The sequence below is a fragment of the Pongo pygmaeus genome, chromosome 14 (genome assembly GCF_028885625.2).
Source record: "Pongo pygmaeus isolate AG05252 chromosome 14, NHGRI_mPonPyg2-v2.0_pri, whole genome shotgun sequence".
NCBI classification, from domain to species: Eukaryota; Metazoa; Chordata; class Mammalia; order Primates; family Hominidae; genus Pongo; species Pongo pygmaeus.
The window spans coordinates 82,013,232-82,589,947 of NC_072387.2; the positions used below are offsets into that span (position 1 = coordinate 82,013,232).

A 576,716-nucleotide genomic window follows, 5' to 3' on the forward strand; every position below is an offset into this window, starting at 1 on the left:
CATTCCTTTTCAGCACTGAACAACATTCCACTATTTGTCCATTCACCTCCTGAAGGTCATCTCAGTTGTTTCCAAGTTTTGGGAATTATGAATAAAGCTGCTATAAACATCTGTGTGTAGTTTTTTTGTGTATACATACATTTTCAATGTTGTGGGATAAATAAAAAGAAGGAAGACTGCTGGATTGTATACATGGTATACATATGTTTAGTTTTGTAAGAAACTTCTTTCCAAAGTGTCTGTAACACTTTGCATTTATATGGCCAACTAGCCTTATATACTTATACAGGATTTTAAAAAAATTCAACACCAGTTGAAAGGAATCTGATGCAAATATTTTGTGTAATTCCCAAATAGTTCAATTGATAATATTTTTAGTTAGCAGTTTTCGTTACTCCAGGGCAAATTGAGATGAATGAACATCTAGTAAGTAATGAGTAATGTATATGCATAAATCAATTCATGACAGACTTTTTAATCATTTTAACTATTGCAAGAAATTTATGTCATTATTAGCAATCATTATTAGGGATATAACAACATACAAACAGAAGTTTTCATCTTTCTGGGAACTTAGAAACATTTAATATCTAATCCTCCCTGTGTCTACTAGAGTTTTACTCTTTATACTTTGTGTTTTCATAAATATAATATTTTGTCACAGTACTATTCTTTAGTCAGCACTGGCTTTCCTGGAGGGGCAGTTCAAAGTGGTGCTTAAGAGCATAGACTCTGGAGCCAGATTGCCTGAGTTTAAATCCCAGTCTGGTCCTTTCCCTTAGGCAAGTTACTTAACCTGCCTGTGTCCGTTTTCTCATTCATAAACATGGGGGAATTATAGTAATAATATATACTCTCATAAGATTTTTTTAAGGACCAAATGATTTAATATACCCAAAACTCTTAGAATAATACCTTGCATATAGTTGTAACTCAATAGTTGTCAGACATTATAATTATTATTACTTATACCTAACTTATGAGAAGGGTTAACATAAGCAGATTTAACATGAAAACACTTTGTTACAAATTAGAAGCATGTCCCCTGATATGGTTTACTCTGTGTCCTCACCCAAATCTCATCTCGAGTTGTAATCTCCACATGTCAAGGGAGGGTCCTGGTGGGAGGTGATTGGATCATGGGGGTGGTTGCATGATAGTGAGGGAGTTCTCACGAGATCTGGTGGTTTAAAAGTGGCAGTTTCCCCTATGCTCTCTCTCTCTCCTGCTGCTATGTAAGAAGTGCCTTGCTTCCTCTTCGCTTTTGCCATGATTGTAAGTTTCTTGAGGCCTTTCCAGTCATGCAAAACTGTGAGTCAATTAAACGTCTTTTGACAACAGAAGTCTTGAAACAGTGTTATGAATCGAAGTAAAAGGAGGGGGAGTCCAACCAGCTTTTAGGTTTGGCACTCCACCTCTTTTGATTACAAGTTGATGTGCCCTGGACATTGTACCTATTGTCTTCTCCATTTTTCTCCAACATTTTGAGGAAGGAGGTTTCACAGACCAAAAAGAAATACAATGCAGTTTAGAGATGAAAAGGCATATGGGCCTTTACACATGTTGTTTCCTCTGTTTGGACTCTTTTCTTTTTTTAACCAAACCTCTATGTATATGGCAAACTTGATTTTCAGGTCTTATTTAAAATTCACTGGCTCCAGAAAACAACTTTCCAGATCCCTCCAAAATAGATATGTGTTCCCTTCCCTTAGGCAGTTACACACTGTCTTAGTCCATTTTGTGTTGCTATAAAGAATGCCTGAGGTGGGGTAATTTATCTAAAAAAAAAAAAAGAGGCTTATTTGACTCATGGTTATGCAGACTATACAAGAAGCATGGTGCTGGCATCTGCTTCTGATGAGGGCTTCAGCTGCTTTCACTCACAGAAGATGGTGAAGGGGAGCCAGCATGTACAGAGATCGCATTACGAGAAAGGAAGTGAGAGAGATGAGGAGATGCCAAGCTCTTTTTAACAACCAGTTCTAACAGGAACTAGTAGAGTGAGAACTTAACTCATTGCTATGAGGATGGCACAAAGACATTCATAAAAGATCTGCCTCCATGTCTCCATCACCTCCCAACAGGCCCCACCTCCAATATTGGAGACCAAATTTCAACATGAGGTTTCAGGGGACAGACATCCAAACTATAGCACACACTGAATTGGAATAGCTTATTTTTAGTCTTTACTAGTTTGTGAGCTCCTCCAGAATAAAAGTTTCTACTCCTCTTTGTATCTGCACTGACATCTTTCATGCCTTGCACACTGGAGGTACTCAATAAACACTGGTCAAATGAATGAATGAACAAAAGCAAGGACTTCAAGGAGGCAAAAAGATGATTCTTCAGTCCTTTCTTGTTCTCTTTGTTTTGCTTTGACTTGGAACTGAGCACACCCTGATCCTTTGTCCCTTAGAAATAGAGCTAATGTGAAGTCCAGAGAAAAAGATGGTACAAAGCTGGCTGCAAAGAGCCCTTCTGGTCCAGGCAACCTGGAAGAGAGTTCTCAGCAGAACCCAACCATGTTGGCACCCTGATCTCAGACTTTCAGCCTCTAGAGCTGTGAGAAATACATTTCTGTTGTGTATAAGTCACCAAGTCTATGGTACTCTGTTGTAGCATCCCAAACAGACTAAGACAGCAGGCAAACAGGTATAGATCAAATAGAGGAATGAAAACCCCAAACATGCACACTCAATTAAAGCTCACTTTTACAGAGAGAAGATCTGTCCTCTACAGCCACAGTGGATAAGGGCAAATTAGGAATAAGAAAGGAGCAATCTTAAGAGCAGAAAGAAAGCTGGGCTGTCCACTGGGTAAGTTCTCTTCCTGCCTGCCAAGCAGGCCATCTGTGAGACCAGTCTGAAAATACACAGGCGAAATGGTAGAGAAGCTGTCCATCCCTTGTTATCATTGTTATTGCTGTTAAAAATAGCCTTCAGTCATTCAGCATATTTATGGAAGGAGTTGGTTTCTGAATTAGAGATAAGCAAATACCACTATATTCCATTTATGGAAATCAGAGCTGAGCAGTTAAACGCACTGAAAGAGACCATTTTCTAGCTCAATAGATCTAAGGAATTCTTAGCTTTTAAACTCGGTTTTATCAGATGGAAGGAAGTAATATTGGAGAATACAGGAGATTAAATGTCAGGACTAAGGCCATATCTACATACAGCAATCAAGTTAGCCAAAGTGGAGTGAACTCAATATGCTTTGTTGTTTCCATGACGAAGCTGTGCAGTGATCAACTATGTCAACTGTTCATTGATCCAACTTAGTCTCTTAGAAACAATCCAGTCAGCTCTCTAGTAATCCAGTGACTTTGGTTATAATCCTAAATTTGTTGTCTTTGGTCTTCCTTTAAAACTTCATAAGGAAACACAATTCAGTTAAAATGACCAAATCTCTTGAAGACTGAAAACTAACTTCAAATACAGGATTTCTGCAAACTGCAGATGCTTTCCAGAAATGACTGCTTACTTAAACATACTCATTAAGGTTCACATTTTTGTTTTAATTACTGAACTTTTCTTATGTTATGTATTTTTCTTTGAGTATATAGTTTTATCATGTTTGTCAAATTGCCTAATAAGCAAAATGGGTTTTGACAACTTTTGCCTACCTTTTTATATAGTATGATGAACATACAGTTCTCACACATAGCATAACAGTAGAAACAAATGTCCAACAACTAATAACATGTATGACCATAGTTACGAATAGACCACATAAATAAACAGACTGTCCATTTTCCTGTTCCTGTTTTATGAATGTATAATTCAATTTTACTACCTTTGATGTCAACCCTTAATTTCTCCTCTAGTCTTCTGTAGTCCACATCATCTTGCTTTCCCCATTTTCTCACTTGCCTAAATGCATGCAAAAGAAATTCATAATAAGAGCCAGCATTTATGTACTTTATGCTACAGAAACTGTTACTTTCTTTATAGACCATATCTTTTTTCCCAGTAGCCCTAAAGAGAGCTACTATTATTATCATATCTATATAAGACATGAGAACACTAGGGCTGACTAAGATTTAACTCTTTATTCAAGTTCACACAGGCAGGGTGTTTAGATTATTGTTCAGCAAATACTCTCTTCCCTTCCCACTGTTGCAGAGTAGACATCTCTGCATTATTGATGTTGTACTTGACCATAGGATTTGCTTGGGTCCATCCAATATTAGCAGACATGATGTGAGCAGAGGCCTTAAATATGCGTCATGAATTTGGCTTGTCTCTTTCATTCTGGTGATCTGTCATGAGAGGAGCATGTTTCATGTGAATGCTGCTTCTTCATTGTAAGCCACATAATGAAATATAGACAGCAGAACTCCTTCCCTAGGAAGTCAATGATCCCAGGAGTATCAAGACTCATGGTACAAACCTGAGTTAAACCTGTAGCCTAGAAACCAGAGCCTAGCTGAGCCAAGTTGCCACTGACTTGCAGTCCCATGAGCAAAGGAATCAGTGTCAGTTGTTTGATGTCACTAAAATTAGGGTCATTTTGTTGCTAGGAACTGAATGTTTGTCTACCCACAAAATTCATATGTTCATATGTGAAAGTCTTAATCTCCAATGTGATGGTATTTGAAGGTGGGGGCTTTTGGAGATGACTCGGTGATGAGGGGGTAGCCCTCATGAATGGGATTTGTGCATTTATAACAACACAAGTAAAGCGATCTCTCCCTCTCTCCACCATGTGAGGATATAGCAAGAAGGCTGCTATCTGCAAACCAGGAAGAGAGCCCTCACCAGGAACCACATTGGTCCACACCTTGATCTTGGACTTCCCAGCCTTCAGGACCATGAGAAATAAATCTCTGTTGCTTAAGCTGCAGTCTATGGTATTTTGTTATAACAGCCCAAACTGACTAAAACACTAGTGGTGCAGCATTATTGAGGAGATATTAGACAGTAAGTTGTAGAGCAGGGATGCAAACCTATATCTATCAGATGCCAAAATGGAAGCACTCACATCTTACTTGATACTGCCTATGTGTGAATTGATAGAATAAGGGATTGAACACAAGATATATAGCTTCAAAGCCTGAGGATTATAGGCTAAGTGATTTTTAATAGTAAAAAGGAACATAACCCAAGACAATGAATAGGGAAGATCAGGGCCTTAAAAGCATCTGGGGAATGGAGATAATATCTATAACAAAGGGCCTCCCATGTTCAGACTTCACACCCACATCTCTTCTTCCACCCTCCTGACCCAACCTCCACCTGTGGATACCACAGAGAGGACACAACCAATATATATTGGTTCTGGCCCAAGGAAAGCTCACTGCTCTAGAAAAATCCTGGAGTTACTATTTTGCATATTTTTTTAATCTTTCACTTTAAAGGATTAAAGAATACTTCTGCACATATTTCCACTGGTTGCAAGGATCCAGAAAACTACTTATGAGTCAGTATTTTACAAATGTTCAAATGTAAGTGAATTCTTTTTGATAGCAACATCACATTCTGATGGGATGGGGACCCAGAAATTCACAATAGTGGTTTTCATTAAAGAGCATTCTTGGCATTTTTTATGGCAAAAATTATTAGCACTTGTCTTTTGGCAAAATTCCAAGCCAAGAAATGATATCATACCTGTTTATGCTCCTCCCATGATTTCAATGTCATTCTTCTTGCTTTCTTCCTTGAAACAATGTGACATTACTATGAATGCCTAATTCACTTCCAAAGTCAGTGAGCCATGGTTTCTCTTTTCTTAATACCAAGGCTTTTAGAGTTTTAATTAACTAATCATTATAAAGCAATCGTATGAAAGGAAATATAGTATTTATAACATTGATATCAACTGATTTTATAATACTGAAAGTCAGTAAGATCAGTAAAAGAGACAAATTAAGAAACCTCCTAGTTCTACTGCAATTCCATCACTTATGATATTTTAAATAGTTTTTGCCAGCATTGAGGCTTCTCTAAGCAAGACTTACTGCTTAATCTAGATTTCAGGTTCACTTGATTAAAGATAGAAGCACTTTAGAGCAAGAATGAGTGAGCCTAGATTTTATTCTACTTTGGGCTGCTAAATTTATTAATATCACGCATGAACCTGGGATTTATTATAATGCCTGAAATCATGCATTCCCAGAGGCTGAAAGTGCTCCCTAACTCATATTAGTCATCGTGTGTGTGTGTGTGTGTGCTCGCCTGCATGTGTAGACAGTGAGACAGAGACAGAGACAGAGAAGCAGAGAGAGAAAAAGACAGAGATTTTAAGAAATTAGCTCAAGAAATTGTGGAGGCTGGGAAGCCAGAAGTCCTCAAATCAGGCTGGCCGGCTGCAGATTCTAGTAGGAGTTGAAGTCTTCAGTCTGAAAGCAGTCTAGAGGTAGAAATCTTTTCTCTTTAAGGTACTTCAGTTTTTCTCTTAAGGCCTTCACCTAATTGGATGAGGTTTACCCATGTTATAGAGGGTAATCTGGTTTACTCAAAGTCTACTGATTTAGATGTGAATAACATCCAAGAGAATCTTCACAGCAATATCTAGACTTGTGTTTGACAAAATAATTGGGGGCCATAGCCTAGCCAAGTTGACACATAAAATTAACCATTATTCTCATTGATCACCAAAGTGGGATAAATGTATTGCAGGAGGTGCTCTGGACAATCACATGATGTGGAGAAAAAAATAAAACTCCTTTTTACATATATTTTTATCCAAAAAATTTATTTTCACCAATATTTAATGCATAGATTGACACTAATACTTTGCTCAATCCACATATGAGATGTTACATGTAATTGTTAGCACTTAGGGTGTCCTATAAGAACAATGTGGGAATTCAAGGCAGAGTCTACTTTTCAAGTTTATCTGGGACCCTGTGGCAGACTGTATAATGGCCCCTCAAAGACATTGATGTCCTAATCCCTAGAACCTGTGAATATATTACTTTATATGGTATATTATTCAGAATTCTCCAGATAAACAAAACCAATTGGTTAGATATAGATATAGATATAGATAGATACAGATACAGATACATTTACTATGAGGAACTGGCTCACATGATTATGGAGGCTGAGAAGTTCTATGATCTGCCATCTACAAGCTGGAGACCCAGGAAATCCAGTGGTATAATTCAGTCTGAGTCCCAAGGCTTGAGAACCAGGGTAGTTGATGGTAGAAATCCTAGTCTGAGAGCAGGATAAGTTGAAATGAGTCCTATCTCAAGTGTTTAGGCAGAAAAAAGGGAGCAGATTCGTTGATCTTCCATCTTTTGTTTTTTTCAGGCCCTCAATAGAGTGGATGATGACACCCGCATTGAGGAGGACAATCTACTTTACCCAGTCCACCAATTCAAATGTCAACCTTATTTGGAAACACTTTCATAGAAACATCCAGAAATAATATTCAATCTGGGTACCCCATGGCCCAGTTAAGTTGGTACATAAAATTAACTATCACACATGGCAAAATGAATTTTGGAGATATGATTGAGTTAAATTTTTTGAAATGGGGAGATTTTCCTGTGTTATTTGGATAAGCCCAATGTAATCACAATTCATCATAAAAAGGGTGCAGGAGGATACAGAATCAGGAAAGAACGGTGACAGTGGAAGTGGAAATTGGAGTGATATCCTTTAAAGACAGAAGAAGAAGCCACAAGCCAAGAAATACAGGTGGCCTCTAGAAGCTGTAAAAGGCAGGGAAACACAGTCTCTCCTAGACCTTCTAGAAAAGCTGCAGCTCTGTTAGCACCTTGATTTTAGCCCAGTTTGATCCATGTTTGCAAAAGCAGTGTATTAACAATAGAAAAGGTAGATATTTCTAGCAAAATTTTAGTACAACCTCTACATCATTTTTTATTGGGATTTAAAAACATATACCATTATTTTAAATAAGCACTACACATCTGCAATTACCAGCTAGTATCTTTGTGAGTTATTTCAGTTATGTCAGCCATTAATCATGTATCAAAAAAACTTCAGGCTCTTGCCCTCTCATCATGTGATGCCCTCTGACAAGTTATGATGCAACATGAAGGTCCTCACCAGATGCTGGTGCCACGGTATTGGACTTCCAGAATTGTGAGCTAAATTATGAGCTCTTTTCTTTAAAAAACAAAAATCAAAAAACTTCAGAATCCTTTCTTCAAATTATTTAATTACAAATGGGTAGGTCAAATTTCAAAAATAATATTACATGTCCATTTGCATTGAGAGCCTATCTTAGTCTATTTGTGCTGCTATAAAGAAATACCTGATGCTGCATAATTTATAAAGAAAAGAGGTTTATTTGGCTCACTGTTCTGCAGGCTATACAAGAAGCACAGCAATGGCATCTGCTCAGCCTCTGGTGAGGGCTTCAGGCTGCATCCACTCACAGCAGAAGGGAGCCAGTGTTTGCAGAGATCATGTAGAGAGAGAGAGGCAGGAGGTAACAGGCTCTTATTAACAACCAGTTCTTGAGTGAACTAATAGAGTAAGAATTCACTTTTTACCATGAGGACTGCACCAACCATTTATGAGAAATCTGCCCCCATGATTGAAACACCTCCCAATAGGTCCCCACCTCCAACATTGGGATCAAATTTCAACATGAGGTTTGGCAGGGTCAAACAAACCAAACTGTAGCAGAGCCTAACTCTGTTAGTCCATTCTCACTCTGCTATGAAGAAATAACTGAGACTGGGTAATTTTAAAGGAAAGAGGTTTAATTGACTTACAGTTCCTCATGGCTGGGGAGTCCTCAGGAAACTTATAATTATGGCAGAGGCACCTCTTCACAGGGCAGCAGTAGAGAGAATGGGTGCTGAGTGAAGGGGGAAGCCCTTTATAAAAACATCAGATCTTGTGAGAACTCACTGACTATAATGAGAACAGTATGGGGAAAACCAGCCCTATGATTCAATTATCTCCACCTGGTCCTGCCCTTGACATGTGGGAATTATTACAATTCAAGGTAAAATTTGGGTGGTGACACAGAGCCAAACCATATAACTAGCACACCACAAAACCATTGCTAAGAATACTGGTTGATATAGTTTGTATATTTGTCCCTGCCCAAATCTCATGTTGAATTGTAATCCCCAGTATTGTAGGTGGGGTCTTCTGGGAGTGATTGAACCATGGCTGTGGATTTCTCATGAATGGTTTAGTACCATCTCCTTGGTGCTGTCCTCATGATAGTGAGTGAGTTCTTGAGAGATCTTGTTGTTTAAAAGTGTGTGGCACTTCCTTCCACCTCTCTTGCTCCTGCTCTGGCCATGTGATGTGCCTGCATCCCTTTTACCTTCTTCTATAATTGTAAGCTTCCTGAGGCCTCTGCAGAAGCTGAGGAACTTGTTGGGAACTAGAGCAAAGGTCACCCTTGTTATGCCTTAGCAAAGAACCTGGCTGTGTTGTGTTCATGCCCTAGGGATCTGTGGAAGTTTGAACTAAAGAGTGATGATTTATAGCATCTGGCAGAAGAAATTTCCAAGCAGCAAAATATTTAACACGAGGCCCGGCTCCTTCTAATAACCTACACTCAGATGTGGGAGCAAAGAAATGACTTAAAATTGGAATTTATAGTTAAACAGAAAGCAGAGCATAAAAGCTTAGAAAATTTGCAGCCTAGTCACATGGCAGAGAAAGAAAAAGCTTTTTGGGGAGAGGAATTCAAGCTGGCTGTGAAGCAAGCACTTGCTAGAGAAATCTGCATAACTAAAAGAGAGCCAAGTGCTAATAGCCAAGACAATGGGAAAAATGTCTAGAAGGCATTTTGGAGATTTACATGGCAGCCCCTCCCACCACAGGCCCTGAGGTCTAGGAGGAAAGAATGGTTTTGTGGGCCAGACCCAGGGCCTCACTGCCCTGCACAGCCTTGGGAAATTGCTCCCTGCATCCTGACCCCTTGGCTCGATTTGTGGCTCAAAGTTTCCCAGATACAGCTCAGGCTGCTGCTTCAGAGGGTGTGAGCTCTTCACCTTGATGGCTTCCATGTGATGTTAAGTCTGTAGGCATACAGTGCAAGACTGAATGAGGCTTGGCAGCCTCCACGTACATTTCAGAAGATGTATGAAAAAGGCTAGATGCCCAGGCAGAAGCCTGCTGCAGGGGCACAGCCCTCATGGAGAAACTCCACTAGGGCACTGTGGAGGGGAAATGGAGGCCCCACACAGAGTCCCCACTGGGGCACTGCTTAGTGGAGGTGTGAGAAGGGGACCACTGTCCTCCAGACCCCAGAATGGTAGATCCACTGGCAGCTTGCCCCCTGCACCCAGAAAAGCTGCAGGCACTCAACAACCTGTGAGAGCAGCTGAACCCTGCAAAGCCACAGGAGCAAAGCTGCCCAAGGCTTGAGAGCCCACTTTTTGCACCAGCATGCCCTAGATGTAGAACATGCAGTGAAAGGAGATTATTTTGGAGCTTTAAGATTTAATGACAGACCTGCTAAGTTTCAAACTTGCATGGGGCCTATATCTCTTTTATTTTGGCTGATTTCTCCCCTTTGGAATGAAAATGGTTACTCAATGCCTATACCCCCATTATATCTTGGAAGTATATAACTTGTTTTTGATTCTACAGGCTCATAGGTGGAAGGGACTTGCCTTGTCTCAGAAGGGACTTTGGACTTCTGAGTTAGTGCTGAAATGAATTAAGACCTTGGGAGACTATTTGGAAGATGTGATTGTATTTTGCCATTTGAGAAAATCATGAGATTTGAGGTTGGTTCAGGGCAGAATGGTATAGTTTGGGTATTTGTCCCTGCCAAAATCTCATGTTAAAATGTAATCCCCAGTATTGGATATGGGGCCTGGTGGGAGCTGTTTGGTTCATGGAGGCAGATCCCTCATGGATGGCTTGGGCCATCCCCTTGGTAATCAGTGAACTCTCACTCTGAGTTCACATGAGATCTGGTCATTTAAAGGTGTGTGGCAGCTCCCCCTGACCGCCCGCACTCTCTCTCTTGCTTCTCCTTTCATCATATGACATGAAAGCTCCTGCTTTACCTTCTTCCATGAGTAAAAGCTCCCCGAGGCCTCCCCAGAAGCTGAGCCTCCCCAGAAGCTTGTAAAGCCTGCAGAACAACAAGGCAATTAAATTTCTTTTTAAAAATAAATTATCCAGTCTCAGGTATTTCTTTATAGCAATGCAAGAATGGCCTAACACACTGGTTTATTGTCACCCACCAAGCAGTTCCTCTGGTCAGGGCAGAATTGGGAGCAAATATTCTCCACAGTTAGAGACCCAGAAGCCTTGGGAATGTGCCAGGGGAGGAATGAGGAGTGAATGACCAAAGGCTGGTGAGTACATACCTGATTTTATCTTGACCTGCAGATTATCGCCCCTGGGTATGAGTGGTCCTGTCTGTGGCTGCTGATTTCCATGGAAAATGGGCAAGTTATGATTATACCAAGGCAATATGAAAAGGAGAAAAGAAAAGAAAGTAAACCAACACCCTCAGTCTCCCCTAACATACATACACCTGTTAAGATCATCTTCCCCCTCCTTAGGAATTTCTCAGTTAGTTGGTGCTGTGATCTGAATGTTTGTGTTCTCCAAAACTCAAATGTTAAATCCTAACCTCCAAGATGATGGTATTAAGAGGTTGGGCCTTTGGGAGGTGATTAGGTCATGAGGGATGTGCCTTCATTATTGAAATTGGTACTCACATAAAAGATGCCTGAGGGAGCTCATTCACCCCTCCATCCTGTGAGGACACAGGGAGAAGAGGGCCCTTATCAGACTCCAGAATCTGTTGGCACCTTGATCCTGGACTTCCCAGCCTCCAGAAGCATGAGAAATAAATTTCTGTTGTTTATGAGCCATGCAGTCTATGATATTCTCTTATAGAAGCCTGAATAGACTAAAACAGGAAGGAAGGCATCTAATTGCTTCCTAATATCCAAATCAAAAGCCTCTATTCCTTTCTTCCATGAGCCAATTAAAGATTTGATACCTATACCGTATAACTCCTTTTTTGGCTACACCACCCAGATTTACTTGCTACCTTTTAACCACCTTTATTTTTCCTCAGCATCTTTCAAGTCTTGAGGCAGAGTCTCAAGCTTTAATGATTATGAGAAAAATATTGGCAGCTTATTAAAAATATAGAGTCCTTATTCCAAAATTCTGATTCAGTAGATGTGATGGTTAATACTGTCAACTTAATTGGATTGAAGGATGCAAAGTATTGCTCCTGGGTGTGTGTGAGGGTGTTGCCAAAGGAGGTTAACATTTGAGTCAGTGGGCTGGGAAAGGCAGATGCACCCTTAATCTGGGTGGGTACCATCTAATCAGCTGCCAGTGTAGCTAGAATATAAAGCAGGCAGAAAAACATGAAAAGACTAGACTGGCCTAGCCTTCCAGCCTACATCATTCTCCCGTGCTGGATGCTTCCTGGCCTCAAATATCAGACTCCAAGTTCTTCAGTTTTGGGACTTGGACTGGCTCTCCTTGCTCCTCAGCTTGCAGACAGCCTATTGTGGGAACTTGTGATCATGTAAATTAATACTTAATAAAATCCCCTTTATATCTATCTATCTATCCTATTACTTCTGTCCCTCTAGAAGAACCCTGACTAATACAACCCATATGAATAGGGTTCAGGAATCTGTATTTTCAGCATTTCCTTTCCTGCCATGGTCTTTAAGCCTAGATTTTCACTCAGTAAAAATACTTCTGTAATTTTATCTATGTTTTTGACCTCAACTTCTGTTAAGATGGATCCTAATTCTGTATTTCTTGGTTTACATTTACATTAGAGCTCTAAATCTGCATTTCCAACCGTTAACCTCTCTTTCTCTAATTTTAAAGCTAACAGCTCACACTCATGCGGTTTCAGAAAGAAAACCATTGGCCTCCCCCAAAACCTGTTTTTATTCCTATCTGCCTTAACTCTGCTAATGACTATCTTTCCAATTACTTGGGCTCTAAAACCTCAGAAAATCTCAGGCATTACTGTTTTTCAACCCAAGTGAATGTCTCTAACCATTCTCTCCTTTCCATTTCCAGAAGAAGCTGAAACTATCTTTCACCTGATTTTGCCAGCATCCTAGTCTTTACTAGTCTTTATTCTCCAGCCAACCCACTACGCAGCTACCAGATTAATCTTCCTTAGAAACAGTACTGATTGGGGGGGAGAAGCCAAGATGGCCGAATAGGAACAGCTCCGGTCTACAGCTCCCAGCATGAGCAACGCAGAAGACGGGTGATTTCTGCATTTCCATCTGAGGTACCGGGTTCATCTCACTAGGGAGTGCCAGACAGTGGGCGCAGGTCAGTGGGTGAGCGCACCGTGCACCAGCCGAAGCAGGGGCGAGGCATTGCCTCACTCGGGAAGCGCAAGGGGTCAGGGAGTTCCCTTTCCAGGAGTGACAGATGGCACCTGGAAAATCGGGCCACTCCCACCCGAATACTGTGCTTTTCCGACGGGCTTAGGAAACGGTGCGATTGTAGCCCACACCTGGCTCAGAGGGTCCTACGCCCACGGAGTCTCACTGATTGCTAGCACAGCAGTCTGAGATCAAACAGCAAGTCGGCAGCGAGGCTGGGGGAGGGGCGCCCGCCATTGCCCAGGCTCGCTTAGGTAAACAAAGCAGCCGGGAAGCTTGAACTGGGTGGAGCCCACCACAGCTCAAGGAGGCCTGCCTGCCTCTGTAGGCTCCACCTCTGGGGGCAGGGCACAGACAAACAAAAAGACAGCAGTAACCTCTGCAGACTTAAATGTCCCTGTCTGACAGCTTTGAGGAGAGCAGTGGTTCTCCCAGCACACAGCTGGAGATCTGAGAATGGGCAGACTGCCTCCTCAAGTGTGTCCCTAACCCCTGACCCCCGAGCAGCCTAACTGGGAGGCACCCCCCAGCAGGGGCAGACTGACACCTCACATGGCCAGCCGGATACTCCAACAGACCTGCAGCTGAGGGTCCTGTCTGTTAGAAGGAAAACTAACAAACAGAAAGGACATCCACACCAAAAACCCATCTGTTCATCACCATCAAAGACCAAAAGTTGATAAAACCAAAAAGATGGGGAAAAAACAGAGCAGAAAAACTGGAAACTCTAAAAAGCAGAGTGCCTCTCCTCCTCCAAAGGAACGCAGTTCCTCACCAGCAACAGAACAAAGCTGGATGGAGAATGACTTTGACGAGCTGAGAGAAGAAGGCTTCAGACGATCAAATTACTCCGAGCTACGGGAGGATATTCAAACCAAAGGCAAAGAAGTTGAAAACTTTGAAAAAAATTTAGAAGAATGTATAACTAGAATAACCAATACAGAGAAGTGCTTAAAGGAGCTGATGGAGCTGAAAACCAAGGCTCGAGAACTATGTGAAGAATGCAGAAGCCTCAGGAGCCGATGTGATCAAATGGAAGAAAGGGTATCAGCCATGGAAAATGAAATGAATGAAATGAAGCGAGAAGGGAAGTTTAGAGAAAAAAGAATAAAAAGAAATGAGCAAAGCCTTCAAGAAATGTGGGACTATGTAAAAAGACCAAATCTATGTCTGATTGGTGTACCTGAAAGTGACGGGGAGAATGGAACCAAGTTGGAAAACACTGCAGGATATTATCCAGGAGAACTTCCCCAATCTAGCAAGGCAGGCCAACATTCAGATTCAGGAAATACAGAGAACGCCACAAAGATACTCCTCGAGAAGAGGAACTCCAAGACACATAATTGTCAGATTCACCAAAGTTGAAATGAAGGAAAAAATGTTAAGGGCAGCCAGAGAGACAGGTCGGGTTACCCTCAAAGGGAAGCCCATCAGACTAACAGCAGGTCTCTCGGCAGAAACCCTACAAGCCAGAAGAGAGTGGGGGCCAATATTCAACATTCTTAAAGAAAAGAATTTTCAACCCAGAATTTCATATCCAGCCAAACTAAGCTTCATAAGTGAAGGAGAAGTAAAATACTTTACAGACAAGCAAATGCTGAGAGATTTTGTCACCACCAGGCCTGCCCTAAAAGAGCTCCTGAAGGAAGCGCTAAACATGGAAAGGCACAACCGGTACCAGCCACTGCAAAATCATGCCAAAATGTAAAGACCATCGAGACTAGGAAGAGACTGCATCAACTAACGAGCAAAATAACCAGCTAACATCATAATGACAGGATCAAATTCACACATAACAATATTAACTTTAAATGTAAATGGACTAAATGCTCCAATTAGAAGACAGAGACTGGCAAATTGGATAAAGACTCAAGACCAATCAGTGTGCTGTATTCAGGAAACCCATCTCACGTGCAGAGACACACATAGGCTCAAAATAAAAGGATGGAGGAAGATCTACCAAGCAAATGGAAAACAAAAAAAGGCAGGGGTTGCAATCCTAGTCTCTGATAAAACAGACTTTAAACCAACAAAGATCAAAAGAGACAAAGAAGGCCATTACATAATGATAAAGGGATTAATTCAACAAGAAGAGCTAACTATCCTAAATATATATGCACCCAATACAGGAGCACCCAGATTCATAAAGCAAGTCCTGAGTGACCTACAAAGAGACTTAGACTCCCACACATTAATATTGGGAGACTTTAACACCCCACTGTCAACATTAGACAGATCAACGAGACAGAAAGTCAACAAGGATACCCAGAAATTGAACTCAGCTCTGCACCAAGTGGACCTAATAGACATCTACAGAACTCTCCACCCCAAATCAACAGAATATACATTTTTTTCAGCACCACACCACACCTATTCCAAAATTGACCACATACTTGGAAGTAAAGCTCTCCTCAGTAAATGTAAAAGAACAGAAATTATAACAAACTATCTCTCAGATCACAGTGCAATCAAGCTAGAACTCAAGATTAAGAATCTCACTCAAAACCGCTCAACTACATGGAAACTGAACAACCTGCTCCTGAATGACTACTGGGTACATAATGAAATGAAGGCAGAAATAAAGATGTTCTTTGAAACCAACGAGAACCAAGACACAACATACCAGAATCTCTGGGATGCATTCAAAGCAGTGTGTAGAGGGAAATTTATAGCACTAAATGCCCATAAGAGAAAGCAGGAAAGATCCAAAATTGACACCCTAACATCACAATTAAAAGAACTAGAAAAGCAAGAGCAAACACATTCAAAAGCTAGCAGAAGGCAAGAAATAACTAAAATCAGAGCAGAACTGAAGGAAATAGAGACACAAAAAACACTTCAAAAAATTAATGAATCCAGGAGCTGGTTTTTTGAAAGGATCAACAAAATTGATAGACCGCTAGCAAGATTAATAAAGAAAAAAAGAGAGAAGAATCAAATAGATGCAATAAAAAATGATAAAGGGGATATCACCACCGATCCCACAGAAATACAAACTACCATCAGAGAATACTACAAACACCTCTACGCAAATAAACTAGAAAATCTAGAAGAAATGGATAAATTCCTCGACACATACACTCTCCCAAGACTAAACCAGGAAGAAGTTGGATCTCTGAATAGACCAATAACAGGAGCTGAAATTGTGGCAATAATCAATACCTTACCAACCAAAAAAAGTCCAGGAGCAGATGGATTCACAGCCGAATTCTACCAGAGTTACAAGGAGGAACTGGTACCATTCCTTCTGAAACTATTCCAATCAATAGAAAAAGAGGGAATCCTCCCTAACTCATTTTATGAGGCCAGCATCATCCTGATACCAAAGCTGGGCAGAGACACAACCAAAAAAGAGAATTTTAGACCAATATCCTTGATGAACATTGATGCAAAAATCCTCAATAAAATACTGGCAAACAGAATCCAGCAGCACATCAAAAAGCTTATCCACCATGATGAAGTGGGCTTCATCCCTGGGATGCAAGGCTGGTTCAATATACGCAAATCAATAAATGTAATCCAGCATATAAACAGAACCAAAGACAAAAACCACGTGATTATCTCAATCGATGCAGAAAAGGCCTTTGACAAAATTCAACAACTCTTCATGCTAAAAACTCTCAAGAAATTAGGTATTGATGGGCCGTATCTCAAAATAATAAGAGCTATCTATGACAAACCCACAGCCAATATCATACTGAATGGGCAAAAACTGGAAGCATTCCCTTTGAAAACTGGCACAAGACAGGGATGCCCTCTCTCACCACTCCTATTCAACATAGTGTTGGAAGTTCTGCCCAGGGCAATAAGGCAGGAGAAGGAAATAAAGGCTATTCAATTAGGAAAAGAGGAAGTGAAATTGTCCCTGTTTGCAGACGACATGATTGTATATCTAGAAAACCCCATTGTCTCAGCCCAAAATTTCCTTAAGCTGATAAGCAACTTCAGCAAAGTCTCAGAATATAAAATCAATGTGCAAAAATCACAAGCATTCTTATACACGAATAACAGACAAACAGAGAGCCAAATCATGAGTGAACTCCCATTCACAATTGCTTCAAAGAGAATAAAATACCTAGGAATCCAACTTAAAGGGATGTGAAGGACCTCTTCAAGGAGAACTACAAACCACTGCTCAACTAAATAAAAGAGGATACAAACAAATGGAAGCACATTCCATGCTCATGGGTAGGAAGAATCAATATCATGAAAATGGCCATACTGCCCAAGGTAATTTACAGATTCAATGCCATCCCCATCAAGCTACCAATGACTTTCTTCACAGAATTGGAAAAAACTACTTTAAAGTTCATATGGAACCAAAAAAGAGCCCACATCGCCAAGTCAATCCTAAGCCAAAAGAACAAAGCTGGAGGCATCACGCTACCTGACTTCAAACTATACTACAAGGCTACAGTAACCAAAACAGCATGGTACTGGTACCAAAACAGAGATATAGATCAATGGAACAGAACAGAGCCGTCAGAAATAACACCACATATCTACAACTATCTGATCTTTGACAAACCTGAGAAAAACAAGAAATGGGGAAAGGATTCCCTATTTAATAAATGGTGCTGGGAAAACTGGCTAGCCTTATGGAGAAAGCTGAAACTGGATCCCTTCCTTACACCTTATACAGAAATCAATTCAAGATGGATTAAAGACTTAAATGTTAGACCTAAAACCATAAAAATCCTAGAAGAAAACCTAGGCATTACCATTCAGGACATAGGCATGGGCAAGGACTTCATGTCTAAAACACCAAAAGCAATGGCAACAAAAGCCAAAATTGAGAAATGGGATCTAATTAAACTCAAGAGCTTCTGCACAGCAAAAGAAACTACCATCAGAGTGAACAGGCAACCTACAAAATGGGAGAAAATTTTTGCAACCTACTCATCTGACAAAGGGCTAATATCCAGAATCTACAATGAACTCAAACAAATTTACAAGAAAAAAACAAACAACCCCATCAAAAAGTGGGCGAAGGACATGAACAGACACTTCTCAAAAGAAGACATTTATGCAGCCAAAAAACACAGGAAAAAATGCTCACCATCACTGGCCATCAGAGAAATGCAAATCAAAACCACAATGACATACCATCTCACACCAGTTAGAATGGCAATCATTAAAAAGTCAGGAAACAACAGGTGCTAGAGAGGATGTGGAGAAATAGGAACACTTTTACACTGTTGGTGGGACTGTAAACTAGTTCAACCCTTGTGGAAGTCAGTGTGGCGATTCCTCAGGGATCTAGAACTAGAAATTCCATTTGACCCAGCCATCCCATTACTGGGTATATACCCAAAGGACTATAAATCATGCTGCTATAAAGACACATGCACACGTATGTTTATTGCAGCATTATTCACAATAGCAAAGACTTGGAACCAACCCAAATGTCCAACAATGATAGACTGGATTAAGAAAATGTGGCACATATACACCATGGAATACTATGCAGCCATAAAAAAGGATGAGTTCATGTCCTTTGTAGGGACATGGATGAAATTGGAAATCATCATTCTCAGTAAACTATTGCAAGGACAAAAAACCAAACACCGCATATTCTCACTCATAGGTGGGAATTGAACAATGAGAACACATGGTCACAGGAAGGGGAACATCACACTTCGGGGACTGTTGTGGGGTGGGGGGAGGGGGGAGGGATAGCATTGGGAGATATACCTAATGCTAGATGACGAGTTGGTGGGTGCAGCGCACCAGCATGGCACATGTATACATATGTAACTTACCTGCATGTTGCGCACATGTACCATAGAGCCTAAAGTATAATAATAATAATAATAATAATAATAATAAAAAGAAAAAAAGTAATAATAATAAATAAAATTAAATTAAATTAAAAAAATAAAAAAATTTTTAAAAAAAGCAACTTGGATGAATTTCCCGGAAATTATGCTGAATAAAAAAAGCCAACTTGAAAAAGTTAAAAAAAAAAAAAAAAAAGAAAAGAAACAGTACTGATTCTAGAAAACTTTGATGACTCTTTTTCATCAAATTAAATTCAAACACCTAAGCTTGTAAACAACCTCCTCCCTCTGGGACTCTAAAGTTTCCCTCCAACTTCTCCCAAGTATATATCCTCTTCCTAATTGTCGTACAAGCAGGACATTAACCATTTGTCAGCCATAGGTATGACAAGTTTTTTTAAATTCTGTTTTGCTTTCTGTAGATTTTTATGACACTTTTGTGTCTGTCCAGAAGTTTGAAACTGTTATATTGTCAAATCTGTCAACCTTTACTTTTTCTTTTTTTGCTTCAAGCTTTTTGTTTGTTGGTTCAAGGTTTTTGTAGGCCACCCTGGGGAATGTTATCTTGTTTTATATTATTCTTGTACGTGTCCTGTCTTAGACCTTAGACGATACCTTTCTTTTTTTTCCTTTTCTTTTTCTTTTCTTTTTTTTTTTTTTTTTTGGAAACAGTGTCTTCCTCTGTCGCCCAGGCTGGAGTGCAGTGGGGTTATCTCAGCTCACTGCAACCTCCACCTCCTGGGTTCAAGCAATTCTCATGCCTCAGCCTCCCAAGTAGCTGGGGTTACAGGCATGTGCCACCACAGTTGGCTAATTTTTGTATTTTTAGTAAAAACAGGGTTTCACCATGTTGGCCAGGCTGGTGTCGAATTCCTGGCCTCAAGTGATCCGCTTGCCTCAGCCTCCCAAAATGCTAAGATTACAGGCGTAAGCCACTGCGTCTGGCCTAAATTTCTTGATGATAATAATGTTCTTATTTACAGATGTAGTGAATGTATTAATGAACACCTACTGTGAGCCATTATTATTTTGATTCATATTAACATCACACAACAAAATCACACAACTAGTCATCCTGGTGGAGCTAGGGCTATTATCTAGGCAGTTTGACTCCAGAAACCTGGCTCCAAACCACTACCTTATGCTGCCCTCTCGTGTGTGCAGAAATAATGGGCACTCAACAAGTACTTGTTGAAATAAGTGAAATTTAACCTAGGCAAGCTGGGTTAGTATTTCTGAGCTAAACAAAGTTTCTCAGAAGACCACACAAGTGTTTAAGAGGTCACGAGAAATGACTGGCTAACCATTAAAAAAAAAAAAACAAAAAACGACAGAACCCCAAACTGAGACTCCAAGTTAGAAGGCTCGTCGAGCGCACCAGTTTTCATGCACCTGGTTGGCTAAGAGGGAAATCTCAGATGATGAATGGAGGGGAACACACAAAAAAAGTGGGTTCCAAAGCAATGGGCAGTTTTCCACATCATTATAGCCGTATTTTGTAACAATTTCTTTGGCAACTGACAGCAGGCATTTAAATCAGCTATTTCCTCCTCAGAATTCCTCTCCAAAGAATAATAATGGCCTCTGCAGCTCTGAAGGAAATGTAGCCCCTACTCGGATACAATCTTATCTGGGAAATTGCCATGGTATTCGTCACAGCTGTCACTGCTCTGAGCCCATTAAAGATGTGCTGAGTGTAGATCCACAGGGTCCTGTGCTCGGAGGAGCCCTGCTACACATTCTTTCCAGGTTTCAGCAGAAAGACAAAAACCACTCGGTGTGCTGGGGGCAGAGTCTCCTCAGAGCTGGGTCAGCACTAGAGAGCCATTCGTACAGTGCTAAAGAAGTTACTCTATGGCTCAGATTATAGATATAGAAAGACACTTGCAGTGACACCATTGAGATGGGCAGAACACAGGAAAGAATTTATGCAAAAAGCCCAGATTTTTATTTCTTTATTTGGAGAGCAAAAGGAAGCTGAAGACCTAAAACACTGGGGTGAGGGCATCGGCCTTGAGACTTTGCACCAGAGTTCTTTTCAGTTTGTTTTAGTTGAATAGTGAGCTGCTGCAACCTCTATTCTTTACAGTAAAAAGCTGAAAGTCTAATCCTTGATGATATGTCATTTAAGAAACTGGAGCACAGACTGACCGGGATCCCATATTTAGCATCCAGTAGGACCTGAGGTGCCGGAAGTAAGACCAGTAGGACTTTCTAAAATTTGGTTCTACAAGGAAATAATGCTTCTGCAAATCCAATGTAAAGTTTCTTCATACAAAATACCCCAGATCAGATTCTCTTTCATTCTAACATTTATATTTGTTTTTAACCCACAGTTGCCTTTACAAAGAAACAGGCATGAAAAATAGCCTTCCACTCAATATGCCAAGGAAGATAATTTACTCAGAAATTATGTTGTCCTGGAAACGAATTTACTGCACAGCTTAAATGTGAGCAGCTTATTCCCAGAAAGTTATTGACTCACCTTGACTTAAAATAAGATCAAGTATCTTTGCCATCCACAGCACAGAGTTTTCTAAGCCAGAGACCCCAGGACTGTGTATAACTTACTCTCGAATATAGCAACACTTGGAAGTCACTACGGATGTGCTTTACATCCACCCTTCTCAGAACACAAGACCCTCCCTAGATCCCTGAGGATTGTGGGCATTCCCAGCACACTCCAGAGTTTTACTTTTTTGTTTTGTTGGTGAGGAGGCAGTTAGGCAAAGGTGGGAGAGAAGTGAGCTCAGGTAACACCACCACCATGATAACTGTCATGAAATTTCATCAATTCTTTCACTGCTTTCTGTTTGCTCACCCCTCCCCAACTCTGTTGTACTTTCATTGTAAGAGAAGAAGCCATGTCTCTGTTTCCACCACCATTCCTGACCTGGAGCGAACATTCAACAAATGTTTGTGGACTGAATGAATGATGGGACTTTACTCCATTTCATCACTTCCATTTTCCATTCTCTACTTTTCCTCCTTTTTTGCTGATGGTTCACTCTATTTTTTTGAAAGTCAGTTCTAAGATAAACAGTAGCAAAAGCAATAGCTGAAATAAAGACAAAAGACTTAGTTTCTTTGAACTGGTTTTTATTTTACAATTTGATATTACATTATTAAATTATGTTACTGTTTCCTAACACATTTTCCTTTGTGTAACTCACTTATCACCATTTTGCTCCTTGTAGGTGCATAAAATAATTTTCTCTTTGATTGTAATGAACTAGAGTAAGAGTAAGACTGTCTTATGCAGCTCTACTCAAGAGCCTAGTAAAGTAGTGTAATCACAAATGTCTCTGAAGAATGACTGTTAATAAATGAAAATGGCACACAAATACAATGGAAAAAAAACACATTAGAATTACTGGCATGCTAAGAAAAGCTATATACTGTATTTAACTTTTGTGCTATATTTACATAGTCCTCACAGTTTTTATCTTTTTTTTTTAAGAGAACATTTTGAGTTTACAGCCGTGATTTTATCACTTTTTAAACTTATATTATTATCCCTACCTGCACTATGTCATGATTAAGTATACTTCATTTGTACCTCCAATTAAATCCATGTGTAACATAAAAAATTATTCTGTATTAATTTTAAGTATATTGAATACTACCTTTTATGTAAAGGTCTGCATTAAAAGAGAGTATAGTAGTATTCTAAAGCCAATGAAACTCCAACATTTATATCTTAATTGAGATGTTTGGACATAGATGTACTTATATAAACACAAACTAATTTAAAGTTTTCTTTTTAATTTTAAGCTTAATATGATTAAATTAGTTATGGAATAATCGGTTGTACTATAATCATATTCTACTGTTCAAACTGAAATGAAATATACCTCCCTTTATTAAAAAAAGTCTGCAGAATTGATTAATAGATGACAATGTAATTTCCATTACAAGTGCTTTTTCTGCCATCTAGTGGAAAAATGAAATCTATGAGGATTCATAATTTACACTTTTTAATTCTATTGTCTCTTAAACTATTTAGGAAAGGCTTATTGGAAATCTCAAGAAAAGAAAACCAAATGTTGCATTCTCTCCCTATTTCTGATTTGGTCTGCAGGTAGACCAGCTGTGGATCACCTTGAGCACTCCTCATGTTGCCAAAGAATCTAAATACAGAAAAAGGTAGAGGGAACTCTCTTTTAATTAATTAGCTGGGGGGAGGTGAGTTGTTTATTTTTAAAGACTATCCATTTGCCCAAGCTTTTTCAAGGGCTGCCTTACTCTCTGTTTTTTGCCTGTGGAAGTATTTTTTTAACCATTTAAATACCAGCTCAAAGGCAATTCCCTCGCAAAAAACTCCCTTGGTTCCTGGTGGAATTAACTCCCATGGCTTGCTAACTATAACTCCAGTTCCTGTTCAATGATTACACCATCCTGCCAAGTTCTATGTTGTAATTCGGTGAGTCTGTCTCACTTGATTGTGAACATCTTGAGGACAGGGAACATGTGCTGTTCATCTGTCTAGTCTGTGGTACTATTCCAGGCCATGAATATGTGAACACACTTGCTGCATATATCATTTTAAATACGTAGAACTGGAGCCTACTAAAAGCCATTTCTAATATAGGCCAGCCAGGTCTTACATGGGCTATTCTGGGGTGTATACATAGATTTCAGAGCTGGGATTTGACTAACTTCCTAGCCCGGATTATTGATTCATTTTATCAATGCTTTTTCCTCCAGTATATACTAGGTAATATATGCTGTTGACAATTCCAAGAAGTGGAAAAGCTAGCTGCCATCCTCATATATGAAGGCTCTGTTGGGTGCCTTTCTCTCTGTGTTCCTGGAATGATCTGTACTTTCTTCTATCATGGTGCTTATTCCTGTACTGCATGTATTGTCTCCATGAACTCCTTGAGGATAAGAAGACTATCTTATCCATTTGTATTTTCAGCAACTAATATACCATCTGCATATAGCAGAGGCTCAGTAAATATTTGTTGAATAAAGAGTCATGAAAGATACAAAGAATTGCAAAGGATAAAAAAGAAGTATTAGATAGTGTATTGTCTTAAAGGAGCTTAGGCATCATTTAGGGAAATAATTACTTAAATATTCTGACCAGAATGTTCTATAGTTAATAGACATTAAATATATTTTTATTAAATTAATGAAATGAGAGTGAACTTCTATTTCCAGGAAAAATGCAAAACACTTATGCTCTATCCTCTGGAAGAGCATAATCAAGTATGAAGCAATAAAAATGTTCACCAACACTTACATTATTCAGCACTTTGTGTTTCCTGCCAATGTATTAGACATACCACCATAAACTGGTGTAGTTAGAAATGGCTTCCCAAAGGAGGAAGATCTTTGTCAAGAACAAAGATCTGAAAAGTGTGGAAAAGTCTGAGATTTTACCCAAGTTGTAAGCTGAAAGGTTAGATTGCCACATTTTCATAGATGCTGGCAAAGAAGGAGAGATTCCTGGGTCAGAGACAAAAGACTTTATTACTCACAGCACAGCAAGCACCATGAGCTTCATGTTTGCATTTTTTCTCCTTGTCCTCCAAGTCCCATAGGGGTGATAAAAAGCAGCCTCCAAGATGTTGCACATGCTGTAAGTTTGTATCACAGCAGAGGAACCCCAAGCCAAGGAAACCCCAATTTTCTAAAGGGAGCTTTTAGCAAACCTGTCCAATCTTTGTCCTGGAGGGACCCATTATACTCTTTATCCTGGTCAGAAAACAAATCTGCCCTATGCCCTGGTGAAAGACACTATCTCTGTGTTTCAAGGTTGTTTGCTACACAAACATCCTTGAAAAGACAGCCCAGGACAAAAGCTATCAACATCTTCTCAGAAGATGGCTAGAAATACAAGCGCTCCATGGAGAACTTTCTCTTGACAGTTTTAATTTGGTTCTTGAAGGCTGAGTTTGATTTGGTCAAGTAATAGGAAAAGAACAGATGTTCCAAGAGGAAGAAGATTTTTTTTTTTTTTTTTTGAGAAGGAGTCTCACTCTGTTGCCCAGTTTGGAGTCTAGTGGCGTGCTCTCGGCTCACTGCAACCTCTGTCTCCCGGGTTCAAGCGATTCTTCTACCTCAGCCTACAGGCATGCACCACCACACCCCGCTAATTTTTTTGTATTTTTAGTATAGACGGAGTTTCACCATGTTGGCCAGGCTGATCTCGAACTTTTGACCTCAAATGATCCTTCTGCCTCAGGCTCCCAAAGTGCTAGGATTACAGGTGTGAGCTACTGCACCCACCTGGAAGAATTTTATGTGCGCATATTTATTTCACGACAGATCTCTTTGGACCTCAATTTCTTCATCTGTAAAACTAGAATATTAATACCTACTTTATAAGGTTGCTATGAAAACTATATGAGGTAATGTGTGTAACGTCTGTATGGCATTCAGCCCCGTGTCTGGCATGTAGCAGGTGTCAAATTGTTAGTTCTTTTCCATTTTTCCCTGAACATATGGAATGTGACTCTGCAGACTTCCTGATATTAATAAAAAGGGGGAAATGAGAAGCATTTAACTAGACCTTTCACAAATTTTTTAACTGAGCATCTACTATGTGCCAGGCACCAGGCTAGACACCATGACTGTCCTCTTGAAGCTTATAGTATGCTTCACGGGAGAAATAGAGGAGAGTAGATTTGTCTTGCTTCTATCACATAAATTTGTAGAGGGCACACCTCCAAAGTTTTATGGCAATCCATGTGATAGACAGCTAGGGAATTATAAAGACATAGGCACAGCATTAACCTAAAATAATAACAGTCAACAATATGCTTTCCCAGATCACACTGAGAAAAAGGATACTAGTAATTGCAGCAGGAAATGTTCATGTGAGCATTATTGCTACCAATATATGATTTTTTAGCCATCCATTTGATAAATATTTATTATTACGACATGTTGTACTTTGTTGTAGTGAATACTCAATATATCTTTTTTAAGGATGTTGTGCATAGTGATAGGTGCTGTAATTCCCTTGAGGGTGAGCTGGCTCCAGGGATAAGGACTTGATTTTGCAAAAGTTGGTGTCAATGTTCATCTTTATATGGATGAAGAGAGGTGTGAGAATCTGGGAGATATGGTGAATAAGAAGTGTGATTTCAAGATGATTAGAATATTGATTTATGGGATGATCTTAAATTAGACCGTGAATAAGGAAAGTCGTTACAATTTTTTATTTGTGAAGAAGGTACACAATTATTTGTTTTATTATAGACTATGTTTATGCTTCAAATATTTTATGGAAATAAAATAGCAATTTGTTATGTTTTGGAGACAGGTTCTTGCTCTGTTGCCCAGGCTGGAGTGCAGTGGCATGATCATAGCTCACTGCACCCTCCAATTCCTAGGCTCAAGCAATCCTTATGCTTCAGTCTGTCAAGTAGCTGGGACTACAGACACACACCACTGTGCCCAGCTAATTTTTTGTACTTTTTGTAGAGATGGATTCTTACTTTGTTGTGCAGGCTCGTTTGAACTGGCTTCAAGCAATCGTCCCATCTTGGCCTCCCAGGTGTTGGGATTACAGGCGTGAGCCACCACATTCAGCCTGTAATTTTTCTGAGAGAAAATAGTTATAAAGTTTATACCTGCTTTGAGGGTGAGACTTGATCACATGACTGCTGTGTTGAATTAGATGCATTAGAATAGTATATGAAAAGCTAATTCTAGTTGGGTTTTCTGGAAGAACTATGGTAATAGCACCCTTTTCCTACCTTGTTTCCAGCATAGTGCAGACTGAATTCATTATCTGTCTAGAATCTACCTACTGGGCTAGATTGTGAAAAATGCACAGGCTGCCTGACAGCTGAGTGATGGAGGCTAACCAGGAGGGGAAGTGAATAACCTTTGAAATGGGAAGCTGAAGACAAGCTGCAAGCAAAACCAAAGAGAGGAGTGCTTCCTCTATAGTTCCTATTATTCAGGGATCATGAGATGGGCTTTAGTCAATGCTAAGATCTGGTGTCTTGTTAGGTGACTTAGAGGAGTGATGGGACCAGCAAACAATTCAAAGGACCTCATCCCCCACCCTGCACTCCCACCCCCCTACCACTGCTCTCACTCCCTCCCCTACCACCCTGTGCTGTCTAGTGGGCTGCGTTCCTTCAAGTTAAATGGTACCTCTGGGACTTGCATCTCTCTAGAGTGATGGGGGCTAACCAGGAGGGGAAGTAACGTCTTAGTATGTCTGATCTGCATTTATGAGAAACAAAGCTTGGCACATAGTGCTGAAAGTGGGAGAAGACCTGAGAAATCCCAAGTGAGAAAGCATCTTCCGGTTGTGCACGGTGGCTCACGCCTGTAATCCCAGCACTTGGGATGCCAAGGCAGGCAGATCACCTGAGGTCAGGAGTTCAAGACCAGACTGGCCAACATGCTAAAACTCTGTCTCTGCTAAAAATACAAAAATTAGCCAGGTGTGGTGGCTCACACCTGTAATCGCAGCTACTTGGGAGGCTGAGGCAGGAGAATAACTTGAACCCAGGAGGCGGAGGTTGCAGTGAGCCAAGATTGTGCCATTGCACTCCAGCCTGGGCGACAGAGCAAGACTCCTTTCAAAAAAAAAAAAAAAAAAAAAGCTGCTTCTCTCTCCCACGTTAGTTCCCCTAGGGGCTCCCTAGTTAACCACATTTACTGCTAAATCTTAACATAGATTCTGAAACCTTTCCAAAACTGATGAAAGTGACAATGCAGGGATCATCATAATTCATCACAATTATTTGTATCTAAGTCATGCTAATGTCTGCTACCTTGAAAGGTCAGGTTAATACCAGTTTTTCCTAAAACCCTAGGGCTCCCAGGGTCTTGCATTTTAACGCGGGTGGTATTTTTGTGAAATTAAAACACTTTTGTCTTTGTTCCATGCAAAACGCCTCCCTCCCTCCCTCTCTCTCATTGTCTCTGAACTTGGCCTTGATTGATAAAATCCATTTCTATTAGGTAAAGCTGATGAAAGCAGGAATGGTGTTTATCCAGGGCTTAAATGAAATCTTACAGAGCTTTTTCTCTGACTGCCCCTAGCTCCCTGCAGTTTTCCATCAGTAGACTTCCAAGGAAGCTTTCATTTAGCCAGCCGTTTGCTCCTATTTTACATGATGGTTCTCGGTGTTCAGCAGGAACAAAGATCATGGATATTCCCATTTGGGTTTATCAGAAACAACTGAGAACAACGAGCTCTTTTTATGTTGAAAATAGAGATTTAAAATTTATTCATAATCTTTACTTCTTCTCCCAACACATTCTCATCCCCATGGGCTCCTTTCTCTAATTAGCTATGCAAGTCTTGACACTAAAATTTAGCTACATGCTAATCTTTCATTTTTATTAGTATGGTGTCTTTATCTTCCTTCCTATATAAGCACAGTATATGCTTATATTTAAATATATTATATGTTTCCAAAAATGAGTACATTAAAATGACAACTTATAAAAACATTCAGTCTAATTCTATTGATGAGAAAAAAGAGTACATCTTAAATAGGTCACTTCACAACCACTGAGCCACTCCTGAAATGAAGTTACTAGGTAGGTCTAACTTATACAAAAGAAAGTGGAGTTGAACATTTATGAAGCTCCTACTATGTGCCAAGTGGGATGCTATGGATTTTATATCCATCATCTCCATTTAATCTTCACAATGCTGTGAGCTGTTGTGTTGTTATTGTCAGATTGGAGAGGGCACAACAAGTCCAAGCCTCCTGTCTGCCACCAAAGCCTGAGCTGCCTACTAAATTATACGAGAGCCAACAGGAATCTTGGGGATTATCTAAGATAATGGTTTTCCAAAGTATGGGATGGGTACGAAATGAGGTGGTACACAGGGACATTGCATTTAAAATGCATTAAATATCACAGTGAAGAAGTTGATTTCAATACTCTTCTAATCCTTCTGGCGATATCTAGAGGAAATGCAGTTCTGTTGTGTTCTGACACTTGCTCATCTGCTTTACTTTTTTTTTTTTTTTTTTTTTTTTTTAAGACAGAGTCTCACTCTGTCACCCAGGCTGGAGTGGAGTGCAGTGGCATGATCTCAGATCACTGCAACCTCCGCTTCCCAGGTTCAAGTGATTCTCCTGCCTCAGCCTCCCGAGTAGCTAGGATTACAGCTGCGCAACATGATGCCTGGCTAATTTTTGTATTTTTAGTAGATGGGGTTTCACCATGTTGGTCAGGCTGGTCTCGCACTCCTGACCTCAGGTGATCCACCAGCCTCGGCCTCCCAAATTGATGGGATTACAGGCATGAACCACCGTGCCGGTGCTCATCTGCTTTTCTATAGAAGGAAAGGTAGGTGTTAGAATCATAGTTTTAAAAGACAATACCTAGCAAAGATATAATTCCGTATTTAATTTTAATTATTTTTATAGCTATGGGGAAATAATGCTGGTTTTCCACTTAAGTAGTCATGGATATTTTAATTCTCAAAGTACATGCAAAATAAAGGTATTACTGTTACAATAAAAAGGCGATTTGCTGGTAGGAGAGTAGGTCGATTCACCTCTAAAAAAACAGGTGAAATAGTTTTCCCACATATGTGAAAGTAAAATTATCTGAACGATCTCTTTAAAGGCTTTTCATATAACTCTCCAAGTGTACATCTGGCGACTTACTGCTTTAGGTAATCGGAGGTCATAGTGTGGACTGCTTCTGATGTAACATGCATGCATGTTCACTCTACTTCTGGGGAGCCATAAGATACCTCAATATTCTGGCCTTTTGGCCAGAACCGCCATCTTCCAATAATTCGCCAAAATGACAAACACAAAGGGAAAGAAGAGAGGCACCTGATATATGTTCTCCAGGCCTTTTTGAAAACATGGAGTTGTGCCTTTGGCCACGTATATGCGAAATCTACAAGAAAGGTGATATTGTAGACATCAAGGGAATGGTTACTCTTCAGGTGTTACCATGGCAAAACCGGAAGAGTCTGTAATGTTATCCAGCAGGCTGCTGGCAGTGTTGTCAACAAACAAGTTAAGGGCAAGATCCTTGCCAAGAGAACTAGGAGCACATTAAGTACTCTAAGAGCTGAGACAGCTTCTTGAAACATGTGAAGGAAAATTATCAGAAAAAGAAGCCAAAGAGAAAGGTACCTGGGTGCAACTGAAGCGCCAGCGTGCTCCACCCGGAGCAGCACACTTTGTGAGAACCAATGGGAAGGAGTCTGAGCTGCTGGAGCCTATTCCCTATGAATTCATGGCACACTAGGTGTTAAAATAAAAGACCTCTGGACTGTTAAAAAAAAAAAAAAATTCTGCCCTATTCTAATGGACAATGTCACTTGTTAACAGATTTCCTGAGACTGCTATTTAGGGCTGTCACATGCACTATCTTTTTTTTTTTAATTATACTTAAAGTTCTAGGGTACATGTGCACAACGTGCAGGTTTGTTACATATGTATACATGTGCCATGTTGGTGTGCTGCACCCATTAACTCGTCATTTACATTAGGTATATCTCCTAATGCTTTCCCTACGCCCTCCCCCCACCCCACGACAGGCCTTGGTGTGTGATGTTCCCCTTCCTGTGTCCAAGTGTTCTCATTGTTCAGTTCCCACCTATGAGTGAGAACATGCGGCATTTGGTTTTCTGTCCTTGTAATAGTTTGCTGAGAATGATGGTTTCCAGCTTCATCCATGTCCCCACAATGGACATGAACTCATCTTTTTTAATGGCTGCACAATATTCCATGGTGTGTATGTGCCACATTTTCTTAATCCAGTCTATCATTGATGGACATTTGGGTTGGTTCCAAGTCTTTGCTGTTGTGAATAGTGCCACAATAAACATATGTGTGCATGCATCTTTATAGTAGCATGATTTAAAATCCTTTGGGTATATACCCAGTAACGATGGCTGGGTCAAATGGTATTTCTAGTTCTAGATCCTTGAGGAATCGCCACACTGTCTTCCACAATGGTTGAACTAGTTTACAGTCCCACCAACAGTGTAAAAGTGTTCCTATTTCTCCACATCTTCTCCAGCACCTGTTTCCTGACTTTTTAATGATTGCCATTCTAACTGGTGTGAGATGGTATCTCATTGTGGTTTTGATTTGCATTTCTCTGATGGCCAGTGATGATGAGCATTTTTTCATGTGTCTGTTGGCTGCATAAATGTCTTCTTTTGAGAAGTGTCTGCTCATATCCTTTGCCCACTTTTTGATGGGGTTGTTTTTTCTTGTAAATTTGTTTGAGTTTTTTGTAGATTCTGGATATTAGCCCTTTGTCAGATGAGTAGATTGCAAAAATTTTCTCCCATTCTGTAGGTTGGCTGTTCATTGTATGGTAGTTTCTTTTGCTGTGCAGAAGCTCTTGAGTTTAATTAGATCCCATTTCTCAATTTTGGCTTTTGTTGCCATTGCTTTTGGTGTTTTAGACATGAAGTCCTTGCTCATGCCTATGTTCTGAATGGTATTGCCTAGGTTTTCTTCTAGGGCTTTTATGATTTTAGGTCTAACGTTTAAGTCTTTAATCCATCTTGAATTAATTTTTGTATAAGGTGTAAGGAAGGGATCCAGTTTCAGCTTTCTCCATATGGCTAGCCAGTTTTCCCAGCACCATTTATTAAATAGGGAATCCTTTCCTCATTTCTTGTTTTTCTCAGGTTTGTCAAAGATCAGATGGTTGTAGACACATGGTATTATTTCTGAGGGCTCTGTTCTGTTCCATTGATCTATATCTCTGTTTTGGTACCAGTACCATGCTGTTTTGGTTACTGTAGCCTTGTAGTAGTTTGAAGTCAGGTAGCGTGATGCCTCCAGCTTTGTTCTTTTGGCTTAGGATTGTCTTGGCAATGTGGGCTCTTTTTTGGTTCCGTATGAACTTTAAAGTAGTTTTTTCCAATTCTGTGAAGAAAGTCATTGGTAGCTTGATGGGGATGGCATTGAATCTATAAATTACCTTGGGCAGTATGGCCATTTTCATGATATTGATTCTTCCTATCCATGAGCATGGAATGTTCTTCCATTTGTTTGTGTCCTCTTTTATTTAGTTGAGCAGTGGTTTGTAGTTCTCCTTGAAGAGGTCCTTCACATCCCTTTAAGTTGGATTCCTAGGTATTTTATTCTCTTAGAAGCAATTAAAAATATGGAACGCTTCACGAATTTGCATGTCATCCTTGTGCAGGGGCCATGCTAATCTTCTCTGTATCGTTCCAATTTTAGTATATGTGCTGCCAAAGCGAGCACCACATGCACCATCTTTTTTACAACATTTACAATACTCCAGTCTGGTATATACGAGCCCAACAATGAACTTCATAAAAGTGAGATCTTTTTGTTGTTAGAACTGGGTTTCTCAAGTATAGCATCTCTGGAAAGGGAATGACTTTAACCTGTTATTTATTTACATTGTTGTAATTAAAAAGCAGTAATATAGATCTCCTGAGATGCTACAAAACTTCACCAGCCTACCATCACCAATGGTATATTCCCTAAGAATGGGACAATCCTGGGAAAGAGAAGCATCTGTCACTAGTCTTCTATTAAATTCTCAGCATCTACATCCAGAGCTTCAACTACCACTTCAGACACCTGATTTTCAATCTCCTTCATCTCCTTCTCCAGTTGTGCCTCTTCATCCCATGAGATGATGTATAGTAACAGGCACTAAGGTGTGTGGGCTCCAGACTCAATTTACCAAGGTTCAAATCCTGGCTCTACCACTTCTGAGATTTAAGTTGTATAGCACTTTGTGCCTCAGCTTCCTGACCTATAATAGGATGATGCTATCTATCTCTTGTGGTTGCTGTTAAGACTAAAGTTTAAACAATTTGATCTATTAAAAGCACCAAAACCAGTGCCTTGCATGCAGCAAGTTCTCAATGTTAGTTATTTTCAACCACGTGGTACATGTTGTTTCCTGGATGCCCAGTCTATCCATTCATTCAGCCAACATGTATTTATTGAGCATTTATTATGTGCTAGGCACTGTTCAAGATACTTAAGATACACCGATGGAAACACAGAAATATCCCCGCCCCGTGGGACTCTCAGGTAGAGGTATATTTGTTTATATTAATAGATATAACTAAGTAAATTGTATACTATGTTAGAGAGTGGTAATGCTGTAGGACAAAAACATGGAGATGGGCAATGGTCTTTGGAAGATTGGCAAGGTTTAAGATTTAATATACATGTTAAACGCAATATTCTTTAAATTAAAATCATTTTTTTTCCGGGAAAATTATATTCCCTTCTTGATTTCCATTTGCTGATAATATCTTCGTTACCCAGGCTTAGAAACTCAGTCACCTTATTTTCTTTTCTATTTTCCCCATAACCTGCCATTAAGTCCCATGTTTTTTATTTTTTGTAATGTGTCTTGAACCTACCCAGATGTAAGCATTGAGGCCTGGGTTACTGTCATAGTGTTCTAACTAGTCTCTGCTTCTAACCTCTCCCTGCTCAAATCAAGCCTACATGTCGCTAGCAAAGCAACTCCCAAAAAAAGCTTGACCATGTCCGCTTCTTTCTCTAATGCCTATGGAATTAAAGTAAAACTTTAAAAAAAAAGTTTAAAAGCTGGCAATTCCACTTCTGGGTATACACTCCAAAGAACTGACAAGGACCTGAACAGCATTTGTATACCAACGCCCATAACATTGTGGCTACTGTGAATAGCCTTTTCAGAATAGACAAAAGGTAGAAACAACCCAATGTCCACCATATATATAAAAGAATACCTGTCTCCCATGTATATATATGAGAGACATATTCATCCTTAAAGAGGAAATCTGGATACATGTTATAACATGGATAGATCTTGGAGACATGCTGCATAAAATAAGACAAACATAAAAGGACAAATATGATTCCACTTCCATGAGGTATCCAGAATAGTCAAATTCATTGACATAAAAGCAGCAAACTGTTTACCAGGGGCTGGGAGGAGGAAGCAATGGGGAGTTATTGCTAAACAGGTACAGAGTTTCAGTTTGGGATAATAAGAAAGTTCAAGAGATGGACAATAGTGATAGTTACAATACAGTAAGAATATTCTGAATGTCACTGAACTATGAAACTTAAAAATGGTTAAAAAGGGCAGGGCATTGTAGCTCATGCCTATAATCCCAGCACTTTGGGAGGTTGAGGCAGGCAGATCACCTGAGGTCAGGAGTTTGAGACCAGCCTGGCCAACATGGTGAAACCCCGCCTCTACTAAAAATACAAAAAATTAGCCAGGTATGGTGGCAGGTGCCTGTAATCCCAGCTACTCAGGAGGCTGAGGCAGGAGAATCATTTGAACCCAGGAGGCGAAGGCTGCAGTGAGCCAAGATCATACCAGTGCACTCCAGCCTGGGTGACAGAGTGAGACTCCATCTCAAAAAAAAAAAAAAAAAGGTTAAAATGGTAAATTTTATGTTCTGTATTTTTGCCCTATAGAAACACAAGTTGAATTAACAAAAGCATATATTAAAACAAAAGTACAGGCCAGTACCACCAAAGTGGTTTTATTTTTGTCATTGACAACAAGCACAACACTGCAATTGTATCATTATTTTGTTTAGTTTCTTAAATATTACTTAAGTATGCATTAAAAATATATGTTTACATTTTAAAAATGTGACACATTAAAGAAGTCCTCTGTAAACACGATCCCATCTCAATATATTTTCCTGCTTTGTTTCATACATAAATAACTTAATCTACAAAGTCATAAATAATACTATCAACTCTTATGGCCTGGAAGTATATACAAATTTTGGAGCTTGACAAAAGTGTTTTTTATGATTTTATAAATGACACATAGTATTTGTAGTGTTTATTATCAATCAAATGACTTTTTACAAATTCCTACTGTCTCCTCAACCTGTTCTACCAGTAACAGATCTTCCAGTTTACTTGGTAAAGATGCCAGGCATTTAAAAAGTCAAAATGGTCAAAATTCTATATTTAAAAAAAAAAAAAAAAAGCAGAGAAGGTTGCTATTTAAATATTACTAAATCTTAATAAAACCACTTCAGCTTGTCTGAAAAACAAAAAATGCTACTAAAGAGTGAATGCTTGTACAATCCTATAAATGGTACCCAATAAAATCTAAAATTTAAGAAATAATAAAATCAGATGAAATCCATATTAGTTTTGCAAAAAAACTCCACTGAGATTCTATTACAGGAACATAATCAATACTATTCTACATTTTCTAAAATTTATTTTTGAATCTTCACTTTGATGAGTTCAAATTTTAAAGGCAAAAATAATGACAAACAAAACAATTCTGAAAAGCCATCTTATAATCCTTGATATCAAGATGTTAAGACGGTTTTTTAAAAAAAGCCATACTTAAGATTCCTAATATAGAACATTCGATTGTTTAGTTTTGTTTAATGACTGGAAATCCTTATTTCTTCAAAAAATAGCAAGTATCTTTTGAAACACATCACCCATCTAATAATTTATTAAATAACTATTCAAGATTTATTAGGTAAGCACTAAAATTACTTTTATATAATAAAAGTAAACAGGAATTTTGCATGTTCGCTGTTTCATTTTACAAATTTTTTTTTAGTCCTCTATAGGATATAAAACTTTAAGAAAACATTCTCAACTAACATTCTCATTAGATGTAAATGATTCAAATTACAAATAATACTAACCTAAGCATTGTCATTACTTTTAAAATCCAAGTTTCTCAAAGTTTGATTTTTCACTCAATACAAAAATGACCTGGTTCACACTATTAGCTGCCCAACAAACTGTTTAAAAAACTAAATATTCTTTGTTCAAGAGCAGATTACAAGAAATGTTTTCCATGCTCTTATTTCAAAAAACAAGATTCTGATATACATAATGAATCTAAATCAAAATTCACAAATGGTGGCTGAAATCCTGTCAACTTTCAGCCCAATACAACATAAATCCACAGTTATAATGCATAAACAATTCAAAATTAAAGTTTATAATGGAAATGTCAACAAGTCATAACTACTACACATTACTACTGATGGGTTCCACTATACTTCAACCTGGCACAGCAGATGTGCACATCTGATAGACAGACTGCTTAGAAAATTAAAGCTATCAGAGCTATAAATAAGGAATACATAAATATGAACATAGCAATGCCAAAGCATTAGAGCTGTTAAAAAAAAGTGAATAAGATGTGATGTAAACACATCTGATAGTTCTCTCTGTAAGCCACTTTCCACTGATTTATAAAGCTATGGTTTTATAATTCTTTTAAAAAGGAAAATTTTTCTACACTGCTGCATGCAGTAATTTCATTGTACATTCTCAATGACAATGCAATCTTCAAATCCTCTTGCAGAGCTTGACATATCTCATCAGAATTTCTCCAGAAAGTCAGCTTGTCATATTTTCAGCAGCCTAGAACAAGAAAGTAAGATTCATTACAATAAAACCATGGAAAAAGAGGCATCATGAAGATAAATTTGTCAATACTGCACTGTCATTAACAAACAAGTATTTCCCATAAAACAGAACCACTTTTATCACAGTAATGCAGTGCTTTTCATGTTTTGCTATACATCAGGACTACCTTTTGAATGTACAGTTAACAGTCCACAGGCTAACAGTGGAAAATAGTTATATCACCTAAAATAATAGTTCAGAGCACAAAAAACATACTGCTACTTGAAACATTAACCTATGGCAGACCTGTTCCCACAGACTTCATTAGTTTGTCTGTTTCTGTGTGTTTTATTCTAGTAATAGGGATTAAGAATGAAAAAGACCTTTCATGCTACAAGGCAGAGAGAACAAGACCAAAAGATGAATAATGAACATCTTATCTAATCCTGTCTCATCTACATCCTTAACTACTATTCTTTCCCAGGTGATTCTGAAGAAATTCCAAGATACCATATCATCAATAAATGCTTTGATACGTTATTTCTAGAGACTTAAACAAATCACCATACTATTATCCTACCTAAAAAACTTCTTAATGTCAATATAAAAAGATATAATTTTAAATAAGTTTAATTTTAGAAATATGTATTCGTATTTTAATTCATTTACCTTTCTAACTCCTTTCTATAGGACCTACCTACACAGGGACACATCACAGATTTACACTAAAGTATTAGTAACAGTACAGGACATCTGTAAGAGAAAGAGCAAGGCTTAGTCCACAGGACTTCACCATAATGGTATAACTTAAGACACTGGGGTACTAAAATAGAAGATACAGGAAAATAGGTTTTGCTCAGAACTTCTCAAATTACAATATGTAGATGACTGCTTACACATAAATCCTAGAACTAAGGAGGTAATATAAAAATTCAATGTCAATAAAGAATCACTAATAAAATGCACTTAATTAACAGTCCAATTTATGCTGTGGGAGATGCGTACAAGGTGGCCTATTTATGGCTGTTGAGTCACTTATGTAATTAGGGAGATACATAGCTAGCTACTCTTACTATAAATGACTTAGACCACATCAATATACAAATCTGTGGAAGTAAAAAGCAAAAAAATTCACAAAAAATAGTTACTGTTTTCTAAATAGTCAACCAAAGAGCAAAAGAAAAAAGTAATGTCTCAGACCAACAGTTTTTTGCAACATTTCAAGATACCCTTGATTTGTTATTCTACATATTCCAAAAAAGAGACAATAAATACCATACAGATAAATTCTAAATACCAGGAATTCTAGATAAAGATAGAACACAGTAGGAACAATTTATCTTAATTTTAAAACCGAAAGAAATTAACAAAAAAAAAAAAAAAGAGAGACAAAAAAATTCATGAGCAGCAACCACAAAAGGCAAGGAGAAGAACCTTATGCTTGTAAAGCCAATAAAAGGGTGGTCAAGGAAAGGCAGATGTGGCTCAGTATATCTCTAAACCCACCAGCTCCCCAACTCTGTCCCAAATGGCAATAAGAGAGAACAAGACTTTAATCCAGGGAGAAGCAAACTGATGAGTTATTCTTTTTCAATTCACTGAAATCAAGTATAACACTTTATTTTTAAAATAGCATGATACTATCTGGAATGATGTTCACCAAACATTATTGCAGGTTATCTCTTTGGTAATCCTGAGTGATTTTTTTTTTTTATTTTTTGTATTTTCTGAATTAAATATCTTAAAAGAATAAGGATGCATTACTTTCATAAAAATTACACAGATTATGTAAATTACTTCAAAAAAACAAGTTCTAATAAACACTTGTTTGCTAGAAACTCCCTAGTTGTTGCTGTTGTTGTTTTCACTCTGTTGCCCAGGCTGGAGTGCAGTGGCACAATCACAGCTTACTGCAGCCTCAAATGCCTGAGCTCAGGCCATCCTCCTGAATAACCAGAACTACAGGTGTGTACCACCATACCCAGCTAATTAAAATAAATGTTTTGTAGAGATGGGGTCTCACTATGTTGCCCAAGACAGTCTTAAATTCCTGGCCTGAAGTGATCCTTCTGCTTTGGCCTCCCAAAGTGCTGGTATTACAGGCGTGAGCCAGCACACCTAGCTGAAACACCCTAGTTTTAATGAGATGCTAGTATACTGTTTCTAGATCATAGGAGAAATGCATTTTAAGAGGCTTCATGTATGTGAGAGACAGATTTTCCATTCAAATAGTCAACACTTTCTGATTCTGTGTATCTTAATTACTGATTTTACCTCCCACATCTCACTATGGCCCACTGGATGCAGAATAACTAGCATGCTAAAAGCTGAAAAAGCTATGTTAAATTGGCATTTCTGAACTGCCTATCCTAATATCATAGCTTATATTTTGCCTAAGAAAATGCTATGCCAAAGCACTTGTCAGTCACCCGCCTCAGCTAGGTTTCTTTGACTCTGGTTCTCTTATATGCACTCAAATTGCAGTACAAAACAAAAATATCTTCCTATTATGTTAATTCCCTTTCAAATTCAAGCACAGTAAAACAAAAACTCTTGCAGTTGTGGCAGATCTGTACTAAATAAATCTTTCCCTCAAAAATTTTGGAAATACACTGATAAAATACTATAATACTCTTTCTTATTTTTATTAAAAGAGTTATTAGATAATATTAAGTCAGGGAATGTGCCCATGCTAAAGCCCAAGGACTCTTGTTTCTAATAACGACTTCATCTTTTCCTAAACTGCTGGCTCAGGTATTCTTGAGATTTTACTGGAGGAGAAAACTTAGTAGTTAAGTAAACAACTCTGAAGTCAGAGAGCCCAAGTTCAAATCTCAGGTCAATCACTAACTGTAAAGTTCTTGAGGTAAGTAAATTAGTCACCATAAGCTTCAGTTTCCTTAGCAGTGAACTACTAATAGTAGCATAGGATAAGTATCCCTTGTCAGAAATGCCTGGGACCAGAACTGTTTCTGATTTCAGATGTCCTAAAATTTTGGAAAATTTGCATTAAAGTTGTCCCTTGGTATCCATGATGAATTGTTAGTTCCAGGACTCCCCATCTCCCCCACCTCACAAATACTAAAGTCCACAGATGCTCAAATGCCTTATATAAAAGGGTATAGTATTTGCATATAACCTACACGTATCCTCCCATATACTTTACATCATCTCTGGATTCGTTGTGATACCTAACACGATGTAAACACTATGTAAATAGTTGTTATCCTGTATTGTTTAGGGAATCATGAGAAGAAAAAAGTCTGTACATTTTTAGTAGAGACACAACCATCCTTCACCCTGTTCCCCAAATATTTTTGATCCACAGCTGGTTGAATCCATGGATGTAGAACCCACAAATACAGAGGACTGACTGTACTTGCTGACTGAGCACACCTAATTAGAAAATCTGAAATGTTCCAGTGAGGATTTCCTTTGAGTGTCATGTTGGTACTCAAAGTATTTCAGATTTTGGGGCATGCTGGATTTTCAGATTTGGAATGCTCAAACTGTAGTAATCACTGTTATAATGATAGAGGAAATAATGCCAGTAAAGCCTGTAGAACATATGGTCTGGCATGAGAAAAGTATTCATATAAATATTAGCTATTCTTGTTATTCAGTTATTTTTCTTTCTGCCATATGAAAGCCATAGGTTTGAGTTAAAAAAGAAACCTCCATATCTAAATAGGAGACAAGTGCTGATAGCCAAGATAATGGGTAAAAGGCCTAGACAGCATTTCAGAGATCTAAGACGTAGCCCTTCCCATGACAGGCTCTGAGGCCTAGGATCAGGACCTGGAGCAAAGGTCATGCATGTTATGCTTTAGCAAAGAACTTGGCTGCATTGTGTCCATGTCCTAGGGATCTGTGGAAGTTTGGACTTGAGAGTGATTTAGGGTATCTGGTGGAAGAAATTTCTAAGCAGTAAAGTGTTCAACATGTTGCATGGCTCCTTCTAACAGCATATGCTCAGATGCATGAGCAAAGAAATAACCTAAGGCTGGAACTTATACTTAAAGGGGAGGCAGAGCATAAAAGTTTAGAAAATGTGCAACCTGTCCATGTGGTAGAAAAGAAAAGCCCATTTTCAGGAGAATTCAAGGGGGCTGCAAAGCAACCACTTGCTAGAGAAATTTCTGAATCTAAATAGGAGGCAAGTGCTGATAGACAAGATAATGGGTAAAAGGCCTAGACAACATTTCAGAGATCTAAGAGGCAGCCCTTCCTATTACAGGCCCTGAGGCCTAGGATAGAATGGTTTTACGGGCCAGGCTCAGGGCCCCCACAGCCCTCCACAGCCTTGGGACATTGCTCCTTGCATCCCAGCCACTCTGGCTCCAGCCATGACTCAAAGTGGCCCAGGTATAGCTTGGGACACTGCTTCAGAGGATCCAAGCTATAAGCCTTGGTGACTTTCATGTGGTATCAAGCCTGTGGGTGCACAGAGTACAAGGGCTGAGGCTTGGCAGCCTCCACCTAGATTTCAGAGGATATATGGAAAAGCCTGGGTATCTAGGCAGAAGCCTGCTTCAGGGGTGGAGCCCTCATGGAGAATCTCTACTAGGGTAGTGCAGAGGGGAAATATGGGGTTGGAGCCCCCACACAAAGTCCTCACTGGGGCACTGCCTAATGGAGCTGTGAGAAGAGGGCCACCGTTCTCCAACACCAGAATAGTAGATCCACTGACAGCTTGTACCCTGAGCCTTGAAAAGCTGCAGACACTCAACAATGCCAGCCCATGAGAGCAGCCGTGGGGGCTTAACCCTGTAAAGCCACAGGGGCAGAGCTGCTCAAGGCCTTGGGAGCATACCCCTCCCACCAGTGTGCCCTGCATGTAGGACAGAGTCAAAGGAGATTGTTTTGGAGCTTTAAGATTTAATGACTACCCTGCTGGATTTGGAACTTGTATGGGGCCTGTAGCCTCTTTCATTTGGCTGATTTACCCCTTTTGGGATGGGAATGTTTACCCAATGTCTATAATCCCATTGTGTCTTGGAAGTAAACAACTTGTTTTAGATTTTACAGGCTCATAGGTGGAAGGGACTTGCCTTGTCTCAGAACTTTGGACTTTTGAGTTATTGCTGGAATGAGTTAAGACTTTGGGGGACTGTTGGGAAGGCATGATTGTATGTTGCAATGTGAGAAGAACACATGAGATCTGGGAAGGGCTAGTGAGGGAATGATAGTTTGGATGTGCATCCCCACCCAAATTTCACCTTGAAATGTAATCTCCAAAGTTGGAGGTGGGGCCTGGTGGGAGTTGACTGAATCATGGGGGCAGATCCCTCATGAATGGTTTAGCACCATCCTCTTGGTGCTGTTCTCACTAAAGTGAGTGAATTCTTAAGAGTTATGGTTACATAAAACTGTGTGGCACTTCACTCTCTCCCTCTCTTCCTCCTGCTTTTGCCATGTGACGTGCCTTCTCCCCCTTTGCTTTCCATAATGATTGTAACCTTCCTGAGGCCTCCCCAAAAGCAGATGCCACTATGCTTTCTATACAGCCTGCAGAACTATGAGCCAATTAAATCTCTTTTCTTTACAAATTAACTGGTCTCAGGTTTTTTTGTTTTTGTTTTTTTTTAAGAGGAAGTCTTCCTCTGTCGCCCAGGCTGGAGTACAGTGGCGTGAATCTTAGCTCACTGCCACCTCCACCTCTTGGGTTCAAGTGATTCTCTTGCCTCAGCCTCCCAAGCAGCTGGGATTACAGGTGCCTGCCATAATGCCTGGCAATTTTTGTATTTTTAGTAGAGATGGGTTTCACTATGTTGGCCAGGCTGGTCTTGAACTCCTGACTTCAAGTGCTCTGCCCACCTCAGCCTCCCAAAGTACTGGGATTACTGGCTTGAGCTACCATACCCGGCAGGTATTTCTTTATATCAATTCAAGAATGGACTAATACAGAGTCTACTATAAAAGTGAGGATAGTAGTTACTGGAGGGGAGAGCAAGAGGGAGGGGTTAGTGACTAGGGACGGGGCAGAAGGGGGATTATCTGGTGCTGGCAGTGATGGTTGCATGGATATTCTCTTTATGACACATTTTAGCTCTACATATGTGGTTTACCCTTTTTAGTTAGATTTAATAATCAAGAGATTTTAAAAAGCACAAAAACAAACCTAAAGAATAAGAACTCATTGGAAAATAATCTGAAAGATATGTAAATTGCACGTTTTAAATAGTTGTTTTCTTAAAGGTAAGAAAAAAGAGAAGTCACTTTGTATCAGGTATCAGAAGGTTTTATTTGTTTGTTTGTTTTTCCCCCCATTGACCGTCTCTATGAGCCCATGTTTTGGACAAGTTTTAAGATGAACTAACTTAAAGTTTCAGTATTCAAAGTGAGTTAGTGCTATATAAAAAGGGAAATAAAATCACAAGCTTTTAAATCAGAAAGTCTGTGGAAGAGAGAATAGGACATGTTTTTAGTTGCCAATCTGAGCAATCAAAAGGTGGTTAATTTGAATTTGAAAAAAGGTGGCCCTCTGGGAACCTGGTGGCAGCAGCAGTCCCCTGGTCTCTGAGGCACTCTTGGAGTCACTTTTTCCTTTTCTTGAAGATAACACATGGGCCCTCAGCTGAGCAGCTCTATCAGCCAGTTTCCTCTCTAAAGAATTCCAGTAATCTGACAGCCTTCTTTCACTTCATCCTGTCCAAGCTGGCAGTGTTTGTGCTGAGATGGTTGACTGGCTCTATCACATACCTAATGTCTTCACAAAAGTCTAGCCACACTCTTAGCCCTGTCTCTAGAACATGTTATTCAGAGAGGCTAAGAATTTTCTAAATTCTCAAATGCTAGTTCCTTTTCTCTTAGCAGGTCCTTACTCAATTGCTCATTTGTGTCACATTATTAAGCAGCAAAAAGAAATCAGGCTACACCTTCCACAATTTGCTTGGAAATTTCCTCAATGAAATATCCAAGTTCATTGCTTACATATTCTATTTTCCTTCCAACAGTAGAACATAATTCAGCCACAATCTGTCACTTTCTTTTTTTTTTTTTTGAGATGGAGTTTCGCTCTTGTTGCCCAGGCTGGAGTGCAATATCGCAATCTTGGCTCACTGCAACCTCTGCCTCCTGGGTTCAAGCGATTCTCCTGCCTCAGCCACCCAAGTAGCTAGGATTACAGGCATGTGCCACCACACCTAGCTAATTTTGTATTTTTAGTAGAGATGGAGCTTCATTATGTTGGTCAGGCTGGTTTTGAACTCCTGACATCAGGTGATCCACCCACCTTGGCGTCCCATAGTGTTGGGATTACAGGCATAAGCCACTGTGCCTGGCCCATTCTGTCACTTTCTAACAAAGATCACCTTTCTTTTAGTGTCCAATAAATGTTCCCCATTTCCATCTGGGTCTTGACTAAAAGTGCTTTTAACATTTATATTTCTAGCAACATTCTGATCCTAATGTTAGTCTCAAAAAAACCCTGAAGTTTTCTCTACAGTTCTCTTCTCTTCTTTCTGAGCTCTCACCAGAATTGCCTCAACATTCACAGTTCTACAAACAGTTCCTCTTCAAGGAAATCTAGTCTTTTTCTTTCAAGCACCTTAAAACTTTCCAGTCTCTATCCAATACCCAATTCCAAAGCCACATCCTCACTTTTAAGTATTTGTTACAGCAACACCCCACTTCCCAGTACCAAAATCTGTATCAGATTTCTGGGACTGCCATAATAAAGTAACCACATATCAGGTGGGTTAAAACAACAAAAATCTATTTACAGTTTGAAGGCCAGAAATCCATACCTATTATACATATTTAACCAAGGCATTAGCTGGGTCACGCTCTCTGACAGCTGTAGGGGAATATCCTTCCTTGCCTCTTTCTAGCTTCTTGTGGCCACAGAAAATCCTTAATTTTCCTTGGCTATTTGCGTCCAAATTTCTCTTGTCTTACAAGGCCACCAATTATTGGGTTAGGATCTACCCTAATCCAAGATGATCTCATCTTAATTTGATTATATATGCAAAGAAGGTCATATTCATTGGGACCAGGGGTTAGGACCTGAACATGCCTCTTCTGGAGCAGGCACAATTTTACTCACCAAATAGCACAATTGTAAAAACAGAGACTTCTGGGAAAACATAACATGGTCCATGGTAGTAGTAATTTTTCTTTTTTTTTTTTTTGAGACGGAGTCTCGCTTTGTCACCCAGTCTGGAGTGCAGTGTCGCCATCTTGGCTCACTGCAAGCTCCGCCTCCTGGGTTCATGCCATTCTCCTGCCTCAGCCTCCCAAGTAGCTGGGACTACAGGTGCCCACCACCACGCCCGGCTAATTTTTTTGTATTTTTAGCAGAGAATGGGGCTTTACTGTGTTAGCCAGTATGGTTTCAATCTCCTGACCTCGTGATCCGCCCACCTCAGCCTCCCAAAGTGCTGGGATTACAGGTGTGAGCCACTGCACCCAGCCCGGTAGTAGTAATTTTTATGATATGAACATGCACTATTAAGCTCCTGGTCTTCTGGTGGTGTTGGATGTTAGTTTAACCTTGTTTAACCAGGATGTTTCCCGTAACTTCATCATTAATCATTTTTCTAAATAAAAGCATCTTTATTTAGAATGAACTAATAGGAATCTCCAACCTTCAGTGCTTCAGTAGCCTTGCGAAGCTCCTTAATAACCGATGATAAAGCTTCTGGGTTAATTCCTTGTTCACAAAGCCGTACACAAATAGACAGAGTTTCCATATCTAAGCCAGTATTCAAAATTCTTGAAATCTCAAGCAGAACTGAAAAAAGATACCAAAAAAAAAAACTTAAGGCTTACAGCATTTAAAAATATGCATAGAGTACTTTCATTAATTTATATATCACTGCACAATACCAAGGAATTAGCATAGCATCCCAGGTTTTGGAAATCTGCATGTAATACTTTCTTGCCTTTAGTTTTAGAAACTTAAATATAAATATAAACTTACACCTTCCCTTCACATAACTGCCTTTTACATCTTGCTATATATTCTAGCACTCGTTTAATATCTAACATGTATCCACCATACTTAGGATAATTCTGAACACTTGCTTATTTTTTAGTATTCTTTTAAAATGCAGTTTAACTAGTCGCATATTATTCCATTTTATGGAAACACTATACTTAGCTACTCTGTTACTTTAAAAGTTAGGCTGCTCTCATGTTTCTCTCATTAAAATAATATTGATAAGAATCTGTACATACTAAATTTTATTTCATTAGGATAAATTTCTAGAAGTAGAACTGCTCAGTCAGTAATATACATACTTAATTTGCTGAACTGACATACAATAGTCAAAAAAAGGTAATGTACATATTTAAGGCTTTAAAAGTGTTTAGAAACTTTTATAACAATTTGATAGCATAATCATGTCTGTTAAATCTAATAATAAAAATGAAACCTTATAGTTTTTAAACTTCATTTGTATAGTACTGCATTTTATTGTAGTTGATAGAACTCTTTGTCTTTAACATGAGAAGCTCAGAGAAACTTGGTTTCCAAAGTGATTTTCAGAATCCCTTCCATTACAGGTTGTAAGTACACCGGTTCCACTGAATTTTGTTTTATGATTGCTTCCCAGAGAGTATTTAGAATATTTTAAGACAACTGTCAACATATTATCTATTGTTTCCTATATCATTTCCCCTTGGCATTATGCTTAGAAAGTTATTCCCCATGATAAGATTATATCCACCAGTGTTCTCTTCCAGCACTTTAAAGTTTATTTCCCAATACCCCCCATAAGTATTTATCTCCCTAGAGTTTGGGTGGAAAATAGGATCTAACTTTTCCTCCCAGAAATGAGCCAGTTGCCCCAGTAAAATTTATTGACTGACCTAAGTTTTCCCCACCCAGTTGAGATGCCACCCTTATTCATAGTAAATTCCCATATACTTACAAATTTGTTACATGTCTATCTTTTGTAAGGGCAACCATTTAATTTCTAACTTTATATTGCATGTAGTAGGGTAAACATTCCGTTGTCATCTTTCATTTATATAAGCCCTTTTATTCTTTGGATGAACTGAACATTTTTTATCAGTTCTAAAAACAAATTCCAACTGGATTCTGATTAACTGTATAAAAACTACATATTATTTTGGGAAGAATGGACAAGTTATCAATATTTAGTCACCGATTAATTTAAGTCTAAGTCTTTCTGAAAATTCTTATAGTATTTATCATGTTCATGAGATAGGTTCCTCCCATTTTTTCCATATCAGATATTCACTTTCATCCCTAGAAGTTCAATTTGAGCCAGGCGCAGTGGCTCATGCCTGTAATCCCAACACTTTGGGAGAGCAAGGTGGGCAGATCACCTGAGGTCAGGAGTTTAAGACCAGCCTGACCAACATGGAGAAACCCCATCTCTACTAAAAATACAAAATTAGCCGGGCAAGGTGGCACATGCCTGTAATCCCAGCTACTTGGGAGACTGAGGCAGGAGAATCACTTGAACCCGGGAAGTAAAGGTTGCGGTGAGCCGAGATTGCGCCATTGCACTCCAGCCTGGGCAACAAGAGCAAAACTCTGTCTCAAAAGAAAAAACAAACAAAAAAAGCAGTTCAATTTGAGTCTTAAAAAAAAGTCTTCCATGCCTCTACTAAACTTTTTGGAGATATGGAGTACAGTTCTGATGCCCTTGTCTGCTAATTCTAACATCTGTGTGATCGGGGGGGTGTTCGTTACAATTGACTGAATTTTTCACATCATGGGTCATACTGTTCTGCCCTGCATACCTGGTAATCTTTGATTGGATGCCATGTACTTAGAATTTTACTTAGGTACCAGATATTTTTGTATTTCTATATTCTTGAGCTTTATAATGAGATACCGTTATCTGGAAATGGTTTGATCCTTTCGGGTATTACTTCTTAGATCTGTTAGGCAGGACCAGAGCCCTGTTTAGCGTAGGGCTAATTATTCCCCTTACGATTGAGGTAAGAATTCTGAGTACTGTATCCAATGTCTCATGAATTACAAAGATTTCCATTCTGGCTGGTAGTTATAGGCACTATCCTCAGCCTTGTGTAAGCATGGTGCACGGTTCACTCTAATCCTTCTAGCTGGTTCCCTCCCAGCTTTCTGAGTACTTTCCTCACACATCTGCTAATCAATGCTCTGAATACTTAAGGGGGACACTTCTACAGATCTCCAGCATTCTTTCTGTGCAGTTCTCCCCTCTCAGGTACTGTTATTCAAACTCTACCTGCCTTGGTCTCCCAGGTCTTCTAAACTCCTCCTACTCACTTCAGTGTGTCCACTGGGTTCCGCCTGGGTTCTCCCTGCTATACTGAGGCCTGGAACTCTCTGAAGGCAGTGAGCTGGGGCAACCCAAGAAATCCCTTTGCTTGTTTCCTGTCTCTAAGGGATCACTGTACTCTGATGCCTGATGTCCAGTGTCTTGAAAACCATTGTTCTGTATGCTTTACCTGAGTTTTCTTGGTTGTTTCAAGTAGAAGCATAAATCTAATCTCTGTTACTCCATCTTGGCTGGAAGATGACAGCTCTTCCCATTTTCATTTCTTCAGTTTTGATATTCCAATTTACTGATACTTTGCTCTTCAGCTGTATGCAGCCTGTTATTCATATTATCTGCTGAATTTATTTCAAATTTATTTCAATAGCTTTCAAGATTTCTAATTTCTCCCCATAATCACTTGTTATATAACTAAATGCTTATTTATAGTGACTAATTTCACAGCTGTTGTTCCTGCCTTCATCTATTTAAGGCTATATTCTTAAACTGTATTTGAGATTGCTCTATTATCTCTATTTCTTGAAGTATAAGCAAGCAGCAAAAGACAGTGGTTAGGAGTGTGATCTCTAGAGCCAGACTACCTGTGTTCAAATTCTAGCTGTAGTATTTAGTAGGCAAGTTACTCTCTCCGTGCCTTATTTCACCATTCTCGAAAGTGAGGATAATAAGAGTACCTATTTTAAAGGATTAGTGTGAGAATTAAAGGATACACTTAGAATGGTATCCATTTGTTTTGCTGACACTGCCTTGCAGTCCTTTGGAATGGTGCTTGGCTGGCATACGGTAGGGCTCAATAAAAAAGAGTTCCCTGTTACTACCACTTTCCCTCTTTTTCATTTTCCATGTTAGTTGCTCATGTTTTTCATCTACCTTAGGTGCTTTGTCATTCTTGGCTGAAAACTCATCTTCCATAGATTTATTTTAGGTGTCCTGGACTGGTGGCCCATTCTAAGATAGGAAGCCGTACCCTAGCCTTAGGCCTCTAGATCAGGCCTTGTAGTATTTTGGGTCCAGATCCAAAAAACACATGGATGGTGCTTCTCAATCTCTGGCTGGGACAAATGGCACATTTCTGACTCCCAACTTCAGTGAGGCAGGGTAGCATGCTTTGTCAGGTTCTATTCCTGACAATTGCCTGCTGTGGTTCCTATCTGCTCCTTTCTTTTGGGGGGGAACCTCTCTCTTCCTAATCAATGAAGACTTCCCTTCTTGCTTTTGAACAGGTCTATCCTGATAATTATATTTTCTTACTATTTCCTATTTTTTTATATGCTTAAGAGTTTCAGCAAGTGCTCAATCTACCATATTGAATCTTCACTTTATTTTTGACTGTCTTCCTAAATGGATTCTACTTAGCCCTTGTACATTCGAAGTGGTTACCATCAGTATACTGGAACACTACGTATTAAACTTTTTAATCACCAGTCACCTTGATGAATTCTATGATGCTTCTAACAGTTTTTCAGTTGATTCTCTCCCTTCTCTCTCCAGTTTCCAGTTTGTTCTCTTCATGGTAGACCCCCACACATAAAGGCTATGCTTATTCCTGACTTCATGCCTTTGTTCTTGCTTTTCTTCTCTGCCTTTTATCCTCCCTTCATATAACTCAATGCTGTTTTCTTAGTCCATCTCATTTCTGGTTTCTTCTTTAAGCCTTCTTTCCAAACGGACACCTATTTTTACTTCCTATTTTCACAAATCGCCTGTAATCAAAAACTATTTCTTTAGTGCCTACCATATAATCAGTACAGGTTGAACACTCCTAGTCCCAAAATCTGAAATGTGAAATGCTCCAAAATCCAAAACTTATTAAGTACTGACATAACACCATAGTGGAAAATTCCACACCTCATATAATGGATCAAAGTCAAAATGCAGGTGCACAATACACAGTTCATTCAGCATCCCTGAGGGAAAAAAACAAAATTACCTTCAGGCTATGTGTATAAGGTATATATAAAACACACATGAATTCTGTGTTTGGACTTGGGTCCCATCCCCAAGATATCTCATTATGTATGTGAAAATATTAAAAAAAAAAAAATCTGAAATCCAAAACATGGTCCCAAGGTTTTTGGACGAGAGATAATCAACTTGTAACTATATGTATTTTGTGCCTATTATGCTACTGCTGCAAACACAGTTATGAACAAGGTATATATGGTCCCAGTCCTCACAGATATTAGTCCAGGAGGAGAGAGAGATATTAAAGTAATAACTGATTCCAGATATAAGTAAAATAAAGAAAGAGTGGAATACTTCTGAAACAAATTACAAGGGCATCTTACCAAGTTTGGAGGGACACAGTGTTTAGCAAAGACTTGTCTGAAGAAGGGACAATTACACTTAGACATCAAAAGTGAGTAGAAATCAACCAGACTAATACAGAGGCAGGAGGAAGGGTGATGGGTGAGAGCAAAGAAAACAGCTTGTGTGATGGTTCCTACAGTAGAGGGAACTTGGTAAATTCACAGACCTGAACTGCTATTGTGAAGGCAATGTAATTAACAGGGTGAATGGGTATAAAATATGAGGTAAGTCCTAGTGAAGATCTTAGAACTGTGGAAAGCTACTGGATGCTATAAAATAGGAACATAAAAAAATCAAATTTGTATTTTAATGACTTTTTGGCTGAGTATCAAATGAATCTTTAAAAAGTCCAGTTATATCACAATTTTGATAAAAGACTGGCGGGTAGTATGAACAGGAGATATTTAGCCGACCTGAAATGAGTCAAGAATTGAAAGGGCTTAGTGAAGAACAGGAGGCAGAGGAAGTGAGAAAGCAAGATTGACTTCTAGATTTCTTTCTCAAATGTGCAACTGGATTGATGGTGGTAGCATGGACTGTTTTGCTGGCACTGCCTTGCAGTGCTAGTCAAATGGAATCTATATACCATAGATTCTCTCACGCCTATAATCCCAGCACTTTGGGAGGCTGAGGCGGGTGGATCACCTGAGGTCAGGAGTTCGAGACCAGCCTGGCCAACATGGTGAAACCCTGTCTCTACTAAAAATACAAAAATTAGCTGGGTGTGGTGGTGGGCGCCTATAATCCCACTTACTCCAGAGGCCGAGGCAGGAGAATTGGCTCCCATCCCCAGCTTGAACCTGGGAGGCGGAGGTTGTAGTGAGCCAAGATCACGCCACTGCACTCCAGCCAGACTCGGTCTCAAAAAAAAAAAAAAAAAAAAAGTAGTGCTATGATAAAGCCTCTCATAAGGAATAATCATCAAAATTAAAATTCAGATGCACAGGACGATTTTAGAGGAAAATAAAAATTAAAGTATAAAAAGCAATCAATATAGAGTACCTAACATATCAAAAAGCTGAAAAGCAAAGGAGGCAGCCATACACAGTGGGTTGGTGGGGGGTGTTGTTGAAAAGGCACGACTATTTTAAGTGTGTAGAATTTTAGGGATATAAGGATGAAAGCAGAGATCTTATGCAGGCCTTATTTTAAATAAGCAGAGACAGCTCTTTTCAGAGTGAGGTGCACAGATAATTTATTAATAGAAAGTCAGCCTGCTTCCTCCCATGTCTTTAACAAAATCCTTTCATTTCATGATCAAAATGCAAATGTAGCCAAGAGTTCTGCAATTCATGACTTAAAGGGGGGTTCACAAATGCTGCCATTGAGGGGAGAAATGGTATTCAAAAAGTTTTGAAAATTTCACTTTTGATCTCACGGGTTGATTTAAATACTGTGTAACACCACATCCCCTCTCCTTCATTTTTTGTTTTACTTCACTTTTTCGTGTTCTTACTCTCTCTATAATCTTCATTAATTCACACCAAGTTTTCTCAGACGAGATCTTGATGATGCAGCCAACACAAACCATCAGTTCTCAATTGTACATCAGTGGTTCCACCAGAGAAAATGTGAGTTTTCTATTCAAATGGGATCCTGCAGCCATACACATAAGGAACCTAAGTACAGCTAACATAAGAAAATAGGCTAGAAGTGAGGTCTTATACTCTTTTTCCAAGGAAATACACAAGATAGTAAATTTATATATATATATATATATATACACACACACATATATATATTCATACATAAATCCACTTACAAAATAAAACTATTAAGTGTTGATACACTGAAAAGGATAGAAAAATAGGCTGAATATTAAGAGTAACATTCTCAGAAAAACAGCAAGGTAGATACTGAACAAGTGAAAAATTAGATGCAAAGGCTCTGAAAGTGTAATTCTTTGAAAAGAAAACCAGAACCAGTGCGGAAAAAGCCAGCAGCCCCTCTGCAGGTGCTATATAAGAAAATGAGGCCGGGCATGGTGGCTCACGCCTGTAATCCTGGCATTTTGGGAGGCCGAGGCGGGTGGATCACCTGAAGTCAGGAGTTCGAGACCAACCTGGCCAACATGGGGAAACCCCGTCTCTACTAAAAATACAAAAAATTAGCCGGGTGTGGTGGGGGGCACCTGTAATCCCAGCTACTCCGGAGGCTGAGGCAGGAGAACCGCCTGAACCCGGGAGGCGGAGGTTGCAGTGAGCCGAGGTTGCGCCATTGCACTCCAGCCTGGGCAACCACAGCAAGACTCTGTCTCAAAAAAGAAAAAAAGAGCTTACGGTGAAGGAGAGAGAGATACAGCAGTCAGAATTTCATAGGATTATTTTTTAACAGAGAGGGAAGCTGACGTGAGTAGACCCTGGAAAACGTCTAGGCCCACTGCAAATGACAACATGGATCAAACACTCAATACAGGTGGATGTGAGTAAAAAGGAGACAAAGAAAGAAGACTACGAGAGAGGCCATTTGAAATAATATAAAAATAATTGATCATCTTTGGTATGTTTTTACACGGTTGTCTTATTTAAATATTCACAACTCTTGGAGGTAGGGTTTTATTTTACAGCAAAAAAAAAAAAAAAAAACAACTAAACAGGCTCAATGATGTTTAAATATCTAGTCCAAGCTCACCACAGGGGCATAAAGTGGCAGAACCGACATTAGAGGTGGACAGAGGGTAACCGCAAGACACTAATTTCGTGTTCTGCAACGCTTGCGTAGGCTTCACACACACGTGCCTCCGGGGCCGAAAACAGGCGACACCATAGCACTTGGGCACTGGCGTCACCCGCTTCAAGAGGAAACTAGGATAATTAGGACGAAAGGGGAACTTGTTCATTCGCAGGATATTAAAGGCGCCTACTTAAGTGCGAAGAACAGGAGGCATAGCGGTGACCAAACACCTGGCCCCTGTCCCCGCCGGGATCCCAACCTTGGGGACCCCCGAAGCGCCCTGCGCGGGAATCGGGTGGGACGCGGTACGCAGGAGGGAACGGGTGTACTGGGTGGGGTGGGCGTGGCGCCGTCACCGCAGGAGATCCGGCCGGTAGGGCGGACCTGGGACGCGGGATAGAGGGGGCGCGGCATTCGCGCGAGAGGGACGCGGTGCGCAACCGGCTGACTAGGGGGCCGCAACGCCTAGCGCGGGCGACAAACTACGCAGCGGCGGAGACAACTCTCAAGGGATAGGGCCATCAGCCCTGCGGCCCTGGCAGGTCCCTACCAAAGATCTTGGAAGATGCCGTTTGGGGCACTAAGGGGACCTGAAGTCCTCCCCAGGCTCCGCCCAGGCTGGGGGCCTTGGCTCTGGGAAGACAGGCAAGGTAGAGGGAGCGCAACGGACACTCACCGTCCATGGTCTCCCGCACCGCATTCAGATTCGCCGCCGCGGCCGCCGCCGCCGCCCCAGCACCGCTGCTAGTCGCCATGGCTAAGGCCGAGGGAGGCGGGAGAAAGGCCTGACCCGGAACTGGAGCGCCTTCCTCTCTCCGGGGCAATCACACAACACGTCTCGGCTCACGCCGGGCAGGCTCCGCCCCTCGCGCTCGCCGCCGGCGTGAGGCTGCGTTGATTTGAATTTGGAGCCTCGTTCCTCTGCGCGGAACGTGGAGCGAGGAGTTGCTATTCGAATTTCCTACGCGGCCTCCGTGCGATTGGCTGGTTCGCGGATGGCGGGACGACACGATTGGCTAGTCGCTCACAAGCCCCGTGCCCTGGTTGGCCCAAGACAGCGCGGAAGCGGGGAGTTAAAGAGTCTGTGCCTGTCGTGGAAGCTGGCCTGGCCCCCGGAGCTCCCTGGAGTCGGTACTGGGGGCTTCGTTTTGTACGCACCGGTAGGTACGCTCTTTGTGGTCCCTGGCCTTTCCTCCTGTCTGAATGGAGAGGTTTCTTTTCCCAGCTCCTGACTTGCCTGCCCGCTTGCCGCTGGTGAATGGGAGCAGTCAGGGAGTAGGTGTGGAAGAGAGGGGCACCAGAAAGAGTGGCCACGTAGGGTTGGGGGCGACGCCTCCTTCGCGCTCCATCCAGCGAAGCCGGCTGCATCTCAACCTTCCAGAAGTAGACTCTTCTCCACCCCACCCCGCCAAGTTGTAGCCTCCTTTGATTGCAAGTAATGCAGTCTCGCTTTCTATCCCGGGAGGGGTGGAGGGGAGGTCTTGGCGAAAGGAGGATTTTTGGAGGAAAGGGGACCCCAGGCAGTTAATTTCCTAGCCCTTGTCAATCATACTTCTCTGGCTAGGACTCATGTGCAAGAAAGGCACAAGCTTCCTCAACTCTTACCTGCTTGCTACAAAGAATTGTTTAATAGCAACTGTAGTTGGATAGGGTATCCGAAGAATGTTCATAATGTTGAGACATGAGATGATGAATTTTAAAAAAATTGTAGCTATAAGTCCTTTAGCTGAGAAGAAATCTGGGCCTGTTGTAACCTTTAGTTTCCTCAGAGGCAGATCTGAATTCATATTTGATTGCTGCGTATAAGCCACTTCACTTCTCTGAGCTTAATACTTTCGCAAAATAATATCACTAATAACTTACTGCTATAGCTTTCAAGGTTATTTCGAGAATCAGTTGAGAACATTTATATGTGATACTTTTTTGTAAGCTGTATCATAGCCCCAAGAGTGTTAGGTTTTGAGTTGTTTTTGTGACACATTTGTCGAGTACATTTTAATAGTTAAAATTAATATCTATGGGACTTTGTAATTTTAACATGCATACTCTTGATTTCTTTTTAGTTTTCTCTCTGTGCTATGGGAGATGTCAAGGAATCAAAGATGCAAATAACACCAGAAACTCCAGGAAGGATCCCTGTTTTAAATCCTTTTGAAAGTCCTAGTGATTATTCTAATCTCCATGAACAAACTCTCGCCAGTCCTTCTGTTTTTAAATCAACAAAATTACCAGTAAGTTATTCCTGACTAGTGTTTACAACTAATTTTAAATGTAAGTAATTACAAATAATTTTAAATGTAAACATCTGTCTTTACAAGGTAAGGAGGAAATACATTATGGAGCATATATAGCTGCAATGTACTTTTTAAAATTGTAGTGTTCATTATAATCTAGTGGTTAGGTTAATAAGTTAGCTAGAATTTTTTTTTTTCTTTTTAAGTTCAAGAACAACATATGTTAGCTTCCTGCAGTTGTGGGTGTAGCTACATTCTGTGGTTGATGATATAGCTACTAGTACATTACAGAAGAAGCTGCATCATCTAATATGCTGTTCTCACTTATTTGGCAAACATTATTTGAGTGTTGCTATGTGTCAGATAGAGTGCTAAGCAGGGATTACACTGTGAACAAGTTAGGATCATTAGGCACAAATCCTTAAGGAGGTTGTACTCCAGTGTAGGGGTCACAAACTTTCTGTTGGGGCCAGACAGTAAATATTTAAGCTTTACAGGTCATTTGGTCTCTGTTACAACTACTCACTTCTGTCTTGTATCACAAAAGCAGCCATAGGCAATGTGTAAAGAGATAAATGTTACTCTGTTCCAATACAGCTTTATTTATGGACACATTTGAATTTCATATAATTTTCACATGTCACAAGATTTTTGTTTGTTTTCCCAACCATTTAAAACTGTCAAAATAATTCTTAGCTTGCAAGCTATTATAAAAAGAAACTAACGTCTATTTTAATGTGTTAAACAGAACTAGATGAGTAATATCAAGACAGTGTGATAGGTGATATGATTAGTGCTTAGCACAATAATAATATGAAGGAAAAGTGTTCTTCAGGATATTAGCAAAGGTTTCATCACTTTATCTTTTTTTTTGGTGGAGATGAGAGTTCACTATGTTGGCCAGGCTGATCTCGAACTCCTGACCTCATGTGACGCACCCACCTCAGCCTCCCAAAGTGCTGGGATTACAGGCATGAGCCACTGTGCCCAGGCCACTTTGTCTTATTTTGCTGTTATTTGCTACACTGGATAAGTTCTTTTGACCTTGGATATTTCAACCTATCAAGTTACTTAGAAAAACTGCAAATAGGGTGGCTGTTTCTGCTACACTTTCATACAGGTTTTACAATGAGCAGTTATGTACAAGTGGAAGGTCGAGCAGTTTATATTGAGTCATTTCATCAATCTGACCTTATGATTTTTAATTGAATCATTAAAATTTATCTCTTGGTCTTACTAAAAATAAATAATAGATTGACGGCAGCTTAATCCTCAAAGTTGGAATGTATGGCATCTTGCGTTTTTAGGACTGAATTTGCCTAGAATATATTTCTAATTACAGATTAGGATTTGGATAAACCTTTAATTCAGTTGCATGGTTGAGTACAGAAAGGCAGCACTGGTTGCCATTCATAATTATTTTAAGGATCAACTATGTTATGAGCTTCTGCAGCCATCTCCAAAGTGACTAAGGACTTTCAGTTCCTTCTTAGTGAAAGTAAAGACGTTTGATAACTGTGAGAGATTTTTACTTTTACATGGGTTTAGTTTATCACACTGATGAGTGTTAATTGTGAAAGTTTTATATCTTTATTACTCTGTTGTGATTTTTCTCGTATTACGTAATTCCAACCCAGGTGAAAGATTCTGATATTTTAAAAGAGATACAGGCTGGGCGCTGTGGCTCATGCCTATAATCCCAGCACTGCCAAGGTGGCTGATGACTTGAAGTCAGGAGTTTGAGACCAGCCTGGCCAACATGGTGAAACCCTGTCTCTACTAAAAAAAAAAAAAAAAAAAACAAAAATTAGCTGGGTGTGGTGGCGGGTGCCTGTAATCCCAGCTACTCAGGAGGCTGAGGCAGGAGAATCGCTTGAACCCGGGAGGTGGAGGTTGCAGTGAGCTGAGATTACACCATTGCACTCCAGCCTCGGTGACAGAACGAGACTCTGTCTTAAAAAAAGAGAGAGATACAATTAAGTCAGTTGATCGAATGTAATATGATTACCCTTTGCCATTGAATTTCATGGTAAAGTCAAATTTTAAAATATAAGCTTTAAAATATTTTCATATTATAACCATTCATATTATTTCTCACATAGGTTAGCATTTTGATGAACTATTTTAGTTTGCCTTTACTCATAAGCTCACTTTCTTTTGTTAAGACTCCAGGGAAATTTAGATGGTCTATTGATCAACTAGCTGTAATAAATCCTGTAGAAATAGACCCAGAAGATATTCATCGTCAAGCTTTATACTTAAGTCATTCTCGGTAAGTTTTCCTTTCTTGCACCTAAGTCTAATAACACTCTTAAGTGAAGAGAGGTAGGAAATTCTAAATGTTGAGTATTTTTCTATGTAAAGGTATCAGGGAGAAAAAATTTTGATGCAGATTTTTCCTATCTAAATGAATTAGTTCAAAGAACTACATTCAGAAAGATTTTCTTGCCAACAGTTCCAGACCTGGGTAGATACCTTTTTCTTTTACAAGTAACCTTTTCCCTCTGCTACTGAGGTGACAGCTCTGTACCCCTAGCACTCAGTTAAGAGAAGAACATTTTGAAATTTGCACTTTTCTACATGGTTGTGGCTTCTGCCATTAACTTGTTTCAGTTTGTCTTTTTGATGGTTTGGGGTAAAGCAAAATGCTGTTTCATTGTTATCTATGTTTGGGGAAACCTAAAACCCCCTTAAAGAGTTACGTATGCATTGAATGGAAGGGTATCCATTAGCAACAGAGTGGTTTTTTAGACATTATCCAACTGTAACAATTCACTTGGAATCTGAATTACATTTTCTAGAATTCTACATATCACCCAGTGCAGTCTTATTTGTTGATGTGTTGTTTAGGTTTCAAGGCACTAATGTACTGCAGATTTAGCTTTTTATTACAAAGTGTAAAGTCATATTATTCTTTTGTAGTTTTAGGGACTCTTGTTTATATGTTTTATAGTCTGATTTTTTAATATTTGAAAAAAATCAAATACATGGTATGACCAGATTTTAATTTGCTGTCCTAAGGTAGACATGTTGTTAGTCCAAAACGAAGGATAATCCTTTTCCCTTTGACTTAAGAATTCAGTCACACAACGTTGCACACATATTGAGATATTCTGGTAAATACTTCCTGGCTTTTCTCCTCCGTCTTCTCTTTGCTTGGTAACATGTTGATCATTCACTCATAAAATTAATGTCCATCCAGACAGAGTGTTAATAGGAAGGGAATAGAATATGGATAAAGCATGAAAGAATTTTAACTTAAATTTAAATAATACCTTTGAGGCCGGGTGGGGTGGCTCATACTTGTAATCCCAGCACTTTGGGAGGCCGAGGCAGGCAGATCACTTGAGGTCATGAGTTCAAGACCAGCTTGGCCAACATAGTGAAACCCCATCTCTACTAAACATACAAAAACATTAGCCGGGCATGGTGGTGCACACCTGTAATCCCAGCTACTCAGGAGGCCGAGGCAGGAGAATCGCTTGAACCCGGGAGGCAAAGGTTGCAGTGAGCTGAGATCGTGCCATTGCACTCTAGCCTGGGGGACAGAGCAAGACTCCATCTCAAAAAAATAAAATAAATAAATAAATAAATAAGTAAATAAATAATACCTTTGAAAGAGAAGGTGAGATGAATATCTAAAGCAAATGAGTCACAGTTAGTGACTAATTTTTCGTTTCACACGAACTTAATATGCTTAATTATTTTGTCTCATTTCTTCAATATATTGAATGATGGACAATTATTATATTGATCAGTCAAGAGATACTTATTGAGTACTGTGAGGGATGGTAAGAAACACCGAAGAAGTACAAGATACTAAGAGTCAAGAGTCAAAAACATAATTAGACCAAAGTTGTAACACAGTGCTTCTGTACTTACTACTAAATGATATACTGTCTGCAAAGGTTTATAAAGATAATCTTGGTGTCTCTTAGTACATAGATTTATCATATAGGAGAATGGAAAAGGTGGGAAAATATTATAATTTAATTTAATAATATAATTCAATGAATGTTTATGGCTTCTACCAAGGATAGTCAATATATTCTTCACACAGCATCTCGTTTCATCCTTAGAAACAAGCAGTGTGTTTCAGTATCTCTTCTTACATATTAGCCCTCTACTTCAATTCTTCCCATCCTTTTCATGCCACCATCCACACAGAAAATTATAACTGTAAAGCATACCAGTGTAAGCAGGTGAGTCTTGGCCATGTAGGTGACCAGTCCTGAGGTCCCCTCTCCTTTGCCACCCTGCAAAGGCTCAACATTCAGGCCACACCTATACCCATATGCATCATACTGGTGTTCAGTGGTATGCTGGTCAGGATGCTCTCCCCTGTATGACTTCTTAGAATCTTCTTTGATCTGACTCTAGAGTATTTGGCCACAGTGATTTTTACCGTTTCCAGCAATCACCTGAGTATTTCATGTTCTTGAAGTCCCTCTGATGAAGTAGCAAAAGGTTTCTGAATGCAGTCATCCTAGTTCAGAGCTTACTTGCTATTTGCTAAGCTTGTTATGTGCTGCCATTTTGACCATGATAAGATGAAGAGAACCATTGATAAGATGAAGGCCATTTTGTTATCCTCAAAATGGCTACTGTTCAAGCTGGGATATGTGGGTTGACACTGTAGTTTATTTTCTCATACTTCTCCCACTTGAAAAATCTACTTAATTTCTGAAATGTATACATTCTCATATAAGCTTTATTAAGCCATGAGCAAGTCTATATGTGAAAAAAAATTCACACCATGGAATACTATGCAGCCACAAAAAGCGTGAGATTGTGTCCTTTGCATGGACATGGATGCAGCTGGAGGCCATTATTCTTAGCAAACTAATACAGGAACAAAAAACCAAACCCCTCATGTTCTCACTTATAAGTGGGAGCTAAATGATGGGAGCACTTGGACATATAGAGGGGAACAGCACACACTGGGGCCTGGTGGAGGGTGGGAGGAGGGACATCAGGAAAAATAACTGATGGATTCTAGGCTTAATACCTGGATGATGAAATAATCTGTACAACAAACCCCCATGACACAAGTTTACCTGTGTAACAAACCTGCATTTGTACCCCTGAACTTAAAATAAAAGTTAAAGAAAAAATTCTGAGACAAAATAATTTTAAATTGTAAAAAAAATATGTCTTACCAATTTACTGATGGAAGGCAAGCATTCTTTCCTGTAATGGAATAAAGAAGTGGTCCTAGAAAGCTAACTGCTGAGTCCTTGGCAAGTATATGCTTTGTGCTTGCGACCCAAAATTTTATATTAAATCTTGTAGCTGAGAAGTTTATGTTGCAGTAATTGCAGATTGTATCAAAGTGAAAAAAAAAATTCATTTGGAAAAAATGTTATATTGTCAATGTTTTATTTCGGATTTAATATTTTTGACTGTTTAGAACTGTGATAACTATCGTCATCTATTTTACAGTAGAAGTTGATTCTAAAATTATTGCCATGATAAACTTGTTACAATTGAAGAGAAAAACTTTGGACAATTTTTAGATGTATGTTGAATTAAATACTTCTTAATTTGTATTCAGGGACAAAGTTTATCAAATTTATATTGTTAAAAGCAATTTAATATCAATGTAAGTCTTTTGAAATAAAGTATCATTCCATTCAAACTTTGAATGGAAAAGAGGAAGGTAAGCCTAATAGCTAACTGCTGAATTTCAGAATACTGCCATTTACTAAAAGTGACAAGATACCACTAGTATTTATTATAAAGTGAGCTTAACATTTGCCAGTTTTCAATGAAGGGAGATTATTTATTTGAAAGGTTATTTTTTTAAATGTTCAACAAGCTTAAGTAATAGCATGGTTATTTTTCTTCTTTATCTTTGTATAGAATAGATAAAGATGTGGAAGACAAAAGACAAAAAGCCATTGAAGAGGTAACTTAAACTGTTACTGATCATTAAACCAGTTAAGGATCAATTCTGCATGTACATCACTTCTTTTAGGAAGACTTTCTTCAATTCCTTCACTGTCCTATCTCCCCTCCAAGCCCTTCGCAGTCCCATCTATATAAAGCACCCTTCAGTACTGTCCTAAGACCAATAATTTCCAGCTATCCCAGTACCTTGCATAGTACTTGTATACTGTTGTAATGATCAGTTTAGTGTTTCTGTCCCCTAGGCGCAATCTTTTTTGGCCAATACTGTACTTCATCCTTTCATTCTCAGGACCTAGCACAATTTGTCTTCCTTGTGCCTTCAAAATATTGATTAGCACAAACTTTGTTTCAAGTTGGAGTTTACGTAGAGAAAGTCGAATATTCTCAGGCCTTCAGAGTCTAGATTGGCATTGGGAATGGCTTTGTCTTTTTTTGTTAATACTTTGGGTTTTTAAGATATTCATGAAATAAAATCTCTTACTGTTAGACAGGAAAGGTATATCATAATGTAGGCTTTTTAAAAAATAAAAATAATTAAGTTTTTTGCTTTTTTCTGTCTGTTGAACTGCCTTTCTTAGCATCTAAATAAGGGTTATTATTATTTTTTTGTTTTGTTTTTTGAGACGGAGTTTCACTCTTGTTGCCCAGGCTGGAGTGCAATGGTGTGATCTCGGCCCACTGCAGTCTCCGCCTCCCGGATTCAAGTGATTCTGCCTCAGTCTCCCGAGTAGCTGGGATTACAGGCATGCGCCATCACACCCAGCTAATTTTGTATTTTTAGTAGAGATGGGATTTCTCCATCTTGGTCAGGCTGGTCTCGAACTCCCGACCTCAGATGATCTGCCTGCCTTGGCCTCCCAAAGTCCTGGGATTACAGGCGTGAGCCACTGCGCCTGGCCCGGCATCTAAGTAAGGGGTTATTTACCTCGTTCTTTCCTCAGAAAGTCTTTATGTGATGGCAGCATTTCTGATTTTTACTTTTCTGCTCCCTCTAGCCCCCTCAACCCTCCTCTGTTCCTTAGCCGTACTTGGCTCTTCCATACCACAAAAGACTATGTTTACTCCTGCCAAACATTACCTACTTCTTCTTCTATCTAGTAACTGCACAGTTTTCATTCTGACTCGATCACTTGGTTCTTCCCCACCTGAATATTCTCAGACTCTCAAAATTTCCAACATTTTGAAAAAATGCTTTCTTTAAGAATCTTTAATTTTAAAGAGAAACCCAGCAGGTAAACTTAAGAAAATTTGTTTCTTTTCAATATATATTTTTGAAAATTGAAGAAACATATACATATAGTAAAAACAGAAAGAAAAAATATAAAATAAAAAGCCTCCTGTTTCCCCATCCCACTTCACGAAGGTAATGACTATAACATTTCTTATGTGTACTTTCAGATTAATTTTACTTATTTAGTGGCATATGTCCTTAAAATATTTTCGACAGTTAGGATTATCATTCTCATACTATTATCGTTCTCATACTGCATCCTCCTTTTTTGCTTCATGATTTTTCTTAGAAATTTTTGATAACCAGCATATACAGATTTTTACATTCTCTTAGCAACAGCATCGTAACCTAGCCCCTGTTGACAGATGTTTAAATGGTGTTTATTATTTTTCTGTCACAAATAATGCTGCAGTGATTTGTATATATATCTTTATATTCTTGAAATGGACTTAGTAAGTCAGAGGCTTTGTGAATTTTCACTTTTGGTAGATTTTACCATATTGCCCTCCTAAAAGGTTATACCAATTTATACTCCTGATTATAGTATGACACTGCTTGATTTTCCATATCTCCAATATTGATTATTATCAGAATTCTTAATTTGTTCTATTCCTATTACTTTAAAAATGACATTTTTTGTGTGTTTGTATTTCTTTACTTTTGAGTGAACTTATACATCACTTTGTAAGTTTATAGGTCCTTTAATTTTTTTTCTGGTAATTGTCTATATCTGCCCCAGTCCACCTTTTTAAAAAAAAAAAAAAAAAGAAAAAAAAGAATCTTTTCCTCATAGATTAATGGGTAATTTAGTTAAGAAAATTAGCTCTTTGTCATATGTATAGCAAAATATGAAGAAAATGTGTTTGGTTACTTGCAAAACCTAGGGAAGGGAAAATACTGTGTTAGAAATGAAAGAGGAAAGAAAAGTATCCAAATGCTCTTTCTCCATTTGAATATACCGGCCAGTAGTGTGCTGGTAAATGTTTAACAACTTGCTCTCTGGTCGTGGAAGGAGTATGATTTATAGCGACTGCTGCTATCCATAGTGTAAGTACTCCAACCATGGCCAATTTCAAGCTACTGATGTGACATCACTGAACGGGAGAGGAAGAATAGTGGCACACCATTATATGTAGGAATTCCACCATACAGATACAAAATACATTATTAATCTCAAGAGCATAGACATTGATAAGTGTATAAAATAATTAGCAAGTGGTGAGTTTTGAATGTTTGTTACCTTTATTTTTAATATATTGTAAGTTTACATAATTTTATTTTTAATATTGGTTTTAACAACTGGTGCTCAGAATTCTTGAAAATTTAATAATCAGATCTTGAGAGCCAGAACAAACAAGCCAGCTTCAGTGCCACCATTCATACTGGCCTACTTGCATATCCCTGGCTTAATATATTCCTTACCTTTTCATCCTTTTTTTTGTAACCGCTTCAGAAAATCCCGGGAAGGAAATTTAAAATACTTTGTCTATGATTAATCCTCTTAGTTTAGTTTGCAAGTTTCAAATTTAACTGGTTGATTTGAAGTATTAAGATTCCTCTTTATATATACTTTGAATTTCTTCCATTTTTCCTTTGGTCATTTGTATTAAAATTTTTGCATACAATTATAAAGTTAGTATATGACATGTTTAATAATTATTTGGAAAAACACAGGTACCGTCTCACATTTTGGGTGGAATTTATGCCTAATTGTATGACTTTAATTTTCGTAGTTTTTCACTAAAGATGTCATCGTACCCTCTCCTTGGACTGATCATGAAGGGAAACAGCTTCCACAGTATCATTCCAGTAAATGTGAGTGTACTAAAAATAATATGAATAAAAATCAAAAAAATCGGTGAATAATCGTGAAGTGCCAGTATATCTGCTTTGTAAGGAGCTTGCTTTAAAATTCTGGATAACATAGAATGTAACTCCTTTTAGGGTTAGAATTAAAAATTTGACTAAAATTTATTGAATTTTTTTTTAGCTGTTATATTCTGAATTTAACTTTTTCTTCATGACTATTGTGAATGTCAGTTATAATGATGGTTATAGAGGATCCATAGATGAAGAACTAGTTGGTACTGAATATAAAGATGAGTTGTTAATGACTTTAGCAGTATTTTGAAGGTTAATATTTTAGATAAAACCCTAAATTGTGTTGCCTTTTGCTAATTTGCTGATTTCTTATAAAGGTAAAGAAAGGATGGAGACTTAATATGACCTCCGGGACAGTGTATTATTGCTGAGTATCTGCAAAATTAATAAGGAAATTAAAGGGCAAGCCAGTAAGCTATCGATTATCTTTCTACCTCCAGGCAATGGTTGTCATATATTTGTTCTCACTGCTCTTTGGGTTGTGAGGCAGTATTCAGGCATCACTTGTATATATGCATCCCTTATCACAGTGGAATTACACTATCTATTGTAGTACACCTTAATTATGCTCTCAGTATAAGAGAGAATGTTTGTTCCATTCTTTATCAAAAAACACAACATAATAATACAACAATAATAGGTAAGCTGGGTTAGTACTTTCTCTATGCCAGGACAGTGCTAAGTGCTTTCAGTAATTTCTTATAACTCATATGAAGTAGGCGTAATTATTGGCCCCATTTTATAGGTAAGAAAACCCCTAGTTTTAGAAAGGTGAGAGCATTTGTCCAGGGTTACAGAGATGATAAAAGTGGGAAAACCTGGATTCAAAATTCTCAAATCAGATGCTGTATTCTTAGCCATTATGAATTAATGGTAGCACACAATAGTAGATGGAAATCTGGATTGTAAAACCTCCTACTTTTATAAACCAGAGAGGTGACCTTGATCAAATTATTCAATCTCTCTGTACCTCAGTCTTTTATTTGTGAAATAAAAGGATTGAACTAGAGTTGTGCATTTACGTCCCTCCTAGCTCTAAAATTGTGTGTCCAGGGTGACATTCTCATAGATACTAGTTTTCACCCCAGATTCTTTATTGTTGGATTTTTTCAACAGATGAATCAACCTTCTTAAGTGATTTTTTAAATAACATTTTTGTATTCCAAGTATCCTGTTTTAGTTCAAGTGATGCAGGATCAAGAAGATGCTTAAAAACACTTTAGACTCTTTGAAACCTAATCAAGCCCACGATAACAGTGCAGTGGTTAATAGGATAGTCTCCAGAGCTGTGCTGTTTACTGTGTTGTTGGGAGACAATTCTCCATAGGCCTCACATTTCTGCACACCTTTCATGAAGTGACATGGACAGGTTCTGTTCCAAACTATCTTTTCTAGGGTGTTTGTCTTGTGAACATCCTTAGAAGGTAGAGATAGTGTGTCCCACCAGAGCAGAGGGTAAGTTTGTTTTGCTGTCCAGTATAGTAAAGATGATGTCTCCCTCTGTAGCAGATTTGTTTGCAGTCTCTTATAAAAGAATGGGATTTCCTAAGCTTGGGGTTCCTTAGCTATGGTGAAAACCCATTGTGTGTCCACCAGCCACCTGGGTATTTTAATTTAGAATCTTTTAAGATAGAGAGCACTCCTCCCATGATTAGGAGAGACACAAGATGGAAATAAAAATTTTATTACTTACAAGTCCTAGGGGTACACAGCATGCCTGAACACCACACACGGAGGTCAGGGAGAGAGAAAGGGACCCATGGGCCAACGCCTTTATTGGTTCCAGGGCATTATCCAAACAGAGTTTCAGTTGGTGGGTTTAAAGCAAGCAGGCATGCATTGAGGAGATCACACAGTGGCTGAGAGGTAGTCACTGTGGCATGTCTGTGTAGTCCATGTGAGATATGAGGGTTGGGGGGTCAGTCAGGTAGGCCATATGTAGCTGTCCCCTAGGGAGGTGGTTACCAGGAGGAATTTATATAAGGCAGATACCTGGATCAACCACATTGAGGTATAGAACTGGAAACTGTGTCGGGGTGAATGAGCCCTGCTTTTTGTATGAGAAAGTCCAACTTGTATGCAGAATTATAAGAATTCACTGCACTGGGCTGTTTCATGTCACCTTCTTGGCACTTGGGGGCAAAGGGAATTAATAGGAACGTTAAGTTCATGCTGCCTGCTGTGCTGAAAATAATGAAGTCCTTTGTCTTTGCCCCCAGAAGCCTCATGTCTTTAGCCAGCACCAATGGAACTTTGACATGTTCACCTGTTAGTTGCCAAGTTGGGTAGAATGTTAGACCCTTTATAGTTCTTGACAGTTGTGGCCACGTGTGACTATTTAAATTTAAAGTTAAATTTTAAAATGGAGTTCCCCATTCACAATATTCACATTTCAGGTACTCAACAGCCATGTGGATATCGAGTAGTATAGATAGAGAACATTTCCATCATCACAGAAAATGTTCTATTGGATGCTACTTTAGGGTCAAGGTTGGCAGCCCTTAAGTGTAAAGGATTCAATAATAAATACTTAAGCCTTTACTGACCACACAATCTCTGTCGGAACCACTCCACTCTACTGCTGTACCACAAAAGCAGCCACTGACAATATGTAAATCAATGTGAGTGTGTACCAGTAAAACTGTATTTAAAAAAATAGGTGAAAGGCCAGATTTGCGCCATGAACAATAGTTTGCTGACCCTTACTCTAGTGTAATATTATCTAGGTTTGAATTGTACCCAGTAAAGCTCACTAGCTGTGCGACTTTAGATGAGTTACTTAGCTTTTCTGTGCCTCAGTTTCCTTATCTGTAAAATGATGGTTATTGTGGTACCGCTAAGATAATGTACCTAGCACATGGTGTTTGGTTATCTACCTAAAGATTAACAAATAAAATGATGAATGAGGGGAAAAGTGGTTTGTTTATACATGTTAGCTTGTGCTGGTAGCATTTACTATTATTAATATTTATGCAGCAAGGTGCTTCAGTGCATATCCTCATGTGTTTTTATTTATGGACTTGAGTGAGAATTTCCCTGGGATATATACGCAGGTAGAGGATTTCTGAGTTATAGGATATATCTTTACTTAATCTGACTACACAGTATTAGAGTGCTCTCTAGAATATCTGCACAGTCTGCATAGCCCCAACAGTCCCTAGGGTTCCTGTGTCCCAGCATCCCTGCCTGCCCTTGGCATTATCCAGCTTTTACATCTTTGCCTTTCCTATAGGTTATTTGACATTCTAAATGATTGTTTCAGTTTTCTTTTTGTCTTCATAGACTAATGACCTTTTAAATTTCATAGAAAATGTCTATTTGTAATTCATTGATATGTTTCAATTGGAGTTGCTAACCTTTTTTTTTTTCCTGTTAATTTCTAAGATACCTTATATATTGTGGTTATATTGGTCTTAAACATTTCAAATGTTATCTCCCATTCTGTCATATGTACGTTACTCTTTGTTCTTGATATCCTGGGTTGCATAGAAATTCTTATTTTGGTGCAGTCAAATCCATCGATTTTTTTTTTTTTTCCTCATTTGATTGTGGTCTTAAACTTGTCTAAGTCCTTCTAGGGGAAACAACCAAAACACTTGGAATAGAGTTGAAAAGTGATGTGATAATGTTGCTGTAGGTGTCTTTCTGGTCTGAGGAAGGCAAGGAAGGCATGCTGGTAGAAGATAAAATTTAAGCTGAGATTTGAGTTAGACTCTTGGAATGCAGGGGAGAAAAGGCAGGGAGGAGAGAGCATAAGATAATACCTAGAAATGAGAGAGATACCTGTTTCTTGTTTGTTTGTTTTAGGTACTCAAATAATATTTAATTAGATGGCAACCATGCTAGAGAAATAGACATGGTTTTGAAAGGCTTTGTAAGCCATTGAAGTGTTTGGATTTTATCCTAAAGACTATTGCAGGGTTTTAGGCAGAGAGAGTATTGATTACATCTGCCTTATAGAAGGTCACTCTGCATGCAGTGACAAAGTCATCTGCATCCAAAATTTTCTTTATTTATTTACCCGTTTTGATAGTATTTCACAGGGAACTTTAATTTATTCAGCAACCCACTTACCCATTTTAAAATTTAGGATTGTTATCTTACTACACTCTATTTTGTCGTTTTATTTTAGAATTCCTGAGTTGTTTCTGGTTTTGGAGCGGGGGGGAGGTTTGTTTGGTCCCCTTGCTTTTTCTTCCTTTTATCTTGCTTATATTAGTCTTTTTTGAAATGGTTTTAGTTTTTGAGTTTTTTTAATCTGGTGATTTTTCAACTTATAAAACTTTAGAGTTAAAATAATTTGCACCCATATTTTTAACTCTTCTTGTGAAAGAAAATGTATGGTTTTATTGATCAAGTTTCAGGTTTTGTCAAAATAATCTGGCATTTTAATCTGTTGAGGACATTGAAGGTAGCTAAAAGGTATCCCTAACCTTTTAAGGTTGACATCATGAAGAGTAACCATCATTTTCTTAAAAAAAATATTACTTTGGGATTCATCAGTCCTACTACTGGGTATATATCCAAAGGAACCAAAATTACTATTTCAGAGCGATACCTGCACTCTCATATTTATTGCTGCATCGTTAATCACAACAGCCAAGATATGGAGTCAACCTAAGTGTCCATCAACAGATGAATGGATTTTTAAAAATGTGGTGTATATATATATATACACACACACAACGGAATACTATTCAGCCTTAAAAAAGAGGAAATTTTGTCATATGTGACAACATATATGAATCTAAAGGACATTATGCTAAGTGAAAAAAGCCAGCCACAGAAAGACAAATACTGAATGATTTCACTTATATGTAGAATCTAAAAAAGTCAGACTCTTAGAAGTAGAGAATAGAGTGGTAGTTACCAGATGGTAGGGAGGAGGGGTCGTGAGGGAGATGTTGGTCAAAGGGTACAAAGTTTCAGTTAGGAGGAATACGTTCTGGTGATCTGTTGCACAGCCAGGTAACTATAGCTGATAATGAGGTGTCATATATTTCAAAATTGCTGAAAGTGGATTTTAAATGTTCCCACCACAAAGAAAAGTATTCGAGGCAATGGATATGTTAATTAGCCTGATTTGCTCTTGTCACAGCGTATACATGTATTGAAACATCACATTGTACCCCATAAATGTATACAATTATTTAAAGAAAAATGTAAAAAAAATATTGCTTGGTGCCTCCTTATTTGCTGTGGTAATCCTTTAGTTTTATCCTTATATTCCCTCAAAGGTAAAAAAATAATAGAAACATACCAAAATATATACTTATATATGCAGATTTTTTTTAATGTTGCAAAATAAGTTTCCACTTTCTTAATTTTTTGCTTTGGAAAAAGTAATGCTAAAGCAAATGAAGAGTATAAAACACAGGATTTTTCACTTAAAATGTCTTACAGGCACTAACATAAATAATGACTCTCCAATTGGAAAAAAGCTGACCATTCATTCTGAGAAAAGCAATGGTGAGTATGAACACAATTTGAAAAGAATTATGTTCCATATTAAGCTACGTTGGATTCTAAACCCAGTTCAGGTAGTAACACTTTACTCTGGAATTGAAATTGTTTCCTTTTTTTTTTTTTTAATTTATTTTTATTTTTTTGAGACAGGGTCGCACTCTGTCACCCAGGCTGGAGTGCAGTGGCACAATCAAGAGCTCATTGCAACCCTGACCGCCCGAGCTCCAGTGATCCTCCCACCTCAGCCTCCTCAGTAGCTAGGACTACAGGCACCCGCCACCACACCTGGCTAATTTTTGTATTTTTTTGTAGAGACAGCATTTCGCCATGTTGCCCAGGCTGGTCTCGAACTCCTGGGCTCAAGCGATCTGCCCACTTTGGCCCCCCAAAGTGCTAGGATTACAGGCGTGAGCCACCAAGCCTGGCTTGTTTAGATTTTTTCAATGAGCTACATAATAACCATATGAGAGCTGACCTTTAAAAACAAGTATAGTAGAACAGATGCATCCAGCCATGTTTTAGAAATAGCAGTAGTGTTTTGTTTTCTTGTTCAAAGCATGTGAACTGATTTCTGGTCTTGGAAAGCATTCTTTTGAAAATCGGTTAATGTGAGAAATCTCCCCCCAGATACAGGCTGGCTTCCTTTTCAAGTGCCAGTACCAGAGCCAGGAGTTAACTTTTACTATTAACATGTTTACACCAGTGGCGGAGAGTGTGGGAAACCACTTCTAGAAAGGTGGCAGGGTATGTAATAGAATGCAGAAATGGAATAATTCCATTTGGCTGAAACATCACGGGGAGACGGTTGACTGGGCAGCACATGCTGAATTGCATATTGTATACTTTCATTGATTTATCCCATGTTTGAATTTGTTTATTTATTTGCTTGTTTCCAGCTGCTTGTCAGACATTGCTGTCTCTTCCTGTGGATTTTAATTTAGAAAATATATTAGGTAAATACTGTATTTGTTTACACCTTTAATAACTTGAACCAAAGGTTTTGTTTGGCTGGCTTTTTGTAAATGGTAACATGGGAAATATGTGGCAGTGCCTCTTTCTAAAGAAGTGGGGAAACTGCCCTGAAATTTCTCTTTTTCTTGAACATGGTTTGAATTAGCCTTATTATCATAGTGAACTTTATTACTATAGACAGAAACTATAAACATTTTATTGATATTATACTAACAATGTAGCACTTAAAAACTAAGGAATAATTTAAGATGTGAAACATCACATATGCAATTAAACTTTGCCCACTTTTTGGGAAAAAATTCAAACATAGTGCATGCTGGCTTCTTAAAAGTCGAGTAACAGAAGTATAATTGCTCTTTAAAATGACTAGCTTTGCCTTTTCTCCTATTATTAAATATAGGTGACTATTTTAGAGCTGATGAATTTGCAGATCAATCTCCTGGAAACCTCAGTTCTTCATCCCTCAGAAGAAAGCTGTTTTTAGATGGGAACGGAAGCATCTCCGACTCCTTACCTTCGGCTTCTCCCAGAAGTCCTCATAGTGGTGTTCAAACATCACTAGAGATGTTTTATTCAATAGATTTGTCTCCTGTAAAGTGTAGAAGCCCCTTGCAGACACCAAGTTCGGTGAGAAGTATACTAAAAAGCAGTTGGCTAATATGCTGTCAAGCTTGAACCCACATTTTGTTGTTGTTCTATCTTAGGCTTTCAGCAGCCTGAAGCCATGGTTTTTGGTTTCTGTCTCTAGTAATAAGTGGAAAAGAAGGATGAGGAAGGGCCTTTACTGGCCTAACCAGAAACAGAAACTAAGAACTCATGACTGTATTCTCTCCCTTGGACACCCCTGTGAGATGTAGTTGGACCGAGCTGCCCAGATTGCTTTCAGAAGGAGGGATGGTTGTCTTTTGAGTATTATGCTTCACAGAAACTAACTCTAGTTCATATGTTATCATTAGTCATAGGGATGTTTTAGGTCAGACGCTTCAATTTTGTATTTAGATATGTACAGGATGACCATATTTATCATGACTCTCAAGGAAATTCAGCATAGGTTATTTACTAAAGTATGTGAGATTTACAGTATAATACAACTGGCTTGGCATTAATAGAGTAAATTATTTAAAACTTTTTCACAGATGGTTGCTTAGTGTGAAACTTAATGGTTTGTTCAAATACAATGTGTTTATATTTTGACTAACATATTTGATATTCTTTCAGAATTTTTGTAGCAATCTTCTTAGTTGTCTTCGTTGCAAGGTGTCTTTTGGTGGTTCTTATGAACTATTCCTAGTTTATAAGTGTGTTTTGAAGACCACGATAAATAGCATGCAGCATAAGAGTTAAGGAAGAGAATCATATACATTTATTTACTATTTAATTTTATTACAGGGGCAGTTTTCTTCTAGCCCTATTCAGGCTAGTGCAAAAAAATACAGCTTGGGAAGCATAACTAGTCCTTCGCCTATTTCTTCACCCACTTTCTCACCAATTGAATTTCAGATAGGAGAGACTCCACTCTCAGGTATGTCTCATAATAAAATACCTAGTTAAAAGTTTTATACTATCAATATTTGTTATTAGAGAGGTTCTTTTAATTTGTCTTAATGATAGAGCTCAAAATGATCACTAACCTTCTAACATTTAGAAACTTTGATTTTTAAATAAAAGAACAGTTTACCTTCAAAGGCTGGAATTCTCACCAGTTTCTACTGTAGTGTTAAATACAGTTACTTTAATTAGCAATATTTACATCAAACACTATCAAAGGAAATTTAGCAATTTTAGAGACAAGTTGGTTTTCGTATGCCTTCTGACCTGTAGGTTTAGACTTTGGTAATATTCACGTTTTGTGTAGGTATATTTGATTAAAGTTTTTAATGTAAATATGATGTGTGGAAATTTACAAATTTCTCTTTGCAATACATGCATTTCTCTTTGTAAAAATTATAGCAATTTTGAAAACTATTCACAATTTTTAAAAACTTCTTAGTACACAGAATTGGAAAACTGAAAACTCTATTTTGCTAGTCTTTGTGTATATATGGATATACACATACGGTTACATCCATGTATATACATATATGTAGATGGTTCTAGATCCTGCTTTTTTCACAAAGCATTCTATGAGTATTTTCATAGGTTGTTCAAGTCATTTATAATTGTCTCAAAGCACAACTTTGAATTGCTATATATTTCATATGAATGCATCATTCGTTTTCAACCACTGATAAACATTTAAATTTTTCTAAGTTTTCTTTATCACAAAACAAATATCCTTATGGGTACATGATATTATACATATTTATATTCTTAGATTAAATTCTCAGAAGTGAACTTATTTGGTCAAAGGGGGTGAATGTTTTTAAGGCTTTTGATGAATCTTGACAAATTTTCCTCATAAAAGGTTGTACCAATTGAAATTTTCATGAGTAATTTGTAAGAAAATCATTTCTTCCCAACGAGAAACACTAGTATTATTTTTGATGTTTACAAATTTGGCATATTACAAAAAGATCTCTTACTGCTTTAAATTTTGTATCTTTGGTCACTAATGACATTAAGTTCTTTCCAAATATTTATTGTCATTTATGTTTTTTGGGGGGAATTGTTAGTTCAAACTAGTGTTATTATTAAATGAATGGCCTTCCCTTGCTTTAACTTCCATTTTTTTTTTATTTATGTGGCTGAACACTTTTCATATGCATGTTTACCATTGGAAAGGTTATGTCCATTTTTAAAACTTTTGTTTTTATTAAGCTAAGTTACAAAAAGTATTTTTTAAAGTTTTAAAGCATTTTTATCATTCTGATTATCATTGTTAGGCTCTTTATTGTTGCAGATTATTTTCCAATTTTTTGTTTGTTTTTTCATATTGCTTATGGCATTTTACATTAACACATGTATTTTTACATTTTTCATTTGCCAGGTACAGCTGTTAAGTTGTAGGTTTCAGCTGATTTGCTAGGGATTTTCCTTGTATTTGAACAATGTTATTAGTACAATAGCAGTATGCTCATAAGCAAATAATTCTCAGTGAGTAAAATAATTTAATTAAAAAAGAGAAAGTGACCAGATGCAATGGCTCACACCTGTAATCCCAGCATTTTGGGAGGCCGAGGCCAGTGGATTGCTTGAGCCCGGGAGTTCAAGACAAGCCTGGGCAACATGGTGAAACCCCATTTCTACAAAAAAATAAAATAAAATACCGAAATTAGCCAGGCATGGTGATACGCCTGTAGTTCCAGCTAACTTGGGGCTAGGGTGGGAGGATCACCTCAGCCTGGGGAGTTCAAGGCTGCAGTGACCTGTGATTGTGCCACTGCACTCCAGCCTGGGCAACAGAGTGAGACCTTATCTCAAAAAAAAAAAAAGAGAGAGAAAGTGCCAAATAAATTATTTTTTAAGAGCCTCATCCTGCTTATTAAGACACATGCATTTGTGCTATTATTTTTGACATCAGAATTTCACTTTGGTAAACAACACAACTGTTAGAGAAATGCAGTTTTTCCTGGCATGAAACATGATTACCATTTAGTAGTGACTTTTCCATTTTCATGTTTTTATGATATGATTTTTTTCCCTTCCCACCTTTCAGAACAAAGGAAGTTTACTGTTCATTCTCCTGATGCTTCATCTGGAACAAATTCTGATGGGATAACTAATCCGTGTATCAGAAGTCCTTATATAGATGGCTGCTCGCCAATTAAAAATTGGTCTCCTATGAGACTTCAGATGTATAGCGGTGGTACTCAGTATCGGACCTCACTGATTCAGATACCTTTTACTCTTGAGACTCAAGGTGAAGATGAGGAAGATAAAGAGAATATTCCTTCCACAGATGTCTCATCACCAGCCATGGATGCTGCTAGAGTACACCTACGGCAGTTTAGTAATGAGGCTTCTACACATGGTACACGTTTGGTTGTGACTGCCATGTCTGTTACACAAAATCAGTCCAGTGCTTCTGAGAAAGAATTAGCACTGTTGCAGGATGTTGAAAGGGAGAAAGACAATAACACTGTGGATATGGTTGATCCTATAGAGATAGCAGAGGAGAACACTTGGATTAAGGAGCCGGTTGATAATGGCAGTTTACCCATGACTGATTTTGTGAGTGGCATTGCCTTCAGTATTGAAAACTCTCATATGTGTATGTCACCTCTTGCTGAAAGCAGTGTCATTCCTTGTGAAAGCAGTAACATTCAGGTAAGGTATTTAATATTCTATAGCCCTTTCCTCACTGCCTTGGTGTTCTTTATCCTTCCTAAGATTATAGTATAAGAAAGATAATGGATTAAACATGAGGGCTATAGTATTATATAATATTTTTTAAAAATATTAATACCAAGTGATACGAGAAGAGTAAATTTATTTTAATTATGACAGAGAAGGCATATGTTATATTCACATTTACTGATATTTATATGGAGTAGGAAAAGATGAGAGCAGAAAAGAAATTAGCCTGCTCTAGAGAAATCAATCCTGCTAGAGTCAGGCAGGATTCATCACTGTTTCATGTGGATCCAGTCCCCCAAAACATGCAAGTTCTGGTATAGTGTTTGTATTCTAAAAATAAAATCATTTTTGTTTTTCCTTTATGTGATTTAGGGGGGATAAACAGAGTTTAGAGCACTTGTTTTTTTTGAGATGGGGTCTCATTCTGTCACCCAGGCTGGAGTGCAGTGGCATGACCTTGGCTCAGTGCAACCGCCACCTTCCAGGTTCAAGCAATTCTCCTACCTCAGCCTCCCGAGTAGCTGGGACTACAGGCGTGCGTCACCACACCCGGCTAATTTTTGTATTTTTGTAGAGATAGGGTTTAGCTGTGTTGGCCAGGCTGGTCTCGAACTCATGATCTCAGTTGATCCGCCCACCTCAGCCTCCCAAAGTGCTGGGATTACAGGCATGAGCCACCACGCCTGGCCTTAGAGTTCTTTTATGTATGCATTTTTGTACTTTTCTTTTAGAAACGTGATTTATAGCAACATTTTTCATGAAATTATACATTTCCAATTTTGCAATGTCTCTGACAACAGGAAAACCTGATTCATTTGACAGATACGTATACATCATAATTAGCACTTTGGAAAGGCATTTGTTCCATTCATTGTTGTGTTCTTTGAGCTGAGAATTTTGAAGGAACTTCAGAAGTCAGAAGGGGATAGCAATAACATGTAACACTGACGTAGCATTACTATATGCCAAGTCCTATTCTGAGACCTTTACATGTTTTAATTTGTTGAATCTTTACAGCAATCCTGTGAGGTATGTGTACTATTATCCCTGTTTTACAGATGAGGAAACTGAGGGTCAGAGAGGTTAAGTAAATTACCTAAAGTTTCTCTACAACTAGTAAGTGGAAGAGCTGAGATCTGATCCCAGCAATCTGGCTTTAGAGTCCATGTTCTTTAATCCAAAAGTTAATACTGACTCATAATAATAGCTAATACTCACATAGTGTTTTGATATACCAGGCACTCTTCTAACCACTTTATTAATTCATTTAATTCTCACACCAACTCTATAAGGCTTTAGTGTTGTCAGTTTTGGCATGCTGAAGTTAAAACTCAGGGAAAGATTCTAAATGACCCAAAATTAAATATAGTATTTTGCTCATATTTTTATGCTTCTGTTGCCTATCCTGACTTATAGCTTCATTGCTCAAAAAAGATTATACTAGAATCACTTTTACATATTTTAGCTTCTCTAAAGTTGGTTTCATAAATAGAAAAAAGCACATATAGGCTTAAAAGTATATGCCTTAAAGGCATTGTTTGCTTCTTTTACTCTCTGCCTTTTTTCACTTTCTCTCTTTTTTTTAATATATATATAGAGAGGAATTACAAAATACTTTTGTTGAAATACACCTTAATCATCATCTAATCCAACTAACCTTTGGAAGCCATGGGTAACATATTCTCCCATAATTGTAGTCACTACTAACTTGTCAAACTATCTATGCTTAATTACACTTGCAGGGCTATTCCATTCATTTTTTAACTTCTCTTACTAGTACAAACCTCTTCCTTCTATTGGGTAAAAATATGTTATGTGATACCCCCCAAGCAGTCTCAGTTTTACTCTTTGGGCCATAACATCATAATGTCTTCTAAAAATGTTTCATACATTACATTTCTGCCACGTAGTTAGCTTTCTGCTAGCTTTCTGAGGAAGAGTACCTTTCTAAAGACATTGTGTGTCTGATCATGTGTCCGTCTCTCACATTTGAGAGTTTAGAAATGTCCTTCAGAGTTTGAAGGCATTGCTTCCATTTGAGTGAGAGATCTGAAGCTATTTCAGTGCTTAATCTTTGTTTATGATCTCTTTTTATCCCCAACTCCCTGGACATGGATAGGCATTTTTCTTTGTCTACAGGGTTCTGAAATTTCAGTGATGTCCTTTAGTGCAGGTTTCTTTCCATCCATTATACTCTTCATTCAGAATGCCCTTACAGTCTGTAAACTTATTCCCCTCACTTCTTGGATCTTTTCTGAATAATATCTTAGATTTCTCCTCTGCTGCTTCTAGTGTTCTCTCTGGAGCTCCTTTTGATTCTCCAATTTCTAAAAATCTTTTTGTTTTTTTTTAAATCTCCTTTTTGTTTGAATTTTTGGGCAATTTCCTCCAGTTTATATAATAACCTTTCTATTGAGTTTTTTATTTTCTACACTTTTGAAATGTGTTCGGTACTAATTTTAAAAGTCTGTAATGTGGCTGGCAAGGCTGGTCTTTCTACTCTCCAGCTTGTTTCCTTCATTCTCTGTTTAGGTCCCACTAGCTTTCCAAAGTTTTAAATAGCCACGTTTTCTCTTGTCACAGGGCCTTTGCACATACTATGTAGCATTTCTATTCCATTTTACTTAGTTAACTCCTATTTTTTTCATTGACAACTTATTGATTACATCCTCAAAGAAGCCTTCCCAGATCACATTAGCCAGGCCAGACCTCATTATATGCTTTCATGATTCCATGTACATTTTGCATTCTTTCCAATCAGACCACTAATCCAGCAGTCATGCATGTTTTTATCCCCAGTGCTTATTAAAAAGAACCTGGCACGTAATAGCCGCTCATTAAATATTTGTGTAACAAAAACAGAACGAATGCGTAGGTTAAGTTCAACCAGAGGGATGGTATTTACTGAGAGTAACAGGGAGCCAGGATTTGGAACCCTGAGAAAAAACTGAGGGAGGGATCAGGTAAAGGAAGTACAGCCCCTGAAGGAGACTGAAAAGAACCAGCCAAAGAGGAGAAAGGGACACTTAGAAAGCACAGTGTCATGAAGCATTTTAAGCAGGAAAGAATGGTTAGCATTGCCAAAATAGGAGCAAGCAACATTGGGCTTGAAAAGGGGCTATTGGACTAATAAGAAAAGTAATTAATAACTGAACAGCCTCAAGGTGAAAAGTGAATGGAAAGAAGGTTAAAGAAGGAGAAGTAAGGAAATAACTTGTGTAGATAACTCTGGAGTTTAGTTGTGAAGGGAAAGAAAATGATACCTAGAGAAGAGCATCAAAGTCAGATCTTTTTGTAGTTTGCTTTTTTATTTTGTTTTTACTTAACCCATTTATGCCTAAGGTTGCAATTTTTTGAATTTTTGCAATCAGACCTTGGCGATGACCTTGAACAATAGGATATAAGTAACTCCCACATGCTTAGTGTTCCAGTAATGGAACACAGAAGAAACAGCATACAGCATTTAAATGAAGACGAGAGGGAGAAGATTTTTAAAAACTAGGAGTTGGGTAGCATAATTATTAATATAATTATTAATAGGTATCAGTCACATGTCCTTTTCAAGTACCAGAGACCATGCCAAGCATTTTAGTCAGAAGCTAATCCCTGTGATACCTTACAGATATAATAGATATTGTCATCTGTCAAATGGTGATCTGTTTTATAAATGAGGGAACTGAGGCATGCAAGAGGGGCTAGAATCTAGAGCCCTGATAGGAGTAGCCGCGGTAACTCCTCCATGTTTAAAGGAGGGCAGGGTGCCTGAATGGGTGTGGGCGCAAATGTATTTAGTTGAGGGGCGAGCATGGCATTAAAGAACATGGGCTTGGGAAACCGTAATGGCAGATTTCAGTTTATAGCCCAACTCTGTTAGCTTTATAAATCCCAGAAAGTGACAGTTTCTTTCAGCTTGTTTCCTCTTCTTTAAATGGGGATAATAATAATAGGATTACAGGATATTAGCATGATCATTGTGATTAATATAAGTAAACAGTGCCTGAACACTGTTGGTGGGAATATGAATTAGTACAGCTATTATGGAAGTTCCTCAAAAAACTAAAAATAGAACTACCATGTGATCCAGCAGTCCCACTAGTAGGTATATATCCAAAGGAAAGGAAATCAGTACGTCAAAGAGATATCTGCACTCCAGTGTTTATTGCTGCACTATTCATAATAGCCAGAATATGGAATCACCCTAAGTGTCCATTAATAGATGAATGGATAAAGAAAATGTGGTATATATACACAATGGAATACTATTCAGCCATAAAAAATAATGAAGTCCTTACATTTGCAGCAACATGGATGACTTGGAGGACATTAAGTGAAATAAGCCAGGCACAGAAAGATAAATACCACATGTACTCCCTCATATGGAAGCTAAAAAGGTTGATTTCATGGAAGAGTGTAGAATAGTGGTAGGCAGTAGAGGATGGGAAGGGTAGGGGGAGCAGGGTTAGGGAGAGGTTGGTTAATGGATACAAAAGTACAGCTGGATAGGAGGAGTAATTCTAGTGTTCTATAGCTCTATACGGTGAGTGTAATTAACAATTTATCATATATTTTCAAATAGCTTGAAGAGCAGATTTTGAAAGTTCCCAACGCAATGATAAATGTTTGAGTTAATGGATATGCTAATTACCCCAATTTGATCATTACATATTGTAAACATATCAAAATATCATGTACATCATAAATGTGTAATTGTGTGTCAGTTTAAAATAATAATAAAAGCAAAAACATAAGTAGTAATGGAAGGCAAGGTCCTCTGAATGGTAACAAACAAGGGGGACTGAGAATGATGAGGGAAGGGCTAAAGTGCTGGGCCCAGATGTCAAGGAATGTTATCACAGGGCACAACTGTTGCCAATTCAAAGTTTTAAAAGACAATGACATCTGATTTGTGTGGTAGAAAAATAAATTTAGTAACAAAGTGCATGTTAAATGACTGACATAGAGACACCATTTAAAGGTACCATGGCCCAACTGGAATATAAAGTTTGCAATTAGAACCAAGTTTGAATTAGAGTTCTTTTATTTCCAGGCTGGGGGATCTTAAGGCAAGATTTACATAGCAGTGAATAGAACATGACTTTTTAATTTTTATCCCTTCATCCTTCTTAGCTATAAAGTGAGATTGATGCCTGCCTTGATGCCTGTGGGGGATAACAAGGTATCTGTTGCCTGGTTGGTACATATTAGGCATTGACATTAGCAGAAGTCTAGATGAGAGACAGTGAAGTCAGCCACCTTCTCAACTTGGCTCCCATCGATCCTGCTCTTCCCATAGTGTGGGACAAACTCCCCACATGCCTTACTTCCTGCTGTACTAATGAGTAACTTTTCCCTCCATATATATCCAGTTACCTATTAGTATTGCATTATAAGCCAGCTATTTGGCAGTGATGAATATTAGAAGGAAGAGCTATTGGCAGAATCTCTGGGAGCAATCTGACATTTATATTTTTGATCAAGTAGCTATTGAATGATAGCAGAACAAGGCTTTCCCCCAAAAATGTTACACTTCACAAGGCTTTTGTTCTAATGGAACATGACCTGTAGTGGTAAGCAGATATGTATCCAGCCCTGAAAACTGGGAACATTTTTTCAGGATTATTAAGTGATAGACTGCAGTTTCTAGGCTAGTCTGTACCTTTGTGAGGGAAACAAAATGACAGTCAGGTTTTTCCTTCCCTCTGATCCTAACTTGCAGGGAGGGCTTAAATGCAAAGTGATTCCCTTGTGGTTTGCTTTCTTTGGTGCTCAGCATTATACAGGTAAATGGAGTGTTGTGTAGTGAACAGAACCTGGACTTAGGTCTCACATCTTCATCACCTCATCACTGGATGACACTGTGAAAGTTAAGCTTTTTAAGCCTTAATTTCCTTCTCTAGTAAAGTAATAGGGTTGTTGAAAGGAGAAAAAAATATTAAATATATAGAGATAGTGCCTGGCCTTTTAGAGACACTCAATAAATGTTTCCAAGCTGGAAGTTTGCTAGAATCTTTCTTTTTTGCTCTTTTGCACTGAAACAGTGTATCTTAGGATGCTACAATTTTTATTAACATGAAAAGCTGAACTAACATCTAGAGCCATTATATATGTGGCATTATTGTGAACAACTAGGTGTGACTATAATATAACCCACTTTTTTAAAGGCAGCATGCCTCAAGCCATTTAGAGACAAGCCTGGAAAATGCGTTGGAAGGTGAAGTTAGTTGTAATACTCATTTTTGTCTACTAGGTATGATCACAAAATAACAGGAAAGCATTTTGTCAGTAGGCTGTTCACTGACTCTTAAGGAAGTTACAAGATATATTTCATTGGAAGGAATTGTAAAATGACTACAATAATCAGTACTATGCAGAACTACCTTTTATATTTGTGCATTACTTTTGAATTTTGTTCAACATGATCAATATTACATGTTAGGATCGTTCAGATGTAGTGAATGACAGTTTATAGTGGTTTACTTATTTAAATATTTGACTTTTAAGTTCCTCACAATATATTTTTTTCTTTTTTCTCCTGTCAGATGGATAGTGGCTATAATACGCAGAATTGTGGAAGCAATATTACGGATACAGTTGGGGCAGAAAGTTACTGCAAAGAAAGTGATGCACAAACATGTGAAGTTGAGAGTAAATCTCAAGCATTTAATATGAAGGTACGGAGAAAATATAGAGAAAGCTTAATATTGTTTAGATTAGAAATATAAAATAATTCTGATTATTAGACAATAGTACTATTGAGAAACTATATGAAATTTAAAACACTAAAAGGTAAGCCTGTTTTCTTAACATCCAATAACGTTTAAATATTTTGGTTACTCTGAATATAGTAACACGAGTATTTTACATACTACAAAGTGTGCAAATGTAGCGTATATTTGATGAGGGCATTTACTGAACCTTCCAGGTGATAGTTATATATTCACACTTGAAGAAACTCATAATTTCAGGCACTAGTCAGGACAGTCTTTAATTTTATATGCCAATTTTTTTTGCATTTTATTTTTTTGTAGAGACAGGGCCTGCTGTGTTGCCCAGGCTGGTCTCAAACTCCTGGTGTCAAGCAGTCTTCCTGCCTCAGCCTCCCAAAGTGCTGGGATTACAGGCATGAGCCAACATGCCCAGGCTTGTATGCCGTTTCTTTTTTTTTCTTTTTTTTTTTTTGAGACAGGGTCTTACTCTGTCACCCAGGCTGGAGTGCAGTCGTAGAATCATAGATCACTACAGCCTTGAACTGCTGGGCTCAAGCAATCCTCCTGCCTCACCCCCCTGAGTAGCTAGAACTACAGGTGTGAATGAACCACCCCGCCCTGTTATTATATGCCAGTTTCTTATAAAATACTATAAATGTCAGCAAATATGCAACCAACGTTTAATAGGGAGGCCACCTTAGTTTTCCTTTCTGTTGTATGTAGTACGAGCAAATTGCCTTTCTGTTGTATGTAGTATCAGAGCAGGTCTCTTCTAATATTAACCTGAACAAAATCCATCCTATTTCAGGATGCAGTTGTCTATCTAAACATAAGTAGAGATACATGAAGGATTTTTTTAAATTTTATTATTTTTTTTTGAGACAAGGTCTCATTCTGTCACCCAGGCTAGAGTGTAGTGGCACGACCACAGCTCACTGTAGCCTTCACCTCCCAGACTCAAGCAGTCTTACCACCTCAGCCTCCTGAGTAGCTAGGACTACAGGCATGTGCCACCACACCCAGCTTTTTAAAATTTTTTGTAGAGACAGGGTCTCACTATGTTGTCAGGGCTAGTCCCAAACTCCTGGGCTCATGCGATCCTCCCACCTTGGCCTCTCAAAGCATTGGGATGCTTTTTGATACAGAATATTGATTTATAAAATACTGTATCTTTACTGTCCCTTCAGAGTTCAGCTAAACAAACGTGCTTTTAGGTTTTAAAAACCGTCCCGATAATTGCGTCCTCCAGTGGTCCTACTTAAACTGAAAACAAGGTATTGTCTTCTTTTTCACAGCAAGACCACACAACACAGAGGTGTTGGATGAAAACAGCAAGTCCTTTTCAATGCAGCAGTCCATAGAATACCTCTGTCACAATCAAAGACTAAGCTTAAGAGTTCCTTGCATATGTCGTTGTGCACAGGATCAATGTGATGGTGACTGGGAAAAAATTACTTCAAGTAACATGCTTAGCTTTCCCTCCTTAATGTGAAAAATCAAGGGCTTACTGACATAGGAACAACAGAAATGCTCCTGGAACTTCAAGTTGCTGAATTATAAGTTTATTTTTTATCAATAAATATTTTTATACTTACATTGAGTGATGTGTTTAACAACAAATTGTGACAGAGCTGAGTGCTCCTATCTTACAGGGTCAATGAACTACTTATTAAGCCTTACTGATAGCACTGAATTTAGCAGTTCTGAGAACATGTGAAACTATGTTAAAACTGAAGGCACTATATATTTTTACATAAAAGCTTGAACATACAGATGAATTATAACCTATGTGAAGAAATCTTAGATATAAAACTAAGTTATCAAAGATACAAAAAGGGAAATTAAACAGGTTTCCTGAAATTTTAGTTCTTGAACTGTCTGTTCACCTCTGTGGGGAAAATTCTTAGTTCCAGTGATAACTGTTCTAGTTACTACTTTTAAGTATGTAAATACTAGAAAGGTAGTACTAGTGACATCATCACATGTATTGTTATCTATGGGGCAAATGTGTGGTGCCCAGAATGAAATATACCTCATGCCTAGGGTAGGGACATCCTTTCCAGCTCAAACGTGAGTAGGGATGTGGGAGAATTAAGAATGTAGGAGAACCAAGAGAAAAAGTGGGGCTGGGAGAGTGGAGTTCCTGTAGGACGTAGGCCTGTGAAGTAACACTGGGGCAGATATGTATGTTATATACAACTATTTTTTTAAAAAACTTATATCCATGTTGGGAGTAGATGGGTATATAACAGTTTGGAAATACTATCTTTGGAGAATGTATTTTTGTATTTATAAATCAACTTTTAAAAACTGTCTCATTCAAAAGGGAATAATTCATATGTACCCTGAGGAAATAAAGACCTATGTTATCAATGTGTCATTTTCTTCTTTCCTCCATAACTGTACCTTGAAACCTTACTGCTGACCTGCAGAAAATGTGCCGCGTTATATACCTGGCTCATCTTCTTCAACACACTAACCATGAACACTAATAGCCATTAGGGGCCATGGCTACAGATACTGCATTGGAAAGCTGTCTTTAATCACACAGGTGTTAAACTCAATATAAATTTACCTAAAAACAATTGCTATACATAAAAGGAGTTCTGGGTACTAAGGGTAGAAGCCTCACTGGCTAGTTTTTTAATAGTACAAGTCAAGAAATAACAAAGTAGTGACTATAACCTGTATTCAAATCCCTACTCTTTCACTAGTTGATCTGGGCTGATATGGTATGGTCTGTGTCCTCACCCAAATCTAACCTTGAATTTTAACAATCCCCACGTGTCAAGGGTGGGACCAGGTGGAAGTAACTGGATCATGGGGGCGGTTTCTTCCATGCTGTTCCCGTGATAGTGAGCCGGTCTCATGAGATCTGAAGGTTTTATAAGCATCTGGCGTTTCCACTGCTGGCAGTCATTTCGTCCTGCCGCCCTGTGAAAAAGGTGCCTGCTTCTCCTTTGCCTTCTGCCATGATTGTAAGTGTCCTGAGGCCTTCCCAGCAATGCGGAACTGAGTCCATTAAACCTCTTTCCTTTATAAATTACCCAGTTTGGGGTATTTCTTCATAGCAGCGTGAGAACAGACCATAAACCTCCATTTTCTCATCTGTTAAATGGAGATAACAGTCCTGGCTTAACAGGGCTTTTTGAGTTAAGTGATATATTCCATGTAATCTGCTTAGCATAAGAACTGGCACTAGAAACAGAACATTTTAGATTATGGAATAGAACTTAGGGGAAAATAGCAAAGTCTCTGATCATCTTCAACTACTCAATTGGGACTTATCCCTGAATTAAACCTTTCTAGTAGCTGAAGCATGATAAACTTGGGAAGAAAAAACCTAAGGCCAGTCATGCACTGCCCTACTTCCCTTTCTTCTCTATTGCAGGCTAACTATGGCCTGTAGGCAGTTTTTCTTCTTTTTTTTTTTTGAGACAGTCTCGTTCTGTCACCCAGGCTGGAGTGCAGTGGCGCGATCTTGGCTCACTGCAACCTCTGCCTCCCAGGTTTCTCCTGCCTCAGCCTCCTGAGTAGGTGAGATTAAAGGCACTTGCCACCACACCTGGCTAATTTTCTTTTCTTTTTTTTTTTTTTTTTTTTGTGATGGAGTCTCACTCTCATCACCCAGGCTGAACTGCAGTGGTGCAATCTCGGCTCACTGCAACTTCCGCCTCCCAGGTTCAAATGATTCTCCTGCCTCAGCCTCCCAAGTAGCTGGGATTACAGGCGTCCGCCGTTACACCCAGCTAAGTTTTTGTATTTTTAGTAGAGACAGGGTTTTACCATGTTGGCCAGGCTAGTCTCAAACTCCTGACATCAGGTGATCCACCCGCCTCAGCCTCCCAAAATGCTAAGATTACAGGCATGAGCCACCGCACCTAGCTGGCAAACTTTTTTAAATGGTGGGGGGAATCAAATGAGTAATGTTTTGTGACACATCAAAATTATGACGTGCTGCATAACTTTTGGTCAACAATGGCCAAATACATGATAATAATCCCGTAAGATTACAATGGAGCTGAAAAATTCCTATTGCCTGGGGACACAGCCATGGTTAACATCATAGTGAAATTACTTTATGTAGCCTAAGTGTATAGTGTTTATAAAAGTCTACAGTAGTGCATAGCAATATCATGCCCTTCACATTCACTAACCACTTACTGACTCACCCAGAGCCAGCTTCCAGTCCTGCCAACTTGTTCATGGTAAATGTCCTAAATAGGTGTACCATTTTATATCTTATATATATCTATAAATATATTTTTACTCTACCTTTTCTATGTTTGGATATGTTTATATACACAAATACTTAGCACTGTGTTACAACTGCCTACAGTAATCAGTACAGTAATATGCCATACAGGTTTGTAGGTTAGGAGCAATAGGCTATCCCATATGGGATACCATAGGGTATACCATCTAGGTGTGTATAACTACATCATGATTTTCACACAATGATGAAATTGCCAAGTGACATGTCTCAGAACATATCCCTGTCATTAAGTGACACATGACTATATATGAAACTTAACAAATCAGGCCTTGTTGGAACACAGTCATGTTGATTTGCTTACATATTGTATATGGCTCCTTACACACTATCAATGGCAGAGTTGTGTACTATAGTTGCAATACAGACCATAGCCAACAAAGTATAAAATGTTCTAGCACTTCACAGAAAAGGTTTTTTGACTCCTACTCTCCTGTTTTAGTGTCACTGACCCATTTTACCTGGACCAAAGACTACTCAAGTCTATTTTCCTCTAACTGACACAAGTTTCTACCTCAATGTATGGAGGTTTTCCTCAGTAATAGGAAACTGGAAAAATTAGTCAACATTTATTGAGTGCCTAAATGACCACCTATTTAGTATACCTGCTGATTTACTTGCCAGGCTTTTCTCACTATACTGCAAGCTCCTTGAAGGCAGAAATAGTTTACTTGAGTGGAACCTGGCACAACGTAAGTGCTTTAGAAATTAAATAAGCCAAGTAAAATGTTTTAAGGCAACCCTATCCCAAAATATTCCTGAAGATATTAATTTAATCATTACTAATCTCTGTGATTAGTAAGGGAAGTAGTCAGTCTGGCACACCAAATTTTATTAATAATACTTATTTTAATCTGTTCCCTTTAGTATGTCTTTATACAGTTCCCCTCATGTATACACACTGACATAACTACAATTTAAAAGCTACTAATTACCTGTTTTTTATTTTGTAAGTAACAAGATGTAGACATCTGAATGCCAATGTCTTATTCTGGAGAGACATTGGAGCTGAAGTTCAACAATGATCACACTTATTACCTGGTAATAAAAACACAACCATCTTTCCAGTCAGGTCAAAATATCCTACTTTTTGACTTTCTACCAATTCCCAAACATTCACAGTTTTTCAAGGACCACTAATAAAATACAGGAAGCTTTTAAAGACAGTAAGAGAACACCTAGTGTAAGTTAGGTGAATTAAAGATGGCAAAGGAGATTACATCCTCAACACTGACAGCTTCCAAGACTTAGAAAAGAGATTGTTCCTTGTTTCTAAAATTGTTCTATTTTCCTCTGTAGGAAAATGAAAGATTTTTTCTTACAAATATTAAATAATCAAAGTACTTATGCAAAATTAATCTGCTCCTCAATGAGATGAGCACTCCATTTAAATGATCTTTACAGATCCCTGAAGTTGCTGTCCTGTCACTGTATTTAAGTGATGGATATTGAATTGAATTATTCTGCATAAATAATTCTGTTCAACCCAGAAGTAAAGTAGTATGATGGGACAGATACAGTCAACCATTCAATAAAAATGCAAATGTCTGAAATTATTAAAATGTACTTAAAAGTAATAAACTATCACACACTTAAGCTTAGAAGTGTTCTTTCAAGTTTTTTCTTTTAAAAAAGAAACCAGTCTTTGAAGATTTTTGTTGAATATAGCTATTTTCCAAGCTTCATCTTCTTTTTCTTTGGTCCATTAAGGTCCATGTTTGAAGTATCCGTAGGAATGCTTATTCCTGGTATCTAAAGTAATGCAAATAGGGGGAAATAAGGTGATTTAAAGGATAAAATACATCTCATCCTCATCTTCCTCTTCCCCACTGCCAGTTTCAAATTTAAAAGGATGTAGTGGTAGGGAGGGGAAAGGGGGCTAATTAAAGGTTTTATACACAGAATGTATTTTACAAAGTAGCAGTGGTTCAAAAATGTAAAAGGTAGACATGGTCTCAATAGGTGGGAAGTATGCCATTTAGGAAGTGTTCTTTTTAACTATAAAACAGTCTTCCCCACGGGGAGCCACTGTGATTGACAGAATCAGAGTTGATTTCAAGTGTGCTGGGGAAGGACAAAAGTTAAGAACCAGTATCTTAGGTGAAACACCTACACTTCCATCTTCAAAGTGCAGAGTTCAAAACTTCTAGACAGAAAAGACTAGGCAGGTGAATGGAAGATCTTTTTATTTTGGCACCAAAGACCTGAACAGAATCTCAGATGTCTAGAATCCCGTGGCCTAAAGAAATCAGTGAGAAAACAGGATGTGCTATGCAAATATTTGGTTTCTACACTACTTACAGGGTTCCCTCTAACATTAAACAGAAATAACTTATGTCCCTTCTTTGACAAAATATGTACTGTTTGTTCCATCACGACAAGGAAATTTTAAGTTTGGCCTTACCTGTGGTTCTACCAGGGACATTCGGATTTTCTGATGCTGAAGATTAGATGAGTCTAACATGATTTTCACTTTAACTTTATCAAATACATGGAACACTGTATCTTCTATTTTAAGTGAGGGTATCTAAACAAAACACATTTTATCATTCTTAATTGCTTCCTTACATTTGAGGCTTTGTTCTAATCCTTTACAATTTACCTTACATAGTAGAAGTTTAAATATAAAAATTAGTAAGCATCTACGTATTCAACATAACCAAGGCCACAAACCTAGTAGTCTCACATAAATATGACCTATTTATGTGCATACTTTCTCCTTCATTAAGGTAGTTCTAATATATATGTTCATTGAATTCTTGGTGATTAATTAATCACCCCACTAACAAATAGGAAATTTTTAGTCTAGTAGAGGAACACAAAGGTACTTTGGCCAGTTTATTGTTCAAATATTCTCAGGGCTGTGGTTCTCCTAAGGAGAATAAGGAGTATGTGTGCCAAATAAGAAACACCAGAAGTAAGTTTAAAAAAAAAGTTCCTTCCCTGAGTTATAGTCATTTATTTTTCCATGTAGGGCAAAACTTTACATGGTATAAAAGAAAGAAATCAAAGACAACAATTGCATATGAGAAGATATATAGTGGTGAGAAATTGTGAGTAAAACCATAGCTTAGTTGGCAAAATTAAATGTAGATTTTCTGGCATGTATTTGGAGATGAGGATAAATTCTTCAGGGTACAAAAAATAATTTTATGCTTTATAGGTACCATTTATGAACTCTCAAAGAAAAAGTGCCCCCCAGAAAAGAAAACAAACATGAGAAATACCGTACCTCATCATCATAAATAAGCTGTGGGTTTGATTTGTCCTTTTCTTCAAAAAAGACTGTCCCTTCTAAACCATACTTTGGAATTAATACCACAATGGCATTCTTTCTTACAAATAAAATATAGGCTTCTTCACTTACTATTCCTTTGCTTTTGAAAAATAACTGTAAAATAACATACAACTTATTTAAACAGTCTTAAAAATTTTGAAATTAACAAAAAATTGAAATTAAAAATGAACAAAACTTCATTTTTTCTAGCACTATCGACAGAAGGCAAATACCTGGGTATGAAAAGCCACTGATGCACGTTGGGCATATTGAGCCATTTTGTGCCGGAAATTTAGATTTTTACATATATCTGCAAGCTTGTGTTTGTCTGTCAACTCTGGATAAGTACAGTCAGCCCCAATAGCCACAGCCAAAAGCCGATGAACAATAACATCTGCGTATCTAGATAGATGGAGAAATAAGAACCACGGTATGTCAGTACAATATGTGCTTTTAAAATTCAAAATTAACTATTTTCTATCTCCTTTAATTTCATGAGGAAAAAATACCTTCTGATGGGTGAAGTAAAATGTGTGTATATTGGAGATGCTAAGCCATAGTGATAAAAATCATTATCCATTCCAGAACAGAAGTACACAGCTTGCATCATACAGCGAGTGGCTAATATTCTCAACAGAGTGTTTAGATACGGAAAAGTAGGAGATTCGGCCCGATCCAAAGACTCAGCCAAAGACTTGGCTGTATCAGTCTTAATTTCCAAATTCTGTAAACAAAAAGGAGGGAAGAGCACCATATTAAACATTTCTAAGTCAGTACCATTATGTCTTCAAAATATAACTGATCTGACTGAACAAACATGTTTTTGTTATTTTCCTTCCCTTCAAAGTAGAAGTAATAGCCAGAAACAAAACTGTACTGGTCACTACAGTTCTGTCAGAACAATGTTCGGATTCATCAAATTTAGCTGCTTTGTTCTACCCTAGGGAGATGAGTCAAATATACATCTCTTCTCTTAGGTCTTTGGAAGAAATAAGATAATGAAGGAAAAAATCCCTATTTACAGAGTAAGCCTTGGAGCAGAGGAGTGAGAAGCTGATTCAATTCCTATGAATCTGGAGAAGCTGGGCATGCATGCCGTAAAGGTCTGATCCAAAATCAGAAACCAATGCCATCGTGATCGAATAATGCCCTGCAGTCCAACATTACTGCTCCCAGCACTCTTCTAGATGGGAAGGATAGGGCCTAACTAGGTAATCCAAGGAAAAGCAATGTAGGCCATAGTCACCCAAGGGGTAAGCACCTCTAAATGAAAATCTACTAACAAGAAGTAGTGGGTATACAGGGCTGAAAAAATGTGCCCTTTCTATAGTTTCCCCTTTTCCATGTATGCAATAAATATATTTTTCTTATGAACATGAAATGGAAAGGATTTAACTGAGTTGAATAAATAAAAAAAAAAAATACATTATTTGTAAAGTCAGGCAGTTGACAGGAGCCATGAAGCAACACAGACATATGAAATATGCATAAAGACAAGGAAACATGGAAGAGTTTTATATGACCAGGACGCTGCACAGATCTTAGTCTAAACATCTGGCTTTAGCATAGGGTGCTCTTTAAAAACATTAGGCTGGGTGCGGTGGCTCACACCTGTAATCCCAGCACAGCACTTTGGGAGGCCGAGATGAGATTATTACTTGAATCCAGGAGTTTGAGACCAGCCTGGGCAACATAGTGAAAAGCTACCTCTACCAAAAAAATACAAAAAATTAGCCACTAATGGTGGTGTGCGCCTGCAGTCCCAGCTCCTCAGGAGGCTGAGGCAGGAGGATGGCTGGAGACTGGGTGGGAGGTGGAGGGTGCAGTGAGCCGAGATCGTGGCACTGCACTCCTGTCTGGGTGACAGTGAGACCCTGTCTCAAAAAAAAAAAAAACCAAAAGAAAAAAGAACTATTGGCATATTCTTGTTATTAACAAACAATAAAACCTTTATGGAAATATGAATATAAATTATTTAGAACAACAGATAGATCAAAACACAAATAGATGATTTTTCAAACTATAGGACCTTACCCTTGACCTGGCTGCCTTAACAAGAATTTCATAATTTGATGGAGGTGGAGCAGGATGTTTTCGAAGCAGAGCATGTTCAGAAAATTCCTCATGAATTTTTTTTGCAACAGAAATATTGGCAAGTAACATAAATTCTTCAACCATGGAATTTGTTTCCCTGCCAATGGAAAAAGCATTAAACAAACAAAAAAGAGAATCTGAGACTTCTATATATCATATTTTTTCACAGGTTACCTTTGTTACCAAGAAGATAATAAGAGCATTTCCTATGTAAACATTCATATGTGTGTGTACATTTGTATTTTAAATAACTTACGATTCTTTCATCTCTCAGTTACTCTGCTAACAATCTCTTATCATGCAACTACTGCATGAGTAAATCTTACATGCTAGAGGAGACTTTACAAATTGCACTCAGCCAGTTGCAGTGGCTCGCACCTGTAATCCCAGCACTTTGGGAGGCCGAGGCAGGCAAATCATTTGAGCCCAGGAGTTCGAGACCAGTCTGGCCAACATGACGAAACCCCGACTCTACTAAAAATATAAAAAAATTAGCCAGGTCTGGTGGCACACTCCTGTAGTCCCAGCTACTTGAGAGGCTGAGGCATGAGAATCACTTGAACCCGGGAGGTGGAGGTTGCAGTAAGCCGAGATCGCATCACTGCACTCCAGCCTGGGTGACAGAGCAAGACTCTGTGTCAAAAAACAACAACAAAATTGCACTCAAAAACAGAAGCTTTACCACTCTATTTATATATGAAATGAAAACAAGCATTTTTACTTGATTTTACTAGGTCCAAAAATATTTTTATTTAATTGTAAATCAATAAAGTTTACAAGAACTAAAAGCTATTTAGATCATACACATTTTGGCTTAAAAACCAAAAATTTTAACAATAAATTACTCAAATGAAGAGACCATATTTATAATAGCTAATCTGGATACTTACAATGGGTCACTCATTGTGCTATAAAAGTACATCCTGCCCTCAACACACACACCCACACACTCTGTTTTACAGATGAGAAAACTGAGGATATATTCATTATTCTCTTGCTCAAGATGAGAGTTATTAGCAGTATGAGAATTTGAGTCCACACAATCTGACTTCAAAACTCTTAACCAATCTGATACTGCTGTGATTCTCTACATAGTTATTCACATACATTTTTCAGTTAGTTTAGTAAATGATCTACCTTCTGTTGATACAGTGCTTTCTGTCTTGCAAGTCAATGAACACATATTATTAACCTTCCATTCAAGTTTCATCTTGTAACTTCTTGACAATATTTCTAAAGTATATTCATTTTAAAAATATTAGAAAGACCTCCAATCACATGGGGACATCTCAGAAATGTGTTCTTTCTTCTTCTTGATAAGAAGAAATGGCTGATGTTTTACTTTGGCAAAGCTAGTGTCAACCTTTTGCTCATAAAAGCTCTTAGTACTGGGCTCATTATTAGCATTAATATTAGACATACTTACACAGAAGTTCTACTATAAAGCATTTTTAGATATTATAATAGAACTAAAGCACATATTTATTCTAAGTAAAAAATCTGAGTATATTCTCATTTTTAACCCTTGGTCATCTATTAGAAAAGTGCATATGCATGTTGAATTCCAAAATTACTTTAATGTAAATAAGAGGCAGGGAAAGAGGCCTAAACCCTGATTTAACAAAAAAATTCTTGTTTCCCACATCTTAACTAAATCAATAAACAACAATAGCTAATATCACCCTCACAGCACCCTATGAGGTAGGTGCCATTATCAATTATAGGCAATTTACAGACAAATAAATTGAGGCATGGAGAAGTCAAATAACTACTTTAGTGGGAAATATAATAGTAATAACAGCAGAGGGATCCAAACCTAGGGAGTCTGGCTTCATAACCCATGATCTTCACCATTATTCTACCCTATCTATCCTACTACCCATTATTCTATCCTACCCCCATCTTTCTGGCACCAGGGACGGGTTTCATGGAAAACAATTCTTCTATGCAACGAGGGGAGGGAGGGATGGTTTCATCAGGCATTAGATTCTCATAAGAAGTGCACAACTTAGATCCCTCCTATGCACAGTTCACAATAGGGTTGGCGCTCCAATGAGAATCTAATGCTGCCACTGATCTGACAGAAAGCAGAGCTCAGGTAGTAAAGCTCACAGCCCAGGGGCTGGGAACCCCTGCACTACAGTATATTCTACTTTAGAAATTAATTGGGGTAATTTTTTTTTTATTTTACTGTAACTATTACTAGTCAAGTTCTAATACATGACACATCAAAGCAAACAATTCAAATTGAAAGTTCTTCTATTATGCGACTAAACGCAGTTTTATAGAAAACTGAGCTTAAATTTACTTTTCTGTCCTTTGCAAGCCAAATAAAGTAGAAATCATGACCCCAATCGTTATTTTGTATATAAATGTTTCCGTTATTTTTACTTATAGTAGACGTGACAATTAAAATAAAAAATCTTATCTAATGCCCATCAAAAAAATTACAAACCTAAGTTCCTTGGTCTGCAGATCTATAGGATCATGAGTTTCACTGTCCATGTGGAATCGAACTTCAGGAGAGGATAGAGTCAAAGCCCTACATAAAAATTAAAGAGAAAAATTATAGTCAAGCAAGCCAATAAAAGACAAAATTATAGAAATTATTCTTTTAAAAAAGACAATGACTACAGCAAGTGTGTAACAGTTGGTCTTCTGAAGGCTTTATGACCATCTGCTGTTTCATGTTCTATTTTCATAAACAGCTCAGTAGAGCTTTCATGAACAGCTCAGTAGATTTAAAATGCATTTAACAAAAGAGGACGATAGCAACACAAGGAAATCTGAATCCCTGTGCTTCTGAGGGTTTATATATCTTCTGTATCCAAACGATGAGTTTTTATTGAGCTACATAAGTTTTTAATCACTTTTACAAATAAAGAAGGGGACTGTCTGTATTAAATTTACTACAGGAAAGAGTTATTGGGGCAGGGGACAATAAAGAGGGGCAAAAGGGAAGCTGCTGTGGGTAGCTTAGTAACACCAGAAGATCCACAGTTCAAAAGTATCTTCCACAAAGACTGAACCAACAGAGAAGCAACTGATAACCTACTATTACTAATAGGTTACAAGTAGTGATGGCTATTAATATTTGATTGCTAAGTGTCAGATAAACAATCCATGCTCAGGACTTTACACACATGGTTCATTTAATGAGCTGGCAAGTTCTCCTTTGGAAAGTAAACTCCCACAAGGCAAGGCAAGTCTAATGTTTCTTATACCTTGACATAACTTTCATGAGGTCAGCTCCAAATCAACCTAAAACTAAAAATTTTAATGAGACTGGGCAACCTTGAACAATCATGGAGAAGGAAAAGAAGGGGAAGAGAAAAATTAAAATAAGATGGAGCAAGTTAAAAGAAACATTAAGTCTAAGTCCTTGTCTTCCTCAATTCCTCACCTTTATTAAAAGAACTATAGTAGGAATACATACTAAGAGAATCTCAAAAATATTCCTTTCTTGCCTTGTAGTGTGCACTCAAAACAAGGCTCTACTTCAGGTCTGATATGTATTTATTAAGGGATTTTGACATAAAAAGCAAGGTATACTTATCACATTTTGATCATTTTTCCTCATAGAACACCTAAAATGTTATGTCTACCCATGAGAAGGCAAAAGATGGTTTTTTTTTTCTGATTGCTTTTTCAATTCTCCCTAAGACTAAAATGATTCAATGATGTTTTCCCAGTAGGCAACCATCTACTTACCAAATTAAAAATACAGACTGTTGAAATTAAAAAATATCCTTCCCAGTTTTAAAAAGCTATGTTACAAATGTGAATTCTTACTTTAAAACTATTAAAATAAATACAGCTTCAATTTGCATTTTATTTACATTGCTTAAAAAAAAAAAAACTTTGTGGTGTTTTGTGTCACACAAAAAAATTCAATTATCTTCTTCTTATATCCAAGTGACAAGCTTAAGCAAAAGTTTTGCTCAAGTTTAATAGCGTCCACTGGGTTTTAGCACGCCCAAATGATCCTTTCAGTTTCAAGTTTCATATTTAAGATCACATAAAAAATTCCCTGAAAACTGAGGTGTTAGTAGACATAGATATATAACTACCTCAAACACTGTCCAACGGAACATTCTGCAGTGATGGGAATTTCTATGTGTGCCCTGTCCAATGTGATAGTCATTAGTCACATGTGGCTATTGAGCACTTGAAATATGGCTAGTAAGGCTAAGGAACTAAGTTGTTAATTTTATTAATTTTAATGAATTTAAATGGGCGCATCTTATGAAATGACACAAATGTACAATCCGTACTCACCACACCTTTAGTAACTGCTTGTGACCCTATCCTAGAGGGGCTTGGGAACTCTGAGACCAACATCTGGAAGGTTCATGTACTTGGTTTCCTCTGATAGTCAACAACGTCTTTTAAGAGTCAAATTTCTCTTAACTGGTTTCCTTCAACATGCCTGAGTTAATACTCTATACCTTACGCCTTTTGTAGTTAGGCAAAAGCCATGACATAACAGCTAAAAGACTCACATCTGTTACTAGTCAGATCTTTGGGAAGACTCCTTTTATGCAACTTTTAACTGCCTAAAAAATGAGAGGGTTGAATTAAATAATCTCTAAAATTTAAAGTGCAAGGAGGACCTAATCTACGTTTATTTAAACCTCTGAAACCCAATGTGAAAATCTGGAAACTTATTTCTAATTAAAATTAGAAACAATTTCTAGAAATCTTAGGGAGTTCTTGCCTTCCTGGAATTTCTTCAAGATCTTTAACTCAAACGCAATTTTTTAACACAACAAATTACAAGGATGGAACTCCTGAACAAACATCAGTCCAGAATCAAGTTGCTAACATTTAAAAGGAAGCTAGAGGTTGGGCATGGTGGCTCACACCTGTAATCCCAACACTTTGGGAGGCCGAGGCGGGTGGATCACCTGAGGTCAGGAGTTCAAGACCAGCCTGGCCAACAAGGTGAAACTCCATATCTACTAAAAATACAAAAATTAGCTGGGCGTGGTGGTGGGCACCTGTAATCCCAGCTACTCGGAAGGCTGAGACAGGAGAATCGTTCGAATTCGGGAGGCAGAGGTTACAGTGAGCCGAGATTGTGCCACTGCACTCCAGCGTGGGTGACAGAGTAAAACTCCGTTTCAAATACATACATACATACATAAATGGAAGCTAGAAGAAACAGGAGTCTCTATTCACCCTTTTAAATAATTCATCACTGCCTATGATCAAACAATGTAAAGAGTATAAAAATTATCTTAATACTATGAAAAACAAAATATACCCTTTTTCAATCCTTCCTTTCTTCAGAATTTTGGCTAGTTTATTCAGTCCACGGAGACTAGTGGTAATATCGTCATTCATGTTTGCTGAATCAATTCTCAACTGAGCTTCAGCATATGTCAGAGATGCCTAAAAAAGAAAATGTATGTTATATAATTCTTATAAATGATAGAAAAATGGTTTTCAATGTCCTCCTACTTTCACTACATAAAATCCATGATTTCAGAAAACCTAAAATCAGTAACAAAATAGAAATTCTTAGCTATGATATTATACTTCACATCTATGATTTCTGGTTCATTAATTCTTATCTGAGGCATTATACAACATAAACAAACACATTTTAAAAGGTAAAATGGCAATGTTGTTAGCTAAAATAAAACACAAAGGGAGGTTAGATCGATTCCTTCTCTGATAACAAATATGAAATCCTTTCCAGATGATCATTACTCCCCTGCAAATAATTAAGACTGCAGGAGTCAAGACACCATGTTTTGCAGGAAATCTAATAAATACCCAAAATTAAGAATGTAAACACCAGACAAATCATAGTAGAACAGGGTTAAAGTCATCCCCAATGACAAATAACCCAAATATACAAATAACTGCTTCTGTTCCTATTTCTCTCAGAGAAATCCACCATTTTTTTTTCTTTTTTTTTTTTTTTTTTTTTTGTTTGTCTAAAGAGTAGCTTCACAAGAGAAAATAAGAAAGAGCATAACAGAGTTAGATAACGCAGGTCAGGTCGGAGTCCTGGGAGAGCCAACTCATCTACTAAAGGCTAAGAGCTTCCCCTCTGAAAAAGGTTTTATGTTATATGTTCACTAGGTTTGTTTTCATATCATTTTGTTATACCGACCAAGTCTTAAAGAATTAAAAGTCATTCTTATTTTAAAGTACAAACTGTGATGGCTTAAATAATTCACACATCATTATTTATCAGTCTAACAGTTTTCTTTGCAACCACTGGTTAGCAGAACAGCAAGAAGGATGCCAAAGGGCCAGAAAAAACAGGTTAAGCTTGGAAAACAGATCATTAGAAGATAAGGGGTTTGGCAAATCTTGAAGAAAGATGTAGGGCAAAATAAGAGAGAACATAAAGGATTTTTGGGAGAAGTACAAAAAAAACAGGAAAAGGACAAGAAAGACAACCTGGCTCCATTATGAATTAACATGATCTCAGGCTAGTTCTACTAAAATCCAACGGTGACTTAAACATCATTTCTGTGAGAAAATGTGAAGAAAGAAGTCGTGTACCTGCTGACTTTTAAAACACTAACCATTTATAAGTAGGAACAGCTTCAATTACTAGGGTTCTTGAGTTAGGGCATAAAACCACTAGTTGGTCTTCTCAAGTACATATACTTTGTAAGTTTCTGAATACAGGACAACTGTAACATGAACTAATTTCTGAATCACATCAAAAATTATCTGCTTATAACTAGAAAAAAAAAACCCTCAAAATTTTGCTGTAACAATGCCCCCATTCTATCCTGAGGGCACAGACCTAGCCCTTGTTTTTCTGCCTAGAAAGACTCTTCCCCTCCCACCCAAACTGAAATACATTTGTCTGTATCCACTTTACATGTTCAAAAGAGCATCTAGCTTGATTGAAAAATTCTCAAGAAGTGGGCAGCAATCTCAAATTTAGGTGATGGCAGTGGAGCTGGGGCTGGTTACTTTGGCTTAGTACTGGCTGGGTCAACAAAGATGGCAATAAGACTCTGGTGGCCTGTTTTGCATTCTTCTCTGAGAGTAGGTAGCAAAAGGGCCAAATGAGTTTTAGTGTAAATTTAAGTGCATCTGTACATGTGTAAGCACGTGCCCGCAGCTGTGGACTTTTTTAGACTATGTTTATATCTCAGGCATTTATATGTTTTTTCTATTTTAGGTTAAGTAAATATACATATAAATAATTATACATAACATCTCTTTTCAAATATATAAATATTTTCATATATGTGTATATATACATATACATGAATCTTTAAAAAATTTATTTAGCTTTTTTCAAAAAAGTACCAAAAAGTTTAAAAATTAGAGATTAATAGCCCTGAAACGAACCTTTGAATTAATAACACTTTTGGTAAACTTCGTTTTTAAGATTTCAGCGTTGTGATTCATTTCCCAAATACATGAAAATGCCAGCCTGTGAAGGAAAATACAGAGTATTTGTTAATGGGAATCAGGTTAAAGTAGTAAATACAATGTCTTCAAGGAAAAAAAACCATGCAGAAATACCTGTCGACGTCACATTTTAAGGAACACAAGTTAGAGCTAAGCAACTCTGGAACCATGTCAATCCTCTGCAAAAGATAAAAATAGAACCACAGATTACTTAGCTATATCCATACATTTATTTGAGGTTCTATTCTCAAATAACATTAATTAAACAAGGAAAGAAAAGAGTGTTCCGGTTTTTGTAAATAGGAGAATTGACAAAAGGTCAAATAAAAGGTTTGTTTCTATAAAAGCACTTACACAAAATTGTTAAAGAAGGAAAGCTATGAAGGAAAACTGGACTTCATGCCAATTAATCTAAGTTTAAGCCCTCTACACTAACGACCTAGCTGTCCTCTGAAAGTTTTAAATCTCTGGTCTGTAGAAGTTTATACTTGATAACTGACACACTCTATAACTGGACCTTTCTCCAATGCTTAATATAAACTACAAGGTGTTTTTAAAATACTAAAAAAAGAAAAGAGAAACTAAATTTTTATGGAAAAAAGTATACAGAAGAACTCTGACAATAAATCACTAATAGACTAAGTTTAACCTTCCCCTTGACTTTCACAATACTTTACTTGTTATTTGAACCACTCGATAACAAAAATTTGCAATATATTTAGTGATTTAAAGCCACCTTATTCCATGTATTTTTCTTAGCTAATTCATGGCCGTTTAAGAATCCTTAAGTGTCCATGATTGTTAAATTTTTAAATTCAATACATTTACCTTTTCACAAAGATACACAGTTGTTCCTCTTCTGGCTGATTCTTGATCCAAGGCATTTCCTGGCCTAATAAAATGGCTCACATCAGCAATATGAACACCAACCTTAAAAAGATAAAAATAAAAGGATGTCAATATGCTTGACTGGGTAAATGTACCTAATGGAGTTTTAGTAAGATAAAGTTTAGCTAAATTTAAAAAAGACTCAGTCACCTCTACCATTTCAACTTCTGACATATGGCCAATAGCGTGCAGCTACAATTATACTTCACAAGAGTAATTAACAAGCAAATTCTATTCTAGGTCAAAAGAAAATGAACTCAGAACAGAACTATATTTAGGTAAGAACACTATTACATATGAATACCTCCAAATTTCCATTTTCGAGTTCTCGACAATGTAGAGCATCGTCTATATCGGTACATCCTGGTGGGTCTACACTACAAATACACAGATGCCTCAGGTCTTCTCGGTTTTTCATGTCCTAGAAGACATGAAATGATAAAATAAATTATTTCCAAAGCACAACTACAACATATTAATAGCTTTTGTGAAATCAGTAATATGTACACAAAAACAATTTAGCTGTATTTTCTTGATGACAACCACATTTATTTTTCCTGCACTGGAGCAGAGACACACCACGTATGATTTGTAACTAATGGTTTCCTTCCCTTTGAAACATTTAACATATCCAAGTGTCTGCCACATAGAAAAACTTACCCTTCAGTGAAGAAGCAAATGACTTCTTCTGTAATTCCTAAGAATGCTATGCCCAACAAAATGCAGGAAAAGAGGGATCGTGGTGTCCACATATTTAAAAACACACACAGAAATTAAACCAAACTAGGCAGGATATAATAATTTATAAAGTCACTACAAATTACTTTCAACTTACCTTTTCAGTAATGCTCCAGGGCATCTTTGGCAGAAAACTAAGAACAGCCTGTGAAAAAGGCTGATGGGGAACATCGTGTTCAAGTAACAAAACTTCTGTTTCAGTCTCTTTCTCTCCAACATCGCCTAAATTTCTCACAAAGTGTCCCTGAAACCAAGAGGCATTATTAGAAACGCCTATTTTATAGCAAATTTACATCTTATCATATTAAATTCTTCAGCATTACATATCTTCTCAGTATTCCTAAATATTCCCATAACGACTTCTGAAAAATTACCCTTTAGTAAATTAGACAAGACTTCTCAACTGATTTATGATGGAACCTTTGTGAGGGTCCAGCTCTTACATTCTAAAGCATCTATTTCTTATTAATGTTCAAGTTTAAAATGTGCTTCCAATATAATTTTTTCAAAATTTGTTGATTAGAATCTATATAGAACTCACTTTTCATAGTCATGATCAATAAAAGTTATAGGTTTAAAAACTTACATAAAAGAGGCCAGGCACAGGGGCTCACGCCTGTAATCTCAGCATTTTGGGAGGCTGAGGTGGGTGGATCACTTGAGGCCAGTTCAAGACCAGCCTGGCCAACACAGCAAAACCCTATCTCTACTAAAAATTAGCTGGGTGCGGTAGTGCACACCTGTAGTCCCAGCTAATCAGGAGGCTGAGACACAAGAATCGCTTGAACCCGGGAGGCTGAGGGTGCAATGGGCTGAAATCACAAAACTGCACTCCAGCTGGGGCAACAGGGTGAGACTCTCTCAAAAAGAAGAAATTTACATAAAATTAACCAAATGATTTACACTGGAATTTCATAAAATTAATTTTCAAAGTAGACATGCTACTTACCAGGTCACTTTGTGAAATATCTCTAAATTTCAGTACAAATTCTACATAAAAGTAGATTCTATTTTTATTAAAAGCAGAAATACTATTCACAAAATTTTAATTAAACATCCCCACATAAAATTAATATTTTAAGCTCACATTTGGATATCTGGAATTTCTGGGCCAACCATCAATAGCAACAATAATTCTCCGTCCTTCTAATGTAGAAGCCTGTCTGGTTTCTATGCGAATTCGAGGGATTCTCTTATCAGCAGGTGTAAAGAGATGTCTTCTTGACTAGCAAAAATTATGAATAAAGATTTTACACAAAAAAAATCTGAGGATGGAGGCAAAAGAAAGGCTATAAGTTCTATTAAATGTTTATCTTTTTTTTATTACACAGTAAATGGTCTTTACTCACCTCCTTAATGTCAGACTTGGAAAGCATGCCACAATATGGTCTCCAATTCCTTTTTATTATTCCTACAACTCTACCTGTAGGCTTCAACATTTTCTCACTTACAGCAGTCTTAAGCTGAGATATAAAAATTAAAATGTTCAGTTATATTCCTCTAAGTATTATCAGGCAATTTCCTTTCAAAATCAAAATACATACATGGATACTAATCCATTCAGGCAGTAAATTATGACATAAGACTACAGAATGTTGATGTTTCAAAATTCTAGACAAGAACATGCCAAACCAAACCAGACATTCTCTCTTGATAATAAAGTACTACAAAACAATCAAAAAGCAAAAACAAATAAATAAATATAACTGAATATATATGTTAGAACTCAACACTTTTCAGGATTAACATGAGGATTTACTGACTAAAATACACACACAGGTCTGGGAATTAGATTAGGCTTTTAGTACTAGTTTGTACAAATTAACTATGTGGTATGGTGACTAGTTCCCTTTGGACCTTTATTTATTAATTCTAAAGGTTCTTCCTTATAAAAAATAAAAACCCAAATAAAGAGTGTCTGCTATTAGAAATAACAAAAATTCCTAAGGTATTTCACCTCTTAACGCTATCCAAAGGCCTGGACTCTCCATGGATAACTTTATAGTGAGACTCCAGAGCAATGAATATAAATGATGGAAAAAGAAGAATAAAAAAACTGTTACATGCATTCCAACTATTTATAATATTGTAATTATAAAATACAGAAATAGGTCCTATCAAGTAGATTTAGCTCATATCATAAGAAATAACTGAAAGTATTCTCTTCATAATAAATATGGTATCAGATAAGTTGCGCAAATATAATGGCCCAGAAGTACGTCTATTATGTTAAGGGAATTTTACCTAAAGCATTTTCTAAAACATTTCCTAAAACATTACTTAAAGCATTTCAGAAAATGTTAAATACGTATTTACTTAAATCTCACTAAGTCTAATAACACACTTGAATGTCACAGATTTTCAGTTTCATACTTGTATTAACTCATACTAACAGTCTGTTTGCATTTAAACCCATTTATTTGAGCAAATTAAGACAATAAAAGAAAACTACATAGAAGAGGAAAAAAACCATGTGTATGACATGCATTAAATATACAGAACTATGATTTTATGCAATAAATCTGAGAGCAACGAAACTTGTTTTCCAAAGCTGACATATTAATAATACAAAGCTACACAGACAAAAAAAAAAATCCTGCTTAGATTCATACCATTCGTTCTCTCTCTTCTTCTTTCTCAACATCTTCTTCATTTTGACCTTCATCATGTAAAACCACAGAAGATGGTGCTACCCACTGACTCTTGGCGAGAAGCTCCACAGCCACAATATCTTCGTGAATAGCTCTGTTTAAATGTTTAAGTCCCTGTAAGATAACCTGTTTAAAACAACAGAGGGCACTTGCCCAAATTATTTTTAACGGCAATATAATAAAGGGAAGATCATCTAACAGATATTTACATACACTCTGAATATCTCTATGGAATCTCTATTTCTCCCTTATAGATTTTCTTTCTCTATTGTGTCCCTAATTCCACAACCTTAATTTCTCAGTATCAGGTAGAAAAAATGTAAGTCAGAAAACACAGGCTGTGTTCATGGCTCCATCATAACTTACACTGGTACCAAGAGACTTTGGAAAAATTATTTATGCTCTCTAAATCTCAAGTCATAATTGGTCAAATAAGAGTACACTACCTAGTTTTTATAGGTTGGGTTGAATATTAAATGAAATGCCATGCGCAAAGATTAAAAAACTACCTGACAAATTGTGAGTACTGCAAAAAAAAAAAAAAGAAAAAAGTTACTATTTGCTTTAAAGTATGTGAAGCCTCATATGTTATGCAAATAGTATTTACCATTAAGTGTTCATAATATATAAAATATCATCTTTATTTTAGCGTATAAGGAATTTATTCACATACTTGCCTCTTTATTTTCTTCATTGTCGCCATGAATCCATACTGTAGCTTCTAAGTAATTTTCCCTGCTGGCTCTAAATGTTCCTTGAAGGTATGTACCAGATTTTATGCCTTGCTGTAGCTTACTTAAGGGAAGATGCTCTGAAAATATTATTTTTCCACTTTCTATTTCATTCTATGAAAGAAGCAAACCAAAAGATGCCGCTAATAAGTCTTCTGTTCACTCAATACACAACTATTATTAATATCAGAGAATTTTTGAAATCTACGTTATGATATACACAACTCTGAATAGGAGAGAAGATAGCAGTGTTTCTTATAGGCCAGTGCTAACAAAAACAGCTTTCTATGATGAAGGAAGTATTCATTTTGCCATCTCTAATATGCTAGCCACTAGACACAAGTTTCTCTTGGGCACTTGAAAGATAGTACACCAAGAAACTGAATTTTTAATACATATTAAATTTAAACAGTCATATATAACTAAGTGGCTACATATTAAGGCAACACTAAATCTGTATTTCAAAAATCAAGCCCAACTTTTATCTTCTCATTTCCTTTTGGTTTCATAAAGTATCATAAAGGTAAGAAGGGATGACAGAAATGTAAAGACTGGTTTTATGTATAATGTCCTATCACTTAAAACCTATTTCTATAACAAGGGCTACCATTTATATTTACCATACCTATGTGTCAGGCACTGAGATGAAAATTGTATTAATGGTACAGTTATCATCTTATTTGATCCTTATAACAACACTATGAAGTTATTATTGCTAAACATCATATATTTATATATAAGAAAATGAAGGCTCAGAATTTAATTATTCCCTTAGCACTCCTTCTCACATCAGCTATTGTAATGACTCCTTTACTCACCTCTCTGCCTCTAATCTTTCCTGGATAAAATGCTTAATGTTACACACTGACATGAGAGTGGTCTTACAAACAAATACCATTTCCAATCATTCTCTCCTGCTCCACCAATCCACATTCATATACCATTACTTTTTCTTAGCCTGACATATAAGGAAAGGATCTCAGAATCCTTTCCTCTTCATAGCAGCCCTTCAGGGAGATCTTTATAAATCAATTGAAAAATTACTAACCTACAGAATAAGTTCTAGGTCTTTACTATCTGGACACTCCCCTCCCTCTTCTTTCCTGTCTGCAGTGCCTGCCACTTCTTTATTTGTCAACAGCTACTCTTTATTCACAAATCAGCCATGGACTCCATTCATTTTTTCCTCAACCAAACCGTGCTACCATGTACCAGGCCCTACTCAGGTTAATGGGAATATATCTATTTTAGAAAGTTAACTCCTTTAGGAATGGCATTTCAATAAGCCTATGACATCCACTCCTGTTTATAATACAACTATTCCAAATCCAGCTTACCCACCGACATTCCAATTTTTAAATTTGGTAACTATATGCCTAATATTCCAAAGTGGCTATTTTAATATTTTTACTTTTCAAAAACAAAATAAAACAAAAACATACCTCTTCTTCAGACAAACAAGCAAGACGATCTATGAGTTCAGGGTTAGCAGTTAGGCTCTTTACATATTCTTCACCTGAAAAAATAAGTTTATGTTGTTTTTGATAAGTGTTTTTTCCTTAGATATGAAAAAAATGGATAGTCTTATTTGCGACAGTATACATGTCATTCTTTCATTCATTGAGAGACACTGAGAGTCTCACTCTGTCTCTCAGGCTGGAGTGCAGCGGCGCAATTACACATCACTACAGCCTAGAATCCCTGGGCTCAAGCTATCTTCCTGCCTTAGCCTCCCGAGTAGCTGGGACTATAGTTACATACTACCATGCATGGCTTTTTTTTTTTTTCTGTAGAGCTATAGTTTCCCTATGTTGCCCAGGCTGGTCTTGAACTCCTGGTCTCAAGCAAGCCTCTTGCCCTGACCTCCCAAAGTGCTGGGATTACAGCACCTGGCCTCAATTTATTTAAAAAACAAAACCCAAAAATCTGTTGATGTGATCATACCTAAGCAGAAGCAGAGGTTCCAGTATATTTATGAGATTTCATTGCTAAACCAGTTGCAAATAGTGAGGCGAAAATTAACAGCCACTGGGCACCACAACATATTTAGGTTAAAAACTATGTGAAATTTGAAAATACAAAAATATCACATGAAGTTATATAGGACTACGAAAATACTAAATGGTAAAGTGAACATCTGACTACAGGCCTGATGATTATTTTCACACGCATTTGCAAACACGCACTAAGTACTTCTACATTTAGACTTACAAGTGAAAGCTGGTATTCCTTCTTCTATGGCTTTCTCTTTGTTTTTCCTGTCATTTGTTATGAAGATAACTTGCAGCTGGTTGTCTGCTGACATTTTTTTCAAATGTTCATTGTACCATTTTGCTGCTACTCGAATCGCTCTATCATTCCTGTCATTAGCATTTTCTCCCTGTTCTTGTTCTACATAGGTTTCTCTAAATGGAAAGGAAAGAAAAAACAAAATAAAAGGAAATCAGTAGAAACAAGGATATGTGAAAACTCTTAGCACATAAATGCTTAACCACTAAACTAGAAAAAGTCAATGGTATATCTTTTCTCTTGAATGTATTCAGATGTACACCTCAGAGAAGAAATTAAGATTCCTATAAGTTTTTAAGAAACAATTTGCTTGGAAAAGAAGAAAATTATGCTAATAAGGGGACAAGAAAAAGGCTAATACAATTTTATTTCCTAAAAAGAAAAATTCAAGATCAGAATTTATACTTTAGGTTGAGACACTAAATAACAGTTTGTTGAGACAAATTATAATACAATTTCACAGGTCTGATAATCAGATTTCATTCAAACTGTAGGTTAATAGCAATTCCTAAAAGCTACAAATAGTATAATTAGATCATTTATAATCAGAATTCTACAGTCATTAATAATGCATATAAATTATCCACTAATTAATAATATCCATTAATAAATAATGCATATAAATTAAACACTAATAGCTGAAGCTATGTAGAGACTGAAAAGTCAGGTATACTAATAGATATTACGTATTTCTTCTATCTAAACTCCCAAATATGTCAACACATTCATCTATTTCTTTAAATCTGTTCATCAAAGCCAGGTTTAAGTACAACAGCAAAGTTCACTACAATAGCTTCCAGTACTTAATGGTAATAGATTCAATTTAATAATTTGATTTATATTAATAGTTTTAGAATTATTTTATTCCTCATCGTTGAATGCACTTGCTAACGCTTTTTTTTGAAACAGAGTCTTGCTCTGTAGCTCAGGCTTGAGTGCAGTGGCACGATCTCAGCTTACTGCAACCTCTACCTCCGGGTTCAAGTGATCCTCCCAACTCAGCCTCGCAAGTAGCTGGGACTAGAGGCATGTACCACCACAACCAGCTAATTTTTGTATTTTTAAGAGACAGGGATTTTCCAGGTTGGCTAAGCTGGTCTGGAACTCCTGGCCTCAAGTGATCTGCCCACCTCAACCTCCCAAAGTGCCAGGATTACAGACATTAAGCCACCACGCCCAGCTGCTAATGTTTTAAGCTTATCAGTGAATGACACAGTCATAAATTTTTAAATTGGTTTTAAACTTGGGTCTTTCTGCACTGAAAAACAAGTGATGTTTCTATTTCTGGATTTCAAGGAGGTACTAACAATAAGAAGCCTACAAGGGCTTTACTGGTATTCTTTACAAGAACATTGAAGTTTGAGATATAAGAATCAAGAAAGTTGAGAAATTAAGGTTTTTAAAAATGTGCATAATCTGATGGAATTTCATTACCAGAAGTCTACACTCTAATCCAGTGGTTCTCAATTGAGTGAATTCGCCCCTCAGGACATTTTGCATCATTGCAACTGAGTAGTGGTGGTAGTGGGGGTAAGGGGTGGTGATTCTGCCAAAGAGGCTAGGAACACTGTCAAACATCCTACAATGTATAAAACAGCCTTCCTACCACAAAAAAATTATTCAGTTCAAAATATCTATAATGCCAAGATTGAGAAGCCCTGATCTAATCCAATAAAAGTACCATACTCATCACAGATTATTTATGTAATATAACATAATAGGCAATATCATATTTTTTGAGACCACACACAGAGTTCAAAGGTCTTGAATCTAAAAGCACAAAAAAGAATTATATTCCTGGCCAGGCGCGATAGCTCATGCCTGTAATCCCAGCACTTTGAGAGGCTGAGGCAGGCGGATCACGAGGTCAGGAATTCGAGACCAGCCTGAACAACATGGTGAAACCCTGTCTCTACTAAAAATACAAAAATTAGCCGGGCATAGTGGTGCGTGACTGTAATCCCAGCTACTCAGGAGGCTGAGGCAGGAGAATCGCTTGAACTTGGGAGGCGTAGGTTGCAGTGAGCCAAGATCACGCCACTGCACTCCAGCCTGGGCGACAGAGTGAGACTCCGTCTCAAAAAAAAAAAAAAAAAAAAAAAAAAAAGAATTATATTCCTTAACCTAATTTTGCTCAATATGTAATCAGTTGCAAAGTATTAAACTTTTAAAAAGACCATTAAGAATAAATCTACTTTCTATTTTTAAACAAAATAGAAACTTCACAAACTCATATATTTTATTACCCTCTGTTAGTAGTTCACATAATATGGTATTCCAGGAACTTACGCAAATCTCATCTTCCAAGATTCTATGGTCCAACTCATGCTAAAACCCAATTCAAAATGAAAACATTTTGGAAATAAAAGTACCTATTGTAGTCTAGGAGTCAGCAGACCTTGGTTTTAGGCTTGAGCCCATCAATGCCTGTGTGATCTTAGGGAGATCCACTTAGCATTACCTTCTACACAGCCATGTAAGAATCAAATAAGGTATGAAATCTATCACTTATCTTCTGACAATGTCACAAATTACTTACAGGAACCCTCTCCAGAATTTAGCTAATCCTGTGGTTTTCTGATATTTAACGTAATATTCCTCCTACCTATGGTGCTCATTAGTGAAAGTATAGAAATGCTTCTCTTGGTTATTAGTCACATCTCGGATGCGTTTATATACGGGGGCACTGCGATTTCTCACTTCTTGAAGAACTGTTTGTAGCACAATTACATTCCTGATGGCAGGGTCCTCAAGAACATCAATCTTAAAGAAAGATAAAGTTAATTTTTCCTATATTCATTTGTAAGTAGCTCTGTCAAACATAAAATCCTGTTTTATGTTAGGCATAAATACTTTAACGTTTTAAAAACACTGAATAAGTTAAGCCAAGAAGCTATTTGGCTATAGAAAACGAGACAATAGTCACTAAACCCTTCAGATCTATTAAAAAAGCACACTTAGACCAATAACAAAACTTCGTAGAATTAAGGGTATTAATAAAGAAATACGTTGGCCCACATAGTTTTTGTTCCTAGGCACTTACAAGCTGCCTGGGAGTCGCAGGCTGGAGGCCACAGAAGCCCAGGTCCCCGGCCTCCAGGCACTTACAATCTAAGGCAGAAGAGACACCAGGAGTTAGAAAAATAACGTGTCTAAAATACGACTCCAAGAACTAAATTTTTTAAAGCACAAGGAAAAGAACCTCGGCCTGGGGAACAGGAAGCTTCGGTCCCGAGGGGGTGTCCCTTTCGCTAGGTATGTGACACTGCCAAAGACCCTCCTCCCTGGGCCTCAGTTTCCCTATCAGCCATACCCCCTTGTCCCCGCGGGGCCGCGCTGTCCGCGGTTCGCCCGCCCACGCACCTGGTGCAGTAACACATTAGTGTCGGGCAGCAAGTAGTGCGGTTGCGGGCAGAGGCTGCTCGCCGGGTCCTGGGGCTGCGGCTCCAGGGCCGGCCCCTCGTGCGCCCCGCCACACGTTGCGCACCCGGGCGCACCGCAGCCGATGTCGTCTCGCAAGTAGTGCTCGCGCACAATCTTCATCACGCCGCCTGCCCGGGTCTTTTTTAAGAACGTCTTGGACTTGAGCATCTTGCCTCGCCGCGCAGAATCCTGACCCCAGCAGTGCTCTTCCAGCAAAACGCCTCAAGCTTGGATACAATTACGCCTCACCCGGAAGTTCTCCCCTTTCCATTCCCGGATATTAGTAACACTTCTCGCGGGAAAATGCCGAGACAAACATTGGTTGGCTCTCTGACGGCCGCGAGGATTGGGCGAAAGTGAGGAGGGGCGGCAAAGCAAGGCGAGGAGCCATTTCCGCCCGTGGCCTAGGCGGGGCTTGCCTCTGGACTCCACCTCCCAGCATGTGTTGCTTTCCGCTCATCCCGGAACATCCGGGAGAGCTGACTTCCGGCGGCTTGTGGGAGTGCTGCTTCTGTCCTCCTTGCGGGTGTGGAGGTGGTTGTCTTGGTTACGGGTCCTAACGGTCCCCTGCCTTGAAATCCCTTGTTGAGGGCCTGCAACCTTGTGCTTTCGACTGGAGACGCCTTTGGTCCCTCGAAGTGTCTGCACTGGCGGCTGGTCAAGCCTTCAGTGTGGATTAATTGACGCTTTCGAGGTAACTTGCGACTATCATCGCTTTCTTTCCCGCGTGGGGTAAAGAATCCCCCAAGCTGCCAGGTTTGGGGCTTAATTTTCACGCCGAGTGTATAGGCAGTCCCCGTTTCGGGTCCTTTGTAATCGAGGAGAGAATATGTCTTTGAGTTCACTTTTTCTTACCTATTTCCCTTCAAAAAGAAGGAGTGAGGCCGATCTTAGTATAGTTCTCGCTGTTTCCCCTCCACACACCTTTCCTTATCATTCAGTTTAGAAAAACTGAAATATTTAATAGCATAATTTGTTATATCATGAGGTATTAAAACAAGGTAGTTGCTAATATTCTTATGAAAGAGTAAGAAGTAAGTTCTATTTAGAATTTCTTGAATTTTTCTTATACCCTGTTGTTTTCATTCTGCTATCTATAAAAAATATTTTTGTCCCCGTTTTCCCTGTTTAAAACATCTTCAATGATGCCTCATTGCCTGTAGAATAAAATCCAACCATATTTTGACATTTAAGGCCCTCCAGTCTTGATCGTTAAGGGCGTGTGTGTGTGTGTGTGTGTGTGTGTGTGTGTGTGTGTGTGTGTGTGTGTGTGTGGTGAAAGGAGTAACTATTCCAAGGCTTGGCTTTGTTTTTTTACTTCCACTTACGTATCATTAATAACTGCATGATCTCTCCTTTTTACCATGCCTGTCCAAATCTTTCAAGATTCTAAGTGCTACCTCTGTGTAACCTTTCCCTGACCAACTCTGACGTGATTTCTGTTATCTTTGAGCATATGTTGCTTTTAGTGGTGCCATTCTTGATTATAATGGGCTTTTTTCTTCATCTTGTACATTTCTTTGTTTCCTCCAATAAGATTCCTCCCCCCAGGAACTGTTTTTTTAAGTTCCTCGAAGGCTGACTTCATAGTAGGAATTGATGTGTTTGATTTGAGCATTAACTTAACTGCAATAATCTGTTCTAGATTTGGGGTGCACTAAATTGCCTAATATTTATTTAAGGAATCCTTAGTCTCTCTTTAATACAGTCCATGATTTCTGTAGTTAATTTTATAGTACATTTGAATTAATGTTTTTTAACCTACAGAATATTAAAATTGAATTAGAGAAGAAAACTGATCCATAATAATAAAAATGTCTCGAAAAATTTCAAAGGAGTCAAAAAAAGTGAACATCTCTAGTTCTCTGGAATCTGAAGATATTAGTTTAGAAACAACAGTTCCTACGGATGATATTTCCTCATCAGAAGAGCGAGAGGGTAAAGTCAAAATCACCAGGCAGCTAATTGAACGAAAAGAACTACTTCATAATATTCAGTTACTAAAAATTGAGCTATCCCAGAAAACTATGATGATCGACAATTTGAAAGTGGATTATCTTACAAAGGTAAGATCAGTTTTAAATTTTGTGTTCTACATGCTTTATTGTCTTCAAACGCCAGGTAAATAAGAATTAAATACACACACACATTATCTGAACTTGAAATGATACATTTATATTTCTTGACAAGTACAGCCATTAAATAATTTTGGTGTTCATAGAAGTAGAGAATAGAATGGTGGTTACCAAGGGCTGGCGTGGTTAGGGGTGAAGGAGGATTGGGGAGGTGTTGGTCAAAGGATACATAATTACAGTTGAATAGGAAGAATACATTCAAGAGATCTATTGGACAGCATGGTGACTATAGTTAATGACACTGTAATCTTGGAAAACATTGTGTTTTTGAAAAACACAGCGGATGTTAAGTGTTCTCATTACTAAAATTACTATGTGAGGTAAAACATTTGTTAATTAGCTAGAGTTAACCATTTCACAGTGTACATATACTTCAAAACATTCTGTTGTACATGACATATACACACAGTTTTATCTGTCAGTTGGGATCACCTGAGGTCAGGAGTTTGAGACCAACTTGGCCAACATTGTGAAACCCCAGCTCTACTTAAAAAAAAAAAAAAAAAATTAGCCAGCCGTGATGGCAGGTGCCTCTAATCCCAGCTGCTCGGGAGGCTGAGGCAGGAGAATCGCTTGAACCCAGGAGGCAGAGTTTGAAGTGAGCCACAATCGTGGCACTGTACACCAGCCTGGGCAACACAGCAAGACTCTGTCTCAAAAACTAATAATAATAATAATAATAATAATAATCAGAGGCCAGGTGCGGTGGCTCACACCTGTAATCCCAGCACTTTGGATGCTGAGGCCAGTGGATTGCTCTCAAGCTCAGGAGTTCGAGACTACCCTGGGCAACATGGTGAGACCACCCTTGCTACTAATAAAATAAAATAAAATAAAATAGCCCTGCATAGTGGTGCTGCGCCTACAGGCCCAGCTACTTCCGAGGCTGAGGCAGGAGAATCACTTGAATCCAGGGGCAGAGATTGCAGTGAGCCGAAATCGTGCCACTGCACTCCAGCCTGGGTAACAGAGTGAGACCCTATCTCAAAAAAATAATAATAATAATAATTTGAGTATTGAAATATGGAGTGATTTAAACGTAGATATGGATGAATTACTTTTGTAGGCTCAATTTAAAAAATCTAACATACGAGGTATTTTGTTGTTTTTTTTTTTTTTGGAGACAGTCTCGCTCTGTCACCCAGGCTGGAGTTCAGTGGCACAATCTTGGCTCACTGCAACCTCTACCTCTTGGGTTCAAGCAATTCTCCTGTCTCAGTCTCCCACATAGCTGGGATTACAGGTGCTCCCCACCATGCCCAGCTAGCTCTCTGGGATCACTTTTATAAGGGCACTAATCCCAATAATGAGGGTTCTACCCTTATAACCTAATCACCCCAAAGGCCCCAACTTCCTGCTACTCACATTGGTGATTAGGTTTCAATATACAAATTTTGAGGGGAGAAAAAAAAATAAGCACACGAGAAGTATTAGCCGTTGTTGTTATCAGCTAACATAGCATCCTTATCTGTTTCATCCCTTTCATTTTCTGTGCCTTTTATGGCCATCGGACTGAATTTGTTATTTGTCTGTGAATAGACTATGAGGTCCATGAGGACGGGGATGTTTTTGTATTCACGGTTGTATTTCCAGCACTTAGAACAGTGCCTGACACAAATTAAGTGCCCAGCTATTTCTTAAATGAATGACTGGACCCCATTTTGCTCTGATTAAACAAAGCCACTAGGTGGTTAATAGCATACCCAAGGCCATTCAGATGAAAATGATAGAGCCAGATAGGATTCAAACCTAGGAAGTCTAAAGCCTAGACTCTACACAAGTGAAGCTCCTAACACTTTCTTTTAGGTACCCTATACGGTCACCTACCTAGTCTAGGTCACTTGGGTTTATCCATGCATCCAGTGGTTTCCCATCCCTATTCCCTTACTCTTTTTGCGTTTCACATGAACTCCATCTACCTTCACCTCTCCAGATCTTAGTGCAACTCATTGAAGAAACCTGAGGTTATCTCCCATTCATTAATTCACCCACTCAGTCAACAAGTATTTTTTTTAAGTGCCGCCTATATACCATATCCAGACTTACATTTTGTTCAGCCACCTCTTGTATTATTTGTTTTCAACTTGCATCGTGCTTGGTTGTCAATGGCTTTGCTTCTTTTTAGGTGTAAGCTTTATATTATAGAAATGTTGGCTGATTCATGACAGGCTCTCTAGTGTAACAAATCCAAATTACAGTTCTAGGTGCACACAGTTTGGGTTTTCAATTCCAGCCTTACTAAATTCCTTAATGTTTTTGTTCCCTGATTTCCTATAAAATGATAATAGTATTTGTTCTGTGGAATTATTGGGAGGATTAATCAATGTATGTAAGCTCATAGATGCTTGGTGTATAGTAATAATAAACTTATTATTTACATATTATTTTATTTGTAGCTGTACTTACTCAGCACAATGTTATTATTTTTCTACTTCCATGGTGCTTAATGTAGTTTTTGTTGTGGTTTTCTAGTTTGACTGAAAATGTAGAAGATTGAATTAGTCGTGTTCCTGAGTTATTTCACATAATCATCATTGATCCCTGAAAGGCTGCTGTTTTTCTAATGTATTTATTCTTTTCATTCCTATAGCTCATTCCGTTTCTTAATGCAAACATTTTAATGTTTTGTTTACATGTATTGTTGAGAATGTGTATCTTTTAACTTTACAGAAATGTAAATTATATGCTTTGTTTTAGTTCTCTTTTTTCCTACTCAGCATTGTTTTTGAAGTTATCTGTTACTTTGTGTACATCTAGTCCTTTGCTTCCAACTCTTATATAATTCTTTGTGTGCATCTACCAGTCTTTCTACTTCTACATTGCTAGGCATCCAGATTGCCTCCAGCTCCTTGCAACACATGCAGCATTAGACATTTCTCTTCTGAACCTCTGTGAGCATGTCTTTGACATATATAAATGTCTCCTTCATTTAACTAAGTGTACTGCCAGATTCTCTCCAAAATGGCTGTCCTGCTGTTTATTAGTAGAGTTTTTTCTCTATCATATGAGCACTCAGGATTTTCTGCTTGAAGACCCCTTAGGAATAAGATGTTTGCTCTCAAATATATGAAGAAATACCTATTGTAGAGTTAGCTTTCCATAATTTATTGAACCTAAAGCACCTCTGTTGTAAGATGCATCATTACATACATTGCTAAGGTTAAAAACTTCAGTTGAATTGTTAAGTGTCTTAGATTGTAAAATGCATCCCAATTTTAGAGATGTTAAAATGTGAGAAAGTGTGAGTCTGGAGTTGATGAAAGAATATTTAAAAAATATTTTTATTAAAGAGTATGTATATGTACGTTAATGTGTGTGTGTGTGTATATATATGTTTACTTCTTACATGCCCTGGGAATACCACCTTAGACAGGCAAACAGCACTACACACATGATATATATTTTTTCACTTATTTGTTTATGTATAAATTGGCATGTGACATATTTCTTTATATGTTTTAAAATAACACCTTTATTTGTATGTGTTATAATATGTTTAGTTATGTCTTTATTTTTGTCTGTATGTGTGAAGCACTCCAGATGAACAAAGTGCCACACCGTTTCTTGTGAGCAGTGATTCTAAAGCTAGTACACCCCACTGAATTTTGTCCCTCTGGTCGATTGTGAGGACTCAGAAGTATATTGGACTCCTGGTGTTAGAGCTGTTTGTTTTCTTGGTGTTTCAATGAGGTCCAGCTCTAGAAGAAAGCAAAGAAGGTTCATGGGGTATTTTGAAATGAACAGAGTCCCCAAAAGCCTAATGGATCTGGTAACACCATGCGGTATTTGATTCAAATCTATCTGGTAGCATCCTCTCTGAATTTTTAAGCAAAGAAGAAAGGGGCTCAATTTGGTAGTGCTGCCATATACTTTTTTTTTCTTTTAATTTTTTTTTTTTTTTTTTTGAGACAGAGTCTCACTCTGTCGCCCAGGCTGGAGTGCAGTGGCATGATCTCAGCTCACTACAACCTTCACCTCCTGTGTTCAAGCGATTTTTGTGCCTCAGCCTCCTGAGTAGCTGGGACTGTAGGCCCACGCCACAACGCCCAGCTAAGTTTTGTATTTTTGGGAGAGATGGGGGTTTCACTATGTTGGCCAGGCTGGTCTCGAACTCCTGGCCTCAAGCGATCCACCCATTTCAGCCTTCCAAAGTGCAGGTGTGAAGCCACTGCACCCAGCCATTCCATACACTTTTTAGCCTGGGCAGGAAACCTAAAGCCTATGTCTTGAAAGAAAGGTATTTTTAATTGGTCATTCATTCTCCAAAGCTTATTGAGCATCGTATGCTAACATTATGAAAAATAAATTTTCCTCACTAGACTATAGCTCCATGATAATGGTTGGAAGTCACAGGAAAGGTAGATTTCTGCTCAATGTAAGCCTGTTATTGCTATTAACATTGAAATGGCCTGATCTTAAGTTTCTGAGCTTCCTGTCATCGGAAGCGTTTAAGTAGTCCTGAATAGTCAACTGTTAATAAATATTATAGGTATTTCTATTTTGGAAAGAGATTGAACCAACTGCCCAGGGTTTCAAGGATTAAGTTCAGCAGTTAATACCAGAGACTTGAAAAATGGTGGTTGCTGGTAACAGAGACCTGGAAACCATGGCTTAAGCAAGAGAAGGATTTTGTTTCTTTGGTATGACAAAAATCCAAAAATAGGTATTTTACTAGACCTCGTATGATTACTCCTTGATCGCATTAGGAACCCAGGCTCCTTTTAACCTTAGCTATTTTCAACATATGCTTTTCACCTGAAATCATAAGATAGCTTATCTGCCTCCAGTATTGTGTACATGTAACAGGCGGTAATAAGGAGAAGGATAGTGGAAAAGGGGGTGTGCCAAATGAGTCAATCCTCTTTAAAGAGTTCTCCCAGAAGTTCAAGCCAGTGGCCTCAATTGACTAACATTGTATAGCATGACCACCCCTACCTACAAGGGATGGGAAGCTAACTGGACATGTTGTTACTAATAAAAACCAGAATATGTCAGAAAGAAGGGAAGGTTTGATGTTGGGAGGCAAGTAAGTTTTTTCTTCTACCCATCAAAATCTTTTTTTAGTTAGAAAATATTTGAATCTAACATGTCCCACTCCATTGTGGCAGCAATACAAATGGTTATGGATACATGGCTTTATTATAGTTTGTTACTAGGAATAGTCTTGGCCATATTGATTTGAATTCTCCATGTCTAAAAACAGGAACAAGCAGGTCCAAGAATACTTTAAAAGCACTTCTCAGTCAGCTGCTTGTTAACTGAAAGAATGTAGAAAAGCTACTCAGAAGAGTAGCTATTCAGGCCAAACTTCCTGATAGTAGAGCATTGTTAGCTTTACACTTTTATTTCCATCTATTGCTGCCTAGATACCCTTCCTTACTGTACTTCTTTATTCCTTTCCTCTTCTCTGTTCTTGCCTTTCAAATTTTTAGACAGGGTCTCACTCTCTTGCCCAGGCTGGAGTGCAGTGGCTTGATCACAGCTCTCTGCAGCCTCAAATTCCTGGGCTCAAGTAATCGTCTCATCTCAGCCTCTTGAGCAACTGAGACTACAGGCATGTACCACCACACCCAGCTAATTTTTTTTATTTTTTCTAGAAACAGGGTCTCACTATGTTGCCCAGGCTAGTCTCGAACTCCTGGCTTCAAGCAATCCTCCCACCTTGGCCCCCCAAAGTGCTGGGTTTACAGCTTGAGCCACAGAATTGAGCTCTTTAAAATTTTTAAATGCCCCAATGTTTATCTCTCATTAGAGATCTGTGGGTTCCTTATTACCTGGGAAATGAATACATTTCCCAGCTTGTCCCTGAGTTAAGGGACTCAATTTAGAAGTTAATTGAAATTGTAAACATTGAAACCCTGAAAAAAATGTTTTTTTTTCCTTGTGATACAGGTTGTTTCTTATCTAAAATGCTTGGGACCAGAAATATTTCAGATTTTTGAATTTTTTTTTAATTTGGGAATATTTGTGTTAGACCACTTGAGCATCCCAGATCTGAAAGTCTGAAATCCAAAAGGGCGCACTGAGCATTTCCTTTGAGTGTCATAGTGACTCTCAAAAAGTTTCAGACTTTGGAGCATTTTGAATTTTAGATTTTAGGGTTTGGGATGCTCAACATATAACAGTATTCTTGATTTGGGAAATAGTAATTATAAGGAATGTGTTTATTTTACATTTTATATTGATTTAAGTTATTTATTGAGATGTTGCTGGATATATGCCAATGAATATGACAGAGGTCCCCCTTTTTATGGCCAAGACAGAAAATATTTTATGCTTTGTAGGCTACCTGTGCTCTATCAGATTTTCCTCATGGGCTGTATTTAGCCCATCACCATTTTTTAACTCTTGCTTTAGACTATGTAGTCAGAAAAGCTATTGGCAAATTTTAGCAGTTAAGAGTTACATGTCCTGATTTCTGTATTCAAAATGGCACTAAAATAATAGACTAAGGGCCGACAAGACAGAAGCGAAAGAGTTAGATTCCTAAGTTTTTAGCTTATTTAACTGGGGCCATTTATAAGAATGGAAGGCTGGGAGAAAACTGATCTGGGAGGTAGAATATATTTATGTTTAGTTTTGAAGATGTAACTTATAGATTCCTAAATGTAATTGTCAGTTAGAGTTTAGGAGGAGTCCATCACACACACACACACACTTATAGGTAGATGGATCACACACACACACTCTTATAGATAGATCACACACACACACACACAGATAGATAGATAGATAGATAGAAAGAAAGAAAGATACATCAGCATGTAGGTGGCACCTAAAGCCATGGGATTGTATGGTATTTCCTAGGGAGAACAGAGGGCTATAAAGTAAGTCAAAGGGGTAGTCCAGCTGAGGAGCCTAGAAAGCTTAAGAGTATTTAGTGAGTTAAGAAAACTAGAGAAGAGTATCATGGAAGCTAAAAGAGAATGAAGTGGTCAGCTGTATCAAGTCATGCTGTCAAATAAGATAAATAGGCAGAAAAAAACAATGGACAGGGCATTATGGACTTTAACAAGAATAGTTTCACTGGAATAGTATGGGGCAAAAACTATATCGAAGTTTTGCACTGAAGACCGGCAGAGAAATGGTGCTGTAGCAAAGAGAATGATGTGATCAAGGGAGCATTTGCTTGATGATAGAATGATTCAGTAGAGAAGAGGGACTTGATGATGCAAGAGGAGGGATTTACTTGCGTATATTATGGATTGGCTGTGAAATTCATTTATTTTTGTTTGTTTGTTTGTCTGTTTGTTTTAGATGGAGTCTCACTCTGTCGCCCAGGCTGGAGTGCAGTGGCACGATCTCGGCTCACTGCAACCTCCGCCTCCCAGGTTCAAGCGATTCTCCTGCCTCAGCCTCCCGAGTAGCTGGGACTACAGGCACATGCCACCACACCCGGCTAATTTTTTGTATTTTTAGTAGAGACAGAGTTTTACCATGTTAGCCCATATGGTCTCCATCTCCTGACCTTGTGATCCGCCCGCCTCATCTTCCCAAAGTGCTGGGATTACAGGTGTGAATCACCACGCCCTGCCTGAAGTTCATGTATTTTAAGGGGCAAACAGGAATCATCTTGGTTGAAGCAAAGGGAATAAAGAATTTTCTAAATAGACTAAGAGCAAAATCTAAGTGCTTGAGAAAGCACAGCATACTTGGGGGATGGCAAGCACTTATATTGGCTGAAATGGAGTTTCCTTTTAAGCTAATGACAAAAGTAGTTGGCTAGATCAAGAAATACCACTGTATTATGCCACAGTGTTTAGAATTTATTCTGAGGACAGTGAGGATCCTCTGAAGAATTTAAAACTAGGAAAGTAATTTTTTTTTTTTTTTTTTTTTGAGACGGAGTCTCACTCTGTCTCCCAGGCTGGAGTGCAGTGGTGCAATCTCGGCTCACTGCAACCTCCGCCTTCCAGGTTCAAGTGATTCTGCCTCAGCCTCCTGAGTAGCTGTGACTACAGGCTCCTGCCACCATGCCTGGCTAATTTTTGTATTTTTTTAGTAGAGATGGAGTTTCACCATGCTGGCTGGGCTTATCTTGAACTCCTGACCTCAAGTGGTCCACCCGCCTCAGCCTCCCAAAGTGCTGGGATTACAGGCGTGAGCCACTGCACCCAGCTGAAAATAAATTTTTGATAGCATTTTTTAAAGGTAAGATAGAGGAATATAAATTTGGAGGTTGGCAAAACTGGAGGCAGGAGGCCGGACGCGGTGGCTTATGCCTGTAATCCCAGCATTTTGGGAGGGCAAGGTGGACTGATCACTTGAGGTCAGGAGTTCAAGAACACCCTGACCAACATAGTGAAACCCTGTCTCTACTAAAAATACAAAAATTAACCGGGTGTGGTGGCGCTTGGCTGTAATCCCAGCTACTCAGGAGGCTGGGGCAGTAGAATCACTTGAACCTGGCAGGAGGAGGTGGCAGTGAGCCAAGGTTGCGCCACTGCACTCTAGCCTGGGTGACAGCACTTGGCCTTCCAAAGTGCTGGAATTATAGGCGTGAGCCCCTGTGCCTGGTCCCTCTATCCATTTTTAGCCTGTTTCTTTCAAGTGTTTTTAAAATATGTTTATTATGAAACTGAAAGTTTTTCTTTATGACAAACCATATAATTTATCTTTTTATGAAGATTGAAGAATTGGAGGAGAAACTGAATGATGCACTTCACCAGAAGCAGCTACTAACATTGAGATTAGACAACCAATTGGCTTTTCAACAGAAAGATGCCAGGTAAGAAAAGTTTTTTTTTAAAAAAAAAACATCTATTTAGCAATTAAAAGTAATTTTATTGCCTGTTCATGGTTGTGATTGTAAGCTAAAATACAGAAATTTTAAGTCAGAGATAACAATAATTTTTACACCTAGACCACAAAAAGTAGGATACTCGATATGGTACATAAAATACAGAAAGTCAAAATTCAACATTCATTCAACAAATGTTGGTCAGTGTAAACCATATATGATAAAGGAAGCTGTGTAAACTGACCACCATTAACCTTTCTTCTTTTACGCAACATATTGATTGATTCTCATGACCCATTGGACTTTCCTGGCCTGAAGTACTTTCTATTATTCCTGCGTACTTTCTCTAGCTCAGTTGTGGGCTTATCACGCTTAAATATGCCTATGGCAATTATACTTATGTAACTTAATTAAAAATAATATAAACAATGAAATAAATTCTTTGGAAAGATTCAATAAAAGGAACTAAAAAAATTATGAAATTAAATATAAGCAACACAAGTTTAAAGATTGAGGGCAAACATGAAATCCATATAAGATACCTTCATTGGTTTCTTCCTAAATGTCTTTTAGGATCTCATGCCATTGTAAAGAAATTGAACTTGGAAATCATACATGATGATTTACACAAAATCAAATCATACCTCTGTATTCAAAATATCTGGATCCTGTATAAAAATGTGAATGTTTAGTTCTATGTTTTAATTACAGGTAAACGTGTAAAACAGGTATATTTTCTCTTTTTAAGATTTTGCTACTTAACTGATATTGTAAAAAATTATCAGACCTTTTTATCAGCCACTATCACATTAGATTAGTGGACCTCAAACTTTAGCATGTATCAGGAACAGTTGGAGGGCTTGTTAAAAAAGACTACTGGATCCCACCCTCAGAGTTTCTGACTTGGGGGGGTGGGGTCCTGAGAATGTGCATTTTTACCGGGTTCCCAGGTGATGCGGATGCTGCTGGTCCAGAAACAATACTTTGAGAACCACTGCATTTGATAATAGGTCTTCTACGCTAATTCTGTAAGACATATCAGATTGAATGATGCTGCTGAGAGGGCAGTCACAAGTCTATTGTAATAAAACTCTTGATAGCTGATGGTGATAAAAAATGGTTGGATTCTGAATATTTTTTGGAGGGCTGATGGATTCAATGTGGGGCTTAAGAGAAAAAGGGGAGTCAAGGATTGCATCAAAAGTTTTGGCCTGAACAAATGAAAAAATAGAATTTCTGTCAGCTAAGAAGGAAGAAATCATGGTAGCAAAGGTTTTGTGAGTAAAAAGCAGGAGTTCAATTTGGGACATGTTAAGTTAGAGTTTTCTTGTTAGAAATCCATGTGGAGGTATACGAAAAGTCTGGTGTAGAGGTACAAATCTGGGGATCATTAGGCTATAGACAGTATTCAAGTCATGAGACTAGATGAATTCCCCAAGAAGGAGTGCGTACAGACAGAAGAGGACCAAGTACTCCAACATTAAGACAAAGCAGAAAAGGAGACTGAGAAGGAACCACAGTAAAATAGAAGAAAAATGAACAGTATGGTGTCTTGGAAGCCAGGTGATGAAAATGTATCAAGGAAAGAAAAGTGACTTGTGTGAAGCTCTATCATTAGCTCATGGAGGAAAAGAACTAAGAATTGATCATTTGCAATTTAGATGTCATTGAGATTTCATTGGAGACAGTAAAAATATGATCGCCATGGGTTTAAGAGGAAAGGATTTGGAGACAATAATTATAGACAACTTTTGAGCAAGTTTGCTCCAAGGGGTGGCTAACAAAGGGGGAAGTGCAGTGAGGTCCAGAGTTGTGGTTTTGTTTGTTCATTTGTTGTAAGATTGAAATAACAGCATGTTTGTCTGTTAATGGGATTGATATAGTAGGGAAGGGGAAAATCAGTAATATGATTTGGCTGGCTATGTCCCCACCCAAATCTCATCTTGAATTATAGCTCCCATAATTCCTACATGTCATGGGAGGGACCTGATGGAAGGTAATTGAATCATGGAGGTGGTCTTTCCCATGCTGTTCTCATGATAGTGAATAAGTCTCACAAGATCTGATGGTTTTATAAATGGGAGTTCCCCTGCACAAGCACTCTTGTCTGCTACCATGTAAGACATGCCTTTGCTTCTCTTTTGCCTTCCGCCATGGTTGTGAGGCCTCCCCTGCCACGTGGAAGTCTGAGTCCATTAAACCTCTTTCCTTTATAAATTACCCAGTCTTGGGTATGTCTTTATTAGCAGCATGAGAACAGACTAATAACATCAGATTGTCCCTTCCTGATCAGAATCTTTCAGTAGGCAGCTAACAATAATGTCTGCTACATGTATTCTTTGAGAATGATGAGTATGTGCAGATTACTGTTTTCATTACCTCATTGGTTGAGTGAATACTTTATGGTGGTTCAGTGTTACCATCTTAAAGAGATATCCTTGAAGTATCAGGATAAAAGGGAAATGAAAATTACTTTAATAAGTAGAGTCCTTGATGTTTAACATTAAACCTGAAGCAGAAGAAATATATAATTTTATAATTTGAATTTCTAAAATTATTCTTTAAGAATATCAATTCTCTGTTTAATAATTTATATGGCTACACATTTAATAATTAGTATGGAATTGTCATTTCATACTTAACTGATTAATATGAGTAAATAAACATTTAGCTGGAGTAAGTAAATAATACTGTCAGGCTTCTCATTTCCTAACTTTATGTTGATATAAATAGGAAACTGTGAGAAAATTAGATCTCAAATACTTTTTTAAAGCCTGCCATAAATTCTCTTCTAATGTAGCAAATATCAAGAATTAATGAAACAAGAAATGGAAACCATTTTGTTGAGACAGAAACAACTAGAAGAGACAAATCTTCAGCTAAGAGAAAAAGCTGGAGATGTTCGTCGAAACTTGCGTGACTTTGAGTTGACAGAAGAGCAATATATTAAATTAAAAGCTTTTCCTGAAGATCACCTTTCTATTCCTGAATATGTATCTGTAAGTATCTTATATCCATTTTTAACTATGACATATATTTTCAGACTAAAATTTACCATTTATATAGTAGCAATACTTTTGAAGTACCCAATTGATACATTATTTTATGGCTATGGATGGTGAATGGTGTTGAGATCCAAATTTTAAAGGATCATGACCATTGACCTCCAAAGTCAGGCAATAAATAGGTGTCTGAAGTTAATGACTGCATAGTCCATAGAAATGAATTATCATAAACTGGTGGTTTCTTACATTCTCAAAATGAAAAATTATAAACAACAGAGTAGTTGTTGCCAGAGGTTGGTTGGGGATAGTGGGAGAGAGGAGTCAGCGTGATTATAAAGGGATAGGATGAGAAAGAACTTTGTGGTGAGAGATTGGCTCAAGATCTTGATTGCAGTGCTGGTTACACAAATCTAGAACACCTAGGATTAATCTATGGCAGTGATCTCAAATATTTTGGTGTCAGCATTCATTTACATTCTAAAAGTTACTGAGGACCCCAATGAGTGTTTGTTTATATGGGCTGTATCTATTAATATTTACCATACTAGAATTTTAAACTAAGAACTTTTTTAAACACAAGAATAAGCACACAATTCCATTGGCCTTAAGAGTGATAATGTCATATATCATGTAGCCACTGGCAAACTCCACTGAACAGTCATGAGAGAATGAGAATGAAGCCGGGAAGAAAATCTTAATAATTACTAGGAAAGTCGTTTTGATCTTGTGAGTTCCCTGAAAGGATCTCAGAGTGGCGAGTGGGGCAGAGTCCAGGAGTCCCAAAACCATGTGTTGAGAACTGCTGCTTTTTAATATGTAGATGTCATTTTACCCTAAGAGGCTTGAATTTTTTCATCTGTAAAAAGAGTTAATAGTAACAATGCCTTTCTACTGGGGATAATTGTAAAGACTATGACTATGTATGTAAAATGCTTGTGAGCATAGTGCTTAGAAGATAGTAAACACATAAAAATGTTGTCTATTGTTTTTGATAGTAAACACATAAAAATGGTGTCTATTGTTTTTGCTGGAGTGGTGGTTGCTATTCTTGGTTCTCATTGGGAAAAGATTTGCAGATTAGTGATGTCTGATAAAGTTACTTTTTTGTTCAGCTGTTTTTTTTTTTTTTAAAGAAAAGGCTCAAATACAGCTTTTCTGTCCAAAGTGTACTGTCCAAAACAAATATCTCAAATTCTGTTTTTGAGGCTTCATTTACAGTAGATATAAAGTATCACACTGGTGGCAGTTACACATATTTTTGCTGTTTGTTTTCTTAGTATTCCTTCTTACATCTTTTGTTTTCACAGACAATATTATCCTTAACTAATTAATTATATGCAGATTCTTTTTGTTGAGGGCTAATATTAAGATTTGCCTCTTACCAAATAATGGTATTCTTGTAATACAGTCATATGTTAAGGAGTTTCAGATTGCATGCCTATGTAATAACCCCTAATTACTCTCTCCTAATTTGCTGTGATGATTTCTCAGTTTTATGGGACCTTGTCAGATGGAACACTTTACTGAGCTAGGGTAGGAAAATTTCTCTGAGACAAGTGTGAGTGGAAAGAGAGACCTGAACTAAATGGAAGTAATGACGTGAAAGATACCTCTTGATTCATTCTGATTAGACTTCCACTGTAGGGACAGCAGTAAATAAAGCTTTGCCAAGAGCCTGGGATGAAAATAAAGAATACACTTTACCTCTTCATCAAGTATTTATTGAGTGCTTATCATATATTTAGGCATTGGAAATAGAGCAGTGTATAAACCAGACAAAAATCCCTGCCCTCAGGTTGTTGAAGTGGAGCAACACAGACAATAACTTAAAAATTAAATACGTAGAATATCTGTTTGTCAAAGGTGCTATAAAGAAAAGAGCAGGGGTGAAAAATAGGGAGTGCTACTTTAAATTAGGTAAAGAAATCAGGGAGGGCTTTACTAACAAGGTGATATTTGGTCAGAGACCTATAGGAAGACAAGGCATGAGCCATGCATTTATATGGGGGAAGAACTTCTCTAGCAGAAGAGACAGCAAGAGCAAGACTCCTGAACATTTGTGATATGTTCCAGAAGTTTACAAGCAGCTAGTATGGAGTGAGCAGTAGTAGATGAGTAGTAATGGAGTGTCAGTAGAAGGGAGGAAAGACTGTCAAAGGTAAGAAGTTATAAATCATCTGGCCCTTGAGGGCAGTTAATTGAACATTAAGGCTTGATAGAAGGAATTGGTTGCTAGGGTCCATTAATGACTGTCTTGTTGTAGTTTTGTAAATATTTATCTTTATTACTGATAAGTGAGAGCACTACAAATTAGCAAATTTTAATTGTAATTTGGATTTAAGACTGCTTATTAATTTAATTTTTTCAAGGTTCGCTTCTATGAGCTAGTGAATCCATTAAGAAAGGAAATCTGTGAACTACAAGTGAAAAAGAATGCGCTAGCAGAAGAATTAAGTACAAACAAAAGCCAACTGAAGCAGCTGACAGAGGTTTGTATGGTTTTGATTGCTGGTGGGAAGAAGCTTCAGCTTTTTCTATAGAGTCCCTCAGGATTTGTGATAAGGAATATAAAAGTCAGTGATTGAAAAATGGGACTATGGGGTGGTGACTGCTACGGTTCAGTAATGGGAAGGAGGTTAAATTGGAAGTAGTCATCTTAAACATTGACAAGACAAGTCTATGATATTGACGTATCCTATAGTTGAGCTTTTATTGTTGCAAGTCAATTTTATAATCAACTGCTTTTGAAATCCTAATATGGGCTATATCTGAAAATTGCTGTGTATCCTTAGATGACGCATATGCATGTATTTATTTAGTAATTTGTCTCTATTTTTTAGCATCACTTTGTCAGGAAATTTAGGCAAGAAACAAGAAATAGGCTGAGATATGCAGGGGATCTCTTGCAGGTGCCATAAGAAAGAAGAAAAGGAGAATACTTTTTCTTTGAACTAAGTTGACTGATAGGTTCTGGTTTGCCTAAGACTGTTGCCATTATTCCTGTGAATAAATATTAATAGCACCCCTTTATTTTCAAAAGTATCTCAGCCTAGACAATGAATATAGTAATCATAAATCAACATTTATATAGAAGGGTGGACTAATCATTAACTTGGTTGTATTATTGACCAGGTATCCTAGAATACTATCTTGTAGTTATAGTCTACTAACAAAAAAATAATGGTAGATTGATTCATTCTACCATGTAACAGTTGGAAATGGGTGGCAGTTTTTCTTCAAATATTTCATTATTCTAAAAGGAAAACACTTCTGGTTTACAAATGGGGGCTGCTGCAGTTCTTCATTACAAGTTAGCCTTGTTCGTGATATGAGATGGAGCTACTGTCCATTTATTACTTACGTGGCTTCTTTGTCAAGTGCAGTTAACTCTCCTAATATTTATTCTGAGCATGTGTACTGATACTAGCATTAACCCCGGTGATGTGCATGATGCTGTGCTAGGTGCTGGCAGTGAACCCAAGAGAGGCAATGCCTGCCCTTCTAGAGTTTACTTTCTAGCAGGTTAGAATTAGAACATTAGGCGATATTTTGACACTCTCATTTACTGTGTGACCATGACCAGGTCATTTAATGTTTCCTGTTCTATCAAATGGAGAAAATAATACTGTTTGTTCATTTATTGAATTGCATTGCCTATATTTCTGTTTCAGAGTAAAAACATGATTTTAGCAAAGTTGCATACAAACATTTATGTCCTATTTTAAGGGCAGTTTTTATCAATGATATTATCCAGAAATAAATAATTATAATTTAATTTGTATTTTTAATGCTCTACTTTGCTGCACTATTAGTCTTAAGAGATAATTTACTTAAGTCTTGCCATAGAACCAATATTTCAGACAAAATAAGAAGGCTTAGCTTCCTTCCTCTCCTCTGAGGAGCAGTGACATCAGCAGGAGCAATTAGAGGGACAGATGTACCTCCACTCCAAACTTCAGTTGTTTTCTTTTCTTCTCCTAGCACGTCATATTGTGCAGGTAAACTGTTTTGCACATTTAGAAAGATAGTTCAATTAAAAAAAAAATTCAACTGTAGTCAAAATAGTAGAGAACAGAGAAGGCCACAGTTTGGCCACTTTCTAATTTTGCAGCCTTGGGCAAATCATTTATACTCTATTGTTTCTGTAAAATGCCCAGGATGGTTTTGGTGGTACAGGGGTTATTGGGGAAGAGGCAGTTAGACAAGGTCTTTAAAGTTGGTTCTACACACCCTATGGTACCTCAGTATCCCTCAAGGACTTCTTACTGTGCAGTAGGAGGGCTGGAGGAGCTCCCTATCCTTGTTTTTCTCAAGCCACCCTTTTTAAAATAACCTTAATATTTGGGACTTCTCAGCATGATTTCTCTTGAACACGGATTCCTCAGGCCATTCTTAGAGTTTGTGGTTTTTCTGCTCTGTCAAGGACCTGTTACAGGTCAACTTGCCAAACACTAGGAAAAAAGTAAATATTTTAAAATAAAAAGCAAAACCAGTATCATTAAACAGCTTTATTTATTTATTTAAACAGAGTCTTGCTCTGTCGCTCCAGCTGGAGTGCAGTGGTGCCATGTCTGCTCATTGCAACCTCTACCTCCTGGGTTCAAGTGATTCTCGTGCTTTAGCCTCCCCAGTAGCTGGGCTTACAGGCATGCGCTACCACACCTGGCTAATTTATGTATTTTTAGTAGAGATAGAATTTCGCCATTTTGGCCAGACTGGTCTGGAACTCCTGGCCTCGAGATCCACCTGCCTTGGCCTCCCAAAGTGCTGGGATTACAGGCGTGAGCCACTGCACCTGGCCAAACAGGATGTAGTAAACAATAAATAGCAGTACTCAATATTAAAATAAATGTCACATATTCTGGAGTTTATTTTTTGAAATGGTTCATTAAATTATTTACTGCTATTTGAGGAATTAAAAGACATAGTTTCTCATCTCTGCGACTTGATAACAATGTGATGATCTTGGATAAAAACAGTCTTTTCTCCTATCTTAACAGCTTCTCCGTCCGTAAAATAGGGATGATAACATGTAACACCTACCACATGTGGTCATTATTATAAAGAATGAAATTCATTCAATAAATGTGTATCCTGCATTTACTATACGGCATGCATTATTCTTGGTACTTGGGATACCTTGTTAAACAAAACAGTAATCCCTGCCATTATGGAGTTTATACTTTTAAAGAATATCTGTGAGATGTATATTGTATTTTAAAAGGGAAAACAAACAATAGCAAATCATGTAGTGTGACAAAAGTTGATAATTGTAATAGAAAAAAGAAACAAATAGTTCAAGATAAGGTGAATTGAGTGCTATATGGAGAGCAGGGAAGAGAGCATTGTCAGAATTCTGTAAGGTTGGCTAGTAGGTCTTATTAAGCAGCTTAGAAGTTTACAAAGCCTTGAGGAAGTGAGAGAGAGAACAAGGCTGTCTTCCTTGAGACAGCTCAGGGAAGAGCTTCTAGGTAGCAAGAACAGCCAATGCAAAGGCAGGGGGTTACTTTGGTATTTGTGGAACAGTGAGGAGGGCAATATGACTGGTATGCTTGAAGGGAGGAGGAGAATAGTTGTAGTTAAGATCAGAGAGGTAATGAGTCTGTTGAGGTCATCATGCAGACTTCGATTTTAACCTTAAGTGAAATGAAAAGTTGCAGGATTTTGGAAAGAGGTCTGACATGATCTGACATGTACAGTTGACTGTTGAACAACATGGGTTTGAACTGTGTAGGTTTATTTACACATAGATTTTTTTTTCAATAGATACTCTGGAAAATTTTTTGGAGGTTTGTGACAATTTGAAAAAACTCGCAGATGAACTATGTAGCCTAGAAATACAGAAAAAAATCAAGAAAAAGTTATGTAATGAATGCATAAAATATATGTAGATACTATATTTTATCATTTACTACCATAAAATGTACACAAATCTATTATCAAAAGTTAAAATTTATCTAAGCATGCATACACAGACCTTACATGGTGCTATTTTCAGTAGAGAGAAATATAAACAAACATAAAGATGCAGTATTAAATCATAACTGCATAAAATTAACTGTAGTACGTACTTTACTACTGTAATAATTTCTTAGCGTCCTCCTGGCTTTTCTGGTAAACTCAAGTGTTTGGGATATCCGCTTAAAACGCTGTATGATGCTAATCATCCCCACGTGAGCAGTTCTCCAGTAAAATGTGAATCACAATAAAAAGTGATTTCTCGCAGTTCTGGCATATTATTTTTCATCATGTTTAGTGCAGAACTGTAAGCCTTGAATAACACCATGGGAACCATATGAAGTGTCACCAGTGATGCTGGAAGAGCTCTCAAACAGCAGAGAAAATTTATGACATTGTAAGAAAAAGTTAATGGGTTGCCTACCATTTTGGACAGACCATTAATTTTGTAAACAAATTATGTAAAACTTAGAGCATCCATAATACAGTACAGTTCTGTAAATGTATTTTCTTAGGATTTTTAAAAAATGTTCTTTTCTCTAGCTTTTATTGTAAGAATACAGTATATAATACATATAACATACAAAATATGTACTAATAGACTATGTTATACTAAGGCTTCCAGTCAACAGTAGGCTATCTGTAGTTAAGTTTTCAGTGAGTCAAAAGTTACACATGGATTTTTTTTGACTGTATGGGAGTTGGTACCCCAGCCCCTGTATCGTCCAAGGGTCAAGTCTATTTAAGGTATCATTCTGGCCGGTACATAGTAGACTGTCAACAAATGTTTTTTATATTGAATTTCTTTTTAATGAGTATTTTAAAACCTTGCTATTGTCCTGGATAATGTTTTTTAAAGAAAGTTCTCTCCTGAGAATAGACTGTAGCGCTATAAGGATGGAAACAAAGAGACTTGTTAAGAGGCTGTTGTAATCTAGGTGAGAGATTATTGTGTTTCAGATCTAGATGGTAGCAGGGGAAGTGGTAGATTCTGGATTTATTTTAAAAGTAGAGCCAATAGAAAAAAGGTAGAGTCATGAATTGGATGGAGGATGTTAAAGAAAGATAGGAGTCAAATTAACTCTAAAAAAGGTTGGTTTGGATAACTGGAAGGATAGATTTCTGTTCAGCTGAGATGGGTAGGTTGTGAATGAGGCTGACTTGAGTGCAAAAGAGTGTGGATCTTAGACATGTTGAGTTTGAGAGGTCTGTTAGATGTACAAAGATATGTGGATGTACAGGTGTGAACTTTAGAAGATAAGCATTCAAGAGTCATCAGCATACAGATGATATTTAAAGCCAGGATGAGATTACCAAAGGAGAGTGAGTGTAGAGAAGAGAAGGAGGACCACAGCTTGAGCTCTAGGGCACTTCAACATTGAAATGTGGGAGAGAGAAGGAGGAGTTACCAGTGAAATAGGGAAATTAAGAGAATTTTATGTCTGGGAAATCAAAGGGCAAAAGTTTGTCAAGGAAAAGAGAGTGAACAGCTGTTTCAAATGCTGTTGATAGGTACAGTTAGATGAAGACCAAGAATTGACATTGTATTTAACAAGGTCATTGAAAACCTTGTCAAGAGTAGTTCTGGAGGAGGGATAGGGTCAGCAGTTTGATTACAGTGTTTGAGAGTGAATGGAGGAAATAAACTGGACATAGAGTATAGACAACTCTTTCTGAGTAATACTACTGTATAGAGGAACAAAGAGAGTTGGCAATTACAGGAAACATGGAGCCAGGGAAGGCTTGTTTTTTGTTTTTTTTCCTTAAGAGAGATGACAGCTGATGTATTTAAAATCACATTGTAACCATAAAAATTTTCTCATTGTCGACAATGGTAGAAGGACATTCATGTAATTGTTAACCAACAGTGTAGGCAGTACTGTTGGATACCCAGTTATAGTTATGTTTAAGGCTCCCCACTTTAGTGCTATCCGTGTAATAAAAAGAGTCATGTATATTTGGAGTATTGTCAATAATATATGTTTCTGTGATTATGATATTTGGGGAAACTATTAGAACAGAGGGGTGTTTGTTGATTGAATTACTCCTGATTAGTTCTGTGGGACTTTCTTAATATCTAAATAGTGGTTTAAAGAATAATAATTTAGTAAAGTGAGATAATTTCTCTCTGAATAGCTAGAGTTTTAATTATGTCACAAAAAGTTGAGTTTCGATTTAAAAAACAACTGAAGAATATATTTATAAGTGAGTAAGGAAGATAGAGAATGTTATGACCACTAGAGGAGGGTTTACAAAAAGATCTGGGTTATTTAAATGGGGCTGGGGGAGGTTGAAGAGGTGATTGGACACTGTCAGGTTACTGAGGTTCAGTTGTCATCGGTGAGAACCATTGTCTCTAGACTTTTAAAACTAATCACAAACCCCTAATTTATGAAAGTGCTAAATGAAATTGTCAGTTTTTCATTTGAAGGTTTCTGTTTTTTCTTCCGTTACTTGGAATGTTCTTATCTGAGTGTTTTTGCCCAGTGGTATTTCATGTTTCTTTCCTCTTCAGTCTGTGGGCTGCATATATATACTTATTGTTGGCCTGAAGCAGACAATAAAAACAGAGAAATGCCCATCATATCCAAAGGAAGTAGCAAGAAAATTTCGACTTTTCCAATGTTGTCATTAATTTTAAGTTTATTGACCCAAAAGAGTAAATTTTCCTCTTAACTATAGTTGGAGAAAAAGTAATATATTTTCCTCACCCATTGCAAGGTTTATGGCTGAGACTCCAATAATAAAAGAGCAATAAGAGAAAAGCATAACAAATTTATGTATAATTTATATGTATAATTTAATATAAATTTTATGTGACATAGGGAACCTTCAGAAATGAAGACTAAAAGACCCGGGGAAAATGTATTTTTGTGGATAGTCATGCATAAGTATGATTGGAAGACAAAAGTGTATGATCTGATGGTAATCAACTGGAAGAATTTAGCAAGGCTTGTTTGTTCACATTCTTGGGCTGTCTGTGACATTCCTTCCCATTAGGTATAGGGCAGGACGCCTGTCACCTTAGGGGAGAGGGGAAGGAGAAAGAGAGTGGCCTTCCTAGGTTTGATGACCTACTTCACGGGAGAAAGAGGCAAGGGGAATTTTCATTTATGTGGCCCACTTCAAGAGAGGGGTTGGGAGAAGGTCAGGGAGACCCCCCTGTTTCTGCAGTTTTCTTAATTTCCTTCAGGTTAAAATACTCAGTATGCCAGGGTGCCATGTTTCGAGGTGTCTGTTCTAAGTCCTAACAGAGGAATTAATATTTTATTTTGTAGTGAATAAATTGAAAATATATCCAGTGAAAATGTGTACACTGATTCTAAGTTTTCCTAAATTTGACAAATAAAAGGAAGTGTTACTTTGTTCAATAAGCGGTAAGATACACTGCCATAGTAAGTTTTGGGACAAGGTCCATGATATATAGCTGCAACCACTATAAAGTTACTAAATTTTTTCTTTTTTGAGCCAGAGTCACACTCTTGTCACCTAGGCTGCAGTGCAGTGGTACAATCTCGGCTCACTGCAACCTTTGCCTCCCGGGTTCAAGCGATTCTCCTGCCTCAGCCTCCCGAGTAACTGGGATTACAGGCATCCGCCACCACACCCAGCTAATTTTTGTTTGTTTGTTTGTTTTTTGAGACAGAGTCTCGCTCTGTCGCCCAGGCTGGCGTGCAGTGGCACGATCTCGGCTCATTGCAACCTCCGCCTCCTGGGTTTACACCATTCTCCTGCCTCAACCTCCCGAGTAGCTGGGACTACAGGCACGTGCCACCACACCTGGCTAATTTTTTGTATTTTTAGTAGAGAAGGGGTTTCACCATGTTAGCCAGGATGGTCTTGATCTCCTGACCTCGTGATCTGCCCGCCTCGGCCTCCCGAAGTGTTGGGATTACAGGTATGAGCCACCACACCTGGCCTGAAGTTACTAATTTTTAATAAGACATGATCCAAATTTTTCATGACATTATTCGAAAGATCTTCATAAAGTGATTCAACAAATATTTTATTCTTCAACTCATACTTATTTAAGGTTGGATATTTTAAGATAAGCAACATTAGTCTTATTAATAACTTTATGTAATTTTAAAGTTGGATACAATATAAGCTTTGGGGAAAAAAAAATGACTGGATGGTATTCACCCAAGAATTTTAAGGGACTTAAAGGATGAACCTGAAACTGCATCACATGTATAATATTGCTATCAAACAGAGCACTTGAAGTAGGTGTAATTGCTTGAAAGCTGGTAAATTGCCTGCCTGACTCTAGAAACTAAAGACCTTCACACTTAAAAACTGATAAAGCACTTTTTGTGCTTACTGAGCTTGTGTAATGCATGAAGATTAGGATCAGTGAATACTTAGGCAAGTTAAATACTTCCCCTTATGGGGGAAGGTCAACAAAGTGGTACAAATGGACAAATTATATTTCACATATATATAAAGAGAAAATAGAGAACAAATTATATAGACTTTCAAAAAGCCATTGACAGGTTTTAAGTTCTAGTTTTTAAAAATTGGCAGGCTTTTTAAAAATTACAGTGAATAACATAACATTAAATTTATGACTTTATTTTCATGTATACAATTCAGTAAAGTATACTCACATTGTGCAACAGATCTCTAGTACTTTTGTATGTTGCAACACTGAAAACTACCTACTAGACACTAATTCTCCCTCTCCCCTCCCCCAGTCATTGGTAACCATTTTTTAACTTTGTTTCTATGATTTTGATTAGTTTAGATTCGTCATATGGGTAGAGTCCTACAGTATTTGCCCCTTTGTGATTGGTTTCAATTAGCATAATGCCCTCAGGGTTTATCCATGTTGTAGCATGTGACAGAATTTTTTATTTTTTTATTTTTATTGTACTTTAAGTTCTGGGGTACATGGGCACAACGTACAGGTAGTGTTACGTAGGTATACTCCTGCTATGGTGATTTGCTGCACCCATCAACCCGTCATCTACATTAGGTATTTCTCCTAATGCTGTCCCTCCCCTAGTGCCCCACCCCCGATAGGCCCCAGTGTGTGATGTTCCCCTCCCTGGTCCAAGTGTTCTCATTGTTCAACTCCCACTTATGAGTGAGAACATGTGGTGTTTGGTTTTCTGTCCTTGTGATGGTTTGCGGAGAATGATGGTTTCCAGTTTCATCCATGTCCCTGCAAAGGACATTAACTCTTCCTTTTTTATGGCTGCATAGTATTGCATGGTGTATATGTGCCACATTATCTAGTCTATCATTGATGGGCATTTGGGTTGGTTCCAAGTCTTTGCTATTGTGAACAGTGCCACAATAAACATATGTGTGCATGTTTTTATAGTAGCATGATTTATAATCCTTTGGGTATATACCCAGTAATGGAATTGCTGGGTCAGATGGTATTTCTAGTTCTAGATCCTTGAGGAATCACCACACTGTCTTCCACAATTGTCTTTCACAATCAGGTTGAACTAATTACGCTCTTTTTTTTTCTTTTTTAAGGTTACATAATATTCCATTGTGTGTATATACCACATTTGCTTTATCCATTCATCTATAAATAGATATCTGAATTGCTTCTATCTCTTGGGAGAAATGGGCAGACTTTGTAAGAAGTGTTATCATGAATTCTCAGGAAATTGTTTTCTCTTTAGTAGGTGAAGGATAAGAGCCAAAAAAAAAAAAAAGGAATAAAAAGAACTAAATGAAAAACAAAAATAGAAGTATTCTTTAGATACAACTGTTAGGTCCAATCTTATTCATTATTTAACATTTTAATACATTTATTGGGCTGGGCACAGTGGCTCTCGCCTGTAATCTCAGCACTTTGAGAGGCCGAGGTACGCAGATCACCTGATGTCAAGAGTTTGAGACCAGCCTGGTTAATATGGCAAAACTCCGTCTCTATTAAAAATACATAATTTAGTCAGGTGTGGTGGCAAATACATGTAGTCCCAGCTACTCAGGAGGCTGAGGCAGGAGAATTGCTTGAACCCGGGAGGTGGAGGTTGCAGTGAGCCAAGATTGTGCCTCTGCACTCCAACCTGGGCAACAGAGCAAGACTCTGTCTCAAAAAAAAAAAATTTAATACATTTATTGATGAGGAAGCACAAAGTATAATCTCAAGTTTGTAGACAGTAAAGTTTTTCTGAGCAGTGGAACACCAAACTAGTAGGGCAAATTGGAGGAAGGTCTCAAAAGGTAAGTGGACTGATTATAAATGAATGTGTTTTCTTTTTAATAACTATCAATCAGCTTATATTCCCAAAATTAGCATGTTCAAAACTGATCACCTGCCCCAGAGTGTAATTTTTTGCCATTCTATTATAGAAATTTTCAAACATAACTTGAATTTCACAATGACACCAGTACATTTATCACTAAATTTCTGCCATTAACATTTTTATTATATTTGTCTTATCAAATATCTCTCCATCTATCCATCTGCCAGTCACATTTAATTTTATGGGAAAATGCTGAACTTTTTTTTCCATTTGTCAGTAATTTCTTCCTTTTCATTACTGAGTGGTATTACACTGAATGGCTCTAGTTATTTACCATTTAATGGGCATTTGAGTTATTTCCAATTCAGAGACTTTACAAACAAAGCTCTGAGAACATTTGAGTATGGTTTTTTGCATGGACATGTTTTTGTTTCTCTTGAGTAAGTACTTAAGTGTGGAATTTTTTACTTGTAGAATTTCAGTTTGGTTATTTATTATAGCTTTTATTTCTCTTTTATTATGAACATATTTTCCTTTACACCACTGAGAATTGTTAAAATAGGAGCTTTAAAATTCTTGTCTTTTAATTCCAAACACTGGGTCACCTTGGAGTTGATCTCTGTTGATTGTCTTTTCTTTTAGAAATGAGTCACATGTTCCTCTTTCTTCGGATGTCAAGTAACTTAAAATTGTTTAGACCATCGAGTAAGTGTAGATGAGAACATTATGAGTATTATGTTGTTGAGACTCTGCATTTTATGTACCTCTAAACAGTGGTGATGTTCTTGTTTTAGCAGGAAATTACTTGGTTGTACTCAAACAGCATACTCTGTCTATTGGGCAGCTGTTCAAATTTCAATTCAATTTTTTTGGTATTAGTGGGGCTGCTCAGAGTCTGTCCTACACATGTGTTGTTTAGAGGGTAGCCAGATACTTAAGCAGAAATTACCCAGAGAATTCAGTTTCCCCTCTCTGGGTATCTCTGAAATTTCCTCCTCATTTAGAGCAGCTGCAGTTCCCATAAATACCAAAGATTTTCTGATGCACCTTGATCCATCCAACCTGGCACAGAATGGGAGTGGCCTCAGGCTAAGGGCTACTAAACAAAAAAAAAAAATACCAGGAAACTCACCTAAATGCTGAAAATGATAGCAATAATGACAACTCCATAGTGGTTTACTAAGAGAAACTAAGGTATTTGAGACTGGCAATTAAGAAAACAAATTTTCCATTTTGCTTAAAAAGTTTATTCTCTGCAGAGAGTTCATGAATCTGGAGAAAATAAAATTACTCTCAGTCTTTGCGTTTTACTTTATGGATCTTTCTTATACAAAATGGTCTTAATTTTTTTCACCACTTGGGGGCAGTATATGTCCATCTTTTTTTTTTTTTTAATTAAACCTGTTGGGGGCTATTTGGAAAATCTGGTTATTTTTGACCTAGAGACCCAAAGCTTTACATTTAGTTACCTTATTTTCATTTATATTCATTATTTCATATAAAATGCCTGCAATCAATCAGATAGTATCTTTTTCTAGTAAAATTTAATATATTTAGAACTTGGAGAATGGAGTATCAAAACAAAAATTTGTGTTCCATAATATGTATTCAGAAATGTCTCAGTTATTGCACTAATTTCATAATTATGCCTACCAGAAATATTGAGAATTTTTAATTCTGTTAAAACCAAAAACATTCAGGATTTTAAATTCTGTTAAAGCCACATTATATCATTAAAGCCACACAATTACACAGTTAATTTGACTCTGCTTTTGTTTGTATGAGATTAAAACTGTTTAAGAAATTTAACAGAAGGTTTTTTATTTTTATTTTTTTTTGGAGATGGAGTTTCGCTCTTGCCCTGGCTGGAGTGCAATGGCATGATTTTGGCTCACTGCAACCTCTGCCTCCTGGATTCAAGCAATTCTCCTGCCTCAGCCTCCCGAGTAGCCGGGAGTACAGGCATGTGCCACAATGCCTGGCTAATTTTTGTATTTTTAGTAGAGAGGGGTTTCACCATGTTGATCAGGCTGGTCTCGAACTCCTGACCTCAAGCGATCCGCCTGCCTTGGCCTCTCTAAGTGTTGGAATTACAGGTGTGAGCCACTGCGCTTGGCCAGAATGTGATTCTTGACCTTTAAAAAGAAATTACTTTTTCTGAAGTGGCAGTTTTAGTGGATTTCTGGGATTTCCTTTTGTAATTTTTTCCAGATCTTTAGTTATTTGCAAATAACGTCTAGATACTATTATAACACTGGAAAATAGGGCTCATCTTTTACTTCAAGTCTGGAGTTTATTTACAAGTGTCAGTAATGTAGTCTAACTCTGGCATATTTTGAGCTATATTATGTATATGATCTTGTGTATGGTACTTTATGTTTATAAAAGTGCTTATAAATAACTTTATTTCCTATTTATGAATTTTCTCTATTAGCAGGTCAAAATTTTGGTTGATCACATGCAACTCAGCTATATGTTGCTGTTTTGCCGTTATAGAGTTAGTTCAGCATGCTTTTTCTTTTTTTTTTTTTTTTGAGATGGAGTCTTGCTCTATTGCTCAGGCTGGAGTGCAGTGGCATGATCTCGGCTCACTGCAACCACTGCCTTCCAGGTTCAAGCGATTCTCCCGCCTCAGCCTCCCAAGTAGCTGGGATTACAGGTGCGTGCCACCACACCCGGCTAATTTTTGTATTTTTAGTAGAGATGGGGTTTTGCCATGTTGGCCAGGCCGATCCTGAACTCCTGACCTCAAGTGATCCGCCCGCCTCAGCCTCCCAAAGTGCTGGGATTACAGGCGTGAGCCACCGCGCCCAGCCAGCATGCTTTTTCATATCAAAAGGATGTGATGTTAGAGATACAGTGTAAGGCATTAGTGAATCTGCACTTAATAAAACTATTAAATTTCATGAGGAAATGGTGAAATATTTTTCTCTTATGAGAACTTTGGTAACTAGGAAGCAAGAAGAATTTTGTCAAGAGTACTTCCTTGTTTAGAAACATAGTTACATTCTTTAAAAAATTCTGCAAGATTATCTTGAGGTTCATCTTAAGTATTCATATGTAAGTAATTCAGTTAATTTTATTTGTATGAAAATGAGTTATTTCATTGATGAAACATATTTGTTTATTAAAGTTTTTATATTTTAGGGGGTATTAACTGTTTTCTGAGAATCCTTTTTATCTTATCCAAGTGATGAGCTTAAAGATTCTTTGTAAGGTACATATTTATGATGATACCCATCAGTTATTATTATCCTAGAATGCTTAACAAATTAGTAAACAGTGATAGATTTGCCTCTTTATATTAAATTTAAAGTGTATAAGCATTGCTTAAAATTTAGATTCATAGCCACCTGCATGGGTTCTATTTTGGTCTGAGGTGGAACTAAGAACCTCAATTTTTTTTTTTTTTTTTTTTTTTTTTTTGAGACAGAGTCTCGTTCTGTTGCCCAGGCTGGAGTGCCTTGGCACAATATAGGCTCACTGCAAGCTCCGCCCCCCGGGTTCACACCATTCTGCTGCCTCAGCCTCCCGAGTAGCTGGGACTACAGGCGCACACCGCCACTCCCGGCTAATTTTTTGTATCTTTTTAGTAGAGATGGGGTTTCACTGTGTTAGCCAGGATGGTCTCGATCTCCTGACCTCGTGATCTGCCCACCTCGGCCTCCCAAAGTGCTAGGATTACAGGCGTGAGCCACCGCACCCAGCCAGAACCTCGTTTTTTAATAAACAACCCAAGATTCTAATGTGGCGGGTTCATGGACACTGACCACAAAACATTTTTTAAGCTATTTTTGTTAACTTATTAATTGAGATTTTAAAATAACTTCAAATTTTTAATTACATTTCCTGATTTGAAATTTATATATTGGCTGAGCACCATGACTCACTCCTATAATACGAGCACTCTGGGAGCCTGATGTGGGTGGATCACCTGAGGTCAGGAGTTCGAGACCTGAACATCGGGAAACCCCGTCTCTACTAAAAATACAAAAATCAGCTGGGTGTGGTGGCAGGCACCTGTAATCCCAGCTACTTGGGAGGCTGAGGCAGGAGAATCACTTGAACCCAGGAGGCAGAAGTTGCAGTGAGCCGAGATCATGCTGTTGCTCTCTAGCCTAGGCAACAGAACGAAACTACGTCTCAAAAAAAAAAAAAAAAAAAAAAAAGATGTATATATTAATGCCATTTCTTGCCTCCAATATAAAATTAATATATTTTAACGTATTTAACATATTCAAGAATATAATTGAAGTCATACACTATTACATTACAACTTGGACTTACTAAAATCCATCTCTTGCCTATACGTCTAAAACCTCTAAAAAATTGCTCCTTCACAAGCCTGTTAAGTTTTTACAAATAATACAAATGACTTACGAATAAAAGTGCATGAGGGAAAAAAAATTCATGGGAAAGCTAAAATGAATGCAATTTTAAGTACGACATTATTGGGAAGAAGTTTCATTTAGCTGATTGTTTTATACATGCTGTATGAAGAGACATAATCTTTTAAAGAGTAATAAGACTTTTTTTTCCCTTTGCTACTGTGTGTATAACCTTTAGTAAATGTAGGAACTTGTAAATTTTAGGGGCAAGTTTTGGGGGGCTTATTGGGTTTTGAGATGAAATTTTGAACCCAGTGGCCAAAAGGATGTATCACTACATTATGGCACGGGAAAACTCAGGAGGAACCTTACCAAATACCTTGGTTTAAATCCAGAGATACCATGATAACTTCGTTCTCTTGATCTGCATAGTGTTTCTCAAGCCAGATTCCATAGATAAGTTTTGGAGTATCTAAGAGTTCTTTTTGATAATTTTTAATTTTATGATTTATTTTTTTAATGACCTCAGAAATTAATAGATGCATATGATAGTTCATCTCAATGAATAATTTATAATAGAGTACTATCACTATGATGTCGTTGCCCATGTTTGCGTTTAATTTTGTCATGGCGTTAGCACCACAGATGACAGTTTAAAAAAACAGTAGTCAACTGTCCAGGCACAGTGGCTCACGGCTGTAATCCCAGCACTTTGGGAGGCCAAGGCAGGAGGATTGCTTGAGCTCAGGAGTTCGAGACCACCCTGGCCAACCTGGTGAAACCCTGTCTCTACCAAAAATACAAAAACTCCAGCCTGGCCAACATGGTGAAACCCTATCTCTACCAAAAAATACAAAAATTAGCTGAGTGTGGTGGTGCAGGCCTGTAGTCCCAGCTACTCGGGAGGCTGAGATGAGAGAATTGCTTGAACCTGGGAGGCAGAGGTTGCAGTGAGCCAAGATTGTGTCCAGCCTGGAAGACAGAATGAGACCCTGTCTCAAAAAACTACCAAAAAAAAACCCCAAAACAAAAACTTAGCCAGGTGTCGTGGCACACATCTGTGGTCCCAGGTAGGAGGATTGCTTGAGCCCGGGGTAGGGGTGGGGGAGCAGAGGTTGCAGTGAGCCAAGATTGCACCACTGTATTCCAGCCTGTGTGACAGAGTGAGACTCTGCCTCAAAAAAAGAAAAAAAGAAAGAAAGAAAAAAGAAAAGAAAGAAATAGCCATCAACTTAATTTGTAAGATAGGTATTTCAGCCAAATAAAGGCCAGGTGCTATCATGCATCACTGTATGAATAAAAGTTTCACAGTTCAAATAGAGAAAAATGATGACAATATAGAGTCATCACTCTACTGAGCATAGTCATGCCAAACTCAAAGCTAAATGAACTCCTACTTATTTTACTATTTTAAGGTTAAATTATATAGTCAACATTAACTACTGAATAGAATAAGCATTGCTGTTTAGGCTTAGTTGAAAGGAGGAAGTAAAGGGATTGTAGGAGATGAAAATGTGAATGCATTTCATTTTTCCTTTCTTTTCCAATTTAAAGTATCCCTCTCTCAGCTGTCTTCTGGCAGGCAGCTGGATCTGAGTGTAAGTCTTGGGCTTTGGGAAAGCTAGTGTTCCAGTTACGTATTATTGCATAACAAATCACCCTAAAACTTGCTGTCTCAAAATAATTTATTATTTGTCACAGCTCTGAAGGTTGATAGGTTCAGCTGAGTTTTTCTTACCTCACTGAGGCTGGGGTCATCTGAAGTCTTTAGTCACCGGTTTGGAACCAGGATGATATGACCAAAACATTTACTCCCTTTGCACTTGGCCTCTTCATGTGATTAGTTTAGGCATCCTTCAACATGGCAGTCTCACAGCATGGCACCTGGCCCCCTCCAAAGCAAACATTCAAGAAACTCAGGAGAAACTTAAAGACTTCTTAGGATGTAACTTCAAAATTCCAGAAAATTGCTTCTCCCACATGCTTTTGGTTAAGCAGATCATTAAGAGGAATAGACCCACTTCTTAATCAGAAAATAGCTTCCTGCATACAAGGGAAGAAATTGATAGAGACCATCTTGGAGATAGGCTACCAAAATTTGAGATTTCTCTTCCCTGACTTGAGTGAAAGCCTAGAAATAGTGTGAGAGAACCCTGAGCAAGAGCAGAACAGATTGTCGGCAGAGCTCGGCCTATAAAAATCTATGGATTACTCCCTTCACTCCTCACCCCAAATAAGGTGGATAAAATCTCCTTTGCCTCCACTAGGTGAGGGAATGGATGTACAGTGTTCTGTTAAAAGAAAGACTCTCATATTGATCTTCAAGCCAAGCCCAGCTCTATTTGTTTATAGGAAATATGCTTAATGAAAATTGATAAAGATTGAGAAATGGGCCGGGTGCGGTGGCTCACGCCTGTAATCCCAGCGCTCTGGGAGGCTGAGGCGGGTTGATCACCTGAGGTCAGAAGTTCAAGACCAGCATGGCCAACATGGTGAACCTGTCTCTACTAAAAATACAAAAATTAGCCGGGCGTAGTGGCAGGCACCTGTAATCCCAGCTACTCAGGAGGCTGAGGCAGTAGAATTGCTTGAACCCAGGAGGCGGCGGTTGCAGTGAGCCGAGATTGCGCCATTGCACTCCAGCCTAGGTGACAAAGCAAGACTCCGTCTCAAAAAAAAAAAAAAAAAAATTGAAAAATAATTATTTAAATAATTTTTAAGTAAAAAATTATATAATAAATTTTAAGTACAGATTATATAGTTTATATTTTTTATCATAATTTAGTGAAACCAGAGATAAAAGGTGAGGAGGAATAAACTTACTTGGCAATTAGAAATGTATCTTTTGGATTAAAGAGCAAAGGAAAAAATAAAACAATGAAAATGAGAACATTTTTTATAACAAAATTCTTAGACACATTTAAAGCTATGCCAAAGGAAAATCTATAGCCGGAAATGCCTTTATTATTTTTTAAAAAAGATGAAAAATAAATACATGTAGTACTCATCTTGAGAAAGCTGGAAAAAGATGAGTAGAAATAAGGTGTTTGGAATTAACTGACATGAAGTAAGGGAAAATACATAACAGTTCTATGGCAGTAAGCTTGAAAACAAAAAAGAAAGTGAACTGTGCCAACAAAATATAGATTACTAAAATTGACAGAAGTGAGAACTTGATTTAGAACAGTTACCGTAGAGGTATTACAAAAATAAATAAAAGTGTACAACTGATAAAATTACCAACAGGTTCACAGATAGATTACCCCAAATGGGTTCACAGTTGATTTAGAAAAAGACAGCTAGTTCCACTTACTTATACTATACCAACTATTGAAAAAGAAAGTTCTGAGAAAGAGACTGAAAAGCAAAATAAAACATTTAGGCCAATTTTGCTAATTACTACAGATGTAAAAATTTGAAATGTTAACAAATGAATTTTACCATTGTATCAAAAGAATAATACTTTATGATTAAACAGAGTATATTCCAGCACAGAAAGAATAATCCATTGCATCAGCAAATTCATGGAGAATAACTTCATGAACACATGAACATATCGGATGCAACAGCAATTAGTGTTGAACACTTAAGATTTTATCGCTTTCTTCATGAGTTTGTTACCTTGTGAATGAAATATTTTCCCCCACCGTTCATCTCTAGCAAGAAAAGAAATTGATTCATATGAAGAAAACTATAAAATCTTGGAACATGGAAGCATCATACCTTAAGTAAGACAGCTCATTAAAATAGCAATTTTTATGATTAACATAGTAATCAAATGTAGTTAAGTTATAGTCTCATTTTTTTCCTGTTAATTTGCAGGGGTTGTTGGAGGGAAGAAGTGTGATACAGGACTTTATCCTTTCCATCACCTGTGTTAATACTTTTTAATTTTTATTGATCTATATTTCCAGACAAGGTCTCAGTCTGTCATTCAGGCTGGAGTGCAGTGGCATGATCACACCTCACTGCAGCCTTTAAGTCCTGGGCTTAAGCCATTCTCCCACATCAGCCGCTTGAGTAGCTGGGACTACAGGCATGCACCATCACACTGTTAATACTGTTAAGCCTTATCTCAATTATTCAAAAGGCATGGGAAACCATACTTTTCTTGCGTTGATAAATTTGGGGGTTAATATATGATACTTTTAAGATAATTTAGCAACTTGGTCTCTTTAACATTAAGACTCAAATTTGTTTGGTTCAATCATATTTGGGTCAATCCCTGTTGAGAGGCCAGTATTTCAAATTTGTTACAGTAGTTTGCTGAATAAAATGTTGGCTATAAAAATTGCCTCCTAATACATCATTGTAGCATTTTGCAATGGTGGGGTCTGCTAGACCCATTAGCTAGTGGGTGATGTCTTAATACTAGTAATAGAGTGTTTCGTACAATAATAACCACATAAAAATAAATGAGCCAATGAATCAGTTAGTATACACACTCTGCAGAAGCATCAGGTAAGTCCAGAAAAGTTGACTTGCTAGAGCAAAAAGTAGGAGAAACAGAATCTGAACCCATGTTTGTTATTCCAATCTAGGGTCCACCACATGTGACGAAAGTTACCTTTCCTCATTCTTGAGTTTTGCTGGGCGTAGTGGCTCACGCCTGTAATCCCATTTTGGGAGGCTATAATCGCAGCACTTTCGGGGCTGAGGCGGGTGGATTGCTTGAGTCCAGGAGTTCAAGACTGCTCTGGACACCATGGCAAAACCCTTTCTCTACTAAAATACAAAAAACTAACCGAGCATGGTGGCATGCCTGTAGACCCAGCTACTTGGGAGGCTGAGGTGGGAGGATCATCTGAGCTCGGGAGGTTGAGGCTGCAGTGAGCCAAGATTGTGCCACTGCACTCCAGCCTGGGCAACAGAGTGAGACCCTGTCTCAAAAAAAAAAAAATTACTGAGTTATTTTTTTCTTTTAAAAAAAAAGCCTTAAGTTTTTATTTGAATTCACATGTATTCAAATAGATATAATTGAAAATTTAGCATGTAATAGAAATTATTAAGATTCTTGTTTTAACACATAGCAGACTTTACCACTTCAGATTTTGTCTGTCTTTAGAAGTCAAATTTTTTTTTTGAAAAAGTTCTTGAAGATCTTAACAATGACAAGAGTTGTCTCTGACAGCAAAACAGACTTCGTTGTGGCTTATAAAGGGACAGCCTATGGCAGTCAAAGCTTAATTAGGCTTCTTGTTCTTTTCAGTATTTAGTTGCTTGGATTAGATTATTGATAATGTGAAGCTTGTGGGAATTCTGACAAGTGAATTCTCAGTTTTCCAGAATAGCTAACCAACTATATCTTACCATTCACTGAACTGCTGTCCAATGTAAACTGCTTCAGATTTGAACCTTAAGGTAAATGTCATTATATTCTATTTCCAATTTCCTTAGTTGTCCTCCACACAGGCAGGAGTTGTTCATTTATTAAAGATTTATTTCGAGACGTAGGTTGCTGCTTTCTTCTCAGTTTACATCATGGGAGAGACAAAAGACTTAAATGAAGTTTAGAAATTCATTACATCCATAGTAATTGCCTTTTATTGAGAACAGAAATTGAGACTTGGCTATTATTAGCCCATTTACTGTGATGTAGAAATTTTCTGTTAGAAAGGGCTGATGACTGGAAATTTTATGTGTCCATTTCTTTATGTTTGAAAAGTTTACTTTTTTTGCTTCTTTTGTTTTAGTCTATTTAATGTCCTCTTTTGTTCCTCCTCTTCCACAGACATTAATTGCAAACCTTCTATATAATAGGCAGAGTATTAGTTACTAGGATTATAGAAAACTTCCTTAAAGTTTTCCTTATGATGTGGGAGACAAGTAATGGCTGCCCACAGCACATGTGATACATTTTCTGACAGGTAAGAATCAGGTGTTGTGAAAAAATAGGATAAACTCTAGGTTATTGCTGGAGCTTAGTCTTCCCACAAAGGTTGACACTAAGCTCAAGACACGGAAGGAAGCAGAGGAGAATACAAAATAGTCTTTTCTACTCTCTATAGCTTTAACCATGGTTCTGCATAGTCATGGGGTTTATTTTGGGGGAAAATGCTATTTTTCCTGTTTCCATTGCTGTGTCTTACTCTATTTTAATTGCTAACAATAAATGCAGGAGATTTTTAAATTCAAAATATAAAAGTAATAATTTTATTTAAGGGGAAATTGTCCAGTTGAAAAATTGTAAATAAAGTGTTGGTCGAATATGTGCATTCTTATACTGCACTTATACTTACTTCTGTTTATCCTTGCATATGGTATTTATATTTAAAGGAAATTTATAAATATATACATATATATACTATGTATATAACATTAATAATATACTCTGTATATTTATTCTTCCATGGAACTACTCTCTGAATATCCTAAAATACTCTGCATATTTCAGGGTCAGATGATCTTTACCTTTTTAGATCTTTGCAATTGCACTCACAGAAAACACTGCTTCTTTGGGAACTCATCATCTGGATACCCCACCTTACAGTATTCCTCATTTGCAGACCACTGGGACATTCCTCTTTGTTTAATGAAAGCCTTGCTCTAGATTTAGTCTTCCTTTCCACTTCAGCTAGGTTACTTATGTGATTAATTCATCTATAGCCTTGGCCTTGAATTTTATTGATCTCATCTCTAGTGATTGCCTTTTCTCCACTTTAACACTCAATCTTATAGCCCACATTTGGTTCCTTGCCATCCAGAACTGATTTACTTCTGAAGTTATCAATTCACTTTCATCCACTAAACATCCTATTTCATATATTTTTTATGTTTTACCATCGTCTGCTTTCAACTTGTCTTTAACAGAATTTCCAATCCATATAATTTATTTTTTTATAAATCCTTTCCTAAATTTATTTTCTTCCCTTGCCATCATGTTATCAGTCTTAAACTTTTTTTGTTTTTTTTTTGCCAGTATCATCTAATTCCTCTCCCAGCTTTCTTTTTATCAAACCAGACTGAAAAACTCTCAACTCTTTATTTTTCTAGCTGAGCACTACTGGCAAAAATCATACAAGCAGTAACAAGCACTGTCAGTTTATTGTTATCAGCCTCAAATGGACCCACACAATTGGTCGTAATTCTATTATTTCTAGTTCTCTCATTTTTCACAGAGATTACTTAAGGCAACCAGCCACTCTTCTTACGTCTCCAGTTTTCCACGTTTCTTGTCACATTCAGCAGATGACTTGGTATTTCATTTCACAGAGAAAATGGAAATCTTCAGATGGGAACTCCCGGTGTCCTTCCACCAAATCTACTCACATCTGCACTCATTCTGGTTTGTTTGTTCTTAGTGTTTATAATGGAAAGAGTCTCACCCTCAAGGGATGGGAATATCATATGCCTCTAGAAACCAGGTGGATAATATAAATTTGTGAAGCCTTGGGGTAATATTAGGCTGTGGCCTGTAGCAAATTGATAAGAGCTGTCTAAATTATTCAAGTTGTTAATACTCTGTATCAGCTGGAAAAAAGCCTGCCTTGATGAACATGGCCTCTGATCTAAGACTAATCTGCACATCTAAGCTGTGGATCCCATCTCCTAAAGCCTTTTTCAGGAGTATGCTTCATTCCCCTGAGTATGCCCCCTTTTCTCCAACAGTAATTCGTCTTTTGCTATTAGTTGTTTCTCACCAATATTTGAATATTGTCAAGCTTGTTTCATCTTTTAAAACCTTCATTGGCCCTGTTTTCTTCTCTAGCTACTATACTTTCTCCACTTTTACTATTAAACTGTAGAAAGAGTTGCCTATTGATTTGGATTTGACAAACTTAGATTGGAGTCCTCACCCTACTATTTATGAGCTCTGAGACTTTCCAAGCCTCAGTTTTTTTCATCTGTGAAACTGGGGATAATTTTTAGATCCCATCATAAGTATTAAGTCGACAATGTGTATAAAATAGCCAAAAAAGAGGACATACTGGAGTATTTAATTTGTTTTAGTCCCTAGCACTCTGCCTTCTGCCCCTACCCCTGAATACTTTAAAGGCTTTTTGTTGGTTCTCAGTAGTATTTCTTAGTACCAGTCAGTAGTGTTTCTCAATATTATTGACTGCTTCAAAGCACTGTCTTCCACTGTTTTTCCTGACACACACCCCTCGTTTACCCATTGTTTCTGCGAATACTCCTTTGGGTTTTTTGGGATCCCTGTTTTTTGCCCATCCTTTAATGTTTGTATTCCTTGTATTTATGTTCCTCCAAATTCTGTCGTGGCGTTTGTGCAGTTATTAAAGTTAAACTGTTAATTTGGCTATGATCTCTTTGGAAGCCAAAGCAAAGAGGAAGCATTATAACAATATTAATTTATAGTTAATCAGCATTTACTACATGTTAGGCATTTTTATAAGCACTTTACATGTATTACTTGATATGTGCTTCACAAGAACTCTGAGGCAGGACACCAGAATAGAGAGGTAAACTAACGTGCGCAGAGTCTTACTGCAGGAATTCAATTTTAGACAGTTGAATTCTGGAGGCTTGCCTTCCTGGCCATAACACTATACGCTCTTCCAAAACAATGACATGATTAATGATGTTTAGAAGGATAAAGCATTCTTCAGAAGAACTAAAGATTCTTGTAGGACTTAGGTCCGAAATGATATATGTGATGATCTTTCGGGAGGTGATAGCGTATCCTCAGCTGTAATCCCATAATAAGTACCATAGTAACATTCCATTCTCATGGAAAACTTCAGTGTAGAACAAGAACATAATACCATACCAAAGCAAAACACACTGAATATAGTTTTTCCATAATTACTTCTCTTAAATAGCCCTTTGATAGAAATTTGGGGACTAAAATATCAAAGTTATATTTAGTAGTTTAAAAAGGACAAAATTGTCTTACTCATCTTTGTGTCTGTAGTGCCTAATCCGGGACCAGTCACACAGAAATGATCCAGTCAGTATGTGTGGAGTGAATATGACCTCATTTAGTTGGTCAGCTACTTAAGCAGTAATGACTTAACACATGATGCATTTAACATGCCAGCTTCTGAAGGTGGAGCTGATGATTGGTTGCAAGATTTGATGAGTTCAAAGAAGGAAAATAAGTAGGAATTTAGTCCCGTCTCCTTCCCCTCCCAGCTTCCCATATTTAATCATTTCTTTTTAAGCTTTTATTTAATTCTTATTGTATACCTGGCAGTGTTTAAAGTGGTGGAGGTCCAGCAGTGAGCAAGACAAAATCCCCACCCTTAAGATGTTTACACTCTGGTGCGATAAAGAGAAAACTGATATGATGGTAATGATACAGTGAGATCAGTGCTCTGAAGGAGACAAGCATTTAGATTATATGCAGGTATTCAGGCAGTGGGAACAGGTTAGAAGAAGCATTAGTGGATTCAGACAACTTCAGATCTTCATTATGGTTGGAGGGTGAAGTGTGAATATTAGGAATGGTGAGAAATGGGGCTTGTAGGAAGCAGCACCAGATTGTAAAGAACCTTGTGACCAACTTTAAGGTTTTTACTTCCATTGCTCTTCCCATATCAGCAATGCCTTTCTTACATGCTACTGGCATGGGGAGAGTAGAGGGAAGAACAATGTAAAGATGTGTTTCGAGGGTCACACGATTCCTTTTTTGCTGAGTAACAGAATTGGAACTGCATGATTAATCTCTTCAGTAATTATTTTTCATTGTAGATACTGATATCCATATGACTTTTCATCTCTAAATTGTAAAATCCTCAAGAACAGGAAGTGTGTTTGATTTACTTCTGTATCTTTAGCATCTGATAGTAACTCAGTAAATGTTTTTAAAAAGTCATTTAACATTTGTAGTCATTTTGTGTTTTAGCCTAGTAACTAAAACATAGTTGTTGTGTTTTTTATTTGAAAAACAGTTTAAGTTTTAAACAACGGAGTTTACAGACCACTCTGTGAACTTAAGATTACTTGCCTTTGAATAGGGAAAAATTACTAAATTTGAAAATTGAGGAAATTTTTTTATTGTTTAATTACAAGGACAATCACAGCTTAACAGAAGACTTCAATACAGAATTTGGTCAACTATGTTAAGTGTTTAGTCTGAAATGTGTTATTATTCCTTTGGTTTATAGACATATGAGGAAGACAGAAAAAACTACTCTGAAGTTCAAATTAGATGTCAACGTTTGGCCTTAGAATTAGCAGACACAAAACAGTTAATTCAGCAAGGTGACTACCGTCAAGAGAACTATGATAAAGTCAAGAGGTAAGTAGTTAAAATGGCTGCAGTAGTAGTTCTCCATTTTTAGCGTGCATCAAAGTCACCTGAGTTTTTACCAACAATCAATTTTACTTTTACCTTATTCTTCTTTGCACAAATGCATGCAGTTTTGGCAGTTTGTTGGGTTTATATTGTATTTTTATATTGGTTGTTTTTGTTTTATTTAGATGTCACTGCTGTCTTAAAATGTAAACAGAGATAGAAACCCAGTGAAATCACACGTGTAAATATTTTGTCAGTGTTATTTGATGATTATTTTTATGTAGCGGAATCAATTTAAATACTTAACAGTTTTCCCTGAAGTTTTTTTCAGCTGTTTCTTCCTGACAAAAGATACACACTCTTTCAAAAAAAAAAATGACACTTTGTGAAAATATGTTTCCTAATATTTGCTACTAAGTAACTATAGCAAATACCTTTTTTTAACTAGAATATTCTTTTCTGTTGTTTGTTCAGTAATTTAATGAGGTACTACTTAGCTGTGTGTCCCTCAGTACATCTCTTTTCATTCTGAGCCTAAGTTCCATCATTTATGAGATGTTGCTAATACAGATAACTGCACTATATAAACTAAGATCAAATAAATATGTATGAAAGCCTTTAAATATATATGTACTGCATATGTAATACAGATGGAATGACCTTATCTTAATTGTTCACTCCACCTGAAATAATTCTTAAAATGTAGTAGTCACTCAGTGAATATTCGTTAAATGAATGAATGAATTATTTAAATTGCATAATTTAAATTATAAATTACATAATACCGTATGTGAGTTTGCAAAGATTTGTGGATAGAAGATTGTCATTTCTACTCCCATTATGACTGGCACATGGTATTTCTTATGTATATGGCATTATGCCAAAATATGGTAATTATTGGAGCTTTAAATCCATGAGAGCTGTGCTCAGTGGGCTCTGGAATAAAGCTGGAGTTCAAAAGAAGCATTTAAAAATGAAGTAGAGGGCATAGTGGCACATGCCTTTAGTCCCAGCTACTTGGGAGATTGAGGTGGGAGGACTGCTTAAGCCCAGGAATTCAAGGCTGCAGTGAGCTATGATCATGCCACTGCACTCCAGCCTGGTGGCAGAGTGAAACTCCATCTCTTAAAAATATAAAATAAAAAAGAATAAAAATGAAATAGATTATGATGCTAAGATGATACCAGTTGGTATTTTGATGTCCCCTCTGCCACTATCACTCTATAGCAATGACAGATACAATATAAAAAGAGAAAACTAAAAAGCACAGTCATCAGAATAATCCATCGGGGACACGGATGATCAATGAAACAAGATGAGTCATGAGTTGATAATTATTGAATTTGGGTGATGGGAGCATGGGTGTTCATTATGTCACCTCTATTTTTACATATGTTTTCGTTTACTATAATAAAAACCTGGGAAAGAAAAATATAACCTTGATCAAAAAGCATAATAAGCATCTTTATGGTAGAAATGGAACAGTAAAACAAGAAAGGACTCAAACTGTGACCCTTTTTAGTTCACTCGGCAGAATGAATGAGTTTAAAAACATCGGTCATAAAATATAAGATAAACTGGGGAAGAAAAAAAGCCCTTTTATGCCCTGGGCAAATTCTCACAAATGTACAAAAGGAAACAGGTGTATGGATGTTAATTGTGTCATTATTAAAAGAAATTCAAATGCTTTTCAGTAGCAGAATGGAAAATAAATTGAGATTTATTCTGCAATATAATTTTATGTAGCAGTTAAAATCATTAAATTAGATCTGAATGTATCACTTTTTTTACTAAAAGTTCCTTATTTTCTGGCATAACATAATGTTCCTAGTTTTGGTTTTTGTTTGTTGGTTTTGTAATTTCATTGCCTCAGCTCTTTCTCTAAGAAGCCTTGATCTCTTTTAGTGGGGAATGCTATTTAGAAATTTAAGATTTGGGTGCTGTGGTCATGGCTACATTGGTCATTACTTCTAGGCCCTTTGAGTAGGCAGAGACAGTGGAGGGAGAATGAGGAGAAGGCTTAACACACTATGGATGAGATCATACTGATACTTCTTTTTTTTGAGATGGAGTCTCACTTTGTCACCCAGGCTGGAGTGCAGTGGCACGATCTCGGCTCACTGCAACCTCTGCCTCCCAGGTTCAAGCGATTCTCCTGCCTCAGCCTCCTGAGTAGCTGGGACTACAGGTGTGCACCACCATGCCCAGCTATTTTTTTTTTTTTTTTTTTTTAAGTAGAGACACGGTTTCACCATGTTGGCCATGGTTGGCCGGACTGGCCTTGAGCTCCTGACCTCAGGTGATCTGCCCACCTTGGCCTCCCAAAGTGCTGAGATTACAGGTGTGAGCCTCTGCGCCCAGCCCACGTTGATACTTCTAATTCCAGTTCAACACTGCAACAGCCACTTTGAAGAGGTGCCAACTGGCTAAATATAGCAAACTTGAATATCACAATAAATATTGGCAATAATGAATTACAGTCCATTGAATAGAATAAGAGTTTATAAGTGCAGGCTAATAATAAATACAGAAAGAGGATCTTAAATTTTTTTAGTACATCATCTTTACCATTTTTAAGTGTACAGTTCAGTGGTAATAAATATATTTATATCCTTTTTGGGAAAGAGGATCTTTACGGTTGAAATCCAACCAATAAATGTATATGCATGTAAGAATGACATTTTGTAGCCGCATAATAATATTGATTCAGAATCATCGTTGGAATATAAAACCATCAAGTATAAATATGTTAGGGAATAGGATATTTACACAAAGCATCTCTTCACAATTACTCATTAATTTTAAAGGGCAAAAGGATACCTTTATAGTTAAACTCTGGCAGATGCTACCTTAACGTAGTGATCAAAGTTACTATCACCAATAATGGGATAAACTGACATCACATACCTCAGTACATCTTCACATAACATACTGAGAATGCGTTTCTGTATCTGAGAATCATTTCTGAGAATCATTTCTGTAGTATTCCTGCCCAAGTGCCTAACCTGAATCTAATAATGGAGAAACTTCAGACAGTTGAAAATTGAGGAGCATTCTATGATGCAGCTAGCCTCTGCTCTATAAAAAGTCATAAAACACAAGGAAAACTAAGAAATCTTAAAGGTTAAAGGAGACTAAAACCACATGACATATAGATGCATGGTAATAGATTATAATATTATGATAATGGATCCTTGGATTACCATTATGGTAATAGAGCCTTGGCTCAGGGAAAAAAAAATTCACAAAAGGTGTTTTGGGAGACAGTTGACAAAATTTGAAAATGGATTGTATGTTAGATAATATTATATTAGGGCTAAGTCTCCTGAATATGATAATTATACTGTGATTATATAAGAGATGATCTTTAATCTTAGTAAATTCACACTAATTATTTAGGGATAAAGGGACCTAATGTCTCAGTTGAGGAAACAAATGCACATGTATGAGTATGTGTGTGTAGGTGTGTATACACATATGGATACATGACCCTTGACCAACGTGGGGTCCACTTATATTAAGGTTTTTATCAACCTAACACCAATCGAAAATACAATTTTCACGGGATGTGAAACCTGAATATACAGAGGACTGACTGTTTGGTGGGATCTGCAACAACTGCAGGACTTCAGCATGTACAGATTTGCGTATTCAGGTTGTGGGGGTGGGTCTGGAACCCATTCTTCACATATACCGTTAGACAGCTGCATATATTCACATATATTGACAAGAGAGAGGGTTTGAATAAATATGACAAAGTAATATTTATTTAATATTACAAAACAAATACAACAGTGTTAATGATTGGTAAGTAGAAGCATTAAAAAGAACCAAGCTGGTTACAGCGTGTCATGTCTATAATCCTAGTGCTTTCAGAAGCGCAGGCAGGAGGATCACTTGAGCCCAGGACTTCAAGACTAGCCAGGGCAACATAGCAAGACCGTCTTTACAAAAAAAAAAAAAAAAAAATTAAATTAGGCACATGGTGGCATGCACCTGTAGTCCTAGCTATCTGGCAGGCTGAGGCTGGAGGATCACTTGAGTGCAGTAGTTCAAGTCCAGCCTGGGTGACACAGCAAGACCCCCATCTCATTAAAAAAAAAAAATTTTTTTTTAAAGATTTTTTTAAAAATTGCATGTAAAAGCACAAAATAAAATTTAAAAAAATTTTTAATTAAAAATAATCTAAACATTCTAAAAATAAAAAAGCACAAAATACTTATAGTAATATGTATCAGAATAGTAATACTGATAGTCATCTTTATTTACTGGGTTTGTAGGTGATTGTTATTTTGTGCTTTGCTCAGTTTTTCTTCAATAAACATAATATTTTGTTAACTAGAAGAAAAAAGGCTTTCTAAACATTTTTGAAAAGCTGATGCAAAGGAAAACAATTCCTCACAGCGCTCTCTTCGGAAATACCAGGTGGGTCAGTGAAATAAAGTGCAAAGGCACTGCTTCTGACTGCAGGGAAGTAGTTAAGAGTTAGTAAATCTATTTCTCTGCTCATTTTAAAAAATGTCTGTTGTAGGTTTTAGTCCAATTCTTGGTTTAACTTTTTGGGGGAACTTGTCTTAAAATGGAAATTAAAATCTGGGTAATCATAAACAATTTGTGAATGAAATAGTCACAAGAATGCCTGCCTACGTATCTAGTATGCAATCTAAATGATAAGTTGTATTTTTTTTACCTTAACTGAACTGAAAGCCTACAGCCAGGTATACATTCTTTAAAAGTTTTAACCTCAAGATAAGATTGAAGATGACTAATGAAAAAATACCAAGTGTATGTTAGTAAGTTTTTTTATTTACTGTACTGGCTTATGTAGTTTATATATTCCTTAAAGGTAATAAATTGATATGTATGTATTTGAACAAGGTCTGAAACAGAATCCCTTCTAAATCTGAAAAGTAGATACTTTATATAGTTCGTGGAATTACACTCAAGCCTCATTGCTAGTGTCTCTATTCAGCATCCTAATACATAGTCAACCCTTTTAAAGTGTACACTCTAAAAGGGAATGTAAAATTTACATGTCTCTTTGAATTTTATTTTAACAGTGAACGTGATGCACTTGAACAGGAAGTAATTGAGCTTAGGAGAAAACATGAAATACTTGAAGCCTCTCACATAATTCAAACAAAAGAACGAAGTGAATTATCAAAAGAGGTAAGCTTATAAATAGAGTCACTTATGTAGTATAGTGTTAGTGAAAAAAATAGCCCGGAGTAGATTTGAGGGAGAGACATTTTTTTTGTTATGTAGTTCCTCCCAAAAAGAGAAAATTTTTTTTTTTTTTTTTGAAACGGGAGTCTTTCGCTGTTGACCAGGCTATAGGCTATAGTGCAGTGGTGCGATCTTGGCTCACTGCAACTTCCGCCTCCCAGGTTCAAATGATTCTCCTGCCTCAGCCTCCTGAATGGCTGGGATTACAGGCGTGTGCCACCATGCCCTACTAATTTTTACATTTTTAGTAGAGACAGGGTTTCACCATGTTGGCCAGGCTGGTCTCAAACTCCTGACCTCGAATGATCCACCTGCCTTGGCCTCCCAAAGTGCTGGGATTACAGGCGTGAGCAACCATGCCCAGCCCCAAAAAGAGACTTTTAGTAGCTATTTTTAGATTTTAAAAAAGTTGCATGCTAAGAATTAGCCCTTTTTAAAAGGAAAATTTTCATGTGGTGAATGAAAACATGAAGGAAAGAAATTAATACAGTCAAGCTTGAAAAGTAAGATGGCATCACTCTGGATACTTTTTGTTTCTACATGTATGTAGGTAGCCACCTTAGAGCAGACTGTTACTTTACTGCAAAAGGATAAAGAATATCTCAATCGCCAAAACATGGAGCTTAGTGTTCGCTGTGCTCATGAAGAGGATCGCCTTGAAAGACTTCAAGCTCAACTGGAAGAAACCAAAAAGGCTAGAGAAGAGATGTATGAAAAATATGTAGCATCCAGGCAAGATTTGCATTATTTCCCACATAAATAGATATCAATTAACAGATTTTCTTTGAGGGAACTCTTGGCTTTGGGGAAGATTTAGTGATTTTTTTAAAGGTCTATTCTATACGATAATACTAAGATAATACCTAATTTTATTTTATTTTATTTTTTTTTTGATTTTGACATTTCTGCTTTCTGTTTGCATACATTTAAGTGGTGTAATTTTCCCATGTGCCTTTATGTTAAAACTTTGTCATTTGGTTTTAGGTACGTTTCTTGAATATAGTAATGAGCTGATGTATCCATTAGGATAATTTGGGTTGCAAATAATGCAGAAGGGTTTAAAAAATGAAGTGAGATATGTTTGCTTTTTTTTTTTTTATAAATTATACTTTACATTCTGGGATACATGTGCAGAACCTGCAGTTTTGTTACATAGGTATACACATGCCATGGTGGTTTGCTGCACCCATCAACCCGTCACCTACATTAGATATTTCTCCTAATGTTATCCCTCCCCTAGCCCCCCACTCCCCGACAGGCCCCGGTGTGTGATGTTCCCCTCCCTGTGTCCATGTGTTCTCGTTGTTCACCTCCCGCTTTGAGTGAGAACATACAGTGTTTGGTTTTCTGTTCTTGTGATAGTTTGCTGAGAATGATGGTTTCCAGCTTCATCCATATCCCTGCAAAGGACATGAACTCATCCTTTTTAATGGCTGCATAGTATTCCATGGTGTATATGTGCCACATTTTCTCTATCCAGTCTGTTATTGAAGGACATTTGGGTCAGTTCCAAGTCTTTGCTATTGTGAACAGTGCTGCAGTAAACATACGTGTGCATGTGTCTTTATGTTAGAATGATTTATAATCCTTTGGATATATACCCAGTAATGGGATTGCTGGGTCAAATGGTATTTCTAGTTCTAGATCCTTGAGGAATTTCCACACTGTCTTCCACAATGGTTGAACTAATTTACACTCCCACCAACACTGTAAAAGCATTCCTATTTCTCCACATCCTCTCCAGCATGTTGTTTCCCGACTTTTTAATGATTGCCATTCTAACTGGCATGAGATGGTATCTCATTGTGGTTTTGATTTGCATCTCTCTAATGACCAGTGATGATGAGCATTTGTCCATATATCTGTTGGCTGCATAAATGTCTTCTTTTGAGAAGTGTCTATATCCTTTGCCCACATTTTGATAGGGTTTGGTTTTTTCTTGTAAATTTGTTTAAGTTCTTTGTAGTTTCTGGATATTAGCCCTTTGACAGATGGATAGATTGCAAAAATTTTCTCCTGTTCTGGAGTTTGCCTGTCCACCCTAATGATAGTTTCTTTTGCTGTGCAGAAGCTCTTTAATTTAATTAGATTCCATTTGTCAATTTTGGCTTTTGTTGCCATTGCTTTTGGTGTTTTAGACATGAAGTCTTTGCCCATGCCTACGTCCTGAATGATATTGCCCAGGTTTTCTTATAGGATTTTTATGATCCTAGGTCTTACATTTAAGTCTTTGATTCATCTTGAGTTGATTTTTGTATAAGGTATAAGGAAGGGGTCCAGTTTCAGTTTTCTGCATATGGCTAGCTAGTTTTCCAAACAACATTTATTAAATAGGGAATCTTTTCCCCATTGCTTGTTTGTGTCAGGTTTGTCAAAGATCAGATGGTTGTAGATGTGTGGTTTTACTTCTGAGGCCTCTGTTCTGTTCCATTGGTCTATGTATCTGTTTTGGTACCAGTACCATGCTGTTTTTATTACTGTAGCCTTGTAGTATAGTTTGAAGTCAGGCAGCGTGATGCCTCCAGCTTTCTTCTTCTTGCCCACAATTGTCTTGGCTATGTGGGCTCTTTTTTGGTTCCATATGAAGTTTAAAGTAGTTTTTTCCAATTCTGTGAAGAAAGTCAGTGGTAGCTTGATGGGGATAGCATTGAATGTATAAATTACTTTGGGCAGTATGGCCATTTTCACGATCTTGATTCTTCCTATCCATGAGTATGGAATGTTTTTCCATTTGTTTATGTCCTCTTTTATTTCTTTGAGCAGTGGTTTGTAGTTCTTCTTGAAGAGGTCCTTCACATCCCTTGTAAGTTGTATTCCTAGGTATTTTATTCTCTTAGTAGCAGTTGTGAGTGGGAGTTCACTTATGATTTGGCTGTTTGTCTGTTATTGGTGTGTAGGAATGCTTGTGATTTTTGCACATTAATTTTGTATCCTGAGACTTGGCTGAAGTTTAAGTTTAATCTCCTTCCTGGTTTAAGGAGATTTTGGGCTGAGACGATGGGGTTTTCTAAATATACAATCATGTCATCCACAAACTGAGACAATTTGACTTTCTCTCTTCCTAATTGAATACTCTTTATTTCTTTCTCTTTCCTGATTGCCCTGGCCAGAACTTCCAATACCATGTTGAATAGGAGGGGTGAGAGAAGGCATCCTTGTCTTGTACCAGTTTTCAAAGGGAATGCTTCCAGTTTTTGCCCATTTAGTATGATATTGGCTGTGGGTTTGTCATAACTAGCTCTTATTATTTTGAGATACGTTCCATCAGTACCCAGTTTATTGAGAGTTTTTAGCATGAAGGGGTGTTGAATTTTGTCGAAGGCCTTTTCTTCATCTATTGAGATAATCATGTGGTTTTTGTGATTGGTTCTGTTTATGTGATGGATTATGTTTATTGATTTGTATATGTTGAACCAGCCTTGCCTCCCAGGTATGAAGCCAACTTGATCATGGTGGATAATCTTTTTGATGTGCTGCTGGATTTGGTTTGCCAGTATTTGATTGAGGATTTTTGCATCAATGTTCATCAGGGATATTGGCCTGAAATTTTGTTTTTTTATTGTGTCTCTGCCAGGTTTTGGTATTAGGATGATGCTGGCCTCATAAAATGAGTTAGGGAGGACCTCTTTTTCTGTTGTTTGGAATAGTTTCAGAAGGAATGGTACCAGCTCCTCTTTGTACCTCTGGTAGAATTCACCTGGGAATCCATCTCATCCTGGATTTTTTTTTGGTTGGTAGGCTATTACTGCCTCAATTTCAGAACTTGTTATTGGTTTATTCAGGGATTTGACTTCTTCCTGGTTTAGACTTGGGAGGGTGTATGTCCAGGAATTTATCCATTTCTTTTAGATTTTCTAGCTTATTTGCATAGAGGTGTTTATAGTATTCTCTGATGGTAGTTTTTATTTCTGTGGGATCATTGGTGATCTCCCCTTTATCATTTTTTATTGTGTCTGTTTGGTTCTTCTCTCTCTTCTTCTTTATTAGTCTTGCTAGCGGTCTATCTATTTTGTTGATCTTTACAAAAAAAACAGCTCCTGGATTCATTGATTTTTTTGAAGGGTTTTTCATGTTTCTATCTCCTTCAGTTCTGCTCTGATCTTAATTATTTCTTGTCTTCTGCTAGATTTTGAATTTGTTTGCTGTTGCTTCTCTAGTTCTTTTAATTTTGATGTTAGGGAGTCAATTTTAGATCTTTCCTGACTCCTCTTGTGGGCATTTAGTGCTATAAATTTCCCTCTACATACTGCTTTAAATGTGGCCCAGAGATTCTGGTACGTTGTGTCTTCATTCTTATTGGTTTCAAAGAACATCTTTATTTCTGCCTTCATTTCGTTGTTTACCCAGTAGTCATTCAGGAGCAGGTTGTTCAGTTTCCATGTAGTTGTATGCTTTTGAGTGAGTTTATTAATCCTGAGTTCTAGTTTGATTGCACTGTGTTCTGAGAGACAGTTTGTTATGATTTCTGTTCTTTTGCATTTGCTGAGGAGTGTTTTACTTCCTATTATGTGGTCAGTTTTAGAGTGAGTGTGATGAGGTGCTGTTGATTTGGGTGGAGAGTTCTGTGATGTCTATTAGGTCTGCTTGGTCCAGATCTGAGTTCAAGTCCTGAATATCCTTGTTAATTTTCTGTCTCATTGATCTATCTGATATTGACAGTGGGGTGTTAAAGTCTCCCACCATTATTGTATGAGAGTCGAAGTCTGTTTGTGGGTCTCTAAGAACTTCCTTTATGAATCTGGATGCTCCTGTAATGGGTGCATATATATTTAGGATAGTTAGCTCTTCCTGCTGCATTGATCCCTTTACTATTATGTAATGCCCTTTATTCTTTTTTGATCTTTGTTGGTTTAAAGTCTGTTTTATCAGAGATTAGAATTGCAATTCCTTTTTTTTTTTTTGCTTTCCATTTGGTTGGTAAATATTCCTCCATCCCTTTATTTTGAGCCTATATGTGTCTTTGCAAATGAGATGTGTCTCCTGAATACAGCACACTCATGGGTCTTGACTCTTCATCCAGTTTGCCAGTCTGTCTTTTAATTGGGGCATTTAGCCTGTTTACATTTAAGGTTAATATTGTTATGTGTGAATCTGATCCTGTCATTATGATGCTAGCTGGTTGTATTGCCCGTTAGTTGATGCAGTTTCTTCATAGTGTCGATGGTCTTTACAATTTGGTTATGCTTTTGCAGTGGCTGGTACCAGTTGTTCCTTTCCGTGTTTAGTGCTTCCTTCAGGAGCTCTTTTAGGGCAGGCCTATTGGTGACAAAATCTCTCAGGATTTGCTTGTCTGTAAAGGATTTTATTTCTCCTTCGTTTACAAAGCTTAGTTTGGCTGGATATGAAATTCTGGGTTGAAAATTCTTTTCTTTAAGAATGTTGAATATTGGCCCCCACTCTTTCTGGCTTGTGGGGTTTCTGCCGAGAGATCCGCTGTTAGTCTGATGGGCTTCCTTCCCTTTGTGCGTAACCTGACCTTTCTCTCTGGCTGCCCTTAACATTTTTTCCTTCATTTCAACCTTGGTGAATCTGACGATTATGTGTCTTAGTGTTGCTCTTCTCAACAAGTACCTTTGTCGTGTTCTCTGTATTTCCTAGATTTGAATGTTGGCCTGTCTTGGTTGGGGAAGTTCTCCTGGGTAATATCCTGAAGTGTTTTCCAACTTGGTTCCATTCTCCCCATCACTTTCAGGTACACCAGTCAAACGTAGTTTTTGTCTTTTCACGTAGTCCCATATTTCTTGGAGGCTTTATTCATTCCTTTTTATTCTTTTGTCTCTAATCTTGTCTTCTCTCCTTGTTTCATTAAGTTGATCTTCAGTCACTGATATCCTTTCTTCCACTTGATCGATTTGGCTTTTGAAACTTGTGTATGCTTCATGAAGTTCTCATGCTGTGTTTTTCAGCTCCATCAGGTTATTTATATTCTTCTCTACATTGGTTATTCTAGTTAGCAATTTGTCTAACCTTTTTTCAAGGTTCTTAGCTTCCTTGCATTGGGTTAGAACATGCTCCTTTAGCTTGGAGGAGTTTGTTATTACCCACCTTCTGAAGCCTACTTCTGTCAATTCGTGAAACTCATTTACCATCCAGTTTTGTTCTCTCGTTGGCGAGGAGTTGTGATCCTTTGGAGGAAAAGAGGTGTTCTGGGTTTTGGAACTTTCAGCCTTTTTGCACTGGTATCTCCCCATCTTTGTGGATTTATCTACCTTTGGTCTTTGATGTTGGTGACCTTCGGATGGGGTCTTTGAGTGGACGTGCTATTCCTTTGTGTTTGTTAATTTTCCATCTGACAGGCCCCTTTGCTGCCGGCCTGCTGGAGTTTGCTGGAGGTCCACTACCAACCCTATTTGCCTGGGTATCACCAACGGAGGCTGCAGAACAGCAAAGATTGCTCCCTGATCTTTCCTCTGGAAGCTTCTTCCCAGAGGGGCACCTGCCAGATGCCAGCCAAAGCTCTCCTGTATGAGGTGTCTGTCGGCCCCTACTGGGAGGTGTCTCCCAGTCAGGATACACAGGGGTCAGGGACCCACTTGAGGAGGCAGTCTGACCCTTAACAGAGTTCAAACGCTGTGCTGGGAGACCTGCTGCTCTCTTCAGAGCTGTTAGGCAGGGACGTTTAAATCTGCTGAAGCTGCACCCACAGGCACCCCTTTCCCCAGGTGCTCTGTCCCAGGGAGATGGGAGTTTTATCTATCAATTTTATTTTCTTATACAATATTCCTTTCTAGTTGATTTTTTAAAAGACACTGTGGTTTTTTTCAGCAATACCAAAAGCCTATTTCTTTTAGATAGATAGATATATGCTATGACTGTTTTTTCATTTGTGACTTAATTTTTTAAATTCCTATGACTAATATCTCTGTAGAAGTATTTTTTTAAAGAAAGTATGAAAGTATCTCTATAGAAGTGTATTTTGGAAGAAAATCTCAGTATGCTAACGATTTTCTGTGTGAAATGTAAAAGAATTATGAGGAGATGGTATCGCATTGTGTTTTAACTTATATGTCCTTAAATCAGACTCCCTATGTTTTGGTCCTGCCTTCTTTCTTCTACTAGATATGTAGAAGTTACTAAAGTACCTTAATATCAATAGCTTTTATAACCCTTGAATTATTCTTATCAACATACCAAAACAAACATGCTGGGTGCAGTGGCTCACACCTGTAATCCCAGCACTTTGGGAGGCCAAGGCAGGAGGATTGCTTGAGGCCAGAAGTTTGAGACCAGCCTGGGCAACATCGAAAACCCTGTCTCTATTTTAAAAAAGTTTTTAAATTAGCAAGGCACAATGTCAAGCACATGTAGTCCTGCCTATTCAGGAGGCTGGGGCAGGAAGATGGCTTGAGCCCAGGAGTTCGGGGTTACATGATTGTGCCACTGTACTTCATCCTGGGTGAGAGAGCAAGGCATTATCTCTTTAAGAGAAAAAGAAAAAAATACTAAAACAAAACAAATTTTACCTTAAAGGTAAAGGTAAAGGTAAATTTTACTCTTAAGGAGTTCACACATTCATAATTTTTCCTAGCCTGTAGTAGTTTTTCATACCCTATATAATACTTTGACTTGGCTAAAAGATCATGGTGTGGCTGTCATTGTCATGCTTGGAAGCAAAGGATTCGTAGACTCAGAGTCATTTCATTTTTATGTTTTTGTTAATATTATTCATCTCTCAACATCATCCTACCAGATTATTATTTTTAAATGAAGGACATTCTCAATTTTGAAGCCTCAACCATATGCATTAAAACTACTAGAAAAGTGTTTTGGAAGATGAATAATTATCCCACATGAATTACTAAGATTTTATATAATAATTAAGTCTTTTGGAAAATGATGTTTAACAAGTTGAAATCTTAGATCATACTAGTTAGGAACAGTATTTTTAGGAATTATAAAACTTTATACTATTAATAGTTAAGTTTTTCAGGTAACACAGTTTATAGAGCATACTTGATGAAAGGTATTAAAATCTTATGTAGAGGGCAAAAGCCTATTTGTTTCAAAAGAAAATTTATGGTTGTTCCTTTTCACTCCTTGCAGAGACCATTATAAAACAGAATATGAAAATAAACTACATGATGAACTAGAACAAATCAGGTTGAAAACCAACCAAGAAATTGATCAACTTCGAAATGCCTCTAGGGAAATGTATGAACGAGAAAACAGGTAAAAAATAAAAAATGCTTGTATGGTATTTTATTTATCTTTGGAGGTTTTAGAAGCTTTATTGAAATTAAATGCTATTTATTATATAATGTCTTTTTGAATACATTAGAGAAAACTTGTCATAAATCGAAATCTAAATATAATGAGAACGTGAAAGTTCTAAAGTCTTAGAACAAGATTTACTAGACTTTAACCTTTTTGCTCTGTTATTCCTGTTATGTCTTTTTTTTACCCTAGTGACTTCTGTTTTTGCATTTGCTTCAGTTCAGATTGAGGACAGATAAAAAGTAAAGAGTACTGAGATATCAGTTCTTCCTGTATTATACCAACAGTTTCTCCTGGAAACTTGTTAAAACTAGAATAGTAATTTGAAATATACATATGCCTCATTTAGCTGCTGGCTCTGAAAGATGTCGTATTAGGTAATCCTGAAGAAATATCATTTTTGGCTGGGCGCGGTGGCTCACGCCTATAATCCCAGCACTTTGGGAGGCCGAGGTGGGTGAATCACGAGGTCAGGAGATCGAGACTATCCCAGCTAACATGGTGAAACCCCATTTCTACTAAAAATACAAAAAATTAGCCGGGCATGGTGGCGGGCACCTGTAATCCCAGCTACTCGGGAGGCTGAGGCAGGAGAATGGCATGAACCAGGGAGGCAGAGCTTGCAGTGAGCCGAGATCACGCCACTGCACTCCAGCACTTGGTGAAAGTGCGAGACACCATCTCAAAAAAAAATATCATTTTTATTCATGCAGTTACTTTTAGATCAGTAAATATTAGGCTCACCTAGTTAGTGATTGGCAGAATTCAGGGAAAATAAATACTATTTATTTCAATGGCAGATATTTTTATACCATTATTATAGTCAGTGTGGTTTTTGAAAGTTTATATTTTAATGAGAAAATTATTTTGAAATTGACTTGTGGTACTAGTTTATCAGCACTGATTTGCTTATATGATATTTTGATTGTTGTCAGCAAGGCTTTAAATCAGACTTAATCTATAATAGCATTGTAGCATGTCATTTCTACTAGGAATATAGTAGCAGAAAATTTGGTATGTCCACCCCTCAATTCCAGGAAAAAAAAGCTGCTGTATTACAGTTGCTTATTTATAAGTTGCTGTATTTATAAGTTGGCCACTACTATAAAAACTATATATGTAGAATTATCCTTTGGTAGTAAATTAACAAAAATATTTTTAAATTACTGTTAAATTGTTATTTAATATAGCAGGTTGGTAGAAATTTTTATGCTAATGCCTCTGAGGGGTATGATTTTGTTCTCGGGTTTCTTTGTTCTTGGGTAAAAATATTTGTGGTGATAAGAGAGTAGATATACAATTTATGACAGAACTTTTTTAGGATTTTTGCTAAATATGACTCAGTAGAAAGTCATAAAGTTACTTTCATGAAAATAAGATTATTATTTTCCTCATAAATTTGGCTTGCATAGATCTTTATCTACCTGTTTGATCTTTTTTGAAAGTCTGCATTAAAAGTATACGCCAAAGGAAATTAATATGCACTTCAAACACTGAACACAAAAGAAATCACTCATTTGTGCATTCAACAGATACTTTGTGATTATACTCTTCTGCCTCTTTTTTCTTGTTCTCTTATTTGAGCTTTAAAATAATTATGTCATATTTATAATCTAGGATTATATTTTCAATGAAAATGGCAAAGAATTTCAAAATATAAAAATTCTAAGTGATCATTCAGTACCATCTTAGCAGTAGACAAACTAAAAATATGCTTTGGGCACCAGCAAATACATATGCATGCCCGAAGAAATTATACATATTCTTAAAATATGTTTTGACATATTAATTTTTAAAATAACTTTTTATCTTGGGAAAAATAAAAACACCTCTGCATTTGTTTACACTTAGTTTATATTTTAATATTTGAGTATCGAATTACTAGTAGGAGCACCATAATCTTTTATGTGAATAATGCTTTTGAAGTCCTAAGCTAGCCTTCATATGTTGAATCCTGAGAAAATTTTGTTCCAAGTAGCTCAAAGAAATATTGGACCACTCTTTAAATAGCATTATTTTTTATTTTAGTTACTATGTTATGATTGTTCTCTTTTTTGACCATATATGTTTGCATGTATGTGTATAAAATAATAGATGTTCAGAGAAAATTTCCTAGTGTTCATTAAATAAATAATTATAAAGAAGTAGAATAATGCAGCACTACAGAAATGTCCTTGAGACTCTTTCTGCTTAACTCCTTTCTTCCATAACTGCTATTCTGTTATGCTAATAACTTCCTTGCTTCTCCTTAGACTTTTATTATCTGTTTCCAGTAAATAAACATCTCTGCACAATATAGTTTAGTTTTTCATATTATATTAGTGTCATATAAATGGAATTATGCTGTATACATATATATTTTTGTGGCTTCTTCACATAACCTTATGATTTTAAGATTCATTTGCTTTTGCACTTAGTTGTCCCTTCATGTTCATAACAAAAGTATAACAGTTTTATGAATGCACATGCTTAGGGCAGCAGAGTTATTAAGAGATTGGAGAGAGAATTCCAAAGACATTCTCTATCTTTGGCAAAATTTTACTTCGTCCCAGCCCTACATTAGAAAGGAGGATCCTGTACCTTGTGATTACTTGCTCTTAAACTTCAAAATGCAGACTGAAAGAAGAGGTATACACCTATTAAATGCTAAGCTTTATGTTGGAAAGTTTTACATTTGCACCCTCATGTAATTTTCAGAGCAATAAATTAATGTATTTAGCAAATATTTATTGAAACCTACCATATGCCAGCTAAATGCTAGACATCATAGATAGTGGTGACCTTTGTCTTCACAAAGCTGGTAGTCTAATGGAGGGTAAAGACAAATAGAGAAACAATTATCCTAAGTATGATGATGATGGACAAAATGATAGGATAAAAGATGAGACCATCTGTGTATCTAACCTAGCCTTGGGAGGAATTGGGGAAGACTTCATAAATGAAGAACTGCCCCTTTTGACTAAAACTACTATTAAAAGTAAAACTTCAGACACATTAAATTTAAAGTTTAATTGAGCAATGAACAATTCGCAAATCAGGCAGCTTCCAGAATCACAGCAGATTCAGAGAGACTCCAGGGGTCCCTCATGGTCAGAACAAATTTATAGACAAAAAAAGTAAAGTGGCATACAGAAATCAGAAGTGAGATACAGAAACAGCTAGATTTGTTATAGGTTGCTGTTAAACTTATTTGAACACTCAGCAGTGTATGAATGGTTGAAGTATGGCTGCTGGGGTTGGCCAAGACTCAGCTGTTGTTACAGGCACATACCCCCAAGTTAGGTTTTCTATCTTGTCTGCCTATTAAGTTGCAGTTTGTCAATAAGGACTCAAATACAGAAGTACGGAGTCCTTAAGGCCATATTTAGTTTGCATTAACACTATGAACTAAGGAAGGAAAGGGAATTGGGGGAATGAATATATAGCATATATAAAAGCCTGAAAGTAGGACAAAAAGGACAAAATGAAGCTTTTTGAACAAACTAATTTGGTATGGCTGAAGGATAGACTGAGAGGCAGGGAGTTAAAAGAGATGAAACAGAAGCAGGAAATGGGCCCAAAGAATGCATTTGGACCATTATGTAAGACCTATAGGGAACAATTGAAAGATTTTAAGAAGAGGCATGAATTGATCTGATTTTATATCAAAAGATCACTGTAATGTAGAGAATAGATTGGAATGGCATAAGCCTGTTAGACAGAGAGGGTCTACTTTTAGAGGTTATTTCCATTATCCAGATGAGAGGTGATAATGGAACTGGATTAGTAGCAGTAAAGATGAGAGAAATGGGTCAAGTTGGAAAAGTATTTAGGAGACAGAGCCGACAGGACTCAGTGACTAGATTGGATTGGTTGGATGAGAACTCATTAAGGATGTCAGCGAGGTTTCTGAATTAAACAGCTGCATAGATAGTGATATAGTTTTTAAAACATTAAAAAATACAAAGCTTTAATAGGAAAACATGATACATTTAGTTGTTTCACTTGAAGTGTCTGTGGGATATACAAATAAAAGAGTTGACTGTAGAAGAATCTGAACCTCAAGAGAAAGATGGGAATTAGAGAGGCCTGTGGTATAGATAGTATTATTACTATTTTACAAATAAGTACTGTTGGTTCTGTGGTTCAATTCTGTTGTGGATTTAATAGGCTGTTGTTGACTGATATAATAACTTTAAAATATATGGGAACTTCCTATGGTTATTCCTAAGCAATCCACATAGCTATATAAACTTTGGTATGTAATCATCTTGAAAATTTCCTCATTTTTTAGGTTTTTGCTGTTCTTAAAAAAAAATCTTTAAAGTTTATCCCATTGTAACGTGAATGTGGTTGGTAGGGGTAGGTTGGTAAGGCTGTGTGGGGAAACAACCAACAGAGCCGTTTCTGGAAGTAGGAAAACTGAAAGCAGATGTCCTTGTTTCCTTGTCTCCAGTGTTCTTCTGGCCCCCTATCCACATCAAAATGGACACTACCTAACCAGGGGATTCCTGGAATTGGGGCTGCCCTGTGGATGCCCCAGCCAGCCACAGGGCTCAGAATTGATTGGATATATACTGAGGCTAGAGTGGACAATTGCCACCAGGTGGTGCCAAATTGCAGCCTGAGCCCAGATGAATTTGAATTTCACAGGACACCTAACTAGCTAGGTGTACAGGCTTGCCTTTATCATTTTAATCTCACAGTAATCCAACTCTATATTTTATGTAATCTTTGGGAATCATAGTTTCTTCATTATGGCAGATTTAACTGTAGTCAGAGCTTGTATCATATTAATCTTCCACACAGTAAAAAATAAATTGTAAATTACTTCTTTTGAAATCTTAGAACTTAAAATGGCTAAAGAAAGAATTTTAATATTTCCTGTTATAAAACATGAAATTCATAATACGTTTACACATTTAGGGTTGTGTGTGTGTGTTTAGGTAAATTAATCTTTTGCTTTGGCCTGAGTTGTATAATTGTGTTAATTACTGGTATTTTATCAAAGTGTGCTGTTACAATGAGTTGAAATGGATGAAGTACTTACACTTGCATATTTATATTTGGTCTCCTTATCTCTCCCCCAATAAACTTTTTTTTTTTTTTTTGACGGAGTCTTGCTCAGTCACCCAGACTGGAGTGCAGTGGTGTGATCTCAGCTCACTGTAACCTCCACCTCCCAGGTCCAAGCGATTCTCCTGTCTCAGTCTTTGGAGTAGCTGGGATTACAGGTGTGCGCCACCACGCCCGGCTAATTTTCATATTTTTAGTACAGATGGGGTTTCACCATCTGTTGGCCAGGCTGGTCTCAAACTCCTGACCTCAGGTAGTCTGCCTGCCTCGGCCTCCCAAAGTGCTGGGATTACAGGCATGAGCCACCATGCCCGGCCCCAAACATTTTCTAAAGAAACTGAAATGATGATTAGTGAAATATATTTTGCCTTTAATTTGTTGTCTATACATTGGAGGATATTAAAAGGATACTTTTTCTTTTCTCTTCTTTAATATGGAAAAGGCACATGGAACTTACTCTGTCCAATCTTGGTATCTGACCTGCAGTCATTCCACTAGTTCTTGAAGTTAAAGCATTGAGAGAAAAGAAAGAGAGTAGAAGATATAAAGACTTAAGAAAAGGGCAATTATAAACGAAGAGAGAACTTGGATATTTCGATACATCAAACATACTGTAGTTGAAATTATAATATGTACGTATGCTTTGGTCCAGTTTGTGAATTCAGCTTTTTTGTCTTTTCTGTATTTTCTAATTACTTAAAATTCCACTTTGGAGCTGTGGGAAATGAGTGAAAGGTACTACAGTGCTGAGGTGTATTATATAAATAACTTCTTGCTTAGTAGGTATTATGTGACAGAAATATTATGGACCCTCTTATGCATTTGGAAATAAGACATTCTGTGAGTGGGAGTATATTATGAAAGAGATTTGGATCAAAAGACTGAACTTGATCCTGGTTCTACCACTTACTAGCTCAGCAGATAAGTCACTTAATATCCCTGAAGTTTAATTTCTTCTTTTATAAAATGAGCTAGTAGGCTAGGTGTGGTGGCTAACACCTGTAATACCAACACTTTGGGAGACTGAGGCAGATGGATTGCTTGAGTCTAGGAGTTCGAGACCAGCCTGGGCAACATGGCGGAACCCCATCTCTAGTGAAAATACAAAAAAATTAGCCAGGCATGGTGGCACAGGCCTGTAGTCCTATTAAGGAGGCTGAGGTGGGAGGATCACCTGAGCCTGGGAGGTCAAGGCTGCACTGAGCCAAGATCATGCCATTTGCACTCCAGCCTGGGCAAATGGAGTGAGATCCTGTCTCAAAAAATAATAATAACTAACTAATAATACTTCTTAGGGTAGCCCGTGAGGTCTAAATGAGATAATATATGCAAAAAGTACATTATAAATTATAGACGTAAATGAGTTATTTTGGTACCTTATGCCTATGTAGAATACTTGAAGAAAATGTTTTAATCCGTTATGTTGACAGTTTAAGGAAAATCACCATTATATAAAAGTCATCTGATAATATTATGGGATTATTTATCATTAGAAGATACTAATACAAAATATATATTCTTAAGTGTTTATCTCCATAGCATTTAACCAGTTTTCTTAAATGACGTAATACAGACGTAGAGGGTCTACATGCTGTTCTTTTCGGTCTAAATTTCTGCATAAGATGGCTAGCTTATGTTTCCTAATTAGGTTATGAGATAATAAGGTAAAGGGAGATAAATTCAGCTGATTAAGTTTTTCCATAAAGTAAAACTGCCTTTATTTAAGGTGGTCTTGTTACTGTAAACACAGAAAGAGCTATTCTGAGTGGTGCTCTACAAAAGATAATAGAGGCATTCATGATGCTCTTGATGCAGTACAGAATCTGGAAATTGAAATAGCTTTACAATTGTTTCAAAGGGGGTAGGCAGTTAAGAAAAAGAGATTGAAAAGATGCTTTTAAGTGCAACAATTAGTATTGCTTTAGTGATTTTATTTTCCTGCCGAATCAATAAAAACCATCTTGACCACAATTTATCTTCCAAAAGTACTCAAGAAGAAACTTTAATGATACAAACTTGAAATTTGTGTAGAATCTTAGAGTGATATTAAACAACTTTGAATCTTGAATCTATTTACAAAGGTTAGTTGAGTATATGTAATGTATTACAATGGTGAATTTAACTAGTGTACAGAGGTTCCATTCATCATTTTAAAAGTGTATGTCCTCATTAGTGCTTAAGCAAACAGACAAACTTCTTTTGTTCATATCTTACCAGATATCTATATAATGTTTTAAGTTCTTCTATGGAAAAATTTAATAATAATTACTTTGTCTTTTCAGTTAGATAATTCTTGAAGTATATGGCTCTGCAGATAACTCTCTCAGCATCTTCTCAAATATTTTAAATCAATTTTTGTTATCAGTTATCTTTTATTGTTAACTATATTCTTTACTCCTTAGATGTTTACAACATGTATTCACTGCTTCATTAATAATACTTAAAATTTTCAAGCTCTGTAGGGTGTTCCAGATATGAAGCAAGGTAAGTTCAGGTTGCATAGGAATTTAGATTTACCTTTGTGGTGTAGTTTGTTGTGTGGTAGGAGAGGCTGGTAAAGTAAAATTGGGCCAGATTTTAAAGGTTCTGTTGTCAGTGGGGAATTTCCAGAGGTTTTATAGTAGGAAAGAAACATGACTTACTCATTTTTTATAACTACGGTTGCAATGCGGGGTGGATTATATAGTTGAAGAAAGCCTAGAAGCAGGGAGATCACGTAGGAGGCTATTGCACAGCTTAGGTGATGAAAATGAGAAGTAGAAAGAGAAAACGATGGATGAATTTAAAGAATAGGTAGGAGAATTGGCAAGATCTGGTGATTGACAGGAAGTGAACCTCAGGAACAACCCCAACTTTTCTACCTCGGTAGTCTCAGAGTGATTGGTGATAAGGCATGGCCATTAGCTCCAGAATACACATTTTTTGAGACAGAGTTTCGCTCTTGTCGTCCAGGCTGGAGTGCAGTGGCACAGTCTTGGCTCACTGCAACCTCTGCCTCCCGGGTTCAAGTGATTCTCCTGCCTCAGCCTCCCAGGTAGCTGGGATTATAGGCATGCACCACTATGCCCAGCTGATTTTTGTACTTTTAGTAGAGACGGGGTTTCGCCATGTTGGTCAGGCTGGTCTGGAACTCCTGACCTCAGGTGATCTACCCACCTCGGCCTCCCAAAGTGCTGGGATTACAGGCATGAGCCACCGCGCCTGGGCTAATTTCCGATCCTTTACAGATGTGGCAGCCCTGACCAAGCTCAAAAATGCTTATCTGAGATCACACAGCTTTTTACTGGAGATGTTTCTCTGCTGTGCCCCAGATTTCACTCCCCTTAGCCCTCAGATCAGTAGAAGGAACCCTAAGCTGCTAAAGCCCCTCCAACAATCTTCTCTGTTTTCCCTAGGATGCCATTAAAAATAGTATCACTTTCATTTTATACAATAAAAACTTTGAGGAAACATTGCTGTAATTATCAATCTTTAAATGAACATCATGTTTTAATTTACATTTTCATATTTAGGTAGCATAGTAACCATAGGTACTATTTATTGAGTACCTATTATGCATCAAGCATTGTACTCAACACTTCACATACATTGTAGAAAAAGAAACACATTTTATGAAGTTTAGGTATTAATAACCCTATTTTACAAGTAAGGAAATTGAGACATCAACTGTGACCTGCCTGTGATTATTATAAACATTTGTTGGTAAAAACTAGATACATCTGACTCTGCAGTGCAGTGCACACTCCCATTTAACTGGTCAGTGCTGTGTAAACTGATCAAAGATTTCCTATCAAAACTACAATTTTGAAGGTAATTTACTTAAAATAGAAATTCTGTCTTTTTTTATTATTATATTTTAGGTTCCGGGATACATGTGCAGAACATGCAGGTTTGTTACATAGGTATACACATGCCATTGTGGTTTGCTGCACCCATCAACCCGTCACCTACATTAGGTATTTCTCCTAATGCTCTCCCTCCCCTAGCCCTTCACCCCGACCGGCCCCAGTGTATGATGTTTCCCTCCCTGTTTCCATGTGTTCTCATTGTTCAACTCCCACTTACGAGTGAGAACATGCAGTGTTTCGGTTTTCTGTTCCTGTGTTAGTTTGTTGAGAATGATGGAGAAACTCTGTCTTTTAAGAGAATTTGCAAACAACATTCCATGCTTGAGGGCTGAGTATGGATCATTAGAGCTTTATAAAAGCATTTATAATTTTATTTATACACACATACACACACACACACGGATGAAGTCTTACTGTTTTGCCCAGGCTGGGTCTTGAACTCCTGAGCTCAAGTGATCCTCCCCACCGACCTCAGTCTCCCAAAGTGCTAAGATTACAGGTGTGAGCCACCATTCCCAGACAAGCATTTATAATTTTTGAAGTTAGCAAAGAGGACTTTATTTTTCTTTTCTTTTTTATTTTAGTTTATTTTATTTTAAGTTCTGTGATACAAATGCAGAACATGTAGGTTTGTTGCATAGGTATACATGTGCCATGGTGATTTGCTGCACCTATCAACGTGTCATCTAGGTTTTAAGCCCCACATGCATTAGCTGTTTGTCCTAATGCCCTCCCTCCCCTTGCCCCCCACCCCCCAATTGGCCCCAGTGTGTGTTGTTCCCCTCCCTGTTTCCGTGTGTTCTCATTGTTCAGCTCCCACTTATGAGTGAGAATATGTGGTGTTTGGTTTTCTGTTCCTGTGTTAGTTTGCTGAGGATGATGGTTTCTAGCTTCATATCCATGTCCCTGCAAAGGACATGATCTCATTCCTTTTTAAGGCTGTGTAGTATTCCATGGTGTATATGTACCACATTTTCTTTATCCAGTCCGTCATTGATGGGCATTTGGGTTGGTTCCATGCCTTTGCTACTATAAATAGTGCTGCAATAAATACATGTGTCCATGTATCTTTTTATAGTAGAGTGATTTATATTCCTTTTATAGTAGAGTGATTTATAGTCCTTTTGGTATATACCTAGTAATGGGATTGCTGGGTCAAATGTTATTTCTTCTTGTAGATCCTTTAGGAATCGCTACACTGTCTTCCACAACGGTTGAAGTAATTTACACTCCCACCAGCATCTGTTCTTTCTTGACTTTTTAATAATTGCCATTTTGACTGGCATGAGATGGTATCATTGTGGTTTTGATTTGCATTTCTCTAATGATCAGTGATGATGAGCTTTTTTTCATGTTTCTTGGCCACATAAATGTCTTCTTTTGAGAAGTGTGTGTTCATATCCACTATCAAGCCTTTGGCACCCCCATACTACTCCAACAAAGATGTTTTTACCAAAGCCCCTAAGACCTTCATGTTGCCCAAATCCAGTAGTCATATTCTCAGTTCTTACCATACTTGACCTTACTAGCAGTATGTAACATAGTTGATCACTCCCTACTTCTGGGAACACATTCTTTAGCTTCCATAGTGTCACACACTATTAAATTTTTCTCTTCCTCATTAGCTGCACCTACTCATTCTCTTTGTTGGTTCCTCCTCATCTTCTTGACAACTTTTGCTGCTGCCTCCATGGCATTTCCACTTGGTTATCTATTAATAATATTCATCCTAATGTGTTCAGAAGCAAATTTCTGTTGCATTCTACCTCCCAATTCTGCTCCACCTTCGGTCTTACCCAGTTCAATTAAAGACAACTCTATTCTTCCACTTGCCCAGACCAAAAACCTGAAGCCATCTTTTTTCACATTCCATATTCTATTCATTAGCAAATCCTTTTGGATTTATGATCTCTATCTCATGTATATTAACTTGCTTCAAGTCACCATTATCTCTTACCTAAAAATTACTGCAGTAGCCTCTTAAGTGGTCCCCAGCTTTCTTCCTTGCCCTCTTCAGTCTCTTAGCACAGTTCTTGTTAAATGATAAGTCAAGGTGGATCACTCCTCTACTCAAATAAAAAGGCTCCCCATCATTAAACTTAGTAAAACTGTAAATGATTACAGTGACCTGTGATCCTACCTGATCAGTATTAAGTTACCCTATCCTCATTTAGGATTTTCTTCTGGTCACTCGCATAGTCATGCTGGCCTCCTGTTCTTTTACCTGTAGGCGTGCTCCTACCTCAGGTCCTTTGTATTCACAGTTTCCACTGCGTAACCATCTACTCCTGATGATACACCTGTTCTTGTGGTCTTTTCTGACTTCGTTCTACGTTGTCTTTGCTTTGTTTTTAATCTGCCAGCATACTACATATTTATTTACTTTGGGATTTTTTTCCTACTAGAATGTGATCTCCATGAGAGTAGGAGTTTTCATGTATCGTTCAGTCCTGGACTCCCAGGTACCAGTGCCTGGTACGCAGTAAACGCTCAGTATATGTAATATTTATTGAATGAAAGAATGAATTGGTACTACTTTTTAGAAATTAGGTGGCTGTTGATTTAGATGAAAACCTACCCAAAGGTTTATAATGGATTTGATCAGGACTGAGTGTAGTGACAAGATATATAGTAGTTACTCAGTTAACCATCTACCAGATTCATTCTGTTTCATTTTGATATGTTACCTTTTATCCTGTCAGCTACTTTGTAAATCTTAACACATTAATGGATTTAAGCAAATATTTTCCATTTTGGTACTTAAATTTTTTCTAATTTTTCAACCATAATTTGGGTTCAATGTTTATCTACTTTGTGCTTAAGTTTTCATATCTAGAAACAAACAAACAAAAATCTGCTTGAGCACCAGTTGTCTTCAGTCCATTTTATGCTGCTATAACAGGATACCTGAGACTGGATAATTTATAATGAACAGAAGTTTATTGGCTCACAGGTCTGGAGGCTGGGACGTCCAATATCTACGTACTGGCATCTGGCAAGAGCCTTCTCACTACATTATCATATGGCATAAGGCAAGAAGGTGGGAGACAGAGCAAGGGGGAGCCAAACTCACTCTTATAATGGCACCATTCCCGTTCTCATGGCCTAATCACCATTATCAGGTCCCACTTCTTAATACTGTTAGAATGGCAGTTAAATTTCAACATGAGTTTTGGAGGACACAAACTTTTAAACCAGGGCACCAACTATAATAAAAGGATAGAAAAGTGTAGCATTTTCAGTCAACAATGATCTCAAAAGGTTTCTACTCTTAAAATGTATAGCTTCTCCCAATAAATTTATTAAATAAGATTTCCACTTTGCTTATTTCATTTTTATGTCCTACTCATTAAGTTTTCAGTCATCTATGATAAAGGTAAAACTACAGTCATTGAATAGAAACAAGATAATCTACATGCAACCCTTCTATTTTATGCCATCTTAAAAACAAAGGCATCAGATATGGAAATGAGCAGTTTTATGTTGTATCCAGGAAGACGCTGGAGGTAGAGATGATAAATTCAAACACTTTTCCTATAAATAAGCCTGTCATATAAAAAAGCCTATTTTAATCCTTTGTTGTTCTAACTAGAAAAATATATTTACTTCTATTAGCCAAAAATATTTTTACATGAAGACGGAAGTTTGGATTGCTTAGTTGCGCCTGCTGAGCTCTTCTGACAGCCATGGTTTTTTTTTTGTTTGTTTGTTTTTTCACTATTTATGCTTGGTAAATTTTAAGTTCTGAGGCATTCAGGATGTTTATTCAGGCTGAGATGTATTCCTTGCATTGCCAAACTCTGATTTGATACTGTTCGAATTTCGAAGGGTCCTAAAGTTTTTCTCATTCTTCTGACATTTTTCTTACCACTTTTCAGATATAAATATAGATTTAGCCTATTGGTACTGTGAAATTTATCATCTAGTAGTAGGCAAATACATTCTACCCTGTACGTTAGTCTGTTGTTACGAATGTTTTATAATGAAGTTTCAGGTTTCAGATGTGAGCTACTGTTGAATAAACTTCTGTGTATTAAATTATCTGCTGCACAAATGGCACTATATTGCATGTGAACTATGTCTATTTTGTTATAATATTAAAACCCTTTTATTTAAGTAAATGATTAAGAACTTAACTCTTGGCCGGGTGCGGTGGCTCGCGCCTGGAATCCCAGCACTTTGGGAGGCCGAGGTGGGTGGATCACGAGGTCAGGAGATCGAGACCACGGTGACACCCTCTCTCTACTAAAAATACAAAAAATTAGCCAGGCATGGTGGCGGGTGCCTGTAGTCCCAGCTACTGAGGAGGCTGAGGCAGGAGAATGGCATGAACTCAGGAAGCGGAGCTTGCAGTGAGCTGAGATCGCGCCACTGCACTCCAGCCTGGGCGACAAAGTGAGACTCCGTCTCAAAAAAAAAAAAAAAAACTTTTTAAGTTTCTTATTTGAATGTTATAATTTAAGTAACCATATCTCTTGGTTTGTCTAAGAAAGTAGTGGTTTGTGCGTGTTTCTTTGGCATAATTTTTAATAGCACTCTCTTTTATTCTAAAAAGTGCCCCAGGTTGAAAAATACATTATTTGAACACCCTAGTTATAAAAGTAGGATACTCACTTTCCCTTTGCATTTCACACAGTATTTATTTAAGATTTATTTTCTTTAATCTTTCCTCTCAATATGTCTCCATCCCACAACATAGGGTGGATGGGAGAAATACGTATGTGTATATGGGAGATACATAGAGTTGCTAGGAAACAACATGAAAGAATCATGAAAAACACAGTGTTGGAATCTAATGTTAACTTTATACAAGTATTTTAAGGATGATATATTCAGATTTTTGTATTTTAAAACACTTATCTTTCTTTGTTATAATTACATTTGATTATACGCTTGGTTTGGACTTCTAAAACTTGAGCTTCATTAGCTTGTACATGCTACAGATAGTTTCTACCAATTTTTCAAGTTTCTCTTTTGAAGAACATTTGAATTCCTGTAATTTGTTCTGTAATTGTATTTCTGTTATATTTTCTAATGCATTTAACATTTAGAAATGGATTACTTATTAGTTATATGAAAGTTATTGTCTTATCTGTGGAAGGAATACATCTAGCGTTTTATCAGTTTATTTTTGAAAGAGCATGTTATATATACTGTGCGCCATAAAAGCTAATGTATAATATATTCACAATTCTTTCAAGGCTTATTTTGATTTCACATCTGTTGGTGCATTGAGGTGGTCATGTAATATAAATCTCATAATGTCAGAATTTCTCAAGGAGAAAACATCTGTGAAGCAAAGGAAATTTTAAGAGGCAGCATAGTATGATTCACAGCACAGACTCTGGAGCCAAATTGTTTGGGTGCACATTTGGGCTCTGTAGCATACTTCCTGTGTGACTTTAAGCTAATACTTAGCCTCTTTGTGTTTTAGTCTTATCATTTGTAAAATGAAGGTAACGATACAACTGCTTTGTGGGATTGTTGTGACAATTAAATGAGTTATGATATGTAAAGTGCTTAGAACGGCTTCTGGCACATGGTAAACAGTATGCTATTGCTATTATTGTCAGTGGAAGAATACATTCAGTTTTTCTCTCTCAGGCTTCATATGAAACCTGTAAATTGGTAATATTAAATAAAGTATCTGTTTCTTATAAGGAATTACGCTGCTTTTTGCTAAAGAATGCGGGTTGTGGACTGGATATGGAAGGTGTGGTACTTGATAAGGAGATTGGGTTTACACAGAAATGTTACCCACAAACACCTGTGAGAGGACCTCTTGGTAGAAGCCTTAGCTTTTTCTGGTCCATTCCCCAGTTCATTTCTGTTTTCTCTTTCTGAATTGCTTTACCTATTTGTCCTTCAAGGCCTAACTTACATGTCACTTTTAAAAAATGTTTCACTTTATTCACCTACCTCTCTTACTCCAGTAAAGAATAATAAACTCCTTCTCTTTGTGGCCGTAGAATTTTGTTTATGCCTTAACATAGTACTTAACATAGTACCCTCTAATCATACCTCCTTTCACAAGCCCTGGTGTTAGCTTGTTCTAGGTTTTATTTCATTCCCTGTGTCTTTTCATTTCTTATGTCCATTGTTGCAAGAAAGGAAATGTTATTAGGGACTGAAGCTTCTCCATCTACCAATTGAGCATTCATGATTCATTAGTCCTGTAAATGTGATCTACTTGTAACTGTGCTTCCAAAATAACATATAGAATAATGAGGCTGTATTTGAGAAATGAACATTGAAACCAATTTGTGATAATTTACTGACTAAAATATTTACATGATTTCGAAATGAAAAATATATAAATGTTTAATATAGTTTGAGAATTTTATTCTATCTATAACATTAATTTATGTTTCAGTTTGTTTGAGAATAGAATATTTTTGAAGGTTGTTGCAATCAGGATGACATCTGAAAATAACAATATGCCATTTTTTGATAGCTACTTTAGAATGCACTTCCACTTAGTAACCCACAAAAGTAGTTTATTTTCTTTTCAATAAGAGTTACCTATACTCCAGCATTTCTGAAGAAACTTTTATTTCTGGCTTATAAACTGTTTTACTGACAAATCTCTAATGGTTGACATTTTTAAAATTTTAAATTTGTTGTTAATATTGATGGCAGCAGCGGCCCATCTGGAGCAGCTGCTGTAAAGATGCCAGCTGCAGTGGGGGAGGCGCATCCAGGGCTGCATGCTCCACTGAGCCAGCAGGAGCCGGAAACAGGCAGAAACCCAGACTCCTTCCGAGTTGGAGGGGCGGGAGCCCTCCCAGGCGCAGCTGCCGTGGCCCAGTCGCAGCTGCGGACCCAGGCATTCCCTCACTATCTTCGGCCTAGGGAGCCCCCTTCCCCCACAGGCTCAGAAATGCCTGTTCTTGCTGCCTGACCTCTCCCTACTCCCAGCACCCACTCTGATTTCAGAGCAAAGTTGAGGCCAAGCCTGGGCACTGTTGCAGGTGTACCCGTTCTTGGGGCATTACTGACACCCCAGCCCCCTGCCACCTCGGCCTCCTCTGGACTTTGGACACTGACAAGCACGAGAGGGAGGCTGGCCAAAGTAGGGGATGAGGGCGGCTTGGTGCAGGCCTGCAGGTGCTCTTTGGCACTCCAGCCTGGGCACCAGGTTACAGCTGGTTGACGACGGCAGGACTGGCAGGCAGGCTCCTGGGCGGAAAGGGGTGGGTCCACGGTGAAGCCCCACCTCAAGCCAGGGATGGCCTGGAGCATGGGAGCTGCGCCACCAGTTTCACAGAACGGAGTGAGAACTTATAGTACTTTTTTCCCCCGGCCCACCCATTGCCACCTATGGACCAATCAGCGTATACTTCCTCCCCACTGAAGCCCACAAAAACCCCAGACTCTGGCAGACGTCTGGACGATCTGCCTGCAGAGAGGAGCTACCAACTGTGGGTCTCCTCTCAGCTGAGAGCTGAGCAGATGTAGAGACAACCTGCCTGCAGAGAGAAGCTACCAACTGTGGGTCTCCTCTCAGCTGAGAGCTGAGCAGATGTAGAGACAACCTGCCTGCAGAGAGAAGCTACCCACTGTGGGTCTCCTCTCAGCCAAGAGCTGAGCAGACGTTGGGAAGGCCTGCCTGCAGTTAGGAGCTACCCACTTCAGATCTCCTGAGAGTTTTACTGCCGCTCAGGAAAGCACCTCTGCCTTATTCATGCTCCAGTTGTCTGTGTACCTCATTCTTCCTGGACACAGGACAAGAACTTGGGACCTGCTTAATGGTGGGACTGAAAGAGCTGTAACACAAAAAGGGCTGAAACACGCCCCTCACTCGCCACATTGCAACAAGGAGAGAATTGCTGCAGCCCTTTGGGGAGCCCAGACCTAGGAGATCCCTGAGCAAGGGCTCTGACACCTGTTTGGGGCTCTGCAGTTCCTGGCATCTCCAAGCTTCCGGACACCACCGCATTCCCCGGTGCCAGCAGTGGAAGCTGCTTTCAGTATGCCTGTCCAGTCGCAGCCTCACAGGAAGCCTGGAGCTGCCTACCCCACTGCAGCTGGTGTGCCCCGCTGTGCGCAGTGGTTGAACCCCGCACTCGCTCACTTGCTCAGTCACCCCTTGCTGTTCTGCACTTGGCTTGCCCTCGGCAGGTATGGGATCCTGGCCAGTATAGCTTGAGCCGAATACAGTCTGTGAGGCCGAGTGGGTGGAACAAGCCCAGTGGGCCTGAGCATAACTCGGGCAAAGGCACCACTGGCCACAAAGGTTTCCAGCTGACAAAGTGACGCTCCAAGGATCCTGTGACAGCACCACCATGCAAAGGACTAGATTGAGTACTGGTACAGCAAGTATGACTGCTAAGCATTTCTATCCAATATTCAGTAGACAGGTTTATTCAAACTTTATGGCTTTCATGACTCCCTACTCACATTCTATATGAATAATAAAAAATAATAATTTCCAATCCAGTTTTTCATGAGAGATAGTGTGGCATGATGTAAAAAGCCCTGGCTTGGGAGTAAGAAATAACTGGATTCAAATTATGGTCCTCTTAGGCTGTGTGACTTGAGGCTAGGTACATGAGCTCTCTAAACTTCAGTTTACTCAGCTAAAGAGTAGGTTATAACATAAAGAGCTTTGTAGGGATTAAGTGAGCAAAATCATTTATATTACATTCTTTTTATTTATGTTGTAACTGCTAGAGAAGGAGATTTAAAAAAAAAAATAGGTGACTATCTGAAAGAAACTTACTGTTGGTATTTTTTTTTATTCAAAGTTTCATCTTGATTAAAAGGCAAAAGTTTTGATCTTTGGAAGCTCATGGCTAGCTGTGTAATCTCCCAATTAGTCGTTGTTATCTTCCAGCTCCCCTTAACTGACACTAAATGTATTCTATCAATTTCAGTTCCTTCCTACTGTCCTCACAACTGTTAAGTAGATGATTTTTCCAATACCCTAGCTTCATACTTCCTTGAGCCCTACATGAATATTGACCTTCATCTCAGCTCTACTTAATTTAATCATACTAATTTTCATACCTTATCTTGTTAGCCACCAAAATTCTGCCACTGAAAAGTGCTGTTCTACCGCCACATCACCATTCTCCAGTCTTCCATCTTGCTTGTACAACTGTTACACTTTGACTTAATCTGTCATATCTTATCAGGACCTCTAATTCTTTGTCCCTTCTACTTTCTCCTCTCTGTCAACCTGTGTTTCCTTCCCATTCCTTCCTGTATAACTGAGACTTCAAGGTTCTTCATTTCAACGATTCTCTTGCTCATATCCCAAACCGCACTTTTATTTTGATTCTCCACAATATATCTTTCACTTAAAATATTTTATGGGACATTTATTAACCTCCCAAAACCTCAGTTTTCTAGTGGATAATATATGAGTAATTACACCTATCTCATTGGATTCTCGTAAGGAATACATAAACTACTGTATAAACAAACTGGTTAGCCTACCCTTTGACCCATGCGGAGAAGGGTGGTGTGACATAGAGATAGACCATATTTGCACCTACACTGGTGTATCCTACTCTTAGACACTCAACCAAGCCAGGCAGGTTTATATAGTGTACACTTTGGGTCCCCAGCTTCTCAGATGGGTCCTTAAGATTGTCAGATAGTCCATCTTTAAGAAATAACATAGATAAATCACGCATTTGAAATAACTGAAATCCATGTTTAAAATTTAGAAATCTCCGAGAAGCAAGGGATAATGCTGTGGCTGAAAAGGAACGAGCAGTGATGGCTGAAAAAGATGCTTTAGAAAAACACGATCAGCTCTTAGACAGGTAAGCATCATAAAAATAGAAATGTTAAAACTCTTCCATTATTGTTTCTGTTACATATTTATTTAGAAAATGTATTTTAAGGAGAGAATAATTTTCATTTCAATTGAGGTATAATTTGTATGCTTTATTTTTACAATATACAATTATTGTGGATATTGAAAATGTGGTATAGAACGGTTCAGTTACTCCAGAGAGTTTCCTTATGGCCCTTCAATCCTTCTTAACTGCTACTACTCAAGAGGCACCACTTTCTGATTTCTGTCACAATAGATTAGTTTTGCTCCTCTTAGACTAAAAATACTCTGTGTCCAGGTTCTTTCATTCCACTTTGTTGTTGTATCAGTAGTTCATTCCTTATTATTGCTGAGTATGAATATATTTTATTCACCTGTCAATGGTCATTTTGGTGGTTTCCAGTTTGTTACTATCATGAATAAAGCTGCCATATAATTTTTTGAAAGTGTGTGTTTTTATTTATCTTGGCTAAATACCTAGGAGTGGCATTGTTCATCATCAGGTAGATAAATGTTTTACTTTTAAAAAACCTGCCAGTGGTAACACCAAAGTGATTGTACCATTGTATACTCCCAAGTTTTTTTTTTCAAAATCTATATGTTCTAAAGTATGTGTTTTGGAAGGAGGGTATCAGAGAGAATGATATATCTTTAATTTACCAATAGAAAATGACATTTATTTTTAATAGCCTTGTTAAAAGGAAAATAACTGATGGGCATTATAGTAAATATCATTACTTCATTAAACATTCTACACTTTCAATTGTTTGACTGCATAGAGAGTAAACAGTGGCTACCTTATTTTTTTAACTTTTCGTGTTGAAATTATTTCCAAAAAGTTCCTAAAATGGTAAAGTTTCTGCATACCGTTCACATACTAATAAACTTTTGAAATTAAGTTCCATGGGTCTTTTAATTGTTAAATGAAGACCAGATTAATTTGAGGTATAAGCAATACATAAAACTAAAATTTGAGGCAAGTCTTCATATAATTAGCCTATTGTAAAAATCTTTTAGAATGGCTCAAATTGTCATACTTCTGAATTCACATCAACTTTATAAACTTGTCCTATGGAAGAATTTTAATAAATGTTATATTGAAGAAGTCATTCCTATAATGTGGAAGTATGTCTTATTCTAAACATCATGGTATCGAGCTAGGCACAGTGACTCATGCCTGTAATCCCAGCACTTTTGGAAGGCTGAGGAGGGTGGATAACTTGAGGCTAGGAATTTGAGACCAGGTTGGGCAACATGGTAAAACCCCGTCTCTACTAACAATGCAAAAATTAGTAGTGCGTGGTGATGCATGCCTGTGATCCCAGCTACTCAGGAGGCTGAGGCACGAGAGTCACTTGAACCCAGGAGGCAGAGATTGCAGTGAGCAGAGATCATGCCACAGCACTCCAGCCTGGTCGACAGAGCGAAACTGTCTCAAAAAAATTTTTTTTTAGTTTATCTAAAAAAAATAAAGATCATGGTGTAAAAGATCATAGTATATAAATCAGCTCCTTTCATTAGAGGTCCTATAAAGCATTTATGTTTTATATTTTACTACATGTAACCCTTCCACTTACAAAACTATATGATGTCCCCTAAAGATTCATTTGACTTTGTGTTGATGTCAGTTTTTAATGTGTAGTTTTAGGGATGTATATTTTTAGGGATGGCTCTAGAATAAGATTTATGGGCAAACTAATAAGGTTTAAAAGAAAACATAAGATATTACCTAGTAAATCAGAACTTATATTCATCACTTGATAGCTACTGTGTGGTTTTGTAAAGTTGGAGAGAATAATACATCTGATCATAAAATTGACCAATTTATATTTATTGTAAGCTCTGTTATGTCCTACACTCTTAACCTAAATCCTTCTTATCCTACTTGTCCGTACACTTGCAGCTGATATTCATCCGAAGACCATGCGATACTCTAATACCTAAAAGTATCTATTAAACAATAGAGGATTCAATTATTTAATGTTTGTAAAGCACTTAGAACAGTGCCTTCCTATGATAACTACTATTATCATAGAATAATTTGTCCAATTTAGTTTTGTTGTGAAACTTTACTAACTGAATTTTGTTCTTCACAAGTTGGTATCTTTCCAACGAATTTTTCACTAAAATTTTAGATAAACTGGAAGACCTCATTTTCAAACTGCCAGATAAGAGGAAGCTTATTTATTAATAATTCTTTGAAGTCATAGTAAAGCCTTGCTTATTCAGAGCCTAATTTTCAGCCAACCTTAAATATTTGTGATAGTTTTAAAATCAAGACAAGGAAAAAAAGGTGTTTCTAGACACCACTAAAAATAACCCTTGAGCAGCAAATAGAGCTAATGCTCAGGACTGTAAAGGACATTACAGAACCAGAGACTTATGAATAAATGAGTGAATGAATGAGAATAATATCTGGGAATGTAAAACTCAAAATAAGCTTAGGCTTTAACAAAATGCTTAAAATAGCTAAAGTTACTTATCTGTTTTTTAAGATATAATATCAATAAATGAAGGGAAAAGTATCCCTCGTTCGAATTGTAATGTTGATAAATGACATTTTTAAAAGTAGAATTCTGGATGTACCATCAGTTTAATTCTTTCTTAATTAATATAAATTCAGTGCAATTCATGTCAGAATTTTCAAATGACTTTGTGAAACTTGACAAACCAACACTAAAAATTCTTTTTCACAATTATTATATCCATTCTTGTACATTTACTCTTCCATATAAATTTTTATAGTTATAGTTTTTACGTTATGCCTTTTCTTCATCTGAAGTTCAATTTTGGGGTAGTGTACATAGAGAACTAATTTTATTTTTCATGATAATGTCAGTTTCCTTAAGTTAAACTACGCGTTTAATGTAAGCCAAATAGAATACCAAAAATATTTTTTTGAAACCAGACAAATAAGTTCTGTGGCTTATATGGAAAAATTAAGTAAGTGCATTTCTAAATAAGAACAATGAATTGTGGCAGGTCACTAGGCTAGCCAGCTAAGGGGAAAAGAAAATTGAGATCCCTACCTCATAACTTACACCAAGATAAATTTCATATCTATCAGAGATTTAAACGTGAAACCATTAAAAACCTAAGAAGCCATAGGAGAATGTTTTTATAATCTTGAATTACAAAAGGCCTTTGCAACTTAGGAGTTGTAGAAGTAATAAATTGATAAACTTGATTCCCTACAAATGAAAAATGTTGATGTGGCATTACTGCCATAAGGAAAGTCAAAAAACAAATGCAAATGCAATCTTGGAAAAAATATTTGCAATGTCTATCACAGTCATGTGACTGATTTTCCCTTCTCCAAATCAATAAATCAACATTAAGTTCATATTAAAATTATACCTATTTTCACCTGGGCATGGTGGCTCATGCCTGTAATCCCAACACTTTGGGAGGCTGAGGCCGTTGGATCACCTGAGGTCAGGAGTTCAAAACCAGCCTGGCCAATATGGCAAAACCCTGTCTCTACTAAAAATGCAAAATATTAGCCTGGCATAGTGGCACGTGCCTGTAATCCCAGCTACTTGGGAGGTGGAGGCAGGAGAATCGCTTGAACCTGGGAGGCAGAGGTTGCAGTGAGCCAAGATTGCACCGTTGCACTCCAGCCTGGGCAACAAGAGTGAAACTCTGTCTCAAAAAAAAAAACAGAAACAAAAACAAAAACAAACTATGCCTGTTTTCCACTAAAAACCAAAAGGTTGATAATACATTGTGTTTGCGTGGGTATGGAAAAACAGGCAATCTTAACGTTGTTAGTGGGATTTTAAATTGGTACAACTAATATGAAGAGTAATTCAATAATACCTATCAAAAGTACAAATGTACATTGCTTTTTGTGTGTGTGTGTATGTATGTATGAGGTGAGATGGAGTCTCACTTTGTTGCCCAGTCTGGAGTACAGTGGCACAATCTCCGCTCACTGCAGCCTCTGCCTCCCGGGTTCAAGCGATTCTCATGCTTCAGCCCCCTTAGTAGCTGGGATTACAGGCACATACCACCACACCCGGCTAATTTATGTATTTTTAGTAAAGATGGGGTTTTGCCATGTTGCCCACTCTGGTCTCGAATTCATGACCTCAAGTGATCTGCCCGCCTCAGCCTCCCAAAGTGCTGGGATTACAGGCGTGAGCCACTACGCCCAGCCGTACATTGCTCTTGATCAAGGAATTTTATTTCTAGTACGTTATCCTGCAGGTATACTTGCTAGGTTCAAAATGCTATATATACCACCTTATTTACTGTAGCATAGTTGACATTTAGGCAGTAGTTAAAAGAATTGTAATTCATGAATACACTTACAGAATACAACAATGTAGTTGTACAAAAGGAAGTAAGTGGCTCTTTATATCAGGACCAGGAAAAATCTATTAACATTTATTGCTTCTGGAGAAGGAAATTAGGTGTTGCATGGTTGGTGGACAGATAGAGATTTTGTACCTCATAAATATGTAGCCTCTTTTGTACCTCATACATATTGAAACTTACAATGTGTTTTTTTCTTTTTTGTGTGTTTTTAATTAAATTTAAACAAAGAGTGATTATTAAGAATACTTATATACAAGTTTCAAATCATAGTTACTGAGAAACTTCAGAAATTATGTTTTTAATACTCCTGGTGAACAATGGGAGTGAATAAAGGGAGTCAGCAAATATCATCTTGTTTTCATAAAAGGGAAGAAGGTAGTAGATTCTTGCAACTATTAAGGAACATATTAGTAGATTACGTTACATAACATATTTTGATAAATTATACTCTGATGTAATAATTTGATACAATCTTATATAAACTTTAATCAAATTACTTGACTTTTTTTAACTATAATAGATGTAAATACTTTGATAAACCTTTGTTTTTTTCATTGTCAGATAGACGTGATGATTCTAACCATTTAGGATTGCTTTGAGCCTCAGATATAATATATTTTAAGTGTACAGCATAGATTATGCTCAGTAAGCAGCCATGCTTGCAGTGGTTTTTAAGATTGCTACTGAAAGACGCAAGTATCACCAAGAGTTAGGATGGGTTCTCTAAAAATAAATCAAAGAAGACTACATTTCAATTTTTAAGAGATATATTGCAGGGGTAAAGCATGGAAATGAGTTAGATAGGGAACAAGGGATTTGATAAGACTTTCCATGACATCCTTTTAAACAATATGGGGAAAATATGGGAACAATTCAAGGCCAGGTAAATGGATTAGTAACTGTTGAAGGGCTTTATCCAAATGTTGTTAGAGAACTATTAATTAAGAAGTGGGTATATGGTACTCATCTATAATATCCTGCAGTACTGTATTTCTGCATTTTTGTCAGTGATTTCAGGAAAAATTAAAACCACATTTAACAAATTTGATATAAAACAGAATAACAAATTAATTGAATAATGAAGTAAGGATCTAATAGATCTTTTCAGGCAGAAGTAATTAACTGAATGAATTTTAATAGGAATAAATGTAAGATCATGCAGTTAGGTCCAGAAAACCTATGGTTTATAGGTGTATAGGCTTAGATGTGAAATGTGAAAATGACCTGGATGGTTTCAATATGGAGATATTATCCTACAGTAATAGAAGTTATATGTAGAATGTGATCTGTAATTACCTTACCTATAGAATTATGCTGATACCTGGGCACCCAAGCTTTAAACTAAAAGGTCTTCAGAGGAATATGGCCATAACTGCAAAAAGATTCAAAAGTGCCCTATTAGTGCTAGGCTATAACTACCTACAAGTATTTTAAGCGTTCACATATGAAAGAGCTGGATTTCTTACTTGGCAAGACTTAAAGTAGTAGAATTGGGACCACGGGGTAATCACTACAAGAAAGCGTAAACATAGTAGGACTTTTCAGAATGCCTTAGCATCTGATACATTCTCTATCAGTAGAAGTATTCAGGCATAAGCCAAATTCAGTAGAAATGTGCTTGTAAAGATTGAAGCATCAAGTGGGTAGCTTGATGAGTTTAAAGCCCCCTTTCATCCTGATGTGACAACCTTGTAAAAGAGTTGACGCACTCATTAAATTACCATGCAAAAGAAATGGTGAACCCAAGCTAATTTTGAGGATATTATTTAAAAGATTTCTGTAGTTCACTTTCCCCGTGTTTTTTTTAGGGTGTGTGTGTGTGTGTGTGTGTGTGACAGTAGAGAGAATCTACTGAAGTTATTTTGAGTATAGAGTGCCTGTGTTGCCTATGTGTTTAAACTCATATGTTTTGGGAATATCGTATATATTTTGTATATAGTGAAACTTAAGGAAAAATATTTTATTCTTCAGAGGTTAAATTTTTAATATTCAAATGTGTGATTCTGGCTTCCTTTGTCACTTCCTATGTTTTAATCTTTATGTGGAATGTGATTTCCCTGAATCATGCTTAAGTAAAGCCTCTGGCATGCCTATACATAATTTTCTAGTCAGGTATAATTATTCTTATCTTTTTCATTTATGTTAGAAGTTTTTATTTATCAAATGCCACATTTTTATGATTAAACAACCTGTGTTATAAAGAGAAATGTATGGAAACAGTGTGCCATTTTTCAAATGAGTGAAAATGGCTTTTTACTCAAAGACTTTACTTTTCTACAAAGGAAAGGACTTTTCTCAGGCAAATAAAAGACCCATATATGTCCCAGTTCAAGCTCAACAATTTGATAAGTAACAAATACCCAGTTTTCATGAACATAAACAGTTACTGCGTCATGTTCTGTTGCTTTGAATCCCTGCATGCACTCCTAAGATTCTTTCTTCCAAAAAGTGGAAATTTTAAAATTCAGTGTTTGTAGTAGAATAAATTGAATACACTGTTACATTTGTGGGCTACTACATAGAATACTATATTGGGATCTAAAATGTAAGGTTGCAATTCAAAATTAATAGTGAACTTTTTTCATTTATGGTTTATTTAAAAAAATATATTCTGTGCAAGGTACAGGGACTCACACTTGTAATCCAGGCACTTTGGGAGGCCAAGGTGAGAGGATTACTTGAGCCCAGGAGTTTCAGACCAGCCTGGGCAACATAGTGAAACCTCATCTCTACAAAAAATGTAATAATTATTATATATAAGAATATATATTATGTACATATATTATGTATTTTACAATAATTTTCATTGCAAGTATTTTTAAATTAATATTGTTTGAAATTATGTTTTCAATGCCAACTTCTCTGGTAATGGTAGGATTTTTGTCCTCATTTTGTACTAGTACAAGGCCAAAGTAAGAAGGCATGGGAAATCAAATAAGCAGAGTAAGTGATTTTTATGTCATATTGGGCTAGGTTAAAGCTTGATAAAGAAACCAGCTGTCCTAAATTTCCTTTCAGTGCTTTTTTTCATATTTCTATATACTTTTATCTTTATATTTTAACCTACCAGGCCAGAGTGCAGTGGCATGATCTCGGCTCACTGCAGCCTCCACCTCCCAGGGTTCAAGAAGTTCTCATGCTTCAGCCTACTGAGTCGCTGGGACTACAGGAGTGTGCCACCACACCCGGCTAATTTTTGTATTTTTAGTAGGTATGGGGTTTCGCCATGTTGGCCAGGCTGGCCTCAAACTGCTGACCTCAAGTGATCAGAAAAAAACACAGCAATCTTTGAAGCCAAAAATATGGCAATAGAATAAGATGGCAAAAACTAATGAGAGAAACTATATATGAAAATGATAGTACAGAAATAAAAAGGAATGGAAGAGAAATAGTATTTAGGGTCAGGGGAGTTCCAGAAAACCATGTTGGTAATTTGAGACTGGAGGTTTATAGAGCAGAAAAAAGAATAAAGTGATGAAAACAGTTAGAGAAAAAGTAATTGACAGGGAGGACAGACAGTATATATTCACCTTCAGTGTGCCAAGGGAAGACAACAAAATGGACCAGGAAAAAAAACATTTAGAGATACAATAGAAGAAACCGTTTTCTGAAATAAGGAATCTGCAATTTAGAAGAACTCATCACATTCTGGGTAGTGGGAAGAGGATGGGAAACAGCAATGTGGTAAATCTAAGTGAAGTTACAGAACATGAATGTTAAAGGAATAGAATTAGAAGTATCTGGGCAGAATAAGTAAGTCATTTACTAAGGAAAAAAATAACTCTAAGCTGCATGCAGTGGCATGCCTATAGACCCAGGTACTTGGGAGGCTGAGGCAAGAGAATCGCTAAAGTCCAGGAGTTGAGGACCAGCCTAGGCAACATAGTGGGATGCCCATCTCAAATAAATAAATTAATTAATTTGGTTGAGCTCAAGGTTTTCTTCCATAATAATACTTTATTTATTTAGCAATATTTATTAACCACCAAGCACCATTTTCAGGCACTGTGATTAAGGGTTTGACAAGATGAAAGGCTCTCTGTCTTAATGGAACTTGTATTTCTGTGATGTAAATCAGAAAATATACAAATAACAAAATAATTTTTAGAGAGTAGCAATTATTTGAAATATATAAAATCGAGTATGATTCAGGGAGGTTTGCAGTCTGAAAGATGAGAAGGAATCAGTCATGTGAGGTCCCATGAAACGTATTACCTATATGGCCTTCCTGAAAAACCTACTGGAAATTATAACTTCACCAAAGAAGGAAAGAATCAAAGAATTCCTGGATTGAGATGTCAGAGTAAAGAAGAACTGGAAGTGAACAGTTAGTGTAAAATGTAATCTTAATGACCTTTGTCATTTTGGTTACAAAACATTTTAATCATAATTGTTAACAAGAAATTGTAACATAAAAATAATAGAAGTAGAGGCAAAATAGCAGAAACTTGAAACTAAAATTAGGGAATTGATGGTAAGAGAAATAGTGTTTGTACATATATATAATGTTCTCAAATTTCATGAAAGAATAGTTTTATGAAGAAATATTATGTTTTAATATATAACTTAAAACTATAAATGGAACAGACTATGTATTTTGCATACTACCAGAGGAGGGGAAAAAAATCAATCACAGGCTATATAACAAAGGACAGATAGCAAAGCAAACACCAAAGAAGTAAAAAAACAGAGACCATAAATTAAGATGGAAGAAGGCTAAACACATCTTTTCTAATAGCAATTGTAAATGTGACAAACACACCATATATATAGGAAAAGAAATACAGTTTGGATCAAAAATAAAATTTTTTCCACATTAATAAGTGACTCAGGGCCGGGCGCAGTGGCTCACGCCTGTAATCCCAGCACTTTGGGAGGCCGAGGCGGGCGGATCACGAGGTCAGGAGATCGAGACCATCCTGGCTAACACGGTGAAACCCTATCTCTACTAAAAATGAAAAAAAAAAAAAAAATTAGCCAGGTTTGGTGGTGGGTGCCTGTAGTCCCAGCTACTCCGGAGGCTGAGGCAGGAGAATGGCGTGAACCCAGGAGGTGGAGCTTGCAATGAGCCGAGATCTCGCCAGTGCACTTCAGCCTGGACAACAGAGTGAGACTCTGTCTCAAAAAAAAAAAAAAAAAGGGACTCAGAATTTTTAAAGATGGAAAAAAGGCAAAATAATACAGAATTAAAACTATTCTGCAATAATTTATTATGGATTGTCTTAAAATAATTCAGAACCTTGAGAATCCCTCTGTAATGACACTTATGTACACAACAAAGATACACTCAAAAATCTTTACGTGTGAGATTTCCAAGAGGGAAAGGGCTTATTTTCCCATTCTGGGTTCCATGCCCAGCCTAGGCAGCTCAACTGTTGCCACAGGCGATGATCACATTTTAAAAACATGGTTTAGGGGTATGTATACTATCTAGATAAAGTTCTGAATAAAAAGCATGCTGAACAGATAATTCAGTTAATTGCTTATTATGGTTCCTGCTTCAAAACACATTTGATGAAGCAAGGAAACTAAACTCAGAAAATATAAACAAGTTGGAATCATGTTGTTAATTCATAAGCACTTATTAACTAAATCCTGCTTAAGGCTACATTAAAGTTACAATTACGGATATATATTTAAGTATGTGACTCATAAATTAGCTTAAAAATCAGGTTCATTCATCTTACAGACCTTGTTTGAGAGTGAGGAGGATGGGGTGTTCCATGGTCTTTTCTAAGTCTAGCCAGCTGCCTCCCAAATGTGTAATTTGGGGTTACACATTGAGAGAGTAGACTGAATCAATACAAATATGTAAGTGTTACTAGAAAAAGAACTCAAGTACATGTTCTTCTGATTATTCATCAATAGCATCAAAAGGAAATGATGTGGATGAAGGAAACATTATATGTGTGCACATTTTTTAGGATGTTTCTTAGAAATCTAGCGTCATAGTTGGTCATTATGCTCGTGAACTGAAAACCAGAGAAAGTAAGAGAGAGTGAGTGAGTTGTGTGTGTGCGCATGTGCGTGCATGTGTGTGTGTTCATACAGCTTTCTTTATAGGCTGCTGATCTATTGCCATAGGGGGAAATTTTCATAGATTTACATTTGGTAAATATACCCACATCCAAAAAAAGATGATGAAAAATTGGAATGCCAGCTAACTAAATCAACTCATAAAAACTAAAGTTAAGGGTAAGATTATTTTCCACGATTATTTTAAAATATGATGTTTACTGGAAGGAAAGTACGGAGAATTACCACAGATGAAGTGTGAGTGTATTTCTCCCACTTGTAAATGAGCTCTTATTTCCTACAGTGTATATTCTGGTCCACAATGAGTCATTTTCAACATGTTTCAGTTTAACTTCTAATACATTTTTAAACTTGGCAGGCAAATTTAGATGAACATTACTTCCAGTTTTAGAGACTGCTTCTAAATTATACTTCAGTGTTGTAGTCATCATGAAAAGTTCTTTCAGTAAAAGGAAACAGGATTGATTGGAAATGTATGTTTTGGAGGAGCAAAAAAATGGTTACCATTTTTAAATTTTGTTACTACATAAACCCTCTTAACATTGTCTTAAAAAGTTGTAATTGTGAGGTCCTTTTATGGATAGAAGATACTTTAGAGAAGAGAATATATGATGTATCCTAGATAATAATAAAGTTAATATTTATTAAACTTTTACTATGCCTAGCACTGTTTAACTGTTCTATACGTATTAGCTATTTTAATGCCTGCATAATAGGCAGTAGTATGTTTTCTGTAAGCCATTCAGGCCGTGTTTCTATTAGAAAACATGAAGCCCGGCACAGTTCTGGCCATATAACTAAAACTTCATGTTTGTAAAAACTAGCAATTTATATAGAGAATTTTACATAGTTGCCAGCTCTGAATAAGTATTTAATAATTACCTTGTATAAATTTATGCAATCCTATGAATCTTCTGGCAAATTTCAGTGGCCAATCTATCTACTGTTATCTTTTAAATATGCTTGATTTTTGATACTGTAATTTTTATACTTTGCCTTATTATTTTTAACACTTTAAAAGTTCATAAAAATTTAGTTTGAAAAATGCTCCAAGATGATTGCAAACATTGCATTCATTTTGCAAATGAGGAAACAAGTCTAAAGAGGTAATAGGGCTTATCCTCAGTTACACTGTTACTAGAAACAGAGCCATAATTACACATCTGTTCTCTTTGTTTCCATCCCAGTTGTTCTTTCTGCCACACCAGTATGTTATACTTAGTAAATAGTATATGAAACATAATATGTGTGAAGTTGAACATCAGTAGGTATATTTTTGTTCTCAAATATACACATCAAAAACAACACAATTTAAAACTGTACTGTATTAATTTCATAGGGTTGCAATGATAAATTGCCAAAACTTGGTGGCAAAACAACAAATTTATTCTCCATTCTAGAGGCCAGAACTCTGAAACTAAGATGTTGACATGGCTTTACTGTCTCCTAAGGCTCCAGGGGTAATCCTTTGCTTGCTTCTTCCAGCTTCTGGGGGCCTCCAGGCATTCCTTGGCTTCCTTGGCTTGTAACCACATCACTCTAGTCTCTGCCTCTCTCTTCATGTGGCTTTCTCCTTTGTGTGCCTCTTATATGGATACATCTGATTGCATGTATGGCACACTCAGATAATTCAGGACAGGTCTCTCATCTCAAGATGCTTAACTTAATCACATCTGCAAAGACTCTTTTTCCAAATAAGGTAATAGTCACAGCTTTTGGGAGTTAGGACATGGACTTCTCTTTTTTGGCAGGATTGGGGGCACCATTCAACCTACCGCATATACCTTTTAATTCATGTGAATTATATTTACTTGAGTTCTTCAATAAAGGTAACATTTTATTTTGAAATTATTTAACTAGAATTTTCTAATTTTAGGAGTTACTGAAATTCTATGATATTTCTATGGACTGTCTTTTCAACCTACTAATGTACCATTTGGCAAACTGTTAGCTGTTGAACAAAATCATACCTTAGAGATTCTATAATCTGCCATATGATCTATGACATACATTTATTATGACTTAAAAGTCTTCCTGTGTGACTTTTAATAACATTCTTTAAGAACGTCATGACAGTGACATTAAGATTAAAGAAACAGTAGTTATACATTTTTAACAGATAAAGTATAAAAAACTAGCATTTAGACAAGCTATGTTAGCTTCATTTAGGCCATTTAATTGCTAGCAATTAAATTTTGCTCTACTGTGTTTGAGATCCTTTAGATTTGGGATGATCTTATAATGACTATTTCATGTTTTATTTTCGTTCCTTATTTTTTTCATTCAAGTCATTCCTGATTTTAATAAATGTTTATGCATAATGTGTATCTTTGTATTATATATCCCAGATGTATGATCCCTTAGTTTCTGCTTCTGTAGAAATTACTAGATGTGAAGATATGCTGAATTCATTTTAGCCATTGAAAGTATATTACTGTAAATGAAAGGAAAAACAATCAATATATTATATAAGTCTGTGCTTCATACAGTTATTGATATGGTTTGGGTCTGTGTCCCCACCCAAATCTCACCTTGTAGCTCCCATAATTCTTGTGTGTTGTGGGAGGGACCAGGTGGAAGATAATTGAATCACGGGGGCAGATCTTTCCCATGCTGTTCTTGTGATAGTAAATTTAAGTCTAACAAGATCTGGTGGTTTTAAAAATGGGAGCTTCCCTGCACAAGCTCTCTCTCTCTTTGCCTGCCACCATCCACAAAAGATGTGACTTGCTCCTCATTGCCTTCACAAGGAGGCCTCCTCAGCCATGTGGAACTGTAAGTCCATTAAACCTCTTTTTTAGTAAATTATCCAGTCTTGGGTATGTCTTTATCAGCCACATGAAAATGGACTAATACAGTATTAATAGAATTAAATGAAATTCTTTATTTAATTTTAAGTACTCAAAAAATATTAACTATTATTATTACCATCATCTAGTTAGTTGATTTTTAAAGTAAGATGTGTCTATGTTCTCTTTTCAGCACCGTAAAGGTAGAGCAGTCTCTGACTAGATCTGGTAAAAAAATATTTTATGCAGATGAGTAAACTTGACTATTACAATGAGCTCTCTAAAGAAAGAGTCCCTTTCCTCAACTTACTGTATATTCTAATTGTTAGCAACTCATACAATTGAGATTTTTCTTGCATCTTTTTGTAAATTATAAAGAAGATCCATGTGTTTTAAAATTGATGTGTTTTTTAAAACTCCAAGGTAGTGTGTTTTCATTTTACAAATGGAAAGTGTCGATATTTTTTGTAAAAAGTAGAAAATTAGTTTATGCATCTCCAAATAGCAAAGCTTAAGTGACAGTCGCATATCTATCATTAAAATTCAAATGTTTTAATTCAGTTGGACCCCAAATGTGAATTTCTCTTGGCTAGATTATTCATAGATTCTCTGCATGTAATGATGCCTATGATTTCTAAAATTGTTTTTGTCTAAAATCATGAAGATGGCAGATGCACAAAATAATACATCTCTGGGCTGTGTGTGGTGGTTCACACCTGTAATCCCAACACTTTAGGAGGCTGAGGCAGGAGGATTACTGGAGGCCAGGAGTTCAGGAACAGCCTGGGCAACAAAGTGAGACCCCATCTCTGCACACACACAAAAAAATTAACCACGCAGAGTGGCATGTGCCTATAATCTCAGCTCCTCAGTAGGCTGAGGTTGAAGGATCCCTTGAGCCTTGGACTTTAAGGCTGCACTGAGCTAAGATGGTGCCACTACACTCCTGCCAGAGCAACAGAATAAAAACCTGTCTCTTTATTCAAAAAAAAAAAAAAAGACTATTTCTCCTTGCCTTCAGGCAAGAATACACCCAGATCATCCTAGTCTGATAGGCTATCCATATGCAAACCTGTAAAGGAACTCACATACCTGTAAAGGTACTCACGTAGCTGTAAATGACAATGAAATGTTAGCTTCAAAATAGTTTATATGAGTAGTTTACAGGAAAGTCAAGGTATGGTAAATAACCTGTCATTTATAAGAATGGAATGTTCTGTATGTTGGTATAACAAAACATGTCTATTCTTTTGTGTCATGTTTTGCCATTGGTTAAACCATACATTTGATCAAGAAGTAAGTCAGCAGATACTTCAACTTGGTATCTAGTATAACCAATATCACCTCTTCATTATAGAAACAACCTCTTCCATGGCTGCGTGCAGTGATTCATTCCTGTAATCCCTACACTTTGGGAGCCCATGGTGGGAGGATCACTAGAGGCTACGAGTTTGAAACCAGGCTGGGCAACATAGTGAGACCCCAGCTCTCCCAAAAAGTGAAAAAAAAAAAAAAAAACAATTTAAAGATGAAACTACTTCTTCCCCATTATTGTCTGTACCCTAACTAAATATTAAGCATTCCACTTATAAGCTATTAGCTCTGATAGCCTCTCTTTATTCTTACGTATGAGTTTTCATTCCACAAGTTTTAGACAGTGTTTACAAAGTATAAGTTATACCAAGGCATAGCTAAAGGTTGTGGCTACTTAACCACATATATATATATATATATGTAGTTATCTTTAAAGATATATATATCTTTAATGATAGAGACCACTAGAGCAGTATTGACTTAAATGGCTCAAATATTTCATGAGTTTTCAATAAAAAAGATTAGCAATAGTAATTCTTTTGAGTTTATTTAGGTAGAATTATGAAAAAGTTATCTGTTTTCTTTTTATTAATTTTTTTTGTAAAAATTATAATTTAATTGTATAAGCAGTTTTATGAATTTTTAATTGCAGATACTATCTGATAAATGTTATAAATTTGTTCCCACATAATTGTACATGACATACAATTCCATATAGCTAAACTCATTTTCCATTACCATTTTATAATAGAACCTAATGGAAATTAATTACCATGACTGCCTTTTTCCTGTGAGAATTGAGTCTCCATAGCCCATTCTATGAACTGTTCTCTGCCTTCCTTAATTCTTTAATGTATAGATGAACCCAACATTCCCTTCCTGTCGATTTCAAATGTTTAATGTTACTTGCCTTGTTTCCTTTTATTTTAAATGAGAGCCGACATGAACTCAGCACTTTACTGAGTACATCAAAAGGCAAAAGAGAAACATATCTCTCCCCATGGTTTCAGATGAGAATCTGGAGAAAAATATGTACGTGTGCTCAGGTTTCTCTTTGTTGGAATATGGACTATGGAAAGAGAAATAAAATGCCAAAGTATCTCTCTAAACTTTTCCTATGGTGGGCTAGAAATTGTTCAAGTCAATATTTATTGAACCTTTGTGCATGACACACTGTAGAGAATTTTAAAAATTAAAACAATTTCTGTTTCGAAAGAGCTGAAATACATATATACATATTTATATTTTAAAGCAAAATTTTATATATGTTAAGAAGTCTGTTGTAGGCAGTGAATGTCCCTAACTGTTTTGGAAATGGCCTTTTAGAAGAGGTGGTACATGAAACAAGCATTTGAAGTGTGAAATTTGACATGCAGATATGAGGGAAGACTATTCCAAAAATTTTGTAAACCTAAATATAGAAGAAACAAAATAAAAGAATTGTCAAAAAACAACAGATAATTCATTCACCTGATTCAGAATGTACAAGTAGATAGGAGATAAGGATAGACAGTTTCATTTTTTGGTAGAATGTCAGAATAAAGAGCTTTTATTTACTTCAGTGTGCAGTGAGGGCTGACATGATGGGATTTACATTTTAGAGAATTAGCTTGGCAGTAATATATGTATATATATATTTATGGTAATTCAAGATGCCCTGAATAGGAGTTCCTGAAGTCCAGATGATTGGTAACTATGGCCTGAATTGGATGGTGGCATAGATAATAAAGGTGAGAAAATTGGTTTTAGAAATACAACTTGGAGGTGATGGGTGGTAGAGATTTTTCCACCTGTTCTCTACTGCCATCCTCCATCCCTCACAAAGAAAAGAAATTTTTAATGCATTTAGATCATATTCCAAAATATAGTTTGGGCCATGTTTCTAGTCAAGTGGTGTCTGTCTGTCTGTCTCTCTGTCTCTCTTTCTCTCTCTCTTTTGAGACAGAGTCTTACTCTGTTGCCCAGGCTGGAGTGCAATGGTGCATTCTTGGTTCACGGCAACCTCCACCTCCCGGGTTCAAGCAATTCTCCTGCCTCAGCCTCCCAAGTAGCTGGGATTACAGGCGCCCACCACCTCACTCAGCTAATTTTTGTATTTTTAGTAGAGACAGGGTTTCACCATGTTGGCCAGGCTAGTCTCGAACTCCTGACCTTGTGATCCACCCGCCTCAGCCTCCTAAAGTGCTGGGATTACAGGCGTGAGCCTCCGCGACCGGCCTCAAGTGATCTTTCTCTAAAAGATTACAGTCATGATTAGAGCTTCCGCTTCCACATCATCTTTTCCTGGCTCTGGAAAAACAGGTTGGAGCTCACTTGCACCACTTGTCAGTCTTCTGCCATATATACATGCTAGTGTCCTCTCTTAAACCTTATCAGAGTTCTACGCAAGAACTCTTAGTTGGAGTTTTTACTACAAGCCTAGCTAATAACGTAGTCATAATTTTATTTCCTGTTTGCTACTAGCCCCTTTTTCAGAAGCCTCATGGTAAGGGAATGTTTATTTTAATAAAGCATTTAGACATTTTTTGAATTCACCCTAATATCATTTAATAGCACCCAGTCCCTGTATCACCGCTAACAGATGGATCCTGTTACAATAGAGGCAGTATAAGTTACGTTTAAGAGTACAGTTTCTGGAGGGTAAATAGCCTAGGAGGTTATGATACTGGCTGTATTTTTCCTGGGTGCATGACTTCAGGGAAGTTACTTAACCTCTATGTCTCAGTTTCCTCATGTATAAAACATAATAATAGTAACTTATAGAATTGTGAGGATTAAATGAGTGTTAGAGATAGTGTTTGTTACATAACGTGTTAAATATTAGCTATTGTGATTATTACGGGATGCAGTAACTGACAATAATTGAAAGTATCTTGGAGAGTTATCAATGATTCCTGCAGAATTTTCTGGGTAGTTTGAGATGATAGTGATTTCATTATCAGAAATAGGACTTCGAGAAAACAGAAGTGATTCATGTGTTAATGAAGGCTATAATTTTGATTTAGGAATTGTACTTGAAATGCTAAAGCACAATTTAGGTATAGAAATAGAGTTGACAAATAAGAATAAGGATCTCAAACCTGGGAGAAAGAACAAGCCTATAGATAAAGATTTCGGATATATCAAGAATGCTGAAACCTGTAGTAAGTGCCCTGAAATTGGGGAAGAGGTTTAATAATTGCTGTGCAGTAATACTGTGCTAAATGTTTTAGTTTTGTTTAATTAATTTTATTCTCAGTTTTTATTTCTCATAATTGCTTTGTGTGAGGAAATTAAGGCTCAAGGAGGTTTTCTGAAAATGCCGTGGCTAGAATTTGCAAATAAATTACAAAAACTTTAAGTAACTTTAACAAGATTACAGGATACAAGTTACTATGAAAAAAAATAATTATATTTCTGTATGTTAGCACTATGCATTTAAAACTTGGAAATTTTCTAAAATTTCCTAAAATTTTTCTGCTTTACAACAGCAGAAAAATATCAAATACTTAGGGATAAAATTAACAAAATATGAAGCAAGTACAGGACCTGTACACTGAAAACTAGTAAATATTGCTGAGGAAAAACAAGAAAAACCTAAATAAGTGGAGCAAGATATCATGTTCATAGATTTGAACACTTAATTTTGCTGTAGTGTCAAATTTTCCAAAACCAACTTACAGAGTCAGTGCAATTCTGATCAAAAACTCAACAGACTTTTTTTGTAGTCTTATCAGCTAACCTAAAATTTACATGGAAATCGAAAGGACCAGAACATCCAAAACAATTTTGAAAAAGGGAGATGAAGGTGCCTAGATAGTTCAGTGAGGAAATGATACCGCAGTGGGCACGATCTCTGCTCACTGCAACCTCCACCTCCCCAGTTCAAGCGATTCTCCTGCCTCAGCCTCCCAAGTAGCTGGGATTTCAGGCATGCATCGCCACGCCCGGCTAATTTTGTATTTTTAGTAGAGGTGAGGTTTCACCATGTTGGTCAGGCTGGTCTGACCTCAGGCACTCCACCCGCCTTGGCCTCCCAAAGTGCTGGGATTACAGGCATGAGCCACCACACCTGGCCTAAGAAAAACTTGATATTCCAATTCGGCTGGTAGTTGGGGGACAAAAAGAAAAACTCGTTAAATTGGACTTTACTCAAAATAAAAAAAAAAATTGCTCTTCTGTTAATAAAGGAGAAAGACAAGCCATAGTCTTGAGGAAAATATTTGAAAACCACATACCTAATAAAGGGCTTACGTCCAGAACTCTTGCAACTTAAGAAGACAAGCTACTCAATTTAACATTTTGTAAAATGGCCAAAGGATTTGAACAGACACTTCATGAAAGTAGAAATACAGATGACCAATAAGCACAAGAAAAGATGCTAAACATTATTAATCATCAGGAAAATGGAAATTATACCAAAATTCATTACCACTACAACCACTAGAATGGCTAGATTTTAAAACACTGATATTACCAAGTGTTGGTAAGGTTGTCAGTTAACTCGAATGTCCACACGTTGCTTATGTGAATGCAGAATCACAGTCACTTTGTGTGACTGTGTCAAACAGTTTGACAGTTTTTAAGAAGGTTAAACATAAACTTAGTATAAGACCCAGCGTTCCTATTTCTAGTTATTTACTCAAGAGAAATGAAAAACCTATATACATATAAAAACTTCCGTGTAAATATTTATAGCTGCTATATTTCTAATGTCCCCAAACTGAAACAGCTAGTGCATCAAACTATATTTGAGTTTATACATGCCATGGAATACTACATAGCAATAAAAAAGGAGGAAACTATGTATACATGGAAAATATTTTTATTATGAAAGCTCTATGTTGAAAGAAGACAAACACAAAAGACTACATAGTGTTTGATTCCATTTATATGACATAATAGAAAAGGCAAAACTAATGACACAAATCCAATCAACAGTTGCCAAGAGCCAGGGGTGGAATGAGAGAACTGACTGAAAAGCAGCAGCACAGAGAGTTTTTGGGGGTGATGGGAATGATGTTATGATTGTAGTCACGGTTGCATGGCCAAAACAGTTGTTGAAACTTACGAACTTGCACACTTAGTAAATTTTGTATGTAAATTATGCTCCAATAAAACTGGTTTTTTAAATGGCTTAAGTGGCTGTTTATTTTTTAGAGCAGTTTTGGGTTCACTGCAAAATTGAAAGGAGGTACAGATTGCTCATATAACCCCTACCCCTACACATGTATAGCCTACCCCATTATGAACATCCCCACTAGAGTGCTACATTTGTTACAATTGGTGAATCTACACTGACAAATCATTATCACCCAAACTCTATAGTTTTCATTAGGGTTCACTCTTGGTCCAACTACTTTTTAATACTTTCATCTCTGGTCCAAGTTCACTCTTAGGGTTGTACATTCTGTATGTTTGGACAAATCTGTAATGTATATGTCTATCAATGTAGTATCATTCGGAATAGTTTCATTACTGTATTATTTTACTGTCTCCATGGTTTTACCTTTTTCAAAATGTCATAATCATACAGTATATAATCTTTTCATACTGTCTTTTTTTACTTAGTAGTGTGCATTTAAGGTTTCTCCCTGTCTTTTCATGACTTCATAGCTCATATCTTTCAGTGCTGAATAATATTCTTTTGCTGAGATGTATCACAGTTCATCTGTTCACCTACTGAAGGACATCTTGTTTGCTTCCAGGTTATGGCAGTTGTGAATAAATCTGCTATAAACATCCTTGTGCAGTTTTTTGGGTAGATAAGTGTTTAATTCCTTTGGGCAAATATGCAAAGAGTGTGATTGTTGGATCTTATGGTAAGAGTGCTTAGTTTTGTAAGAAACCACGAAATGTGTCAGTGTAGTGTGGGGGGTAAAAAAAAAGAAGAAACCACCAAACTGTTTTCCAAAGTGGCTGTATCGGTATGCATCTCCACCAGCACTGAATGAGAATTCCTGTTACTCCATATCTTTGCCAGCATTTGGCATTGTCAGTGTTCTGGATTTGGCCCGTTCTAATACATGTATAGTGGTATCTTATTGTTGTTTTAACTTACATTTTCCTGATGACATATGATGCAGAGCATCTTTTCATGTGTTTATTGGCCATCAGTGTATCTTCTTTGGTGATGTGGCTATTAAGGTCTTTAGCCCATTTTGTAATAGGGTTGTTTGTTATCTTGTTGAGTTTTAAAAGTTCTTTGTATATTTTGGATAACAACCCTTCGTGAGATAGGTATTTTGCAAGTATTTTCTCCCTGTCTGGGGTTTTTATTTTCCTTCTCTTGATGGTGTCTTTCACAGTGCAGAAACTTTTAACTTTAATAAAGTCCAGTTTATTCTTTTTTCATGGATTATGCGTTTGTTGTTTTGTCTAAAAAGTCATGGCCCAGACCAAGGTTATCTAGATTGTCTTATGTGTTATCCTTAGGAGTTTTATAATTTTGCATTTTACATTTAGGTATATTATTTATTTTGAGTTAATTTTTGCAAAGGTGTAAGGTCTGCGTTCAGATTCTTTTTTTTTTTTTTTTTTTTTTTTTTGGCATGTGAATGTCCTATTGCTCTAGCAATATATGTTGAAAAGACTATCTTTCCACCAGTATTCCCTTTGTCTTTTTGTCAAACATCAGTTGACTGTGCGGGTCTGTTTCAGGGCTCTCTATTCTGTTCCATTGATCTATTCGTCCCTTCTTTTGCCAATACCACACTGTCCTGTTCCTGTAACTTTATAGTAAGTCTCAAAGTTGGATAGTGTCAGTCTGCTAGTTTTATTCTTCTCTTTCCATATAATATTGGCTATTCTGGGTCTTTTGCCTTTCCATATTAACTTTAGAATCAGTTTGTCAATATCCACAAAATAGATTGTTGGGATTTTGATTGGGATTACATTGAATCTATAAATCAATCTTGGAAGAACTGACATCTTCACAGTATTGAGTCTTCTTACCCGTATACGTAGAGTATTTTTACATTATTTAGTTCTTTGATTTTTTTATCAGAGTTTTTAGTTTGCCTCATATAGATCTTGTACATATTATTTTAGACTTATACCTAAATATTTCATTTTAAGGAGTGTTAATATAAATGTTACTGTGTTTTTAACTTGAAATTCCACTTGTTCCATGCAGATATACAGGAAAGTGATTGGCCTTTGTATATTGCCCTTGTATCCTGCAACATTGCTATAATCACTTACTAGTGCCAGTAGTTTTCAGCCAGTTCTTTCAGATTTTCTACATAAACAGTCATATCATCTGCATACACAGACAGTTTTATTTCTTCCTTCCCAATCTATATACTTTTTCTTTTCTTTTCTTATTGCAATTAGCATCAACTCGAGTATGATGTTGAAAAGTTCCTGATCTTAGTGGGACAACTTCAAGTTTCTTACCATTAAGATGTTACTTGTAGGATTTTTGTGTTATTTTTTATCAAGTTGAGGAACTTCCCACTATTCCTAGTTTACTAAGAGTTTGTATCATCAGTAGATGTTAGATTTTGTCAAATGCTTTCTCTACATCTAATGACAGGATCATGTGGTTTTTTCTTCCTCAGCTTGTTGATGTGATGGATCACATTAATTGATTTTCAAATTTTGAACCAGCCTTGCATAACTGGGATAAATCCCACTTGGTTGTGGTGTATAGTTCTTTTTATGCATGAATGGTTTCGATTTGTTAATAATTTGTTGAGGGTTTTTGCATCTATATTTATGAGAGATGTTGGTCTCTTGGTTTCTTTTCTTGTAATGTCGTTGTCTGGTTTTGGTATTTGAGTGATGCTGGCCTCATATAATAAATTAGAAAGTATTCCTTCTGCTTCTAGCCTCTGGTGGATACTGTAGAGAACTGGTATACTTTCTTCCTTAAGTAATTGGTAGAATTTACCAGTGAACCCATCTGGGCCTGTCCTTCTCCTTTGGAAGGTTTGAATTATTGATTAAATATTTTAAAACACATGTAGGCCTCTTCAGATTCTCTGTTTCTTCTTGTGTCAGTTTTAGCAGATTGTGTCTTTCAAGGAATTGGTCCATTTTGTCTAATTTATGAAGTTTGAGAACACAGAGTTGTTCATAATATTCTTTTGTTTAGTGTCCATGGGATCTGTAATAATGACCACTGTTTCATTTCTTTTTTTCTTTTCTTTTCTTTGTTTTTTTGAGACAGAGTTTTGCTCTTGTTGTGCAGGCTGGAGTACAGTGGCACAATCTCAGCTCACCACAACCTCCGCCTCTCTGGTTCAAGCGATTCTCCTGCCTCAGCCTCCCAAGTAGCTGGGATTACAGGCATGCACCACCATGCCTGGTTAATTTTCTATTTTTAGTAGAGATGGGGTTTCTCCGTGTTGGTCAGGCTGGTCTTGAACTCCCGACCTCAGGTGATCTGCCCACCTCGGCCTCCCAAGGTGCTGGGATTACAGGTGTGAGTCACCATGCCTGGCCTTCATTTCTGCTATTAGTAATTTAGGTCCTGTCTTTTTCTTAGTGTAGCTAAAGTTTTACTGGTTTTATTGATTTTTTTTTCCAAAGAATCTCTTTAGATTTCATTGGTTTTTATCTATTGATTTTTGCGGTAATTATTTTCTTAGTGCTTACTTTTGATTTAATTTACTCTTTTTTTTCTAGTTTCCTAAGGTAGAAGTTTAGATGATTGATTTTACATCTTTCTTCTTTTCTAATATACATATTTAATGCTGTGAATTTTCCAAGCACTTCTGCATTCCACAAGTTGTATTTTTATTTTTATTTGGTTTAAAATATTTTCTAATTTCTCTGTGTTTTCTTCTTTGATGTATGTGTCATTTAGAAGTGTATTGTTTAATATCCACATATTTTAGAATCTTCCAGTTATCTTTTTATTGTTGATTTCTAGTTTAATTACATTATGGTTTGAGAGTAGAGAGCATATGATTTTTATTCTTTTAACTTTGTTCATGTGTGTTTATAGCCTGGGATGCAGTCTATCTTCTGCATATCTGTGTTTCGTGTGAGCTTTAAAAGAATATGTATTCTGCTATTGTTGATAAATCGTGATTATAACCTGTTGATTGATGGTGTTGAATTCTACTATGTCTTTAATGATTTTCTGCCTACTGGATATGTCCATTTCTAATACTAGCATGTTGAAGTCTTCAACTATAGTAGTAGATTCATATATTTCTTCTTGCAGTTCTGTCAGTTTTGACTCATGTATTTTGACATCTGTTCTTGGACATATAAATGTTAAGGATTATTATATCTCCTTGGAAAATGGACCCCTTTATCATTATGTAATGCCCCTTTTTATCCTTGATAACTTTTCTTGCTCTGAAGTCTGTTCTGTCTGAAATTAATACAAGCTACTCCCAGTTTCTTTTGAGTAGTGTTATAATGGTATATTTTTCTCTATCTACTTTTAATCTATATGTATCTTTATATTTAAAGTGCATTTCTTGTAGGCAGTATATAGTTGGGTGTTTTTTTAATCTATCCCTTAATTGGTGAATTTAGAACATTTACATACAATGTGATTATTGATATACTGTAGGTAGATTTGCATCTACCATATTGATTACTGTTTTCTATTTTTTCCCTCATTCTTTGTTTCTATTTTTCATTCTTTTTCTTTTTTGGTTTTAATTGGCATTATGTTGTTGGGCACATAAATGTTAGGAATTGTATATTTTCTGGGAGGAAGAACTTCAAAAAGGAAAGTTTGAAAATGTAAGGTAAATGTGATATTTCAGGAGGTTAAAGTGTTTTTTGTATCAGGAAGTCAAGGAGATCTACAGTCCTCCCAACCAGAGAAGGAATGTTCTGAGTTAGGAGTGCAGGGAAAGAAAGAAAATTAGAATATAAGCAATTTTAAGGTAGAGAGGAGGGAATCGAAATAAACCCTTGTTGGATAGAGCTTGACCTTAGTGAAAAGGAAGTCATCAAATGACAATGAAGAGGGCTCCAAATGACCTGAGAGTCTTAATAAAAGAAGGCAATTTTTAAAATGACAACTATAGAGAATACAATAATGTAATACCTTTGGAATAAAAGAATTCCAAGCAGCAATAAGAGCTAGGTCACGGACTTGGTCAGTATGGCATCCCTAATTTTCCACAGCTTCTCTTAATTCAAGTCTGAGTTCGACAAACTATGGCCTGTAGGCCAAATCCAGCCTACCATCTGTTTTTGGACAGCCTGCAAGCTAAGATTGGTTTGTGTGTGTTTTTTTTTAATTATGAGGGGGAAATAAAAATAAAAATTTTAATGACACATGAAAATTATATGAAATGTAGATGTTAGTGTATATAAAGTTTTATTAGAACATAAACTCATTTGTTTACATATTGGCTATGGCTGCTTTTATGCTACAACTGCACATTTGTGTTGTTGCAGCAGAAACTTTATGGCCCACAAAGCCTAAAATACTTACTCTTTGGTCCTTTAGAAAACATGTCTGCATGCCAGCTTTCAGCAGCATCAGTTAAGCAGCAGTGATAATTGTCTGTCTGTTTCTTGGAGATCATTCACAAGCCTGAATAAATGGGTCACCATTTATCAATGCTTTCGAGATATCAGCATGCATCTCTTTTCCCATGCATCTCTTTAGCAGGGTAGGAAAATTATGACTTTGAACGTGTAGTTCTGTTTCTTGGTAAGGATAAGATGTTACATTCCACTGAATGGAAGAAAAATCAAATTCTGTGCTTCCAAAATTCCAGTATTTTAAAGTATTAGAACATCTCATGGTTTATAGAAAAACATGGAACATGATAAGACATCTTGGCCAGACTAAAAATTGGAACTCTGCAGCCAGGAAACATACAAAGTCACCTGTTATTTTTCTTATGATAAGCTTTAAAACAAAATGCTTTGGCAAACTTGAATGTTTAATTTAACAAACACATAGTGCTTACTGTACCAATACAGTTTTAAGCATTTTACCAATATTAACTCATTTAATTATCCTAATTACCTAATGAGATTATCACTATTATGCTCATTTTATAATTATGAAAGCTGAGACACAGGTAGTAAAGAGTGGTATGGAGTTTGAACTCATGCAGTCTGGCTTCAGAACCCTTGCTTAATATAGTTATTTGTGAATATTTAACCCTCTGAATCTAAAATAAAAATTGAAACTATAAAAATAAATAAATACTTAGAGTTACATTACATTGAAAAATACTTCAGTCTCATGAAGCTTCAAGATTATTTGAGACCCTTTTTGTTCTAGAGTCCTTATTATATATGTATATATTTGACTTTTAGGTTCAGGGGATATATGTGCAGATTTGTTACTTAGCCCAGAAATTTGAGGCAGGCTTGAATGCAGATTTCAGCTTTGCTACTTACTTGGGCAAGTTGTTAACTTCTCTGAGTCTCAGAATCTTTATCTCTAAAAAGAGAATAATTGCTTGCCCACTTTCACCACTGTTACTCAACATTGTACTAGAATTCCCAGCTAAAGCAAGCAGACAAGGAAAAGAAATAAAGGACAATCAAATTGTTAAGGGAGAAGTCAAATTATCCTTGTTATTAGATGATAGGATTTTTTTTTTTTTTTGAAAACAAAATGCTTCACGATTTTGCATGTCATCCATGTCCAGGAACCATGCTAATTTTCTCTGTATCATTCCAATTTGAATATATGTGCTGCTGAAATGAGCACAATGATAGGATCTTCTATTTGGAAAACCTAAAGACTCCACCAAAAAACTATTAGAATTGATAGGCAAATTCAGTAAAGTTGCAGGATACAAAATCAGTATACCAAAATCAGTAGCACTTCTATATGCCAACAATGAACAATCCGAAAAATAAACTAAGAAAGTATTCCCATTTACAATAGCTACAAATAAAATTAAATACCTAGGAATTAAACCAAGAAGTGGCCGGGTGCAGTGGCTCATGCCTGTAATCCCAGCACTTTGGGAGGCCAAGGCAGTTGGATCATGAGGTCAGGAGTTTGAGACCAGCCTGGCCAACATGGTGAAACCCCGTTTCTACTAAAAATACAAAAATTAGCCAGGCATGGTGGTGTGCACCTATAATCCTAGCTACTTGAGAGGCTGAGGCAGGAGAGTCACTTGAACCCATGAGGCGGAGGTTGCAGTGAGCCAAGCTAATGCCATTTCACTCCAGCGTCGGCGACAGAGCAAGACTTCATCTTGGAAAAAAAAAAAAAAAAAAGTAAAAGATCTCTTCAATGAAAACTGTAAAACACTGATGCAAGAAATTGAGGAGAACACACAAAAGATGGAAAGATATATTCCTTGTTCATGGATTGGAAGAATCAATGTTGTTAAAATGTACATACTTACCCAGAGCATTCTACAGATTCAATGCAATCCCTCTCAATATACCAATGACATTCTTCACAGGAGTAGAAAAAAAAAATCCTAAAATGTATATGGAACCACAATAGACCCAGAATAGCCAAAGCTGTCCCACACAAAAAGAGCAAAACTGAGGAATCACATTGCCTGACTTCAAAATATACTACAGTGCTATAGTAACCAAAACAGCATGGTACCAGCATAAAAACAGACACACAGACCAATGGGAAAAAAAATAGAGAAATCAGAAACAAATCCATACATCTCCAGCGAACTTATTTTTGAGAAAGATGCCAAGAACATACATTGGGGAAAGGACAGTCTCTTCAATAGATTATACTGGGAAACTGCATGTCCATATGCAGAAGAATAAAATTAGACCCCTATCTCTTGCCATATACAAGGGTAAAATCAACATGGGTTAAAGACTTAAATCTAAGACCTCAAACTATAAAGCTACTAAAACATTGGAGAAACTCTCTAGGACATTGTTCTGAGCAAAGATTTCTTGAGTGATACCCCACAAGCACAGGCAGCCAAAGCAAAAATGGACAAACGGGATATCATCAAGTAAAAAACCTCCTGCATAGCAAAGGAAACAATCAACAAAGTGAAGAGACAACCCACAAAATGGGAGAAAATATTTGCGAACAATCCATCTGACAAGGAATTAATAACCAGAATATATAAGGAGCTCAAACAACTCAGTAGGAAAAAAATCTAATAATCCAATTTTTAAATGAGCAAAAGATCTGAATAGACATTTCTCTGAAGAAGGCGTACATATGGTAAACAGGGTTATGAAGAGGTGCTCGACATCACTGATCATCAGAGAAATGCAAATCAAAACTACAATGAGACATCGTCTCACCCCAGTTAAAAGGGCATTTATCCAAAAGACAAGAATAACAAATGCTGACGAGGATGTGGAGTAAAGAGAACCCTCCTACACTGTTGGTAGGAATGTAACTTAGTACAACCACTATGGAGAACAGTTTGGAGGTTCCTCAAAAAACTAAAAGTAGATTTATGCTGGATCATGTGGTAGCTTTGTGCTTGATCAGTGATTGCTGGATCATATGGTAGCTCTATTTTTAGTTTTTGTGTATATCCCAAAAGAAAGGAAATCAGTGTATCAAAGAAATATCTGCACTTCCATACTTATTGCAGTACTATTTACAGTAGCCAAGACTTGGGAGCAACCCAAGTGTCCGTCAACAGATACTGGATAAAGAAAATGTGGTACATATACACAATGGAGTATTCTTCGGCCATAAAAAAGAATGAAATTCTGTCATTTGCAACAACATGAATGGAACTGGAGGTCATTATATTAAGTAAAATAAGCCAGGCACAATAAGACAAACTTTGCATGTTCTCACTTGTTTGTGGGAGCTAAAAATTAAAACAGCTGAACTCATAGAGATAGAAAGTAGAATGATGGTAACCAAAGACTGGGAAGGGTGGTTGGGAGAACGGGGCATGGGTAATGGGTACAAAAATAATAGGGAGGTTGAATAAGATTTATTTGGAAGCACAACATGGTGACTATAGTCAGTAACAATTTAATTGTACATTTTTTTTTAAACAGAGTCTCTCTCTGGCTTTATACTGGATCAGTGATTGCTGGATCAGATGGTAGCTCTAGCCCTGGCTGGAGTATAGTGGCATGATCTCTGCCCACTGCAAACCTCCGCCTCCCAGGTTGAAGTGATTGTCCTGACTCCGCTGGGATTACAGGCATGCGCCACCACACCAGCTAATTTTTTCTATTCTTAGTAGAGAGGGGCTTTCACCATTTTGGCCAGGCTGGCCTCGAACTCCTGACCTCAAATAATCCGCCCACCTCAGCCTCCCAAACTTCTGGAATTACAAGTGTGAGCCACCACGCCTGGCCTAATTGTACATTTTAAAATAATTAGACCAGGTGTGGTGGATCACATCTGTAATCCCAGCACTTTGGGAGGCTGGGGCGGGAGGATCACTTGAGGTCAGCCTGGCCAACATTGCAAAACCCCGTCTCTACTAAATACACATACATACATACATACATACATACATACATACATACATACATGCATAAAATAACTAAAAGAGTATAATTGGATTGTTTGTAACACAAAGGATAAATCCTTGAAGTAATGGATACCTCATTTACCCTGATGGAATTATCACACATTGTATGCCTGTATCAAAATATCCCATATACCTACTACGTACCTATAAAAATTAAAGATTTTTTAAAAAGAATAATCCTAAATTTTGTATTAGCACTTTGGAGATGATTAAATGAAAAAATTGTTTATACCTGTATATGACAGTAAATAAAAGCGCTCAAATGTTAGACTCCTTTCCTTTGTATTGGTCTCTACACATCCTGATAGGCATCATGCCAATTCAAGTTTCCTCTTAGTATAATAAATGCCTTTAAAGTTCATCACTGGCTTTTTATTAATATCGCAAGCCTCTCACAACCCACTTAGTCATGGTTACAATAGAAAGTGAGAGAAAAGAAGCAAGTGACAGAGCAATAATAAAAGCACCAAATTTCAGCCAACCTAGAGAGGAAAAGCAACACTTTCTGCAAGGGGAGGACATAAGAAAAGTGTAGGGAGAAAACCAAGGCCCAGGAAAATGTTTGAGAGAAGACATTTCTTCAAAATAATAATGTAAGATGTTAAAAATTAGAGTTTGTTTAATTAAATTAATACTTACTGAGTTGCTTTGATTATATTCGGCTCTTTATTATTTCATTTTTATCCTGAAGTGTTGGAGATGGTTAAATAAATACCAAGGTATGTAGACATTTTCTGGAACTTTTAAACTTTTTCATTTTATAAACAGCTGTAGAAAATAAAAATATAATTATAACATAATATGTGTTTACTGAGTGCCTAACATAAGATTATATTTACTATCTGTTTGAACATCCCAAGATAGAATTTAACAGAAATACTAACAAGTAATTATTTGGTCCATTAAGTCTAATGAGAGAAATAAGAGGTGGGGAAATAGTGATTTAGTTCTTATTATGTCTTCTATTTATGTCTTCTTTACTTCTGTTTTGTATGCCCTCATGATAAACTTTATTACATTCTTGTAGGTAGGCTAGTGAGTCACACATAGATTCCTAAAATTGTGTATAAAATTTGTAATAATTTTAACTTGTTACAGAACTCAGAGCCTGTCATATCACACTACTTTTGCTCCCTTTTTTGCATTTCTTTTTTGTAAGTATTTTTAGAAGGTTGTCATGTCTCCTTCTACCACCTTAGCCATTATCCAAACTGTATATTTTTTGAAAGTTTAATCTTTTTTGTAGTTTGGACATACCTAACCTATAATCATTTTGGTTTCTCTTTTCTTCACTCTCTGTAATTTGTTTTCATCTTTTACAGACACCTAAACCTGGAAACAATAATCTTAATTCACTGGTTTTTTCATATTTCAGAAGAGACTGCCCCTCATCAAATTAGTATTTAATATTTTAATGTTTTCTATCCTGGTTTGAACCTATTTAGCATTCTAATTTTATAACGCCTAAAAACCTCATGGTTACTATGACTCCATTCATTCACTCAGTAAACATTAAGAGTTAGTAATATTCTGGATGTACCATTATCTCATTAAGAGCTTATAATATGCCAGAATATATACTAGATCCTAGGAATCCAAAGACAGATTAGACAAGATTCCTGCACTGAAGTAACTTATATTTTAATTGTACAGTGTGTTGTTGTGAGCATTTTACTTTTGTTAGCTCACATTATCATCCAGAACTCAACATGCCCATGTTTTCCCCCAAGAATTTTGATTCAGAAAGTCTCAGGCAGAACCGTGGCATCTAGAGTTCTTAGAAGTTCCACAAGTGATTCTGATGGTCCTCCCTGGTTAGGCTAGACAAAGTCAACCTCAGGAGTCATCCTCATCCTTAGAAAAGAAAAAAGTGTTGCTAATGATCCAGCTTTACTACCAGACCATCTAGGCTTAAAGACCCATGACTCTGGTTGCTGTATTCAGGAGTTTTTTGGAGTATTCCTTAGCCCATTTCAGAACACTAATTTGGATAAATTAACATTTATAGGGCTTCCCTATTATTAGGAAGTTGATCTAAATAAATGACTTTTACATCCCTTTTTGCCTTTTACAATATGTATGTTAACCATAGTAAATTCATTTCTTTTCTTGAGCTATATATTACTGAAAAATAGGACAAAAGCATGATTAGCCTCCATCCTGCTACTATTAATACTTTACACTATCCTTCATAAAAGCATCCCCCTAAAAGTGCTTTTTCTAATGACTTTTTAAGATTCAGTTTATATGTTCTGAATTTTTTTCTTTAGTGTAGATCAATACTGAGATATACATTAAAAGCCACATGAAATAGAGTTTTGAGTGCTATGAAGCACTAATATAAAAAATACTCTTGGTTCAGAGGATAATTCAAGCTGAATTTTAAGTGTTTGTTGTCATGTTGACACAAAAGGGAAAACAGACCCAGTCAAACACTGTTATAAAATGTTTTACTCTAATTTTATCTCATACATGCTTTTATTTTATGGCAACATTCCTTTCCTTACATTTGTTTCAGTTAAGTACTCTTCACATACCTGTAGTACCTTTTTTTTTTGACTTTATAAGATGGCCAGATATTACTACATGTTGTTTATTTTATTAATGGCATTACGTATTTTATTTGATCATGATATGATAGATGCATTGAATTACTCCAGATACATGCTTGAAATTCTTATGAATCCATGGTACAGTTGTCAAACATACTCAGCATTTTTAACTCAGCAAAAAAAGACCTCTCACATTCATTTAAGAATTAGCTTGTAAGCCAAAAATGACAGATGTAGTATTGCAGCTGAGAAGTGAACTGGTTGGAGAAATCATCTAAATGGCAGAAACGTTTGGAGAAATACCCAAACTTCTTTTAAATTCCTTTCTCACATTCTTTAGTCATCATTGTTGTAACATTAATGTTGGCTTTAAAAGTTTTCCCTACTTTCTTTCTTTTCAATTTGGAAAATTTCACGTTGAAAACACCTGAGTTAATAGAACTGTGTTGCTCTATAGTTTTTCTTTTTTTTTTTTCCAACTCACTGGATATCTATAGGCTCTATAATTTTATATGTACATTTTTGAACTAATGTAATTCTCCCCTAATTTTCATCAAAAATAATTTTGATTCAGTATCCAGGTATATATTTAAAATTTTTAAATATACAGATAAGTAAAAAGTAGAACAATAGGTAGCAGTAATGCACAAAAGTAAAATCTCTAAGATAACATTTTGTATTTTAATAACATGAAAGGAAAGTAATTTCAGATATATTCTCTGTAAGTTATGATATAGATATGTATGTGTGTGAATATTGTTTTATAGTTTTTGAAATACATAGAACTTGTATACTTTTTGTTTTCTTAAAGTAAAAAAATTAGAAGTTATAGATTGGGTATAATAGAGTAAGTGTGCTTATTTTTGTATTCTGCGATCTTTCAAATATTTTCAGGGTATAAAAAATAACTGACCAAAGACCTATACCATATACTAGCCACTGATGTAGTAATACTTCATCTCTGTTTAGCTAATAACACTTCGTTGTGAGAAGTAAAAGATATATCTAAGCCAAAATTATTTAAATGGAAAGTACTTAATTTTTTATTTTTAAATTTCTCATATAAAAATTTTTGAGTTGCCTTCAGTAAAATTAATTTTTAAGTTGAACCATGTAATGTAAAAATGTAATTTTCTCCTCTCACCTCTCTTTTCCCAGATATCTTTACCTATATGGGATATTATTTCTTATTTCTTCAGGATGTACACTTCCTTTCTTTTTATATAATTGAGTGTCCTTGTGTGATTTTAGATATATCCATGATTCACATCTAAATATGTATATAATGAGTCAAGTTTTTATTTTTAAAAGAAACACATCAGAATATATGGACACAAATAAGAATACCCTCCACCAAGGTCAATACAGTAGAAGCCCGTATGCTTTTTCCAACCGTGTTGGTATTGCTCAATTCAGTTATTTTACAGCACAGTTCTTGGAATAACTTTTCATTTTAACAGTCTTCTTCCTCCAAAGATAAGTTTTTGTTTTTGGAAATTCAGCCATTCAGAGTAAAGCCCATTGAATTTGGTGGGTGAATAAACTAGGTATACTGTTTGTTGTGAACAATGGGTGAGAAATTGGGGAGAGGTTAACTATTTAACAATGAAAGAATTGTTGAGAATGGAAGATTATGAGGCCAATTGAAAATCTTATTTTTGAAGGAGGTTTAATAACATAAGAAGATTTTTAAGATAATATTGGGGGAAGGAGAGCAAATTCTATATGAAAGCATAATTCATACGTAATATGCATAGCAAACATTTATAGAGAATAATATCAAATATTGGTGAGGATATGGAGAAACCATATTTCATACACTTAGAGTTGCATTTTAAATTGATGTAGCCATTTGGGAGGAAAAATGGCAGTATCAAAATTCAAAATCTTTTGACCCAACAATTTCACTTCGTGGTATCTTTCTTAAATGTTTGCTTGTGCATGGGAGGCAATTCTTAGGATGATCTTTGAAGCACTGTGTATGTTTTGAAGCATTTTGAAACAATCTAAATGTTGATCCGTTTAGAATTAAATAAATTGGAATTAATTAAATGATTATGTCCACATTGTGGTCTATTATATAGCAAATGAAAAGAATGAGGTATAGACATGGAAAAAACGGATTCCAAGACAGTCTACATGAAAAAAGGAAGTTACAGAGAAGAATATGTGTGATATGCCATTTGTTTTAAAAAAAGAAAAAACTGATATATCAATTCATATGTGATATACATGCATGTTAAAAAAAAACAAACCTCTTAGATACACAGAAAACTAATAACAGTGATTATCTCTCAAAGGAGAAATGGAATTGAGAGTAGTGATAGAGGTCTGGGCTGGGTGCAGTGACCCACACCTGTAATCCCAGCACTTTGGAAGGCTGAGATAGGAGGATGGCTTGAGCCCAGGTTTTCGAGACCAGCCTGGGCAACATAGTGAGACCCTGTCTCTACAAAAAATACAAAAAAAAAAAGAAGAAGAAGTCTGTAATCTTTATTTGTAACGTTTGGAGTTTTTAGCCTCACAGTGGATTTGATAAATTATTTATAGAATTGAAAATAAATTTGAAAATATTTACTTGTGCAGAGAAGAAAATTTATGAAAATATAAACAGCTTATCCTTATAAGCAAGATTGAATTCTCAGTTGACTAGACACATCAGCTTCTGTCCTTGTCAACTCCAGTTTCTTACAGCTGAATCTACCAAAGACTGAATGTATCTGGAGATTCAGGCCCATCTTTGTTTCACAGTTCTTTCAAGTGTAGAAAGTTTATCAACCTCTGCCCCACTTGCTTGTGGAATTTAAAACTAAACTTTCCTGCCCACACAAAAGACTTAGCAGTCTATCTCTGACTACCTACTTCTGTGTATTCTTCTAAGCTCCAGTATTCTTTCTTTATTGACCCATCTCCCCATATTTCAACATAAAATTGAAAGTATCTTTCAGTGCTTTGTTATTAATTAATTTGCCTAATAACTGAATATTAAAAATCCTTCCCTGAACCCTTACTGGTACTGGAGATCTTGTGACTTCGCTTAACCTCTTTTGCCGGTCTACCTTGGGGCAGGGTCTTACTTCCCATACTCTTTATCTGTACACAGTTGTCCTGCCACATACAGATAAATGCTTTGCCTCAACTGCTGCACTATCTTACTTCCAACCTGGACCAGTTGTTAAATTTCTTAATGCAAGTACCATATTCTGGCCCTGGTCATTACATGAACCTCACCACTTAGTTTTAATACTTTTTAGGTATTCTGCCTTAGAAAGCCTGTTTACCGAATGAGATTTGATAACTGGGTTCAAAATTTTTAATGTAATACAAGCCATGAACATTTTGTGTACAGAATTCAAAAATCAGTTGTTTCTCATTGAAATAAAAAAGATTAAATAAGCAGTTAAAATGGGTTAAATATGGGTCTTTCACTGTATTACTCAATGATGGCCTTGTTAATAAGAGTTGGGAATAAACCATATACATGCGTGGCTTAATACATCAGAGTCTAACAAGTAAAACTTCCCCTGTAGAGTCTACATGTAAAGACTGCCAATGTAAATTTTGTTATGAAAACCTGTTATTTGATATTTTATCCAGTACTTTTATTACCAAATATGTTTTCCTATTTCTGAGACTCCACTGTCACATTGATGTCTCTCCTGTGGTTATTTCTCAGCATCCCAGAACATGTCCTGCTACTGGGAGTTTAATTCATCCTAGCCTGAGAGCACTTCTTATGGATTACTTTCTTTGTAGCTCCCTGTGTAATAGCTGATTTTCACCTTTTAGCATTTTTTCTCCCTGTACTTCCAAACCCAGAAGTGCTGTTGCAGTGAATATTCCTTCAGAGAAAACCAGTCCTTTCTGTTATTTTTAAAGTAGTATTTGGTATATGGTTGGGTCTTATGAAAACTAAAAACCTGGTTACAAATGTAGCATAAAGACAAATGGAGCCAAATTTTAGGCCTGGGGATGAGATGGTTGTGAGAATAGGTGGAGATTCTCTGTGGAAAATTTGACCTCTTAAGGTTACTATGCTAATAAATTAGAATATCAAACGTGAAGTTGTTAATGTATGAATAATACTGACTTACCTCAAATAAGATGTTCAGATTGAGAGTATGAGATGAGAAGCCTGAGTCAACAAAGTAAAATGTGATGGGTTATATTAGCAAAACAAGTGGGAGTTACCCGAAACTAGCTCCTGGGCATGATCAGTTCCTCACTGTTGGAGCTACTTTTGTAGCTATGTTTGTTCAACATTTTCAGAGTTCAATTTAACAAAATAATTACACAGGCTTAATAATTTGAGGCAGATCCTCTCACTTACGTAAACAACATGGAAATAGACTAGTCCTTTAGAATTACCATTTCATTTTACGAAGCTTCAGTTTATGAAACTTACTATATTCAAATTTTTAGGAGATAATTCTTGTTACCGCCTAGATGGTTTATTGTTTAACTTCTGTTAAATTTTCTATATTCTAAATGTCTAAATATTGTTCACTGTTTAACTTTTCAATATAAGGAAATAATATTAGTGCCAAAAGTAACTTTCAGGTGCCATGTAATGAATAAAAACAGGTGATGCTAAAAGCTAAGTCTTTAATTACCTATTTGGAGTTGGCGTTAATACCTGAAGCAGCAACATCCCGAATCCATAAAAAGGCAAAATTTGCAGTTTAATCTTTTTAGGACAAATTATCTTAAAGATCAATATCACATTCTAAATTACTTATCCAGAATTTATTTCATAATATGGTCTATGTATGTCCTAGTCTCACATACAAAGAAAGTATTGATTTCATACATTTAATACATTTATATTTATAAAACAACTTGCCTCAAAGAGTACAGGGATATTTGTATGTCATAAAATGTTGAATTAATACTTTTTTTAGTAAAAGGTATTTTTTTTTACCACTTCACACACACTAGGATGTATAATCAAAAGGCAGACAATGATAAGTGTTGTTAAGAATGTGGAGAAATTGGCACCCTTGTTATTGCTGATGGGAATGTAAAATGGTGCAACCCTGTTGGAAAAAAGTTGGGCAGTTTCTCAAAAAATTAAAAATAGAGTGACGTATGACATAGCAATTCTGTTCCTAGGTATATAACCAAGAGAAATGAATTCATGTTTACACAAAAACTTGTACATAAATGTCCATGGTAGCATTATTCATCATAGCCGAAAATCAGAAACAACCCAAATGTCCATCAACTGATGATGGATAAGCAAAATGTGATGTAGTTATACAATTGAATGTTATTCGGTTATAAAAAGGAATGAAATGTTGATTCATGCTACAACATGAATGAACCTTGAAAACATCAGAAGGCCACATATTATATGATTCCATTAATATGAAATGTTCAGAGTAAGCAAACTTTTAGAGACAAAAAGTAGATCAGTGGTTGCCAGGCCTGGATGAAGAGAAGAATAGGGAGTGACTAATGAACATGGGGATTTTTTAGGGTAATTAAAATGTTTTTAATTAGATAATGATGTGCAAATTTGTAAATAAGCTAAAAACCACAGAACTGTATATGTTAAAAGAGTGAATTTTATGGTATATGAATTGTGTCTCAGTAAAAAATTTATCAGTGTTTGTTTTTCTATATAAAAAGGTATTTTTTAATAAAATTGTAAAAAGTTTTATATAATTAATGCCAGGATTTTCCAAAAAAGTTAGTCACAAAAACTGACATTCACTTTAAAACTTTACTGTATATTAATATGAAATGTGCATTGTATGGAACTTCCACCGATCTGAGACTTGAAGTAGCCCATGGTGTATATCTAATGCCTATCTTCTCTGATTATATTTTGAATGGTATTTTCACTCACTGACAGGAGTGAAATAGCCTTTAAAAAGCATTTTAAAGTTTATCTTACCTCAGAAATGTCAGTTATGAATATTATGTAATAGCAGAAAGACTATCACTGTGAAGTCTAATATAAAATTGGGCTTCATCCTGAAATTTACTAGCAGTGTGTTCCTGTTAAAGAAATTATTTGACATCTCTGAGCCTCAGGTTCTTCATCTGCAAAATACCTAGTAGACCCATTGTAAGAATTAAATGAGATACCATAGATAAAACAGACTATACTCTCTGCTTCACTGCCCTGCATATAACTCACATTTCTTCTCCCTAGAATACTTCCCACCCCTTACCTCCTCCTGCCTTACACACACACACACATACACACACACACACACCCCTCTATACAAACCAAGTTAGGTCTCCTTCATGTATGTTCCCACTGAACCTAGGGATTACCCTATTGAAGCACTTACCATTGAATTTTCATGTTTATTTGCCTGTTTTCCCCAGAAAACTGTAAGTTCTTTTAAAAAGCAATATTTTATCTACCAATGTCTACACGTTACCTAGCATACTGACTAGCTCAATAAATATTTGAATAAATGAATTTTAATATCATACCCAGCATTATACTTGGTTCATAATAGCTCCCTGAAAAGATACAGTGTATCTGTATTTTGCTTTTCTGTTAGAACACAATCAACCTTAAGTATTTTCAAATTTATAGTATGTGGTGATTTATATGTTAAGTGGAAATGTTTTTATTACCGGTTATACCTATGGAATGAAGAGAATGTTCCTTATCTGAGTTGTAATAGCCTACTTGTAGGTCTATATTTATCTTCACAGTTTGTACATTTTTTCTTGTAATATCAAAATATATGTATATTTACTAAGTTTATTTTGCAAGTGTTTCAAGCATTTGTAGTTTAGTGTGCATATTTCATTGCTTTTTTCTCCATCTGACATTATTTAGACTTAGGATGAAATAGCAAGCTGGGAAACAATGCCATAGATTTAAAAAGGCCTATGAGAAGTATAGAAATTAAATCATTCTAAGCAATGTAACTGAAATTTGCTCTTGCCATTTACAAAATGATAGGAAATAATTATTTTGGCTAGAAAGAATGAAAATAAGGGTAGAATGGTGAAAGTTAATTGTTCACTGGATATGTTCACTGGAATTACTTATTTTCATACATATACCTACCTAAATTATTTATAAAAGCTTTTCTGAATAAATATAAATTATTAACTCCACAAATATGGGGGAGTAGAAAACATAGAAGTAAGGTTTATGATTACTTAAATCATTGAGACTGCTTTCTTTAGAGTGTCATAACCATTCTGCTTCTTTCAGGTACAGAGAACTACAACTTAGTACAGAAAGCAAAGTAACAGAATTTCTCCATCAAAGTAAATTAAAATCTTTTGAAAGTGAGCGTGTTCAACTTCTACAAGAGGAAACGGCAAGAAATCTCACGCAGTGTCAATTGGAATGTGAAAAATATCAGAAAAAATTGGAGGTACATGTACAAGCTTTTCTTTCAACATTAGCATGGCATGTAAACTCCCTACGTACAAGATTTATATTGAGCTTTATTTCTCCTATAGGATGTAGCATTATCCTGCACAAAAAAAAAAAAAAAAAAAAAAACAAGGAAATATGTATTTCAGAAAGATGTATACTGAAAAGGGCTAGAATTGTTGGGAAACAAAAACAGCAAGAAAAGATGTCGTTCACAATAGCAACCAAAAATATATAATGACTTGGAATATTTTAAATAAGAACAGTGCAGAATGTATATGAAGAAAACTATGGAACTTCACTGACATGTGAAATGAAACACCATGTTTCTGGGAGGGAATGAAGTATACATTTTTTCAGTTTTCATCAAATAATATGATATGTTTCTATCTAATCAAATGCCAGCATATTTTTTAACTGAAAATAATTCTATAGAACAACTGGAAGGAAAAACAAATACAGAATAGTCAATATTTTTAAAAGTACTTTTTAAAAAGAAATAATGGAAATGTATACCACATTTTAAAGTGTTCTGAGGCAAGAATAATTAAACTGCACACAAAATTAGTTCACAAATGGTATAAAATGTAAAGCCCCAAAACATATTTACATAAATTTAAGAATTTATGCATGGTAAAGGTCATATTTGAAATCAGTAGGGAAAGTATGGATTGGACAATACATGATGCTGTGATAATCATTTGAATATTTAGAGAAAATAGTTGACTCAATACCTCATACCATATAGCAAAATTAAACTCAGATGGATTACTAGGCTGCATATATGTACAATATATAATATATATATTTTTTATATATATATATATATATAGTGTGTGTGTGTGTGTGTAGCTATAAAGGTATTAGAAGTAAATACAGATGATCCAGGTGCAGTGAGTGACTCACGCCTGTAATCCCAGCACTTTTGGAGGCTGAGGTAGGTGGATCACCTGAGGTCAGGAGTTCTAGACCAGCCTGGCCAACATGGTGAAACCTCGTCTACTACTAAAAAAATGTAAAAGTTAGATGTGGTGGCACTCTCCTGTAGTCCCAGCTACTTGGGGGTTGAGGCAGGGAGGATTGCTTAAGCCCAGGAGGTCGAGGCTGCAGTGAGCTGAGATCACGTCACTGTACTCTGGCCTGGGCAACAGAGCAAGACTACATCAAAAAAATTTTTTAAAGTCAATACAGATGAAATTATATCTTATGTTTACTTTGGGAATTAATCTGTTAATCTGATGAAAGCAAGGAAAGAAATTATATAGGAAAAATAAAACCTGAATTTGTTTTTAAAATTCATAAATTCATAAAATTCATAAATTTTTAAATTTATATTTAAACTTAATATTTAAAATAATATAATATTAAAGGCAAAATAGAAACTGAAAAACAGTATTTGTGTTATATATGACAAAGGGCTTATGTCCTTAAGTTTAAAAGATATTTTATCAAGAGGACATGCCTTCGCCTTCTACATAAATAAGTGGGAAAAAAAAGGAATGGACCATTTCCAAGAAATGAAATGCAAATTGCTAATAAATAAATAAATGAAAATATGAATTCTCAATGATAATTACCAAAATATAAATTTAAACTTTTTTTTTAACCTTTAGATAGGTCTGTGTGTTGTTTTTAAAGTGCTGGCAAGAGTACCCAAGTGGGAAATCTCATGAGTTAGAAAATGAAACAGCCCTTCTGGACATTATGGTAATCTGTGTTAAAAGCCTTAGAAGGTTGATCCAGATTGTGAATTTTAGATCCAGATTGTGAATTTTAGCTCCAGATCGACTGCAAGAACAAACCAGCAATCCTGAGAGGACCCACAGACCCTCTGAAGGAAGCGGACTGCTCCTGCAGGACCCAGGAGACACCCCAAATACTCTGGGAGGTGGAAAGCTTCGGGCAAGTTTTCAAGCCCAACTCGCTCTGGGCCTGGAAACAGACTCTTGGGCTGTTGTGTTGGGGGTGGCCAGTGGGAGCGAGACCAGCCCTTCAGTTTTCGTGGGAACTGGGTGAGGCCTGTGACTGCTGGCTTTCCCCTATTTCCCTGACAACCTGCATGACTCAGCAGAGGCAGCCATAATCCTCCTAGGTACACAACTCTAGTGACCTAGGAATCTCATTCCCATTCCCCACAGCAGCTGCAGCAAGACTCACCCAAGGGGAGTCTGAGCTCTGACACAGCTAGCCCTGCCCCCACCTGATGGTCCTTCCCTACCCACCCTGGTAGCAAAAGACAAAGGATGTATAACCTTGGGAGTTCTAGGACCCCACCCACTGCCAGTCCCTTTCCATACACCTGATGCTTTCTGGAAAGCACCACCTCCTTGCAGGAGGCCAACCAGCACAAAAATAGAGCATTAAACCACCAAAGCTAAGAACCCTCATGGAGTCCATTGCACCCTCTGCCACCTCCACCAGAATAGGCGCTGGTATCCATGATGGAGAGACCCATAGACGGTTCACATCACAAGACTGTGCAGAAAAGCCCAGTACCAGCCTGGAGCTGGGTAGACTCACTGGGTAGCTATACCCAGAAGAGCGACAACAATCACTGCAATTTGGCTCACAGGAAGCCACATCCACAGGAAAAGGGGTAGAGTACTATGTCAAGGGAACACCTCGTAAGGGACAAAAGAACCTGAACAACAGCCTTCAGCCCTTGACTTGCCCTCTGAGAGAGCCCACTCAAATGAGAAGGAACCAGAAAACCAACCCTGGTAATATAACAAAACAAGGCTCTTCAGCACCCTCCAAAAATCACACTAGTTCACCAGCAGTGGATCCAAACCAAGAAATCCCTAATTTACCTGAAAAAGAATTTAGGAGGTTAGTTATTGAGCTAATAAGGGAGGCACCAGAAAAGGTGAAGCCCAGTGTGAGGAAATCCAAAAAATGGTACAAGAAGTGAAGGGAGAAATATTCAAGGAAATAGCTAAAAGAAAAAAATTCAAAAATTCAGTAAACTTTGGACATGCTTTTAAAAATGCGAAATGCTCTGGAAAGTCTCAGCAATAGAATTGAACAAGTAGAAGAAAGAAATTCAGAGCTTGAAGACAAGGTCTTCGAATTAACCCAATCCAAAAAAGATAAAGAAAAAAGAATATGAAAATATGAATAAAGCCTCCAAGAAATTTGGGATTATGTTAAACAACCAAACCTAAGAAAAATCAGTGTTCCTGAGGAAGAAGACAATTCTAAAAGCTTGGAAAACATATTTGGGGGAATAATTGAGGAAAACTTCCCCGGCCTTGCTAGAGACCTAGACATACAAATACAAGAAGCACAAAGAACACCTGGGGAATTCATCGCAAAAAGATTTTCGCCTAGGCACATTGTCGTCAGGTTATCCAAAGTTAAGACGAAGGAAAGAATCTTAAGAGCTGTGAGACAGAAGCACCAGGTTTTCCTATAAAGGAAAACCTATCAGATTAACAGCAGATTTCTCAGCAGAAAGCCTACAAGCTAGAAAGGATTGGGGATCCTATCTTCAGCATCCTCAAACAAAACAATTATAAGCCAATAATTTTGTATCTAGTGAAACTAAGCATCATAAATGAAGGAAAGATACAGTCATTTTCAGATAAACACATGCTGAGAGAATTCACCATTACCAAGCCACCACTACAAGAACAGCTCAAAGGAACTCTAAATCTTGAAACAAATCCTGGAAACATCAAAACAAAATCTCTGTAAAGCATAAATCACACAGGACCTATAAAACATAAATACAAGTTAAAAATCAAAAACAACAAAAAAGTACACAGGCAACAAAAAGCATGATGAATGCAATGGTACCTCACATTTCATTACTAACATTAGATGTAAATAGCCTAAATGGTCCACTTAAAAAAGGTACAGAACCGCAGAATGGATGAGAACTTGCAAACTAACTATCTGCTGCCTTCAGGAGACACACGTAACACATAAGGACTCACATAAACTTAAAGGGGTGGAAAAAGGCATTTCATGTAAATGAACACCAAAAAGCGAGCAGGGGTAGCTATTCTTATATCAGACAAAAAAAAAACTTTAAAGCAACAGTGGTTAAAAGAGACAAAGAGGGACATTATATAATGGTAAAAGGCCTTGTCCAACAGGAAAATATTACAATGGACCTAACACTGGAGCTCCCAAATTTATAAAACAATTGCTAATAGACCTAAGAAATGAGATAATCAGCAACACAGTAATAGTGGGGGACTTCAGTACTCCACTGACAGCACTAGAGAGGTCTTCAAGACAGAAAGTCAACAAAGAAACAATGGATTTAACTGGATTTAAACTATACCTTGGAACAAATGGACTTAACAGTTGTAAACAGAACATTTCATCCAACAACTGCAGAATACACATCCTATTCAACAGCACATGGAACTTTCTCCAAGACAGACCATCTGATAGGCCATAAAATGAACCTCAATAAATTTAAGGAAATTGAAATTATATCCAGCCCTGTCAGACTGCAGTGGAATAAAACTGGAAATCAACTCCAAAAGGAACCTTCAGAACCACACAAATACATGGAAATTAAATAACCTGCTCCTGAATGAGCATCAGGTCAAAAATGAAATCAAGATGGAAATTAAAGAATTGTGGGAACTGAATGACAGTAATGACGCAACCTACCCAAACCTCTGGAATACAGCTAAGGCAGTGCCAAGAGGAAAGTTCATGGCCCTAAACACCTACATCAAAAAGTCTGAAAGAGCACAAACAGACAATCTGAGGTCACGCCTCAAGGAACTAGAGAAACAAGAATAAACCAAACCCAGCAGAAGAAAGGAAGTAACCGAGATCAGAGCAGAACTAAATGAAATTTGAACAAAAAAAAAAGAAATACACAAGATAAATGAAACAAAAAGCTGGTTCTTTGAAAAGATAAATAAAATTGATAGATCAGGCCAGGCAGAGTGGCTCATGCCTGTAATCCCAGCACTTTGGGAGGCTGAGGTGGGCGGATCACCTGAGGTTGGGAGTTTGAGTCCAGCCTGACCAACATGGAGAAACCCTGTCTCTACTAAAAATGCAAAAAAATAAAATAAAGCCAGGCATGTAGCACATGCCTGTAATCCCAGCTACTCAGGAGGCTGAGGTAGGAGAATTGCTGGAGCTTGGGAGGCAGAGGTTGCAGTAAGCAGAGATCGTACCATTGCATTCCAGCCTGGGCAACAAGAGCGAAACTCCATCTCAGAAAAAAAAAAATTGATAGACCATTAACAAGATTAACCGAGAAAAGAAGAAAATCCAAATAACCTCACTGAGAAATGAAACAGGAGATATTACAACTGACACCACTGAAATACAAAAGATTATTCAAGTCTACTGTGAATATCATTACACACATAAACTAGAAAACCTAAAAGAGATGGATAAATTCCTTGAAAAAATACAACCCTCCTAGCTTAAATCAAGAAGAATTAGATACCCTAAAAAGACCAGTAACAAGCAGCGAGATTGAAACGGTAATTTAAAAATTACCAAAAATAAAGTCCAGGACCAGCTGGATTCACAGCAGAATTCCACCAGACATTCAAAGAATTGATACCAATCGTTTTGACACTATTTCACAAGATAGAGAAAGAAAGAACCCTCCCTAATTCATTCTATAAAGCCAGCATCACCCTAATACCAAACCAGCAAAGGATACAACCAAAAAAGAAAACTACAGACTGATATCTTTGATGAACATAAATGCTAAAATCCTTAACAAAATACTAGCTAACCAAATCCAACAACATATCAAAAAGATAATCCATCACGACCAAGTAGGTTTCATACCAGGGATGCTGGATGGTTTAACGTACGCAAGTCAATAAATGTGATAACCACATAAACAGAATTAAAAACAAAAATTACACCTCAATCGATGCAGAAACAGCGTTAGACAAAATCCAGCATCGCTTTATGATTGAAACCCTCAGCAAAATCGGCATACCTTAACGTCATAAAAGCCATCTATAACAAACCTATAGCCAACATAATACTGAATGCGGAAAAGTTGAAAGCATTCCTCCTGAGAACTGAAACAAGACAAGGATGCCCATTCTCACCACTCCTCTTCAATATAGTACTGGAAGTCCTAGCCAGAGCAATCAAACAAGAGAAAGAAATAAAGGGCATCCAAATCAGTAAAGAGGAAGTCAAACTGTCCCTGTTTGCTGACCATATGATCATTTACCTTGAAAACCCCAAGTACTACTCCAGAAAGCTCCTAGAACTGATAAAACAATTCAGCAGAGTTTCTGGATACAAGATTGATGTACACAAATCAGTAGCTCTTCTGTACACCAACAGCGACCAGGCAGAGAGTCAAATCAAGAACTCAACTCCTTTTACTAAAGCTGCAAAAAATAAAATACTTAAGAATATTCCTAACAAAGGAGTTGAAAGACCTCTACAAGGAAAACTACGAAACACTGCTGAAACAAATCATAGATGACACAAACAAATAGAAACACATCCCATGCTCATGGATGTGTAGAATCAATATTATGAAAATGACCATACTGCCAAAAGAATCTACAAATTCAATGCAACCCCCATCAAAATACCACCATCATTCTTCCCAGAGTTAGAAAAAAACAATTCTAAAATTCGTGTGGAATCAAAAAAGAGCCCACATAGCCAAAGCAAGACTAAGCAAAAAGAACAAATCTGGAGGTATCACACTACCTGATTTCAAACTATACTATAAGGCCATAGTCACCAAAACAGTGTGGTACTGGTATAAAAATAGGCACATAGACCAACAGAACAGAATAGAGAACCAGAAATAAACCCAAATACTTACAGCCAACTGATCTTTGACAAAGCAAACAAACAAAGTGGAGAAAGGACACCCTTTTCGACAAATGGTGCTGGGATAATTAGCTACCCACATGTAGGAGAATGAAACTGGATCCTCATCTCTCACCTTGTACAAAAATCAACTCAAGATGGATTAAGGACTTAAACCTAAGACCCAAAACTATAAAATTTCTGGAATCTAACATCAGAAAAACCCTTCTAGGCATTGGCTTAGGCAAGGATTCCATGACCAGAAACCCAAAAGCAATTGCAATAAAAACAAAGCTGGCCAGGTGCAGTGGCTCATGCCTGTAATTTCAGCACTTTGGGAGGCCAAGGCAGGCAGATTACATGAGGTTGGGAGTTCAAGACCAGCCTGACCAACATGGTGAAACACCATCTCTACTAAAAATACAAAATTAGCCGGGTGTGATGTTGCATGCCTGTAATCCCAGCTACTGGGGAGGCTGAGGCAGGAGAATCGCTTGAACCCGGGAGGCAGACGTTGCACTGAGCCGAGATTGCGCCATTCTGGTGATGGTGCATGCCTGTAATCCCAGCTACTGGGGAGGCTGAGGCAGGAGAATCGCTTGAACCCGGGAGGCAGACGTTGCACTGAGCCGAGATTGCGCCATTCTGCTGCACCCTGGGCAACCAGAGCGAAACTCCGTCTCAAACCAAAAGCAAAAAACAAACAAACAAAAAAAAAACAAAGCTAAATAGCTGGGACCTGATTAAAGAGCTTTTGCACAGCAAAAGGAACAGTCAACAGAGTAAACAGACAACCCACAAAGTGGGAGAAAATCTTCACAATCTATATATCTGACAAAGGATGAATATCCGGAATTTACAGTGAACTCAAATCAGTAAGAAAAAAAACAATCCCATCAAAAAGTGGGCTTAGGACACGAATAGACAATTCCCGAAAGAAGATATACAAATGGCCAGGAAACATGAAAAAATGCTCAACATCGCTAATGATTGGGGAAATGCAAAACAAAACCACGATGCAGTACCCCCTTACTCCTGCAAGAATGGCCATAATCAAAGAATCAAAAAGCAGTAGGCTGGGCACGGTGGCTCACGCCTGTAATCCCAACACTTTGGGAGACCGAGGCAGGCGGATCACCTGAGGACAGGAGTTCGAGATCAGCCTGGCCAACATGTGAAACCCTGTCTCTACTAAAAATAAAAAATTAGCCAGGCATGGTGGCAGGTGCCTGTAATCTAAGCTACTTGAGAGACTGAGGCAGGAGAATCACTGGAACCCGGGAGGAAGAGGTTGCAGTGAGCCAAGATCGTGCCACTACACTCCAGCCTGGGTGACAAGAGCGAGACTCCTTCTCAAAAAAAAAAAAAAAAAAAAAACCAACCAGTAGATGTTGGCATGGATGCGGCGATCAGGGAACACTTCTACATTTCTGATGGGAAAGTAATCTAGTACAGCTGCTATGGAAAACAGTGTGGAAATTCCTTAAAGAACTAAAAGTAGAACTACCATTTGATCCAGCAATCCCATTACTGGACATCTACACAAAGGAAAATAAGTCATTATTTGAAAAAGATACTTGCACACACGTTTATAGCAGCACAATTCACAATTGCAAAATCGTGAAACCAACCCAAATGCCCATCAATCGAATGGATAAAGAAACTGTAGTGTGCGTGTGTGTATATATAGATATGTATATATATGCATATATACATATATGCATATATAATATATATGATGGAATACTGCTCAACCATAAAAAGGAATAAATTAACAGCATTTGCAGTGACCTAAATGAGATTGGAGACTATTATTCTAAGGGAAGTAACTCAGGAATGGAAAACCAAATGTCGCATGTTCTACTGATATGTGGGAGCTAAGCTATGAGGACGCAAAGGCATGAGAATGATACAATGGACTTTGGGTACTTGGGGGGAAGAGTGGAACGGGGAAAGGGTAAAAGACTACAAATATAGTGCAGTGTATACTGCTCTGGTGATGGTTGCACCAGGATCTCACAAATTACTGCTAAAGAACGTACTTGTGTAACCAAATACCACCTGTACCCCAATAACTTATGGAAAAATAAATAAATAAATAAGGGCCATGTGGCTTTAAAAAAAAAAGAATTGATTGTTGGCATCTGAGCCTATAGTCTCTGCATCAGTAGGCAATATACCAAGTGGCTGGTATTAATCTTTCCTCAGCTTTTAAATACTAAGTAAACCCCCAAAATAAAATGGAAAGAAAAAAAGCTGATCCAGTAATTTTACTTAAAGGAATTTTATCTAAGGAAATAGAGATACGTATAAAGGTTTATATAAATGATGCATGTTGCAGCATTATTTATTATGTAAAAATTAGAAGTAACTTGTGTCCAACAATAGATAAAGTTTTCAGTTAGCATATTATAAATTGTATATTTTGCTGTGTCCATGCACTGCATGTTCTTGGGTATTTTAGATTTGGGGAAAAGGCTAACTAAAAACATGGAATGAAGGATGCAGTTAGGAAATTAGTATGGTCTTGACTATGGTTTACATGTTCAGTAAAAATCATCAATGTACATAGAAAAACATTTGAAGGAAATAAATCTTTTTTTTTTTTTTTCTTTTGAGACAGTCTCACTCTGTCTCCCAGGCTGGAATGCAGTGTCGCATTCTCGGCTCACTGTGACCTCTGCTTCCCCAGTTTAAGCCATCCTCCCACCTCAGCCTCCCAAGTAGCTGAGATTACAGGCATGCACCGCCACGCCCAGCTAATGTTTTTATGTTTTTCGTAGAGACGGGGTTTCACCATGTTGGCCAGGCTCATCTCAAGCTCCTAACCTCAAGTGATTCCCCCTGCCTCAGCCTCCCAAAGTGCTAGGATTACAGGCATGAGCCACTGCACCCAGCCAAATATATCCAGATATTAAAGTTTATTTATAAATGGTATAATTATGGGTGATTTTTATTTCTTCATTCTCCCCCCTAGACTAAGACCTTTTTAAAAATATGCTCCTAGGTCTCAGCCAGAGCCTGGCACATAGTTAATTGAATCGATAGTATGCAGTACTTTGTAACTGAATGTCTATTAGGCAGTAAGCACTGTGCTGGGCCCAGTTACACACACAGATTTTAAGAAATGATTCCTATCTTCAGGAAACTAAGAATTTTGAACAGGGCTTTGAATAGAGCTTTCTTTAATGATGGAAATATTCTTTATCTGCAATATCCAGTTCAGTAGCCACTTGCCACGTGTGGTCATTTAGTACTTGAAATATGGCTAGTGCACTGAGGAACCAAGCTTCTTCAGTTAATCTTAATTAAATTAAATCTAAAATTAGCTACATGTATTTAGTGACTCTGGTATTAGACTGCATGCTCTAGACAATTAACCAGAGCATACACATCCTTACTATTAGGCAGTGGTAGGATTTGAAAACTTTTCTCCTTAGTTTTATCATAAAAGAAAAATGGAAGGTATTTTCTGCCCAAACAGAATTTCTTCTGGCAGTATTGGGTAGGGATTGGCCTGTGGGCTTTAGGCTCAACAGACCTAAGATTTGAACCCAGTTACTCACCACTCTCTGGATAAATTACTCATTTTCTTTGGGAATAATAATAGCAACTGCTTCATAATGTTGTATATCTGTTTGGCTTATATAAAACAACCATTTATGCTCAGTACCAATTCATAGAAATCCTCAAAATATTGTTTTGATGCTATAGAATTTTCTTTTAGTTAAGTTGGGAAATGCTAGGAAAATGGAAGTATCCTTTCCCGAAAGATAATTATTTGTTGGGTAAAAGATATTTTTTTTTCACTTTTCAGATCCCATAATAGTGTGCCCACTAATAAACTCAAGCATTTTAATCTTCCAATTTTCCTTTCTGCATATGAAGGTTTATTTTACAGTTACAAAAATATGAAATTGTAGGTCATTAAACAGAAACTACAATGCAAAGAAACTGAAAGTTATTCAATTAGAAGCCTTTCTCAATTGAAAATCAGATATTAAAGTAGTTTCCCCCAAATTATAATGCAATTCAATTACAGGATAAATATCATAAAATAGAACTGGTTTGTCTTTATTTTGGAAATACATGTGTTGCATACATTTGTCATTTATCCAAAATATCAAAATTTTTTTTTTTTTTTTTTTTTTTTTTTTTTTTTTTTGAGGAGGAGGAGGAGTCCTGCTCTGTCACCCTGGCTGGAGTGCAGTGGCACCATCTCGGCTCACTACAACCTCCACCTCCCAGGTTCAAGCAATTCTTGTGCCTCAGCCTTTCAAGTAACTGAGACTACAGGCGCACGCTACCACACCCAGCTAATTTTTGTATTTTTAGTAGAGACGGAGTTTTGCCGTGTTGGCCATGCTGATCTCAAACTCCTGACCTCAGGTGATCCACTTGCCTTGTCCTCCCAAAGGGCTGGGATTACAAGCGTGAGCCACCATGCTTGGCAAAATATTTCTTTTTTAATAGCATTCATTTGATATTTTAAGAACACATAATATAGAAAATACACTTATAATACTAGGTGACAATATTCCTTTACACAGCTGTATGCACTAGATTTTTTTTAATGTCTAAGGTGAGAATAAAATATTTGAAGAAATATACCATAAAGGGGGGTTGTTAACTAACAAATCAGCCTTGACTCATTTTAATGTTTTATTTCTACTTTTTTGTTCTAGAGAAGTTATATTATTTAATATCGCACAACTAGTAAGTGACTGAACTGTGATTAGACCTTAACACCTGACCAACCTCACTTTAAATCCCATACCTTTTTTTTTTTGAGACTGAGTCTCACTGTGTCTGTCACCCAAGCTGTAGTGCGATGGCATGATCTCAGCTCACCGCAACCTCTGTCTCCCAGGTTAAAGCTATTCTCCTGCCTCAGTCTCCTGAGTAGCTGGGATTACATGCGTGCACCACAACGCCTGGCTAATTTTTGTATTTGTAGTGGAGACAGGGTTTCACCATGTTGGCCAGGCTGGTCTTGAACCCCTGACCTCGTGATCCACCCATCTCAGCCTCCCAAAGTGCTGGGATTACTGGCGTGAGCCACCACACCCAGCGTAAATCCCATACTTTTAACCACCACAATATTTAATATTTATTACAGTAATCTCTCCAAGATTACACTTCTGGAAATTACTCTGATTAGTGAAACTAATTAAAGGGCCTCAGAAAATAAAGCCTTAGTGAAAAACATAAAAATATATTAAATATATATGTATGTTTAAAAAGACATAAGCAAAATTTGTAGATGGTGTCTACTTATAAAGCAAATCAACGTTCAGTATTTAAAACTTTTTTCATATACTTTCTTCAGGAAAATGCTGTAGAGTCATAATCTGTTGCAGGTGATTCTCCCACACATCCTTTTTTTATTCCCTTTAGCTGGTTACAAACAAAATTGATTTTATAACCTCCAAAAAATTGCAACTTGCAGTTTGCAAAGGACTGTCACAGACCTGTCCACTTGCTCTCTGGATGCAGGCGACTGGTAATTATTATGCTTTGTTTAAAGGTCATATATGGAAAAACACCTTTCTAAAAAATGTTGTGGTTCTAAAGATTCTGGTTGATAAAACTGAGGCTTGAGGGAATTTCTTAACATTGTGTGCCCCTATTAAACTGAAGCCTTGAGAAGGCAGAGAGATTGTTCATTTATCATTGTGTCAGCAGTGCTTAACACAGTGCCTCTCTCATAGTGAATCCTCAATAAATACTTGATGAATGAATGGTTTGATTAAGAATAATGTAGTATCATAGTTTGAATCTTTTGGTGGGGGGGATTCTAGAAAGTATTTTTAAGACAATTCTTATTTATAATTAATTTATAGAGAAATAGTTTCATGACGGTAAAGATAATGGACTTTTTTGGGCTTTTACCCAATATTCTCATTGATTGTTAACTTGGAGATTATTTATTTTTGCTTAATTATTAATTGGCAAAGGCTCCCAAAGCGTTGGCTTTATATATTTGTCTCTGTTTAAGGCAAAATTATAATTTTGTATTATCATTATTTAATCTTTGTATTATTCAGTTAATACATGTATTATTCAAAGGAAGGAAAATGTTACTGTGAGAACTTTATATTTAATGGATTCCTAAAATTAATGGGCTTATTTTATGTATCCATGTTTAAACTGAAATGTTCATGTATTGATTTTTATTAAAACAAATCTTTAATATTATAGCCTACCATGGGTCCAATAGTCAAGTTCTCTTTGGCTTTTCAGAAGCAGTAATAGGTTTACTTATAACAACCACTCAGACAAATCCACAGAAACAGAAAATTCTCTAATATGGGGTACTAGAGGTATTGGGAGATACCCCACATCAGTAGTTTTTTGGGACCTCTCTTTCACATTATGAAGATATTTTTTAAATTACATCTCTCATAATGCTTTTTAAATCTCTCCTTAAAATAATATCTTATATCCCATTTTCAACATTTTGATTCCTTATCTCTAATCATTTCTCCTGTTTTTCTTCGTGTGGTGGTTTTGCAGGGGGAAGTGGGGTACAAATGAAAAAGTATCAGCTCTGCTGTGGGAATAGTCATTTAACACTGCCTTTACTGATTCTCTCTTTTGACAGTGGAATTAGTTTCATCAGCCACCAGATTCTTAATGAATTACATCCCAATGTAATGAACTCCGTGTAAGCCCCAGATAATTTCACTGAGCAGTGATTTTTTTATAATGAATTAACAAGGTTCTAGAAAACACGTTCCCAACAAACGAGAATAAAGAAGAAATAATGCTAAAACACTCCTTTTGTTTTTTCTGACCCAACCAGAGCCACTGGAAATCACCATAAAAATGCTGTTCCCATTTTATTCCTTATCCACTCTCCAAAGGAATGTATATGGAGAGTGAGGGATAATGTTTTGTTTATTTTGGGGGAAAGTTTTGCTGAAAATTGAAGGAAATGACCTGAAGTAAGTTAAGGAAAATTATAATTTGTGCTCATTGAGAACTGTAAATAGGTCTTCCTTCTCCCTTTTTCCACATCACAGAAAACATATACACATTTTGTATTGTGAACTTTATGTCATTAGAGAAAATAGTTGTCTTTAAAAGTGTTTAATTGTAGAGAATTCAAGATAATTAAATTAGTGGAACTATTTGCATGAACTATTTCATGCAGAATTGTCATATTTCTTACAGTAGCAATAGTACTTTTCAACACTATGTTCTAGGTACTCTGCTAAGCACTGTAAATTTATCATCTCATTTAATTTCTTTCAACACTGTTTTAAGGTAGGCCTTTAAAGAATAAGTAATTGCCTAAGATCACAGCTAGTACGTGTCAAAGCCATATTGAAATCCAAATTTTTCTGGCTCCAAACCACATTCTTCACTGTAGTAGTCTGTTGCCTCTCAGGAAACAGTATATTACTTATGCTGTATTAGAAAGCAGGTGTAATACCACTCCATAATTTAGTCTGTAATAGTAAGTAAGCATTCTAGATAAGTGGAATTTAAGCATTAAAACATTTCCATATCACTAGAGGCATCTCTTTTTTTAGTTAATTTATTGTTGTCATCATGGTGTTTCCTTCAATGAATTACCATTGGAGTGTAGAATTTTTTGCTTGTATACAAAATGACTCCAATTTCCATGCCTTTTGCATCTCATTTTTAATGTGTTTTAGTTGTTCACAAAGGCATTTTCTGATACGGCCTCAAGCAGCACTTCACATTTACCTTTTGATTTCCTGCTTTGAATTTATGACTGTTCAGAAAACCAAAAATGTTATTAAGATCATAGTAAGGGTAATTCAATAAGCTGTGATGGAAAATTGAAAGATTTATTGTCAATATATCGTTTTTACAAACAGCTTTGTAAGCCTCTGTCAAATAGCTTTGATTGCCAGATAAATGACCTCTATGTAAATATGACATTGTATTTTTTTAAATTCTAACAAACGAATGCTAATATTACTCCTATAATTATTCCTAATTTTAAATTCATTTTTTATTCAGCTTATAAAATAAGGATAGGGTACTTTATAATTTTCAGTTAAAAACAACTGAATTATTTACCTTAGAAATAAATATATTTAATTTCCTCATTAGTCATCTTAATTGAGCTACTTTCTCTTAATATTTAAATAATAAAAAAAGCCCTATGTATGTCTTTAACTGTGCACCTATTTAATTCTGCCTTTGTAATTCTTCTCTTTCACTATTAGGTTTTAACCAAAGAATTTTATGGTCTCCAAGCCTCTTCTGAAAAACGCATTACTGAACTTCAAGCACAGAACTCGGAGCATCAAGCAAGGCTAGACATTTATGAGAAACTGGAAAAAGAGCTTGATGAAATAATAATGCAAACTGCAGAAAGTAAGTCTTCCCCCACACACACATACACAACTTTTTTTTTCTGGCAACAAAAGATGCCTGACATTATTTCTAAAACTACTTTGGGACCAGGCACGGTGGCTCATGCCTATAATCTTAGCACTTTGGGCGGCCAAGATGGGCAAATCATTTGAGGTCAGGAGTTCGAGACCGGCCTGGCCAATGTGACGAAACCCCATCTCTACTAAAAATACAAAAAAAAATTACCCAGGAATGATATCGGGGAATCCCAGCTACTCCAGAGGCTGAGGCAGGAGAATTGCTTGAACCCGGAAGGCAGAGGTTGCATTGAGCCGAAATCATGCCACTGTACTCCAGCCCAGGCAACAGAGTAAGACTGTCTCAAAAAAAAAAAAAGAAAAGAAAAAATAAAACTACTTTGGTATATTTTCTTAAAATATAATTAGTGACTATTTCTAAATAAAATTCTGTATTTCAAATATTCGTTCATCTTCATCTTAGAAATTGCAGTCAAAAAAGAAACAGGTTAAATATGATAGCTTTTATCTTTTTAATTTTTTATCAAATTCACTTATTCCAGAATTGTTAAGTATTTACATCTGTCAGGAAGTGGGGATTAGGAGTTCATGGAAATAATTCCATCCCAAGGGGTTTCTAATCTACTGAGAGAGATGAACATAATAACAAATAATTAGAGTAGCAAGATAAATGCTATAAGCAAAAAATATGCAGTTCTCAGTGGAAATACAAAAGAGATCATTAATTAATCCCTCCTTTAAAGGAGGCGAGGAATATCTAAGAGGGGAGATGACACTGCAATTAGTCTTTTTTTTTCTTTTTTTTTTTTTTTTTTTTGAGACGGAGTTTCACTCTTGTTGCCCAGGCTGGATTGCAACGGTGTGATCTCAGCTCACCTCAACCTCTGCCTCCCGGTTTCAAGCAATTCTCCTGCCTCAGCCTCCGGGTAGCTGGGATTAGAGGCATGCGCCACCACACCCAGCTCATTTTGTATTTTTAGTAGAGACGGGGTTTCTCCATATTGGTTAGGCGGTCTCAAACTCCCAACCTCAGGTGATCTGCCCGCCTCGACCTCCCAAATTGCTGGGATTACAGACGTGAGCCACTGTGCCCAGCCTTGGAATGAGTCTTGAAGTACAAATAAAAATTCATTTGATGGTACTGTGTTATAATCTTTGATCTTTAATTTCTGTTTTCCTTTTTTCTTGTTTTCCCCTCTTGTTATGTTATCTTCCTGTCTTATCCCTAACATTAATAAATATTTTAAATTAACATTTCACCATTGGCTGTGATGTTTGCTACAGTACATTATTTGTGTTCAAAAGTCAGATAACCATGGCATTCTTATAAAAATGGGTTTAAACTTCAATTGAAGTTGAATTTGAATCTAGGTAGGGTTCTAATTATTTTAGGCACATTTTTGCATAAGGACTGTATTTACTTGTAGGCCAATGTAAGAAAAACTTTTATTTCTTTCCTGTCATTGTCCTATTTCCCATTTCCAAGGTCAATGTCTGATAACTGCAATAGATTTTAAATTTATCTTCAATTTCTTCACTGGAGTCAAAGTAATCTTTGTAACATTCAAATTTTCATATCATATGCCTGCTTTAATGGCTTTTATTGCCTTCATTAAGACAATAAAGTCAAATTTCTTTACATGACTTCATGATTAGACTCATGTTTATCTTTCTGCTTTTCATATCTTGCCATTCCCCTCCATATCATATTATTGTTTTGAAAGTTTCATACTCTTTCTAATCTCCATAACTTTGCATATGTCCCTTTGTCTAAACAAATTAGGAATAGAAGGGAACTTCCTCGATCTGAAAAAGGGCATTTATAAAAACCAAGAGCTAAAATTGTACTTAATGGTGAAATATTGAATACTTTCCCCATTGAGGGGGAGAGTAAGACAGGGTTTCCTATTTTCATGATTTATATGACATATTAAGTGCTGTATTTGAATTCCTAACCTGTGAGATAAGGATAAGAGAAGATATAAAATATATAAAAATCAGAAAGGAATAATAAGAATCTATTTTCAGATTACCAAACAACTACTAAAACTGATAAGTGAATATAGCAGGATATATAGTCATTACCCAAAAATATACTAGAAGTAAACAATTGGAGAAGTAAGTAGCAACAAAAAACACAAAATACTTAGGAATAAATTTAAGCCAAAAAACCCTACAGATCATTGCTAAGAGAAGTTAAAGAACCACTCCCCCCAAAATCACGAAATACATTGTGAATTCTATCAATTCAGTGTTCTTCTAGTCACAGTGGCAGGAGACTTTTTTGTATTTCATTCATATGGAATGCAAAGGACTGGAATATCCAAAGCAATCTTGAAAAAAGTTGAAGCCCTGTGTGGTGGTGCACTCCTATAGTCCCAGCTACCCAGGAGGCTGAGGCAGGAGGATTGCTCGAGCTTAGAGGTTAAAGCCTGTAGGGTGCGATGATCATGCCTGTGAATACCCACTGCACTCCAGCCTGGGCAACATAGCGTGACCTTCTCTCCTCCACAAAAAAAAGAACAAATTGGAAGAATTGCACTACCTGTTTTCAAGATTTACTATAAAGCTTCAATATCAGGATAATACAGTACTGGCTTAAGGAAAGACAAATACAGCAATGAAACAGACTGGAAAACCCAGAAACAGATCCATACTTAAATAATAATTTCATTTTTAACAAAGGCAGCAAAGCAAACAAATGGAGAAAGGAAAGTTTGTTCAATAAATGGGGCTAAAAAAAATTGGACATCTTTATGGAAGTAAACTTCCATACACCAGTATTAATCTGAGACGATACCTACATGGAATAGCTAAAACTATAAATATGTGACAGAAAACATAGGTGAGTATCTTTACAACGTGGAGTACATTAAGACTTTTTTTGACATGGCCCTTGAATGTAATTATCATAAAAGAAAAACTGATAAAGTAGATGTCATCAAAATTTAAAACTGCTATTCTTCAAAAGACACCATTAAGAAATGAATAGCCAAGCCACAGACTCAAAGAAAATAACCACAATTTTATATCTGACAAAGGAATGATATCCAAAATAAGAAAATATTGAGGAGAAAATATTCACAAAACATAGATTAGACAAAAAAAAAATGATATCCAAATGTGGTGGGCTGAAAAACATCCTTCTAGAGATGTCCATGTCCTGTTGGGCATAATGACTCATGCCTGTAATTCTAACACTTTGGGAGGCTGAGGCAGGTGGATCACTTGAGCTCAGGAGTTCAAGACTAGCCTGACATGGTGAGACCCCATCTCTAAAAAGAAAGAAAGAGAGAGAGAGAAGGAAAGAAAGGAAGGGAAGAAGGAAGGAAGGAAAGAAAGAAAAAGAAAGGAAAAGGAAGGAAGGAAAGAAAAAAGAAAAGAAAGATGTCCATGTCCTAATCTTTGGAACCTCTGAAAGCTGGAAAAGGCAAGGAAACAGATTTCACCATAGAGCCTTCAGACAGAACCAGCCCTACAAAGCATTGACTTCAGGTCAGTGAGGCTGATTTTTGGACTTATGACCTGTAGAGCTATAAAATAATAAATTTGTATTGTTTAAACCATGAAGTCTGGCAATCTGTTAATGTTACCAGTAGGAAATTAATATACCAGAATATATATTTAAAAATTCATGTAACTCAGTGATTAAAAAAAAAACAGTCCTGTTTAAAACATGGGCAAAAGGCTTAAACACTTCACAAAGGAAGACATGTGACTGACAAGTAAGCATAATAAAAGTATTCAACATTACTAGTCATGAGGGAAAAGCAGATTAAAAGCCCAGTGAGATACCACTGTATACCCACAAGAATGGCTGAAATTAGAAAGACTGACTATACCAAATGTTGGTGAGAAGTGGAGCAACTGGCAGTTTCTTACAAAATAATTAAACAACCTAATCAGTGATCTAGCATTTCCGTTACTTACCCAAGAGAGAAGAAAGCATATGCACCTTAAAAGATTTCCACTAGAATGTTCATAGGAAATTTATTCATAATAGTCAAAAACTGACAACAGCCCAGGTGTGTATCTCAAAGGAAAATGGTTAATCAAACCACTATACATTCATGTAGTAGAATACTTCTCCTCACTGGAAAGAAACAATTGACTTACTTAACAACATGGATGAATCTGAAAAACATAAAGTGTACCTTATATAATATACTATGATTATACTGTATGATTATATTATATGGTATGATTATACTATATGATTATAGTATATAGTATGATTGTGCTATGATTATAGTATATAGTATGATTGTACTATATGATTATAGTATATAGTATGATTATACTGTATGATTATAGTATGATTTTACTATATGATTATCTAAAGTTCTAGAAGAGACAGAAGTAATCTATGATGAAAAAAAATCAAGGGGTGGGGGTAAAAATTTTTTTTTTATTTTTAAAAAGACAAAAATCAGAACTGTAGTTGTCTCTGAAGATGATTGTCACCAAAAATTAACTGAGAAAAGTGACATGGAACTTTCCAGGGTATTCAGATGTTCTATATATCTTGATAGGGTTTGTGTTAAACACATGTGTATACATTTCAAAACTTTTACATTTCAAAACTCGTTGAATGGTAGACTTAAAAAATAAAAATAAAATTTATACATGGTGAAAGTTACAAATCTTATTTTTTAGAAAATAACTGTAAATACATATTGAATTATAATTGATGATTTGCATGTTAAACTGTTGAGGAGTGAAGTGTGCAAATGTCCACAACTTTCTTTGAAATGCATCAAAAAAAACAGATTCATGGAAACAGGGATGGATATATGTATAATAAACACATAGTACATTTGATTTAGAATCCAGATGTTAGAGCCAGGCACAGTGGCTCATGCCTTTAACCCAAGCATTTTGGGAGACCAAGGCAGGACGATTGCTTGAGCCCAGAAGTTCAAGGCCAGCCAGGGCAACCTGGCAAGACCATCTCTACAAAAAAATAAAAAATGAACCAGGCATGGTGGTGCCAGCTACATGGGAGGGTGAGGTGGGATGATCGCCTGAGCCCTGAACGTCAAGGCTGCAGTGACTGTGTTCACGCCACTGCACTCCAGTCTAGGTGACAGAATGAGACCCTATCTCAAAAAAAAAAAAAAAAAATTGCAGATGTTGAGTATATGGATGTATACTGTACATTTTTTCAGTGTGTCCACGTGTATAAATATTTTCTTAAAAGCTGCAGAAAAATAGAAATTAATTTTTGTTTTGATACTGTCTAAACCAACTTCAAATAAAATAGATTTACCTGTACTAGAAGATCAGTAACTAGGTTCTCTGTCAGTTCACATTGGAAATTAAAATATACCTTGTCCTTATTTAATGAACACTGATCGATTAACTAAAATTTCAAAGAAGTGAGCACAGACTTTTTTTAGTACTACATTGTGTACAATTTTCAAAGGCTTGCCATTTAATTCAGGTAATTTCGGCTGACTTTTTTCACAGACTTTTTTTAGTACTACATTGTGTGCAATTTTCAAAGGCTTGCCATTTAGTTTGGGTAATTTCAGCTGACATGAAGGTGATTAGGCTTCATTTATTAAGGTGTAGCCATAGCAAATTAAAGTATCTTATTTATACTTGTATTGCTTTCTGTAATCAAATAAGTATTATTTGGATATTTGAGTTTTCAAAGATTTCATCAAGTTGTTAAAAAGTACAAGTATTGCCTAAAAGCTAAATAAACTCAAATTAGAAAAAAAAAAAAACTAGATTTCTAGTTGTTAAATTCAGTTACCTGCCACACATCCTCATCATGCTTATAACCTTCACTAGGCATTTGTCAAATTTCTCAGAACTCCCTTCTCTTTGCTTCTTGAATCACCTGCCTTTGATTGTTTATTTTCCATCATTTAACTACTTTCTGGATAATCTTATCCCTTTCCACAACTTCAGTTACTATCAATAGGCTAGTAATTTCTATAGTTAGACACAGGGTCTCACTGTGTTGCCCAGGCTGGAGTGCAGTGGTACAATCATAGCTCACTGCAGTCTCAAACTCCTGGGCTCAACTGATTCCCCCTGCCTCATTCTCCCAAGTAGCTGGGACTACAGACACATGCCATCATGCCCCACTAATTATTTTTTGTAGAGACACGGTCTCACTATGTTGCCCAGAGTGATCTCAAACTCCTGGCCTCAAGGGATCCTCCTGCCTTGGCCTCCCAAAACGCTGGGATTATAGGCATGAGCCACCATGCACAGCTGAAAATTTAACATTATTTGCATTTCCTCTTTCTTCCCTGAAACTTCCTAATTTTTCTGTACAGTTGCTCTCTGTATTAGCAGATTCTGCATCTCAGATTTAATCACCTGTGGATTGAAAATATTGGGGAAAAGACAATAATAAAAAATAATACATTTTTAAAAATACAGTATAACAACTATTATATATAGCATGTACATTGTGTTAGGTATTATAAGTGATGCAGACATGGTTTAAAGTGTATGTGAAGGTGTAGATATGTTATATGCAGATATATACCATTTTATATAAGGGACTTAATCATCTGTGGTTTAAAACTTCACATACCTTACAAGTCTATGGTTCTGCACATGGACTTCTCTCCTATTCCTTCACTGAATCTCAGCCTCCCCATATCTACCCTATACTTTGTAGCATGGGAAATAGTGGCACTCAGATGCAGTTGCTCTGTGCTCTGCTTCTAAGACACATTGTTCAGATCTCTTTAATAGCATTGTTCAGATCTCTTTAGTAGCATTGACCAATTTGTATAATACATTGTTTCTGTAATTAATCCCTGCTAGAATAGTTATCCCATGATTTATTAATCCATTAAGTATTAAACTCACATTTAGCATGTCCATTAATATCTAACTTACGGGTTTTCCAGATGTGAACTAAATTTACCCCTCCTCTGAATTTAGAACTATTAAGGAGAGACAAGAGTCAGTTACATATCTAAATGTTAGCTCTAGTTGTAGTAGAGCTTATTTGGAGAACTCATCTTGGATCTGGACTTAACCTGCTAGCTGATCATAGTATTGGTAATGGCATGTATGATCTCTTCCATGTGTCTCTCTCAACTAATAATTCTTCCTCAGAAAGCTAATCCTGATTCACCATGAAAGATAGGGACAAAATTAAAAGAAAACAGTTAATGAATGTTTCTAAAATCTTTACTACAGAAGGGCCAATCAACAAATGTATGCATATTACATTGATAGGCATGCAGAAGATGAAACATCATTATGGTTGTAAAATATGTGGCTTTGTTTTAATTCTGAAATATTCCTGAAAGTGGTTTATCTTTTTAACATTAAAATAATGGTTGGTGATAAATAATATTATGAAAGTTTTTATATGTCAATGACTGCTTTTACTTGAGCTATTAAAACTATAGCCTTTGATGAAATACTTCTTTTGGTGTTTTGGGGGTTTTTTTTGATGATGAAATATTTTTTGGCCAGGTGCGGTGGCTCACACCTGTAATCCCAGCACTTTGGGAGGCCAAGGTGGGCAGATCACCTGAGGTTGGGAGTTTGAGACCAGCCTGGCCAACATGGCGAAACCCTGTCTCTACTAAAAATACAAAAAAAATTAGCTGGGCTTGGTGGTGGGCACCTGCAATCCCAGCTACTGGGGAGGCTGAGGCAGGAGAATCGCTTGAACCTGGGAGGCAGAGGTCACCGTGAGCAGAGATCACGCCATTACACTCCAGCCTGGGCAACAAGAGCAAAACTCCGTCTCAAAAAAATATATATATATATTTTTTTTAATCCCAACTTGCAGTAAAATGTCATTGCATTTCAAGTTTTTTACTCAGAAGATGTTAACCTGTTAGTTAAAATTCCTTTTGGGAAGTGGTTTGACAATAGCAGAATTTAAAAGTAAATTATTTTCGCAGAATTTTTTTACGTTTAAAAAAAGTAAGGCCATCAATACATGCTTAGAGCTGCACAGTTTTTAATAGAGTAACCTACATAAGTACATAATCTTATTGTTGCAAATTAAAGTAAAGTTGTTTTGATAAAATAATATTTGTCCTAATTTAAAAATCATTTATCAAGAACAGAATTGATGACTTTGATATGTTATCATTATTTGTTATATTACATAGCATATTTCATGCAAAAAGCCTTTGAGTCCTTCAGAATAATATATGTATTATTATACTTTTTAACAAGAAAACCTAACATGATATGATGCAATCCCTTATACATTTCAAAAATAAATGGAGCAAATTCAAGCAAGGATATACTTTAAGAAATATGCTTCTACTTACAAATGGGCTGTTTAAGATTGCATATTAGTCCTTTCTAATGTTTTTATGCTCCCTAATTTGTTATAACCGCCTTTATTTTCACTTCTGCCATCTTTTTTAAAGGAAAAATAAAGTTATTTCACATTATACACTTTAATATTTTCCAGTTGAAAATGAAGATGAGGCCGAAAGAGTTCTTTTTTCCTACGGCTATGGTGCTAATGTTCCCACAACAGCCAAAAGACGACTAAAGCAAAGGTAAAATCAATATATATTTATTTTATTTATCTACTCAAGCTGAATGTAATTACATTTGTGCTTTCTGATAATGTGCTGAGTTCAGTGACAAAGTCCTTTATTCTTACTCTGCATAAATATTAAATTTCTTACAAAATAAAACACTAATAATCATGTATTTCATATATATTTAAATAAATTTAGTGGTTTGTAGAAGTGTACATAAGAATTTCTGTAGAATTAGATTCGATTATAAGGACCTCGTTTTTATTTTCACATTAATTTCAGGTGAGCTACAAATGCTTTGTATCAAGAATATTCGATTAAAATTAATTGTGCTTTTTTTTTCTTTCTCTCATTTTTATTCATCTGCCTACATTCCCTGACATACACGTTAGGGAGAGTGATATGGAATTAATGCATATATTGTAATTGAAACTATAAAAGGCTTTACAAAAACCAAGAGAATATTTAGAAGATCCACTAGTTATCATGTGAGATACTGTTTAAAAGTACAGTCAGCCCTCTATATCCATGGGTTTCACATGTGTGAATTCAACCAACCGCTTATCAAAAATATTCAAGAAAAGAATGGATGATTGCATCTATGCTGAATATGTGCTGACTTTTTTTCTTGTCATTATTCCTTAATAGTTATTCACATAGCATTTACATTTTGTTAGATATTATAAGTAATCTAGAGATGATTTAAAGTATATGGGAGGATATGCGTAGGTTGTATGCAGATATTATACCAATTGTATGTAAGGGACTTGAGCACTCATGGATTTTGGTATCCACAGGAGGTGGAGAGTGTACACTGGAACCATTCATCCCGTGGATACCAACAGACAACTGTACACTAACAAAAAATTGTACCTACATTAATCAGGTTTCCAGTTGACCTGCCTGATTTTAATCCTAACTCCTCTCTTGCACCAAAATTTATCCTGCTTTGCAGAAACATCTCACGGCCCCGTTCACTACCACATCAAATCCATCAAATCTAAATGTTTCTTTCAGATTTCCAAGCACCTCTATAATGTAGCTCTATCTCTCCAGCCTTATTTGCCCCTCTACCCAAAATGCAGTGAATATACCTATTTCTCTGCCTATAAAACAACTGTTTTCTCTGTACCACACAGCAGAGCATTTCTCTTATCTCATTAGCTATCATTTCCTGTGTAATTTACCCATCTAGATGGAAAGTTCTTCGAAGTCAGCAACTACCTATTTTTTTTTTTTTTTTTTTTTTTTTTGAGATGGAGTCTCATTCTGTCACCCAGGCCTGGAGTGCAGTGGCACAGTCTCAGCTCACTGCAACCTCCACCTTCCGGGTTCAAGCAGTTCTCCTGCCTCAGTCTCCCAAGTAGCTGGGACTACAGGCATGCACCACCACACCCTGCTAATTTTTGTATTTTTAGTAGAGACGGGGTTTCACCATGTTGGTCAGGCTGGTCTTGAACTCCTGGCCTTGGCCTCAAGTGATCCACCTGCCTCGGCCTTCCAACGTGCTGGAAACACAGGAGTGATCCACCATGCCCAGTCTAGCAACTACATCTTTTTTTTTGAGACAGAGTCTCACTGTGTCGCCCAGGCTAGAGGCAGTGGCACGATCTCAGCTCACTGCAACCTCGACCTCCCAGGTTCAAGCAATTCTCCTTTCTCAGCCTCCCGAGTAGCTGGGATTACAGGCATGTGCCGCCATGCCTGGCTAATTTTTGTATTTTTAGTAGAGACAGTGTTTCACTATATTGGCCAGGCTGGTCTCAAACTCCTGACCTCAAGTGATCCACCCACCTCGGCCTCCCAAAGTGCTGGGATTACAGGCATGAGCTACCACGCCTTGCCAACTACATCTTACTCTTGTTTATTTTTCACTTTCTCTATCTAACTCAGTGCAGGATACCTAGTAAAATTGTTTCTTCATCAGAGCATTTGAGAATTCAGAGTTGCTTTTTTTTATGTGAACTGATTTAGACATTTAGAGACATTATACACTAAGAAAATGACTCAGAAAGTAGAACATCTATATGGCTATCTAAAATGATGTATCCTCATTAATATAGTGGTGAATAAAAAAAATAAAGTGATGTAGAATGTAGAGCACTTTATAGAAAGCAAGAAAAGGATGCTTAGAACTTATGGCTCTTACCAGTTAAACTAAATATATGCCAAATTTTTATCAAGGCGAGCTGAATAGAAAGTATCAATTTGTAGCTGGAATGTTTAATTCTGTCTGGTGAGGATTCAGATATTTCAGAATTATGTATTATTTTTAAAAAATCAGTCCCATTCCCATTTCCTCCAAAAGTCACAATGGGTAACCTAGGATATTTTGTAATTTTCAGCATATCTGTTTCTTAGTCCAATGTTGCCTAAGGAAGAATAGAACATAGTTTTGTGGGTAAGAGACTTATCAGTAGTAAATGATAGGTAAAATACTAAAACTCGAAATTTAAAGGGAAAGGTCATATTCTCTTCTCTATTTTGGCCTCTGAATCCTTCAAAAGAATCTTTGTTACAAGAAAAAATAGGGCTGGGTGCAGTGACTCACACCTGTATTCCCAACACTTTGGGAGGCCAATGCAGGCAGATTGCTTGAGTCCAGGAGTTTGAGAACAGCCTGGGCAACATGGCGAAACCCCATCTCTACAAAAAATACAAAAACTTAGCCGGGCATGAGGACACCTGCCTGTAGTCCCAGCTACCCTACTCAGGAGGCTGAGGTGGGAGGATTACCTGAGCCCAAGAGGTCGAGGCAGCAGTGAACCGTGATTGTCCCCCTACACATCAGCCTGGGTGACAGAGTGAGACCCTGTCTCCAAAAAAAAAAGAAAAAAAGAAAAGAAAGAATTCTGCTGTTAGAACTTTGCTTTTCTTAGCCCAAAATGCTGAGTTTTTTCAGAATCACAAACGATTATTGCTGTTGCACCTTACTATTTTTTTAAGAATTTTTAAAAATAGAGGTTGGTTTTTAATATTTAAAGTGAGGATTTAAGGAACCACAACTGATTCATACTCGAAATAATGTTAACTGTCCAAATATTCTAAAGATTCTATCACTGAGCTATCTATGTGCCTTGAACATGTGCCTAATGGGCATGCTATTAATATCTCCTGCCAGCTGGTGCCAGGCATTCTTCTCATGGTGAGCCAGAGGGTTATTTTGAGGAAGTGCTTCTCAGGTCATCTAAGCTGAATGACGGGAAAGTAAGGCTAGATATCCAAAGAGAACATTTATGCATTCCTTCATGCGTTCAACAACTTATATTGAGTGCTTACTGTATGCACAAAATTGATCGATGGCACTAAAGATCCCAGGTTAGGGTCTGACACATTTCTGAAGTTTGCAAAGTCCACATTTGAGTTCATAATGGATATTTGTAAAGAAAGCAGTGGCTTTGTGCTCTTTTTATGTTTATTTAAGATAAAAGCAGTATAACCTTTGAGAGAATTCTATGTAATCCTTCACATTTGAAATTAAAGGATTGGAGCCAGACGCACTGGCATGCACCTGTAATCCCAGCTTCTGGGGAGCCTGAGGCAGAAGGATTACTTGAGACCAGCAGTTTGAAGCTGTAGTACACTGTAATTGCACCTGTGACTAGCCACTGCACTCCAGTCTGGGCAACAGAGAGAGACTCCCATATCTCAAAAAAAGAAAAGAAAAAAAAAATCAGTGGAAACTTAAGGTGAATGATAAAACAACTCAGTCAGAACAGTAAATGAACTATATGCAAAATAAAGTTTTCATTGTACATCAGCCTATACCAAAATATATTAAAGTTTCAAAGGAACTTATTTTCCAACTACTACACAATAGATTCCATTCGTATTAAATTTGATTTAAAATCTTATATGTTCAACAACCAGAATTAGATATTTTAGGGTAACATTTAATTGGAAGGAGATTTCTGATTTCTTATGACAGTAATGTTTATTTTATTTTGTTTTTATTTTTATTTTTTGGAGTTGGAGTCTCGCTCACTCTGTCACCCAGGCTGGAGTGCAGTGGCATGATCTCTGCTCACTATAACCTCCACCTCCCAGGTTCAAGCAATTCTCCTGCCTCAGCCTCCCAAGTAGCAGGGACTACAGGTGCATGCCACCATGCCTGGCTAATTGTTTGTATTTTAGTAGAGACAGGGTTTCACCGTATTGTCCAGGTTGGTCTCGAGTGATCTCAAACTCCTAAGCTCAGGGAATCCGCCCGCCGCGGCTTCCCAAAGTACAAGGATTACAGGCATGAGCCACCACACCAAGCCATGTTTATTTCATAAAATTGGAAAATTACTGGTAATCCTACCATCCAAAATAACCACTCGGAAATGTATACAGATATATGTACTTTCTTATTTAGGATATTATTGCTTGTAATTTAATAGTTTAATTTATTGTCATAGAATTCCATTTTAAACATTTTCTTATGTCATTGGATATTCTTCAGAAAGGTTTTAATGGTTATCCAAAACATTAATTTTTAGTACTTCCGTTTTTGAGTGCTATATTTTCATTAGTTAATTGTGTAGTTACTGAAAAATATCATTAGTTGCCTATTGCAACCCAGGCAATACCACAAAATTAAAATGAGAAAATGGATGTGAAGTGCCTGACATAGAGTAGATCTTCAGTAAGTGCTAGGTGGTTACACCTTGATGTGTTGTTAAAGTAAATTACATAGTTAATTTTAGAGGAAAAGCCAGGGTTCTGAAATCTTTTACTAGGCACAATTTGAGTTTTCATTTAAGACGATATTGTTTTACAATTGTACAGAAGCCTCTTGAAATAATTAGCGGGGATACCCCCCAAACATGAAACTTTCTTTAGTATCAGTCCATTTTTAAGAGTCTCACTCTGTTACTCAGGTTGGAATGCAGTGGCACCATCATAGCTCACTCTCATCTCAAACTCCTGAGCTGAAGCGATCCTCCTTTCTATCCCCCTGAGTAGCTAGGCATGCGCCCTGTACCTGGCTAATTTTTTTGTTTTTTATTTTTTGTAGAGACAGGGTCTTGCTGTGTTGCCCAGGCTGGTCTTGAGCTCCTGGCCTCAAGCAATCATCCCACCTCAGCCTCCCAAAGTCCTGGAATTATAGGCATGAGTCACCACACCCAGCCTATTTTTTAAAACTCTTTCTGGGACACAATTATAGAAAGTTACAAGGGCTTATACAGTTAAAGTAGATTAAAATAAAATGGGCTCTCCTTGACTAAACTTGAAAATCTGAAGTAATGTTTTCCTTTCAGTTGTGATTGTTTTGAAAATAGCAAACATGGTTTTCTGGTTACATGTTTTGGTTATGCCCTTTAACCTGCCACACTAAATGGTGACACCCAGGCACTAACATGGTCTTCATATATGCCTGTGTGTGTGTTTTGTCTAATCTGAATGTGGAGACTGTTCTGACGTTCTTAAACCTTTCAAATTGTAAGATTTACTGTGTACTATAGTTTCTCTAGTTTTATAAAAAGCTTTAAGTTAAAACTTTCACAGTTTACTGAGCTTAATAATAAAAAAAATAAAGCAGAGGAAACTAGCAAAATTTTGTGTATGACAAGCATGTTTTCCTTTCCTTTATTCTCATATGAGTTCTCATTTTTGTCCTTGGGGAAACTTGTACTCATTTCATTTGGGATGGCTTTAGGAATAGTTCTTTAAAAAGTTGCTGCTTTTCTATTCATGATAAATTTGAAAGTGTAAGCCTATAGAAGAAACTAGAGAAAGTCTCATGTAACTACAGATAATCAGCATGAGATCACTATTTAGTACTCAGTCATTTCCAGCTGAGCAGATAGTATAAGGACCAACCTTAAGCTTTTTGAAAGTGGGATCCTTCTGGCACATGTCCCCTTCTTTGCAACCATCTTTCATGCCATGCTAGTAGAGACAGAACTCTGATCTACTGAAACTGAGAAAGATCAAATAACTAATATAACTAATAAGCATGCCTCACATATTCTTGCTCATTTCGAGTTTTGGTAATAGTAAGACACCGTACCAATATTGAAGAACCCAGAACAGAGCATCAATCCTCCATTGTGCTTTGATATCTCAGATATAAACAAAACTCTCTCATGTCCACATTTGCTAGGCTAAAAATGTTAGGAAATTGTATGTAGTAATCAGAAATACAGACTGCCATGGACAGAGCCAAAACCAATAACCTATATTTGGCATCAAGAAGTGCTAAGAGAGCTAAAAGATTACCCTTGGAGGAATACTAATTTGACCAAGTAACAGGTGAAATTTTGGTTTAATATTTAGGTGTACAACCAATATACTGGTGGTGTTAGTTTCTAGCTGATATCAAACTTAATCTTGGTATAAGTGAAAGTCATTTAAGCAATTAATGTATTAATAATTACAAAGAAGTATCGTACCTATTTAAGTGTCCCAATAGATAGCTTATAAAAAGCATTGCTTTCTTGAGAAATTCAGTACATTCTACACCAAAAATAACCTTTAGCAAGAGTCATTTTTCCTATGTTCATAGTTATTCTTCTTAAAGATCTTAGCGGGGCCGGGCACGGTGGCTCACGCCTATAATCCCAGCACTTTGGGATGCTGAGGCAGGTGATCACCTGAGGTCAGGAGTTCGAAACTAGCCTGGCCAACATGGCAAAACCCCATCTCTACTAAAAAGACAAAAATTAGTTGGCATAGTGGTGGGCGCCTGTAATCCCAGCTGTTCCAGAGGCTGAGGCAGGAGAATTGCTTAAACGTGGGAGGCAGAGGTTGCAGTGAGCCCAGGTCACGCCATTGCACTCCAGCTTGGGCGACAAGAGCGAAACTCTAACTCAAAAAAAAATTTTTTTAATGAAGATCTTAGGACTTGTTTCATTGTGTGTTTATTGTGTTAAGGACGCATAAACTCAGCTGTAGTTGAGCAGTTGTTCATTTGTCTTGTTTTGAATTTCATTTAAACACTCTTCTTTCTTCCCACTTGTAAGATCCCAGACTTCTAAAGAGGATCCACCTATAGCACCAAATCACTCACCAAAGCAATATGCCCACTTAAAGTTTTAGGAGGTTGAATATAGAAGCGGTGAATTGGTATCTAAGACATTTGCCTTTTTCTTTATGCACTTTTTAATTGCTAGTTCAATGCTTAATACTGAGCATTAGTTGTACTTTATTTTTTTTCTTTAATTGCCCATTATTGGCGATAGGTGTACCTTAATGTTGAGGTGCTGCAACCTCAGAGTATGGTTTCTAACAGTGTGTTCATTTGAACAAAATGCACTTACAACAAAATCAGTCCAGAGGTACTTATCGCTATGCACATGTCTCACGTCTATAATCCCAGCACTGTAGGAGGCTGAGGTGGGAGGATCACCTGAGCCCAGGAGTTTGAGACTAGCCTGGGTAACAATGTGAAACACGGCCTCTACAAAAATTTTAAAAATGAGCCAATCATCCTAATGCACCTGTAGTCCCAGCTATGTGGGAGGATGAGCTGGGTCACTTGAGCCCAGGAGGTCAAGACTGCAGTAGCCATGTTTGCACCATTGCACTTCCTGGCCTGGGCAATACAGTGAGACCCTGCCAGAAAAAAAAAAAAGAAGGTTTATTAAGTGCCTACTCTGATCAGCTCTACAGTTAGATACCACAGGGGGTAAGACTCCTGTCATTTTATGAGTTGCATCTGTTTAGGGAGAAATGATTAACATACATGAAAGAATATATAAACTTTAGTACTATATCATATGTTGGGTTAGGCTATGTCGGTCAGAGGAATAGAGATCCGTGAAGGCTGGCACAGTCAAAAATGGAGGAAGTGGAACTCGAAGGGAGCCTTTAAAGAAAATCTTCAGACTGGAGGACCAAGAAAAGGCAGTGGAAGGAATACAGAAAACATATTTGTGAGACATGAAGTAGAGTAGACATGAATGGCAAATAAGGTTGGTTCCAGTGAGATTATAGAGGGCCTTGATATTTTTAAATAATTTAGAGATAGAGTAAAACTAACCATGAAGGTCAGATTTGAAAGTGGGTGGGAACAGGATATAGACATCAGTTCACTATGTAAGAAATACAGATGTCTGACAAACATATGAAACAATGCTTAACCTCACAAATAAAGAAATTTAATTTAAAACAGGATTTTATGTTTATCTATAAGGTTAGCAAAACTTCCAAAGATTGGCAATGCTCAGTATTGGTTGGGTTGTGAAGAAACAGGAGATATGAATGAACAGGAATTCATTCATTCAATAGATAATTTCTAAGTACCTCCTTTGTACCAGGTATTTATTGTTGAACTGTAACAGGTTTTTATATTTTCTGGATTCAAGTTTCTTAACTGGTATGTGATAAGAAATTTTTTCTTCCATTCTGCAGATTGTCTTTTCACTGTTTTTTTCCTTTTTTCTTTCTCTCTTTTTTTTTTTTTTTTTTTTTGAGATGGAGTCTCACTCTGTTGCCCAGGCTGGAGTACAGTGGTGCTATCTCGGCTCACTGCAAGCTCCGCCTCCCAGGTTCAAGTGATTCTCCTGCCTCCGCCTCCCGAGTAGCTGGGATTACAGGCGCCTGCCACCACACCCAGCTAATTTTTGTATTTTTAGTAGAGACGGGGTTTCACCATGTTGGCCAGGCTGGTCTTGAACTCCTGACCTCAAGTGATCTGCCCACCTCAGCCTCCCAAAGTGCTGGGATTATAGGCGTGAGCCACCGCACCCAGCCCTGTTTTTCTTTTTCATGACAAAACTGAAATGGTTAAAATCTTTTTACTTTCTTAATGGTGCATTTTGAAGCCCAGAATTTTTAAATTTTGATGCAGTCCAGTTTATCCAATTTTTTTTGTTACTTATGCTCTTGCTGCCCTGAGAATCTTTTGCTAAATCTAATTTTGCAAAGATTTACTCATGTGTTTTCTTCTAAAATTTTATAGTTTTGGCTTCTGTATTTAGGTCTTTGATCCATTTTAGTTAATTTTTTGGTATCATATGAGGTAAGGGCTTTGTACTGTTTATTAATGTGGCTACTAGAAAATTTTAAATTACATATGTGGCTTGCATTATATTTCCATTGGACAAAGCTGACCTAGATCAGTGGTCTCCAAACTTTTTGATACGAATTTTTATTGGGAAAAAATTTGAGTACACACTCAGCAATATATGCATATGTATTCATATTTATTTATAGATTATGTATGCATGTGCTATCATATGAATAGTGTGCACATAATGATACAAAACCTACACAGAAAATGGAAACTTAAGATAATTTAACATTAAAATAAATGTAAGTAAAAGTTCCCACAGTTCAACAAATAATTTTGCACATAACTACTTTTAAAGACCACTGGTCTAGATTATGATCATAACCTTCTAAATGACTATAGTCTTTTTCCTTCTGCAGGCCATCCTGCACACTACTGATAGAGTACTCTTTCTAAAGGGTGGGCCAGATCATGTTATGTCTAACCAACTTCAGGATAAAATCCAAACATACAAGGCTTTTCATAAAATATCTCTGCCTATATCTCTCTAGCTTCAACCCTCACCATGCACCATATGTTATTGATCTATACTCTACTACTTAGAATTTTCCCTAGCACTTCATCCTCTACATAGGCATTTCCCTCTACCTAAAATGCTGTTTCTCTGCTTCTTCACCAGATTAGTTAGTATAGTTTTTATTCCTTAGTGGTATGCCTTTTCTTAGCATTTAGCATACTACAGTAATTTTTAAATTTGCCCATCTTCCTCAGTAGACTATTAGATCTTCCCAGTAGATACTATGTATTCTCAGTGCCTATGCAGATTATAGGTTTTTAATACATGTTTCTTAAAAGGAAGTGTTCATGAATAGTTTTCGAATGAATTAATGAGTGTGTTTCTTCTAATTCACCCTGCTTTTCTGTAGTCATTGATATTCATCACCAAGAAAAAATAGTAATTTCCTTTTTTTTTTTTTTGAAACAGAGTCTCACTCAGTTGCCTAGGCTGCAGTGCAGTGGCATGATCTTGGCTCACTGCTTACTGCAACCTTCGCCTCCAGGGTTCAATAGATTGTTGTGCCTCAGCGTTCCAAGTAGCTGGGATTAAAGACGTGTGCCACTGGCTGGGCGCGGTGGCTCACGCCTGTAATCCCAGCACTTTGGGAGGCCGAGGTGGGCGGATCACGAGGTCAGGAGATCGAGACCATCTGGCTAACATGGTGAAACCCTGTCTCTACTAAAAGTACAAAAAATTAGCCAGGTGTGGTGGCAGGCACCTGTGGTCCAGCTACTCGGGAGGCTGAGACAGGAGAATGGCGTGAACCCGGGAGGCGGAGCTTGCAGTGAGCCGAGATCGCGTCACTGCACTCCAGCCTGATGACAGAGCAAGACTCCAACTCAAAAAAAAAAAAAAAAAAAAAAAGATGTGTGCCACCACACCCAGATAATTTTTGTGTTTTTAGTAGAGATGGGGTTTTGCCATGTTGGCCAGGCTGGTCTCAAACTCCTGGCCTCAAGTGATCTGCCTGCCTCAGCCAATTTTTTTTACTGTTTTTGTTTTACTATAAGTATTATAATGATGAAAAACAGTTATATTTCTTGTTTCTGCTGTGTTCTTTTGCTTAAATATATCTTTATATTTCTTTTCATTAAATCTTAATATAATCTCTTATATCCTTAATAATACAATCTTAATCTGAGTATAATCTTTTAATGAAAGATTTTATATTATCTTTTATTCTTCTGTGTGTGTGTGTGTTTGTACTACATTAGTGGGCTAAATGGGTCTTTTAAGGCAACTGAGAACTTTAATAACATTTCTAATATATATATATTTATATATATATATAAATATATATATATATGAGGAAATGTGTTTTACTGTCCTTACAACTGACTTAGAGGTGAGTTTTTAAAATGTGAACCCCGTATATACTGGAGACCAATTGTACCATGTTGTCTTCTACATTATTATCATTATGCATCATAAATGACATCAACAGTCATACTAATACTCACGGTCCTTCCCGTCACCATCAATTCTCAGAAAGTTTTTCTCAGTAAAATTGTACTATAAACTAGTAATCAAAGCACTGTGGAGTATATTTGTAAGCAATTTGAAGATACCATAGATACTTTCCTTCTATTTAGAGTTGATTTTCCTTACTTGGAATCTCCCAGTCAAAATCAGGGAAATTCTCGTTTGAAGCAAGTAGTCCTGGTGTTAAGGCTTAAGCACTAGCATACCAAGAATTTCTTTTTTTTTTTTTTTTTTTTTTTTTTGAGATGAAGTCTCGCTCTTGTCCCCCAGGCTGGAGTGTGATGGCACCATCTCAGCTCATTGCAACCTCCGTCTCCCAGGTTCAAGCGATTCTCCTGCCTCAGCCTCCTCAGTTGCTGGGATTACAGGTGCCTGCCACCACACCCAGCTAATTTTTGTATTTTTAGTAGAGACAGGGTTTCACCATGTTGGCCAGGCTGGTCTCGAACTCCTGACCTCAGGTGATCCGCCCACCTCAGTCTCCCAAAATGCTGGGATTACAGGCGTGAGCCACCTCACCCGGCAAGAATTTCTTGAGTCAGTGTTTTATGACTTATGATATTTTTATTGGTAAGCAGTATCACCCTATCTGTATAAGAACATTATACAATTCCCAAACAAAATAAAAGCACTTAAACCAAATGAACAATTTAATATTATTAAACTTGATGTCTTCAAATCATTATCTTCAGATTGTTGGTAATATGTGACCTCTGCATCTCATTATTTTCTTGCATCTCTTTGTCTTCCATTTCATTCTTTTGTAACTCTAGTTCTGTGTAATTGCATTTGATTGTGTTTATTGTTCTATACTGAGTATACACATACTTGTTCTACACCTTCAACATATATTTATTGAAAAATTACCATGTTTAAGTGACCCTAGTGTGAAGTTCTGTGGGAGACAAAAAGATAAAAAAAAGTTAACACCTAATATGTATGAAGAGTAAGAAAGCAAGAATAAAAATATGAATAAAGATAGCTCCAAGATTTTTTAATTAACCTAATAAAAATAGAGCTAATGATAAACTGATGCTTGCAAACATATAATGGAATCAACAGATTTAAAATACAAAATTCACATTAAGGCTTATTTTATTTGTAGAAATCTTGTTATTTTAGGGTCAAATTAGAACTTAGTATATTTTTATTGGGAAATGAAGAACAATATAGTCATAAACTGTAAACTCCTTAAAAATTTATAAAGAGGGAAAGATTAACAGTTTCCTAAGGTTGAATTTGAGGAGCAAAGGAGGAAGTTGGAATGTGGGGAGGATGGAGAGTGACTGGTAATGGACACAGAAATTCTTCTTGAGATAATGAAAATACTCTAAAATTAGATTATAGTGATAGTGGCACAACTCTAAATATATGAAAAAACATTGAATTGTACACTTTAAATTGGTGGACTTTATGATATTTAAGTTGCATATCAGTAAAATTATATGTCAGTAAAGTTTAAAAAAAAAGTGGTTGTCAAAAAATGAGGACTGTATGCTTTTTCCATCTCTAATGCCAGTTGAAAGGACAGAATTTTAGATCTAAACAAGCAACTCAAATCACTTTATAAACTTTTGCCAGAACTCATCTTTTTTATTTGGTATGAGTTCTTAGAAATAGATGTATAGGATGATATTTAACACTATTTATTATTATTATTATTATTTTTAGAGACAGGGTCTCACTGTGTCACCCCAGGCTGGATTGCAGTGGCACAATCCTAGCTCACTGTAACCTCGAACTCCTGGGCTCAAGTGATCCCCCCATCTCAGCCTCCCAAGTAGCTGGAACCACAGGCATGCACCATCACACCCAGCTAATTTTTGTATTTTTTGCAGAGGCAGGGTCTCACCATGTTGCCCATACTGGTCTTGAATTCCTGGCCTCAAGTGATCCTCCTGCCTCAGCCTCCCAGAGTGCTGGGGTTACAGGCATGAGCCACTGCACCTGGCCTTAACATTATTTTTTAGAATGTTGTCTGCATTTCTTTATCTGATATTGGGAAATATTAAAATACAATAGAATTTTTTCTGCCCTATGATTTTATTTAAAGCACAGGTATCTTTTTGTCATTATAAAACATTCCATCTAGGAGTCCATGGATTCCACAATTCACAGATTAATAGGTTAACTAGTATAAAATATGAAAATACAATAAATATGAAAATGTGAAGTTACTGGAAATGCAGAGAGGGTCTTAGGAGCAATATGTCTTCTCAAAATTATTAGCAGTTCTTTAAAGAAATATACCACTTCCTCCCACCATAGTTAGAAGGAATAGATTTTATTCTTAAAATTGTTTCTTAAAAGTAGAATTGAGATGTTTCATATGTATTTTTAAATACTAAAGGTCAGTGCAATAAGTTATGGTAATGCAGAGCATCAGAGGGAGTGATTTTTTTTTTTAGTACAGAAGCTTTGCCTTTACTATAGACATTCTCTAAGTTTTATATATCTTTTTCATCTCCACTTTCAATTAAAAACCTCATTTTTGTTTTATATTATAACATGCATTATGTTGTTTGAAGTAAACTCTGATACTTCTCAAAGTGATAAGCTAATTATTGTTTGTAATATTTCAACTAATTTTCTGATTTGTAATTGGAAAATATATATGAAAGTGGAGACAAGCTGTAAATTGCTGTATTGTGGTCTTTTCAAGCAAGTATTGTAATGTTACCTCTCCACTTTTATAGCAAGGGCTAAAAACCGTTACTGCAGTAATCAGTATATCACGGTTATGTTTTAATGTTGTTACTCTCATAATTCTGAGTTGTGGGGTATTGGTCTTCCACTACTGGTACCTGAAAATATTATTTGACTCTATATTTTTTCTGTTACTATTTAAGTATAATTAGAAAATGATGTCTATTTTCAAGTACACAAACACATTTTGAATATTTTGGGCAGTATTTCACTTTTAAGCATTAATTTTCTCATTTAATTTGCCTAGTGTTCACTTGGCAAGAAGAGTGCTTCAATTAGAAAAACAAAACTCGCTGATTTTAAAAGACCTGGAACATCGAAAGGACCAAGTAACACAGCTTTCACAAGAGGTAAATAACTTAAACAAAAGAAACCCATATGAAGAATCACAGTATTCATTTTAATTGTTTGTAACTCTTTTGTTTATTTTTCTAAGCAATTTTAAAATAAGCTGTTTGCTAGTACAAAATGATTTCACAATTTATGAAACTAACTGAACATTAAGGCCATAAAAAACAACTTACAGTGTATGGCAAAACTGAGAACAAAAGGGAGATTAAATGCCCAGACTAAGTATAAATGCAGACTAGACAGACAAAGCTTTGATTTCTGAGAATATCAACTGGTAAAACAGGTTTGGCAAACTTTGGTGACATTTTAAGTTTTTTACTAATAAATCATTTTTAAAATAGATTTGGTTTTTACCTCTGTGGTTAATGAAAAATCGTTCCTCTGTTAAATTTAACTTTGTTTACACTTAGAAAATCAGGCTCATATTGCTTCTTTTTCTTAGCCTTATGTCATTTAAACTATGTATGTATGTATATATATATATATGTATGTATATGCATTTTACATAGCATTTTTAATCATCTTCTGATGTCAAGATCTAATTTTATTTTTTCTGTACTTTTGAAATGCGAGTCATAAAACAATTTAAACCGGAGGTACTGCTTTGCTAATCTTCCTTTTATTTATTTATTTATTTAATATTCCTGAATGTCAACATAAGAAGTTTTTCTCTTTTTTTCTTTTTTTTTTTTTTTTTTTTTTTTTGAGACAGGGTCTGGCTTTATCACCCAGACTGGAGTGCAGTGGCATGATCACAGTTCATTGCAACCTCTGCCTCCCAGGGTCAAGGGCTCCTCCCTCCTCAGCCTCCTGAGTAGCTGGAACTGTAGCTACGGACTACCATGCCTGGCTAATTTTTGTATTTTTTTGGTAGAGACAGGGTTTCACCATGTTGCCCAGGCTAGTCTTGAACTTCTGGGCTCAAGCGATCCACCTGCCTAGGGCCTCTGAAAGTACTGGGATTAGAGATGTGCCACTGCACCCAGCCAAGAAGTTAATATTTTAAAAGTTTTAAAAACTGTTTCTCTTATAATAAAGGGTTTTTTCAAGTCATACATTAAATAACATTAATATATGTTGTTTATTATTTGTTTTCTTAAGGATCTGTTTATAATCTTTACAGTGTCTTTTCATACTCTAACATTAGGAGGATCTTTATCCTCAAATTTCAAAAGACCAGAAATGCTTCATTTTATTGCAGTGCCTGACACATAGTTAATGCTCAGGGTTGACACAGTGGTGTGTTGGTAAATGTTAACAGCTAGCTGTCCAAGAGGGATATGAGGGAGAGCTTGATTTGTAACATTGGCTTGTATCTGTTGTATAAATATTGCCACCATGGCTAACTTCAAACTACCAACCTAAGGTTACTGAAGATGGAGTAAAGATCGTCAGCAGCATACCAGTACTTAATGTTTGCACCATACAGATACAACAGACATAGGTAAACTCAAGAGCATAGATAACAGTAAAATAATTTTAAATTGACAAATTTGATTGTTTTTACCTTTGTTTTTAATAAAATGTATTTTACTATAAATTTAAATAATTTAGTTTAGTTTTTAATACTAGTTGTGTTTGATAGCCAGCCCACAAAATTCCTAAAAATTTTCAAGATTCGTTTGTACTTCATTCTTTTCATTGCTGAGTAATTTCTTTGTGTGGATGTACCAGTTTGTTTATCCATTTACTTGTTGATGGACATTGGGGTCATTTCCAGTTTTTGGAATAAAGCTCATATGAACATTCGTGTACAAGTCTTTGTATGAAATAATAGAGAACTCCTACAAGCTGCTGCAAGCCAAGTCCAGCACACTACTAGGTGGAAGCAGAAAATATTAAATAAATAAATAAACAAACAAACCTCTGTTTGCTAATATATCGTAGATCCCTCTAGTTGCCTTTAATTTCACAGTAATTTTCAAAAATATTTTTTAAAAGTAAAATATTAAAATACATGCCTTCCTGAGCATTTCAGTTAATTGAAATAAGAATTTCTAAATGTGGGCTGGATGCAGTGGCTCATGCCTATTATCCCAGCACTTTTGGAGGCCAAGGCAGGAGGGTCACATGAGCTGAGGAGTTTGAGCCTTGGCTACAAAGCAAGATCTGCCATCTCTAAAAATAAAGAAGCCGGGTGCACTGGCTCATGCCTATAATCCCAGCACTTTGGGAAGCCAAGGCAGGTGGATCACTTGAGGTCAAGAGTTCAAGACCAGCCTGGCCAACATGGCAGAATGCTGTCTCTACTAAAAATACAAAAATTAGCTGGGCATGATGGCACATGCCTGTAATCCCAGCTACCTGGGAGGCTGAGGCACGAGAATCACTTGAGCCTGGGAGGCGGAGGTTGCAGTGAGCCGAGATCATGCCGTTGTACAGCCTGGGCAACAGAGGGAAACTCTAGTCTCAAAAATAAAAAGAAAGAATTTCTAAATGTGAACACACGTCTATAAATTGTTGGGAGAAAATGTAAGAAATTAAGTGTTAAATGCTCCTATAATTAAGTATAATTAACTTTGTATGAAACCATTTTTAAATAAGCTATGGCTTATATTGAGAAGAAGACTTAAATGCTGAAATATTTATGATGTGAAATGGTATGGTGCCTGGAATTTGCTTTAAAATATTTCATGAGAAAAGGAGGAAGGGCTCAACAAATAAAACAAGAATCACAAAATGTTAATAATGTTTGAAGTTGGATGACGTTTACATATAGGTTTAGTACTGAGTTCTGGACTTTTGTGTACGTTTGAAAAAATTTCATAAGACATTTGGAGAAAGAATCAGTAACCCTGTATTAAAGGATCTGTGCCAACTTCAGTATATAACTTTCCCCTTAAGATTGAAAATAAAATATTTAAAGTATTCCATGGACTTTACTTTTTTCTGCTTCACAAAAATTATATTGCTTACACTGAAAATAATTATATAAACTAGATGAATGATTAATATTAGATTGCTGTTATAACAATAGACTATTCATATAGATGGTGAAATAATACAGAAGGAAATTATCTCAGGATCTTTATTCTTTATTTAATTTTATTATTTATTTATTTTTGAGACAGAGTCTTGCTCTCTTGCCCAGGCTAGAGTGCAGTGGTGCATTCTTGGCTCACTGCAACTCTGCCTCCCAGTTTCGAGTGATTCTCCTGCATCAGCCTCCTGAGTAGCTGGTATTACAGGTGCACGCCACCACGCCAGGCTAATTTTTTGTATTTTTAGTGGAGATAGGGTTTCACCATGTTGGCTAGGCTGGTTCAGGATCTCTATTCTTTGGATCAGGTTAAATATTTAAATCAGTTTGGCCTTTTTGATAATACACAGATGAAATACTAATAACTAATGTTAGAACTACCATTGAGTTAAACGCTTTTCAGATTATGTCTGAGGTTATACATAAGTGAACTGACAAAATGACAATGCTAAGTAATACCCAAAATAAAAACAAATACTCCCCTTTTTAGCAGCTTTTTTGAAGTATAATTGATATACAGTAAATTGCACATATTTAAAGTATAGTGCAGTTTGACATTTGGCACATGAATATACCCATGAAACTATCACCAAAATGAAGGTAATAAACACATACATCTCCCCAAAAGTTTCCATATGCCCCTTTGGAATTCTTCCCTCCCAACCTTTCCCATCTCAGTCCCTAAGCAATTACTGATTTACTTTCAGTTACTGTAGGTTAGTTAGTTAGTTTGTTTGTTTGTTTGTTTGTTTATTGAGACAGAGCCTCACTCTGTTGCCCAGGCTGGAGTGCAGTTGTGCAATCTTGGCTCACCACAACCTCTGCCTCCCAGGTTCAAGCAGTTCTGCTGCCTCAGCCTCCCAAGTAGCTGGGACTACAGGCGTGTGCCACCATTCCCGGCTAATTTTTGTATTTTTAGTAGAGGCGGGGTTTCACTATGTTGTCCAGGCTGGTCTCGAACTCCTGACCTCATGATCCACCTGCCTCCGCCTCTCAAAGTACTGGGATTACAGGCATGAGCAAGCCTAGTTTGTATTTCCTAGACTTTTATATAAGAGGAATCATATAGTATGTATATGCTTTTTTTAATGTCTTCTTTCACTCTGCATAACTATTTCAAGATTTATTTGTTGTTCATTTTTTTCATTACTGAGTAACATTTCATTGTGTGGATGTACCACAGTTTGTTTATCCATTCATTTGTTGATGGACATAGGGGTCATTTCCAGTTTTCTGAATAAAGCTCAGATGAACATTCACATACAAGTCTTTGTATGGACATATGCTTTCATTTCTCTTGGGTAAATATCTAGGAGTAGACTGGCTGGATCATATGGTAGGTGTCTATTTGACATCTTAAGAAACTGCTAAACTGTTTCCCAGATGTTTGTACCATTTTACATTTCCACCAATAATGTATGAAATTTCCAATTTTTCTACATCCTTGCCTTGATATGGTTAGTTTTTTTATCCACTATAATGGGTGTGTAGTGGCATATTAGTGTGGTTTTAATTTGCATTTCTCTAATGACGAATGATTTTGAGGATCTTCTCATTTGAGTTTCTTTGCCCTCTGTTTATCTTCTTGGGAGAAGTGTCTCCTCACATTTTTTGTCTGTTTTATCAGGTTGTTTGTCCTCTTATTCTTGAGTTTTGAGTACTATTTATATATTCTAAATACAAGTCATTTATCTGATATATGATTTACAAATATTTTTCCCACCCTGTGGCTTATCTTTTCACCTCTTAATGATGTCTTTTTATTCTTTTATTTATTATTATTTATTTTTAGAGACAGAGTCTCACTCTGTTGCCCAGGTTGGAGTGCAGTGGTGGAATCATAGCTCATTGCAGCCTCGAACTCTTGGACTCAAGAGCCTCAAACTATTGGGAGCCTTAGCCTCCCAAATTCTAGGACTGCAGTTACCTGCAACCACACCTGGCTACTTTTTTTTATTTTTTTTTAGAGATGAGGTCTTGCTATGTTGCTCAGGTTGTCTCGAACTCCTGGGCTCAAGTGATCTTCCCACCTTGGCTTCCCAAAGTGCTGGGATTACAGGTGTGAGCCATTCCATCCAGCCAACAATGTCTTTTGAAGAGATGCTTTTATCAAGTACAGTTCATCACTTTGTTCTTTTATGGATTGTGCTTTGGTGTTGTATTTTAAATATCTTTGCCTAACCTAGGGTCATAAGGGGTTTTGTCTATGTTTTCTTCTAGATGTTTCATAGTTTTAGGTCTGTGATTCATTTTTAGTTTAATTTTTATACTGAGTGGAAGATATAGATTGAAATTAATATGTTTGCATAATTGAAACACAACTGTTGTAGCATCATTTGTTGAGAAACAATCATTTATGTGTCAGACTGTTCTTGACTCTCTGTTCCAGTTATCTGTCTTTATGTCAATACCACACTATCTCGATTGCTGTAGCTTTATAATATCTGGAAATCAGATAGTATTGGTCCTCCAGTGCTGTTCATTTTCAAAGTTGTTTAGCTGGTTTTTTTTTTTTTTTTTTTTTGCATTTCTGTATGAATTCTATCATCAGTTTGTTAATTTTTTTTCAAAAACTAGCTGTGATTTTGGTTGACATTACATAAGTTGAATATATAGATGAAGCAGAGAAAATTGACATCTTAATATTGAATATTCTGACCCATGAACATACTGCATCTTTACCCTTATTTAGGTCTTCTTTAATGTATCTTAATACTATTATTTTTTAGTTTTCACTGTATAACTAAAAACTGTCAACTGATATCTTTTATTGTCAAACTTTTACAGTGAAAACTACTAAAACATTAGCATTAGCAAAGTGTATGGTTTTCCATCCTTCTTCTTTTAACCCATCTGACAAAATATGATTTTCAGTTGGAGATTTTTTTAGAACACTTAACATCTAGTATATTTATTGATATGGTTATGTTCAAGTTTTTTGTCTTGCTAATGTTTTCTGTTTGGCCCATCTACTTTTTATTCACTTTTTTTTTCTTGTCTTCTTTTGGATTAATTGAATTTTTTTTCATTTCATTTTATCTTATTGTTGCTTATTGGCTATAACTTTGTTATTTCAGTGGTTGATTTAGATTATAGTGTATATGCATCTTTAACTTATCACCATGTAGCTCCAAGTGATATTTAGTAAAACATATGGTATAAGAACCTTACAACAATATTCTTCTATTTGTTCCCCCAGCCTTTGTGTTCTTGTTGTCGTACATTTTATTTATACACATATAAACTCCCATACTACATTACTGCTATTATTACTTAAACAGTGATAATCAGGCTGGGCACAGTGGCTCACGCCTGTAATCCTAGCACTTTGAGAGGCTGAGGCAGGTGGATCACCTGAGGTCAGGAGTTCGAAACCAGCCTGGCCAACATGGCAAAACCCCATCTCTACTAAAAATACAAAATTTAGCATGGTAGCAGGCACCTGTAATCCCAGCTACTTGGGAGGCTGAGGCAGGAGAATAGCTTGAACTTAGGGGTTTGAGGTTGCAGTGAGCCGAGATCGCGCCACTTCACTCCAGCCTGGGTGAAAGAGTGAAACTCCGTCTCAAAAATAAATAAATAAAATGAAATGAAATAAACAGTGATAATCTTATAAAGAGATATAATAATATGAGGGAAATATGTTAAATTTAAATAGTTACCATACCTTGTGCTCTTTATTCCTTTTTGTAGGCCTGAATTTCAAACTGTTATCTATTCCTCCTGGTTGATGCACTTCCTTTAACAATTTTTATAGAGCAGGTTTATGGTGATGAATTCTGTTTCTGTATATAGCAAAAAGTTGCTATTTTGCCTATTTTTAGTTTTTTTGTTTTTACATTTCCGACTATTTTTGACAAAAGTCTAGGTTAAAATGCAATTCTCACAGATATGCTATAAGGCCAAATTAACTGAAAGTAGGTATTTAAGGATTTACTTTTTTTATTGTGGTAAAATTCAGGTAACAAAATTTACCATTTTAACCATTTTAAAGTATACGATTTAGTGGCTCATGGTATGTTTACGGTGTTTCATACATATCACCACTATCTAGTAAAAGAGCATTTTCATCACCTGGGAAGGAAACCCTGTACCCATTAAGCAGTCACTCCCCATTCCCCACTCCACCTCAGTCCCCCACAAGCAATAATGTGCTCTCTCTCTCTCTATGGATTTGCCTGTTCTGGATATTTTATATAAATGAAATCATGCAATATTTGGCCTTTTGTGTCTGGCTCCTTTCACTTAGCATAATGTTTTCAGGGTTCATATTTTGCCATCTATCAGTGCTCAGTTCCTTTTTATGACTGAATAATATTCCATTTTGCAGATTAACTACATTTTGTTTATCGATCAGTTAATGGATTTTTGTCTATTTTGAATTGTGCTGCTGCGAACATTTCATGTTCAGATTTTTTGTTTGAACACCTGTTTTCAATTCTCGTTAAGTGGAATTCAAGATGAAATGATAATTCTATGATTCACTTTTCAAGAAACTGCAAAACAGTTTTTCATAGTGACTATACCATTTTACATTCCCACCAGCCGTTTCAAGGGTTCCAATTTTTCCACATCCTCACCAATGCTTATTTTTCATTTTTTTAACTCTAGCCATCCTGGTGATTACAAAGTAGTATCTTCTAATGATTTTGCTTTGCATTTCTCTAATTAGGCTAATAATGTTAACTATCATTTTGGGTTCTTATTGGCCATTTATAGATCTTCTTTAGAAAGATGTCTATTCGAGTCATTTGCCCACTTTTGAATTGGGTTGTCTTTCTATTGTCGAGTTGTAAGAGTTCTTTATATATTCTGGACACTAGACCTTTATCCAATATATGATTTGTGAATATTTTCTCCCATTCTGTGTGGGTTGTCTTTCCTCCACTTGTTAGTGTCCTTCGAGGCACAAAAGTCTTTAATTTTGATAAAATCCACTTTATCTTAGGTGTGTTGTGCTTCACCTTTGGTTTTGTGGGTTTTTTATTGAGGTGAAATTCACATGACATAAGATTAACCATTTTAAATTAAACCGTTTAATATTCATTCACAGTGTTGTACAATCACTATCTCTATCTAGTCCTAAAATATTTTCATCACCCCGGAATAAAACCTTGTATCCATTAAGCACTTAATCCCCACTCCTCTTTGACCCCACCCTCTGACAACTGCCAAATCACTTTATTTCTGTGGATTTACTTCATCTGGATATGTTTCATATAAATGGAATCATACAATATGTGACCTTTTGTGTCTGGTTTTTTTCACTGAGCATACTGTTTTTGATGTTCATCCATATTGTAGCATGTATCCAGTACTTCATCCCTTTTTATGGCCGAATAATATTCTGTTGTGTATATTTACCTTAATTTGTTTATTCATTTATCCTTTGATGAACATTTAGGTTATTTCCACCTTCTGATTATTGTAAAAAGTGCTGCTATGAACACGCAAATACAAGCAAATGTATGAGTACCTGTTTACATTTCTTTTAAGTGTATACCTGGGAATGGATTTGCTGGGTTCACCTTTGTTGTTTAGAAAGATATTTTCCCTGGGTAAGGAATTTGAGGTTGACTTCTCTCCCTCTCTCTCTTTTTCATTAGTTGAAAGATATTGCTTCACTCTCTTCTAGTTTGCATCGTTTCTGCCAAGATATTGCTGTCATCCTTATCTTTGTTCCTCTCTAGGTAATATGTATTTCTTTAGCTGCTTTTAAGAGATTTTTAGTCACTGGCTTTAAGCAATTTGATTATCATTTGGCTTGCTGGAGTTTTCTTCATGTTTCCTATGCTTGGGTTTTGTTGAACATCTTACATATGTGAGTTTATCAAATTTATAAATTTCTTAAATTTTTAAATACTTCAATCCTCTCACCTTCCTTTGGGGACTTCAATGAGATCTATATTAGGTTGCTTAAAGTTATTCTACAACAGAACAAATGATGTTCTCTTCAGTTTTTTTCAGTCTTTTTTCTGCTTTTCTTTTGAATAGCTTCTTTTACTATGTCTTCCAGTTCACTAAGCTTTTTTTCACCACTGTATAATCTGCTTTCAGTTCAATCCAGTTTTTATCTCAGATATTGTAGTTTTCATTTCTAGAAGTTCAAATTGGATCTTCTTTGTGTCTTTTAGGTCTCTCCTTAACATTCTCAAACTTTATTTTCTGGAATATGTGAAATATAATTTCAATAACTTTTTTTATATTCTTATCTACTAATTCTATTATTTTGTCATTTCATGGCTGGCTTCAATAAAGTTGAATTTTCTCATTATATATCACATGGTTCAGCTTCTTTGCATACGTAGTAATTATTTACTGGATGCCAGACCTTGTAAATTTTACCTTGGTGCTAGATGTTTTGTATTCCTATATGTTTTTGTTAGCTTTGTTCTGGGACATAGTTAGATTTCTTGGAAACAGTTTGATTCTTCCAAATCTTGCTTTTAAGCTTTTTTAGGCAGAGAAGGGTTTATCGTAAGGCCAATTTCTCCCCCATTACTACAACAAAACTCTTTCAGTATTACATGTCCTGTAAATTGTAAGGTTTTCTACTTTGGCTGATGGAAATAAGCACTATGCCTTGCCCATGTTCACTTCAGAGATTGCTCCTACCAATCTTGTCTGTAGTTCTGTCTCCTGTCTTTATATATATGCAGTGTTCTGTGCCAGGTAAATACTTAAGGGGCACTATCTGTAAATTGTCAGAGTTCTGTCTCTTTGCAGCTCCCTTTTCTTCAGTAGTCTCCCATATGAACTGTAACCACCTTGGTTATTACTTCTATCAACAGCTCCTTAACTCAGGGAGTTTGACAGGCTCTGCCTTAATTCTCCTTCCCAGCACCACAGCTTGAAAGCTGTCTCTAGGCAATAAACTAAGACAGTCATAGAGTTTACCTTGTTTGTTTCCTGTGTGTCAGGGATCTCCTTCATTGCTTGATGTCCAATGTCTTTCGACCGTTGTTTTATTAGTTGGTCCAGTATAAAAGAGAAAAAAAGTTATTCTTTTTTGTGTATTTGTGTATACCCACTAATTCTCAAGAAACTGACAAGTTTAGTTAAGAGTCGAGTGTCAGTGTGGAGTTTGCTAAACAGTAGAAAATCCAGAATCATAAAGTGTGCCACATTACTGCCAACAAGAATTGGTCTTTCTTAGCTGCCTTAAACCTTGATATATGCTCTCCTTCTAGTTATTCAGTAAATATGTATCAATTTCCCACTATATTCAACAACTGATGACAAAATAGACATGGCTTTTCACTTCTAACGTAACCAACCTTGTTCACGAAGGCCTTATTTTCTACTGTAAGCACACAGAGATTTATCTTTTACAACTAAGTTAATTTCAGGAAGCTTGTCTAGAAAGTGGGACATACACAGTCATCAGTGACCACATGGCAAGGTTTAGCTACCTGGAATTTTGTACCTAGAAGGCATTGCTAGATTTGAAAGAGGCTTCAAAGTGCATAGGTAAAATAAAGTAGACCTATATGTATTAACTTTGAAAGAAATTTATACTGTATTGATGATTTTTCAAAAAACAAATTGCAGAATAATTTCTGTTTCTCTGTTTGGGTTTTAATATATTTGTGTGTGTGCATGTACACAGCATATACAGAGAGGATGTGATTGTGTTTCTGTTTAAACATACAGAAAATGAAAAAAATCTGAAAATATGTCATGCAAAGGGGACACAAATACCACTAGTCATAATAAAGTAAGTACTTGAAGTAATAAAACATTTATCTCTGCCCTTTGAGTTGCCTGACCCATTCTTCTGCCTCTAACAACTGCGAGGAGTGTTCTTCCAGCATCCCCAGTGAGCTCAGTCTCTTGGAAAGAGTCTGTGGTACATACAACTCACAGGACCCCACCTAAACATTTTAAAGGAGGAGACTCACATACCTACCATGTGGCCCTAAACAATGTAGATCTGATTAAATTTCAAGGTCAACCATATTTCTAAGACTTCAATGACATTTAAAAAAAAAAAACTCCACTATTTTGTGTACCACTGTGAGGAAGAGTGGAGGATGCTGCTAATTAAACTGTGATACAATGCTTTGTTATTACTTTAATTTTTTTTCATTTTAGACATACTTTCTTTTAGACTTAAGGCAGTGATTTTTATCCTATATTGCACAACTCTGTTTCTGTGTTTTTCTTCTGTTTCAATGCAGAATCCCTTGTGATCTTTTTAGATACTTAAATGACAATTGTACTCAGCCTATGAAGGACTAGCCATACTCAAAACTCAACTGAAATAATAATATGAACAGCCAAGACCAATTTTTTCATGCATGGGCTTTATCAACAGCAATTATAAGATGTATCCTATTTTCATAGAAGAGATTAAAAACGGTATGATTTATAGGGTTCCTTTGCCTTTCAAAATGTTTTTCTGTTTGTTGATATTAAAAATCCTTTAGTAGGCTGGGCACAGTGGGTCACACCTGCAATCCCAGCACTTTGGGAGGTCAAGGCGGGCAGATAACTTGAGGCCAGGAGTTTGAGACCTGCCTGACCAACATGATGAAACCCTGTCTCTACTGAAAATACAAAAATCATCCTGGTGTGGTGGTGTGCACATATAGTCCCAGCTACTTGGGAGGCTGAGGCAATTGAATTGCTTGAGCCTGGGAGGCAGAGGTTGCAGTGAGCCAAGATTGTGTCACTGCACTCCAGCCCAGGTGACAGAGCAAGACTGTCTCAAAAAAAGAAAAATATCGTTTAGTAAAGAACAGTGGCATTTATTTCATTACTAGAAATACAAGGCTTAAAAAATAACACTTAGATGAGATACTACATTGCCTGAATTTTTTTAATTTAGCAAGTGAATTTTAATTTATCAGCCTATCAAAAGTCTTTATCTTACTAGAATAATAATAGAATAATAGTCACCAGAACCTGGGAAGGTGAAGATGGGGAATGAAGAGAGGGTGGTTAATGGATGCAAACATAAAGTTAGATAGAAGGAATAAGTTGTAGTGTTTAATTGCACAATAGGATGACTGTAGTTTACAATAATTTATTGTATATTTCATAATAGCTAGAAGATTTGAAATGTTCCTAATACAAAGAAATGACAAATGTTTAAGGTTATTGATGTCCTAAATATCTCGATTTGATTTTTACATATTATATGCATGTATCAAAATATCACATATACCCTATGCATATAATTATGTATCAATTTAAAAATTAATAATTTTTTTAAAGTCCCCTATCCAAAACTGTCCTCTGTGCTGTCAATCATGACTTATTTTTAAAGGCCCATGGCCTACAAGACAATGTCCAGATTCTTTAGCGTGGCATAGATGGCCAATTTGATTCTAATCTACTTCTCATCCTCATCTTCTGTCATCTCCCCTCTTCCCAAATCTTCGCTTGCTGTCTCCTCCCACCACTTTGTTACCTTCATACTCCTCAGTCTCCTTTGTTGACTTCTTTTTCTCTGATTATGTCTTAAGTATTGACATGCCCCAGGGTTCTATATTGTTTGTGTAGGGGAAAAAGCCAAGAACTTTCAAGTTAGGCAGACTGGTTATATGACTTTAGGCAAGTTATCTTTTTGTAAGCCTCAGTTTTCCAAAGTGTAAGTGGAAATAATAATACTATATTGCATGTTTGCTCCAAAATGAGAGAGGGTTCAATCTAAGATAAGCACTTAGCACACTAACTGGCATATGTTAATCACTCGGTAAATGTAGGATCTTATTTCTGTTCCAGAGTTTCATTTATTTTTCTCTTGCTGGCCATAGCATTAATAAAATAAGTATTTTTCTTGTAAATCTGGCAATTTTTAAAGGAAATAATAGTTCCAGAATTGGAGTAAATAATGATTTTTGCCTATATAGGAGTATTCAGAATAAGCCAGGTGTGGTGGCTAATGCCTGTAATCCCAGCACTTTGGGAGGCTGAGGCAGGGGGATCACCTGAGGTCAGGAGTTGAAGACCAGCCTGGCCAACATGGTGAAACCCTGTCTCTACTGAAAATACAAAAATTAGCTCGGCGTAGTGGCGGGCACCTGTAATCCCAGCTACTTGGGAGACTGAGGCATGAGAATCGGTTGAACCCAGGAGGCAGAGGTTGTAGTGAGCCAAGATCGCACCACTGCAGCACTCTAGCCTAGGTGACAGAGGAAGACTGTCTCAAAAAAAAAAAAAAGAAAAAGAAATATTCAGAATAAACAATAAAATGAATTTTAACACAATAGCAAAAATGTTTAATGATAATTTAAATAATTTCTTCTCTTATCAAATGCAGAAGTGTATTTAATTGCATTTTAAGACTAAAATGCAAACTAAGCATTTTATGAGAAATGTGAAAAGCTGCATTTTTGGGTTTTTTTTAATTAAGTATTCATTGATGAATAGTGTTTATATGATCATAACATAAACCGTGAATGTTCTTGGTTTTTAATTTCAACTTTTATTTTAGATTCAGGGGTACATGGGCAGGTTTATTATCTGGGTTTTTTGTTGGTTGGTTTTTTTGAAATGGAGTGTCACTCTGTCGCCCAGGCTGGAGTGCAGTGGCACAATCTCAGCTCACTGCAACCTCTGCCTCCCTCGTTCAAGCGATTCTCCTGCCTCAGCCTCCTGAGTAGCGGGGATTACAGGCTCCTGCTACAGTGCCCAGCTGATTTTTGTATTTCTCTGGGTATATTATGTGATGGTAAGGTTTGGAGTTTAATTGATACTGTCACCCAGGTAGTGAGCATTGTACCCAATAGTTAGTTTTTCAACCGTTGGCCCCCTCTCCCTCACCCCATTGCTAGTTCCCAGAGTCTGTTGTTCCCATCTTTATGTCCATATGTATGCAATGTTTAGTTCCCACTTATAAGTAAAAATATGGAGTATTTGGCTTTCTGTTTCTGCATTAAATCACTTAGGGTAATGGCCTCCAGCTGCATCTGTGTTGCTGCAAAGGACACAATTTCATTCTTTTTTATTGCTGCATAGTATCTCATGGTGTATATGTATGATAATTTCTTTATCCAATCCATTGTTATGGGCACCTAGGTTGATTCCATGTCTTCATTATTGTAAATGGTGCTGTGATGGGCATGCGAGTGCATGTGTTTGGTAGAATGATTTATGTTCCTTTGAGTTTATACCCAGTAATGGGATTGCTAGGTTGAGTGATAGCTCTGTTTCGAGTTCTTTGAGAAATCTCCAAACTTCTTTCCACAATGGCTGAACTAACTTACATTCCTACCAACAATATACAAGCATTCCTGTTTCTCCTCAGCCTCACCAGTTTTGAGTTTTTAATAAAAGCTATTCTGACTGGTATGAGATGGTACCTCATTGTGGTTTTGATATGCATTTTTCTGATGATTAGTGATCATTTTTTGAAAAACTGTTTTCTAAAACAAAGAAAAGCTTCAAATTAACCAGAATTGTTATATTCAAATTAGAGAACATGAATTACTGACAAAATAAATTTGTTGAATCAAAAAGCCAAAGTTAAGCAATAATAATAAGACAAAAATGAATATAAACACTTAAGAGTAATGATATCATAGTCTATTATCAATTTTCAGTAAATATGTAAAAAATGATTATATGAATATATATGTATAAATAAGAATAGCTAGTAATTTTGAGAGCCTACTTAATGCCAGTCATAGCACTTCATGAAACCACAGAAGTTCTGCTTGGGTTAACTGGACTTTCCAGAACATGAAACCCCTGAGTTGGCCAGTGTGTCCAGACTTCTTGAGGCCTGAAAGAAGCTCTCCAACTGAGTGAGCTTCCATTAGGTTGGCGAGTGTATTAGTCTGTTATCACACTGCTAATGAAGACATACCTGAGACTGGGTAATCAATAAAGGAAAGAGGTTTCATTGACTCACAGTTCTGCAGGGCTGAGGAGGCCTCAGGAAACTTACAGTCATGGTGAAAGGGGAAGCAAACACGTCCTTCTTCACATGGTGGCAGCAAGAAGTGCCAAGCAAAGGGAGAAAAGCCCCTTACCAAAACCATCAGACCTTGTGAGAACTCACTCACTATCATGAGAACAGCATGAGGGTAACTGCCCCCATGATTAATTACCTCCCACCGGATCCCTCCCCACAACACATGGGGATTTTAGGAACTACAATTCAGGGTGAGATCTGGATGGGGACACAAAACCTAACCATATCATTCTGCACCTGGACCCTCCCAAATCTCATGTCCTTATATTTCAAAACACAATCATGCCTTTCCAACAGTCCCCCAAAGTGTTAACTCTTTCCAACATTAACCCAAAAGTCCAAGGCCAAAGTCTTATCTGAGACAAGGCAAGTCCCTTCCGCCTATGAGCCTGCAAAATTAAAAGCAAGTTAGATACTTCCTAGATACAGTGGGGGTACAGGCATTGGGTAAATACAACCATTTCAAATGGGAGAAACTGGCCAAAATGGAGGGGCTACAGGCCCATGTTAAGTCCAAAATCCAACAGGACAGTCAAATCTTAAAGCTCCGAAATGACCTCCTTTGACTCCACGTCTCACATCCAGGTCACATTGATGCAAGAGGTGGGCTCCCACGGTCTTGGGCAGCTCTGCCCTTGTGGCTTTGCATGGTTCAGCCCCCCTCCCGGCTGCTTTCATGGGCTGGCAGTGTCTACAACTTTTTCAGGCAGACAGTGCAAGGTGTTAGTAGATCTACAATTCTGGGGTCTGGAAGACGGTGGCCCTCTTCTCACAGCTCCACTAGGCAGTGTCCTAGTGTGGACTTTTTGTGAGTGCTCCAACCCCACATTTCCCTTCTGCACTGCCCTAGCAGAGGTTCTCCATGAGGGCTCTGCCCCTGCAGCAAACTTCCGCCTGAACATCCAGGAGTTTTCATACATCCTCTGAAATCTAGTCAGTGGTTTCCAAACCTCAGTTCTTAACTTCTGTGCACCTACCTGCAGGCCCCAACACCACGTGGAAGCTGCCAAAGCTTGGGGCTTGCACCATCTGAAATGGCCTGAGCTGTACATTGGCCCCTTTTAGTCATGGCTGGAGCTGAAGCAGCTGGGATGCAGGGCACCATGTCCCGAAGCTGCATAGAGCAGGGGGGCCCTGGGCCTGGCCCCAGGAAACCATTTTTCTCTCCTAGGGCTCCAGGCCTGTGATTGGAGGGGCTGTTGTGAAGGTCTCTGACATACCCTGGAGACATTTTCACCATTGTCTTGGCAATTAACATTTTGCTCCTTGTTACATAGGCAAATTTCTGCAAGAGGCTCAAATTTCTCCCCAGAAAATGAGGTTTTCTCTTCTATCATATCGTCAGGCTGCAAATTTTCCAAATTTTATGCTCTACTTCCTCTTGAATGCTTTGCCCCTTAGAAAATTTTTCCCCCAGAGTGTAAATTAGTTCAACCATTGTGGAAGACAGTGTGGCGATTCCTCAAGGATCTAGAATCAGAAATACCATTTGACCCAGCAATCCCATTATTGGATATATACCCAAAGGATTATAAATCATTCTAATATAAAAACACATGCACGCATATATTTATTGCAGCACTATTCACAATAGCAAAGACTTGGAACCAAACCAAATGCTCATCAATGATAGGCTGGATAAAGAAAATGAGGCACATATACACCATGGAATACCATGTAGCCGTAAAAAAGTTCATGTCCTTTGCAGGAACATGGATGAAGCTGGAAACCATCATTCTCAGCAAACTAACACAGGAACAGAAAACCAAACACCACGTGTTCTCACTCAGAAGTGGGAGTTAAACAATGAGACCACATGGACACAGGGAGGGGAACATCACACACCGGGGCCTGTCTCGGGGTGGGGAGCTAGGGGAGGTATAGCATTAGGAGAAGTACCTAATGTAGACGGGTTGATGGGTGCAGCAAACCACCATGGCACGTGTATACCTGTGTAACAAACCTGCATGTTCTGCACATGTATCCCAAAACTTAAAGTATAATTTAAAAAAAAGAAAAAGAAATTTCTTCCCCCAGATACCCTAAATCATCTCTCTCAAATTCAAAGTTCCACAGATCTCTAAGGCAGCGGCAAAATGCCACCAGTGTCTTTGCATAGCAAGAGTGACCTTTACTCCAGTTTCCAAGAAGTTCCTCATCTCCATCTGAAACTACCTCAGTCAGCCTGGATCTTTTTGTCCGTATCACCATCAGCATTTTGGTCAAAGCTCTAGGAAGTTCACCCAGTCTCTAGGAGGCTCCAAATTTTCCCACATTTTCCTGTCTTCTTCTGAGCCCTCCAAATTGTTCTGACCTCTGCCTGTTATTCAGTTCCAAAGTCACTTCCACATTTTCAAGTATCTTTACATCAGTGCCCCACTACCCAGTATTGATTTACTGTATTAAGCCATTCTCATGCTGCTAATAAAGACATACCTGAGACTGCTAATCTATAAAAGAAAGAGGTATAATTGATTCACAGTTCCACAGGGCTGGGGAGGCCTCAGGAAACTTACAGTCATGGTGGAAGGGTAAGCAAACAACATGTCTTTCTTCACATGGCGGCAGCAAGGAGAAGTGCAGAGCAAAGGGGGAAAAGCCCCTTATAAAACCATCAGATTTTGTGAGAACTCACTATCACGAGAACAGCATGAGCGTAACCACACCCATGATTAATACCTCCCACTGGGTTCTTCTGATGACTTGTGGGGATTATGGGAACTACAGTTCAGGATGAACTTTGGATGGGAACACAAAGCCTAACTGTATCAACAAGTATATCAAAGAAGAATCAAAGAATTGGCAAAAATGATTCAAATACAATCAGTCGACTCTTAGGTTCCTGATGGATGTGTTATTAGCTATATTTAACATATTGAAGAAGAAAAACAGAGAACATACTGAATACTGTAATATATGGTATGACCATTCTTGAAATCACATTTTCACTAAGTGATTAAGCTTTTGGAAAACTGGCCACAAAGTTGACCTGAGACTGATTTGGAAGATTGGGGCTGATTTGTATGTAAATATAATCCTTTATAATTAAAAATGTAACTACTACCTAGACAAACAGCTGTCTTCTTTTTTTTTTGAGACAGAGTCTCGCTCTGTCAGCCAGGCTAGAGTGCTTTGGCACAATCTCAGCTCACTGCAACCTCTGCCTCCTGGGCTCAAGCAATTCTCCTGCCTCATCCTCCCCAGTAGCTGGGATTACAGGTATGTGCCACACCTGGCTAATTTTTTGTATTTTTAGTAGAGACAGGGTTTCACCATGTTGGCCAGGCTGGTCTTGAACTCCTGACCTCAGGTGATCTGCCCGCCTCAACCTCCCAAAGTGCTGGGATTACAGGCGTGAGCCACGGCACCCAGCCAACAAATAGCTTTCATACTTTTTTGACCATGACCTATAGTATGAAGTGTACCTTACATAGCAACCCAGTGCCCAAATATGTGTTGTGTATTTGTGTGTGTGTATCTGAAACAATATCCTTACCATGTGCAGTACATTCTATTAGTTGCTATTCTGTTCTGTTTTTTTATTTCTTATTTTTTTTTAAACACTGTTTGCAACCTATATGTGAAAACACTCATTTGGATAAATGTGTAATATTTTCATCTTATGGAAGCCTTCATAAAAAATCAGTTTTAGAATTGAAAAAGAAAGGTGAAAATGTAAGAATGATTGTAAAGGATGCTAGAGAAATATGGAGTCATCCGGTGTGACTGTTGTATAAATATCTAGAATGCTTCCTAGACATGTTTGTCTGCTATGTGTAGGAGCAAGCTAATCCAACCTCTATATCATTTTGAATTAATACTGTGTACTGCTGAAATAATTGTTATGTATCCCCGTATTTTTGGCCTGTCCCTTTTCTGCCTCTTTGAGCAATCTTGAACAAACTGGCTGTGGTTTTCTTAGTTGGTTGGAATTAGTATCGTTTACAAATTTGAATAATTCTAGTCTGTACTCTATTCCTCTGAATTATTTATAATACAGCTATATGGCTAAGACTCAGAGAACCCCAGTACTTTCATTCTTTATCTAGAGAGGTGTTTAGACCACGTCTTCAAAAAAAGGTACCCCTCCAATTCAATAGTGATTTCCTTTGAAAAATCTTATTTTGAACTTTGTTGACTTTTTTGAAGGCCTCCTATTTATGTGTTAACATTTTAATCACTCAGTTACATAGTTCTTGAGGAACTGCAATAAATAGCAAGAATTCCCATTGCAGAAACCGTGTTACTTTTTCTCAAATAAATTTGTTTATTTATGGCTTTTTATACACAGAGCACTTGCCTTAGAATAACTTATAAAAGTAGTGTTACTGTAAACTGTTCTAGCCCATCATGCCATTTAGCTCATCATAAGAAATAAAGTATATTTAGTAATAATGTTTGTTAAGTGTTAGGCAGTACTAATATCAAATTCATTCTTTCAACAAATATTTATTGAGTACCTATTATGGGCCAGGCATTTGTTCTAGGTTCTGGGGATGATTAGTGAATAAGACACAAAAATTCCTGCCCTGTGGTGCTCATACTGGAGTTGGGGAGAAACAGAGATTTTTTGTCAAGTGAAATATATACTCATTTAGAACCTAATGGGTTATATGAAGAAAAACAAGCAGTGAAGAAGATTGCGGACAGTTCATCCTGCCTGTAGTTCCCAGCCCACTGGGCATGTAGGAGGCTCAAAGTGAGTGCCATGGTTTTTAAGTTTCTTCTGAAAGTGGCCAATCAGCAAGGAAAAAGGCATTAGACCTATAGATGCTGCATGAATGTAGGTATTCAGGCAAAAAGCAATCAGATATCTCTAATATGGAAGAATGGTTGTGAAGCATATTTCTTTGTGGATAATTAGTCACATTTATTTATCATTTGTGTGTGTGCCTGTGTACACACACATCAGTGCACACATGCATGTGCCTTTAATACACCTTCTTTATCTTTGGGTCGTAGGGGAGAGGGATTCTTCTGTGTTCACATTCTGGATTATTTTTAATATTGCTTTATTTTTTGTTATTGGGAAGCAGTAACAAGTATTGCCTGAACATGATTCTGGAACCAGACTCACTGGATTCAAATCTCAGCTTTGGCAATTACTAGCTATGTAAACTTGGAAAAGTTTTTTAACTTATTTGGTTTCAGTGTCCTCATTTGTAAAATGTTAAGTTCCAAATAAAGCAACTTTCATTGAAATATTTCCTCAGAAAATGCAGGTGTTTATTTTTTAAAAAACAGATTGTGTCTTGTAATATCTAAGGGGTGGAAAAACAGGACAGAAGAGAAAAGGTAACGTTTAAAAATAGGCAAAGACAATCTGAAAGGGCTACGTACTGTATGATTCCAACTATGTGACATGCTGGAAAAGACAAAACTATGGAGTCAGTAAAACAGCAGTTGCCAAAAGTTAGGAAGACTCCACCGTGCCTGGCTGGTGTCGTGCATTCTATGGGGTTTAGACAGATGCATAATGACATGTGTCTGTCATTATATTATCACACAGAGTAGTTTCACTGCCCTAAAAATCCCGTGTTCTGCCTCCCAGGCTCAAGCAATTCTCATGCATCAGCCTTCCGAGTAGCTGGGACTACAGGTGTGGACCACGAAACCTGGCTAATTTTTGTATTTTTAGTAGAGATGGGGTTTCACCATGTTGGCCAGGCTGGTCTTGTTGGCCATGTTGGCCAGGCCTCAAGAGAGCTGCTTGCCTCGGCCTCCCCAGGTGCATGAGCCACTGCATCCAGCTTTAATTTCTTCTAACTTCTTTCTTTCTTTTTTCTTTTCTCTCTCTTTTTTTTTTTTTTTTTTTGAGATGGAGTCTTGCTCTGTTGCCTAGTCTGGAATGCGGTGGCACAATCGCAGCTCACTGCAACCTCTGTCTCCTCAGTTTAAGCCGTTCTGCCAGGTTCAAGCGATTATCCCACCTCAGCCTCCCAAATGGCTGGGATTACAGGCACACACCACCATGCCCAGCTAATTTTTGTATTTTTAGTAGAGACAGGGTTTTGCCATGTTGGCCAACCTGGTCTCAAACTCCTGACCTCAGGTGATCCACCTGCCTTGGCCTCCCAAAGTGCTGGGATTACAGAACCACCGTGCCCAGCCCAGCTTTAATTTCTTTATGTTGGTTTTCACCTTTCTCTCATATCTCCTGGAGTAACTTATTAATCAGCCTTTTAAATTATTTATCTAGTATTTCAAATTATTTATCTAGTATTATCTTGGTTTGGATCCACTGCTGGAGAGCTGTTGTGATCTTTTGGGGGTGTTATATAATCCTCTTTTTTTCATATTGCCAGAATTATTTTTCTGGTTTCTTCTCATTGGGGTAGACTATTTTGTCTACCCCAATGAGAAGGAACTTATTTATTTCTAATTCAACTGAGTTTTTTTTTTTTAATTTTTTTTTACTCGTTGGGGATGTGACTTTATGGTTTCTTACCTAGCTTTGACTCAGCGTTTTCAGTGTGAAGACTCTGTATGAGTTCCTTAGTTGTAGAGAATCTTTGTGCGATGGCTTTCTCAGATGCTGGTGATAGTAGTGATGTGCTGGATTTGTGAGCAGGTTCACTGTCTCCTGTGGGGCTGGAATGGCAGAGGTCTCATGAAGCTTCTCTCATTCCCTAGTGATGTGCCCTTAAGAAAAAAAAAAAAAAAAATCCCCAGTATTTTATTCATATGGTTGAACAGTGCAAGCTTCAGGCCAGTAGGAGGTGCCCATAGGTAAAAACCAGCTTCCACTAAAGCAGGTGGATAAATGCCATACTTAATAGTGAGCAGAGCTCCCAGCCTTGACGGAAGCAGCTGGGGAAGGTCTATGAAATGCACTGAGGTCTTTTCTGGGAGAAGGGAGGGAGCCACCACAGCTCTCCTTCCAGGCCAACAGGAAAGTAATCCACCTCCCAGGCACACTCCTGACCTGCTGTTCCAGCTGTTCAAATCGGAAAGGCATCTCTTTTCATTTGCAGGAATACTGATGTTCCATGTAGACTTTCCCCTATGAGCCCAGCACTGCACCTGTGCCTCTGATGAAAAAAAACTTCCCACAAGTGGAAAGTTCAGGGACTCAAGGCTTGCAGACTGGTTTCTTTTGTCCCACAGGGTGCCTCCTTAATGTGCGGCACTCCCCCTTTACCTGGAGGGCCAGACTACTGTGAATCCTGCTACTCCTCTGGGTCTAGCTGCTCAGTGGGACTCCCACACTCCAGGATGGTACTGGAGAATATCTGCCAAGGATCCAGTGATGTGACCTGTCCTCTACTCTCCCAGCAGCGGGTACCAGCACCAGTTCTGATGGGGGTAGGAGAGGAGTGACGTAGACTCTGAGATTTCCTTAGTTACAAATAACCTTAGTGTTGGCTTTCTCAGACGCCAGCAGTAGCAGTAATGTACTGGGCACATGGACAGACTCAAGACCTCCTGGTTAGCCAAGGCAATGCAGGCAATGGCAACAGCTGAGGGCACGCAGTTTTCTCCTTCCTGAGTGCTGTGTTATTCCGCCTTCAGGTGTCATAATGGGCTGTGCCTGGCTACCAGCCAGGAGGTGGTGCTTGCAAAAGAGTACCAGGTGCTGTGGTAGTAGTGGAATTTGTGCTTGCCTTATGTTACCCAGGGCAGGCACTCTGGGGTCTCAGGCAATGGGCGGGGCTATGGAGCCTCCAAATATCCCTGTCCATTGTGGTATGCTACCAGGGCTCATACAGTGGCAAAGCCCGGTGAGGGCTGGACCAGGCAAGTCCTTACTCAGGCTCACCAGGTACAAGCACAAGCAGTGTCCCCAGTGGGGATCAGAGAACAGCTTTCTGGCCACCGGGTAATGTTCCAGAGAGGAGCAGAGCTGCCTCTGGTGCACAGAATAATCCACACAGGGAGTGGGAGCAGGGGGGAGTAGTAGAAGGCAGTAAGGCCCACTCAGCTCCCATGCACTTGGCACAGCAAGTCCCATACCCGCAGCATTCTGCTAACAGCAACTAGCTGTGTTCCAGGCAGTCTACACTTAGAACACAAAACTGCCCCAAGCAGTAAGCCTTCCTGCCAGCGATAGAAACCAGGCTTTCAGGCCATGCCCCTCCCTATCCACCTGCAAAGCAGGGGCGCCCAACTTCTGCACTATAGCACACTTCATGCCAGCCCCCTGGTTCTGGCCAACAGGGTTAGTCTCCACTTAAAATCATATTGCAAATCTCAGGAGCTCTTTTCAACCTGTGACTACAGCCTGAGTTACCGAGCAGACTTCTGTGAGGTAGGATCAGGAATGGCTTTCCTCCATCCCCGCTGGAATCTGGTAGTGCATGCAAAGCACATCCTGATGCCACTCCTTCTCTTGTATTCTCCACTCTCACTAAATTGGCTCCCATACTGAGTAGGGTTAAGGCCTTCCCCTGTGGCCTGGGCTGCCCAGCTTTGCTGTGGGAGTGTGTGTTCTGGTGGCTGAGTCTCCCCATCTTATGCTCTGGAGATTCAGAGTTTTCCATCTGGTTCACAGTGTAGGCTGCTGCCACCACTTCTTTTAAAGGATCTGTGGTTTTTTTCAGTTCTTCTGTTAAATTCTTGTGTTGCTTCTTGTAAAAAAAAGTTCACAGTGTGAATCTCTACACATACTTTGTTTTTCCAAGTAGGAGAGGTATGCTAACACTGTCTCCAGTCCACCATCATGTCTTGGTATCCTCCCTACAGTACTCCCAGTATCTGCAGGTCACAGAGCCACGGAGGCTGTGGCAGAGCCACCTGGATCCTCTAGGATTGGAGGAAACAGAGCAATGGAGATAGGACCCGGAGTTGGGAGGGCAGATGCTCAGAAATTATTATTAACTGTTATCACTCCGTTACTTATTTTTGAGGTTGTTCTGATATGGAATTACATATAAAGTAATATTTTAATTATGTTGGACATAACATTTATCTTCCATATGAATGGCTGATTCGTTACATGGACAAAACATTTCACCTTCATTGTAGTAGTAGCTCTGTGTCTAACCTTGCCAAGTGCTTAATCCAGGAAGTCTTGGTTATGGTTCATTCTGGAAAAAAATTCAGTTAATATGGACCCAGACAGTATGCTAGTGTTTGTTATTTAAATCATGCTTGTATAGGTGCAAATACCAGGTCATATAAATGTGTGTTTGTGTGTGTGTGTGTATGTGCACATTACCAGATGCCAACCACCACTGAAGTGGGAAAAACAATGACTTATTTATAAATTATATTCTGTTTATACGTCAAACAAATAAGGTAATTGTTTAAATTTTTTACCTGCCGGTTGTTCCTTGAAAACTCATGAGTGACTATAATTTTTTTCATTTGAGAGCTATTTGAAAATCACAATGCAAATTCTTTTTTTTTTTTGTCTTTATTTTTTTATTTTTTATTTTTTTCTTTTATTATTATTATTATTATTATTATACTTTAGGTTTTATGGTACATGTGCACAATGTGCAGGTAAGTTACATATGTATACATGTGCCATGCTGGTGCGCTGCACCCACCAACTCGTCATCTAGCATTAGGTATATCTCCCAATGCTATCCCTCCCCCCTCCCCCCATACACACATACGTACACACACACACACACACACATCCCAATCAGCAATGTTATACAATTGAACCACATTAAAATTAATTTCTCAAAGGTAGCTTTGAAGGAGAAAGAAGTTGCAAACACTTGAACTCAAATTCTGTTCTCTAACTCTAATCTCCTTTCCTTCCAGCTCTCCTAGTTCTTTCATTCCCACTAAATTTGTACTTTATTTGGACTCATTACAAGTCCCTGTCTCATAAAGCCCCTTCCATATTTTTCCAATCTGTCAAGCCCCTCCTGGTTTTACTTTTCTTCCTACCTATCCTTGGATTTTGTCAACCATCTGAGTACTAGAATTCACCATCTCTCTAGATTGCTTTGTGGCCAAATTTATACAGCAGGCTTTTCTTGGCAATTTCTACCTTTACCATATCATCTTACAATCTGGTAATTAGCCTATAAATATTTAATGGAAGAAAGGCAAGAGAAGAGAAAATTCTTAGGTTTTGCAGTAACAATACTGAAAAATTCTTGTGGAAATCTGTGTGACTCGTCCTGCTTGGAAGCATTATGAATTCATGTTATTGAATATCAACTAGGCGCTTAACTACTGTTGCCCAGTGTTTTTATTTTTCTGTCTCCATCCTATTTCCCATTATCTGCATTGCAGATCACTTCTAATCCCAAAGCTATCAATTCTATTATCTGTCTCCTTTTTTCAGTATCTCTCCATACCCTTTTTCTACTCTTTAGTACCCCCTTCAAAGTGTGTGTGTGTGTGTGTGTGTGACCAAATGCCAACCACCACTGACACACATACATACATGGGGGAAGTGGTATTGGCATAGGCAGCTTTCAAAAGTTAATACCCTATCTTTGTGCTTAATTTATTCTTCTCTCCTCCCATGTCAGCTACACTCTCCTCAGTGGTCATTAATGACCTCTGAACGGCCAGCATTTTCTTCTCAGAGCCTATACAATTTGATCTATCTATGGCATGACATTGTAGATATTCTAGAAATTCTGTCCTGTTTTGGCATTACAACACAATTCTCCCTGGCTCTCATCCTGTAACTGATGGCTCTTTAGTCTATTTAGCTGATGTCTTCATCTTCTAGCCCTTAAATGTAAGCGTCCCTCGGGTGTCTGCCCTTTTCTCTGTTCTTACACCTTAGGAGAGATTCTAAAACATTAGATGAAGTCTAGAATCAAGCCCAGTGAGTATAAGAATCATCAAAAATTCTAGCTGGAAGAAAAAAACCCCATCAAAAAGTGGGCTAAGGACATGAATAGACAGTTCTCAAAAGAAGATATACAAATGGCAAACAAACATGTAAAAAATGCTCAACATCACTAATTATCAGGGAGATGCAAATCAAAACCACAATGTGATACCACCTCACTCCTGCAAGAATGGCATAATGAAAAAAATTTAAAAAAAATAGATATTGGCATGGATGTGGTGAAAAGGGAAAACTTTTTCACTGCTGGTGATAATGTAAACTAGTACAACCAATATGGAAAACAGTGTGTAGCTTCCTTAAAGAACTAAAAGTAGATCTACCATTTGATCCAGCAATCCCACTACTGGGTATCTGCCCAGAGAAAAAGAAGATATTATACGAAAAAGATACTTGCACACTCATATTCATAGCAGCACAATTCACAATTGCAAAAATATGGGACCAGCTCAAATGCACATCAGTCAATGAGTGGATAAAGAAAATGTGGTATGTATATATACCATGGAATATTACTCAGCCATAAAAAGGAATGAAATAACGGCATTCACACAACCTGGACGGAGTTGGAGACCATTATTCTAAGTGAAGTAACTCAGGAATGGAAAACCAAACATCATATGCTCTCACTTACAAGTCGCAGCTAAGCTGTGAGAATGCAAAGGCATAAGAATGATACAGTGGACTTTGGGGACTCATGGGGAAGGGTGGGAGCAGGGTGGAGGATACAAGGCTACACATTGGGTACAGTGTGCACTGCTCAGGTGATGGGTGCACCAAAATCTCAGAAATCACCACTAAAGATCTTAATCATGTAACCAAACACCACCTGTTCCCCAAAAACTATTGAAATAAAAAAAAATAAAAAAATTCTAAGCCCAGCTACTTGGGAGGCCAGGATGGATCACTGGAGGCCAGGAGTTCAAGAGCAGCCTGGGCACTATAGCAAGACCCTATCTCTAAAAAAAGAAAAAAAAACTACAAAACTTAGCTGAATGCAGTGGCACACACCTATAGTCCCAACTACTTGGGAGGCTGAAGTGGGAGGAGGATTGCTTGAACCTGGGAGGCAGAGGTTGCAGTGAGCCATGATTGCGCCACTGCACTCCAGCCTGAGCAACAGAGTGAGATCCTATCTCGGGCGGTGAGGGGGGAAGAAAGAAAGAAAAAAACAATTAGCCAGTTGTTGTGGCATGCACTATAGTTTTAGCTACCTGAGAGACTGAAGTGGGAAAATCTCTTGAGCCGAGGAGTTTGAGGCTGAAATGCCACCACACTTCAGCCTGGGCAACAGAGTAAGACCTTGCCTCTTAAAGAAAAAAGAATCACGTAAGATTCTTGTTTAAAATGTAAAACAGGCTTCTAGATTCTGCCCTCAGAGATTGTGATTAAGTAAGTCTAGAATGAAGTCCAGAAATCTGGATTTTTCACAAGCTCTGCAGTGAACTATGATTCCATCACTGCACTCCAACCTGGATGACAAAGCAAGACCCTATCTCAAAAAAAAAAAAGGAATGCGGGGCCACAATTTGAAGTAATAATGTTCTATAGTTCTATCTATTTCAATGACTTCAGTCATCACTTCCGTGCTGGTTACTCTCAAGTATTTTAACATCCCATTCATGAATTTCTCCTTACTTGGACCATACTTTGTGGATCTTAAGACCAGAAGTGGAGCTGATAATCAACTACCATGTCCTTGCTTTAATTATTGACATAATAAAATACTAGCAGAAACACTGGTAAATAGCTCTGCACTAAGATCCCACTGTCAGTTCCATCACAGTCTCATCTGTCCTGGCCCCTCTCCTGAGACCTGCCTGTAATCCAGCGACAAAGAGGTCATACCTGACACACAGAGTTTCACCAGTATTCTAATTGGTTGAAATGTATCAGTTAAATATTACCCCTGTTAAAGATGATAATGTAATCACGTGGGAACATGAGAGAAGGAACTGGTATTAGTGGGGAGGATTATAAGTTCAAGACGTAAAATGATTTACGTACTAGTTTGGATGGAGTGGCCTACATCAAGTCCAAGATCACTAGGACTGTATTCTTCAAATCTGGCTGATTATCAGAATCTGAGACCCAACCCTGAGAAATTTTGATTCAGTAGGACTGGGGCCCACCAGAATCACTAGTAGGACCCAAAAATCACTTATTTTGTGGTTTGTTTTTCTGGGTCTTTTGAGACAGAGTCTTCTTCTGTCACCCAGGCTGGAGTGCAGTGGCATGATCTCGGCTCACTGCAACCACCTCCTGGATTCAAGCAGTTCTTGTGCCTCAGCCTCCCAAGAAGCTGGGATTGCAGGCATGCGCCACCACACCAGGCTAATTTTTGTATTCTTAGTAGAGACGGGGTTTTGCCATGTTGGCCAGGCTGGTCTCAAATTCCTGACCTCAAGCAGTCCACCCACCTTGGCTTCCCAAAGTGCTGGGTTTACAGGCATGAGCCACCACGCCCAGTCAGAAATCACTTTTTTTTTTTTTACATTTTCCCAAGCAATTGAGAACATAGAGAAGTTGTACCAAAGTGTTGCCCCCCTATTGGACTTCAAGCAGGCATTTTTTTCATTCCTAGCACAATTAAAAAGATTAAGCAAGGTTATGTGACTGATTCTGTACAAACTACCACCACTGCTAGAAAGTATCACTTTCATGTATTTTATAGACAGAAAGCAACTCAATGTTAAATTCCACTCAGCAGTATTGATTTTATTCCTGGCAATAAAGAACTTCATTTCTAGTTTCTGTGAAAGTAAACTCCCCAAGGAAAACAACTCCACATGTAGGAAAAACATGCAGCAAAATGTAGTCACCTTTATATTAGTTTTTTTTGAATTTTAAGAGAAAATTTGTAATTTTAGATTCTCCTCTAAGTTAAATAAGTATTTGAATCAAAAGATATAATGATGTTTTAATCAGGTGTTACTTTTCTCTGAATCATATGTACAGGTTATTGAAACAAAGGAAGAATAACACTTCTGTAAAATGTTGTGTCATGGGTTTTATCTAGAGTCACTTATTACGTATATGATTCCTGAGTCACTAATTACTAAGGCTTTCCTATAAGGAAAAGATTACTAACAATAGGCAATGTGAGCAATTGCAAAACTTTTTGAATAGTAATTATTATAGTTACAGAAAGATTTTTGAAAACTCTATTGAAGGAGTTAAATTCTAATAAATTACGTTTATTTCAAACATGGAGATTAGCATCACTTTTTATTCAGAGACATGTACTTTTTTCCTGATGAATGAAAATCAACTTTGGGGATTTAGATGCCTGCAAACAGGTTTATAAAGAAATATATCTGTAACACTAACAACATTATCGTAGTATTTATTATCCAGAGTAAGGAGGTTATAGGTTTTATGTTAAAGATACGTTTTGAAAGTATGGCTTCTGGCCCTTAACTTTGTTTATAATATTAAAACCTTTAGCCGGGCATGGTGGTGCATGCCTGTGGTCCTGGCAACTCAAGAGGCTGAAGTAGGAGGATCACTTGAGCCTGGGAGGTCGAGGCTGTAGTGAGCTGTGGCTCTGCACTCTAGCCTAGGCAACAGAGTGAGATCCTGTCTCAAAAAATATATGTATATATTAAAACCTAATATATGTAACTACTTTCATGAAAAAATTGAACTAAAATAATTGAGACTGCTGCTATATGTTTTGTGCAACTAAAATAATTGAGACTGCTGCTGTATGTTTTATGCAATTGAAATTAGATTTGGTATATTTTAAACAGCTCATTCTAGACAGTAGTTAACTAAAATTCATAAATGTTCTTAGTTATTCCCTGCCACCCTTTCCCCACACACACACTTGAACTATTCTGCACTTTGAAACACAAAGCAACTTGTCAGTTCAGTTTATTCAGTTAGGGTCAGTTCTGTGAAAACAAAGCCGAGGCAATTGTTTGATTTAATTGACTAGAGAAACTGGTTATACAGGTTAGTAGAACTTAGTTTTATTTTTGTCCAGCTGCATATTTGAATGTTCATAAAGTAACTTAGTAAAATAATAAGATTCCAGTGACATTGTAATAGATTTTAAAGAATGATTACCAAAGCAAAGAAAAAAACATGCTAAAACCCAAACTATAGAAACTATTTGTGGTATTTTTTTCTTTATGGCTCCACTTTCACTATAATGAAATGTGTTCCCCCAAAAAAGTAGTCTTCTTTTCTTTTCTATTCATTTCCTTCTTTTTTTTTTTAATTTTTTTTTTTTGAGGATTTTTTTTTCCTGGGCTGTAGTTAATATAGCTATCGGAAAATTTCCAGAGCAATTTAATAGAATAAATGCTTTTACAGAATAGTTCTCTACATGCAAGCAGACATCCTCTAACAGTTGGTCAGCCCCCTTTTGGCTTCAATATCCTCCTTACCCAGCCAACCTCATGGCTGATCATTTTAACAATGTTCTCATTACTATCCTTGATTCTTTCTGCCTCCCACCATACTTTCCACTATATCCATCCCACCGTTCCCTGCTTCTTCAGCTCCTGGGCTTCTAATCACTCATTATTTTATTAAAATGAGTGGAAAACCAAAAAAATTGATATGCTAAAGTATACTCTTAAAGGTCTTAATACTTTAAAAGTATATAGATCTCATGAACATAATTCATTTGAGGAAAAAAATACAAATCATTTCTGGTCCCAGGAAAACAGTAAATCTTTAATGGAACTTTTTAGCAATTATGACAAAAAGAATGGAAAAATGTTTAAACATGTATAAAAGGCTAGAAGTTTATCACCAAAGAGTATCTAAAGGTCATAGAAGAGTCAGGAATTCTGTCATTTTGTTTTGTGTAATAAATACCCCCTTCCTTACCCTTTCACCCTAATAATAGATATCCACCATTTTGTGTGATTATTCAACTATAGAATACCTTTTTCAAGAACTCATTATATACCAAAGTAGGAGCTTGCTGACACTGATAATGCTTTATTTAGTTTTGTAGTGACATACAATTACCATTTGCTTAGGAAAAAAAAATAAAGAACAAAAACAAGTAAATTTTTTTAAACTATGGTTGAGTATATATAAGTTGATAAAAATCCTTTGGGAGAAAACTTTTGTCTTGTGTGTTAAGAGCATTAAATAGTCATACCCCTTAGCCTAGTATGTCTTCTATCCTGAAAAAAAATTAACAAAGCAAATACTAACTTAAGAAAAAAAACTACAGCACTGAAAAGATTTGTTGTAATATTGTTTATGCTAACATAAATTATGTAAATTTTTATATATTGTTTATACTGACTTATAATTGATGACATTCTAAATGTCTATTACTATACATAGTGTAAATTATGATACATTGGCTTTGGTAGGCAGTTTTGTAACCGCTAGTAATATAAATACCATACTCTTAACAATCTAGAAAAATGATTCTGATATAGGTTATGTGAAAAGGCACAACATAAAATTGTATATAGTACACTAGCAGTGAACAGTCTGACAAAGAAAATTAAGAAAACAATTCCATGTACAATAGCATCAAAAAGAAAAAAATACAGCCAGGCATGATGGCTCTGGACTTTGAAAGGCCAAGGCCAGGAGAATTGCTTGAGCTCAGGAGTTCAAGCCCATCCTGGGCGGCATAGGGAGACTCTGTCTCTATAAAAAAGTAAAATAAGATTAGCCAGGCGTGGTGGCTCATGCTTGTAGTCCCAGCTACTCGGGAGGCTGCGGTGGGAGGATTACTTGAGCCCAGGAGGTAGGCTGCAGTGAGCCATGATGTTGCCACTGCACTCCAGACTAGGTGATAGAGTGAGTCCCTGTCTCAAAAAAAAAAAAAGGAAGAAGAAAACATTTAGGAATAAATTAACCAAATGGACACAAGACATCCCATATTCATGGATTGGAAGATTTAATATTGTTAGGATGATAATACTACCCAAAACATTCTACAGATTAGATTCAGTCCCTATCAAAATCCCAATGGCATTTTTTACAGAAATGGAAAAACTGATCCTAAAATTCATATGGAATTTCAAGGAACCCTAAATGGCCAAAACAATCTTTAAAAGGAAAAACAAAGTTGTAGGGCTCATATTTCCAGATTTCTGAACTTACTGTAAAGCTACAGTCAGCAAAACAGTGTGCAACTAGAATAAGGATGGACATAAAGTCCCATGGAATATTAATAGAATAGAGCCCAGAAATAAACACTTGCCTATATGGCCAGTAGTTTTCAACAAGAGTGCCAGGACCATTTAATGGAGGAAAGCCGGTCTTCTCAACAAATGGGGCTGGTAAAACTGAGTATCTACATGCAAAAGAATGAAGTTGGACCCTTACCTTACACCATATTCAAAAACTAACAGACTGGATCAGAGACCTAAATTTAAGCATTAAAGGTATAAAATTCATAGAAGAAAACATAGGAGAAAATCATAACCTTGGATTTGGCAATTTCTCCAAAAGGACAAGCACAAAAACAAAATAGATAAATTGAACTTCCTAATTATGAAAAATTGTGAATTAAAGGAGATTATCAGCCAGACCCAATGGCTCATGCCTGTAATCCCAGCACTTTGGGAGGCCAAGGCAGGTAGATCACTTGAGGTCAGGAATCCGAGACCAGCCTGGCCAACGTGGTGAAACCCCGTATCTACTAAAAATATGAAAATTAGCCAGGCATGGTGGCGCATGCCTGTAATCCCAGCTACTCAGGAGGCTGAGGCAAGAGGATTTCTTGAATCCAGGAGGGGGAGGTTGCAGTGAACCGAGATCGCACCACTGCACTCCAGCCTGGGTGACAGAGCAAGGCTCCGTCTCAAAATAAGTAAGTAAATAAATAAATAAGATTATCAAGAAAGTGAAAAGACAACCCACAAAATGGAAGAAAATATTTGCAAATTACATATCTAATAAGACTGTATTATTAAGAATATATAAAGAACTCCTACAACTTAGCAACAACAACAAGAAAAATCACAATTAAAATACAAGCAAAAGACTTGGAAAGATTTCTCTCCAAAGAAGATATACAAATGCCCAGTATGCACATGAAATAACATGCTTTGGCCAGGATGTGGAGAAATTGGAATCAAATTTCTTGCTGGTAGGAATGTAAAATGGTATCACCACTGTGGAACCGTTGCAGTTCCTCAAAAAGTTAAATATAGAATTACCATATGACCTAACAGTTCTATTCCACTTCTAGGTAGCTACCCAACAGAAGTGAAACAAGAACTCAAGATATACAGTATTTGTGCACCAATGTTCATAGCAGCATTATTCACAATAGCCAAACAGTGGAAACCCAAGTATTCATCAAGAGCTCAATGGATAAACAAAATGTACTATAAACATCCAGTGGACTATTATTTACCATTAAAAGGAATGAAGTTCTGATACATGATACAACATAGATGAACTTTGAAAACGTCACACTAAGTGAAATAAGCAGACAGCAAAGGATAAATATTGTATTATTCCACTTAATATGAGGTATCTGGAATAGGCAAATTCACAGAGGCAGAAAGTAAGATACAGGTTTCTAGGGCCAGGAGGGAGGAGAAAATGGGGAGTTTTTGTTTAATGGATACAGAGTTTCCATACGAGCTGATGAAAGTGTTCTGGAAATAGAAGTGGTAGCTGTTCAACATTATGAATGTACTTAATGCCACTGAATTGTACACTTTTCACATGATTAAAATGGTAAATTTTATATTACATTTTAAACCATATTTGTCAAAAATTTATACATAATGATTTGGATATATAAATTATGTATTTTTAAAACGAAGGGAATATGAAGAAATGAAAAAATTATTGAATTATGATGTGAATATTTTTAGTAGAAGTAAAGCTGAAATAAAAGATTTTAACTTTTAGCTAAGTGTTTCCATTTTAAAAAGATATATTTTATGTCATATAGCTTTTCAGACCAAGACAAATACTAAGAAAATTTAAGTTTATGCATTCTCGAAATTACTATTAATATTTTATTTAATATTTTATTTAAAATTTTTTCAGCCAGGCGAGGTGGCTCACACCCGTATCCCCGCACTTTGGGAGGCTGAGGCGGGCGGATCACCTGAGGTCAGGAGTTCAAGACCAGCCTGGCCAACATGGTGAAACCCTGCCTCTACTAAAATTACAAAAATTAGTGGGGCATAGTGGCAGGCACCTGTAATCCCAGCTACTCGGAAAGCTGAGGCAGGAGAATCACTTGAACCTGGAAGGTGGAGGTTGCAGTGAGCCAAGATCGCGCGCCACTGCACTCTAGCCTGGGCGACAGAGCGAGACTGTCTCAAAAAAACAAACAAACAAACAAAATTATTGTTTATAGTTGCTATTAAGAATAGCTATATTGATTCACTCTTAAAACCTTCAAATTTACACAGGAAAAGCTTTTCAGAATAATTCATGTCAAAGGAATTTCTGTACTATATTTGTGCTAGAGCATTTTGAATGATTTTATTTCGTTGTCACATTTTCTAGATTTTAATGAAACCTGTGTTTCTTTAGCTTGACAGAGCCAATTCTCTATTAAACCAGACTCAACAGCCTTACAGGTATCTCATTGAATCAGTGCGTCAGAGAGATTCTAAGATTGATTCACTGACGGAATCTATTGCACAACTTGAGAAAGATGTCAGGTAAACCATCTACAAATCTTTTATTTGAATAATAAAGACATTGTTACCATATTGCTGCTGTAGATGAATTTGGGTTGTAAATCATGAACAGAAAATTTAAATAATGAAGGTGGTCTTAAATGTAATGAATATTAAACTTTTCTTAGAAAAACTAAGGTCACATACATCAGGTGTTCATATTCCACCTGTGATCAGATGTCTTAGCACGGAAATAACAATGTTACACTTATGAGCATAACATTCCATCTATCCTAGAGGACACAACCACTATTGGTCCTTGTTTCCTTAGAACTCTTTAGTGTGGTATAGATTGACCAAAGGGAAAGGAGGAATAAAACCAGATGCCATTTGTGTCGTTAAAATGGCTTTTTAAACAACAACAAAAAATTTACATTTACTTAGATTTATGTTGATTTTTCCAAGGAATTTTTAGGCTTTTCTTCTGACCTTTTACATGAAAGTAACTTTTAAGTGTAAATAAATAAATTTCTTTCACTTCCTTAATTTGTAATTGTTTTTGTATGAGATCTTATCCAAAAAAAATTTGCTATGACCATTTTGGTTTTTTAAACTGAAATAAAAGAATGAAGATATGTGTAAATGAAACAGTTTTACTTGTGGATAGATGGTTAGTTCGCTTAGTTATTAGGTTTCTAAGATTATTAAGAATAATTTAGATTTTTATGGGTAAATTATTAACTGATTATAAATGTAAAAGCAGATAATTAAGTAGGAACAGAAATGGTTAAATCAAGGAATTGGAAAACAATAAGGAGAAAATGGTTGTTAAATCCAGGTTTCTTAAAGTATGCAAACAAAAATATAAAACTATTGGTAACTAATTCCAAAGTATAAATGTTATTTTTAATGAATCACAATAATTACCTTCTTTCATTTCTACCCCACCAAAAAGATTGGTCTAGAACTTTATTCCTGTTCTTAATTTTTTATGATTTGTTTAAATAATTTAGGAGCACATTTATACCTTAAATGTGTCAAAATAACTAAGTTTGTTTCTAGATTAATTTTAAAGTTAAAAATTTTGTATACAACCTACAATAATAAATTAATTGCTCTATAAATAGTTCTTGGGGACGATAGAAATTATGTCTTTCACAATTCACTGGGCACCTGATTATCTTAGGGAAATTGAAGAAAGAACCCCAAATAGAATTTTTTCTTCCTATGTTACATATTTCTGTTAAATTTGAATATTTTATGGCCAGGTGCAGTGGCTCACACCTGTAATCGCAGCACTTTGGGAGGCCGAGGCAGGCAGATCACCTGAGGTCAGGAGTTCTAGACCAGCCTGGCCAACATAGTGAAACCCTGTCTCGACTACAAATACAAAAGTTAGCTGAGCATGGTGGTGCATGCCTGTAGTTCCAGCCATTCTGGAGGCTGAAACAGGAGAGTCGCTTGAACCAGGGAGATGGAGGTTGCAGTGAGCTGAGATCATTTCACTGCACTCCAGCTTGGGCAACAGAGTGAGACTGTGTCTTAAAAAAATTAAAATTAAATTTTGAATGTTTTTTTTTTTTTTTTTTTGAAACGGAGTCTCACTCTGTCACCCAGGCTGGAGTGCAATGATGTGATCTCTGCTCACTATAACCTCTGCCTCCCGGGTTCAAGTGATTCTCCTGCCTCAGCCTCCTGAGTAGCTAGGATTACAGGCACACGCTGCCACGCCCAGCTAATTTTTGTATTTTTAGTAGAGACAGGGTTTCACCATGTTGGTCAGGCTGGTCTTGAACTCCTGACCTCATGATCTGCCCACCTCAGTCTCCCAAAGTGCTAGGATTAAAGGCATGAGACACCGTGCCCGGCCTTAAAATTTGAATCTTTTATATGTCTTATTTTACCATTATATTCTTGTGATGGGGAGGTATATAAAAATCCTGAGGAAAAAAATTACTTCTTTCACAGTTATCTCCAAACAAATTTATTTGATTATTTATTTTACTAAGAATTAAGGTAGCTTAAAAAAAAAAAGAATTAAGGTAGCTTAAAATGTTTAATATAGAGAAAATAATAGCTAGCTGTAGGAGAAAATTATAAAGATGAACAAATTCAGCCATAGAGAAATTAAGCAACTTGTCCTCTAAGAACATGCAACATTGTGATAGAGTCAGAATTCAATTTTATATCTGTCTGCTTGCTAATTCTATTCTCCTAACCATTAGGTTATACTGCCCCTCTATGTTCTATTCTGAATAAGGGATAATATTTCTTTAGCTAAAATAATTAAGGAAGAGAACCAAAAAATAGTGTATCATAGTGATTAAAAGTAGCACTTTAATGAGTTGATCGTTGTTGAAGCGGGGTGATAGATATATCAGGGTTTGCTATTACATATTTTCTCTTCTGAAATATTCTATAATAAAATTTTTTTAAAAACAGATTTTAAAAGGAAGTTTTCAAATTCAACTCAGTACTTAGTTTTGAGTTAGGGCAAGTAATTTAAACTCTCTAATACCTCTGTTGTCCAATAGAACTTTCTATAATGATAAAAATATTCCATATCTGGCTGGGCGCGGTGGCTCAAGCCTGTAATCCCAGCACTTTGGGAGGCCGAGGCAGGCGAATCATGAGGTCAGGAGATCGAGACCATCCTGGCTAACACGGTGAAACCCTGTCTCTACTAAAAATACAAAAATTAGCCGGGCGTAGTGGCAGGCGCCTGCAGTCCCAGCTACTCGGGAGGCTGAGACAGGAGAATGGCGTGAACCTGGGAGGCAGAGCTTGCGGTTAGCCGAGATTGCGCCACTGCACTCCAACCTGGGCGACAGAGCCAGATTCCGTCTCTAAAAAAAAAAAAAATTCTATATCAGCGCTGTCCAGTATGGTAGCCACTAGCTAGCCACATATAGATGTTGAGCATTTGTTTTTTGGGGTTTTGTTGTTGTTGTTCTTTTTTTTCTTCTTTGAGACGGAGTTTCACTCTTGTCACCCAGGCTGGAGTGCAATGGCGCGATCTTGGCTCACTGCAACCTCCGCCTCCCAGGTTCAAGCGATTTTCCTGTCTCAGCCTCCCGAGTAGCTGGGATAACAAGCACCCACCACCACAGCCGGCTAATTTTTGTATTTTTAGTAAAGATGAGGTTTCATCATGTTGTCCAGGGTGTTCTTGAACTCCTGACCTCAAATGATCCACTGGCCTTGGCCTCCCAAAGTGCTGGGATTACAGGCATGAGCCACCACACTCAACCTGAGCATTTGAAATGTGGCTACTGTTACTGAGGAACTAAATTTTTAATTCTATTAAAATTAAATTGTTTAAATTATCTTTTATTTTTAATTTTATTAAAATTAAAGATAATTTTAATTGCCCTAGTGGCCAATGGCTGTGGTATTGCACAGTACAGCCAGTTTCCTCATATGTGAAATGAGAGTGGTGCCGAGGCAGGCAGATTGCCTGAGCCCAGGAGTTCGAGACCAGCCTGGACAACATGGCAAAACCATGTTTGGTTTTGTCTCTACAAAGAATACAGAAAAATTAGCCAGTGTGATGGCATGCTTCTGTAGTCCTGGCTACTCAGGAGGCTGAGGTGGGAGGATGACTTGAGCCTGGGAGGTGGAGGTTGCAATGAGCAACTGCACTCCAGCCTCGGTGACAGAGCAAAACTGTCTCAAAAAATAAATAAAAATAATGAGAGTGGTCCTAACAGCACCTGATTGATAGGGTTGTTCTGAGGAATAAATGATATAATCTTCATAATATACACAGATATAATAGTGCCTAAACATTATATTCAACAGTGTTCAATAAATGTTTGCCATTCTTAGTACTTACCATACATGTAACAAATTTTTGGTTGAAAATTATGTTAAAATTGAGAAATAACATTTCTTAAAATATGTTGAATTTCAACAAAAATTAAGACTCCCTTAATAACAGCAATAGTTTTCATAAAGGCCATGTCATTTATGGAACTAATTACCAAGAAACATTTTGTACTAAACATGAATTCTTTAATGTTGTCTTGTGTTTCATAAATTCATTGTGTGATATTTTAGTACATTCTGAACTGATAATTCACAGGATATGAAATCTTATTCTTAATTGAAGCAACTACCTTCTAAAGTGAAAAGTTATTAATACTTTCAGTAGTTTAATTACGACACTTGAGATGTTGCTATAGGTGTATCCTGGTTACATGAATGAAATGCCGTGATGTAACAATGCCATTAAAAAGTCAGCTTGGCCAGTAATTCAGATATGGTAGGATAGATCACAGTTCTGTATACCCACATTCCTTCATCCCTACTCTAAGCAGATGGCATTTCAAATCCTAGAGTGGAATTATCCTGGGCTTTAAGTACACATCAGGCTGGTTTCTCTCCTTATGGTAAATGTGTCTGAAACATTAGATATTAATATGAACCTGAAGGGGTAGTTGTGAAAATTAAATTTAGGAACATATATAAAGCTTTGGCATGTAGGAGAATCTCAGTAAATGTTACTTCCTTCCCCTTGTCTTTTATTTGAAATTTAACCATTAATGATGGCCCATCCAAAAGCATCATCAAGTTATTATGTTCCTTAGAAAACATAAACAGGAAAATTCCTATTCCTCATTGCTAGGTGTTGATGTTAGTTGTAAAAAATATTTACATCAATTGATGATTTTTAAATGTTTTTCTAATTCAATAAAAACTCTTTGAAGAACTGAATAATTGTATGCTTTTCTTAGAAAATTAAACAATACCACTATACCATACTTACCCCTGGAAAATCAACTATTTATACAATATATTCAATTTCTAGAAAGGCTAGAGTAAATATTCACTAAAATGAAATCATCATAAACACATGAAAAGCTAACATTTGAGATGTCACTATTAACTGCTTTAAATTCCCCTATCATTAAAGTAATACTTTATTATAAAAATAGTACTGTTAACTTTCTTCCACCAAGCCACAAGAGACACTGTGCGTAATACAGTTTGATCTCTACTTCAGAAAGGAAGGAAGCTTGGAAAGAGAATAATTAGCATAATTTTCTTTGCCTGTTGTCAGTTCTCAGTTTATTCTTAACTGGTAGTTAAAGATAAGACTACGTTGCCAACTTCTCTTACAAAGCTGTCCCAGAGTATATTGATCCAGGAAGTTAAGGAACAATATATCAGGAATGTTTTCATATTGCAGGTGAAACAGAGCCATAAACATGAATTTCTAAGTAATAATTAACAGTGAATTGAACAATTATGGGTGTAATATACCATTCAAGATAGATGTGCTTATAAGGAGATTTGTTTTGTAGTTGTTTTATGAGTCACTCATAGAAGCTTTGTATTTTCAAAGGTAAGTTTCCACTGTTACGAAATGTGTCTTATGAAGACTAAAATTCTATTGAGTAAATACATACTAGAAGAAGAGTGAATATAATAATCATCATATTCAGTTTTAGAGACCCACAATGTTAAAGGTTGTCTCCCTGTGGTTCGAGTATGTTATAAAGAAGACAAAATATATTCCCAGATATTGTAATCACAGCAATATTGTCTGGGAAGTCCACATTGTTTGTAATAAACTCATGTCTTACAGGTACAACATAATTGTTCTGTAAGCCGTTTATCCCCCCACCATTTATTCCATGTATATACGGTTGTTTTGCTATTTAATTATAGAATACTTTATTTTTGAAAAGTTAAACACGACAATATAAAAGCATTTGTAAAGAATTATCCAGTCAAAATCCTTTAATTACCTCAACATTCCATTCCAATTACACTACATATTCTTTAGAAGAGCCTGTTGGCATTTGAGACAGAGAGTGAGTGTGTGTGTGTGTATGCACTGAATGTGAGTATATGCTTATATACCGTGGTTATAAGTGTACATGTATATGAACATAGACACATATATGTTCCTTAAAAATTCCTAGTCCTATTTACTGGATATTTAAATTTGAAAAATATTTTGCCTTCAAAGTGATTCCAGCTAAAGAGGTGGTTAGAATTCTAGAGTTAGAGAAACATGTGATCCTTACCATGCTTTGGAGACTCTAGCAGAACATGGCACTCAGTTTCCTTTATATTGTTTTGTTCTTTTCAACTCCTCAGCTCTTGTAGGATCTCTGGCGCCTAACTCTAAAAGTCAGTTCGTTTTTCAGCTGAGCTGCTTACCTTTATTGGCATTTAATTACTGTTTTACTCTGATGCCTATTTTTTAATCTAAATTAGTAACACTGTATAACATTTATATAGAGTTTTATGAGTTTAACACTTTATATAATCATTCACATAGCCCTTTGACATACATGAGTATTATGTTCTACTTTTACAGATGTAAAAACTGAGGTTCAGTGAAGTGGTATGTGTTATGCTTTACAGCACACATTTGAGTCTGAGTCAGTGGCACAGTTGGGAACAGAAGTCAAAATTGCATCTAGTCCATCTCCTCAGAGGACGAACTATGATGCTTCCTTCTCGATTACTTGGAAGGAGAAGAATGTGGGCTTTCCCTCTTAAGTCCTTTGAATTAGCAGTTGCTGCAGATTGCCTACTACTGTTTCTTGAATTTAAAAAAAAAAAAAAAAAGTCTGCCAAATATTATTCTAAAAATTAGTGGCTTTCCTGAGAGCCTCACTCTGTCTCCCAGGCTGGAATACAGTGGAGCATCATAGCTCACTGCAGCCTCAAACTCCTGGGCTCGAGTGATCCTCCTACCTCATCCTTTGATGTAGCTGGGACTAAAGGTGCATGTCTCCACACCTGGCTAACATTTTTTTTTTAAGAGATGAGGTCTCTCTATGTTGCCCAGACTAGGCTCAAGCTCCTGGGCTCATGCAGTTCTCCAGCCTCGATCTCCCAAAGTGCTAGGATTACAGGCATAAGCCAGTGTGCCCTGCCTCCATTTTCTTAAAGTAGAACTTAAGTAGAACTTTAAAAATGTTTTTACTGGCCAGGTGTGCTGGCTCACGCCTATAATCCCAGCACTTTGGGAGGCCGAGGTGGGCAGATCACGTGAGGTCAGGAATTCGAGACCAGCCTGGCCAGCATGGTGAAACCCCATCTCTACTAAAAATACAAAAATTAGCCGGGCGTGGTGGCACACACCTGTAGTCCCAGCCACTCAGATGGCTGAGGCAGAAAAATCAGTTGAACCCTGGAGGCAGAGGTTGCAGTGAGCTGAGATCGCGCCACACTGCACTCCAGCCTGGGCGACAGAGCGAGACTCCATCTCAATAAAAAAAAAAAAAAAAAAAAAAAAAAAAAAAGTTTTTGCCTATTTAAAACAATTCTTGTTAGTTTTACCCTCACAAATTTTGTCTTTTTTTTTTTTTTATTGTAATCATTCATTAGATAATTGCCACCATGCCAGGCCAGAAATTGAAAATCAAACTAATAATTTGGAGACAAACGTTCTTTTTTCAAGTTTATCACAGACTAAATACCTGATTCACTTACTTAATTATATACCTGATAATTTAGTTTGTAAAATATTACTTTCAGTTTTAAGGATGTTTTAATTTGTCTTCTAGTATCTTGTGTTGTAATAGTTTGCTGACATATAGTACTTCTTACCTTTTATGTGAGTTTCACTTTATCTTTTTACATTTTAGTAGTAAATAGTCATCTTTAAAATATTAATTTTATGCCTATACTAGGCAGGAAAGTATTCTCAGACAGCATCTCAGTTACGTTGTCAAATGGATTCTTAAGAGAAGAAAAGCTGGGTGCAGTGATGTATGCCTGTAGTCCCAGATACTTAGGAGGCTGAAGCAGGAAGATTGCTTGAGCCCAGGAGTTTGAGGCTGTAGTTCATTGTTACCATGTCTGTGAATAGCCACTGCACTCCAGCCTGGGCAAGACAGCAAGACTCCATCTCTTAAAAAAAAAAGAGAAAGAGAAAGAAAAGAGGAGAGGGAAGAAAGAAAAGAAAAAAGAAAGGAAAAGAAAAGAAAAAGAATCTTCTGACAAAATAGGCCATTCATTAGGCCAAACATTTTAGTGGCTGGTCTGGAATATTTATGGACTATAAATTTATCTTTAGTTCAAACCATCAGATTCATGTTTATTCTTTTAGTATTTACTGTTTATTAACTATATTTATACTAACATAATGACTTTTTAAAACTTGGGGTTTTTTTTCAGCAACTTAAATAAAGAAAAGTCAGCTTTACTACAGACGAAGAATCAAATGGCATTAGATTTAGAACAACTTCTAAATCATCGTGAGGTATTTTTCCTATTTTGTCATATTTTAATCATTTTAGGCTTTTTTAAAAACTGCTATCAGGTTAAAATTATTGGATCCCAGTTGTGCATTTTCATTAATGACTTCTCTTATTTATGTCTCACTGTAATTTTGTCCTTTTTTATTCAACTTTTGATATACTTCTTAGAGTTAATTCTTATTCCTAGAATACCCCTTCTTGTTGTGTTGATATCTGTCACTGAAATTCCCCATATTATTTAATAATAATCTGTTTTATCTTATTCTGCAACTAGACAGTAAATTTCCTTAGTGTGCCTCTTGTCTTCTTTATCAATGTATGTCCAGTGCCTATAGTGTAGATAGAGTATTTTTGTTGAGCTTTAAAGTTCATAAAATTATTTTCTTTTCTTCATTTGTTCCCTACCAAAATTCTTTTAGAGTAAATATAATTCCTATTTTATAGATGGAGAAATGAGTTTTAAGTGGCTTGCCCATGGCAGTTAGTAACTAAGAGATAAGTCCTGTTTTGTTTTGTTTTTTCCTTTAAGGTTTATTGAGGTATAATCTACAAAGAATAAAATTAACCTTTTTTAGCATACATGTCTGTGATTTTTGACAAATGCACACAGTTGTGTCAGCACTACCACAATCAATATATAGAATAGTTCCATTACTCCACAAAATTCCCTCATTACCCCTTTTTAGCTGAACCTTTTCCTCAACCCCCAGCCCTATCAACCACTGGTGTATTTTCTGTACCTATTGTTTACCTTTTACAAAATGCTATAAAAGTGAAATTATCAGTATATAGCCTTTTGAGTCTGGCTTTTCTCAGTTACAATAATACATTTGCAATTCATCTATATTGTTGCAATATAGATGTATAATATATTGACCTCAAGTGATCCTGCCTCAGCCTCCCAAAGTGCTGGAATTACAGGTGTGAGCCTGTATATACATCTACATTAGTCATATGTTTCCTTTTTATTGCTGAGTAATAAGCCATTATATGGATGTAACCCAGTTTGTTAATTCATGCACGGTTTATGGACATTTGAGTTGTTTCTATTTGAGGACATCTCCAAATAAAATAGCTGTAAACAATTATGTACACATTTTTATATAAACATAAGTTTCCATTTCTCTTGGGTAAATACCCAGGAACATGATTACTGTGTTGTATGGCAGGTGTATGTTTAAGTTTATAAGAAACTGTCAAAATTTTCCAAAGTTACTATACTTTTGCATTCCCCCTCTATGATGAATGAGAGTTCCAGTTTCTCTGCATCCTCACCAACCATTGGTATTTTTAACACAAAGCCTTTTTTCTACTGAACTATCACTGCCTCATCTTAGCCATCTTTTTACCATTTTGTTATTCTAATAGAAAAGGAAACTTTTTTTTTTTTTTTTTTTTTGAGGCAGGGTCTTGCTCTGTCACCCAGGCTGGAGTGCAGTGGCATGATCTCGGCTCACGGCAACCTCTGCCTTCCGAGTTCAAGCGAATCTCTTGGCTTAACCTCCTGAGTACCCGGGATTACAGGTGCATGCCACCATGCCATCTAATTTTTGTGTTTTTAATAGAGACTGGGTTTCAGCATGGTTGGCCAGGCTGATCTTAAACTCCTGACCTCAGGTGATCTGCCCGCCTCAGCCTCCCAAAGTGCTGGGATTACAGGTGCGAGCCACCATGCCCGACCAGAAAACAAAACATTTAAAACATATCATTGGTTTATGAGTATCCTCATACTAGTCTGGGAGAGGTATACCAGATGTTGGGAAGAAATTATTGGGAGAATATTGTTGAGAGGGGGAACTGGAAACTATTACTGGAAGCAGTTCAAAGGTACGTATCCTAGAGATGGTGTCAGAAGAATTGGAGGATTGTCTGTATCTGAGAAATGGCATTGGAGTAAGTTCTCTTAAAGGTGTCTTCTATGTGATGGATGAAAAGGATAAGGAAGTGTCCCAGGACTAGATTGTAATGATAACATTTAGGAAGATAAGTCAATCTAACAACAGGTTACAGAGCTAGGAAAAGCTTCTCTGAAGATATTTATTCTTTCTTCTGAGTTCGGACATTCTAGACCTTATCCATCACTGCTGCTATCACTTATGTCCTAGGATTCTGCTTTCAAGTAATTGTTTCTTCACTGTAGAAACCTGATTCATTCACTATGTGGAATTTTCACAAGTGTTTTTGAAATTAAATATTTAAGAGTAGTAACAACAGATGACCATTCGGCCAGATCAACTACATTTTTTTAAAGCTAGATATTAATTTTTTTTTTCAGAATGGCAGTTCTCATTTGATTTTAAGGGGATGTGCTACACTGAAAAATATATGAGCAGTTCCAACACTTGGAATCACATTACTCATGAGTCCAAATAAAAACCAAAAAACTTTGCGTGGTGGATTGAGAAGAAAATATGTTTAAGCATGCCAATTAAATTCTAGCAGAGCTGGGCACAGTGTCACACACCTGTAGTCCCAGGTACTCTGGAGGGTAAGGCAGGAGGATCACTTGAGCACAGGAGTTTGAGACTATAGTGCACTCTGATCTCACCTGTGAATAGCCACTGCACTCCAGCCTGAGCAATGTAGTACAACCCTATCTTTTAAAAAAGAAAGAAAGAGAAGGAGGGAGGGTTAGAGGGAAGGAGAGGAAGAAGAAGAAGGAAGAAAGGAAGCGAAGGAGGGAGGGAAGGAGGGAGAAATTTAAACACTAGCAAGATGAAACTACTCATTAATTGCCTACTACTACATGTTATTACTGATATTTGTATGGATGCATATTTAGATAATTGTCCGTTTTTATGTATTTGACAGTATATCTTTATTTTGGCAAGTATGTTTTAATAATTTAACATTGTATAGCTTTTGATGATACCAAACATCTAAAGAAAAGCAACTTTTTTGTTTTAAAGCAAAGTAAAAATTAAAGCTTAGTAAAACAAATCTGATGTTATTAATCATTTTCTAAGAAACCATTTACTACCAACTTACATCATATATACACATGCAAAGGCCTCTGCAAATTGCATATATGGAAAGAAAACAGCCGGTGTGACCACCTAGAAATGCTTGGCCATTCACTTGAACATTTACCTGATGAAACAAAGGGTCCATAGGATTGATTTATTCACTTGATTGTTCAGAGGATCATGTCCTCATAATAGTCAATAGGTAACGTTGGTTAAGAATAATTCTGATTTTTTTTTGAAAATGAAAATCAGGGCTGGGACTAGGGTGAGGCAAGCAAGGCATCTAGGACACATGATGTAAGGAGGTGCCTACTCTCAGAATGGGCAAAGAACATGGACGGCCCCTGGGAGCCACTGCCTCTTTACCTAAGGCCGCTAGCTTGCCTCACCCTGGTCAATAATACCCTGGGAAAATTATCTGATACCAGTCTGGTTTTAATCAGTTAAATTTGGACAGTGTAAATGAGTGATTCAAGAAGAGACCACATGAACTTTTTAAAGTTTCTTATTTTCTTTTTTGCATTGGACAGCTCTTGCTTTAATGTTATTTTGTTTTGTTTTGTTTTGAGATGGAGTCTTGCTCTGTCACCCAGGCTGGAGTGCAAGTGGTGCTATCTCGGCTCAACAAAACCTCCACCTCCCTGGTTCAAGCAGTTCCCCTGCCTCGGCCCCCCAAGTAGCTGGGATTAACAGGCGCATGCCACCACACCCCGCTAATTTTTTTGTATTTTTAGTAGAGATGGGGTTTCACCACGTTGGCTAGACTGGTCTCGAACTCTTGACCTCAGGCAATCCACCTGCCTCAGCCTCCCAAAGTGCTGGGATTACAGGCATGAGCCACTGCACCCGGCCTGGCTCTGACTTTTTTTAGCGGTGTCACTTAGTTCTGATTAGGCTGTATGTGTTCATGTAATGTGAAGTAAGATCACCAGTTCATTTACATAATTCCAAAATATGTGTTAAACAGAAAAAGCAAGTAGGACAATTCTAGGTTGACAATTCAGAAACATTTGGGACATGACCACAGAGAGTTTTTATTTTCTATATTAGTGTTAGCTCAAAAATATTAGCTTAAAAGTATCTTCTCTCATGTTAAGAGTTAGGGTGTGGTGTGACAATTTCCAGGAATGTGTATTGATCTCTTACAATTGTGTATTTCTTGAACCATGAGTGGTATATTAGGTGATTTTTAGTCTTAACTTTTTTTGTGAGAAAGTATATTAGACAACTAATTTCAGAATGATATAATGTGAAGAGCGGGTGGGTGTAGAGAGAAATAGGATATTTTAGGTTGACTTTTCAGACTACAAAACTCAACTGGGTTGGGTAAATATTATTAGGTTAAAGGATTTACACAACAAATACTAACTTAAAAATGTGCATAAGTTGAATTGAGAGCTTATACCTGCCCACACTTCTCCATTCTAAATTCTGCAGGTTTTGTCCCTATATTCAGTAAAATGTTCATAAAAGCAGAGGGGGAAAGGGCAAAATATCTCTCCTCACAGAATTTATTTTATTAAAGAACAATTTAATGTCATGCCTTCTGCTTTTGTAGAAGATCAAAACAAAGTGTGATCTCTCTTGGTTTTGTAAAACTAAGGCAGTCTACTAAGTACATCCACATAAATGACATAATCTAATCTTTACTATAGTCCACTGATAAATATCATTGTCCTCATTGTTAGAGACGAAACTGATGCTGATAAGAGTTAAATAACTCAACTGTGATTACATAGTCAAAACTAAAAGTAATTCATTTTTTCCCTGAAACAAAACTAATGTTCTTTTTCCTTAGTCTCATTTAGACAGAAAAAAACTCATGAATTATTGCGTATATTCCAGGAAAATTTTTGCCTCTGGGCGTGAAGTTATATTCCTCTTTCTTTTTTTCATAAAATGAAAACTTTGTAATTTAATGTGTTTCCTTTTTGTCTTCGTTGCCAGAAAACTCAGAGCTGAATATCTTATCCAGGTGTTATAATCTTTTTTTTCCTCTTTCACTTTTGATACCTCAGAATAACTTTATCTGTTTCCTTCAGGTGGGTTGTAATGTATCTTACTCTAAAATGTCTTCACTTGTACTCGGATTAAGACCTCTTAGGTGTAAATAAAATATAAACCTAAATAATTAGATATTAAAAAGAGGTAAAAGGAAAAGATAAACTGATAGGATCTCACTTTTAGATAACAGTAGCAGGACTTCAAATAAAACATTCATTTTGAAAAGATTTTGAGTATAAGAAATGTGATTTCAGGCCTGATGCAGTGGTTCACACTTGTAATCCCAGCACTCAAAAAGGCCAAGGTGGGAGGAACGCTTGAGGCTAGGTGTTCAACACCAGCCTGGACAACCTAGGAAGACCCCATCTTCACAAAAAAATCAAAATTTAGCTGGGCATGGTGGTGCACATCTGTGTTCCCAGCTACTAGGGAAGTTGAAGCAGAAAGATAGCTTGAGCCCAGGAGGTTAAGGCTGCAGTGAATCATAATCACACCACTGCCCTCCAGCTTGGGTGACAGCAACACTGTCTTTTAAAAAAAGAGAAATGTGACTCCTTAAAATGGCTTCTTTCTTGAGCTTATCACTCAGTAATCTTCATTAATTGCATTTAGTTTTCATCTGTTTTTATCCACTGATCTTTGCCTTAACGAAACAAGATTTACTGATCACCTTTGGAAATTCTAATTCTGCTTTTCTTTATATATATTTTATCCACGTGTCCTTAGAATATAAGCTTTTGAGAGTAGGAAAAGTATCTTTCATCAGCCAAATGCCTAATAGAATACTGAGCTCAGTTGTTAGAAGCTGATGTAGTAGCCCTTTTCTCATGGCTCTTGGAGCTATAGAAGGGCAGTGGGAAGAACACCTCTTAGGAAGCTATTCCAGTATTTCAGTGAGTGAAGGTGGTGTCTTGAACTAGATTGGTGATGACGAGGTGAAACAAAAATGGACCGATTTGAAAGCTATTTAAGAAGCATAATTGGCCGGGCGCGGTGGCTCAAGCCTGTAATCCCAGCACTTTCGGAGGCCGAGGCAGGCAGATCACAAGATCAGGAGATCGAGACCATCCTGGCTAACACGGTGAAACCTGTCTCTACTAAAAATACAAAAATTTAGCCAGGCATGGTGGCGGGCGCCTGTAGTTCCAGCTACTCGGGAGGCTGAGGCAGGAGAATGGCATGAACCCAGGAGGCGGTGGTTGCAGTGAGCTGAGATTGTGCCACTGCACTGCAGCCTTGGCGATGACAGAGCGAGACTCTGTCTCAGAAAAAGAAAAAAGAAAATTAAGAAGCATAATCACAGGCCTTGGTGATTGAGTACATTAGGGACTGATGAAGAGAGGAGGAATGAGAATTGATGCCTAGGTTTTTGGCTTGTGTCTTTAGTGGTGCTACAAAGAACCTAGAAGAAAGGTTTGGGGAAGAAAAGTTCAAGAAAATATCTAAGTGGATATATACACTAGAGAGTTAGAAATGTAGGTTCTTGTGCCCAAGAAAGAGAATTCGTCTGTTAATAGAAATTTGAAAGTCACAACATAAAGATGTTACTTTACATGGAAATAGAGTAAATGAACTAGTGAGACTATATAGAGTAAGAACAGAAAAAGGCCTGTGACAGGATCTTAATGAATACCAGCATTTAAGGGAAGGGCATAGGAAAAAGCGCTTACACAAAGAAGAGTGAAGAGTGACCAGCATCAGTGACGAGCATCAGGAAGAGAGTAGAGTCCCTAAAGCCCAGGGAGAACCATTCATAACAGAGCCAGTTGTACGCAGTGACGTGCTCTCAAGAGGTCAGGCCAAAGAAAGATTTTAAAAAAAGAGTCATTTGGATTTAATAAGATGCTAAAGGGCCGGCACGGTGGCTCATGCCTGTAATCCCAGCACTTGAGGAGGCTGAGGCAGACAGATCACTTGAGCTCAGGGGTTCAAGACCAGCCTGGCCAACATGGCAAAACTCCATCTCTACAAAAGATACATAAATTAGCCAGGCCTGGGGGCATGCACCTGTAGTCCCAGCTACTTGGGAGGCTGAGGTGGGAGGATCTGGAAGAATTGCTTGAGCCCAGGAGGTGGAGGTTGCAGTGAGCCAAGATCATACCACTGCACTCCACCCTGGGTGACAGAGTCAGAGCCCTATCTCCAAAAAAAAAAAAAGAAAAAGAAAAAGACGCTAAAGCAGTTTCAATGGAGCTGGAGCTAAAAAGCAGATTCCAGTGAAAAATAGGCAATCCTTAGAATATTTGAAGAAGAAAAGATAGGACAATTGAGGAAGGGGCATGAGATCAAGAGCTTTTGCTGAGCCAGGCACGGTGGCTCATGCTTGTAATCCCAACACTTTGGGAGGCGGAGGTGGGTGGATCCCTTGAGGCCAGGAGTTCGAGTCCAGCCTGGCCAACATGGTGAAACCCCATCTCTACTAAAAACACAAAAATTCACCGGGCATGGTGGCAGACGCCTGTAGTCCTAGCTACTCGGGAGCCTGCGGCAGGAGAATCACTTGAACCCAGGAGGTGGAGGTTGCAGTGAACTGAGATCATGCCTCTGTACGCCAGCCTGGGTGACAGAGCAAGACTCTGTCTCCAAAAAAAAAAAAAAAAAAGAGCTTTTGCTTCTCAAAGCTAGAGATTACCCAGTTTAAATGGTGACAGGAAGAAGCAAAACAGATGTTAAAAGTACAAAAAAGAAAGAGATAATCAATTGAGCAAAAGTGATAGGAAAGGAGATCCATAGCAGAGTCATGGGAATCAGATTTAGACCACCAGTGTTACCTTTTCCATTTTGAAGAGTAGAAAAAAGAATTATGTAAAAATAGAAATAAGTTTATAGGTTTAGTGGTAAGTATTTAGAGAGTTCCCATCTAGTGGATGTTTTCTAATAGAGATATGGTACAGTCAGAGTTTTGAGAAAAATGAATTTTGAAGTAGCTGTGTAATAAATGAATGATGTACATAAAAGAATTGCCAAGTTGAAATGTTATGTACTAATAGTAGTACCATTCTGTGTAATTTTTCTTTAGCAGCACTTAGCACCCCAGGTGTAAACATAGAAGATGGAAACTAGACTGATCCAGAATTACATTCTACTTTCTACTATATGTACATATAAATATGTTCAACTCTCTCATTAAATTGTAAGACTGGCATTACCTTTATATTGCTTACATCTTCTACATTTTGAAATACTATGGAAAAAGCCAGCAGTCAGACAAGACTTGTATTCATATCCCAGCTCTGCTACTTAATAGCAATGCATTTTTGAGACAATAATTTCACCCCTCTAAACTCAGTTATCTCATCTGTAAATAAAGGTAATATCTACTTTGCAAGGTTCTGTGAGAATTAATATAGCAATGTTCCTGGAATATAACAGAACTCAATGAATGTAGTTCCCTTTCCTCATTTCCTTCTGTGTCAAGGGTCTTTTCAAATATTATCTATCATTTGAGACTGGGCACGGTGGCTCCTACCTGTACCCAGCACTTAGGAAGGCCAAGGCAGGCAGATCGCTTGAGCTCAAGAGTTCAAGATCAGCCTGGGCAACATGGTGAAACTGTCTCTACAAAAAATATGAAAATTATCCAGGGATGGTAGCACATGTCTGTAGTCCCAGCTTCTCAGGAAGCTGAGGTGAGAGGATTGCTTGGGCCTGAGAGGTTGAGGCTGCAGTGAGCTACAGTCCAGCCTGGGTGTAGTCCAGCTACAGTCCAGCCTAGGTAACAGAGCTAGACCCTATCTAAAAAAACACAAAAAATAAAAGTAAAAAAAATTATCTATCCTTTGAAGCCCTCCCTAACTCAACAAACAAAAACATTCCCTTTTCTACCTCATTCCTATAACTTTTTAAATATTTCTGTTAATGTTCATATTACTATATAATTAAGCATCTGTCTTACCCATTAGATTGACAAATTCCTTTTTGTACTTTAGCCTTTAGCACAATATTTAGCAGATAATAAGTACTCATTCAGATGTTTCTTAAACTAATGGTTCTTTTCAATCTTCAATAATATAAAGCTGTCAAATAGAAAGCTTTAGAAACTGTCATCAAAAAATAAGTGTCACTCTGATACTGAACTGTTTTAGCTGAAGAAAGCACAGAAGCTCTCCTGTATCCAAGGACAATTTTAGATACTACTACTGAAATTTTAGTTACATACTACTTTTACATACAATTTTAGATACATACGACTGAAAGTAGGCCATAGGAAGTCATATCCCAAAGGTTTGTCTACAGTAGAGCTACTTCCTAAAACCTTGGAGATGGTAGTTGTAGGCACAGCAACCTCTGTGGTTATCACACTTATACAGAATCATATATATTTGTGGAATATAAAACATCTGTTTTGGCTGGGTAGGGTAGCTCAGGCCTCTGATCCCATCACTTTGGGAGGCCAAGGTGGGAGGATTACTTGAGTCTAGGAATTTGAGACCAGCCTGGGCAACACAGCAAGACACCTAGCATGGCGGCACAAACCTGTAGTACCAGCTACTCGGTTGGCTGTTGTGGGAGGATCCTTTAAGCCCAGGAGGTCAAGGCTGCAGTGAGTCATGATTGCACCACTGCACTCCAGCCTGGGCAACAGAGCAAGACTGTATCAAAGAAAAAAGAAAAATTTGTTTCTGAGACCTGGGATATCTTCTGTCCTCTCATTGCAGTGTTTTTTGCCAATAACACCTCTCAGGGCCCACAGTCATTTCAGTTAGTATTTAACCAGAATTAATCAACCACTCCTTACTAAGTACTTAGAATGTACAAGGCCCCACACTTACCTGAACGTTGGACTAATTCTTATTATCCTGGATAACTTTCTTCTTACAGCAGTGTATGTCACATAATGAAAAGAAAACAAACCCTGCAGTTAGCCAGGTTTCTTGAAAGTGAAATCACAGTATAATTATCATTCTTTTATGGTATGTTTATGTTCCCGGATTCTAACTCATATGTTCTTTGCGATTTCTCGGAAGATTTCAGGGACATTTCAGCATCCCAAGTGCCCCTTAGGCAATCCACTTCATAAGAAGTTCCAACAAATTGCATTTTTCTTTATGTGTGTCACTCTTTTGGTTCATACTTAACTGTTTTGAAATTTTCTTAAGAGTATCTTTTTACATGTTTTTCTTATGCACCTATGTAGTTAAATTTTACAGTCAGCATGCTAAAAAAAAAAAACTACTGAGCGGGTAAATTCATTTTTCTTTAAATGAAAATATACTTGTTTCTCAGATTCATACATACATTTCTCATCATAGTGGTGCTCTTCAAGTTGCTCTTCAAGTTAAACTGTTTTTGATTTGTTGGATATGAATGAGTATTTTTAAAAAGAAAGATAATTATTATAGTGAAAACCAAAAACACATGTATGATACAAGTGTATCATACATTTATTTGAAGTTTAACTTGCTCTTCAAGTTAAACTGTTTTTGATTTGTTGGATATGAATGAGTATTTTTAAAAAGAAAGATAATTATTATAGTGAAAACCAAAAACACATGTATGATACAAGTGTATCATACATTTATTTTACCCTTGATATATTTTCCCTATAAAGTTTTAGAAAGCTTTTTTTCCATGTAAGGGTGTGTGACTTCAGGTCTGAAGAAATTTAGGGAATAAAATGTTGCAAAAAATACTGCAAATGTTGAATTTACACACATACTTTATGAGAAAGCTAAAGCTATTGTATTAACAGTGAGAATATATCTTGAATTTTTATAATCTTTTTCTATCAAACTCTAAAATGCTTTCAGATGAATTATGTTATACTACCCTACTTAGGAACCAGTTACAAATTACTTTCAAGTAAGTGTATCTGGGAATAAGGAATCAGAGAAAGGAAAAGTTTTAAATTAGTCTTCTCTGCTGAGAATTGGCCTTTTGCTTATGTTTTCTAGCATTCAAGAGGGAATTAGGCTTTTTACCCAAAATACGTACTTTTCGGTAAATAATAAGTATGTTTAATATTGATATATTACCTTGTAGTTTTTTATATTCATTTATTTTATTTAAGCCTCACAACAGCTCAGTCTTACACCCATTTCACAGAGGCAGCAACTGAATCACACTTGTTCATTCTGTAAAATGTTAATTCTCCTCAGTTTTGAGTTGTGTAAAAGACATTTGAATTTCCTTTAGATTGTACTCTCTGGACCACTAGGCTTATTATATAGACTTGTATAGAACCTAATAGGACTATGTCAAAATTGTTTTGTTTTTTGTAAGTATTTTGATTTCTTCTTTAATCTTTTCATTATATTCTTTTAAATTATAAATATCTTTGTTGTATCCTACAAGTCAGTTCAATCTTGTGTGACCCAATATATTAATATCTCATCATAAAAATATTTTATCTATGCATATATATCCTTTTAACTTTTTATATCACATTTTCACATCTATTATGTAACATATAGACCTAGCAATTTTTAGGTTTCTTTTTTTAAGAGTGAAATGTGTATTTTCCCACTGCATTTTAGAAGCTCGTGATATGTTTTCAGTTAAATTAAAAGTAGATTTCTCTGACCTTTTTTTTATCAGTAAGGAGCAAGTAAATGACTTCTCTTGCTATCATTTCTAACCCTGTGCTTATATGACTGTCTTAGAATAGTAGCAGCTTATAACAAACCAAACAATTCTGAGACATAAGGAGACACACACACCAAAAAAACTACAAAACTGTAAAACCTCTGAAACTGTAAAATCTCTGAAAATATTTGGTGGCCAGTACGGGTGCAGTGGCTCACGCCTGTAATCCCAACACTTTGGGAGGCCGAGGCAGGGGGATCACGAGGTCAGGAGATTGAGACCATCCTGGCTAACACGGTGAAACCCTGTCTCTACTAAAAATACAACAACAACAAAAAAAAAGCCGGGGCAGTGGCAGGTGCCTTGTAGTCCCAGCTACTTGGGAGGCTGAGGCAGGAGAATGGCTGAACCCGGGAGGCGGAGCTTGCAGTGCGGTGAGCCGAGATCACGCTACTGCACTCTAGCCTGGGCAACAGAGTGAGACTCTGTCTCAAAAAACAGAAAAAGAAAAAGAAAATGTTTGGTGACCAGGAGACAATATTAACAATTATATATATATTATATTATATAACAATTATAGTCATAATTCTGTTAGACACCATATTGGCAATATCTTGCTGTAAACTTAAGTCACTGATCCCATATCAAGGAGCTGACACTAAGAGAAGGCTAGAATACAACATGGAGAAGGTACAGGCACTGGAGTGAGTCATACTCTGAAAACCAGTGCTCCAAGTGGAGGATAGGGTTTAAAGTCTGAAGTTGATGCTGAAAATCAACAAGAATATGCAACAAAACCCATCAGATAATACTGAAATAGTAAAGGTCAGGGTCCAGCAGAGTGGGTCACACCTATAATCCCAGCACTTTGGGAGGCTGAGGCAGAAGGATTGCTTGGAGCCCAGGAGTTGTATACTAGCCTGGTCAACATAATGAGACTCCATCTCTAGAAAAAAAAATTTTTTTTTAAATAAATAATTAGCCAGATGTGGTAGCTCGTGCCTATGGTCCCAACTTCGTGGGAGGCTGAGGTGGGAGGACCACTTGAGCCCGGGACTTCAAAGCTGTAGTGAGCTGTGCTTGCACCACTGCACTCCAGCCTGGGCAAGAGTGAGACCCCATCTCAAAAACAAAACAAAACAAAAAAGAAGGAAAAAAAATTTTTAATGAGAAAGTTAAGGCCAGAAACTAGACAGCAACCAGATGACTACTGTTAATAGAAGGGAAAGCAATTGCACTTGGTCACAAAGCCAGGCATCGAGAAAACATGAATGTCAGAAAGCAGAGCGGGGCAAGTAGTGAGAAGTCCAGGGTAATCAGTAATGAGATGCGCAAAAGGATCTGAGCAAACCAATCAGAATAGAATCAAGGTTCCCACACTCCTGTTTTAAGTCAACAATAGCAGTAGATTTTAATTCAGGAACCTACTTCAGTGTGTTAATAATAGCTTCTATCTGGATCACTGTTGAGAATTACCCTAAGATCATATCCATGATTATGAAAGAATGTTTCAGGTGATTGGTTATGTCCCGGAGGCTGTAACAGCCCAATTGTCTCTCATTTGCTATCATTCGTGTAAAAGCATGAGCTCTCACTAAGCCTTCAGTCATAGATAGGGTATAGCTCCAAAAATATTTCTGTCATCTTAAATGTATTAGAATAAGAAGAAGATAAACCTGCTCTGCTCTAGTCAATACTTCTTTATTCTGTTCTAGGCCCAAAAATTTTCAATGTAAGGAAAACAGGATGATGAAAGAATTCTTTTCAGTCATAAGAGAGATGAATGAAACTGGGAATGTTTAGAGACGATAAGACTTAGTGAAAGATAAGAAATTCAAAGTAGGCACGTAAAACAGGCAGTAAGAGACTTGTTACACATGTCTCCAAAGTCCAGGATTAAACCAAAGGCTAGATGCCATGAGGAGACACATCCTGTTTTGTTGTTCTACTTTTTTTTTTTTTTTGAAACAGGAGTGTTTTGGTTTTATAGTTGAGTAAGGAAAACCTAGATTAATACCTAATTTGTCTTCATTTTTAAAGCCTGGGCTAGGTAGCCATAGAGTCAGAGGGGATTTCTTAATTGTATAGAGAGACTGGGTTAAATAACTTGAAGATCTCTTCCAAACCTGAAATTGTGTGTATCATAGACCTTGATAGAAGGCATCTGCATTATTGTATAATGATAGCTTTGACCCCAGAAAGACCTTACTTAATTTGAATGCTGTTTCACTTCTTAGTAGCTAAATGAACATGGTTAATTTTCTTGAGCCTTCTTTTTATTTATTTATTTTTATTTAGAATTTTTTTATTTTCCTTTGTTTTTGTTTTTTTTTTTTGAGAAGGGGTCTTGCTATGTTGCCCAGGCTGATCTCAAACTCCTGGACTCAAGCAATCCACCTGCCTTGGCCTCCCAAAGTGCTGGGATTATAAGCATGAGCCACCACGCCTGGCCTTCTTGAGTTTTTTTATTTTTTTATTTTTTATTTTTGAGGCAGAGTCTTGCTCTGTTGCCAGACTGGAGTGCAGTGGTGTGATCTCGGCTCACTGCAACTTGCGCCTCCCGGGTTTATGCGGTTCTCCTGCCTCAGCCTCCCAAGTAACTGGGACTACAGGCGCATGCCACCAGGCCCAGCTAATTTTTGTATTTTTAGTAGAGACGGGGTTTCACCATGTTGCCAGGATGGTCTCAATCTCTTGACCTCGTGATCCACCCACCTCTGCCTCCTAAAATGCTGAGATTACAGGCATGAGCCACCGCACCCAGCCATTCTTGAGTCTTTGAAGCCTCAGTTTCTTCTCTTCAAAATTAAAGTAATATCTACCTCTTGGTATTTGAGTGTGAATTAAATTATTATGTAAGATACTCAGCACAAAGCCTGTTACATTGTAGATATTCAGTGAACATTCACTTCTGTCCCCTCTCTTCCTCCCTCCAGACCTAAAATTTGTATATACTTCTTTTGAGGCAAAGAGACAATCCCAGGGTGATGTTACCCTGCAAGTAGAAGCAAGTATCTAGATAGGGAGATCGAGGGGCTGTAGATAACAGCAGTTTGCAGTTGCAGATATTAATACTATTCTACAATTTGTCATACAAAATCTGTTTTGTCCTTTATTTGGAGTATAGTGGTATTGCATTCAAAGTAACTTTTTAAAAATAATACATTAAATTTGCTTTAATAGCAGTTTAAAATTCTTGTTGAGCATTTAGAGTATAGAATGGATGACTTTGAATTAAAGTTATATTTTCTTTTAAACTATTTTTAATTGTGTTAAATAGGATAATGATATTTTGCTATTTTAAAAAATTTTTATCTGTTAAAAATTCCCACTGAAGTATTTACAAGTGAAATTATCTGAGGCTGAGCACAGTGGTTCACACCCGTAATGCCAGCACTTTGGGAGGCTGAGGCGGGCAGATTGCTTGAGCTCAGGAGTTCAAGACCAACCCGGCCAACATGGTGAAACCCTGTCTCTACTAAAAATACAAAAAATTAGCCGGAAGTGGTGGCACACCCTTGTAATCCCAGGTACTCAGGAGGCTGAGGCAGGAGAATCACTTGAACCCAGGAGGGGAAGGTTGCACTGAGCGGAGATCATGCCACTGCACTCCAGCCTGGGTGACAGAGTGAGTCTCCATCTCAAAAAAAAGAAAAAGAAATTATCTGAGATCTGGAATATGTGTTAATATATATCAGGGGGAAAATCTGGTAAGGAAATAGATAAAACAGTGTTGACAAAACAATCCTGGTAGTTCCTCAAACAGTTAAACATAGAGTTACATACAACCCAGCAGCTCTATGCCCAGATATATACACAAAAGAAATTGAAACATATCCACACAAAAATTTGCACACAAAACTTTTCACTATTTCAAAATGTGTCAGTGTTTATGAGTGCAACATTATTCATAGTAACCAAAAAGTGGAAATAACCCAAATGTCCTTCAGCTGATGAGTAAACAAAATTTGGTATATCCATGCAGTGGAATATGATTTTGCCATAAAAGGAAGGAAGTACTGATAGATGGTACAACATGGATGAACTTTAAAAACATTATACCAAGTGAAAGAAGCCAGTCACAAAAAAAACAGACGGTATATGATTCCACTCATGTGAACTATCTAGAACTGGGAATTCTACAAGGACAAAAAGTAGATTGATTAGTGACAGCTTAGAACTAGAGTGGTGGGGGTGTGGCAGGATAGGAGGGTATAGTTAAAGCAATCAGAGTTTCTTGGGTTTTGGTTTGTTTTTGTTTTTTGTTTTTGTTTTTTTTTTGAGATGATGGAAATGTTTTAAAATTGACTGGTAATTGTTGAATGTGTCCGTGAATATACTAAAAACCATTGAATTATATACTTCAAATGGATGAACTGTGTGGTATGTGAATTATATCTCAGGAACGCTATTTGAGAAAGAAAATATTGACAAAATGTTGATAATTGAAGTTGGGCAGTGGAAACTGGGGACTCAGTATTCTATCCCCTCCATTTTTGTATCATTGAAAATTTCCGTCATAAAATGCTTTATTTAAAAATGCCCAGCCAGGCACTGAGGCTCATGCCTGTAATCTCAGCACTTTGGGAGGCTGACACAGGTGGATCACTTGAGGTCAGGAGTTCGAGATCAGACTGGCCAACATGGTGAAACCCCATGTACACTAAAAATATAAAAATTAGCTGGGCATGGTGGTGCACACCTGTGGTCTCAGCTACTCTGGAGGCTGAGGCAGGAGAATCATTTGAACCCAGGAGACAGAGGTTGCAGTGAGCTGAGATTGCACCACTGCATTCCAGCCTGGGCAACAAAGCAAGACTCCATCTCAAAAAAAAAAAAAAAAAAAAAAAAAAAAATGCCAGGTACAGTGGCTCACGCCTGTAATCCCAGCACTTTGGGAGGCCGAGGCAGGTGGATCACCTGAGACCAGGAGTTCGGGACCAGCCTGGCCAACATGGTGAAACCCTGTCTCTACTAAAAATACAAAAATTAGCCAGGCATGGTGGCGTGCACCTGTAGTACCAGCTACTCAGGAGGCTGAGGCAGGAGAATCGCTTGAACTTGGGAGGCAGAGGTTGCAGTGAGCCAAGATCGTGCCACTACACTCCAGCCTGTATGACAGAGCAAGACTCCATCTCTCCATCTCAAAAAAAAAAAAAAAAAACACCTTTTAAATGAAGTTTAAAGCTGGGCACGGTGGCTCACACCTGTAATACCAGCACTTTGGAAGGCCAAGGTGGGTGGATCACCCAAGGTCAGGAGTTTGAGACCAGCCTGGCCAACATGGTGAAACCCCATCTCTACTGAAAACACAAAAATTAGCCAGGTGTGGTGACACATGCCTGTAATCCCAGCTACTCAGGAGACTGAAGTAGGAGAATCGTCTGAACCCGGGAGGTAGAGGTTGCAATGAACCAAGATCATGCCACTGCACTCCAGCCTGAGCGACAGAGCGAGACTCCATCTGAAATAAATAAATTAATTAATTAATTTTAAATATCCAAAATATATATGTATTTGGTTTAAAACAAGACTGGTTTTTAACTTGTGTTACTTCAAGAGAGATGCACAGAGTCATATGACTTACTAGTCACGATGCATTGTTATTCCTATATAAAAGCACTTCCATTTAACCTCCAGTGAAGCACATAGTTTGCATTATGCTTGTTAAGGCTATTTTCATCAAGAAATGCTATCTATGTGTCTCCTTGCCAACATCTTTGCAGAGTTTACAACTTTCAGCAATTTATTGGCATCAACTATGCAATACTGTTAAGCAGCTGCTGTACAGCTGAGCTGTTTTAATATGCCACCACTTATGCAAATAGTTAATATTAAATGGCCAAGATACATGCTTTTGGATTCAAAAGAACAGTTTATCTCTCTCATAGAGATTGTTTATGCAGTCATCATCATCATCATCATCATCATCATCATCTGGAAATTTCACAAGAACGTCCTTGCCCTTAACTCTTCAATTTTGAAAAGTAATTATTATACTGCAACATAGTTTTTGTTAGTTTTTAGTTTTATTCCAAGTTTCAGTTGTATAATCAGATGCAGTTCTTCATTTGTTAATGTTAATGAATGGTTCGATTATCCATATAGTAATGGTAATTTTATTATGTATTTGATATACTAGAATTACAACATATACTGTTAACTTTCTGAAAGTTAGTATGAAAGCATATCAGATTTCATCAGACTACGTTATAGAATAGTATTGAAATGTTTCAGCTGGCCAGATTTGGTGGCTCACACCTGTAATCCCAGCACTTTGGGAGGCTGAGGCAGGTGGATCACTTGAGCCTAGGAATTCAAGACCAGCCTGGGCAACACACCCCCATCTCAATTTTTTTTTTTTTTTTTTTTTTTAGATGGAGTCTCGCTCTGTCGCCCAGGCTGGAGTGCAGTGGCACGATCTCGGCTCACTGCAACCTCCGCCTCCTGGATTCATGCCATTCTCCTGCCAAAGCCTCCCGAGTAGCTGGGACTACAGGCGCCGGCCACCTCGCCTGGCTAATTTTTTGTGTTTTTAGTAGAGACGGGGTTTCACCATGTTAGCCAGGATGGTCTTGATCTCCTGACCTCGTGATCCACCCACTTCGGCCTCCCAAAGTGCTGGGATTACAGGCGTCAGCCACCGCGCCCGGCCCCCATCTCAATTTTTTTAAAACTGTCTCAGCTGGGCACAGTGGCTCACACTTTTAATCCCAGAGCTTTGGTAAGCCAAAATGGGAAGATAGCTTAAGCTCGGGAGTTTGAGGCTGCAGTGAACTACAATCGCACCACTGCAGTCCAGCCTGGACATAAGAGTGAGACCCTGTCTCAATCAATCAATCAATCAATGTCTTAAACAAGTGGTAAAAGGAAAAGAGGATTGAGGGAAGGCACTTTTACAGTTTTTGAATTTTACAATGAACAAATAATATTTCTATAAATTTAAAACAGAATTTAAAAAATATTTTGAAAATAACTTTCTAAATTAATGAAGCACCTGCCAGGCCTAGGCTAGAACTGCCAGAATGAAACGAAGCTCTAGATTAGAATACTTTGCATTTTGTCATTTTGAGAAGGGAGCTTACTTTCTGCCTGAGAACCTTAGGGTAAATCCTGCTACACAAATTATCGCATCCACGTACACAGAGATTGTACTCAACGGTGTCATTAAGATGAATAGCCCCACTTTGGGATGCCGAGGCAGGCAGATCACTTGAACTCACAAGTTTGAGACCAGCCTGTGCAACGTGGTGAAACCCCATCTCCACAAAAATAAAAGATAAAAAAAATAATAATAATTAGCCAGGCATGGTGGTACATGCCTGGAGTTCCAGCTGCCAAGGAGGCTGAGGTGGAACCATTGCTTGAGCCTGGGAGGCAGAGGTGAGCCAAAATCACACCATTGCACTCCAGCCTGGGTGATAGAGCCAGACCTTGTCTCAGAAGAAAAAAAAAAGGCCATATGGCAGAAAGAAAACATGTGAGCTGGTCCTTTATTCATAAATGGGATCACACAACCAAAAACTATCAGAAACTGGAAGAAAAAGCATAGAAGGAAAAAAAATAGCAATAAACAGATAAACTGACCCCCTTCCCCAGAGGGAAAAACAAATTCTGGAGCAGAAAAGAACTTCCACATTGTTATAATTAATTTCTTCAGAAAGATTTGGAAAAGTAATATTTCTGTAATATAAAAATCAGTGGGCCAGACGCAGTGGCTCACGCCTGTAATCCCCACATTTTGAGAGGCCAAGGCGAGTGGATTGCTTGAGTCCAGCCTGGGCAACATGGCGAAACCCCATTTATACAAAAAAATACAAAAATAATTAGCCAGGCATGGTTGGTGCATGCCTGTAGACCCAGCTACTCAAGAGGCTAAGGTGGGAGGATCGCTTGAGCCCAGGAGGCAGAGGTTGTAGTAAGCCAAGATTGTGCCACTGCACTCCAGCCTGGGCGACAGAGCAAGACCTGTCTCCAGAAAATAAAAATTTAAAAAAATTGTGATATTTTGAAGAATTGTGAAAATCAAAATCATGAAATCAATAAAGTATAAGTAAAAATGCCAATAGAGGGATATAGGAAAAGTTAAGAAACCCTCCAAAAACTTAGAAAAAGGTAAAAAGATGGAAAGCCAAAGGACATAGAAGATTCTCGCAAGAAAGAAAATACCTACAAGGAAATAAAGAATCAGGATGGTATCCTGGCTAACACGGTGAAACCCCGACTCTACTAAAAATACAAAAAATTAGCCGGACGTGGTGATGGGCGCCTGTAGTCCCAGCTACTCGGGAGGCTGAGGCAGGAGAATGGCGTGAACCCAGGAGGCGGAGCTTGCAGTGAGCCAAGATCGTGGCACTGCACTCTAGCCTGGGCGACAGAGCGAGACTCTGTTTCAAAAAAAAAAGAATCAGGATGGCATCAGAGTTTTCAGAAATTTGATTTTAGAAGACAGAGCAGTAATACCATGAAAGCACATTTCTTTTACAGCACCAGCACCCTCTCAGAACATTAATAAATTGTATGCCATCAAATAACAGAATGAGGGAGGGAGTTCAAGACTAGCCTGGGTAACAAAGTCTCTACAAAAAGTTAAAAAGTTAGCCAGGGACAGTGGTAGGTACATGTGGTGCCAGCGGCTCAGGAGGCTAAAGCAGTAGGATCCCTTGAGCCCCAGAGTGAAGGCACTGCAGTGAGCCATATTTGCACCACCGCACTACAGCCTGAGCAACAGAGCAAGAACCTGTCTCAAAAAAAAAAGAAAAAAAAAGGAGAAAGGGAGGTAGATGCCGGAGGCGGGGAAGGGAGAGAAAGAGAGGGAAGTGCGAGAAATAGTGGAACTTGCCAAAGTGTACAATAAAAAGAAATTTCAGTCTTAAAAGCAGTCAGTACAGAATTAATCTCAGCAAACAACACGATTAAGAGGCTAGATAATATTAGATAATAAGGAAAAAGGCGTACATTGTTTCTATCAATGAGAAAACAGAAGGGCAGAAACTCTGAAAAGAGGGGAAAAAAATATTTGTTACAAAGTTGAAGTACAAATAGGAACCTAAATCAATGGCATGATTTTTGAGCAGTAGATACAGTATAAGAAAAAGAATCCAGTCGAACTTAGTACTTAAAACATTCTTCTTTGAGCATCACAGTTTCCTTTTCTGTAGTCACATTCTCTGCAATAAACAATATTTACAAATAATGAGGCGATGCTGCAAATAAACCCACTGACCAATCAGAAAAATGATAGTTATAGAAGAGGAAAGTAGAATCAAAAGGCAGGGAAATGAGATGCCAAACTCAAATGCAAACAATGAGAGCAGAATCTGAAATACAAGATGAAGCCAATACCCAGAAGCCAGACACAGGATAAGAACCGAACCAAGTTAGAAGCAAAGCAGAGGGCTTCAAAATGATTTCATCTTACCAAAGAATTTCTCTTTGTAGTGACAAAAACGTTTTCTAATTATTGCTTGTTATGTTCGATTGTTTCCTGTTTGCTTTGTCAGTTTGTGAATTGGGATCTCATGAATCATGATCATTTCATTGTAATAGTAACATCAACTAGGATAGGACAATTTATGTCAAAAAGGTCGGTGTAAGACATATTCAAATACTTTCATGGCTATGAACACTTAATATAATAAAGAGGTTCTTGCGGCTAAGTGTGGTGGCTCACACCTATAATCCCAGCATTTTGGGAGGCTGAGGTGGGTGGATCATGAGGTCAGGAGTTCAAGACCAGCCTGGCCAAGATGGTGAAACCCCGTCTCTACTAAAAATAACAAAAAATTAGCCGGGCATGGTAGTGGGCACCTGTAATCCCAGCTATGTGGGAGACTGAAGCAGAGAATTGCTTGAACCTGGGAGGCAGAGGTTGCAGTGAGCCGAGATCACACCACTGCACTCCAACCCGGGCAACAGAATAAGACTCCGTCTCAAAAAAAAAAAAAAAAAAAAAGTTCTTTCTAATTTTGTTTTCCATTCAGCATGATCCCACGCCTATCTCCAAGAATACAGCCAGAAAAATACCTCATTCATTAAAGAGTAAAACACTAAAACAGTGTGACATGGGTGCATAAATAGACAGACTGTAGAAACAGAGTTTTAAAGTCCGTAAATAAATAATATACTTATGGCAGTTTAGTACATTATAAAGATGGCATCAGTGGGGGAAAAAATGGTCTCTTCCGTACATGATGTTGTTATAGGAGAGCCATCTTGAGGGGACAGATGTTGGATTCATGTGTTTCACCATAAGCCAGGATAAACTTTAAACCAATGAAAGATCTATATGTTTGAAAAAGAAAAGAGGCCAGGCGCGGTGGCTCACACCTGTAATCCCAGCACTTTGGGAGGCCAAGACGAGTGGATCACGAGGTCAGGACTTCAAGACCAGCCTGGCCAAGATGGTGAAACCCCGTCTCTATTAAAAATACAAAAATTAGCCGAGCGTGGTGGTGGGTGCTTGTAATCCTAGCTACTCTGGAGGCTGAGGCAGAGAATTGCTTGAACCTGGGAGGCGGAGATTGCAGTGAGCCGACATCTTGCCACTGCACTCCAGCCTGGGCGACAGAGCGAGACTCCATCTCAAAAAAAAAAAAAAGAAAAACCACAAAAGTAACTTAAGAAAATATAGGAAGAACACATGGAGAAGACCATAGAAGAAAAGATTGACATATTCTGCTACATCACAATCAAATGTTCTTGAAAACAAAAAAGGGGGGGGGTCATAAACAAAGTCAAGTAAGAGATAAACTGGAAAAATTGACACTCTAATATATTAAAGACAAAGGGCTAATTTCCCTAACATATAAAGAGCTCCTTGAAATGTATAAGAAAATGACCACTCAGTAGAAAAATGGGCCAAGGCGATCAACTGAAAAATAAAAACCTTCAATATATAAAAAAAAAAAAAAAAAACTGCTCAACTTCACTGTAAAAGGAATGCAAAATAAACATACACAAACACTTATCAGACTGGCAAAAATCCTAAAAGGTAACAGAAGCTCACATTTTATCAATTATAAAACTAAAGCTCATTGAACTAGATTAGGCAGCGTAAGTTTAAACAATAATAATGTCAAGAATAGATATGTCGTTTGCTAATAGCTTCATACTAAAATAGTACCACTACATGTGCTTGGCCAGGTGCAGTGGCTCATGCCTATAATCCCACACTTTGGGAGGCCAAGGCTGGAGAATCACTTGAGGCCAGGAGTGAGAGACCAGCCTGAGCAACATAGTAAGACCTCATCTCTACCCAAAATTTAAAAATTAGCTGGGTGTGGGGGCATGCGCCTGTAGTCCTAGCTACTCAGGAGGCTGAGGCGGTAGGATAGTTTGAATGAACTGTGATCACACCATAGCACTCTGGCATGGACAACAGAGCAAGACCCTCTCTCTAAAAAAAAAAATTGAAGTGGAATTTTCTTTGTTCAAATTTACCATCACTATAAATTGGATCATTATATAAGCCAAACATAATAAAATTGAAAATGTGTTCTAAATGTTATTTTGGTACCCACTGTAGCTGTATTATCCTAATAAGAATTTTACAGAATTTTGCTGCTCTTAAAGTGTTCTTTGCCTGGATTTCAGAAACTGCTAATATTTTTTGTACAGTCACATTAACGAAAGTGGTACTATGACAACACCCCAAACTGGGGTGATCTTAGGATAAAGCAAAGATGTGAATTTCCCTTCTAATCTCCTGACCACTAAACCCCCCTTTACCTTATTTATCTGTAGAATAGTGCTAGATTGTTTTGGAGGGGATTTTTGCTCTTATTTTATCTTCATGCCAAAGATAGAAAAGTTATGGCTAATAAAGAGATGTTCTTTCAGATAGAAAGTTTTTCTTTTCATAGGCTTTCCCTTCTACTTATCTTGGTAAGTGGAACAGGAGCTGAAATCTACCATAACACCATACCCGTTTGACATCAAATCAATAATTATATACTTCACCGTAGTGGAGCATATAAATGAAACAACATAATCTTGAAAGCAAAAAGAGTCCCCAAATGGCCCAGATAATCATATATCAGATTGGCAATGTCTGCAAGTATATGCATTCTCATGTACATTGGCCAAGCCAGGCCCACTACTGCAGAAAGGAGAAAGGATTCTGGCACCGTTTCTTCTGACACCTCTCGCGGCCCTAAAATCTATTAAGGTTATATGGCTTAAACTCAGCAACACTGCTTTAAAATACTCACTCAAGTAAGATGGGTCTAAATAGAACTAGTGACAGCCAGAAGAGAAAGGCCTATAGGAACTTGCTGTGACACAAAGCTGGTGTCCATAAACAGATTAGTAGAAGAGAGCAGAACATCGTTCTGTCACCATAACTTTTGTGTTTTGGCATGAAGATACAATAAGATAATAGGAAAAAATTACCTGTTATATAGCCTACCACTGTTCTGTTCTGATAAATAAAGATTAAGAAGAGTTTAGCCTGTCATCTCTCCATATACTTGTATATGATGTATCAATTTAGTAATTAATCATAAATACCCACTAACTAGTGTTATGTACTAAAGATTTGTCTATGGATATGAAAGACAAATACACTTGGGAGAAAGAACGGGTGAAATTTTTGATCTCTTCAAAAAGTTCATCACAATTAATTCTTAGTTCAGAGGGCAACTGAAGCCAACCCCACTAATCATTCGTAAAAGGATAAGGGATAATACAGCTAAAGAAATCCTGAATCTGTATTAAACTTACTGTTTAACTGCTGACTAGTAGCCAGGATTGGATTCTTTTTCTCTACCATCTTTATATAAGACTTCAAAGGAAATGCAACAGTTTAAAAGAAGAGAAAAAGTTAAATGCTTAAATAGTCTACTCAGTGAATATATGTAGAGCATCTACAGTGGAAGGTAGCTATGCCAGTGGTTCCCGAATTTGTCTGTCTATTAAAATCACTTGAGATCTTCAAAAATTCCAAAATACAAAAAAATTAGCCGGGCATGGTGGCATGTGCCTGTAGTCCCAGCTACTCAGGCACTGAGGCAGGAGGATGGCTTGAGCCCGGAACGTAGAGGCTGCAGTGAGCCGAGACCACACCACTGCACTCCAGCCTGGGTAACAGTGAGATCCTATCTAAAAAAAAAAAAAAAAAAAATTCCGAAGCCCAGGCCACACCACAGCAATTATCTCACAGTCTCTGGGGTTGGGACACAGTCATCACTGGCAATATTTGAAGCTCCACAGGTGATTTCAGTGTGCAGAAAAACGTGGAAACCACTAGACTATAGAATGTTGTAATTGTCAGTTATATTAAATGAGTATTAGTGATCAAAAGATTCATGTGCATGATTGTAATTACTATTTTATTTTCACAACTTATGTGTGTAGTATAATTGTTTCTTCTACTTAAAAATATTTTAATATTAATCATTATTAGTCTGCTTACTAAAACCACACTTGCTACTTTCTTCTGTTTTCATATATCAACAGGAATTGGCAGCAATGAAACAGATTCTCGTTAAGATGCATAGTAAACATTCTGAGAACAGCTTACTTCTCACTAAAACAGAACCAAAAAATGTGACAGAAAATCAGAAATCAAAGACTTTGAATGTGCCTAAAGAGCATGAAGACAATATACTTACACCTAAACCAACACTCTTTGTAAGTACAATTTTTAAAACTCATAATTTTAATATTCCTGATTCTTACTAAATGTATTTTAATTTTTTCCTTTTACATTTATGAAATGAGTAGATTCCACAAACATGTTTCATGAAAAGACCTTGAAGGATTTGCATTAATCCATTTTCTAAATGTGTATATTACCTATCTTACAGATGATAGTATATTTTGCTGTAATTCCTCATAAAGTGTGAAATCAATTAACATAAACTGAAATGCATTGTTAGCTAAAAATATATGTGCACAGAAATTAAAGAAAAAGAAATAAGAAAAATTTGGATTAAAAGCAGGTAAAATACCAAAAATATGTACAGTTATTATGTGCCAATTTTTGAAAATAGAGAAAATAAATTGGGAAATATTGAAAACTATATATTTTTACAAATAATAAGAATCAAGATTAAAAGGCAAGAGAATTAAAATAGGAGTAACATTATTAAATATTCCATTTTACTTCAAATGGTTTCTCAATCATGCTTTCATTTCTCAGGAGAAACATGATTTTTATCTGCTAAACATAGAGACTCAAAACCGGAAAGATTTTCTCTGATATTCTGATTCAGTGAGTCCCCAGAATCTTAATTTTTTTAACTCCTGAGATGAATATAATAATCACTCAAATATGAGAACTTCTGATCTCAGTCATTTTATTATACATGCAGATAATGCTACTCAAGATGAATAGGATGAAAGAGATTTTTTAGTGATTATATAATTCAACCTCCCTTTTTAAAAAAATGAAAGTTGCAGTTTAGATCAGATAAGGGACAATTGGGCAGGCATGGTGGCTCACACCTCTAATCCCAGCACTTTGGGAGGCCAAAGTGGGAGGATCACCTGAGGTCAGGAGTTCAAGACCAGGCTGGCCAACATGGTGAAACCCTATCTCTACTAAAAATACAAAAATTACCCGGGTGTGGTGGCACACGCCTGTAGTCCCAGCTACTTGGGAGACAGGCAGGAGAATTGTCGGTGAGATGGCACCACTGCACTCCCCGCCTGGGTGAGAGAGTGAAACTCTGCCTCAAAAAATAAAATAAAATAAGGGACAATTATTTTAAGGATACGTATGGCAGTAATGTAGACTAAGCTGACAGATGGGAGAAAACAGGATGGCTCAGTTGACTAGCCTGGACACAAGGCGGCTGAGTCCATGCATCTTTTCCTCTGTAGTACATCAGCTTCTCTTTGTTTCTCCTCTAGTTTCTGCTTACTCATATTTTCCACTTCCTCATTAACTTGCTCACAGCCCTTTGTCTTGAAACAGGTTTCTGTACATCCTTTCTGCATCTACTCTCTTATAATGTAGTTCTCCCTGTATTTTCCAAGACTAACAATCTAATTGGCATAGCTAATTCTTGTTGGGTGATACCCCTTTTTGGCAAGACTTCCTAAGCTTATTACCCAGCCTACAGAATGGCTGCCCTTAATGGTGAGCAGGAGTCACACAGTTCCCAATACAGCTGCCGAGGACTGTTTATTAAGGGCTATGGCTAGGCAAGTTTTGCTCAGAGAGTGGGCAGAGATTGTGGCAGACGCTATGCTGCGTCTATTATAATCTATAGGAAGAAAGCAGATTGAATACATACACATTAATGGGAAATAGGGTCAGATGAAAACCACAAGATACAGCTGAATACTTAAAGCCTGTCAGCACTCTCTGATCTGCCTTTCTGATCCTACTCTGCTCCAGGCAGTGGCACTACTCCTTCTGACCCTGACCTTCTGCATTTCTGGCTTTAGCTTGGTAACCTGATTGTGATTTTCTGGAATACCGGCTATAATCAATCAGTACATGAGTAACAATAAGATTTCCCCAGTACCTCCAGATAAGGTTATGCAGTGATGATAAAATTAAGAAGATTCAATATTAGTTGGGTAGTTCTTCCTTCCTTATTTTTGCTTATCTGGATTTTCTATTTTATTCTACAATAAAATTCTTTTTAAATAATAAGGGAAATTTTTTTCAAAAGCGGTACAAGCTCAGCTATGTCCTAATGAAAACTGAGAGGTAATACTACAAACAAGTCAAATCAAAGACTATAAGCTAATGCAGAATTAGTAATGTGAACCGACTAGATAACCTGGGGCAAATCATTAAATGTTCTCAGTGTGTTCTTATCTATAAAATTAAGTGGGAGGTTATAATGAAATGAGTTCTGGACTCCTTTTGTTCTAGCATGCTATGATTCTCTTCAGGCATCATAATTTTTAGTTATTCTTTTGAATATTTTCAATTTTCTATAAGAATACTTTTTTATATTTTCTCTGAACTTTTTGATAAGAAATTTACCATGCTAATATTTGAAGTAAGAGCTAATCATTTTATAATCTCATGGTTTTATACCTAAAATGAAAACATTTCTAAATCCAGATCCTTTGGCTGAAAGTATTTGCTATAGGTATTTTTCCCTGATATTAAATTCAGTGATGGATGGGTGGATGGATGAGCGTTTCCATATGCACTGACAATATGAGGCGAGCCACACAAAACTACTGTTAACTGGGCAATGGAGTGGGAGCAGTGCTATGATGCAGAGGAGGAGAAATAAGAGCTTGACTTTTTTTTTTTTTTTTGACACTTAGGTCTTCCTCTGAAGACTTTTTTTTTTTTTTTTTTGGAGATGGAGTCTCTCACTCTGTCACCCAGGCTGGAGTGCAGTGGCGCGATCTCAGCTTACTGCAACCTCCGCCTCCCAGGTTCAAGTGATTCTCCTGCCTCAGCCTCCTGAGTAGCTGGGATTACAAGCACGTGCCACCATGCCCAGCTGATTTTTGTATTTTCAGTAGAGGCAAGGTTTCACCATGTTGGTCAGGCTGGTCTCAAACTCCTGACCTCGTGATCTGCCCACCTCGGCTTCCCAAAGTGTTGGGATTACAGGCGTGAGCCACGGCACCTGACAAGACGTTTTTTTAATGTGCTTTTTTATATGTATACAAATGTTTTACAGTGTACAAGTGATATTTACATATGAAGGCAACCTCAAAATTCCCTTTTTTAGAAAAGCTCTGGCCTTGGAAGTGACCCATGTGACAGAGTCGTTGTTCAGGCACTTAGTGTACCAACAAAAACTAATTGAACCACAGAATATAAGTGCTTTAAGGACAGAAACTGTATTCTTTTTGTTTTGCATAGCATCTGAACAAAGCAGATACTCAATAAATATTTGCTGAGGAGAAAAAAAGCAGTTATTTGTCTCCCCAGTTTAGTTATGTTCTTAGCTGTTAAAACTCTAAACTGGGTGGGGAACTTTAATGTTAAAGTAAACTACAGGGAGAATGAAAGCTTCACCTCCCATGACTCTAGTTAGTGCTACTTCTGCAACAGGCAACTTAAGTCTTCTTTATTCAGAAACACCCAGTTCATTCCCACTAATCACCTACTTTCACTCTTAAGGTAGCTTTTTGCTGTGCTATCCCTTTTTTTCCAGCCTCATTCATCTCTTTCTTAGAAAAACCTAGAGCTATTCTAATCTGATTTAGAACAACTTTCCTCTTTCCTTCCTGAGCAGTATGGGACTCTTTTGCTGCTTTTCTGCTGCCATCCTATTCGAAAATAGAATTTATACTCAGGATTCACATCATTGTCGTTATTTTCTCAATACCTTATTAAAAATGCAGATACTAGCAACTCTGCTTTTAGTCTTTTCACTAAGTAGATTGCAAGCATTAAAACAAAAAAGAGCTTGGGCGCAGTGGCTCACACCTGTAATCCCAGCACTTTGAGAGGCCGAAGCAGACGGATCACCTGAGGTCAGGAGTTCGAGACCAACCTGGCCAACATACTGAAACCCCGTCTCTACTAAAAATACCAAAATTATTCAGGTGTGGTGGTGCATGCCTGTAGTCCCAGCTACCTGGGAGGCTGAGGCAGGAGAATCACTTGGACCTGGGAGGTGGAGGTTGCAGTGAGCCAAGATTGTGCCTCCACACTCCAGCCTAGATGACACAGCAAGACTCCGGTCTCAAAAAAAAAAAAAAAGCCTTAGGCTCTAAGTATGGTAGCAAACAATACGACTGTGCACCTCCAGTGTATAGTGTGTGAAGTGTCTGATTTTTTGTGAGTTTACGATGTAGTTCAGGCCTTGACTTGTGTTTGTTATCTCATTGGCTAGCGTATGTTGGATAGGTAGATTAAGTTTATATAATTGATACATAAGTGGTTATATGAATGACATGATTCCCTAGAAGAGCTTTGGAAAGCTATATGTCATCTGGAAAGAAAAAAAAATTTTTTTTTTTTGAGCCAGAGTCTCACGCTGTCACCCAAGCTAGAGGGCGGTGGCACAGTCTTGGCTCACTGCAACCTCCGCCTCCTGGGTTCAAGCAGTTCTCTTGCCTCAGCCTCCCGAGCAGTTGGGATTACAGGCACATGCCACCATGCCCCACTAATTTTTTGTATTTTTTTATGGAGATGGGGTTTCACCATGTTGGCCAGGCTGGTCTCCAAACTCCTGACCTCAGATGATTCACCCACCTTGGCCTCCCAAAGTGCTGGGATTACAGGTGTGAGCCACCACACCTGGCCTGGAAGGAAAATTAGTGTAGTCAATTCAAGAAGTGTTTACTGACTGTATGCAAGAGCCTGTGATGATCATTAAGATAGCATCAGCATTAAAACTGCTGCTCCTGTAGGATCAAGCTTAGTAAACAATAATATAAGGCAAAATCAGTTAGCCTACTTTTTTTTGTTTTGTTTTTGAGACAGGGTCTTGCTCTGTCACCCAGGCTGGAGTGCAGTGGCATGAACACGGCTCACTGCAGCCTCAACCTCCCAGGCTCAAGTGATCCTCCCAACTCAGCCTCCCAAATAACTGAGACCACATGTACACACCACCACACCCAGCTAATTTTTTTTTATTTTTTGTAGAGGCAGGGTCTCACTGCATTGCTCAGGCTGGTCTTGAACTCCTGGGCTCAAGCAGTCCTCCCACCATGGCTATAATCTCAAAGTGCTGGGATTATAGTCATCAGCTACTGCACCTGGCCTGGGTATCCCACTTTAAAGGAAATACAAATTGCTACGAAAATTCAGAGAAAGAATAGACACTGTGGTTTTGGAGGACTCTAGGTTGCCTTGTCAGAAAGGAAGTACTTGAGCTTGGCTTTAAAGAATGCATGGATTTTGACAAGTGAAGATGAGCGTTATTTAGAAATTCCAAGGGCAAAGAAAATATGATATTGGCCAGGCGTGGTGGCTCACGCCTGTACTCCCAACACTTTGGGAGGCCAAGGTGGGCGGCTCACCTGAGGTCAGGAGTTTGAGACCATCCTGGCCAACATGGTGAAACCCCATCTGTACTAAAAATACAAAAATTAGCCAGGTGTGGTGGCAGGCACCCGTAATCCCAGCTACTCAGGAGGCTGAGACAAGTGAATCGCTTGAACCCAGGAGGCGGAGGTTGCAGTGAGCCGAGATTGTGCCACTGCACTGCAGCCTGGGTGAAGAGCGAGATTCTGTCTCAAAAAAAAAAAAAGAAAAGAAAATATGATATTCACAAAATATTTTCTAACTTGTGCTCCTTTTTAATTGTTGAAGAATAGGATGTCTAATATATATTTTCTATATCTAGACTTTATTCCTTTCTTGCTATATTCTTACGTCTGACTTTAGCCAATTCACTATCTATTAATCCTTTCCCTTAGTACAAAAGGGAAATAAAAGTAGATAGGTTGTACCTAGTCACATTAATAGAGACAGAAAGTAGAATGGTGGTTACCAGGGGCTAGGGGATATGGGCATTTATTGTTTAACAAATAGAGTTTCAGTCAAGCAAGATGAAAAGAGTTCTATGGATGGACAGTAGTGATAGTTGCATCGTAATGTGAATGTAAGTAATACCACTGATATGTACATTTAAAAATGGTTGGCCGGGCACTGTGGCTCACACCTGTAATCCCAGCACTTTGGGAGGCCAAGGTGGGGGGATCACCTGAGATCAGGAGTTCGAGACCACCCTGACCAACATGGAGAAATCCCGTCTCTACTAAAAATACAAAAATTAGCCAAGCGTGGTAGTACATGCCTGTAATCCCAGTTACTCGGGAGGCTGAGGCAGGAGAATCGCTTGAACCTGGGAGGGGGAGGTTGTGATGAGCCGAGATCACGCCATTGCGCTCCAGCCTGGGCAACAAGAGTGAAACTCCATCTCAAAAAAAAATAAAAATAAAAATAGTTAATAGGATAAATCTTATGTTATATGTATTTTACCACAGTCTTCTTTTTAAAAACTTTTTAAAGCCTGGGCAAAAACTTGTGAGACCCTGCCTTTACCAAAAAAAAAAAAAAAAAATTTTTTTTTTAAGTCAGCCGGGCATAGTGGTATGTGCCTATGATGCTAAGCTACTTGGGAGTCTGAGGTGGGAGGATCACATGAGCCCAGGAGGTTGGGGCTGCAGTGAGCCATGTTCACGCCACTGCCCTCAACCCTGGGTGGCAGAACAAGACCCTGTCTCAAAATAATATATATAAAATGATGAAATATAATATAAAATAAAAAATTTAAAATTTTAATTTAATTTAAAAATTGTAAGTAGATAGGTTACAAAAATAATTTTTCTCATTTGTTCATGAGGGAAAGTTTATAATTTTATCAAAAATGGAATGTAGCAGTTATTTATAATATAGTAATATAATGAGTACAATTGGTTGTGTTTAGACAAGTGACAAGGATGCCACACTAGGGTAGCGTCATCACAGAGTCATGTCCTAACACTGTGCCTTCCAACATTTTTTATAACACACATGGAAAATTATAATATTTATATGGCACAACAGGATAACTGAACTTTCTGATAGATTGAAGGGACTGCAGCCACCCCAGGCACTGGGGACTGAGGAGAACAAAAGCTCCACATACCTGTAACACTTCTGTGTCATATTTGTGTTTAGAAGTTCTGGTCTCACTTTTTTTTTTTTTTTTTTTGAGATGGAGTCTTGCTCTGTCGCCCAGGCTGGAGTGCAATGGTGCAAACTCGGCTCACTGCAACCTCCGCCTCCTGGGTTCAAGCGATTCTCCCACCTCAGCCTCCTGAGTAGCTGGGATTACAGGGACGCGCCACCATGCCCAGATAATTTTTGTATTTTTAGTAAAAACGGGGTTTCACCATATTGGCCATGCTGGTCTCAAACTCTTAACCTCAAGTGATCTGCCCACCTCGGCCTCCCAAAGTGCTGGGATTACAGGCATAAGCCACCACACCTGGCCCGATCTCACTTTTTTATGTTGAATGTAGACTCATCTCACCAAAGTATGACTGGACCTCAAAATATCTAGCTGTTTACATATACATTTTTAAATATTCATTTTTTAATTTCTAGTGTCAGGAACACTAATTGTAACCTCTTCCTGATGTTATTTAATTTAGCTGGTGAGCTAAACTAGAAATCAGGAATTTTTTGGTGAGCATGGAATGAAACTAACTGATCTCAGACAGCTTCACATTTTGTTAGTAGTAAAGCCAGATCAACTGTCTTAAACTCACTTAAGTTGGGCCCTGCCTATGAGGACTTCTCAATATTTATTTATTTGATTTCCAGTTTATATCTTTTTTGGAAAACAAAGTAATGATATCTACCAGACATAGACTTTTTTCCTTAGAGAAGTGGTACTAGTTAAACACTAATAGATTCTTAATTTCTAGCTCTTTTTTTAGATTACAGGAGTAATCCACCAGGCTTACTATGTCTGCATTTATCAGTCATCATTCTTTCTAATTTTAACTAACCCTCTCAATGGGTTATAATCCCCGTGTTATATATTAACGTTTTAGCTGGCTAATTCTGGATGATACAGAAGTATCTATCTTATCAGTTATTTGTTTCCAAAATCACCTTGTAACATAGTAAATTACTTCCAGTAAGTTTCCAGTTAGTCTTGTCATTTGTTTCTGCAATGGCTTTGTGCTCTCTTTCCTAAATCTGGAATATAGTATACTTTAGGGCCTGTTAATACTCCACTAACAATTTAAGGTTTTTATTAATTTGTATACATATATATATATATAAAAAATGTGTATGTAAAATATATATGCATAGTTTATATATATCTGTAAAGCACTTCATATTATGAAGCCTATAAGCCTTATGTTTAAAATAAGGACCCTACTCAGTTAAATGATTAATCTCATTAATACCTGAAGCAGAATGTCAAATTTTGTCATATAAAGCACCATCTTATGGATATAAAGGGAAGTAACTTTAATAAAATAGAAAAAAGAAACACTGCTGATCAAACAGCTAAAAGAATGGAATTATCAAAATAAAAAGCAGTTAATTTTTTTTTTTTTTTTTTTTTTTTTGAGATGGAGTCTCACTCTGTCACCCAGGCTGGAGTGCAGTGGCGCAATCTTGGCTGACTGCAACCCCCACCTCCCGGGTTCAAGCAATTCTCCAAAAATCAGTTAATTATACATCTGAATTATTTTGCTGTGCCCATTTTAACAATCAATTACCAAGAGCCAGCAAACTCTGTTGTATATTCTTTGTTTGTTTGTTTTTTACCTTTTTTAAAAAATGTCAAAACTAGGTCAGGTGCAGTGGCTCACGCCTGTAATCCCAGCACTTTGGGAGGCCAAGGCAGGCAGATCACCTGAGGTCGAGAGTTCAAGACCAGCCTGACCAACATGGAGAAACCCCATCTCTACTAAAAATACAAAATTAGCCAGGCGTGGTGGCGCATGCCTGTAATCCCAGCTACTTGGGAGGCTGAGGCAGGAGAATCGCTTGAACCCAAGAGGCAGAGGTTGCAGTGAGACAAGATTGCACAGTTGCACTCCAGCCTGGGCAACAAGAGCCAAAGTCCATCTCAAAAAAAAAAAAAAATGTCAAAACCATTCTTAGCATGCAGCCCATACAAGAACAGACCATGGACCATAGTTTACTTATCCATGATCTATCTCAGGAGCTGATAAAAGCTTAGAAACTTCCAGTGTCTGGAACTTAGGGCTATCACTAATGGCTAGCACATTACTGACTAAAATATCTGGAAATGAAGAATATACATTTTATGAAAATCAGAAATAAACTTTTCAGAAGTAGTATTATCTACTTGGAATCTGTTCAAATTTTGGTAGTGATGAGATTTACATACTAATGTAGATGAGAAATCACTCTGACATACTCTATGCTAATGTAATTAACAGAGAACCTGAATTTCAGAGAATAATATAACCGAAGGAAAAAGTTCACCAATCGAAGGATTGAAAATATCTTTGAATGATATAAGTAAATTTGAGTTCATACAGCAAAATATGCTGTTTCCATGCCTTACTGGTTATTTACCATTTCCACTCAAAAATCGGGCTGTTGCTTAGAATCACAAGTACTACCCCTGATGCTTGTAAAGGGTGATGTTGCCTGATTAGTTAGAAACATATTATTGCATTACTGTAGTAGAATTTTCTTTTGTCTTGCATAGTAGAAAGGCTTGAATAGACTCACATGAAACTTTATGTCCAGACTTAAATAGAACTGAAAGGCTTCTGTCACAGCAGACCCAAACATTCATTCATTCATTGAAAAATGTTTCTTGATCACTTACTTTGTGCCAAGTACTATTCCAAGCAGTAGAGATATAAATAATTCCTGCCTCTGTGGATCTTACATTCATGGATAGAGATAGACTATAAACTGACAAACAAACAAATAAATTGAATAAGATGTGAAAACATGACAAATGCTATGGAGAAAATATATGAGGTAACTGAGAAGTCCTCGATTTGCCCACTTTGCAAAATTAATAAATGGCTAGAACCTGTGCTTTAACCACTGTACTATACAGTGCTCAAACCACAAAAATCAAAGGAGGCATGCCATCGAACACCTACTGCTGACGAGACACTTTCCTGCATGCTGAAGATACAACATGAGATAAGATAAATGGTATAAACTAAGAGTATAAGAGTCAGCATCTTTAGGAATTGTGTCCCACTGCTAGTTCAGCAGCTTTAGCAAATTGTTCGGTCTCTCACATACAGGCCTGGAGATAACTATTTCAGGACAAGTATGTGGCCCTATGAAGTCATCAGGAACCTAGGTTCCCTCTTCCTTTCTCTTCAGCCATCCTTAGAGTGTGGCGTCTGTTCTTAGAATCGCAGTATGGTTGCTCTGGCCTCAGCCATCATGTCTGCATTTTAAGCAGGAAGCGAGAAGAAGGGAGGAAAATAGTCTCCCTTTCCAAAGGAGTTTTTCCCTAAGTCCTACCCAACATCTTCAACTTATATCCCATTGGCCAGAACTTAGGCGTGTGGCCACACCTAGCAGCAAGAAAGGCTGATAAATGTTTTATACAGGGTGAATCTATTGCTTTACTGATAAAATCAGAGTTCTGTTATTAAGAAGGGGAAAATAGATATAGGCTAGACAGCCAGCAACCTCTGCACTTGATCTCAGCCAAAAGGCCGAGGCGTGATCCCAGCAGCCTCTGTAACAGGGTTTGATTCATTTTTATATCCCCAGAACCTAACACAAGGACTGGCACAGAGTAGTTAGTCAAATAAATGCTATTAAACTAATCCCAAGTACAAATAATTGAGTTCATGTTGGAGAGTGTCAAGAAATAGGATTAGATATGTAAGTATGGGCCAGATCCTGAAGGGGCCAGTCTTCTAAGTGAAATGTGGTTAGAACATGACAATGATGGTGAAGTTCACCCAAAATAACCTGGGAATAAGGAACATATCTTAGTCCTATGGGAACAGACTTTGAAATTAAAATGGTTGTGATAAAACATCTGAAAAGTCACCCTATGAAGTAGCAAGGCAGTTAACCCCCAAGACACAAGGTATACTTGACTGTGGCAAATCTGTCTCATTAACACATCTAAGGAGAAAACATATTAGGGGTGGGAGTAATGGTCTGCAGTGTAACAGACACAGATAAAAGGAGAGTCAGAAAGAACTGTCTGCCATTGAAATTCTTATACCGCCCTTTCTGAGTATTAAGATTCCTTTTTAATGCCAAAGTTTTTATTTACCTTCTCCCTGTAAACACATAGTAGTAGTAAAAATTTTAGTATCAGCTGATTGAGGAAATGCAAATGTACAAACCAATTCTGCATCCTTTGGTATAATCCTGAGGATCTGTAGCTTAGTTTATAGCAGTTGCTTTCACCTTTTTCGCCAGGAGTCACAGTTGAGAAAACAATTTACATTATGACCTAGTGATGATCACACAGTTTCTCAAAACAGAACTTACCCCTACTATGGCCAATACTCTAATATTTTCTATGCTATTTTTTTTTTTTCTCAATTCTGGTCTTTTACCTACTAGAGTTCATTACCCATGGGTTGGGACCTGCAATTTAAAGAACAATGGTGGCCAGGTGCGGTGGCTCACACCTGTAATCCTAGCACTTTGGGAGGCCGAGGCAGGCGAATCGCCTGAAGTCAGGAGTTCCAGACCAGCCTGGCCAACATGGTGAAACCCCATCTCTACTAAAAATACAAAAATTGCCAGGGGTGGTGGTGCATGCCTGTAGTCCCAGCTACTCGGGAGGCTGAGGCAGGAGAATTGCTTGAACCCGGGAGGCGGAGGTTGCAGTGGGCCGAGATTGCGTGACTGCACTCCAGCCTGGGCAACAGAGTGAGACTTCATCTGAAAATAAATAAATAAATAAAATAAAGAACAATGGCATACCTGTTCTTCTATGACCAAGAATAGTGAGCACCCTAGACTTTTAGCTGGCTCACCTTTCCCAGTCATCCAAATCTATCTGATTGTATAAGAATCATGCAATTCCCTAGTTTTACTCTGACTTTTCCTTATCTTAACAACAAGTAAAAAGCTGAGCTGGAAAATCATTAACTTTTCTTTTTTTATTTTTTTGAGACAGTTTTTCACTCTTGTTACCCAGGCTGGAGTGCAATGGCGTGATCTCAGCTCACTGCAGCCTCCACCTCCCAGGTTCAAGCGATTCTCCTGCCTCAGCCTCCCAAGTAGATGGGATTACAGGTGCCTGCCCCCACGCCCGGCTAATTTTTGTATTTTTAGTAGAGACGGGGTTTCACCATGTTGGCCAGGCTGGTCTTGAACTCCTGACCTCAGGTGATCCCCCCCACCTTGGCCTCCCAAAGTGCTGGGATTACAGGCGTGAGCCACCGCACCCAGCCAACTTTTCTTAAATACATAAGAGAAGTGAGGTCACAAAGCAAATTGCTGCCCCCAAAATTGGACAGATAGGCCAATACAGAGAATGATGATGTATCAGAGCAAAAACTCCCATGGATGGGAACCAGTGTTGGGGTAGGAAAACCTGAATGTAACTGCTAGAAGTTAGGTATGGACAAGTCTGAAAGTTAAAAACTCTAGTCATAGAAGAACCCCCACACTTTTGTGAATTTTAACTTTAGAAGCTTGACCTAGTTCTTACAGTAAATATTGGGAGAAAATCCGCTTCCGTTTCCAGCAGTGTGAGGGAAAAGAGAACATTTTGAAATATGTTAGAGAACTCAGTTCTCAACAAGGTCTCCCCTCAGGAGAAACTATTTAACTAGAAGCTACCCTGCTGGGGCTTTATCAAAGCCTAACTGACCCAGGAAAAACCCAATACCCAATCCAGCCCACCTAGCCATCATGGCCCACCTAAGAAGGGAAAAAAAACTGAGAAACGTGTGTGAAGTTCATATTCCAGAGGCATACTCTCACTGAAAGACTGAGACCTAATCATAGGACCATAGGATGACTTCCCTACCCCCACACCTTACCACCACATTACCAAAGTCCCATTTACAGCAGTTTCTTTTTCCCAGTACAGTATGTCCAGTTATCAGGAAAAACTTAACCAGGTAGACTAAAAGCCAGAAAACACAGTTTGAAGAGACAGTGCAAGCATCAGAACCAGAGTCAATTGTGCCATAAATGTTGGAATTAACAGACAGAGAACCTAAAACAACTATGATTAGTATGCCAAGGGCTGCAATAGATAAAGTAGACAACATGCAAGAACAGATGGGCACTGTGAGCAGAAAGATGAAAATCCTAAGAAAGAACCCCCCAAAAAGGAGAAATACTAGAGATCAAAACTGCTGTAACAGAAATGACAAATGCTGGCCGGGTGCGGTGGCTCACACCTGTAATCCCAATACTTTGGGAGGCCGAGGCGGGCAGATCACCTGAGATCAGGAGGTCGAGACCAGCCTGACCAACATGGTGAAACCCCATCTCTACTAAAAATACAAAAATTAGCCGGATGTGGTGGCAGGCACCTGTAATCCCAGCTACTTGGGAGGCTGAGGCAGAAGAATTGCTTGAACCTGGGAGGCCGAGGTTGCAGTGAGCCGAGATTGTGCCACTGCACTGCAGCCTGGACAACAGAGTGAGACTCTGTCTCAGAAAAAAAAAATAAATGACAAATGCATTTGATAACCTGATTAGTACAGTGGACGTAGCTGAGGAAAGAATCTCTTACCTTGAGAATATTTCAAGCCAGGCACAGTGGCTCATGCCTGTAATCTCAGCACTTTGGGAGGGTGAGAGGATCACTTGAACCCAAGAGTTCGAGTTCCAGACCAACCTTGGCAACATAAGAGACCCTGTCTACACACACACACACACACACAAACACACACACACCAAAAAAAAAAAAAACACTTAGCCAGGCACTGTGGTGCACACCTGTGGTCCCAGCAACTCAAAGAGCTGAAGTGGGAGGATCGCTTGAGTCTGGAAGGTCAAGGCTGCAGTGAGCCATGATCATGCCACTACACTCTAGTCTGGGCAACAGAGCAAGACCCTGTCTCCACCAATAATAATAATAATAATAATAAGGGTATTGTAACAGAAACCTCTAAAAAAGAGAATATCCAAGGACTAAAGGATGACTACAAAAGCTATAGCATATATTTAATGAGAATATTAGAAAGAGAAGGAAGAAAGGAAGAGAAGAAATATTTGAAACAATAATGACAGAATTTCCCCTAAACTAAGGTCTAACACCAAATATCCAAAGACTAAAGGATGACTACAAAAGCTATAGCATATATTTAATGAGAATATTAGAAGAAGGAAGAAAGAAAGAAAGGAAGAGAAGAAATACTTGAAACAGTGACAGAATTTCCCGCAAACTAATGTCAGACACCAAACCACAGACCCAGAGAAAGATAAATGCAAAAAGAAAAAAACAAAAAACGAAAGACTATACTTAGGCATATCATTTGCATATCATTTTCAAACTACAGAAAATTGAGATAAAGACAAAATCCTAGCCTGGGCAACATGGCGAAACCCCATCTCTATAAAAAATATAAAAATTAGCTGAAAGTGATGGCATGCACCCATATTCCCAGGTACTCGGAAGGCTGAGGCGGGACTATCACTTGAGCCCGGGAGGTTGAGGCTATAGTTAGCCATGATCATACCACTCCAGCCTGGGTGACAGAGCAAGAGCCTATCTCAAAAAAAAAAAAAAAATCCTGAAAGAAGCCCAAGGAAAATAACACCTTACCTATAGAGAAGCAAAGATAAGGATTACATCTGACTTCTCAGAAACAATGCAAGCAAGGAAAGAGTGGAGTGAAATATTTAAGGTTATGAAAGAACAAAACCACCAACCTAAAATTCTGTATCCTGCAAAATTATTCTTTTCAGAAGTGAAAAAACAACAATTGAAGGAATTTATTCCGTAACTTTTCAAAACAGAAAGCACTAGGTCCAGATGGGTTCACTGTTGAATCCTTTCCCTTCCCTTCCCTTCCCTCCCCTTCCCTCCCCTTCCCTCCCCTCCCCTCCCCTCTCCTCCCCTCCCCTCTCCTCCCTCTCCTCCCCTCCCCTCCCCTCCCCTCCTCTCTCCTCCCCTCCCCCTTTTTCCTCCCTAGTAGCTGGGACTACAGGCATATGCCACCATGCCCAGCTAATTTGTGTATTGTTTGTAGAGACAGAGTTTTGCCATGTTGCACAGACTGGTCTTGAACTCCTGAACTCAAGTGATCTGCCTGCCTTGGCCTCCCAGTGTGAGCCACAGCACCCAGCTAAAATTGTACCTATTCTCTACAATCTCTTTCATTAGATGGAAGCAGAGAGAATACTTCCCAGCTCATTTTGCAAGGCCAGCATTGCCCTAATTCCAAAATCAAAGATATTAGAGGAAAACAAAACTACAGACTAATATCTCTCATGAATGTAGATGCAAAAATCTATGAGGATTTCTAGGGCAGTGAAAATATTATGTGATACTATATATTATTATGATACTATAATGGTGGATGCCTGTCTATAGACATTTGTCCAAACCCATAAAATGCATAGTACCAAGAGTGAACCCAAATGTAAACTATGGACCTTGGGTGATAATATGTCAGTGTAGGTTCATCAGTGGTAACAAATGTACCATTGTGCTAAAGGATATTAATAATGGAGGAGTCTGTGCATGTTTGGAGCCAGAGAGTATATGGGATATCTCTGTACCTTCCTCTCAATTGTTTTTTAAGACATTCTTGCTCTGTTGCCCAGGCTTGAGTGTAGTGGCATGATCACAGCTCACTTCAGCCTTGACCTCCTGGGCCCAAGTGATTTTTTTTTACATGATGTCTTGCTCTGTCACCCAGACTGGAGTGCAATAGCACAATCTCAGCTCACTGCAACCTCCACCTCCCAGGTTCAATTCTTCTGTCTCAGCCTCCCGAGTAGCTGGGATTACAGGTGTGCACTACCATGCCTGGCTAATTTTTTGTATTTTTAGTAGAGACAGGGTTTCACCATGTTGGCCAGGCTGGTCTCAAACTCCTGACCTCAAGTGATCCACCATCCTTGGCCTCCCAAAGTACTGGTATTACAGGCATGAGCCACCACACCCATCGTCAAGTGATCTTCTTACCTCCACCTACCGTGTTAACTGAGACTACAGGTGCATGCCACCATGCCTGGCTAACTTGTTTTTTCTTTTCGTGGAGATGGGGTCTCACTATGTTGCCCAGGCTAGTCTCGAACTCCTGGGCTCAAGCAATCCTCCCACCTCAACCTCCCAAAGTCCTGGGATTACAGGCATGAGCCACCGCGCCCAGCCAAAATAGGATACTTTGACTGGAATCAGTGAAGTTCTGAACGTTTTATTCTGTAATTCACCTCCCCTGCCTTTTTCTTTCTATTCTGTACAGCCTGTCTCCTTTTAGGCTGAAATGATTAATAAACCCAAGAAGTACTCTGGTAAATACTTAGAAATTCGTAAGATCCAAAACACAATAATTTGGATACAGTAATTATTTAATAAATATCTATTGAGTGAATGAATATCTATTACCTATATAGATGAGACAACTAAAAAGAAGTCATGTCCTTGATTTTTTATAATTCTCTTTGAAAATAAAATCAATTCGTAAAATAATTACATCCCCAGAAAATCTTCAGTATAGGCTTTGAGCAAGAAAACACAAATGTATGTTTTTTCTACCACATACCTACTAGGTGGGAGATTATTTATGGCAAAAGACAAAGTCTTTGCCCTTAAGTATCCTTTCTGAATTAAGAAAAGCAATTTTTTAGTATAGTTTACATAAAAAAACTTCAATGTATATAGTTCTCTGAATTGCCTCTCTTGTCCTCCTTGTAAGCATTTTATCGGATTTTCTTTTTCTTTTTTTAAACAGACTAAAAAAGAAGCACCTGAGTGGTCTAAGAAACAAAAGATGAAGACCTAGTGTTTTGGATGGGAAGCACCTGTAGACCATTATGTACTCCTAAAGTTCTTTTTCTGATGGAAAACAATTCATCTTAATCATGTACTCAGTATTTTTTAAATAACAATGTTTATTTGAACTAATACTAAATTAACAAATTCAGTGTAATCAAAATGTGTAAAGAGCAAACAATATACTTTATATTTGGTTTTTTTCTATTTTATAAAAAATATATATGCTATGGTTTAAATTTTGGAGCTTTCATAAATGTTCAATGCATTTTAAGTGTGTGGCTTATAAATATTTTGGTGAGTATTTTTCTATACTACATAAATTCTGAGTTTAAATGTCATACACAAATACCAAGACACTTTGCATTTTTAAAAATTAAGAATCATTTGTCTACTACAAGGTACTTCAAAAGCCCAGTAATGGTGGTCACATACCATGTAGATGGATACAGATTGTTGACTCTTTTTTGAAGTTCTGTTTTTTTCTTATATTTTATATTACCATTAACCAATAAAATCTGGCAGGAAGTCTGCTATTCCATTGGTAAAGTGAAAATTTGGTGGAAAGTCTGTTGCTACATCAGTCATAACATTGTTGGACCAGATGCAATATGGATCAGATTTCTAGTCAGAAAAAAAATCAATAGGATTTTCTTTTGTCATAAAATATGCTCCATTTCTCATTGAAGTTGTATACTTTAAAAGAAAGGAAGGAGGCAAGAGAGAGGAAAAAAGGAAATAAATATATATATACACACACACATATATATGTATGTCCAGGTTTTTCAACCACTATTGACATTTTTTTGTTTATTTTTTTGAGATGGAGTCTTGCTCTGTTGCCCAGGCTGGAGTGCAGTGGCGTAATCTCTGCTCACTGCAACCTCCGCCTTCCAGGTTCAGACAGTTCTCCTGTCTCAGCCTCCTGAGTAGCTGGGATTACAGGCACCCGCCACCACGCCCGGCTGATTTTTGTATTTTTAGTAGAGACAGGGTTTCACCATGTTGGCCAGGCTGGTCTCGAACTCCTGACCTCAGGTGATCCACCTACCTCAGCCTCCCAAAGTGCTGGGATTACAGGCATGAGCCACCACACCCTGCCCACTATTGACATTTTGGGCTGGATAATTCTTTCTTAAGGGTGGACATAGGGTAAATCCTATGCATGTCATAATATGTACCAGCATCCCTGGCCTTCAGCACTAGCTACCAGTGACACCCCCACCGCAACCCTAGTTTTTTGGTTTTTGGTTTTTTTTTTTCTTTTAGAGACAGGGTCTCTCTATGTTGCCCAAGCTGGTCTTGAACTCCTGGGCTCAAGCAGTCCTCCCTCCTCAGCCTCTCAAAGTGCTGGGATGACAGGCGTGAGCCACCTCACCTGGTCCCACCCCCAGTTTTAACAAGCCAAAAATGTCCTGGATGAAGACTAGGGTTCCTTCCACCTCTTGGCCATTGTGAATTGTCTTACTTTTTAACCCTTACCTCATCTCCTGGTCATGGATTTTCTATTTATCTATCTGTTTATTTATCTGTCTATCTAGAAACAGGGTCTTGTACTGTCACCCAGGCTGGAGTGCAGTGGCATGATCGTAGTTCAATGCAGCCTCAAACTCTTGGGCAAAAGGGATCCTCCCACCTTAGCCTCCCAAATAGCTGGAACTACAGGTGCATACCACTACACCTGGCTAGTTTCTTTTAAACTTTTTTAGAGACAGGGGTCTCAGTATGTTGCTCAGGCTGGGCTCAAGTGATTTTCCCACCTCAGCCTCCCCAGTAGCTGAGATTACAGGTGTGAGTCACCACACCTGGCTCTTACTTAAAAATAATAAAAACAAAAATTAATCATAACATTCTTATTTTTTCTTGATAAATGTTTTATGAAATGTTGCCCAAATGCAAGTGTAATAGCCACCATTATCAAGCTCATTCTATCAGCCAGTTGCTGTGTTACATGCTTTCTACTCTTTATTTAATCTTCATAGTAACTCTGCCAAGTAAGCATTATCTTCATTTTTAAAATGAAAAAAAACGAGACTCAGTAAGGGTAACTAAATGGCCCAAGATCACACACACGATAAATAGAAGTGGATTTGAACCAAGTTGCTACGCTCTTTCCAGTACACGACGCTGCTTCTCATCGATTGCTTCCTATCCCTGGCTCCCAAGCTCACTTCAATAGCAAGAAACACAGGGGAAATTTTTCTTTTAATTTTTTTTAGATACGGTCTCACTTTGTTGCCCAGTCTAGTATCAAACTACTGGCCTTGAGCAATCCTCCCACTTCAGCCTCCAGAGTGAGTAGCTGCGATTGGAGGTGCAAGCCACCCTCCCAGCAAAAATTTTGTTCTATCACCTTTGTGGGTAGGGGGGCTATGGGACTTAGCATAGTTGCATTGTTTTTGCTCAAGACAAGTTCATGGTTCTGAAACTTTGCTATTTATTTTATTATTATGATTATTTATGGGTTTTTTTGCAGAAGCTTAGCATTCCCATACTCGTAGTTGAAGCTAGGCCACCTGGGTGAAAAACCAGGAATCCTAAGACCATGTGGGAGATGACTCTACTCCTAAAGAATTCCATGACTCTTAAAATAGTTCTTACCAGGTTAACAGGATATACTCAGCTTTTCAGAACCAACTAAATGGCTTGTATTCACTTTATTGATTCATACATTCTTTCATTGAACAAACAAGAAAAATCTAAAATGTGTAAGGCATTCAAACTATGAATTGTTTGTCTTCTTCTCAAAGGGCCCTGAAAAAGAATTCTGTGATACCTCAAGCACCAAAGGAAGGAGTTTACTTTCATCATCCTCAGTATAGAAATTTCTAAAAAGAAGTATCAGCTAGTGACCCAAGTACTCCAAATGCACTATATATATAAAGAAGATGGCACTTTTGCTGATTTCAGTAAGTCATACTTGGATAATCATATATCAGGAATGTTAAGGAAGATTCCCACACTTTAGGGAGGTTGAAGTTGTTAATGAGCCAGATTCGCTTTTATGCTAAGATCCTGAGACAGAAAGGCTACTCTCTCTCAATCTCTCTCTCTCTCTCTGTCTCTCTCTCTCTCTCTATATATATATATATAGATTTTTTTTTTTTTTTCTTTGAGTTGGAGTCTCGCTCTATCACCCAGGCTGGAGTGCAGTGGTGCAATCTCAGCTCACTGCAACCTCTGCCTCCTGGGTTCAAGCGATTCTCCTGCCTCAGCCTCCTGAGTTGCTGGGACTACAGGCACGTGCCACCATGCCTCACTAATTTTTTTGTATTTTTGGTAGAGACGGAGTTTCACATTGGCCAGGCCGGTCTCGAACTCCTGACCTCAAGTGATCCACCCACCTCGGCCTCCCAAAGTGCTTGGATTACAGACGTGAGCCACCGTGCACAGCCAGAAAGGCTACTATATTATATAGCTTTGTGGTAGACTTCTGTCGGCCTCTTAGATTTAACAAAGGTAAGAATTCCCACTTAATTATTTGAAAAAACATTTCACTTTTATTAAAATACTGCTGTTTGAAAAAGGTGCTTCTCCAGTGGCATTCAGTGTTGGTGGCCTGGCATGGTGGGTACTACCCAATGAAGAATGTACCATATATTTATAGGCCATACTTATGAAGACATGTGTATATATATTTATATAAGATCTACCTATCTAGGATGGAAACTTGGGTGAAAATAAAATAGAGGGAAAGTAAAAAGTACGTAGCACTTCCAGTTGTGAGCCAAGATTGTAATTAGAGAGCAGCCAGGAGCTCCCTGTCAGTAACCATGTTTTCAATAAATACTCTTTCATGTACAATAAATAAAAAGCTGCTGCTCATATCTGAAATGTCCTCAAGTGAAACTGATGTCAGGAATTTATTTTCCCTTGCCTAATCTTACAGGGTAAAAATTTGGGTTATTGGCCGGGCGCAGTGGCTCACGCCTGTAATCCCAACACTTTGGGAGGCCGAGGCGGGTGGATCACAAGGTCAGGAGATCGAGACCATTCTGGCTAACACAGTGAAACCCCGTCTCTACTAAAAATACAAAAAATTAGCCAGGCGTGGTGGCGGGTGCCTGAAGTCCCAGCTACTTGGGAGGCTGAGGCAGGAGAATGGCATGAACCCGGGAGGCGGAGCTTGCAGTGAACCGAGATCGTGCCACTGCACTCCAGCCTGGGCGACAGAGCAAGACTCTGTCTCAAAAAAAAAAAATGGGTTATTGCAACTTTCCCACTGATACTGGATAGGCTAGCAGTGGATATTAGCCTATCCAATATCAGTGAGAAATATATTTTATTTTCATATAACTCATTTTAAAAACTAATAAATACTATAAATGCTCTAAAGAAAGACTTCCTAAGGCTTAGAGGTCACCAACAAAGCTAGCCAACTAGTACCAAGAGTATCCCATGGTATCATTTACTTTGGTTGATTTACAGAGCTCACAGTCCAGTCCTCAGCTTTACAGGCTCAGAAATTTAATTTTATTAGTGCACTAAAGATGACACATCTTTCAGGAGTGTGCCCCTATTTACTGGTGCATAGATCATAATGTTTATGTATTACTTCTGAGAGAAAAGTAAAACTGATATACAGAATATGACTTATTGGAATCAGCACACCTGGCATCTTCTCTCCCTATTTCCTCCTAGCTTCTGCCATACTATACACTCATATTTTTCTCCTTCATCTTCTTCTACCTGATCATAAAACACTGAATTTTTCAGAGCTTTTTTTCCCCCTAAGCCTATTCATTCAATTCTGTACTTACTCTCAGATAATTTCTACACCCTGGCTTCAGCTACTAAATGCCAATATTTGCAAATGTATGTCTCCAGTTCAGATGGTTCCTTTTAACCACCTGCCTACTTAACATTTCTACTTGGATGTCCCATTATGACCTCAAACTTAACATGTGTAAAACTGAACTCACCAACTTTCTCCTCCAGTGTTTTCAATTTCAATAAATGGTACTACCATTTATTTACTCAGTGACTTATACCACAAAACCAGGAGTTATCCAAGACCCTTCTCTTGTTAACTACCAGCATTCAATTACCAAGCCCTGTTGATCTGCCTCATATTTTTTTTTACTTTTGATTGTGAAAATTTCCGGCCGGGCATGGCGGCTCATGCCTGTAATCCCAGCACTTTGGGAGGCCTAGGCAGGAGGATCACCTGAGGTCAGGAGTTTGAGACCAGCCTGGCCAACATGGCAAAACCCCGTCTCTACTGAAAATACAAAAATTTGCTGGGTGTGGTGGCGCATGCCTGTAATCCCATCTACTCGGGAGGTTGAGGCAGAAGAATTGCTTGAAACCGGGAGGTGGAGGCTGCTGTGAGCCCAGATCGTGCCACTGCACTCCAGCCTGGGTGACAGAGTGAGACTCTGTCTCAAAAAAAAAAAAAAGAAAAAAGAAAATTTTCAAATACACAAAACAGCAAAGGAAACGTCAAGACAGAGGATATATTCATTGTCTTGATTGTGGTAATGGTTTAATGGATATATACCTTTGTCAATATTTATCAAATTGTACATTTTAAAATGTACAGTTTTGTTTTGTTTTGTTTTTTTGAGGTGGAGTCTCACTCTGTCACCCAGGCTGGAGTGCAATGGCGCGATCTCGGCTCACTGCAAGCTCCGCCTCCTGGGTTCAAGCAATTCTCCTGCCTCAGCCTCCTGAGTAGCTGGGATTACAGGTACCCGCCACCACACCTGGCTAATTTTTGTATTTTGGTAGAGACGGGGTTTCACTATGTTGGTCAGGCTGGTCTCGAACTCATGGCCTTAAGTGATCTATCCACTTCAGCCTCCCAAAGTGCTAGGATTACAGGTGTGAGCCACCTCACCTGGCCAAAATGTGCAGTTTATTATATGTCAGTTGCACCTCAGTAAAGATGTTTTTTGAAAGAAGGAAAGAGGGAGAGAAGGAGGAAGGCGGGCGGGCGGGCGGGCAGGCAGTCAGGCAGGCACCATCTAGAAAGCCCTGATGAAGCAAATGACTTAACAAACATCAATGAATGCTAAAACAATTAGATAAAAGGATAATAGGGAATATTATATCAGGCCATAACCACCTATAATCGCTAGTCAACCTTAGTATCATTAAAATGAGACAACCAGACATTATGTGCTTCCTGATGTGATGTGATGTGAAGTATAAAGCAATACCTGTATAGTATTTTTGTCAAAAATTTTAAGATTTTAGCTGAATCAAATTGAGTCTTCAGATCCAACTTCCAATCTACAGGCAAAACAAAGAAAGAGAAAATCAAGCTAAAAGACGCCAGGAGGAAGCAACTGACTAAATCCAGAACACGGAACATTCTGGGCACTGGGAAGGACAATTGCTTTTAGGCCTTCCTTATTTTGAGGCATTTTTAATAAAGCTGTAAAATAATATGTTTTTAAAGAGGGAAAAACTTATGAGTTCCCACTGATATATCCAATTCTAATTTAAAATTTAAAGATTTCAATTCTCTGATTTTACATGTGTGTTTCATTATCCTGTGTGTGAATTGTTAACACCACTTTAGCTCAAGCCATCATGTCCTCCTCCCTAGGATTCTTCGGTAGTCTCCTAACTGGTCTTCCTAAATTTACTCATGCCTTTCTCCACAGCAAAGAATGGATTTTTTTTACACTGTGATTTTTTATTTAGAATTTAACCTACAGTTTATACAAGAGATTTATAAGACATGAACTTGGAAAACAGAACAAAATGCAATTGAGGTATAAGAGCACAGTATGTCATGTTTCAATAAATATAATTCAAAATTTTTAAATGATCAAATAGATGAGCCTTGCTTTTTACTAAACCCATGTAAAATATTTGTTTCTTTCATGGGAGGTAGAGAAAAACTGTATTCCTTAATGCAATCACCACAATTTTTATCATAACATTGTACATCACCAACAAATTTTTAAAGTATTAACTATTTTGATCATAATGAGTGTTTGCAATAGTTGCAGAAAGATATTTCACTTACTGCCTTCACAGACTATTAAGTTCAGAAATAAAAGCGACTGTATTGGCATAACATCATCAAGATAAACAAATATTTCTAAATAGATGGATAAAAACATATATTTTATTGTCCTCAGCCCATAGCTCCTAAAGGTATCTTAAATTTAGCCGATCCTTTTAGCGTTTGCATTTTAAATATGCTATGCTTCCTTTATTTTTATTTATTTATTTATTTATTTATTTATTTTTTGAAACAGATCTCACTCTGTCACCCAGGCAGGAGTTCAGTGGCACAATCTCCACTCACTGCAACCTCCGCCTCCCAGGTTCAAGTGATTCTCCTGCCTCAGCCTCCTGAGTAGCTGGGATTACAGGCGCCCACCACCACGCCCAGCTAATTTTTAGTAGCGACAGAGTTTCACCATGTTGGCCGGGCTGGTCTCGAACTCCGGACCTCAGGTGATCCACCCCACCCGTCTCAGCCTCCCAAAGTGCTGGGATTACAGGCATGAGTCACCATGTCCGGCACTTCCTTTATGGAGGGCATCTATAGTTGAGAAAAAGTTTCCCAGATTTTTTTATTGTCACAAATAGAATGAAATGCAATGAATAGAACAGAATAAAAATGACTGTCTTCTTAACCCAGAAGCAATACAAAATATCCATGCACTTTTCTTCTAATAATGGAAATGCATACGTATCCCTTGATAAGAAAAGAAAAAAAGTCTTAAGCTCTAAACATTTAAATTATTCAGTTCCACAGCTTATAATACAGCAGTTATGTTCCTTGTTGATAGCTTCATAAAAACTACTAAGTAGTTTCAAGCACAAATGTATAGTAAAAGCACAATTTTATCTTAATTTTCTAAAATGTCCAGTCATGTAAAATAAAGAGATCAAAAACAGAGAAAAAAAAATTTAATTACAATTTTTTCCTTCAAAAAAATCAAAACTTAATTCCAATAAATGAGAAAGAATGTTAGCTGACAAAAAAAAAAAAAAAAAAAAAAAAAAAAAAAAAAAAAAAAAAAAAACCTGGCTGGGAGCAGTGGCTCATGCCTGTAATCCCAGCACTTTGGGAGTCTGAGTGGGAAGATTGCTTGTGATCAGGAGTTTGAGACCAGCCTGGCCAACATGGCAAAACCCCATCTCTACTAAAAATATAAATAGTTCCAGCTACTTGGGAGGCTGAGGCAGGAGAATCACTTGAACCCAGAAGGCGGAGGCTGCAGTAAGCCAAGATGGTGCCACTGCACTCTAGCCTAGGTGATATAGTGAGAAAAAAAAGAAAAAGGGACATAATAATAACTTTGGGGCTGATGTTTAGTTTGCAGGGATCGTTCTGTCTCCCGAACCCTGGAGAAAAATGCAACAAATCTAAAAAGTAGTAAAATAACCCCAAAGGTGTGTTCATGAATGTTTAACCATCAGCTCCCAGGAAAAAAGACCCTGATTTTCATAGTGGGGCCTAGATTTTCATGGCAGGATGGAATGAATGAATACTCCCACTATGGCCAGCGTAGAGCTACCAAAATGGGGCTAGGAAGAGGTGCTCACACTCAGCTCACTGGGCTACACCATTCCAGCAAACACTGCCCAGGCCACAGGGTACAGCCCGTGCCTGATCCAAACCCAAACTTCTTTTGAGCTCCTCCATGGTATTCAGTGGCCTTTTTTGAATTCCTTAAACTCTTCCAGCTGTTTCTTTTCTCAGGCTCTTCACCACATTCTGCCTTCTCTACTTAGAATACTGCCTACCTAGAATACTAACCTCCCCTAAGTCCTCCTCATCCTCTAGATCTCAGGTTTCTGATATACACACACACACACACATACACACACAAAGCAAGAAAGCAGATCGCGTTATAAGATGTTGGGGGTTTGGGGGGATGTTTTGTTTTTGAGACAGGGTCTCACTCTGTTGCCCAGGCTGGAGTGCAGTGGTACAATTATGGCACACTGCAACCTTAACCTCTGGGTCTCAAGCGATCCTCCCACTTCAGCCTCTCAAGTAGCTGGGATCACAGGTGCATGCCACCATGCCCAGCTAAGTTTTTGTTTGTTTGTTTTTGTGGAAACACGGCCTCATTATGATACCCAGGCTGGTCTCAAATTCCTAGACTCAAGTGATCCTCCCACCTCAGCCTCCCAAAGTGTTGGGCTAACAGGTGTGAGCCACCAAGTCCCATCTAAAATGTATTTCTTAACCAGGTGCAGTGGCACACTTGTAGTCCCAGCTACTTGGGAGGCTGAGGCAGGAGAATTCCTTGAGCCCAGGAGTTCCAGCCTGCACAACATAGCAAGACCTCGTCTCTATAAAAATAATTAAATAAAATAAAAGCGTTTATTATAGTTCATGGCCAAAAACAAGCTTTTAAAGACCACTGCCCTAGACACTGCCAAGACGTGCATTCTCCTCCAGACTTTGATTTTATAGATTTCAGATTGGCAATCCCCATCCACCTCTGTCATTACCACATTGTGTCACATGTGCTAATTTCTTCTAGCCCTGGAAGCCAGTGAACCTGCTTTCCTGATGACTACATACCTCTGCTCTAAACCAGGAAATGATGACTTCATAGTTTCACTCACAGAGGATTGTTTTTCCCCAGTTCTTACATGTTACATGCAATACCTTCAAGCCTCATACCAGCAACACAAATTATATTTCATTTATTTCCAGTGTTGCTATTGTAATGTGATCTGGAGTAATCATTCAGTAATCATTCAGACTTCGAATACTTTAACATCCCTCTGAAAAAAGAATGTACTTAGGACATGAATCCATTGGTCAGAAAAAAAAAAAAGAAAAGAAAAATGAAAGAAATTTTTAAAAAGAATGTACCTCATATCTCAACCAAGTCATTGAAATACAATTGAAATTCCATTTTAAAGCGTCATTAAAGTCATTCTAATCACCTTACAAACATTGTCTTTAAATAACAGGGTTTATTTATATCGTTGGTATTTATTTCCATTGACATCATTTTCAAGAAAGCACTGTGAAATTCTCCAAGGCCATGTACTTTTCAAATACCTATTTCTCTCTCTCTCTTTCTCTTATCTCTCCTTCTCTCTCCCTCTCTCTTTCTATTTTTGAAAAAACTTTTTAAAATTTCTTTAATTAACAAATTGGTACCTGAATCAGAATAATGGATCTGTTTTTGTTTCCTCTTTAACTTTGTTACTTTATGTCATGTAATTATTGAATACTGAATATCTTTTCTATATCTAATCATGCTTTATCTTCTCTTTAACAACTATAGAACAATTAGAGGATCTAAAATTAAATTTTTATCCCCTAAACTTTCAAAGTTCACAGCATATGTCATTTTCTGAATGCCATCTGTTAGGGCTTTATTAAGCAAGTTGTTAATGTTATGTAGCAAACATGTAGCAGAAATGTCACTAACATTTTAAATTGTGCTCTAAAATATGTGTAGGCATTATAAACTAGTGATGACTTCTCTGTCATTACTGTCCTCACTTATTTGTAATACTGCAATCAGAGTCGTAATGTGTCTCTTTTACTTTCAGTTCCTGCCATTTATTTCTGGTATGATCATCTTGATTTACTATTATTAGTATGATTGGGTCATTATCATTACCTGTTACTACCACAGTTCCAGGAATGTACTATCCACTCTATAAAATGTTAATTTCTTTCTTTTGGCATTTTCTAAAAATATATATATATAGTCTATTTACATAGATATTCAAATGCTTATACATAAAGATATATTCAAAAGGCTCAGCCAGGCGCAGTGGCTCACACCTGTAATCCCAGCACTTTAGGAGGCCAAGGCGGGCAGATCACCTGAGGTCAGGAGTTCAAGACTAACCTGGCCAACACAGTGAAACCCCATCTCTGCTAAAAATACAAAAATTACCTGGGCATGGTGGCATGCGCCTATGGTCCCAGCTACTCAGGAGGCTGAGGCAGGAGAATTGCTTGAACCTGGGATGCAGAGGTTGCAGTGAGCCAAAATCACACCACTGCACTCCAGCCTCGGAGACGGAGCGAGACTCCATCACAAAACAAACAAACAAACAAAAAAAAAAAGGTGGTAGGTGGTGACGCTTTCATTAATACCAGAAGCTAGAGCAACGAACAAAGCTATGATGCTAGGGACCTCGAATAAATAATGAAAACATTTATCTAATTCCTATTACCTTTGGTGACTAAAAGAAAGATAAAATGCTGTGTCCATTAGATCAAACTCTAGGAGAGCAAAGAACACATCTGTGATATTGACTGCTGGTATCCTCAGAGCTTAGAACAACAAATATACACTACAAGATGGCCAAATCAATGAATCAGTGGGCAAGCAGGAACTGCAGCCAGGTCTTTACTTGTGTGGCACTGATGTCCACAGCTATGAATTTTTGTTAATCATAGAATTAATTGGTGTGTCCATCCAGTTAACCAAAATTAATTATATGGCCAAATACACCAGAAAATGTTTGTCCACATAGGATCTTTTCTTTATTTTTATGTTTTTAAATAGAGACAGGGTCTCACTCCGTCACCCAGGCTGGAGTGCAGTAGTGCAGTCATGGCTCACTGCAGCCTTGAACTCCTGGGCTCAAGCAACCCTCCTGCCTTAGCCTCCCAAGTAGCTAGGACTATAGGCCCATGCCACCACTCCCAGCTGATTTTTTTATTTTTTGTACAGACGGGTCTCACTGTGTTGCCCAGGCTGGTCTCAAATTCCTGCCTTCATGGGATCCTCCTGCCTTCGCCTCCCAAAGGGCTGGGATTACAGGCATGAGCCAGTCCACCCAGTCCATGTGGAATCTTTTATCTTTTTTACTTTTTTCATTTTCATTTTTTTTTAATAGAAACAGAGTCTCCCTATGTTGCCCAGGCTGGTCTTGAACTCCTGGGCTCAAGGGATCCTCCTGCCTTGGCCTCCTAAAGTGCCAGGATTACAGAAGTGAGCCACCACACCTGGCTCCATGTGGGGTCTTTAGTCACAAATTCTTTATGGGCCTGTTCTTTCAAAAAAAGTGTAATAAAATTTAGCGTGTGAGTGTTCTAGCAAACAGTCATACAGATATGTGAATTGAGCTTAAAATGTTTTTTGATTTTTTTTTTTTTTTGAGATGGAGTCTCACTCTGTTACCAGGCTGGAGTGCAGTGTCATGATCTCAGCTCACTGCAACCTCCGACTCCCTGGTTCAAGTAATCCTCCTGCTTCAGCCTCCCGAGTAGCTGGGACTACAGGCACGTGCCACCACGCCCAGCTAATTTTTGTATTTTTAGTAGAGACGGAGTTTCACCATGTTGCCCAGGCTGGTTTCAAACTCCTGACCTTGTAATCCGCCTGCCTCAGCCTCCCAAAGTGCTGGGATGACAGGTGTGAGCCACAGCACCCAGCCAAAAAGTTGATTCTTATTTGTTTTGGTTTTATACGATCAGGGGTAAATGGCCTTAGGCAGAAATATACAGAATTATAGAATGTTGGTATTATTTTTTTGTCATCTAAATACTCTTAAATTTGTTGCGGTTTTTGTTGTTGTTGTTGATTGTTTGTTTGTTTGTTCGTTTTTTGAGATGGAGTCTCGCTCTGTCACCCAGGCTGGAGTGCAGTGGCACGATCTTGGCTCACTGCAACCTCTGCCTCCCAGGTTCAAGCGATTCTCCTGCCTCAGCCTCCCGAGTAGCTGGGATTACAGGCACATGCCACCAGGCCTGGCCAATTTTTGTATTTTTAGTAGAGATGGGGTTTCACCATGTTGGCCAGGCTCATCTCAAGCTCCTGACCTCAAGTGATCTGCCCACCTCAGCCTCCCAAAGTGCTGAGATTACAGGCGTCAGCCATCATGCCCGGCCCTAGATTTGTTTTTTAAATACCTTGATAGTATAATGTATTCAATATGTAGATATATAATTTCTTAAATTAATATTCTGAGGCTTAGTGTTCAGCCTCTCTCCCTATACCTCCACATCACTCTATAGTCCATTTCTCTCTTTATTTTCTTTAGAGCAGTATCTGTAATTTTCTTCTTTCTTTTTTATTTGCTTATTGCCTATCCTATCTAAATAGAATATAATACATTCCATGAAAGCCAACAGTCTTATCTCTGTCGCTGCTGTATCCCCAGCACACAGAACAATTGACTCCCCTGTCAAATTTTGTTCAATGGTAGGAAGAAAGAAAGAAAAGAAGGGAAGTGACATTTACTTTTAATTTTTTTGTATTGAATTTTTGTTGGAAACAAATTTTAAAAACTAATTAGATCATCCTTTCTCCTCCCACATTACCCAGAAAAGCAAGGAAGGTCATTTTCTATCTCGTTATTGCTAGGCACTGAAACAGCTCAGTATCTTAACATATTTTTTCTCTGATCTCAGAAAACGACAAGTTTCTTCCTTCCAAGATTAGCCCCTTTGTGCTTGTTGCACTCTTTATATTGAGATGCACGAGCAGCGATGAGATGATCCCTGAAGAGTGTGAATTGAGAAATGCAGGAGACCCAAGACAAAATCCCAACAGATACCAACAGCTGAGGAAAGGACAAAAGAGAAAACACAGAAAGGAGACCCTCCTTCACTCTCATTTACCCATTACAACCTGGTTCCTTCCTCAAATACTGAAGTAAAACTATTCTCCCAAAGTGCGCTGGCTCCACCTACTACTACTGAGTTCCTAAGCCTTTGTCTCTCTCTTCTTCCAGTGTAAATGCTGTTTTCCCTCAGCCCTTCCCATAAAGTCATTCTTCAGTGTTCAGCTGAGTCCCATGTTTTGTCTTGTTTTTCTCTACTCTTCTTCGAGATAGAAAGTATTAGAGGGAAAGCCAAGCACGGTGGCTCATGCCTGTAATCCCAGTGTTTTGGGAGGCCTAGGTTGGAGGATCTCTTGAGGCCAGGAGTTTGAGGCCAGCCTGAGCAATGTAGCAAGACCCCATCTCTACAAAAAATTTTAAAAATTAGCCAGATATGGTGGTGTGTGCATGTAGTCTCAGATACTTGGGAGGCTGAGGGAAGAGGGTTGCTTGAGCCGGGTAGTAGAGGATGCAGTGAGCTATGATCCTATGACTACACTCCAGCCTGGGCAACAGAGGGAAACCTTGTCTCTAAAAAGGAAAAGAAAAGAGAAAAGAAGAAGAGAAAGGAAGGGAAGGGGAAGGGGAAGGAGAAGGGGGAGAGAGAAAAGAAAGAAAGGAAAAGGTGTAGCAAGCCAGTATGGCACGTGTATACGTATGCAACAAACCTGCACGTTCTGCACATGGATCCCAGAACTTCAGTAAAGTTTTTATTTTACTTAAAGTAAAATTTAAAAAAAAATAGAAAGAAAGGAAAAAAATATTAGAGAGAAACAAATGTGTCCTCTCTCCCCTGCCCCCAAACTCTACCTGTTTTCCATAAGGGTGGATTTTTCCACATATTCCTGCCTCTTTCTGTCTCCTGACTGTCTGATTGCTACATTTCCTTTGAGGGACTGACTTGTGTAGTTCTTCTTTTTCCTGTCCGTTTTTTCTCTACAAAAGAACCAGCCACCAGCCTAGTCTATTCCTGGGACAGGTCTTTGCTCCCCGTGTTGCAGGTCTTCATCGTCCCATGTGACTGGTGGGTAAGTCGAAGACACAGTGTGGGTGGGAGTGGGGATGCTTCAAGCCCATTTGGCCTTCACAATAAACTATGACTTCCAACATTTTAAATTTAAAAGTAATATTTTAAATCTCTCTTTTGTCTCCCACTGCCTGAAAAGAGAGGTGCTATTTATTGAACTCTTGACATCTCTACAACAGTAAACATAATTTGAAAAAAATGAAATCTGTATACTGGGTCTCTGTCCCCCAGGCTGGAGTACAGTGGTGTGATCATGGCTCATTGTGGCCTCCAGCTCCTCAGCTCAAGCCATTCTCCTGCTTCAGCCTCCCGAGTAGCTGGGACTACAGGCATAAGCCACCATGCCTGGCTAATTTGTTTTTTTGTTTGTTTGTTTGTTTGCGGGGCTGGGGTCTCACTGTGTTGCTTAGGCTGGTCTTGAACTCCTGGGCTTAAGCAATCTTCCTGCCTCAGCCTCCCAAAGTGCTGGGATTATAAACATGAGCCACCTCGCCTGTCCTCATGTCTTGATTTATTGTCATGTGTTCTTTTCACCCTTCCTCTTCTCAAGATACCTGTCTAGTCTCTGTTCAAACATACTGTTCCTCCCAAGATTCAGTAAAGACTAATTTATTTAACCAAAAAGTCTCCATCTGTTTGGAAAAACAAGTATCAATAAATTCTAATTGTTGTACAACTGTATTTTTTAATTTTCTTTTTTCTTTCCTTTCCCTTTTTTTTTTTTTTTTTTTTTTTTTTTTGAGACGGAATCTCACTCTGTTTCCCAGGCTGGAGTGCACTGGCATGATCTCGGCTCACTGCAGCCTCGACCTCCTGGGTTCAAGTGATCTTCCTGCCTCAGCCTCCCGAGGAGCTGAGACCACAAGCACGAACCACCACACCCAGCTAATTTTTTTGGTATCTTTTTTAGTAGAGACAGCATCTCATCATGTTGCCCAAGCTTAACTGTATCTTTTTTTTAAGATTTAAGTTATGAGAGATTAATCCATCAATTACTGTCATGCATTTTCTTTTCTTTTTTCTTTTGAGATGCAGTTTTGCTCTTGTTGCCCAGGTTGGAATGCAATGGCACAATCTTGACTCACCACAACCTCCGCCTCCCAGATTCAAGTGATTTTCCTGCCTCAGCCTCTGGAGTAGCTGGGATTACAGGTGCCCGCCACCACACCCAGCTAATTTTTTGTATTTTTAGTAGAGATGGGGTTTCACCATATTGGCCAGGCTGGTCTTGAACTCCTGACCTCAGGTGATTCACCCACCTCGGCCTCCCAAAGTGCTGGGATTACAAGCATGAGCCACCGTGCCCGGCTGTCATGCATTTTCATGAATGATTTGCAAATCTTCCTCTGTAGCCTTTACAATCCCTGAAGTCTCTTCTACCTCAGTTCGTGTTACTCATTGTTTACAGAATATTTCCTCTTAACTTTTTTTCATTGCTCTACTGCCCTACATATTTTTTAAATGTTTTTTAACTTTTTTTATTGTTATTTTTATTTTTTTGAGACGGAGTCTCACTCTGTCACCCAGGCTGGAGTGCAGTGGCACGATCTTGGCTCACTGCAACCTCTGCCTCCCGGCTTGAAGCTATTCTCCTGCCTCAGCCTCCCGAGTAGCTGGGATTACAGGCACCTGCCACCACACCCAGCTGATTTTTGTATTTTTAGTAGAAACAGGGTTTCACCATGTTGGCCAGGCTAGTCTTGAACTCCTGACCTCAGGTGATCTGCCCACTTTGGCCTCCCAAAGTGCTGAGATTACAGGTGTGAGCCACTGTGCCCAGCCAACTTTTTTTTTAAAAGAGTGATAGGAGTCTCACTATTCTTCCCAGGGTAGACTTGAACTCCTGGGATCAAGAGATCCTCCTGCCTCAGCCTCAGAGTATCTGGGACTGTAGGTGGGGCCCCCTAAAAACTTTTTTTTATTTTGAGATAGGGTCTTACTCTGTTGCCGAGGCTGGAGTACAGTGGCGTGATCATGGCTCACTGCAGCCTCAATTTCCTGGGCTCAAGTGATCCTCTCACCTCAGACTCTCAACAAGCTGGGACTATAGGCATGTGCCACCACATCTGGCTAATTTTTTTTTTTTAGTTAAAAACAGGGTCTCACCATGTTGCCCAGCCTGGTCTAAGTCCTGGGCTCAAACAGTCCTCCCACCTCAGTCTCCCGAGTAGCTGGAACCACAAGTACATGCCGCCATGCCAGCTAATTTTTTAAGTTTTTTGTAGAGACGAGGTCTTACTACATTGCCCAGGCTGGTAATAAACTCCTCGGCTCAAGCGATCCTCCCACCTTGGCCTCCCAAAGTGTTGGGATTACAGGCATGAGCCACAGAGCCCAGCCTAGAAACTTCTAATTTTGACTTAATATCAGAGTTACAAAAAAGTTGCAAGAATCATGCAAATAATTACCATTTGCTCTTTACTGAGATTCTCCAAATGTTTGCATTTTATCACTTTATTCTTTTCCTTGTCCCTTTTGTTTATTCCCCTGAGCCTTTTAAGAGTACTTTGCAGATATGATTTTGCTTTACTGATAATGTTTCGTGAGCATTTCCTAAGAATAAGAACATTCTTTTACATAAGCATAGTACAATGATCAAAATCAGGAAATTAACATTGATACAATACTATTATCTAATCTAAAGGTGTTATTGAGATTTCCCCAGTTGCCCTAATATGCCCTCTGTTGAGAAGTCAATCTCAGATTACTCATTGCATTCAGCGGTCATGTCTCTTTTACCTTCTTTAATCTAGAATAGTTCTTCAATCTGTCTTTTATAACACTGACATTTTTGGAGTACATGTCAGTTATTTCATGGACTATTCATCAGCTAAGTATTTCTTTGATCCTATATCCATTGGCATTAATGTGTCTCTGGAAGCTATGGTGATTAAAAGTAATCCCTTTTCTGTGTCTTCATATTTCCAATTTTGTATTCCAGCACCACTTCTTACTACATGTGTGACCACTTAACCTCTCTAAGCCATAGTTACTCATCTTTAAAATTCAAAGAATTAGGCTGGACTTTGCGGGTCATGACTGTAATTCCAACACCTTGCAGGGCTGAGACAGGAGGATCCCTTGAGCCCAGGATTTGAAGACCAGCCTGAGCAACATAGTAAGACCCTATCTCTATTAAAAAATTGAAATTAGCCAGGTGTGGTGGTGTACTCCTATAATCCCAGCTACACGGAAGGCTGAGGTCAGAGGATGGCTTGAGCCTAGGAGTTGGAGGCTGTAGTGAGCTGTGATCAGGTCACTGCACTCCAGGCAGGGTGCCAGAACCCATTCTGTCTTGGGGAGAGGGGAGGAAAATTGTAATAATTGTACCTGCCTAATAGGTTATAGAGAGCATTAAAGGCAGTGACATATGAAAGAAGTTATCCAGCCGGGCTTGGTGGCTCACACCTGTAATCCCAGTACTTTGGGAGGCCGAGCCAGGTGGATCACGAGGTCAGGAGATCAAGACCATCCTGGCTAAACCTGTCTCTACTGAAAAATACAAAAAATTAGCCGGGCATGGTGGTACAAGCCTGTAGTCCCAGCTACTCAGGAGGCTGAGGCAGGAGAGTCACTTGAGCCGGGAGGTGGAGGTTGCAGTGAGCCGAGATCTCGCCATTGCACTCCAGCCTGGGCGACAGAGAAGACTGTCTCAAAATAAATTAATAAATAAAAATTAAGAAAACACAAGGCCAGGCGCGTGCTGGCTCACACCTGTAATCCCAGCACTGTGAGAGGCCTAGGCGGGCAGATCACCTGAGGTCAGGACTTCGAGACTGGCCTGACCAACATGGAGAAACCCCCGTCTCTACGAAAAATACAAAATTAGCCAGGCGTGGTGGCCCATGCCTGTAATCCCAGCTACTCAGGAGGCTAAGGCAGGAGAAGCACTTGAACCCGGGAGGCAGAGGTTGCGGTGAGCCGAGATCGCGCCACTGCACTCTCCAGCCTGAGCAACAAGAGTGAAACTCCGTCTCAAAAATAAATAAATAGGAATTTATCCAATGCATGGCACAAAATCATTTGCTTTTTGTGTGCTTTGGCTTCTCAACTCCTCACTACTTGGCCACCCTTACAAAGATGTGTTCTAGTTTGCCCCATGTATCTCCAAAAATGGGATTCTATAGCCATGTGTGGTGGCATGCACCTGTAGTCCCAGCTACTTGGGAAGCTGAGAGGGAACATAGAGGCTGCAGTGAGCCCAGATCGCGCCACTGCACTCCAGCCTGGGCAAAAAGAGTGAAACTCCATCTCAAAAAAAAAAAAAAAAAAAAAAAATTCTCAAGAGAGAACCCAATAGGAAGCCTTGTGACAAATGTGAAATATTTCTTTATAAGTTGAAATCAATCACTCTCTGGGTCAGTTATTTCAAATACCTATAAATAAATTGTTAGGAACATCCAGCTAGATTTTAAAAAGTGATTCTCGGAGCCCTCTTGCCCACCACGCCACCATAAAAAAAAAAAAATAAATAAATAACAACAAAAAAGAAAAAGAAATAAATTGTACAGGCTTGTGAGCTAATTCACCTTTCACCATCTTACTCCACAGAATAACTAAAGATGAAACCCCCTTCCCTTTGCAATCTCCATTCCTCCCCCATCCCTGGAGGGGGTGGGAGGAGAAAAAGAATAACCAAAGATTTTTTTCTCATGCCTCTGGCATCCCCCCAGGCTGCCAATTTAAGAGCACTGTTTCTTTTTAAGTGCTTGTCTTAGTTTAGCCCAACTCATTTGTATTGAAATAACATTGGTCTCAAGTGGTTATTACTTTTCTTCTTACAAATCACTAGTTTAATAATCTATTCTAGTATCTTAATAGAGGTGGATTCAAGCAATAGTGAGAAGCTTCCAAAATCCTGGTCTCTTTCTAACAATGTCACTGAGTTGCTATGTGACCTAGGGAAGGTCACTCTTTTAACCTAGACGTTTCCTTTAAAACAATGAGAAAATTTGATCTACCACTTATTAAGCTCACTGTGCCAACTACCTTTATTTGATTTTTGCCACAATCTATGCAGTAAATATTCTCCCTGTTTTACAGATGGGAATACTGAGGCTTAGATACATTTAAAACCTTACCTAAAGTCACTCATTATAAGTGGTGGAGCTGCTAGATATATAGACTCACAGTGGCAGATTTTTACAAACTCCTTATGCTGCGATTGACTTTAGGACACTCTACGGCCATTAACTGTAATCTTATACCAAATGGTACAGCCTAAAAAAATTGACTTGCTTTTTTAGAATTAAAAAAAAAAAAAATAAGTGCTCCGTACTCAACTAAAAGACAGCAATTCCAAAAGTGTTTTTGAAGGAACACTAGTTCCGCCAATAGCCTCAGGATAAAACAGCTGTACTGTCAAATGTTTGACATACGTTTCATACTACTGTGATTCTTTTGGAGATTTAAAGGGCTCTGCAAAGCGCTTTAGAAAAGAAACTTGTTTAATATTCTTGAGTCACAGAGCTTGAGTTTCCTGAAGCACGTTTAACATAAGCTGTTACAAGGTGGTAAAGTTTTTTTTTTTTTTTCTTTTTACTCATTAGGACTTCAAGAATGTTTATCCAGAGAAACAATGAGATTTAAAAATGTGTATTCTTAGCTGGGCTCAGTGGCTCATGCCTGTAATCCCAGCACTTTGGGAGACTGAGGTGGGCGGATCGCTCGAGCCCAGGAGTTCGAGACCATCCTAGGCAACATGGCAAAACCTCATCTCTACCAAAAATTAAAAAATCAGCCAGGCATGGTGGCACACACCTGTAGTTCCAGCTACTCCGGAGGCTGAGGTGGAAGGATCACCTGAGTCCGGGAGGTCAAGGCTGTGATGAGCCATGATGGTGCCATTGCACTCCAGCCTGGGTGACAGAGTGAGAACCTGTCTCAAAATACACACACACACGAGTTCCTGGGAAAGCAAAATGGAGGGGTGTGTGTCTAACCTAATGGTCTGCAACCTGGCCTACAGCAGGAAGCTGGAAGAGTTCAAGGAGGGTAATTCTGGCCGATAAATTCCTAGCTACTAGAACCGACCAGGACAGCAGAATGGCATTGCACTAGGCATGCTCAGCTGGACATACGGGAATTGATGAATTTTTGTTGCAACTTGGAGTGCCAGTGAATGATAAAGACGATGCAGGTTGGTCTCCTCTCATATTGCGGCTTCTGCTGGCCGGGATGAGATTGTAAAAGCCCTTCTGGGAAAAGGTGCTCAAGTGAATGCTGTCCATCAAAATGGCTGTACTCCCCTACATTATGCAGCTTCCAAAAATAGGCATGAGATTGCTGTCATGTTACTAGAAGGCAGGGCTAATCCTCATGCTAAGGACCATTATGAGGCTATAGCATTGCACTGGGCAGCAGCCAAGGGGTTTGGTGAGCATCTAGGTTGGTGACACATCCACATGCCAGAAGAGTGGTGCACCCTAACTCCATGGGAACAGAAGCTCCTATGCTCGGGACCCTTCTGGACCTCACCGTATGTACCTCTTCAGCTGCCCATTCATGTATACCTTTATAATATCCTTTATAATAAACTGGTAAACAAGAAAAAAAACCACACAAACCCAAAAACAAAAAAATTAGCTGACCGTGGTGGCACATGCCTATAGTCCCAGCTACTCAGGAGGCTGAGGCAGGAGAATCACTTGAGCCCAGGAGGTCGAGGCTGCAGTGAGCCATGATCACACCAGACCCCTGCGCTCCAGCCTGGGGGATGGAGTAAGACCCTGTCTCAAAAACAGCAACAACAACCAACCAACCAACATCAATAAAAAACCAACCAACAACAATAAAACAAAAACAAAAACAAAAAAACCCCATATATTCTTATTTAAATCTCCAAACTGCCTATTCGGATAATGCTTTAATTTTTAAAATAGGCCTACTCCTGTCCTGGTGTGTCCATTATGTGACCTTCACAAACAGCCTAGTTAGGGATGTGCCATTATCCCGATTTTACATTTGCAGGGAAAGGTCTCGAGTTGTTAAGGAATGTACTCAATGCCTTACAGCTGGAGAAAGGTGAAACTCACATTCAAATTTTCGCAATCCAAATTCAGTACTCTTTCACTTAACCACCTGTAATGTCTATTTTTCTGCCGTTGATCATTTTAAAAGCTTGCTGACATTTTTTAAAACAAGCAATTTTGAGAAAAAGGAAAGGTTATATTAAAAATGTAAGACGACCAGCCGGGCACGGTGGCTCACGCCTGTAATCCCAGCACTTTGGGAGGCCAAGGTGGGTGGATCTCACCTGAGGTCAGGAGTTTGAGACAGCCCGACCAACATAGTGAAACCCCATCTCTAGTAAAAATACAAAATTAGCCAGGCATGGTGGCACATGCCTGTAATCCCACCTACTTGGGAGGCTGAGGCAGGAGAATCACTTGAACCTGGGAGGCAGAGTTTACAGTGAGTGAAGATCATGCCATTGCACTCCAGCCTGGGCAACAAGAGCAAAACTCCGTCTCAAAAAAATAAATAAATAAAAATAAAGAAATAAATATATGATATATATGATGACCTTTACAACAGTTTTAATAGTGAAAACCACATTTGGGACTATTCCCTTTTAACGTTACTCCTTAGCATCAGCAGTTTAGGGTTTGGAATGGAAAACAGGCTATACCTTACTATGTTTGAGTCTTGTGGGAAAACAATCTGATCCTGGAAACAGCAAATTAGCCCACAGCTATACCTGTTTACCTAGTCAATGTGTGTTTGTTCTGTTTGAAGATACTTCAAAAGTAACAATTGTAAAAGGGATTACTGCTTTGATCAGAGAATCTGAATCCCCTTTGTTGACCATGAATGATTGGTCTTTGTGATGTTAATGTTTCTTTTAAGGAATATCAGATCTGTAAATGCACCTTAATTACAGGCAAGCAGTTTTGGAGGGAATTTGTGACAGCATTTTATGGAAAGTCTTTCCTAGTTCTCCTTCAAATCTAATTATAGTAGAAAGATTGTTTTAGGCCAAGCAGCAAAAAGCTATAATTATTAGTGCTTTCATTAATGTTCATGTAGGTCAAAAAAGTTATCTTATTAAAGAATAAGATTTAAATCTCAAAAATGCTTAATTTTCTATATAAAGCACAGAACAACATGCAGAGCCTTAACTGAGATGTCCTTACTAACCTGTTCACCATAATTATGCTGGCAGCTCAGGAGGCTGTTTTACGAAGATTTTACATTTAGAAACAGCACATGGGAATCCACAACTCAAACAATCACTGATTCCCAAATTTTATTTTTAAATTTGCAACCAACAGTCCAATTAGAGTACATGAGTACCATATGGAGAGAGAAATTTTTTTTCAGTTCTGCTATGTTCATTTTGTGGTATTAGGCTGAGTTTTTTGTTGTTAAGAAGAGAGATATATATCTCTCTTCTTACATATATATATGTTTTTTGTTTGTTTTTGTTTGTTTTTTGTTTTTTTGTTTTGTTCTGTTTTGAGAAGAAGTCTTGCTCTGTCACCAGACTGGAGTACAGTGGCGCGATCTTGGCTCACTGCAACCTCCGCCTCCCGGGTTCAAGTGATTCTCCTGCCTCAGCCTCCTGAGTAGTTGGGACAACAGGCACATGCCACCACGCCCAGCTAATTTTTGTATTTTTAGTAAAGACGGGGTTTCACCATGTTGGCCAGGATGGTCTCGATCTCTTGATCTTGTGATCCACCTGCCTCAGCCCCCCAAAGTGCTGGGATTACAGGCGTGAGCCACCGTACCCGGCTGAAGACATATGTTAATACAGAATGTTAGATGTTGCTGAAGATGTGAGGAAACAGAATTGCTAAACTGCAGATAGGGTGATTTAGTTAGACATGAGGAAGAATTTCTCAACAGCAGAGTGAAATCTTACCTGGAGGTGGTTTGAAAGTTGCATACTTTATGAAATAGTATGTGGCAAAGCCTGGGCACACAGCAAGGCCTGTTCTAAGAGGAACATTTCAATTGATTGCATTTGTTACTGTACATGGTATTAAGTCCCAGAATGGGATTTTTCTACTCACCTGGTTACAGTGCTAATAATGACCACCATTCAGCATTGTATACACCAAGTACTTACCAACTGCTACCTTCCAAGGATTTTTTTCAATATTATGTTAACATTTAAACTTATCATTTAAAAAGCTATAAATAGAGCCAGCCTCGCCTGTGTATGAGGAAAAATGATATCTCTGAGGTTTAAAGCATACTGAATTAACACATTCCAAGTCATTTCTTCTTCTTCTTGCTTTTTTTTCCTAATTATGGCAGCAATTAGCTTTGCAGCATTGCATTCATTCCAAACAGCAGGGATGGAAAACAATAATCCTGTTTACCTGAAGCTGGAGAGAGTGTACCTAGCTTTGTTCCCTCCCCAGCCTAATCTAAATGCTTTGCTAGGTGCCATCCCACACAATAGAGTGTGACTGAGTCACTAGCAAACCCTCTCCCTCACCTGGTTAATTCACTTGTCACTGTAAACCTCTGCAAGGTCAAGAAATAACAGATAACACGTCATTTCCAACTTAATAAAGTGGCACATTTTACTTACATTCATTTAAAAGATAGAGCCCTCAGATATAGTAATACTTGTTTTAAAAAAATCATTTGATCTGTTAAAATTATCACAGGGAAAATAACAGACCTCTCTTGGATTGTTCTTGACAATTAATGGAATAGAAAGGTGGCGATTGCAAATGCTTTTTTTTTTTTTTTTTTTGTCTTTGCAGTAATGGAGAAGAGTAAATTATTAAATGGACACATTATTTACGTTTGAAAAAAAGCTGCATCTCACGCTAGGAAAATAGGTTACAGGCAATTTTGCATTACAACGTGAACATGTCATTAGTTTTAATTTTCCACACCAAAGATTGTAGGGTAATTTGCTTTCATTAGAATGGAGTAGTTTCTCCTCTACATACATTATCTTTCAAACCTCTATTGCCTCCAGGAGAGATTTTAGTTCTTCTTTTCTTAATCTGTAAGAAAAATAGTCTTGATTTTTCTAAGTATCTAAATATTATGGCAAAAGTTTTATTGCATATAACAAGAGCTGAAACACAGGGTGAACGCACTGCAAATGTGTCATAACCATTGCACAATGCCAAATATCATAATATATGAAGGTATACCACCACCATTTGACATGTTTTAGTGTTGTAGGGCACTAAGTGTACATAGTGTATTTCTCTGCTGTAAAATGTAGGCTACTATAGAGGAAGAACAGTAATCAGTTACACATTAACCATAAAAGGTCATTTCTTGCGGCAAATGATATGTTGATCCAGCAATATTTGTCAGTAGACCTGAGTCTTACTGCTGAAAGGAGCTCATGAAGAAAACCATTGTCTAGTGGGACATCATCATATATGCAAATCATCCATTTGTTTGGATGGTTTAAATATCATCAAGTCTTTATCTTTACTTCTATAATGTAACTCACTGACTTTTCAGCTAATCAATCCCTGATGCTAAATTTTTCTGTTAACTTACTATGCTGCACGTTCAAACAATGATTAATCTCCTAATGTTAACCATGCGATAAGAAAAATATTAAAAGAAAATGAATGACATATTCACTTGTGTTACAAAATTGTCTATAAACTAGTTTCCCAGCATGAGCTGTCGTTTATTTTCAAACTTAAATAACCTGTCTGTGTAACCTTATCTTCCAGGTACTTCCTGCAAACTTCATACATTATGCAATCAAGCCCATAAATATAGGTAGAAGTTAACTTGAATGGCTGAAACAGAGTTAACCACACACATGTAGTTAGAGCGTTATCATTTCTGCCATAAACCTCTCCCTTTTAAGAGATTTACCAAGCTATCATAAAAAATGTGTTATTGCCTGTATCTTTGCAAAACATGAGTTCCTATGAAGTGACTTGCCAGCCTGGGCAACAAAGAGAGACCTTGTCTCTACAAAAAATTTTAAAAATTAGCCAGACGTGGTGGTATGTGCCTGTAGTCCTTGCTACACTCAGGAGGCTGAGGCAAGAGGATTGCTTGAGCCCAGGAGTTCCAGGCTGCAGTGAGCTATGATTGCGCCACTGCGCGCCAGCTTAGGTACCAAAGAAAGACCCCATCTTTAAAAAAATGTGACTTGGCTTCTTTTTTGTTTGTTTTTTGATGGAGTCTTGCTCTGTCACCCAAGCTGGAGTGCAGTGGCATGATCTGGGCTCACTGCAAGCCCCGCCTCCCAGGTTCAAGTGCTTCTCCTGCCTCAGCCTCCTGAGTAGCTGGGACCACAGGAGCCCACCACCACGTCCGGCTAATTTTTGTATTTTTAGTAGAGACAGGGTTTTACCATATTGGCCAGGCTGGTCTCGAACTCATGACCTTGTGATCTACCTGCCTCAGCCTCCCAAAGTGCTGGGATTACAGGTGTGAGCCACCACATCCAGCCAACTTGGCTTCTTAAACATTAAACATACTGGACTTTGTTGCTACATGTCACAATGGCCAGTGTGTTTGTATACTGATATCACTGAATTGAGGTGGCACTGGTATTAAGTATCCTCTCTTAGTTTTTCTAAATTTCTGAAAAATTAACATATTATAACTCCAATGATGACATACTACCAGAATCATACAAACAAACGCATTCAACCACCTCACCAAACAAACAAGGTGAAGTGTAAAATAGGATGCTTTATGGAGGAAAAAAATGAATAGACTTAATCAAATATTCATGGTAAGAGGGATAGAGATTTTCCAGAGACATATCAACCAAAAATAATTGGGCAGGAAAATTGAAAGGATTGGACTTTCTTCCGTAAGTTGACTTTGTAAAATGCTACATAGCAAGCATCACATTGATCATTCTGCTGGTTCCTTTTCAGGCGCTGCTGCCAGCAGCTTTGTATCTTGCAGCATATGTGGAGTAGATTAAGAGACTAAACTCAGTTATTGTGAGGTTCTAACATTTTTTAAACAGGTAAACACAAGGCCTCTCTTTCTCTTTGTATCTTTATTTTATTTGTATTATTGTTTTTAAATTTCTTATTCTCTTTTTTTTTTTTTTTGAGACGGAGTCTCGCTCTGTCGCCCAGACTGGAGTGCAGTGGTGCAATCTCAGCTCACTGCAAGCTCCACCTCCCGGGTTCACGCCATTCTCCTGCCTCAGCCTCCCGAGTAGCTGGGACTACAGGTGCCTGCCACCACGCCTGGCTAATTTTTTGTATTTTCAGTAGAGACGGGGTTTCACCATGTTAGCCAGGATGGTCTCGATCTTCTGACCTCGTGATCCGCCTGCCTCGGCCTCCCAAAGTGCTGGGATTACAGGCGTGAGCCACACGCCCGGCCTTATTATTCATTTTTTAAAATAGAGACAAGGTGTTGCTATGTTGGCCTGGCTGGTCTCAAACTCGTGGCCTCAAGCAATCCTCAGCCACCGAAACTGCTGGGATTACAGGTGTGAGTCACTATGTCTGGCCCATTTATTGATTTATTTTTTATAGACAGGATCTTGCTTTCTCACCCAGCCCAAGTGCAGTGGTGAGATCATAGTTTACTGCAGCCTCAACCTCCTCGGTTCAAGAGTTCCTCCCGCCTCAGCCTCATAAGTAGCTGTGACTACATGGATTTTTCATTATTACGAACACCATCTGGCTAATGTAAAAAGTTTTTTTTAGATGGAGTCTTGCTCTTGTCACCCAGGCTGGAGTGCAATGGCACGATCTCAGTTCACTGCAACCTCCGCCTCCCAGGTTCAAGCTATTCTCCTGCCTCAGCCTCCCAAGTAGCTGGGATTACAGGGACCTGCCACCACGCCCAGCTAATTTTTGTACTTTTAGTCGAGACAGGGTTTTGCCATGTTGGCCAGGCTGGTCTCGAACTCCTGACCTCATAATCTGCTTGCGTTGGCCTCCCAAAGTGCTGGGATTACAGGCATGAGTCATTGCATCCGGTCTTATTTTCTATGTTTCTGTCATGGAAGCCTGAGGGTCATGGAGTGGAAGGTTACAGGAGTGAGTCAAAAAATATGGGTTCAAATTCTTCAGTGCCCTTCTCAGAAACTGTGTCTTCTGGATGTTCATAGTATCTGTTTGTTTGGTTGTTTTTTTCTAGAATTTTCATAGTATGCCTAACCTTTGACCTTTTTTTTTTTTTTAAGAGACCGGATATCACTACATTGCCAGACTGGAATGCAGTGGCTATTCACAGGAGAAATTATTGTCCACTGTAGCCACATGCTCCTGGGCTCATGCAATACTCCTGCCCAGCCTCCTGAGTAGCTGGAACTACAGGTGTGGGCCACGTGCCTGGCTCTTATGCTTAACCTTTTAACACTTTTGGTCCCATAGCGCTCATTGGCACAGTTCATGTCCCTTAGCAGGCCCTTGGTAAATTTTATTGAGTAATGGGTTTCCATTTCTTCAAAAATTGAAAGCGTGCATTAGAATACAAGAATCCTTTGGTTCTTTTCAGACCAATAAATTCTATGAATGCCAGCTTATCTCCCTAGTAGGAATTTGTGAAGTGAAGCTACTTTGTGCATGGAATTGCCAGTGCTTAAGAATAAGAATACTGATATCTGAAGGATTCTCTTAGGACTAGGTAGCAACCGCCCTCCCTGTCTGCTAGATAAGCCCCACAACAGGGAGGGAGCCTCCCAAGTAGCTGGGACTACAGGCACACGCCACCACACCCAGCTAATTTTTGTATTTCTAGTAGAGACAGGGTTTCACCATTTTAGCCAGGCTGGTCTTGAACTCCTGACCTCATGATCCACCCGCCTGGGCCTCCCAAAGTGCCAGGATTACAGACGTGAGCCACAGTGCCCAGCCTAGAGATCTTCTGTGTCAGTACAGATATAGCCACTTTATTCTGTTAAAATTGCTGAATAGGCCAGGTGCAGTGGCTCACTCCTGTAATCCTGGCACTTTGGGAGGCTGAGGCGGGCGGATCACGAGGCCAGGAGTTCAAGACCAACCGGGCCAACATGGTGAAACCCCATCTCTACTAAAAATACAAAAATTAGCTGGGCATGGTGGCGCGTGCCCGTAATCCCAGCTACTCAGGAGGCAGAGGCAGGAGAATCGCTTGAACCTGGGAGGCGGAGGTTGCAGTGAGCCGAGACCATGCCACTACACTCCAGCCTGGTGACAGAGCCAGACTCCATCTCCAACAAAAAAAAAATTGCTGAATAGTAGTACATGGTGTGGATGTACTAGAGTTTACTTAATCATTTACTTGATCATTACATACTTACTGTTGGATATTTAGATGGCTGCTGATTTTTCATTATTACAAACAGTGCTTCAATAAACATTCTGCTATGCCTATCTTTGTGCACATTTGAATAATTTTGAGGAACAAATTCTTAAAAATGGAATGTCACAGTGTATGACACTTTTATGTGTGTGTGTGTGTGTGTATATGTATATATTTTTTATTTTTGTAAAGATGGGGTTTTGCCCATGTTGCTCAGGCTGGTCTCAAACTCCTGAGCTCAAGCAATTCACCCACCTCAGCCTCCCAAAGTGCTAGGATTACAGGTGTGAGTCACCACACCCAGTCGAAATTTTATATTTAATAGATCCATGAAATTGCCCTCTGTACAGATATATATTTTACAAAGTCCACAAGAAGTTATATTTTTACTGACATTATGAGACTTTCAGTTTCCTCTACATCCTCCTGGAATCTTTCTCATTTTTGTACATCAGTTGAACAAAATGCTATTCCATTACTGTTTTAATTTACATTTTCCTGATACTCAGGGGGTTGGAAATCTTTTCGTATGTTTATTGGCCACTGTATTTCTTTTTTGTGAATTGCCTATTTACTCCTATTGCCTAATTTTTTGTTTGTTGGATTATCTTTTTTTTTTTTTTTTTGAGATGGAATTTTGCTCTTGTTGCCCAGGCTGGAGTGCAATGGCACGGTCTTGGCTGACCACAACCTCCGCCTCCTGGGTTCAAGCAATTCTCCTGCCTCCGCCTCCCAAGTAGCTGGGATTACAGGCACCCACCACCACACTCAGCTAATTTTTTTTTTTTCCTGAGATGGAGTCTTGTTCTGTCACCAGGCTGGAGTGCAGTGGCGCGATCTCAGCTCACTGCAACCTCCACCTCCTGGGTTTAGGTGATTCTCCTGCCTCAGCCTCCCTAGCAGCTGAGATTACAGGCATGTGCCACCACACCCAGCTAATTTTTTTGTATTTTTAGTGGAGACAGTGTTTCACCATGTTGGCCAGGATGGTCTCAATCTCTTGACCTTGTGATCTGCCCGCCTCAGCCTCCCAAAGTGCTGGGATTACAGGCGTGAGCCACTGTGCCCGGCTAATTTTTGCATTTTTAGTAGAGGCAGGGTTTCTCCATGTTGGTCAGGCTGGTCTCGAACTCCTGACCTCAGGTGATCCACCTGCCTCAGCCTCCCAAAGTGCTGGGATTACATGCGTGAGCCACCATGCCCGGCCAGATTATCTTTTTCTTTAAATAGCTTTTTAAAGAATGTCTTTTGTGATTGTGAATATTAATCTTTTGCTGCAAATAATTTCTCCTAGTCACTTACTATTTTGGGAACTTGAGGGTAGAGGGGTCACTTATCTTTTAACTTTTTTTTTGGCAGGGGATAGAGTTTCACTCTGTCACCCAGGCTGGAGAGAGTGGTGAGATCACAGCTCACTGTAGTCTCAACCTGATAGGCTCAAGCAATCCTCCTGCCTTAGCTTCCCAGTAGCCAGGACTACAGGCATGAGCCACTGCACTTGGCTATGTCTTTTAACTTTATGATCACACTGATTGACAAGACTTTCCATTATGTTAGAAATTCTCCTGGACTTTATTACATAAATTATTTACACATCATGGGGAAATCTGATTTGATCCATTTATGGGCTAATTGTTCTCATCAATTTATGTAATCTGTGTTGAACCCTAAGCACCAAGCTAGTTCTTGCCCGGAATTCCCTCTGCTTTCCTCCTATCTACCGTTTTGCAGTTTGCAGAGACTTGTGCTTTCTTTAAGGGTTAATCCAAGTATCAAAGTCCACAGTGATCTCTCTCTTCCTGGTTCACCATGCATTTGGGACATGATAAAGTTTTGTATTTTGCATGTGTATATATTGTAACTTAAACTAGATGGGATTCTATTCAACTGAAGCAGCTTCGCTTTTGTCTGGACTCTCAGTGTTTTTACTCATAGGAGTCCAGTAAGTATCTGTTGGTTGTTTTAAAAATACTTTATCATAGGAAAATCTTCAATGACTCCTTTCTCCCTCATACATACATGCTGTGGGCAATTTGCATCGGCATCTCTTCAATCATCCTTTGTGTGTGCGCTGTCTTCTGTTGCCCTGTGCCATTAGGCCACCCTGCTCATTATGTCTGGGATTCCAAACCTCAACAATAATGTTGTGAACAATGTTAAGGATCTCATTTCTGCCGGGCGCGGTGGCTCACGGTTGTAATCCCAGCACTTTGGGAGGCCGAGGTGGGCGGATCACAAGGTCAGGAGTTCGAGACCATCCTGTCGAACATGGTGAAACCCCATCTTTACTAAAAATACAAAAAAAAAAAAAAAATTAGCCAGGCGTGGTGGCAGACGCCTGTAGTCCCAGCTACTTGGGAGGCTGAGGCGGGAGAATGGCGTGAACCCAGGAGGTGGAGCTTGCAGTGAGTCAAGATTGCGCCACTGCACTCCAGCCTGGGCGACAGAGCAAGACTCCATCTCAAAAAAAAAAAAAAAAAAAAAAAAGGATCCCATTTCCTCAAAACGTTCTGGTGGCATAAAAAGAAGAATCTAGTATTTTTCACATTTGAAAGATATATCTTTAAAAGTCCAACTGGTGCCTGGCATGGGTCTTTATTTCATGCTACCTCAGATCTGCCTTCTCAAACACATTGCAGAGCACGATGTCGGGATGGCCCCACTAAGATCAAACCCCATGGTCCTTGACAGCAGGTTTTTTGGCTTTTCAAAATTAAACCCAGGTCGGGCACGGTGGCTCATGCCTGTAATTCCAGCACTTTGGGAGGCCAAGGCGGGCGGATCACAACGTCAGGAGTTCAAGACCAGCCTGGCCAACATAGTGAAACCTCGTCTCTACTAAAAATACAAAAATTACCCAGGCATGGTGGCACATGCCTGTAGTCCCAGCTACTTGGGAGGCTGAGGCAGGAGAATCACTTGAACCCGGGAGGTGGAGGCTGCAGTGAGCCGAGATCGCACCACTGCACTCCAGCTTGGGCAACAGAGTGAGACTTCATCTCAAAAAAAAGCAAAAACAACCTAATCAAAACTACATTAAAATAAAATTGATATTTTATTGTTTGAATTGTGCATATTATTACCACTGCCTCTACTATGTTTATCTTTTTTTTTTTTTTTGAGACAGAGTCTTGCTCTGTCACCCAGGCTGGAGTGCAGTGGCACGATCTCAGCTCACTGCAAGCTCCGCCTCCCAGGTTCAAGCAATTCTCCTGCCTCAGCCTCCCAAGTAGCTGGGACTACAGGCGCCCACCACCACACCTGGCTAATTTTTTGTATTTTTAGTAGAGACAGAGTTTCACCGTGTTAGCCAGGATGGTCTCGATCTCCTGACCTCGTGATCTGCCCGCCTTGGCCTCCCAAAGTGCTGGAATACAGGCGTGAGCCACCGCACCCGGCCTTTTTTTTTTCTTGTGACAGAGTATCACTCTTGTTGCCCAGGCTGGAGTGCAATGGCATGACTTTGGCTCACTGCAACCTCCGCCTCCCGGGTTCAAGAGATTCCCCTGCCTCAGCCTCCTTAGTAGCTGGGATTACAAGTGCCCACTACCACTCCCAGCTAATTTTTTTGTATTTTTAGTGGAGATGGGGTTTCACCATGTTGGCCAGGCTGGTCTTGAACTCCTGACCTCAAGTGAGCCACCTGCCTTGGCCTCCCAAAGTGCTGGGATTATAGGCATGAGCCACCACCCCCAGCCTATCCTAACATTTTTTAAAGACATAAAGGCAGTAATGTTCTTTCTGATATTTTCATTTAAAGCTCTGGAGCCTCGTGTGTGTGTGTGTGTGTGTGTGTGTGTGTGTGTGTGTGTGTTGTCTTCATTCACATACATTCAAAGCATTTAGTGTGCTACACGGCAGAAACTGCACCACGGGAGCAGAATAAAAAGAAGTTTGACAACTGTGGTAACTGTGGTGGCACCTAAGACATCGAGGCCATCATGACAGAGAAATGACGAGTCCATGAAGACAGAGGAAAGGGATGTGTTTGAACTGAGATGGAATTGCTTGTGTGGATTAGTGCTGGGTTTTCTTCAAGTTAACTTTCAACCTTCTAAAAATACAAATCCTCGAAGACCAGTCCTAGACAGCAGAATTTCATCTATTAAAATAAAGTCCTCAAACGCTATTCCTTTTATTGTTTTTAGTTTTATTTCAGAATGATTTCAAACCTACAGAAAAAGTTGCAAGAATAATACAAAGAATTCACATTCTTTTTTTTTTTTTTTTGAGATGGAGTCTTGCTCTGTCGCCCACGCTGGAGTGCAGTGGCGCGATCTCGGCTCACTGCAACCTCTGCCTCCCAGGTTCAAGCGATTCTCCTGCCTCAGCCTCCCGAGTAGCTGGGATTACGGGCACACACTACCATGTCTGGCTAAACTTTTTTTTTTTTTTTAAGAATTCCCGTATACTTTCATCCTGATTTGCCAATCATTAATATTTTGCCACATCTGCCTCTCTCTCTGTATATCTGTTTCTATGTCTGTTTATATCTCTCAGTATGCATATAATACACTCTCACAGACATTCATATATACATAGAATTTTTCTCCTGATTTACAGTTAATTGCTCACATCATGGTCTTTACCTCCTTTGAATAATCAGGGTGTGTATCCTTTAAAAAAAAGGATATTCTCTTATATAACTAGTTATTTTTATTTTGTTTGTTTGGTGGTTTTTTGTTTTGTTTTGTTTTGTTTTGTTTTTGAGACAGAGTCTCACTGTCGCCCAGGCTGGAGCATAGTGGCATGATTTCGGCTCACTGCAAGCTCCGCCTCCCAACTTCAAGCAATTCTCCTGTTTCAGCCTCTGGAGTAGCTGGGATTACAGGCACCTACCCCTAGTCCCGGCTAATTTTTGTATTTTTAGTAGAGGCGGGGTTTCACCTGTTGGCCAGGCTGGTCTTGAACTCCTGACCTCAAGTGATCCACCCACCTCAGACTCCCAAAGTGCCTAGATTACAGGCATGAGGCACCGTGCCCAGCCCTCTTACACAACTAGTTATATTGTCAAGTTCAGTCATGTAGCATTGGTTTATTGTCTAATATACAGTTCATACTCAAATTTTGCTAATAACCCCAAAATATTTATTGTGCCCTTCATCTAAACCAAACCCAGGATTACCCATTTCTTTAAAAAGGAACAGTGCCTGGCCGGGCACGGTGGCTTACGCCTGTAATCCTAGCACTTTGGGGGCAGGTGGATCACTTAAGGTTAGGAGTTCAAGACCAGCCTGACTAACATGGCGAAACTCTGTCTTTACTAAAAATACAAAAATTAGCCAGGTGTGGTGGTGCATGCCTGTAATCCCAACTACTTGGGAGGCTGAGGCAGGAGAATCACTTGAACCCAGGAGGCAGAGGTTGCAGTGAGCTGAGATCACTCCACTGCACTCCAGCTTGGGTGACAGAGGGAGACTGTGTCTCGCAAAAACAAACAAACAAACAAACAAAACAAAACAGTCCCTGAACTTTTCTTTTTCTCTTACGACATCTACATTTTTTCAAAGAGTGGAGGCCACTCGTTTATAGAATGTTCTTCAATTGGGGTTTGTCTTCTCTCTCTTCATGATTAGATTCAGGTTACACATTTTTTAGTAGAAATTTATGTACATAAATTCTTCATTATTTCTCAGTTCACATCAGGATATTGATTTTGCATCCTTCTCAGTTCACACTGGGAAACTCATAATGTGGCAAACTCATAATGTGACAATGACAAACTCAGTTTGTCCTTTTTTTTAAAAAAAAAAAAAAACTTCCATTAGAGAGATAGTATTTCACTCTGTTGCCTAGGCTAGAGTGCAGTGGTGTGATCTAAGCTCACTGCAGCCTTGAACTTCTGGGCTTAAGTGAACCTCCTGCCTTAGCCTCCCAAGTAGCTCGAACTACAGGTGCACACAACCGTGCCTGGCAATTTTTTTTTTTTTTTTTTGGTTTGTTTTTTGTAGAGATGAGATCTCAGCATGTTGCCCAGGCTGGTCTTGAACTCGTAGGCTCAAGCAATCCTCCTGCCTCAGCCTCTCAAAGCATTAAGATTACAGGCATGAGCTACTGCACCCAGCCAGTTTGTCCTATTGATGGTGATGTTGATTTTGATCATTTGTTTAAGGTAGTGTAGGCCAGGCTCTTCCATTGTTATCATTGGTTTCCATTGAAATTAATACCTCATCTATGAGGGAAATGCCTTAAGACTATGTAAATGTAGCCTGTTCCTCTTCTGAATTTCATCCAGTCATTTTAGTATCCATTGATTCTTGCCTGAATTAATTAATACTACGATGGTTGCAAAATGGTGATTTTTCTTTTTCTTTTTTCTATACTTTTTTTTTTTTTTTTTTTGAGACGGGGTCTTGCTCTGTTGCCAGGCTGGAGTGCAATGGCGCGATCTCGGCTCACTGCAACCTCCGACTCCCTGGTTCAAGTAATTCTCCTGCCTCAGCCTCCTGATTAGCTGGGATTACAGGCACATGCCACCACGACCAGCTAATTTTTGTATTTTTAGTAGAGACAGGGTTTCACCATGTTGGCCAGGCTGGTCTCGATCTCCTGACCTCGTGATCCGCCTGCCTTGGCCTCCCAAAATGCTGGGATTACAGGCGTGAGCCATTTTTCTAACTCTACTATTTCTTCTTCTATTGTTAGTTGACGTTCTATCATATTTTTATTTTTTAATTTATTTACTTTGAAACAGGGTCTTGTTCTTTCACCCAGGCTGGAGTGCAGTGGTGCGATCATCATAGCTCACTGAAGCGTTGACCTCCCAAACTCAAGCGATCCTCCCAACCTTAGCCTCCTGAGTAGCTGGGACTATAGGCAGATGCCACCAGCCCAACTAATTTATTTATTTATTTTTATTTTGGAGAGATGGGGTCTCACTATATTGCCTAGGATGGTCTTGAACTTTTGAGCTCAAATGACCCTCCCGCCTTGGCCTCCCAAAATGCTGGGATCACAGGCGTGAGCCACTGTGCCTAACCTCGAACTTTTATTTTTAATTTTACCTCTTATATCTATTACGAATAAGATGGGGTTCACTAAGTATTGGTTGTCTATTTTGTGTGGGACCCTAGGAAGCATCAGGAGGAACACAAAGATAAGATCATTTGTTCCCTACAGGGCCACTCGATTTGTTGGGGGCAACAGGCATAAGGCAGATGGTGAGAAGTGCTTTACTGGGGATACAAAGGGAAAGAGAAGAAACCAACAGAGAGGGTAATTCTTTCTGGGGGAGCTGGTGTGACCCTGGGAGAAAGGTAGGCTTACAGCCGGGCCTTGTGGTATATATGGTCTCACTCTGTCTCCCAGGTTGGAGTGCAGTGGCGCGACTTCGGTTCACTGCAGCCTCTGCCTCCCAGGCTCAAGCAATTCTCCTGCTTCAGCCTCCTGAGTAGCTGGGACCAAAGGTGCGTGCCACCGCACCCAGCTAATTTTTGTATTTTTAGTAGAGACGGGGTTTTGCCAAGTTTGCCAGGCTGGTCTTAAACTCCTGACCTCAAGTGATCCAACCAACTCGGCCTCCCAAAGTGCTGGGATTACGGGCGAGGGTCACCAGGCCCAGCCTGAGACTGGGTAATTGATAAAGGAAAAAGGTTTAATGGACTCAGAATTCCACATGGCTGGGGAGGCCTCACAGTCATGGCAGAAGATGAAGGAGGAGCAAAGAGACTTCTTACACGGTGGCAGGCAAGAGAGAGCTGGTGCAGGGGGAACTCCCCTTTATAAAACCATCAGATCTCATGAGACTTATTCACTATTACAAAAAACAGCACGGGAAAGACCCGTTCCCATGATTCAATTACCTCCCACCGGGTTTCTCCCACGACACGTGGGAATTATGGGAGCTACAATTCAAGATGAGATTTAGGTGGGGACAAAGCCAAATAATATCAACGATGTATGTATTCAAAGAAAGGCATTAGAGTTGGAGGGAACCCAAGGGGCTTTTGGGAAATTACAAATAATCCAAACGGTTAGAGACTAAGGTTCATGGGAGAAGAGCAGGGGAGGGATAGTGAGATACAAAGTAGGGAAGATAGGCTGGGGTCAGCACAAGGTCCCAGGCTGAGGAGTTTGAACTTCCTTCCTCACTGAGGAAAGCAATGAAACATATCTGAGAAGCAAGGTTACCTATCATCTGAGAAGCAAGGTTACCTATCATCTGAGAAGCAAGGTTACCTATCAGGTGATGCTTACAGTGCTTAGGGCAGGGACTATATCTTATTCATCTTTGTATTTCTTTTTTTTTTTTTTTTTTTGAGATAGAGTCTCTCTCTGTCGCCCAGGCTGGAGTGCAGTGGCGTGATCTCAGCTCACTGCAAGCTCCGCCTCCTGGGTTCACCCCATTCTCCTGCCTTAGCCTCCTGAGTAGCTGGGACTATAGGTGCCCATCACCACGCCCAGCTAATTTTTTGTATTTTTAGTAGAGACGGGGTTTCACCATGTTAGCCAGGATGGTCTCGATCTCCGGACCTTGTGATCCACCCACCTCGGCCTCCCAAAGTGCTGGGATTGCAGGCGTGAGCCACCACGCCCGGCTCATCTTTTTATTTCTAAGATCTGCAACAGTGCTCTGCATAGAGCACTGTTGAACACAGAGTGTTCAAAAAATGTTTGCGGGCACCAATGTGCCGAATAATTTAGAATAAAGACTTGTGTATATGTATGTTTTATGTGTGAGAAGTGGTCACGACAGTGGGGAGCTGGGGGGTGGGAACAGGTCCTTAGAAATTCAGCTGTCTACTGAATATTTAATAGAAAATGTTCTGTTTTTGAGACAGGGTCTTGCTCTGTTGCCCAGGCTGGAATGCAGTGGCACAGTCATGGCTCACTGTAACCTCAAACTCCTGAGTTCAAGCCATCCTCTTGCCTCAGCTTCCCAAGTAGCTGGGACTACAGGCGTGTGCCACCACACCTGGCTAGTTTCTTCTTTTTACTCGTTGCGGAGACTGGGGTCTTGCTATGTTGCATAGGCTGGTCTTGAACTCCTGGCTTTAAGCAATCCTCTCACTTCAGCCTTTCAAAGCATTGAGATAACAGGTGTGAGCCATCTTGCTGCGCCTCTAGAATATGTTTTAAATATCAAGTTTGTAGACTACCATCCCCACCCTCCTTCCACTTTAATTTCTGAAATCTCAGTAACCAAATTTGGGAATAACTTTTGAACAACTTTATGTTCCAGAAAAGAGAACAAGGCTCTTAGAGAAACAATAGTATGAGCTGGGCATGGTGGCTCAAGCCTGTAATCTCAGAACTTTGAGAGGCTGAGGCAGGAGGATTGCTTGAGCTCAGCAGTTCGAGACCATCCTGGACCACATGGAGAAACCCCGTTTCCACAAAAAATAAAAAAGTTTAGCTTGACGTGGTGGGGCCTGTGGTCCCACCTACTGGAGAAGCTGAGGTGGGAGGATCACTTGAACCCAGGAGGTTGGAGCTGCAGTGAGCCATGTTTATGTCACTGCACTCCGGCCTGAGCAACGGAGCAAGACTCTGTCTCAAAAAAAAAAAAAAAAAAAAAAAAAAAGCGAGAGAGAAAGGGGGAAAGATAACATCCCATTTGAAACTATTTCATGCCAAATCTTCTATGTGAGTATTTTAGAATTTAAAAACACAAACACAAACACCTCTTTAAAGATGCATATAAACTTTACCTGGTTTTAAGAGTCTATGCATTTTGTCAAAACAGTGTAAACAGCCTGTTTTATTTAATATGAGAAAACAGAGCAACAAAGTAAAATGAGATACCCAAAGTAACAGAGTAAAAATAAGTGTAGAGGAAGTCTTGCTGATCACTTAGGAAATGAATTAAAGCATATTTATATTTCAGACATTCCGCCCCTTTTGAACTTCAAACTCCCCTTTGTAATCTCTCTTCAGCTTCTTCATTCTGCAGTGAAATTCCTGAAAATCTAGCAGCTTGGTTAAGAAAGTTTACGTGTTTTCCCAGTACAGAGTATTGGCAAGTTGTAGGTACACTTTACTGGCTTCAAATGGAAAATCATTTGATCATCACCTACTACAGTTCCAATTAACCCTTAGCTGTAGAAAGTTAATATTTATGTTTTCATTTAAAATATTTATTCTGATTACAAATGGAATACATAGCAATTGTAGAAAATCTAGAAAATACTGAAAAGTATCCAGAAGTGAATAATGACCCATAATTTTTTTTTTTTTTCTTTTTTGAGATGGAGTCTTACTCTGTCACCCAGGATGGAATGCAGTGGCGCAATCTCAGCTCACCGCAACCTCTGCCTCCCGGGCTCAAGTGAGTCTCCTGTCTCAGGCTCCTGAGTAGCTGGGATTACAGGCACACGTCACCATGCCCGGCTAATTTTTTTACTTTTAGTAGGGACAGGGTTTCCCCATGTTGGCCAGGCTGGTCTCGAACTCTTGACCTCAGGTGATCTACCCACGTTGGCCTCCCAAAGTGTTGGGATTACAGGCGTGAGCCACCGCGCCCAGCAGTGACCTGTAATATAACCATCTAACAAAGGCCACCAAAATACATCCATGTTTGGTATTTTCTTTCCATCTTTGTGGGTACATATTTATAAAACCCCTTTCTTTGACTATACATAGCATGAATGTTTTCCCATGTCACTAAATATTCCTTAATAATAAGAATTTTTCCCCTTTTTTTCCAACTACTCAACTTTTTGGTGGCATAACAGTAGCCATGGTGTGGATGTATTGCTTAACTATTCCTCTATTGTTGGACACCTAACCTAGGTTATTTCCAATTTTGTTTTAATTTAAATTAATTATTATTATTTGAGACAGGGTCTTGCTCTGTCACCCAGGCTGGAGTGCAGTGGTGTGATCATAGCTCACAGTAACCTTGAACTCCTGGGCTCAAGTAATCCTCCTGCCTCAGCCTTCCAAGTAGCTGGGACTACCGGCATACATCACCATGCCTGGTTAATTTTAAACATTTTTGTAGAGATAGGGTCTCACTATGTTGCTCAAGCTGGTCTCCAGCTCCTGGCCTCAAGCAATCCTCCCACCTTAGCCTCCCAAAGGGCTGGAATTATAGGTGTGAGCCACCATGCCTGGCCCAATTTTATATATAAAGATATATGTGTGTGTGTGTATATATATATATGTGTATATATGTGTGTGTGTGTATATATGTGTATATATATGTGTGTGTGTGTATATATATGTGTGTATATATATGTGTGTGTGTGTATATATATACACACACACCTTTCCTAGAAGAGGAATTATCTATCATTTTCAACGTTATTTACATTTTAGCCTTTTTCATACTTATTGTCAAATTGTCCTTCCCCAAAGTTTTAAAGTTTACACAACCATCAACAGTGTATGGAAGTTAAGGCACGAAGAACTCACATTGCTTTTAGCACTACTTTTACACACTTCATCTATAAATCAACATCTAAAAGAGTATTTCCGTGTGATCCATGCACAGTTCATTTGAGCATTCATGGGGTGTTCCCCACAGCCTGGAACCATTTCAGCTTTTGTCATAACATGAACAGCAATTGGCTCAAAACACTGCCCATTGTGATGCTGATGATGAGACCTCCCTAATGTTCTAAAAGATTGTTTGGTGTAACCACTTTAGCTCAGACCTTTCTTTTAAGCTTGCCTATCATGTTTCGAGTCAGAATTTAAATACTGTGCAGTTTAAGCTACAATACGCTTGGCCTATAACTTGGTTCCAGGCATTTATGTTTATGTGACTTTTGTCTGCTTACTATACTAACAAGGTGGAAAAAGCAATCCCAGTCTCTCCAAAAGGTAAAACTCTCCTGTTTTTTTGGATATTATTAGAGTTTTAAAATTAGGCTAGATAAATTATAGTACCCTCAGGAATAAGTGCATAAAGGGAGTTTTATGAAATATTTGAAGAAGAACACATTTAAAAATCCAAACTGAAATATAAAATGTAATTTCTTAAGAACTGGAGGCAAGAGACATTACAAAAATAAAATATTAAATTGTTGTCTTAAGACATAATTTTAATTAATATAAATAGAAGTATTTAGTCTTATTTAAATTGCATATTTTTTCATCACAAAAGCAATGAACAGAGCATCTTCTCTCTTATCTCGTAATCTTTTGAGTCAAAATGCTTTAAATTCCAACTAATCTCAGTTGAAGCTTCTATTTATCAGGCTATTTCCTTAATGACTTTTTTTCTGATGTGTGGCTTTAAGTGGTTGCCATTAATGAAAAAATACAAAGACTACAGATGTGAAATGTTTGAGAGAACAATAATTACAATAGTTTTAAGTTTTCACTGATACAGATTCTAACAGGGGTGTGCAATCAATGACTACCAAAAAGTCACTTTAATTAAATAATCTTACCCTAGAGAAGAGTGTGCTCCCGTATAAAACTTTATTTTTCATGTTTATTCTTGTTCTTTTTTCTGTGGCCCAAGATCACTTGGCAGTTTGATACTGATTTGGCAGAAATAAATACTCTATGAAGATTTTTCTACTCAAAGTGAATACAGTTTTGTTGTCTGTGATACTCTATACCTCTTAATTTCAAGCTCTCTCTGACGTTTTTGCCAAACAACTGAATTTAGATTTGCCAAACAACTGAATTTAGATATTCCTTTTGCCATGTCGTTGTGTGAATATTGCCCTAGTGATAGCTTCATATTTCCCTCATCTCATCATTCAGAAGCTATTTATTTTTTTCCACTGCCTCCTTCAAACCCCCTCCCCCAACACTGAATGCCTGTTCAGCCCCCGCATATTCATCCGTATTTATTCCCGTAAAGATAGTGACACTTATGGTTTATTCTAAGACTAAATCTGTGTTGCCCAGTGACTAAGGACTTAAGCATGCACACTGCTTCTATGCTTACCCTCCTACCTAACTTGACTACTCAACATTTTTATTTCATTCCCTCAGAATCCCCTGTTTTGGCACAGTTCAGTTAACACACCACTGCCAGGCCACTAATTGATTTCTGAAACCTGACATTTGTTTTTTGTTTTCTCCTATCTTCCCTAATGGTACAGCACTACTAAGCGGGAAGGAATGCAAAGAACTAGAAAGTTCAAAGTAATTGAGGATCTGTCCATTCACACTGTCTGGCTTCATGCCAATGTAGAACCTGGAACATTTGAAAAATATTTATCAAGTTTTAACCCTTTTTACTAAGTCGGTGAAACAGGTTTGCGGCTGTAGCATGTATGTTAAAAGCAACAGCAAGGAAGCTTGGTTGAACATGTTCTTTATATGTTCAGAATCACATGGCAAATGTCTCCGAAAAGGATTACTTTCCAATTTCCGTACTATTGTACAGTGCTAAGCTAGTTATTTTCTGTGAGACTGCAGAGCAGGGCATTTCAGAGAAACTATTACTTAAAAGTGGCAGCCCTATTTCATGAATCTTTATGCCCGAAATGGAATTTTAAAACCTGCTACTGTATTGGAGCAAAAAGGAATATATTCAGTTACTATAAGAACCCCAACGCTAGCTTCATATCTATATTCATTATGAAAAGTGGAAATATGAAAAAATTAACAAGACTAAAAATATTAAAAACTTAGTTGTATGGTTTTTTTTTTTTTTTGCAATGAAAAAGCTTTTGTAAATGAAAGCATGTTAAAAAGTGGTGTGAAATTATAGAAGCATTTCCAGTAAAATACATGGATTTTATTGCAGTGAAAACTTAGGTTGAAAGACCGGGCCACTGAAGCTCTCATAAAAAGACCAAAGGAAAGGTCTAGATAGGTTTAAAAGCACATTAAGATACAGCTACCGAATGTATTAAATCTAAGTTAGATTTAAAGTTACAAGAGCACAAAAGTTCTATTAAGAATTATCTACATTACATTTAGGTTTGATGTTATCAGAATTAAGTAACTAAAAATCTTTCAAAGCTCAATTTTTTAAGAGTTACATTAAATCCCACCCTAATTCTATAATCTGTTTCTAAGCTAATTAATTACATGATCGGTTTTATATTAGAGAAAAGTAGGACAGCTTTTTAAAGATGAAGGTGGACAGCACGGGGCTGCTTGATTAGAGAAAAACTTGCAAAAGCGCTTATTAAATAATACTTTGATAACATGAAAGTAGTCATCAGCCATTCTCTGAAGGCAGTGATCACAGCTATAAAAATGAATCATGTATCAACAGGAAGAGAAGGAAAAGGAGAAAAACCTAGTTTACAGCATAATTTTATATTTTCTAATAATAAATACATTTCCTTATGTGCATATTAATTTTCTACCCATTGAAAATGAGATCCATACCTTTGATAGATACGCTCTTTGAAGTGAACGTTTTTATCCAAGACTTTTTTTAAAGCTGTTTTACTCTGAAGTGATGAGTAGGCTGTGGTATATGTAAAACTGTCTAATGGTATATTGTGTGTCAACATATGTACATTTGTAGTAATATCACAGGCATTTTTATTGCAGTTTATTGTTCCGTCCTCCCAATAAGCCAGATAAAATCATGTACAAGAACATTAAGGATTAAGGGAAGTGGTTTCCTTAGGTGATTGCTGGCAAAAATTCACCCTCCCATTATAACAACATAGTAAATGGATGGTAATATATTTGGCTATTACTTTCCAACAAATTTGGATTCCCAGTTTTCAGAGCTGCTCTGTGTCTATGTCTGCGACTCTTTGGTTGTCTCTTCGTAGGAAAAGGTGCACAATGTGAGGTAAATGTGCTAGGTTTCTGTTTTGTAAATATTAAAGTCCATTTTTTGAACATACAGTGCTAGCAAAAATAAGTCAAAGATGTAATGTCTATTTAAATACACATTTGAGCTAGTCGTGCTTAAATTAGATTCCTTGCTTCGGCTAGAATCAACACGGCTTAAATATTAGAAACTTCAGAATTCATATGGCCCAAGCCCTCCTCCCCACATACGGATGGGAGGTAGAAATGTGTGGGAAAACGTCTAGCAATTAAAATCCTGAAGGAGTGGGAAAAACCCAGGCATTTATGCAAGGATTTGAAAAAACGCTTGCCATCAAATCTTTTATTCAGGCATTCTGAATTTGCCTTGTTAAACGGATACACTCACTGCTAAACATACACAGAGACAAGAGCTGTTTTAAATTTGTTTATCACACTGCCCCTAGTTTTCTGCTAAAGAGAAGTACATTTTGGATATTTAAAAGTACACACTCATTAGACAAATCTCTAAAAGCCTCAGCGCCCCCACCTAGCTGCCTTCTGGGTTTCAGCTTTTGAGTTTCAGGTCCTTGCACAACACCTAAGACGTGCAATACTCTTTTTCTGCCTCATCCTGGCAAAGAACAGTGCGAAGAGATCTCCCTCCGCGTCTCCACCCTAATTCCCCCTCTTCCCAGATTCCACCCGCTCCGCTACTTCCCTCCGCCCCCGGCTCCGCTAGCCCAATCTGTCAGAGAAGTTGTGTACAAACTGCGCGGCCGCCCTGCGCGCGAAGCTCGTGGCCCGAGAGGGGTGCGGTCGGGCCGGCGGAGGCGGGGCCCTGGCTGCCTCTTTCCCTGCTCATAGGCTGGCCGCTCAGGCCTGGCCGGCCTCGGGGCCTCGCGATTCGCGGCAGCGTTGCCAATCAGGCAAGCGGGCCACGCCCCCCCGGAGTTGGGTGAAATAGAGGCGGGCGTCAAGTGTCAGTAGTCGCGGGGCAGGTACGCGCGCTCGCAGCTCTCTCGCGGAGGTCGGCGGTGGCGGGAGCGGGCTCCGGAGAGCCTGAAAGCGCGGTGGGGCGGGGCGGGAGAAAGTGGCCGCCCGGAGGACGTTGGCGTTTACGTGTGGAAGAGGGGAAGAGTTTTGCTTTTCGTGCGCGCCTTCGAAAACTGCCTGCCGCTGTCTGAGGAGTCCACCCGAAACCTCTTCTCCTCCGCCGGCAGCCCCGCGCTGAGCTCGCCGGCCCAAGCCAGCGTGGGCGAGGTGGGAAGTGCGCCCGACCAGCGCCTGGAGCTGCGCCTCCGAGTGCCCATGGCTACGCGGGTGCTGAGCATGAGCGCCCGCCTGGGACCCGTGCCCCAGCCGCCGGCGCCGCAGGACGAGCCCGTGTTCGCGCAGCTCAAGCCGGTGCTGGGCGCCGCGAATCCGGCCCGCGACGCGGCGCTCTTCCCCGGCGAGGAGCTGAAGCACGCGCACCACCGCCCGCAGGCACAGCCCGCGCCCGCGCAGGCCCCGCAGCCGGCCCAGCCGCCCGCCACCGGCCCGCGGCTGCCTCCAGAGGAGCTGGTCCAGGTAGGAAGAGCCGCTCCCCTCCCACCGCTGCACTCCCGATCTTGGGCGTGTCCCGTCGCTGCGACGCGCGGGCGACAGGGGCCGCTCCAGGCTGGGGCGTGCGTCGGGGCGCACCGGAGCCGGTGCTGGGTGGGCAGCCCCGCCCTGCACGCCTGGCCGGGGCCCCGCGTTTCGCTGAGAGTAAATGGGGGGGCCGGAGGTGGGAAGGATGGAGGGGAATCTGCCCCGGCGGGTCGGCCTGGGAGAGGTAAGAGGGAGGGAACTCTGGGTGCTCACGCGCACCTTAGTTGTTTTTCTTACACTTGAGGGACGAAACCTTGTACCTTACGCTCAGTTTTACTTAAATTACACCTTCGCCTTTACCGCTCTCCAATGCCAAGGCATTGGAGCCCTGCCCCCCATCCTCATCGTCTCGGGTTAATTAAGTAGAAACGCAAATTGGGGTGCTGGGGAGAAGTTCCCCAAGGTTTCATACCCAGTGGCTCAACCTGCTTTATAAGCGATCGCGGGCCGCGTTTGGAAAATGAGAGTTGGGAAAGCTAAGGTTGTGTCGGAGCGCTTATTTTTCCTTAAAAAAAAAAAAAAAAAAGACCGGGGGTGTTGTTTTCTTCGTGTGCACGTAAATTTCCTCCCGGAGCCGCGTTGAAAGCTGGCAGTTGGCTTTTACACTTGCCCAGCAGCCGAATTAGAGCAACCGCCTGTTTCTTTCGCCCACGCAGGGAGTCATATAGCCCAGAAAAAACTTCCCGGGACTTTTAGCCTGTCCCAAGGAAAAAAAAATTGGAAACATACCCACATGCAAACAGCTGGAAGAGCTAAAATCAGAAACCACTAACCGCCGCGGGAGCGCAGTGCACGAAAGGGTTTAGTTCAGTTTATTTCAAGACACTTCATTTAGTAGCTCTTTGGCGTATCGTATATTTGCTACCCAGCGCCTACTCCGTGGGGTCTGCCAGGGTCTTGCTGTGAGAGGGCAGTGGTGTTTGTCAGAGATGTGACTCACATGATGAGAGCGTTAATTTTTATTTTTAAATCGTGTCTATCCGGGAAACCCCGTCCGCATCCACACCAAGGTCCGAGATGAAACGCATTTGAAATGAAGTAGTAGCAGAAAATGACTGTCTTATTTACCTATTAAGGTGCCACAGCTAATATTATATGCGCCATTCCATCTAGATGGTTTTCTTATCTTTCGAAATTTCCTTTTCAGTGTTAAAAAATGTAGACTTAAGTTATACTAGGAGAGAAGATAGCCGGAAAAGGCTTGAGGCGACTTGTTACAAGCTGGTTTATAGCCTAGAAAAGAGATCACCGTTTGAAAAGTATTTGGTTATTTCAGTTTGTCAATTTTCTGCTCTGGAGGCACTAAGAAGATAAGGGATGACTGAGCTTTTTACAGAGTAGGGGGGAATGTAGCATTGGCCCACTGAGGAGGACATGATAAATGTTTTGCTGATGACCGTGCTAGGGATACAGCAGCCTCCCCACCCACGGGCTCCTTAGCAGCACTCTACCAAGGGAGTGATTTTCCCCTAGGTAATTAAAGATCTGTTTTAGATAGGAATATGAATAGGAACATTTCATTATCATATTAACCAATTACAGGATCTGCTGATTAAAATCAATATTTAGATTAAATATTGAATGTGAAATTGTTTTGTTTTAGTGGATACAAGGTTTTGCTTAGAACGTTGTATTTAATTTCTCATTGAACTGTAAACAAGAAAAGACACTGAAATGGCCAAATAATATTTTTTATATTACTTTTGAAGTATCTAGTCAAGCAAAGAAGCCTTTGCAATATTTTAAAGGTTTGGATCGTTTTTTCTATTTAAAAAAACACGCTGTTTAATGTTTATGACTTAAACAGAATTGAGGTAGTTTGGCAACATTTCAATACCGTACTCTAGTTGCAAACTTAACTGTGTAATGGGACAGGGAATCCTGCTTGTACAGGGGTGATGATACCTTGTTATTGCATCAGAATGGAATGTTTTGAGTTTGCTTTTTTTTTTTTTTTGATTTGCGTCTTTCACTTTTGGGGGTGATTGGGGGAGCAGTTTTACCAGTTACACAGAGTTTCATAAGGTTTTGGTCAACCAGTTATTACACAATCGACAAAATAAGCCTGATATGTTTATAAGCAACACTGAGGAGTTTGCCCTAGTACCTTACACAGGGATTGGGGGAATTTTTAGTAGGCGCCGATTGTTCGTTCTTCCCGAGATGGTGAATCAGGTGGATTATGGATGTTTATCTCTTCTTTTTTAGACAAGATGTGAAATGGAGAAGTATCTGACACCTCAGCTTCCTCCAGTTCCTATAATTCCAGAGCATAAAAAGTATAGACGAGACAGTGCCTCAGTCGTAGACCAGTTCTTCACTGACACTGAAGGGTTACCTTACAGTATCAACATGAACGTCTTCCTCCCTGACATCACTCACCTGAGAACTGGCCTCTACAAATCCCAGAGACCGTGCGTAACACACATCAAGACAGAACCTGTTGCCATTTTCAGCCACCAGAGTGAAACGACTGCCCCTCCTCCGGCCCCGACCCAGGCCCTCCCTGAGTTCACCAGTATATTCAGCTCACACCAGACCGCAGCTCCAGAGGTGAACAATATTTTCATCAAACAAGAACTTCCTACACCAGATCTTCATCTTTCTGTCCCTCCCCAGCAGGGCCACCTGTACCAGCTACTGAATACACCGGATCTAGATATGCCCAGTTCTACAAATCAGACAGCAGCAATGGACACTCTTAATGTTTCTATGTCAGCTGCCATGGCAGGCCTTAACACACACACCTCTGCTGTTCCGCAGACTGCAGTGAAACAATTCCAGGGCATGCCCCCTTGCACATACACAATGCCAAGTCAGTTTCTTCCACAACAGGCCACTTACTTTCCCCCGTCACCACCAAGCTCAGAGCCTGGAAGTCCAGATAGACAAGCAGAGATGCTCCAGAATTTAACCCCACCTCCATCCTATGCTGCTACAATTGCTTCTAAACTGGCAATTCACAATCCAAATTTACCCACCACCCTGCCAGTTAACTCACAAAACATCCAACCTGTCAGATACAATAGAAGGAGTAACCCCGATTTGGAGAAACGACGCATCCACTACTGCGATTACCCTGGTATGTGCTCTTACCTGGTTGAAGCATCGATAGATGTTGTGTGTGTGTGTGTGTGTGTGTGCGCACGCACGCGCCCTTTTCAACCTCACGGCTTTAAGTAGGAAAGTTGTACTTGACAGTAAAAAAAAAAAAAAAAAAAAAAAATTACCTTTTTTTTTTTTTTCCTATCCTATCTCTGTGCTTTAACTTTGGTATGTAAACCAGTTAGTTGTCTGTTGCTTATGTTATGCGTCAAAAACTTGGCTAGCATATTCTGGAAAAAGTTCCCTTGGACTTTTTCCTCTCTAATATTAAAATGGATTTGCATTTCTAATACATATTATTTCGAGTTAGGCCAGAGTTACTTTAAAATGGCAATTGAATAAATTGCAGTTTTTAATTCTAAATTAAGTGCCCCAGAAAGAGATTAAAGTAGGGTGGGGAAAATAAGGTTTGGTGGTGAAGTGGAGGTTGCAGGCAGCTAGCTTGATGGTAGGTACAAGACTGTCTACAAGATAGATTTAAGAATGGTTTCGATGACATGTGAGCATATGCTCAGTTTTGAATGAGATACATGGCCCAAAGTATAAGTTGAAGACAATACATGGAATATATTTACAAGTTACTGGGAAAGCTAGTTTATGATTAATACATGGCAAAATTTATTGACTCTGATACATGATATGGCATGACGTGCTAAATGAAAAAAGAAATGTGGGAGTACAGAAAATTACAGTCATCTTGGATAATGGCTTAGTACTGTCAGCTCTAGAGCCATTAAAATTTTTAAAAAAACATATAGCAGCTCTTAATACGGAAGTACAGCACCTACTGGAATATAAACACAAATTTTCCATTTGTAGTTTGGCTTGATTATCTGTATTCTTTCCTGTTAAAGTGATACATAAAACAAATCACTTCATGTCTTTAATAAGGTAATGGGGGAGGGCTCTTTAAAACTTTTAAAACTGAAGCTTCAAATAATCTTCATCTAGCATGAGAGATTTCTTCTTTAAAGCCAGATTTTAAACACTGAATCATCAAATGTAAAGATTTCAAAAGGATCTCCAAAATGACATGCTGTTCTCCTTTATTTTAGGTTGCACAAAAGTTTATACCAAGTCTTCTCATTTAAAAGCTCACCTGAGGACTCACACTGGTATGTAATTTTCTTGTTAATTCTGTAAGTTGTGTAAATAGTGTAAGTGGTATTCATCCCTTTAAAAGCTAACACGTGTTTGATCTCTTCCTCTGTCAACTTTTTTTTTTTTTTTTTTTTTTTTTAATAGCCTACCTTTTCAGCACAGGCTTGGTTTAGAATTCAGTTCCATGAGAAATCTGGTTCCAGGAAGGCCGGTGATGTTCCCTCACTAAGGCCTTCTTGCCCTGTCACCGCTCAGAGTTGATTACCCAAAAATGTAAACAGCGATGTTTACTAATGGATTTTAAAACTTATAATGGCAGTGTTTTGAAGAAAAAAAAACTCATTTTCTTCCATAGCAAATAATTTTTCTCTGAGAAAGCCATTTTAAACTCTTAAAAAAACTTTCCCATTTGGCGTGTACAGCATAATTGGCGAAAACATTAGTTTCACCTCTAGGTTAAAATATCTGTGTTTAGTATGTTTTCTGTGCTTGATGAAAGGTAGGGCTGAAATTACAATGTTAAAATCAGGTGGTCAGAAATCGGTTACAATCCCCAGCCCAAACTTGGTATGTGTGAGAGACTTCATCTTTATTCTAGCTTACATTCATTCTTGTTTACATGTGCTTTTAAGTTTAGCTCCTCTACTTTTGTATTTGCTTTGTTAAATCTGTAGCAGTCACTTTTTTTTTGAGACGGAGTCTTGCTCTGTTGCCAGGCTGTAGTGCAGTGGTGTGATCTCAGCTCACTGCAACCTCTGCCTCCCAGGTTCAGGTGATTCTCCTGCCTCAGCCTCCCGAGTAGCTGGGATTACAGGCCCCCACCACCACGCCCAGTTGATTTTTGTATTTCTAGTAGAGATGGGTTTTCACCATGTTGGCCAGGCTGGTCTCGAACTCCTGACATCTTTATCCACCTGCCTCGGCCTCCCAAAGTGCTGGGATTACAGGCGTGAGCCACCGTGCCCAACCAGCACTTTTAAGAGCTTTTAAACTTTAAAATGATACCAGAAGCCATTTTAAGATGAAACCAGGTGGCATACTTTAAAGGTCCCCCAAATACTCCAAATATTGTCAAATATATAGATGGTTACTATTTGCGATTTTCTTAAAAGAGCAGCCCTAAAGAAAAGAACTTACATAAAGTGTGTTTTTTTCCCCTCAATAAATACAGCCTTACCTAAAGTTCAAAGAATAAGTTTGCTAATAAAAGCAATGACCTAGCAAAATGTATTATTCCATCATTGCTATGGAAACCAAAGTATTCAACAGTTCCTTTGAATGGGTTGTTGGATTAGTGTGAGGACTTGAATCTCCCCAGGCTAGATGTTACTATGGAAATTGAGTTTTGATAAATGAAGTAGTTATCTCTAACTGCTGCATTAAAAAGTAAAAGCCTTTGAACAAAGGTCAGTGCTGAGATAGAGCCCTAAGAGGAATATGGTTGCAGACATTTTGTATGCATGTTACGAAGCATTGCTTGATATCCCAGTGATAAACACTAATTAAAATCCGATGACAATGTTGTAGATTCCAGGGCTTTTTGAGAAACTGCTTTTAAAGAAAAGGCATCTTATGTATTTATCTATGAAATGAACGGGCTGTTTTGGCCTGAGGTTTTTGCATGGAGACAAACTGATTACATAAGAGGAAGGATCCTTCATAAGCAGCCCAAGGTAGAAATTTTTATAGTTAAACACAAATGAATTAAGCATGTTATAAAAACTACAACTTAAAGTTTTCAAAATACAAATGACAAGTGCCAGGAAAATATTCCATATAGAAATACCAAAATATCCTTTTACGGAATATAAATGGAAATATAAAGACATTTGAACTGTTGTTTTTTTTCTCTTTTGGAAGTCCTTGAAATGAGAGAGAGGAGGGAACACATTTTCATGGGTTTAAAGTCTAATAAAAGAGCACAATTGCATATAACGATGTAATCAACTACTTATTGCAGGGATGTAGTCAAACCCATATCTGAATAGCCTTTCACCCCCTGTCAGGGTTTAGCGCCCTGAATGCTTATACCTGCGATTCAGGAACTTGACCTGCTGGCAAATACATTTAATCGTGGGTTGTCTTAACAATGCTTGTACTAATAAAAACAGACTAAAAAGAAGACCGAGACCTGGTTTGGGTCCCTTGCATCAGCTTTTTCACCTGACCATAAACACTGTGGCCTTCAACATCTAATAAATGAGAACATGTAATCCAGTTTAATAAAGTTTTGTTTGATAGTCTTTCAAATGCCTTGGGGAGGGTTTGTAGCAGACTTGTTCATCTGGCTAAACCTGTTCTTGGGTAATCATAGAGCATTGAGGTTGTTTTCTCCTCATTTCTCGTTTCTAGACAATGCCTTTTAAAATTACCTGTTCTCTCATTGCATCCTCCCCACCCTGCCCGCCTGTTGTTTTTAAATGAATGTATCTGAAGCCAGCAAAGGTGTGTTTTTTTGTTGTTGTTGTTTTTCCCCCCCCCTTTAAGGCCCAGGTAGAACAGTTAGAACAGTTTTTCTAAATTACTTCTCTTATGTAATAGCTTTCTTTGGTTTTCTTTCTGTCCTCCTCCTCCCTCTCGGACCGTTTATCAGAGGACTTTAAAAACCACACAACAGTTGATGACATAAAATACTCTTTAAATGATTGTCGTTTTACAGGCAGAATGTGAAGCACCCTGGCATTTCTTTGGAAAATAATTGTAATTGCTTTAAAATGTCAAGTTACCTTATGTTTTAAAAATAATTTAGGCAATGAAAACAGCCTACATCTGAGTTTAATTACTTCTTCTGGATTTTTAGATTGGAAGTGCTTCTTTAACTTGGGTTGCAAATTGAACCTAAGCAAATAATAGTCTTAACAAAACAGAACTTTTTAAGTAATCTGAGATGACAGAGTAGATGATATATCAGTTTCTTAAACCAGAAGTATAGCATTCAAGTCTTCTAAGTTCATATACTTTGATTTCTTTATCAGGAAATCGCGTATAAATAATACAAAGTTCTATCTTCTTTGTGTGATTAGACAATACTGGAAACATTTGCTTCTATTCTAGGGAATAATTATATTTTATTTATATCTGTACATACATAATATAGCATAAGGCCTGTAGAAGCACCCCTTATAGATGTGGATGTTCGCATGTATTATTTGTAATATGTGTGTGTATACATTTATCATGGCTTTGGTGAGAAATAATTATGGCTGCTTCTAGGAAACAATGTCAATGAGCGGTGTATTTCCAATTCAAAATATTTGTACTTTTAACAGCATTTAAATGAACATTCTACTGAAATTTATATGCCTCATGATGTCTGCAAGGGGCGGAACACATTGCCATTACTCTAAAGTTGCTCCCAAGTATACTGTTTTGTCTTTATAAATCAACATGACTGATAAACTGTCTATTGCAACCAGTAGTAGTATATGCTCACATACCTTACTTTTTTCTTTAATATAATGAATATTTAAAATAATGTCTAAGTTTGCAAAGGTTTGAGGCTGAAAGAAGTTAAAATCAATAGGAAAATATATTGACTGTATCTTCAAACAAAAATTTGTAGAAATTTAAAAAGTTCTTTCCAGAGAAAAAGTTCTGAAAAAGTAAACCATGAACTCAACACAGATGTTTGAAGTCCTAGCAGTTCCCTTCATGTGCATGGATATGCACTTTAAACCTTAGAGAATATGGAAAAGCTGTTGGGAAATCAGGGTACGGTAACGTTTCTAGATTTTTTTTTTTTCTTTTTTTTCCCCCAGTTTCAGCTATCTGGAACAGGGCAAGAAATTAGCATTTGTACAAAGAAAGTCTTTGAACAACACACACACTTGGCTCAAGTATTCCTCAGACCCAGACTCCATGCACTGGAGTCTGTGTGTACTAAGTGATCCCAGAGTGGTTTACTGGAGATTGACAATGGAAAAGGACAATTTGAAACACACCCGTAGGAGAAAATGGAAACATTGTACAAATAACATAGGAACACAAAATTGACTCTTTTTTTTTTTTTTTTTTTTTTTTTGAGATGAAGTCTCGCTCTTGTCCCTGGGCTGGAGTGCAATGGTGCGATCTCAGCTCACTGCAACCTCCACCTCCTGGGTTCAAGCGATTCTCCTGCCTCAGCCTCTCAAGTAGCTGGGATTACAGGCGCCTGCCACCACGCCTGGCTAATTTTTGTATTTTTAGTAGAGACAGGGTTTCACCATGTTGGCCAGGCTGGTCTCGAACTCCTGACCTCAGGTGATCCACCTGCCTCAGCCTCCCAAAGTGCTGGGATTACAGGCGTGAGCCACCATGCCTGGCTCACAAAATGGACTTTTAAAGCACTGTGTTCAAGATTCCCTGTTTAGGAAAGATTTCCACATTAAGTCCTGGAAAGATTTTTAGTGGAAGCCTAGTTTGTAAAGGGGTTACATTCCCATTTTCTGCCTTACTGTCTTTTGCAGAAGACTTCATTGCCTACTGACATGTGTAGTAAGATGTTATTAGGTATACTTTATATAATCTCTACTTGAGATTTGCTGCTGAATATATTGAGTTTCAGTTTGGGTACTAAAAGATCCTTAGATATGAATTTCTTTTCTAGGGCCTGGCGCAGTGGCCCACACCTGTAATTCTGGCACTTGGGAGGCCGAGGCAGGTAGATCACCTGAGTTCAGGGGTTCGAGACCAGCCTGGCCAACGTGGCGAAACCCCATCTCTACTAAAAATACAAAAATCAGTCAGGCATGGTGGCACATGCCTGTAGTCCCAGGTACTCAGGAGGCTGAGGCAAGAGACTCGCTTGAACCCACGAGGCGGAGGTTGCAGTGAGCTGAGATGATGCCACTGCACTCCAGCCTGGGTGACAGAGTGAGACTCCATCTCAAAAAAAAAAAAAAAAAAAAAAATTCCTTTCTAGGTCTTTGCTCCAAAGTCATTTTTCATGGAATATATTAAATATAGCTTTTGATTTTAAAATCTTGATAATATTTGGCTGGGCGTGGTGGCTCACGCCTGTAATCCCAGCTCTTTGGGAGGCCGAGGCAGGTGGATCACCTGAGTTCAGGGGTTTGAGACCAGCCTGGCCAACATAGTGAAACCCTGTCTCTACTAAAAATACAAAAATTAGCTGGGCATTGTGGCACATGCCTATAGTCCCAGCTACTTGAGAGCCTGATGGAGGAGAATCGCTTGAACCTGGGAGGCAGAGGTTGTGGTGAGCCAAGATCATGCCACTGCACTCCAGCCCGGACAACAGAGCGAGACTGTCTGAAAAAATAATAATAATAAAAAATAAAAAATCGATAATATTGACAATAAAGATATTTTCATTGCAGGTACTTACTAAAAGCAACATTCAATGTTCTGAACATAAGTTACTCTTCTTTTTGTGGAACTGTGGGAAAAGGGTAAAAGGCTTTTTAGGAAAACTGTATACAAAGGTTTTCACTTTGGGCCTTAATGGATGGAGATCTTACAATGTGAATCGAGAAATAATAGTGGTTAAATGTGTAACCTGTTTCATTGGTAGAGGTAACACAGGCAAAATCTTTTTTGCAGGAAGAGATTTAGGACTCAATGGTTTTTTGAGTCTCTATTTGAAAACTATTTCAGAGGAAGTATCACATTTATTAGCCTTTAGTATTAGATTAGATTTTATTAAACATTCTTTTCATTCTTTTCCATTTTTTCTTCATTTGCAGCTTTGAAATTTATTTTGTGTATTGATAATTTCAAACGATTTTTTTTTAAAGTAGTAGCTTAAGAGACTTGCTGGTTCAGACCCCAGGAAAGGTATTTATGAGCATGAAAGCTTAGAAGCAATTTCTTTTTAATGACTCACTGCGAAGATTAAACTTTGCTTCTAGGACTTGTTCTTTCATCTGAAAAACATTTACATAGGAAATTGATTAAACATTGTTTAGAGATGATAAAGCTTGTCAAAAGTTAAGAAGTATAATTTGATTCAGCAAATATTTTTTACTGGTTTTGTGGAGAATCCAAAGACAAATAATCTCTTCTTGCCCTTTTGTTCATAAATAGACTAAATAGAATTGCTGGAGTGGAGATAGAAATAATTAGTCTTGAAAGTAGAGAGTAATGTTTTTTAAAAATAATAATACAGTCACCCAAGAATTTGGCAGATATTTTTGGTTCTATAGAATGTAGTAGCTGTTTACTTGATGACCTACATCGTTTCTAGTGAAAGATTAGAAACAATGTCCTACTTTAGTAAAAGTATCTCCGTAGCAGCATTCCTAGTCTGTTAGCCAGTATTACTTATATTCAAGGATCTCAAACAACAACTCTTATTAAGGATAAGTTACAGTTTTAGAAGTGCATAGTAGGTAACTTATACCTAAAAATATCTATACAGAAGAAGAAATTTATTTTTGGCGACTTTATGAAAAGGTAAACCTTTACGAGTTGGGAGGAGACCTCCTGGTCAGGGTCGCCATGTGAAGTGCAAATTAAAGGGAAGGTTACCTAGTACTCATTCCATACTGGGAAAAAATGAAAATAGAGGTTTTTTCTGTTTTGCTTACAAAAAGAAAAGGTGAAATTCCTTATCGACACTTTAACGTCAGTGTGAACTCCCATTATAAGAAAGTGAATCCAAGTGTTGTCTCGTTATCAGGAGACTGAAGAATTGGTATTTCATTTTATTAACTCTATTAATGACAGGAGATAGTCTTCATAATGTTTGCTGGGAACCCAGAGGAGAAGTAGCAGTAGTTTAGGAGCCCAGAGATTCCAAATCTCTGCTAGGATGTAGACTGTAAGTGTAACCCCTGACATCGTGTTCCCACCCATTCCCTCTTTGGGTTTGGCAGATGAGTGCTTTCTGGCCCTGGGAGAAGTCCCCTCACTGCCTTTGACCGGTGCGAGGGGCTCTAGTATGTCTTGGCTTTCCTGAAGTCCAGTCCAGTTCTACCTAAGAACATTTGTTTATACAGAGTTTATTTATCCCTGTGTAACTTCAGAATGGACAATAACTGATTCTGATTATTTTCTCCGGAAGTGGCTCAAAACATGGTTCTCACCTAAGTGCGTATTATCAGATTACTCTCAGTGGTCCTGGGCAGGGCAAAGCCAGGCAAAAGCCCTGCTGCAGGAGGGTCCACAGAAGAATAAAAAGCTGACAGCCTCACAGGAGCCTTTTATGCCTTCCCTCCTTTTCATTAATCAGAATAACTGAGTTGTTTTCAAGATGCATTAGGGAAAGTGTGGCATTACAGCAGGGATAGAAGATAGTCTCTGCCCTTGAGGAACTTTAAAAGCTAGTTAAGGAGGCAAAATACAACTATTTGAAGCCTTCCTAAAGCAGTATATGTGCAAGTGCAAATTGATAGCTCAACAGAAATTTCAGTGATGGGGATACAGAGAAGTGAAATGATCTCTCCTGGTCTGTTGAGAGGCTTTTTAGAAGGAGTGAGGTATCGGATTTTAAAGAAAGTGATAAACATAAATTCAGGAGAGAAAGAAAGGAATCTCTGTTTTGTTGCTTTTGTTTTTGGCAGTCAGCTTCCTTAGGTTGAATGGGCACAATATTCATGGTGTTATCTGGTAAATAATTAGATGCATTTATAAATGCTAATAACACTAATCTTTGATATGGACCTTCTGTTCCAAGTATAGGAAATGTGTGACAATGAGTTTTAATAGAAAGGTTTTTGGATGGAAAATTACTGGCATAGACATAAAAATATGAATTAGTGAGCTAAAATCATCCTCCTACTTTATCTCTTTTCTTAGATATCTAAATCATTTTCCTATGAATTTCTTAAGTGTTTCCTATTTTTCTCTCTTGATTTTTAGAAGCAAATCTAATATGAGCCTATTTCAGAGACTAAATTTCGTAAGTCTCAAATGATGGGAAAAATCTAATTATTATTGAATTGCATGAAAATATTTTCCTCTTGAAATAAGAGCCCATTTTGAGCTTCAAGGACTCTTAAGTTCTAAGAGTTTAGATTAGGTTGAAATAATTTATTCTACTTTAAAAGTTTGGATTGTTTAGGTTCGCAGAACAAGATACAGATTTTAAGTTCTTTGAGGCCAGAAACCAAGTCTTATTTGAGTTTTGCAAGGCATTTAGTACAGGTTACACCTTCACTAATAAACAGTGACTTTAATTCTCATGGTATTTTAGCTTTTATCAGATATTGATTGAGTTGTCTTTTAGTCACCAGGAAGGAAACCGATGTGCAAATTTGCTGCAATAAACTTTTAAAACATTATCTAAAATAACTATTTTAAGATAAATATTTTGTCAGTGATTTTTGTTCTTTTGTTAGAAGAATCTATGTAGAACATTTTAGGGAAAGGCCTTGGTATGTCTGTTGAATGTGTTCAGCAGAGCAGAGAAACTTCCCATTCCATTGTGATAGGTTCAGAAGTCATTCAGAGGGGGGGAAAAAAAGGACAATTTTCAGTTTGTTGCTGAGGATTTTTAAAATGGCTTACAAACATGTTCCATTAACCCACTGAAATTCACTTACCGTGGGGGAAAGGAGCTATCGTTAGGTGATACCTGGGAATTGCCAATACCTGAACAGTGCTCAGGACCCCACAGGCCCCACAGAGGCTGGCGCTGCCAGGTTGTGCCCTCTGTTTCAGATCGTCTGGGGTTCAAGGCTTGCTGTGAGTCCATTAAGCCATTCCTTAGCTGACCTTCACAAGTGGCTTTAGAATCTGGAAATAAATTTGAACAATATGTATGTGTTCCTTAAATCGTTCAAAGAGAGTGTATTAGTGTTTGCTAATGGAAGATTTAAGTGAGACATTAAGGAAAAGTGACAGACCAGGATTTTTAATGTGGAGCTCATCGTTTTGCTCCTAACTCTACGGGGTTATTGTGAGGAAGCGAGAGAATGAGAAGTACCTCGCTCTGGAGTATGTGCTCCATGGCTGCTGGTGCCTGCTCCCTTTTCCTTTTACCGGTAATGTTTCTGCTTAACATTTTTGTAAAGTATGTTAATGACTTTATCAGCATGGATAGTATGTATGTTTAACTTGAACATAGTTTTCAAAGATTAGAGATTCTAGCAAAATACTCCTGTAATTTAACAACAATGAGAAAACACATACTTTGAGATAAAGTGGGAGCTTGTTTTCTGTGCTGTACAAACTTGTCACTTTTTTCTTTTTGCCTTTGGAAAGTTTCACGTTAACAGCATGAGAACTTAAAAATACAGTTGATGTTGAAAGAGCTTAACTAAATATTTTAAATTGGTGGTATTGGAAAGAGATTCTGTAAAAATCCAATTAAACTTTTGAAAGCTCTGTCCTGTTGAAATATAACTTAAAGGAAGTCTGTTTGGTTTCCCAGAAGTACTGTGCATAGTGTTTCTGGCTGAGGAAGAAAGGCCCAAGTCTGCTGTTTGGCCAGAAATTGGGTACCAGCTTCCTCTACGATGTTTTACTTGAACGGTGTTGACACTTGAACAAATCCCATAGAAACTGCCCCAAGTGGGGGATAGTTGTCCTTGCTTTTATGGTAAGACTTGGCCCCAGTAACTAACATTCCAGACACTGGTAGTATTCTTGGCTGAATACTCTATAGATGTGCATAAATTGAGAGCAAAACCCCAAATGTTTTAGAAACTTTAATGGCTACCGTATTTCAAGCAATCAGTAAAGTAAACTTTAAAAAATACTGGTGCAGTTTATTGCTTCATAGCCAATAAAAATAGTGAACAAAAAGAGTCTAGTGTCCCTTGTTTCTTGCATAAACTCTGAAAATTCAGTTCTGCTATTTAATTATTAAATTCAAAAGACTGGAATGATTTCTTTTAAAATTGGGAGCACTATAGGAATTTTTTTCCTTGTCTCAGACATCAGAAATAACTTTTTCTTTCCATTAAATTACAGTAAAGTATTTAACCAATATGTTTGTTTCCATGGTTTGTTTTTCACAGGGAACAAAAACTAATAGTACTGTGCAAAGTTTTTTTTGTGATCAATTTACATCTACAAATGTGATAGCTATATTTACTACTGGTGTTAAGATATTTCTATATATCAAACATTTTATGTGATTGTAAGTGACAGAACGTGATTTATACTTTGTTTTGTAAAAGGCTTGAGTGTCTTAGGTTAAATTTCTGGTTAGAATTTACCGTGAGGGGAGAAAAAACTTCTAGAATTGAGATGTGCATTTTTAAAGTGGATTGATAGGAACCAGAAAGGGAATTAAAACAAAAACTGTCTGGGTCAGGGTCAGAGGCAGAGGAGAGAAGAGAGGAAGTATGGCACAGCAATCCATACCATGGGAAATGTAGGTGAACTCTCAAGGGAAAAAAAATTGGGACTACTTTCATGTCGTCTGTTCTGGCACTTTCTTCTTTGTCCCTATGGGATTTTGTCTGAGAGTCAGAGTGGTTATCACGACAACAAAAATATATTAACCACAAATTGTAGAAATCTCAGTTGATGAGGACAGGGTCTTTTAAAGTTTAGACTGACTTGGTTAATCCTACAACTTCCTGAACATGATACTGCTAAATTAGGCAGAAAGGTTGTGCAGTTTCTGTTTCGTCAGAACTAAACAAGTGTTAAAGCAACTCTGAGGTTCCTCCCTTTCAGAAGGAAACATTTTTTTAAGGGAATTTAAGAGGTGAAAAGGTATCTACATAAAACTCAGCAGTAAGCCAATAATACTTTAATATACAAATTTATCTCACGAATTCTTATTAAAAATTCATAGAAAATTATAAAATCATAAATGTAGGAACTGCTAGTTAATGCTTACTGAAAGAATGTTTTGGCATTTATTCCTACTGGAATATATGATCTCCAGTAGGATTCATTCACAAACAGTGAATTAAGACTACATTATGAATATTTAGTAGTTTTGAAAGTTAAACAGCTGGCAAACTTTGGAGAGCATTAGGAATAATATACATTACAGGATGGGAGGGAGGAACATACCAACTCACTACTCAAGGGAAGAGAACTGTGAAAGAATGGAATGGGTAGGTTGAACTATTTCAGACTTTTAGATGTATATTACACATGTAAGCTCCATGAGGCCAGCTGTTTTTATTTTGTTAGCCATTGTATCACAAGTATTTGGGACAGTTCCTGGCCTATAATAGATGCTTGGCGAATTGTTTATGGAATGAATTTTGGGTGCAATACATGACAAAGAAAAACTAAATACAGGTCAACAAATGTCAGTTTTTACAGTTGTTTCATGGTCTGACTTTTTTTTACCAATGTGAAGTTATCAGTACCAGACTGTTTTGCTTCAATCTGCAAAAGGAGGGTGTGAAGGTGTGTGTGAATCTCAAAGAGTGAATGCCCTACTAGTCCATTTTGGAGGCCATGTTTTCAAGTGAACTGATTTATGAGCTGCACGCTTCTGTCTGGCTAATTTAGAAACATCTAGGACCAGTTTCTGGTTAAGCAATTGTGGTACATGAAATTCATTGTATAGGTGATTCGTGCAACAGCTTCTGAATTTTTTCCTCCCTCACCCACCTTACAGCCATTAGTCCTATAATAATTTAATTTGGGTTTGTTGGTATAGAAACTGTATTTGCACAATAATGATAAAGCCACTCAGGCTCATCTAGTCATTTCCTGGATTTATGTGTGTAGGAGTACATAAAAATAAGGGCACTGATTCGTTTTGTATTTGCCTAAAATTGTTATTCTTCAGTTGTTCAAAGGTACACAAAATGCTTTTTTCTTTATAAGGTAAAAAATACTTGGAGGTTATAAGAAATAACTCTTAACTAGCTTACTTTGAGTGGCTTTGATATGTATTTACTCATAATGGAATTCATGAGCTTTCCTTCCTTCGCTTGGCCAAGATTTTTTTTTCTTTGAAATTCCTTCTCCGGTGTTATCTAGGATGTTTGCATTACAAGCAGGCCGCCTCACCTCCTTTGTTCGTTGTCACAGGTGAAAAGCCATACAAGTGTACCTGGGAAGGCTGCGACTGGAGGTTCGCGCGATCGGATGAGCTGACCCGCCACTACCGGAAGCACACAGGCGCCAAGCCTTTCCAGTGCGGGGTGTGCAACCGCAGCTTCTCGCGCTCTGACCACCTGGCCCTGCATATGAAGAGGCACCAGAACTGAGCACTGCCCATGTGACCCGTTCCAGGTCCCCTTGGCTCCCTCTGAAACGACAGACCTAGCTATTCCTGTATAAAAACAAAAACAAAAACAAAAAAAACCAAGAAAACCACAACTAAAACTGGAAATGTATATTTTGTATATTTGAGAAAACAGGGAATACATTGTATTAATACCAAAGTGTTTGGTCATTTTAAGAATCTGGAATGCTTGCTGTAATGTATATGGCTTTACTCAAGCAGATCTCATCTCATGACAGGCAGCCACATCTCAACATGGGTAAGGGGCGGGGGTGGAGGGGAGTGTGTGCAGCGTTTTTACCTAGGCACCATCATTTAATGTGACAGTGTTCAGTAAACAAATCAGTTGGCAGGCACCAGAAGAAGAATGGATTGTATGTCAAGATTTTACTTGGCATTGAGTAGTTTTTTTCAATAGTAGGTAATTCCTTAGAGATACAGTGTACCTGGCAGTTCACAAATAGCCATTGAACAAATGTGTGGGTTTTTAAAAATTATATACATATATGAGTTGCCTATATTTGCTATTCAAAATTTTGTAAATATGCAAATCAGCTTTATAGGTTTATTACAAGTTTTTTAGGATTCTTTTGGGGAAGAGTCATAATTCTTTTGAAAATAACCATGAATACACTTACAGTTAGGATTTGTGGTAAGGTACCTCTCAACATTACCAAAATCATTTCTTTAGAGGGAAGGAATAATCATTCAAATGAACTTTTAAAAAGCAAATTTCATGCACTGATTAAAATAGGATTATTTTAAATACAAAAGGCATTTTATATGAATTATAAACTGAAGAGCTTAAAGATAGTTACAAAGTACAAAAGTTCAACCTCTTACAATAAGCTAAACGCAATGTCATTTTTAAAAAGAAGGACTTAGGATGTCGTTTTCACATATGACAATGTTGCATTTATGATGCAGTTTCAAGTACCGAAACGTTGAATTGATGATGCAGTTTTCATATATCGAGATGTTCGCTCGTGCAGTACTGTTGGTTAAATGACAATTTATGTGGATTTTGCATGTAATATACAGTGAGACACAGTAATTTTATCTAAATTACAGTGCAGTTTAGTTAATCTATTAATACTGACTCAGTGTCTGCCTTTAAATATAAATGATATGTTGAAAACTTAAGGAAGGAAGTGCTACATATATGCAATATAAAATAGTAACGTGATGCTGATGCTGTTAACCAAAGGGCAGAATAAATAAGCAAAATGCCAAAAGGGGTCTTAATTGAAATGAAAATTTAATTTTGTTTTTAAAATATTGTTTATCTTTATTTATTTTGTGGTAATATAGTAAGTTTTTTTAGAAGACAATTTTCATAACTTGATAAATTATAGTTTTGTTTGTTAGAAAAGTTGCTCTTAAAAGATGTAAATAGATGACAAACGATGTAAATAATTTTGTAAGAGGCTTCAAAATGTTTATACGTGGAAACACACCTACATGAAAAGCATAAATCGGTTGCTGTTTTGCTTCTTTTTCCCTCTTATTTTTGTATTGTGGTCATTTCCTATGCAAATAATGGAGCAAACAGCTGTATAGTTGTGGAATTTTTTGAGAGAATGAGATGTTTATATATTAACGACAATTTTTTTTTTTTTTTGGAAAATAAAAAGTGCCTAAAAGATATATGTTATGCTTTTCTTCTTTACCTGCAGTAAAGAATCTGATCACGGCAGTTAGTGAGAAATCAACTCCACACATTTGTAGAAGAGCCATATTGAACCTGAACCTACATAAGACAGGGATTTATTTTTTGAGGCGGAGTCTCGCTCTGTCACCCAGGCTGGAGTGCAGTGGCGCAATATCGGCTCACTGCAACCTCCGCCTCTCAGGTTCAAGTGATTATCCTGCCTCAGCATCCCGAGTAGTTGAGATGACGGGCGCACGCCATCACACCTAGCTAATTTTTGTATTTTTAGTAGAGATGGGGTTTCACCATATTGGCCAGGCTGGTCTTGTGAACTCCTGACCTCATGATCCACCCACCTCAGCCTCCCAAAGTGCTAGGATTACAGGCGTGAGCCGCTGCGCCCAGCTGGGGGATTTATTTTTTAAATTAGCATAAAGGGATTCATAATTCACGAATACTTACCTGGCCACATAATGCACGAGACCTTAAGCATCCTTAGTTGAAAACACCATGGAGTTCACTTGCATGTGCTAGTCTGGAGGTTGTGTCGTCAGAGGCAAACAAGAAGAATTGGTGTAACACTTAAAAAAATTATTAGAATTTGGTTTTATTCCGCAGCAACAAGTATACTTAGAACCTACATGTTGTGTTTTTTTTTTTTTTTTTTTTTTTTTTTGACACTATCACAGGCTGGAGTGCAGTGGCGTAATCGTGGCTCACAGCAACCTCTGCCTCGGGTTCAAGGGATTGTCCTGCTTCAGCCTTCTGAGCAGCTGGGATTACAGGCACGTGCCACCATGCCCGGCTAATTTTTGTATTTTTTGTAGAGATGGGATTTCACCATGTTGGCCAGGCTGGTCTCAAACTCCTGGCCTCAAGTGATCCACCCGCCTTGGTCTCCCAAAGCGCTGGGATTACAGGCGTGAGCCACTGCGCCGGGCCTAGGTCTTGTTTTTATTTGTTTATTATTATTTTTTTAAATTATGCTTTTAAGTTCTGGGGTACATGTGCAGAATGCACAGGTTTGTTACATTGGTATACATGTGGCATGGTGGTTTGCTGCACCCATCAACCTGTCATCTGCATTAGGTATTTCTCCTAATGCTACCCGTCCTCTAGTCCCCCCAACCCCATGACAGGCTCCGGTGTGTGGTGTTCCCCTCCCTATCTCCATGTGTTCTCATTGTTCAATTCCCACTTACGAGTGAGAACATGCGGTGTTTGGTTTTCTGTTCTTGTGTTAGTTTGCTGAGAATGACAGTTTCCTAGATCTTGGTTTCTAATACCATTGTCCAATTTTTTAAAAATGAGCTCCTTAGAGAAACAGCTGATTCTAAGACTGGAGTGGGAAACATGCAAGTCCAGAGCATCCTGTAGTGTGAGAAAGTGGTATATTAGAAGGAATATAGGAAGCGATGAAAAGCCACCGGGTGCGGTGGCTCATGCCTGTAATCCCAGCACTTTGGGAGGCTGAGGTGGGCAGATCACCTGAAGTCAGGAGTTCAAGACTAGCCTAGCCAACATGGTGAAACCCCGTCTCTACTAAAAATACAAAAAGTAGCCGGGCGTGGTGGCAGATGCCTGTGATCCCAGCTACTCGGGAGGCTGAGGCAGGAGAATTGCTTGAACCCGGGAGGCAGAGGTTGCAGTGAGCCAAGATCGTGCCATTGCACTCCAGCCTGGGGGACAAGAGTGAGACTCCCTCTCAAAAAAAAAAAAAAAAAAAAAAAAAAGAAAACCCTTCAATAATCGGGGTATGTCAGCAACAAAGTAAAGCAGGATTGCATTATAATACAGTATAAACTATCCTTTTGTCTGTACTGATATAAATGGTTGCATAAACAGAAGAAAGATCTGTGCCGAATGATTCCAAGTAAGTTTTTTAGATACCTCATCCTCAAAGAGTGGAAGAAAACTGTCTACTCTTTAGTGTGGGCTGCATATAGTGATTTCCTTCCAAAGATTACCTTGTGGAAAGGAGGAGAGGAGGAAGAGTAGCTTTACAGTGGTTAAGTCTGCCCACACCACCTCAACCAGTTGATCAAGGTCCACCTCAGCAGTGATAAGTCACGCTGATAGTGTGTACCCTTGATATGATGTGGTGAAAATGGAACTTTGCTTCTCCTTCTGAAAACATGTACCCCAGCGTGATCATGAGAAACACATCAGACAAACCGCAATTGAGGGATATTCTACAAAATACCTGATAAGTATTCATCAAACTATCAGGCCATCAAACACAAAGTCTGACAGATTGTCAAAATCAAGAGACATGACGATACAATGTCATGTGGCATGTGGATGGGATTCTAGAACAGAAAGAAAAAGGGCACTGGGGGAGAATGGAGGAAATTTGAATAAAGTATAGAATTTCTCTAATGTATCTTTGTTTTTTTTTTGTTTTTGTTTTTTTGAGATGGAATCTCGCTCTGTAGCCCAGGCTGAAATGCAGTGGCGTGACCTTGGCTCACTGCAACCTCTGCCTCCTGGGCTCAAATGATACTTTCACCTCAGCACCTCCCTGCCTGCCCGTCCAAGTAGCTGGGATTACAAGTGTGCACCACCCGGCTAATTTTTGTATTTTTTTTTTTTTTTTTTGAGATGGAGTCTTGCTCTGTCCCCCAGGCTGGAGTGCAGTGGCGCAATCTCAGCTCACTGCAAGCTCCGCCTCCCAGGTTCATGCCATTCTCCTGCCTCAGCCTCCCGAGTAGCTGGAACTACAGGTGCCCGCCACCAGGCCTGGCTAATTTTTGTATTTTTAGTAGAGACGGGGTTTCTCTGTGTTAGCCAGGATGGTCTCGATCTCCTGACCTCATGATCCGCCCACCTCAGCCTCCCAAAGTGCTGGGATTACAGGCGTGAGCCACCGCGCCCGGCAATTTTTGTATTTTTTGTAGAGACAGGGTTTTATACCATGTTGGCCAGACTGGTCTCAAACTCCTGACCTCAAGTGATCTACCTACCTTCCCCTCCTAAAATCCTGGGATTATAGGTGTAAGCCACCACATCCTTTTCGGCTGTAATGTGTCCATATTAATTCATTAATTGTGACAAATGTATCATACTAATGTAAGCTGTTAATAGGGGAAACTGGTAATGGGGTTAGAGGAATTCTATTATCTGCAATACTTCAGTAAATCTACAACTACTAAAAGAAAAGCATTAGTTAAAAAAAAAGTCAAGAAAGGCCAGGCATGGTGGCTCACGCCTGTATTCCCAGCACTTTGGGAGGCTGAGACAAGTGGATCACCTGAGGTCGGGAGTTCGAGACAAGCCTGGCCAACATGACAAAACCCTGTCTCTACTAAAAATACAAAAATTAGCTGGGCATGGTGGCATGCACCTGTAATCTCAGCTACTTGGGAGGCTGAGGCAGGATAATCACTTGAACCTGGGAGGTGGAGGTTGCAGTGAGCCGAGATTGCACTACTGCACTCCAGCCTGGGTGACAGAGCAAGACTCCATCTCAAAAAAAAAAAAGTGAAGAAAAATCAGTATCACTATTACATATTCCCACAATAAATGGTATGGGGGAGGGATCCCCAATGTTCTCAGATCTGAAGTAAAAAACTGCAGTTACGTATTTTGGCAACATGTTTATTTAGCCTCATTATTTGACTCCTCACTCTTCCTAATCATTGGAGTAATATCTAGCTCAAGAATATTACACACTTCATTCCTTTGCCACAACTTTTTCCCTCCCTTTCTTTCTTCCTTCCTTCCTTCCTCCGTTTCTCTTTTCTTTCTCTTCTTCTCTTCTATTTCTTTTTCTTTTTGAGACAGGGTCTTGCTCTGTCACCCAGGCTGGAGTGCATGGCACGACCATGGCTCACGCCAGCCTTGACCTCCCAGGTTCAAGCAATCCTGCCATCTAAGTCTCTCAAGTACCTGGGACTACAGGTGTGAGTCATCATGCCTGGCTAATTTTGAGTGTGTCTGGAGACGGGAGCCTCCCTATGTTGCCCAGGCTGGTCTTGAACTCCTGGGATCAAGGGATCCTTCCACCTTGGCTTCCCAACTTGTGATTACAGGCGTGTCCACCCCTCCCCTGAAACTTCTTAGATTCTTTTTGTGTTTCAGCTCTAATTGATTGATAAGGAGATGTCAAAAATTTACCTCTTATTTCTGTGTGAATTGACTTAAGCCACTGCAGCAATTGAATACATCTAATGTTTGCCAAATTTCCTCTTCATGTTGCATTGTTGATACAGTGTTGGTGTTGGATTTTTGATAAGGTGTGTGAACATGAAACTGTGATTATAATGCAAGCAAACATGTAATGCCTTGTGTATTTTTAAACAGTATTAGTGAGTTTTCAAGGGAAAATGATTTTCAAAAGGCAACTGTGCCTAACCAACTTTTCAAAGTTGCAAATAATTTAATTGCTTATCATTGTTATGCTCATTAAATGACTATCTGGGTTCAAACATATTCTGGCTGTTTATCTGTAAACAAGCTACAGCAATTAGACAAAAATTGAGCAATATACCAGGTTCCAAGTGCAATTATGTGACTTGATTTCAAATAAGTAATGTTTTGGGGTTAGCTATCTTCAGTTAATTTTTATTCTCCCCACTAAGTTATCTTGTTCTGCTTCATTTTGTCATTTCATTCTTACATTGCAGCTCACATTAAGTGTGTCATTTTATGGCATCCAATTAGTGAATCCTTAGATAAACATGACCTGGCCTGCCTACATAAAAATATTTTTAAAAATCTAGCTAAATTCCTTTTCCTATCTGTAACTAAGCCCACTAGACCTTTTTGGATTAACTCGTGGGCTGTAACGTAACAAAGAAGGGCTTTATTCTCTATTACTAAATCTGGTCCCTACTTTGAAGTTAACCAAATTCCATCTTTGGTTAGATTCTTGACTACAGTGTGAAACTAATCAATGGGAGATTTTTTTTTAATTACTCATACTGAAGTTATAGGTGACAAAACCTGGAAATTTGTAACTGTTTTAACAGTGACTATTGAGACAAAAAATATGGTGGCTCATGCCTGTAATCCCAGCACTTTGGGAAGTCAAGGCAGGAGGACTGCTTGGGCCCAGGAGACCCTGTCTCTATAAAAACTAAAAAATTAGGCTGGTGTGTGCCGTGTGCTTGTTGACTCAGCTACTTGGAGACTGAGTGGGAGGATCGTTTGAGCCCAGGAGGTTGAGATTGCAGTGAGCTGTATTCGCACCACTGCACTCCAGCCTGAGCAACAGAATGAGACCTCGTCTCAAAAAAATAAAAAGAAGAAAAGCACAATAAATCCCATAAAAGCTATATATGATTGGAAGAGTTTGTTACATGAAAACTCAGAAGTTTCATTTTTGTTTGTAAATCGCAATCTTTATTCCATCTGACCCTCACTGCATGTCACCCCATGAAGGCATTTAGTGTCATATAAATGGTAATATTCTTAAATATGAAGGTTAAAGCTTAATGCTATTTGGTACCCAAAGACATTTGAATGACTATATATATACATATATATCCACTCACATAATCTTGCCAATTGGAACTTGGCGTACTGCCCAATTTTTGTCTAATTGCTATAGTTTGTTTACAAAGAAACGGTAGGAATAGATAGATATTGAATAGAAACTCGTATAGACTTCTAGGTAAAGATCTAGCTTTCAGAACTATTCAACAGCTTCTTTGATGAAGGAAACAACCCCCAAATCACTTCGTTTCAACCAGCAAGATCTTGCCCAGGACAAAATTGGATGAGTAAAGATGACAGTGTCCAAACTCCTGAGTACTGTCCCAGGAACCTCCAAAGACATGCCATGGAGTCAAGTGGTGGCACCTCTTCCTATCTAAAGTTTCAAGAGACCTTCACCTATTTTAAGCATCTAACGTAGTATTTCTCTCAGATGAATTCCTCAGACACACTTGTAGGAAAAGGGCCCTATGGTTAAACAAGGGCCTGCCAAATCTAGAAGATTCACAACACATGCTGGAATAATAAAGTCTCTGAGGTGTTCTGCAATAAATAAATTTAAACCAAAAAAAAAAAAAAAGACTGTTAACAGTTTGTCTAAGTTGTTCATTCCTTAGTTCCCCACTTCTCTTCGAACCCCAACAAAAACACACTTTGAATAGGGAATAATCAGTCCCCACCCAGTGGAAGAGTGAGGATTTATAGGCTTACTTTCTGGAGAGGGGAAAGATACAGTATTTCTAAACAGAGTAAACAATCCCCAGTTTCTAGCACGGTGGCTCATGCCTGTAATTCCAGCACTTTGGGAGGCTAAGTCAGGAGGATCACATGAGGCCAGGTGTTCAAGACCAGCCTGGCCAACATGATGAAACCCCGTCTCTACTAAAAATACAAAAATTAGCCAGGCATGGTGGCAGGCCCCTGTAGTCCCAGCTATTCAGGAGGCTGAGGCAGGAGAAATCGCTTGAACCTGGGAGGTGTGGAGGTTGCAGCGAGCCGAGATTGCACCACTGCACTCCAGCCTAGGCAACAGAGTGAGACTCCGTCTCCAAAAAAAAAAAAACAAGCCCCAGTTGAGGGCAGGAATGCCAAACAGAAAATTAGGAGGATTAAATAAATGTATGCATATTGGAGGCTAAGCTTTTTTATGCAAAAGAATGTTTTATGTACTCATTAACATAGTAATTAATGTAAATTACATTCTGATAATGTAAAATACAGTGTATTTGTTAGGCTTCAAAAAAGAACCTATAGCATTAGCGCAATTTAAGATAACTGGTAAGGCTCTTTAAATTGTTTAGGAGGCTGAGATTTTTTTCTCTTCTTCCCTTGGTTCCCAGAATGCTGGAGACCAAGTCTTTATCAAGGCAGGAGGCTGAAAGAGTCTTTGGAACGGACCAGTCCAAGAGAAATAACTAAATATATGGAAAATCTCAAGTTCTCCAATAAAATGGCTCAGCCAGATCATTCGCAGAGAAACCCACAGATGACTAGACCCACACACGTATCCAGTGCTTCCAATCAACTCTTTGGTCCCTCGCTATTAAATATCAACAGATGGCAGGCCACAGTGGCTCACACCTGTAATCCCAGAACTTTGGGAGGCTGAGGTGAGTGGATCACCTGAGGTCAGGAGTTCGAGACCAGCCTGGCCAACGTGGTGAAACCTTGTCTCTACTAAAAATACAAAAATTAGCCGGGCGTGGTGGTGGACGCATGTAATCCCAGCTACTCCAGAGGATGAGGCAGGAGAATCGCTTGAACCTGGGAGGCAGAGGTTGCAGTGAGCCGAGATCGTGCCATTGCACTCCAGCTTGGTCAACAAGAGTGAAACTCCATTTCAAAAATAAATAAATAAATAAAAATAAAAATAAATAAATATTAACAGACAACTAAGAAATAACAGATATATGAACAAACCATTTAACATGAAAGATAGAGATAAAACAGAGAGCCGGGTGCGGTGGCTCACGCCTATAATCCCAGCACTTTGGGAGGCCGAGGCGGGCAGATCACAAGGTCAGAAGTTTGAGACCAGCCTGATCAACATGGTGAAACCTTGTCTCTAGTAAAAATACAAAAATTAGCCAGCTGTGGTGGCGGGCGCCTGTAATCCCAGCTACTCGGGGGTCTGAGGCAGAAGAATCGCTTCAACTCGGGAGGTGGAGGTGGGCCAAGATCTCACCACTGCCCTCCAGCCTGGGTGACAGAGTAAGACTCTGTCTCAAAAAAAAAAAAAAAAAAAAAGACAAAAAAAGATAAAGTAAAAAAGAAAAAAGAAATAAAAGCACAGGAAAGAATCATTTGTCTCTGTGTTTCTGTATTTTCCACACTGGACTTGGCACACAGTAAATGTTCAGTAAGTACATGTTGACTAAATAAAGGGATCTGTAAAAATAGCTCATAATCTTAGGTACCTTAGACTAAGCAAATTAGGGTCATCTAAGTCTGAGTGAAAAAATGTGAACACTGGTCATGAATTCTCACCAGAAGCTATTGAAAATCTATTGTTCTGTGTTGCAGTAGGAAATGCCTTAAAATCAATATGAGAGCATTTTAAAGTTTGGATATAATAAATTGAAAAATGTTTTTGACAATACTGCTTTGCTGAATAACGGTTACACTGGGATCTATATAATAGGATTCGAGGCCACCTCTGAAATCTTCTGGACTTAAATGAACACACCTTGCTAAGTACATCAGTTTATTATGTGCGTGAAAGGAACGAAGACTTAAAACACAAAGTGATTTTTTTTTCCTCTTTGACCCTAAAATGAGCAAAGTTAATAATATACTTTGTGTGTTTACATAGAATATTTTATCTAAGAAGTCACAACTCTGAAACAAAATGCAATGATTAATTGGCCCCCATATCATTGTGTATTAGATTAGTATCTTATCCCTGTGTCTACCTGAGGAGACATCTACATGAAAGCACTAAATGAAAAAAGATGGTAAGTACAGCAAATTTTCTTTTTCTTTTCTTTTTTTTTTTTGAGACAGAGTCTCACTCTGTTACCAAACTGGAGTGCAGTGGCACGATCTCGGCTCACTGCAACCTCTGACTCCTGGGTTCCAGTGATTCTCCTGCCTCAGCCTCCCAAGTAGCTGGGACTACAGGCGCCCACCACCACACCCAGCTAATTTTTTGTATTTTTAGTAGAGATGGGGCTTCACCATGTTGGCCAGGATGGTCTCCATCTCTTGACCTCATAATCAGCCTGCCTCGGCCTCCCAAAGTGTTGGGATTACAAGTGTGAGCCACCGTGCCCAGCCAGTTTCTGTGTGGATATAGAAACTGTGTAGTCAAGGATATAGAGCTTCACTTTTTTTTTTTTTTTTTTTTTTTGAGACAGAGTCTCACTCTTGCTGTCCAGGCTGGAGTGCAATAGCGTGATCTTGGTTCACTGCAACCTCTGCCTCCAGGGTTCAAGTGATTCTCCTGCCTTAGGCTTCCGAGTAGCTGGGATTACAGGTGCACGCCACCACGCCTGGCTAATTTTTGTATTTTTAGTAGAGACGGAGTTTCACCGTGTTGGCCAGGCTGGTCTCAAACTCCCAATCTCAGGTGATCCGCCTGCCTCGGCCTCCCAAAGTGCTAGGATTACAGGCATGAGCCACCCCATCTGGACAGAATTTCTTTATTTCTCCAGAAAAAAAGGGTTTTCCTTCCCCCCTCTTAAAAATGACACAAAACCAGAAACAAAAACACTAAAACAAGCTCAATAATTTCCCCCCAAACACAAAAGGCTTTGGGAGTGTACATTTTGTTGAAAATGTCACTGATTCCTCTTTGACTATTAATTTTTCTTGGGTTCCGGGTTCACCTGGACTTATATGACTTCAAGTGAATTGTGGAGCTGTAAAAACCCAGGTGATAGAGCCAGAGTGACTGATGGGGCTCCTTTTTCTGTCTCACCTTATGCAAGGCTTATAAGAGGTGGTGGAGAAGCAAAGCTTTTATAGAACTGCGGTACCAAATTACACTTGTCATCACTGTAATAGGAGCTTGGGAAGATAGTTATCTTCCCAGCCTGTTTCTCCAGAATATTCATACATTTTACACGAACATAAATAAGAATTTTAATTGAGTACTTTTATAATTGTAGCATTCTATACTCCAGATGTCTTGAATGCTGTCTTGGTTGTCATAAAAATGTCCACCAAATGAGTAGATTGTTATAAAAATTGGAAGGGCCAATAGGCCATCCACGATTCTCCCCGTAAGGCTTACCTATCAGAATGTGAGGTATTTCTTTGTTGAAAGATGTGTTTAGTTTCCTGCCTTGAAAATGTGATTGTTATGACATTACTGGCAATGCAAATGTTTTGACCAAAAGTGAAACAAATGAAGAGATTTTATGTTTTGTTTTGTTTTTCTTTTTTCAACTACTTATAATCCTGGAATGGCATCAGATAAACAAGGTCTAAAAGACTGAAAATTAAAAATAATAAAAGCAGAGCCAGTTACTTGGGGGTAATAAGAAGGAACTAAATATTGTGATAGATAGATACAAAGTACTTAGATCTTCCAGGCATTTTACTAAGAATATTTTCCTTTAAGAAAATTAGAGATATTTTGCAAATGTTACTTTTTTGAGCTAATTTATTTAAACTTTTTATGAGTGTTTAAAGAAAAAATGATAACATTGTCTGTGGGGGTTCTAATAGATGTAATACATTTGACAACCATAGCAAAAAAGCAGAGAGATGGTGAATAGACTTGTATGGTTCCAAGGTTTCCAGATTTTACATAAAGTAATTCGGTATTAACTCTACATTGTGAAAAGTTAAATAAAAGGTAAACTTTCTGTAAAGTTATAGGCTGGATGCAGTGGCTCACACCTGTCATCCCAGCACTTTGGGAGGCCAAGGCAGGAGGGTTGCTTGAGTCCAGGAGTCTGAGAGCAGCCTGGGCAACACAGACCTCATTTCTACAAAAAATAAGAAAATTAGCTGGGCATGGTGGCATGAGCCTGTAGTCCCAGCTACTCAGGATGCTGGGGTGGCAGGATCCATTGAGCCCAGAGATGGAGGCTGCAGCGAGATGTGACCACACCACTACACTCCAGCTTGGGTGACAGAGTGACTTTGTCTTAAAAATATATATATTTAAAAAAATATATATATATACACATATATACATATATATATTTTTATAGTAATCTCCAAGAAAACAGTAAAAAAATACAATGAGACATAACTAAAAAGCAGATAGATAAAATAGAATTTTAAAGAAATATTCAAATACTTAGAAAGCAGGGAAGTAAGAAGAGAGATACAAAACATCAGTGGGAAAAAAGAGAAAAAAATAGTAAAATGGTTAACCTAAATCCTACCATATCAATTGTTACATTAAACGTGAATGGACTAAAAAAAGTAGACTTTTGGCTGGGTGTGGTGGCTCACACCTGCAATCCTGGCACTTAGGGAGGCCACAGCAGGAGGATCCCTTGAGCTCAAGGGTTCAAGACCAGCCTGGGCAACATAGGGAGACCCTGTCTACAAAAAAGTAAAAAAAATTAGCCCAGTATTGTAGGACATGCCTGTAGTCCCAGCTACTGGGGGTGCTGAGGTGAGAGGATTGCTTGAGCCCTGGAAGTTGAGCCTTCAGTGAGCCGTGATGGTACCGCTGTATGCCAGCCTGGGTCACAGAGCAAGACCATGTCTCAGAAAAAGGTAGACTTTTTTTTCTGTTAAGCGTTAAAGGCCTAAGTTCATTTTTGGAGGTGCCTGTTTGTTATTTTTAGGGGAAAAAACCTTCCCCGGATGGCACATTTAATTACACAGATGTAAAGCAAGGATCTACACATTTTTCTGGAGGTAAGTTTTGTATGTAGCCATTACTGATAATCTGACTCTGGCCCAGTGGAAACTGGACCTTGGCAAGGGGCTTGTTCTCTGAGTAGATGTGTGTGGCCCAATAACTGGGAAGAGCTGAAGCAACAAGCTGGAACACTCGGGGGCCTGCATCCTTGTCTCAGGTCTTCCTGGATTGAGTGTTAGCTAGGAGGAAAGTGATACTGTCTTTCTTTTTGAAAAAATCAACAATTTGTTTTCCATAACTGTATGTCATTTTTATTTTTTTCTTTTTCTCTTTTTTAATAATAGAGATGAGGGTCTCACTAGCCCGGGCTGGTCTCAAACTCCTTGGCTCAAGCAATCCTCCCATCTTGCCCTTCCAAAGTGCTGAGATTACAAGGCATGAGCCGTGGTGCCTGGCCACTGTACCTCTATAATTACTTTGAGAGGTGTAGCCATCATAGCATGACTATAGACACCATTAATCAAAGATGACACAATAAACAGTGACCAAGAGAAGAACTGTCGTAACGAACAGCAAGGGGCTGTTTTGGGGGAAAGTGGTAGTCAAATGAATTTGGGGTCACTAGTCAGGTGACTAGATGTAATTTTATAAGGTTGGTGGTCACAGTGTGCTGAAACGCAGGCAGTTTTTCCTGACATAACTAACATACGATTTGCCAGGGTACTGTGTCAGGCCCTTGAGCCCTTTAACACACATGACTTCCCTTACTATAATCCTATAATTCACTTCTTACTGTAGCAAATTTATAGATGAGAACAATAACGCCCAGGAAGGTTAAGGAACTCATTTTCCTCATCGTAACACAGCTAGTAAGAGACAGAGCAGGCTGTTCTGATTTGAACTCATTGACTCTTTTTTTTTTTTTTGAGTCAGAGTCTCATTCTGTCACCCAGGCTGGAGTGCAGTGACACGATCTCAGCTCACTGCAGCCTCTGCCTCCCTGGTTCAAGCAATTCTCCTACCTCAGCCTCCCGAGTAGCTGGGACTACAGTGTGTGCCACCATGCCCAGCTAACTTTTGTATTTTTAGTAGAGATGGGGTTTCACCATGTTGGCCAGGCTGGTCTTGAACTCCTGACTTCAGGTGATCTGCCCAGCTCAGCCTCCCAAAGTGTTGGGATAACAGGCGTGAGCCACCACGCCCGGCCCTCATTGACTCTTTCCACAGTAGCATACCTGTTTCAAGAGGCATGCTCTGTATAGGGAAGCCCATCAGAATCCGGGAATTAAGGAAACAAGACATGAAGGGAACTCTCAGCTCATCTAGAGGGCTTCCCAGGCTCCCTTTAGGGCGGGAGTCTGTTCCAAGGTGCAGCCAGCCTGAGCTGGCCAAGAGTAGCAGGTGAGCCCTGATAAGACCATGGTAAGTGGATTCATCTGCCCAGAGAGAGCTGCGCCGACGGTAAGTGGATTCATCTGCCCAGAGAGAGCTGCGTCGATGGTAAGTGGATTCATCTGCCCAGAGAGAGCTGCGCCAATCTTGACTGTCTCTTGAGGGATAGTGGAGGATCAGAGCTGCCAAGACAAAACCCTGGAGCTTGGGAGGATCTCAAGCAAGTGCTTTGTCCACTCGAAAAAACTTCATCCAAGCCAAATAAGACAAGCGACTGTGAGAAGGGAATAAGTGCATTTCTGGTGATTATACCTACAGAGAGGTAGGAATAAAGGGAGAGAACAATGCTTCCAGGCCTTTGATCTTTACCTGCCACAGGCCTCTCCTCCCCTTCTAGCCGACTTCCTGAGGCAGGAAATGGTGACATCACCCTGCATTTGTCAGCACTCTCCTGTTCTGAGTCATCGGGATTGCTGGCATAGTGATCCATAAGATTTCCAAGTAGATTATTTACTCCCCTTTTAGGGGCTTGGTATTGCACCCTCCCTCAGTGTACTGTCAGACCTCTGTTCAGTTAGAGATTTCCTCCTTGGGATGTCATTTGGTGTCCTTATAGGTAGTATCTTCTAACTTTTATTAACATTATCCTTTATTAACCAACTCTAAGTTGGGGGTGGGAGGTCATAAAAATACCCAGTTGAATGAATTACAGTTAATTTTAACCATTCCTCCATTGTTAGACATGAATCTAGTTTCCAGTTATTTGCTGTTACAGACAATGTCAAAGGAAACATCTTTTTCCACAATGTGTGCACGTGTTTTTTTTTTTTTGAAACGGGCTTTCGTTCTGTCCCTCAGGCTGGAGTGCAGTGGTGTGATCATGGTTCACTGCAGCCTCAAAATCCTAGACTCACGTGATCCTCCTACCTCAGCCTACTGAGTAGCTGGGACTACAGGTGCACACCACAGTGCCTGACTAATTTTTGCATTTTTGTACAGACAGGGTTTTGCCATGTTGCCCAGGCTGGTCTTGAACTCCTGGGCTCAAGTGATCCGCCCACCTCAGCCTCCCAAAGTGCTGGGATTATAGGTGTGAGCCACTGCAGCCTGGCCTGTGTTTGAGTATTTCTGTAGGATAGATCGCTAAATGAGGAACCAGGGATCAAGGTATATAAACACTTATGTTTTTAAATTTATCATATTTAAAACCTTTTTATGGGTTGAGCGTGGTGACTCACACCTGTAATCCCAGCACTTTGAGAGGCCGAGGCAGATAGATCCGTTGAGCCCAGGAGTTGGAGACCACCCTGGGCCACATGGCGAAACCCTGTCTCTACAAAAATACAGAAAGTAGCCAGGTGTGGTGACTTGGTGCCTATAAATCCCAGCTACTGGGGAGGCTAAGGTGGGAGGATCACTGGAGCCCAGGAGGCAGAGGTTGCAGTGAGTTGAGATGACGACACTACACTCCAGCCTGGGTGACAGAATGAGACTCTGTCTCAAAAAACAAAACAACAACAAAAACCAAACCTCTTTATTATGGAAGTTTGCAACAAATATAAAAAAAGAAGAGTATAATGAATACTCACTTACTCTCTTTACCCAGCTTTTACAATGATCAACTCTCAGCCAACCTTAATCTACCTGTACTCCCAACTCTTCCCTGTCTTCCCTCCCCTAGATTATTTGAAAGCAAACCTCAGACACCAAATAATTTCATTTGTAAATATTTTAGTAAGTAGGCCAGGTGCGGTGGCTCACACCTATAATCCCAGCACTTTGGGAGGCCAAGGAGGGCAGGTCATTTGAGGTCAGGAGTTCAAAACCAGTTCGGCCAACATGGTGAAACCCCATCTCTACTAAAAATACAAAAATAAGCCAGGGGTGGTGGTGGGCACCTGTAATCCCAGCTTCTCAGGAGCTGAGGCAGGAGAATTGCTTGAACCCGGGAGGTGGAGGTTGCAGTGAGCAGATATCGTACCATTGCACTCCAACCAGGGTGACAGAGTGAGACTCCATCTCAAAAAAAAAAAAAAAAGAAAAAGAATATATACATTTTAGTATGTACCACTTAAAGATGACTGCAGCCTCAAACTCCTGGGCACAAGGGATCCTCCTGCCTTAGCCTCCTGAGTAGCTAGAATTACAGGCACGTGCCACCATGCCCAGCTAATAATTTTTAAATATCATCCAAATATGGATGATATATTTTAGCCAGGCACGGTGGCTCACGCCTGTAATCCCAGCACATTGGGAGCTGAGGCGGGTGGATCACTTGAGGTCAGGAGTTTGAGACCAGCCTGGCCAACATGGTGAGACCCTGTCTCTACTAAAAATACAAAAAAATTAGCCAGGCGTGGTGGTGTGTGCCTGTAATCGCAGCTACTTGGGAGGCTGAGGCTGGAGAATTGCTTGAACCTGGGGGGCAGAGTTTGCGGTGAGCCGAGATCTCGCCATTGCACTCCAGCCTGGGCAACAAGAGTGAAACCCCGTCTCAAAAATAAATAAAAATAAATAAATAAATAAATAAATAAATAAGTCATTTAAAATCTGAATAGGTTCTCAAAAATTGTTCTTAAAAAAAAAAGTACTAACTTATCCTTCCACCCACACTGCTGCTCTTGGGAGCAGAATTCTGAAGAGAAAGGCAAAATTCAAGGGAAAGAGTTTGCCTTCAAGTTTTAACATAGCCTATGTTAACATAAACTTAAAACTTAAAGAAGGAAGACCAATAAATAGCACCGTAGCAAGAGGAGAAACTAAAGCTACCAATGGTCTGTGAGCTCTCATACATTTAACCCTCCTAAAGTACAGTCTTGAATAACAGACAACATCAAAGGGCAGCTGTGCTTTTCTCAGAATAAAACAGCTGAGCTAAACAACCAAAACCAAACAGCTGTACTGCCTTTGGATTTAGTGTTACATTAAAATTAGATGTTTTCTTTCCCCAGCCTTTTTTTTCCTTGGTGGAAGAAGCAATTGAAGAGTTTTATTTCAGACATAAATGTTATGTTCAAATCATTTGCACACAGCCCACAGTAAAATGTTAGTTATTACGGAAATCTGACTGATGGCATTGTCACTTATAAGGAGAGACCCTCTCAATTGTTTTCATTATTCATTACTACTTAATTATTTAGAATTTGCCTGTGTACAGTGAACGTCATTGATATTGTAGACATGAAAGTTGATTAAAACACCATTGATTAAAACACCTGAAACTTGATTTTTATTTTATTTATTTTATTTTATTATTATTTTTTGAGACGAGTTTTACTCTTGTTGCCCAGGCTAGAGTGCAATGGTGCAATCTCTGCTCACTGCAACCTCTGCCTCCCGGGTTCAAGAGACTCTCCTGCCTCAGCCTCCTGAGTAGCTAAGATTACAGGCACACACCACGGCGCCCGGCTAATTTTTGTAGTTTTAGTGGAGACGGGGTTTCTCCATGTTGGTCAGGCTGGTCTCGAACTCCCGACATCAAGTGATTCGTCCGCCTCGGCCTCCCAAAGTGCTGGGATTACAGGCATGAGCCACTGCATCTGGCCACAAGTTTAATTTTTTCAGTTTTTTTTACTTGTTTCATTTTGTTCTGTACTGGGTAGTAAAGGAACGTTTTTGAACAAGGACAATTAATGTTGGATTACTATGTTAGGTTTACAGGAAGGGCCAGAGTCAGGGAAACCAGGAGCCTATTGAAAAACATGAGAGAGCTGGGTATGGTGAGAGGCCCAGGCTGGTTGGCTGATCCCTTGGCATTTTGGGAGGCCCAAGCTGGCGGATCCCTTGAGATCAACTGGAGCAACAAGAGGAAACCATCTCCACCAAAAAGAAAAAAAATAAAAGGGGGAAAGGTGATAAAGACATGAATTGGGCCGGGCGATGTGGCTCACATCTGTAATCCCAGCACTTTGGGAGGCTGAGGTGGGTGGATCCTGAGGTCAGGAGTTCGAGACCTGCCTGACCAACATGGTGAAACCCCGTCTCTGCTAAAAATACAAAAAAAAAAAAAAAAAAAGCTGAGCGTGGTGGTGGGTGCCTGTAATCCCAGCTACCTAGGAGGCTGAGGCAGGAGAATAGTTTGAACCCGGGAGGTGGAGGTTGCAGTGAGCCGAGATCGCACCACTGTACTCTAGCTTGGGCAACAGAGCAAGACTCCATCTCAAAAGAGAAAAAAAAAGACATGAATTGACGCATTGTGAAAAACACATTTCCCTTTACCTCTTTGACCAAGAGAAACTAAGTGAATTTTCTTTTCTTTTCTTTTTGAAACAGGGTCTCCTTCTGTCACCCAGGCTGGAGTGCAGTGGTGTACCCGGTTCACTACAGCCTTGACTTCCTGGGCTCAAGGGATCCTCCCAGCTCAGCCTCCTGAGCAGCTAGGACTATCAGCATGGCCATGATGTCCAGCTAAAATTTTTATTATTTATTATTTTTTTTTTTTTAAGGACAAGACAGTGGATAACATTTTTAAATTTAAAATTAACTTTTTTTTTTTTTTTTTTTTTGTACAAACAGGTTTTCACTAAGTTGCCCAGGCTGTTGTTGAACTCCTGGGCTCAAGTGATCCTCCCACCTGGGCCTTCCAAAGGGCTGAGATTACAAGTGTGAGCCATTGCACCCAGTCTGAACTTTTCATTTAGCTAATCTTTTAATCAGAATCCTGGAGCTTAAATGAGAAATTCCTAGATGTTCCATTCCTGATGTTCTTCTGTAAAATGAAGTTGGCCTTATGTGCTTTAATTGCTTTTGGCTGATATCAGAGGTTTTCACTGGGTTATGCTTCTTTAAGGCAGGGACCATGCATGGAGGGCCTTGAGCCCTGAGCACCTAAGCTTAGCACCTTAGAACGTGGCAGACGGATGCTTATTAGATTTTTGTTGAAAAAATGCCTTCCAATTTTTTCATGTCTGATTTCACGGCTGTGCTGTAATTGCTCCCATGTTCTTAAACCCCTCTCATCCTCTTCATTCAGACAAACACAACCCGCTTTTCTGATGCTTACGCTTGGATGGGGTCCTTTCTCCAGCTTGTGGAGGCCTCTTTGTGTCACCAAATCATATTGTATATTTTTTATTTTTATTTTTTAATTTTTATATATTTTTTGAGACAGAGTTTCACTCATCACCCAGGCTGGAGTGCAGTGGCATGATCTCAGCTCACTGGAACCTCTGCCTCTGGGTTCAAGTGATTCTCCTGCCTTAGCCTCCCATGTAGCTGGGATTACAGGCATGCACCACCACAACTGGCTAATTTTTTGTTGTTGTTGTTGTTTTTCTTTTTGAGATGGAGTCTCACTCAGTCACCCAGGCTGGAGTGCAGTGGTGTGATCTCAGCTCACTGCAACCTCTGCCTTCCGAGTTCAACAATTCTCCTGTCTCAGCCTCCTGAGTAGCTGGGACTACAGAAACCTGCCACCACTCCCGGCTAACTTTTGTATTTTTAGTAGAGACAGGGTTTCACCATATTGGTCAGGCTGGTCTCAAATTCCTGACCTTAGGTGATCCATCCGCCTCAGCCTCCCAAAGTGCTGGGATTACAGGCGTGAGCCACCACACCTGGCCATATTGTATATTCTTTAAAACAACAACAAAAAAGCTCATTAGATTTTTTCCAGCTGAGTTCGACTCTTTGCCTTCTCCTATTTGTTTCTGACCACTCTACCAAAACCCACTTTAATCTAGTAGCCAAGTGTTAAAGCTCCTCAGTTACTCAAAATCTACTTACCGGCAGATTGTAGAAGCCTTGGAGGAGGTAAGGTCTTGGCATTTTTTTAGTGAGTCTTGCCCTAGGTCCCTGGTTTCTAAATCTGGCCAGGTGTCATCACTGGAGGAACTAGTTAAACATCTGCATTCCTGGCATCATTCCAGCCTCGGTGACTCAGAATTTGGGGTGTGCTGCCCCCAACCTCCAAAGAGTACAGCAGGAGCCTCAGGAATTTGAATTTTAACAAGTGTTCCAGGCAATTCTGATACCTGGGCAGGTAGTCCAAACATTTAGTGTAAATTCCTTCCAGGGTAAGCAAAGGGACAAGGGAGAAGGATGAGTTCAAATTTTGGCAGAGATTGGGAGTGAGTCTGACTATCTGTCCCTGTTGTCTATGTATTTTTACCCTTCTCTTTAGAGCTTATGTTTTCCTCCATGTCTTCCATGGTTGACTTGTAGACTGACTCTAAAGGCCAAGGACTTGCTACTTCATTGGTATCAGAAGCAGGAATTTCTATGAAAATGAATAGACCTGAATTCTTTTATCTTACAATCCTGGAATTGTTAGGAATCTTAAAGGTCACTTAGTGACCTTATTTAGTGGGACACCTTAGATATCCAAAGGACAAGCAATGACATCAAGATTAGCAACTCACATAATTGTGGTGAGCCACCCAGGGCAGGCCTTCCCCGAGGCTTCCAGCCTGAAGTCTCCAGCACTGCAAGCGGAGAGATCAGAAAGTCAGTAGGCCTACGCTGGGAGAGAAGCAGGGGGCTGCGCACAGGAAAATGAAGGGAGATCAGATGGTATTTGGAGAGCAAAGAGGGAGTGGAAAAGGAATGTGGGTGAGAACAATCTTTCAGTGCACTCAAACACAAAGGAATTCATTTGCTTACTCCCCAAACACCTGCGAATTATCTCCTTAGAACCTGATCTGATGCTAACCACAGGTCTTGCCCTCAAAAAGCTCTCAATCTAGTGGGATAGACAGATACCCATGACAATAGAGAGTGATAAGTCTAACAATAGAGGCAGACTCCAGGAGTAAGGTAAGAATATGTGCAAACACACCAGCCCCAAGGGCTTGTGGAGCCCTTAGAATTTATTTATAGTATTGGATATAACAGCAACATTAAAATACGCAAGCTAGCCAGGCACAGGTGGCTCATGCCTGTAATCCCAGCACTTTGGGGTGCTGAGCCAGAAGGATCTTTTGAGCCCAAGAATTTGACATCAGCCTAAGTAACATAATGAGACCCTGTCTCTACAAAAACTAAAAAGCTTAGCATGGCATGGTGGCAAGTCCACCTCAGGAGGCTTGAGGTGGGCCCAGAAATTTGAGGCTGCAATGAGTTATGATCTATGATCGGGCCACTGCACTCCAGCCTGTGCAACAGAGTGAGACCCTGTCTCTAAAAAATAAAATACATGAGCTAAACAGAAAGACTATATCCAGTTGTTTTTAGAATCGTTTTAAACTTTTTTGTTTGTTTGTTTCAGCCAGAGTCTCTCTGTTGCTCAGGCTGGAGTATGGTGGCTCGACTCGGCTCACCACAACCTCCGCCTCCCAGGTTCAAGTGATTCTCCTGCCTCAGCCACCCCAGTAGCTGGGATTACAAGTGCGTGCCACCACGCCCGGCTAATTTTTGTATTTTTAGTAGAGATGGTGGTTCAACATGTTGGCCAGGCTGGTCTCGAACTCTTGACCTCAAGTGATCCTCTGGCCTTGGCCTCCCAAAATGGTGAGATTACAGGTGTGAGCCACTGTGCCTGGCCTATTTTAAACTTTTTAAGTGTTAAATAGAGCATTGCTAGTAAAACTAAAAAAACAAAACAAAACAAAAAAAACAACCGCAACAACAAAAAACAGAAAATAATCAACTTTCTGGTAATATCTGAACTTGAACCAGATGTTATGAAGAAATGGCTATCAGCTGGGTGCGTTAGCTCATGCCTGTAATCCCAACACTTTGGGAGGCTGAGGCAGGTGGATCACTTGAGGTCAGGAGTTTGAGACCAGCCTGGCCAACATGGTGAAACCCTGTCTCTACTAAAAATACAAAAATTAGCTGGGCATGGTAGTGTGTGCCTGTAAGCCCAGGACCGCCTCCCACCTCAGCCTCCCAATCCCACTCCCATGTCACTGAGGCTGCAGTGAGCCTTGATCACACCACTTTACCCCAGCCTGGGTGACAGAGTGAGACCCTGTCTCAAAACAAACAAAAAAGAAATGGCTATCATGGATATAATGAAGAAATAGAAATTTTATAATGTATTAAAATAAATCTCATGTAAGAATTGTTCACATGAGACAAATGTCCTGTAGAAAGAAAAATTACTGTGAGCTAAAATGAGAACTTGCTAAATTCCTCTTTCTTATTCTCTTTTTGGAAATAATCAACTTTCTTTAAAAATGTAAATAGGCTGGGCGTGGTGGCTCACGCCTGTAATCCCAGCACTTTGGAAGGCTGAGGCGGGTGGATCACCAGGTCAGGAGATCGAGGCCATCCTGGCTAACACGGTGAAACCCCGTCTCTACTAAAAATACAAACAATTAGCCGGGCCTTGTGGCGGGCGCCTGTAGTCCCAGCTACTCGGGAGGCTGAGGCAGGAGAATGGCGTGAACCCGGTAGGCGGAGCTTGCAGTGAGCCGAGATCACGCCACTGCACTCCAGCCTGGGCGACAGAGTGAGACTCCATCTCAAAAAAAAAAAGGAAATATTTCTTTTTGGGATAATGTGACAAATGAATACACTTTGCCTTCCTCTCCCTCCCACACCCTCACTTGTAATCACAAAGCTATTGTTGAATGCTAGGTACCAAAGGTATTTTACTGCTGTGATATAAAATGGCAGTTGTGTGAATGTAGATTTTAAGATTTCTCAGGGATGGAGCCAGATGCGTGGCTCATACCTGAATCCCAGCACTTTAGGGGGGTCAAGATGGGTGGATCACTTGAAGTCAGGGGTTCAAGACCAGCCTGGCTAACATGGTGAAACCCCATCTCTACTAAAAATACAAAAATTAGCTTGGCATGGTGGTGCACACCTGTAATCCCAGCTACTTGGGAGGCTGAGGCTGGAGAATCGCTTGAATCTGGGAGGTGGAGGTTGCAGTGAGCTGAGATCATGCCATTGCACTCCAGCCTGGGTGACACAGTAAGACTCCGTCTCCAAAACAAAACAAAAAACTTCTCAGGGTAGACTGGATAGGAGAAGAAAAAAACCAAAAACTGAAGGTGCCCCAGGCTATTGGTATCAGGGGAGGGATAGTGCAGAGAAAGGAAGTAGGAATTATTTGGAGTCTGAGAAAGGAAAAAAGAAAATATTCTAAACATGGAAATGGTTGTAATTAGGAAATATCAGACATTATAGTTTAGACCTATACAGAGGAAAGTAAACATTCAAAGTGTATTATCTTATTGATTAGCAAGGAAAAAAATACATCTTCATCTTTGAATAAAGAACTCCTAGGCTGGGCATGGTGGCTCACACCTGTAATCCCAGCACTTTGGGAGGCCGAGCAGGGTAGATCACCTGAGGTTGGGAGTTCGAGACCAGCCTGACCAACATGGAGAAACCCCGTTTCTACTAAAAATACAAAATTAGCTAGGCGTGGTGGTGCGTGCCTGTAATCCCAGCTACTTGGGAGGCTGAGGCTGGAGAATCGCTTGTACCTGGGAGGTGGAGTTTGCAGTAAGCCAAGATCGTGCCATTGCACTCCAGCCTGGCAACAAGAGTGAAACTCTGTCTCAAAAAAACAAACGAACAGCAAAAAGAACTTCTTTTTTTTTTTTTCGAGACAGAGTCTCGCTCTGTCACCCAGGCTGGAGTGCAGTGGCGCGATCTTGGCTCACTGCAACCTCCGCCTACCGGGTTCACGCCATTCTCCTGCCTCAGTCCCCCGAGTAGCTGGGACTACAGGCGCCTGCCACTACACCCGGCTAATTTTTTGTATTTTTAGTAGAGACGGGGTTTCACCGTGTTAGCCAGAATGGTCTCGATCTCCTGACCTTGTGATCCACCTGCCTTGGCCTCCCAAAGTGCTGGGATTACAGGCGTGAGCCACCACGCCTGGCGCAAAAGGAACTTCTGAATCAGGAGTGCTGTAGGAAGTTTCAAGGATAGGAATATTATACTTTTATTATCTACTCTTGTAATTGTTAGATTAATTGAAAATTAATAGTCAATCTGGCCTAGTCAATAATAAAGTTAGTCGGAATAAAATCAAATGCTTAAAATTACTATAATTCAGGTAGTAAATGCCAACTGTATGCTTAGCTTTAAATAAAATTTAAAAGATGGCCCTGTTTTCCTCTAAGATTATATAAGGTTCTTACTGCAATGGAATCCTAAGTCGTTTTATACAGCTTTTCATTTCTAACAACTAGGTTGAATCTGTGCTACACAGATTTGGTTATTAATAGATATAATTCAGCCTTCTTCACTGAAATCACTGCTTCCTTTTATTTCTTTCTGCTCCTGATGCAAGCTAGGCACACACTAGGCATTCAAAAATATTTGTTGACTGATTAAAACAGTCACTGGATATGCACAATCAGAGTTTATCATTTTGAACTGCTACAGAAAACAGTTTAAAACTGTGGATTCAACAGTCCATGGTCATTTCAACTCATATTTTTTTCCCAAGTATCGGGAAAATATTTTCTGGACAGATTTTTCTCCAGTAAAACTGAAACCTAAATTCGATCTATTTATTCAGAGTTCAGGCCCAACATTTAAATTATAGGAAGGTATGTCTATAATTCCAAATTCACTCCAAGTGGACTTTCAGCCCAGGGGAGCTAACTAATGGCCTCAATTCTTCCACTCCTTTCCCTGCTGCAGCAATCAGTCCCCTGGACTCTGATGTGTGGCTGGGTTGGCTGGGTTGCCCTGGGCAGACTTATTAGCTTGGACTCTTTCGCATGCAAAAGATAGCACCTGTGTGACGGTACATATTGAAAATGCAATTGCAGGTGTATTTGCAAATTGGATTTTGAGGGGGAAATTTAAGCAAATCCTTTTGAAAGCAAATCCCTCCAAGGAGTGAGTAATAAAGAAACAAGAAGAAAGGTGACAATCAAAAACCTATTAAAATCTAGTTTCCAGAGAAGAAGCTGACTGTCTAATGACATTTATGCTTTCATAGCTAGGCATTTAACAGTCATTTTGTGTCAGTTGCTTCCTTTATACATGTCACGTGGCACATTTTTCAGTTTTCTGTATTTCTGAGACCTTAATCCCAATCACTCTTAAATGCTTGAAATGAGCCCATGTTCCTAAAAGGAGGGGGTTTTTGTCCATCTGAATTTCTCTGCAGGAATCTACAATGATGCCTCAAGCATCAATATATGAAGTCAACCACTGTCATTCATCCAGTTCATTCATTCCATTCATTCTTTTAGTTAGCCCTAAAACTCCATGGTAAATTATTATGGCCAAGAGAAGGCTAAACCAACCAGCTGTTTAAAAACGTTAGAATTTGGGATCGCAATGAAGTTATGTGTCTAAACTAAAGGGAGAAATTATTATTATTATTTTATTTATTTATTTATTTATTTTTTTGAGACGGAGTCTCACTCTGTCGCCCAGGCTGGAGTGCAGTGGCGCAATCTCGGCTTACTGCAAGCTCCGCCTCCTGGGTTCACGCCATTCTCCTGCCTCGGCCTCCCAACTAGCTGGGACTACAGGCGCCTGCCACCATGCCCGGCTAATTTTTTGTATTTTTAGTAGAGACGGGGTTTCACCGTGTTAGCCAGGATGGTCTCGATCTCCTGACCTCATGATCCGCCCACCTCTGCCTCCCAAAGTGCTGGGATTACAGGTTTGAGCCACCGTGCCTGGCCGAAATTATTCTTATTTGATTAATCACCGATACCTTTAGTTCCCATTTCTGTTCGCTTCCTTTATTTTTTGCTTTTGTTAATTCCACTGCCTAACCCCCAAACGTTTACCCTCACTGCTCTATTTTGCATCTGAACGTTATTTGCTACTGCTGCTGTACTTCTCTGGGTTTAAAACGGGACAGTAGGAGTAGATATGAGGAATCAAGAGCAGTAGAAACCTAGATCTTACATTTTGGTCAGATTGTAAATGTGCGATGACAATAAGATAATGATCAACTTTTTGACGTTACCCTTCAGCTCTCCAGCTGACATTGGTTGTTTGGAGGGGGATAAATCCTGACTCAGGATCCAAGTATCTTTCTTCCCCTCCGTGGTAAAGAATGTAATTCTAATTGGGAAAAGAAGACAGAATTATCAAGTTTTAACACATCAACTGGTTTCTAAAATACTTTCAGAATAGTCTAGTATGAATGTCTTTAAAAAGTGGGGTTGGGATTTTATTTGATCTTTGTTGGTTTCTATCAGTTGCGGTACTGGAGCCTGTTAAAAATAAATGCCATATAGAGACGTGTCTTCCCAAAGCAAAACCTGATGTTTGCAAAACTTACAGGCTCATGGGTTTCTAATTGGGAGTGTGCACACAGACCCCTCCAAGGTAAATACATACATTCTAAATTTACCTGAGCGCTTTAAGCAGCTCTTAACATCCTATGACAAGGAGAACATTTGTTAATCAGAAAAATTACAACCTATTCATACTTATTGTTTGATTATTTCTCTGCTGACCTCTGAGGTCCCATTGTTGATTGAATTAGTTATAGTAACTCATATTTATTTTAGCAACTAGCTAATATAAATGCAAACTCTTCTTATCACCAGATGATTGATAGGCACATTAAGAAGTTGTTCAACAGGTTGCTTGGTTTGAAGAAATGTTTAAATCCTGATGGGTTACCTTTTTATCAGCAAAGAGTGGGAATTAGCACAGATAAGCCCATAGTAACAAAAATTTTATTTTTGAAGTGGAATGTTGTCAGTTCTTTATATTTGATTTTGCTTGAAGCAGTAGATTCTATCAGTTCCCTTTTATAGATTTAAATGTATTTTGGAGGTATTGGTTTTTCTATTGTTGACTGGAGAAGGTATCCTATAAAGAATAGTGTCAAGCAGCTGAAGGTGATGAAGTAGCTGTTGGCACTAATCTGACTTTTTCTTTCTTCTTTCTGTTTTGTTTTTGCATAAAACGTCCATTTTGTAAAGGCTTTCAGGCACTTGAACTAAGTTAGCCCCACAAATGCCTAACATTTTTTTCACTGGTAAAAGTACTGTTTTGATTCTGTTTTTTTTTTTTTTTTTTTTTTTTTGTGACAGAGTCTCGCTCTGTTGACAGGCTGGAGTGCAGTGGCGTGATCTCGGCTCACTGCAACCTCCGCCTCCTGGGTTCAAGCGATTCTCCTGCCTTAGCCTCCCAAGTAGCTGGGATTACAGGCACATGCCACCACGCCCAGCTAATTTTTGTATTTTCAGTAGAGATGGGATTTCATCATGTTGGCCAGGATGGTCTCGATCTCTTGACCTCTTGATCCACCCACCTCGGTCTACCAAAGTACTGGGATTATAGGAGTGAGCCACCAAGCCCGGCTAATTTTGGTATTTTTAGTAGATACAGGGTTTCACCCTGTTGGCCAGGCTGGTTTTGAACTCCTGACCTCAGGTGATCTGCCAGCCTCAGCCTCCCAAAGTGCTGGCTTGAGCCACTGCGCTCGGCTTCTTCTTCTTCTCCTTCTCCTTTTTTTTAATGGAAACATGAGCATAATAGGGTAAGGTAAATTGCCCATGGCTATCCAATAGGTGAGGTGAGAGGATTAAAGTTCATAGGTCCTCATCCTTAATCTGGTCATTGGTGTATAGGCCCAGCAGGGCTTCTTAACAACTGGCTGTGATTTTCATTATAATATCTCTTCCTGAGTACATAGGTACTTTAGTGATAAGCACTAGAGAAAGGTCTAAATATGGACACAATGGGTTAGTCAAAAGAAATGACTGAAAATTTCTTCTTGATTGGAAACTGAATAATATTCCTAGAAAATTCTGTTGAAGCTGGGTGCGGCGGCTCATGCTTGTAATCCCAGCACTTTTGGAGGCTGAGGCGGGGGGATCACCTGAGGTCAGGAGTTCAAGACCAGCCTGACCAATATGGTGAAACCCCAGTCTCTACTAAAAATACAGAATTAGCCGGGCATGGTGGTCCATGCCTGTAATCCCAACTAGTTGGGAGGCTGAGGCAGGAGAATCGCTTGAACCTGGGAGGCAGAGGTTGCAGTGAGTGGAGACTGTGCCATTGCACTCCAGCCTGGGCAACAAGAGTGAAACTCCATCTCAAAAAAAAAAAAAAAAGAAAAGAAAATTCTGTTGAATAATGCCTCGACTTCCAAAAGGTGTCTGATGATATGTCAGGACTTTTCACAGCACCTCAATTTATTATTATCATTATTATTATTATTATTATTATTATTTTAGAGACAGGATCTTGCTCTGTTGCCTAGGCTGGAGTGCAGTGGTTCGATCGTAGCTCACTGTAACCTCAAATTCCTGGGCTCAAGCGATCCTTTCATGTCAGCCTTTTGAGCAGCTGGGAATATAGGCATGTGCCACCATGACTGACTAATTTTTAATTTTTTTTTTGTAGAGATAAGGCCTTTTTTTTTTTTTTTTTGAGACAGATTCTCACTCTGTTGCCCAGGCTGGAGTGCAGTGGTGCGATCCTGGCTGATTGCAACCTCTGCCTCCCAGGTTCAAGCGATTCTCCTGCCTCAGCCTCCTAAATAGCTGGGATTACAGGCACGCACCACCATGCCTGGCTAATTTTTTTTTTTTTTTGAGACAGAGTTTCACTCTTGTTGCCTAGACTGGAGTGAAATGGCATGATCTCAGCTCACTGCAACCTCCGCCTTGCGGGTTCAGGTGATTCTCCTGCCTCAGCCTCCTGCGTGGCTGGGATTACAGGCATGCGCCACCACACCGAACTAATTTTTGTATTTTTAGTAGAGATGGGGTTTCTCCATGTTGTTCAGGCTTGTCTTGAACTCCTGACCTCAGGTAATCTGCCCTCCTTGGCCTCCCAAAGCGTTGGGATTACAGGCACAAGCCACTGCGCCTGGCCATTTTTTGTATTTTTTTAGTAGAGATGGGGTTTCACCACGTTGGCCAGGCTGGTCTTGAACTTCTGGCATCAGGTCATCCACCCACTTTGGCCTTCCAAAGTGCTGGGATTACAGGTGTGAGCCATCACGTCCAGTCTAGATACGGTCTTGCTAAGTTGCCCAGGCTGGTCTCAAACTCCTGGGCTCAAGGGATCCTCTCGTTTCTGCTCCTCAAAGCACTGGGATTACAGTGTGAACCACTGCACCCTGCAGGACCTTAATTTCCCTTTTCTTTTCTTTTTTCTTTTTTTTTTGAGAAGGAGTTTCACTCTTGTCGCCCAGGCTGGAGTGCAGTGGTGTGATCTCAGCTCACTGTAGCCTCTGCCTGCCAGGTTCAAGCGATTCTCTTGCTTCAGCCTCTGGAGTAGCTGGGATTACAGGTGCCTGCTACCATGCCTGGCTAATTTTTATATTTTTAGTAGAGATGGGTTCACCATGTTGGCCAGGCTGGTCTCGAACTCCTGACATCGGGTGATCCACCCATCTTGGACTCCCAAAGTGTTAGTTTTACAGGCTTGAGGCATTGTGCCTGGCCCCTGTTTTAATTTAGTCAATTCCCATATCCTTTTGGTAATTTTTTTATTTCAGAATTGCCCTACATAGAATTCTATTTCTTGGTATTTGCTTTTTAGAATTTTTACAAGATGATACAGTAATCCAAGCAATTCTATATAAAAAGTCACTACAAATTCTCTATAAAAAGTCTCTACTAAGAATACAAAAATTAGCCAGATGTAGTGGCAGGCGCCTGTAATCCCATCTACCTGGGTGGTTGAGGCAGGAGAATCGCTTGAACCCGGGAGGTGTAGGTTGCAGGGAGCCAAGATCTGGCCACTGCACTCCAGCCTGGGTAACAGAGTTAGACTCTGTCTCAAAAAATAAAAAAAATAATACAACTCGCCTAGAGTCACCTGCTAGAGGTTTCCGGCTATTTGGAGATTTGCTGGCTCTGCTGTGGACATGATAGCATATTCGTGAATGATATGGAGAGTGACAAAATGGCTGAGTGTCTAATTATTAATCAAATCACAGATTCATATCTCTCTCCCCCTCCTCCACTAGTTTCCTTGGAGACACAGTTTCTTGTCAATTTTTTGAATTGCATTAATATTAACTATGACTTTGAATCAGGAAGAATGCAAAATATCTGAAGAGTAGTATTTATATCTTCCACGTGACATTTGCATCACATGGATAAACGTTAAAAATGTTCTTGAGAACACGGGAAAATAAGGAAATAGAGTTCAAAAATAAAGTATAGAACTTGTTAGACTAGTTTCTGTTTAAAACTCGGTGGATTGTACCTCTTTGTTTTAAACCATTAGAACAGCAACGATTAAATATCAGATTCCTTAAAGAGTCACTAGTTCCTTTTGGAAAGTTTTGATTAAAGCATTGTATTTATTAAACTGTTCTACCCACACATCTTTCCTTCAAGATGTTGTTTTTCCCACGTCTACTGTTTTATTACATGACAGTTATTGAAAGGTTAGATGTGGTTTAATTTCTCAAGGTTTATTTTTATATGTCATAAATCAAGCTTTGTTTGTTTAATACATTACAAGAAGCAGTGTGGTCTGTTCAAAGTGGGTGTCGGGAGACCTGGGTTCTATTTCTGACTCTGACATGTGACTGGGTAAGTTGATGAATTCATCAGTGTCTCAGTCTCCCTAGCCATGTAATGGGGATAATAATATCTCCCTTTTACCTACTTCACAGTTGTTTTTTTTTTTTTTTAAAGGATTAATTAGTTGATGTTTGCAAGTCACTCTGAGCTCCTTTGATAAAATACAAAGCACCATTATTTACGACAATAATAATAGTGTCTCGACCAGTATGTTTCCTTTCATCCAAGGATGGCAAAGTACTTTACCACTGGGATTGCAGCTTTACAGCAGATTACTGTGTGGTGGCTGGCTCTCCTTGAACAAACAGATGGTAATGAGCAGTCTGGTTTTCACTAGAGAGTAATTAAGTCTCCCACCAACTCATTGAAGCATTTGCATAAACTTCCCAAGACAGAAGTGCAGCTCCCAAAAGAGCTGGGAGAAGCTGAATTGGGCTCTCATACCTCATTACTATTTATAAACAAGTCACAGGGGATGTGGATCTTGGAATATCAATATTTTCAACCCCCAAATCGATTTGCTGAAAGGTTGCTAAAGCATGGGAATATTTAGACAACAGGTAAATTAGGTTCAAAAAAAACATACATGTAAGAAGCGTGGGTTACCTGAGGGTCTTTCAGGTTGTGTAGACCAATTATGTACAAGTCCTGTGATCTCTCCTTGGCAATCTGGTTAGACCAACCTTCAGTTAATTGACAGAGATGAATTAAGTGCCTGCCTCGTGTGCCTGTCTCGGGTTATTAAGAAGAAAAGTGTGCGATGTGGTCCCTGCCCTCAAGTTGTTTACAACGTATTTGAGAAGATGAAACTAAGATACAGGAAACAATTAGTGGAGTATGGAAGACAGCATATAATTAAGGGCTAAATTGTGTGGAACAGACCACAGGACGTTGAAAGAAGGAAGTGGTCTATATGGGCCAGTGTAGTTCAGGAATGCTTCACCAAACAGGTGAATTAAAGAAGCACATTTTCCATGTACTCCATAAATATATAGACCCACTATATACCCACAAACATTCAAATTTTTGTTTGAATGAATATATATATATAGAATATATATATAGAATATATGTATATAGAATATATATATAGAATATATGTATATAGAATATATATATAGAATATATGTATATAGAATATATATATAGAATATATGTATAGAATATATATATAGAATATATGTATAGAATATATATAGAATATATATAGAATATATATAGAATATATATATAGAATATATATATAGAATATATATATAGAATATATATATAGAATATATATATAGAATATATGTATATAGAATATATATAGAATATATATATAGAATATATGTATATAGAATATATATATAGAATATATATAGAATATATATAGAATATATATATAGAATATATATAGAATATATATATAGAATATATATAGAATATATATAGAATATATATATAGAATATATATAGAATATATATATAGAATATATATATAGAATATATATAGAATATATATATAGAATATATATATAGAATATATATATAGAATATATATAGAATATATATATAGAATATATATAGAATACATATATAGAATATATATAGAATATATATAGAATATATATATAGAATATATATATAGAATATATATATAGAATATATATATAGAATATATATATATAGAATATATATAGAATATATATAGTATATAGAATATATATATAGAATATATATATAGAATATATATAGTATATAGAATATATATATAGAATATATATAGTATATAGAATATATATATAGAATGTATATAGTATATAGAATATATATATAGAATGTATATAGTATATAGAATATATATATAGAATATATATAGTATATAGAATATATATAGTATATAGAATATATATATAGAATATATATAGTATATAGAATATATATATAGAATATATATAGAATATATATATAGAATATATATTGAATATATATAGAATATATATATAGAATATATATATAGAATATATATAGCATATATATAGAATATATATATAGAATATATATAGCATATATATAGAATATATATATAGAATATATATAGCATATATATAGAATATATATATAGAATATATATAGCATATATATAGAATATATATAGTATATAGAATATATATAGAATATATATATAGAATATATAGTATATAGAATATATATAGAATATATATATAGAATATATATAGAATATATATAGTATATAGAATATATATATAGAATATATATATAGAATATATAGTATATAGTATATAGTATATAGAATATATATAATATATATTGAATATATATATAGAATATATATTGAATATATATATAGAATATATATATAGAATATATATATTGAATATATATTGAATATATATATAGAATATATATATAGAATATATGTATAGAATATATGTATAGAATATATATATAGAATATGTATAGAATATATGTATAGAATATATGTATAGAATATGTATAGTGTATGTATAGTATATATATAGAGTATGTATAGTATATATATATAGAGTATATATATATAGAATATATATATATATTTTGAGACAGGGTCCAGCCCAGGCTGGAATGCAGTGGCATGATCTCACCGCAACCTCAACCTCCTGGGCTCAACCCATCCTCCCACTTCAGCCTCCCGTGTAGCTGGGACTACAGGCACATGCCACCACGCCTGTCTAATTTTTGCATTATTTGTAGAGACAGGGTTTCACCATGTTGCCCAGCCTGGTCTGGAACTCCTGAGTCCAAGAGATCTGTCCTTCTTGGCTTCCCAAAGTGCTGGGATTAAAGGCGTGATCCACAATGCCCAGCCCAGAATAAAAAAATTAAAACAAAATTAAGGAAAAAAAAAGCATGTTTTCCATAGGACCAGTATATGAAGGGACAGTGTGCTTGTGTTGGAAGATAGGGCAGAGAGGGAGACTTGACTCTGGTAATGCGGGGCTTTGGTAGCCAGGCAGGGAGGAAGAAGAACAGAGAACTCAGAGAACTTTCATAGTCAGGCAGAGGAGTCTGGACCTAATTTAATTTACTTTCTTTTATTTTCTTTCATTTATTTATTTTTTTAAAGAGACAGGGTCTCACTTTGTCACCCAGGCTGGAGTGCAGTGGTGTAATCATGGCTCACTGTAACCTCAAACTCTGGGCTCAGGCGATCCTTCTACCTCAGTCTCCCAGTAGCGGGGATTGCAGGCATATGTCATCATGCCTGGTGAATTTTTAAATTTTTTTGTAGAGATGGCACTTTGCTATGTTGCCCAGGCTGATCTCAAACTTCTGTGTTCAAGCAATCTTGCCACCTTGACCTCCTAAAGTGCTAAGATTACAGGCATGGAGCCACTGCACCTGGTCTACTTATTTTTAAAGACTTCAGAACATAGGGACTCAGCTGGGTTCAGTGACTCATGCCTGTAATCCCAGCATTTTGGGAGGCTGAGGTGGGAGGATCATCTGAGGTCAGGAATTCGAGACCAGCCTGACCAACATGGCGAAACCCCGTGTCTACTAAAAATACAAAAATTAGCTGGACATAGTGGCGGGTGCCTGTCATCCTAGCTACTCGGGAGGCAGAAACGAGTAGCTGGACCCGGGAATCAAGAATTGCTTGAACCCAGGAGGCAGAGGTTGCAGTGAGTGGAGATCATGCCACTGCACTCCAGCCTGGGTGACAGAGCGAGACCCATCTCAAAAAAACAAAACAAAACAAAACAAAAACAAAACAAAACAAAACGAAAAGAACATAGCACCTGATAAAAGCAGTATTTTGTAATGATTCTTTGGCAACAGTATGCAGGAATCACTGGAGCAGAAAAGACACCCGAAGCAGGGAGGCTGGCTGGAATCAGATACAGTAATCTGGAGTGGGTAGAACTTTATCTAGAAGGATTGCGGTGGACATGGAGAGAAATAAGTAAAAATAGAGCTTTAAATAAGAGCTTACTACATGCTGGAAAGGCATCTTATTCTCATAACAACCCAAGGTGATACTGATATAAACTCATGTTAGCATTGATTTTCTGATATGGAAACTGTGGTTGAGGAGGTGAACTTGTGACTTGGACCCAGAGGTGGTATGTCTTAGAGCCAAGGCTTGAGCCCAGTATGAATCCTAAATCACTATTTAGATGGAAGAGATTAATGTGGGAGAAGTAGACATTTTGGCCAAAGAATAGCCATTCAATCTAGCTAGGAAAACCCTGGGTTAGACAAACTTAAAAACAGGTCATTTTCTCTCCCTTTATTCTAGAGCTCTATGGTGTCCTCTAGGGTGTCCTAGACCTCTGTGGGGCTAATTTTTTTTTTTTTTTGAGACAGAGTTTTGCTCTTGTTGCCCAGGCTGGAGTGCAATGGCACGATCTCGGCTCACCGCAACCTCCACCTCCTAGGTTCAAGCGATTCTCCTGCCTCAGCCTCCCGAGTAGCTGGGATTACAGGCATGCACCACCACACCCGGCTAATTTTGTATTTTTAGTAGAGACAGGGTTTCTCCATGTTGGTCAGTCTGGTCTCAAACTCCTGACCTCAAGTGATCTGCCTGCCTCGGCCTCCCAAAGTGCTGGGATTACAGGCGTGAGCCACCGCACCCGGCCTGGGGCTATTGCACATAGTGAATCTGCAAGAGAATTTAGTCTGAGGAGCATGTCTACACTGGCGTCGTGCAAAAGGCATTTGGAAAATGCAGTCGTGAAATCTTCCTTCCTAGCCATGCTAAGCTCCAAAATCAGGAATACCAGGGGGCCATCAGGACTGGAAGTGAGGGTATTCCAGGGACTGCTAGAGAGCCAGAGGTTAGGACTGGGGTTAAGCAAAGGCAGAAAATAAGAGAAGCAGACACAGGAGGCAGCTATCAGCCTGACAAACTAGATTCAGGGACTTGCGCATTCAAAGTGGGAAGGTTTAGGTCACAGGCAAATTAGTTCCAGAGAGAACCTAGTGCCTGGAAGTCCAGTTTCTGCTGCCTGCTGCTGGGTCCTTCCTTGCCTCACCTGGCTGGACTCTGCCAGGTCAGCCTGTCTACTTCGGCATCTCAAAGCGTTAAGGCCGAGCAGCTGCTGCTCTTGATGTGGGGCTTAACAGAGGTTAGTAGTTTTTCCTGGTTAGAAAAAGTGTTAGAGAATTAGGTTGTAGCAGGAGTGGTTTGATTTAGTTGATACCCTGGAGGCCCAGGGTTGTGAAATTTTACTTTGACTCAAGATGAAATTGGGAGTAATTCTAATGAGAAAAGAAAGTGCTTGAGGAAGAGGATTCTTGCTGAAATCTGAGGCTTTGGAAGGAGAAAAGGTTAAAACAAAACTACAGCTGAGTTTAAAACCCAAGACCCCTTAAACACTGGCTGGCTTTAAAACTCTACTACAAATGATTAGAGCATTAGCCATGATTTCTAAAGCTTGCAATTTCACTTATGAATCTACACACTGATTACATTTTGGATACATTTGGCAGCCAAAGTAGACCAGGAAATCATTATTGGATAAAAAGGGCCACACAGGAGGAAGTTTTTATTGGCAAATACCAACTTATATATTCACAGAATCCTATCATCTTAGTCCTAGAAGGAATCTATCCCCCCTGCCTTATGAAGGCCTTCTCTAAAATGTGTCCAAAGAGACAACAATCTCTTCTCATTTAATAACCTGCCCCCAACTCTCTGAAATGTATTCCAACCTCTGATACTCCTATCATATAAATTTAAATCCTTTTTTTTTTTTTTTGGTTATCTCCTCTGTGAACATGGAAAACAGTTATCATCTTTTCTTTCAAAACCCTTCATATTCTAGAAGGCTATAATTACATTTCCCTCAATTTTCTCAGCTTTTGATGGAATAATATACGTGTGTATTTCTGACATTTGTTGACTTCTGGGGATGTGTAGGGCACTGAGCATGTCACATAAATTATCTCATTTAGTTCTGACAAAAGCCTGCATAATATTTATATTGCATAAATTTTATATAAATATAATAATTACACATGATATAGTTTCCCCCCCACTTTCTATCTAAAGTAGAAGCTCCTTGTAAGCTGGAATTCTTAGCCCCATTTGAGAGATAAAGAAATTGACACTTGAGGTTCAGAGGTTAATAATACCTTTCAAACAGTTGGTAAATAGAAGAGCCAGGATTGAAAAACTGCCGATGTTCATGTGAACACACGGATTAAATTTCCCAAACCTTTGAGTCGACTTCCCTATGACTTTTTTTTTTTTCAGATGGAGTTTTACGCTTGTTGCCCAGGCTGGAGTGCAGTGGCTCAATCTTGGCTCACTGCAATCTCTGCTTCCCAGGTTCAAGTGATTCTCCTGTGTCAGCCTCCCGAGTAGCTGAGATTACAGGCACCTGCTACCATGCCCGGGTAATTTTTGTATTTTCAGTAGAGATGGGGTTTCATCATGTTAGCCAGGCTGGTCTCAAACTCCCGACCTCAGGTGATCCACCCACCTCTGCCTCCCAAAGTGCTGGGATTACAGAAGCGATCCACTGCACCCGGCCCACTATAATCTTTCTATTCTTTGACTCCTTTGCTTTTCTTCTCCTATCCTTTCCTTCATGCTGCTTGCTTTGACTATTTGACTATCTTTACTGTTCTTAGCATTCATTTTTATACATTACATATATATTATTTACATATAATATTTACACAAGATATAGTTTTCTCTTCACTTTCTCTCTAAAGTAGAAGCTCCTTGTAAGTTGGAACCATGACTTATGCATAATTTATTGACTTTTTAGACAAAACATTATGCTCTGAGTGATGATTGTTTTATTATGGTGTAGAAAAAAAGGGGTCCTATTAAGAGGAAGACAGAGACTTTTATGAGGTCAAACCATTTCTCCTTCCTGCAAGCTCCGAGAGGATCTTTACTTTTTGTTTTCTTTTTATGGAATGCTTCATGAATTTGCGTGTCATCCTTACCCAGGGGTCATGCTAATCTCTGTATTGTTCCAATTTGAGTAGATGTGCTGCTGAAGCGAGCACCTGAAAGCATTTTGTGCAAACGAGGAGGTGGGTGGGTGGTGCTGGGGTCAGAAGACAGGGGTTGAAATTCTAACTCTAAAATTTACTGCTCGTTTGACCTGGGAAAGTTACTATTACTTTCTGAGCACCTGTTTTCTCCATGGTAAAATGGGGATGATAATATGGATCTTATAGTGTTATGAGGATTACAAAATGCAATAGGTTGGGCATTTTACATAGAGCTGGGCACGTGGTAACTGTTACTATGAGAGGTTTCATCATTAGAATATATTCTATTCTTGTACCTCTCTCACAGAAATCACTTTCTTACTAGACAGTAAATTCTTCAAGGGCAGAGGCTGGCCTTCAATTTATTACCACTCCCCTCCCCTCCAGCTTAATGCTGGTCACATGGTAGCATGCAACAATTTCTTGGAAATGGTGTATGAGAAGGAACCCTAGTGAGGAATCCAGGCTGGAGAACTCTGTTAAAGACTCTTTGAAACTGAATGCAGGGTCTGGGTGTGGTGGCTTATGCCTGTAATCCCAGCACTTCGGGAGGCTGAGGCGGGAGGTTCGCTTGAGCTCAGGAGTTCAAGACCAGAAGTTTGAGACAAAGTGAGACTTCATCTCAACAGAAGAAAAAAAAAACATTAGCTGAATATGACACTAAGGTGGCTTGTGCCTGTAGTCCCAGCTGCATGGGAGGCTGAGATGGGAGGATTGCCTGAGCCCAAGAGGTTGAAGCTGTAGTGAGCCGTGATCGTGCCACTGAACTCCAGCCTGGGTGACAGGGTGAGAACCTGTCTCAAAAAAAAAAAAAAAAAAAGCTGAATGTACATGGAGTCTAAAAGCTATACTTTGTACTAGGCCCTAGAATAATGTTCTATCTATAGAAAAGTTTGAAAATCCAGTGACTATATTTTCCTTTCTTTTTTCTTTCCTTTTTTTTTTTTTTTGAGACGGAGTCTCACTCTGTAGCCTGGACTGGAGCAATCTTGGTTCACTGCAACCTCCGCCTCCTGAGCTCAAGTGATTCTCCTGTTTCAGCTTCCCAAGTAGCTGGGATTACAGGCACGCGCCACCACGCTCGGCTAATTTTTGTATTTTTAGTAGAGACAGGGTTTCTCCATGTTGGCCAGGCTGGTCTAGAACTCCTGACTTCGTGATCCACCCACCTTGGCCTTGAAAAGTGTTGGGATTACAGGTGTGAGACACTGCGCCCAGCCTCAATATTTTCATCTCTACTATTTCATTTAGCCCATTTAAAAATATGGAGATAATTTAAAAAACAATGTCCTGTTCTTGCCTTGTAGATTCTATTTTTTCTCAAGCTCTATATTGAAATCTCAAACATTTCAAACAAAGTTATTAATATTATCATTTAAAGTGATTTGTCCAGGATGATGTAATGCTCTTTTCACTGCACACCTTTGTATTCTTTTTAACATTGATACAGGGTCTTGCTATGTTGTCCAGGCTGAATTTGCACTTCTGGGCTCTAGCAATCCTCCTGCCTCAGCCTCCCAGTAGTTGGGACTACAGCTTCTTGCTACCTCTCCCAGCTCCAAACTTATTTTAAAATCCCTTTCAGATTGTTCTGTTACTCCTAGTTCCTGTACTGTAAATTCTTCTTTTCTGTGTAGTTAATGCATCCCTCTCAGGAGGGATGTTGGTTACCTCTTGTGTTAAGATTTTTGATGGTGAGCTCATTGTCGAAGGGAATTGTTTGAAAGGGTCCAACTGCTCTGGACTGTGGCAATATCAAGTGGGATGTTTCTCATTGGCCTCTGCTGTGATCCTCCAGGGCTAAACACACTAAGAGTAGTTCCTGCTGTTAACAATAAGGCCTAGAGCACAGGCCATAGAGAAAGTCCTATAGGTCACTTCTTCCAGGCCTTCCTTGTGTAGTCAGACAACCAGCACGTGGTTACAAGCATGTCCCATACTTTCTAAGATGCTGACAAGGGCTTTGTTAAATTCCCCTTCTTCTTATTCTCCCAAAACTGTCCCTCTGATGTGGGGAACTAGATGATCCAAACAGGTTAGTTATTAGGAACCGTGCTGTTTATTATTCAGGACCAAGCTTTCTTAAAAGTGTTTACTGAATTGATTGGGTGGTGATTTTTTTCCCCAAGAATGAAAGTGAAGCTCATGGGTACATATATTTCTAGGGTGTTATTTCTAGCTTAAAGAAACTTTCAGGCTGGGCACGGTGGCTCATGGCTGTAATCCCAGCACTTTGGGAGGCCAAGGCAGGTGGATCACTTGAGGTCAGGAGTTCGAGACCAGACTGGCCAACATGGTGAAACACTGTCTCTACTAAAAGTACAAAAATTAGCCGGGCATGGTGGCGTGTGTCTATAGTCTCAGCTACTTGGGAGGCTGAGGCAGGAGAATCGCTTGAACCCGGGAGGCAGAGGTTGCAGTGAGCTGAGATCGCGCCATATCACTCCAGCCTGGGCGACAAGCGCAAAACTCTGTCTCAAAGAAAAGAAACTTTCATGGTTTTTATTACACAAAAGTAATAAATATATTTAGTGTTGCATTCTTACATGGAGTATACTATGCTAATTTTTCTCAATACGTAGGCAGCTCCTCAGGCTTTGTGGAATTCCTGGAATATGATAGCGAGTCCTTTGATGGCACTAGCTGATTCTCATCAGAATTTGATCCAAGAGATTGGAGATATTGGCGATTCAAGGAAGGATAGGACACATTTTTTTTTTCACCAAGGAGTTCGTAATCCAGTACAGATACACACACCCAAGGTAATGACAAGGGTACAGTAGAACAAAGTGCTGTCTTGAAGGTAAGCTGAAAGATCTATGGGAATAAACATGCAAGAGTAATTAATTCTGCCAAGTGGAAGAGAAAAAAGGAAAACTAGAGAAAGAAGACAACTTTCTGGATGTTCTTGGAATAAGATTTTACCAGGAAGATGAGGGGCTGCAGGGCACTTGTGGCAGAAGAAATAGTTTGACAACGACAGGTGTGCAAACCAAAATGCTTGGATGCGAGAAAAACATACATCTGTGTTTTTTTTTTCTAAACTAAATGAAAAATGGCCAGGGTCCCTACCCATCTCTTGTTAGGAAATGCAATGTGTCATTTTTTGGGGTGGGGACACAAGGGGCTAATGTAGGCAGTCTAAAAAGTTTGAGAATGGGCCTCTGGTCTTTGGGGCATCATAGTTGTCACCGAGATGTTCACTGTTTCCTGGGCTCCATAGGAACGGTGTTTACAGCGCTTACTGTTCTTGGGTGCTCCTCTTTGAAGGAAGTAGAGGTTTTCATAGAGGTTTGCAGATATCCTTGGAGCTGGGCTGGGATCATGTGGTTCTTTTTTTTTGATACCAAGTCTCGCTCTGTTGTACAGGCTGGAGTGCAATGGCGTGATCTTGGCTCACTGCAACCTCTGCCTCCTGGATTCAAGTGATTCCCCTGCCTCAGCCTCCTGAGTCACTGGGATTACAGGCACGTGCCACCATGTCTGGCTAATTTTTGTATTTTTAGTAAAGATGGGGTTTTACCATGTTGGCCAGGCTGGTCTTGAACTCCTGGCCTCAGGTGATCCTCCCACCTTGGCCTCCCAAAGTGCTGGGATTACAGGCATGAGCCACTGGGCCAGGCCGGGTATCATGTGGTTCTGTACACAGAGTTTTACTTAATGCCTCTACTTTGCTTTCAGCACCTGAGCTCTGCCCTACACAGTGCCTATTGCCTAACGAGGCATCTCAAGCTTGGTTCAGTGGCTCCAGAGAATAAACCTCCTCCCTCTTGTGAAGGTGGGGAGGGGTAGACCCTTGACTGCAGAGGGGAGAGTTGGGGTCTGGAGTCCACATGCTCCTTGTGTAGACTTTCAGTGAAGCCCTCTCTTTTCAGCAACCCGCTCTCTGTCACCATCTTCAGTATCCGATGCTTCTAGCTCTTGAGCCTGAGGGCCAACATACTAGCTTCTAGTCTCGGCTCTTAGGTTTCACTTTCTGCTCTGGGCCATGCTAGTTACTGCTTCTCCACGAGTGTTAGGTCTTTGCATTTTACTGTTTCAGGCTACAGATGTCTATCAGTTTCACTGGTGAGGAAGTTTTTATTGCTTCTTGCTCTTCTTGTTGGCTTTGGATGATATCTGAGGAAAGGATTAGTCTACCAGCTTTGAAACATGCATTCTTCAAGTTAAAATGGTCTTTCCCTTATTTGCTCACTTTCAGACACTTCCCAGTTTATGATCATTTTTTTTCTCCTCTTAGGCCATTAGACTTTCATTTACTTTTCCTTGTATAAAAGATGAAAATCCACCTTAATTTAAAACATTTTATTTTTATTAGAGTTATTAATGCTCATAGTTTAAAGAGTTAAATAATCCTATAAGACGTATGAAAACCAGTTCTCACCTGTCTGCCTCTCTTCTCCATTTTTAGGCTCTTTAGAAGCGTCCTCTTTCAAACTTTTAGTTGTTACTTTTGAGAATTATAGCCACGTCACTAAGCAACTGCTTATTACTTATAGTGCTATATCAAGATTTTTCACTTAAGATATTGTCTACTTACTTCCTGATATGGAAGATGAGAATTTAGCTCTTTAGTCATATTCTCTTTTTCTCTTTTTATATATATATATATTTTGGTACAGATGGGGTCTCACTATATTGCCCAGGCTGGTCTTGAGCTCCTGGGCTCAAGTGATCCTCCTGCCTTGTCCTCCCAAAGTGCTGAGAGTACATATGTGAGCCACCATGCCCAGCCCCTGACTAGTCTCAAATACACACACACACACACACACACACACACACACACACCATCCCCCATCCCTCCTACGTAGAGTATCATAATTTGGTTTAGATTAATCTTCAGCACTTACCAGATTATGACTTTATGACTATGTGAATATTATTTACACCTGAGCTATGTGGTATACTATGATTATTTTTGCTTTCTTGAACCATTTTAAAAATTCATTGAAGTACATAATTGTCCTATTCTTCATTCTTTAATTAGCCTTTTTTTCTGTTTTATTTTTTCTTTAACCATACTTGAACTTCCTTCTTAATATTTTATATTCAAGCTCATCAGGTGGTTCTATCAGTTTCATCTTCTTGGACACATCTCTCTTGACGCTTTCTTTATGGACTTCTTACTTTATTAGCATTTGTCCTTTTTACTTTCATTTTTATCTTTTTTTTTTTTTTTTTTTTTGAGACAGAGTCTCACTCTGTCGCCCAGGCTGGCGTGCAGCCTCATCTCACAATTTCAGCTCACTGCAGCCTCTGCCTTCTGGGTTCAAGAGATTCTCCTGCCTCAGCCTCCTGAATAGCTGGGATTATAGGCACACGCCACCATGCCAGGCTAATTTTTGTATTTTTAGTAGAGATGGGGTTTCACCATGTTGGCCAGGCTGGTCTCAAACTCCTGATCTCAGGTGATCCACCCGCCTTGGCCTCCCAAAGTGCTGGGATTACAGGCATAGGCCACCTTGACTGGCTAGTCCTTTTTACTTTCCAAGCTCTATTTTTAAATGGAAAAAAAAAGGTTTCAATATTTTCTCTTCTCCTTTTCTCTTTGTCCTTGGGAATGCTGCTCTTCACAAAAGTCTCTTTACTATAATTTCAGGGAGTTTCTAGAGAGAGGGAAATAAATGCATATGTTTGGTCTACCATCTTTAACTGCATATTCTCCCTAATTTGTTCTTTCTTTATTTTTATTTATTTATTTATTTTGAGACGGAGTCTCACTCTGTTGCCCAGGCAGGAGTACAGTGGCACAATCTCAGCTCACTGCAAGCTCCACCTACTGGGTTCAAGCGAGTCTCCTGCCTCAGCCTCCTGAGTAGCTGGGATTATAGGCATGCACCACCACTCCCTGCTAATTTTGTATTTTTAGCAGAGACAGGGTTTCGCTATGTTGGTCAGTCTGGTCTTGAACTCATGACCTCAAGTGATCCACCTGCCTCAACCTCCCAAAGTGTTGGGATTACAGGTGTGAGCCACCGTGCCCAGCCCCAAATTTGTTCTTTAATTTCTGCTTCTGACTGTTGTCCCTAGTGTCCTTGAATACGTTTAACAATACACAATTTGTGGGACTGTGTTTCCCAGTTGAGATTAACTTGCTTGCCTCTCCAACGTTGAGTAATTGAGGCTCATAAATTTTGATGTATGGTCCTATAGTCTCTGTATGCAAATGAGAAAAACATCACTATTTTACTGACCATATTCTAATATTTCCTCTGGTGTGGGGCTCATAAGCACCATTATTCTTTCTCCATGTATGGGGAGTAACTCTAAAGGCATAATTCCATTACTATGACGTACCTCCTTGTCTTAGAACTGATTTATTTGCAGCTGAAGAAGAGAACTAATTTTATATTACTTTATGAGATGCTGACTTAGTTATCTCTCCCCTACCTTCTTCCAGATAAGTGTACAGGTACCGGGAATATCACAAAAAGATATTCTGTGATAACTTAGATTTATTTTTGCACTTTTCTTTTTCTCGCTCACTAAACTTACTAACAGAAAGCTGAGCCTAGATATTTAATAGAATTAATGTCTGGGATATTGGGGTAATTAAAATACAGTAGGGATGATCACTCCAAGATTCCTTGGTTCTGTGAATAACCTGCATGTCTGAGAGCGCTTCTCTGAGTGAGTGTGTTTTTCCCTGGCGGAACCTGATTTATGAGGAAGTATAGTGGCTAAGAACACAGCCACATAAATTTGAGTTCAGTCCACTTACTAATGGGATTGACGGATAAGGTACTTAATCTTTATAAGCTCCTGTTTCTCACCTGTAGAGGGGGGAAAGTAATACCTGCCCTACAGGTAACTGTAAAGATTAAATGTGATAATATACGTAAAGCACTTAGGACGGTGACTGGGCCTGACATACACTTACCATTTGTGGTTGTTTTGGGATATATATATATATATATATATATATATATATATATAAAGATATATATATTTTAGATATATATATATAAATATATATATATATATTTTTCCAAGATGGAGTCTTGCTCTGTCGCCCAGGCTGGAGTGCAGTGGCACGATCTCGGCTCACTGCAGCCTCCACCTCCTGAGCAGCTGGAATTACAGGCACCCACCACTACACCGGCTAATTTTTGTATTTTTAGCAGAGATAGGATTTCACCATGTTGGCCAGGCTGGTCTCAAACTCCTGACCTCAAGTGATCCACCCACCTCAGTCTGCCAAAGTGCTGGGATTACAGGCATGAGCCACTGCACTCACCCTGTTTTGGGATATTAACAATACCTCTCTTCCTCTCTTTCAAAATAGAGATTCTAACGTCATCTGCAATTCCAAAAGTTCAGTTACTTCCTAGTTATTTGTGTTAGACAAGAGATCTTTGAGTCACACTTGTAGTGATATATTTGGCAGCCCATAAGAGGTTAATTTATGAGATAGACGTTAAGAAGTCTCCTAAAAGATGCAGTTTTCCCCAGAATCTCCCGATCCTTAAAAAAATCAAATTGTTGGCCGGGCGCCGTGGCTCACGCCTATAATCTCAGCACTTTGGGAGGCCGAGGCGGGCGGATCATGAGGTCAGGAGATCGAGACCGTCCCGGCGAACACGGTGAAACCCCGTCTCTACTAAAAATACAAAAAAATTAGCTGGGCTTGGTGGCGGGTGCCTGTAGTCCCAGATACTCGGGAGGCTGAGGCAGGAGAATGGCATGAACTCGGGTTGGTGGGGGAGGGCGCAGAGCTTGCAGTGAGCCGAGATCGCGCCAGTGCACTCCAGCCTGGGCGACAGAGCGAGACTCCGTCTCAAAAAAAAAAAAAAAAATCAGATTGTTAAAAAAAATTTCTAGTTATTCTTTATGAAACTCATTAAGACTAGACATAGGGGTTTTTTAAAATAAAAGAAGTTAGTGCAGTGTGCCAAACCTGTATATATATATATATATATATATATATATATATATATTTTTTTTTTTTTTTTTTAAGACAGGGTCTTATTCTGTAACCCAGGCTGGAGTGCAGCAGTACCATGTAACTGCAGCCTCGACCTGCCGGGCTCAATTGATCCTCTCACCTCAGTCTCCTGAGTAGCTGGGATTACAATCATGTGTCACCCTGCCCAGTGGCAAAAAATACAAAAAAGTATTTGTAGAGATGGGGTTTCATGATGTTCCCCAGGGTGGTCTTGAACTCCTGTGCTCAAGCGATCCACCGGCCTTGGCCCCCCAAAGTGCTGGGATTATAGGCATGAGCCACCGGGCCCAGCTGCCAAACCAATTTTGAAGGGTGCTGGGTTATGCTGTAGCTCTTCAGATCTCCTTTGGTATTCAAATGGTCTTCTGATGTATTTACTTTTATGGAAACACTGCATGATAAACATTAAACATGTGCTGGAATAGATATAAATATACAAGCTGACTTTTTTACTTCTTCAACAGAGAAAAGTGATTGATGTAATTAGATTACTTTGTTTCTACTTTCAATCTCTCTTTTTTCTTTTTCTTCTTTTTATTTTATTTTATTTTTATTTATTTATTTATTTTTTTTGAGACTTAGTTTCACTTGTGTTTCCAGGCTGGAGTGCAATGATGCGACCTCGGCTCACTGCAACCTCCACCTCCTGAGTTCAAGTGATTCGCCTGCCTCAGCCTCCCAAGTAGCTGGGATTACAGGCATGTACCACTACGCTCGGCTAATTTTGTATTTTTAGTAGAGACAGAGTTTCACCGTGTTGGTCAGGCTAGTCTCGAACTCCTGACCCCAGGTGATCTGCCCGCCTCGGCTTCCCAAAGTGCTGGGATTACAGGTGTGAGCCATCGCACCCAGCCTCTTTTTTCTTTTATATTCTCTCTCTCTCTCCCCACCGCCCCACCCCCTGAGGTGGTGACAAGGTGGGAGACCTTAAATGGCCAAATTAGGCAAGATGGAAATACAGTCCTGGCCTAGTTTGCTGTAACTTCCCTATATGACTCCACTGTGCAGCCAGGATCTAGAAATACCTGTCCTGTTACTAACCTATCATTTAAATGGTTTAGTGTGATTTAATCATTCATTTTCTCCCAACAGCTTAACATGCAGTCACTATCATGGTTTCTTATCAATATGGGACACCAATGAATGCTTTCGAATTTCCAGTGTTTTGGGAAACTCTTGGCAGTGCGTCCAGCTGCCTGAGGATTGAATCTACGGTCTGCATTCTTTTTTTTTTTTTTTTGAGATGGAGTCTGGCTCTGTCGCCCAGGCTAGAGTGCAGTGGTGTGATCTTGGCTCACTGCAAGCTCCACCTCCCGAGTTCACGCCATTCTCTTGCCTCAGCCTCCCGAGTAGCTGGGACTACAGGCGCCTGCCACCACACCCGGCTAATTTTTTGTATTTTCAGTAGAGACGGGGTTTCACCATGTTGGCCAGGATGGTCTCGATCTTCTGACCTCGTGATCCGCCCACCTCGGCCTCCCAAAGTGCTGGAATTACAGGCTTGAGCCACCACGCCCGGCCTTTGGTCTGCATTCTTTTCACACACCTCCTACGGGCAGGAGTTGGAGTTGGTCTAGCCTAAATCCAACTTGCAAGGGACATTTTTCACTGTAAGTTTTGGTTCTGCGAACCTTGAGCTCTAGCGAATCTAATCATCCAGGTAGGGAATGAGATGCAGAGAAGACGATATAGTCTTTAGAGCAGCCCTTGGATCTGCCTGGAAGGCACAATTCAGAGTAAAAATCCCCTCTGCCCTGACAAAGTCTTCCTGGGAAAGACTAGACAAGCCAAGAGGAACCATGGTTGTGGGGAAATGATCAGCCTGAGATCTGGTGATTTTGTCATGAGCCTGCCATGTCGAATTTGCTCCATGACACTTGTTTTTGGATCAATCTGGGACAAATTGTATAATTTCCTGAAAGCTTAAAATTAGAAGCAAAAGGCCAAGAATGTAAATTTCTACTTTTTATCTTGACTGACAGAGGAGCAAACACTGGTGTTTATTATTATATATGTTTACAGCTAAAAATAAAACTGCTTCAGATGTACCAAAAATTTTGTTTAGAAAAAGCCACTTTTCACTTTTTTCCAAAGTTGGATCATTACAGTGTTCTCTCTGCCTAATTCTATTGTTTTTCTGGAATGTTGTCTATGTAGAAGTGGCTTCTTACATTTTTTATCACAATTCACATGATTCAACATATTACCCGTATCTCAAGATCTCTCTGATCCTTTAAACCCTTTCTACTGATTATCAATGAAAGTCCTCAAGGGTTTGAGGTCCTAGCTGTTTTCCTTTCAAGTATATTCAGAATCAGCAGGTACTTGAATTTCAGAATATAATTTTAGGGCTGCAAGAGCAATTCAGCACCCAAGATTTGAAATGTGATGCCAACTTTTAGTCATTGTCCGTCCTTTCTCCTTTTCTTCCTTGCCCCTGTATCCCTGCTGTCTGAACTCTCCCATGACATCAAAAGGAGACCTGCTTTGAGGGGACAAAAACTGTACTCACGGGACATTCCATTTTAGCATTTCAAATTTAAATTTATTAGGACCATATTTCATTTTCTATTTTTCCTAGAGCCCAGCCCATTATTGAATTATAACAAATGGAAAAAAATGCTAAGAATAAACTAGTTAAATGTTATACTAAGAAATGCACAGAGAAGGTTGAAAAATTGTTATGATTGTGGCCTCTGCTTTGTCTAAAGTTATTTTATTGTTATAACAAAGTATTGCTTAGTTTTACTCTTTTTTTAAAACACAGAATTTATGTTATATGGAGTACAATCAATCAAAAAACCCCAAATAATTGACTACATTTAGGAATCAATGTTACTTTTTACTTTTATGTAAAAAAAAGCATTTCTTACGTTCATACTTTAAAGAGACAAACAGATTTAGATAGATATATTCTGGCTAAACATATGGATAAATATTAGAAATAGAATAAATAAAACATGTTCACTTTATGTCTTTTTTTTTTTTTTTTTTGAGACAGGGTCTTGCTCTGTCACCCAGGCTGGAGTGCAGTGGCATGATCATGGCTCACTGCAGCCTCAACCTCCAGGCTCAAGCAATCCTCCCACCTCAGCCTCCCTATTGGGTGGGACCACAGGCTTGTGCCACCATGCCTGACTAATTTGTCTTTTTATTTTCATTTTATTTTTTATTTTATTTTTTTTTTTTTGAGACAGTTTCACTCTTGTCACCTAGGTTGGAGTGCAATGGTGCAATCTCAGCTCACTGCAACCTCTGGCTCACTGCAACTTCCACCTCCCAGGTTCAAGTGATTCTCCTGCCTTAGCCTCCCAAGTAGCTGGAATTACAGGCGCCTGCCACCAGGCCTGGCTAATTTTTATATTTTTAGTAGAGACGGGGTTTCACCATGTTGGCCAGGCCAGTCTCAGACTCCTGACCTCAAGTGATCCGCCTGCCTCAGCCTCCTGAAGTGCTGGGATTACAGGCATGAGCCACCACAACTGGCTTCTCGGAGGGTGTGTGCGAGTGACAGTTGAGCCCCTCTCTATTTTTTAACGTCCCTTCCCTGCGTGTTATTGTGGCAGGTGCTGGGAATATGGAGAATTGCGTTCTTGTCCCAGTCATGTATCCAACAATTTATGTGACTCTCTGGTCAGGAGACTACTTTGTAGTCCATGTATTTTGCATCTCTCAAATAGGGGTAAATTCTTTGTCTATCTGTCTCTTCCAGGGTCACTTCTTCATGCTAATCTTTGGAAGTATTACAAAGAAAGTATCTTAAGCATGAATTTCAGCCCATGTTTTTGTGTTCCTGTTCTTGGACCATTGGTTGGTTTCTTTGGAGACAGCTTCTGACTGTTATGCCAATTGTTACAAAGTCATGGATATCAAATTACAACCTATAGTTAATATTCAGCATTATTAGAATATTTTAAAGCAAAATTCACCAAATACAGAGCTTGTGGATAGAATATGTGACATTGTCTTTCTTCCTGTAGTTCTTCAACAAAATCTGGTTTTATGGGGGTAAGATTTAATTTATAGCCAATGATGGTGTTCTGTACTGCAGTTAACAGCTATCAGAAGAAAAATTCTCTAGTTTTAAAGAATTTAAATTTGAATGATGATGATAAGTGAATAAATATAAGAAATATACTTCTGAAGTAATAAAGAAATTTATATAAATACCATCCAGTTTGTAATAGCAGTAGTGGAAAAAAATCACAGAACCATTTTATTAAGAATTTGGATAGACTGAATGGTATTATTATGTGAATTTTATTTTATTATTATTATTATTATTTTTTTGAGACTTGCTGTGTCACCCAGGCTAGAATGCAATGACACGATCTCAGCTTACTGCAACCTCCATCTCCCAGGTTCAAGGGATTCTTCCTGCCTCAAACTCCCAAGTGGCTGAGATTACAGGCACCTGCCACCAAGCCCAGCTAATTTTGTATTTTTAGTAGAGATGGGGTTTCGCCAGGCTGGTCTCAAACGCCTGACCTTGGGTGATTGGCCCGCCTTGGCTTCCCAAAATGCTGGGATTACAGATGTGAGCCACCATGCCTGGCCTATTATGTGAATTTTATATTTAAAAAAATTGAGTTTGCTTCTGTTTGATCTTATGGAACATGTCAATTTTATATTTTCCTTTAAATATGATGCTGTAGCTGGGTGTGGTGGTGCATGCCTGTAATTCAACCACTCCAGAGGCTGAAGTGGGAGGATCACCTGAGCCCAGGAGTTTGAGGCTGCAATGAGCTATGATAGTGTCACTGCACTTCAGTCTGAGTGACAGCGAGACCCCGTCTCTAAAAAAACACAAACAACAAAACAAAACCAAAAAATGATGCTGTAGTGACATTAGAGAGCAATTTTTAAAATATCTTACTGAACCCTGTGTATGTAGGTGTAAAGAATTTATTGGGGGTAATCCCAGCACTTTGGGAGGCCAAGGTGGGCAGATCACTTGAGCTCAGGAATCTGAGACCAGCTTGGGTAACATGGCGAAACTCTGTCTCTACAAAAAATACAAAAACTAGCCAGGCATGGTGGCATGTGCCTGTAGTCTCTGCTACTCGGGAGGCCGAGGTGGGAGAATCGCTTGAGCCCAGGAGGCAGAGGTTGCAGTGAGCCAAGATCATGCCACTGCACTCCAGCCTGGGCAACAAAGCAAGGCTCTGTCTTAAAAAAAAAACAAAAAACATATATATATATATATATATACACACACACACACATATATATACACATACATATATATATATGGGGAAATGTTTAAAATGATTTTTAAAAACTTTTCAATTTAGTTTCTAATAGGAAAACCTAAAATTCCACTTGTTTATTTCTTTGTAGAAGTAACTCTAAACATTGAAAATAAAAGCTATCTGGTGTTGAGACAGGAGACTTAATTTTTCTTAGATAATATTTGTCAATTTCTAAAATTCAGAAGCTCCTAGAGGATAGAGGTCTTATTGATTGTTTACTGTTATATGACCAGCTCTGTTTGTGGTATATACTCAATATATGTTTGACTATTATTATTATTTTATAAATAATATAATAGTAATATTTATTATTATCACAACATTCGTGACTCATGGGAGGAGGTAAAAATATCAACATTAACAGAAGTTCAGAAGAAGTCAATCCTGATCCTCCTGAATGACTTTGGAGATTAAAGATTTCAGTGGAGGAAGGAACTGCAGATGTGATGGAAATAGCAAAAGAACTGGAATTAGAAGTGGAGCCTGAAAATCTGACTGAATTGCTGAAATCTCATGATAAAACTTGAATGGATAAGGAATTTCTTCTTATGGATGAGCAAAGAAAGTGGTTTCTTGAGATGAAATCTACTCCTGGTGAATATGCTGTGAACATTCTTGAAATGACAACAAACGATTTAGAATATTACATAACCTTAGTTGATAAAGCAGCCAGAAGGGTTTGAGAGGATAGACTGCAACTTGGAAAGAAGTTGTTCTGTGGTTAATGCTATGAAACAGCATTGCATGCTACAGAGAAATCTTTCATGAAAGGAAGAGTCAATTGGTGCAGCAAACTTCATATGTGTCTTATTTTAATAAATTGCCACAGCCACCCCAACCTTAAGCAACCAGCACCCTGATCATTAAGCATTAAGGCAAGACCCTCCACCAGGAAAAATATTGTAACTTCCTGAAGATTAGATAATCATCAGCATTTCTTAGCAATAAAGTATTTTTAAATTAAGGTATGTATGTTGTTTTTTATAGACGTAATGCATTGCACACTTAATAGACTACAGTATAATGGAAACATAACTTTTATATGCACTGGGAAACCAAAAAGTTTCTGTGACTTGCTTTATTGCAATATTTGTTTTATTGCGGTTGTCTGGAACTAAACCTACAATATCTCTGAAGTATGCCTGCATATGCTTTTTAAAGATATGTTAGATTTAAAATAATCACTATATGTTCATTGCATATAAATAGAAGGTTTCTTGACAATATATTTATAAAGTAGCTGTATGTTTATACAAAATGTGCACAAATGATTATGTGAGCATCGGGTTCTCAGTGTCTTACTTCTCTAGGTGTTTGATGGTTTTCTGTTGATTGAAACCACCTATTTGAGCCCTTTTTAAAAATTATTTATTTATTTATTTTTTGATACAGCATCTCCCTTACTCTGTGACCCAGGCTGGAGTGCAGTGGTGTGATCACAGCTCACTGTAACCTTGAACTCTTGGGCTCAAGTGATCTTCCTACCTCAGTCTCCTGAGTAGCTGGGACTACCAGCATTTTCCACCGTGCCTGGCTTATTTTTAATTTTTAATATTTTTTTTTTGAGATGGAGTTTCACGCTTGTTACCAAGGCTGGAGTGCAATGGCATGATCTTGACTCACTGCACCCTCCACCTCCTGGGTTCAAGCGATTCTCCTGCCTCAGCCTCCCAAGTAGCTGGGATTACAGGCAAGCGCCACCATACCCGGCTAATTTTGTATTTTTAGTAGAGATAGGGTTTCACTATGTTGACCAGGCTGGTCTGGAACTCCTGACCTCAAGTGATCCACCCACCTCGGCCTCCTGAAGTGATGGGATTACAGGCATGAGTCACTATCCCTAGCCAATTTTTAAAATTTTTTTTTTGAGATGGGGCCTCTCTTTGTTGCCCAGGCTGGTCTTGAATGCCTGGCCTCAAGCAATCCTCCTACCTCAGCCTCCCAAAGTGTTGGGATTACAGGCATTAGCCACAATGTGCAGCCTATTTGGACAATGTTTGATTCAGAAATCACAGATCCAGATATGGGGGAGCACCTGTAATCCCAGCTACTTGGGAAGCAGAGATGGGAGGATTGCTTGAGCCTAGTAGTTCCAGACCAGCCTGGGTAACACAGTGAGACCCTGTTCCCCCCGCTCCACTACCCCCCACCAAAAAAAAAAAAACCCCACAGAAAGTCCTACTCACATTGTGACTTACTCTTACTTCCTGCGTGAATGACCAAGTTATAGGAGAATGCAGCTGAATCATTTGACCTATTGATGAGATAGATTCATTTCAGGACCAGGTTGAGGCTCTTGGTCCCCCAGCCAGCCTCACATTATATATTTCACAAATGCCAATGTGCTCAGATAAGACTCTTTTCTTTTTCTTTGAGATGGAGTCTTGCTCTGTCACCCAGGCTGGAGTGCAATGGCGTGGTCTCGGCTCACTGCGACCTCCACCTCCTGGGTTCAAGCGATTCTCCTGCCTCAGCCTCCCATGTAGCTGGGATTACAGGCATGAGCCACCATGCCTGGCTAATTTTTGTATTTTTAGTAGAGACAGGGTTTCACCATGTTGGCCAGGCTGGTCTCAAACTCCTGACCTCATGACCCGCCTGCCTTGGCTTCCCAAAGTGGTGGGATTACAGGGTGAGCCACCGTGCCTGGCTTTAAATAAGACTTTATGAAACAGCAACCAGTTTCATTTGAGCGGCCTTACCATTTGAAAATAAATGATGCCAAATTTAACCAGATGGTGAGTATGGAATTACTTTATATAAACTGAACTTGATGCCAATAGTTTTACATATATCGAACAACTAATTAATTTTAAAATGTTCCAAAAAGTAGCATACAAAACTGTACCTATTTGGCATTAGTAATGTAAAATAAAGACATTAAAAATGATCAATTTTGTAGTCTTTCCTTTTTTCCTATTTAAAGAAGAATGTGGCCGGGCATGGTGGCTCACACCTGTAATTCCAGCACTTTGGGAGGCTGAGGCGGGTGGATCACTTGAGGTCAGGAGTTCGAGACCAGCCTGGGTAACCTGAAGAAACCCCGTCTCTACCAAAATTATAAAATACTAGCCGGGTGTGGTGGCACGTGCCTGTAATCCCAGCTACTTGGGAGGCTAAGGCAGGAGAATCACTTGAACTCTGGAAAAAAAAAAAAAAAGAAACTCCCAAATTGCTTGAACCTGGGAGGCGGATGATCGAGTAAGCGGAGATCACGCCACTGCACTCCAGCCTGGGCAACAGAGCGAGACTCAGTCTCAAAAAAAAAAAAAAAAAGAATGTGATCCTGGTTGGTACAACTTTAGTTTCTGCTTTCCAACTGCTTCAGTTTTCTTCATGCAATTATTTTTTCATTTTTCATGTAAAGAATAACTAAAAATATTCTCTTTGTAAAAATTTAACTTATAAAAAATATATGACACCTATGGAATTGCCTCCTAAAATTCACTCTCTGCCCTGTACCTCAAATGCCACTTTCCTCACCAGAAGTAACCACTGATAATACTTTGTTCTACATTCTTGATCTATTTTCTATTTTCTCTCTGTGTAAGTACAAACAATTCTATCTTTTGAATTTCATATATGGGATTATATCACACATATTTTTCTATAACTTAATGCTTTCACTTGTTTTTTTCCATAACAGTGTACAAAAATCCAGCAATTTTTTTTTTTTTGAGACAGGGTCTCTTACTATTTGTTGCCCAGACTGGAGTGCAGTGGCATGACCTTGGCTCACTGCAGCCTCAACCTCCCCAGCTCGAGCAATCCTCCTGCCTTAGCCTAGCAAGTAGCTGGGACTACAGGCATGCACCACTACACTCATGTCTTTTTTGTAGACATGGGGTCTTTCTTTGCTGCCCAGGCTGCAGCTCATTCATTTTAAATGCTGCAAATTAAGTAATCAATAAAATACTATCTACTGCACTTTTTTTTGGTTTTATCATATCTCTATTAATAAATCATTTAGAAACTCCTCCAAGATTTCAGCTACAAAATATGTTATCATGAACTTTCTTATACATGTTTCTTCAAGTGCTTTCTTTTCTTCTAGTGAATTTCCTTAGAAGACTCGTTCTGCGTATTTGGGGTCTTGGGTATTGACTGCAAAGATTGAAATATGAAATGTGGAGGTGCTACTTTTGACTTTTCCAAAGTTTTCCAGCTGAATCTAGGGTTAGGAGTAAACTTTTCTCTTCTCTGAGATTCCCCATGAACTTGAGGGGAAGGAGAGAACATGGTAATGGCAAGAAACTTGGAGATCCACGTGTTGACTAGCTCTCATTTCTCAAATAAACAAACAAAAATCTTGCTTGACATGATATTCTTTTATAGCTATGGTTTCTTCCTTTTCTTCACATTGCAGTCAAGCTTTGCTAAAGAGAAATTGCTAAGTGCTCACTTCCCATTCAGTTCTCCACCCGCTGCTATGTGGGCCATACCCCACCACAGCCTCCACTTCTGAAATTGCTCCTTCAAGGCCTTCTGCTTACCACATTCTTTGGATGCATTTCAGGCCCTTCATCACCTGGCCTCTAGGCACCACTCAACACTCTTGATCACTTCCTGCCGGAGCTCTCACCTCGTTTAGTTTCAGTGACACTACTGTATCAGTTAGCTCTCGTTTGGACGAAAGTAACAGAAAACTCGACCCAAATTGGTTTAAACAATAAGAAACTTCATAGATTCATGTAAATGGAAATCTAGAGGTACAGCAAGTATCAGGCTTGGCTCCAGCTCCAGATGTCTGGGATTCTCCAGTTTTGGCTTTCTTCCTTGGTATGGCTTTCTTCTCTGATTGGCAGGGAGAGAGAGCTGCAGCAAGCCTAGGCTTCGTATTTATCTAGGATGACATCTGAAGAAGGAAAAGTATAATTGCTAAGAGTTCTTCCAAGAGAGTAATGAAGAATTTGTCTGAATCCCCGTCAAACTTTCCTTGAATCTCACGAGGTCACCAGCAACTTGCAGTCACCAGCAAACGGGGTGGGATTATTTTTAGACAAATCAGGTCACCTCTTGGAACTAGAGACTTTCAACTTCCTTACAGGCCCATGGACTTCATGTGGGTAGGAATTATGTGAAGGAGTGCAGGGAATTGACACTTGTTAGGAAACCAACAGTGTCCACCACAGCATTCTTCTGATTTTTTTTTTCATCTCTGGTTGCTCTTCTTGGTCCCCTACTGGCTTCCTCTTCCTCTGCTTAGCCCTTCCGTGTGGATAGGCCCCCGAGTACCACTCTTGCTTTCTTCTCTTCCCGTTGTTCATGTTATTCCAGGGACGGTTTATTCACTCTCAAGGCTGTGTATGCCGATGACTCCCAAATATATAACCCCAGTCTATAGGGTTTTTCTAAACAGCAGACTCTTTCATCCAATCACATATTGAACATCTCCACTGGATTATCCCATATGCATCTCAAACTCATCATGTCCCAAAGTAAATTCATCAATATGGCCTGAAGACCAGCAGCACATCCTTCTATATTCCCAATCTCAGTGGATGGCATCATCAAACACGATTCCCTAGGTCATTGTAGACCTCTTTTCTTCTCTGACATGGAAGCAGTCACAAAGCCATGTGGATCTAGCCACTAAAATTTAGCTTAAGGCTACAGTCCATGAGAAATCTTTTCTGTATTATGCTCTCCCCGCAATTCAGGATGTGTTATATGATGTTATTGAGAGGTGACAGCGTGCTGGCAGTGCTCACAGCCCTCGCTCGCTCTCGGCACCTCCTCTGCCTGGGATACCACTTTGGCGGCACTTGAGGAGGCCTTCAGCCCACCGCTGCACTGTGGGAGCCCCTTTCTGGGCTGGCCAAGGCCGGAGCCCACTCCCTCAGCTTGCAGGGAGGTGTGGAGGGAGAGGCGCGAGCGGGAACTGGGGTTGCCTGCGTTTGCTTGCGGGCCAGCTGGAGTTCCGGGTGGGCGTGAGCTTGGCAGGCCCCGCACTCGGAGCAGCGGGCTGGCCCTGCCGGCCCCGGGCAATGAGGGACTTAGCACCCGGACCAGCGGCTGCGGAGGGTATACTGGGTTCCCCAGCAGTGCCAGCCCACCGGCGCTGCGCTCGATTTCTCGCTGGGCCTTAGCTGCCTTCCTGCGGGGCAGGCCTCGGGACTGCAGCCTGCCATGCCTGAGCCTTCCCCCGCCTCCGTGGTTTCCTGTGCAGCCTGAGCCTCCCCCACGAGCGCTGCACCCTGCTCCATGGCGCCCAGTCCCATCAACCACCCAAGGGTTGAGGAGTGCGAGCGCACGGCTCGGGACTGGCAGGCAGCTCCACCTGCAGCCCCGGTGCGGAATCCACTAGGTGAAGCCAGCTGGGCTCCTGAGTCTGCTGAGGACGTGGAGAGTCTTTATATCTAGCTCAGGGATTGTAAACACACCAATTGGCACTCTGTATCTAGCTCAAGGTTTGTAAACACACCAGTCAGCACCCTGTGTTTAGCTCAAGGTTTGTGAATGCACCAACGGACACTCTGTAGCTAGCTGCTCTGGTGGGGCCTTGGAGAACCTTTATGTCTAGCTCAGGGATTGTAAACACACCAATCAGCACCCTGTGTTTAGCTCAGGGTTTGTGAACGCACCAACCGACACTCTGTAGCTAGCTGCTCTGGTGGGGCCTTGGAGAACCTTTATGTCTAGCTCAGGGATTGTAAATACACCAATCGGCACTCTGCATCTAGCTCAAGGTTTGTAAACACACCAGTCAGCACCCTGTGTTTAGCTCAGGGTTTGTGAATGCACCAATCGACACTCTGTAGCTAGCTGCTCTGGTGGGGCCTTGGGGAACCTTTATGTCTAGCTCAGGGATTGTAAACACACCAATCGGCACTCTGTATCTAGCTCAAGGTTTGTAAACACACCAATCAGCACCCTGTGTTTAGCTCAAGGTTTGTGAGTGCACCAATCGATACTCTGTATCTAGCTGCTCTGGTGGGGCCTTAGAGAACCTGTGTGTTGAAACTCTGTAACTAATCTGATGGGGACACGGAGAACCTTTGTATCTAGCTCAGGGATTGTAAACGCACCAATCAGCGCCCTGTCAAAACAGGCCACTTGGCTCTACCAATCAGCAGGATGTGGGTGGGGCCAGATAAGAGAATAAAAGCAGGCTGCCCGAGCCAGCATTGGCAACCTGCTCAGGTCCCCTTCCATTGCTGTGGAGGCTTTGTTCTTTTGCTCTTTGCAATAAATCTTGCTACTGCTCACTCTTTGGGTCCAAGCTGCTTTTATGAGCTATAACACTCACCGCGAAGATCTGCAGCTTCACTCCTGAGCCAGCGAGACTACGAACCCACCAGAAGGAAGAAACTCCAAACACATCCGAACATCAGAAGGAACAAACTTCAGACGCGCCACCTTAAGAGCTGTAACACTCACCGTGAGGGTCCGCGGCTTCATTCTTGAAGTCAGTGAGACCAAGAACCCACCAATTCCAGACACATTATGATACTTCGTATATACCTCTATAAGAGCACTTCTTTTTTATGTTTTTTAATTTGTTTTGTAGAGATGGGGTCTTGCCATGTTTCTCAGGCTGTTATCAAACTTCTGGGCTCAAAGAGATCTGCTCACCTCTGCCTCCCAAAGTGCTGGGATTACAGGCATAAGCCACCACACAGGGCCTATAAGAGCACTACTATTGTTCACTATTTTCTTGATTGTAGGAATTTCATCTTACTATTTTTTTTTTTTTAAATTCCTTTTCTGGCTGGGTGCAGTGGCTCATGCCTGTAATCCCAGCACTTTGGGAGGCTGAGGCAGGCAGATCACTTGAGGTCAGGAGTCTGAGATCAGTCTGCAACATGGTGAAACCCCGTCTCTACTAAAAATACAAAAATTAGCTGGGTGCGGTGGCACGCACCTTTGGTCCCAGCTACTCAGAAGGCTGAGGCAGGAGATTGTTTGAACTGTGGAGGCAGAGGTTGCAGTGAGCCGAGATTGTGCCACTGCACTCCAGCCTAGGCGACAGAGTGAGACTCCATCTCAAAAAAAAAAAAAAAAAAAAAAAAAAAAAAAAATTCCCCTTCCCAGCAGAGTACCCTGGATGTGGTAGGTGTTCCAGAAATGTTAGATGATTATTATGACTTTAGTTATTATTATTATTATTTTTAGAGACAGGGTCTCACTGTCGCTCAGGCTGGAGTGCAGTGGTGGGATCATAGGCCACTACAACTTCAAACTTCTGGACTCAAGCAGTCCTCCCGCCTCAGCCTCTCAAGTAGCTAGGACTATAGGTGCTCGTCACCACGCCCAGACAATTTTTAATTTTTTGTAGAGACAGGGTCTTACTACGTTGCCTGGGCTGCTCTCAAACTCCTGGGCTCAAGCAATCCTCCCACCTTGGCCTCCCAAAACGTTGGAATTATGGTGTGAGCCACCACACCCAGCTGACCTTAGTCTGTAAATACTTATTAAGCCACTTTTATTTCCAGACATTCTTTCAATCTCTGACTGTCTGATGCTCTTCCTTGACAGATTTGGTTCTGCGGTTGGGATGGGTGGAGTCAGTGGGAAAATGCCAGAAACTGTGTCCTAAGGCAGTGAGTGCCAGGTCAGGGCCAGTGTAAACAATATAAAAGCAGGTCAGAGATCCAAATAGGATTGGATGAATCTAGGAAGCTAAGGCATGAAGCCAACTGGGTTGGTGTCTGTGTTTTTGAAGAGGCTGGTGGGAAGGAAATCTTAGACTTAATCTCAGGTCCATGAGAGACATCTGTGGCAGTTTTTTATTAACTTTAAGATGCTCACAGTGTCATAGTCCCTGGGATACAAAGATGAATAGGAGCTCATGGTTTTGTGGGAAAACAGATAGGTTAAAAAAAAAAAAAAAACAACTTACACTTCGATGTAAGAAGAGATATAATAAAGCAAACGTATACAACATTTGCCTGGAAGAAATTGTGATGACTTTGGAAAAATTCTGGTTATGGAAGTTTTTGTTTGTTTTTTAAAAGAGAACACCTCGAATTTGGCATTTTAGCTCCTTAGATGTCCTCAGGACAAATAACGCCCTTTGATACATAGAAAAAAGTTGGATGGTTCTATTATTCCAAAAGGATCCACATCACAATTTTTTTCTAGGGCTCATAGGGCCTGCTACTCTGCTACTCTGTGGAAATCTTTTCAGTATCTTTATACTAAAGCTTTAAATATGAAAGTTTGTTTTTGAGGGTGGTTTTCATGCAGAGAAAAGATTATTCAGAGTTTACTTCAGATATATGAAAATTAATATCTAATATATTAAAATTAAATTTATAAACTATACATTTAAATTATTAATTATAAGTACCTGTTTTTTCCTTAAGCTTAGTTTAACTTCAGTAATCATTTCATTAAATAAGCATTCTGTCCCTATCTTTGTCTCATTTCCTCCTGTAAATCCCATAATGTAAATATTTGCTCACTTACTGCTGTCTTGTAAGTTCCATAGGCTGACTTCACTGTTTGTCATTCTTTTTTCTTTTTTTTCCCTCTCCTACTGGGTAATTTCAAATGATGTATCTTCAAGTGCAGAGATTTTTTCTTCTGCTTGATCTAGTCTGCTGTTGAAGTTTTCCTATATTTGTTCATTGAATTCTTTAGCTCCAAGATTTCTGTTTGGTTCTTTTTATAATAATATCTCTCTCTTTGTTAAATTCCTCATTCAGATTATGAGTTGTTTTCCTGGTTTTGTTGAATTATCTGTCTGTATTCTCTTGTATCTTGCTGAATTTCCTTAAGATCATTATTTTGAATTTCTTTTCAAGCACTTCATAAATTTCTTTTACTTTGGGGTCAATTACTGTAGAGTTTTTGTGTTCCTTTGGTGGTATCATATTTCCTTGCTTTTTCACGTTTCTTGTGTCCTGTTTTGATGTCCATGCATTGGTGGAAGGATCACATCTTCCAAATGTTACAGAGTGGCTTTCATAGAGAAAGACTTTCATCTGCAGATGGGTCACAGTGCACTGGTTAGGAAGGGTGCGGTGGCTCTGGCTTCAAGTAGATGCAGTGGTGTAGATGAGATGGTGAAGGTCAGATGTTTCCTTCTACTCTTTTTTTTTTTTTTTTTTGAGACGGAGTCTCACTCTGTTGCTCAGGCTGGAGTGCAGTGGTGCGATCTTGGCTCACTGCAACCTCTGCTTCCCATGTTCAAGCGATTCTCCTCTCTCAGCCTCCCGAGTAGCTGGGACTGCAGAAGTGTGCCACTATGCCTGGCTAATTTTTGTATTTTTAATAGAGACAGGGTTTTACTATGTTGGCCAGGCTGGTCTCAAACTCCTGACCTCAGGTGATCTGCCCGCCTTGGCCTCGCAAAGTGTTGGGATTACAGGCGTAAGCCATGGCGCCCGGCCTTTCCTTCCATTCTTTTTGTGGCTATCCTGAGTTTCTGTGCTCTACAGGGTTTCTGCCACTCCTTTGATATACTCTGGTACTCTCCTTTAGTTATTTTCATCAAAATATAGTTACTTATTTGTTGTTTTGTTTTGGCTTTGCTATGGGAATAAGCACTAATGGCTTCTGGTTGGCCACCTTGCTAATGTAACTTTCTAAATCTTATTCTACTAAAAGACTAGCAAATTTTATATCACTTTATTTTATTATTATTATTTTTTGAGACGGAGTTTCACTCTTGTCGCCCAGGCTGGAGTGCAGTGGCACGATCTCAGGTTGCTGCAACCTCTGCCTCCCAGGTTCAAGTGATTCTCCTGCCTCAGCCTCCTGAGTAGCTGGGATTACAGGTGCCCGCCACTATGCCCAGCTAATTTTTCTATTTTTGGTAGAGATGGGGTTTCATCATGTTGGCCAGGCTGGTCTTGAACTCCTGACCTCAGGTGATCCACCCACCTTGGCTTCCCAAAATGCTGGGATTACAGGCGTGAGCCACCGTGCCTGGCCTTATATAACTTTTATAGAAATTTAAATGATGCTTGTTAAATGAAGACTTTTAAACATTTAAAACTGCATTTATAATTTAATATTTGGGCTGGGCACGGTGGCTCATGTCTGTAATCCTAACAATTTGGGAGGCTGAGGTGGGCAGATCACTTGAGGTCAGGAGTTCATGATCAGCCTGGCCAACATGATGAAACCCCATCTCTACTAAAATACAAAAATTAGTCAGGCATGATGGCGGGTGCCTGTAATCCCAGCTACTCTGGAGGCTGAGATTGGAGAATCGCTTGAACCCAGGAGATGGTGTTTGCAGTGAGCTGAGGTCATGCCACTGCACTCCAGCCTGTGCGGCTGATTGAGACTCCATCTCAAAAAACAAAACAACAACAACAAAAACAAAAACAAAAATAATTTAATATTTGTGATTTTCCTATTAAATGCTACAGTTGCATGATTTATTTATTTATTTATTTAGAGACAGGATCTCACTCTGTGCCCAGGCTGGAGGGCAGTGGCACAAACATGGCTCACTGCAGCCTCAGCCTCTCCAGGCTCAGGTGATCCCACCTCAGCCTCCCAAGTAGCTGGAACTACAGGCACACAGGAACATGTCTGGTAATTTTTGCATTTTTAGTAGAGATGGGTTTTGCCATGTTGCCCAGGCTGGTCTTGAACTTCTGGGCTCAAGCGATCGGCCCACCTCGGCCTCCCAAATTGCTGCGATTACAGGAATGAGCCACTGTGCTTGGTCGTTTCTCTACATAATTGGAAACTTTTTTAGGGCTGGAAGGTGCTTATGCTCTGTGGACAAGATTATATCTCAAAATATTTTTTCCTCTACAGTCATAGCTGCATGTGTGTGGCTAAATGCACTCTTGAAGACTCTGAGACTCTGTGATCCTATTTGTAGTAGGAGTGGTTTCAGATTCCTAAACTCTGATTTCAAGAGCTGTTTCCTAATTCTTCCATCTACTCCACCTGCTTTCAGCACTTGATTGAATTTTGCATGTTTTTGACTCTTAAGACACTTAAATGTCTGCACTCTATTGGAGCTAAAGACAATTGTACTCGAGAGGTATTTGCATTCTTTTTATATTCTTGCTTTCTGTTAGGACCACAACCCTCCCAATAATCTAAGGTCATCTCATCAAACTCTGGCTACCCTTCAAGACTTTGTCTTAATAAAGTCACAATTTCAAAGGCCATTCTAACGATTTAAACTAGATAGGTTCTTCTGTGTTTCCTGGTCATCTCTCTAAGCCCCTGGCTGGCTCTTTCTTATTTTTTAGGTCTCAGCTTGAATGTCTTATCCTCACAGAGCTCTTCTCTGATTGTCCTTTGATAAGGATGGGATCTTTTATTATTTCATATCATGGCACTGGTTAAACAATGTTCTTCACACTACATAAAGTAATTTGGGGATTATTTTGTCTACTTGTTAGTTATCTGTTTCTCCCACTAGAATGCAAGCTCCATGAGAACAAAGACTAGTCTTTTTAAAAATTTATTTTGAAATAACTTCAGGGTCATAAGAAATTGAAATGATAGGCCGGGCGTGGTGGCTCACGCCTGTAATCCCAGCACTTTGAGAGGCTGAGGCGGGTGGATCAACTGAGGTCAGGAGTTCAAGACCAGCCTAGCCAACATGGTGAAACGCCATCTGTACTAAAAATACAAAAAATTAGCTGGGCATGGTGGCGGGTACCTGTAATCCCAGCTACTCAGGAGGCTGAGGCAGAAGAATTGCTTGAACCCAGGAGGCAGAGGTAGCAGTGACCTGAGATCGTGCCATTGCACTCCAGCATGGGCGACAAAAGCAAAACTCCATCTCAAAAAAAAAAAAAAAAAAAAAAGAAATTGAAATGATAATATAAATACCTCCATGTACCCTTTATCTAGTTTCTCAAAAGAATTACACTTTTATATAACTATTGTACATTATGAAAATTCAGAAACTGACATTGATATAATACTATTGTTTAGACTTATAGGACCTTTCTGATGTTTCACCAGTTTACATACACTTGTCTGTATGTGTGAGTGTGTGTGTGTGTGCACATATGTGTAGTTCTATGAACTTGTACCCCTTGTACAGGTTCATGTATCCACCACAATTGGGACATAGAACTGTTCCATCTCTGCAAAGACACTCCTCTTGCTGCCTCTTCATAAGCACTAGTTTGTCTTGTTCACTTTTGTCCCCTCAGTGCCCTGCTTAGTGCCAGGTACATTATAGGCACCAAATAAATATTTGTTGAATGTACCAGTATGTAGCCAAATATTCCTGGGGGAATTTGCCTAATTTGTTTGGATAAAGGAGTATTAATCTGTTATTGGACTTTGGTTACTAAGAGGCTGTTTGAGGAGAAAAATGTCATCAAACCCCATCTCGTTATGACTAATTTGCAAAGAACACAAAAAATCCTCAGCTACCAAATCTCACTGAGTTGTTGCAACACTAATGAATCCAAATCTTATAATCCAGCCTTTGCCAATGTGGAAAGGCTAAAAATCTTGAGAGGAGGGCAAAATAGATACTATATATATGTGTGTGTGTACGTGTGTGTGTATGTGTGTGTGTAAATATATATATATTATATATATATGTTTTTTCCTCCAAATATTTAATGTGAAATATCATTTCAACATACTCTGGAATCCGAACTAGCAAACGAAGGCAGCCTGACCAAGAATGCTGTGCTCCTGTGCCGCCAGGCCTCCTTCCTCCTGGTTCCGATTACTAATACTGTCCCAAAGTAAACAGAAACTTGACCCTCCATTAACTTGCTGTAGACTGCCTACAATAACATTTCCCCTAATGGTACTAGGGGGAAATCGACGACTCCCGAAAGATATTTGCACATTGCTGGAGTTTCTTGACCTTAAGATATCTTTTTGGAAGCATTTAAAGAACTAAAGAAAGAAACTGCCCTTTAAGTAGACCTTGTGACAGAAGTAGGTGGGAAAATAATGACACTGCATACCAAACCTTACCTTTGCACAGGATAACTCCCTGACGAATGCTATGGCAAACATGCTGTGAGAATACCATCATATTCATTCACCTCTTTTGTGATAAGAAAGGCTATGGATTTGATATCTTGAAAACCTTTGTTTTGCAGGGTTCGCTTTAGCAGCTCGCCTCTTACCGTGTATAGAGACTGAATTACTTTGGAATCTGTTTTCATTTAGTGACTTGAGGCAGAGCATTCAGTGTATTTTGTGTTAGAAACCACAGGTAGGACCTGTTTCTGTAAATGATTTATTTCCAGGGATCCGTTCCTTTAATTGATTTGATATTTACTTAAGAAAGTTCTTTCTTTGCTTGCCTTGTCGTCCCCCACTGAGAGCTTTTGTAAAGTACGTGGCTGTCATAAATAGGCTTCTTCCTTCCCAGCCCAGTCATGTCTCTGAGGTTTACATGTCTTTCTTTTATTCTTTTTTTTTTTTTTTGAGATGGAAATCTTGTTCTGTCGTCCAGGCTGGAGTGCAGTGGTGCGATCTCGGCTCATTGCAACCTCTGCCTCTTGGGTTCAAGCAATTCTCCTACCTCAGCCTCTTGAGTAGCTGGGATTACAGGTGTGCACCACCAAGCCTGGCTAATTTTTGTATTTTTAGTGGAGACGGGCTTCATTCACCATGTTGCCCAGGCTGGTCTCAGACTCCTGATCTTGAGTGATCCACCTGCCTTGGCCTCCCAAAGTACTAGGATTGCAGGCGTGAGCCACAGCACCTGGCCTACACGTCTTTAAATGGAATCTGGGCACCATTTCATAAGGATTTTTCTTTATGTTCTATTTTTGGGTAATAACCTGTGGCTTGGGAAGGCTTTAACCCGTACTCAGTCAGCTCTTTAACCCCCCCCCCCCCGTAGTAATCATAACAATAACAACAATCATCATAATTACTAATATGGACTATTAGTATATTCTTGATCTTTTTTTATTCTTTTTCTTTCTTTCTTTTTTTTTTTTAAATGAGACAGTATCTCACTATGTTGCCTAGGCTGGTCTTGAACTCATGGGCTCAATCGATCCTCCTGCCTTGGCCTCCCAAAGTGCTGGGATTATAGGCATGAGCCACTGTACGTGGCCTTTTTTTTTTTGGAGATGGAGTTTTGCTCTTGTTGCTCAGGTTGGAATGCAATGGTGCAATCTTGGCTCACTGTAACCTCTGCCTCCCAGGTTCAAGCTATTCTCCTGTCTCAGCCTCCCAAGTAGCTGGGATTACAGGCACATGCCACTACGCCCGGCTAATTTTTGTATTTTTAGTAGAGACAGAGTTTCATCATATTGGTCAGGCTGGTTTTGATCTCCTGACCTCAGGTGATCCACCCGCCTTGGCTTCCCAATGTGCTGGGATTACAGGCATGAGCCACTGTGCCTGGCCTTTTTTTCTTTTTTAAAATAGAGACGGGGTCTTACTATGTTTGACAGGCTGGTCTTGAACTCCTGGCCTCAAGCAATCCTTCCGCCTTCGCCTCCCAAAATGTTGGGAACACAGGCATGAGCCACTGTGCCTGGCAGTATTCTCTTATATGAATTTTAAGTAAAGGCATCTTTAGGGATTTTTGCAAGTTTTGTTGATTGTAAAATCCAATCTAAATAAAAACTGTGTGATTGCTGTGAAAACTCAGCTTTGGGACAAGCCATGTGCCTGACCTCCCAACTATATTGCCTGCTTTAAACCATTCTGAAATGGCTGCTGGATATAAAATCTGTGGCAGAAAGTCTTTTAGCTGGGAGGTTGTAAACCCAGAGTGCCTCAGTCTCTCCCATCTTTAAGTAACAGGGATTCCAAGATCTTAAAGTGATTCGTGTGTGTTTAGTCTCAGTTCACACTCTGGCAGTAAGGCCGGGACAGTGCATGCTCTCTGAGTTGGAATTTTCAGCTCCATGGAGGACTCCAGTCCCAGGGACGAGAGTCTGGAGGGGGGAAGTCCCCATCCTGCACCTTGTCTCCCTTCCTCAACAGCAGCTGGAAGCTGTTCAGTCCTTTCACAACACCTTTTCTCTTCCTATAAATAGAAAAATGCTTCTTTTCTGTGAAACAATATTTAAGAAGCACCTTGGTTGTCTTAAGCTTATTTAAAAGGAAGAGTGGGTTTTGTATGGAGAAGAAAACCAAAGCCCAAGGTCGCCAGGCCAAAAGACAGCTAAGGAAGAAAACTGCCTCCCAAAGCTTCTAGCCATTTCTAGCCACTGACCTCCATTTGTATCCAGAGCTCTCGATGCAAACACCTCCAGCTCAGAACCCCTGGCTGTAGTCTGTGTTGACCCAGAGAACTGAAGGGAATCATTGATTTTCAGATTTGTTTAGGAAAAGCCACCATGCAGGGGAAACCCTGCTCAGCCTTCCAGGGAACTTCCAGAGCCAGGGACTGGGGTTGCATGACTTAGTCAATTAGATATGCTTTCCCAGGCTGCTGTTGTTTCATTTTGTTCTTATCGACATGAATATTTGTCCAAATGTTGCTTTCTGCTTTACCCTTGCCTCTGAGGAGGAAAGTATTGTTAATGGAGAGGGCAGACCAAGGGCAGAGAATTGCTCATTTTTCTGCATCATGGAAAATATAGGATGTGCAGGAAACAAATCCTTTCAACTGGCTTAATCCTTTCAGTGAGGCTCATTTCAATGAGCTCCATTGTATTCATTCCTTATTCGAGCATGATAAAAATAGAACACTTAGAGGACTATGTCTATAGAACCAGAGTGAAATGGAGAGTTGAGGCAATTGTCCGGATAATCCAAGCAAAAACAAATTGAAACAAAATGAAACTAACCACCGTAGAGAAAAAAGCAGCTTTAGGAGCTTGAATGATCCAGTCTAGTTCTCCACATTGTTCAAATTAACCTGCTCTGCATCTATATTTACTTTTTCTACATAGCCTGGGCTTAAGTTGTTGAAAAGATTTTCCCCCTAATATTATCTCAAGTATTACCTCAAAAAAAAAAAAAAAAAGCCTTTGCTTTAAAGTATTCCTCTCTGCCCTATTTCTCAGTCAGAAAGTAAATCTTATCATAGATTTATACATGTTTTTCTATCAGACAGCATTAGGAGTTTGGGGAGATTTCTTTTTCATCTGGCTCTGTGAATTCCCTTTAGCAGGGAGTTAAGGGCTAGAGATGGTTTATCTACACACTCACATGTTTTAAACCTGTTGCTTTCTGCTTGGCTAAGTGCCTGTCATGTGTGTTGGTTGCCAACACAACAGCTTGGCTCATTTAGAAAAGCAAGGAGCCCAATTTCCTCTGAGATAGCAGCTGGTAATATTCCACTGGATGCTAGTGAGACGCTATGCGACTCCGAGACGGTGTCTTGGCCAGGGTTCTCCTTAGCCTGGCTTCCCACATCGAGGGGCATGACTTGCCTCTCAGGTTAGACTCCCGACCTTGTTGTTTTGATGGCACTTCTCTCTCTGTCCCTTTTACTCGGACTCAAATCTTTTCATTCATTCACTCATCTCATTTTTCCCTCTGCCTCTTTCCTAACACAACCAGTCACCGAGTGCTGTGGATTCCTCTTTCCCAAAGTTTTCCTAATTTTAAGCTTTATTCATTTTTCCCCATTCCTTGAGTTTGAGGTCTTCTTTTCTTTTCTTTCTTTTTTTTTTTTTTTTGAGATGGAGTTTCGCTCTTGCTGCCCAGGCTGTAGTGCAATGGCGCGATCTCTGCTCACTGCAACCTCCGCCTCCTGGGTTCAAGCAATTCTCCTGCCTCAATCTCCTGAGTAGCTGGGATTACAGGCATGCGCCACTATGCCTGGCTAATTTTGTATTTTTAGTAGAGACAGGGTTTCTCCATGTTGGTCAGGCTGATCTTGAGCTCCCGACCTCAGGTGATCTACTCGCCTCAGCCTCCCAAAGTGCTGGGATTACAGGTGTGAGCCACCACACCTGGCCAGTCTTATCTTCTTATCCCTCCTAATAATCCCCTAGTATTTTTCAGTCTCACCTATTGCTAGTCCCTCCCATGTACATGCCAGAACAATCTTCCTTGAAACTGCATAATTGAATTGTATTAACATTTTCTTCCACAAACGTCTTCAATAACTCCTTGTCACCTAAAAGATTTTGCTGAGATTTCTCATCCAGGCATTGAAAGCTTTTGTCGGCTGGGCATGGTGGCTCATGCCTGTAATCCCACCACTTTGGGAGGCCAAAGCAGGAGGATCACTTGAGGTCAGGAGTTTGAGACCAGCCTGGCCAACATGGTGAAACCCCATCTCTACTAAAAATACAAAAATTAGCTGGGCATGGTGGCACATGCCTGTAATTCCAGCTACTTGGAAAGCTGAGGCAGGAGAATCGCTTGAACCCGGGAGGTGGAGGTTGCAGTGAGCCAAGATCATACCACTGCACTCCAGCTTGGGTGACAGAGTGGCGCTTCATCTCAAACAAACAAACAAACAAACAAACAGAAAAAAAAAAAAAAAGAAAGCTTTTGTCAATGTGGTTCTGATGACTTTCCAGCCTCTTGTGAACAGTCAGCTCTGGCAAGACAGGCCTATTATCCTCTTACATAAAATGCCCTTCCTCCTCTTGTTCACCCATCAAAATCCCCATCATTTTCCAAGGCTAGATTGGTCATCACCCTTCTTCTTCTTCTTTTTTTTTTTTGAGACAGAGTCTTGCTCTGTCGCCCAGGCTAGAGAGCAGTGGTGTGATCTTGGCTTACTGCAACCTCCGCCTCCTGGGTTCAAGCGATTCTCGTGCCTCAGTTTCTCGAGTAGCTGGGATTACAGGCACGTACCACCATGCCCAGCTAATTTTTGTATTTTTACTAGAGATGGGGTTTCACTATGTTGGCCAGGCTGGTCTCGAACTCCTGACCTCAAGTGATCCGCCTGCTTTGGCCTCTCAAAGTGCTGGGATTACCGTGCCACCATGCCCAGCTAATTTTTGTATTTTTACTAGAGATGGGGTTTCACTATGTTGGCCAGGCTGGTCTCGAACTCCTGACCTCAAGTGATCCGCCTGCTTTGGCCTCTCAAAGTGCTGGGATTACAGACGTGAGCCACCAGGCCCGGCTGACCCTTCTTCAAGACTTTTTTGACCATGTTGGAAGAAAGGGACCATTTTAAACTGGAATCACAGAATCTTGTGGTTAGAAGGCATCTTGCAGGATCCCAAGCCCAACTTTTCACCCTGCCGCTTACCCTTTGACCTCTGCTTTGACCTCTTCTTTTTTTTTTTTTTTAAGGTGTCCCTTATGAGTATATTTATGAGTTACACACACACATACCCACTCAACGCTGGATGGTAGAAACGTTGAGATGGGTAAGGATGGGAGGCACCCAGGCGCTGGCACAGGACAGGAGGTGGACCTGCACCTGGAAGAACAGGAAGTGCTTATTCTCTTAGAAGACAGTTTCAAAGTGCAGAAATTCCTTTTACAAAAAGCCTCTTCCTCCACGCTGTACCCCCTGATGAAGCCCAGCCCCCCTTGCACAGGCTGTCCATGAGATTGGGGCAGGACAAGGTTATGGGGAAGGCTGTAAGGCCAAAGCGCTGAAGGGCCCAGACCACAAGGGCCTGGTCATAGTGGTTGCTGGGTGCCAGGGGGTTGTCTCCTCAGTGGCCCAATGGTTTCCAAGTTGGAAAACACACATAGTAACTCACTGCATTTTTAGACAGCTATTATTGATAAGAATTTCTTTCCTTCTCTGGCCCCAACCCATTCCTTCGTTTTCTCTCTCTCTCAGATAATTTCTGTCCCTTTGTTTTTGGTCTGTCCTCAGGAACAATACAAAAGAAATATCATCTTTCTATACCAAAGCTCCTCAAATATTTGATGTATACTATCATAGCTATCTTGACTAACCCACATACAACCCAGATTCTTAAATTACTTCTTATATTAACATGGTAAATTATTCTCTAACTTGACCATGTTAACTGGAAATACTCCAGGGTGTTAATAATTTTAAAATGTAGATTCCAGAAAAAGAATGACTTTCCTGATCTATAGTATTAATTCTAGAGAACTTGAGATATTTGTACCATTTATTAGGCTCACACACTGTAGAATTTATATAATTTTTTTTTTTTTGTCAAGGAGGAAGGAGGGAGAGTTTCCACAATTTCCTGTGTTTCTGTGGTTTTGCATGTAAACTAGATGATTAGTCCCTGATAAGCAGGGACTCTGAGCTGCAAATCTCTATGTCCTTCAAAGAAGACTCTGGACCTAGTAGGCCTGCCATCATTTGATTTTGAAAAATCAATCTCAGATAATGAACATTGCTGACTCTAGTGTTCACTTTTCTGCTCTTATGTTATTTGATTTCTTGGCAATGTTGACACTGTTGACCACTTTCTTCTTCTGGAAATGCTTCATTTGGTTTTCCTGAGAATCTACTCTCTACTTCTTAATCTGTTTTTGTGATTTTTCTTTAGTGTTGTTTTTCTTTGTGATTCATTCTAATGCTGGTTTTTTGTTTTTTTTTTTCACTCAACTCACTCCCTGGACATCCATTTCTATGCCTTCAAGAAAATCTAGTTACAAATGATATCTTTCTCTTGAGACCTAGACCAGTGTAGGCCTTCTCCACTTGAATGACCGAAGGCATTAAAATACACAATATGTTCAAAACCTTGAACTCATTACATTCATTTTGTTTTTTTTTCAGGATCATATTTTCTTCTGTATTCCTCACTACCCACTGAGGAATTCAAGCTGGAAATCTGGGCATCATCCTCACCCTCTGTCTCTACTTCCCACCATCCCTTTCAATTAATAATTATGGTCAATCAATTCTGCTTCCTAAACATTCTATGGGTATATTCACTTCTCTTCATCCTCATTGCTACTTCCCTATTCTGGATACCATCTTGGGCGTGGATTACTGTAATACTCCTACAATCAGATTTTAGAAGTTTGGGGATACTTAATAGCTAAATTCCTTTCATGGGGAAAAATACAGTAGGAAGAAGACAAGTGAAGAGATTTGAGAAATATTTAGGAGGTAGAATTGAATGAACTTAGTGCCGCATTGGACTTTGTGATGAGAATAGAGTGAGGAAGAGTGACAGTAATGGACAATGCTGACATTTCTGGCTCAAGGTGGTAGGTGTGTCTGTGTATGGAACTTGGGAAAAAGAGTTTTGGGACATCGCATTGTCCACTATGGTTTACCATCTGAGCAATTCCTACACTCTATTGTAATCACCTACTTAACTATGTGTTCCCTACAGCAGACCTGCACTGCAAGTTCTGGGAGGACAGGGACTAACCATCCATCTATCATGTTCATGGTTGTATTCCCTTTCCTTGCACACGGCTTGGTGTATGATAAGTGCTGACTATATGATGATTGACTGGATGAATGCATTCTTGTAGTTTAACATCACAGATGGTGATGTATTTAAAGAAAGGTATCTTTTTGGAAAAAGGTTTGGTGGGGGCAGTTTAAGATTGATCAGGAAAGAACCTGCTATCATATCTGGCTGCATGTAACTGGAGTTACAAAACAGAAGAAAGCAAAACAAAACAACGACAACAACAAAGGAACTTTAAAGTGCACTGTGGCATTAACTGAACATCAGGAAAATAACACAATGCATATAGGCCCAATCAGTGATGTCATACTTACTGAGCATCTATTATGGGCAAGGCTCTGTGGTAGGGCCTACAGTTAGTGATCATATGTCCCTATTTGCTCAGGAAAGTCCTGGTTTATGCCTCTTGTCCCAGCATATTCTGATCTGGACAATATGTTAAGTATCACACTACCCCTAGGGGATTAAAAAAATCTCAATTCAACTCAAGAAAGAAGGTTGTTCTTGATATTGGTTTAAATGGGATTCAGAGCCAGCAGGCATACATGGGGGGGGACTTGGGGCTGTCTCAAGGAAATTCATCCAAGGAAATTGCTGGGAGAAACAAACAAACAAACCCAAAACCACAAACACATTCAATAAATCTCTAAAAGGAAGGCCTGCTGGCTGACAGGAGTCTCACTGGTGGCTGAATTCCTGGTGGAAGATCTACCATCTGTCAGGAGTCTAAGATGACATCATCTTCAATGTCACAATCTCTTTTTCACTTGGTTTGAAATATCTACCGCAAGAGTCATCACTTGGGTTTCTACACAAAAGAGGTCAGGAAGGGGAAAGCCTTGCCTTTAGAACGCCACTATTAAAAAAGCAGTGTGGCCAGAGAAGGACTTGACCTATCCCCATCCCCATTCTTGAAAATTTTTTCTCATTGGCTCATGAGCACCAATGCCAATGGGGTTTGGAGGCTGCTTGGTTTTCACCTTGATCGGGACGGAAAAGATAAAAGGGAGAACATAAGAAGGCGTAGATCCTGGGGGAGTTTGTTAAAAACTGACAATATCGTCTGGCTGCAGTGGCTCACGCCTGTAATCCCAGCATTTTGGGAAGCCGAGGCAGGTGGATCACCTGAGGTCAGGAGTTTGAGACCAGACTGACCAACATGGTAAAACCCCATCTCTACAAAAAGCTCAAAAATTAGCCAGGCATGATGGCGTGCACCTGTAATCCCAGCTACTTGGGTGGCTGAGGTGGGAGAATCGCTTGAACCTGGGAGGCAGAGGTTTCAGTGAGCGAGATTGTGCCACTGCACTCCAACCTGGGTGACACAGTGAGACTCTATCTCAAAAAAAAAAAAAAAAAAACCAAAAAAAGAAAAAACCAACCAAAAAAAACAAAGATTGTGGATGTGATTAATAAAATACAGACTACCAAAGCAGTACTGAAGTCACAAGTTCTTCTCAATATGTTTTCACATCAATAGATAATTCATGTGTGAGACCTGTAATCTCAGCCCTTTGGGAGGCTGAGGTAGGAGGATCCCTTGAGGGCTAGGAGTTCAAGACTGTCTCTACAAAAAATAAAAATAGCAAGAGTCCATCTCTATAAATAAACAAATAAGCCCAGTATGGTGGCATGTGCCTGCAGTCCCAGCTACTCAGGGGGCTGAGGCAGGAGGCTTCCTTAAGCCCAAGACTTCAAGGCTGCAATGAACTGTGCTGTGATAGCACTGCTGCACTCCAGCCTGGGCAATAGAGCAAAACCTCATCTCAAAAAGAAAAAAAAAAAAAAAAAAAAGATAATTAGTGGGTGACTGTGAGGAGGAGTCCTTAAATGTTTCAGAAGGGCAAGGGTGGTGAACACAGATTTAGGGGGCATCCTTAATTCTTTATTAACCTTCCTATGTCTTTATTGCTTCACACATCAATGTATAGTGTTGAACTTCCTGTAGAAATGGCATATACTCTCCCATTTTACCAGCTTTTGGAGGTACAATTGACAAGTAAAAATTGTATATATGCAATCATAAAAAAGAACAAAATCATGTACTTTGCAGCCACGTGGATGCAGCTGGAGGCCATTATTCTAAGCAAATTAACGCAGGAACGGAAAACCAAATACCGCATATTCTCATTTATAAGTGGAAGCTAAACATTGGCCACTCATGGACATAAAGATGACAACAATAGACACTGGGGACTACTAGAGGGGGAAGGGAAGGAGGTGGAGAAGGGTTGAAAAACTCACTTGGGTACTATACTCACTCCCTGGGTGGTAGGATCATTCATTCCCCAAACCTCAGCATCACACAATATAACCAGGTAACAAACCTGAACATGTACCCCTTGAATTGAAAACAAAAGGTGAAGTTACTAAAAAAAAAAACCAAAAAAAACCCATATATTTCATGTTTTTGATGTTATTATAATTTTTAAATTTATTTCATTGCTTACTGCTGGTAAATACAATTAAAATTGATATTTGACTTATTGTCCTGTCACCTTTTTAAACTCAGTTATTAAATATAAGAGCTTTGGTGTGTTTTTCTTAGCATTTCTAAATTATAATTTTGCAATCTTCAAATAGAGACACTTCTGATTTAAAAAATGGTATAGTTAAGGTTTACAACTTGATGTTTTGATATAACAATTTTCTCTTTAAAATAACCCCTGAATTCAGGTTGGGTGTGGTGGCTCGTGCCTATAATCTCAGCACTTTGGGAGGCTGAGGCAGGAGGATCCCTTGAGCACAGGAGGTCCAGGATGCAGTGGGCTGTGATGGCACCACTGTATCCCAGCCCGGGTGACACAGCAAGACTCTGTCTCAAAAAAATCCTACAAAAAGCCCCTGAATTCTGGAGATCTAATGTGCAGCACAGTGACTATAGTTAATAAGAATGTATTATATATTTGAAATTTGCTGGGAGTAGATCTTAAGTGTCCTCACCACATGTACACAAAAATTTAAAACTAAAAGAAACCCAAAAAACAAAAGACAACCTGAAGGCTATTTCTGAGACAGGAATTTGAAGTCTTCCATGCATTTCCTGTTGGAAGATAAGGGAAAAAGAAACCGACACATGCTTAGGGCATGTCTTCTTTGACTATGACAACATTACAAATATATTAATAGATGGGCAAGCTGGGTGTGGTGACTCCCGCCTGTAATCCCAGCCACTCAGGAGGCTGAGGCAGGAGAGGAGGATGGCTTGAGGCCAGGAGTTCAAGACCAGCCTGGCCGATGTAGTTAGACTCTGTCTGTTGAAAAAAGAAGAAAGAAAAAAAATATAAATGGGCAAAAGAAAACTTACTTCCCTTTAAACAGCTCCTGTGTTTTTTTCTGGCATGATTAATAGTGTTCTTATGTTTTTCCTTGTAGCTTTCTTCTTTTCCTCTCTTCTCTAGTTCAACCAGGCTTGACAGTTTCTGGTACTGTCACAATAGTTTCTGTTCACTGTTAGTATTTAAGGATTGTAGTGTGTGTGTGTGTGTGTGTTTGTATTAATATTCTGGCTTCTTTCTCTTAGCATAGTGTCAATTTTCCCACATAATTCAAATTTTTATTTAGAATTATTGTTTTTGTATTACATTCATATTCTATAATTCATTTTACTCTTTTGTGAGGAATTTTAAAGTTTTCACTATTAGAAATAATAATAGTGTTATTTATATAATAATTTGCATTATTACTCTTTTGTGCATAATTCATTTTACGCAAAAGAGTAAATGAATTATAGAAATAATTAGTACTATTCCTAGTAGTGAAAACTTAGGAATTACTCACAGAAAAAAGCAATTACTTAGAAAACAGTGTAGACAGTGTTGGGGAGCATGTTATTTCACCTCCACTCAAGCATTATTCTTCTGGTAGTAGTCGCTTGATTCTTTCCGGGCCATCACATTCTCTCATTCTCATCTTGTGTGCTCAGAACATGATTCAGGTGCTGTTCCACGCAGGCCTCATCAGAAAACTTCCCTGGCCACAATGACTGGCTCAGTGATGGGCTTGTGTTCCAAACATAGCCGTCTTGATGCAATAATTCTCTGGCTGAGACTTCTGAGAAACTCACACTCTTTCCTCAAAGGATTTACAAGTAAAGGGGCATTGGCCGAGTGTGGTGGCTCACGTCTGTAATCCTAGCACTTTGGGAGGCCAAGGCAGGTGGATCACCTGAGGTTGGGAGTTCGAGACCAGCCTGGCCAACAGTGAAACCCCGTCTTTACTAAGAACACAAAAATTAGCTGGATGTGGTGGCATGCACCTGTCGTCTCAGCTACTTGGGAGGCTGAGGCAGGAGAATTGCTTGAACCTGGGAGGCGGAAGTTGCAGTGAGCCAAGATCGTGCCATTGCACTCCAGCCTGGGCGATAGAGTGAGAGTCCATCTCAAAAGACAAACAAACAAACAACAAAAACAAATAAGGGAGCATAAAAACAATACTACTAAGACTGGCTTGCTGTTATGGGGAGCCTCCTGGGGGACCACCCATTAGCAAAGCAGAGCGGAGCCAAAAGACAGAAACAAGAGAAAACAACAAAGACAAACACGAACCAACAAAACCCGAGTATTGACGAGGTCGTTTGAGCACTATTTCAGCCTGTTCTGCACCTGAACTTTCTATTTGTTGAACCATTCAATCCTAACCTGGTCCTCCAAGTACACACACACACGCGCACACACACACAGATGCACACATACATACACATCTCTTATTTTTAGGTCTGTTTACATTGAGAATTTGGTCTGTTAGTGAGACAGTCCCATTGTGAACTCTTTGTTCATAGGCGATTGACTCCACAGTGCATGTTTCCTTTGGATATTAAGAGCTAACATGTATTCGGTGCTCGCCTACGTCAGACATCATGATAAAGACTTGACATTTGTCATCATAGTCAGTCCTTTCAATAATCATTTGAAGTATCTACTCTTTTGTTTTTGTTTTGAGACAGGGTCTCACTCTGTTGCCCAGGCTGGAGCATGTGGTGTGATCAAGGCTCACTGCAGTTTTGACCTCCTAGGGCTCAAGCCATCCTCCCACCCCAGCCTCCTGAGTAGCTAAGACTACAGGTGTGTGCCACCATGCCTGGCTAGTTTTTGTATATTTTTTTTTGTAGAGATGGGGTTTTGCTATACTGTCCAGACTGGTCTTAAACTTCTGAGCTCAAACTATCCTCCCCACTCGCCTCCCAAAGTGTTGGGATTACAGGTGTGAGCCACCGGACCCAGCCTCGAAGTAACTACTCTTATAACCCTCGTTTGACACATGAGGAAATTGAGGCTCAGGAAAATGACAAGAACATAATGTTAGTGCAGAGTCACATGGCTAGTTAAGTGGCAGAGCCAGGACTCAATCCTAGGTCTGTCTGTTTCCAGAGCCCGCTACATAACAACTTGCCTTTCAATAACTCTTAATTTCTTTTATTTATTCCTTAAGTACAAAATACATTTTGTGTGAAGTCATGATAAGCCTCTTTAAAGAGCAAGGTAGTTAAAGGTTTTGATCTCAGCGGAGGATACAAAGAAACAAAAAGCTGGGTCTTAAAGGCTTAAGAAGAAGGATCTGAGAAAAGTAGCAAAGGTGGGACTGAGACTGGCGTGTGTGTGAATGCACAGGGAAAATTTAGGGATTCTTTCCAGTCACAGAGTCCAGGATTCTAAGAAGTCTAGTCCATCCAGGAGCTCATGTGGGAAAGTGAGCGATGAGGTTGGATCAGATTTTGAACCCCTATTTATTTATTTATTTTTGAGATGGGGTCTTGCTCTGTCACCCAGGCTGGAATGCAGTGGGGTGATCTCAGCTCACTGCAACCACTGCCTCTCGGGTTTAAGCGATTCACCTGCTTCAGCCTCCTGAGTAGCTGGGATTACAGGCATGCACTACCACGTCTGGCTAATTTTTGTATTCTTTGTAGAGATGGGGTTTCACCATGCTGGACAGGCTGGTCTCAAACTCCCAACCTCAAGTGATCCTCCCGCCTTGGTCTCCCAAAGTGCTGGGATTACAGGCATGAGCCACTGCACCCAGCCTGAGGCCCTTTTTAAAAAAGACTGGATGTGCTATTAATGGGCAGAGGAGAGCTCTTAATTCCTTTGGAAGGTGAGCTAAGAGTTGTCTTGGTGGCCCCCAGTGAACCATGCTTCCTGGTATTCATGCCCTTGTGTACTTCCCTCCCACTTTGATTGCAGCCTGGCCACTTAACTAGCTTGGACAATAGTACATTAGCAGAAATGTGAGAGGAAGCACAGTAAGCACTTGCACTTTTGGATTTATTCCCTTAGAAGACTTTTATTTATTTATTTTGAGACAGGGTCTCACTGTGTCACCCAGGCTGGGGTGCAGTGGTGTGATCCTAGCTCACTGCAGCCTCGACTTCCTGGGCTCCAGTGATTCTCCTTCCTCACCCTCCCGAATAGCTGGGACTACAGGTGTGTGCCACTACGCCTTGCTAATTTTAAAAAATTTTTTGTGGAGACAAGGGATCTTGCTATGTTGTCCTGGCTGGGAGACTCTTTCTTAGAACTGTGCTGCCAGATGTGGAGATGCCCAAGCTGCCACATAGCAAGGCCCATGGGGGAGAACTGTAGTCTCCCAGCTGAAAGGCCCATTGGGCACCCAGGTGGCATCTGTACCCTTTGCCAGGCACATGAATGAGGCCATTTTGGATGTCCCAGCTATCCTAGTGCCCTGGTGATCACAACATGAAGCAGAACCCCTCCTCTAGCCCTTAGAATCATGAGAAATAATACATTGTTGTTTCAGTCCACTCAGTTTGGGGACTGCTTGTGATATAATCATAGATAATTGAAGCAATCGAAAGTGGTCTTCCTACTTCCCTCCCTCCCTCCTTCTCTTTCAACAAATATTCTGAGATAGTGGGCCCTGTGTACAATGTAAAGATAGAGAGAAGACACCCTCATGGCCCCTGTCCTAGGCGAGCGAGATAACTCCTGCATCGTTCTGAGCTTCAGACTTTCATTTCCAGTTGGATATTAATTTTTCCAAAGCAGAATTCACTTTCTTTCATTTCAAAACTCTCCTCTTCCTCCTTCCTCCATTTTTGTTATTGGCATCACCCCATACCCAGTTGCTCAAGTTAGAAATCTCAGATTTGTTTTGACTCTCCTTTCACTCTCGCTCCTTGTGTTGAAACTCTCATACTGTTCATTTACTAGCCTGGTTGCGCTGGAGTGGGTTGAGCCTGGATGTCAGGAGATCCAAGACAACCATAATAGCGGCTGTAGCCATGGCAGTGTGGCACCTTCAAGGTCAGCCTGTGCTAGAAAAGAGGGAGTAGCCAGGCCTCTAGTCAAGGTGGAAAAATCTCTTTTGTCAGTTGTGCCTCCAGAGCAAATGGGTATAGGTTTCTCTTCTTTCGTCCCACCTTTGGTCTTAGTTAGATCAAGGATCAGTTGCAATCAGGCAGGGTAGGTGCCTGCTTAGAACTGTGATTAGAGGAGGGTGCACCCACTTACAATTTTTAAAGACTTATTCTGACATCTTTTTTTTCTGTAAAATTGAGACCAATTGCACACACTTTCCAAAAAGTGTTTAAAAACATCCCAGACAGATTTAATTACATAGAGTCGATTCAATTGTACATTTAGAGTATGTTATATTGTAACATGAATGAAGTATCCTGGGCCAGGCGCGGTGGCTCATGCCTGTAATCCCAGCACTTTGGGAGGCTGAGGCGGGTGGATCACGAGGTCAGGAGTTTGAGACCAGCCTGACCAACATGGTGAAACCCCGTCTTTACTAAAAATACAAAAATTAGGCTGGGTGCGGTGGCTTACGCCTGTAATCCCAGCACTTTGGGAGGCCGAGGCGGGCGAATCACGAGGTCAGGAGATCGAGATCATCCTGGCTAACACGGTGAAACCCCACCTCTACTAAAAATACAAAAAATTAGCTGGGCGTGGTGGTGGGCGCCTGTAGTTCCAGCTACTCGGGAGGCTGAGGCAGGAGAATGGCATGAACCAGGGAGGCAGAGCTTGCAGTGAGCTGAGATCGCGCCACTGCACTCCAGCCTGGGTGACAGAGCGAGACTCTGTCTCAAAGGAAAAAAAAACAAAAAAACAAAAAAACAAAAATTAGCCAGGCGCGATGGCAGGCACCTGTAATCCCAGCTACTCAGGAGGCTGAGGCAGGAGAATCACTTGGACCCGGGAAGTGGAGGTTGTAGTGAGCTGATATCGCGCCACTGCACTCCAGCCTCGGTGACAGAGTGAGACTCCATCTCAAAACAAACGAACAAACATAAAAACCCCACAAAAAACAAAGTATCCTTCAAGTTTTAAAGCCAGGCAATTTAGTAACATTGCCTTCTTCTTGGTATATGGTAGTGCCATACAAGTTAGAAGCTACCTACCATTCTTAGTTTTCCTTTTTCCATATTCTGAAGACAGCTTATTTTCTTATTTAGCACTAGAAAAAGAGAAAAGAGACTTGGGCTCAGAGCTGCTGCTAATCTTTACCAAGCCTTAGTGCATATTAGAAGGTACCTTCTCTCTTGGTGGCAGCCCTGTAGGCAGACAGGTGGATATATCCCAGATGGGTAGATTCTTATTCCAGAGCATATAGCTTGACCAAGAGCATGTGGTTTGGATTTGAGGCATAGCTGGCCTCCTTAGCCAGGCGTCTTTGTACAGTGTGGAAAGCATACATCTGTTGTTGTGTCTCTCCTGGAGCTCTTGTATAGCTCTGCCATCAGCAACTTGTGTGACTTCATGTCTCCAGCCCTGGGTTTCCTCAATGTGGAGAAAAGAGAACTGTCTCTGGGGCCAGGATGCCTGGGTTGGAGTCTTCTAAGTCACAATGTGACTTTCAGCTAATCTGTATCTCTGTAGGCCTTAATTTTCTGGTTTGGAAAATGGAGGTAAGTAAATGAGAGACTCTCCAAGAATCTCCCAGCTTCAAAAAGCTTAGATGCTAATATGTTGCAGACATCCCGGCATGGATTCAGAATCTTCAAGTTTCATTATAGGACTTGCTTTTTAATAGTCTTCCTGCATCTTCTTCCCCTTATTGCAACTCAGTCAATTAGTCAATTTCTCTGCATTTTAGTTTTGTTCTATTTGTCAAATGGAGATAATAAGAGATGCCTTAGAGGGACTCAGGGAGGATAAACTAATTAATGGTCATAAAGTCCTAGTGGCCTTGAGCCTGCTAAGTGGTCATGATTCTAAACAGATCTTTGTAGCTCCTTGGCCGCTTACTGCTTTAGCATTAGACAGAACCATTTATTTTTTCTTATTTTTTTTTAATTTTAATTACTGTTTCCTATAAAGGACAGCACCTTACAACATTTTTTTTTTTTTTAATCAACATGACACATGGAAGCATTGGGAAGAAGCATATCAGAAGCAAAGGCCAGGCTGGGTGCAGTGGCTCAGGCCTGTAATCCCAGCACTTTGGGAGGCTGAGGCAGGTGGATCACCTGAGGTCGGCAATTTGAGACCAGCCTAGCCAACATGGTGAAACCCCATCTCTACTAAAAATACAAAAATTAGCCGGGCGTGGTGGTGCACATCTGTAATCGCAGCTACTTGGGAGGGTGAGGCATGAGAATCGCTTGAACCTGGTAGGTGGAGGTTGCAGTGAGCCGAGATCATGCCACTGCATTCCAACCTGGGTGACAGAGTGAGACTCCATCGGGAAAAAAAAAAAAAAAAAAAAAAAGCAAAAGCCAGAATACTGGCTAGGAAGGGTATGAAGGAGGTGATAGGAGGTGTGAGTTGAGGGAGAAAGAAATCTGGGAATGAAAGAAATGACTGTTGAGTCGAGGTCTTTGGGACCTGAGCTTCTGGGAGGCCTTTCTTGCTGGTAGGATTAGGGAAGGGCTTTGGATTCAACATTCTCTTTCCTTGCTTACCTTTGTCATATGTGATGGGTAGGCAACAAAGCCCTTTCTTAAGAGTTAAATCTTGTTATACCACTGAGATCCTAGTGATCTCATTCAAAATACCAATTTAGTTTCTTTACTTGTTGATCTAAGTTATGTTCTGGGCAATTTGGGACTTTTGAGTAGCAGGAAAACATATTTCAGAATACAACATAAACATGAACCATTGACTACATCCATCTAGGCTTTATTTTTTTAAGTTAATTATTTTTTTTTTCAAGATGGGGGTCTTGTTATGTCACCCAGCCTGGCCTCAAACTCCTGGGCTCAAGTAATCCTCCTGTCTGAGCCTCCTGAGTAGCTGGGACTACCAGCATATGCCATCTCACCCTAGGTTCTAATTCTTCTTTGAAGCCTTTTAAAATGTTTTCAGTGGAAATTAATTCCCTCCTCCTGATATTTCCATATTGCTTTCTGAATTGTCATATATTAGAGCTATTTATGTAATTATCCTGATAACAAAGTTTAATTTCCTCGATGTTAGAGAACATATGTTATTCATCTATCTGCAAGCTCCCTAAAGTGTCTAGAAACAACTTTCAATATAGAAAGGCTTCAACAACTACTTATAAAACTAAATCATGTTATTTTATATAAAGAAAGATATGGAAGAATTGAGTGACAGGATTTTACGATTTTGAGATTTTTGATTTTCTTGCATTTATCACTCAGATAAATCTTACAATTTTTTTTTTTGTTTTTCTTGGTTTAACATTATCTTTGGGGCCAGAATTCTCCTTTTGATGTAATGGCATGGGATTAGTTTATTTGGTAATCTAGTTATATCAACTTGGAAGCAGAGAACAGTGACCTAGAAGGGAAAATGAGGTGAAATTAATTTTGTTTGGGGCAAGGGATGGCTAGGTAGATTTAGAATGGAAGATGACAGGTACTATGGCAGAGGTGGCAGAGGAAAAATTTGCTCTATGAGTTGACCCTGGGGCAGCTTCGATTCTAGTTATGTAACCCCTGACTCAGATAGGTCCTCTCTGTGAGCCTCTTGATATGGAGCAGATGAGGTCCCTGGCTGCCCTATGTCACAAAGAAGTTTCAAGAAGTAAACACTGATTCTGTCTGTCTTATGATTTAGTCGAACTTTGGATAATGATGTACGCTGTCAGCAGATCCTTCTGCTGCAATTTTACCATGTAATTTGCTAAGGAATATTTACCTTTGCACTCAATGCATCCAGAAAGTAGAGATATAAGGTTGTATTTTCATGCTCTTGGTAGGGTAAAGTTTACTGACCTCAAAGCCATGTGTTTTTATCTTAGAGTGGGAAAATACACAGAATCAAAGAACTGAAGTGTTCTAGATCTGCCTCTGCCTCAAGAAGTTTTCCGGTTCCCCGTCTCATTTCACAAATGAGGATACAGAGGCCGAGAGGCTTAAACAATATGCCCAAGACAGCAAGACAGGGATCAGAGCCCAGGTTTCTGGCTCTGAGTCCTGGATATTACTTGCTATTTTTTCCCCATGTGGTATTGTCTAGCTTAAATTCATAGAGGTGAGTATATTTGTTTGAACTTATATTTCCCTTCATTCATTGTACCATATACAATTTGATACAATTGAGCTTTTTTTTTTTTTTTCTTTTTTGACAGGGTTTTGCTCTGTCACTCAGGCTGAAGTGCAGTGGCAAGATCTTGGCTCACTGCAACCTCCAACTCCTGGGTTCAAGTGATTCTCCTGCCTCAGCATCTCGAGTAGCTGAGACTACAGGCACACACCACCATGCTCAGCTAATTTTGGTATTTTTTGGTGGAGACGGGGTTTTACCATGTTGCCCAGGCTGGTCTTGAACTCCTGACCTCAAGTGTTCTGCCCACCTCGGCTTCCCAGAGTACTGGGATTACAGGCGTGAGCCACTGCATGCCCGGCCCCCTGCTAATTTTTGTGTTTTTAGTAGAGACAAGGTTTTACCATGTTGACTAGGCTGGTCTCAAACTTCTGGCCTCAAATGATCCGCCTGCCTCGGCATCCCAAAGTGCTGGGATTACAGGTGTGAGCCACAGTCCCTGGCCTGATACAATTGAACTTTATTGAGATTGCACTGGACTCATTGTAGTAAGGGTATTAGGCTCCTTTTAGCCCAGAACCCATATGGCCACCCCTAGAAGTTTTAACTTAGTGCATTTAGAAGCTAGCAAAAGATTTCTTAGAAAGACTTGTTAATACATAATACAAACCATTTATTTTTTACTCTCATATCAGTAAGGAATGCTTTATGTTGCAAGTATGCGAACCTAACTGGTTTAAGCAATAAAGATGTTTCATTATCTCACTTACAAATAGCTGAGCAGGGTTGGGCACGGTGGCTCATGTCTGTAATCTCAGCACTTTGGGAGGCTGAGGTGGGTGGATCACTTGAGATCAGGAGTTTGAGACCAGCCTGGCCAATATGGTGAAACCCTGTCTCTACTAAAAATACAAAAAGTAGCTGGGTGTGGCAGTGTATGCCTGTAGTTCCAGCTACTCAGGAGGCTGAGGCAGGAGAATCTCTTGAACCTTGAAGGTCGAGGTTACAGTGAGCCGAGATTGCGCCATTGCACTCCAACTTGGGTGACAAAGTGAGACTCTGTCTGTATAAAACAAAACAAACAAAAGAACAAATAGGTGAGCAGAAGTGCAACAATGTCTTCAAAGTCCAAGATTGTTTCATTTCGTTTTTTGGGTTTGGTTTTTTGAGACAGGATATCACTCTGTCACCGAGACTGGAGTGCAGTGGCATGATCACACTATGCCTGGCTAATTAAAAAACATTTTTTTTGGTAGAGATGAGGTCTCTCTTTGCTGTTGAGGCTAGTCTCGAACTCTTAGGCTCAAGTGATCTTCCTGCCTCAGCCCCTCAAAGTGTTGGGATTACAGGCATGAGCTACCATGCCTGGCCAAAGTCCAAGATTCTTTGTAAATTTCTGCTCCACCATCCTCAGTGTACTGGCATGCTGACTCATTGTCTCAAGATGGTTGCCACAACCAATGTTATACAGAATGGGCAAAAGCTGGAAGCATTTCCTTTGAAAATTGGAACAAGAGAAGAATGCCCCATCTCACCACTCCTATTCTACATAGCACTGGAAGTCCTAGCTGGAGCAATCAGGCAAGAGAAAGAAATAAAAGGCATCTAAACAGGAAAAGAGGAAGTCAAACTCTCCCTGTTTGTAGATGATATGATTCTGTACCTAGAAAACCCCATAGTCTCTGTGCAAAAGCTCCCTGATCTGATAAACAACTTCAGCAAAGTTTCAGGATACAAAATCAATGTACAAAAATCCATAGCAGTTCTATACACTAACAACATCCATGCTGAGAGCCAAATCAAGAACACAACTGCATTCACTGTAGCCACAAGAAAAATAAAATAGCTAGAAATACAGCTGAAGGCGGAGGTAAAAGATCTCTGCAATGAGAATTACAAAATACTGCTCAAAGAAATCAGAGATGACACAAACAAATGGAAAAACATTCTATGTTCATGGATAGGAAGACTCAATATTGTTAAAATGGCCATACTGCCCAAAGCAATTTACAGATTCAATGCTATTTCTATCAAACTACCAATGACATTTTTCACAGAACTAGAAAAAACTATTTTAAGATTCATTTGGAACCAGAAAAGAGCCCAAGTTAATCCTAACCAAAAAGAACAAAGCTGGAGACATCACATTACCCAACTTCAAACTATACCATAGGGGGCTACGGTAACAAAAACAGCATGGTACCGAGTACAAAAACAGACACATAGACCAATGGAAAGAATAGAGAGCCCAGAAATAAGGCTGCACACCTACAACTATGATCTTTGACAATGCTGACAAAAACAAGCAATGGATAATGGACTTCCTATTCAATAAATGGTGCCAGGCGAATGGCTAGTCATATGCAGAAGATTGAAACTGGACCCCTTCCTTATATGTAAAAATCAACCCAAAAAGTATTAAAGACTTGAATATAAAACCTAAAACTATAAAACCCTGGAGAATAACCTAGGAAATACCATTCTGGACATTGGACCTGGCAAAGATTTCATGCTGAGGATGCCAAAAGCAATTGCAACAAAAACAAAAATTGACGAATGGGCCCTAATTAAATTAAAGAGCTTCTGCACAGCAAAAGAAACTATAAACATAGTAATTCGACAACCTATGGAATGGGAGAAAATATCTGCAAACTATGCATCTGACAATGGTCTAGTATCCGAACCTATAAAGAACATAAACAAATTTACTAGCAAAACCCAACGAACCCCAATGAAAAGTGGGCAAAGGACATGAACAGACACTTTTCAAAAGAAGACATACATGTGGCCAATAAGCATACGAAAAAATTCTCAACATCACTAATCATTAGAGAAATGCAAATCAAAACCACAATGAGATACCATCTCACACAGGTCAGAATGGCTATTATTAAAACGTCAAAAAATAGCAATGCTGGCAAGCGTGTGAAGAAAAGGGAATGCTTATACACTGCTGGTAGGAATGTAAATTAGTTCAGCCATTATGGAGAGAAGTTTGGCTATTTCTCAAAGAACTTAAGATAGAATTACCATTCAACCCAGCAATCCCATTACTGGGTATATACCCAAAGGAATATAAATCATTCTACTACAAAGATACATGCATGCATATCTTCATTGCAGCATTATTCATAATAGTAAAGACATGGGATCAACCTAAATGCCCATTAGTGGTAGACTGGATAAAAAAATGTGGTACATATACACCATGGAATACTATGCAGCCACAAAAAAGAATAAGATCATGTCCTTTGCAGCAACATGGATAGAACTGGAGGCCATTAACCTACACAAACTAATATAGGGACAGAAAACCAAATACTGCATGTTCTCACTTACAAGTAGGAGCTAAACTTTCAGTACATATGGACATAAAGGAAGAACATTTCTGGGCCTACTTGAGGGCAGAGGGGGAGGATCAAAACAACTACCTATCGAGTACTATGCTAATATTACCAGTGTACCAGGGGTAATAATCATAGTAATGCAGATTATGGTAATACAGATTATTTTGCAACAATTTACCTATATAACAAACCTACACATGTACCCCTGAACCTAAAATAAAAGTCAAAGAAAAAAGAAAAATAAAGATGGTTGCTTTGTTCCTGGGTATCACATCTGTATTCAAGGCAACAACAAGGGCAATGGGTCAGAACTAGTGACCCTGTTCCCCTTGCTTTTTTTTTTTTTTGAGATGGAATCTCCCTCTGTTGCTCAGGCTAGAGTTCAGTAGCACAATCTCGGTTCACTGCAAACTCTGCCTCCCAGGTTCAAATGATTCTCCTGCCTCAGCCTCCCGAGCAGCTGGGATTATAGGTACACACCACCATGCCCAGCTAATTTTGAATTTTTTTAGGGACGGGGTTTCACCGTGTTGGCCAGGTTGGTCTTAAACTCCTGACCTCAAGTAATCTGCCCACCTTGGCCTCCCAAAGTGCTGGGATTACCGGAGTGAGCCACTGCACCTTGCCCTGACCTTGTTCCCTTTTTATGAAGATAATAAATATTTTTTAGAAGCTTGTTCACTCCTTTTAGACTTCCACACGCTTCTCATTGGTTAGATGTGTGTCATCTGGGTATTCTTGTCTTAAAGGGGGCTGGAAAGAGTTACATAGCTTTTTTACCTCTATATTAGATGTCAGAAAAAGAAGTACTTCTTTTCTTATGCTGGCCATAAGTATTGAGTTAGCTATGCTCCAATATAAGGTTTCCCAGGAATAAGCATATACAACAACTATGTAATTCTGTTTCATTGCCTGGTCCATCTTCCTTGATGGGGAAGTCAGAGGTAGGCTTCTCTCTCCGGTTAGACCCAATAAATTTACTGGCCTGTGGCAAATGTGTCCAAACTGAGGGACATGTCAATAGGCAGGCTGGGATCAAGATGTGGGTGAAGATGGGTCATCTGAAAGGGAGAAAGGGCCGGGTACAGTGGCTCACGCCTATAATCCCAGCACTTTAGGAGGCCGAGGCAGGTGGATCACTTAAGGTCAGGAGTTTGAGACTAGCCTGGCCAATATGGTGAAACCCAGTCTCCACAAAAAGTACAAAAAAATTAGCCAGGCGTGGTGGCTGATGCCTGTAATCCCAGCTACTCGGAAGCCTCAGGCAAGAGAATTGCTTGAACCCGGGAGGCAGAGGTTGCAGTGAGCCAAGATCGTGCCACTGCACTCCAGCCTGGGTGACAGAGCAAGACTCCATCTCAAAAAAAAAAAAAAAAAAAAAAAAGCCATCCTCATCATTGTTATGGTCATCATCAAAACAGGAGGTGTTTGAAGTATAGGCATTAGGAATTGATGTACAGCATAAATAAATACCAGAGCCTGAGGTATGAGAGTAGGTTATGTGGAAAAGCAAGACAATGAACCAGGAAATATATATTCTGAACAGTGACGGTGAGCTGCCTTTACTGAAAGCACTTCCTATTACCAGAGTATGAGTGACTCACATGCAGGGGGTGCATTTTAAGCCTTACTTTAAGGCTTAAACTTACCTCCTAGAAGGTGGCATACAGTATAGGACACCACAGTATGGCTATGGATGGTGGAGGAGAGAAATGCTGGCAATGGGGCTCCAAGGAGTGGGGTGGGATTCTTTTGGTCATGTGTCTCCTGCTACGAGTCCCATGGGTCTATAAGAACCATTGCCTACAGAAGCTATAGAGCATTAGCTTCTTCCTTTGATCTTCTGTGACCTGCTTTGATTGTGTTTGTGTGTTCTATGAGTCACTGGGGATGCCCATTTGCAGTGCCCATTTATATAGCAGTAGCTTTAGATAGGGTGGGTATTTGGACTGACTGGAATGTAGCGTGGTTCACAGGCCTGTGTGAGTTCCCATTCATCAGTGGCTGGAATTTAAGTTCTGGAAAAGATGCAAAATTTAAGTAGTTTTGACCCTACTCTAGGGCTGGACAACGTCTGACTACCAAAAAGATGGTATTTATCTGTATCAACAATTGTGAGTACTTAGTTATATGGCTTCTGTCCCTCCCAGAAAAGACCTTATATGAATGGTAAATCAAACACATATGCTAGACACTGTTACTTACGTTAACTAACTTAATTTGCAAAACAAGCCTTGTGAGGTAGGTGGAATGATTCTCCCTATTTTTACAGATGAGGTAACTGAGATCAAGAAACTTACAAATTCATAAAGATGTCTGTTGTGTTGGAAAGGAGATGTGGCTAGGTCTAAACTTGTGCCTCTTGACTTATGCTAAGGCCTGTGAGTTCAGATAGGCTAGAAAAATTGGTCTGTGGTTGTTCTTAGCTTGTTTCAGTCTAACTTTTGCATCAAGAAGTGGAGTTTAATGCAGCATGGAACCAGACTCTTCCTTCTTTGATAGAGACAGGAAAAGAAGACGAACCCATGTCTGGGTTTTTCCTGACACGCGTTAGCCAATGACTTGTGCAAGGCTCCTCTTTGCCCTAAAAACACACACACGACAAAGTAACTGGCAGATGGGTGGATCTCCCTTCCAATTTGTAGGGTGTCAATTTTTAGAAGTTCAACCTTGATGGAAAGATTTGAAGCGAGGGGATATTGTTGAGGAGAAAGAAAGATTGAACCAGATCTTGTGAAGGATAAGTGGAGAATGGTGGAGGAGGAAATCACCACCATTGGCAAAGATATGGAAGCAGAAAAGAAACTTACAGGGCATCAACAATGAGCAATTCAATTTGACTGAAATATAAGGCGTTTGAAGTGAAAGTTGTGGAAGTAAGAGGGGAGGGTATATAGAATATGGAAGACTTTAAATACCAGACCCAGGAGTATGAATTCTACTCAGTAGGCAATGAGGAGCCTATTAAATAAAATCTAAGCAAAAATTGGAGCCCTGCAGGAGAGGAAAACTTTATTTTATTTTATTTTTTGAGATAGAGTCTCACTCTGTCACCCAGGCTGGAGTGCATTGGCACAATCATGGCTCACTGTAGACTTGATCTCCTGGGTTCAAGCAATCCTCCCATCTCAGCTTCCCAAGTACCTGGGATCACAGGTGTGCACCACTATGCCTGGCTAATTTTTATTTTTTATTTTTGTAAAGATGAGGTATCCCTATGTTGCCCAGGCTAGTCTTGAACTCCTGGGTTTAAGTGATCCTCTCCCCTTGGCCTCCCAAAGTGCTGGGATTATAGGTGTGAGCTACCGTGACTGGCTGAGGACAACTTTTATTTCACTTACACACACCTCCATATAAACTCAACTGGAGCTATTTATAACTGCATGACTTGTGATTGCCCACTGAAGATGGTGGCAGAGTATTTTATCCCCACTCTTTTCTTCCTGACTACCACTATGTATCTGAAAGTAAGACCAAGGCAAAGAACTGTTAGATACAACATAAATGAGTGGAGTTTATGTTTTCCAACTCTTAGGTCAGTTGGTTCATTTAACAAACATTTTTGAGCACCTTTTTAGGTACAGTAGATATAGCCATTAATGAATACAGTTTTAGGGGAAACATTGGTTCTTGACTTTTATCTACTGTATATCTTTTTTCTTATTTTATTTTTTATTTTTTTTTGAGACAGAGTCTCACCCTTGTCACCCAGGCTGGAATGCAGTGGTGCGATCTTGGCTTACTGCAGCCTCCGCCTCCGGGATTCAAGAGATTCTCCTGCCTCAGCCTCCTGAGTAGTTGGGACTACAGGCGTGTACCACCATGCCTGGCTAATTTTTGTATTTTTAGTAGAGATGGGGTTTCGCCATGTTAGCCAGGCTGGTCTCGACCTCAAGTGATCCACCTGCCTTGGCCTCCTAAAGTGCTGGGATTACAGGCATAAGCCACCACTCCTAGCCTTATTTTTAGATACAGGGTCTCAGTCTGTTGCCCAGGCTGGAGTGCAGTGGCGTGATTATAGCTCGCCACAGCTTCAAATTCCTGGGTTCCAGTGAGTCTCCTTTCTCAGCCTCCCAAGTAGCTGGGACTATAAGTGTGTGCCACTGCACTCAACTTCTATTGCGTCGCTTATTGCCTCAATGTTTAATTTTTTGGATTTGATGCTTTTATAGTGCTCCTTATAAAGCCCCTGGTCTGAGCCATCATTATCTCTTGCCTAACTCTTTTCATAACCTCTTAACTGGGCTCACGGCTTTTATTCTTGAGACTAACCACACATAGAAGCCAGAACAATGTCATGAGAGCAGAAATCTGATCTCATCCCTCACCTTCATAAAACCCTTCCATGGCTTCCATTACACTTAGATTAAAATCCAAATGTCTCTGCACCCCCACAATGTCCTGTGTGTTCCCACCCCTGTCAAGACCTCTGATCTTACCCCCTACCTCTCTCCTCGATTCACAATGCTCTATCCTCACTGGCTCCTGGCTATTCCTTGAACACTCAGTGGATTCCTGCCCCTGGACCTTTACTCTTGCTGTTTCCTCTACTTGGAATATTCTCCTACCAGATTCCAACATGGCTGTGCCCTCCCCCACCCAATGCCACTCAGATCTCTGCTCAAATGTCAGCTCTTCCAGAGCCACACTCCAACTAGCTGTCTTGACGGCACTCTGCTACCTGAAATTAAACTTTTAATGATTTATTTGCTTTTTGTTTTCTTTTTGAGACGGAGTGTTGCTCTATTGCCCAGGCTGGAGTGCAGTGGTGCGATCGCGGCTCACTGTAGCCTCAACCTCCTGGGTTCTGGTGATCCTCCCACCTCAACCTCCTGAGTAGCTGGAACTACAGGCACATGGCACCATGCCTAGCTAGTGTTTTTTTTGTTTTTTTTTTTTTTTTTTTTTTCTTTTGTAGAGAAGGGATTTTGCTGTGTTGCCCAGGCTGGTGTCTTGTTTATTTTGTGTATTGCTCATTAAAATGTAAGTTCTGTAAAGGGAGTATTTTGCCTACTTCTTCATTGTGCTATCTCCAGCACCTAGAACACACCTGGACAATAGCACACAATAGGTATTCCTGAATGAATGATGATTATTATTGGGACTTCCTTTACAACTTGGGAAGAAAGTGGTTTCATTATTCCAAAAACGTAGTATCTACCTATACTTGTTTTCCTCATTTATCGCATCTCCATACTTGCCCCTTACGACTTTTGCAATTCCCAAATAAATGACATCCATTGTAGGCATATTAATGGCAGTCTGCAAGTAGCAAAGTTCATTTCTGATTTGAATTCTTTTGGCTGCTGTGAATAGTTTTTCTCTGGTTGTTAGTAATTAAAACAAACAAGCAGAAAGACTTATATTATTCTATCTCATTGCCAAATTGGATATTGCTCAACTCAAAATTAAATGTACACACACCCATAAAACTAGCCAAACTGGCTATTACAATTACATAAAGTTCCTTGTGTTCATTAGCAGTGTTGCCTTTCATGGGTTTATCCTGTTTGGCATATACATCAAAGTAACAGTCATAAAGACTTCTACAAAAATTTGGAGCATGTAGATGTGGAAAAATTTTTAAGATTTTTTTTTGTTTTTTTCCAGCTACTTTGCAACAAAAGCATACCTTGTTATTGTGATAAAAAGCTTAAGGCACGACATATAAAAAGTTCAGTATTTTGTCAAAGCTTGGTAATTTAAGCCCACGGCCAGAGTCACCTAAAAATGGCAGATATGATTCAGTTTTGTATTCTGCATTTTGGGAATTAGTGTCAGAATACCAGCTCTGATCTCTTTAGTGAATGATTCATTTACTAACATGATTAACAATTCTGAGAGCCAGCCATGTTGGCCACTAATATCAGATTTTTAGAAGCTGCTTACGGAATTGTGGGTATGTTCGTTTGAACTGGGGTGGGAAGTCCTAAATCTGCTGTTCTGATTTGTAGTGGTTTTATTTGAACCCAGAGAATGAGCTTCTCATGATTTCCAAAGCAGCATATTTTCTTATGGGTGGTTCCTATTCATGAGAAAAATAAAATAATAACAGATAGTTTAGGGGAATTAAGAATAAAAATGAGTGATGAAGCTTCACTCATAGATTCAGTTCATAGAGGCTTGGGGAGTGTGTTGAGTAAAAAAAAAAAAAAAAAAAAAAAAAAAGATAGCTTCAGTTCATTGATCCAAAGGCATAGCTCTGTACCTTTTTGAATATAAGGAATTCAGAAAAATTGGGGCAGAAAGTCAGATTGAGTTTGTTGTATTATTATTTGTTTACATGTCTGTGTCTTTCTTTTGTGTGTGTGGCGGATGGGGGAAGGTTTCCAGTAAATATTGGAAAACCTGCTAGACAAATTTTAAAACACCTGTAACACGTATGTGTTTGTTTCCTTAAAAAAACTTTTTTTTTTTTTTTTCTTGTAGAGACAGGGTCTCACTATGTTTCCCAGGCTGGTCTTGAACTCCTGGCCTCAAGCAATCCACCTGTCTCAGCCTCCCAAAGTGCTGGGATTAGAGCATGTGTGTGTCTAAGAGTAGACTATGAGCTTCTTGGTGGCAGAACCTTATTCATGTTTCTTTCCCATTGTCTGGCATGGCACTGTGTGTAGCTTAGTAACAATGATGGTTGTGATGATGCTGATAATGGCCTCTATTACTCAGCTTCCTGTATGCTAGGCACTATGCTAACTGCTTTGCATACATTATTTTATTTAATTCTCATAACAATCCAGGTGGAAAGTAACAAACAGTATATTATGTCCATATGTTGTGAGGAAACTGAGGCTTAAAGATATTCATGGACATGACCATGGTCACACAGCTAGTGAAGTGCTGGACCTGGAGTCTAAAACCATTTCTGTTCTTTGTCCCAAGCCCATGTTGTTTATTACTACGCTCTATATTTGTTGCCTGAATTAATGACAGAGTGGTTAACCAAGGTCCCCTGTCCTACCCAGGCCCCATGACTCAGTAAAGAGTTAAAATGTGACAAACAGAACTGGACAATGGTGATGTCCTAGAATGAACCAGTTTTATTCACCAGTAGGAGAAGAGAAACTTTCAATGTGGGTAATAAGAGATTGAGGGATGACCTGTGTCAATGGATAGCTCCAAATGGGAAGAGTGCAGTGGGTTTAAGAGAAAGAGGGGAGAAAAGAAAGTACCATAAAAGGGAAACCTAAACAAAGAGCAAAGTAGAAAAAAAAATCCTTTCGAGAGGAGGTCATTTTTCATTCCCAGAAACTTCCAAAGTGATGCTTTTAACCCCACATCTGGTTCAGATTCCTGCTCGAATGCTCAGAGGTAGAACAACAAAGCAAGTGGAAAGGTTTGGGCACGCCTCTGTCCATGGAGCTGCCCTCCCTGCACCCTTCCCCCTGAGGAATATCTGCTTTGGAAGCAAATGATGGAAAGTTTTGTACACGTTGCCTTCCCTCACTTTTGCGCGTGGGTGTGAGTTTGTGTACCCGATTCTACCGTGAGGAGTTCAGGTTGCTTTACCTGCTGTTGCGTCTTAACAGGGTGAGACATGTGCCCGTGGTTGCAGGCCTGTCCCAGGAGAACTTGTCCTACTGGATATGGAAATCATTCAAGCAAAGTGGGAGGCTAGGTTGTCTTATTTTCATGCCGATACTTGGGTTGCTTTGCCGAACCGAAGCATGAGAGAGAGATGGGATGAGAAGCAAACCATTTGCATGTATCACTCCTCCTGCAGTTCTGGAGCTGTTAGCCAAAAGTGCCATTTTCACAGACAAAAGGCAGGAAAAAGAAATGTCCCCCATCAAAAAAAAATCACAGGTTTTCCCAACTTTTACTGTCTTCCTAGCTCTGCATCTCACAAATCTAGTGGCTCTCAAGCTTTTCAAAGTGATTCTTTTCAGATTTTCTTCTTTCATCCTTGATTCTCTGTTAGAACTGTCCTCTGACTCCATTTGACCGATAACTTTTGATAAACTGACTTAAGCCTCTGTATTGACTTGCTACAGATTTGCTATAGGAAAAGGTAACTCACTTTCATAAGGCCAATATCAGCATCCACTAATGCAAGGCGTTTTCCCTCTAATGTGATTACGTAAGAATTAATGATGGGTAAACACCAATGTGAAGAGATTTAATTTGGATAAACATTATAAAGCTTGTCTGCTTAATCAGAGTTTATCTCATCTTTTCTGTTTTTTTTTTCTTTCTTTTCTTTGTGCTGCAAATTTTCCAAGAATAGAGACCAGTGTACTATTCTGCCTACTTCCTTGAATAGGGCAGATAGGAACATTGTGAGACCCAGCATTCTTGTGATACTTTAATAACTTCCACTTCAGGGGAAACAAAAGAGGATACAGATGCATGCAAATGCAAAACCGAGCAAGATACCAGCTGAGCTGACTTAACACCCTCCCTCCCACCTCCTAGCCGTGAAGGTGCTAGTGGGGAGAAGCGGTTCTTTGGAGGAGTTGCGGTATTTCTCCTCTCAATCTTGGGTTGCTCTTGACTAGCATGTAGCAGAGGACCTGTGACAGCTTTTTGCTTTGAGAGCTTTTACCCAGAGGATAGTCTTATTTACCACCCCTTCCCCTCAATTCACAGGCTTTTCTTTCTTTTTTTTTTTAGACAGAGTCTCGCTCTGTCGCCCAGGCTGGAGTGCAGTGGCATCATCCCGGTTCACTGCAACCTTCGCCTCCCAGGTTCAAATGATTCTCCTACCTCAGCCTCCCGAGTAGCTGGGACTATAGGTGCGCGCCACCACGCCTGGCTAATTTTTGTATTTTTAGTAGAGACGGGGTTTTACCACGTTGGCCCGGCTGGTCTCAAACCCCTGACCTCAGGTCATCCACCCACCTTGGCCTCCCAAAGTGCTGAGATTACAGGTGAGAGCCACCACACTGGGCCTCACAGGCCTTTCTGAATCCAGTTTTTATTTCCTGAAATGCATACGGGTAAAAAATAATCCATATCAAATGCATATTAATTTATAGGTATCTTTTTCAAGGAGGATGATTAGCAAAGAAATAATCATCGTTTCCAGTCTCCCAATGTGATTATTTGTTTCTATGACAGAAATCTAATTTCTCACATCTCTCCTTGTTTACTGATTGACAGTCTATAGTCCTAGACTTCATTTCTGCATTTTATGCTTCTGCACCTATGAAAAGGGCTTGAAGGCCAAAGATGAGCATGTTTAGAGACAATGGGCTTGGGGGAAAGAAAATAGCTTGGTACAGGTTGTTATTTTTTGTTCGCTAACTGGAGTGAATGCTTTTTAAACAGTATGTTCCCCATTGGGACAATTGGAAGAACAGTGACATTCATTTTATAGTTTTTGCTTGTTGGATACTTATTCCTTTCGAAAAGAAAGGAAATTCCATACTCCAGGAGTTCATCTGTTGTTACATTTCATGAGAACTAAATGCACTGGAAAATATAGCTAAACACACTTGGTTCACATTTTCTCTACCTTTGAACTGATATCAGTCATAAAACTCCATCTTGTATAGACAATCTGTTAAAATAAGTTACTAAGAAACCCAAACAGGTATAAAGGTCGCTCTCAGTGTGAATGGGGTTTTTTTTTTTTTTTTTTTGCAGTGGTTATGACCAACCCAAAACTAGCTCTGAGTTGGCTTTTATAGTCGATATTTTAAACTGTAAACCATGTTATATGACTGCAGAGCCGCACCCAGTAAAGTCAATTTTCCTGTTTTGGAACTCTTTTGCGATGCAGCACATAATCCCTGTTCATTCGTCATGTTCTCACCTTGTTCAGGGCCTCAGAGTTTATGAGCAGGTTACTCTGCTGCATTTTAAACATGTCATCTCTCCCAAGGTGTCTTTTAAGAAATACTTATGCAATCAAAAGGAAGCCAAATGTGTCCTTAGTATAAGAGACAGAGGATGTTGTTAACGAACTGGAAGGAATTCTACTTCTGGAAAGTCTGAGGAAAAGTTATCAAATTATAGGAATGGCATCTAGATTTGAGGGCAAAAACAAGTACATTAAAGGCAGAGGCTGCTCTTTTCTGTCTCTACCATTTTCTAAGCATCTATTATTTACCAGGCATTTTGTGAAGCATTTCACTTGCATGTTCTCATTGAATACTTGGTGAGTCTCTATGAAATATCAAGAAAATGGCTTAAGAAAGGTGAATGGCTTGCTCAAGTTCACACAGTGAAGAATTCACTGACAGAATTCCAGAGTGTGGTTTAGCCCCAACACGGCCTTCATCCCTGGCCACCTACTGGATGGAGACCTCCTTGCGGTGGCTTCCTACATCCCTGCTCCCATGACTTTACTGTTGCAAGGGTAGAAGAACAGATGTATCTTTTTTGATTTGGCCTGACTTTTCAAAGATAAGATAAAGAAGAGCTGGTAATAAGGCTGAGAATTGACACGTTCTTGGTTGGCTCAGCTGAACTGAAGAGCTTCTGTTCTCATCTGGATAGACAGGAAATAATGTGTGACATACAGACAGCTTGTTTTTCTCTAAATTTGAGCAATGGTGAGTCATTACTTTTATTAAAGTTAGAGATGATTCTTTCTTTTTCTGTGCAGAAAAATCTATTGTTTTTCACACAACCCACTCCTACTTTTAAATAAATCAGTTAAATTGCCTATATTTTAAATAAAACTTTTTCAAACTCATTTACCTACCAGCCTAGAGGCAGGAATATTTCTTTTTTCATTCAGCCTTGCCTAAGGAAAAATGCTTTTTTTTTTTTTTTTGAGACAGAGTTTCACTCTGTTGCCCAGGCTGGAGTGCAGTGGAACGATCTCGGCTCACTGCAACCTCTGCCTCCTGGGTTCAAGCGGTTCTCCTGCCTTAGACTTCAGAGTAGCTAAGATTACAAGTGTGCACCACAGGTTTCACCATGTTGGTCAGGCTGGTCTTGAACTACTGACCCCAAGTGATCCACCCGCCTCAGCCTCCCGAAGTGCTGGGATTACAGGCATGAGCCACCGCACCTCGCCTTCTGCAGTTTTCTAGGCCTGGCTAGAGAGGACAAAATAAATCCTGGGAAGACCTCTAGCTGGCCACTAGCAAGAGATGGGAGGAGGATACACTTCCTTCATTTTTTCCTACTTTCCACATCTTAATGCCAGGCATGAGCCTTTCTTAGCACTGTTGTTGCTAAGAGAATAAGTAGCTGAATAAAGTGGCACATGTTATAAGGACAAAATAGCTAAAATGAAGACCCTATAGAGCAGCCTCAGTCTCAACACTATTGACATTTGGGCTGGATATTTTTTGTTGTGGGGGATAGGAACTGTTCTGTGCATTGTAGGATGTTTAGCAGCACCCTGACTGAGTACCCACTAGATGACAGTAGCAACACCCCCCCCAATCCTACCAGTACCCCGAGTTGGGAAAACCAAAAACATCTCCAGACATTGATTGCCCAGTGCCCTGTGGGGGGCAAAATCATCTCCAGTTGAGACCTACCACTTTATAGTAGATAGCATGACCTAGTAACATGCATGGTTTCTTTATGCCTGGAAACTTGCTGGGCCGGGGTGAAGATTTATGACCTGAGAAAAGGCAACCACAGCAGGTGTGGAGCTTGAAAAAGGATGATGTCTCTGCCCTGAAAGGACCTCAGGGTCAGAAATACGTCTGCTCATCTTTGAATCCTCTCCCCAGGGCCTAGCACAGTTCCTCAAACATAGGAAATGGTTGATAAATGTTTGTTGAATAAATGGGATGTTTGCTTAGAGCCCCCTGAGTCTGTCTCCTGTGCTCAGAGAAAAAAATCATACAGACAACAGCTATTTATTTGTAGCTGTACCCACTTATTGGCTTATTGTGTTCTATTTGAGGGCCTCTTGAATATTGCAGAAGTAACCAAGGATACCAGGATGATCACATGCAGCAAACATACGGGGAAAAGAATAGAACAACAAATGTCACAAGGCCTGTTTTTCAGGTTTATTGCCAGAGAGTGAAGGGTTTTGATGAAAGAGTGCATAGAAGGAATAGGACGAGAGCCGTCCTTATACTGAAGATGATCTATAGTCCTCATCTGTGGAAATTATTCACTGGACAACCTCTCTTGCCCTTGAACTTTGCATCTTGCCTTAACCAGGGGTTTATGTATCTTCCTTCCCGGGGAGCAGGTCAGCATTGCTGAGTCCTGAATTGTGGAACTTCTGCTTCCTTAGAAAGACTTGGCTAGTGAGGAGTAAGGGGAGACAGTGGTGAGTCCAGGATGGGAGGTGAGCTTGGTATGGCAAAAACATAAGCATCCAATCTCTATCTGACCAAGTGATGACAAAGTAAAGGATGAAAACAGTCAGCTCAGTTTTCCTCCCCTCAGGACTTTATTTCCCTTTTCCTTCATATCTTTTGTTTTTGAGTAACACAATATTTTGTATTCAACACATTCTTCATGACTAACCACTAGTCTTAAAACTTCCACGGTGAGGATTTGAGGGAACTTCTCTTTGGAAAACCTTTATACCAAAGGCCTCTGATTGAGTATCCTCCAATGCAGGCAGCTTTTACTGATTCCTCCAGAGTGGGCCAGGGCAGGCACACCTTTTCATCTCTTCCATGATACTCCGTCAAATCAGTATCTCCTGTATTCCAGACTCATGTACTCAAGTGCCTAGTTGATATTTCTACTTGGGTATCTTGGAGACATCTCAAACGTAACATACCCCAAGATGAATGATTTCCTGCTTCTTTTCAAAACCTGAGAAGGCAATTCCATCCTTCCAGTGGCTCAGATCAAAACCCTGGAGTCATTCTTGACTCCTCCTTTTGTCTCACACCCCATTATCTCTCCCCAACAAATCTTGTTGGCTTTACTTTCAAAGCATATCTAGGATCTTAGCATTTCTCATCATCTGCATTGTTGCCATTCTGGTCTGAGCTACCAGAAATTCAACACAGTAGCCAGGATGACATTTTGAAATTGTAGGTCAGATCTTGTTACTCTTTTGCCTCCAATGTCTCCTTATCTCGTAGTAAAAAACAAATCCTTCACATGGTTTTACAACAAACCCCTGACTCCATTAACTTTCATACTTATCTCCTGCCACTCTCTTCATCAATTCCTCAGCAGCTCACCTCCTTCTTGCTGTATCTTAAGCAGATGCCTATTCCTGTGCCTGGAAACTTCTTCCCCCAGATATCCATGTGGTTACATTTGGCTCTTTCAAATCTTTGCTGAAATATCACCTGGCAAGGAGATCTCCCCTGATTATGCTACTTAAAACTACAATCTGTTTTCCATATCTCCCTCTTATCCTTTAGTACTTTTAAAAAATTGCACTTATTAACCTCTAATACTATATAATTAATTTATTCACTACATTAAAAGAAATCTCTCTTGCTAGAATGGAAACTTCACAAGGGCAGGGATCTTTGTTTATCCCAAGCGCCTAAAAGAATGTCTTGTACATAGTGTGTGTGCATAAATATTTGAGGATGAACCAATGTATCTTTCCAAGCACGTATTAGCTATTTACTCAGTCTGTCTTCCTGCCCAGACTGTAAGCCCCGTGGGAAAAATGGTAAACAGAATGCATTGTATTGCAGTAGTTAATGCTGTTCTTTTCCTTGAAGTGTATTCCTCAAATTGTATGAGTTTCATGCTCCACAAAACCTGCCCTGCCCCTGGTTTACTATGAGAATTAGTATGAAAATGAAAAAGATAATACATTTTAAAACTTAGAAAAGCATCTGGCACTTTAAGGATAAAGACTGTGTTCTATTTGACATGCCTCCCCTCTCCCATTGTATTTAGCTCAGTGGCTGGAACAGAGTAGAAGGCAAAAAAAAATCTTTGCTAATAAACACATCAACTGAATGAATGAATGAATGAATGAATATATTTCCGTGTGCTAATTCGACAATCTGTTTAAGTTTTGACTTACTTTTTTTTTTTTTTTGAGATGGATTTTCCCTCTTGTCACCCAGGCTGGAGGGCAGTGGCATGATCTTGGCTCACTGCAACCTCCACCTCCAGGGTTCAAGCGATTCTCCTGCCTCAGCCTCCCGAGTAGCTGGGATTACAGGCATGCGCCACAACACCGGGCTAATTTTTTGTATTTTTGGTAGAGATGGGGTTTCACCGTGTTAGCCAGGATGGTCTCGATCTCCTGACCTCATGATCTGCCCGCCTCGGCCTCCCAAAGTGCTGGGATTATAGGCATGAGCCACCGTGCCTGGCCAAGTTTTGACTTCTAAGTGTCACGTTTCTCCCTTTTTAAAATTAGGTATCTATGGGCTGGGTGTGGTGGCTCACGCCTATAATACCAGCACTTTGGGAGGCCGAGGCAGGTGGATCACTTGAGGTCAGGAGTTCGAGACCAGCTGGCTAACATGGTAAAACTCCAGTTCTACTAAAAATACAAAAATTAGCTGAGCATGGTGGTATGTGCCTGTAGTCCCAGAACCTTGGGAGGCTGAGGCAGGAGAATTGCTTGACCAGGGAGGCCATGGAGGCTGCAGTGAACCGAGATTGTGCCACTGCGTTCCAGCCTGGGTGACAGAGCAAGACTCCATCTCAAAAATAAAATAAAATAAAATAAGGTATCTATGTTTAGGGGTTTGTCAAAAGATTCATATAAAAAATATCCACATATGGATTTGCTTGCATTTTATTATGTACCTATCAAGATTGTATTAGAAAGACAGCCGGGTACGTGGCGCATGCCTGTAGTCCCAGCTACTTGGAAGGCTGAAGTGATTGTGTAGTGATTGTGTCTGTGAATAGCCACTGCACTCCATCCTGGGTAACAGAGTGAGATTCTGCCTCAAAAAATAAAAAATAATAAAAAAAATTGTATCAGAAATCAAACTGACATGGTATTCATTACATTTTTAATCTGTGAATAAAACTGAAGTTCAGAATCATCTGTTATTGTCTCAGCGGTCCTTAACATTATGTGGTGCTAAAATACATGCTGAACATAAACACTTGATAAATGGTAATGAGGTTGAATGAGACTTTTCAAAAATGGCCCATTTCTTTGTTACGTGCCTATGTTAACGTTATTTGCGTTTTTCTAATGTTCCTGCCTTCAGCCTTATCTTTTCCATTGTAATGATTTTTTGTACCTGTGATGTTTATATTTAACACAGTAGCTAGATAGATATATTTTCAATATCTACCTGTGATGGTTGTTTTTTTACAGAGGAAAGCAAACTCTCTGAAGTAAATTTCTTAGAAAGGAGTAGTTGTTGCCTAGGCTGGTCTTGAACTCCTGGGCTCAAGTGATTCTCTGGCTTTGACCTTCCAAAGTGCTGGGTTTACAGGCATGAACCACTCCACCCGTCCTGGCTAGTTTCTTCTGTAAAATGAAACGTGTCATGGCTTGATTGAATTTTAGATCGGCATGTGAAAACTCAGTGACCTGACAGACCACTGGGGAATGCTTCAAAAAACAGCTCTTGTTAATAATGTTCACAGTGATGTCCTTTAAAGGAAATATGTCACTTGTATTATACACTGAAAGTGCTTTCAAATGAAAGTCAGTTTTGCATGTAACCTTAAGGAGAACACAACTTAATTTATGACAAATAGCTCAGTCAGTAAGAGGATGGAGCAGGTGAGGTCACATACGGGGCAGTCAACTTTATTCTATGGGCTGACATGACACCCCTGATCCAGGTCAACCAGGAAAATGAATATGATCAGTGGAAATCCATCACTCTACTAGAAAAACAAATCGAATACAAGCTTTAGTGAAGTTTAGTAAAGTTTTTTCTTTTTTCTTTTTTTTTGAGATGGAGTCTTGCTCTGTTGCCAGGCTGGAGTGCAGTGGCGTGATCTCGGCTCACTGCAACCTCCACCTCCCGGTTCAAGCGATTCTCCTGCCTCAGCCTCCTGAGCAGCTGGGATTACAGGCACCCACCACCATGCCTGGCTAATTTTTGTATTTTTAGTAGAGAAGGGGTTTCACCAAGTTGGCCAGGATGGTCTCGAACTTTTGACTTTGTGATCAGCCCGCCTCAGCCTCCCAAAGTGCTGGGATTACAGGCATGAGCCACCACGCTCGGCCTTGGCTTAGTTTTATCAAGGTCAGATAAGTAGATTTAATGGATTGTAACTACAAGCGTGATAAATTTCAGCAAAATGTCATGGGCGTGATTCTTAAACTTCAGGTACTATACCATTTCAGTGTACAAGGCTGGTAGTATTGACAAAGCTAAGGTTAGAATTGTTCTAAAATCGGCCCCTCCCTCATTCTAGGCCTAACTGGTCAGTCTTTTGGGTGGAGGCCAAAGTGTGTGTGTGTGTGTGTGTGTGTTTGTGCATGCACATATGTATGTGTGTAGTTCCTGAAGTCTCCTATTAATGGTATCAGGAAATAGCAAATATGAGAATTGCATCCAATACAGAATTTCATGGTTGTGCTAATGTAGTATTGTTGTCGGTTGAATTTGTGTCCCTCAAAAAGTTATGTTCATTGGCAGTTTCCAGACAGGGGGAATAAAGTATGTTTAATTTTTAACTTCTGGTACCTGTGACTGTGACCTTACTTGGAAATGAGGCTGTGAAGATGTAATCAAGCTAAGATGAGATCATATTGGAGGCCAGGCACAGTGGCTCACACCTGTAATCCTAGCACTTTGTGAGGCTGAGGTGGGAGGATTGCTTAAGCTCAGGAGTCCAAGACTAGTCTGGACAACATAGTGAGAACCTGTCTCTAAAAAATATGAAAAAAAACCAAAACCAAAAACCCAGAGATCATACTGGAGGACAGTCAGCCCTAAATCTAATATGACTGGTGTCCTTTTGAGGAAAAGAGACCTTAGACACACATAGAGAGAATATCGTGTGATGAGGTGTATGCATCCACCTCTGCCACACACACACACAGGAGGTGGCCACTTGATAACTGATAATGCTACAACTGTAAGCCAAGGAATACCATGGTTTGCTGGTAACCACCAGAAATTAGGAAGAGGCCAAAGAAGATTCTCCCCTAGAGCCTTCGTAGAAAGCATGTCCCTGCAGACCCACACATGTGGCTGTCTAGCCTCCAGAACTGTGAAAGAATACATGTCTGTTGTATAAGTGACCTAGTTTGTGTTGCTTATAATTATTATTTTTTGAAACAGGGTCTTACTCTGTCACCCAGACTGGAGTGCAGTGGTGCCATTATGGCTCACCACACTGTTGACCTCCCAGGCTTGATCCTCCTGCTTCAGCCTCCTGAGTAGCTGGGACTACCAGTACATGCCACCATGTCTGGCTAATTTTTTATTTTTATTTTTTGTAGAGATGGGGTCTCACTACGTTACCCAGACTGGTCTTGAACTCCTGGGCTCAAGCCATCAGCCCACTTTGGCCTCCCAATGTGCTGGGATTACAGGCATGAGCCATAGCGCCAGGTCTCTGTGCTCCTTTGTTATGGCAGCCCTAGGAAATGGATGCAAGTATCACGTCCCAGTGAGGCGCTGTGGGTCAGAATAGGAAAATGGGAAATTGTCAGCATGAATCCTGAAATGCAAACTAATGAGAATTTTATTTTTATTTTTATTTTTTTAAATTTTCTCTGAGTTTGCAGGATGGATCTGCCTAACACACTTGTAGAAACCTTCTGAATGGGGAGGAAGATCACTGATCCCTGTTCTGGCTCGTCACTCTGCAAGTACGCCCTAAATTAGGTAGAGCATGGGCGTACTTGCAGAGGGTGGGGGTGGGGAATTGTCGCAGAAGTCTTGGCCACGTAGGTGTAGTTGGGAGTGATAACAATGCATTGTGCAGCGGATTGATTGACTAAAGAAAGAAGGCTTACTGGCTATTGATCTCTGTAATCTGAAGAGATCGTGTCACTTTTGGCAGGGATGAGTGGTGTATATATCAGAAAGAGAGCCAAATGGTCTCTTCCACTCAGACGCATGTTTTTTTTTTTTTTTTTTCTGGGACTTTAGAACCAGTGGCCATGCTTATCATGCCACCTTTTGATGAAGTGCTGTTGCAGCTCAGGGTTTCTGGAAACAGCCACTGAGATGTGCAAGAGGTTTATCAGGAATTCACACTTGAGAAAGAAAAGTGGAAAAAACCAGAAACGGGCAGAGGAAGAGGTCAAACTACAGTTATGCCCTGCATAATGACATTTTGGTTAACATTGGACTGCATATGCAATGGTGGTCCCGTAAGGTTATAATGAAGCTAAAAAGTCCTATTACCTAGTGACGCTGTAGCCATTCCAAGGTCGTAGAGTAACGCATTACTCATGTGTTTGTGCTGATGCTGATATAAACAAACCTACTGCTCTGCCAGGCACGTAAAAGTATAGCACACAAAATTATGTACAGTACATAAAATACTTGATAATCATAAATAAATGACTATGTTACTGGTTTATATATTTACTATATTATGTTTTTTATTATTATTTTAGAGTGTACTCCTTCGACTTACTAAAAAAAAAAATAGTTAACTATAAAACAGCCTCTGACTGGTCTTTCAGGAGGTATTCCAGAAGAAGGCGTTGCCATTATAGGAGATGACAGCTCCACTGGTGTTACTGTCCTGAAGATCTTCCAGTGGGACAAGATGTGGAGGTGGAAGACAGTGATATTGACAATCCTGGCCCTATGTAGGCCTAGGCTAATGTGTGTGTTTGTGTCTTATTTTTAAATTTTTGAGACAGAGTCTTACTCTATTGCCCAGGCTGAAGTGCAGTGGTGCGATCTCAGCTCACTGCAACCTCTGCCTCCAGGGTTCAAGTGATTCTCGTGCCTTAGCCTCCCAAGTAGCTGGGATAACAGGCATGCACCACCACGCCCAGCTAATTTTTTGTATTTTTAGTAGAGATGGGGTTTCCCTATGTTGGCCAGGCTGGTCTTGAACTCCTGGCCTCAAGTGGTCTACCTGCCTCAGCCTCCCAAAGTGCTGAGATTACAGGCATGAGCCACCACACATGACCAGTGTCTTAGTTTTTAACAAAAAATTTAAAAAGTAAAAAGAAAAAAGTTTTAAATAGAAAAAAGGTTATAGAATAAAGCTATAAAGAAAAAAATATTTTTTACAGCTATGCAATGTGTTTCTGTTTTAAGCTAAGTGTTATTACAAAAGAGTCAGGAAGTTAAAAAGTTTATAAAGTGAAAAAGTTATGGTAAGCTAAGGTTAATTTATTATTGAAGAAAGAAAATATTTTAAAATAAATTTAGTGTAGGCTGGGCATGGTGGCTGATGCCTGTAATCCCAGCACTTTGGGAGGCCGAGGGGGCGGGGGGTGGATCATGAGGTCAGGAGTTCGAGACCAGCCTGGCCAAGATGGTGGAATCCCATCTCTACTAAAAATACAAAAAATTAGCCAGGCATGGTGGTGGGCATTTGTAATCCCAGCTACTTGGGAGGCTGAGGCACAGAATTGCTTGAATCCGGGAGGTGGAGGTTGCAGTGAGCCGAGCTCACGCCACTGTGCTCCAGCCTGGGTGACAGGGCGAGACTCCGTCTCAAAAAAAAAAAAAAAAAGAAAAAAAATTAGTGTAGCCTGAGTGTCCAGTGTTTATAAAATCTACAGTAGTGTATAGTAAAGTCCTAGGCCTTCACATTCACTCACCGATCACTGATTCAACCAGACCAACTTCTAGTCCTGCAAGTTCCATTCATGGTAAGTGCCCTATACAGGTGTACTATTTTTTATCTTTTTTATACTATATTTTTTACTGTACCTTTTCTTTTCTTCTAAAGTAGAGACAGGGTCTCACTATGTTGTTCAGGCTGGTCTCAGACTCCTGTGCTCAAGCAATCCTTCTGTCTCAGCCTCCCAAAGTGTTGGGATTATAGATGTGATCCACTGTACCCAGTCTGTACCTCTTTTATGTTTAGATACAGACATACTTACTATTGTCTTATAACTGCCTACAGTATTCAGTACAGTAACATGCCATACAGGTTTGTAGCCTAGGAGCAATAGGCTATACCATCTAGGTTTGTGTATGTACACTCTATGACAGTGGAACCCAACCTTTTTGGCACCAGGGACCTGTTTTGTAGAAGACAATTTTTCCACAGATGGTGGGGAAGATGGTACTGGGATGAAACTGTTCCACCTTAGATCATCAGGCATTAGTTAGATTCTCATAAGGAACATGCAACCTAGATCCCTTGCATGTGCAGTTCACAATAGGGTTCCTGCTCCTATGAGAGTCTAATGCTGCTGCTGGTCTGACAGGAGGTGAAGCTCTGGCGGTAATGCTCGCCTGTCTGCCGCTCACCACCTGCCATGTGGCCTGGTTCCTAACAGGCCACGAACTGGTACTGATCTATGGCCCCTGAGATTGGGGACTCCTGCTCTGTGATGTTTGCATAACAATGAAATAGCCTGATGACTTGATGTATTTCTCAGGATGTATCCCCGTCTTTAAGCGATGCATGACTGTGCAATACAGACCCCATTAAGTCTTGGCCAACCCAGCAGGGAGCTCTGGAGTGAGCACTACCCACCAGAGTTGTCCCATGTTCAGCCCAAATGACTGAGTCTTTACATCCCTACCTTTCTTAGTCAGCACATGTGGGCTGCCATGGGAAGGGCCTGACCTCAGTCAAATGGGTTCTCTCCTGGAGGAGCTGATACCTGTAGTCATTCTGCTGATAACACCCCTATAGCTGGGCAGCAAATCCTTTCTTGAAAGGAGATTCGGTAGTGCCTCTGTGTCTACTACAGGTGGTGGTCCACTTGAATGACTTGGGCCCCTAAGGTCCTGGAAGAATATTGAATTGTTGGTGGTGTTGGGGGTTGTGGGGAAATCATAAGGGAGTATTCTGAGTAAAGAATATACTCATTTGAGAGGCAGACTGGTCATGTTGTCTGTAGGAGATGTAAATACAGAGATGTTTTTGTTTGTTTGTTTGTTTTTACAGAGTCTTGTCTGTTGTCCAGGCTAGAGTGCAGTGGCACGTTCTTGGCTCACTGCAACCTCTGCCTCCTGGGTTCAAACATTCTTCTGCCTCAGTCTCCTGAGTAGCTGAGATTAGAGGCATGCACCACCACGCCTGGCTAATTTTTGTATTTTTCAGTAAAGATGGGGCTTCGTCATGTTGGGTAGGCTGGTCTTGAACTCCTGACCTCAAGTGATCCACCCGCCTCGGCCTCCCAAAGTGCTAGGATTACAGGTGTGAGCAACCCCACCTGGTCAATACAGAATTTTTCTTCTAGAAGTTTTGATGTGCTCCATCTGGTTACCTTGGATCATAAACAGTGGGCAGATGAAGGAAACACTAACAACCCCTTCAGCAGCAGCATATACATTGGGAGAGCAGATTAGTAATCAGGTGACTAAATGTGTAGAGGTAGAAGATTTCTTTGTAAAACAAGGTAAAAGAGATGGATGTGGATTGGTAAAATAATATAAAGGCAGAAATGTCTATCAGAGGATGGTGTTATGGTCAGAAGAGAAGAGGAAGTCTTCATTAATTTATTCAAAAGATGAGCCTTGCAGAGTGAAGATTAGCCAGGTAAAGAAGAAGGAGAAGAGAATTCTAAGCCAAGGGCTCCAAGGCATGGGACCCTGTGCCTTTGTCATGGTGCTCTTGCTGCCACTCATACCCAGGTCTCCCTTTGTCTTCCCATTTACTGAAGAGAACAGACATGAGGGCAGTGGTTGAGTACAGTGTCTATGGCCTGATGGAGCAACTGTGAGAACTAGGAGCACCGAGCATGAAGGCACATGAGGGGTCAGGTGAGGTGGGGGTCAGGTAGGGTCCAGACATGGAGAATTTTTTTTGTTTTTTGAGACAGAGTCTTGCTCTGTAACCATCACTGGAGTGCAGTGGCATGATCTTGGCTCACTGCAACCTCTGTCTCCAGGGTTCAAGTGATTCTCCTGTCTCAGCCTTCAGAGTAGCTGGGATTACAGGCATGTGCTACCACGTCCAGCTAATTTTTTGTATTTTTAGTAGAGACAGGGTTTCTCCATGTTGGCCAGGCTGGTCTCGAACTCCTGACTTCAGGTGATCCTGCCGCCTCAGCCTCCCAAAGTGCTGGGATTACAGGCATGAGCCACTGCGCCTGGCAGATGTGGAGAGCTTTATGTACCGTTTCAAGTGGTATAGACTCCTTCTACGGGCAAAAGGACATCTTTGCAGGGCTTAAGCAGCAAAGTAATATGAACAAATTTGTGTTTTAGAAGGGTCATTCTGATAACAGAGTGAAGAATGAATGGGAAGGAGGCATGATTTGAGATGGGAAGACCAATTAGTATTTAGCAGAGCAGAGTGAAGTGGGTAGCACTGAGCTGGAATCAGCAACTGGAGATAGATGGGATTGCGAGGTCAAGGATGGACATGATTTCGGGTAGAGGAGCCTGGGTAAAATAAGCTCCTTGAGGATTTTTGAACTTTACACTTGCTTTCATCCTCTTCATCCATGGCCATATGCTTCCTAAAGGGATGATAATAATTAAGAGTATTAGAAAAAAGTCTTTTTAATTCTTTCTTCTGAACTGAAGCAAATGTAGAAGTGTGGAGTTCAAAGTTAGAAGATCTCGGTGACATGGGCAATTCAATTGCCTTGGAGCCTCAGTTTCCTCTTTGGTAAAATGGAGATAATGCTACCTACATCACTGGACTGTCACGACAGTTAATTGAAATAATGTATTAATGTATATAAAAGCTTTTATCAGTACCTGATATAAAGCAGGCATTTAGACCTCCATTCACTCAATGTATTGTGCAAGAGAGAAGTTTATTTGGACAACATCGTCTTTTAAAATATATGTGTTTTGGTGTAGTGGTTCACACCTGTAATCCCGGCACTTTGGGAGGCCGAGGCGGGAGGATCACTTGAGGCCAGGAGTTTGAGACCAGCCTGGCCAACATAGCGAAATACCGTCTCTACCAAAACTACAAAAATTAGCCGGTATACACACCTGTAATATGAGCTATTTGTGAGGCTGAGGCATGAGAATCGCTTGAACCCGGGAGATAGAGGTTGCAGTGAGCTGAGATTGTGCCACTGCACTCCAGCCTGGGCAAGAGTGAGACTCTGTCTCAAAAAAAATAAGAAAAAAAAAATATATACACACACACACATATTTATATGTATTTACATATATATTTATATGTATTTTTAATATTAACATTGTATTACAAACCAGAATTTATTGAAGACTTACAATCTGCAAGGCACCATGAAGGATATATAAATGTACATTTTTTCTGTTCTTAAGGGTTTTTGCAATCTAAGAGAGAGAGGATTTGTATGTGTGAAAAGTGTAAAATCAGTAAAATATTTAACCTTGTTTTATTTTTTATTTCAATTTTATTTTATTTTTATTTTGAGAGGAGTCTCATTCTGTCACCTGGGCTACAGTGCAGTGGCACCATCCTAGCTCACTGCAACCTTCACCTCTTGGGTTCAAGCAATTCTCCTGCCTCAGCCTCCCGAGTAGCTGGGATTACAGGCAACCACCACCATGCCTAGCTAATTTTTTTTTGTATTTTTAGCAGAGACAGGGTTTCACCATATTGGCCAGGCTGGTCTCGAACTCCTGATCTCAAGCAATCCGCCTGCCTTGGCCTCCCAAAGTGCTGGGATTACAGGCGTGAGCCACTGCGCGCCCCGACCTAACCTTGTTTTAGAGGTCAGGGGACAATAGAGAATATGAAACAGGTAATAATGAGAGTTATCAGATGTGTTTACTTAGAGGCAGAAGATGTCACTTTACCCTAGAGTACTTACAGAAGGCTCTAGGGAGGAGGTCGAATTTGACCTAGATTTTAAAGATGATTTAGGGTTTATAATGTAGGTGTTGGCAATCTACTGCCCAGTACATTATCTGTTTTAATATGGCCTGCGAGCTAAGAATGGCCTTTAAATCATGGAGAAATTGTTTTAAAAGAATAATATTTTGTGACACATAAAAATTATATGGAATTCAAGTTTAGTGCCAATAAATAAACTTTTATCGAAACACAGTCACACCCATCCTTTTAGTATTGTCTGTGGTCAGATACATTTGAGATAAAATAGAGGAGAGCACTTGTAGCAGAGACCCTATGACCTGCAAAGGCTAAAGTGCTTACCATTTGGTCCTTTACAGAAAGCTTGCTGGGCCCTGGAGTAGAGGATGCAGAGACATTCCAGGTGCATAGAAAGCCAAGATTAAGAATGGCTCCATTGGAGGAAACAGAAAATGGTCACAAACAGAGAAGGAGTGTGCAGGACTTTCCTGGCAGCCATGGAGGGGAGAGAGAGTGTCTCAAGGGGTAAGGGGTGTCCGTAGTGCCAAGTGGTACGAGAGAGCACAGAAGTGCAACTGAGGAGAGAATCTGAGCTTTCATCTTCAGCCATCACTTCTGAGTTTTGAATCCTGTGACAGAAGGAGAGTGAGAGATGGGGAAGCAGAGGCAGCGTTTAAGAAATTGGGTGCAATCAGGTTTTAGTAGGAAAACACCCATGTTGTTTAAGTACAGTATGAAATGGAATAGACCTATGTATATTCATATGCAGAGGGAGAGTAAAGCAATTAGGGAGGTTTTGGAGAGGTTATGTAGAGGGTCGGGCACGGTGGCTCCCACCTGTAAACCTAGCACTTTGGGAGGCTTAGATGGGAGGATCATTTGCGCCCAGGACAAGACCAGCCTGGACAACATAGGGGGACTCTTTCTCTACCAAAAATAATAATAAAAAAATTATTAGCCAGGTGTCGTGGTACATGCCTCTGGTCCCAGCTGCTTGGGGGGCTGAGATGGGAGGATAGCCTGAACCCAGGAGGTTGAGGCTTCAGTGAGCTGTGATCACACCGCTGCACTCCAGCCTGTGTGACAGAGTGAGACCCTGTCTCCAAAAAAAAAAAAAATTATATATATATGTGTATATATATATATATATTTTTTTATATATATATGTAGGCTATGTAGATATGTAGAGAAATGCTATTTAAAACAGTGAGGTTGGAGAAACATTGAAACAGCATTATTTTAGCAAGACTTCTCTCAACTGATTAGTTCTTGGCCTTGGAAAAGTTGCTTAACATCTTGGCTTGCTTTGCTTATCTATGAAGAGTGGATAATAATACACTCATCAGAGGATCATCGTGAGAAATAGTGAGATGATTCTGTTTGGGCAATGTCAAGAACATGAGATCTGCACTTAGTACATTGTCAACAAAGAAACAACTCTTTTTTTTTCTTTTTGAGACAGAGTTTTTGCTCTTGTAGCCCAGGCTGGAGTGCAATGGCATGATCTCGGCTCACTGTAAACTCCACCTCCTGGGTTCAAGTGGTTCTCCTACCTCAGCCTCCCGAGTAGCTGAGATTACAGGTGCCCACCACCATGCCAGGCTAATTTTTGTATTTTTAGTAGAGATGGGGTTTTGCCATGTTGGCCAGGCTGGTCTCGAACTCCTGACCTCAGGTGATCTGCCCACCTCAGCCTCCCAAAGTGTTAGGATTACAGGCATGAGCCACTGCGCCTGGCCAAGAAATAACTCTTAATGCTGTGATGTTTAAGTTTTTATGTCAACATGGGTAGGCCATGGTACCCAGATTTGTGTTAAACAGGAGTCTGGATGTTGCTGTGAAGATTTTTTTAAAGATGTGATTAACATTTAAATGAGTGGACTCTGAGTAAGGCAGATTTCTCTCCATGAGGTGGGGGGGCCTCATCCAATCAGTTGAAGACCTTAAGAGAAAAGACTGAGGTTCCCCTGGGGGAGAAGGGATTCTGCCTCCAGACTGCCTTTGGACTTAAACTACAACATCAGCTTTTCTCTGGGTCTCCAGCCTGCTAGGCTCCCCTCTAAATTTTCAACTTGCCAGCCCTCAGAATTGTGTGAGCTAATTCCTTAAAATAAATCTCTCTCTCTCTCTCCTTCCATCCTATATATTGGTTTTGTTTTTTTTTTTGGAGAACAGTGACTAATTCAAATAACTTCTGAGTTAGACAGTAATCACTAACAATGAAAGTGTTACTATATTAAGGGACAATTGCTTTATACCCCAGAGACGGCACATACAATGCATTGATGTCACCATGCTCACCATGTCCCATTTCTGAGCCTGTGGCAGACATTGTCAATTGATCACAGTATTCTGTATTGCTAAAACTAGATGTGACCTCAGAATTTTTTAAATACAGGGTTCCAGAAATGACTAACAAGTGATTAGAGTTGGCACTTAACTTGAAATAGATTTAATTCTGACCTAATCCGTATTTAGGTATCTACAGCACTTTGCATAAAATTCTTCCTGGAACTTTGCAATTGTGATTAATAGATCTGAACTTGTAGTTTAGAAGTTAAAATTTCAATTTCTTATGTACAAATCTACAAGCCAGTAAAGTCCTTCATCTTTTGTAGTAAGGACCATGTCATATTTGCCTTTTAGATAAGTTTTAAAAAATATATATCTTTTAAAGGTATCAGTGACTTTGAAATTCCAAAATAAAGTTAGAATAAAAAAAAGCCTGAAATTATACTTATTTCCTCCAAACCTAAGGGAACGTTCATATATAATTTATAAAGACTTCGTTTTAATCCTTGGTTAAAGTGTTTGATCAAATATTCTTCTCACTTGAATATGTGTAACATTTATTGAAATCAAATAAGTGCACATAGCAGAGGGTTAAATTTTACATTCTCTAAAGCTCTTGATAAGAGATTTACTCACAAAGCAAGTAGGAATTCCTTGGCTTTTCAAATTTTGGGGGGTCTGTTATGGAAAATTTTTGTGTATTTCCTGTGTATGAAGAAAATATATGCTACCTTGGATTGTGGTGGTAATATCACGTTTCTATGCTATCATTTTTTCCAAGTATTTAAGTATTTTAAGATGTTATCTCTTTAGTTTTCACAGCATGCTAGGAAGGAGGAAGGACATGTTGTTCTCACCTAGCAGTAAAATTGAGGTAAGCAGTTACTCAGTCTCTTGCATAAGCCACTGATTGAGCTGGGGATGTGATACCAAACAGTCTTCTACTCAGTCGTCCATTGTGACCCTGCAGCATCTCCCGTCAACCCATTAATCCCATTTTCTTTTTCTTAGTTAATAACTACACAGTTGATTCTTGCTTATCTGCTCTGAGGGAAAGGGGAAGAACAGGGCATAATCTCAAATGGTAGATGATACAAAAATAATTTGGATTTGGCGTGGGATATGTTTTTGTACTTGCACTGGAACCTGGGTGTGTCTGGTGTTCCAGAAATTTGTAGCATTCCAAATCAACTGAAGAAACTGTGCAAGGAGAACCCATGGTGGGGGTCTTCGCAAATGCACCTCGTTTGTCTCCCTTGTTTCCTAGCCCATCTCCTGCCTTCCTCAAGCTCTTCCCTGCTGAGATCAGGCGGCGCGATCTCTCAGGTCAATGTGTCGAAACAGCCTAAGGAAAGCTGTTTTTTCTTTCTCTCTAAATCCTATTATGAGGCATTCATCTTATTCTTCTCCTGGGAATGAGAGAAACTGGTGTCTTGCATTAGAAATTGTTAATCATTTCTTAAAGTTTGGTTTTAAAAGCAAAGGTACTGATATGATAATGTACTAAGAAAAGTTAAAACAAGATTTTTTTGAATATGTAATAATAGGAACAATGTAAGAAAGACACTGCAAGTCTTTGATATTGTGCGGGTATCAGATAATGACAGGTGAATGAGAGACTTCATAAGAAAGTGAAAGTATCTCTTTACATTTTGTGGTGAATGGGAAGAAGTTCTAGAGTTCTTTTGCAGCATTTGCTTGTTTATCCAAAGAAACAAACACTAGTATTACCAAGGTTCTGATTTTGTGTATCCTCACTTTCATCCTGAATTGTTAAGACTCTTGGTTGTGGTGATAGAAGCCCACTTTAGCTTAAACAACAAAAGGAAATGTACTGACAAATGGAACCAGATTAAAATGTCTCACTGGCTTTAGTGACAACTGGAACTGAGAACCTGAATGATGTCTGGGCTCTCTATTTGTCTGTCTCATCTCTGCCTCCTTGTGAAGCCAGCTCCATTCTCTTCCATGGCAGCCTGACTCTCTTCCTTGTGGAGGAGGTGAGGGAGAGGGTGACATGTCTGGCAGGCAGCCGTTGATTTAGTGACTCGAGAAATAAGAGATCCTTCTTCTTTTGGCAGCCTGGCAGACACATTTTGGGAAGATTCCCAGTAGTTCTTTTTGGTTCATGCGTCCATCCCTGAACCAATTGCTGTGTCCAGGAAGAGATGAGACTCCAAGATGAGTCCCATAAAACCCTGTTGTGAAGTTGGTGGTGCCTGTTCACGGAAGGAAAAGCGGAGAAAGAGTGGCAGATGGGCAAAACTAATAGCTATTATGCCTCCATGCATGTTGATTTTCAAATATAGGATTCATCTTACAATAAGCCTATTACTTTTTTCAGAAAAAAGCAAAAATCTGCAACACCAAAAAATATCTAGTATTCACGACAGAGCGAGACTCCGTCTCAAAAAAAAAAAAAATCTAGTATTCGCAGGATAATCTTAACGTTCTTGTTCAGAATTCTTGGAGGCCATCTCATTGCTATCCTGGGTAGGATTTTGGAATCTTTAAAGGGCTAATTTACTGGGTTCACCGGGTCACAAAGTACCCAGGCATCAGTTACATAACTTGCATGACAGGGAACAGTCTTGACTTGGGTATTTCCAAATAAGCCAAGTTTTACACACAAAACGAAGTATATTTAGTGGATTGATGATTGAATAGGGAAGTACTATTGAGAAATCATCACCTAGGGGAACCTCATCTTTTCAATGTGTGGGATAAAGTTTCCCAGAGGGTATAGGATTGATATCGTTGATGAAAGGATGAGAGAGAGGAAGTCTGTGAGTTACGACAAAATTCCGGGGAAGTTAGAACAACTGAAAAAAGACTTAAAAATAGAAGAAATGAGCTTCATGCAGTGACAGTATCGTTGCCAATGAGTTTATCCAGGAGCGATTATTGCTAATTGAAAACTTTTCCCAATACCTGGCCGTGACAACTTGCAATATAGTTGGCATTGGCAATTTTTGACAGTCTCTATGGAGACTGAATATTTCAGTATTAAAAAAACAGAGGAAATGAAAGTGCCCTCTATTGTCAGGTTTAACTGCTTTATACTCTCTTCCACTATTCTGTTGGATGAGGACCCATGAAGATTAAAGAAAATAAAGAAGCTACATTTTATTTGCACATGTGAGTAGCTTAAGTTGCAATGTTGCTGATATCAGATTGACATTATTTAGAAATATAATTCTGGCTATGGTTTTGAAAATGAGTTGGGGAACAATGGGATCAGGCAGGGAGATTTTTTTCCCTTTTATTGATATATAATAATGTACATATCTATGGGATACATATGAGTGTTGTTACGTGCATAGAATATGTAATGATTAAAGTAAGGGTATTTGGAGTATCTGTCACCTGAGTGTTTTCAGGGTATTTGGGGCATCTATCACCGAGTGTTTATCATTTTTGTGTTGGTATCACTTTGAGTCCTCTCTTCTGGTTACTTTGAGATATACATAATATTGTTGCTAAGTATAGTTATCCTAGGTTGCTATCAAACATTAGAACTTATTTTGCTATCTAACCCTATGTTTGTACCCATAATCAACCTTTCTTCATCCCTGCCCCCTTCTCACTCTCCGGTGTCTATCATTTTATTCTGTATGTTCATGGGATCAAGTTTTTAGCTCTTGTATATAAGTGAGAGCATGTGGTATTTGTCCTTCCACCCTGGCTCATGTTACTTAACATAATGGCCTCTAGTTCCATCCATGTTGCTGTAAATGACATGGTGTCATTCTTTTTTATGGTCAAATAGTATTCCATAGTGTATATGTACCATATTTTCTTTATCCACTCATCCACTGATGGACATGTAGGTTGATTCCATATCTTTGCTATCATGAATAGTGCTGTGATAAACATGTAACATGTGTGTGCAGGTATCCCTTTGATAAACTGATTTCCTTTCCTTTGAGTAGATACCCAGTAGTGGAAATGTTGGATTTTATGGTAGTTATATTTTTAGTTTTTTGAGAAATTCCCATACTGTTTTCCACAGTGATTGTATTAACTTACATTCCAATCAACAGTGTGTAAGAGTTCCCTTTTCTCAGTATCCTCACCAGCATCTGTTTTGTTTGTCTTTTTAATAATAGTGAATGGCAGGGAGATGTCTTAGGAGTCTTGTGATAATTCACACAAGAACCGACAGTGGCCTTGATGAGGGAAATAGCAAAAAGTTGGAAAGAAGTGGGTGGACTTGAGAAATAATAGAGAAATATTATAACCTGGTGATATATTAGAGATGGGGCTGTGGGAAGGGAAGAGTGACGAGGCAACATCCTCCATCTTAGTTTCTGGTTTGGGCAACTGGAAGAATAAAGATACCATTTACTGAGATAAAGAACCAAGAGGAAGAATAGGTTTGGATGAAGGGAGATTCTGAGCTCAGTTTTGGATATATTGATTGGAGTTTATAGTTATGTTTATGAATACATCTAAGAGCTGTCTCAAATTAGTCAATACACAAATCCAATTGATTCTTTCCTTGTTTTTTTTTATTTTTTAGTATCTTTTATTTTTTGTTTTTTTAGAGACAGTGTCTTGCTCTGTTGCCCAGGCTAGGGTACAGTGGTGCCATCACAGTTCACTGCAGCCTTGAACTGCTGGGCTCAAGTGATCCTCTTGCCTCAGACTCCTGAGTAGCTAGGACTACAGGCACATGCCACCATGCCTTGCTAATTTTTAATTTTTTTTTAAATTTTTTTGTAGAGATGGGATCTCACTATGTTGCCCAGGATGGTCTCAAACTCCTGGCTTCAAGAAATCCTCCCGTCTCATCCTTCTGAAGAATTGGAATTATAGGCAGGAGCCACCATGCCTGGCCTCTTTTCTTGTTTTTTCTTTTTTTCCATTTTTTTCTTTTCTATTTTTTTCTACTACCACCAACCATAATTCTGTTAAAAGATACATTTAATCATATTAAAATTTTAATGAATTTAAGCATTCAGCAATTCATGAATTGGGCATCATCAGACCTCAAGTGGTTCAGCACTCCATGAGGTATGGGAAGTGTGTGAGAGAGGAAACATCAAGTATTCTTGGAAGCAAGACAGAGAAAACATTTGATTAGCCAATGTGAAAAGTCCCTAGTTAGAGGTCAGTTGGTGGTTTCTGATTGGTCAGATTTCTAGCTAAAGATTATTTGGTGGTTTCTAATTGGTTAGGCTTAGATTTTGTTTTATTGTTTCCATCGAATTGGGATTTGGTTTGCTTATTTCGGAACCCAAGGCGCTGAGGCCATCTCAGCCTAATCCTAGTTAAGTATTTTTAATGATTTAAATTCCCATCACCTCACATCTGGAAAGTCAAATACCCTTCTATCCTACACTTCTATAATATTCCTCTGTACAGAGTTGCAGTAGGAATGTGCCCAAAAGTTGGTTTTGCTGGGTCATCTTCCATCTCACAACATTTGAATGGTTTTCTATTGCCTGCATAATACTTCTAAGACTGCCTGCAAAGTTGCTCCTAACTACTCCAACCTTATCCCACTCTCCCTAATGGTGAATTTATCTCAGTTTGGCCAAACTAGAACTTCAAATACAATCTACCCCTTCCTGTCTCTGCATCTGTGCTCATGTCACTGCCTGGGCTTGCTTATCCTCTCTATCCATCTGACCCTTTAAACTCATCCCCCAAGGCCGAGATCTTCTCTGGAGGCCATCATTTCCCTCCACTGTAGCTCAACCTGAGCCCTTCCTTATCTGAGTCTGTGAGTTGCTGTCTGTGCCCCTCCCATGCCATGAACATTTATTCTCATATTGTACTGTTTTGCAATGCCCCATTAATTTGATCTCTCTATACAAGGATGAGGACAAAGGTCAGGTATCATGCTACTTTCATATTCTCCAGAGCACCTAGCATAGTTCTGTGTACAAGATAGGCACTCAATAACTATTTGTCGACTTGAAATAATAAGGTACGTTTTTCTCTTTCCCACTGGTCTTATCTCTGCTTGAGTAAATGAGGTTGATACGTGAAGGCAGTTGAGATTAAGCATGTAAAGTGGAAGAATAAACAAGAGACAGAGGAGATTTTAATAAAATTTTATGATATAAAAAATCATAATTACCTGCTAAATCTATTTTTTAAAGCTTTTAAAGTATTCAGATTGCTCCTCTCAACCTGGTAGCATTTTGGTGTGTTTGACTAAAAAGCACACAGGTGCTAAAAAGCAGAATTATTATTTTAAAAATATTTGGCAACAAAAATAAACTTGTTTTAATTCAAAAGTTCTTGTGATTTTTGTTTCCTCAAATGACTTCGTAGCAAAACTCCTCATGAAATTTTAGTATATATCATCTATTTTGACTCCAAATTGACTTTGGTTAGAAAAACCTCATTTCTTTTAAAAAATCAATGATAAATAAATAAAATATGTAGATCAAGTTTGTTGGCATAGTAACCGATTTAGTTATAAATCGAAGACTTCAATAAAATAAGCTTGGAGTTAGAAATTACCAAGACATGCTCTAAGAAAAAAATAACAAAAAGGACAAAAGCACTCAAACTGTGATTCACTATGAACATTTTCCCTGTAACCAGCTCTGCTACTTTCATTACAGAATTAGAGAAGTAAACTTAAAGCATAGTTAAGTCAACAGAAACTGTTCTAGGTAAATGAATTCAACCTTCACGGTCACTGATACACAATATAATCTTGTTTCTTTCAGAATTTTATTCTTTAAGTAGCTAAGTGACTCACAAGCTCAGAAAGTATTTTCTGGTACAAGTAAGTCTGAGCTTAGCGTAAAATATTCTGAATATTTCTTCTTTTCAGATGAGTATTTAAAAAATAATAGTTCCTTTCTGGAAGGTGTAATTGGCTTTTGGTTTGCATGCCTACAAATGATTGTCCTTTTGTAGAATATATTTTAGGATAAGCTAGAATACAGCTTTTCCTTTCTCCATCAAAATCCTACCAGTAATTTAGGGTTTAGCTCAAATGTTACCTCTTTTATACAACTTTGCTTTGTTTCTAGGCAGAATTAATCAAATTAATCACCTACTACACCTTTTTTTTAGGGGAAGGGACATATCTTTTTTTTTTTTTTGAGATGGAGTCTTGCTCTTGTTGCCTAGGCTGGAGTGCAATGGCACGAGCTTGGCTCACTTACAACCTCTGCCTCCCAGGTTCAAGCGATTCTCCTGCCTCAGCCTCCAGAGTAGCTGGGATTACAGGCATGCGCCACCATGCTTAGCCTGGAGATATCATTTTTAATGTTTATTTCAGTTTACCAAGTTCCATAGTTGATGTGTATATTTTGGTTACACCCCAAAGTTTGGGTTATAAGCTCCTCATCTTATTTTATTTTTTCTAATTTTTACTTTTGTTTCTTTATTTATTTTTGATACAGGGTCTCACTCGGTTGCCCAGGCTGGGGTGCAATGGTGTGATCTTGGCTCACTGCAGCCTTGACCTCCTGGGCTCAAGTGATCCTTCTGCCTCAACCTCCCTTGTATCTGTGGTGGCATGTGCCACCACACTCGGCTAATTTTTTGATATTTTTGGAGAGTCAGAGGGTCTCACCTTGTTGCCCAGTGTGGTCTCAAACTCCTGAGCCCAAGTGATCTTCTGCATCGGCTACTCAAAGTGCTGGGATTGTAGGTGTGAGTCACCACGCCTGGCCTGACTTCCTATTATTGGAAATGCCTATTATGAGACGTGAGGATTTAAAAAACTTACATCTTTATCTACCTTTATCCCATATGTAATTTGCTTTTATTTCTGAAAGATTGCATCCAGTTCATGGAATAAAGGGAATATTCTCGGATACTTTCTAGGAGCCGTCTGTCCTTTGGCTACTATCTGGTTGGTCCTCCCGACCCCACTCCAAGGCAGTTCCCCAGCTGGCATTTGGGACTTCTCTCTTTTGTTCTGCTAGGTTGAATTGACTGTTTTCTAAATCTTGTATCTTCTTCTTTTCTTGCTTTTTTTTTTTTCTTCATCCACATTTTGTGTAGTAAATCCTTAAGAAACCTTCTAACAAACATTGCCTTAGAGGAAAATGTTTTTAGTCCTCCTTGATTTATATTTGGTTTATAGTTCTGTTGGATAAAGAATTCTATGTCAAAAATCATTTTCCCTCAAATCAATGAAAACCATGTCCCAGTGTCTTCAGGTGTCCAGTGCCAATGAGCCATCCTACATGAACGTGATTCTCATTTTTTTGTAGATGAGAATCTCTGTAAGATTTTCTTTTTTTTTTCTTTTTTTTTGAGACGGAGTCTTGCTCTGTCGCCCAGGCTGGAGTGCAGTGGCATGATCTCGGCTCACTACAAAATCTGTCTCCCGGGTTCAAGTGATTCTCCTGTCTCAGCCTCCTGAGTAGCTGAGATTACAGATACCTGCCACCATGCCCGGCTGATTTTTGTATTTTTAGTAGAGAAGGGGTTTTATCATGTTAGCCAGGCTGGTCTCCAACTCCTGACATCAGGTGATCTGCCCACCTCAGCCTCCCAAAGTGCTGGGATTACAGGCATGAGCCACCATACCCAGCCTCTGTAAGATTTTCAAATCTTCCTTTTATCCTTAGGGTTTGGAAATTTTCCAGTGAGATGGTTTAGGGGAGGGCATTTTAAATTTATTTACTGGGTACTTGGTGGGCCCTTTTAATGTGGAAGCATTGGTTCTTCAACTTTGGTTCTCAGTCTTCAGTGAGATATAATTCACATATCATACAATCTACCCATTTAAAGTTTACAATTCCATGGATTCTTTACATACTCTTTGTCTTTATGTGATAGCAATGCAGTACTTAATAAAAATTTGAATGTGGTGAATTGACCTCGTATAGAAACTACTATTACAGCCATATGCATAGCCTTAATATTTGCAAGCTTACAACTATGATTTAGACTTTTCCTTTGTATCTGAGAGAGTGGGATGAAAATCTTATGGGTATTTTTTATTTACATGGAGTTTTCTGTTAATTTATACTATGACCAAAGACAAGTCACTTCTCTCTTTCTCTTCATCTGCCAAGTAGAATTTACAATCTTTTCAGAGTGTAATACTGTGAACTCATTGGCTACTCAGGATTAAAGAAAATAGTTTCTGATGTTCAAACAAGTCATCTAAAATAACATAAGGCTGGGTGCAGGCTAGGCAAGGTGGCTCACGCCTGTAATCAAAGCACTTTGGGAGGCCGAGGTGGGCGGATCACGAGGTCAGGAGTTCGAGACCAGCCTGGCCAGCATGGTAAAACCCCATCTCTACTAAAAATACAAAAATTAATTGGGTGTGGTGGTGCACACCTGTAGTCCCAGCTACTAGGGAGGCTGAGGCGGGAGAATCACTTGAACCCAGGAGGTGGAGGTTGCAGTCAGCAGAGATCATGCCACTGCACTCCAGCCTGGTAACAGAGCAAGACTCTGTCTAAAAAAAAAAAAAAAAAAAAAAGGCTGGGTGCTGTGGTTCATGCCTATAACCTCAACACTTTGGGAGGCTAAGTTGAGAGGATCACTTGAGCCCAGGAATTCAAGGCCAGCCTGGGCAAGATAGTGAGACCCCATCTCTAAAAAAAAAAATTAAAAAAAATTAGGTGTGGTGGTGCATGCCTGTAGTCCCAGCTACTTGGGGGGCTGAGGCTGGAGGATCACTTCAGCTCAGGAGTTTGAGGTTACGGTGAGCTGTGATGATACCATTGTATTCCAGCCTGGGCAAAAGAGCAAGACTCTGTCTGAAAAGAGAAAAAAAAATTAACATCCGATTGGACTCCATTTTCATATGGAGAAGGATGCCAGTCTGTCCCCTGTTCATGATCACTACCTTGTCCTGTCCTGGGAGACTGTGTAAGTCTAAGGAAATGATTGACTATAAAGTGGTAATTCATACTATTTGCTGTGAAAGAAAGAAATTGCATTGCTCTCAGGTTTGCCCACTGTTTCTATTACAAGGTGTTTCACAGCTGGAGCTACCAATCAGAAGCATTGGTGCTCTGCCTCTTAGCCCCCAGGATGGTTTTCTTCTGAGTAGTTTGGGCCAGGTTACATAGTGGCTGGATGCCCAACACTTGCTGAATACACAACTTGTTGGGGTTGTGCTTAATAGGCATTTTGTAGTCAATGGACAAATGGGTCTGACAAATGCTGGATGATTTCTTTTTTCCAAGGTTGAGCTCAGTTTCTGCAGGGATGTTACATGTTTCTATGTGTGGTCTTGAAAGAGACTTCATTATTCATCACGATTTCCTCATTGGCAAATAGGGAGGCCTATAATGGCTTAATCAAATAGCCACTGTGGCCTGATCAAACAAGGAACTTCAGAAAACGAATGCTCCAAATGGCTTCATTTGTCAACACTACTATATTCATGGGTGGGACAAACACACACATACATATGCACACATACACATGCACACACACAGTTGCTAGTGTGAGGCCTCATTCCTTTGCCAGCCTTAACATCTATCATTGCATTCCAGACCCTATGTTATTTAATTGATAATGAGTTACAGGCTTAAAATGATATGCCATAGAATGAGTCATTATACGCATAGGCATATTTCTATCATCCAAGAGGGCTTCTTTTAATTAGACGTCTGAGAAACTTTAAGAATGTGGATTTGTTAGTCTAAATTGTGGGAGAATAATTCTTCCCTCAGCGAGTTCTGAGTTGAGCTGCACATGGTGTTGGTTGTGGTTGTCTCCAGTGAATTACATGTCCACTTATTTAGTTTTTAGTCGGTGTTGGTTTGATGTTGATGGTGTTTAAAACTTAAATAATTCTGGATTTTATGATACATTGATTTTCCAAGAGGACTCATCTGAGCCAGGATTCCTACAGATGAAATTTCCTCCAGAAATTTTGGAGAGAAATAAAACTTAATGTCAAGCCTCCAGTGTGTCCTAGAGACTAAATTTCTTGGCAATCCTTCTTTTCTGACTTTTTTCTTATTTCACCCAACGTCCTTTTAATAATCTCCTTCTCTTTCTTCTTCTTCGAACCAACACTATGGTGCCTTTAAAATGTATTTAAACCTCAAAAAATAAAGGCACTTTGTAGTTCTTAGAAGTAATGTCCTGTCTGTGAATTGAGACCAGGTCATTTCTGCTTTTAAACCTGTATTTTTTTTTTTTTTTTTTTTTTTATGGTATAGATAGTCTGTGTTGAAAAAATGGTCCCACTGCAGGATGGGTTCTTAGCCCACTGCAGGATGTCTAATAACTACTGCATTTTAGAAATCTGGGGATTGTGAAAAATGAAATTATTCATGCTATGAATGGTTAGGGAAAAAGATATCAAGAGTCTTAAACTATGTATTTATTTGTTTATGAAAAGGTTTAAGGGTTGCCAGGTGCAGTGGCTCATGCCTGTAATCCCAGCACTTTGGGTGGCTGAGGCAGGTGAATCACTTGAGGTCGGGAGTTTGAGACCAGCCTGACCAACATGGAGAAACCCTGTCTCTACTAAAAGTACAAAACTAGCCGGGCATGGTGGCACATGCCTGTAATCCCAGCTACTCGGGAGGCTGAGGCGGGAGAATTGCTTGAACCTGGGAGGCGGAGGTTGCGGTGAGCCAACATTGCGCCATTGCACTCCAGCCTAGGCAACGAGCAAAACTCCATCCCCCCACCCCGAAAAGAAAAAAAGGTTTAAGGGTTCTGGAATAAATTCAGCCCTTAATTCGGCATGTGAGCCCTCACTGAAGCTAACGGCTACTGTGGTATCTCGATTGAAGTCTTTGGAAAACATACAGAAAGTGTTGATAGCTCATATTATATCACACTGTAACTTGGGTGTTTGGCAGGGAAACATACTTCTCTCTTTTGAAAAAAATTAATATTTACTTGATTTCCTGATAAAAGGAATACTACAAAAGAGTATTGCAAAACCTTGAAGGTTTGGCACAGTTTCTCATGTGGGTGGAAAAATGTTGCTCTGAAGCCAGACTGGAATTGTTCATGAAATATAACATTAAAAATACGTTTTTAAAAGAAGAAGCTTGATCCTGGAAAGAAAATACATATATAATATATAAAACAACAAAGTTATGGACTTTACCAGTGTGTATTATAGAAACACAATGACATAATCATGATGCCATGAAAATGGCAAATCTCTGATATTAGATAATTAGGCTTTCTTTATTACGCTGATTTTAATCGTTATCAGAGTCCCACTGTGTTTGGATCTATGTCTATTTCATGTGATTGTCTATATCTTGCTCCTACTCACATTCTCGACCTTTGTTATATAACCCAGCACAAACAGCCGTGGTCGCTTCTTGCTTCTCAAAAAAGAAAGCTACTTAAAACTAGAAGATGTATTAAGGTCTTTATTCTTATTGGGCTTATAAACATTTATGCATTGGGATATCCCAAATCCAGAGCCAATATGTCTCCTCCTCCTCCAGCTTCTCTCTTTGAACTCTTGCTGTTAGCTGATTTCCGTATGTCCCCCTTTTACTCAAGCAGAACCACTTATATAAAAGCTTCAGCATAGTAATGTTTCCCCCTTATGCCACACAATAAATATGTGGGACAAGGGAAGGTGAAGAGGGTTGTGAAAGGGAGTTGGTAGGACAAATGATTGTTTTCAATTAATGATTTATTTTTGTTTTTTTTGTTCTTTAGTTGAGGGGGCATATATTAAAGTGTTATTTCCTAAGCTTAGTTTCATAGATCTGTATTAGTCTTTCCATTTGTAACTATCTGTTCTTTCTACAGAACACAACAAATACAAGGGATGCAGTTTCAGAAATTTCGCTATGAAGGAAAGACGGCTACTGCAAATCACCATTCTTACCCCATCTCATAGATTCTGGGACTGGATGTATTAGTGGTGTTTCTTTCTCAATGGCATGTAGTTAGTCCATTTCCCTAATACATTAGAGAAATGATTTCTTACTAAACAAGGGAATGAAAAGAGCGAGTTGGGAATTGCACCAAACAAAGGGTAAACTATAGCTTAGCAGGAGAAGTGGGTGAAATAGATGATTAACTTTCCTGAGTAGTAGTTAATGAGTAATCAATGAAGCATTTATTAAGTCCTTCCTGTATTCCCAAGAGTAAAATAGGCAGTGTGAGAATCAATGACATATCTGACATGGTATTTTGCCTTAAAAGAAATTTATGATCTGGTTAGGCAATACATACAATGTGTATCAAATTAAAACACTACATGCTTTTTTTTATCTTTAACTTTTATTTTAAGTTCAGGGGTACATGTGCAAGTTTGTTATATAGGTAAACTTGTATCATGGGGGTTTGCTGTACAGATTATTTTTTCATCCAAATATTAAGCCTAGTACCCCTTAGTTACTTTTCCTGATCCGGTCCTTTCTCCCCCTCTTTACCCTCTGATAGTCCCTAGTGTGTGTTGTTCCACTCTAGGTGTCCATGTGTTCTCATTATTTAGCTCTCACTTATAAGTGAGAACATGCTGTATTTGGTTTTCTGTTCCTATATTAGTTTGCTTAGGATAATGGCCTTCAGCTCCGTCCATGACCCTGCAAAGGACACCATCTTGTTCTTTCTAATGGCTGCATAGTATTCCACGGTGTATATGTGCCACATTTTCTTTATGCGGCCTGCCGTTGATAGGCATTTAGGTTGATTCCATGCCTTTGCTATTGTGAGTAGTGCTGCAATGACCATACACATATCTTTTTGATAGATAGATTTATATTCCTTTGGGTGTATTCCCAGTAATGAGATTGTTGGGTCAAATGGTATTTCTGTTTTTAGGTCTTTGAGGAATCACCGCACTGTCTTCCACAATGGCTGAACTGACTTACATGTCCACCAACAGTGTACAAGCATTCCCTTTTCTCTGCAATCTCGCCAGCATGTTTTTTTATTTTTTATATATTTTTTGAGATAGGGCCTTGCTCTGTCATCCAGGCTGGAGTGCATTGGCATGGTATCAGCTCACTACAGCCTCCACCTCCTGGGTTCAAGTGATTCTCATGCCTCAGACTCCTGAGTAGCTAGGACTACAGGCGTGTACCACCATGTCCGGCTAATTTTGGTATTTTTAGTAGAGAAGGGGTTCATCACATTGCCCAGGCTGGTCTTGAACTCCTGGCCACAAGTGATCCACCTGCCTTGGCCTCCCAAAGTGCTGGGATTACAGGTGTGAACCATTGTGCCTGGCCCTGTTATGTTTTGACTTTTTAATAATCACCATTCTGACTCGTGTGAGATAGTATCTCATTGAGGTTTTGATTTGCATTCTCTAATGATCAGTGACGTCGAGCTTTTTTTCCCTATGGTTGCAGGCCACATGTATGTCTTCTTTTGAATGCAGAAAGAGTTCAGAAAAGAGAGATGCATAGAGAAGCAAGAACAAGCTGAAGGAGGCTTAGGATGGACATTGGAGAATTTTAGGTGGACATTGAGACTCCTGGCCAGAGAGATAAGGCCAGGTGGGCATTTGTGAAGTTTGTTGAGGAGGTGAGTGTTGATGTGTAGGGGTATTTATGACTCTGTCAGTCGAGGATAGAATAAAATGAAATAGGAAGCTATTGGAGGTTGGTGGACTTGCTGGAAGCTTATTAAAAAAAATAGTTTATTGAAGTGAAATTTATATAACATAAAATGAACCATTTTATTTATTTATTAAATATATTTTTTTAATAAGATGAGGTTTCACTGTGTTTCTCAGGCTGGTCTCGAGCTCCTGAGTTCAAGCGATCTGCCCGCCTCAGTTTCCCAAAGTGTTGGGATTACAGGCGTGAGCCACCATGCCTGGCCAAAATGAACCATTTTAAAGTGAACAATTCAGTGGTATTTAGTACATTCACAAACTCCTTACCTATTAAAAGCAGTTGCTCCCTGTTCTCTCTCTCCAGCCCTGGAAATCACCAATCTGGGTTCTGTCTCTATGGATTCATGGATTCTGGATGTTTCATACAAATAGAATCATAGAGCTTGTGACCTTGTGTGTCTCACTTCTTTCATCTGGCATCATGTTCTCAAGATTCATTCACTGTGTAGCATATATCAGTACTTAATTCTTTTTAATGACTGAATAATATTCTGGAAGCCTGTTTTCGACTAATATGGAGGCATGTGCTGAAGTGACTAATCTAAAATACGTTTTGATGCATTGAGTGACCATTAAACTCACTAGTTCCATTTTGTCTACACACACACAAAAAAAGAATCTAAAATGTTTATTCTAGGAGAATGGAAATCTTATCTCACTGATAGAATAGATAAAGGGAGATTAATTATAGGGAATACAACCTGAAGTTTAGGGTAATAATAAAAATAGCCAGTAGAGATATTCCACAGAGATCTGAAAATTCAAGGAAGAATTGAGAGTTGAGGTCTAGAGTAAAAAAAAAAAAATGAAGTCATCTCTTAAATTCAAACGGATATTGGTAGATTACAGAATAGCCTGGGCACAGGAATTGAATACTCCACAGAATGTCATGGATAAATATTTTTTTGGCAAAGTGTTTTACACTGCCTGTAGTAAGAGAAAGTTGAAAGCTGGAGACAGAGGATTTATGGAGACAAGGAGACAGGCTGCAGAAATGTCACCCAGGCTGATTCCAGCAAGTGTGGCACTGGAAATAAACAAGGATGAGAGTCTCACATTGTAGTGCTTCAATCCTGGTAGATGTCAGACCCCCTGAGATCAGAAAGTTGGGTGGAGTGGTGGAAAGACCATCAAATTTTGAGTCAGATAGAACAGGGTTCAAATTTGGGTTCCTCCACTTAATCTGAATGTACTTAAATATGTTAACTTTTCTGAGCCTGGGGAGGATTAAATAAGATGACATTTGTGAAGATGAATTATAGATAGTACTTAGGCAGGAAGTTACATATATATTTGTCATGAGGGGGGTGAGTATGTATTTTCGCGGGGGGGTGGGGGCAGGCAGAGATGGATGCTGAAAACTCTATGTGGCGGAAAATGGCTGAACCTTGGGGGAAGAAAAGTGAACATAGCGTCAATTATTTATCTATTTATTTGTTCTTGTTCACTTATACATTTTACTTTGTCTCGTTCCTAAAAGGATTTGTGAAGACAGTTCACAAAGATTGTTTTATGATAGTCTGCCTACCATAAAAACGTGGTTTACAAGGACAGTTTATGAAGGTACACATATCGTAAGATCAAAAATAAGTAAAAATTAGGGTTGAGAAAAACGTGAGCAGAGGGAAAATGAGAGTAAGAAGATAAGAAGCCTCGGAAAGCAAGTGACATGAATTTTACGCCCTTGTAGACACAGACTATAAATTCGGCTTGAAATTGAAGATATTGTTGTTTCATTGGGTATAGTCATCTAAGAGGAGCTATCCAGCTGGTCAAAGGCTGAGGAAGGAAGCAGGTGAGGAGGCTGATGTGGCAGTTAGTTATAGATGTGAAATGGTTTTCTTCTGATGGGCATTCTGCTTTATTGCTGTAAGCACATCTTGCTGTCACATCTGTTAACAGCTCATATAAGAGTTGGCTTAATTTGTTTTTCAGGGGCGTGCTGAAGTAGGTAAATATTTTATGAACTTTTATGCTGTTCTTCTCTTTGCATCTCATTAAGTGGTTTTCTGAAACCCACATACTGAAGCCATCTGAAGGAGCCTTGGAGAAAGGGTGGGTGTGCTTGGCTTGGGGAATGAAGGTGGGCATTGGCTTGTTCTTTCCCAGGATGAAATTGTTCATAGAAAGGAGCTGAGTGGGATCAGAAGGAAGAGAATGGACATCTTAGCACCTTCTGCGTGTGTCTTCAGTTTGGCATCCATATTTTTTGAACGAAATCGCCAGAATTTATAAATATATTTGGGAGGCATAAGCAGGAGATTGTTTAAGGTCAGGAGTTTAAGACCAGCATAGGAAACATAGGGAGACCCTGCTTCTACAAAAAAATAAAAAAATTAGTTGGACATGGTGGTGTGGTCTTAGCTATTCTTTTTTTTTTGAGACGGAGTCTCGCTCTCGCCCAGTCTGGAGTGCAGTGGCGCGATCTCGGCTCACTGCAAGCTCCGCCTCCCGGTTTCACGCCATTCTACTGCCTCAGCCTCCCGAGTAGCTGGGACTTCAGGCGTGCGCTACCACGCCCGGCTAATTTTTTTGTATTTTTAGTAGAGACGGGGTTTCACCATGTTAGCCAGGATGGTCTCGATCTCCTGACTTTGTGATCCGCCCGCCTCAGCCTCCCAAAGTGCTGGGATTACAGGCATGAGCTACCGCGCCAGGCTGGTTTTAGCTATTCTAAAAAAAAGAATATATGAGGCTGGGCGTGGAGACTCACGCCTGTAATCCCAGCACTTTGTGAAGCTGAGACGGGTGGATCACCTGAAGTCAGGAGTTCGAGACCAGCCTGGCCAACATAGTGAAACCCCATCTCTACAAAAAATACCAAAACTGGCCATGTTTGGTGGTGCATGCCTGTAGTCCCAGCTACTTGGGAGGCTGAGGCAGGAGAATCGCTTGAATCTGGGAGGCAGAGGTTGCAGTGAGCCAAGATCGGGTCATTGCACTCCAGCCTGGGTGACAGAGCAAGACTCAGTCTCAAAAAAAAAAAAAAAAAAAAAAGAAGAAACCACACACACACACACACAAAGAATATATGTATTTTTTTTTTTTTTTTTTTTTTTCTTTTATTATTATTATTATTATTATTATACTTTAGGTTTTATGGTACATGTGCGCAATGTGCAGGTAAGTTACATATGTATACATGTGCCATGCTGGTGCGCTGCACCCACCAACTCGTCATCTCGCATTAGGTATATCTCCCAATGCTATCCCTCCCCCCTCCCCCCACCCCACAACAGTCCCCAGAGTGTGATGTTCCCCTTCCTGTGTCCATGTGTTCTCATTGTTCAATTCCCACCTATGAGTGAGAATATGCGGTGTTTGGTTTTTTGTTCTTGCGAGAATATATGTATATAAATATTTTGTTTGAACTAAATTGCCAGGATTTGTATATAAATATGGATGTATCTATATAAATATAGATACTGCATACACTCCTATTTTTTTTTTCTTTCTTCCCCTACTCCTGGCTTTATTGAGGTATACTTAACAAATAAAACTTGTATTTGTTTATTTATTTAGTGACAGGGTGTTACTGTCACCCAGGTTGGAGTGTAGTGGCATGTTCATCGCTCACTGTTGCCTCGAACTCCCGGGCTCAAGAGATCCTCCTGTCTCAGCCTCCCGAGTAGCTGGGACTATAGGCGTGAGACACCACGTGCAGCCAACTGTATATATTTAAAGCATTAAACATAATGTTTTGATAGAAGTATACATTGTTAAATAATTAGCACAATCAAGCTGATTAACTTGCCCATCACCTCAGTTTATTTCACACTTAAGATCAACTCTCTTAGCAAATTTCAAGTACATGATACAGTATTATTGACTATAGTCACCAGGCTATACATTACATCTCCAGAACTTATTCATCCTGCATAACTGAACCTGTATTTAAATATACGTGTTCTTGAAAAGTACATTTCTAAGCCAAACATACATAATGCTTTATCTAGTTGTGTTATTCAACCACATCCTAGTTCTACTCCTATTAGCAGTAAATGATAAAGAGTCAGAATTAACTCACAAAAATTCAGCCTTATGTTTGTACAGCTTTAAATATTTCAAAGTGTTTCAGGGCACCCATATACTACATTTGTGATTCTTACAAAATGATCTGGATAAAGTAGAAGTCGTATTAATATTATTTTTATTTCATGAAAGAAGATACATTTCAGAGCTTTTTATTTAATTTTAAATTTATATTTCTGGGAAGTGGTAAATGTAGGCTGAGAATTTTGCACTCTGCTTTTCACATGAGAAGTAGAGAAAGCTATCCTGGACTGGATCCTGGAACAGGAAAAACCCAACATTTGTGAAAAAAATTGGTGAAAACTGAGTTTATTTAATGGTAGTGTACCAATGTTGGTTCTGCATTTTAACAAATGTATCATGGTCATGAAGCTAGAAACAAAGGCGGCAATCTGAATACTATTTCATGATAGTACAGGATCTACAGGAGGCATAATTAAGAATTTTAGAAAAGAATGTTGAATAAGTGGTCAGAGAATTGCAGGAAAAAGAGGAAGATCACCTAAAAGTGTAGGGTTAGAAAGGACTGAAGAGAAGCAGCAGTATCAGAGGCAATATCCCAATGCCTGTGAGTCCACAGCTAAATTCATCCCTTTCTCCTCAAACCTGCTGTTTCTTTGGGGCTCCCTGGTTCTATGAATGGTACCACCACCCACAAGTTGCTAAGGCAGAAGCCAGAAACTCTTCTCTCTTCTTGAGCCCTCTATCTAGTCAGTTTCCACGGCCTGTGATTCCGTCTACAAGGATCTCTTCTTACATCTCTCTATTATCAAGTTCAGGCCACCAGCATCTTTCCCCTGAACTCTTTTCTGTAATAGTCCCCAGTCTGGTCTCTCTGCTGCCCATCTTGTCCTCCGCCTTCCTATTCTGGGATTTTTTTTTTCCCCTCTCCCTTTTTATTTTTCTTTTGGATTTTTTTGTAATTGTAATAAGAGAATATTTATTGGGAAGAGTGCTCTTTGGAACATTACACTTTAACTAGATCAGGAAACATACAGTTGTCTATATGTTTTATTCTGACATTTATCCAAAAAATGTAATTACCAATTGATATCACCAGATTGTATCAATGAACCAAATTTTGACTTCAGTGCTTCAGTAGTTTCTAAGCCTCTGGCTCATTCTCTGTTCCTCCACCCTGCAAGACTAAGGCATCTTGGCAAACGACCTCTACTCATGAAAATGTGCCATTTCACAGATGGTCTATAACTAATGATGAAAAATCATTTTATCTTATTTTTAATACTCATGAAAAACCATGTCTAAAAAGAAGTACTTATTGTTCCTCTCCTAAGAAATAGATTTAAGTTATAAGATTGTCTACTAAAATTAATATTTAGATAGAATTGGGAAATTGTTATGAACCAAACATTACCTTTGCTGAGTGAAAATAGAGGTTTTTCATTCACTGGGAATAATACTTAAAATGTAGAATTCAAAAAATTGCTATGAGATCATGATTAATCTGACCATTATAATAGTAATGATCAGGTAAATCTGGCCACTATAAAAAATTATTACAAATTCTCAATTAGACAGTAGGGTCAGAATGGATGTTGTTTTACCACCCTTTTAACACAGTGTGATATCCCATGGTACCTGGTGGATAAAGACACTGGTGGGCCTTCAGGTCAGTCTTCCTTTTAAAACTTTATGTATTACTGGAGGTATGATGCCCCTTTAATGCTTAGGAAGGTTCCTTGCATAGGGTAGTAGCTGTTCACAAAGTGTTTATTGAAAGCATCAATTAATTAGTGAATTTATATTCGTTTAGATGTATCTTGGGTGTCAAATGCTAAAACTGTGCATCTTAGGCACGTAGTAAATATTGCACATTAGATTAATGAATATATAGGCACTCATACCCTTAATTAATTTATTCATTCATTCACTATTTTGAGATGGAGTCCTGCTCTGTAGCTCAGACTGCAGTGCAGTGGTGAGATTTCGGCTCACTGCAACCTCTGCCTCCCAGGTTCAAGTGATTCTCCTGCCTCGGCCTCCCGAGTGGCTGGGATTACAGGCGTGCACCACCACACCTGGCTAATCTTTGTGTTTTTAGTAGAGATGGGGTTTCCCTGTGTTGGCCAGTCTGGTCTGGAACTCCCGCTCTCTAGTGATCTGCCCAGCTTGGCCTCCCAAAGTGCTGGGATTACAGGTGTGAGCCACTGTGCCCAGCCCAATACCCTTAATTATTTTATTGAGCATAAACTACGTCATTGAAGCTTTGTTTTAACTATGACCATGCCATTTTTGACACGATAGCCTTGGGTTTTTTTTTCCTGGCTGTTTCCCCTAACACTTTATTGTTAGATATGCTAAGCAACACAATAGACACAGGAGCCAGTGATTCTTAAGTTTTGCCAAAATTAAATATATTATTCTACAAGTTCAAACATTTGAAAAAGAGAACACATATTTTCGTGAGTGTAAAAGCTTAAAATTTTAAATGTTTAGAAATATGGGTGTCAAAGCAGATGGTTTGTCCTCTTCATTCCCATTTGCTAAGATTCTTGTCTCCCTCTCCCTTTTTGTTTTTCTTTTTTACTTTTGGAATTTTTTAAAATAGAGAAAAATCCAAGAGAGAAGAATAACAATCACCCATTTTTAATCACCCAGAATTAACCACTGTTGACATATTATTTATTTGCTGCTAGTTTTTATGTTTAAAGAAAAAAATTGATCTCTTGATTTTTAGAGAGAAAATGGCCTATATTCCATATAAAGTATTTAAACAAGACAAAAGAATTACAAAGACAAAAGAATTACCTCCTCTGGTGTCATACTGCAGAAATTATCTCCATGTAATTATTATTATTATTTTATTTTATTTTATTTTATTTTGAGATGCAGTCTCGCTCTGTTGCCCAGGCTGGAGTGCAGTGGCGCAATCTTGGCTCACTGCAACCTCCGCCTTTTGGGTTCAAGCGATTCTCCTGCCTCAGCCTCCGAGTAGCTGGGATTACAAGCACCTGCCACAACTCCTGTTTACTTTTTGTATTTTTAGTAGAGATGGGATTTCACCATGTTGACCAGCTGATCTTGAACTCCTGATCTCAGGTAATCCACCCATCTTGGCCTCCCAAAGTGCTGGGATTACAGGTGTGAGCCACTGCGCCTGGCCTCAGAGTGATCTTTTTAAATGAAAACTTGATCAGTGTCATTTCCATACTTGAAAGCTTTAAATGCTCCAATCTAATCATGAGAGAAACATCAGGCAAACCCAAATCCAGAGACAGTCTGCAAAACATTTGATCAGTACTCCTCAGCACTGTCAAGGTCATGGAAAAAGAAAGACTGAAAAATTGTCTCAGCCAAGAGGTACCTAAGGAGACATTCCGACTAAAATATAATGACCTATCCTGGTTGGGATCCTGGAAATGAAAAGAACATGGTTGAAAAAACTGTGAAACCTGGAACTTAGTAATAAGGTATCAATGCTGGTTTCTTAGCTTTAACAAATGTACCATGGTTGTGTAAGATCTTAAGATTAGGGGTCAGGTGCAGTGGCTTGTACTTGTAATCCCAGAACTTTGGGAGGCTGAGGTAAGACGGTCACTTAAGCCCAGGAGTTTGGCACCAGCCTGGGCAACATAGTGAGATTCTGTCTCTACAAAAAGTAAGAAAATTAGCCGAGCATGGTGGCACCTGCCTGTAGTCCCAGCTGCTCGGGAGGCTGAAATGGAAGGATTGCTTGAGCCTGGCAGGTCGAGGCTGCAGTAGCTGTGATCGTGCCACTGCACTACAGCTTGGGCGATAGAGAGAGACCCTGTCTCAAAACAAAACAAAAAAAAGATCTTAACATTAGGAAAAACTGAGTGACGGATATACGGGAACTATCTGGACCAGACCATTTTTAGAGCTTATCTGTAAATCTAAAATTGTTCAGAATATATATATATATATATATATGCAATTTACACAGAAAAAGAAAACGTGTCGTCACAGATCTTAGCTTTCAGGAGGAAATTTATACTCCTTAGCTTAACACACAAGGCCTTTCATGGTCTAGGGCCTGCCTTTCTCTAGTCTCACCTCTCCAAAATGCATCCACACCGATACTCACCCTTCATTGGGGTCATATGGAACCATATGATCATGTCGTGCTCTTCCTTGCAAACCTGTTTCTCCTCCTGTGTTTCCTTTTTAGTGCACCTCCTAATTTTTTTTACCTCCTATGTTTTTTTTTTTTTCAAATCTGTCTAATACCTTTCTGTGCCACCACTCTGATGGAAGCCACCACCACATCTTAATTGAATTCAACTAAAATAGCATTCTGACTAGTTTTCCTGCCCCTAATCTTGTCTCCATCCAATGTGTTCTCCATTCAACAGCGACAGTGATCTCTTAAAAGTACAAATTTAATCTTGTTCTTCTTAAAGCTTTTCACTGGGTGCTCTTTGTTCTTAGAATAAAATATCCAAAGCTCTGCAGCCTCATTGCTCTAAGAGCTCAGCGGCAGCATGTCTATAATAGACTTGGTGGTGGGGTGCAGTGGTCAGAAAAGAAGTAATCCCTCCAGGGCTGTACTTCCCTTGGCGCATTCTTCTTCCATCTCCTTATCTGGTTAAGTCCTACTAATTATTCCATCATCATTTTATCAAAACTTTCCTTGATCTATCTAGATCCTACTCCTCCTCCAACTACTGATTTCTGTTTTTTATGGTTAAGAGTCGGTCTGTCTGGGTTTGAATTTGGCTCTATTCTTTACCAGCTGTGTAACTGCAGGCAAGCAACTTGGCCTCTCTGTGCCTGTTTCCTTATTAGTTGTGAGGAATTATAAATATAATGCTTAGAACATCACTTGGCAACAGAGTAGCGTTCAGAAAGTGTGGTAGCCTGGCTATAATCTGTTCTGTGCCTTTGTAACCCCAAACATAAATGTAATTAATGGATTATATTGGCACCACTGGGTCTGTAGTGTCTAATACAAATATTTGTTGAATGACTGTTGCTTCCCTTGTTTGGAATGCATTTGTACTCTTTCTGCTTACCTTTCTCCCTATAGTCAATCAATACATACATCTTGTTCCAACCTCAGCTCGGGCCCTGTTCCACCAAAAGCCTTCCCTGATTGTGGCATCCCCTCTGAAGCAGAGATTCCTCCTCTGGCTCCTAAAGCTCCTATTGTTCCCATTTTATTTGAACTTCCTGTCTCTCTCATTAGACTGTGATCTCTGTGAGCACTGTAAGTTCAGAAAAAAGCTCCCAGTGGTGTTGAATCATTGGATTTGTGTCTCCAGGGTCACCGTGCTATTATGAGGATCAAATGGTAAGTTCTCAGTAATTTTCCTACCTCAAGAGTCAGCCTGAAGTTTCGCAACAAAAGTGAAAGAGTCAAGATTCTCTGATATAATTCTGGCAGTAAATAAAGACTTAGAACTCAGTGATATAAGGGGTTCTTGGGCACAGGAAAATGGAAATGTGTTTGAAAACTTTTAGGTGAAAGGTTGACAGCTGATAAGGCTGGGGAAGTTTAAGAGGCACATACTTGCACTGTGTGTGTGGGAATAAAATTGGAGTGAAAACAAGTAGTGTATGCTTCTCAAGGGCTTTATCCTTTTAAATATCTCAAGACATCTTGTATGTTATTGGTACACAATAAATGCCTAGTAATTGCTTATTGGATGAGCACAAAGGAACAGCAGAGACTAGAGCAAGAAAGAACTTTACATGTGTCCAGTCCAACACCTTCATAATGAATGAAAATGATTTTCTTAGAAGATTTCAAAATGAGAGATAAAAATTTTTGTGTTTTAGGGATACTGTTAAAAAATTAACTAGGACTCTATAGACCATGAGTAAAGATCATTTTCTAAGTACAGTCAGAACTTTAATGGCAGAGAAAAAGCATATTTCGGGGTTTTCTTTACAAATGGAAGATGGGATTTTTATGTTCAAAGGACGTGTTCCTTTGAATTTTTGTACTAATCTGGAATGGCCAGTAAGTTCTGAATCACAATGAGAAATTCAGCTCACATCTTTCCCAGCTGTGGCAAGTTCACCACATCTCATGGGGAAGTCTTTAAACACTAATTGGTCCTGGGCTCCTGAGATTGCTCAAGTGTTAGCCCTCCTGGCCATGGGGCAGTTTGTTTGTTTGTTTGTTTGTTTTCCTTTTTGAGACAGAGTCTCACTCTATCAACAGGCTGGAGTGCAGTGGCATGATCTCGGCTCACTGCAGCCTCTGCCTCCTGGGTTTGAGCAATTTTCCTGCCTCAGCCCCCCAAGTAGCTGGGACTACAGGCACCCACCACCACACCCGGCTAATTTTTTGTATTTTTAGTAGAGATAGGGTTTCACCATGTTAGCCAGGATGGTCTCGATATCCTGACCTTGTGATCTGCCCACCTCAGCCTCCCAAAGTGCTGGGATTACAGGTGTGAGCCACTGCGCCCGGCCCATGGGGCAGTTTTGAGGTCATTTACTTCCATTTTGTTTTCACTTCACAGTAGAGACGAAGGTTCAAGTCATATGACTAGGAAAGGCCACAGCAATTTAGAACCATTTGAATTTGGTGGATACCTCTAGTATAGAATATATACATTTAGAAAAAACAACAAAGAAATCAACCAGCCAATCACAGTTTGACCCTGATATACCAAAGGAAGATTTAAAAAATAACTAAATTACTTATTAGTAATATGAACTTGTGTTTTATGAACCGTCACTCAGAAAAAAGACTAAAACTGTTTTTTCAAGAAATTTTAAAAAATTCAGTACCAAAAATATATCTCATGTGGGAACCAACTATTTAGCAGTGAAACCTTGGTCTTTATTTTTTTTCCTACCTGCTTCAAGGAGGAGCAAACAACTAGTTGATTGGAACTTCAGTTAACTCCAAATTTTCAGTGTGAGCAATAACGTTTATATCACAAATACCAGTGCAATATTGCACTGTTTATCCATTTGCATGATGAACGTGTGATCAAAAGGCGGTCTGTGGGTGTGGTGGCTCACACTTGTAATCCCAGAATTTTGGGAGGCCCAGATGAGAGAATCACTTGAACTCAGGAGTTTGAGACCAGCCTGGGTAACATAGTGAGATCTCATCTCTATAAAAAATAAAAAATTAGCCAGACCTGGTATACATGTCTGTAGTCCCAGCTACTTGAAAGGCTGAGGTGGGAGGATTGTTTGAACTCAGGAAGTTGAGGCTGCAGTGAGCTGTGATGGGAACACTGCACTCCAGCCTGGGCAACAGAGCAATACCCTGTCTCAAAACAAAACAAAACAAAAAAACAAATGGTGGCTTGCATTAAGGGGAAGGAGAGTTAAGGTGTTGCAATGTCGTTTTGGCACTAGCAAGCAACCTCGGCAAAGTTGTAGAGAACTTTCTTCACAAGTAAGATCAATCTAACCACAAAAGATTATATTCCCCTGAGATTTAAAAACACATTTCATGAAAAGAAACTGAGTAATTGAAACTGGAGAGTGCCAGCTCTCCCAGCAGGGCAAGCGTGAGGCCATATTGATGCTTAATTTTCTTTTGAATACTTTAAATGAGAATTTGGATTTACCTGAGATTTAAACCTGATTGACAAAGCTCTTGAGGAGTTCTCGTAGGCTTCAGAAACAAGAGTTAATTGGGCAAGATAATGCAGTCAATTTTGTTAATTCTTCAAGTATTACAGTTTCTTTTCTTTTTCTGTCATTTTGGGGGGTAATTATAAAGCAATAAAAATCAGATTTACAGACTAGAGTCTTTCTAAGTGATTTAAATACTATTAAGAGATGACTGGGCACAGCATAATAAAACCAGGAAGAATTAGAGCCTCAATAGGCGATTGAAAATGTGTAAATTTGCTTCGCGATTTCTCATAAAAAAGTTCACAAGTTAAGTTTTACAAAGTTTTTAGTATGTATGTATTACTCCTGATCATGACATGGAATCGTGTGACAAATCAATTGACACTGTGGAATTTTGGCCACATGATAAAATGGAAAGCCGATATATCATTTTTGTTGATAAAGAAAGTCTTATTTGTATGTATTAATAGGCATTATTAGAAGAGAAAGGAAAGAATTCAAGATGAAAAGAAAAACTATATTACTTATTTGGTAGTAGCTGTCAAAACTCGAAACCTTGGCCTGGCGCAGTGGCTCACGCCTGTAATCCCAGCACTTTGAGAGGCCGAGGCGGGTGGATCATGAGGTCAAGAGATCGAGACCATCCTGGCTAACATGGTGAAAACCTGTCTCTACTAAAAATACAAAAGATTAGCTGGGTGTGGTGGTGGGTGTCTGTATTCCCAGCTCCTTGGGAGGGTGAGGCAAGAGAATTGCTTGAACCGGGGAGGCAGAAGTTGCAGTTAGTCGAGATCGCACCACTGCATTCCAGCCTGGGGCGACAGAGCGAGACTCCATCTCAAAAAAAAAAAAAAAAAAAAGATTCAAAACCTGTGTTCCTATTGACCCTACAGAATGGAACAAATGCACAAAGTTGTAAGAACAAAGCTGTCTGTTTCTATGTGGCTTATAGTAGCAAAAATTACAAACACCCCGATTGTCCATAAGCTGGGAATTAATAAGATACGTTATTTGTGTCCATACAATTAAATAGTTAGGTACATCTATAGCATAGATATAAAAGTTCATACCATATGTTCTTCACAAATTCATTCAAAAGATTATATTGGATGTCAATTACATACTAGGTCAAGACGCTAGGAATAAAAGATACTAGGAAATAGGACATGTGTGTGGAGAGGGAAAAGAGAAAATAAACAAGTAAGATAATTCCAGATAGCCATGCTATCAAGAAATCCTACCAGGTAATAGGGTGAAGGAGAGTGATTTAGTCAAGGAAGGCCTGGACATGACATGTGAACTGGCCTGAATGGTGAGGAGCCCTGGGATCCAGGAACTCATGTTCTAGGCAAACAGAAGAGCACGTGTACTGGCTCTCAAGTGGAATGAGTGTACTGTGCTCAAGAGCAGAGAGGACCCATGCAGCAGGCACCACCTGAAATTGGAGAGGTGCTCTGGAGGTAGATCATGGAAGACCTTTAGGCCATGGTGAGGAGCTTAGATTAATTCTACCTGCAATAAGAAAGAAGTTGTTGGAGGGTTCCAAGCAAGGCAGTAATATGATCTGACAAATAGCATCAAAAGATCAGCTGGCAGTGCATGCCTTAAGGGGAAGAATGGAGATAGGGAGGGGCATCAAGTCAGAACTGTAAGAGTCGAAGATGACTATGTAAGAGTCGATGTGGCTGGGCGCGGTGGTTCACGCCTGAAATCCTAGCACTTTGGGAGGCTGAGGAGGGCAGATCACGAGGTCAAGAGTTTGAGACCAGCCTGACCAACATAGTGAAACCCCGTCTCTACTAAAAATACAAAAATTAGCCGGGCGTAGTGGCACGCGCCTGTAATCCCAGCTACTCGGGAGGCTGGGGAAGGAGAATTGCTTGAACCTGGGAGGCGGACGTTGCAGTGAGTCGAGATCATACCACTGCATTTCAGCCTAGGTGACAGGGCGAGACTCTGTCTCGAAAAAAAAAAAAAAAAAAGAGTCGACGTAAGAGATGATGTAATTACAAGTCAGAACTGTGAGAATCAAAATGATGATGATATGGGCCATAATTTGGGCTATGGCGGTGGCAAAAAGTGGATTCATTTGAATTTTCTTTCAGGGTATGACATTATTTAGACCTAAAGCTTCAAATCTTTTGATTTGGAACCAGATCTGGGTTCTTACACAGACTCTCTGAAGTCTCATTTTTCTCCTCTGAATATGGGAATGAATAATGTCTGCTGTATTTTTCAGGGGGCTATTGTTCAGATTAAATAAGACAAACCCACTGAAGGCATTTGGTAACTATGAAAATGCTATGTAAATATGAGGTATTACCATTGTGAATTCAGAGATTCCACATAGAAAGCATGACCAGAATGGGGTTAGGGCTACTTCCATCCCCAGTGTCAGAGTGGTAGCATTGACTACTTCAGTGAAATCGCTTGGCTCTCAGTTTCCCTAATGTAAAGTAGACAAAATGCATCTTCTCGTCTTAGTCAACGCAAAACAGTGAAGTGAAATTGGGAGAAGACAAACTAATTAGTAATTACAAAATAATTAACAAATGAGCTGCTGAATAAGTGATAAAGAGAACAAAATATTTTCCAATGTACCTCTGGCACACTGGAGTGATTTCATTAAGCCAAGATTTTCCTAAGATCTCAACTCTTCCTGCTTTTCATTTAATCTCTTTGGGGGCTACTTTCTCTGTCAGGTACTAGGGGAAAGATCAGGAAGTTCCAGAAGCCCAGGTTTTTAGTAATCGCTGTTTCTTTCTTTCCTTTTCTTTTCTTTCTTTTTTTTTTTGAGATACAGTCTTGCTGTTTTGTGTAGGCTGGACTGCAGTGGCACAATCATAGCTCACTGCAGCCTCGAACTCGTGGGCTCAAGCAGTTCTCCTGCTTCAGCCTCCTGAGTAGCTAGGACCACAGGTGTGTGCCACTATGCCTGGTTAATTTTTTATCTTTTGTGGAGATGAGGTCTTACTATGCTGCCCAGGCTAGTATTGACTCAAGCAGTCCTCCTCCCTTGGCCTCCTACAGTGCTGGGATTACAGACATGAGCCACTGCACCCAGCCTAGTAACCTGCAAATTTCTTAATTGAGAAACGGGAAATGGCTAGAACCTACAAGGAATGTAATTCATTCCCTTCATACTTGAAGAACCACAGCTTCAGGGAAGGAAGGAGAGCACTGGTCTTCGGCATAATTGTTGTGATCACGAACATATGACATGAAATGTGAGCATTGGCAAAGACATCCCGTCAATTCACTTAATGTATTTTTTGATTGCCTTCAAGAAGTAGATATTGAAGGACATTCAGATCATGTTTTACCACCAGTATAGGAAAAGATTGGAAGTATTTTAAAACACTCCCCTCTCCTTTTTTTTTTTTTTTTTTTGGACTTGGGGCATAAGGAAGAAGGTACTTTTTATTTGAATGGCCAGGTGGTGAGAAGGGGAAGGAAGAGCTGTTTGATCAATAATGATTTATTAATCCAGAGGCCACATATTATAGTCATTTCTTCGGTAAAAGTCTAATTGACGTCAATGACTTTGAACATTCTTACTGATTGCCTTTGCGTTCAGTCTTATCTCAGTTTCATCATACCACTAACCACCTTCTTTTACCTTCAAACAATGGCCTCACCAAGCCACTTCTGAGCATGCCCCAGGCTTACTTTCCTAGGGGAAAATTGAGGATTACCTCACTTTCCTGAAAACGTGTCCAACAGAAACAGAGCACTTCTTTCTATGAAAAGCAGACAGCAATATTAACATTTGCCAATTTAGTTGGTGATTTGCTCAATTCAAGGATGTTTGTAGTAGGGCTAAATGTGTAGCCGGGTAGTTTTCGGGAGGCTGTTTTGGTCTTGTATATATTTTTAGCAAGTGAGAAATAGTGATCTCTCATATAAAACAGATGTGTGGTTTGCACAAAATTAACATGATTTGTCCTTCGCTAGGCAAAATAGAAGTAGTGAGTGATGCAATATTTTAACTAAAAGATATGTTATAGAACATTAACATATCAAGTTAGAAGAATGTTCTTTGCAAGCAAAAACATTGATTCATTAAAAAAACTTTTCAAAATAGAATTGTTCATAACTTATTATTGCTGTTCCCATAAAAATATTTTCTGTTTAAATTCATAACAAACATGCTTAGGAGGCGAAATGTCTTTTTTATGTCCCATTTAACAATGTAATAACTTTGTTTTCAAAATCTCATTTTATTCTAGCTGGAAGATATATGATCTTGTTATACAAAACAACCACTTCATCTCTACAGAATCTTATTATTGGAATATATGATTGTAAGTTTCTATAGAGGGTGGGAAGCATAACCTTTGTCTAGTTTAGATTACATGCCATGCAGCTGAAGCCTTGTCTTCAGAAAGATTATATGAGAATTACTTCAATAAAGTTATAAACACAGCTTGTATGTTACGACATTACAGCTTTATTTATTTATTTTTTAAAAATACAAATTCCAAAGTCCCATCCCTAGAAATTCTGATTTTAAGTAAGTCAGGAATGGGACCAAGGAATCTGTATTTTTGTTTTTTTCTTTTGAGAAAGGGTCTCACTCTGTCACCCAGGCTGGAGTGCAGTGACATGATCTCAGTTCACTGCAACCTCCACTTTCCAGGTTCAAGAGATTCTCCTGCCTCAGCCTCCTGAGTAGCTGGGACTACAGACACGCACCACCACGCCTGGCTAGTTTTTGTATTTTTAGTAGAGAAGGGGTTTCGCCATGTTAGCCAGGCTGGTCTCGAACTCCTGACCTCAAGTGACCTGCCCACCTTGGTCTCCGAAAGTGCTGGGATTACAGCTGTGAGTCACTGCCCCTGGCCATTTACAGCTTTTGATAGAAATGTGTTCATTTGTATTATTCTGTGATGAGACTACTAAATACTATTATTCATAAGTGACCCATCCTAATTACATATGTTTAATAAAGAAATGGGAAAAGATAGAATGTGGGATAAAATTGTGAGTGCATGATTTGACAAGGTGAAGTGTAACCAGGTGTAGATGCTGCAGCTTGAATATGTGACCTTTACAAGGTCACTTGACAGGTGGTTCTGTGATGTTCCCCAAGACTCTGCAGTTATCATCACACATGAACACCACTGACCTAAGATCCTCCTGGCTCTATGTCTCTGAGATGCCCTTCTCTCCGACTAAAACCCTTCCCCCACCCACTTTCCTCTGCCTTCCTCTGAGAAAATCCTAGTAATAGTTCAGTCAGATCTTGCATTAGGCCATCCCTTCCCCTTGAGGGGTCCCCTGAGCACCCCCTCTGATCCCTGCTGGCTAGGCTGGGCTCCCTACTTCAGCTTCCAGTACATCTGGAGCTGCTTCATTTCTACCATCTCCCATGAAATTTATTACTGTTTATATTCTCCAAACAAGGACAAAGATTTGTCTGTCACACCACATTCTATACCCAGCTCCTAACACAGAACTGGGGAACAGTAGATAATTGAATGCATTGAATGCACAGATCTTTATTTTGTACAGAATTCATCATGATCACATTATAACCAGGCCATCAGATATTAACTCAGCACTTACTTGTTTCGTTAGAAGATGAATAGTTTAAAGAAGAAAAAAAAAATACCCTCTTAGTTTCCTGATTATATCTTCTTAAACTTTTGGTTGATAGATATAATTAATAAAGATTCTAGTTGTAAGTGGCAACTTTATTTATTTGATAAAGACTCTAAGTTCCCACCTAACTGAGAAGTTCAAAGCGTGAACTTGGGCCAGGTGCAGTGGCCTGTAATCTCAACACTTTGGGAAGCCGAGGCAGGCAGATCACTTGAAGTCAGGAGTTTGAGACCAGCCTGGCCAACATGGTGAAACCCCATCTCTACTAAAAATAGAGGCTGGGCATGGTGGTGCATGCCTATAGTCCTGGCTACTCGGGATGCTGAGGCAGGAGAATCACTTGAACCCGGAAGGCAGAGGTTGCAGTGAGCCGAGATCGCATCACTACACTCCAGCCTGGGCAACAGAGCAAGACTCTGTCTCAAAAAAAAAAAAAAAAAAAAGCATGAACTTGGCTTTGGGAATGAATGGATTCGGGAGTTCATATCAGGCAATTATAAATCCATCTCTCTTGTTCTTCTTTTGCCACTGTTATCTTCTGCATTGAGTTCATTCTCAGGCTGAGAATGAAGAGCAGGTGGCTTGCATTGTTTGTAAAGAGGACTCCCAGGGATAAAAAGAGAGCCTTTCCCCTACGAATCCCGTGCAGCTTCTGGAGTTCCTGACCAGCCCTGTTTGGGTCACATACCCATGCTAGGGTCCATTCTTGTAGCCATAGTAGTGAAAAACTTTGGCCAATCTAAGGCGTATGTTCACCTGGTGGAGGTAAGGAAGGATTCCCACAACAAAGAAGAATTTGTTAGCAGAAAAATGAAGAAGGAGAATATGTGCAGGCAGACAAAAGCCTTTGCTACCGTGATTCTGTGCCAAAGAAATACTGGGCATCGGGGACAATCAATCATCAGCGTTGGTTCTGACCAGGCACCTCGATTTCACTTGCTTGGTATTTTTAGTAATGCATGGAAGCTAGTGAGAGGACACTTTAACCATTGCTTCTTTCATGTATTGACTCATTCTAATACAAAATGTTTGCACCAAGGTCTAAGAATACAGGAATGAACAGGACACACAACAGCCCCTGCCCTGATGCAACTTACGTTCCATTGTGTGTGAGGTGGGGTGAGGGAGGTAGACAAAACCCAAAGAAACCAATAGATCATTAGAAATTGTAATAAATGCTGCGAGGGAAGCCAACTTGGGGGTAACTCATTTCTATCAAGTCTTTGCTCAGTGTCCTCTTTTTAAGGAAGCTTACCCTATTTTTCCTGTTTCAAATTACAGCTCACTCGACCCTGCCTCTCGCATTTCCCCTTCTCCCTTATGTTCATAGCTCCTTTGACCTTCTAACATACCCTATAGTCTATAATTTACACATTAAGTTTGCATTTTTTTGTTTTGTTTTGTTTTGTTTTTTTGAGACAGGCTCTTGCTCTGTCACCTAGGCTGGAGTGCAGTGGCGCTATCACAGCTCACAGCAGCCTTGAACTCCTGGGGTCAAGCGATCCTCCTGCCTCAGCATCCTGAATAGCTGGGACAGCAGGTATCCACCACCATGCCTGCTAATTAATTTTTTTTTTTTTGGTAGAGATGGGGTCTTGCTATGTTGCCCAGGCTGGTCTTGAACTCCTGGACTCAAGCAATCCTCCCGTCTTAGTCTCTCAAAGTGCTTGGATTATAGGTGTGAACTACTTCACCTGGCCTTAAGTTTGCAGTTTTTAAAGTGCACTCCATCTGCCATCCCCCTCCATTAGAATGTAAACCCTGTAAGGGCAGAATTTTTTTTACCTGGTACAGGCAAGGAAGGATTCCCAGAAGAGACTGTTATTTTCACCTGTATATCTTCCAGTGCTTCATACACAGTAGGTACTTAATAAATAGGTAAAGAATGAATGAATAAATGAAACAGAGAACAGAGGGGATAAGGGGGTACTTTGGACATGGAGGACAGAGGTGACCTCCTTGAGGACATGAGATTGTGGGACATCAATAGTGAGGATGCATCCTTGAGATAACATGGAAGACAAATGCATGGAGTGCTTCCTTCTGTTCCAGTTTGTAGAAGCGTCACTTCCTTGGGGACACTTTCCTTGCCCCCTCCCCAGGTCATGGCTGCAGTTACACACGCTCATAGCATCCTGCAGTTTTCCTCCGTAGTGTGGTGTAGGTACTTGGATAATTATTTTTAAATGTCTGCCTCGGCCGGGCTCATGCCTGTAATCCCAGCACTTTGGGAGGCTGAAGCTGGCGGATCACCTGAGGTCGGGAGTTTGAGACCAGCCTGACCAACATGGAGAAACCCCACTCTATTAAAAATACAAAATTAGCCGGGCATGGTGGCGCATGCCTGTAATCCCAGCTACTCGTGAGGCTGAGGCAGGAGAATCGCTTGAACCCAGGAGGCAGAGGTTGCAGTGACCTGAGATCGCACCATTGCACTCCAGCCTGGGGCAACAACAGTGAAACTCTGTCTCAAAACAAACAAACAAACATGTCTGTTTCTCCTAATACTATAATCCCCACAAGGATAACAGGGAAGGTACTTGGAGAATTCAAGAAATGAAACAACGACCGAAGGGCTACTGCTACAGTGTGGTGAGCAGGGGGTGAGCAGTATCGGTAAAGCTGGAGAGATATGCAGGGGCCAGATCATCCGAGGGTCTGTGGCTTGTGATAAGGAGTTTGAATGTTTATTCCAGCGTGATGGAAAGCCACTGATTGAATGGTTCTGAAAGCGAGGAAGCACATGATCTGGGTTGCATTTGCACCTAGTGTTTCTTGAATCAGTCCAGAGTCATTTTCCCAGCCCAAGCCACCTTCACCTCTCACTGGAATTACTTGTAATGAGTTTTCCCTCATCCACCTGTGTCCCTCTGCAATCCTTTTCCCCACACAGCAGCACTAGAGGTCAAGTCTGGAGTCACTCTGCTGGAATCTGGAAGGGCTTCCCATTATCCTTAGAGTAAAGACTTAAGTCATCATGAGTCCTGCAAGGGAGGCCAGGGTTATCTGTCTCTCCTGCTCGTCTGGTCTGCAGGGCCATGTCTCTCTGGCTCACCCCTCCACAGAGCACTGGCCTTGCTGTAATTGCTAGAACACACCAGCCTGCTTCCTTCTTAGAGCCTCCCACAGGCTCCTCCCCTGCGCCCTCCACACCTGCTAAGTGCCTCCTCCTGGTTCCCATTTGTAGAAGCGCCACTTCCTCAGGGACACCTTCCTTGCCCCCTCCCCAGGCCATGACTGAGGCTACACATGCGCGTAGCACCTTGCACTTTTCCTACTTAATGTTGTATAAGTACATGGATAATTATTTTTAAATGTCTCTTTCTCCCAACACTATAATCCCCATGGGAGCCAGGACTGTGATTATCTGATTCACCATCTAGCACTGAACTGATTCTCGGTGCTTAATACATATTGATTGACTGATGGAATAAATTAAATAGGATTGTTTAAGCAACACCCAATAGATTTGCCTTTTAAGCTGGGTGCAGCGGCTCAATTCCAGCACTTTGGGATGCTGAGGCAGGAAGATCGCTTGAGCTCAGGGGTTTGACACCAGCCTGGGCAACACAGGGTGTCCCGGATCTTTACAACTTAAAAAAAAAAAAAAAAAAAGCCAGGTGTGGTGGTGCATGCCTGTAGTTCCAGCTACTATGGAAGCGGAGGTACTGGAATCCTTGAGCCAGGGAGGTTGAGGCCGCAGTGAACCGTGATTTCACCACGGGTCCAGCATAAGTGACAGAGTGAGACCCTGTTTCAAAAAAAATAATTACAAAAAAGATTTGCCTTTTATTTTGTTCACTCTAGACCTTTTATAGTCATACTCATTCAACTCATTCAATCAATCATTCTTTTCTTTTCTTTCTTTTTTTTTTTGAGACAGAGTCTCACTCTGTCACCCAGGCTGCTGGAGTGCAGTGGCACAATCTCGGCTCATTGCAACCTCTGCCTCCCAGGTTCAAGCAATTTTCCTGTCTCAGCCTCCTGAGTAGCTGGGATTACAGGTGTGCGCCATCACACCTGGCTAATTTTTGTGTTTTTAGTAGAGATGGAGTTTCACCATGTTGGCCAGGTGGTTCTCGAACTCCTGACCTCAGGTGATCCACCCACCTTGGCCTCCCAAAGTGCTGGGATCACAGGCATGAGCCACTGTGCCCAGCCTAGCATCATTATTTTCTGATTTATCATGCTTTTTTCTTCTTCAGCTTGGTCTAGCAGTCTTTCTTCATCCACTTTATAACACAATGTCTTATGTGAGGACTTCTCAGGGCCACCTAAGTCTCCAAGAGGTGGCAGTGCTACCCTCACTCTTCCTCCCTGCCTTGGGAGCAGCAGTCCTCCTGTTACCAGCAGTCAGGTCAAGCCCTTCACCAGGTCTACTGCTGTGGGACTCCTATTCCAGAATAGATGGCTGGCTTTTCAATGGTAAGGGAAGTGGCTCTCTCTGGAATTCTAGGTGTTTCATAGATTTCTCCTTACCCTCGAAGTCCAGGAAGAAACTTGACAGTAGGAAGGTAGTAAGTGACAATGGTGTCACTCATTGGGATGGCTCAAGCAGAGGTGTTGTCTGTTAGTGTGAGACCCTTTGTCACGAAGAAGCCAGGCCAGGAAAAAGTGAGTGTACTGTGACAAGATAAGGCTAGGGTCATTATTTCTCAAGGAGTAAAGTCAAAGTCATCATAATAGGAAGAATCAGTATTCCTCATGGAAACTAGATTGGAAGGGGCTTTAGCAGTCCCAGTGAACAGGTGTTCAAGCACCCACAAACCTCCTCCTTTTGCAGGGCGTGGACCTGCAAGCTCCCCTGAACAGAGTCAATAGGAAGCCCAGTGGCACCCAGGCGAGGTGAGAGAATCAGCTACTCAAAATGGGACCAGGACCGTGGAGAGGTGGCACATCCTTCAGAAGCAGCAGGGAGGGCTGACAGGGAGAGTTGCAGAGGGACACAGAGAGATCGAGAAAAAAAGGTTATCCTTGTGTGGCTTAAGGGTCAAGTTCATTACATGAAGCCCAGCCACCGGCTGTGAGACTTGGCTTCACAATGACTCCACCCAGCATGGGTGCCCATAATGCAGTTTCACGTGTTTCTCCCTTAACCGCAGAGCATGGTTGAAGATGAAACCCGTGTGGTTTTCAAAAAGGGCCAGCTCTGGTTTTCAACAAAGAGACTTTTAATAAAGCCATAAACTGGGTGAATCATAGTCCTCATTGGCTTCTCTTTTCTTCTCCTATGTAATTTTAATCCTCTTTGTTTGTTTCTGAGCCGATTTCATAATTTTTATCTACTTGTCTAAACTAACCCAAACTCCTTAAAAACTTCAAGTTAGTTTTTGTTAATATTTAATATTTTATTTCAGGTTTCCACGTTGGATTCACATAGGTCGCAAAAAAATGCACCACTATCACCACCATACCTGGCTATTTGGGCCATTGGAAGCCTCTTTTTCTCAGGAAGGAAGGCCCGTGGCTCACATTCCATGGAGATCAGGAAGTGATTCTCCTGCCTTAGTAGCTCCTGCATTGCAACATTGGAAGTTTTGAATAGAAACTTCATCTGTGGGAGGGTGGTTATAGAAAGGAAGTTTTAAAATGATTAAATGTTTCAACAATAGTATTTTGACTATAAGATCTGAAAAACTGAGTCAGTAACTAGAATTCACTGCTTAGGAGAGACAAAATAGAATTGAACTGTTACCAATAAAAGATTGGGTCGTCTTGTTTTTTTGTTTGTTTGTTTTGTTTTTTTAGATGGAATCTTGCTCTGTTGCCCTGACTGGAGTGCAGTGGTGCGATCTCAGCTCACTGAAGCCTCTGCCTCCCAGGTTCAAGAGATTCTCCTGCTTTGCCCTCCCGAGTAGCTGGGATTACAGGTATCCACCACCACACCCGGCTAAGTTTTGTATTTTTAGTGGAGACGGGGTTTCACCATGTTGGCCAGGCTGGTCTCAAACTCCTGACCTCAAGCGATCCACCCACCTCAGCCTCGCAAAGTGCTGGAATTACAGACGTGGATCACCACGCCCAGCCTGGGTCTGCTTGTCTATTTAAGTTATTAATGAATTTTTTTTTTACTGATTTACCTATAGCCATGTGGAGAGTACATGATATTTCAAAATATCTTCAATAAAAGTGATATTTATTTAGCCCCAAATGTTGCATGCCTTAATTCTATACTTGAGCATATGCTTTACATTTGGTTTGTGGTAAAATGGAGCATTCCCTCTAGTGTTATGTGGTATGATGGCAGTGAATGAAAGAGTGAAATTTTGTATCTTATTGCAGTAGAGTACTAAGGAAGATGACAGATTCTCCTTATTGGGAGAACAGGAAGTGGTCTAGGATTGAAATCCAAAAAAATCAAATTTGTTTGGTGTTACCAGTAGTGACCTGCCTTGATGTGGCTTCTTCAGATGCAACTAGAACCAAAAATTGTGACATCTGAAAGTAGTGGGAGAATTTGAGGACCATGAGTCAGAACCTGTTACCTAAAATTTCAGCCTCTGAAGTCACTATTCCCAGGATGAATGACTGGCTTTACAGAGTCTCTGCAATTATCATCACCTGGAGTAGATGGAGAAAAAGGTTGTTTGAGAAGACTAAGGCTTCATTGAAATAGCATTTTGAAGATTCTTTCTGAGCCATTCGGATTTCCTTACTTGGTCTCTTAACTGCTTCAGCTTATCTAGAGAGCAGTTCTATTCTTTCTACTCCTTGAATGAATAAGAGAAAAGCAATTTGTGGTTTACTAACATCTGCATCACGGTTAAGTGATATTTGTTAAGGATGTTTAAGTCCTGGACACCACACTGACCAGTAGAATCGAAGTGTTGTAAACTGCATTTTTAAAAACCTCTCTAAGTGTTTTTTTGGCATCCTAAAATTTGGGAACTACTGGTCTGTAGTATGGGGGCCAGTAGCCACATATATAATGAATGCTTTTGTTGATACTGATGTTATTACCAGAATTAATTTTAATGAAAACTGAAGCTGATTAAGACACTCTTACTGCCTACTTCTGCTTAAAGGATTCCTTTTTCTTTCTTTTCTTTTTTCTTTTTCTTTTTTTTTTTTTTGAGACAGGGTCTCTGTCACCCAGGCTGGAGTGCACTGGTACAATCACAGCTCACTGTAGCCTTGACCTCCCAGGCTCAAGTGATCCTCCTGCCTCAGCCTCCTGAGTAGCTGGGACTACAGGTGCTCACCACCATGCCCAGCTAATTTTTATTTATTTTTGTAGAGACGGGGTCTTGCCACGTTGCCCAGGCTGGTCTCAAACTTCTGGGCTCAAGCGATCCTCTTGCCTTGGCCTTCCAAAGTGCTGGGATTACAGGAATGAGCCACAAAGAATTCTTTAAAAAAGAATATGACAACTCTGGGTAAAAGAAAAAAATATTATTTACTTTAACTCCCTCTGTTCTTGAGCCATAATATTCTTGAGCAGTGGTTCTCAAATTTAGCAGTGCATTAGAATCTCTCTTGGGGTTTGTTAGAATACAGATTGCTGGGCCTCATCCCCAGTAGTTTCTGATTCTGGATGAGCCCTGAGAGTTTACAAGTTCTTTACAAGTTTCTTGTAAGTTCCCATATGTTTTAGTTGGCTAGGGCTGCCATAACAAAATACTGTACACTGGGTGGCTTAAACAACAGAGCTTTGTTATCTCATAGCTCTAGAGGCTCAAAGTCCTAGATCACGGTGCTAGCAGGGTTGGTTTCCAGGAGGCCCCTCTCCCTGGCTTGCAGATGGCTGTCTCTTCATACAGTAATCTGTCTGGGCACATATGCATCCCTGGTGTCTCTTCTGGGTATTCAAATATCCTCTTCTTATGAGGACAACAGTCATATTGGATTAGGGCCCATTCTACTGACCTCATATTAACTTAATCATCTCTTTAAAGGCCCTGTCTCCAAATATGGTCATATTCTGAAGTACTGGCAGTTAGGACTTCAACATATAAATTTTGAGGGGGACAAAATTCAGTCTGTAACACCATATAATGCTGAGGCTATAGATCTAGGGACCACACTTTGAGAACCACTCTTCTAGACTTGACTGGCCAAACAGGAAATAACTTCTGAAAATACATTTTTCAACTTGGTAAGCAGTTCTTGGCCTTCTACTCTTTCTAACAACTTTCTCTTGATGATCCTTTCGACGTCTCTGTTATAATTATCATCCTTGGCAGATAATTTTCCAGTCTGCAGTCTACGTCTCTCTGTCCTCAGTGACTCTTAAATACATGTCAGAAACCAACCTGGGTGTCTTGCCAACAGCTCACACTTAGTATATTCACACCAGAGCTTATTTTGGTTGGTTTGGTCTTGCTCTTCATTTTGTTTCCCTGTTTCTGTGACATGATCACTCACTGGACATTTAAATGGGATCATGGAGTCATATTTTGTATTTTCCTTTTGTCTGTACCAAATCGAGCAGCATCAACCTTTGCAAGTCTCTGTCCCCGTAGCCGTTTTCATTTTGTGTCCAGCTTTGTTTAGGTCTCATTCCTTCTTCTTTGAATGTTGCAACAGCCTTCTATCCAGAATCCATCCTTTTAGTCTCTCCCTCCTTTAATGAAGACTATCTGCTGTTGCTGGAGTCATCTTCCTAAAGCATTATTCTAATCAAAATTTTCAACAGTGGCTGGTCCATAAGGTAGTGAGTTATCTCAATTGATTGTTCCCAGTCAGTGACAGATCAACCTCCTTGTTCTATTCTTTCCCCACTTCTCACTACTGCACTTAACTAGTCTTAAAAAAAGATCAAGTGTTTTTCCACTGCTTGTTCAATAGGTAACATGCCCAGCTAAAAAAACCCTCAGGGTTCTGCTACAAAAAAAAAGAGTGAGTAAGAAACTATCAGTCTCCTCCAGCCTGCTCCACTGATTCCCCAAATATTCACTTCATCTTCCCTGTCACAAGAACCTTCACCCTTCCCAATGCACACACCCCAAAGTGCAATGCAGTTAGAATCTCCAGCTCAAGGTTAAAGATCTTTGCATGTTGTGCATTTGGCTCTGTCAGATCCCAGTGTGGATCATCATGGTCTGGCAAAAAATTACCTGCCCATTGCACCAATATTCAATGGTGCAGTAGGAACATAGTGACTGCAATATAGTATCTGTATTAGCCTGTTCTCATGCTGCTGATAAAGACCTGCCCAAGGCTGGGTAATTTATGAGGAAAAAGAGCTTTAATGGTGTTGATAAAGACATGCCCAAGACTGGGTAATTTATAAGGAAAAAGAGCTTTAACAGATTCAGAGTTCCACGTGGTTGGGGAGGCCTCACATCATGGTAGAAGGTGGAAGGCAAAAGGCACGTCTTACATGGTGGCAGGCAGGAGCCAGAATGAGAGCCAAGCAAAAGGGGTTTCCCCTTATAAAACCATCAGATCTCATGAGCCTTATTCTTATTCACAACAGTATGAGGGAAACCGCCCCTATGATTCAATTATCTCCCACTGGGTCCCTCCCACAACATGTGGGAATTGTGGGAGCTACAATTCAAGATGAGATGTGGGTGGGGACGTAGCCAAACCATATCAGTATCCACGCAGAAAAGGAGAAAAATAAAAGATTTGAGGGCCATAGCAACTTTTAAATGATGCTGAGCCAGAACAGTGAAGACTCCAGCCTAGGCAGTGGAGTTATTATCATGGCTGTTGTCCTTGTTGGCCATTGGTTTTACCTTCTCAGACACTCTTTCTGGCCCCCCTCTCCTCTGTGATCTTTCCAAGGTGAGCATTATAAAGTACACTTTTCTTGGAGTCTGTATTCACACCCACCTATCTTTGGTGTAAGTTTGGAGACTTGGATTGTTTTAGGGATTGCAACATCATGATGCCAGGCTTGGGGTTTCATTGGCAACACAGTTCCCTAAAAACCTGAAGGGCTTCCAGTCTACTTGCTGTTGTTCCATCCTATATGTGAATAACCAGAACCAGAGGTCCTGTTTTCATACAATTTTTGAGCCTAGAGTCTCTAGTTTATTACATATGGGCCTTTGTGCTTTGCCAACTTCTCCTCCCCCAAATTAACTTGAGATGATTTGAAAAATAGGCATGGGGATCTTTGCAAATTTACTGCTTCCTTGTTTTATAGAAAATTCCTGAAGGGAAGACTTGAACAAGGTGTGGGGTCATGATCTTATATCTTACGAAGGTGGCTTGTGCTCTTGCCTCTGGCTGTGGCTCACAATAGTTTCACTTTGAAGTAAGGATGTAGTCAGCTTTTTCAGCCTGAAAATGTTCCACATTAGACTTGTTAACCTAGCTGCTGGCAGTGGCATATTAGCAAAATTGTATTTCCTTCCACTCTGCTGGCAGACTGACTAGCTCTAGCCTAGGTTTATCTCTTTTGTGTAGGATTTTGTTGAAAGTATCAGAACTTGCCAAAACACACCACCCTTCTAAAACTTTCATACTATTTTCACTAATGCCACAGGCTTGGTTGGCACCTTTGAATGTTCTGCTAGTCACTGTTTTTACTAGATCACCAGTTCCCTAGTCTGCAATAATTTTTTTTTTTTTTCCCTTCCTAGAGATGATGTCTTGCTATGTTGCTCAGGCTGGAATGCAGTGATTATTCACAGATGCAATCATAGTTTTACCTTTTCTGTGTCACTCAGACACCTCCTTTAAGTGAATCCTACATTTTAGCTAATGCAGTAGCTCTCTTTTGGTATCGAATTTTATATTAATTAGAATTAAGTTTGGGTGCACATGTCAGAAAGCAAAAAGTAACAGTGGTTTCAATGATGCTGGTTTATTTCTCTTCCATGTAAAAGAAGTTTGGAGGGAGGCAGTCTAGAGCTTGTGTAAAGACTCCCAGTATTGTTAGTGTTTCAGGATCTTTCAGCTTTCCTCTCCACCAGCTTAGAGTGAGGACATTGATCTTGTGATTTAAGATGGCTGCTGGAAGTCCAGCCATCACATCCGCTTTCCATACACGAAGAAATAGAAAGCGGAATGAGAAGGGTAATACACTTTACCTTAGACTGAGATTTTTGAGGAAATCTATACTTCATTATAACTGCGTGGCCAAGATTTAGTTAATCATATGGCCACTCCTAGCTTCAAGAGAGGCTTAAAATATAGTCTTTTAGCTAAGTAGATGTATCTATCTATTTATCAAGGTTTCGTTACCAAAGTGAAAGGGAAGGTATACAGTGGAGCAGGAAACTAACAGCCTGTTACAGGTAAATGTATAAATAGTAAGGAACATGGCAAAAAGGCCAAGCGTGGTGGCTCATGCCTATAATCCCAGTGTTTTGGGAAGCCGAGTGGGCAGATCACTTGAGGTCAGGAGTTTGAGACCAGCCTGGCCAACAGAGTGAAACCCCGTCTTTACTAAAAATACAAAAATTAGCTGGGCGTGGTGGCGCATGCCTGTAATCCCAGCTACTCGAGAGGCTGAGGCAGGAGAATCGCTTGAACCCAGGTTGCTCACTGCAACCTCTGCCATTGTACTCCAACCTGGGCAAGAGAGTGATACTCTGCCTCAATAAATAAAATAAAATAAAAAAATAGAATAAAATAAAATAAAGAAACAAAGTAAAGAGTTTAATGTGCCTCAAGGGAGCTCCACGTAGGTGTAAGGGGGAATTCTGCAGAGGGTGAGGTAGCAGTCAGCTACAACAGCCATGGAGGGCTTTCAAAAGAAGGTAACATTTGAATTCAGTTTTAAAGAATGAGTAGGAGAGAAGTAATTGTCCTGGAGAACCAGGACAATTAAAGGCAAATATTTTAAAAAAATGCGAGGTCTATACCCATTTGACTAGACAGGGCTGGGAGTAGGGCGAGGTGAAGGAGACGTGCAGGGTACCTGAGATCCTCAGTTCCAGGGTCTTGCCAGCCTGAGATGAGCACCTCCACAAAATTTATGCTCTAGGTTCTTCACTTACCTGTCCCTAGTCCTGATTCTGCACTTGAATACATGATACATTAAGGGGACTGGTGGCAAGCCAGGCTGGGATGTCAGCCCTTTCTAATTTCAAGTAAAGAAACTGAAGTCTGCTCCCACACGTGTCCAGAAGAAAGCCTAACATCTTATGCCAGTTCCAGATGACAATTTGGCAATTCTCCCACCAAAGGAAGAATTTTGCTGTTAACTAGCATGATAATTTCTTATAGACCACACATCAAAGACAAATTGCCATGTTTTTTCTTGCCATGGTTATTCTGAGATTCTGAGTAGTATTTTAGTCTTTCATGATTAGACCCACATCAGATCTTGATGTGAAGAAAGATTCAGGACATTTGCTATGATGTTAATATAGCTGTCACCTGCTGTAAAAGCCACACAAAATGAGGATGGTGGGAAGTCCCCCGCATTCTCCTAGTATGGGCCTGCAATGCACATGCTCTCACGAGTCAGCGGAAGACAGGTTGTTACAAAAGCTTTCACTCAAAGAAGTAAGTTGGGAAATGCAGGAAGTGGGTTATACTGTATGGTTATAATATCATGAAAGCAATAAATGTTATGCCACTTCTTTCCTAACCTCCCTAACTATGAAGTTGGAGTTCTAGACTTATCATTCCTACCACCATATGTCCTAGATCCTGATTCTCCTTCCAAAAATAGTGAAAGATTACTGGAAACTGTAGACATCAGTTGGTCTACCTGCAGCTCTGTGATAGTGGGGTAGGGAGTAGGTTACAGAAAACAGATTAAAAATAATAGATGCAATTTATTGAGGTAACTTCTAGTTGCTGAGCTCTTGCCATGCATCATTATCTCATAAAGTTCTTCATTCTTACTTTTAATTATAGGTAGAAGAAATAGTTTATATAGAGATTTAAAACATTTTTTTTTTTTTTTTTTTGAGACAGGGTCTTGCTCTGTTGTCCAAGCTGGTGCAATCAGGGCTTCCTGCAGCCTTGAGTTCCTGGACTCAAGTGATCCAACCATCTCAACCTCCCAAAGTGCTGGGATTATAGGCATGGGCCACTGTGCGTGGCCATTTTTGATTTCATTTTAAAAAATTATTTTAGAGATGGGATCTTTCTATATTGACAGGTCTGGTCTCAAACTTCTCCCACTTAAGCCTCCTGAGCTGCAGGAGCTACAGGCAGACACCACTATACCCGCTTATAGAGAGATATTAAGTTTCTTGTTCAGTGGCCATCTGGTTTATGTTAAAGAACCTTCTTTAGTGGTAACCCACTTCCTCCTGAGGGGGACATCTTTGGGCAACTTTAATTATGGGAAAGTTATTTTTTATGTATGATTCAAAAGTTGATTTTCTATACCTTCTGCTTACTGATTCTTTTTTTTTTTTTTTTTTTTTTTTGAGACAGGGTCTTACTCTGTTGCCCACACTGGAATGCAATGCCACAACTCTTGGCTCACTGCAGCCTTGACCTGCTAGGCTCAAGCAATCCTCCCACCTCAGCCTTCTGAGTAGCTGGGGCTACAGGTCTGTGCCACCACTAATTTTTAATTTTTTGTAATGATGGGGTCTCTTTACGTTGCCCAGGCTGGTCTTGAAACCTTGAGCTCAAGCAATCCTTGACCACTGGCCTCCCCAAATGCTGGGATTAAAGCCGCCACACCTAGCCTGAGCCGCCACACCTAGCCTGGTTACTGGTTCTTAATTCTATCCCTACTATTGAAGTCCTTAAAATATGCAAAATAGTTATCATGTTTACAGGTTTTCCTTGTCTCTTGATTGAAAATTCAAGTTCCTCACATGGCCTGATTCCAAACTTCTTCCTCACTGGGGTTGCCATTCTTTTGTTATGTTCTAGTTTGTCTGTAAGCTCTAAAAAGAACTGAGCACAGTAACCCACCTGTGGGTACTAACTGTAGTGTTTAGAAGGACTGTCACCTCCCTCACTCTAGATGTTATGTCTTTCTTCCTTTTCCTTTCTCTCTCCTTCCTTCCTTCCTTCCTTTCTTTCCTTCCTTCTTTCCTTCCTTCTTTCCCTCCTTCTTTCCCTCCCTCCCTCCCTCTCTCTTTCTCCCTTTCTCCCTTTCTTCCTTTCTTTCTTTGACAGAGTTGACAGAGTCTCACTCTGTCATCTAGGCAGAAGTGCAGTGGTGCAATCATAGCTCACTGTAGCCTTAAACTCCCTGGTCCAAGCATCCTCCTGCCTTAGACTTCCCACCTGTAGGACTACAGGTGCACACCACCACATCTGGCAAATTAAATTTTTTTTTTTTTTTGTAGAGATGGGGTCTTGCAGTGTTGCCCAGCTTGGTCTCAAACTCCTGAGCCCAAGTGATCCTCCTGCTTCAGCCTTCCGAAGTGCTGGGATTACAGGTGTGAGCCACTGTGCCAGCCCAGATATTGTATTTCTATTAATGGAATGTAGAATTCCCCATATTTTAGGGTGTCAGGGACTATATATAAAACTATATATTTTATACTTATATACTTCCATTAAACATACCATTGATGAAATCCCTAAATTTTTTTTCACATTTGGTTTTGCTATGCCTTGTTACCTCTGTACTCCATTTCTTCAGGTGGGTGTTTTGGATGCAAACACAGACCTTAACATTTGTTTCAGTGAAATAATGTTTTATTAAATTCAAAACGTTGCTCCAGGTGCTTAAGATTTTTTTGAGATTGATTTTTGCCACCCATCATACTTACTATTACTTCTAGCTTCATTGCGTCAAGTAATAAGAAAACCTGTCCTCTGTATCTTCTTTTTTTGAGAGACAGTCTCGTTCTGTTGCCCAGGCTGGAGTGCAATGGTGTGATCTCAGCTCACTGCAACCTCTGACTCCTGGGTTCAAGTGATTCCCGTGCCTCAGCCTCTCGAGTAGCTGAGATTACAGGCACCCGCCACCACACCTGGCTAATTTTTTGTATTTTTTTAAGTAGAGACAGGGTTTTGCCTCATTGCCCAGGCTGGTTTTGAACTCCTGAGCTCAGGCAATCCGCCTGCCTTGGCTTCCCAAAGTGCTAGGATTACTGGCATGAGCCACTGTGCCCGGCTATATATCTTCTATTTTATTTTATTTTATTTATTTATTTTTAGATGTAGTTTCACTCCTGTTGCTGAGGCTGGAGTGCAGTGGCACAATCTCAGCTCACTGCAACCTCCGCCTTCTAGGTTCAAGCGATTCTCTTGCCTCAGCCTCCCGAGTAGCTGGGATTACAGGCGCCCACCACCATGCCTGGCTAATTTTTTTATTCTTAGTAGAGACAGGGTTTTGCCATGTTGGCCAGGCTGGTCTCGAATTCCTAACTCCAGGTGATCCACCTACCTTGGCCTCCCAAAGTGCCTGAGATTACAGGTGTGAGCTACCATGCCTGACCAAAACCTGTCCTCTATATCTTCTAACAGTGCAACTAACCAACTGTTGACATTGATCCATCAGAAGGAGAACACTCTCCAGCATCGGCTTAGACTATCTGTTCTTCTTTTGCCATTCAGATCCTCGTTCATCATGTTTTCCCTTCAGAAATTTTCCCATATTTGAATGTTTTCAAAGTCTACCTGTTTTTCAAGGTCTAATTCAAAGCCCATCTCCTCCATGAAGTCTGCTCTGATCCATTGTGATTTTCCCGTCTTGGAAATTCCTAGGCATATTTTGACTCTTCACTCCTAACCTCCCAGGTCCTTTCTGTGAATGTAAACTCCACCTTCACTTCCAGTCTCATGAAGGCAAGAACAATATTATTTATTAGCCTCTAGCCTCTGGCTGTCACAGTACCAGGCTGAGGGTAGTGTTTAATTGTTACTTGTTTGGATCGATTAGGCCAGTAGTTCTCAACAGGAGATGGTTTTGCCCACCTCCTCCTCCCTTTCCAGGGAATGTTTGGCAATGTCTGGAGACATTTTTTTTATCGTCCTACTGAAAGGGTGCTACTGGCATCTATCTAGTGGGTAGAAGCCAAGGATTCTGCTAAATATCCTAAAGTGTACCGGATGATCCCCACCCTAAAGAATCATCCAGAATGTCAATAATGATGATGTTGGGTAACTCTGTATTAGACAATTCAGGCGTGTTTTGATTGGCTTTTTAAAAGACTACTCCATCTTTCCGTTAAGAACTACATTTTGGTGACAGACAACATGTCTGCTGACCCTTCCTGGAAGGAATGCTGCCTCCACATAGTCACCTCTGTGGTTCAAGCCAGGGCAGTCAGTTTGTCTTGGTTAGGTTACTGAAAGAAGATGATTATGGGTGAGTTAGCAGGTATAGGCATAATAAAAGTGATTCCACAAGCTACAACTAAAAATTAGTTTTATTCGTTTCTGGCTATGCCCTCTATAAATGTCTAGGTTTTGGCTTCATTTTATTTGTATGTTAGAAAGAGATAGTAAGAACTTTCCTCTAGCTGTTTCATGAGGATATTTTGAAGAAAAAGGACATAATTTAGGTGAAAAGTTTTGAATTCTCTGGGTAGGAAAATGACCATTAAAGCATTACAATGATAATTATTAGTGGATATCTGGGGTACATGGGAACAAAGTACTTTATATAAGGTGCTTTATACTGCAAAGAAAAGACGCAATTAAAGCAAACATGTTGTTCTGGTTCTAACTTTCTGTGGCCAGGCTTGATCTCCTAAACTATATATATGTCTTTCCACCACGACCTGAGGAGACCCTACCGGAAACCCTCTCCCTGACCCATGGACTGTGGCCAGGTCAAAGAGAGCGGATGAGAAACAATAAGAAAATGCTTCCTGATCTTAGGATGTATGAGTACTTTTATTATTATTTAAAATGGAAACTTCATGGGATTCAGAAAGCCACCCCTTGATAAACTTGGTTCCTTTCCATGGTTTTATTTTTGTTTTTGTTTTCTTGCATAGCTCTGAAGGAGTTTTCAACACATACAAGGAGTTAAAAGACTTCTAAGCAGCCATAGTGCGGCCGGTCACAAGCATGCGTCCCTTTGGCAGGCAATCGCTCGTCTCCACGACGCCGGCCCGCCTCACCTACTATTTGTCTGTGTCTCTGTGGCTGTTGTGTGGCTGGCATCTACCCCCATGCTGGCGTGCCAAAGGAGTGAATGAACAATGGGATACCCTGGCACTGGCGGGTGTTTTAATAACTGTGGAAAATGAGGAATTTACAGATGCATGATTCAAGCTCCCACTTCAAAGGTCCTCCACCAAAATCCTCCTGAAATGAGAAGCAATACTACTGAACATAATGCAACCTTTTGCATGGCTGCCCAACATGACTATAAATCTGTGTGTGCAGTGTTTGGGAAAGTTACATGGCTGGGAAACCAATGCCCTGCTTTCATCTGGAATTTATGTGCAGTGTTCAGTAGGTAGGTGCTGTCTGGGAAATATGAGGGATGTAATAGGAAGCAATTTGCTTTTCACTGGCAGTCAAGACTCAAGGCAGGCCTGGGCTCAGTGACCATGGGTTTAACCAGCAACGCTACATGGCTAGATCCTCTTGGGCCTGAACTGCCTTCACTCTGAATGGAGAACATTCTCTCCCTGCTGGTCTGAGACCGTACTGGCAAGGAGGAGAAATAAGTCCTTTGTGTCCCACTCCTTTCTTCATATTCTCTGCTTTCTCATCTGCTCCTCAGTAGATATCCCAAGTCTTATGATGCTTTCAGTGGATGCCATGTCTCCTGCAGAGACTCCTCATTCAAGCCTGTCCTGCTCCAGATCTATTGTTTTTCTTTTCGTTAATAATGACTACCATTCATCTAATGCATAGTGGGTTCCACACTGTGCAAGTACTCATTAAACCTCACCTCACCTTGAGAGGTAGATTTTTTGTTTAGAGATGGGGTCTTGCTATGTTGTCCAGGCTGAGCTCAAACTCTTGGGCTTGAACAATCCTGCTGCCTCTGTCTCCTATAGTCGTTGGGACTAGGGGTGTGTGGGCTACTCCACCTGGCTGAGAGGTAAATCTGTTTTATTCCTAATTTTTATTTTTTTTGAGACAGGCTCTCACTCTGTCACTCAGGCTGGAGTGCAGTAATGCAATCTTGGCTCGTTGCAACTTCTGCCTCCTGGGTTCAAGCGATTCTCTCATCTCAACCTCCCGAGTAGCTGGAAATACAGGCGCATGCCACCATGCCCAGCTAATTTTTGTATTTTTTGTAGAGACGGGGTTTCACCATGTTGGCCAGGCTGGTCTCGAACTCCTGACTTCAACTGATCAACCCACCTGTGCCTCTCAAAGTGCTGGGATTACAGGCATGAGCCACCATGCCCAGCCTATTCCTAATTTTTACGTAAGAGAATAGCCTCAAAATGCGTAAGTAACTTGCCCATGGTCACACAACTAGAATGAGAAGTAGAAATTTGAACCCAGGTCCGACGCCCAAACTCGTACACCATATGATATTCTTCCCACTTCTCACCTTAAAACTCCATGATGGTATTTCCCATTCTTTTATATTAGCAGCAACAAAACTATTTACCTTGAACATATTTCACAAATAGCATTTACATTTTAGCTGGGTCTTCTTGGACGTGGTGCCTCAATAAAAGTCCTGATTGTTATTGTTAGATTTTCCCACACTGTGGCAAATGTTGACGAGAGGGTGGCACCTTCTGATTGCCTATGAAAAATACCACCCAGATGGGGAGGCCTGTGGTTTGCTGGCCTGCTTCGTCCAGTCTGTGACAGAGTGGTGTAGCTATTACTACCAGACAGGATAAATCCTGGACAGTGCTCTCTGGGCACTGTTGATGTTTGCCTTGATGATTCTTCTTTCTTCCCTTTAAGATGGACCAGTGTTTTATTCTATGTCTCCTGATATGCTAAAAACCTTCAATCCAGGCCGAGGTCAAGTGCTTTCTAAAAACTTCCTTTGTAAGTTTCCTCTCTTAGGCAGGTACTACATATGAAATAATACCTACCAGCAGTAGCCAAGAGAACCTGTGCTATATTATTTTTATCATCTCTTTCTCACCATAAATATTTGAGAAATGTAATTTTACTTTTGAGGTATTTAAATGAGGAAACTGAGATAATTTAAGTGATTTTTCTAAAGCCACACTGCTTAGCAAATCTGGACCTTAAACTGACGAAGCCATCAAGGCAATGTCAGGAGTCTAGTTATGGCTGATGTGGAATACAATTCATCACATTTTTACCACCTCCATAATTAGAAACTGGGTGGTTATGCGTGGTTTACTGTGGTAGAGATTGATGATGGTTCAGTTAAAGATCAAAGAAAAAGCATTTCCCAGTTCTCTATCCATTCATATTGTTGTGGTTTTCTTTTTTCTTTTTTTCAAATCTTCCTAATTTTCCTTTTTTTTTTTTTTCTTCTTTCCCAGAGTGAGCGCAAGCCAAGAAACCTTTGGAGTGTGACTTTGGGGCCAGGCAGTGTTTCAGTGCCACATAATGATATGGTAGTGCATCATCAGTTGCTAGATCTGGGTCTCCTTGGGTGATGGAGTGTTCTTCCTGGAAGCCTAGGGCAGGGGAAGGAGCCCGGGGGCATGAACAAAGCTGTTGGTGTTCTATCAAATTAGTACAAAACTTTTAAAAGTTCTTTTATTTTTTCCTTTCTTCCTATATATTGAAAATATTTTAAGGATATGTATTTCTTTTCAAGTTTTTGCTTTGATTACAACGTTTTTATTCTTCTTCAGTTCTAAGTATTTTAGAAATTTCCATATGGGTTTTCTGCATCTCATGAGTTATTTGGGAGTATGTTCCTGAATTTCCAATTGCATAGACATTTTTTTTTGAGACAGAGTCTCACTCTGTAGCCCAAGCTGGGGTGCAGTGGCGAAATCTCGCTGCAACCTCTGCCTCTGGGGCTCACGCCATTCTCCTGCCTCAGCCTCCCAAGTAGCTGGGACTACAGGCACTCACCACCACGCCTGGCTAATTTTTTGTATTTTAGTAGAGACGGGGTTTCACCATGTTGCCCAGGGTGGTCTCGAACTCCTGAGCTCAGGCAATCCGTTCACCTTGGCCTCCCAAAGTGCTGTGATTACAGTCATGAGCCACCACGCCTGGCCTAGATTTTTAACTTATTTGTTTTTATGTTTAATGTCTAACTTGATTACAGTGTGATCTGAGATCACAGCCCCTCTGTACTGATTCCCTGAAATATGTTAAAACTGGTTTTAGGACATAGTTTTTTGGTTCATTTTTGTAAAATTCTCATGTGTATTTCAGAAAAATACTTATTCTCTAATGGTTTGGTTCAGGGTTCTATGTTTGTCTTTAATTTAAGCTCATTGATTTTGTCATTGAAATCTATTTCTTTTTCTTCGAGACAGAGCCTTTCTTTGTTGCCCAGGCTGGAGTGGCATGATCATGGCTCACTGCAGGCCTGACCTCCCCGGCTCAGGGGATCCTCCCACCTCAGCCTCCTGAGTAGCTGGGACTACAGGCACATGCCACCACACCTGGCTAATTTTTGTATTTTTTTTATAGATACAAGGTTTCACCATGTTGCTCCGGCTAGTCTCAAACTCTTCCTCAGCCTCCTAAACTGCTAGGATTACAGGCATGAGCCACCACACCCAGCCAAAATCTATTTCTTTTTAAATTTTTGTCTGCTTAATTTCTCAATAAAGGAGACAGGTATGTTGAAAGCTCTTACCATGTGATGATGAATATGTCAAATTTTGCAGTTTATTAATTTTTGCTTTATAAATTTCCAAGTTAGATGTGCACAAATATAGAATTATAACATACTGGTAAATTTAATGTTTAAAAAAGTATTATGTAGTAGAGACTCTTTATCTTCAATAATGCTTTCTTCTTTAAAGTCTATTTTGTCAAGTTAATTTTATGCCCCTAGTTTTTTTTTTTTTTTAACTTTTCTTTTGGTTAGTATTTGTCTACATAGGTTTTACTTTTGACTATTCTTATGGATATTTTATAAATGTGTCTCTTGTGAAGAATGTATATCTTTAAAAGAAACAAATAAACAATCAGACAATCTTTGTCTTTCAATTGGACATTTCAGATTTTTTTTATTTAGTGTGATTTGGGAGTGTATTTTGAATTGTTTCTTACAATTTGTCTTGTTTTTCAAATTCTATTCTGTTCTTTTAGGAATAATATTGGAAATTTTTCTTTCATTTCAGAAGACATGATCTTTATATTTTAATGAGGTATAATATGCTACTGTGTTCATGAAGCCAAGGCACAGTCGTGAATTTAACAACAACAAGTATGTAGGTTTCAAACACTGCCAAAATGTAAATCATTTGTCTGATGGCTGAAAGAAATCTTAAACTCTTTCCTTTATATTGTTTTTGTCTTGCGATATGCTTGTTAAGTCATGAAAACACTATAACTATTTCTCACAAATGGATTTAACAACAGGTTTCCTCTCTTTTCTTATTTGTTTCTCATTTGCACCTTTCCCACCGTGTCTGGATGTGTTTCTGGTTTCCAGTTTTCTACAGATTCTAGATGGAGGGCCCTCTCTTCGTTCCCTGACTTCTCCCTTACAGGTCTCCTCTCAGGTAGCATCATAGGTGTCTACAGCCACTCACAGCCCGCAGGCTCTAGCAACTAAAACAAAGACACAATTATGCTTTTACATTAGAGATGTTTAATAAACAAAGAAAAATAAAGCTCAGAGAGGAGGTGTAGGGTGAGAAGGTGACATTTTTAAAGTTCACAGAACCTTTCCTAGACAATCAGAGAGACCAATATCACTACTGGCTTTTGTTTTGTTTTTTTGTTTGTTTGTTTTTGTATTGCCCCACCTCCCCGTGCTGTTGGATTCCCCATATATTTATCTGGTTTTCACATCCCAACAGGTATCCCTGGTCTAAAGAATTCTATGCTGCGACTTATTTAAGAGCTGTTTGGTGATGTTACAACCTAACTCAAATTTTCCATTGCTCAATGAGAAACATTTTTTAAAAGTCACTGTGAGAATTGAAATGGAAGTTGTGGGCACACAGAAGCCCTAGGAAGAGACTTCTTTTTAGATACTCTCCATATATCTGATAGTATTCAGAAGTTAAAAAAGATCAGTATAAACTTAAAAATACTATCAAATACCTGTTTTACCATTAATGATCCCATAATAAGGTATTGCCCTCTATTGATAAACTCTAGTTCCAATTCTTCACATGATCTGTTCAGACTTTTTACTTCTGGTTGGCTCATCTCAGCTGTTGGCCAGTGTGTGCTCAAGAAATGCAAACTAACATTTTATATACATCTTAACAGATTCTAGTCAGGCACAGTGGCTCACACCTGTAATCCCAGCACTTTGAGAGGCCAAGGTGGGGGGATCACCTGAGGTCAGGAGTTCAAGACCAGCCTGACCAACATGGTGAAACCCTATCTCTACTAAAAATACAAAAATTAGCCTAATGTGGTGGCACACACCTATAACCCCAGCTACTTGGGAGGCTGAGGCAGGAGACTCACTTGAACCCAGGAAGTGGAGGTTGCAGTGAGCCAAGATAGCACCAGCCTGGGCAAGAGAGTGAGACTCTGTCTCCAAAAAGCAAACAAAAAACAGATTCTTATAAGGCAAGCAAATTTGGTGGGGGAAAATCCAATGGGGATAACTACTGGTCTTCCTTATGATGAATGGTCTGTGGACATTGGTCTGTCTCCAATTATTCTATCAGTTTTTGCTAACTTTGGAACTCAAGGCCATAGGAAATCTTTTTCTCTTTAAAAATAATTTTAGGAGACAAGGATCAAAATTAAATACCCATAGCAGGTGTTTGTCTACAAATGTGTGCATGCATTGGCCCATGGCTGCTTGAATGTGCAGTATGTGCCAGCTCGGTAACTGTGGGTGGAATTTGGGCATTAGCTCTAGAAAATGCAACCTGCAGAATATTTTCTTTTTTTCTCGTCTGAACAAAAGCATCACAGGACTGCGTCTTTTCTACCTGAGCAGTAATGATTCAGAAATGAGCACTGAGAGATGAGTTGTTCCATGTGAGATTAATGCACTTACTCTCTAAAGCACCTCTTTCAAATGCAAATCTTTATAAAATACAGCATACATTTTGCTGCCTTCTTTCATGGAATATACTAGATAGAATTTAACCTTGTCTGGATGGGTAGAGTCATTATTAGAAAACTGGTGTTTTTCAATACAAGAATAGAGGATGCCCATGGAGTTATTGAGCTGCGTGGAGATGTAGGCTGTGATTAAATGCCCTGCAGGCTATAGTTATTGAGTTTTTCTTATCTGCTGCCCATAATTTTTCTATTTCTGTCTTATGGTAAAATTGACATTCCTATTTTTAATTCCTGCCCTATTAGCCATTCTTGACATTTATTGTTTAAGTTGACAGATTGTTGGTCATTACTGAAGATAGGCAATGTTTACACAATGCTTATTATCCTATTCTCTTTACTTGGAATATGTTTGAATATTCCCAAGGTGGATTGGACAGGAGAGAGGAGCAATTTAACTTTAGGGGAGGTGGCCAGGCATGGTGACTCACGCCTGTAATCCCAGCACTTTGGGAGGCCGAGGTGGGTGGATTACTTGAGGTTAGGAGTTTGAGACCAGCCTTGCCATCATGATGAAACCCTGTCTCTACTAAAAAAAAACAAAAAACAAAAAACAAAAATTAGCCTGGTGTGGTGGCACAAGTCTGTAATCCCAGTTACTAGGGAGGCTGAGGCAGGAGAATTGCTTGAACCCGGGAGGCAGAGGCTGCAGTGAGCCGAGATTGTGCCATATCACTCCATCCTGGGTGACAGAGAGACTCTGTCTCAAAAAAACAAAAACAAAAACAAAAAACAAAACTTTAGGGGAGGGCTTACGGCATGACACTTCTCAAAGATGGCTGCAACAGTCCTCCAGGCCACATCACCCTCTAAACTGTGGCCTTGACCCCCATTGGGAGATGGAGTCTACATTCTATTCTTTTATGCCTGGGTAGATTTGTGACAATTATGGCAGAAGGGATGCTATGTGTCTTCCAATTCTAGGTGTTAAGAGGCAATGCAGGTTCTGCTCTATCACTCTTATTTTTGGAATTCTGGGCCATCAGGCAAGAAATCTGACTCTACTAAGACTTCCATGCTATGAGGAAGCCCAGGCCACGTGCAGATGGTACAGTTAATAGCTCCAGCTGAGGACCAGGCTGACAGGCATCAACCTCCAGGCACATGCGTGAAGACACCTCCAGATAATTCCAGGCTTCATCTCCTGAATCCCCCTCCCCCAGCTGTCGAGTCTTCCCATCTGAGGCCACAGACATCATGGAATGGTGACAAATGTCCCTGCTGCATCCTTTCCAAATTCCTGAACCACAGAATCCAGAGTGGTTAGACAGTAACTGGAACAAGGCCCCAGGGATTCTTCTGGAAGTGGAAACAAGAGTTTTACTTTATAGTCTTTGCAAAATGCTGTGTGGGGTAGTGGTTAAGATATTGAGCTCTGGAGTTAGAAAGATTTGGATTCAAATCCTGAATCCATCAGATGTTATACCTTTTTCAGCTTCAATTTTCTCATCTGTAAAATGGGGACACTACTCATATTCTGTCATAGGGTTTTGTGATGATAGCGTATTCGGTATAAAGTATTTAGCAGGTGAATAACACAGAATAAATACTCATAACTTTTTGCCATGTGTGTGTGGAATAAGACTGAATTCTCAAAGATTCCTATTACTGCCTTCCTGATTGTCAGATGTGTTCCAGATAATTGAGATTTCTAGACAGATGAAGCTCTACTCTATTACTATTAAGATTTGATAATGCTATTTTCACAACTTAAAACTTGGAAAGAAATAGCAGTGCATACACTCTGAAGCAGAGGTTGCTAGACTGTAAGGCTGAGGAGGGCAGAGACCACATCTCTTATTATTCTGTCTTCAGAGTCAAGCACAACTGAACACCACAGAAAGTGCTCAATAAATACTTTTCGTATGAATCACCTGAAGATTCTATTCATGTGGCCGGATGCGGTGGCTCAAGTCTGTAATCCCAGCACTTTGGGAGGCCAAGGTGGGTGGATCACCTGAGGTCAGGAGTTCAAGACCAGCCTGGCCAACCTGGTGAAACCCCATCTCTACTAAAAATAAAAAAAAAATTAGCTGGGTATGGTGGTGCATGCCTGTAATCCTAGCTACTCGGGAGGCTGAGGCAGGAGAATTGCTGGAACCCGGAAGGCGAAGGTTACAGTGAGCCGAGATCGCCCCACTACACTCCAGCCTGGGCAATAAGAGCAAAACTCTGTCTCAAAAAAGATTCTATTCATGTAAACTTTAGATTCCACAAAGGATGGGGGATCACCTCATTATCACTTATTTTCAGAGGCCTAAAATTTCCACATTGATTGCAATATTTTTCAGATGACTTAATTTGTTTAGGGCCATGGAAGCACACAACTTTTTTTTTTTTTTTTTTTTTTTTTTCTTTTGAGGCAGAATCTTGCTCTGTCACCCAGGCTGGAGTGCAGTGGCCTGATCTTGGCTCACTGCAAGCTCCGCCCCCTGGGTTCACACCATTCTTCTGCCTCAACCTCCTAAGTAGCTGGGACTACAAGGCGCCCGCCACCATGCCCGGCTAATTTTTGTATTTTTTTAGTAGAGACGGGGTTTCACTGTTTTAGCCAGGATGGTCTCGATCTCCTGACCTCGTGATCCGCCCGCATAGGCCTCCCAAAGTGCTGGGATTACAGACATGAACACCGCGCCCAGCCGGAAGCACACAACTCTTAAGATAACCACTTTTTGTATTTGTAGATCAAAAATATTTTCCCCATATTCTTGGAATATTATGATGGATATTAAATAATTTGTTAAGTAATTAGCCCAATGCATTTTTTGCATAAAATGCTTACAATTTTGGTTTTAATGATTCAGAGGCCAAACTGGTAATTTTAAGTTGGCACTGTGATTTCAATTAATTATCACTTTAAACTTCCTTCATAATTGCAATCACACTAGGCAGCAGCTCAATTTTCTTGTCACAACATATAGAACTTTAATTAGAGTGAAAATTATGAACTATGGCAAGGGATTTTGGTATATTCTAGTAACTCAATTTCGATGGAAATACTACGTTCTGATTTTTATTCGGTGAAACAGGGTATAAACTTCTCTCAGGGAGTTACGTAACCTTGAAACCTTTAGAATTTTATTGATGACTAACGTAGAGGCTATAAAAGCAAATTCCATTTTCCAAGGTCCAAAGTTCCTGTATTATCCTCATAGGTTAGTTTATGCTATGGTAACAATACAAAATTTCTTTGTCACACCACGTCCATTTTTTTTTTTGTATTTTTTTTTTAATCGGCCCAAAATGTCAGTCCAAGTCCATTTTAGATTTAGATGACCCACCATGCGGTGGCTCCACCTTCCGGGCCCTGTGATCTTGGGGCACCTGTGTCTCAGCATCTGTATTTACCATCACTGCGGCAAGGGAACCAGCACAGAGAACCTCACCTGGACTCTAGATGCCTCGGCTCAGAAATAACACCTGTCACTTTCACTTCACATTTCATAGGCCAGCACAAGTCAAATGGCTATGTTTAATTTCACTAGGTGGGGAAGAGTCATTCTCCTATATGTCAAAGAATGGGGGCTGAGGCAGCAGAATCACTTGAACCAGGGAGTCAGAGGTTGCAGTGAGCCGAGATGGTGCCACAGCATTCCATCCTGGTGACAGAGCCAGATTCTGTCTCAAAAAAAAAAAAAAGAAAGGGAAACATTGTAATACTATAGCAAGTAACATAGAGGTTGTAAGAACTGGTTCAACATCTTTTTTTCAGGCAAAACTTTTTTTCCTCCAACTTGATGAAAATTACATTGAATATAAATGGAATCTTACATCTTTAATGTGATTAGTACAACTTAAAGTACCGTAAAGTACCGTACTTACAGCAGAATGGGATATTATAGGAGGTGGTTCTGTCTTGGATTCTTTCCAGGGGGTGGGGCTGAGTGCTGGAATTGCCATAGGGACTTGGTTACAACATTGCTTTGCTGAGAATGCAGTTCTGAGGTAGGGACCTAGAGGATGATACCATAAGGAGGCTCTCCTTTAATTATCTCCCCCGGTGTGGGACTGGGCGATAAGATACACAGTTTGTAAAGTAATCAGGGCAACTACAGCCAAATGTTGTTACTTAGATAGTAACTACAGGGATTGAAATATCTACCTTTCTTTACCTAAGAACCATCTTGCAACCACTTCCACCCCCTATCTGTCATTGTCCTGTGCTCAATCAAAAGAATGTACACACAAAGTGAAGGTCTGATAAGACTGCATCTACAAGGTACATTAAGTCTCTAATCTTTTTTTCCCCTTTCAACCAAAAAGAGTATATTATATATCTGCTGATTTTTAAATGCGGAATATGATTTTCTACTACTGCACATGAGCTCTGGGTCTATGCAAGGAAAGTGTCAATAATTTGAAACCATTGGCACTTTCTGTTATGTCACTAACAGCCTTTGGCCAATAAGTGCTAAGCAAGTTTTTGGTGAGGAGACTTCGGTCCAACACGTTGTTGGTACAACCTTGGGCCAACCTGTTAACTGAAATGCATCATCATGACATCTGGGTAAAGAGGAGTCAAATACTTAGTGCCCTTTGTGTTTTTTCCATACCACAAAATAATCTCTACATGTAACTAACAAATGAACTTTCCCAGCACACTGTTTTTGTTGTATTATCACAGATTTAACTGTGAGCATCTACAGGGTTCGGGTGGGGTGGCATGGTGTTGAAGTCTGTAAGAGTGTTTATGCAGTTGCCTTTCCCAGTAAGTGACAGTCATTTAAGAAGCAATCTACATCAGAGAATGTGCTACATCAGAGGATGTTTGTCCACATTTTCCATTGTTCTATCATTACCACATGTGCAATTTTTATTCTTAACAGCATTTTGATAGTTTGTCAACTTTTCAGTAAAAACAGGGCCTTGCACTAAAAGATGTCCTGCAATAGGACTGAGAACAATAATCATGTACCAGGTGCCCATATAGCATGCTGGTGTCAATATTTGAAAAACAGAGCATCAGTACCCTGGCCTGAAGGCATTATAGCACGGATTGTTTATCAGAGTGATGGCACTTCCTAGGAAAGGAAAATGAGAAGAAGGCATATTTCAAGAAAAATAACTGATTGTTGCAGCTAACACAAAAGGTTTAAATGGATTTTTTTCTTATGTTATTCTCTCTTGATTTTTCTCAACATATTTTTCTCAATATATTGTCATAGAATACCATGTACATTGTTACTTTTATTCTTTCATTCATTTAACAATCATGTGTTGGTTGCTGTGTGACAGGAAATGGCTAAAGATAAAGAAATATGATCTTAAAGGATTTGCTGTCAAGTAAGGGATATACATTGATTGGGAATTAGAAAAATGGAGTAGAAATAAAAACAAAGTGACATGGGAGCACCTAGAAGGGCCTATAGAAGTATCTAGGAGAGGAGCCAGGCATGGTGGCTCATGCCTGTAATCCCAGCACTTTGGGAGGCTGAAACGGGCAGATCACCTGAGGTCAGGAATTTGAGACCACCCTGGCCAACATTGTGAAACCCTGTCTCTACTAAAAATACAAAGAATTAGCCAGGCATGGTGGCGTGAGCCTGTAGTTCCAGTTACTCGGGAGGCTGAGGCAGGAGAATCGCTTGAACCTGGGACGCAGAGGTTGCAGTGAGCCAAGATCACGCTACTGCACTCCAACCTGGGTGACAGAATGAGACTCAGTCTCAAAAAAAAAAAAAAAAAATTATCTAGGAGAGGAAGGGGAAAGGAGAAAGATAATCATGGCTTTCTGAGTCTTGAAGGATATACACAAGTGGATCAAAGGGGAATGACCACTTTAGGCAGAGGGAA

The 576,716-nt window shown here is 38.9% G+C and overlaps 5 protein-coding genes, 5 non-coding genes and 1 pseudogene across 25 annotated transcripts; 5 read left to right on the plus strand and 6 right to left on the minus strand.

The window, feature by feature from the left end:
• Positions 1 to 32,148: 32,148 nt before the first annotated feature.
• Positions 32,149 to 32,255, minus strand: LOC129012050 (U6 spliceosomal RNA). The gene has a single exon (XR_008493546.1). It is a non-coding gene; the product is annotated as a U6 spliceosomal RNA (small nuclear RNA).
• A 2,238-nt stretch (positions 32,256 to 34,493) lies between these two features.
• On the minus strand, positions 34,494 to 53,408 carry MZT1 (mitotic spindle organizing protein 1). The gene is made up of 3 exons (XM_054446988.2): positions 53,277 to 53,408; positions 44,969 to 45,114; positions 34,494 to 36,395 (listed from the first exon to the last, which is right to left on the minus strand). Exons 1-3 carry the CDS (start codon positions 53,353 to 53,355, stop codon positions 36,372 to 36,374), a joined length of 249 nt encoding a protein of 82 aa, XP_054302963.1. The 5' UTR covers positions 53,356 to 53,408; the 3' UTR covers positions 34,494 to 36,371.
• Positions 53,409 to 53,503: 95 nt separating this feature from the next.
• On the plus strand, positions 53,504 to 83,610 carry BORA (BORA aurora kinase A activator). Of its 3 annotated transcripts, none has more exons than XM_054446986.2 (12): positions 53,504 to 53,760; positions 54,664 to 54,831; positions 57,000 to 57,106; positions 60,697 to 60,742; positions 63,709 to 63,790; positions 69,260 to 69,325; positions 70,219 to 70,275; positions 70,695 to 70,921; positions 71,684 to 71,816; positions 73,890 to 74,500; positions 81,070 to 81,201; positions 82,533 to 83,610. In XM_054446986.2, exons 1-12 carry the CDS (start codon positions 53,596 to 53,598, stop codon positions 82,596 to 82,598), a joined length of 1,860 nt encoding a protein of 619 aa, XP_054302961.1. In that variant the 5' UTR covers positions 53,504 to 53,595; the 3' UTR covers positions 82,599 to 83,610. The 3 variants fall into 3 exon arrangements, with proteins under 3 accessions (XP_054302961.1, XP_063506998.1, XP_063506999.1); XM_063650929.1 differs by having other exon boundaries at positions 53,641 to 53,764; XM_063650928.1 differs by lacking the exons at positions 57,000 to 57,106; positions 60,697 to 60,742 and having other exon boundaries at positions 53,564 to 53,760.
• Positions 83,611 to 86,339: 2,729 nt separating this feature from the next.
• Positions 86,340 to 109,252, minus strand: DIS3 (DIS3 homolog, exosome endoribonuclease and 3'-5' exoribonuclease). 5 transcript variants are annotated; one of them, XM_054446974.2, is made up of 21 exons: positions 108,934 to 109,252; positions 108,176 to 108,333; positions 105,493 to 105,686; positions 104,724 to 104,797; positions 103,228 to 103,395; positions 102,512 to 102,676; positions 101,249 to 101,362; positions 100,987 to 101,124; positions 99,997 to 100,143; positions 99,466 to 99,582; positions 99,102 to 99,203; positions 98,388 to 98,452; positions 98,211 to 98,295; positions 96,148 to 96,275; positions 93,337 to 93,423; positions 90,822 to 90,978; positions 89,297 to 89,511; positions 89,021 to 89,189; positions 88,743 to 88,901; positions 87,915 to 88,037; positions 86,340 to 87,262 (listed from the first exon to the last, which is right to left on the minus strand). In XM_054446974.2, the coding sequence occupies exons 1-21, from the start codon at positions 109,159 to 109,161 to the stop codon at positions 87,179 to 87,181; spliced, it is 2,877 nt and encodes a 958-aa protein (XP_054302949.1). In that variant the 5' UTR covers positions 109,162 to 109,252; the 3' UTR covers positions 86,340 to 87,178. The 5 variants fall into 5 exon arrangements, with proteins under 5 accessions (XP_054302949.1, XP_054302950.1, XP_054302952.1 ...); XM_054446975.2 differs by lacking the exon at positions 108,176 to 108,333 and adding an exon at positions 108,614 to 108,681 and having other exon boundaries at positions 108,934 to 109,233; XM_054446977.2 differs by lacking the exon at positions 108,934 to 109,252 and adding an exon at positions 108,614 to 108,676.
• On the plus strand, positions 109,019 to 342,914 carry PIBF1 (progesterone immunomodulatory binding factor 1). Of its 8 annotated transcripts, XM_054446984.2 has the most exons (19): positions 109,019 to 109,687; positions 110,761 to 111,059; positions 119,756 to 119,856; positions 122,669 to 122,867; positions 125,243 to 125,362; positions 149,436 to 149,569; positions 154,627 to 154,735; positions 155,343 to 155,524; positions 162,836 to 162,961; positions 174,863 to 174,949; positions 181,584 to 181,682; positions 220,269 to 220,434; positions 235,421 to 235,571; positions 244,005 to 244,095; positions 258,013 to 258,115; positions 292,275 to 292,405; positions 300,506 to 300,590; positions 325,542 to 325,715; positions 342,318 to 342,914. In XM_054446984.2, the coding sequence occupies exons 2-19, from the start codon at positions 110,808 to 110,810 to the stop codon at positions 342,366 to 342,368; spliced, it is 2,361 nt and encodes a 786-aa protein (XP_054302959.1). In that variant the 5' UTR covers positions 109,019 to 109,687; positions 110,761 to 110,807; the 3' UTR covers positions 342,369 to 342,914. The 8 variants fall into 8 exon arrangements, with proteins under 8 accessions (XP_054302959.1, XP_054302953.1, XP_063506996.1 ...); XM_054446978.2 differs by lacking the exon at positions 174,863 to 174,949; XM_063650926.1 differs by lacking the exons at positions 174,863 to 174,949; positions 181,584 to 181,682.
• On the minus strand, positions 207,678 to 207,784 carry LOC129012062 (U6 spliceosomal RNA). The gene has a single exon (XR_008493557.1). It is a non-coding gene; the product is annotated as a U6 spliceosomal RNA (small nuclear RNA).
• A 132-nt stretch (positions 342,915 to 343,046) lies between the features above and the next one.
• KLF5 (KLF transcription factor 5) lies at positions 343,047 to 405,303 on the plus strand. 3 transcript variants are annotated; one of them, XM_063650930.1, is made up of 5 exons: positions 343,047 to 345,267; positions 345,642 to 345,817; positions 389,571 to 390,444; positions 391,523 to 391,582; positions 403,461 to 405,303. In XM_063650930.1, the coding sequence occupies exons 3-5, from the start codon at positions 389,583 to 389,585 to the stop codon at positions 403,637 to 403,639; spliced, it is 1,101 nt and encodes a 366-aa protein (XP_063507000.1). In that variant the 5' UTR covers positions 343,047 to 345,267; positions 345,642 to 345,817; positions 389,571 to 389,582; the 3' UTR covers positions 403,640 to 405,303. The 3 variants fall into 3 exon arrangements, with proteins under 3 accessions (XP_063507000.1, XP_054302964.1, XP_054302966.1); XM_054446989.1 differs by lacking the exons at positions 343,047 to 345,267; positions 345,642 to 345,817 and adding an exon at positions 386,657 to 387,299; XM_054446991.2 differs by lacking the exons at positions 343,047 to 345,267; positions 345,642 to 345,817 and adding an exon at positions 387,302 to 387,546.
• LOC134738069 (26S proteasome non-ATPase regulatory subunit 10-like) lies at positions 362,443 to 364,008 on the plus strand (annotated as a pseudogene).
• A 35,891-nt stretch (positions 405,304 to 441,194) lies between the features above and the next one.
• On the minus strand, positions 441,195 to 441,298 carry LOC129011966 (U6 spliceosomal RNA). The gene has a single exon (XR_008493482.1). It is a non-coding gene; the product is annotated as a U6 spliceosomal RNA (small nuclear RNA).
• Positions 441,299 to 496,723: 55,425 nt separating this feature from the next.
• LOC129011989 (U7 small nuclear RNA) lies at positions 496,724 to 496,784 on the minus strand. Its single transcript, XR_008493499.1, has one exon. It is a non-coding gene; the product is annotated as a U7 small nuclear RNA (small nuclear RNA).
• Positions 496,785 to 519,192: 22,408 nt separating this feature from the next.
• Positions 519,193 to 519,331, plus strand: LOC129012047 (U4 spliceosomal RNA). Its single transcript, XR_008493542.1, has one exon. It is a non-coding gene; the product is annotated as a U4 spliceosomal RNA (small nuclear RNA).
• The last annotated feature ends 57,385 nt before the right edge of the window (positions 519,332 to 576,716 follow it).

What these genes read in the sequence shown, in the direction of transcription:
- DIS3 (XM_054446974.2), bottom strand. Translation starts at nt 109,161, where the DNA reads ATGCTCAAGTCCAAGACGTTCTTAAAAAAGACCCGGGCAGGCGGCGTG. An exon ending in GAAATTCCAGATATCCAAAT is followed by an intron (nt 100,144 to 100,986) that starts GTGAGCTTAAAA and finishes TCTTGGTTTCAG; the next exon opens with GGACACTTTGTGAGAAATTT. An exon ending in TTTACTTCACCCATCAGAAG is followed by an intron (nt 89,190 to 89,296) that starts GTATTTTTTCCT and finishes CCATCTATCTAG; the next exon opens with ATACGCAGATGTTATTGTTC.
- PIBF1 (XM_054446984.2), top strand. Translation starts at nt 110,808, where the DNA reads ATGTCTCGAAAAATTTCAAAGGAGTCAAAAAAAGTGAACATCTCTAGT. An exon ending in GAAGTGAATTATCAAAAGAG is followed by an intron (nt 154,736 to 155,342) that starts GTAAGCTTATAA and finishes ACATGTATGTAG; the next exon opens with GTAGCCACCTTAGAGCAGAC. An exon ending in TAACACAGCTTTCACAAGAG is followed by an intron (nt 258,116 to 292,274) that starts GTAAATAACTTA and finishes GTGTTTCTTTAG; the next exon opens with CTTGACAGAGCCAATTCTCT.
- BORA (XM_054446986.2), top strand. Translation starts at nt 53,596, where the DNA reads ATGGCGGGACGACACGATTGGCTAGTCGCTCACAAGCCCCGTGCCCTG. An exon ending in ACAGTATCATTCCAGTAAAT is followed by an intron (nt 63,791 to 69,259) that starts GTGAGTGTACTA and finishes AATGTCTTACAG; the next exon opens with GCACTAACATAAATAATGAC. An exon ending in CCTTGCAGACACCAAGTTCG is followed by an intron (nt 70,922 to 71,683) that starts GTGAGAAGTATA and finishes ATTTTATTACAG; the next exon opens with GGGCAGTTTTCTTCTAGCCC.
- KLF5 (XM_054446989.1), top strand. Translation starts at nt 387,039, where the DNA reads ATGGCTACGCGGGTGCTGAGCATGAGCGCCCGCCTGGGACCCGTGCCC. An exon ending in CTCCAGAGGAGCTGGTCCAG is followed by an intron (nt 387,300 to 389,570) that starts GTAGGAAGAGCC and finishes CTTCTTTTTTAG; the next exon opens with ACAAGATGTGAAATGGAGAA. An exon ending in CCACTACTGCGATTACCCTG is followed by an intron (nt 390,445 to 391,522) that starts GTATGTGCTCTT and finishes CCTTTATTTTAG; the next exon opens with GTTGCACAAAAGTTTATACC.
- MZT1 (XM_054446988.2), bottom strand. Translation starts at nt 53,355, where the DNA reads ATGGCGACTAGCAGCGGTGCTGGGGCGGCGGCGGCGGCCGCGGCGGCG. An exon ending in GGTGCGGGAGACCATGGACG is followed by an intron (nt 45,115 to 53,276) that starts GTGAGTGTCCGT and finishes ATCTTTTTTCAG; the next exon opens with TTCTGCTTGAGATTTCAAGA. An exon ending in AGGCTACTGAAGCACTGAAG is followed by an intron (nt 36,396 to 44,968) that starts GTTGGAGATTCC and finishes TTCTTGTTCTAG; the next exon opens with GCTGCTGAAAATATGACAAG.